The sequence below is a fragment of the Rissa tridactyla genome, chromosome 10, assembly GCF_028500815.1.
Source record: "Rissa tridactyla isolate bRisTri1 chromosome 10, bRisTri1.patW.cur.20221130, whole genome shotgun sequence".
Lineage (NCBI taxonomy): Eukaryota > Metazoa > Chordata > Aves > Charadriiformes > Laridae > Rissa > Rissa tridactyla.
In genome coordinates this window covers 15,072,479-15,649,194 of record NC_071475.1, presented here as the reverse complement: position 1 = coordinate 15,649,194, position 576,716 = coordinate 15,072,479, and the positions used below count along the sequence as shown (strand labels likewise).

Sequence of the window (576,716 nt, the reverse complement as noted above, 5' to 3'; positions counted from 1 at the left end):
GTGGATGGAGTACGTGGCCTGCTTGGTATGACCTAAAGGGTTTTTTTCTACTCAGTTCATCTTTGTTGCTTGCAAGATGAGAGCGCTCATCGTACTTCTAAAGCTCGAGGAAGTGTATGCTTCTGCTGTGGCAATTACTCTTAGAACAATTTAATAAGGACTGGTTTATTTTAGGCTGGATAGGCCTTGTGCTTTAAGATAACTCAATATAAAAAATAATTGGGTTTGTGTTTGAAAAACCCAGAGCAATTGTGTTAAAGCTAGTAGAGCATGCTTGGCCTTTTCGGGGTCACAGTGTGGGACCACAACTGGTGTAAACTGGGCAGCTGAAGCCAGTGAAACTCTGCAGCCGCATGCCACGGATTGCGTGTCTGTTGGTTTTGAGCAATTGTGCAGCACAGCTCTCATTTCCTCTGATTGCAGAACCTCTGAATGTCTGGAAGTGTTTATCTCATACATCTGTGCTTTAGCTTTTATCTTGCAAATTTTCTGCGTGCTTGTGGGTCCAGCTGCATTTTTCTCCAGCTGCCGGTTTTCAAGCAACGTAGTGGAGGTGTCGCCTGCCAGGTACCTGTAAGCCTTGCTGGAGCTGCTGCGCCGAGCAGCGTTAGCGACGCCTGAGCTCCTCCGCGCTGCTGTGGTTCCTTGCCCACGCCAGCCCTCCCTCCCCAGGCTGCGGTCCCTCGTGGGGCTGCTCCGTCCCGCTCTGCCCAGGCCACACGGGCTGCTGCACCGCACGGTGACAACACCTCATCACAGGGAGGGACAAGAGGTCATTGTCGTGGACACAGAAAAAATCATGGTTAATAAAAATGAATTTAGTCTGCTAACTACTGTTTAATGTCAAAAGGGGGGTCAGTCTCTGGAAAGCTGCAGCTTCCTTGGAAGTCTGGGTGGGCATAAAAGCAACCTGAAATAAAAAAGGGGAAACTATCCGTCTCTGGGTTCCATTGCAAAACTGGGAGAGGAGGGAAGCTGGTGATATTTTAGAGGTTTTTTTGCCCTTCAGTATTCATGCTTAATACAGTTGCTGACAAACTCTACTAATATAATGTAACTCACATGACTAAAACCAAAAAATGAAGTGGAGTCCAGGTAGCACCAGGGCGGGAGCATCCAGCCAGCGTGACTTGGTGCTGGGCCCTAGTTGTTGTTGGTGGGATCCCTGCAGCATCTTCATGTCATGTTCTGACCCTTCCAGGTCCTGTGTTTTGTCTCCCCCTGAGCATGAATCGTCGTGGGGGTGTTATAGCCAACTGCTGAATATGAGACATGTGAGGAATTCAGTACAAGCTCAGGAGCAGAAACAATGGAAAGATTTGGAATAATGCAGCTGTAAATCATTTAAGGGAAAAAAGAAAAGCAAATGATGCCTTGCTTTCCCTAATAGTCTGTGACAGGAGGTTCTTTTTACTGTTCTTGTATTATGAGGAGAATGTGGTTCAAGGTCTGCTAATGGAGTTTTGTTTGTGCTGTCTCTTCCACAGAGGTGCTTTTTGGAATAATTTGCTACATTCTGCTCCTGTTATTTGCAAATGGGGAAAAATGAGATTCCGAGGCTTACTTGGAGTCTCATGCTGCAGGGAAAAGGAACACTAATAGCATATGGATAATTAGCGTGTTGTTGTAAGTTCATATCCTAGGTTAATGCAGTCAGTGCGTGTCTGTGCTATCACAGAGATTACGTGGCAGCTCTGATAGCATTACCTCTTCCTGAGGGTGCCTGACACTGCTCATTATAAGAACACCTTTTCGGAAATAAACTTAGCGCTATGAGCTGCATGCCAAATGTAGGCATGTGTGATATTTTCGAAATGCCACAATCCTCCCAACAAAAATGCATTTCCTGTGTAGAGGCTTTTTCCCTGCAGCACATCTTTGGACTCGCGCTTCAGTTGTAAGCTGCTTTTGAAAAGTGGTTTGGTCAGATGTAGCAGGTTCATTTGCATAAGTGGATATCACAAATGCTCATGTCAGGTGACAACACCAAGGCAGACAGTATAAAAATGTGTTTTAACTGATTTTTCAACCCGTTATGGATTGCGTTAAGCTGCACTAGGACTGACAGCTTCTCTGGAGGAAAAATGTGAAGATCGGGTACACCTTCACCGAAATACAGCCCACTGCCCAGAAAGAATGCAGGGCCCTGTGGGGCCGAGGGGCTTTGCTGGTTAACGGGTGAGTGGAACCGAAGAGCTTCAGGAGAAAAGAGCAGAAAGTGAGAAAGGCTCCACAAATGGCCCTGGAGCCTGAGCCAGCGGCAGGAGCGTGGTTTTGACGGCAGCCTGCAGACCCGCGTCGTCAGAATGGCCAGGGATGTTCACGGGGAGAGGACTTTGTACGCGTCTTGTGTTCAGACGTCCCAGCTGCCTCACACAGGAGTGTCTGTGCTGAGCTTCCGCAGAGACAGCGTTTCTCTTCTTGGCCTAATAAACGAGTAGTTGAATTAGGCGCACAACTCAAAGTACAGTGAAGGTCCAAAAGGGAAGTCACAGAAGGTTACCTTGTTGTATTTGATTGTATTTCCTCAACAACCATGGCCCAGATTGTGTCCTGAGTCTGTGCTTCGGTGCATCTCTACTCGTTCCCTTTCCAGAGGCAGCTGCATCCCCTCTCCCTGCAGGCTCCTGCTGCTTTGGTCAGGCTGTTGTCCCCTTGTTCTGGTGCGGAGCGTGAATGGCCAGGCTGCTCCTGCTACCCTCCAGTCATCTTCGGGTACTGGTGTGAAGTTACTCCTTCACCTTTCTTAATTCATCCTCCCCGCCCGCTGTAATGAAGATCATCTCAAGGTCAGGCTGGTGCAGAAGACGGCTCCAGGCAGCGTTGCAGCACCTCCTCTGGAGCTGGGCAGTGTTTCTGGGCTTGAGCTGAAAGACCGGCTGATGCTGCTCCGTGCTTCTGCAATGAATGCAGGGTGACATATGGAAGCAACTGTAATGAAAGAAGCTTATGTGCTGGACCGTAACGGTCAAGCTGACTCTGCTGTTTGGATTCTGTAACCCTAGTGAAAATGAATAGTGCAGCAGGTATCATCTCTTAAAGGCAGAAGTTACTTGTCAGGGTCACCATCTCAGCGACACAGCTTGCCGGTTCTGGGTTCTGTCTGCAAAGCCCTCTGGGTCACGGGCAAATCATTATGTTTGTGACACTTTACAACACATGTGTTATGAAGAGTTAACGATCGCATCAGAGCAAATCAGTCCAATCTGTCTTAATTGTGCTTGATCAAGCAATTATGAATGCAGATGCCTGGCCCTCATGGTTACGAGACGCAGCTGTAAGCTCTGTACTGAACACAGCAGTCCAAGTTTGACAACGCAGATACCTTGGAAAAGCAGCAGCAGATACAGAAAAATAGCTGTACAAGGGACTTAAAGGCAACTTCATGGCTTTTCACTTTTTTTTTTTTTTAAATTCTGACATGAAATGCGATGTGTTGCTTAAAATTGGTTCTAGAATCACTGAATTTCAAGTTACACAGTGTAGGAAGAGCTAGGGGAAGTCCATATAATATAATCATTGCTTTGATTAGGCTGGTTCAGTGCTGCAGTCCATGGCGCTGTACGTGCTCAGTGGCTACAGGGCTGTGCAGGCCACGGTTATGTGAGTGCAACTGCACTCTCCAGTGCTGCGGGTTTCAGTAGAGGAACGAATAGTAATGGTTCTGCTCATGGGAAGAAACTTTACAGTGGGGAGAAGACATCAGATAGAAAGATCAGCCTGCCTTACAAATAACCAGCTATGGCTTTCATCACTTTGAGAAGAAAAACAGCAGCAGTGATTAAAGGTAATTGTAAAGTCAGAGAAGGTTATGTGTCTAGGTAAAAGACGCAGGGTGAGCCAGCCCTGTCAAAAGGGATCGAGACGAGGAGGTAACGCAACATGTAAAGGCTGATTTACATTATCTTGCTAGATAAAATACCAGATCATCTGCAATTTGTTATTTACAGTTCAGCACTGTGAAATCAATTACTGAGATGCAATTTAATTAAGACAGGTTAATGCTTAATCTAAGGCACTAAAGCCATAACACGTAATTTCAGTTTACTAATCATTGTAATGCTAATGGCTATTTGACATCTGTTCGGTTAAATTGGGCAATACGTTTTGGTGCCAATTTGCTCAATAGATTTTTTCCCCAGTTCAGGAAGAACAGGGCTCTTGATCGCAGGGAGGAATTGGGCACTAGGAATGGGGAATACGGTTCCTTGTTCAATTCTTGCTGCTGCTTGTGTTTTGGATAAATCTGGTCAGGGATACAGTTAACTTTTTTATACATTTATATTAAGTAATTTTTCTTACCAGAGAACTGAGTACTTCTCCCAGCTGTCATTGACCTGCTGGGTGACTTTTGAGAAGTTTTTGGCTTGTAAGTTATTCAGTAAAGACTTTCAGCCTTGAACCCAGTTGTGTCCTTGTTCTTTACATAATATTAACTGTGTGAAGGACCTCCTGGATCTAGCAGGATTCTGAGAAACTGTTTGCTCTCCACTTCATTGTCATTCTGCTTTTGTTTCTCATCATCCTGAGGTAGCTGTGCTTTAATAGAAAGGGGAGTGAGGAAGAAGGTGGGAAGTCTAAGTATAGCAGTGCTACGGTTGGGAGAGCTGAAGAGAGAACAAGCTGTCACCTAAAGGGCACCTTGGTGGAAAGACATTATGGTTGTCTCTGCGCTGTTGTGTTCAGTCCCAAGGGTCCACTCTGAGAACGTACGTCTGCAGGAAATACCCAAAAAGCTGCTTGAGGGAGGGCAGGGCTCAGCCCAGCTGCATGAAGCACCTGGGGCACAGCATCTGCTCACCAGCACCAGCTCCGCCAGTCCCACCGACACAGCGCCATCCGCCCCACAGCCCACCCCGAGCCCGCTCTCGCTGGTGTCTCACAGCAAAAAGGAGGGAGGTATGAACCTCTCGTGGGCGGAGGACTCCATATGTGTCAGAAACCTTCAGCAGCCACATCGAGCACTCTGAAGCAGATGTTTCCAGAGTCTCTGGACACTTAAAAAGATGTGGGCTTCTTAATGCTTAGCTAAGCTGTGACAATTCATGCTGGGGCCATTTCAGCTCTCAGCCATGTCTCTCTGTCAGCCCAGATATTGTTGTGCAAATAGCACAACTTCAATTGTGCCCACTTCTCTTATTTTGCCACTCCCTAGACAAATTTGAACAGGGACGGTCATCTGGGGACTGTGCCCTGGGGACCACCGCAGCGCGACTCGCTGGAGCTCACGAGTGGGAGCCTTGGGGCTGTGAGCGATCTTGCCAGCTCCAGTGCATGTTCGTATCCAAACCCTGGGTTATATCTCACTTGCAAAATGATCTGCAGGTTTTAGCCTTCCTGAGCACTTGGTTCTGTGGATTTTAAAGGCGCTTACTTGCTATTGAAATAGACTCCACAGTGTCTTGAGTTGTTCTTTTCTAAGGGCAAGGAACGTTTATTGAATTTCTTCCTAAGTCTTCTCAAATATTTTGCTGCAAAGAGCAAATTGAGCTTGAGCACTTCTCTAGACTTTCTCCTTTCTTCCCCTTGGGATGCTCCTGAAGAGAAGCTCAAACATGGTCCTCAAGAAAAGTATTTTTTGTGTGCACACGCCAGTTATTTCTGAATCAAGCAGTGTGTAAACCTTGTGTGTAAAGAAATCCATGAACTCAACTTTTGTCCATTTTTTTCAATATGAGAAGTAAAGTATTAAGAGAGATTTGAGTGTTGAGAGTTGAAGTTCAGGCGATGATTTAAGGAAACCGCAGAATGACTGGGTTTGTTTTCTAGCATATCAATTCCGAGGTGAAAATCCGAATGTGGCCAGTGGAGGCAGAGCCCTGATGTCCAATTCCCCAGTCCCCCCAGTGCCGGTCGGGGTGGCTGGAGCGTCAGCCCACTGCTCCCTGGGGAGGCGGAGGTCTGTGTATGCTCACACCCAGTGTCGTCACCTTTCACAGGCTGGATGGAGCCATGCGTGTTTTAACCTTATTCTTAGATTGTACCGGAGCTGTAGAGTTAATGAAGACTATACGTGACTTACAAATTTTTTACATCAAATGGCATTTCAATGAGAAGTTAAATGTTTAACACACAGAAGCAGAATGTTCACTAGAATATACTTGCCGATTTGTTGGTGCTAGCACTGATGTGGCACAGCTAGAAATACTCCTAAGCTATCAATGCACGAGTATCTATTCCAGATTCTTAGGGGAGGATCTTTCAACAGGGGCCGACTAACAAAATCTTACCTCTGTGAGAAAGTGGACAAAGATTGGCATCATCCGAAGATGGTTTTATTTTTGTCTTGCTTGTTCAGATAACTTCTTCAAAGCTAGGAAGATTGTGTTGTCTTTTCCCACCGCTAATAGGATTTAATACATGTAAGAGTGGCTATTCATTCAAATGTAAGAACAATTAAACGTCTTTAAGGTAGGAAGATAACAGAGCTTAGATTTGGGAAGCATTTGCCTGCTTCCGTGTGTAAGGCTTTTGTGTAATCCTAATAGCATTTCCTTTGTTGAGTGAAATCACGTTTCATTAGCAACGTAGTCTTCAAAAATGTTCTTGCAGGATTTTCTGCCGAGCTGCCTCCCTGGGTGAACCACAAAGAAAACCTGGTGTTAGCTACTTTTTGCTCCCATGGAAATCTGATGGGTGGTCAGTACTTTAAGTATCTGGTGCTGAACAAGGATCCAAATTATTGCTGTTACTGTAGGATCTCAGATTACAAAAATGAATTCTTCATTTATAAGCATAACAGTTATGTGTATGCTTGACTCTAAATGTGATTTTTTTACGGTTAGAGGTCTAGCTCTACCGCTCTGCGGAGCCACAGGAGCCAGGCTGACAAACCTTCCTGAGGGTAACCATACAAAGTCCTCCCTTTACTAATCTCAGCGTAACTTGTTCGTCTTCTCAGACCCAACGGAATTATCTTTTATTCATGTTAATGGAGCCGTCACTGTCGTCTGTGATGTTTGTGTGAGTGGGGGCTTAGAATTGGATCTCTTCCTAGCTTCAGAAAGTTTTTATACTGTAATTTCAGAACTGGCATTTGTAATTATGCCATAAAAGAAGGTAATATGTGAAAAGAGTTCAACTGCTCTTTCCAGCATAGAAAATATATATTGTAATGCATTCAGAAAACATTCCAAGGGTAGAGGATCAAGTTGTATTTGATTTTCTCATTCTCTATAATAATCATTTTTGTTGTCTTGCAAAGCTCCAGCTTTGAAGTGCAACGCATCAAAATTCTGCAATACCAGCAACTGTTTCCCTTTAGTTATTTTCCAAGTGATTTGATTTCCTCAATAGCATTAACTATATGGAGGTCTAACAAGTTGTAATTAATGTATTCAGATATTTTCTTTTGTGACAGGCTAGAATGTGAGTGACAGCATGAAGGGAAAAAGCAGAATAAAATTGGATGCTTGTGAAGATTATCATAACATAAAAACTGACAACTCTTTGGCTCTTGAATAGCATATTGTATTACATTCAAAAGGAAGGAAAAAGCTATTTCACAAAAAAACCCAACCATGGCTTAGAAATTTTCTGAGGAGGGGAAAGATTTTCAAAAGCCTTTTTAATATTAGACAGATCTGAATATTAAAGTTCACAAATAGTTTATCACATGCCCCGGTGTGTGCGAAGTGGAATACACGTGTACCTGATAGAATAAAATCTCCTGGGAGCAGCGGTGGCTTGGCAGCGTGCCCGTGGCGGAGCGCGGGAGCGTCTCCTGCGCAGCCCGCGATGGACGGTGGCCGCAGCGCCTGAGGAAAGGCGGGAGGCAGGAAAGCGAGTACCGAGCATCAGCTCCTCGGTGGAAAACAGAGTCCCCAGCTCACACGTTGCAGGGAGTTTTGACTATAACTCTGCACGCTTGACACTGGCTTTAGGGGAAGTGAGAGCAGGGAAGAGAGGAAAGGGGTTTATCTATAATTATGAATGCATATTTATGAGTGTTCAGACATATTCTGCTGGGGACACGAAAGCATCGTCATGAGGTGAAGTTTGTCTTTGTACAAGTCTGTTCGCAAAAGCACTCAGAGCCTTCTACCCTGGTGGAAGTGTTACAGCACTGGTTTCCCTTCTTCCCACCCTGTGGAGGGAGTGGGGAAAGCCGGGGAAGAAGCTGAGAGCCTGCCCGCCCGGAGTGTGCACAGCCTCCAGCCGGCCTTCGGAAGGGCGTCTCACGAAGCAGCCGAGAGAAAGGTGCTCGGGGTGTTGTGTGTTGATGGCAAATCTGCTCTCCACATTAGTTTGGGGACACTAGTCCTACTTCTGTTATATACTTGCATGGTGTTCTTCACAGCGGGATCTTTTGCTTGGTCATTCTTGTGTGAACATTTGCAGTGAGTTAATTGTATGCTGTGGGAAAGGTGCTCAGGGTGTGGAAAGTCCAAACGTTTCATTTGCGTGCCTTGTCACTTTGTCCTTCTCATGATAAAAAGACATGAGAATGCTTTGAGGAGACAGTCTGTTTTCTAAGAGACGCTTAGTTTTGCTTTATTTTCTGTTTTGAAAAACCAGTGTCAAGGAGTATGCACAGAGAGACGGCCCAATGTGCAGGTGACAAAGGCGGGAGCTCATCACAGTTTGTTGAAGGGCAGCAGTAACATCAGAACCACTCTGAATAAATACCGGGTATTCGGTTCCCTGTTCTGCACTTTGTTCAGGCCGCTTTTCACCAGGTCTGGTTTGACTGGGCACGGCTTTCGTATGCACGATGTTTTCTGAACTTTCTGAAAGTTCTCTGAAGCTTTTTGTGGAAGGTCAGATATTCTGGTGATGAACCTGGTTGAAAATGAGATTTCTCTCCAGGTCACTTGGATCTGAAGATAAAGTTGGAAAGCCAAGAGCAGAATTAGAGAAGCGACTTATTTCCTTTTCGTTGGAAGAACTATTTTTGCCTGTGTGAGCTGGGTCTGAACTCGGAATGGGAAATGTGTGGGCAGAGTCATGTACTTTTATGAAGAAAGGGTATGTTAGGAAGGAGGAAGGATTCAAGGATCTTTCCTCACAGCTATCCAGGAGGTACGTGCTCCACAGAGGAACGGAGGAGGACTCACATCCCTGGGGCTGTCAGCCAGGCTGGGGCCAACACCAAACTGAGAGAAATGGGCTTAAGTGTTGGGAATTTTTGAAGGGTTCTGCTTCCAAGTTTGGGACAAAAGAGTTTGGATTATTTTTACTTAGTTTGAAGTTGCTTGTTTGGCCCTAGAATAGTAAAACATAAATAAAAACAAAGCTTCTATAAGTTGTCTTTTACGTTTTAGGATTGTTGGTGGAAGAAGTCACCCTGTAGGTAGCTTCTAGGGGAGGAAGATGTGTTGAGCAGTGTGAATCCGAATCTGATCTGAGTGCTGTGACAGAGCGTTGTTCCCCTATCGGTTATGGGAGAACACAGTGTCATCGAGCCTTCCTCGGCGGGGGTAGAGTCCCTGCTCCACGCACCTCCCTGTCGGCCCTTCCCTGTGGGTCCCTAGGGCTCTGCCAGCAGTGGCCACCAGCCACCCTGTCCTGAGCAGCCTCAGCCCAGCCCCTTGGCTCCAGCCCCAGAGGTGCTGGTTGGCATTTCGGAAGGTGGGATTCCTCCTTGAGAAGATGCATTGGATAATTAAAGATCGGCACCAACTGCCTTTCCTCCCTCACTGCCATCCATCCCCCACAAGGTCATCTGTACGCTTGCCCGTTCATGTTTATTTCTGAGCCAATAAAATTCCCATTTGCTCTGGTACATTTTGTAATCCGCAGCTTTCAGGCCAGAGATTGATTATCTGTATTCCTAGATAAAATCAAAGCGCAGTTCTTAAAACAGATTTCCACTCAATTATTTCCCCCAGACAGCTTAAATGATGCTTTGAAACCCAAGATTAACTCAGTAGTGGCCAAGATACGTATCGGCATTTTCCTTCTGGCCTTGCTAAATTTCATTTTTAAAGCAGGTTTAATAAAGGTTCTTTAATGTCCATGAAACAGTGGGCTAATGTTTGAGACTCAGGCTGGAGTCTGTGCGTGATATCTGAACCAGGGGAACTTATGTCAATCAAAACTCTTGATTTCAGCACCTGGCCCTCTACTTGCAGAAGTCGATGCAGAGCTACCGGACCAGAGTCTTGCCTTGTATAAAGTAATAGCTTCATTTTCCAGAGAGGTCGTCCAGTTCCCAATGAATTTCATAAGCTGTTTAATAACGATTTGCATTTGCTGGAGCAATAAGGATGAATGTGTGTTTTCTGGCAGGCTAGAGCTGCCTTCTCTCTGCTTCACTTAAGCAAGAACTGAATCAAAAACATTTTATTTGAGCTTCTCTGAGGTTTGTATTTCCTGCAGTCGTTGGACGCATTTGAGTTTCCTTTTTTCCGAAGTAACAGCTTCACTTTGGTTTTGTAAACTGAGCCAATACTGATTCCTTTGGAAACAGGTCAGCAGGAACAAAAGAGGAGTGGACTCCGGCAAGCACAGTGCCCGTGCTCTTGGTCCCTGCTTCTGCAGTCTCTTGCCTTTCCTGGTGTTAAAGCAAACAAAGAGAAACACAATGAGTATTATTTTGTCGCAGCTTGTCTCTGTGGGATGTCGCCACACAGCCTGGCTAATAACTACGTTCTTGACTTATGTCTCATTTTCCAAAATTTCCTGTGCCCTTTCATAGGCTTTCATAGCTGCAGACCTAAAGCCCAACGCTCTCCTGGGTTACCTGGCCTTTGTCGTAGTAAGGTCCTACCAAGCCATTCAGCTCCCACAGGAGAGATGCCGCTGGCAAACCAAGTGCGTGATCAAAATTGCAATCCTAAAATACATTGGCTGAAAAGTAAAATATGGTTTTGAAACAAAAATACAGAGTTCCTGGTGGGACCTGTACCTCTTCTCCCAGTTTTCTTTGCGTGACTTTCAGTTTGGATCAAGACTGTATCCAAGGAGCCTCAGTTCACCCATTTCTATGTGTGGGAGTGAAATTCCTAGAGATATCAGGAAGGAAAAAATGAATTTAAAGGAGGATGTTGGAAACTAGGATCGGAGGAGAACTTCCTGTTAGTATTTGTTCTAATATTTCGAGTTGGGACTGGATAACATTTCTGCACAAAACTTTTTCAAGAGAAATATAAATTTAACCCAACACAATTTGAAAAATACATTCATTTTGAGTTAAACAGCAGATGGAGGCTTTAATAATGTATTATTTTCCTTAGACTTATCAATGTTTAGAATATTTTTTAAATTTTCTTCTGAAAACATTCAGTGTTTCATTGATAGGTGTAAGATTTACCATTGCCAAAAGAAAAAACAAATATATATTTAGCCCAACCCAGATATTTGAACTTTTTTGATTCATCAATGTGTTAACATTCATTTTAATAAGACTTTTTTTCTTTATCTTAACACTTCTGAGAATGATCAGTGATTCCAAAATATCTTTTTCATGCCCAGTTCTACTTGAAACCAGGGCGACATAAGTGAGGAGTTCAGTTCTATGGAGACAGCTTCGTAATGCAGGAAATGGAGATGCTGGGCAGGGAAGACGACGTCCTTGATCTCTTTCCTGCTGATCTTGAAGCATAAATTGAAACGGTGACAACAAAGTCCGGTATCACTTATACCAAACGGCAGTTGTCTGTGCTGTGGGATGGGTTTGTAGCTCACAAACAGATCGCAGGTAGTAGATGAGACAAATATTTGGAAAAGAAACCTGGAGCCGGATCCTCCAGCTGCACTCACTCACGTACATCTACACTGTAATTTCAGTGAAGTTATTCTGGCTATTCCCATTTACAAGCACAACTGAGATAAGGAGACTTTTAAAACAAATAGGATGGAATCAAAAGAGCTGCTAAAATGCGTGAGTCATCAAGGAGACCAGAACACCGTAGAAGGCGTTACAATACAGGACAGTGGCATGTCTCCTTTGGTGAGTTCTTCATCTTCAATTTTGGTCCGTTTTCCTTTTTCCTTGGAGTGCCATAGGACAGGTTAAAGTGCACTCTAAAAAGCAGCGTGTGGAATAACTGCATAATTTTGCAATCTCGTGTTAAAGCAGCTGCATCTGTAACTCACTTAATAGAAGTTTTACCACTTTTTTTCCTTTTACAATATCACATTCGAAACTCAATAAAGATAAACTTCAAATAATGTCTGTATATCATGGAAGATTCAAACCCTTGCAACTGAACCCGTATTCCCTGAAGTGCTGTTTATGAACAGTGTTATTTCAATCTAGTGGTAGGAGTAAAAACAAACATTTGGCAGTGTTTATATTTGCACCCTTGGGACAAATGATGAAGGAGTTATTTGCTCCAGTCTTTAATCAATTTTCAGTAAACAGCACTAGTATACCTTGAGCATCCATATTTTCTAATTGGCTCTTTTAAATGTGAAGTCTCCCATAGTTCACAGCCGAGATCTACGGCTGCGGGAGAGGGGAGCCACCAGCACCTCCCCGTCGTTGCTGCGGTGGATCTGGATCGGGAGCGGCAGAGCGGAGTCGTGAGCTACGGCTTGTTTGCCGATCAAAATGCAAACCGTGGGCGATTGCCCCGGCTTTGGTTGATTCACCGCTCTGCAAATCTGCATCTGCACTAGCAGCAGAGATGCCCAAGCAATGCTAATACTTGATTTAGCACTACCAAATCTGTTTATTTTACGCGTGGTAAATCCTTTGGACTGCGTCAGTTTGCGTTACTCATACCAGGACTTCTCCTAGGGTTCAGAGAGTTTGATGAATCTGTTTTTTGCACTTGGTGCAGGTGGTGAAGTGAGGAGTTTGTGCCAGCAGCTCCAGAGAGCACTTACGGTGAGTTATAAGATGAGTCAAAAGTGGAGATGAATCTCATTTAGGACTGCATCCAAAATTACACACGTCATGGCAGGCAGTACTGAGGAGAGGAAAAGCATGAGAAGAAAAGGGTGGTGGTAAAAAATGCCTCATGCTTTTTTTATGCATTTGATCCCACTCAGCTTCACCGGGAGTCTCCCACAAAACTCTGTGGACCTGAGGCTGAATCAGAGTCTTGTGTTGATGTGCGTAAGTAAATTTGAAGGAAGATGCAATGCCAGAGTATTCACAGCAAAGGGCAAGTAGCATGGGAGTTTGGAGAGTGATATGTAGGATTTGAGGTGGGGACGATGTATTAGGATTTGATTAGACCTTGCCTGTTGGCCAAAGGTTTGTCATGAGAGTTTGACCCATGTAAAACAGGTTCAGTCAAACCAAGAATTTTGAACTGTTGTCCCTTGAAAATATCCAGGTATTAATTCCAGAGCATAAGACCTGGGCAGATGTCTGGAGGGGAGTCTGGCAAGGATCCTGTGGCTCCACTACTGGGGTCATTCAGAAATAACTTAAACCCGAGCACACTGCAATTGCATTTTGCCTTTATTTTCAGTGAATCAGTGACTTGTACTGTGATATCGAATTAACCAGCTGGCTAACCATCAGGGGACACATAGCATCTTGCAAAAGACATTATAATATCAAAGAACACTCGAACACTACCTTTTTGTTTAGATGATGTCCTTATGTTGGATATTTCTGGGTAGTTTATTTTTAGTGTATTAAGCCATTTGATGATTTTTATTTTTTTTTAAGATCTTTCTCATTTTCTGATTTGTGACTAGACTACATTATTTTGCCCCCAGTAGGAAACTTTCCAGTGATTAATCAAAATAACGTATTTGTGGTTATCAGTATTGATTAAAGGCCTAGCATTGTCTTGTTTATTATCCAGTGAGGAGGGGGGCTGCCTTTGTCTTTTTTACTCACGGTTTACTCCAAATTAGTGTTCGGAAAGCTACATAAGGACTCCTTACCTACGTGCTCAAAATATGTAAATGCAACGTTCTGTTTATCAGTTGCACAGTTTAGTGATGTACTTTTTCATTTGGTCTCCGAATGTGCTCAAATTCATTTGCTAATAATAATGATACAATTCTGTAAAAACAAAGAATTATATGTTATGTTATTATTTCTTAAGATACAGTAAATCAATCGGTGTAAAGCCTGACACAAGTATGATTTTTGGTTGACTTTGATCTCTCGTGTGGTGGTGAAATGAGGAATAACTCTTAATAAAAGTGTCCTGAGGTCGTGGCTGAGTGTTGTGCTGGGGTCGCTGCGCGATCACTGTCCCTGGCAGGGAAGGAGTGAACGTGAGCTGCTGCGGGGGCATTTGCAGGTGTCTCTGATGGCAGGGCCGGTCTGTGTCTGTGCTCCGCTGTATGAGCCACTGGTTGGAAGGACATCTTTACGGGAGGGGGTAGTTGGAGAGGACAATGAGTCAACAAACAACCAACGAACGTGGGAATGTAAAACCTTCCTTAAAGACCCAGGAGTTTGGTAACAACAGTGTGTTAAACGGTGGGTGTGTTTGCTTGTCCTGGCGCTAAACCCGGGAGCTGTGGGATGGGCTGGTGGAGGTGGCAGCTCTGTCCCTGCCCAGCCCCTTTGAGACACTGGGCGAGGGGCTGGGCGTCGGGTGCCGGTGGGTGAAGAGCATCGTCTGCCGCTGCCGAGTGCAGGTTCTTTCCTCCTCAGGTGCTGAGGGGTTGTTCTGCTTCACACGCCGCCAGTTGCAGCATAGATTACAATGTGCAAAGCAGCACGTGTGATTCCAATGTTAAAGGCTCTGTTAGTACTGATTACAATTTTTTAAAGGTTTTTTGAGCGCAGTCCGAGCCCATGAGCAGTTTTCAGAGCCACGGACCTCAGCATCGGCTAAATTCAGCTCCCAGTGCAACGATTACCACAACCATCTGACAGTAATTCAGTATTCCTTTGCGGTCCCTTACCTGTGCCTGGTCTGTGTGTGTCACCTGTCACATCATGTTTCAGTTTTAAGGTTTTTGGGGGGTAGTTATTTCTTTGTGCCTATTCAGCCCTGGCCACAAGGTGCTACCATGCCGTGAATGTGTCTCAGCGTGGTAGAGGTGCGTGTTGGCCATCTCCGTTGCCTTGCAGCGGATTAGGTCACCTTCTCCATCCTCACCTGGGTGGAATAACACGTTCCCACAATGAGAACGTGTTAATTTGGGGTTATTCTCATCTGGGAGCAGCAGAACAAAATGATTTACTTTTCGTCTTTGCCTATGACATCTGAGCAGCAGGAACATGGTGGGGAGGAAGGTTCTTATTCTGTGAACAATTAAAAAATGATAACGATGATATGAAGAGTTAAACACTCGAGATACTGGTACTTCTCTGTATCTGAAGTGTAGAAAATAGCACAGTAAACACTGCAGTCTGACAAATGTTAAGTGTTTGAGGTGCATCCATGTAAATTGAGGTGCAGGATATGTGAAGTAGCTGTCAACTTAATAATGGCAATGAATGAAGCTTAATGGTGTTTGAGGCTAAAATAATTGCATTAAGGCAAGTAGTATGAAAGGTTTGTGAAGTCAAGTACAATACTTTTGCGTCGCTGGGGGATACAATATTTAAGTGTAGCCGGTGTAGTGCCTGGTATTTATTGGTTACTGTGACTACTGTCTTTATCTTCTCCACGCTGAAAAATACTTAAATAATCTGGGAGACAAAAAAGTAAAATTTTAATTCTGTTTCTTTTTTAATCTCCATATTACCTAAACACAGTAGGGCCTGGCATGGGCAACATCTGGAGCCGTAATTCCAGTTGTGATTCCATGTCTGCTCTCCCAGCCTTCACCCTCAGCTCTAGTCTTTCGCTGCCAAACAGTGACCACCAAGGTCATGGTTCCTGTCTGCACCAGCATCAGTTCTGATGCTTCAAAAACAAAGCTCTTCTGTTTTCCTAATTTTATACTTTCTGTATTCATATGAGTCCTGGGAGCCTGGCAAAAATTGATAACTTATAGATGAGTTTTTGTTAAGAGTCAGATTTCAGAAGTGCACGTAAGTAATTTCCAGCTCTTTCACCTGTGACAGCATACCTGGATAGCCCTGTTTGAGGGCTTTCTTCACAATATTCTGCATTTTCTGCAAGATAGGACACTTTCTTAAGATTCAGACTTTATGCGCTGATTACTTCTTCTCTGCTACGACTTAACTTCTCTGGCATGGCTTAACTTTGAAACCAAATGAAAGAAAATCCAATAAAGATAAATGAGGTGTCTTTAAAGGATCCAAAAGGAAATACAGTAGAGTCAGCAATGAATTTGCAAATACAGTGTGTTGAGGAACTTGAGGATAATGGTTTCTTTATGAGGTTAGATCTGTTCACAAAGGCTTGGAAACGTTTAAGATAATGAATTGCTTTAGGAGCAACACTCGTCCAAACTATCGTGGCTGTGATTCTGTACGTGTTCCTCTCTAGCCACAGAAGGATTCTGAACTGGATGCAAAAGATAGTCGTTTGAATATTTTGCCAAGCAGTGTGCAGTAAGCATCGACAAAGAACAGTTCAGCTTCCTGTGGAATTCTGTATGGAAAACGCGTTTAATATGCTTTCTCAACAACTTCCTCATGGAAAATGTGTTTAATATGCTTTCTCAACAACTGAATCTATTTACCTCTTTCAGGTCTCCTGCTGCCAGTGATGACCAGAAGGTTCTGCGGTTCCTGAGACAGGTAAGTCACTTGAACTATTTATTCAAAATAGGTCGCCGGTGGTTGAATCAGCAATTTACATTACCCAGGAAAGGCCATCTTCAGATGTATTCCCTGTATTTTAAAGGAATTCATTCCTTCCAGAATTTGGGTTGTCGGTGTTGGCCTCAGATTGACTGCTTAGGGTCTATTACAGGAAGGTTGAGGAACCAAAGAGCTGTTTCTTCTTCCTTAATGTATAATTGAAGCTCTGTAAACAAACGTCTAATGAATCATGAGGACAGAAACCAATACGGATGGACAGACATTTGAATGAATATTTGCAGCTGAGTGGCGGTATACCTATGAGTTAAAGCAAACAGGTTTTATACACTAAGATCATTCCGATTCCCATTTGTTGCATTTTTTTTCCGGGTAGAAACGCAGTAATGCTCCCGTCACCTGGCTGGGGGTGGCCTCAGCCCCAGCTGCCTCGAGGGAGCTGCTGCTGGAGCGGGACTGTGCTCGTGGGGCTGCGTGTTACGGCGGCCGGCCCCTGTGCTGGTTTACAATTATGGCAGGGCAGTGGGCACGCATAGGTTTGCGGAGAATATTCTGAACATCCACGTACAACATTGCAGATGCACAATCACTTCTTTTACGTTCAGTTCTGCTGAAGGGGTGTGAGTGCTGCAGTTCTCGGCGTGAAGGGTCAGGCTTCCAGCCTGAGACGGGTGAGACACTGAGAATCTGTTTCACCCCAGCTTCACTGAATATCCAGCTCTTCTAAGCTGCGTCTGCAAGGTTAGAATTTTTTGTTGGGTGTTTTGTGATTGTTTTAAGGAAAAGTAGTCTGTACTCGTCTAAGGCTTATTCAAAGAGGAGTATTTCAGATTTCAAGGTCAGCCGCGCTCGGTGCAGACGGTGTGTGACATTTCAGCAATGAGTCACAACACTTAGGGTTTTGCCGTGTGTACTCTCGTATGGCATGTGGCTTGAACAGCTTGCTCCCTGCATGCTATTTTATAATTCTCTGTCCAAACTTCATATAAATATCCCAAATGCTAGGACTTCTTCCTTTCTTTATAAGCCTGTTCTACAGTATCTGTTTAATAAGATTTGTGCTTGAACTGTCATTTCTGATTAGACGTTACCCTTAGTTTATATTGCTTCCTTCCCAGTGGTCAACAGTACAAACATCTGTGTGAATCTTAAAGCATTTCCTTTTTCTTCTAATGTATAAATGTCTGAAAACTGATCAAAACAACCATCCTACTTTGGTTGTATATTATATTTCTGCCAAAAATTTCAAATGTAATGAAAATAAAATGTTCAATGAGCATAACACAGATTTTCCGGAAGAAACAGGCATATTCAGCTTGTTTTGAAAGATGGATGAACGCTATTAATTTTGATATATATTCTATATCTATCTTCTCACTTGACAATTGTTATTTAAAGATTTTGTTCTGCGTTATTGCTGCATTTATGTTGTAGAGTCATTTTACACCAACGCACGGTCAGTAACTTAATTATAAATAAGTGGGTTTAAGCCAAATGTAATGGAAATAGTGTTTTCTTACCCAGCGTCTGCGTAGTCTCGGCTGCGGTGATGGTCCGGTGGGGTGGGATGTGCTCCGCTTCCATGTGCCGCGCTGATGCAGAACATCCCGAGCTGTTGAACTTGTGGGAGCTTTGCTCTGCGCCGTGTGGCAGAAGCCGGGCGGGTTGGTGTAACGCAGTTTGAGAGTCGCGGCTGGCAGTGCCCGTGCCGGCCGGGACGCTGTCAGAAACTACAGCTCTGCCACGGAAGTTATAATGAACGTCCGCCTAAATTTGAGCAAAAATATAGATCAAAATTAGAGGAAAATTATAAACAAGGCTGTATACTGAACTGTTCATTTATACTGATGATAACTTTATTATTCATGGCTCTAACCAATATCAGGAGTTTATACTACATTTAATACTCGTTTCTGATCAATTATGAGACTGTGTTTGTAACTTCTGCGCCACTTGTGCCCATTGAAATTCACCTCCGTGCGAAGGGCTGACTGTGTTTGTTGATATTGCAAAAAGGGGGCAAAACAGCAGAGAGTGAGGTGGTTGTGGCAACTCCATGTGCAGACCTCGGCTGATCCCAGCAGATCCGCACTCAGGAGAACGCTCCCTGCCTCACTGGGGCTGCTCCTGGAGCACCGCTCGAATCCGTGCCAGTACGGAGTCATAGCTTCAGGTTTACGGTCATAAAGCAGGGCCTTGGGCTCCTTGCTGAACGCTTCTCCATTGAAATCCAATGAAAATCAACAATATAAATCCAGACTTCCCCACAGTCACATGCCAGAGGCAGCACATAAGGTGCTGAGGATGATGTATGGTGCTAGGATTGCCTTCGATCCTTCTGCTCTACCTCCGTTTGTCTTTGGCTCCCTGTCTTAATTGCCAGCTCATTAAATCAAAAATGAGTAGGGAGTGCCATGCTGGGAGGAAGCAAAAGAACGATGTTTCTTCTTACTGGAAGGCGGGTGGTGCCGAGCTGGCGTCGGGCGCGTTCCCGGGGGATAACGGCCGGCAGATGCACAGCATCCGAGGTGTCACCAGGGCCATCATAAACTGGCTGCTTGGTACGAATACAGGGAGGAGGCTTTAATGCTGCTGCGCACAACTATTCAGAGATGTCTGCCTAGCCTGGAAGAGTAAAAAGGGATGCTGATATAAAATATTACAGGGTATTATTTTTACGCTTTATTCTTAAGCAGAAAAAGTGATAGGTATTGTTCAGGCTGAGCCCTTTGATGCACACTATTGTTAACATTAATTTTAAATCCTTTCAAAACCATCTTCAAAATGTCTATTAAAATATTTAATTGCAAGGTGCTTTTTCTTCTTGCTTCATCACTCCCAAGTATGTTGTTCTTTATCTCAGGAAATGAAGCACTGGTGACTTCGACAGCCCGTGCAGGGAAGGGAAGACCATCAAAGAGTGCAAGAGGGTAACAGCAGCAAATCATTCAGAGCCCCGAGTTTGGGAGGTTAACTTTTGTTTATTAGAGGATTTGTAGGACTTGGAAAAGAAACTGACTGCTTGTAATTCAGAATTAGTACCTGAAAGCTTCAAGTTATCTTTATTGATTGTAGTTGTGGTTCTCAACATACCAGCAGAGGGGGAAGAAGCAGAAGTATTTACCGGCATCTAACCTGAAGGAGATTCTCCAGGCTATGAAGGGCATTTAAGTACCTGCCTGTCATTGACTTTTAATGGGAAATAAACACCGTGCCACTCTTCGGGGCTTTCAGAACCTCCCCTCGTACATTTATCCTACTTTTCCCCTTTCCACACACGTTGGATTGATTCTAAAAGCTGCAGGATGCCCTTGGCTGGAGAGTTCAATCATAGGGCTTCATGAACCAAGGGGGCTGAGGTCGGTGGCAGAGGGGGACTAGAGCAGCTCTGGGCAGTCAGGGACAGCCGTGCCGTGGAGCTCATGCAGGCCATGCGTGCCACGGCCACGAAGCCACATCTGGTGCATCGCTTGTGGACAGTGCTGGGGCCAGCAGACCTGTGCAGAAACACCTCCTGCTTTCTGCTACAGAAAGAAGGTCCTAGGAGCAAAAAGACCCCCTGCCATCACTGATGGGCTATGAGTTACCTGTGAATCTGAATGCCACCTTCTGTCCCTGCTGCCAAAGGCTACTGAGGGCTTGCACGGCTGGGGGAGAACACCATAACTGGTCCTTCCCCGGGGCTGCCTGAGGGGTGTCTCGTGGGAGAGAGCAGGAAAGGGTCTGTCGGTGTAGTCCTCATTGCTAGGGAAGAACTGGTGGCGAATTGAAGGCAGATGGGAAGTTTGGGAGAGACTGAGTGCGGAACGAGAGAGGCCGTTCCTGTAGGAAAGGAAGCAGCATGGGCAGCAATTTTAGCGTGATGAACTCCGGAGAGGGCGACCTCAGCAGATGCAGGGAGTTGGGATCCCTTGGGGTGGTGGTCTAGGGCATGAGCAAGGGTTGGTTCTGAGAGAGGACCGATGAACACACCGCAGCCGAGCATCCTCCTGCACAGGGCGGGTAGGAATGTGGTGAAAACTGTTAGAGCAGAATCAGGAGCTCCTTTAGGACTCGAAAATCTGAAGAAGTGGTACAAAGGCAGAGGCACTTGACAAGAAGTGAAGGTGAAGGTATAGCACAGGCATATAATGGTAAAATGAAAAGCCTAAGGCAAAAAATGTGTTTCATTTAGCAAGTGAGATAAAAAGCAGGAGGAAGTAGTGCTATAAATACATTAGAAATAAGAAGATAGGAGAGGAAATACAGATCTAGCACTTGACAGAGAAGTGGCTGCTTACAGAAGTGTCTAAAATGCCCCGATAACCTGTTTAATTTTGACCAGAGTGTAGAATAAGGGGCCAGAACAGAGAACAAACAGGCAAGAGTTTATTTGGATCTGCTAGATAGGGTAGGACATGGGATCTGAGGAGGTTCTCCTTAGAATTAGAAAGAATTAATCAAAACTATTTTTGAACAAGGAGCAATTATTTTTAACAGCTTGTGGAGCTCAGAGGAGGTCTCAGAACTATCAAAATGCAAATACAGATCCTAAATATAAAATGAAAAAATACAGTCTAGTGTATTATTGACTAAAAAGCCTAATGAGTTCTTGGAAAGGCTCTGAAATTAATTAATGAAAAAAATCAATCCATAACACTTGGAAGAGGTGACTAAAATCGAAACAAAACAACCATCATGGATTTGTCAAAAGCACATCAGATGAGTCCAATTAACTGACCTGGCGGGTAACAGGGCAACAAATAGTGCTGATAAACTTGGATTGCCTGGTCTAGTGGGAGGTGTCCCTGCCCAGGGCAGGGGGGTTGGAGCTAGATGATCTTTAAGATGCCTTCCAACCCAAACTGTTCTGTGATTCTGTGATTTTTGTATTTCCGGGTAAGCCGGAGAGACGTGTCTAGGTGTGTAAGATGCACATACAGCTGTTTGAGAAATTTGTTTTAAGTAGCAGCTCTCATTATTTGCCGGCAAACGTGGGAGAGCGTTTCAAGTGAGAGTCCCAAAGGGACTCTACTTTGCTCTTGAGTCTGTTCTTTATTTTAATTAGTGATTTCTAAGATAGAGAACTTGTAAAATTTGCAGATGACATGGAGCAGGGAGGGATCACAGGGTCTCTGAGGGCAGAACTGAAATAAAGGGCAACTTGAAAAATGGAGGAGATGTTTCTGAAACCCCCCGGCTGCAATGTGAGGCACCAAAGGACGGAGCAGTGCCCGGGGTGGGAGGGTGGGCAAAGGCATCCCCAGGCAGAAAGTGACTCGGGGGTTTGGAGTGGCCGACAAATTAAGCATAAGTAAAAAGTGCAGAGCTCTTGTCAAGGAGGGGAACTCTGTCTGGAGTGTGGTAACAGAGGGTCGTGGACAAGGAGATGTGGGAAGTCGCCCTGCTCTGCCCGCGGGCAGCGCTCTGGGGAATAGGGCTGGAACAGGGAGGGGTCTTTGCTCTTTTCGTGTTTGATCGGTTTAACTTATTAGAAATCTGGAGAAGGAGAGATTTATTTACCCTCATTGGAAAGTTTGTGACAAAGATTCATTTTACAAAATGATGAGTAAATCAGCCGCAGGAAGATCTGCAGCACCAAAACAAGGGTAAATGCCCACAAACAAAACGAACAAACCGCAAGCAAAAACAAGGGTTCAAAATAAAGCTAGTTAGTAAAATCTCTTAATTAACTTTAACCTGCTATAACTAACAATTCATTAAAACTTTAACCTGTCTGTGGCTGCAGTTTTGCTCCATCTCGAGGCAAAGCCGGTCTTCATCACTGGTAACACAACACACAACGACTAGCAACAAAAATTAGCATCTTGGCAGGGTGATATGAATTCATCCAGAAAATAAAAGGGGTGTCATTTGCACCATCTGCTGCGCATGAATCAGGAGAGAGGAGAGCAGCTGAAACCTGGAGCCGTCAATATTGCAATGCCACTGGGAGGCGAAACGGTGGCCAAGTCAACAGAGGGGCTGCGGGGCCGGGGGACGTGAGCGGGCACGGCCACGAACGTTTGCCAAGCCTTTTCCTTCTCACTGGCCTTTCTTCCTTTCCCTGTTTTAGGGATATTAAATAATTAGCTTGCAGGCACGTTGCGGAAGGTGGAGGTGTCAGTGTGATGCTTCCTTCAGTGCGAACCCTTCAGGGCTCAAAGGCAGAGATGCTGCGGCTGGTTCGTGCCCTCCAGAGCACATAAAGTGGGTGTAAATCATTCCTGTCCTCTGGGGTGGGATGAAACTGTTGCAGAGGAAAAAGTACCAGACCAGTGCGGCTCTTTGGATTCAGTTTTCTGTATTGCATGTATGTGTATTTGCACCTAAAGAAGGTATAAAATGCAGGTCTGTGCGTGAGACGGGGCGGTGCGTGGGTACTTCGGGACAGCCCCACCGGTGTGTGCGAAACGAGAGTGTTTCTGTACCTTTGGCCAGGAGAGCCCGTGCTCGCTGTGCCAGGGCCTCCGCCGTCGGGCTGCTGAGCTGCATCTTCTTAACAAGGGTGAAAAGGCGGTGGGGGATGTAGGCTGAGAAGCGTTCCTGGGCTGGGGAGGAGGCAGGGTGGTGTGGCGTGGGGTGACGTGGGAGGACGTGGCGTGACATGATGTGGTGTGACATGGGGTGACGCGGTGTGACGTGGGGTGACATGACGTGACGTGCCACCCTGCCTGCAGCCAGGCTGCCCCATCACCTTAACAAACTCATCAAGCACACATTTCCATCTCAGCTCCCAGACGCTTTCCCTGGCCAAGTTGGTTAGAAATCTCTGTGCTTCCAGCCCAAACCTACCAAAGGCCAATTTATATTTACCCGTTCTTAGCCAATATTGTCACAGGATTCTTCTCCCGTCCCAGGGCTCAGCCCTGGCGTGTTTGCGAAGAACAAACACTTCCCCCCGCAGCCGTCTTTTCTCTGGCTGAACAAGCCACGTCGTGGAACGCTTCTGTGGTGTCTTCAAGGTACCAGGATAGATTCTCTCAATCTTATTTACATGAAATAAAACTTTACTGCACAGTTGGCTCTTTTAATGTCAACGGGCCATTCCCAGGGAGAAGTAACTAATCAATAGGCCTGCTCCAAAGCCCCCGAAGTCAATAGGAATGTTATTTTTACATCATTGCATTCTGGACTGAGCCCAGTGGTGATGGGAGGAGCTGGATGTGAGAGTTTATAAATGCTGTTCTCACAGACACTGAATTCATGTGGGTGAAATTGAGCTTGGAGGAAAACAGATGCAGCTCTGGCATTTTAAAATGTAATGCCGTTTTCTAATAGTAGCTGGCTAGCTGAGTTGTGGGCAGGATCCAGAAAAAGACAGGCCTTAATAATCATGCCAGAAGGGGTGAATAGCCAGCTACAGATCCCCGTGGCCCCAGGAGCAGCCCTTCTCACCAAAAAAGTAGTTTTTCGGTGTAGCTGACGCCCGGTTCTTGCTTGAACTGGCGGGGATGGGAGCTGTGGGGAGAGGCAGGGGCTGGCGACCTCTTCTCCTCTGCAGGCGTGAGGAACTGCAGAAAATGGGCTGGAAACCGGGGAGATGTTTCTCCAGCCCTGGGACAGAAACCCCGGCTGCAGGAGGGGGACTTTGAAAGGGAGAACCTCCCCCCTGCCGGCCCTGCGCACCTCAGGGCGGCCCTCGCCGCAGCACCACTGGCAGCCCAGCCCCATCCCGCTCCCCACCGCAGCCTGGCATCGGCATCGCCTGCCGTCGGAGGGAATTCTTCCTTCCCAGCCTGCCTGACCCTCTGAAGAGCCATCTTTCCTCTGGCCAACCAAGGGAGAAGGGGCATGTGAAACTTGGCACAGCATGAAATTTAGGAAAAATCGAATTTCAGTCCGAAAACTGATGGAAACAACTTCTAAAAAATGTGGAGCCCTTGGTGCTGACATTTGCAGCGGGGTAAGTTCTTGCCTTGATGCTTCCAAGTGGCGCTTTTCTTCCTAAATGCTGCCTTGTATTTGCGTAGTGAGAGCGTGGTGACAGTTAACTGACCCGAAAATGAAGGAGGAAAAAAGTGGTCTCACCTGGAAGTAAATGTTTTATTTGATTGAAACACCGAAGCCGCAAGATTTCCTTTTGCGTTTGGCACGAACCAAGTGCAGCTTCAGATGTGGCCCCCGGCAGGATGAGCCCCTTTCAGCCAGCGCTCGGCTGCGCCCGGCCAGATAACGACATCCAGCCCCACACGCACGCGGGGACCTCGCTTTCCCCCGCTCTTGTAGTGTTATTGCCACATCTTGGACTCTATCAGGATAAATTAATAGCAATATTTGGATTTACTGGAGGAAGGCACATCGTGGGTGCTCCCTGCCCTGAGAAGCTGCCCTTGCGCGGTGCCGGGTGCTGCGCTCCCAACCAAGCATCCCCGAGTCCCGCCAGCGTCCCGCGCCGCTCCCGGCTGGATGGGCGATGGCAGAGGGGGAGGAATGGGCCGACTTTGTACCTCTGGAATAAAATGCAATTTACATAAACACTCTTGTATTTCATTTTCGAATAATTACCACTTACACAGACAAAATCACCTCTGATTGAAAGCTAGCAAGACAAACGGTAACTGGAAGTTGGTATAATTTTTTTACCGGTTCACTGAACCATTTTAAACGAGTATTGACTTCTCCATTATCATAAATTTTTATATACAGTGAAGGAGCTGGGCTGTGGAGTTGGATGATTAATGGTGAAGGCTGGGACTGGTTTAGATTGAAACTTGATATCCAGTGGAATATTTATTTCTATTCAGTACCGTTCGTACTGATATTATTTTTCCTGTTCATAGCTTCTTCCTGAGGAAACCCATAGCCTGAGGAGGTGTGAGCCACGAGGGCTGGCGTTATTCAGTGCTGGAGTTGGGAATGGGGCAGGAGATGTGCTGGGAGGAGATGAGCTGCCTCCTTCCCATGCGAGTTTTCCTGAGGGCACTTTAGGACAGCATGCGGGATTGAAAACATTTGGGAGATTGGAAAACGGGGAGTCATCTCCCTCGGCTTTCGCATCCAGAAATCCAAAACGCATCCAAGCGTTTTGTCTTCGGTGGGGATGTTGCTCTCCCTGTAACGGTGGGAGGAGACGGGTGAGTCCCAGCCCTGCTCACCACGGTGTCTCCTCTTGGGCTCAGCTGGAGGGACATGAAGGGGTCCCTGGGCTCCCAGCCGAGGAGGTGTGTGTCCCTGTGCCCGAGCACCCGGGACTGTTTTCCGGGACAAGGGTGGCACGGGCAGAGCCGAGCCCCTGCTGTGGCAGGAGGCTCAGGGGGTCCCGGACCCCCGGTCCCTGGGGTCACTGTCACTGTACCAGGGGGTCTGTCCATGTTTTCGGTGTTTGCTGGTAGCTCCCACCCAGGAAAGCTCTGTCAGAAATACCGCCCCGCTGCCGGGACTTCAGCTATTCCTCCGGCACCACTGCCACTTCTGCAGGGGTCTGAGAAAAGTCAGAGCCATGGGCTATCCGCCTGTCGTTTTAAAATTACTCTTATTTTCATCGATAATTAAAACATTCATTTGCAAATACGTTTTTTACCTTTTCTTTTAAATCTTTGCTTAACCATACATTTTTTCCCCAATTCTAGACCTTGAGACTTACACTTAGTTGTAAAATTAAGCATGCATTTTGATAAATGCATAAAATACTGAAAAGGAAAAGAGAAGGGAAGACGCCAACATGACCTTTGTCTGTAACTGCCAGTAGGAACATCACTCATTTGCATCTTTTAAAGCATATTAGGTTAAACTAAGTGCTTAGATTTATTTTTATGGATTTCATTTTTAAATACTTTCACTTGTTACATTTAATATATGATTAAATGTTACATTTAATTTATGATTATTTTCTGTAAAATTCACTTCATATTTCTCATGTTCTAAAAGCTGACTGCTTACTCAAGAAAAAAACACTGTGATGTCATGGAAATAATGAGCACTATAAAACCCCTAAGTCAAGGGAATTTTTAAAACTTTAAATTTTATTCTTGAAATGTCTGATATTGTAATTTATTTTTCTTAACTCCTTTTTCACTGCTACTGGAAGTACAAAGAGGAATAAAGGGCAGGGCAAACAATACCCTGCAAATAAAAATGAAAATATTTTAATGGGAATTAATCTATCCCTTTTCTAAAAACAAGCAAGAAACCCAGAAATAATTCTGTGAAAGCAGGAGGAGAAACCCGTGGGCTCCAGGAAAAGGGGAATTGTGGCTGTGCCGGGGGGTCTGTGGAGCCGGGAAGGGTGGGAGAGCCCAGGTCTCCAAGGGGGAAGCGAAGTGCTGTGACGGCTCCAGTCCCAGCCACGGTGGCATCGGATGAAAATGGACAAATGTCATTAAAATAGGTAATGTCTTTGTTTTTCCTGTTGCAAGGAGAATTGAATTTCTCAGGCAGGTGCCAACACAATGTTGGCGAACTCTAACCAATGTGATAAAAGTGACCTGTTAAGAAAAGCTGCTTGAGAAGACGCGGGTGTGTTGTGACCCCCCCCGGGAGCCAGCCCCACTCCGCCAGCTCCGGCTGAGCCTGCGTCCCGTCCCGCTCCCCTTTCTGCGCATCACGGGGCCTTCCTTTGGGATTTTAGAACAGACTCACCAGTGAAATGTAAAATGCAGCAAAGGCTGTAAATGTCAGACTTGGAGCTGCAGCTGATAGAAGCGGTCGGTACGCTGACGTCAGTGACTGTTTATTCCAGAGGAGCAAACCTGGTAGTAGGCTTTAAATCGCTTTTTGTAAGTGAGAGGGCTTGGGGGGCGCGTGGAGGGAGGGATGGTTGTTTTCCAGGTGCCTCAGTGTGAGCATTTCATGTCACATGGAAATAGGTACTGACACCGGCTAACTGGAAATTATAGCTTGCGTTTTGCTGCTTTCTGTGTCTGTTTCCCTACTCATTCTCATGGCTTGTTTTGCATGTACCTCTGTCGTGTTCATCCTGCAAGTGTTCTGATGTAAATCTGGAATTTTACTTTATTAAGAAACGTCGCTTTTCATACACATCAGACGTTTCATGATGTACGCCCTTCGCAGTAATCAAGGCATGTAGTGTGGATTGCGAAGGTGCTGCTGCCGAGCGCGGTGAAAGCTGCGTGTGGTACCAGCGGGCAGTGGAAGAAGCAGGAGGGGTTCATGCTCATAACATAACACACGCCCGATGGCAGCTGATCTGGAGATCATAGAATCATAGAATGGTTTGGGTGGAAGGGACCTTATAGCCCACCCAGTGCCACCCCCTGCCCTGGGCAGGGACACCTCCCACCAGACCAGGCTGCTCCAAGCCCCGTCCAACCTGGCCTTGAACCCCTCCAGGGATGGGGCAGCCACAGCTTCTCTGGGCAGCCTCTGTCTTGCATCTGTCTGTTTGCTTTTAGTCCTCAATTACAAGAAAGTAATGAGTTCCTGTGGTTGCTAATAGGAGCACCGTAATATTTACCCTCTTTAGCAATAGATATATTGCCAAGTCCTCAACGGTGCTAATTTTTCCTGGGTAGAATATTACATTATGCAGGTCCTGGAATCTGCAGTGAATGCATTTAAATTCATTACTTATGTACAATACCCATCAGCCCACCGACTTGATTATCGCTATCATTGGGACACCAATGTTTCTGTCAAATTTCAGTTTACTTAGTTTCAAAATCCGATTCAGGGTTAGCATAGACGTTTCCTTGCCTTTGATTGAAAGTGACAACTCGGGTGCAAATTGCTTCCAAGTTCTGCTTTTGTGAATGTTATCTTGCAGCACTTTATCAAATATACCACTGTAGGCTTATTAAAATCTACACATATTAAAAGAAAGTCAATGGGTTGATTTTTTAAACAGAATCTTTTAAACAGAAAACAGCTAATCTGCAGTTTTACCCACCTGTCAGGTTAATGTGAGGACTTCACCCAGCTCCAAGGCCGTGGTAGTCTGCCACACTTCAATATTAATATTAATGTTATTACAGGAGATTTGGTTTTACGTTACTACAGAATATTTGTCTTTTTCTTTCATTATTCATTGTGTCCCCATGATTAGTAGTTTCTCCAGCGATCAGTTTGGAGACCACCCTAAAGGGGCTTCAGGAAAGCTGGGGAGGGACTCTGGATCAGGGAGGGGAGCCATAGGACGAGGGGGAACGGTTTTAAACTGGAAGAGGGGAGATTTAGATGAGATGGTAGGAAGAATTCTTGACTTGGTGGTGAGCCCCTGGCCCAGGTTGCCCAGAGGAGCTGTGGCTGCCCCATCCCTGGAGGGGTTCAAGGCCAGGTTGGACGGGGCTTGGAGCAACCTGGTCTGGTGGGAGGTGTCCCTGCCCAGGGCAGGGGGTGGCACTGGGTGGTCCCTTCCAACCCAAACCATTCTGTGATTCTATGATTCTGTGATTCTATAGTTACAGCTTTATGTGGCAGGTTTGATGTGACTGGCAAAGGCCAGCTTTGTTGGTCTGAGGTAAAGTGAAGAAGAACATGAAAGTTACTCGAAAGGGTGGGATTTCAAAGGCATCAGTACTGAAGAGCTGGGGACGGTGGGGTGCCCCCATGGCCATCTCTCCAGCTCCGTTTTCTACATCCTTCGCAGTTCGGATCGAGAAGGTCACAGCAGCCAAGGGCATGGGTCCTGCACCGCCGAGGGCTGCGCTTCTCCTCCCCGGGGTGCGCCCCGGCACTGTCCTCTGCAGCTGCAGGCTTCAGCAACGTGCTCCCTTCTTAGATCAAGTTGGCTGATGTAAATGTCAAGAAGAGGTTTCTGCTAAATTATTTTCATTATTATAATTCTGAATACATTAATCTCCACAAAACAATGTATCTGAGGTGATGAATTGGACATTGAGAAATTAAGTCCATGCAGAGTTTTCTCCAGCAAGAAATAATAACTGTCATAAGCACAGGCCCCAAATATTTTGTATCAGTTCATGTTGTAATTTATGGTGAAGACATTTAATGCTGATGAAAATGTCATTGTAATAGATTATATCGCTGCTTTTCATCCCAGGAAAGAACACATCCTATGATAATTTAGATGATGTGAACACTTGAGTGTGCACACAGAGCGTACACCCCTCGGAAGGCCCTGCCTCACCCCAAAGATGAGGTTTCTATGTGAAAATCCCATTAAAACTTGGCAACTGAAGATCCAGGTGAAGCAAGTCGTTATCCGTGCGGGGTTATACTCATTTGACAAGGCTTTGAAAGCCTGGCGGCTGCCAGAGGTGCGGGAGTTCTGGTGGTGGTGGGAGGCAGAGGACCCCCACCCTCCTCTGCGCGGGCTCCTCGCAGCACCCGGCTCCTGGCTACCTCCCTGACGGCAACTCTCACGATTCCACCCAGCTGGCGAGGCAGGCGGTGGGGACTTCAGCTCCCGCAGCACCCTGTCCTGTAGTTCCAGAGCTCAGTACGGCGGTGGTGAGGCTGGAGAGCTTTCTTACCAGCCTCGGATCTGATCTCTTGCAAATTGAGTTACAAAATTCTCCTGAATTTCCAAATCAAGACTATAATTCTCTTTGGCCAGAAATTTAAAGGGAATCGATAAAAAGATACAAAGCAATCCAAACCTGCAGTGTTCCTTTTAAGTGGTTCCCGTGGTACATATCCCTGCCTGGTAAAAGCGACCGCCTATTTCTAGTCTGGTTTTGTTTAGTTTCTGGTCCCGTGTGCCTTGTTATGCTTTTTACTTTGATTTTAAAAGCTACCAATCCTCAGAAATGCTTCTTCTGTGCAGATTTGGGACTCATTTTTGTAACTCATTTCCTAAGTCTTTTCCTGTGTTTTTCCTTCAGATTGCACAGGGGAATAGCCCCCTGCATCCCCCTCTCCCGCCCAGGTTGGTGTGCTGGGGAGATTCGGGGCGGGTTTGCCATGGGTGCAATGCAATACGATTGATGCGATGCGATGCAATGCGATATGAAGCGATGATGTGATGTGATGATGTGATGCAGTGCAATGTGATGGTGTGATGGGGTGCGGTGTGACGATGCGGTGCGGTGTGATGGTGTGATGCGGTGCGATGTGATGGTGCCATGTGATGCGGTGTGGTGTGATGGTGTGTTGCGGTGCGATGTGATGATGCGATGCGGTGTCATGTGATGATGTGATGCAGTGCGGTGTGATGATGTGATGCAGTGTGGTGTGGTGGTGTGATGTGATGCGATGCAAGGTGATGATGCGACGCGGTGCGGTGTGATGATGTGATGTGGTGCGGTGTGATGGTGTGATGCGGTGTGATGGTGTGATGCGGTGTGATGTGATGATGTGGAGCGGTGCGGTGTGATGTTGCGATGCAGTGCAACGTGATGTGATGATGTGATGCGGTGCAGCGTGATGGTGCGATGTGATGATGTGATGCGATGCGGTGTGATGTGATGGTGCGATGCGGTGCAGTGTGATGGTACAATGCAGTACAATGTGATGTGATGGTGCGATGCAGTGCGATGTGATGATGCGATGCGGTGCGGTGTGATGGTGCGATGCGCTGTGGTGTGATGGTGCAATGCAGTGCGATGTGATGTGATGATGCGGTGCGATGTGATGATGCGATGCGGTGCGGTGTGATGGTGCGATGCGATGTGTGATGGTGCGATGCGCTGTGGTGTGATGGTGCAATGCAGTGCAATGTGATGTGATGATGCGATGCGGTGCGATGTGATGCAATGCACCGCGATGCACCGACATGCTGCCCAGGGCTGCAGCGGGCTGTCCCGGCTACCCCCGGTTCCCAGCACGGGATGGCTGTGGGCACAAAGCATCGCCTCATGTCCCCACATGGTGCCACGCTCTGGGACGGGCCCTGCCATGTGCCAAGTACAAATGGCGAGCTGTAAAGGCGGCAGGAGTTGTTCTGAGCACATCTGTGCCTTTAGCTAATCAGGTAGCCAGAGAGGTTGTTCCAAGTGGAACAGATAATGTAGCATTGCAGATAAAAAAGAAGATATTTTTTTCTTTTCTAAAAAGAAAATCTTGGAAATGGCGGAAGTCCAACGAGATAAAGGATGGCCAGCATTAATTTTACATTTTACAGTTAGGGGAAAAAGGGGTAAGAATGCAGAGAGCAACTCGTGAGGCTGCGACAGCATTATTTTCTTCCTCCATCTGTTTTTTTTTTTTCAGGGAGAAATTCGCTGTCTCCTTGCACTTGTGCAGCTCTTCTGCCTATGTGCTGAGCCTTACAATGCCCTCAGAATGAACGCTGCTACTTTTGCAGCATGGACACAGGAGGGGGTGTGCTGCATCCCCCCCTCCCTGAGAGGGGCTCCAGTATATTCTTTATCCGAGCTGTGCCACTCGCTCAGCTCCGCACCAAACCTCTCCCAGACAGTCCCGCACCAAACCTCTCCGCAGACGGTCCCTGGACTGTCCCCCGTGTCCGGCAGCCGGCGGGACCCGCTGTGCACCCTCTGCCGGGGGGGGTTTCTCAGCACCCACCGTTCAATCCAGTGCTGGGAAACACTCGGCGAACAGAGCACCCCTCGCCTTTCTGCGTAGTTTAGTGCAGCGCCAGGAAAAAACTAATAATGATTATTAATTATAAACACACTTTTCTGTCATTTAAATAATTCATAAGCTTCTTTCTCATAATTAGCTCAAACCTGTCTGCCAGGCTCACAGCAGTAACGGGGCTTTGTACGTACATCAGTGTCCGGGGGCTCTGGGGTTCCACTTAAGCCCTGCGCATGTATTAACACATAGTGCCTAAATATCCACCTAGAAGTAGAGAAATGTGTTTGTAGCAACATCTTCTAGGGCAATAGCTCAGCAGCTTTACGGTTGGTCAAAATATTTTCAGTGCTTGTAATTAAAAATAAAAAAAACCAACATAATTTTTTCAGAAGACTTTCCCAGTTCCCAGCCAGCAGCGGTGAATACTCCGGGCAGGTTCAAAGGAACATGGCTGAGCGCTTGGCTGGGTGAAATCTTCGTCCAAAGTACGCAAGATGCCAAAGGAGAGGTCTGCAGAGATGTGAATAATTATGCTCACAATTAGTCCAAAGTGTTTCCACGTGCTTTCTGGCAAGGTCATTTCCAGTGTAATCTGTGCAGCTCTCAGCTCAGCTCGGACGCTCAAACACAAAACCTTGGGCTCCTCTTCTGTGAGCTGGTGGGGAGAAGGAACGATGCTTTGGGCTTTGCTCAGTGGTAGGTGTGGGTAGAGGAGTCCAGGGCTCAGGACAGTGTGTGTCTTTGCAACAGCAAGTTTTTTCCGTTCTCTGTTGTGTTCATACTGTTTGCCTGCTATTTTTTTCCCAGTGGTCCCTGGTTTCTTTGCTTCTTCCTTTCAGACTTGGTTTTATTTTCTTTTCGGTTGTAGATGGCTGAAACGTTCTCTGGCTGAATGTTAGCTGCCTTGAAATTTGGCTGAACCTTTGTTTTCCTTTGGCTTCTCATTCTGGATCCCGTTTGCAAGGTCAGTTCTTCCCAGCACAGCAAAAATTGCTTTCCTTAATAGATTTAATTGCCCGCGTTTATTTTTTGTTCCACTACATTTTACTCAAGCTGGAGTAATTTGAAGCGTTGTCACAGTGTCTCTGCACATATAGATTTGACGTACAGAATGAAAAGAAAAACATTAGGAAATTATATCCCCTCTGAAAGTGAAACATGTACGGTTGTACCAGTAATTCTGTTTCACGGAAGCGCGTGTTCGCTTACGGCAGACATATAGCAGATGGTGGAAGCTATAAAGCAGACAACGTCCAGCCAAGTCCAGATCCCAGATAACCTTGATGAATCGTCTCGTCCTTCTCCAGCTGAGCAGAGGTCAAAGGAATCCTTTCTCCGGGGCGAAGCGCTCCCTCCTCAGTCAGCCTGCGCCGCTGCCGCACAGCAGCGAACTCCGCAGAGGGGCCGGGGATGGGCGAGCAGAGCAAAGGATGACGGAGCTGGGGGAGGTGTGGAAGTTCTGGGGCAGGTACGGCTTGAAGGTTGCCTGAAAGACTCGAATTCCCAACCTGCTGCCCCCCAAAAATAGGAGATAATTTTGCACAGTGGAGCTTTTTATGAGACTTTTTAATTATTCTCCTGGGCCAGAAAACAATGCAAACCCAGCTTTATTGTGATAAATTGTCGGTGTGTCCCCAGTCACTAATCAAATGGGATTTATAGCTAGGGATTTCTTGAGTTAACTGTTAGGGGTGAAGCCGAGTCCTTTGAAGTGGCTGGCGGAGTTTGTCACTGGAGATCTTCCCCGCTGCGGAATGGCACGTGCGGGACGCACGCGTGGGAATGTTTGTTTCCAGAAGTGGGGCTGCCTGCGGCCATGGAGCGAGCGGTGTGCGAGGCTGGGCTTCTGGGCTGTTTCTCCTGTTCTCCATCACGAGTGCCCTGTGTTCTTACCGTCTTTAATGCGCCTCTAATGTGCTTTGATTTTATTGATACAAACCTAATGAATGGTGCATGATTTGTGTAGAGGAGAAGAATAATCTCCCTCGGTTTCTCTTTGATTCATCGCTGTGGTGCTTTAGTGACAGATCATTAACCCCCTTCTGCAGATGCTGCAGGAGCAGGGAACCAAAACCCATCGGCTGCCCCCACGGTCGCGGGGGGACAGTGACAGCAAAGGGGTGTCAGCGGGACGGGGGAGAAAGCCAGGGGCTGCCACAGGCCTGCGCCAGAAACCCTCGTGTCAGCAATAATCTCATCATTGAGGTGTTTTTATATGTACTTTACGAATGCAAATAGTTGATGTTGGCTTCTCTGCCTGTTTTTTGGTGGTTTGCATTCAGGAGGGGCTTTGCACTAAATGGTTGGGTTGTATTTGCCCGGTAGAAGCCACAGGGAGAGCGGTTTGATGGTCACAGGTGGAGAAAGGAAAAGCCACCAAGAGAGCTGAATTTAGAGGTGTAAAGCAGGGCATTAAACCAGAGGTTGCACCTGGTTCCAAAGGTCCGAGTTGACATTTCCAGCCATTCAGAGTCAGACAGCAAGCTCAGCCGGCCCCGCCACGGGCTGCGTGTGAGACATCGGTTATGTTTCGCAGGATGCCCAAGCCATATTCCTTCAGGCTTTGTGCTGGCCGGTCAATTTGGCTTGTCAGAAGTGTCCATAAAAAATTCGGGCTGGTGTGAGCAAGGTTAAAATGTTTGTGTTGTCTGAAGTGACAAACATCCCGTTCCTTTACCTGGCTGATGTTCAAAGAAGTAGCAGGTCTTTCAAATTTCTGGAAATGGGGATGCCAGAGGGGCCAGACTGTACAGATTGCTGATACTGATAAGTAATTTTTTTTTAAAAAAAGGGTAGAAACACATTTTTCATTAGGATGATCTACTAGCATTTGTACCGGTAGAGCTTTTTCCAAGCATTTTTCGAGAACCATATGTTCTCAGCATTTCTGCTCTCAACATCACCTGAGGCTGGTGCTTCATTTCCAGCTTCCCTGGCCGGCCGGGTGAAGTTACCGCATCAATAAATAGGCAGGGATGTGAAATGTTACTTTTCGAGCCATCCCTCAGAGCGCTCTATGATTATTACTAATAATCTTGTGTTATTTTGTGATGGAGTGTCACAGAGGACGCACCAGGAGTCCTGGACAGCGGAACCGCTAATTCGGCTACCACGCTTTTTAACGTCCAAGTAAGTCAAGCCAAGAGTCACAGGCTTGGCGCAGGGAGCAATGTAATTGCAATTAGCATGTTATCCGGCCTATTGATTCAACCAAAATTCTGGCGTCGTTGTTTGGGCGGTGTTTAATTCACAAGCAGATGCCCCCACCAGCTGCTTTCTCCGGGCAGGTGCCTCCACTGCGGAAGGGCGCCGGGAGCGTGGGGCTGCGCGGGGGACGCGGGGCCCTGCCCGGCGCTGGGCTGGGGGGACCTCACGGGGACAGGACTTCACCCATTCTCCTGGGGCAGGGCGGGCTCCCCCGGCACATCCCGGCACACCAGCATGCCCGGGGGACGTGGGGAGACACCGCGTGTTTCTGCCGCTCGCCAGAGGCTTGGTTTTAAGTGAGTTTAGGTGAAATGGAGATTTAAATTAGTTATTCCTTTCTGCCTTACTGATACGTTTCCTTTTTAAAATTTACTTGCACATAATAAGTCACTGTATTTGCATCTGATGAATTTTCTAATTGGTTATGTTTTCTCTTAAATCGTGTTTCTCTTAAACGCTTCAGTATTTCTCTTAAACACTTACATCTTCATGGTCCAAACACAGCCGTAAGTAGGTCTTCACAACCCCAAGTGTCACTAGTTAGTGACATTTCTATTTACAGATTAAAATCTCACTTCAGATATAAACTCATCTGCCTTGTAAAACCATCCCAATGATTTTTGCGAGGCACCATTTTCAACTTTTCTAACTACACACGTGTTGCATTTAATTCCTTCCAGATCTTTCCAAGCAGACAGCCGTACAGTAATAGCGGTGATGCAGCGTTGCATGCTGTGAAGTTATTACTATTTTTGCCCGTCTCTCTGCAAAGTTTTCTTTTGCAGTCACTGTGAATAATCTCTGAAGTCTGTACTTTTAATAAAAGAGGTCATTCTGCTTTCCTGCCAACATAAACAGGAGTATGATTTGCATGTCTAAATAAACAAATCTGTTACGCACAATAACTTCTGTCGAACGATGCATTGCCCGTTCAGATTTTCGGCTAGCAGTTTCAGGATAAATTTATTGATAAATTGAGAGCTCAGCCCTGAAAGGGTGTTGGGATTTGAAGTGTCCGCTGAGTTTTGCTGGAGATCTGAAGATCTGAAAGCTGACGAAGAAAAGCAAGTTTCTGTGTTCGGTCGAGCAGCCAATCTCTGGGAGTCCCGAATTGCACCCTCCTGCCCAAGAAGGCGTGTGAAGATGAGGATGCTGAGGGAGGACGGGCAGCCCTGGGAGCCCATGGCCAGCGTGGCCGTGTCCCCGGAGAGCCTGCGGCCAGTGTGGCCATGTCCCCGTGAGGGAGGAGCGAGCCGATGCTGGCAGTGCAGGTGATGGAGGGGGAGGAAGGATGCGCGGGCGCAGCAGGAGGGGACAGCAAGGTCGGGGGTGAGGGCTCAGCACGGAGGGGACGAGGGGTGCTGACGCTGCGGAGGTTTCCCCCACATGGAGCTGGCGAGGCCACCCGAGCTCCCGGTGCTGCGACAGCGGGGTGATGGCCCCATCAGAAGGGCTGGTGAAACCTGGAGCTCCCCGGGAGACGGGCAGAGGACAGGATGGAAGCGTCAGCACGCTTCAACGTGGCAGGAACTTCGTTTGACTGTAGGGTTGGTTTTTTCCATTGTAACATCTCTATTGAAAGGAATATAAATAAAAATAAAAATCCCTGCTGTGTCAAGGGCACATCCAGCCATCACTTTCACCAGCTGAACGTTACCTTAGGTAAGTCCGGCAAAGAGAGCTGTGCACCTTATCTAGAAATAACCCTGAGGTAGGAAGAAACTATTTTACATGCCTGTTTCCTTGTGCCTTTCCAGGTACTCAGGAATATTCACACCGTTTCGTTGTTTATCAGCCTAGAAACTGTGTATTCATTTAAAATAAACTAGGAAAGCTCTGCTGCAATGTTTTCGTGTCGAGGTGGGACTTCTGTAGGCTTCATTGTCATGCAGTGTATGGAACTGCAAAGGAAAAAAAGGAGTATGAAGAAATTACCCAGTGAAACAGAAGAAACTCTTATTCTCATCAGTTTTGATTGAAGGTGGGAGGTAGTGGAAGCAACACAGTAAAAGCTAATTCAAAATATTGCTGCAGATGATAACTCCCAGCTTCATTTTTCTGCAGAGGTAATATAGCCCCTTGAAATAAATAAATATTTCTAAAATCTTAGCCCTGTTTATAGGCAGACAGCAAACGCATCGGAGTGGAGCTGTGGCTGAGCTGAAGAGTCTGGAGAAATGAGAGCGGACGGGAGCCTCTGCAAGGGGGCTGCGGCCGGTTTAAATTTTCATGTTTGAAGAATATGGATCTGTTGGGCAAAAGTTTGTCGGAAGGCAAAAATTGCCACTTATTCTGCAAATGTTGACTTTGGAGAACGTTGCCCAAACAGCAGGCTCGGCAGAAAGGGCCATGCCTGGTCTGACCTCCTCGGGGCAGGGCTTCCGTTTCCAAGCAGGTAAAGACAGAAATCTGATATTCTTTCCTAAAGAGACTTTTGGTGGCCAGTGGAGATAGAACGCTTTTGCCATGTTTCCTCTGCTGACGTATGGAATTCTCTGAGCCCCTGTCTCAGAGAAAGAGCTGATTTCTAGACAATGGAGTAACAAATGGAGAAATAACATCCCTTTTCGTCTACTGCATCCTTCCTCCTCTTGAATGAATGGCAGTCTCGTCGTGTTGCCTAATCTAACACCTCGCTTGTGTACCTCACCATTTAATGCTGCAGAAGGGTGACTGACAATCCCTTTGACGTGCTCAGTTATTTGGAATTAAATGTAACCAGACTGCAGGCAGGTTTTGTACAGAAAAACAGCTTTGGAGAAGTTTCCCCAGATTTCAACGTAACAGGGGAAAGACAAAGGGGATGGTGAAGGGATCCAGGCGGGATGCTTGGTGGAGTCGTCCCGGGGAGAGCGGGACCCACTGTACTGCTTTGCTCCAGAGCCAGACGCTACGGAGAGGACGGGGACCTCCTGGTGTGCTCCGTGCTCCGCTGGCACCGGGATCGGCCAGCGACGAGGCAGAGGAAGGGTGGGAGACAGAGAACTATTACTGTTTTCATTTTGTCGATGGGATGCAGGAAATGGGGTACAGAGCTTCAAATCCAGTAGCGTAAAGCACGGCTCTGCTTAGTATTACTCAATATAGTGCTCCTGCGTTAAGCAGATAATTAAAACCATTGATTGCTTTGCTCCAGTCTTATGAATCTTTTACTGGAGGCGAGAAGAAGACCCAGCCCAACTGAATATCCCGCTGTACTCAGCCGCGAGGTTACGCATGGCCCCCGTCCTGCGGAAGTCCTTTACCTGCAAAAAGGGGTGAAAGCCTGAAAGCCTCCCGGGGTGGGGTGAAGGTGGGTGACGAGGTGGCTCGATGCCGGGTGTCTTCCTTTGGCAGCGCTGTGGCCAGCTCCTGTGAACAAGATTCGCGGGGTCTGTGCCCTGGAGCTTAAACTAATTAGCAGCCGAAAGGTACAGTTATGGGGACAATTCTGCAAGAAAGTGGAGGAGAGAGGGAAAAGTGGCTCTGGGAGAATATACAGACACAGACTGCCAAAATCCATCGCTGTGTGCATGACATCATTAATAAGGAATATAAACAACATGCTAGGCCATCATGATTGATAAGGCAATAAAAATCTTCCTAACAGCTTCTGAGGTCTTGCTGCTGTTGTTAATTATAGTCAAGCAATTCACTGTAAAGGGCTCTCGGGGGGTTGCAGAGCTTGCCCTCCACCGAAACACAAAATGAGCAGCCTCTGCTTATTTCTTTACATCCTTAGGAGGCAGCAAGCAAGGACCTGCTGAACGGCTTTAATTCAGGGAGGAGGAGAGTCCACAGAAAGTGTGTGGGTTTGGGATCCTTTTCCGTGCAGTTATCAACTGGAAGAGGCTTTGTTTTGAAAACATGCAAAACATGTCGTCCAGCCTTGAGATGGGCAAAGCTCTTGCTTGAGCTCAGTGTTGGTGTATTGGGAGAAGGTTGTGGCTGCAGCCCGAGGACTTGCCCTGCAGAAGCCACCGTGGCCTCGGGAGGAGCAGGACAGTGTCCCCAGCCCTGATGCGCAGTGGGGACTGCTCACGAGTACTCCTGCTGACAACTTTTGACACTTTTCTCAGTCATGGTCTGAAGAATTTAAGGGCTAGCAATAATAACAATAATTTAAAGTTCAGTAATAATGATACTCAATGTGTGCTGTTATTATTTCAATTGCATCTACTTAAACTTTTTTTTTTTATTTTTGTGACACCCACAAGCATTTGGTTTTGTTGTGTTGTTTTTTTAATAAAAGAGTATGTTAAATGCACACATTGTGAAACTCTTTTACGTAAAAAGGACTATACTTGCTCTGTAAGCTGTTCCTGGGAATGAATACATTTTTCTTAAAATTTATTTTTCTCTGAGTACTTTGAGACCTCCAGGAGCATTAAACCAAGAAGTGGTCATTAAGGATATCTGCTTGATTTTGCTGTTCCAACAGTAACCACATGGGAAGAAGTTAATATACATTGTGGACTTTAACCTCTAGCCCTCTATTCAAAGCTGGGCTAATGCAAAGGGACAGAATGGAGATGGTCCGTGCACTGGAGCTGCAGTGGCTGGGCTGGCTCTTGGAGAGCATCTCACCCCCCTCGCGCTTGGAGAGCATCTCACCCCCCTCGCGCTTGGAGACCATCTCACCCAACTCGCTCTTGGAGACCATCTCACCTCCCTCGCTCTTGGAGACCATCTCACCCAACTCGCTCTTAGAACCATCTCACCCCGCTCTCTCTTGGAGACCATCTCACCCAACTCACTCTTAGAGACCATCTCACCCTGCTCTCTCTTGGAGACCATCTCACCCTGCTCGCTCTTAGAACCATCTCGCCCCGCTTGCTTTTGGAGACCATCAAAGGCCAGAGCTGGGCATTGGTGGATGCTGCAGCAAAACTGGGACAATTTGCAGGTCCTTGGGTAAAGCTTTCTCTGAACATTTCAAAACCCACTCCAAGCACTGATCACTTGCTGCCACGTGAGCCCAAAGGCAGCAGCCCTTGTCTGTGACCTGGAAAAAAGCATTGCTTTATTGAAACAAAAAAAAACTAAACAAAGTGTGCTACTACAAAAAATTAGCACCACTCAGTATTATTTTAGTCAAGAGTCTGAAATAGCAAGAGATACATCTAGGAAATAAACCAAGCCAGATTCATTCTAAGGTACTAGTCACCGGGGTTGTTCACCCAGCTCTGTTCTTCTCTCAAATCTCCGCCACTCCTAGCAGAGAACGCAGAATGTGGTAAAAAGCGTTTGCTTTCTGTCACTAAAGATCTGAACTATTATTTTCCTAACAGCGTTTGAGCCTCCTGTGTCCCCAGGAATGTGTTATTCCAGCTAAGCATATGGTTGCTATAACTACCAGCCTACTTTGCCTCTCACACACTCTTCAATATGGTATATATGCCTGATCTAGCAAAGAGCTTTGCACATAAATTCATACCTCCTCCATTATATTTTATCTTTCTACTTGCTGTTCAAAATTATAGTGGCTTATTGGTTACTTGCTGCACAGAATATATATATTATTTTTTTTCTTTTTTTCATTTATTTCAGATTGTATGACGTAGGATTAAATCGGGGGATAAAGTTAGGGAATAAATCAGACATTATGACCTAGAAGTAAATGAATAATAAATTACAGAATAAATCAGACATTAAGACATCAGCACTGCTCTATCATCTTTGCATGAAAAAACGTGGAATGAATGTTGTTGGATTCTTTTGTTTGGGTAATAGTCCAAAGGAAAAAGGCACATTTGCAAATACCAAATCCTGTTGCGCTTTGCACATAATTTAAAGATCTGAAAAAGAAAGAATCCTTTGATTTTCAGGAAAGAGAGAGAAAGTTACTACCAATAGCAAGCCTAATTTGAGTTACTAACTGGGCTCCGGTGAAGCATTCCTTGGGTTTGCTGCTTTGTCAGATTCAGTTTTTACCCGCCAGTAAAAGCACTAGGAACATTTTCAAAAGAAAACCCCCAAAAACCAAATAGCAGTTACTCATCTGATTAGTCACCAAGGGCACCATGCTAGCAGTATTTACATGAATTCTCCACACATGAATAATTTTGAGGTTTTTCCAGACTGTCGTAGAGTTAATTCATCATCCTCTGCATTGTTTGTTCCAGAACTTTGTTTATCACTGGCTGAGGTTTCTCCGGATTGGATTTGCACCCATCACTAGGTATTTGTAAAAATATTGACAAATCACAGACATCTTTCAGATTTGAGTGATTGCACAGCCAAATGCTGATCATAGAATCACAGAATGGTTTGGGTGGGAAGGGACCTTAAAGCCCACCCAGTGCCACCCCCTGCCCTGGGCAGGGACACCTCCCACCAGACCAGGCTGCTCCAAGCCCCGTCCAACCTGGCCTTGAACCCCTCCAAGGATGGGGCAGCCACAGCTTCTCTGGGCAACCTGGGCCAGGGGCTCACCGCCCTCAGGGTAAAACATTTCTCCCTTTTATCTAGTCTAAATCTCCCCTCTTTTAATTTAAAGCCGTTGCACTGCCCCTTCTCCTCCTCTCACAGCAGGCCCTGCTAAAAAGTCCCCATCCTTCCTGATACTTTAGCATTCACTGTTTTACTATTTAAAAGTTTTTGTTGTCAATCTGTGCCGTCTGACTCACGCAGCCAGTAGCGCACGGTGAGCAGCGAGCAGAGACGGAGACGGGCTGATGGCCCTGCTGGGTGCTGCCCTGTGTGGGCATGGCTTGGATGTGGGATGGCCATGGACGTGGGCATCGCAATGTGGGCATGGATGTGAGCACGGACATGGGCATACACATGAATATTTCAGTGGACACTGGTGAGGAGTGAGGGCGTGAGTAGGATTCAGGAGACGTTTGTACCTGCGATGTGAACGGGGGCAGGCTCCATCAGTTGGTACCTCACCTGCTGTGTCTCTGTCCGTGCCGGGTGCTCCTGGCTGCCTGTGGGTTTGTGCGGAATTGTCTCATCTCCAGCTCCTTTCCAGTTGACTTGAAACACTGGCCACTGTTCCACCTGTAGCGGCTGGACCTTGCCCGGCCTCAGGGGTTTGAAGACCCAGCCAAGTCTTTAGCAGCATCTAGGAAAACGTATAGAAAAATATGCACTTTTCCCAGATGCCAGCAATCTTTCCCTGGGGACATGAGTTCCTTTGCCCGGTAAAATCGAATTGTTGTTGATGAAAAGCCGTGCTCTGATATGATGGTGATGATCATCTCAGCCTCTGCCCTAACACAGCTTTGACCTTTTGCGGAGTTAGTGGTTGTCAGTATTTCCTCAGTTAGTTGCACGTACATTGTGGCTCCATAATTTCCTGCCCATTTGTTGATACTGGCGGTATGTTTCTGCTCATCTCAAAATAGAAACACATGATACAACCTAACAATTTAACCTTAAAATTGTGGAAGAAAAAAATAGTTAAAAGCAAACCCTCTCTTTCACAGGTTTCAGCTATGTTAATATATTAACTTTAGAAATAGTAGCTGGATAAATAATGACATTAATGAGCTTAAGAAGGGATAACATTGGGCCAAAAATGTGGGTTGCTTTCCTCCTTTTTCTATTTTTCCCCTTAGTTAGACATGATTGAATACCGTGATTTTCTAAACAGATTCATTATTTCCTCCATCACTCTATATTGCTAATGGTCTTGTCCAGACGCTTTCTCAGAAGGACATGAAAATGCAGACCTTTTTCCTTGAAAAGACGGCGGGATCAGGTCAGCCGTGAGTACGGCATGGCTCCGGGTGTTCCTCTGGGAGGACACATCCCCAGGGTGCTCCATGGCCCCAGCTCTGACCCGGGTGCAGACTCCGGTTTCTCCAAGGTGCTGTAAAGCTGCTGTTGAAGTTGGGTCAGGCTGGTTTTGCGTTATTCTCCTCTGTGTGTTTAATGGTCAGCTTTGCTCCGTACCGGCCGGGGGACGAGGGGCAGGAGACCCGACCTGGGGGGGAAGAGGCTGATGGGGGGCCCTGCCCCACGTCTGAGCCCCTGGACGGAGCGAACAAACCCTGCCGTTACCCACCGGGTGTGCACAATCTCTGTGCTTCTACATGGATCACTCTTAAAAAAACCAAGCTCCAGGTGGTTTGGGAAAAGAACCCAATTTAAGCAGCAGTGTCACAGGCCATCTCGGGATGACACATCGAGAATCAGGAGTTTGTACCTGCAGATAGATGCAGTACAAATGAGCAGCTTGTTAATACGTGAAACTCTCAGAAATAAAGATGTCAATGTGGAATAACACCTACTAGAAGCGATTATTGTGACAGGAGAGTCGTTTGAAAGCATTCCGCGCACCTCGTGTCTCTGCGGTTTCACTTGTTTGCTGGCGCGCAGGTTGGGAGCGGAGCTGTCAGGGCTGTCAGAGCAGGGCAGCTGCGCCGCCGCCAACCTTCGTGATGCTCGGCGAAGCGTGCGATCGGAATTACACAACATGAATGCTGTCTTTCTTGGGATACGTAAATAAACACACGAAGACTGCCTTTATGTGTAATTCACTTGTTCCTAATAATGTTTTTTGTGTGGAGGATAATAAAGTGTAATCATTGTTAAATTCATAAATGAAGTTAATCCCTGGTATCTGTCATAAATATGGAAAGATTTTGAAAGCTGCCGAATCCAATGTTTGAAACTGGAAGGGAATCTTCTCTAAAGGCTTAGACCGACCCTGAGGACTCGGCCCCAAGTTGGGTGAAGTGGCAGGAGGCAGCGATGGGGTTCCTGCACGCTTTGCTAAACGGGGCCTGGGGACCCCATTGGAATCCGTTGGTCTTCCCACGACAGCAAGAATGCCTGGCCCTTCACAGCACTGTTTGATTTGCAGTGAAGATTTGTTATGTGCCTATTCCTAGCCATTAATAAAAAAAAAACCTGTAGTAAGCTGAACAGTAGTATTTTCAACTGTTTCGCTTACCGTTTTTAATTGCTAAGCCACAAATATCCAGATGGCCACAGATACAAACTGAACCAACTGGAGCAATTAGAAGCCCCTGATACCCTGTAGACTCCTGTTCAGAATAAATCCCAGCCCTCCGAGGCTGAAAGCAGGTGGCTCACTTTCTTCTCATAATTTTTCATTTTTGTTTACCTCTGTATTCTCAGAGTCAGGCCAGAAGTGAAATTGGGCAAGCCAGAAACATCATTGGGAAATATGGTCTAGGAAAAAGGGATTCATGAGACTTGTCCTCTCCTTGCGTCATTTGGGTGTACACATGCTAATGAACTCGGTAACATTTGAAAAGCTTCCTCTAGTGAGTAAGTTACCGATGGGAACACATGTGTAAATGCGAGCTGCTGCCTGCTCGGAGGCGATGTGGTCTTCGGGGTCTCCAAGGCGTCTTCACTTTGGTCTCCTCCGCGGGGGCTGGAGCCAGCCGGGGGGGTTGTTCAGCTGCCCACGCTAAACCCGTCTCTGCCCTTCTGGGCATCCTGTGTCCAGTCTTGGCCTTGGTGGTGTAACTCTGCTGCTTGTCGTAAAAGTCTGTGAGTGTCAACAAAACTTCATGCAGTTGTTAAATCTGAACACACAGCACTTTGAGGAATTGCTTAATGATTCAGTGAAGACCATAAAGGCAAAAATTTGCTAGTAGTTTACTGAAATCAATTACCTGTCAGTTGTTTTCTTTTCAATTTACATTTACAGATACTGTATTCTGAAACTGATTCAGATGCTGAAGGAATTAAATGAGCTGGGACTTTGTACACTAGCCAGAGGGGAAGTCTCATATTGTGCAAAATTAGCATTGCAACGGCAAAGGTTTTTTCAAGTTAATCAAGTTATCATCAGTTAAATGCAGATGACTGAATGTATACAGTAGTATTTGGCTTTCACTAAAAACTCTTCCTTTCTCTCCCAGATACCGAAGGAGATAATCTCCACATTGCTGTTACAACAGATCTTGCTGTAATGAGTATGTGTGTCGTTAAATCCCAGCATATACACGTATGTGTATGTATATTTATGTATGTACACACATATCCGTACCAAGGACCTACACTTCGATATTCTCTGTGTGAGTAGGTACCCACGTATTCATGTAGATTATCAGAGAAACATCAGGAATCTACAATTAAGTGAAAGTACAAGTCTTTCCCTGGCTGTTATTTATTGTTTATCATTTTGCAATACTAAAACAACAGACTGTTGCACGCAGGAGGAGCAGCAGAAATTGTTGCTGGACATGGAGCATTTTCCTGCCATAGATAGAATAGATTTCCTGCCAATAATAGAATCACGGAATGGTTTGGGTGGGAAGGGACCTTAAAGCCCACCCAGTGCCACCCCCTGCCCTGGGCAGGGACACCTCCCACCAGACCAGGCTGCTCCAAGCCCCGTCCAACCTGGCCTTGAAGCCCTCCAGGGATGGGGTGTCCCATGGGGACCCAGTGCCAGGAGCCGCGGCTGACACTGAGCAAAGGCCCAGCCGGGGTCTGCTCTGAAAGCCCCCGAAGCACTGGCCAGTGCTGGACCGTGGCAATGGAGCTGGGCGGCTGGCACTGTCCGTGGCGTAGGAAATTGATGTCCAGGAGCCTAAAACTCTGGCGCTTTACGTATATCTCACCATGGAGACCCAGGAACCCAAACGGACGGTGTTGATGGAACAGCTGGGTATTTGTATTTGCTGGAAATGTGGCCCTGGCTGTGGAAAGCCCTGGCCGTGGAAAGCCCTGGCCTTGGCCTTGCTCCGTCTGCAGAAGGTGGTGGTCACCCAGCAGGTCACCCAGCACGGCAGAAAAGCTCTGGTCGCCTGCCCGCTGCTCGGAGCGCTCACCTAAGCTGGGAGCAGACAGGGGTCCCATTCTTTTCTCCAAAGGTTGTTTAGTATTTCATCCGTGGCTCTTTAATATAAAATGCGGGAATGGCCAGAAAATCATATTAATTTTCACTCCTTTTTCTGGCCCAGTGACTATCTAATTAATCATGTCAGCAGTTCTCCATAGCAACAACTGGTACAAAATGCGATTGGCTTGTTTCGGTTTACTGTGTAGATGTTGGACCAGTTTTAGGATGAAAAAAGAAATCAGATTTTGCATGGCTTTGATGAAGAAGATGTATTTTTTCATCCCCCTCCTGAGTACATAAAAAGTGTCTTTTTTTTTCCTCACTATAGATTAGATTCCTAACCAGCTGATGGATGATTTCGTGGTTACGGTGATGAAGACTGAAAATTACATGATCAAAATAGTTTGGTTGAACTCTACCAAAAAAATATCTGAACCCAGATGTAGATATCATCTGATCTGATGATCTGATGAATATTATCTGAAAACCATAATATTAACTGTACTCTTTCCATACGACCACAAAAGATTAACAAAACCCAGGTCCGCTTGGGAACTCCTAGAGTAACCTCAAAAGACCTAGGAGAATACTCGAGGTTGGTATTTCAGCCCAGTTGAGTATCTACAACCTCTAAAAACATATATTGTAGCAATAAAAAGAGCTATAATAAAGCTATATACCTATTTACATGGGTTCATTGTAGAATCCCCATGAATTTTATACACATCAAAGAACATATTTGCTATTTGCCACTGGGACACCATTGTTGTTGTTGTTGTTATTATTATTATTTTTATTATCATCTTCAGTTCAGAACTCCCAGCCATCGCCTTGCTTTCATTGCTGTCCCTTCTTTTCTTCATGCCGCTTTATACCTGGCAGCAGATGAGCACTTGCTGCACAGCGTTATGGACATCACTTTTTTTTCCAAAGACCTTAGGATCTAACCCAGCACTTTAAATGCTTCTCACTGAAATTATAGGATCCGTTGAAGATTAAGTGAGATGCCTAAATACTGTTATAATGCTTTAGCAATTACTGTTCTCGCAAGACTGCACTGTGTAAGTCCAGAAGGCAACACGGAATTAGAGCCAGACAGTGAAGAGGAATGGATGCAACAGAAGTAGACAAGCTATTAATGTCCGTATTAATATTTATATTTCCACTTATTTCCATAAGTAATCTTACTCACTTGGTTATAGTTCTTAAGAAGTATATTAATAGTTACTGTAAAAAAGCAACTTCACCCTGAAATAGATAATTTAAAACTGATTTAGTTGGGATGCTGATATTAATGGCCTGGCTGTCGTGAAACAGTCTGAGGAGCGAAGAGCTTGAGGTACCAATACCCTTCCTTAATATTAACAAAGAAAACTTATAATATTACTATTTTCTGTGGGAAACTTTTCATGTGAATATGCCTATTGTGGGCCTTTGGAAGAGAAATGAAGTACAGTTGGCACAATTGCACATGTCAGGTACCGTTGACTCAAGATAATGTCGGTTTCTGGAGTCTGTCACCAAAAAACATTTGCAAGAAAAAGCAGTGGCCGGGTTTTGCTGCAGTGGGCAGGAGCCTGGTTGAACTGTGTCACAGGAGCAGGGGGATACTTAGGGATCCTTCGGTGTTTCTGGGCTCCCAGTGCGGCTTCTCTTCTCCAGGCTGAACCCCCCCAGCTCTCTCAGCCTGTCCTCCCAGCAGAGGGGCTCCAGCCCTCCCAGCATCTCCGTGGCCTCCTCTGGCCCCGCTCCAACAGCTCCGTGTCCTTCTGCTGTTGGTGCCCAGAGCTGGAGGCAGCCCTGCAGGGGGGTCTCCCCAGAGCAGAGCAGAGGGGCAGAATCCCCCCCTCGCCCTGCTGCCCACGCTGCTGGGGATGCAGCCCAGGCTGCGGGGGGTTTCTGGGCTGCCAGCGCACATTGCCAGCTCATGTTGAGCTTCTCATCCACCAGCACCCCCAGGTCCTTCTCCTCAGGGCTGCTCTCCCTGCACCCGCTGGTTCTGCAGGGACAAACACCCCCGCTTCGGTTGGCATGTCCAAACGGAACCGTCCCACACTGCTGTTGGTGTGGGCATCAGGGGCTTGTGGAACTGGAGTGTGTAACCATGCTCGGTGCTATTTGTTTCATCTCAGGTGATGAATAACATCTCAGGAAGGGAATTGGAAACTGAGGTCATTTTCTCAGCAGAAAAGGCAGGCGTACCTGGCTAAATAACACTCCTAGCTGCTGTATAACCTTTGGAAATACGTTTTACAAGTCACAGCTATGAAGAAGCACGAAGAGGTTTTCCCTTGTTTCTCTATCCCCTGTTGCATAGTGCTTCTGGCTGCAAAGGAATAATCCTCATCTACGCAAAACTAATATGAGCTTCTCAGAGACAGCACATTAATCTCCTGACATTTATACAGCCATCTCAAAGGCCTTGGAAAATTGAAGTCCACGTAGAAAAAAAAAAAAAAAGCTGTATTCAATTAGTCTGAATTTGAGCGTTAGTGCCAGCTGAACTGCGATGCCATTGTGGCTGCAGCTCTGTCCTCCCGGGACAGCCCCAGGGGGACAGCCCGCAGCCGGCATCCTCCCCATGCTCCTCACCCAGGGCACCCGCGTCTGGACCAGCCCCTGTAACCCCCCCATCCCACCCCGCCACTCGTTATGTGGACAGACGGTGTTCACTTCAGGTATATCTCGTAAGTAATCGAAAGGAAATTGCTGAGTTTGTGTTTCTGTCCCCCCACCACGCCCCTGGCATTTCAGTTTCTGGAAGCGTTTCCCTGTGAGCTTTGTGACCTTTGCTGCCGCCGGGGCAGTGTCCTTGTCAGGACGGCATCTCTGCCTCCGGCACACAGGCCAGCAGCCGCCACTGCTCTGGCCCTCGAGAAAGGCAGTGTTAAGTAGCTTTTTTTGTCACCAGCAACTGTTATATATTTATATACATGCATGCGTATGTACAGGCGTATCTATATTTTTATATATCATAGAATCACGGAATGGTTTGGGTTGGGAGGAACCTTAAAGCCCACCCAGTGCCACCCCCTGCCCTGGGCAGGGACACCTCCCACCAGACCAGGCTGCTCCAAGCCCCGTCCAACCTGGCCTTGAACCCCTCCAGGGATGGGGCAGCCACAGCTTCTCTGGGCAACCTGGGCCAGGGGCTCACCACCCTCACAGCAGAGAATTTCTTCCTCAGATCTCATCTAAATCTCCCCTCTTCCAGTGTAAAACCGTTCCCCCTCGTCCCATGGCTCCCCTCCCTGATCCCGAGTCCCTCCCCAGCTTTCCTGGAGCCCCTTTAGGGACTGGAAGGGGCTCCAAGGTCTCCCCGGAGCCTTCTCTTCTCCAGGCTGAACCCCCGCAACTCTCTCAGCCTGTCCTCCCAGCAGAGGTGGGAGGTGGGCCATCAAACCAGCCCCAGCCCTCTCACAGCTCCTTGCCGGGCCAGGCTCTCCTGGGCTGGTCCTGCGGGGTTGGCTGCTCCTGCCGGTGCTCCTCCCCAGGACAGAGCCCTCTCCTCGCCTCCGGGAACATTCCGGCTTGACTTCCAACAGCGTGAGGCAGAGAATCTATCACTCCCCTGTCAGGTTGTTCCCGTGGCTAATTACCTCCTTTGTTAATGATCTTTAACTAGGAGCTAAACTTGTCACCGCATAATTATATAACCAGATCCTTTTTCTTATACTGAATCTATATGTTACAACAAAAGCCCCTTTCTTCAAGGAGGCCTAGGAAAGAATTGGGGAGAGGCAGGTTATGCACAAGCATGTGATAATCTGGGTAGACATTAACAGGCAGCCGTCAGCCGAACAGAAACACCCCCTTTTACAGGTGGGCTAGGAGAGAGAAGAAAAGTCGCCTGAGCCAACCCAATGTACTTGGGTCTCCAGGGCACATCCTACCCCATCACGCTCCAATTTCTACAGCTACAGAGCTCGACTTTACTGCACCCACTGTAATGGCCCAGCACCCCTCTACTCACCGCAGTCACGGAATCGTAGAATCACAGAGTGGTTTCGGTGGGAATAGAATGGCCAGTCAGCGCTGGGTGTCGTGGTGCAGGAGGGTTCCGTGCTTTGGGCACACACCGGGATTTTTGCTCTCACTGCTTCACAGGTCAAAATGGCACTGCGTGCCAGCACCTTGCCACCGTGTCCCACAGCATCTCAGTGAGAGTAAGCCTCAGGGGAACAGCTTTGTTTAGGTTCCAATGTATATCCCAAAGGACATTATAGGACAATACAGAGCAATGCAGGACCAGATCTTCCACTGGTGCACATGTAATACACCCGTTGACTTCAATCAAAGCAATGGTTACTGGAGAAACCCCATAGAGAGACCTACCAGTAACTGATCATGCTCATCGTAGTCGAAAAGTAACTAAATCAAACTAGCATTCTCATTTTAGATTAGCTTAAACAGGAGACATGGAAACAGCCGAGTCTGTTATTTCAGGTAGTCTGTATCCCAAATAAAAGCCATTTGACGTATTTGCCACATACACATTTAGATTTAAAATAGTGTCTGCAGCTTGGAGGTACACCATAAGAAAATGGCCTTGCTGTTTTCCTTGGACGAAAACTTTCTTATTGAGTTCTTACTTTGCCTGAACCACCCTCAGAAGAATAAACGTCAGCCCTTATTCTCTAGTAGCTCTTCTGCTCTTCTCGCTGGGATGGGTCTGCAGAAAAGGTGTGTTACAGTGGGATAGCCACCATCGCGCCAGCCCGTGGAAAGAATCTATTTGGAAATAGGGTCGTGGAGATGAGCGAAGCCCAAAGAGGCAAGGGAAGCTCAGACTGAAGGCCGCGGCTTTGTTGTTTATCGCGACTCTTGTACCTGAACACCATGGGGAATCCCAGAGCAGTGGCTGGTCTGTGAGTGGTCTGATCTCTCTGTGATTTCAGGTAGCTGAGCCAAGTGGAAACGGCTCGTTGTGGATTGCCAGTTTATTAAATACCGAACTTCTCTGCCTTCTAAGGCCAGCTTAGCAAGAGCGTTTACATCCAAATGTCATTGGATCAGTTAAAACTGGATAGGATGTGACTAGACAGAGCCATTGCGATCCTTGAGTACACCTACCCACACAAAGTGGCATGAACTGATGCGATTTCGCGCTGTGCTCTGTCAGCTCAGCTCCCACGGGGGCAGGGGCAGGCAGGTCTCCGAGCCTGGTTTCCAGCCAGGATCTGTTCTTGGCAGCGTCATCTGATAATCTTAATTTATACAGCTAATTCTGGCTGGGAATCTAACTGTTTGTTGTACATCAGTTAGACTTAGTATCACAGTGCGAAGCAGGCAAAGGGCATCGTCCCCTCTGTTTTACATGGAAGTGCCTTGTTGCAGCTGTAGGTCTGCTCCCGCTCGCACTCAGCCTGGGGAAAAGCCACAGCATGGCCAAAATCTCTGACACAGATTTAATCCAGCATTGCCCTTCCTTCTCTGTCCTTCCGTTTTGCGCAATGGAGGGTTTGCCTGGGTAAGTCTTTTTCACATGGAAATCTGGAATGCTTTCTGTGTGTTGCTCTGTATTTCTGTATACCTTGCTGGTTTTGTCTGCGCAGCCCCGTAGCCAGGGTGGATGGGTCCATGTGGTCAGCGAGGGCTGGCGGGGAGCAGGTTCTGGGTGCACGGTCCTGCACTGTGCCCCGGCCGTCGCTCTGCCAATGTGTCGTGCACCACCAGCGTCCCTCTGCCACTCTTCCTCGCTCACCATCAGTTTCGGAAGACATGGGCATGTCTCTTTTCTCCAGCCGCAGAATAAATGCAGCCCTGTGCTTGCAGCTGCCAGCATGTCCCCGGGAGGGCCATCAGGGTGTCCCTCAGCCCCCGGTCAGGCCCCGTGGGTACCCGGGTCAGGCTCCATCTCCTCCTCAGGGCTCTTCCTCTCGATTCTCCCCATGGGCAGCGATTGTCCCTCAGCTCAGGTGGCACAAAGGCAGGCTCAGGGAGGCTGAACATCTCCTTTACATCCAGCCAGGACCAATATTTTTACTTTTGGAAAGGAAACGGTGGGGTTTGCCACTCCGTGGCATTCAGCACCTGCAGCCTGGGTGCTGCTGACGAAACCACCTGCTCCACCTTTCCAGAGGCCAGTACTGAAATAAACACCGGGACCGGAGCATCCCGGGCTGCCAGCGTGGGGCTGCCACGGCTGCCGGGAGCGGGGCCGTGCCATGGCTGAGCCCTGGGAACCTACCAGCCGCTCAGTGCGGCTCCGGCAAGAGAATTAGTGGGATTTGTAGCGGTGCCTTAATCTTATTTAGAAAGTAGATTACTCCCACTTCATTTTAAGGAAGGGGAGGAATAGAGCAATTTACATGTGTTTGTGTATTTAGTGTGAATTACGCGAGGAGGAGAACATCCCTCTTGGCCTTCTGCGCACACGACCTGCGTTTTGTGCCAGAATTCACTGCAGGGGGAGGCCCTCCCTAAAATACAGGATCATTCAAAATAGAGTCTCCTCCTTCTCTCAGGTATATCAGTTTACCTTTCCAAATACATTTTAGCTCATAATGGGACAAACCCATCCATTTGATTATTGTCAGGCTTCTGCTGGACTCTTTCATCCCTGAAATCTCTTTTTTAAGCCTGGAGCAGCCTGTGCACTAGCTGTAAATGCCAAGTTTTTCACACGACGTCTTGGCAGAATCGCTTTGCTTAAAAATATGTGTTTGCATTTATTAAAACAAGGAAGTGCTGTGAAATCTTTGTTTAGTTAGGTTATGAAGTATTTGCTTATTTTGTCCCGTATTTGTGCAGCTGCCGATATTACATATTCATAGTTGTGGCTCAGACCAGCTTGTGTCATTCGAATAAGTAATGCTGGTAAATTTAATTAAAGAAGTTAATATTGTTTTTGTCGTGATCGGACACGGTTGTTCCACCAACGCTGCAGGGAGGAAGCTGGTTCCAGGCTCACAGGGGAGCCGAGGGACCGTGAGGCCGACGGCAGCGGAAGAAGAGCACGGTGAGACCCCTGTCCCACGGCCGGTGGCCACTGCGTCCATCCAGAGGGAGACACGAGCGTGTGGAACACCCGGCGCTGACAAATGTCAGGATGCTTTTATTGCCTTGGCATACGAAAAGTGGGTAACTATTACCCCAGCATGCATTTCCATAATGATTTCTTCAAGCAGTTTGCTGACAAGGTGTAAGGAATTGGCTGTGGTCCTAAGACAAATGGCAAAGCCCTGTGATCTCTAATCCCAGTTTGTGAGTGGTTTATAAACTGCAGCCACCTTTAGTATATCAGATGTATTTCATTTCTGAGGGTTGTAATTGCGGTAAATAATTCGTTGGATTTATGCAGGTAAACCTGCGTTTGGAGTGTTCAGGGGGAAAGAAAAGGAGAAAGTAGGAAACCCAGCCTGTTCTCGCTGGCTTTGTTTGCGGTGCAGACTCACTGACTCAGGGATGGACTGTCTCTCGTTCGGCCTTTTAATGACACGTACCAGACTGGTGGTCGAACGAGGCTGAGAAATAGAGGCTAAAGCCTAGAAGCAAGGATTTGTATTGCCTTGGAAGAGTGTTGAATTGGTCCAGGGAGCAGAATCTGGAAATCTCTGTTCACAGAATAAAAATTCAGCACTTTTTATTCCTCCTGTATCTTCTTTGGGTAGAGAGCGTAGAGTTGCGTCTTGCCCGGTAAGACAGCTTGGGGAGTCAGATGCTTTCTTAGCAAGGTCACTTCTTTGGGCTAATAAAAATCATTACTCTCTAAATGAGTCTGGTTTGCTGGCTTTGATACGGGCTGAAGAACAGTGCACACATCTCCTCGCCTAGGGGGAGCCAAGGCAGGCTGGAGGCTGGAGTGAAGTATGTCTTTGCGTATGAAGAAATATCAAGGGTATCGATGCCACGATTAGGGACATTATATGCTTGATAAATAACCTCTGGGGGTGCATACAGGAAACTCTTCTCTGTAAAGTCAAATTCAGATTAGGGAAAAAAGGGGCACGGCTCTTGGTGAATTGTTTGTGTGGTTGTCTCCAACACTTCCCTTGGACACAGTTTCTTTTACAAAATTGGATAGAGTGGCTTAGCAGGCATAAAAGTAACTCAAAGCAAAGTCGAATCAAATTCACAAGCAGAAAACAACCACCTCAAAGGCTTAAAATATAACCACAAAAGGCCTTCTGGCTTTATAGCAGTATAATGGAGAGCATGTAATAATCCAGTGACAGCATGACCAAAATAATACACATTTAAAACAAAGGAGAGAGAATGAGCGAAAAGAAAGAAAAAATTTTGAGATAAGAGACTTTACAATCATTGCCTGTTGTTTTTGTTGCCGCGGTTGTTTTCCTCCTAGTACCATTAAATTATGTTTATACTGGATTATCATAAGGAAAAAGGTATCATAAAGTTTTATGATGAGAGTCTTTGAGGGGATAAGTATTTGCAGGAGGCTGCTGTTGACTGTCTGAGCAATTCATTTCCCGGCGGTTGTCTAAGGGGACCTGCTGATAGAATTGCTACTGTAGGAGGATGTCAGGGAAGTCATTTCGGGGAGGACAGGCAAGGTGATACCGCCAGGAGTGACAACCTCTCATTCTGGGTGAGAGCATAATTCATGTGCACCTTATGACCTGACCTCATCGAAGTGATGTAGCTATAAATTATTAGGAAGATTGATCTACCTGTGAGCTTTACTGATCGCTTGCCCAGGAGTTGTAGGCACTATCACAGTGAGGCCCCGAAACACTTTCTGCGAGCTGTTGTAAAAGCCGTTGTAAAAAATAACTGGCGGTTCTCCATCAGTCATCCATGGCCAATAACAAGTTTCTTATCGCAGGACTCTATTTACTGGTCAGCTCAGGCTCCCTTGTGAATGATCAAAGATCCCTGCAAGGTCACAGTGGGGTAATTGAGAATTACTGCTCAACAAAGACCTACCCTCTGCTGTGCCTCAAAGGTGGATATTGCTCTTTAAAGCATGCATCGTCATGATCAATCATATGATAAAATACACGACACTCAGCTTCCTAATACCCTTGAGATTATCAATAATTGAAGATTGATTTTGCTGTCCTTGTCCTAATGTCTCTTCTCCTTCCAGTCTTGCCGCAGAGGGAGATGCACCTTCAAGCAACTTCCAGTGGTGCAGCTTGGCGGGGATACAAAATGCTGATTTTAGGGGCCAGTTCTCTGCACCACTTGGAAGAGATGAAAATTAAAGACTAGAAGCCATAAGGGTTTTTGTCTTGAATCCAAATACATATGATTGTTCTGCCCGGGAGCAAATGGGACAGTAGTTCTGCATAGGGACAGCCTGGCAGAGAGCAGCCAGGCTCCAGCAGGGATGCTTCACGGGTGGACGAGCCCTTCCCGTGGGGAGCTGCGCGTTAACACCAGTGGCTGTTTTCCTCCCAGGACCCCACCACGATCCCAGCAGTTAGCACCTGAGATTGACATGAAATGGGCCGATCTACTATTTCTTTGAAGAGCGAACGTGCAGCACGAGACGTTGACTGAGAGGTGGATTAATTGTCCCAGGTTTTGTAGTCCAGATTTTGACCCAAAGGTAGATCCCCAAGGTAGGAACAGACTCCTTTGAGGAGAGAGGAAGGAGTGGCTTCTTCAATAATAAAAATACAATCTGAAGGCAATAGTGGGACCAAAAGGTTGAACAAATTTGGCAGTGTTTTTAAAGGCAGCACCTATCTTCCAAAGATGCAATCGGGCCCAGTTATGTAAATCAACATATTTAGTGATAGTTATCTGTGATGATTAAGAAAATAAATGCAAAGTCGAGTGAACTTTGAACAATACAACTGCCTGGCACATACTGGGATTCATACCTGTAACAAAGCATGTCTATAAGAAGAAAAAGTGATGACCTACCCTGGTCCTACCTTTGTGTTTCACAGGTAGCATGTATTTTCCTTTCCTTAGCTGGAGATCTTCTGCATTTCATAAGCGGTGGTTAAAAATCTCCTGTCATCAGTTATTCCCATTGCTCCCTGTGTTCTCCATTGGGCTGGGACAATCATACGACAAGTGTTAAGGTTAAAAAATTATTTCCATTTATAACACAGGGCCAGCAGCCAAAATCACGCGCCCGGCTCACAGTGATCGGGGCCCTGCGCACGCACCGAGCAAAGTGACAGCCCTCGAATCTCCGAATGTACGGTTAATCCTGACAAAAGATCATAGATAAAAAGAATTAAGGTTGATTGGCACTGTATGGACTGGGCTTATCCCACCCGAACAGCGATAAAATTCTGTAGCCTGAGCCTTGCGAGCGAGAGTTCCCCGCTCTGTTCATTAATTCAGCAGCATCCACTTGTTAACGCAGAAGGCATCTCCCAACAGTTCCCCAACTAACCACGAGGATGCTTTGACTTCCATGGAAGTAGGTCCTTGGGCCTGATCCTTCTCCCACAGGAGCTGCGCTGAAGTCGTTGCATCTTTACTGGTGTCCTTGGCAAAAAACCAGGGCCATCCACACTGGAGGGACATGAGAACAAACTGGGTCTGCTTAAATTTCAGATAAATCCCAGAGTTTAAAGGATCAGACATTAAAGAGAATCTTCTCATAACCTGGTTGTTAAATTTCACTTTGGGGGTAAGAGGGCAGGTTGAGAGCAGCATCACACGTCCCTCAAAAAAAGTCATCATCTAGAATGGTCCCATTATTTCCAGATATCACCCGTGAGAACCATTGCCACAGACACAAACCTTTTTCTGCAGAGTCCTTCACTGTGCTGAGCTCCTCCAGCTTTAAAGAATGATGACTGTAAAAAAAAAAAAAGCCTAAAAAATTAAAAATCCCCCTGCAACTGCAAAGACTGTGAACTTAATTTACCAATGCAAACAAGAGAAGCCTGCCAAGTTGCCAACATAGTTATCTAATTTGTTGACAAAGAGATCACAGGCAACATTTTATTTAGTTCTATACATCTGCCTTTGTTTGCCGTCCGATCAGGTCTATAATCCAGCCACTTCTGCATCAGGGAAGATTGCCCCGTGTCCTTCCCGGGTCTCTTACAGCAAAGTGCAGCTGGGATATTTTAAACTCTATTTCTGACTTTCCGATGCTCCAGTCTGGGGACCTTAGGGCACGTTGTGAGGGCTGTTTGTTGCCAGGATGGTCTGGGGCGGGAGAGAGATGTGGAGAGACGTGGACGTGCCTGTGCCGATAGTGTGAACAACGGGGAGCTCTGCGCTTTGCTCTGGGGGTGACTTTCTCTGTGATTCTTCCAAGGAAATGTGCGTGTCCGTGGAAGTTTAATGGGAGCCAAAGCAGCTGGGTCCAGGGATGGGGCTCCAGTGGTAGCCGGGGGACTGTCCCAGCCCCTCAGTATTTTCCCAGACACAGGCAGGGAGGCACGTTCCTGCCCAGGAGAACGTCCCTCAGTTAACAGACCTTTTCCTCCTGCTCTTCCCCTTCCATCCGCTCCTGCCTGTCCTTCTGTCGCCGCGGTCAATTCTTGCCATCTCCCTTATCTGAAAACCCCCCAAACTGTCCAGCCCAACCGCTGCGAGAACTCTGCGAGTATCTGTGCTTTTCTGGCAGGGAAACGGGAGACGGAGAAGAGCAGAGGGGTCACTCAGTCTCCTACCTATTGCCAAGGCAACTTGACCTTCAAAATTTATCATGCTCATTTCGTGTGTGCCCAGATGACATAAGGGACTGGACGTGGTCCTTCTGTTTCAGGAAGAATCTCATTTGTCAATAAAACATCATGGTCTTAAATTTTGTCTCCTGACCTCTGAATATTTCTTGTCTCACAGTGATATTTTATTCTTTTCCTGATTCTCTCTCGTACATATCCTTTTGGTGACCTCTTTAAAATCACCTGTGCCATCCCAAATGTACTCCTTTTAATCTCCCTTCACGAGACGGCGTCCCCGGTCACTTCATCATTTTGTCGCTTGTCTCTGAATTCTCCCCACTTTGTCACAATGAATGGCCCCCGGCAGTTGGTGGTGATGAGGGGATAGAGGGTGTATTTAACGTAACCGTTACTTATTCCGCTGAGAAAACATCTTTGTTTTCCTTTTCAGAGGAATAGGGCTTTACGTTTTCATGGCATTAGAGGGCCAGCTAGCTCATGTACTTATGAGACGTTACACACAAATGCTTTCTCTTGCAATAGTTTATTCTTTATTCTTCTGTTGTGCCCGCCCTGTGCCTGGTGGCAGGGGATGTATGACCTGTGGGTATAGATTTGAATGGTGTAGAAAGTTTGGTTTTCCACAGCTAAGATTTGGGATCGCTATTTACTCTTTTCCTAAAAATTATGAATGTGTCATCAACTTTCACTGCTAGATAAATAAACATTGAAAGCATTTGCCCAATTAAATCTCAAATTTAAAAAATGTCTCATTGACTGTCAAAGTCCAGTGGTACCATAGATGGGTGTCTGGAGAAGGACTCTCGCTGCGTACGCACTCAGTAACAGCAGAGAGGTAAAGGAAAATATTTTGGGTGAGAACCAGAAGTAGAAGGTCTCCCAGCGTAGGGCTGCTGGAGCCATGCGGAGCTGGGTGTCTGTGCGTGGGAACCGCTCCGGAGCTTTCTCACCCGGAGGGGTTGACTTCTGTGTGAACTCCACCAGGACACTGAAGCAGTGAATTCACTAAGGGCCAGGTTCGATTAAAGGAATGTACGCCTTTCCAAAAACTTCTGGGTTTTTTTTGATCTCTTCCTAAGGACATTCCACTTTTTTGACCTCAATTTATTATTTAATCTGTTGGGGCAGAATAAATAGTCTGACTGCCATAAAGAGCTTTCTCCCTTTATATTAATAAATCTGAATAACTCTAGCTTTTAAAAATGTAGGATGATATTATTTAGAACTCTCTAAAAATTTGTAAATAACACTTTCACCCAAATAACAGCTGGCAAAATAAATCCTTTCAAAAAGAACAATATTTTTTTAAAACTCCCAGCTCTAAAAATACAATTTGCAGGCCAGAAAATCCATGTGTTTCATTGATGCTTAGGTTGGATGTCGGTGATTTCCCAAATATCCATTAAAATACAACCAATGGCTTTCCTTTCCGGAAAACCTCCATTTTGCTCTATCTTCTCCCTTTTTGCGATTGGAACGATGATGACAGACCAGAGTATTTAGGATTTCCAAATTCCCTGCCACAGAGTGAGCTTGGGTGGCCGCATCCCACCCCCCCACCCCCACCCCGGCTTCTGCTCTGGATTAGCCCTTTCATGTACGTTGCTGAGCATCTCTGCGGGGGCCCGCGCACACATGCGGGGTGTCCCCAGGTCGCTGGGGGGCGGGAGGGCAATGCGGGGGTGCTCTGCAGTGCTGCCGCAGTCACGGCCATCAACAACTCTTCCCCTCGTGGCATCAACCCCGGCAGGGCACGGTGAGAACCGTAGGGCTTCTGGATGCTCCTTACTCATCAATGAGCTCATTGGTGACTTCTTCCCGATACCCGAGGAGTGTGGAGGAGTGACCTGTGCCGAGTCCACCTCTGCCCTGCTTGGCCTCACAGAAGCATCCCAGCACTGGGCAGCTGCGTGGTGTTAGTAGATACCAGTTGAGGTTGTGGAGTGATTGTTCACATGAAAAGCTGCGGTAATATCTTAGTTTTTTGTATAATTAAAGCAGACTTTAACTCTATTTTCTTGTTAAAGGTTTGATAAATGAATCTTATGTCTGCATGATATTTTGTGTTTGAAAGGCAACATTTGTTTGAACTTCCTAAGGCAGGGAACTTATTTTAACAGCTCATTTCACAGCACTGAAATATTACTACTGCTCCTCCTCGTCCTACTACTACTACTGACAATAATACTACCACTTAATGGTTAAAGTGCCTTTTATCTTGGGGAATATGAGACTGTTTTACAAACTCCTCGCCCCTGGAAAGCTTCCATCTGAGAAAGGAAGGAGCAGGCATCAGCGTCCCTCGCCGCGGCTACCTTCTGGGGCAGCAGACGAGAACTGGCCTTTCCAAAGGAAATTGCGTGAGAGTTTTACACAGGAAAAGTGAAAACAGACCTTTGCAGCGCCTTTAGCTAATGGTTAGGAGCCGCAGTTCAGAGTGGCGCTGAGGTGTGCCTTGTTCCCCTTTCAGTCGTTTATCTGGAGGCTGCCAGGTTTGGTGCCATCCACCCTCGTCCTGCCGTACGCCAGTGACACGTCTGGTGGCGTCACTCGCCACTTGCCGGTGACTCCTGTGATAACCCCCCTGTCTCCTGGTGCCTGCTAGAATGGGGGAAGACGTGGGGGCGGGTCCTCGGCACGAAATAATCACTGCTCTGTTGGTTATTTGGCTGAAGAATTTACCCTGGCTGGAGTCCTTCTTCTGGGCTTTCTTTTCAGGGCTCAGGGAAGAAGAATCCACGTGTTTCATTGATGCTTAGGTTGGACCTCGGTGATTTCCCAAATATCCATTAAAATACAACCAATGGCTTTCCTTTCCAGAAAACCTCCATTTTGCTCTGTCCTGCCACTTTCTGCGATTGGAACGATGATGACAGACCAGAGTATTTAGGATTTCCAAATTCCCTGCCACAGAGTGAGCTAATCAGAGGGACAGACAGGCTAATTATAGCAGAGCGAGCGCTTCTATTTATTCCCAAGTATCTTGTTAATCAGCAATAAAGGAAAAGGAAATAGCAAGAAATTACATGGCAGTTAAGTCAGTTTTTGGTAAAATATATATTCTTAAATTAACCTAAGTGTGTTTGAATCATGAGAATGTAATTTAATTTAATCCATTAACAATTTGAAACTTGAATCTTATTTCCCATCATATTTTCAAGAGCAGAAGTCAGGAAATGTTAGGTGAGGAGTAGGTAGTGTCACTATTAGACACTTGGTTGCTCAAAGGTGGAATAATATCCACCCAAATATTTCATTTTCAGGGCTATAGTCTTTTTTAATGTCACTGTTGGAAAAGGATGGGAGAGAAGCGCTGGGCAGTTTCTGGTGAGGTCTAATGAAACAAATCGCGGTCTGACACCTGAGCTGCAGTGAGGTTTATTGGGACAGGAATGGGAGCAGAGCCCATCCGGCAGAAATGAATGTATAGAGCTGCTTTTTCCTGGGCTGGGGGGTTGCGCCACAAGAACATCTGTACAGACATCAACATTTTAAAAAAGCAGTCACATTTTAGCCAACATCTGATCCTTTTACAGGAAGGGATCTAGAGCAGTAATTCTGTTAATCCCCAGGGTGGGTGTCGGGAATGAGCCGATGCCCCCTGACCGTTCTGTTCCCCTGCCCAGCTCCGTGCTCCGCCAGGGCCAGCAGTCGCACCATTGCTCTCGTTTCATGGGGCAGCAGATTCTGCAGCACCCCGTCCTGTTCCTCGGCGTCAGCCCCATCCCTTTGCCGTGCCCCGCGGCTCTCCGATGCCTGTCCTCGGCAGGGAACAGGAAGGAAAAAGCACGATTTATTAACGCTGCAAACAGCAACCACCTCCTTTTTTTTGGATGAATATTTTATCACCCAGTTCTGCAAGGATCTCCCTTTTGGGCAAACTCCCTTTCGGGTTCAGGACTACAGACGGCAGCACAGGGCAAAGTGAGGGGATTTGATCCATTTTGAGCCTGTTTAAGGAGGTTTATGTTTATGAGCACAAACAGTTTCCTGACTGGGGGGGAAGCAGCACTGTTAAAAATCAAACTTTGATCCCCTCGAGTGACATAGAGACAGGCACTAACAAGCATCTTATGAGATGAAAATTGAATCTTATAGCACTTCAGCCAAGCAGTCTTGGAAAACTAAGCTTAGGGCTGGAAATAGAAGAAATCAGCATTAAAGCTTACATAGCTGTGCCTTATGTATCAGCTGTGGTGACCAAAAAACCCCAACTTTTTTCACACTGCAGCTAAATAAACTTCGGTGGCATGTTAATCATCTGATTAATGGTTGTCTGGTACCCCTGTGAAGCTTCCCTCCAAGCTGGTACGTTGCTTTACAAGGAGAAGATCCTGTCGGTTTTCCCGCTGCAGCCAGAGCCGTGGGTGCCTTTGCTTTGGCTCAGGGATGTGATGGGAAAGCGTCCGAGTGGCTGCTGATGCCTTTTGCAGCCTCTTCTCCCCAACCACACCAACAGCTCCAGAAAACAGTCCTTCAAATATTCATGACTTCATCTTTTTCCTTTCATTTCTGACGGCGCGATGCTATTTGGAATAACATCTTTTATGAGGATAACCTTTAAAATTCAGTAGAGAAAGAAGAAGAATGATGCTTACAGACATCCTGAAAGAAAAACTAGCACAAGCTCTTGTTTGTTTGTATCAGGTTGGACTTTTAAGTAACCTACACGTGTTTTCTAAATGCACAGGCCTGAATGTCCCGGTGATGAAAAACCTGCTTGTTTATCCAGGAGGCGGACCAACGTGTAGCGCTGGCATTTCAGTGCTTGCGCATCTGTAGCCCTTTGGTTTGGAAAGGGCAGCGAATTAAACTCCCCCCCCGGAGACACCCAAAGCGGTCCCTCAGCGACGCGTGCCCAGAGCGACCCACCGAGCTGACGAGTTATTGATTATTAGTAGCACAAACGTTCCCATTTCAGTGGCTGGAATTGCTCATGGCCAGAGGGAGAAGGGGGGAATGGGCTGAGGAAGGCAGGCTGGGCTGGCGCGGGGGGAGCGGGGCCAGGGCTCAGCCTGCAGGAGGACAGGGCACGTCCTCTGCTGGTGGCTGGCCACTGTCCTGCCAGGGCTGGTGGCCAGGCTGCGGGCAGCAGATGCCCCTGAGCTGGTGGCTGGCACCAAAGCCTTGGGGGTAGCAGACAGGCCAGCCTGGCCCCACTCTGCCCAGTCCTCGGTACCCGGTGGACGCGTGGGGACAGCAGAGCGCTGGGGACAGGCGGAGGAGGGCGATGAAAGGGGTGTCTGCTGGAGGGGACGTGCCCCGGGGCAGCACCGCTCTCAGCTTCTCCCGGTTTATGGCACAAAGTCAGGCTTCAAGTTTTTGTTCTTTGAACCCTACAGTTAAGTTCAAGGAGCATAAAACTCCTGGAGTTTCAGTGGGCCTGGAGAGCTGGGTCTCATCCCCATTCCCTCCTCTCTTACCCATCATTTATTATTTGGGATATCAAACTTTGGTCGCTTTGGGGCTCTTCCACTCAATCTTTTCATTTTGGGTTGTGTTTTTTTTTTCCAGTTTCTGTTGTATTAAAGCAATCCAAACCATTCTCAGCTTGAAGATATGAAAACTGAACTGTGACACTAAAGCTGTTATTCTTTGCAAAGGCTGACAAGTTTTTAAGGGTTGTTGACATTTCCTGTATCAAGAATAACATAAAGCAACAACATTCAGAAATCCCGCAAAGGTGATTCCTCTTGTTTTCCTGACCGGCCCTGGGGTATTCGTACATATTTACAAGGACAAGCATATTCCTCTAGACTAGTCCCACCGGGGGACTGGGGGCCCAGTGATGGGTGCCGCAGGGACTGGGATGTCACCGGTGATGCTCTGCCGTGCTGGGACACGGGCAGCGCTGTGGTCTTAAAGCAATCAAACTTGCTTTGCAAGCAGTAACACATGGGTACTGTTCTTATTAAGATTAGATCCTCTAATCATGCTGGTAGATCTGGGCTGTAATGTTTTATTTCGGTCAGAAGTGTTTTCGCGTAAGACGGAATGAAACTTAGGAAGCTTAATGTCCATGTCAAATATAAAATTTTCCTTCTGACATATTTTATCTCAATGCCACCATGGAAAGTATTGGATGATCCACTTCTAGATGAATATTAATGAAGTAAATTATCTTAGAAAGTTTCCTACTGTGTTCAGACTACAGGAACTAGCATGCCTCATTAGATGCCTGTTGATTAGAAATGTTAAAGTGGCTTTTCTTTCTTTGAATTGTAATTAAAATTAATTTGATAGACGTAACCCCCACCCCCGTAACTGGTTATCCACGGGATCTTTTAAGTTGGAAGAAAAGCGTTAGCTTTGTGGTCTGTGGTTTGCCCGGGGCCGGGCTGTGGTCATGCTGGAGGCCGGTGCGTGCTGACGTGCCACGTCCCAGCATCGCGTCTGCGCGGGGGTGGCAACGCTGCTGGGATGGGGCTGGGACAGGAGTGGGGCAGTGGGATGGGTCCCCCAGCGCAGGCATTCCCACCGGGAATCCAGCCCTTGGGAATGCAGCCCAAGCACAGACAGAGAACTCTCAGAAACACGCTCATTTTGTTCATATCTCAATTACAGCAGTTTTCTCGCGCCAGAGCTGCATCTCGAATTGGTTGGTCTCCGTGTCCTCTCTCTGTTCTGCAATTCATATCCTTCTTTTGCCTTTGCAGTGTGTCTAGGATTGTGCTTTCCTTGTAACCCTTCCCCGCGTCATGAAATATTGTTTATATCGTTAATTCAGCGACAAGAAACGTGCTGAATGCAATCTTGCCTTTGCAGCCCAGTAAGCAGCAGCGAAAGCTGGTAGTAATAACAGAGCAGTGCCCGTTATCGTCACCAGCTGTACTACACAGAGTGATTATAACTCTGAATCACAGGCACTCCAGGGACTGGAGGGTCAGAAAAAGTATTTAATCACTGGTCCCTTTAGGATTAATAGACAAGGCGAGGGATAACATTTGTAATAGATTATATCTTTCCAAGAGCAGAATCTAGGCAGATTAAGTACTATATTCCTTACAGTTATTTTTGCTCTCAGGATGTATATTTGGGTCAGAAAGATCCCTAATGCTATAATGGCAATGCATCATATGGCAGAGAAAGCTCTGGTTGTTGCTGGTAACATAAGCAAGCGAGTCCCCTTGCTCTGCTGCTCCCTGCTAAGGGCACGAAGTTGGATTTCGTCACTGCTTGAAACAAGCCAAAGCAGGTGGGAAATTAAACCAGTGGAACACAGGTCGGGAGTGCAATGCTTTCTAGGTGTTCAGAGCTGTTTGGCTCTGTCTCCCCCCGGCACCCCTTCCCTGTCCCCAGCCCCGTGCCGGGCTGTCGCTGCGGGCTGGGCGCTGCCCGGGCACCTCGGCAGGGACACGGAGCTCCGTGCACTCCACTTGCACCGTGATAGGGACAGTTTGAAGCACTTCCTCTTTTGAGCCTGCTTAAAGTGTCTTGGGCTTTTTTTGTTTTAATAGAGGTCTACAGCTCTCCATGTTTCCTGGAAAATTCGCTGTGTCGGGGGGAGGGAGGGGAAGGGGCCCAAAACCAGAGGCGTCCAGCTGCAGTCTTGAAAATACTGTCTTTAAGTAAAGTCACAGAGAGGAGCTACTTTGTGGCTTGAGATGGTGTTTTAATTACTGGCCTCTAATTTCATTCCTACTACATGTATTTCATGTGCTGTGCAACACAGCACAACTCTTGTACTGAAAAGCTCCAAGAGAATCACTATAAATTCACCCAGAATGATTGCAGAGCTGGAGGAAGCTCTTTTCCAAGCAGAATTGTGGTGCTCAGCGTCAAGCCCAGCTGCCGGTGTCCGTGTTTCTCCTGCCTGCGCAGCCTGGCAGCGCTGCTCCGGGGGTCAGCTCCTCCGCAGGGATGTCACCCTGTGGGCACATAGGGGGGACACTGCAGTACAAAGCAGTTCTTGTAATCAGAAGGGCTCAACCGTGAAACTGCAGGTCATCTTAGCACTGATCATAACACACGCCCGATGGCAGCAGATCTGGAGATCAGAGAATCATAGAATCATAGAATCATGGCATGGTTTGGGTGGGAAGGGACCTTAAAGCCCACCCAGTGCCACCCCCTGCCCTGGGCAGGGACACCTCCCACCAGACCAGGCTGCTCCAAGCCCCGTCCAACCTGGCCTTGAACCCCTCCAGGGATGGGGCATCGACCAGTATCTCACCACTCAGCGTAAAAAATTTCTTCCCTATATCTAGTCTAAATCTCCCCTCTTTTATTTTAAATGCGCCCGCTTGTCCGTTTGCAGGTGCTGGCGAGAACCCCAGCAGGTTCTGCGCTCCAGAAACTTCCCCTTCCCGTGGGAGCAGTCGTTAGCACAGCCCCGATTCCATTCCCTCTGGGGATGGTGTCAAGCAGTTGTTTTTGCTCCAGGCTTTCTCTGGAATTAGGGACTCCGAAAGAGAAGCCTTGTGTTGGTGCATCCCCAGGCAGTTGCTCCCATTAAGGCAGGCTGTTCTTTTTCCCTGAGCCCCAGCTGCCCCGGCTGCGGGGGCCTTGGGAGGCAGGCAGGGACCGCAGGCAGATGGATCTTGAGGGGGTTTGAAGCAGCAAAACAAATTGATGCAGGTGTGAGCCTAAGGGGCAAATCCTGTTTTCCCTCCAGGGCCCCTGTGGGGACAAGCTTGCAGGGGCTGGAAACTTTGCAAATGGCTTGTGACAGCCCAAGGAGACATCCACTTCTGCCATCGCAACATGGTGTCGGTGTTTGCTCGCCGCCTTCTTTTCCTTGCCGTGTCTGCCGCTCCCGTCGCGTCAGTGCCGGGGGCTGCCAGGGGTTGGGAGGTCTCTCGGAGCCCGTTCCTGGAGCAGGAGTAGCCTTCAAGCCATCGGCTGGGCTCGCTTCACCAGCCTGGTTAAACAAAGCAGCATTTCTTACCCAGTAAGTAACTGTTCACATGCACCTGGCTGGGATTCAAACGCTTAACAGCGATAACGTAAAGGGATGCCATGTGGCATGCACTGAACGGGAATGCCAAACTTGCTATATTTGCAAGCCAAAATACTTATGCAATTAGTGCAGGCTTGGCCAGTGGCCACTGCCGGCAGATGTCTAGCCGAGTCCTGCGCACGCCTGGAGGAACAGTGCACGAAGGAAAAAGAATGGATTTTCTTTAAGTAAAACGAAACAGTAGGATTCGTAGCTCCTAAATGAGCTGTTTATAAAGGGCTTATATGGTTAACTCGCGCCTGGTGATTTATTCCTCTCTCCCCTCCCCTACACCTCTTCCCTGGACTTCCAGCATCTACTGAATGTCTAAATTAAATAATTGTCCTGGTTTAGACATAAAGAAGTTCTCAGCTGTCTGAGGCCCCAGTTAGGCATCAGGATTCCTGGGAAGGGATGAAAACTCCTGCAGCCACAGCATACAAAGCACTGATTTGGGAATAGGCTCTCCCCGGGAGTTTCAATACGCTGATTAACTTTGCACCAGCCAGCTCTGTGCCAGATCAAGCCTGTCTGCCCGCTCTCGTTTGCTGCTGTAATTCTGTGACCGAGTAATTTCCTGACTTGGCATTTAAATAAATCACTTGTGGCTCCACAAGCGACAGTGGCTCCAGGGCTCCGGCCCTTCCCTGCCACTGCGGTCCCTGGCAGGGACACAGAATCCCTTGTCTTGTCTTAAGATTTACTGGGACCCATCTTCCTGAGTCCCACCCATGACGTGCTGCTGGTGCTGGGTCAGGGTTAGTCCCTCAGGCATAAGATAACCACCAGGAGAAGGGACTGCGGTTCTTTGGGCTTCCGCCAGGCTTTCCCAAGGGAGGCAGGCGGGATGCAGCTGGGAGCGGTGTAGAGCGGGCGGGTGGGGGGATGAAGGATGATGAGAGCTGGGAGGTACGGACAAAGCAAAATGGAGTAATTAGCAGGAGAGCAGGGAGAGGTATCAGAGCTGAGCTCTACCTTACGGAGTGGAGAAGGAGTGCAGATGAGTGGCACGGAGGTGGCTGGAGGGCAGCGTGGACAGACGGCTGCTGTACGGGCTCTGCGGTGTGTCCAGAGAAACCAGTCTCCATCAGCAGCTGGAGGATTGACTATGGGATGATGCTGAAAAAACTGAGACGTTGGAAATTTCCAACTGATGCTTCAACTTTCTATTACTCATGGATGAGGACTGTGGCATAAAGTACTGCTTCAGTACAAAACCAGCTAGTTTCCATGACAGTCGATGTAGGATAGAGTATGTTCTTTCAGGTCCTCATGAACTATATATTAAGCAGCTTCTGGGTCCATCTAGCTGTTTACTGACATCTGCCAGTTGAGGATCTCCAACCTTCTGGGGAAATGGAGGGGTGCCTGGGGCAGGCAGGGGGTAATTCTGCAATGATGAGATTTGAAAGGGTTTTTTCCTCCGGGTGTGGCCTAGGTCTGACATTTCACCAAGCTGCCGAGTTGGATGTTGATTGCAGCACAGGAAAAAAGAGAGTGCCCTCTGCCCTGGTCCTTGATTTACAAGCTGTTGAGGAAAAGCAGAAAGATTAGTTATGCACCAAAAATCTCTTTGTGCGAGGGATCAGCTGGAGCTACAGCAGTGACAGGTGGATATTCACTGCAGCTTTCCTGAAAGCAGGGAAGGTAGAGCTCTTTGCACCCAGGGAACAGGTCCCTTCGTGGCCCTGGGCAGGACTTCCCGTGCGTAGTGCTTGAGATCTCCTACGAGATGGGCCACGGAGAGCGTTAGGTGGGACTGTCCTGTTGCTGGATACACACGTTTGCAGAATCTCACCAAGGACCTCACAGCAGGGTCCTGAATCTCGTGTGTTACCGTTGGTCAAGCTGCTCCCTGGGGGCAGGGGAGACCCCCCCAGACTCACACTGCTTCTTGCAGATGGAGGTTGGCTGCTGAGCTCCCCACCGGCCGCCCTCCCCGGCTGCAGCCGGTCGCGATGCTTGCATAAAGGCAATGGTCTCCACAAAACGGTGTTGGTTACTTTCAGAGCTAGAAACTTGCTTGGAAAAAAACACCAAACAAAAAACCAGGAGCATTTCTGAAGATATTGATGGCTTTGTGCTGGTTCTGCTTATCCAACAACACCGCAAGCGGAGTCTAGAGAGAGAGGGGCAATGTGTTTTTCAGACTAAGTAGTTGGCTCAGAAGAAGTGTGTTCAGGACCTGAAGCCATACCATGTGTCTGAACGCTTCTCCGCTTTTTCCAACTCTCTGATTTGGAAAAGCATCTCAGTCTCCAAACCTGGCCTCAGTGTTGTCGCTTTGCCTTCCCCATATTGGCTGAACACGGGGTGCTTTGGATGTTTGCAAATGCCTGCCTCGAGCATGGCACAAACCGATTGTAGAAGTGTTTAATTTAAAATACTTGCATCACTTATTTTGTGTATCCTTTTACCATTCTTCTTCTTCTTCTTCTTCTTCTTCTTCTTGTTATTGTTGTTGTTGTTTTTCTTCTTCTTCTCCTTCTTCATATTATTATTATTTATTATTATTATTTTCTCTTCTGTTCCTGTTCTATTAAACTGTCTTTATCTCAACACACGAGTTTTTTTCTTTTTTTCGCCTTCTCCCCCTGCCACCGTGGCAGGGGCCGTGAGTGATGGGCTGGGTGGTGCTCGTTGCCAGGGTTAAACCACAGCACTGCTACAACATTTATCGATTCTTCCGCAGTCGCAGCTGTCACCTTACCCACCTGCAGCATTTATTACTCTTCCATGGAAAGATTTTCTGCCAGTTTTTCCTCATTACCGACTTCACATCATTAACAGTAGGCCGTCCCTGAGTGTGGAGGGAGGGGGGGTCCTGCAGGCTCCCCGGGGAGCGTTGCCGGAGGTTGCTCTCGTGGGACGGATTCGAGGGGTGTGCTGGAGGGGTGGGGGAATGGTGGCTGCTGGGTGAATTCCAGGCTCCAGCCCCCCCGGCACCCGCGGCTTCCCGGCTTCCAGCTCTCCCAGCTGCCCCTATTAACTCTGTTTCTAACCCAGCCCACGCTGCAGAGGCTGTTGGTATGAAAAATAATTCCCAAAATAAACACAAAAAGGAAATTTCTGTCTCTCCAACGCTGTAATTTGCAGGCAAAAAAAAAATTAAAAATCCAGGAATTGTGGATGGATCTTATTTAGGCCAAATTGATTCGCCCAGCTTGTATACTCCTTTCCGCACCATCTTTGCAATCAAAAGTCCATACATAATTAATCAAGCGCACATTAAAATCCGCAGGACAATGAATTCTTCTGCCGAATGCCTCCCCGGGTGCTGGCAGAGCGTTTGCTCCACAGCCAGGCTCCCCACGGGCTCTAACCCGGCGTCGCCCAACGCCTGGGCTCATCTGGCCGGCGGGGGCCGTGCCGGCACTGCCGGGGCGGGAGACAGGGACCCCCTGCCCGCACACCCCACTCCCGGGGGTCACCCTCCCTCGGTAGTCTTCATGGGGCTGCTGAGAAACGGGAACGGAAAAGATGGGGGGAAACGTGTCCTTCCTGAAGTCATTCCAGGCGAGGCAACCCAAGCGGATTTTCAGAGCAACAAGTTGTCTGGGTTTAATGAGGTGCCGGGGCTGAACGTGGGGTCCCCTCGGGAGGAGGGAAAGCCCACACTCGCCTTTCAGCTGTATTCCTCTCCTGTCCCAGGAGCACAAGGATTTCTTACCAGGGGGGTTTCAGGCCACCACCCCCCCCCCCGGAGAGCACAAACAGTTAAGCGCCGCTGTGTAACGACAACATAAACTTGTTTCTGCAGCCCGTGTAGACGCAGTGACAACGGGTATTACTCACTGTCAGCCGGGTTCCTGAGAGCACTTTATTAAATTGCCTCTAAGACTCGGGAGTGGGGTTAATTATTTAGGTACCTTAATTTTCAATACATCTCTGTCTTTTGCCTGCAGTACCAGAAATCTAAAACTCTGGTTCCAGAGACAGAAACACAAGAAACCATGAGCAGTGTTTATTTAAGTGCAATCACTGCCATGCGAAGGAGAGGGGATTTACAACGATTTTTGATGCCTAGAATGCAAAAATGAATATTTAAACAACTCCGAGAAGTTCTCCTGGATGCACAAGACCCTGGATTCTCACCAGCTGCTTTTGTCTCCGTTAGTTAAGTGTTGATGCACATCCCAGTTGATGCAGTTCACCTCGTTCCGTGCTGCCGTCGCTGCACAGGAGCGGCACGGGGGGTGATGTCCCTGCTGCGGCTGGCTGGAGCCGGGGTGCTGGCAGGGGCTGGGGCGGGGGGCGGCGAGGCAATGGCTGATCGATGGGGACCATCATCAAGAGCGCAGGTCCTGAATGCCACCGTGGAAGGGGTGGTGGGGGTGTGCTGCTCGTTAATCCTGCAGTGACAGTGGTTATCGGGGAGCGATTGCATCGTTATTGAGCCCAGAGGCTGTGCTGAGCATCGGACGCCTTCCAGGGAGGCTGGGGGTGCCTGGAGCCTCCCTGGGGGAATGGCCAGTGGGTCACCGGTGGGTGCCAGCAGGAGGGATGTGCCGGCTGGCAGGAGCAGGACCCATGGCAGGAACAGCTGCTGTTGTCTGAAGGACTTTCAAGTACTTGGAAGGTTTCATAGTGTGTGTGGTAGGAGGTGGGTGCCCCCACTCAGCACCCAGCACCCGTCAGTGGGACAGGTTGGGGGCTGACCTGCTGGTGAGCAGCTCTGCAGAGGGGGACTGGGAATCCTGGTGGACAACAAGTTGCCCATGAGCCAGCAATGTGCCCTTGTGGCCAAGGAGGCCAGTGGTTCCCTGGGGTCCATTAACAAGAGCGTGGCCAGCAGGTGGAGGGAGGTCATCCTCCCGCTCTGCTCTGCCCTGGGGAGGCCACAGCCAGAACACTGGGTCCAGTGCTGGGCTCCCCAGCTCCAGAAGGACAGGGAACTGCTGGAGAGAGTCCAGCGGAGGGCTACAAAGGTGATCAGGGGAGCGGAGCATCCCTCTGATGGGGAAAGGCTGAGAGCCCTGGGGCTGTTCAGCCTGGAGAAGAGCAGACGGAGAGGGGATCTCATCAATGCTCAGCAACAGCTAAAGGCCGGGTGGCAAAAGGACGGAGCCAGGATCTTTATAGCGGTGCCCAGTGACAGGACAAGGGGCAACGGGCACAAACTGGAACACGTGAAATTCCATCTCAACATGAGGAGGAACTTCTTTACCCTGAGTGTGGCAGAGCCCTGGCACAGGCTGCCCAGAGAGGTGGTGGAGGCTCCTGCTCTGGAGACATTCCAAACCCGCCTGGACGCGTTCCTGTGCAGCCTGCTCTGGGTGACCCTGCTCTGGCAGGGGGCTGGAGGAGGTGATCTCCAGAGGTCCCTTCCAACCCCGGCCAGTCTGGGATTCTGGGATCCCTCCCGGCTGCCGCCCTGCACAGGGCTCTCCAAACGCGGCTGTGGCGCCTGGGCAGTCCTGGGCAGCACCTTCACTGCCCTGCTGTGGGGTGTCATCCAAGTATTTAGCTAAAACAAATATAAAATAGTCTACAGTCACCTGGTTCTTTGCTAAGAAGTTGTAATCAGGGGCTCATGAATGTATGGAGCAGCATTTTAGCATAAACATACACTCCGGCAAAGTGACAAGAATGATTTTCTGTTTTCATTTATTTAATAAATAATCGCAGCCATGGAAGAATTTGCTTGACTTAGTCTACCAGCATGAATTAAAACATTCAATTACACCAGTGGGGGAAGTTTAAATATTTACTTATTCTTTAGGGGATTATAAATTAACCCTAAGGACCTCCATAAACCTTGCTCAAGACATTGACAAAAAACTTGAATTCAGACCTTAATTAATCTGGGGAAAACAGAGCGGAAGCCCCATGAGGCGTTGCATAGGGGAGAGCCCCACGGGCCGTGCTTGCTTGTCAGCCCTGTAGAAATAGGCACACCCGGCTGTAAATAATTCAGATTTAGTGAAAGCGTGTTGTGGGGATAATTAAAACCCACTATACCTGACACGTTTCATGACGGTCCCTGAAGTGGGAGCCGAGGCTGTTGCCATATAAATCAGGCGCTTTGTGGGCTCGTTAACATTTCACAACTCGGAGATAAAGTCCTTCCCCGTGGTGGGGCGAGTGCTGTGAGGGTGCTCTCGCTGCTGCCGCGGGCTGGGGGATGCTCTAACGCCAACCCTTAATTCATCAGCTTCCAGCCGGGAAAGTGCTTACTTGTGAACAGGATCGTGATTTCCATGAACGTGCCTATTCTCTCCTCAAAGGAAAAATAGGAATTGAAACTTGCTTACCTGGTGTGTTCGCTGCCGTTCTCTAAGGAATTAAATTAGTGCTGTCAGAGTGCAATAAATTAACGAGAGAGAGTTTTCGTAGGAAAACAGCAGTACGGGGAGGTGGGGTTCCAGCGAGAAGAAGGTGGAAGGACAGTCTGCGTTTTGACCAGACCTCTGAAAGTGCTCGTTTTTTGTGGTCTGGAAGAGCGTTATTATCAAAATGATCTGCTTGCTATGATTTCCCTTCCCAGTAATTCCTTCCAAGCAGGCGTGTTTCTCCAAGGCAGAAAAAGAAGGGCCATTTGCGGAGGTCCCTCCAGAGCGCTTCAGGTGGGACTCGACCCCCTTCCACCCCGTGCCCGCTCTGCTTCGCAGGTGGCACCTGATGGCTTATTTCAGGAGAAAAGGGACATTCTGCATAAGAAAAGGTTGCCCCGCTTGGCCCTCGTTTTGCTGCGGACTGAGGCTGAAGTCCCTCTTTGATTTGGATTCATTTCCTTGAATTATATTAATATGAGGCAAGGCTGTTTTGAAAATCACCTACCCTGGAAAGATTGTCTTGTTCTCCAGACACCACTGAGCTCCTGAAACGAAGGCTCTGTGTCTCCACAGGGCAGGTGAACCTCTCGATAGAAAGGACTGTAAATTGTCCCGGTCCCAGAGGGAAAGCAATTCTCGGGATAAAAGCAGCTCCGGTAACTACACTGTAATGACCTGCTTTTACCCGGCCTGTATTCGCAATGCAACAACTGGCACGAGCAACAAAACCCATCCCTGTGCCACAGGGGCATGAAAGCGCTGTTTACCCTGAGCCAAAAGTGTAAAAGAAACGAAGTAAGTGGCAAATTTCGTGGGGTTGGGGATGAGAGGGAGGATATAGGACTTTCCGTGGGTTTCTGTAGCCTTTGTGGAGGACCTGCCCACGACGCCCGCCGAGCTGGAAGCCGGCACCTTCTCCTGCCACTGGCTCAACTGCAAAAGCAAGGGATACAATTTGAGGGGAAATCTACATTTTGCAAGCTGTTTCTGCCTTTTTTGTTTGTTTGGTCGGGTTTAGGCATCGGCAGGCAGAGCCCTTTCGCGTTCCCCGTGGGCCACCCCAACAAAAGCCCCCCACCTCTGCCAGATCCTCGGTGAAGCCAAAGTGAGAAGAGTTAATTTTATTTCAGATATGTCACTTCAGTGGTGATAAAACCTCTAATTAAAGTGAATTTTTGCCTGGCACAGGGAAAAGGCAGGCTTGGCAGGTAACCAGCAGCTTCTGTGGCCTGAGCTTTGGGAGGGCTTCTTGTCCCATACAGGCTGGGGAAAACTTTCAATAGGAGATGCAAGCTGCAGCTCCATCCAGGTTCCTGCCTTGCCTTCAGAGGCGCTGGGTGCTCACCTGGCACGGCATCGGGCTCAGCAGCATGTTTGCTTTGCTCCCAACTCACGTGGATCAAATATTTGCAGGATTTGCGCAGCTCTTCCCTGGTTTAAAGTCAAAGGAAATACATTTCCCTTTTCTATACCAACAGCCTCAGTAAATTGAGTTAAAACTGGGTAATTACATATGACTTTAGCAAGTGAAGTACGGTTATGGCTCTTCTAAACTCCGTTAATGACTTGGCTGATTGATTCACTCTTCTGCACAGCGTTGGTAGGAGACGGGAGAGATGGATGTCTCACCTCCTGGTACCGCTCCCCGTGTCTCCCACCCTCCTGCTTCACAGTAGCACTGGAGAATCGCCCAGTGAGAAACCCAACGCGACTGACCATTGGAAGGGGACAGAAAGCAACAGGTGGAGGCAAGTTAGAGACAAGAAAACAGAGCGCTTTCCCCTCCTCTTATAAAAGACGGAACAAATATTTATTTGTGCTGTGACTGCTCTCCTTTCCTCCAGAGGAGTTGCTCCAGGCCTTTGCTCTGCTTTCGGTTATCAACTGGGTGTCACTTCCTGACAATCCGCTTGTGCTGGATTGGTTTCACGCCTCATCCCTGCTGATGGCGTGGTGCCATGTGTCGGTGTCACCACTTCTCTCCTCCCCGCAAAGCTGGACCGGTGCCGGAGCCAGAGCCGTACAGGCTACGCGCTGCCGGAGCAGTGCCCGGGTGCTGTACCATCCATCCCAGGGATGCTGGGGAATGTCTGCTGCTCATCCCCACTCCCAGCACGGGTCTGTGCTGGTGGAGCTGGTGCCTGGGACGGTGACCAGAAGAAAAATGTCAGTGCAGAAAACCCTTTCCCCACGGACTCGCTTACTGTCTGGCAGTTGGTTCTGCAGGTGAAATCAAACAGTAATTGGTGGCAAAATTTCTGATGGAAGTGTTATTAGGGAAGGAAGCTGACAGCATTTCATTTAACTCCTGTCTGGTAACTATAACTTGTTACCCCCCAGGTGAGGCCAAATCCCCCAGCTTTGCTACGGGCAGCCCCAGCGGCAGCCAGGAATCGCGATGTCTTTGACACACTCTCCTTTCAAATGCTGCAGAAGCTCATCGAGGGGGAAAAGGTGGAGTTAAGAGACTGAGGCAAGAGGTGTCTGTGCCTGGGAGCAGGAGGAGGGAGGCAGCCGCGGGCGATGCTGCAGCGGTGCAGGAGCTGGGCTGCGCTCGCCTCTGGAGCAGACGGCAAATACAAGGCTATTCCGCACCCGCGGGCACCAGCCTCGGCTTAAAGCAGTGCCAGGGCCAGGTCACGAGCTATTCTGGCAGTCAGGGCAGCACCCAGGTAAAACCAAGGCTAAGGGCGCAGAGGAGACACATCCTTATGAAGACACGTCCTTATCTTCTCTGGTCATTTCTCCTTTTCAGGCGCTTTCATTCCTGTGCGCTGTACCACCTCATACCTGACGGGCCCTGGGCTGTTTTCTCAACAGGCTCATGAAATACCTGTTCTGTGCAAACAGGCGAGATGGTGAGAGAGAAAGAGCTAATAAAAATTACTGTGGGCTCCTCTTGCTGGTGGACCTATTGCCAGCAGGCGCCTGCAGGCTGCTCTGACAGCAGAAAGCACAAATTACTGAATCGGTCTAGACTAATATTTACCCCTCCATCTCTCCTGAATCCCCAGCCCTCGCAGCTCCCCCCTGCCGGAGCCGGGAGAGCAGGAAGAGGCCGGTGTTACCCCATGTCTCCACGGGGAGGAGGGTTTGGGTACCTGGCGCCAGGGTCCTCCTTTCCAAAAAGTGCTCTGCATCCACGGTCCACGAGCCCGGGCAGCTTTCAAACTTTGCGAAATCTGGCCCTGCAAGTAATGTGTTTATCGTTCAGTCTCATAAAAAAAAAAAACAAACCCACCCAGACCTCCCTCTCTGTGTCTGAGGTCACCAGCTTTCGTCTCGTTGCACTCCCCAGGGAGTTGTGGTGTTGTCAGGCGCAAGGAGACACTTATTAATTGAGCAATTTCTCCTGACCTTGATGGAAACCATCACTAACAGTCAAATAAACAGATTAGTATCATAATTTTTCAAGGCTAGGCTTAGAAATTAATTGCATTTATCTGATTTTGGCTGTTTTGCCATGGCAGTGCTTTACATTTTTTTCACGTTTCCTTTCCGATTTGCACAGATGCATATATCATACTGAGGACAATGCTACACCTAATTTACTTCAGCAAATGAGACCAATTAAAAATAACTCAGTAAAAATGATACTGAATCTCCAATTACTTGGGGAAGATGAGGAGCGGGGCATTCTGTAATTGACTTGTTCATCTTCTCGTCCTCTAAAACTCCGGCGTGAACGTTAGCCAGGGCAGCTCGCTAGCTGATGGCCATTAGCGCTGACTGCTGTTTCCACTCTATGACCGATATAAATCACATATTACTCCTTTATTTTTCTGGTTGGATGGAGGCTATTATCTGTACCTATGGGAGAGGTGGAAGGTGGGGCATTTTTTTTCATCAGAACTGCTGTTTTCTTCCAACTCTGCTGTATATGGTGTGTTCTGACACCTCCTGCTGACACCGGCATACATCGCTCCGGATGGGTTCTTATGGTAAAGAAAAAAATGCGTCGATATAAATGAAGCATTGCGCTTTCATGCAGGATTGGGAATTGCAGCTGCACTGTACGTTACACCTGTTTTGCATGATTTGTAGGTAATACCCTATTTCAATAAGTAGCAAAAATAAAACGCCGTGAAAATGATCAAAACTCCTGCCTTCGGCAGATACCTGCCTCTAAAATCAGATGCTACCGACCTTGCTGTGGTGAATTCATTTCTACCAGAGAAATTAGCAGCTCTCGTGTCACTAATTACGAGGATTTTACAGAGAATGCACATCTCTAATTAAGGCCGTATTACACATGCTACTCCTTCACAGCTAAACTCATTTTGATGAATAGTGAGCAGCTGTTGCTGATAATGCCAAGATATGGATCTTCTTCCTTTTAATTGTGAGAGGCAGCCTCTGGGGGGCTGTTGAAGGGTGTTGGTGTGAGGATGGAGAGTTCACCTTGGGGCTGTCGAAATTTCCAGAGCGATGAGGGATGCCTAGCCCCGGTGCGGCGACGGAGGGGAGAGCGGGGCTGCGGGGGCTCTCGGGCGATGGGTCTTGGCTCTGGCGTATTTGGTGTGTTGTATCGGTCAAAGCCTGCTGTTGGCCGAGCAGTAACCTGCGTTTTCCTGGGGATAGGGAAAGAGATGGCTCTTTTTGGGTACCTCTTACACAAGGGTGTCGCTGAATCTGTGCCTCAGTTAAGGGGGAAGATTTCTCTCTTGTTGAAAACTGTGTTTGGAAGGTGTTTCCCTGGAAAGCTGCTGGCCAGGCTGCGTGTTGAGAGCCGCCTTCCCTAGGATGGTCCGTGGCCAGCTGGTTGGCAGCTCTGCTTCTTTATTCCACCATTTTTCTTTTCTGCTTCACCTGCCCTGTGAGAGATGTAAATAAGTTTAATTGATGAGCAGGTCTAAAGTGCTTTGAAGTCCTTGGATGAAAGGTGTTATATGTGCGTGAAGTTCTACAGTTGCTTGTTTGGATGAGCATATTTACCTCCTCTTTTTCCATTACTAAATTCGTGGCCCTTTGTTCACTTCTAAGGCAATATTTCAAACTTTGCATAAAAATGAAAAAGATTTGCTTTCATATTTAATGCGTAATAAGATCGTGCAATTAGAAATGAGCCTCCATCATGATACGTGAACTTGTCAGTACAGTCTCCGAGGAGGACTCTTCTCTCGTAGCAGCCAATGTAATCTTAAGGCCACTGTATGCATTTCCTTCCTTTGATCAATAATTTAGGGTAATCATTTTGTTCTGTAAAATTTCCAAAGTCCATATATATTGCATAAAATGCAGAATAGCAAATCCTAGATTGGATTTTAAAAGGCTTTTCATGAAAGGTTTGGGTTTTTTCCAACTCAGAGGGTGGGAAAGAAGTGGCTCTACAGACATGAATAAATCTGTTTGTTTGGGGACTTTGATTCCTGAAGATTTATTTTCTTAATACTGTTGAATAGCATTTAGACTGTCTCCAGCTCCTGTGAGCTTATAGAAAAGCTATTTTTCTGTTTTATTTTAGCCTCTGGCCTTCCAGCCTCAGCCAGGAGAAGAGACGCGGGACTTGCACATCGTACTCTCTCGCAGGATGCCAGAGAGGGAATAGAATGCTGTGAGAAACTGCGGCGCGAGCTCCGCAGCGTGCGGTGACGGTACTGTGTACATACGCTGGAAGTTGCTGTGTTGTAAATAGCTGTCAGCACGCATTTCCCACCTCATGGGGTGTTTAGGGCAGGAGAATATTTAATTTCAATGATTGTTTGGTGGCCAAGGATACCTGTATCTGGAAGTAGCCGAGGTGGCTAGAACCAGAGTTTTCTTCTGTTTGGAGCGGGGAGATCTGCTAAAGGACAAAGCTGGGTGGAAGGAGTAAAAAAAAAAAAAAAAAAAAAAAATTATTAAAAGTGGGAATTTCTGTGGTAAACATCAGACAGAGATGAACAAAAGAAGAAAGAATTTTACGTTTGGTTCTTTTTTTTTTTTTTGGGGGGGGGCAGGCACTGATTTGTTTGCAGGTCAGAGAAAATAGATGGGGAGCTGTATTTGTGCTTTGAGCAGCCTCTGTGGCAGAGGCGGTCCTGGGATCCTGCTTTCTTTATATATTCATTTATTTTTAAAAAGGAAGGAAAAAAATGTCACCAAACGGCAGTGGGAGAAAAATCCACACGTTGTATCTATGACTCTGCAAATAATGAGGCGTAGGCTTATAATAGGTGGGGAGGGAAATCTTCCTTGAGTCTAATATTTGGGGACTTTCAGATTTTACTTCCAAGAACAAACATTTAAAAATGGCTCGGGCAGTGCGAGCCGATGTGTTGTTCCCTTGGGAAATGGAATGCAAAAATCATATCTATTGCTGCTGGTAGGAAAAGTGAGGCTTTTTCTCTGCACAAGCATTTCCATCCCCAGTGGTAAGGGGGTACCAGGACACATCCCATAGCCCACAACCGTTTGTCGTCCATGTGCCTGTCTGCCCACGAGACAGGAGACGGTGCCACAAAGCGCCTGGCCGTGGCTCGCTTTTGAGAAGCAGCACCGAGGGCATTAATTCAGCCACTTTGGACTCTCAAGCCGAAGTTAAGTTTTCATGGACGCTGTGGTCTCAGAGGCTGAGCAGCGTTGGGTGCTTGCTGGGTGATGTGTGGAGGACTCTTGTCCTTGGCTGCGTGATGGAGATCTTCAGCCTGCCTGATGCCCACGTGCCCACCCGTGGGTGAAGCAGAGCCGAAGGGGCACGTTAGGACTATGTGACACCAGGAATGATGCTTTATGGTCTACAGTACTCTGATCTCATAGAAAGTTTAAGAGTCAGTAGGGAAACCAAACCTACTCTGGTGCCAGCAAATATCTTTTGCCGAGTCTGAAAGGGTCCTCCTTGCGTGCCTACCCCTGCTGCTCCTTCGCATCCAGGTTGCCCTCTTAATTGTAAATGCCGGTGTAGTTGGTTCATCAGCGAAGGGCAGCAAAGAGCCGAAAGGGTTTTGCTGGCAGATGCCAAGCATCGCACGAGCCTTCTGCTGCATCGGGATTCTGCAACTGGTGTTTCTTGCTGGAAGTAACTCTTTTCGTGAGGAATTACTCATACCCAGGGCTTTCCCTTCTGCACTTCTCACTGCCAACCGGTTCCTGTAACTCATGGGTCTGTAAGTGACAGGAACACCCTCCAAGACTAATTTGTCACCTGGGTGTGAGTCAGTGTCTCGTTCCCAGGCTGGGTTTCTCCATGTAATTGATGGGTGAGTGCGTGTCAGCGTGGAGTTTGCCATCTGTATAACACTCTTACTGAAGTTGAGTGTCTCCAACAAGCTAAACAAAACAATGAAAAATTGTTTCCCGAGATAATTTAATGTTGGGAAATATTTATGAGGTGTTATAATTAAAAACAAAACATTTATATGACAAAAAAACTTTATATTGCTTTGCCGTTTTAATTAAATTATGTTCAGACAGCCACATGTCGTCTCTGGGATAAAACCGGCGCTAACAGAATTCTTTCAGCTCTCTGAGGAACAGAGGTATTTCACAACTGAAACATTAGGAAGCCTCTCTGCAAATTTATCAGATAATGAGTGCTTATTAGGCAGAAGTCAGGTCTGCTAAAGCTGCGTCTCTGATGCAATAGTTTGCATCCCGCTGTCGCGTTCCATTTAGTGGTATTTTATCCTGGATCTTCCATGCTCCTGAAATGAGACAAATCTCTAAAGCTCTGAAAGGAGATGATGAAAGGAGCCTTGAGAAAGTGGGACAAGGTGGTAAAGGACAGCAAAGACAGGGCAGGCGTTTTCTGTTGCTGACATGAGAGTTTAATATGCATTGGCCAAAATGAAGTAATTATAACTATGATTTTTTTCAATGTACTGTGCCACAGAAGGTCTTTAATCGTTAGGCATTCTGCAGCCTCCACGTGTTAAAATTCCTTCCGTGTTCAGCAGTAAAGAAAAAAATTAGATGTGGAGCTAAGATGGTCTATAAGGGCAGCTGAGCTTGCGCCTGGCAATAATCCATATTCAGTGTAATCCGTGTTCACTGGGGGCTGGCAAGTTTTGACACCACTTATGACACACACAAAAACCTCCACAATTTCTTGAACTTTAAGTAGGTGTTTTCCCTCGCCTGTATTTTTGATTCCAGAACCTAGGAGGAAAAATAATTGGATATATGGAGAAAATAAGAGTCTTTGAAGGTAATGTTACCATAATGTACTCTGGCAGTTCAGGCAATGTGTTCAGTTTTTTTGATCCTGAAGCGTATGAATAACACATAACAATACCCTGCACAATTCTCACGTACTGGCAATAGTCTCGGCGAAGAGCGAGTCAGAGGTGGGATCTGTAAAGGCTGTCCAAAGCATGACCTTCCACAGCGTTAGGCTATAACCTTCCATCGCCTCGAAAAACTTCTGGTGAATACAGTGTTGTCTTGCTGATGTTTATTCTTTTTAAAGATTTAGCTCCATGCTAGAGTTGATGAAGATACCTTATTTTATTGCCTGTCCGCAGGGACCTGAGCACAACGCAGCTTTGCAGTAGCGGAGAGGCTGGGGACGTTTCTGGGGAGGTGTTGGCACCTCTCCTGAGCCTGCCCTCCCGGTCAGACAGCTCACACCCAGCATCAAGCCTGGGCATTAGGACTTTCTGCTGCCGCAAAACTCTCTATATATGTATGTATGTGTGTTTGTGTATATATAGTGAGAGAGAGAGTACTGTTTGGTCTCTATTGCAGCGTGGACTTAAGGGATTTACATTAATTAAATTCAGATGGACATAATTCACTTTTGAGTCCTGTTTTTCTGCCACTTCTCTAGTTGCTACACAGACGTACCGAGATGACAAGAAATGACTTGGCTAATAAGCTGCAATAAGCAAACGATGTTGTATTGATCTGAGCGTTCGGAGCGGTCTAAGCAACCAATATGTTCATTACATTTCTTCCAGGCTGCTTCCAAACAACACTTACTATTAAACGTGAAATGTGCATCTCCAGTACGGGATCAGCTATTAAATTATGCTCACGGATATTAATATAAAAGGGCCTACGGCTTGTCTTTATGCAGACAGAAAAAGAACACCAGTTAGGTGGCAAATGGGATGAAGAATATGTTTTTATGGCACACTTAAAATTGATTGCATTTTAAGATATGTAGCTGTTTAAAAAGGGGGAATTTTTAAATTCTGACCTTCCCACACATAGGCAGGCATCTTTGGTTTTTCTTGTTATTTTTCCCTTAGAATTATGATTGCTGGCTCTTGTTTCCCCTCAAAGTGTCCAGCAGATTAATGTCTTGAACTCTTGAAACAGGTATGATGGGACTTCAGGGGGTTAAGGAACAACGCGGTGAGCTCATCTCTCTTAGGCCCAGCAGGCAGAGACGATGCTGCTGAGCTTGGGCTGTGCCGCTAGTCCTGCGGCGCTTCCCTCCATTTCCCCAGCAGGTTATGGATGGGGAAGAAGAGGCCTAAAGCTCTCGCGTTTCCACTGTAGATAGATAGCAGAACAAGGTATTCATAGCTTAAATTATTCAAAACAGAGCAAGAACATCAGCCCTTGCAGGCTCCATCTAAGTGTCCATGGCAACAAGAGAAGTGTTGTGCCAATGACAAGGAGGAGAGGTTCCTGCAGGTCCAGAGGAGCGTGTGAGATGTCACATGGGGTGGGCCAAGGATGCTGCTGCTTGTCCCGGCCTGTCCGGAAGGACAGGTGACACAGGCAAAAAGATTCATTTTTACTTGGCACACAATAAGAAGTTTCATTGCCTTGTCTGTCCAAGAAAGGTAGAATTTCACCTGAAGCTGTAAAAGAAACCTATTACAATATTTGGAAAGAGGTAACACTTGAGGAAATGCTGTGAAGTGTTCTGTCTTTAGGACAACATTCACATTTAGAACAACAATTTTGCTGTATTCGTGCCCATACCTGATGAGGCTCAGTTGTCTTTCCATCGGTTGTGGGGTGTCTGCGGTGGTGGCCAGTTCTTCTTTCCTGTTGCCGACGGCTACTTGAGCTACCGAGTGTGCTGAGGGGGGTCCCTGTTCCCCCTGCTCTCCTCTGCTAACACCCTTCAAAAAGTAGCTCGGTCCTTCTGCAGATTTAGCCCAGGACTGAGGGTTACGTAGGATAATTGCAGGGTGATGTATTTTAAACACTGTTTAAGTACTGAGCAGCATTTAGTAGTGACCAAAACAGATGAAATACAGCAGAAACCCAGTGGAAATGAAGGTCACCTTTAAAACGTTTTCCAGCCTTCAATTCCAGTGGGAAGGAAATAAGGATTTGACCCTCTTTTCTGGAGGCACATCTGAAAAGTTTTACTCAAAATGTGCTCAAGTTCAGATACGTTATTTTAGCAGCCAGTGGGATATAGCTGTGTATGTGAAAGTCAAGCTTAATTATAGCCAATTTTCACTGTTTTTAAAGTTCCTAGGAATCTTGTGATAGACTCTAATGCCATCTACAATCAAGAAAATCGTATTTACAGGTAGAAACAGAACTCCTGTTGTTTTTCAGTGTGCAGAAAAACTAATCTTACTTTCTCTCCTCAAGCAATTTCCCTGAAATTGCTGTAGAAACCCACCTGACATACAAATGAAGCTGTAATTGCAATAATGGGCTTTAGGATATAACTTACTGCGCAATAACTCATGCCCGGGTGTTTTGCAGCCCGTATTTCAGCTTTGTTTAGTACCTCAGCCATGGTCATTTCGCATGGTGACAGTTTGCTTGGGGCAGTGTCATGAGAGAGTGTCAAAAGGCTTCCTAAAGCCAGTGCTTTAGAATCATGGAATCATTTTTGGTTGGAAGGGACCTTTAAGATCATTGAGTCCGACCATCAACCTGACACTGACAAAAACCACCACCAAACTATGTCCCTCTCTACCAAAACCACCACCAAACCCTGTCCCTCAGCACTATATTGGCTGAGGTTTGCTTCAGGATGAAAGAGCAGGTGCGTGAAGCCATGGCTGACCTGACCCGGTGTTGGGGGTAGTTGTGAGAAATGAAGCTTTTGTACAAACAGTGTAGCAAAAAAACCCCAAACTGTATCTGTAATATTTCCCATACTTATTTCATACCCTTCGGTGTTTGTTAATGAGAGATCCGAGCACAGGGCAGTTCTGGCAGAAGGAAGCATCTCGTGCTGGTGCTGATCAGTTAATGGGAGCGTGTGCGGCACTCTGCCAGAGGAATCGCTGTCTGGCAGAGATACAGATCTACCTGGGAATAAGCAGAAAAATGGCTCTGAGAGAAGATCAATACTGAAGCAAGAAACTTTCAAAACTCTTCCCTAAGTATTAAGATTTGTGCAGAGACAGCAGAGAGAGGGTTAGGGCTGGAGCATGATTGCCCCCGATAGGGCTCTGGGAGGGACGAGAAAGCTTTCGCCCGATAACGGTGCGGCAGGAGGACGGAGGCGGATCTGGCGGGTGGGCGATGCGATGCCTGGAGGTCTCCGCAGGGGCTGGCTGGGCTCCCTTGTTGGACCACGTGGAGAGGCTGCGGCCAGCGCCGGCTGAGCATCCCTGCTCCGGCTGAGCATCCCTGCTCCGGCCACGGGCACAGCTGCTCTTCTCCACAAAATCAGAACACTGCACATGTTTCAACATCGCATTTTATTTGGGGCTCTGCATTAAGCAAAACTGAGCCAAGCCTGGGAATCCAGCTTGAAAGCTTTAACGTAGTGATGTGTGATCGTCCTCAATTTTGGTAAATCAGGAGTCGGGGAAGAATGAGGAGCGAATTCAAAGTGAGAAGAGAGTCAGAGCATCCTGACTTTCAAGTAGTGATAAGGATCAAGCATTCTCTGTTTCACTTAGCTTTCCACTTATGACTACATCTATGTTTCTTTTAATAGTGCATTAAAACATTGTGTTGAAAATGCGCTATTCAGAGTTACTGCCAGGTATTTTGGTATTTCTTATTTTGGATACAATAAATCCCAAATCAGATAAAAATAGAGAAAGAGTGAGCACCAGTATTTATAGCATTATATGATAGCTTCTGTCTGGTATGAAAAACACATTTCCATTTCCACTAATATTGAAGGAATATTCTGTTTTTTAGTTTAACCCCTTACTACCAAAGGCTTGAGCATCAAGCAGACTGAGCTACGCTGCCTTGAGCTCTAGCCCCAGTATTTTCTCCCCTGTGCAGTACTTGACCAATGCTGCTCCGTCACAGCCATGACTTACAGTTGCTGGGCTGCGGTTTTTTAGCACGTGAACAGTTTCACTGTCGTACCGTCTGTGCAGGGCACAGCGAAATCCAAATGTGCATGTAGAATCCATTGCTGGGCAGAGCTGCCGCATCAACTTCCGTGTTTCTGCGTAACCACTTAGCACCTCGGAAAATGCAGTAATTTTTTAGAACTTCTTGCCTCTTTAGTTTCTATTAAAGGAGTATGACTGGCAGCCGTGTTTCACCCAGCCCTTGTTTCGCTGGGCATGAACGTGGCAGGAACACGACAGAAAGACCCTCTTACCCCTCGACTTTACACCTGGGTGCGTTTGGGGGTGGCTCTGCCGAGGTTTCCGTGCTTTTCCAGACGCCTGGCAGGGCGCGTGCGCTTCGTTAACTTTCTGATCCAGCCTCTACGCCAGCCTGAAAAAGGAAAGCCCGAGCTGAAACATCGATACGATCCGAGGAATGTCGATACCTGTCGGGGAGGAGGCCTCCAAACGCTTGGGAGCTGTCTTTGGGCATTACGGTTAGCCATTGCCGGGGCTTTTGAGTGACCTTCAATGTTCCCAGCCTTCATTAAATATTAAAAGGTTAAAAGAAAGCAAGCAGCAGGTTTGAACTAGTTCCTGTTGAATCCCTGCTCCCACTGAAATAAATGGGAGTCTCCGCTGGTTTAGTGTGTGTTTCATGGTGCACAAAGGCAGACAAACGCTTGCCTTGGGCGCACGCAGCGCGGGCACCGTTACCGGTGTGATCACAGCTGCGTGCTGCCTGCCGTGGGGGTGCTTGTGCCCCCCTTTTCCATTCCCACGCCTCTGTCCCATTGAGCCACGGTGGATACATCTCCCCCGACGGGAAGAGGCTCTCCGGTCAGTGCTGCCGTCTCCCGCCCCGCTCCTGGCTGGCTGCCCTGCCTGGCACTGCTGGGGATGCAGAGATGCTGATGGGCCACGAGCGGTGGGGGCGGCAATCAGCGGCCCCACTCCCTGCGGAGCCTCTCTGAAGTGCAGTGCAGAAACGAGGCCTTTATTAAATAATGCTCTGTGGCTGATTATAATGACAGAAACTATCCTTGCAGTCTCTAGGTGGATCTGATCATCAGTCATCTCCAGTTATTAAGTTGCTAAGAGAGATGAGAGTAAGAGTGCATTTAGTTCTTTCCATTTATAAGCCCAATTACCAAACCCTTCCTGCCCAAGCACAATGCTTGTCAAGCTTAAGCGAGAATAAATATTGCAGGAAGAAACAGAAGATGGCCGGTGACAAACACGCCAGCCCGCTGGCGAGGCCGGGTTAGAGAGTGGTGGAAGGTCTGCAGGTGCCTTGCCAAAGGCGACGGCACCCCAGAGCATCCTCCTGCCCTACGGTCCATCGCCTTTTCTGAGCCGGGCTTGGGAAGAGGTGAGGCCGTTATAATTGCAGATGTTTATATCCACCCTTATTTATCTCTAGAGGCAAGACCACAACCAGATGGACTAGAAAATAATTCCCAATATTCTCCCTCCTTCTTCTTCCAAAAAAATTCCTGTGGAAAAACCTGAGTTTAAGGTAATTTGTACTTCTCAGCTGTACCCTTTAAAATCAGAATATTGACAGTGAAAATCCATTTAAATAGGTTTGATCTTTATGTATACCCTTCTCCTGGTGGTGGATCAGAATTTGTAAGAACTTTAAGTTGCAGAAGCCCGATGGATGAAAACCCTCACTGTTCCTTCCCCAGCCCCGGGGCAGCTGTGGTGACTGTCCCCGCACCCTGTCCATCCCGCGGGGACCCTCCCTGGCCTCTGTCCGTGTCAGTCATGTCTCAGGTCACCGGTGCAAGCCATCGTTCCGTTTGTCTGTTTGTTGTGTTCCTTCTCTCTGCTGGCTCTGTGTAGGCATTTAACAAATTTCCAGCTAAAGATTTTATATTTTTTTTCCTCTTGGACAAGGGGCTGGGATGATTTAAAACTTTAATTTAAAGTTTCCCAATTCCATATATAATTAATGACACCTTTGCCTTGCTCCTTACTCATGTCAAAGGCAACGAATGGGCTTACTTGCAGAAGTCTGTAACGGAGAGATTTCCACGGCACGCTTCCCACTGTGCGTGGGATATGGAGGATATGGGGGAAGATGCTGGATCTTCACTTTGGGGTCATCATTTGAACTTTTCCTGTGAGTCACAGCGCTTGCGTCGGCACCGCAGGACCGATGCCAGAACCAGGGCTCAGCGTCGCTTCACCGGCCACAAATGGCAGAGGGAGGGAGAACAGCGGCAGCCGAGAGTGAAGGTTTTGGCAAAAACTGCTGAAACCCGAGTCCCCTCTGCCAGCCCGCCCAGGGCAAAACCCGACTCCGGGCAGCCGCGGTCAGTGCTGTCCCTGCCCACGGTGTGAGCAGCGTTTGCTTCTGTCCTTCCTGCTTTAGCTGACAAATTCAGGCACTGTTAGACTAATTTACTGTGGTACTTTTAGTGGGTTAATTGTTTCTGCAGGGGGAAATGATGCCTTTATCATGGGAGGCAAATCTGAGTGCTGCATGTGCCCGTGTGGGACAGCGAGCTAGTGCTCAGGCACAAGACCTGAAACAGTTAATGTACCCAGTGTCTGGGTTTAAGCTCCTTACATTTCACTGTCTTACATAAATAAATAGGAATGCAACCATCATACCCCTGATTTACCCAGGGTATGTCGTGCCTAGAATTTGGATCTGCTCCTGATTGCGTAACGCCCCAATCAGTGTAATTACTCGGCAGAGCCAAGGTTCACGGGAATGGCAGCGGAGATTTACCAAGAAAGTAACGCTCATTCCTTTTCGGAGGGGTGCTGGGCTCACACTCTGATTGCCTTGGCCCTGTGATGTCGAAAGAACAAAGTTAAAAGTTTATCCAGAAGCTTCCTTTGGGACATCACAGAAGGTACCTCACCTTGAATAGGATGTGAAACCAAACACTCTGTCTTAGGCGTTCTTTTGCAGTTGCCGACTTAGACATAAGAGAGCAAAAAATATAACTTCTGGACCAAAGTCAAGCCAAGAGTGTATCCCAGACTAACCATGGGTAATTATAATGGTAAAATACACACCCCTGCATGTGAATCAGGTAACCTAAATGTTTTAAACATGAGCTCAGATGCATATGTATAGTTAGGAGAGGCCAGTGAATCATTATTAACCAATCAGCTGTATTTTATCATTATAAATATGGGGCAATTTGAAATGTGAAGTGTGCTGGCTGTTGTTAAATGCCCGGCACTTGGTTCTGCAGAACTGAAATAATAACAGATACGTCAACTCAGTGCATTGATGGGCTCTCGCACGGCAGGTGGAGAACCCTCATTTCGGGAGAACACCGAAGTGTGCTGCTTTGCAGGTGGAGGGCTGGTATCTGGGGGTTTTAAGGCTTTTTGTAATCTCTTAAAGTACAGTGAGGTTTCTGTAGGTGGGGCAGGGCTGTGGTGGGTTTGAGGGAAGAAGAAGGAGCCGCAGGGCTCAGTGGGGAGAGGGGAGGGGGCTGGCGGGGCGCAGGTGCTGGCGCAGCACCTTCCTCAGCCGGCTCCGGGAGCTGCCAGCGGTGCCGGTCCCAGCCCTGGGCTCTGCTGGGGGGTGGGCAAGGCGCAGCGGCTGTACAAGGACTGGAACCTCCGCCCTGAGGACGGGCTTCAGCCGTCAGGAACGTTCTCAGCAGCTGCAGTCCCACGCAGTGAAGCTGGGGAAGTTCTGCTTTGAGCTTCAAATTGTCAGGGTTTCGGTCGCATCCCCTCGCAGGGCCATGTCCCAAGATGTGCGTAGGAGAGGCCACTTCTTCATTTGTTCAGCATGGCTTGAAAGCCTCAAAAGTATTGTTAGCTTCATTTCTTTTAAAACGTGTTTAGTTTATCATTCAAACAGTGCTTTACCTTCAAATCAATGTATTTTTTAAGTGAGACTTCATCTCACTTTCAATGCACATTATAAATATTCATGCTCATATTAAATAGCAAAAACTGCTGTTTAAGTAATACTCTAAAATGGTTAAAAGAATTACCAGGGTAGATAAGGCCACTTCTTAATTTGCTGTCATGATATTAGATAATTGGATAAAATAACTGCCATTCTAAAATGTTATTTTATTATAAGTATTTGCTTAAGAGTATCAGACAAGATACAGATAAGAGTATCTGCAGGCAGTTGTATTGTTGTTATCTTGGATATAACACGAGCCGTCAGTGTGCACTAGCAGCCCAGAAAGCCAGTTGTATCCTGGGCTGCATCAGGAGAAGCGTGGCCAGCAGGTCAAGGGAGGTGATTCTCCCCCTCTACTCCACTCTCGTGAGACCCCACCTGGAGTACTGCATCCAGTTCTGGAGCCCCTACTACAAGAGAGATATGGACGGGCTGGAACGTGTCCAGAGAAGGGCCATGAGGATGATCAGAGGCCTGGAGCACCTCTCCTGTGAGGACAGACTGAGAGAGTTGGGGTTGTTCAGTCTGGAGAAAAGAAGGCTCTGAGGAGACCTTATAGTGGCCTACCAGTATCTTAGGGGGGCCTACAAGAAAGCTGGTGAGGGACTTTTTAGGATGTCGGGTAATGGTAGGACTAGAGGGAACGGATTAAAACTAGAGATGGATCGATTCAGATTGGACGTTATGAAGAAGTTCTTCACCATGAGGGTGGTGAGACACTGGAACAGGTTGCCCAGAGAGGTGGTGGAGGCCCCATCCCTGGAAGGTTTTAAGGCCAGGCTGGATAGGGCTCTGAGCAACCTGATCTAGTGGGAGATGTCCCTGCCCGTGGCACGGGGGTTGGAACTAGATGATCTTTAAGGTCCCTTCCAACCCTAACAACTCTATGATTCTATGATAAACCATGTTCTTTGCTGGCTGGGTTGTGGTTGGAAGGAAGGGCTTGTTGCCGGGACATTGGCCATGGTCTGCAGCGAGGGACGGCAGCGCCAGCCCAGCGCCGTGGGACTGCGGAGGTCTGGGCTTCTCGGGATGTGCAGGGTCGGGTGGAACTAATTATGCAGGTAAATACAAATGAGTGAGGACAAGTTTGTGGAAATGGCTCTCAATCAGAATTCACAGACGGAGAGAGAGATAATTACCTGCTTTCTGTGCAGCGCAGATTTCGTACTTCCCCTTCTTCTACAAAGTTGCTAGAAAATAAACGCTCTTGTTTTTTTTTTTCTCCTGCATGTATACAAGAAATACTTAGAGTAAAAATAGTAAATGGAGTAGAACAGAAAAATACGACAGGATTATTTGTATCCTCATAAGAAGCCTAGCAAAGCAAAGTAATAGCAGGAAAACATCAGGAGTGGGAGAGGGGAAGGCACAGTAAATATCCCAAACTTCTCCATGGTTGGGCAACTGTTTCTGTGTTATTAGTCCCAGCCCTTCTCCCCCTTCTCCCCCCGGTGCAGTATGAACAAAAGCAACTGTTATTGCCTTTTTATGAGGGAGTCGAACTCTGTAAAGAGTAAACAGTTTTTCCACAAGCAGCGGGGTTTGGGGTGTATGACGCACAATGCCAGTAAATGCTTGGTTTGGTAATCTGACGGGTTGTTTTGGTAATCTGATGGGTTGTTTTTGGTGATCGTTGGTTTTGGTAATCTGATGGGTTGTTTCCTGGCGTTGTGCTTTCCCATTCCGTCGCCCTGCTCGGGAGCGATGCCCTGTCCTCCTCCAGCGCTGCCCGCCGCAGTGGTGCTCCGCACAGCTTGAGCGCGTGCGATTCTTGGTCTGCTTGGAGGCGGTGGACGTTCTGATCACCCCGATACCCGCCTCCCATGGGGGTGTCAGACCCAGAGCAGATGCGATGGCGTGTCTGCTGGCATGGCTCGGTGGTGGGCTGGGCGCTCCGCAGCGAGTCGCTGATGGAGCCTGCAGGGTTGTAAGAGCTAGCGAGCAAAATCTAACACTGCTCTAGTGCTTCGTGACTCTGTAAATACCGACGATTATAAAAAATACATATGGGAAGGGAAGCAAGAGGGGAAGGCGCCTGTGTATCGCAGCAGTAATGTCGGAAAACACCAGCACCTTTGCCGTTTCGTTTCTCGAGGTGCTCGCCTTCCGCTCCCTCCCCGTAATCGGAAGAGGATGACCCCGGAGACCCAGGGCTGTGGACACGGATGTGGCACAGGGTGGGTCAAGATGAAAGTGCTTCCTTTGTACTATGAATTATAAAATGTCCTTCTCTGTTCATTTTAATTAGCATGCTTCAGACTGCCTGCTACATTGCTTGCTGTCAGAGAGCGAGCCCCATTTGGACTGCTAGAGGTAGCCTTGAGTAAGTCACGGGTAATACTGTAGTTCAATTAAGTTCACTGTGTTCCCCCTCCCCACCGCTGCTGGAGATGCCCTCCTCTGGGGGGACAGTGTGACACCTGCATCTCATAATTAAAAACCACACAGCACTTTTCACACCATGTTAAAGATGTTAATTGGGGTGTTCTGGCCAAAGCCCAGCTGGCTGCTGGAAGCCCTGGCGGCTTCAGCGTTCCCGGAGAGGGTTGCCCTGCCTCCTTTTTATTTTTTCCTAAAACGCTGTGGAGTTTTCAGAGCGGCTTTGTCCCATAAAGCACCTCTACAAGGTGGCGATTAACGAAAACAGCAGGTATGGCTGTGTTTGCCACCCGTCCGCTCCGCTTGCCGTGGCGAGTCCGGTGCGTGCAGCTCTTCCTTGGCGAGCAGCTTGCGTGGCCGCTCGCTCCCAGAGCAACCCGAAACACCTCCCGGAGGGGGGCTGCCTCCGCGGGACCCAGTGGGCAGATCTGCCCGCATTTAGCACAGCTACTCTTCACTGTGTTTTGCTTCATTAAGACAGTTGTAATTCATTTAGGACGCCATGAAATTAAATTGATGGACATAAACCAGCAGAAAATATAAGTAATGTAGCAATGGCTCAAATGCAATAGAAGTAAATATTTAGATAGGCTTCTTATGAGTTATAAACAGAACTGATGTGGTGCCCTCCACTGCAATCTATAATTGGCTTTGATAGCAATATTAATATTCAATATATTCAAGTCATAATTATTTTATCTTTCTTACCGATGTGTTTATCTTCCCACTGCTGCGTCTTTATCTAAATCTGTCCCTTTTCTGGGGCGTTTTCCTGGGCTCGCGCCGAAGCCCCCGCCTGGCGTCGCCGTTTCGGTTGCGTGTGCCCAGAGCTGGCTACGACTTCTCTAACACGCGTTTTCCTTCGCACGCCTTGCTCCCCAGTGGAGCCGCGCAGACGTGGCAGCAGCCCCGCTGTAGAGCCAGCAGGAGAGATGCTGCGTCCCCGGCGAGGGTGACCCCTGCCCCTCATGCGTCACCCGCCCGCGGGGACACCGGGGTCCCCCCAGGAACCTGCCCTTATTCCCGGGCAGCGAGGAACCCCTGGGGAAGAGCAAGAGCTGCGTCTCAGCGGGGGCCTGCTCCGTGCTCCGTCACTCCCCTGATGACAAACGCCCACAAATTACACAAACAGAAGAAATTATTTTCTGTTATGCTAATTTTGGCCTGGCCACCTGCACGTTAACCAGTGTCGCATTTAATTGCAGAGAGATGGATTGCAGCAGGTTACACAAAGTGGATTTGTTTTACTTTTGCACTCTTCTCCCGTTCTAACACCTTATGTCTGTTTTGCTGGTGTGTACGTCAAATGTTAATCAAGTATTTAAGGAAAGGCCTGAATGAAAGTTAAATTAGATTTCATTCACTTCCTGGCCTGATTCTAAGGAAACCCAAAAGCCGTGGGGTGGAAAGTGCAATGTAATGGCAAAGTCATCTTTTTTTTTTTTAAATATTATTTGCTATACATATCACTTCATGCTTACATTTGTTACATCCAGTTGAAGGTTAATTACCCCTGACTTCTAGATAACAAAAATCTCTGAAACCCTGTAGGACTTTGTTAGGGCTGATCATTTTTATTTTTAAATGCACTTTTTGGTATTGTAGTGTTTCCATCGGTGTGAATATCTCCTGCTTCTCCTCCCAGTGTTTGCACAGCTGTAAAACAACTCCTCTTATGCTTCACATGGGCAGATGTAGAAAAAAGTAATACTCGGTGCGCAGTCTATACTTTTATTTTTCATTTAGGTTTGTATTCCCAAAGCAATTCTATTCTTCTGCGATTTAATGTTATTGCGTTGCTTTGAAGATCTGTTAGCCGGTTTTGTTTTAATAAATTTTAATTAATTCTACCTCCTCTTTTAGGCCTGTCCTCAGGAGCTAATCTCTCTATGCTTAATGCATGCTAAAATGAGGTGTTTACACTAATATGCAGAGCGCGTAGTAACCACAGGTCACATCACGCTTACTAAAATACCTTGCTACGCTTAGAATGAAATGGCTCGTTTTTCCATGGGTTTATCCTGGTAATACTTCTGTATGGAAAAACAAACGTGCAAGCAAACTAAACCTTCTGGCACGCTTAGTTTTTTGGGATGCAGTGTCTAGCCGGTGGGGAAGGCTCCCAGGGGGACCTGGCGGGGCAGCGGTCCATGGCGGTGGTCCATGGCAGCGGTCCGTGGTGGTAGTCCATGGTGGTGGTCCATGGTGGTGGTCCACAGCACCATCACACCCGCCTCCCTCTGTTCCACAGCTTTCAGATGGAAAACAAGCGCACAGCAGCTGTCAGCCCCCCAGCGCCAGCTTGGCCTGCCCCAGTGGCTGCAGCTGGGCCGATGTCGCTGGGATTTGTCTGGTGAAACAACAGAAAACTGTCCCCTTTTGCAGGCTGGCTCTCTCTGCCCCATCCCCTGTGCAGCAGAACGGGGCAGTTGCTGCTGGGCTGGGTGCTGCTTTCGAATGGCAGCTTTTCTGCACTTCTCTTAGAGCATATTCCCCTCCCCAGGGGATAACGTACTTTTATCACCCTTGGTAAAAGTGTCAATATTTCCCTTGCCCCACAAAAAGTAAAACAACAGCAAAAGCCTTCCTAATTTTCCGTGCACATGTTTAAGGCACACGTGACACCGATGTGACAGGGCCCGGCACACGTGCATGCTTGCCTCCAAACCTGCGTAGCACTCCCCTCGGCTACCGCGCCTGCTAATCGGGGCCCTTCCACTTGGGTTGAAATCTCAACCAGTTGTAGAGTAACTGGGGTGGGGGGAGAATGGGCAAAGTGGTGAGGATGGAGATGTGATTTCTAAAAAAAAAAAAAGAAATTCGAACTTAAATCCCATGCCTCAAAGTATTGGCAATATCAAGGGGGGTGGCTGCAAAACAAGTTTCAAGTATTTCATTTGTACAGGAGATATACGGGTTCATAAAGACAGTCACAGTCTGATAAAATCTGATAGTTCATTTGCAGTTGGTATTGAACATTAACAACATCTAATATATCTAAGATTCATAGCGATATAAAGGGAGGAATATTAACAGAAAATGTGGTAATTCTACCATTTTACCTTAGCGTTTCATTTAACCTTTTGGATCAGTCCGTAAGTGGCGTAAGAGCCCGTGCCAGCGGTGCCCGTGCCTGGCAGGGTGGCTGGAGGGCTCCTATGCTGCCCGGGGAGGTGACCAACGGAGAAGCATCCCCAAGGCCCACAAGGGACCCGGTGTGCCAGGTGCCACCTCCCCTCTGCAGCCCGTTAATTAACTATCAGGGTGACGGTGTCCCACCCAATGGATGCGGGAGGGAGGAAAATTGAACAGCAATAAAGGCCGGCAGCGTCTGGCCCAGGTTGAGACACCAAATGATAGAACTGAAAAATCAGTCATCAGAGAGAATATTATTTTTTTAGTGGATTGAAGAGAAGTTTCAGCTATTTTAAAAAAATTTCAGGACTCTTGGAGAAAAAGGAGACTAATTTCCAGGGCACTGCTCAAAATGGAGCGTCTCTCTTCTTCTCAGCCTGCAAAGAGAAGGAAGCATTAAATGGATTACTTGTATAATTACTTATTTATTATTTATTTGTCCTACAGAATGAAAAATCTGCCAGTGGTTCTGTTCTTACTGGAGATTTCTCTCTTTGGCTAAGGCACAACTTGCAATCACCGAATTGAAACAGCCCTTGAGTAGGCAGGGGCTGCTCACTCCTTACCAAAATTTTTCCTGTGTGTTGATTTGTGTAGGGTGAGCCTGTACACGGAGCTGAGGATTTCGGTTGTGTGCTTCTGTCCTCCCCAGTGTGACCATCCAGTGCCACTTCTGAAACCGTGGGGGGATCCCGCGTGTGAGATCCCGGCTGGTTCTGAAGGTGCGGAGGCAGCAGGTGGATGGTCAGATTCCAGGCCGAAGAGGTGAACGCAGAACAGTCCTTTAGCTGTTGCTCGGGCATATTCAAGGAACTTTTCTTCCAATTTAAACCTGAAAAACCTAACTATCCTTTTAAATTTTATAGACCTGATTTCTCACCTTTACCATCTCACTGCGTTTAAGTGAGCTGCTGCTGCCAGTGGTGGTGCAGGGGCAGAAGACGATGGCCCTTCGCGCGGCCGCCCCAGCAGTGTCCCAGCACACGCCGTCGTTGCTGGAAGAAGGGGTGTAAAACAGCACACGCCTTGTGCCATGGGATAATTGATTATGGAGTCTAATGAACTTTCTCTGTGGAAAAATCATAAAAGCATGCTGCGTAGATGAGGAGCTATTTAGCCCTTTGCCTCCCTTTCCCTTGGAGGATGGTTCGCATCCTTCCCGGCACCCCAGGATCACATCTCTTTCCTCTCTCCATGGCCATCGCCCATCGCTGGTACCACCTTCGCTCCCGCTGTGGAGGTCCACAAACAAGAGAACCCCGAGCAGCTTCCCCGCTGTCCCAGAACGAACCTGTGGAGGGGTTCCCATCACAAACCAGCTCTGGATGTTTTGCAAGGGAAATAGTATTAAAACACCCGTTCTTTCATTTTAGGGAATGCACGCACCAGCGCTGCACCTCTGCGATACTTGGTCCCTTTGGCTTTCAGTCAAACTCTTAAGATCGAGGAGGTCTTCATTTTAAAGTGGGCCATTTGTCCAGGGTTGCGGTATTGATTGCTGCCCCGTAGATACGTGTGAGGAATTTCTTTGGGTTTGCGAATTGACTGTATGTAACTGGACTGCATTTAAGAATCCCCCTGCTGCCAGAGAATGCCTGCCTGAATTGCTTTTTTTCTTTGCCTTTTTTTTTTTCCTTCTACTTCTGTCAAATTGTAAGTAAAGGTCATCGTTATTTTGAGATCTGTTGGTGTTTCAGGCAAAAGACAAAGTATTGGGTCAGGCTTGACCTGTTGATTGGTGACCCGAATTTGGGCTGATTGTATCATGGCTGTTTGAGTCGTGGCATCTACTTTTCCCTTATTCCTAGAGATGCTTTAACTTCTAGAGATGAATTAGAGAATTCCTAGAGATGAATTAACTTCTAATAAAATCTTTCATCAGAATGCAGATGCGTGAACCCACAGAAAGGAGACAGTTTGCCCCCCAGGTTCCCCGTAGTGTTTGTACCTACCACAGGGTGCACTCTCCCTTATGTAATCTTAATGAGGAGCAAAAAGCCCCAAAGCAGAGGCCAATGTTTAGACCAGGTTAACTTGCTCTTTTCTTTCTATACTTGTTAATTATTGTGGATCCATACCTGTTGGCTTACCTGATAACTTCTGGTGGAATGAGCGTTGTTCTTTGGGTTTCCTCATTATTCAATTGAAAGTGAAAGGTGGGGACAATGTGAGAGTGTTCATTTGCACGTTTTTATTTACTTTTGAGGCCAGGCAATGATGGTACTCCCTGCCACAAGGCACATAACAGAGGATGCCTGTGTGGCTGAATGTGCTTCATCTAATAGATCTACTACATCGTGTAAGGGCGTCAATCAGTATGGCACCAAAATCCCAGTTACAAGTTAAGCCATAACCAGCCTCAAAAATAGGCCAAACATGGACAAGAAGATGGCATGGGACATGGGTAATGCTGTGCCTGGCTCACCCTGAACGCGCTTTCCTGTCATCTCCTCCCTTACCATAAACGCCTAACAGTAAGTAACTTCAATTTTTATGTCGTTTGCCAAAGTATGCTTTCCAGACTTTATTGGAAAGTAACAGCTTTCCCCTCTCATTACCATGTAAGCAGCCTGAGCAACTCAGCTGGGTCTCTTTGGCAGTGATGAAACCTCCCATTTTTCTTGGGAGACTTTTCTCTCTATTTCAATATTGTCAACTTTGTTTTTTCAGGCAATAACTTTTATGGGAAAACAAACAGAACCGCAGCCGCACACTAAAATGGGAGCAGGGGAACACTATTATCTGGGAAGCAGAAGTTGAAACAGTCTGTTTTTATCTTTTTAGCATGTAAACATATGTTTCAGCCAAGTGGTTGCCAGCCTAACTTATTTTAACCTTTGTGAGAAGATGTAGAACTCACTCAGCTAATCAAAATTATCATGGTTATCGGTATGATTTGTCCACTGTACGGTGGAGTTGGCTGGATTCAAATAGAACAGGGAGGGAATTTTGGCTGTGATGACATGTACATGGAGGTGAAATCTCAGTACTTCAAACAGGTAAATAATGGCGAAGAACTTCATGACAGCAGAAGAAACGACAAGTGTTGTCCATCTTTCATGAAGCCAAACACCAATTCTGTTCAGTTCTTAAATAAGCAATATCCCTTATATATCAGCATTCTTAAATAAGCAATATCCCTCTATAATCAGCGTTCCCATCTAATTTCATGCTACGACGGTCTTGTGAATGGCTTGTGATGGGGGCCCGTGAATGTCTCATGGTTTTCTTGCCTTCCCACGACATTTAGGTGCGAGACCCTCCCCTTGGGTAGTGCAGCCCCAGCCCCGGAGGATGCCGAGCCCCCCGGCCCCGCTCAGCCTGTGCCGGGGAAGGCGCAGGCACCTCCAAGGGTTTATAGATGGCACCGTCGGAGTTTGCCGGAGCGCAGCGTGCCGAGCCTGCACAGACAAGCCCAGCCAGCGAGGAAGCCTGAGCACGCAGCAGAGGTGTTAGATGGGTTTATCCAAAAGCGGTAAAGATCCTTCCTCTGTTTAATTACAGAGCCAATGTCCTGGTTTGAGCGACACGGGACTAATTTATCTTCCAATGCTTGGGAAAACTGCACTTTTAGAAGACTCTAGTGTCTGAATTTGTGACAATATTTACTTTATAGCCAGCTTTGGTGTGTGGGTTTCAAGAAGTCAGTGTTTTCAAGCTCACCAGGTGCAGGGACGAGGAGGAGCAATACCCAGGCACTTGACCAAGCTGCCAACAGGGTTATTTCATGCCATGAATGTCACATTCAATAGAAATTAGTCTTATTCTATTAAATGTGTTTATATTTCAGCCTTTGGGTTTCCTTGTTTTTTTCCCCAGTTCCCTTCCCGTGTGGGGAGAGGTCAATGGGCGATAGCACAGTTGCCTAAACGACAATAAATTGTTGTGGGTTTCTCCAACCATTAAGAGCCATCAAGGCAGGAGTGATGGAAACAGCTTCTGCCTTTGGGAGGTGTTTGATGGGAAGAAGAGATGCTGTGGTAGGAGCTATTTCATGTAACCTGTGCAGGGGCTGCAAGAACCGCTGGTGGGAGGCTGAACCAGAGGCGTGCGCAGGCTTAAGAGGGCAGGAGACTAATCATTGGGAAAAAAATATCAATCAAGAAGTGTGAATTTCTGTGTTCTCCAGTCAAGGTCATAAGCTCTTCTGCCACATCTTTTTTGCCCAGCTTCAAGTTAGTGAGTTAAACAGAGATAACAGGGTCAAATTTTGTATCTCGTTAAACAAATGGCCAGCAAGCAGATTAATTAGAAAATCAGATGATCTGTCCTTGAAAATTTTGCATGTATCAGTTTTTTTTTTTAGGATGAATAGATTGATCTGTCTCTGTGCTTTGGCTCCAGCCTGAATGGAAAGACTTGCTGGTTTAGAGTGATTTGTGTAATATAACCTTTGCTTTGAAATGTGGCAAATCGGTGTGAAGAAAACAGTCTCTTGGGTTGTCCCTGCCTTTAAGAAAAACTAGCCAGGCTACAGGTGCCACCTGGGGGGTAATGGCGAAGAGATGGCAAGAGTGGTGGGTTCCTTCTTCTTTTTATTTCGGCAACTTTTGTTCACACCTTGACATACTCATTCCTTGTGTTTCAGGAAACAGCAATTTTGCATAAACATTTCTCTCTTCTTACCAGGACTCAAAGCTGCTTTTTCTTCTTTGTCGGTGTTTTATATCACCTGAAAGTCCTGTCCTTTCGGTGACGGGGGGCACCAGCCTGAGGGCCGGGATGCGGGGCCAGCTGTGCCATAGGGATGGATGTGGTTGCCCGCAGGGGAGATGGAGAGCATCCTCCCGCCCTCCTCATCCTCATCACAGAGCACAAGCTCGTCTCCCACAGACGGAATGTCTGCTCACTCGCTGGGGGGAAAAAACCTAAAACCACTCTATCTGCTAAAAACTGCCATAACAATAGCGTTACAACTATTTTGACAGTGATTTGCAAGAGAGGATAGTATTTGAGAATATGAGTCAGATTTCCCAACACCCTGAATATATTTTTTCCACAAAATTCTATCTGGTTTGATAACAGGTGATTATTTTCTTAGCAGGTATCTTTGCTCCAGGAATAATTTTATTTTTTTTTTAAATGTATGTACTGAAAATATCTCTTTCCCACAGTACAGCAGTAAGAGTACTTTGAAGCAAGGGCAGAAAATAAATGCACGAGCAGATCTGGACGTACACTTAAGAGATGGATGAGGAAAAGAAGAGGCAGCCCAGATTTATTATTGGATGACTCCATTTTTATCTCATGTAATTCTCCTTAATAAAGTTCCACCAGAACAAAATGGGAGTCACACACTGCTGGCTCTGTACACAGCGGCCAGCACAAAGGGTGTCTACGCCAGTGCGTAACTCTGGGCTGGGGCGTGCAGAGGATCCTGACTAATTTGCTAAGGAGGGGAACAGTTCGGCTCCTGGTGAGATGCTGGTGCAGCCCTTGCTTCCTCTGCCCTCCCCAGCCTTTTCTATATTTTTTTTTTCCTCTTCTTTTTTTTCCCCAGTTAAGAATAAACCAAGCATCGTGCCAGCTTGTTGGTTTACCTTGGGTCTTCCCCGCCTCACTTCTGTTGTCACCTGTGCGTGTCACTGGACCACGGTGCTCTCTCTGGGATGGGGCAGGATGCGAAGGAGCAGCATCCCTAACCCCCTGGTGAGCGCTGGCGAGGCTGGGGGCTTTCGGTGCAGCAAGGTCGGTTCCGCAGATATTTGCACAGGTTACCGATGCTTTGCGTGCGACTTTTTCCTGGGCCCAGCCCCCGTAACAACACATGGGGTCCGTACAGGCACCCAGACCTACCGTGTCTGCTTCTTTTGTCACCAGCTCTAAGAAAAGCCTTTAGCATTTTAATATCGCGTTAAATTCTTAAACCCCAGCAAAAATGGTGCCAGCGAATGTTGGAAGTAATGAAACTGCCACAGAAATTGTGGAGTTATTAAAAAAAGCAGCAGTGGTGAATAAATTTAGCCGTCCTTCAATAAAATGCAAAGTGATGACTAATAAATACAGGGGCTGCGGAAGACGCTGGTGCGGGGTGCCTGGTCCTGCGCCTTCCTTCCCATGGCTGGTGGCACCGGTGGCTTGGATGTCTGTGCTGCCTTGTGCGGGCACAGCTGCCCCCATTCCTGCGTGGGGAGGGGGTCCCTGCGCCCCTGGGACCCCCCGGGGACCAGGCCAGGGTTGGCTAGTGCTGAGGGCCTCGGAGGGATGCCCAGCCCCTCTTAACAGGTTACTTTATCGGCACCTCAGCTCTCAATAGCTAAAAAAAAGAGAAATTATTAGCAGCATGGAAACCGTTTAAGTACTTCAGGTAATTAGAAAATATGTTAGCGCTTTCAAATAAGTTAAATTAAATGTGTATTAAATAAGTACCAAAAGAAAAGCAAGTGCCAGGCATTAAGCGAGTTATGAATAAAACATTTTTGCAACGTTACCCAGTAATTTAGAGAACTTTGCTCAGCGCATAGGTGGGAAGTGGTTTCAACTGAACAAGCCTTTAATTGTCTTCCCAAAGCAGGGGATGGGTGGCCCTGAGCGGGTTTGGGGGGGGGCAGTTACCTGTCCCCAGGGGAACCCAGCCATCGCTGATGGAGCGGGTGGGCTTCCCTGAGGAAAAATCTCGTGTTGGCCATGGCCACGATGCCCAAAGCTGGAGGGGACAGGCAGGGACAGGCAGGGCTGGGGCTGCCCATGCCCCCACCACAGGCTGCTGGTCCCTGAGAGCACCCGGGGGGCTGTGGCTGAACCAGGACGTCTGCCCAGCCCCCTGTGATGGGGCACCCCGGAGGTGGGTACCATCCCCGGGATGGCAACAGGGATGCAGGGCAAGACAAAACCTGGGGGTAATCGCAGCCGGAGCCCCTGGTTTTCAAACATACTCTTGCAAAACAGTTCAAGTATTTTAATGTTATTATAAATATTTAAATGTGTTAAATGAAAGCGTGTGTGGGTGTTGGTTCATTGAGCGTCTTTGAAATGAAAATAATGACCTCTGCTAAATAAAATAGCGGCCCCAAAAGCTTTGCAGTGCACAGTTCAGCTGTGGGCCCTTTTGATAGTTACCGCTAAACGAAGGAGCGAGCGCCGGGGTCAGGGCTAATCCTCGGGAACACAGAACCCTCCGAGTTTGAAAGTGCATTTGATTGCTTCAAAGGCAGCTCTTGAAATAAAAAAAAAATGAGCCCTCCTCCACCCCCTCCCCTGTCTTTAAATGTGTTTTTCAGACTCGCTGCCGGAGTTGCTGCCCCCAGCAGCTCTGCTCCAGCCTGGGGGAGACACGGGGGGTGCTCAGGCCTGGAGGGAGGGATGGAGGGAGAGATGCCCTGCTGTCCTGCAGCCCCTTCAAACCCAAAGTGGTGGGACAAATCCTGAGGTTTTCACCGTTTCTAGTAATTTCTTGGGCAAAATCACTAATACCACCTGCTCCTGTAATGCACACTGTGATCTGAATTTGTGCCACCGTAGCCTGAGGTGCGTCCCGGTGGCCCCAGGCCCTGGGGTCCCCTTTCCGCTGCACCGGGGCTGGCACCCCCTCACTGCCACCCCGACGGAGGGGGGTGTCAGGGGACACGAGGAGCTGTGTTAAGGGCCCTGGCTGTGCTGGCTCAGGTGGGTTTTCCCTCTGATTGTGGAGCCCGTGTCGGTTCATGCTTGCTTCATCTCAGCTGTCTGCCCCTAATGCAATTACATTCGATATGTAACTTGTACCATTTTAAAATTACCTCTATGTCCTCCCCAGACTTAACTAACCCGTAATGAATCATAATTTTATTGTACTTTGGGCCATAAAAGTGTATTGTATCTTGCCATGAAATATCTTTATAAGCCTCAGCAGCTGTTTCCTAGCCCCTTTTTGCTTTATTTTATTTCATTTCAGCAGCAATCCGTACAGAACGGGCACAGCGAGGAGGCAGCACAAAGCTGTATTATCTTTCACCGGTAAATATTTCTTAACTAATAATTTGATTCCTCCTAGAATTGTAAAGCAATAACAAAATTAAAACAACAGCCTGATTAATTAGAGGATAAATGGCAGCACGCCCCAGTGCCGAGCCGTGGGCAGAGGACAGGAGGCGAGGGCTGCTGGCAGCCTGCACCAAACAGGGCGGCTCGGTCAATACAGGTGCTGCAGCCCGTTCTTTTTTCTTTAAATGTACCTTAAAACTCTTCTTAAGACTTTCCCTTCTCCTAACTTGCTGCAGAGTGTATCTCCTCTGTCCCTCATTTAAAGCGATCTTCCCAAACTCAAATTTCTAGATTTATATGTAAATGCACTGTAGATCAATTAAAAGATTAACTCAACTTTTATGTGGGAATATAGAAGGAATCAGCTCAATAAAATGTAATTCTTGTATCACAATCTTTGTATACAGTGATCAGAAAGTAATTAATCAGATTATTTTTTTTATCCCCCCCAATAATAATTTTCCACTTTGTGGTCATTTGTTTCTCTATAATTTGTAGCTATAAAATATTTTTATATCAGAAAAGATAAGCTCTGTGTAGGGGATCTGTTTCGATCAAAGAGACTTGTGAATCCTGCTAGGAAATACAACCCAGGGTTACCCTTGTGTGAAAAATACTGTCGTCAACGCGATGATTTCTTCTGTGTTTCCCAGAAAAACCCTGCTTTGGGAAGGCAGCAGGTTTGTCGGGCCAAAGAGAGCGGCAGAGGCTGGCAGAGATGGGGAGGCGGTGGGATGCTGGGCAGCGGGGGAACGCGCCGTGGGTCTGGTGAGAGGGCAGGGGCTGCAAACACACGGGTAATAGCGATGAATAACGATGGTTGTTTGTCCAGGCAGCGTGGAGCCTGTCCTGCGGGGCTGGGACCCTCTGCCGATCCCCAAACCTGCCCCCCATGGCATCGGTGCCTGCGGAGGTCCTGGGAGCCCGTCCGCGGGACAGGTGGGACCCGAGGCTGAGCCGGCGTCCCCGCCATGGGATGGGTGCGATGGGTTTAAAACACACTGACCCGTCAGTGGGGGGAGGGTGCTTAGCAGAAGATAACGGTGGTCAACGTTGATACAGTAAGTAAACTGCAAACTGCGACCCACTGTGTATCTTACCATAAACCAACTTTTGATTCCGTATCTTATCATAATTCCCTTATATGATAGGCTCTGAACGGGGGGACAGGGGACTTCATTTACCGTTATTAGGATGCTTGGCCTGTAGCCAGTAAATTGCCTTTGCGTTTCCAGGGGTGTTGATGGTTTGTGCTGTACTGAAACAACATTGGAAATCATAATAAAAAGAAAAATCCATATCTCATCACAGCATAATCACACAAGGTACGTTTTCTTCTGATCAACAGTCCTACAGGCAAGATAAACTTTTCATTATCCTTGAACTTTACATGTGTTACACGTTTCAGCATTTAACCCGAGAGATGCATATGCAACCTAATCTTGGGTTTTTGGTGAGTGCCAGGGAGATTTAATAGCGTAGCACAAGGGGTCACCTAGTCCATACGTAGCAACAGCATTTGAATAAAGGTCTCCCAGGTTGACTCCCATCAGAGAAACAAACATATTTTGAAAATAATATAGGCGTAAGCATGTGCCATACTTGAAAATAAGGTGCTGGCTCACCAGGTAATTAGCAGACTTGAAAAAAAAGAGAGCCTACGTCTCATTCCAGGTGGCTGTATGCCCAGCTGCGGGGAAGGGGTAAGGAGGGTTGAGAGGTGTAGCTCCTACTTGCCTTGTCGTGTAGGAAATCAATGGAGAAGAGAAAGACACTGCGTATAAATTAAAAATAAGCAGGAGAAGCAGCGAAAAGGCTGGAAAGGCAGCATTTCCCGGGAGGACAGAGAAGAAAAGAGGAACTCATTTGGCCGCTACTTAATTTAGACATGCTTAGGGACTTCTCTCATATACGTTTAGATTTTTGTGACTGTTTGCTGGAGAATTTTTAAGAGGTTCTTGCCGAGTTGCCGTGGCAACCTCTGTATTGCAAATGCTGCATCCACTGCCCGGACAGTGCAGCCGCCTTCCCAGAGAAACACAAATACACTCGGGGTTTTTTTTCCTATTTCGTAGCTCTAAGGGTTGAAAAGATTTGATAGTTCTAACTCTCACCCTAGTGTGGTTTCCAGGTGGTTTATAGACTCCCCCGCAGCCATCCCCTTCTGTCCAGGGCCACAGGGCTGCCGCAGGGGGAGCAGGACTCACCCCAGACCCCCTGCACCTGACCTGTTAAAGGAAATTTTCAGTGTGAAAGCTGAAATAGCATTCATTTTATAAACCCTAATGACAGGCATTTGGGGGGAATCAAAGGATTATATAGACTTTTTCTCTCGCTTCTTTGAATTGGTGGGCACAGAGATGCTGTGTCGTTTTCCTGTGCTCCGCAGAGGAGCAGCAGCGGCGGCCACCCAGGTGCTGGTGCTCCGCATCCATTTCCCCGCTGCTTTTCTGTGCCAGGCAGGGTGTTCCTGGGCCTGAGCAGAAGGTGGTTTGGACAGAAAACATGACACTGAAAAATGTGACACCCTGGGAAACTGCATTAGCAGGGGTGTCCCCAAGAGCAGCAAGGGGCAGGATGCCAGCAGCCGGTCCCCGCCAGCGCAGAGCCTGAAGACAGGACACAAAGGCCTTTATCTTCGGCACAATCCGGCCATCAGGGCTGGAGCTCCCTTTTGCTGGTCGGGGTGCTGAGGAGGAACGTGGTGGCGTTGGTCTTGTCCCCCCAAACCCAGAGGGAAGAGGCAGGGAGCGCTGGTGACCAACGCATGGCCCCGGGGCAGCTCCAGCTCTTCCACACACCATTGATCCTTTGCAGAACCAGTGAGGCTGCTGGAAGGACCCTGACCGGTGCTGGTAGAGTTTGGGTAAGGCTCTGAACCACAACTTCCCTTCCATGCCTCCGTGAACCAGCCGAATACACCTGGAGGGGGATGGCCAGGGTGCCCGAATTCTCATTTAATAGCAGCTGCAGAAACAACCCACCAGTTCCCCAGACCCACTGTTGTTTAGATGGTGGACTACGAGGACTGCATCTGCTGCAGCCCACTGGCTTGACTGGAAATGTTCCTCTTGGCTTCAAATGAGCTTTTTGATCCCCACTCTTGATTTTTATTTCAATTTTACAAAATGTCCACTTCACCTATTTATTTTAATGCAGAGAAAAATTGATAAGTGTTCGTTTTTAATTTCTTTTTATCTACTTCAAAAGGAATTCTTTAGTACTTTATTTTTAAGATGTGCAGTTAGTGGAAGTTGTAAATAATTTTTCATGGTGGTCTTCAAAAATAGGTTTTTGCTTTATTTTTGCAAATCACCATATAAATATCTTGTATTGATGTGCAAAAAAAAACCCAACCCCAAACGCTATTTTTGAGGAGTTGTTTTAGGACTTAATAAAACCACATACATCAAACAACTACATACAGATGGTGGTTCATTTGCTTTACTTTTATTCCATATCAATCAAACCCACCAAAGTATCTTGGGTATTAGGAACACAGCATGTTCGACTGTAGAAACACATTTTCAATTATATTATGGCTATTGATCAAAACTCAGTAATCTCTATCTCAGAAGATATTAAGAGTTCAATCTGAAGAACAATCAATTTTCTTAATCTTAATTGCTCGCTGTAGCAAAGTGGTTCGCTTTGAGCAGGCCACGAACGCTGGACTAACGCTGGCAGAAGTGCTGCAGAGCGGGGTGGGGGGAGCAGAAAAGCGCAGAAGGGCACGGGCCAAAAAGGTGCTGTTTTGCCCAGGTGTGCGGGTTGGGCATCTTACAAAACGTACCCCTCCATGTGAGAGATTTGGGGGCAGGAGCTGCCTGAGGCTCGGTGCGGGCGGCCCATCCTTGTTGGGCTACTGATGGCGTCATTTCTGTTGTCAACTGCAGCCATGCATTTGTCACTGATATTTATGGCAAGGAGCGTATCTCTCGGAAGACGTTTACACAAGCAAGTGTAACTCCAGAGATGCTCTGGATCACTTAAGACTTTTGCTAATGCATATCAACATTTGTACCTTAACCTTTACGCATGCTCTAGGCAATAATTTACAAATGTGAGTCACAACTTGCGTTTTTCTTTTAGCCAATCTAGAAAGGCACTTGAATCATTGTTTCCTCTAGAATTGTCTTCAGAGGGTGCTGCATATTCAAAGCTCTGAAGGCATGAACGTGCGGTGGGATGGGGTTGTTGGCCCCATCCATCGCCTGTATTCGCAAGGCTCGCTTGGCACTGCTGCATGCAGGGCGGTGCATAGAGCCATTAAAATGGAATGTCAGAGATGTCTCTTTGTAGAAGTGAAATTTGCAGTGAAAAGTCGCAGAAAGCGTAGGTTGTTGGTCCGTTAGGATCAGAAGGGTTTCAGGAAGAGCCTTGCCCTGGGTTGGGGTGCAGCAGGGCCACGTTCTGCTCAGGGACGGGCCTGGGCCCACACTCGTTGCCGTGGCAACCAGGGCCAGCTGACCCGGGGGTTACCCCATGGAGGGGTCGCACCTGTGGGGAGGCGGGGACAGGTCAGGTGACCCACACTGACCAATGGGGTGCTCCGTCCCAGCTGCCATGCTTGGTATAAAAGCTGAGGGCGCAAAGAGGATGGGTTTGCTCCTCTCCAATGGCTTCTCTTTGATGGCTGCTTCATCAATGGCTCTCTTTCTTCAGTGGCTCGCATCTGAGGAGGACCCTGTCAGCTCATCTGCCTTTTGATCCCGGTCAGTGTATTCCAGTTCCCATTTGTCACTGAGTCCAGTCTGGAACTTCCCCAGTGCCTGCCAGTGACATCCCCCTGGGAGCTTGATAGTTTTGAATATATTTGTATATGTTGTATCTGTTTCATTATTTTCTTTTTATTTTATTGTTAATATTTCATTAAAGTAGTTTAGTTTTTTCCTAAACTCATAAACCTCTTTATAACTCTTCTCCCTCTCCTTGGAGCGAGAGGTGGGGGAGAGCATTTGTTGTCTTGTCATTGGCCAACCTGTCCCAAAACTGTGACGGGCCTCTTGATCACAGAATAGTTTTTTGGGCAGCCATAGCAGACAGATGTAAACTTCTCCACAATCCCGTTGGTTTTGCACTGCCTGTAAAACCATTCCAGTCCCACCCAGTAACTCCTGCTCTGAGTTCGTGTTTGGCAGTTTTCTCCATGCCCGTGCCTCTTGCTGCTGTGCTTGCAGCAGTGGAAGCTGCCAACCAGAGCAAGATCATAAAATAATAGTTTGGGTTGGAAGAGAGGTTTAAATGCCATCTAGTCTCAACCCCCTGCCCTGGGCAGGGACACCTCCCACCAGCCCAGGCTGCTCCAAGCCCCGTCCAACCTGGCCTTGAACCCCTCCAGGGATGGGACAGCCACAGCTTCTCTGGGCAACCTGGGCCAGGGGCTCACTGCCCTCACAGCAAAGAATTTCTTCCTAATATTGAATCTAAATCTCCCCTCTTCCAGTTTAAAACTGTTCCCCCTCATCCCATGGCTCCCCTCCCTGACCCAGAGTCCCTCCCCAGCTTTCCTGGAGCCCCTTTAGGGACTGGAAGGGGCTCCAAGGTCTCCCCGGAGCCTTCTCTTCTCCAGGCTGAACCCCCCCAGCTCTCTCAGCCTGTCCTCCCAGCAGAGGGGCTCCAGCCCTCCCAGCATCTCCGGGGCCTCCTCTGGCCCCGCTCCAACAGCTCCGTGTCCTTCTGCTGTTGGTGCCCAGAGCTGGAGGCAGCCCTGCAGGGGGGTCTCCCCAGAGCAGAGCAGAGGGGCAGAATCCTCCCCCTCGCCCTGCTGCCCATGCCTTTTGATGATAAAGTTGTGCTGCGGCAGCTTTTGAGCTCTGGCTTGTACGCGTGGTGAGCTGGAGGGCAGCTGTAGTCAGCCTGGCGGCCTCCATAAGGGAACACCTCTACATGTTCCATATACCAGAACTTTCTCCTTGCAGCCTCCAGCCTTTTCCACAGTGATGTTCCGCAGCGGTGCAGGGGCACGGCTCTGCTCCCCTTCCCAAGCAGTTTGATTTAGAGCTCATTGGTATTCCCAGTGACGGCAGGAGGAAAACTTTCATTTATCATGAGCTGTGCCTCTAATGAAATATCCATTTCCCAAATCAACTGCTCAAATTTCCTGTCACTTGAATGACTTGATATAGCATTGGAAGTACTGCTTTCGAGTGCTAACAGCCGCTGAGCACTAATGCACACAGGAGGGGCTCTGAGTGTCTAAAAGCTGAGTTTTCGTGCCAAAACAAGGTATATGACTGGCAGGAAGAGTTTTGCTAAGATCTATGCGCTCTTAGTGGTGTCTCATCTCTGAGTGTGCTTATAGGTTAGTACTGCAGCCATAATTTTTACTTAAAGGAGCTCAAAGTATGGAAACCAACTTCAGTTGGTGCTGTTGAGGCAAGGAGCCCTTTCTACCTTCTCTCCTGGCTTTTCCCTGGGCTGCCTGTCCCTGCCCTTTCCCCTGTGCTGACATTAATCTCTTACTCCACTTGTTTGTACTCTGGTTTCCCTCCGCCTGCTCTCTTCTGTGCTACCAAAGCCAGAGCCTTATAATGAGCCATAAGTAGCATTAACCGCTCTAATGGTCCCGGCCTGATTTCATTGACTTCACAGCACTGTTGTATTGGCAGTGTCCTCATAAAGCCCTCTGAAGTGATGTGTCATCCTTCTGACGTTATGCTAAAATGCGATATTGTCAGGATTTTGTTCAAAATGTGAGGTTTTAAGCCAACACTCGTTCTACTTGGCAGTTAGTTTAATTCCATCTGAGCTCACTTCAGATGGCGCGTGCAGTTCTGCCACGGTGGGCAGGGCTGGGCCAAGCTGGCAGCAGCGTCAGGGCACTGGCCCTGGGCCAGGGAAACCTCCAGCAGCAGATATTAAAGATGTTTTAGAAGAGGAATATCGGTTCCCAGTGAGGATGCAAAGCCTAACAAAGTGTGCTGAGCAAGCTACGGAAACCAAAAATTGTGTAAGATGCTTTGGAGGTGTTGGAGAAAATAGAATAAACACTTGTAAAGGTTGATTTTTAAATGATGAAGGAGAGGGAGAACAGAAAGCGCTACCTTTAAGAGATACATAAGAGAAACAGAGGAGGAACCACCATGCAACATGCTTCTTGTGGTTCCTCGCAGCAATGTTACTAAGAATATGAAAAAATAATTAATAATTATGGTTTGAAGAAGGGCAAAAATTAAAGACATTTTTTCTGTGAGGTTATATTCTGTATTCTATTTACTCTATAAATAAATAATTTACTATTTGTGATTGATGTTGTTAATTTAAATTACATTTTTCTTGAGTATGAGACTGCAGTAGATTATCATGTTTGCAGTGCCAAAGGCTGTGTTGTATCTTTTATAGAAGACAAAGTCCTGGCCTGTGTGTTTTGTGATTTGTGTTTCAAATTACATTATTCACCTCTGCCTCTGTGGTTTTATACCATATTCAAGATGCGTGCTAGCAGTGTGTTCTTGTATGCCAAGAAGATGTTTCTGTTTTTTATCTTTATGAATGGCCACATTGTTTATTTGGAATACACCAAAAGCCAACGAGTACTCATGCAAGCAGCAAGCAAAACCTCCCAGCAAACAATGTGACACTAATCTGTTGTTTGTGCTAAAACACAGAAAGGAAATTACTGCTTGGCTGTCATGAAGCTCATAAAGGAAAAAAGAAAAATGCCACCAAAAAAGAATAAGCTTCAAAAGAAAGTTCCATTATCAGTTTGTTTCATGCCTTGTAGCTCCAGCTGCAAACAATCCCTTTCTTAAATACACCCTCAAGATAAATGGCAGCACAATTCTGGTGGTATCAGTGAGATAAAAGCAGGAGTCTTCTCTGTTTTGGGGAGGGAAGATCTGCTGAGACTCCTGCTTTATTTTGTTACATCTCATCATCATCTTGGGGGAGAAAATGAATATGTGTCGTCTGTTATCTTGTCATTTTTGAGCCAAACATCTTAAAATACATTTTCTGTGAAATAACCCTAGGGATTTCAAGACCAAAATAAATTATTAGAGCAATTTTAGCTTGGAGCCCCTGTACTTGCTCTAAACATGGCAAAAGCTCTTCCTAGTGTATGAGACTTGCTTTTGCTTAGTGAAGAAAAGGAAAAAAAGAAAAAGAACCCAAACCACTAGCCGAGGTGCTTCTGCCAAACCAGGAAACTACTACAACTTAAACTGCATGAGCTGATGAGAGCATTTAATGAAGCTCTCCAAGGGCTTCAACTGCAGGTGGACAGATCAGGTGTTGAATGCCCTTTTAGATTGCAACACTAATCCTCTATTTAATAATTTGTGCTGGAATTTGTTAATGCCTGCTCTGGTTATGTTTTCCTTAGGCTCAGCAATAACTTCCCAAGAACGTGTCTCCCTGGGAGTGCCTAAGGGAGGGGCAGCAGATGCCCCTGCCTGGCCAAAGGATCCCCTGGCTGTATCCAGCAAGCAGGGATGGCTGCAGAGCCCTGGGAACACCACCCAGCTGAGCAGCATGAGTTGTGTGGCTCCACAGAGCAGAGCACCACGAGTTGTCCATTGCCAGGTGGTAGAGCATCCTGAGTTGTGTGGCCCCATGCAGCCAAGCATGACGAGTTGTGTGGTCGCCCATCCCCAGCCTGCCCTGGCCAGGTCCAGGCACTGCTTAATTTGGCTGCATGCTCTTCCCAGACTGGGGTTCCCAGCAGACAGCTAGGTCTCTTTTCTCATTGCTCATGTGAATATGTAATAGTTATCTGACTTCAACAAGATCAGCCCCTGGAGTCGGTTTACTATGAAATGGCTTTACGGTATTCAAAGTGATAGAAAACTGATAGCCTGTCCCCATGGAGATGCTGTTCTAAATTCCGTGTAGGGGTGTAAATCAGCCCCACGACAAGAGGGTCAGTAACCTCAGCAGCCTTCCCCCACTGACCTGCCTTCTTTACCCAGAGAATTTTGCTAGCCCACAGGCAGTGAGCCTGAGCCTGCCATCAGCAGTACCACGTGTCCTGGGAGCCCACCCCCGGATGGGACTGAAGTGCTTGGAGATCTTCTTAAATTCTACGCATGTCAGTCGTACAGGGGGTTACGCTGGAAATTGTGTTACCCTGATAATTATAAAACCCCATTTTGAAGAAATCCATTCTTCGCCACCATGCTGCATCTTGTTGCAGAGAGACGGCTTCCAATCTGAGAGCACTTAATGAGATAATTTGCAGTGATCTTTAACGAGTTTTAGGTGTTTGTTGGCTCACTCCCACCATCACAGTGCTGGTGTCCTGGAGCCGCTTTCACAGGTGGAATTTGGTCCTGAAAATTGTGTGGTTTTTTTAAAAGCACTGCAGTCTAAATCATGTCATATTCTCAGTGAAACATTCAGAGGGTAAATGTAGAGTCCTGGAGAGAAAAATGTTATTCCTGATTTTCACATAATGGAGCTGCAGCATAAAAATGCCCTGTGCTGAGTAATTCTGAAAGTAGAGCCAAAAATAAAAGCCCGGATTCTTTCCCAAAGTGGATTTCAGTCTCCCATATCCACAGCAAGAATGAAAGTTTAATTTCTGTCAATATAAAAGAATTACAGCTTAGATTTGCATAGACTGTCATATTGCTTGGTTACACCATCCGAAGGCTCTGGCTCCCGTCTCGGTGCAGGAGGTCGGTCTGTACAGTCAACTGGAACCGCATGAAAAGGTAAAATCTAAAAAAATCACTTTTTTTCATTTGCTTCATTCTCACTGATGTGCATGTTTACTATTATTTTAGGTAGAAATTACGGATTTATTAAAGGATATATTTATTCTTCTTCCAGTGGCAGTGAAAGAGCTAAATCCTAGACCTGAGCCAGGAATTCCCTGGCTGGAGCTGGGAAGTGCCTCCTCCCACCCCACTGCTCTGTAGATTCTTCGCTATGGATACATCGCTGGCCTTGGGTTTGGGGCAGCTCTATACATGCAGACTCCTTAAGACATATAAACTATATACGGTGAGAGATACTAATGCTACAAGGTCCTTTTTTAGACTCTATACATGGCATTTGAGCACAAACCAAGACTACTTTGGAGGCGCGTTGCCAAGACAAGTGATGCTCCGCATGCTTGGATAGACTTGAGGAAAGGCTGAATTTCAGACACAGGTCACTGTTGGTTTCCTGGTTGCAACGCAGGAAATTCCATTTAAATGTAAGAAAAAAGCCGCCTCCTGGGCTGGGATATGACCTAACGCCAGCCGAGACAGCTGTAATCCCAGTCCAAGAATTTTGAAATGTTTTTTAAATATACCTAAGTGTCTGATGTTTACATATCTCCCCAGTAGCAAATGAAATGTTCTCTTAACAGCTATTAAATGTTAGTCATAAAGCATCCCTAGCTGAGGTTTGCAGTTCAAAGGTCTTACAGTAATGGATGACATTGAGATTTAATTGGAAAACAGTTTCCTTGTCTCTAGGAATGTTCTGGAATTTGGAGGTGGCTGTGATTGCTAGGAAGTGAAGTAGCCTTTTTTTGTGTGTGTAGGTTACCATGCTTTAGGAACAGATAAAATCAGGTCTCAAGGCCAATGGTATTTATTATGGAAGGCATTTGGGAATGTTTGCTGTGAATCGCTGGGGCAGGGACATGATTGGGGCTGGAGAAGAACTTAAATTCATTTATTCTGAAATTTCCCAGTGCTGCCCAGTCCCTGGCTCTCCTCTCCCACCCTCCCCCTCCTCAGCATCCCTCTTTTCCCTCTGGTCAGCCAGCCCTGGGCACCACGGCCCCACTGCTCCCCGGAGACATTTCTCACCCCTCTATTCAGGAACGGCTGTTCTGAATAATTTAGTACATTGGAAATCTTTGTTCTGTACCTCCAGACTGATGTGGAAATTTGTCTCAAACTTGAAGGCTATCTGAAATCAATAATATCATCAACTTTACCCGCATTTACAAAGATAATATTTCCATAATATTGCCTGATTTCAAAGGGAAGAAGAAAGGCTGTGCAGTAGAAAAAGTCATAAAAAGTATTGCAGTGAAGCAGCATTAAATCTTAGAAAACTTTTCCAAGACCATTAATTGAACTTCGTTACAAGATTTAAATGAGATATTGAAAAATCAAACACTGTGGCCTAGTTTTAATTGCCTGTTCTCCAGTAGAGCATAATCTTAGAGATGTAGTTTCTATTTTGTATCTGTAAAGAAAGATTCAGCAACCCCCCGGAGAACCAGTGTCATCTGTTTACTGCTTCAGAGATCGACACAGCATTTAAAATTATTTATCTTGTATGTACGTTGGTTTCTCAGCCCAGCTCCTGTGTGCCAGCACACTTCGGGGAGTGTTTGTTGTCGGTAGTTAAACCCTGTTCCGTGGTGCTGCTAAAAGCAAGCCGTAATGTAAATATCCTTCAGAGTGCCTTAAAACTATTGCTTGGCACTGCTCTGGTTCAGCACTGCCATCGCCCTCCCAGCAGCTTCCAGTCTTCCGTGCGTGTGTCTGTGTACACACACATACACCCATCAAAAGGGCTGTATCTGTGTGACCAGAGCAAGGCTGGAGTTTGTGAAGCTTTAGAGTTTCTGGTATGTAAAAAGGAGCTTCACCTTCCAGGCTGGTCTCATCCTGGGCTGCTATTTCTTGTTATTAACTTGGTGTTTAACGTTGTTGGGTTTTTTTATTATTCTGGGCTGTGTGAAAGGCAGGTAGCAACAATATTCTGAAAATGCACGTATTTAACGGTGTTACTTCCCTGTACTCTTCCACAAGGCGTCTGCCAGCCCGGTCTGTGTGGGAGGGGTGGAGGGGGATAGCTGGGGGCCAGTGCAGCCCCACATCCTGCCTGGAAACCCAAACCCAGAACCTTGGGCTAAACCGGGCTGTGAGGATGTGTGGGCAGAAAGCCAGGTTTTACCCTCTGCCTCCATGAGAACAAACCATCTCTCAGAAAGGAGGTGGATCGTTTGCTGTTGCTCACTGTCTTTAAAGAAATTTCAAAGTGGGAGGACAGGAATATTCCAAATGCTTGGGCTGAGCTGGCAGCGACTGGCGTTGCAGTGATTTGTTGTGTATCTAGCCCAGTGAATACCCTGGAATATGCAGACAGGGCTTGTTGAAGATGAGCGGATGCTGGACCCAGTCAACACAAAATTGCAGTAGGGGAACATTTAACCTGGTAGGTTCTGTGTCCAGAAACTCCTTTTCCTTATACACGCTCTCTACTGCATTTCAGTGTCAGTCTGTTTATTCAGACAGTAGCTTTTTTATTATCAGAGTTCACAAAACCTGATTTTTCCCCACATCGCACATGCAGGGAGATAAAATGTGCAAGGAACGAAAAGCAGTTTTTCTGTTTGTGCAGACTGTGGCGTGCTGCTCTAACCCCCGGTACCACGAGTGTGCCCCTTGCCAAGTCCCCGGCGCTGTGGAGTATTGGCAAACCATTTCTCTGGTGTAGCTGGTGAATCCCCGTTCCTTGCAGTGGTGTGTTGTGCCAGCACAGAGTGGATTTACGTGTGAGGTTATTTAAAGGGGGACCAGGCAGAGTGGCATAGCAAGGGCAGGAGCACCTACTGCGACGCCTCCAAGTCCGGGCAGCCTCTCCAGCATCCTTGGATGTGGATGCAGTAGAATTTGCTGCTCAGTGGTGCTGAAGGAGCTGCTGCAGCCACCCTGCTGATGTGAGATCTGTCACCAAAGCCGCTGGTAAGGGGGTTCTGGGTGCTGCGTTTATTTGTAATGATGTGAAAAATGCCAAAGGATGCCCACGCCACGACCCTACGTACACCCTGAGCCCCGTGACGCACTGAGCCCAGTGGGACTTTACGCCAGTGTTTTTCAGCATGTGTCACACACCCAGGTGGGAACCGATTCCCAGCAGCTTCAAGTATCTGGTCCACCAGCAAATACAATGAGAAACATTAACATTAGCAATTTTTTCTTGGTTATTTTCATCGTTTAAACTGAGAGCTTGTAGCAAGGAGGGGAAACATGAATGTCAAAATATTCCTATTGCAAAAGTAAATAATGGCAGGAGCCATCCTGGCCTGATGCACGGTTGGTGCTCCACACCGCAGGCAGCAATCCCACCCCATGCAGCACTTGGGAATGCGGCAAGCTGGGAAGGGAACAGAGCATTTTGCTAAGTGTGACAGTTCTGTGCTCGGTGGCTGTACTGATATTTGTTCCCTGTTCTCACACAAATAGTTGTGGCCACATAGCCAGAATTTTTGAGACAAGGACGATCGAAGTGATAAAAATACACACTGTATTTTAAACTTCCACCATTTCTGCGCATATTCAGCAGTTAGTTTGTCAACTTGGTAGCTGACACTTAAGAGCAATTCTGTGATAAATGTTCAAAATTGTTTCACCAAAGCAAAAATCACTGCAATTTCCTGCCGTGTCTGCGGTGGCATCTGCTGGGAGGAGAGATGGCTACTCCCTGGTGAGAGCCCATGTCCTCCCCTTGGCTGCTGCTGGAGCCCCACCGGTACAGGCTGGGGCAGTGCAGGGACACACTGCCATGCTCTGGCCACCGACACGGGTGCTGGTAGCACGGGCCACGGGATTTGTTATAGCAGTGACCTGGCACTGTGTGGTTCACCCTAATTTCTGCGCTCGAAGGGGGTGAGTTGACTGATGGGTCAGTGCGGCGTAGGAAATACTGTGTCCCCAGAATGCTGGAATGAGAAATGACCAGGGACAAGAATTGAATGAGGCAGTGAGAGGGTTTCTGAGTTACCCTGACTTAACGCTCTCCAGGCTGTCCCCACTGAGAGCAGAGCCTTGCGGGGAGCTGGGCAGGACGCTGGCTGGTGATGCTCACGGGCTTTGGGGCAGGAGAGGCCAGAACGGGATACAAGAAGTAAAGCTGAATCTCGGTTGCATGCTAATTTTACATATCTCCAAGGTAAGAATAGCCAGGTTTTACTGTATAATCGACCTCTTATCAGTAGAACAATTTTCTTCTGCGTGTGTTGTCTCCCACTGGTAATAGAATCACAGAATGGTTTGGGTGGGAAGGGACCTTAAAAACCACCCAGTGCCACCCCCTGCCCTGGGCAGGGACACCTCCCACCAGACCAGGCTGCTCCAAGCCCCGTCCAACCTGGCCTTGAACCCCTCCAGGGATGGGGCAGCCACAGCTTCTCTGGGCAACCTGGGCCAGGGGCTCACCACCCTCACAGCAGAGAATTTCTTCCTCAGATCTCATCTAAATCTCCCCTCTTCCAGTGTAAAACCGTTCCCCCTCATCCCATGGCTCCCCTCCCTGATCCAGAGTCCCTCCCCAGCTTTCCTGGAGCCCCTTTAGGGACTGGAAGGGGCTCCAAGGTCTCCCCAGAGCCTTCTCTTCTCTAGGCTGAACCCCCCCAGCTCTCTCAGCCTGTCCTCCCAGCAGAGGGGCTCCAGCCCTCCCAGCATCTCCGTGGCCTCCTCTGGCCCCGCTCCAACAGCTCCGTGTCCTTCTGCTGTTGGTGCCCAGAGCTGGAGGCAGCCCTGCAGGGGGGTCTCCCCAGAGCAGAGGGGCAGAATCCCGCCCTCACCCTGCTGCCCACGCTGCTGGGGATGCAGCCCAGGCTGCGGGGGGTTTCTGGGCTGCCAGCGCACATTGCCAGCTCATGCTGAGCTTCTCATCCACCAGCACCCCCAGGTCCTTCTCCTCAGGGCTGCTCTCCAGCCATTCTCCTCCCAGCCTGGATTTGTGTCTTGGGATTGCCCCGACCCATGTGCGGGAAGATACATCTTTGTAGATACATTGCAGATAATATGTTTGAAGCAACTGAAACTATAATTTTCTCTTGTGAAATGGTAGGAGGAAAGTGATAAACACAGCTTTAACTTCTCTTTAATGAGAGTTTGTGGCTGGCAAGAGGTGGGGGGAAGCGCCCAGCCATGCCTGCACAGCTGACTCCACCGTGCTCTCCCGGGCTGCTGGTGGTCCAGGTCTGATGGCCAGGAGCTGCTTGTCCCAGCAGCCTGGGAAGGTCTGGGCACGGGTACCATGCGCCGTGCAGAGCTCAAGGCTTGCCTTTTAACACTGCGCTTAGGAAAAATACTCCCTCAGACATTTTCCTATTTTAAATTTTCATAAACTGCTGAATATTTTATGAAAACAAACCCAGTCCTTAGCTCACCTGTGCATGTCAGTGAATGGCTTGCTTTGGGGTCTTGGGACTGCCTTATAGGTCTGCATTTAGTGTTTATTTGAAAATAAATGCACCTGCAGGATGCACTTAATCCTATTTTCTAAAGTACTATAGAAGAAACTTGCAATATTGGGAACATGTGTTTCATGGCAGAGAAAGTTCAATGCAACTCAGTAGAAGTGAATTTTTGATGCAGCAACAATCCAGTAATAGCAACAATGTCTCACTTAGTGGACAAGTAAACAACTCCGGAGAAATTAAAATAAGTCACTGAATTAATACTGCAGCTTGAGCAGTAAACAGGAGAGATGAAAAAGAGGCCAATTTAAATCTGAAGGGTATTAACTCGGCCCTTTCAGGAAGGTGTGCAGCTACTTATCTTCTGCAGCTGGCAGCACCCGGCCGGTGGAAGGGACCCTCCGCGCCGGCACGGCAGAGCAGCCGCAATTTCCATCTGCTCTCTGGTCCCAGCAGGAGCTGCTCGTGCTTTTTCCCGGCGTGGGTTACATGCCATGGCAGTATTCATTGCCTTCACCGCAAATCGGCATTAACCGTCTCTGGAGAGAGGGCTGATGCACGTCCCGGTTACTACTGAGTAACTGAAAAGCACCCCGGGGAGACTTCGCTCTCAATTTATGGGGCATATGCACAGGGTTTCGTATTGACTTTTCTAAATCTGTTATCTCTGCGTGAATCACATCCCTGCAGAAATGGGAACTTCTGACCCAAACTTAAACACACACTTAAAAGCCCCAACCAGATGAGAACAATAAATTGGATAGCTAAATGCTGTGTACGTTGGAAATGGCAGATGCACAGATGGCAGGAGAGGCAAAATGTGTATAGATCTGACGATTTGGAGAACTATGATATTTACACCTGGTGAACGCGTAAAGAGGGTGGCTGTAATGATACATCTGTGTTTCTCACTGCTCATCCCTTTTCTTTTCTTTTTCTTTTTCTTTCTCAGTGGGAGAATGCGTTTACAGAAAACCGGAATTGCTTCCCATTGATGCTGGAGAGCCGCAGGCTCAGTTCCCAGGGGACTGCTCAGCCTTCCCCGCTAGTTTTAGTCTGTTTCCCAGCTATTCAGACTTGTAACCAGTTTTTAATCTGGACATCAAATACTCGGGTGTCTTCCATCTATTCCCTGACACACTGGCCAAGCTTTCCATGCAGCAGTGTTGTTTCGTCAAAAGTTTTGCTGTTATGTGGTATTAATTTTCTCCTTAACGAGCTGGCTGGGCTAATGACCAGCAGTGAGAGCTAAATGAGGGGAGAGCTGCAGGAAGAGGAAGGGGGGCTGGCTGCTCCCAGCAAGCCCTAAGCCACGTTTTCAAGGAGGTGCAGGCCAAATGATGGTGCTTTCTCTTTCTTTTTGAAAAGTGCGTGTGCCAAAGCTTTTAAATCTGAAATAATGGCAGTTAACTGCAGTCTCTGCGTGGCCAAGAGTACAGTTTTGGTTTTGGGATGTTTTGGGATTTTTTTGAGATGCCGAATTTTATTTTTACTGGCATTTTTTATGCCCAGTTCCGGCGGGTTTGAAATGGTTAATGCTGCTGGGATCAGGATGCTGATGGAGGGCTGAATGTTTCTTTTGCAAGGGCCAGGGCTTTGCAGCAGCGCTGGGCACGCACCGTCGGGGCGGTGGGGGGACGGCAGGGTGCTGCCCGGCTCGGCGCAGGGAATGCCGCTGGGCACGTCACCTCGGGGAGGGCTGTCGGAAGGAGAAGCACTCGTGTTCCTTTCTGATGCGTGTCCTCTGGCTCTTAAGTTATAGGTCAATAAAGAGGGAGTGTGCAACCAGCGTATCCAAAGTTTCAAAATGATAACAAAATAACGTTTAGCTTTTTCACAGTATATGTGGTATGAGCAGGGTGGGACGGAGGAGGCAAGGCATCGGAATGTTGTAGGAAATGCCGAGTCGCGGCATGGCCAGGCAGGGAGGGCAGAGGCTGCAGGCTCACCGGGAGGGTCTGAGGTTGCTCGTGGCAAACCTCAGCGATGGTGATTGCCATGACCGGTGTCACGTGAGCAGCAGGAATGAATACAGCAAAACGCCTCTAATAAAAATCTTCTTGTTTTACATGAGAGAGAGGAGAGTTGAGACTCCATAGTTAAAACTGAGTTGAATTTCACTTTTTAACACATTTGTTTTTCTTCTGAGTTTAACCTTGATGCAATATACCACATTCGGTTGGAGGGTGGATGAGTATTTCATGTCTCTGCATTGTATTTCACCCCAGAGTATTCTCTGTATCTTAACTTCATGGTACTGTAGTTCTTGTCTCCTTATACTCTATGCACGTATTTGTTGATGTGCCGGAACATGTGTACTTATGTTTGAAATTTCTTCACTTCGCAGAGGGTGGAAAATATACTGCATAGTCCTAAAGAGTGGTGAAAAATCAAACCAGGGTGGTTACGTGTGCCTGAAAGCATGAGGAGAGTCTTCTCTGCAGCAGTGCCAGGGCACGTGTGCCCAGGCGCTTTATCTGGCACACTTCGTTGGTGGCATGGTGGCAGAGGGGACGTCCCCGCCGTCACTCAAACCCTGCTGGCACCAGGTGAGCACCAGCTTCTTGAGATGGTTTGCTAACAGGGCAGGTGCTGGATCAGTCTCCCTGAATCCTGCAGATGGCAGTTCGGGGAATTATACAAAGTTAGAGCTAGCCAGGAAATGATTATATTGCTATCATGCGCTGTAGGTAACTCTATGAATAATTACAATTATCCAGCCCATTGCTGTACATCAAAGGCTGTCAGATAAGGGTCCGTTTCCAGTGTATGTTCTTTTAAAAGCTGCATATGATGTATCTTTCCCTACACAGAAAGCTGTAACTCGTGTGCAGGATGAGCTCCTTTGGCATAGCCACGAGCTCCTCATTCAGTCCATGTCTGGTGAAATTACCGCTTAATGTGAATCACCCTAAAACTTAGCTACCCCATTAGAAATCTAGGAGTGACCAAAATAATCTGGTCTCAGAGACTGATTTCACCAATGGCAAAATATTTGACTGTGAAATTGCATTAGATGCATGAAGGATCAGGGTCTTTATCAGTGGCTGCATGTTATCTCTTGCACCATACACCAAGACCCGAGAAGCTACAAACAGTTCTTTTACAGACTTCTAACGGCCTCTGGGCTTTTGCGACATTGAAAACATTGCAAAAAAACCCAACAGGAGTTTTGCTGTGTGCTCTCCGAATGGCGACCCCGAATTCATGGCCCGACAATTACACACATAAACACGAGGCCAGCACTGTGTGCAGAGCGGGAGCATCCCCAACAATTTTAATACTTAGTTAGCCTTTTCTTCTGATTAATTAAGTAGTTGTTTGAATACTAATCCCTATTCATTACTTACCAGTATTGCCATAATTTTGTCTCCTGGGTATAGAAGATTAAAATGCCCAGGAAGCAGCCTGAACCATTGAAGATACTAGTGGGAATGGTGTTAGTTTGTAGGCATAATATGATTGAAAACATTTATCTTCCCCCATGATTAATAATAAATCAGGCTTCTTATGATTTCTACTTTAGGTTTTAATTTTAAACAAGCAGTTGAAATACAGATTGTATGCAAGAAAGGGTTCGTAACCGGCTTTGTTTGGGTGGAAAACAGAAGTTTTGTACTGTCTTGGAAATTAAAAAAAATACAGCTATGTAAAAATTCAGCCTTATGTAATAACATATGGTCGCTTTCTAGATTTGTTGAACAGGGAATATTTATGTATGCAATCACATTATAAATCTTAACAACTGTACAGAGATTAAAAATGTACTGGATGTATATGAGAAATGACCCAGTCAACAGAGCTTGATAGTATCAGCTCTGGGTTTGCCAGCGGGAAAGTCTGGTCCCGTCAGCCTGGGGATGGGAAGAGTCTGTCCCGGTGTCTGCTGAGATGAGGGGTGTAGAGACCCAATGAACGTCTGTCTGCAAGGAAACGTTATTGCCACAAACCGAGGAACCCACGCAACGGTCTTATTTAAAGAGGCGAAGGAAGTATCTTGGTATAGTTTGACTTTCTCCAAAAATTCACGTCCCACTTTTCCCTTCCGTGGAGGTTTGTGCCACCCAGATCCCCAGGATGAACCCGGGGCTCAGCTGCTCCGTACCGCTGGCGCCCGGGGATTCATTTCCATGGGCTTCTGTGGAGATTGCAGCCTGAGAGAAATTTTTTAACTTCTACGCCCAGAATTAGTTTTCTTCTTATACGTGCTTTCTTCATTCAAAAATGTGAGTCGAATACCAGTATCAAACAATTTTTGAATAAAAATAGAGCGCCCTAGACAAATATATCAGCGTGTGGTTTCAACCAAGGGGCATTCATGACTTTTTCTCTGTGCAGCTCAGTGTTACTCAGCAGTTTATTCATAAGGGAAAAAAAAAAAAAGGTGCAATAGGAGAAATGACTGGTACCAACAGTGCACTAAAGGAAAATTGAAAATTTTGCCTTTTGCCAAGTGGGTAAGTGAGCAGAACATCAGCTTATCCAAAACAGCACTGATGGACTCGCAGATTTTTGCCTGAATGGAACAGTATTTTACTTTCTGTTAAAAACCCAATATTTTAAGGCTATCGGTCAAGATGTTTCTATGGTAACTGATATAATTTGATTTTAGTGATGGATTACAGAAGAAAACTCCAGGGAGGTTTGAGATGATGGAGTTTCATCTGGCAGAGCCTGGCAGTCTCCTCCTCTGGAGTTATTAGGCTGTTCTGGTTCAGCTTTTTATTCACTGGGCATTGCTTGGGACGGCTCTGCACAGCCTCTGGGAAAAAGTCCTGGTGGGGCCACTCTGCTCTGGCAGGAGAGAGAGCCACCGGAGCTTGTTCCCCACCAGCGAGATGGTGTAGTCCTAGTCAGCAACTGCATTCAGTTGATCTGGGCCAAAATGCCCATGTACTTTCCTTCCTCACGCCCCCCGAAGTTCCCAGAGCGGGTTTTGCTGCTTAATTATTCTTGTTGCTGTCTTAAACCAGCGTGGTGAGAGCCCTGGTGGAAAGGGATCCCATGCAGCCCGCGTGGTGCTGCCCTCAGGGAGGGATGGGCAGAGGGACCGGCCGTGGCATCGGGGGATGCTGGGGGACATCTGCGGCCACCCCACCACCCCACTGCTTGGGGTCCAGGCGGCAGTCACCTGCTTTGCTTTCTGATGGTCTGTGGCCCGGGCGTTGTGGAGTTCAAGGTAATTTTTATATATATTATAATAAAGTTTTTCTATATTATATTAATTTAGAGGGAGAGAGAGTGACAGGCAGACCGAGGGAGAGTTAAAAGTGTTCAAATAGTGGATATATACTCATCAGACATATCCTCTTTTTTTTTTTTCTCTTTCCTTCCTACTTCTAATTTGCAATGAGGGAACTAGGAACCATGAAACACTATTTTTTTTTCTGATCTGTCAGATCTTGTTTTTACTTAGTACTGGGGTCCATGGAGTTACTCCAGGCTCGTGCTGGTGTGCCTGGGAGCAGCATTTGCGCATAAAATGTGTATGAGGTCATTTCTGAGCCGTTTTACTGCAGCCGGGCAGCGCAGGGAGATGGCATCGGTTTTGTAAAGAATTTATAAAGCGACAAAATTTGAGATCTTTGTTTTTAGAAGTTAGCTATTTCTGCTGCAGTTATAAAATACAGGTACAGATATCACAAACAGAAGAAAACTAATTTTCTTTTTTTTGTGGGGATCAATATTCCACAGTAGGGAAAGATATCTATTCCCAGCTATAGTTTTACAAACAACATTTCATTATGCCTATTATCATAACAGCCCTTTTTATCTCCTCTGTCAATATTTGGCTCTATCAGGCAATGCCTTATCTTTAAAGTGAAAAATCCATCATCCTGGCAAAAGGGGAAAAATACATTAACGGCCCACCTGCCAATTTGTATTTGAGGCTTGAGGCCCAAGAGTGTTTTAAAGAACTCCTGCCTAAAACCAGCAAGTTTTGTATTAATTGCGTATTAGAACTGTCCCCGGGAATTCACCCGTGAATTCCCACACCTTTTCAGCGCGAGGCTGAGGAGACGTGCAGGCGAGAGAAGCACCGTTTGCCGCGTGTCAACCAGTAACTCCCCAGCTGAGTTAGCACTTAATCCCAAATTCCTCTGTCATTTTACCTGCTGACTTGCATGAAGATTACAAACGACCTCGCCTTCAGTCGCATTCGAGATCCCATTTGTTACTTTCTAGGCTAATTCCAGTTTGGACTACACTTGCCTTTACTCCGGAGATGATGCGCTGTAAATGGTGAGATGCCCGGCCCTGGTTTTGGAGGTCCCACTGCAGGGAAAAAATGAAACGTACGCTTGAGAGTCTCCTAATATATTAAGCTGGTGTTGAAATGATAATAAAATTGCCGATTGGAAAGATGCTTCTGAGGCCACCCTAGTGCCTGCTGGAGCAGGCTGCATGCGGGGCTGGGTCCCACCCAGAGTTACAATTTTGGGACCAATAAATTGGGGTTCCAGTTAATTCTTGGTGGTTTTGCACCAGGAGGTGATGTAGATGATGTATATGCATTGCTAAACCCCTCGTTCTTATGTTTTCTTAGCATTGTTAAGATAATCAGTACTTTATCTTAAGAGGTCACTGGTTTTAGCTTAGTGTCCTTATAAAAACATCATGTATCTACTTAGTGAGGGGAGAAAGCTTTATTGTTCATTTTAACCATTTCTGTTGAGAAAAACACTTGAGGTATTTCAGATACCTGTCATTTCCATGCTAATTCATCTTGAGCTCTATAGCAAAAAAAAAATATGTGGTGTATTTTTATTTTATTTTGACACTGCACACACACATACACTGCAGATTGCGGGGGTAGCCGGGCCTCCAAAATTGCATGTAATGTGTGTAACACCTGGTGTTAGAAGAGAAGTAATTATAGTGCTTAAACTCTACGGCAGGTGTCAGGAATAAAACTGTTGCTTTTTCCTCATTTAAATCGCGAGGGGGTGGTCTGCGCAGGAGAGAAGGCGGCCTGGCCTGGACTCTCCCCTGCCTTCCTCTGCGAAGGGCAGCTCTTCTTTATCCACGAGGTTTTCAGAAGGTGTAACGTAGTCTGCTGGGAAGGGAGAGGGAAAAAATAAACTGAAATCAAGAAAATGTGTTTAAAACGATTAATAGATGTCAGTACACAGCTCATCAAATGCAGTGCATAGGCAAATGGCATCATTTTAAAAAGGTTAACACCTTGGCAGAGTTACTTGCTGTTCTTCCTAGAAAATTCTAATGCAATTTCTGATTTCTTATGCTGTTGTTTATCTTTCAGTTAAGTAGATTTTAAATAAAACAAATATTTATGCCGGTAAAGGACTATAGCTTAAATATTTAGGGAAAGCTAAGAAAACAAAACATAATAGCATTAATATTTAGGGAAAGCTAAGCAAAAAAACCCCCAGAAACCCACACATGTGAAGGAAACTGCCTTAAAAATCTGAGAGAGAAAAAATCCTGACCAAAAAAATTTTAAGTTAATCGTTTAATCACCGACTTGAGTGATTTTGTGTGTTGAACTCTTTCCCTTCAGATGCGGGGGTTCTTTGTCCTCCCTTTCTGCTGTCGCCTCGGTCCGTATTCTCCCGCTTCGTCTGTAGAGTGGAGTCTGAAACTCGTGATGTTCCCGAGGGAGTGTAACGTGTTCGTACATCTTTGCAAAGTATTATGTATCTCTAATATTTATGATACCAGATCCATTCAATATGTGATCTATAAGCAGGTATGTGGTGTTTATTTTAGCAGCAGTGGTACTGTCCTCCTCCAGCCAGTGCAAAACTATGGCAAGATCCTCCAGGTCTGAAACGTCAGTTATAGACACGGTGTGGCCCGCAGAGGTTGAAGCAGCCCAGATGCCCTGTATTTACCAGTTGAAGTACAAAACAATTTAATGTAGTCGGTGGGACAGGATGTAATTGAGAGACCTTCGGTGATTTACAGGTTTCGGTGCTCTTTTCCTCCTGGTTGTGCAGAGGAGGCTGGAAATACGCAGGGCTCTGTTTCTTGGCCATGAATACACAAACCTTCCCAGAGCAATTCTTTGTTCTTGATCCATTTACATTTCCTTTTGCTGGGCAGAATCATGAAGGCAAGCTCAAACACTTTGAAGGAGCATACTTGGGGAAAAATGATCTGCCTTTTCATCTTGCCTCGTTTCTCCATGAGCCTTGACAGACTTTAAAGTCCGGGACTTCAGGCGGTTTCCTCGTGGCACATCTTCCTCCTGGCACATTTTCCCTGAGTGAACGAAACCCGAGGTTTTTCGTTGTAAATAAAAACAACCTCTGTAGAATTTGAAGTGCATTGGCTTTGAAGTGATAATTGTGTTAAGCAGGGTAACGCGGTGGAAGCACTCTGTCAAATTACCTTCCTGGTGGGGGGAACAAATGCCCGAGTCGCTGCTTCGGCAGCTGGAGTGATCCGTGAGGAAACGTGGGGATAATCGATTTGGGAGATGGAAAGGATTCTCTCTGCTTCCTCACGCTACTCCAGTCAGGGAAGAAAGTACTGGAGGGGACGGGTATCACCTGAAGTCCCATGACACCCATGTGCCGGGTGACGCTGCGTCCCTGCGGCTTCCCCGGTCGGTTGTCCCCAGTCCCAGTGCTCCCAGTTAACAAAAATGTGAACAAAACATTTTTTCAAAGTTTTTTGGGTTTTGGGGTTTTTTTTCCCCCAAAGATTATGATTTTAATATTTATAGTATTTATTTATAGTGCTTATAAGTGATAATTATAATTAGTCCTTTTCCACACTGGAAGCCTTTTTATGTATTGAACAAAGGTGATATTTACTTGCCCTAAGACTGATGGCCGATTTCTGCTGGTCAGAAAAGTTCCCCATTCCTCAGTTATGATCCTATATAACAAACGCAGCAGCGTTCACATTCTTATTATTCACTTTTTATTGTACTAGAAAATGAAGAGGGAGGTTTCTTATTTATTGGATTAATTAACTTCTTTTGCTCATGATTCGTGTCAGACAGCTTTTGGAAGGCAATGAAAACTCATTTAAAAAGCAGATCGGCAGCGTCTTAAAACTCCTTTACTACTTTAAGCAAAACTACTCCAAATACGCTGAATGCATCAGAAAAGTTCCTGACAAAATATGTTCTTAATTTTAAAATCTTTTCTGCACTAAATAATAGAAATACAAGCTAAAGTTCGTGAATAGAATTGCTGGCTATTGAATCATTTTAAGGCATTACAGCTAATTGCTGTCAGGCTCTTTTGCATAGTTTTATTCTGTTTGGAAGTGGGAAACCGGTTTTCCTGTTTTTTTCATCTCCCCCCTGGTTTCTGCACTCTGGAGGAAGGAGCTCTGGAGGAGAAGCCAACCGAACTAATGGAAATGAAGACAATATTGTCCCTGCACCTGCAGGAGAGACTAGAGCCGATTCTTAATGTCACAAGCTTCTTGTAGGTGTATAATGGGAATTTCTCCCAGTTCAGAGGTCTGACTACCTCTGAAACTCCCGGTGCAGTTACTGCTTGCTTATTTATTTGTTTAATTGAAATAACTTGAGAAAAATCTCTGTAAAGTTTGACTTGATGTGTTCTGTCACATTTAGGTTAAGTTTTTTAGAATGAGGACTTGGTTAGAACTAAGTACGAGGTCTTTTATGTTTTTGCTTTCTTAAATCACCTATTGGGCAGGCCTATATGTAGGCGTGGGTGGGAATCTGATAGAAAATAGGGTGTGCTCATACAGTTAAGAATTGCATCGTAAATCCAACATGAGAGGGGGTAACGTTTTTAGCATCCCTAATGCATCACAAAATACGAATGCGATGAAATAAGCGTTATGTGGCTACCATGTTGAATCTTACTTGGGCAAACAGGAATTCAGCCGCTTTTCCTCCTATCTCCCTTTCCACCTAGAAGCCCAGAATACATCTATACGCTGCCAGCAGTTTCTCCTGTCGGGGTGGAGCAAACTTCTATCTCTCACCTTAGATTCTGCATTTTAGTTCCAAGATGATTTTTTTTGAAATTCTCCTTTTTCTTTTTTTTTTCCTCATATATATGGTATTTTCTTTTTTTTTGGCCAGATAGAAGCAATTCATCAGCTTCAGTTACTTTATCTTTGTGAGAGGAAGCTTGTTTTTTTTTAATGGATTTACTTTATAGCTCACCTCTGGTCATCTTGTGGGTACTGCGGCTTCTTTCATCTCTCCCAATTCCTTCTCCTGGGCAGGTATGAAAAGGCACCAGCTGTGAAAATTGTTACCTTCAGCTTTGCAGACAACAGATTTCTGTGTGTTGTTGCTGTGTGTCAGGGGCACCGATGGCAGGGGTCTGCATCTCGGGCAGGGATGTTCCCAGGGACACCGATGGCAGGGGTCTGCATCTCGGGCAGGGATGTTCCCAGGGGGAGAGGAGACCCCCCCCAGCCCTCACCCACGCCAGCGGCTTGGTTCACATCTCTGAGATTCTTGTCAATCCCGACCAGGGCTCCCCAGGAGATGGGAGGGAAAAGAAAAGCAATGTTCATTATCAGGCTGCTGTGATACTCCCTGAGTAGTTATCGGAAGAGGCGTGAGATAAAGCTGTCACAGGATGAAAGAGCCCCCTGGGCAGGAGCTCCCTTGGGACTGGAGAAGTCTCTCCCGTGGAAGGAGCAATGTGGAGCACAGCACCGCTGTCTTCTCCTCCACCAGCTGTGACACGTGTGCACATGGAAAAAAAGAGTCTTAACCACCTACTCCTGTATTACAAGAGGGTTTTTTGTCCTGTCGGGGTGATGGGCAGCTTTTTACAGGCAAAGAAACCTGCCAGTTGTCCTGTGTGGCAACCAGGACCCAGCCCTTGCGGAACAGCCTCAGGACAGCAGTGTTCAAATGGATACAGACCACGCTTCTTCCCTCCTGACCCTCCTTTCCAGCTTTGGCTAGCTCCCAGACACCGATCCCTGGGCTCGTAGCTGTACATCAGCTTTTAGAAATATGAGCTCTTTAGTCGTCTTCCTCTCTTGACAATAACATGGGTGGGAAGTTGTCCCTCCTCCGGGTGTTCTTGCCGGTACCCCCAGAGCAAGTGGAAGCCCCTCCATGTGTCAGAGGACCCTAGCTGGGCTGGGGCCCTTGGACTGAGCTTGGGCTGGGCTCTTCGCAAGGATTCCCAAAACTCCTAAAATAAATCACGGTAATTTGGTCTTGGAAGAGTGATCTCTACTGAAAAGGCAAAGGGCTGTGGTGCAAATATGTTTGCTCTGGTCTGCTTTTCCTGAGTATTATGAGGAGCTCAGGACATTCAAGATATGAAGGGTCAGTAATACCACCTTGCACTAGAGGAAACCTCTGGAAAAACCCTACTACTGAAACACTCAAACTAGAATAATGAACATTGAAATGCTTGAAGAGGAAGTTAATAATTTTATACGAGTTATGTAGTAGTATTAGGTAGTATATTATATTATATGGATAGTTATATTCAGAGAAGGTTTTGTGTAGGTCACAGCAAATAAGGCCTGGGGCTCATGCTGAGTGATGTGACTAAAATGAAATGTGGGAAGGTTGCTAATTAAGTAATACTGCTCTGCTACAGACTCTTGAGGAAAAAAAGAGTATGCTAACATTTAAGTGAAATTAAAGGATATCTAATACTGTATTAAGGGGCCAAATTAAGGTTGTACAACCAACCTTTGGCCACATCCAAAGCTCAGAGTGATTCCTCCACAATATTAGCATCCTTCAGTGCAGCTTTCTGTGTGATCTGTGCTGTTCAGTGTGACAGTAAACACACAGCACCCCACGGGCCAGCGTCTGTACACACCGACAGACACGGATCTGGGTGCAGGTGCAGACTGGAGTTGAGGAAACTATCGGAGAGCGGAATATTGAACTGCCCTGGCAGTGGTGAGGTGGGACTGCAGTAGGTGACGGGCATCTTGGAGTGCGTGTGTGTCAGGGCTGATGGCTCAGTGTCAGGCCGGTGTTCCGCCTTCTCCCAGGTGCTGTGCCCAATGTCTTGTGCCCGCCTCAATAAATTTGTATACATCCTTGCCCTCTAGTGTCTGCGTTTTGTACGTCACCCTTGCTTAGACTAAGTAAACACTCTCGTCTTTGTGAGTATGTGTGTGTAAGGAAACAGCAGCTCTGGATTATTGCATTATTCGGGGTGCTTCTTATTTCCAGATAAGAAGATAAGGACCACACAAAGGTACAGTGATGAAAAATAATTGAGAAATTCCTGAAAAGTTCTCCTTTCTAAATTTATTCCTAAATTACACTTTATTTTGCTTTCTTAATTGTTATCGTCTGCCTTTTGGTTTCTGTGTGTCACTCCAGGCAGGTATCACTGGGTAGGTGCCTCCGTGCACAGCTTCTCCAAGAAAGTATCCTTGATGTGGTACGGATCCTTGTCCTGGGGATGGTGAACCATGCTCAGCACGTGTCACATTGACCCTGGCGTGTATTTGAGAAGAAGAAAGATACCTTTCCAGTTGTAATTAACCCCGTGAAACCTTCTACATCAGAACTTTGCTGCAGAGAAGGAAAGGAGGTCTTTCCAAACCCAGACCTCCATAGGAAAGGAGACGGACTGCTGTCACTGTTAGACTGAACACAAAATAAATGTGTAAGCACATGTACATGAAGGCAAATATACCGGTGAGGAAATGTATTTTGTGCTTTACGTGCTTCTGTATCTCAGAATCATTCATTGTCTACAATACAACATGCGAGACAAATCTCCATCATAAAAAGTGATGGATGAAAAGGACGTACCAGGAATACCAGTGGCTCAGGTTGTCCTCTGGTACCAAGATGAAGCTTTGGCCTCTATGAAAGCCAAATAGTTCACTGTATTGTTTACAGCCATTTTGGTTTCCTTTTTCTTATATGCATATCATTATGGTTTTCCCAGGTAAATAATGTCTTAAGCATATGCATGGCTTAGAAGAATTAGCCCGACTATGGGGAATTCTGGCCACTCGTCCTTGTGGTGATAGGAAGCCAAAAAAAAATAAAAGAGTATGGAAGCACCACCCAGAAGGCATGAAGAGGCCGGAAACACTTCCCCTGTTCCTCTGCAGCACTCTGCTGCCCGGCTTTTCATGTCCAGGAGTCTCTACCAGTTCACTAACCCTCCTCTAGCCACTGGGAAAGGCACGGGCAGTGTAATTTATCTGCTCCAAAGCCACGTGTGAAAGAGCAGATACAGGATTATACCAACTGAAAAGTTAGTGCGAGGGTCTCTTATCTTATGATTTAATATAGTATGAGACAGTCTTTTTTATAAGTTAAAAAGCAATAGATTAAGATACATTCATCACAGATTGACTGAATTTCTTCGTTGAAGGGGCTCATTGAAATGTATGTGATGTTCATTGTTGTGTGAGATGCTGTTTAAAACTTTTAACAACAAGATGAAAGCTTGTGACTAGGAGAAAGAACTGCTGTCATTGCTGGATTTAATAAATCTTCAGCTGGGACAATAAGCCTGCGATAAAACCAGACAAAGCCTATTGCTTAAAAGTTATTTTGGCAGGTGGAAAGGAAAGACATTCCGTCATTGTGGTTCGGGGACGTGTATATCCCTGAGCATGCTAAAACCTTCCTGGGATGCACAGGGAGGAGGCAGAAGCATTCTTTCCCTGACGATAATCATGGACTCGCAGAACGGCTGGGGCTGGAGAGGACCACTGGAGTCTGCCGAGTCCCACGCTCAAAGGCAGGCTGGGTGCCCAGGACCTTGTCCAGTTGGGTTTGAGTATCTCCAAGGATGGCGACTCCGGCCGGCACAGCCTGCTGATCCCCGTCCTCCCAGAGCTCCCTTGTGGGTTGGCAGAGGTCCCCAACAAGTGCGGATGTTCAGCAGTCTTGGAGCCCATCAAAAGCCAGAAGTATGGGCCAAAAAAAAGCTTGGAGTTGTGACCAAGGGAGTAGTTTCCTCTTCTTTTATTCTTCCCATGCCCAGCAAAATTGTTTATTCTTTGAAAGAGAAATTGTATAGACTGGGTTTCTTCAGACACCATCTTAACCAATTTATCCTCTAATGCTTACAATCTAGCCACAGACACCAAGAAATTGTAACGGTATTTATCCATCTAATAAACTAGAAGCTCATGGATGGTGTAATTTAAAGGTAAGAGAACCTAAAGTTTTTGGAACCTAAGCATTTAGAGCATATCATGATTAGGTAATAGTCACAAAAAAACTTTAAGTTTCATCAAAAATCTCCAGTTTGTGTGGAAACTGTTAGAACAAAGAATGATGAATTGAAAGCTGATGTTAAACTGAGATCATGAATTCTTCAGGAACATTTCAGATTTGTCTTCAGTCCCAGTGCAGCTCTCAGAGGGACCTGCGCAATTTGGACCTGGCTCAATTTGTATCGGTTACGTTGCTGCTTGTGTCGCGTCCACCAGAAATGAATTAGCCAGTGCTTGAGAGAGAGATGTGCAGTTGTCAATATAGAAAAATTATATACATATATATACACACACACACACTCTCTCTGTGTATAGCTATAAAGTTTATATATGTTTATGTTCGTCTTCATATCTATATGTTGAGACAGAATAAAATCAGGCAGGATAAAATAGCCCTGTGGCTTTGGGACACTGGGAAGCAGTTTCCTGTGGCTATGTGGCGGCATTCCCTGGTGCCTAAGGGGAAGTTTTTCCTGTAGTTGAGACATCTTTAGAGCAGATCTGTCCTCGCCCACTGCAAGCCTCATCCTTCCTCAGCAGGGGTGGTCACAGCTAGGAGTTTGGGACACATTGTTGGGGCCTGATTTTAAGACCTTCCCCATGCTGTTAATACTTACGATTAATAAAGTAAAACGATTAACAACAAATTATCTGAGTTTTGTAGGACTTCCTATCAGTCAGATAAGCTGTCAAGATTTACCACTTCCAGTAATAGTTGAGAATTAGGGAAGAAAATCAGTGTTTGGCAGCACGTGAGCTGTAAAGAGGCCAGCGAGGGACAGCCCTCATCACCGTCCGTGCATCAAGAGCGAAGGGAATTAAAAATGGTGTGAACTTTTCTTTAGGTGAGGGTTGGGAGTAAGAACTGTGAGCTGCTGAAGTCCACGGAACAGAGTAGGTGACACTTTATGATGGATGGAGTCATAAGATTAGGTTAACTAAAGATTTTCATAGCTGCTAATGGGTTCAGAAAAATAGCTAAAGCTACTCAAATACATTTTGCACAGACCATTAGGCTGCCAAGAAAAGCCATTTGCTTGCTGAATAGCATCAACAGTCCACGTGTTATTCGCATTGTATAAGTACTATGAGATGAATTACATATAAAATTAATTTCACTGCTGAAGAGGGAACTGGGACAAGAAGTCACATTTTGGTAAGTTATCTCACTAACTTCCTTCTTTTTCATATATTTGTAAATGAAAGACAACAGACAAATACATTTTCTACTGTAAATGGAATAGTCCTTAAAAGAAGCTCACCTCTTTAATAATAAAGGCAGATGAAAAGTTCTAGTGGATTGGAAAACAATTAGACAAGACACCAATAAAGTGCTATTTTGGAGGAGGTTTATATTTTACATCCAAGTTTTAGAGTGATGAGTTCCTGCTGAAGCTTAGGCAGGGTGCGCAGGGAAGATTATTTAATTTGCCTTCTGTACTTCCTACTGTTCTATTTTATTCTATTAATAGGAATTAGTTGGTAACCTTCCTCAAGATCCTCCCATCTTAAAATTTCATAAACAGAATAAAAGTTGACACTGAGTCACTTATCTATGAGCAAAATGAGTGTTTATGCTTTTCCGTGTGTTATTGCAGTGCATGAACTTGTACTTCACTAAGCGCTACCCACATGTACACCAAAGGGTTCATTTTTTCCTCTTTCACTGACACATGTTCAACAGCTTGAGTCAACACGTAAAAAATTTATAGAAGAAGCTGTGGTCTAAGAAAAACTCCATTTTTTAATGATAGACCTTTAAGTTATTGTTGATTTGCCTGGGGAGAATGTAACATAGCATCATAGAAGTTTGGGTGGGAAGGGACCTTTGGAGGCCATCCAGTCCAGCCTCCAGCCATGGGCAGGGACATCTTCAACTAGAGCAGGTTGTACAACTCAGAGTTGTATCTCTGCCTCCCGGAGGAGTGCCTCGGGGCAGGTCTGGGGCTCTGAGGTGTACCGCGGCCGCTCCTGGGGCTGCATCCAGAGGTCAAAGAGGGGGTTACATTCAATGAGTAGTTGATGGTTTTGATCTTGGTTCTTGCACTTCTGAGCACCTTAAGCAAAACACAGTCACAATCCCATTGTTTTAATGGCAAAACCCCCATATAAATATACCCTTCTTTTCCTGCTTTGTCCCTGAGATAAAGGAAGTTTTTTAGCCACTTTGGGGCCACCAGCAGCACCAGGAGAGATGAAAGAAAAGCAAACTCTTTGCTTAACAGCACCCTTGATGCATCTTTGTCAGCAGGAACTGAACCTGGCACTTCGGCACCGAAACTGTCAACACCCGCCTGAGTTAAAAGAATGGAACCTGACAGCGCGGTCACAGCAACGTCATCCATCTCTGCAGCCGGCGGTGGAGGGGGCAATGTCACCTGGTGGAGCGGGGCGTGTGCGGGCTCCGGACCATCCTGAAGACAGCCTCGCCGCTAAGCTGGGCTTTCCAAACAGGCAGCAAATGGTCTCCTCTTCCAGTTTTCTCTGGGTTACTTCAGCCTGGTGAAACTGGGACCTGGTGCAAGCACTGAGCTCCAGGCATTGCTGTAGCATCACGAGATCAGTGCACGGTGGAGCAGCTCCGTCCCCACGGCAGAGAGAAGCAAGGCTTTGGTGTGCAGGGAGGTGACACCATGCACCGCCCCGTTCCCTCACCCCAAATTCAGACGTGGCAGAGTCCCACAGTGGCCTGAAATGAACGATCTGTACTTAGAATTCCTGCTGGCTGTAAGTAAACATTTACCCTTTCAGCTTTAAATAACGCTGGAGTAAAATCACAATCATTAATACTCACCATATGATTTTGCTGTCTATAAAATGAATAAACCGAGTACAATAATCCAGGTAAAAAAGGGGTATGGATCATTTTTTATGAATTATATTGAAAAGGCAGCCTTTTATATCAGCCTTCTGTTGAACAAAGAGGGGGCTGTGTATGGGAGCATGTCATCCTTTATGTTACACGCTTAATGGTGACGGTATAGGAAAGAGGTTGGCAGAATGTAAGACGCAGCCTGGCACACAGAGGAGAACAGACCGAGCTGTTCAAGTCTTCAAGCTGAAGACCATGGCTCCGAAGATAGGAAAGTTACTCTCAGACTGATGTTGCACCCTTTTATAGGCCAAGTCTTCTGTGCCGTCCCACCTCCGCCGTGAAGAAGCCCGAGGGCTCCGCAGGCGCTGCCTGACATCGGCTGGTCGCACGGAACCTGTGGGTCCTGCTGTGGAGGCCCTGAGGAAGGCCGGTGTTAATATAGGAATTTTTCAGGTTTGCAGAGCAGATTTCTGGGAGCAGAACCTGCTGTCTTCCTTGGCCACAGGGTTTTGACGTTCTCCTGCAAGTACCAAGGTAGGATTCCTTCCAGAAGAGTGTTGTCTGCCCTGCAGTTGCCAAAGGGGACGAGATACTTTCCTTTCTCTTCTTTCTTTTGTGCTTGTAACACTTCTTAACTACATAACCAGGGCTCAGATGCACCTTGTAACTCACACACTTTTTTTTTCCCCCCCTATTTTTATGGAGCACGCCTGGGGCACTGCCCTTGGCTACCGTGCTGGGGAGCCCCGGGGTCAAACCCAGCGGTGTAAAGCTGCTCTTTGATGCTGTAGTGGCAACAGAGCAGCAGTAAGGCCCATGTCAAGCAAGGGACTGGGGACTCTGGGAGAGCTGGTACTACCGTGATTTCAGACGATGTGAGCAGAACAGTCCCGCCGTGCCCCGCCTGCACGCTCTCGGCAGGCTTCTGGAATCCAGCAAGATTTTACAGCGGCTTCATCTCGAGATGGCTTAAAGTGATTACCCTGTACCCATGCAATAAAGCTAAGATCCACTCAAAATTTGGTCCAAACCAAGAGAGAGAAAGTAAATGAATAAACATAAACAGACAACAGCCCACAGGAAACCCTGGGGTTTATGCCACAATGGTTTAACAGTTTTATGCCCCACCGTGTTGCAGAGCCAGTCCAGACGTGGGACTGATAGACCGGGAAAAGCTGCTGGGGAGGGAGGGTGGAAGCTGTTTTTTTCCCCGTGTCCAACTTATGCAGACGATTTACCCATCCAGTGCCCCCACAAAAGCCATTCTTTACCAGTGCCATTGGTACAAGCATCTTTTCTTCGTGTATGTGAGGGAATTCTTGGCGTTTCAGTCAGAAAAAGCATCCCCCCCCACCTTGCTGCCTGTATCCCGCTGTTCAGCAGCCCCGGCCGTGGGGCAGAGCCAGCCCAGGGGCAGCGTCCCCTTGCCAGGCAAAGGCTGCTCAGCCTCCTGCCATCAGAGTGGGGATTTCTGACTGACCACACAGCTGAACGCTTACTGCCTGAGGGATTCCAAGTGCTTTTTCTTGACTCCTTGCTGAAAATGGCTCATTTTTAATTTCATTATATTGTTTCATAATATTTAAAAGCTACCGAACATGCAATATGCAGGCAGGATCGTACGTAGATTATTGTCCTTCTCAGCCATCTGTCCACAGACGGCCAAAACTCTAGTCTTTTCTGCCACTTACCACACTGCATCACTTGTATATGTCCAGACTGAAAAATGATGTCTTTTTAATTACCTGCTGCCATTGGTCAGGTTCTTTTACACCCACAGTACACAGTTTGAAAATGACTGTGGGAACATGTACTTTCTCTCCTCATCCCAAGATGCAGAATTGGGCTGTTTGTTTGCTTCATGGATTGCAGGGACCGCGTGAGCGTGGGGCTAATAAAACGCCGGGGAGGGAGACAGAGGAGGCAGAGAGAGATGTGCACTAAGTATTCATCAACACCAAAGTATTAATAATTGGAAAAAAATTACCACAAGTCCTTCTGCTTTCAGGCATAACACCAGCGATGAGTCCCCTCCCTGCCCTGCCGCTCCCCACCAAGGGATGGTGGCATCCCATGCTCTGGCACCATCAGGATGCTGCTCCAGGTGCTGCCATGCTCTTACCACACCTGTGGCCACAGCAGTGGAGGGGATTCTGAAGCCTGTTCATGTAGATTACCTAAATTGGGACTTTTTTCCTTGGTCCTGATGACCAAGAGTGGATTAAAGGCATTGGGGTGTGCTGCTCGTCGGCTCTTCTGCTAAGCAGTGCAAAATGCAGCCTCGCTCATCTGTGAGTGCCAGCAGGAGTTGGAAGGGGAAGCTGATACTGGTCCCTGTAGGTCCATTTTCTGTGCAGGGTCTATTTTTGGTTTTGTACATTATACGCAGCCAAGTATACTACAGGCATCAAAAAAAAAAAAAAAAAAAAAAAACAAACAACCACAAAACTGGAGGAAGAAATAAAGTTGAGATCATTCTTATGGGAAAAAAAAGAAAGAGTACTTTTCTTAGGCAGTAAAATATAAAAGCAGTTACTGAAAATAAAACATTTACTGAAAATAAATGTGTGATACAAATACAAAGCTTGGTGGCTATAGCGAGAGCGCGAACAGCAAATAGACAGCCTGGAAAACAGCTGTACTCCTATGCACAAGTTGTTAACAGCTGCAGTTAAGGCAGTGCGACCCCTGCCCCAGCTGGAGCTCTCGGATTTACTGACCATGATATAGGGTAAAGTAACTCCTATAAGTATTATGATGTATTGCTACTGCAGACACCCTTACGGAGGCCGGGGGATGCCAGAGAACCAAGGTCTGTGCCCCCCCGGGCAGCTGAGCACACCGGCGGGCTCCACGACGTGCTCGCAAGACTCAAATAACAGCTTCAAATGCAGCAAATCTCTCGCCTGCCCCCACCCCCTCCCCCAACCCGTCTTTCTTCATTCCTCAGTAAATATTAAATAAAGCTGCGATGATTGGCAAGCTCTCAAGAAAATAGGGAATTGAAGTTGGCAGCCCCAGATGTGGGAGGTGCAAGTTCAAATCTGTTTCCTCCGAAGTGTGGGCTGAAGGTGAATAACTGATAGAAACAAGCCCACAGGGCACAGCCCAAACCTTATGGGTCTCCAGCTTTTGCAACTTTGTGCAATATCCCTCCATCCCCCTGAACATACTCAAAATTTGTCTTTTTGAAGTCATTTTGGGAAAGGCCAGGGACGCTGAGGGCTGGTGGTGTAATTCTGACTCCGTGGGAGTCAAAGGCAAAGCATCCGCCGAGCTGGATGGAAGCAGCGTCTCACCCCTCGGCTTTTATTAATTTGTTATAAATAATATTAATTATGCCTGTAGCACAAAAAGCAATTATCAAAATATTTTGCTAAACATCTTATCAAAAAGACTGTTTACCAAAAAACACTCAACTGTATCAAAGCCTTTACAAAAAGCTCTCTTAGAAATTAATAAATATGTTTGATTAGCACTTTCATGGATGCACAGATTCTGTATATGGAAGCATTATAGTGCACTTAATTATATATATAGGCAATTAATGTCACAAATGAAGACTAAGCTCTGATTCAGCCTAAATAATTGTCATTATCTATCATATAGCATGCCCAGAAAGCTTAACTCTGCAATGATATTTATGAACAATAAACTTGGCATTAACATACCAAAACAATTTGGGTATAATTCAGACTAAATAATAAATGGCAACACACATTAAAAAAAAAAATCACTCTCATTCTTCATGATTTTTTTTCCTAGCGTAATCACATCGGCATTTTTTCACAGTATGTTCATCACGATGAGAAGTGAAAAAAAATTATTCTCTTGAGCGCGTGCGATGGATTGCAGAGCGTGCGTGCGTAGGTGTGCGAGTAGCTTTGGGCCTCCCCATGTCGGCAGCACCTCGGGGACGTCGGGAGGTTACTCCCATGACTGGGGTGGCTGAATCTCTTCCAGCTGAAGGACAGGGTTCCACGGAGGTGCAGATTCCCAAACAGAGCCCGTGGTCACCTCTTACTCCACATAACCACCTCAAGTAATCCTGTCTCTGCTCTACGCAGCCCGAGGTCTCCGGGCTGGAGCCAGCTTTAGTTTTACATGGGTTTTCCAGGGCCTACGAACACACAAGCTCATTGGTTGTTTTGTTTTCTTTTGGGGGTGGGAGGAGGAATCCCACCAGCTTTCCTTGTCTGACCAAAGTCCTTCTTACTCATGAAATGACCCCATCATTGACAGCTACCATTTACATGACATAAAACTCGTCATCTTTAACTTAAAGGGCCAGCTACATTCCGTCCACGAGCGTAATAGCACAGCCACAGGCACCAAAACCAGTATCACGATGCCAGTGTGTAGTCAATGGGTAATAAAATGAAGATGTTATGAAAACACCGGTAGCACTGCACTGATGCTAAGTGCAGCCAATTGTAAGATAAAGGACTCTAAATGGAGCTAAGGGCTGTGCAGGTGTAATAGCGTGGTGTAGCTTGTGTAATATAAAAAAATGATCAACAGTCAACAATGCACCAACTTCACCCTGTCTAAGCTGTTGGAACAGTGCCATGCTCGTCTCCTTGGTGACTCCCTTCGGAGTTTTAATACATAGATATAGAGAGGTAGAGGCGATTCAAAAATTTACTATTGCATTTATATTATTAAATATCAAAATTAATCCATCAATACTTTACTACAAGCAGCACGATTGTATATTGATTATAAATTATGTTTATGTATGTAGCATACACAGTGGTTATCTATATGTGGAGCTAAATACAGCTATATACGAAGGCTATTAATGTACTTTATCATATAGTTAGGTATAATAGAGCCGTACGAGTACAGGCCCGACATCTTTACTTCTACACCGTGTGCATGGAGAAGCGGGTCATACGCTGGTTGAACTTTCAGTTGTTCAGGCGAACTATAGGCGAACTGTAACCATATCACCTTGTCTGCACCGGCCTCACCAGGGACCTGGCTGGGGAAGACACCAGTGAATGACACAAACAAAAGGGAGCGTATTCCATGTAGTACTTTGATATATGAAAATATTTCCAGGCTTTTCATGCCTCCTCGATTTACTTACTTTTTCAGGCAGTGATCAAACTAGAAAGCCATTCAGGATGGATAAATCATTTAAGACTGACTCCGTGTTAAGCTGAAGTAAACGAGTAGAGCACTTTGATGTTGAGACTGTATACGCTCAGAGGAAATTCGGCCCCGACTGCAGTCAGATGTATAAACCATCAGCCAGCTGACCTTTAACCAACAACGCAGCTCATGAACCAGGGGCTTGTGCCTGCTGTACGCACTGCGTGTGCACGTGTGAGTGCCCGCACGCCCCTATAAAAAGAAAACAAGCAGGAAAATGAAAGGCTCAAGGTTTGTTCTCTGCTGGATCTCCTGCAACATGAGCTGGGAGAAGCAATAAAAATAAAAGCAAACCCCACATCACTCCTCCCAGCAGCGCCATTTCCTCCTTCCACCTCATTTCCCCCTTCTCCAAAAAAAAGTGAAAAACAAACCAGCAAACCATTTCTTTTGCGAATTCAGGAAAAAAAATAGGGTCTTTGAGCAAGGCTCACTGTTTGATGGTAACACACTTATTTAGCACAATGCTGGCTCTGTCTCCTTTTGCTTACAGGCAGCGTAGAGAAAAAGGACAACGTTGCAGAGCCTCTGCCTTCATTATTTGTTGGGCTGATAATTCGTTTCTTGCTAACAAAGCCTTTACTTGGGTAGACTTTAATCTTTTATCCACCGTAATTCATTATTAGATCTATGAATATTAAAACAACAATGAGAAGGCCTTGCAAACATCTATCCAGCCCCCACGCTTGCAGGCATAAGGAGTCAATCAAGGTCTGACATGGAGGTCTTCATCGCTATGCGCCGTGGCCCATACCGCAGCTGTCAAATTTTCTTTTGATGCTGATTAACTTCATCAGTATAATTGATCAAGTTGTCTAGAGAAAATGGGAGGCTAAATACTTTCCAAAGTAATCGTCACATTGCACCCAAAATGCTGTTCCTATGCTGGAGGCAGCACGCAGGTGCTGTGCTGCAACCGCAATGAGTTTCCTCTCACCTCTTGCCTAAACTTTTCCGTTTTTGTCCCCCAGCTCACTGAGAAGTTGCCTGGCAGATTGACTTTGATTAGTTGTTCATTTAATTGCATTCTGGTGTGCTGTTGAACATAACATCCTTCAAAGTCACAAAGAAGACTCAACGGTTGAAGACAGCTTTGGAGACCATCAAGCCCAGACAGAAGGGCTTTCTCTGCGTGACTGTAACGTGATTTTGGGGGTTGTTGTAGATCCCAGTGCTTAAAAAGGCTCTTTTTTCCCCTGCAATTAGCTGCCAGCTCCCCCAGGATCCTTCCCAGACCCGTTCTTTGCGCACAAAGCCCGAAGTGCCTCTGCGCCGGGTTTTTGGATGTCCACGTCTGACAACGTCACGAAATAAACTTTAGTCACAAGGGGGGAGGGGGAGGGAACAACTGAAAAAATATATTTATTGGAGTAAATAAAAAAAAGTTAACCAAAATCCTTTATTGATACATTCTTGGATAATATCACAGGATCGAGAGAATGGAAAGGAAGGGAGGAGTCTGCGGCAAAGATTGGTCTCACTAAATTGGCACATAAGCAGCAAGATTAACGAAATTACTTATTACAAACAGTATAAAACATACATGCTTTTTTAAGTCCTTATCACACTGGTCAATCATGGTGGGGCATCAACAAAGAAAAAAAACCTCAAGACATGTAAAAGCCATATTCTTTCCTCCAAATATCATAAGAATTATTGAAATTATTGCAAAATAGTCATATACCTTAAATAAAATAACAAAATAGAACACAAATACAAATATCAAACATAAATTATTAACATGTACCATAAAATACATTACTGGCATGCATTCCAAATATCAAGACCTCTACTAAAACTCGGCAAAAATCCTTTCTGCTTCCTCTGCAGCCCATCGGAGTTGTGAAGGGGGGGGACTAACTTCGCCAGCACAGTTTTTGGTCTTTAAATTCTTTTTTTGTTTGTTTAGTTAAAAAAAAAAATAACGTATATGGATTGCGGTGATACAATAGTAATCATACAGGTCATGTACATAGGTCTTTTAAATCCTTAGTTGTCGGTGTGGGTTATTTTAATGTGAGAATAGGCCCTCAATGAAACTGTGCATTCAAAAAACAAACAGTGAACTCGAAACAACATGGATGGCAATATGCAAAAATCCTCACAAACTGTACAGAAAGTTCAAAAACTTGCAGTCTGGAAGTACATAGAAAGACAGAATTAGCCCCTTAGAGTCCTTGTAGCCGCGGGCAGCCCGCCGCGGGGAGCCCATCCTCCCGCGCCACAGCCGGGCGCGCGGGCATGGCGGCTCCGCCAGCCGGAGCAGGTCCAAGGCCACGGCCGACGGCAGTGCCAGCCACGCATTAAGCCGAGAGCGATGAAGGATATTCCATGGAGCCGCCGTCGGGAGCGCGGGGCTCCGCTGGCGCTTCCCCGCGGCGTGGCCGTGCCCTCGCCCCTGCCGAGGTGACACCCGGGGGCTCGGGAGGAGGGCTGCACCCGCCGGGGATGAAAATCCTCACCCGTCCTCCGCCCCACGCAGCAAAACGGACTAGATCACCAGGTTGTTATAGCTGACGTACTTCTTTTTTGCAGCAGGGCCTGAAAGAAAAGCGGAGAGTGGTGAGAAAGCCCCCCCAGCCCAGACCCCCCGGGAGCAGGCTGGCTGCTGGGCTGGAGGCTGCTGGCATGGCCAGGGATGCTCCAGCATCTCCTGCATCCCCGGGAGCACCTTTCCACCGGGCAGCACGCGAGTACGGACACGGCTCCGGGCAGACGGCGATTAGATCCGCCGAAGCGGTGTCTCCAGCTCTGGCTATTACTATAAACAAAATTACCGCTGGTTGATTTTGTTATAGTCTTGCAGTTGTATGACTTCACTGCTGAGGCACCATAACTAGATTCCATTAAGATTTCTGTTTTGTTTTTTTTTTTTTTAAATAGTGACATTGTCTCTCACTTCTTAAATCTCCTGGGCTAAACGTGGCTTTTCTCATGGATAGTCATTCTTATTCAAGTTTTATGACTTCTGAGAATTTTTCAATATGGGGGATGAAGGTACCAGCTCCCCTAATTATGACCTTCAAATTAAATCTGTTTGCAAAAAGAAATAAATAAAACCAGTCAGTAACTACTTTGTGAGCAATGCTACACACTTCTATCAGTAAAAATTGCAACTATTTGGAGCTGAATACAAAGCAAAACACCGTGCAATACTTTGGCACTGACAGATTAGGGACATAGCAACAGTTAACATGTTCTCTATCAGGCATGTTAACAAAAACATTGCTATTTAAATGCAAATTCTGTAACTAGGATGTAACTACGTGTACTGGGCTTATGAGATTTTATATTAAAGTGTGTTCAGTGAATACAGAAAAGGCCTTTCCCCACTTATTCATTTAAAAAAAAAAAGAAGTGCGTATGAAGTATGCATGCTCTTGCAGTAAAGATTAAAATCCAACGTTCTAACTAACTGAGTTATCACGAGACCAGTTGGAGCCGATGGGTATTCTCAAAGGGTTAAAATTGCCAGGCACTGCTGTTGTTACCAGCTATTCCTACTCAGCATCTGGGGGGGGTTTGAGTAACTTGGATTCAACAAAATACATTAACGTGAATCATAATCAACCATGCACAGAAAAACCGAACGTATAAACAAACCCGAGCCTCAGCGCCTCCCCCAATAAAACACGTATTTGCGAGATAAGTAAGAGAAAGGGATAAGGCTGATTTTCTGGGATTGCTGAGAACCTTCTGCTCTTTCTGCCTCCGCCACCGCCAGCCCCCCGGAGCATCCCCCTCTTTGGAGACCTAAGGCTACCCACCGCCAGTGCGGTGTTCTCCCTTGGCGCGGCCAACAGTCAGAAAGCATTATTAATCAGACACCACTATTAATTTTTCAGGCGGCCTGCTTTTCAGAAATACTTGCTTAAACAAGGACAGGCTCTCCACCAACAATTCAGAGTGTTTTGAGAGTGTAATGCATGAGAGTGCAGTCAAACGCAAACATTTATCATGGTGTTCACTCTCTTTTTTACTGACAAAGACAAAGAAAGATTTTTACTCCTAGGTATTTTCAAGACTGTCACTGAAGAACCTCCTGTGTCCCTCCAGCACTTTGCAGTATTATTCCGAAGCCCTATTCAGCTGTTTCACCGTGCTCCATACAAGCGTCAGAGCTGTCTGTTCAGTCAAGGACTGATCCTACGAAACGCTGATCATCTTCAGTTCCCATTAACTTCTGCTGGACACGGTGGTGTTCAACACATGGCAGGATAAAACTCATTATCCTTCAGGGCTAGGCTGCAAATATTCAATAAACTGTGCCATCCTATTGAATGCTGAAGAGAGGTAAAACGCAGCTGGAAAAAAAAATATCATCATGAAACAGGTTGCAAAGTAATTACATGTATTATTTTGTGATATACTTCAGCTTTATCCATTACATGCTCCAATTTCAAAGAGCAGCAGAGCTCCTATGACAGAGAAGGAGATTTAGATACTCTCCGCTGCTGGTTCACATCATGTCAACCCCTCTAATCCTTATGGGGGTTTTCCTCCAGCTTTCAGCAAACCTGGTAATTTTGCTTGATGAGTTTTCTCACAAATTTGACCACAGTAGATCATTTCTCATTTTCCATATGACAACGAACCACCGGTGCCAAATGAATCCAGCCAAGAAATATTGCTGACAGCGTGGACTCCTGTAACCTGTCTGTGCAAAGATGGGCTCCACACGTCCGAGCCCGAGACAGTAAAGTTATCTTTGGCAGCGCTCTGCTTCACAAGAATAATGTAGTTGACAAAAGCATCATCCATAATTTAGATAAAATGATCAATAAAGGCTTCACGGCCATTTTAGGAGAGGAAAGACAATCGTCCTTGGTTTTAAAGGCTGTTAGGCCGGAGGAGATCACATCTCGTGTTATGTAGCTGGAGCATTTCACAGCTCCGATCCTGCACTAACTCCAGGAACCTGGAGTTCTGCTCATGTATAACTTCCAGAAGCGCTCCAGTCTTGATCCGAAGACTTCAGGAGAGAGACAGTCTACCTCGACAATGAATCTCTACTGAGTCTCAGCTCATCATTATCATTGGCAATTAGCACTAGGTACAGATTCGATTTTCCTCAAAGAAATTAATTTACATGAAAATGGGGAATGCTAATGAAACATCAGCATTACCAGAATTCACCATGCTTTAATCCACGATACATGAGCTTCCCCTGTTCTTTAAACGGAAAACAGATACAGATCTCATACGCTCTGTTGCTGTTGGTGTTAATGGATGACGGCTTCCCAACAGTGAAAACAGATTGTCCTCTTGCAAAGAACATACACGTTAATTAATATACATATAATTATGTCAACCTCAGCTGGCCGTTGACTTAGACGTACTGGAGGCGAGCCAACAGCTGTGGTGCGCAGAACCTGCAATGCTGGGCTGAGACGCAGGGACCGACCGCATCCCCCTTCCCTGAGGTGGGGGCAGGGGAACGCGCAAACAAGCCGTGGGAGAAACGTGGGCTGCCAGCTATCTGTAAGCACAAAATGCCACGTAGAAAGGAAGCGCCCTGGTTATTGACTGCCTGCGTATTTGCAAATAAATGTGCTCGAGACCTTCGCATCGTATGACTTGTTTGGAAAAAAGGCGACCTTTCTATTTAAAAAGAGGCGACATATCACTACTAATGACAGGCGCCCTTTTCTGCTAATTAGTGGTGAAAAGCAGCAATGTTAATAGGAGAAGAAATTAGTACGAGGAATACCTGAAGAATGCAATGTCATATATACAGACAGAACCACTGCGCTGGACACGGTCTCCAGGCTCAGTCCAGCCATAGGTAACGGCATCACACGCATGCGGGATTCTTCAGCTCCCGTTACAGTTTTGCCTTAACTTCGCTTGAAAAGAAAATTGTTTTGTCCACGTGACGGTGGAATCCGGCCCAGGCTGTCACTCTTCAAAAAGGTTAAAACGATCTGCTGCGGGGATGCAGAGAGTGATGGAAGCGTCATCTCGCATTACTGCTAACACCCGGTACCGGAGAGAAGGAAGGCGCAACCATCACATCTCCCTCCTGCTGCTGACGTTGCTGTTAAGTCTTCTGGTTTTAGGAGCATTCCACTTACTCTCAATTCCAAAGTAATCAGGAACTTTGAAAAGACCAAGAAAGCAAGAGCAATGCCTTCCAAGAAGAGCTGAGAGAGGACGGGCGCTTGATTTCTGGCAGCTGGACTGATGGAAGCACAGAGAAGGCACCTCGGTCACCACCCCCCCCAGACACTCCACAGCACAGTGTCAACGTTAAGGACGTGACAGCGTACAACGTACTGACAACCAACAGTTCCACATGAGCTATGAGTTGTCCTCGTAGTTATGTACTGTGCTTTTCCCCGTTCTCCTACCCTCCTCCCTTGACACATCCATTTCAAGGGGCGGCACAGAGCCGAGGGCAGCAGAGCCCAGCAGGAAGGACGCCCTCGTGCTCATTGTAAGGTATGGAAAGGAAGACAACCTGTAGATCTGCATGTGGAAAATAAACATCTCTTTAAAGCACAACAATCCATTAAAACCCTTTCCTTTTCAGCTATTATCTGACCTGCCCAACAGGCTGGGGGGGGGGACAGTGATAGCCTACACCCATCCCCTGCCAGAAGCGAGTAACAGGATTTGAAATAACTGCATCTCTGTGCCAGCAACATATTAAAAACAAACACGCAGAAGCAAAAATCCTCTTTGGATATATAAGTTTCATCACTTGACTGGTTTTCATTATCTTGAGCACGGGCCACAAAGGAAGAAGCTCCCTCAGCATCCAAAAGCAAGGCAGATCTGTCAATACTTGCTCAGAGTGAGATTTAATCACTTTCACTTCAATTTTATGCACATTTGTAACCTCTTCCATGCTTAAAGAGAAAAGATTCATGGTGCAAAAGATGAATTTTATTACCAGCCCACAGGCACCCCAAGCTATCGAATGTATGAAACATGATCTTAGTGTTCCCAGCACTGAGCAAGAGCTGACACCGCGATGGCGACGAGCCTGGGACTTCTGCTCTCCTTTCCTTCGCAGTCACTGTGGCAGATTACGCTTACCTCCTCTTTTTCATTTTCTTAATTCTTGCTTAGAGACCTGTATCACCCATGACAGGCAAAGCCGAGGCTGATTATTAAATCCTGCTTCTGGTCCATCTGAAAGGGAAATGGATGCAGGTGACTCCTCCTCCGGCTCCGTGCCTGAGAGACAGAGCTATCCGCATGCTCTGATGCCTTTAAATTGGGGACTATATATGAGAGAGATGAAAGCAAGAGTCCTAAATGATTCTACATGCTTGCTCAAAAACCCGACAAATGGAATGAAGCTTGGAGAAAATAATATAATTTTAAATTCAGTATCTAAATGTAAATAGATGGTTATATCACATTTTCACATCTCTCCTGTTGTGCTCCCTACCGTAGTGTATTGGCAACTTATCTAGTATATAAATGCCTACGGTTGTATAAAAAATGCTTCACTTTATTGCATGTGTCGGTGGGCAGTTGCTCATCTCTGAGCTGCAGCCTGAACCGTGGGACTTGTATGCAGATGAGCACACAGAACCTCATGTTTTAATAATGGCATACGAAGATATTCAATTACAAATATAACACGAGTAAAAACTGTGTTGCTCCGTAATTGCTTTACAGGCTTCTCTTCTCATAAATTATATCATCTTTAGCTGTCATATTTTCTTGTCACTCTCAGTAAAGCAGCAACAATTAGCGCCCCGGCGCCGCGGCCGGCCATAAATAGCAGCGGTGCTCCAGCCGCCCCAGAGGTTTCTCAGCAGATCACAAACGACAACAGGGAGGGAGAAGTCGCTAAAGAGATTGTTTCTGTTTCCTGATTACTAATTTATCTGCTATGTAAGCGGCCTGATGGCAAGCTGGTGACGAGTTCGGAGGGGACAGCAGCCGGTCTGTCGCATCCTGCCGCGGCACCCGCTCCCTGGCAGGGGACACAGCCCGGTGCCGCGGGGCTCTGCACCCGCCACCGCCCGCCCACGCTCCGTCAGGTTGGACGCGCCAGCCAGAGGACACCCTCCTGCCCAGGTGAGACACGCCGTAGGAATGGTTTCTTTCTGTTTGCGTAGTCTTATCAAAACTGAGTCGACAAAAATACCGCAGTGAGAATAACGTAACCCCCAAGAGGAGCACTGCTCGTGGCGAAACACTGACTAAGGAACAAACAACCCAGATAAACTTCTCTGACCGTCCCGACACCACTTCCGATGGGCACGGCCCGCTCGGTTCTCCAGGTGGGATAACTGGAATGATTGTCCTTAGCAATTGCTGAAGAACCCAGCGGAGGAAGCGCCGGAAAGAGCAGATTATACAGAACGCCGCAACGAGAGGCAAGGGCTGCTTACGACGAGCAAACACACTTTGGAAATTAATAGAAAAAACATTATGTAATAGAATTGTATAGATGTGTACAGTCATCACTCTTGTGACACACTGTATTATGGCACGTATTACTAATATGCTGCTTGTAATCTCCATGAAGTGCTAGAAAATCAAAACCAGAATGAAAGTGGGTGGTGTCAGCTATATTTTAAGTTTATCTTTTCCTTACCTTTTTTTTCAGATATGTTTCAAATTGCTTAATAAGATTTCATCCCTCTTCTTTGCTCTTTTAAGTTGCTTTTCTTTCTTATTTTTGCCCAGTACTGAGAGTGATGCCACCATAGGATCCTGACAGGCATAAGGGCAATAACTGTATTTCCAGACGAACGCTAGCCTGTGGCAAGGATCTTCTCTGCTGAGGGGTCATCCAGGAGAAACCCGAGACACTTGGAAACCCCACCCTGTCACAAACTCTTTGTGAGAAATGCAATTGTTTGTCTTTATAAAAAATAACTTTTCTCTAGTCCGGTTGGGTGTCGTACATTGTTAAAGCTACTGATTTCATCTCCCCGCTTTTGCCTCACCCCTCCCACCCGCCCTGCCCCATCGTGAGTTTCACTTAACCAGCGCTTGGGAAATGTGGGCTCAGGTTTTGGAGAAGGACGTTCTGCATGTTACAAGAGCAGCGAAACCACGTGGAGGAAGAGAGAGAGGCCTGAGGCTGCTTAATTTGCTAGAAAAGCCAGAACCTGCGAACAGCGTAATTAATTCATTGAACACCATCAAAGAGCACTACGGGAGGCTGGAAGGGGTCGGGGGGGACACGGCGGTGTTGGGACGGTACAGCACGGGCTTGCAATGCTTCTCCGGCAGGAAACAAACCTCAGTTCCCATTTCAGCTTCACCAGCTCCAAAACCAAATGTGATTTTCAGTGTGACAATTGGTACATTTTGTGTGAATTGGTATCCAAGGCACAAGACCCTAAATTGTCACTGCAAATAGGATCAAATTAAGCAGCCCCAGACATGGAACATAAAGCTGAGAAGGAACTAAAACGGCATAAAAAGAGACCAGGGCCGCGTTGCTTAGCAACCACCACCTTTTCGGGTGGCTTGTGCGAGTCCAGACACATTTGCACCGTTGACAGTCGGTGCTTGTAATGTAAAGGAGCTTTTCCGTATCTACGCGTGAGAAGTTTAGGTAGGTGCTGTGGTGGTGAGGACCACGAGCACCAGCCCCAGCGTGACCAGCATCCCGGTTACAGTAGGGTTATGGCTCCAGCGCAGATCTGCCCCAGAGTTGGGTTTGCAGGAGGTCTGCGGCTGCTTCCTTCAGACTTCTGATTCATACTCCCACAACTAGTGCAGCTCACACGATTGGGTTATTCTCCTCTGGAGAAAAGTCACAAGAAAAGCCGAATGCTGTGGAAGGCTTAGTCATCCTCCTCATCCACCACTGGTTCTTTCTCCAACAGCTTTAGGTAGCACCAGACCAGAATCTCCACGCACATAGTATTGGTTGTACCAAAACCTCAGTCTCGGCTTGCAGGGTCATTCCTGAAGGAACCAAACAAGGCTTGCGTATCTCTGTTCTCATCTATGGGTGGAGGAGTTCAATTTAAAAGCTCCTCATTCACAGAGACGACATTTTCTTAATTTACTTTGCTAATGAACAGATGCTTTCCTGGATGGAAGGGCCACAGCTGTCTGCAGGGCTGCCAAAGCCATCTTCCAGCCTGTTCGAGTGCCACCAGTTCTCCAAGTTCCCCACTGCTACGCTGCGGCCGCTTCCCCATCACGGATACCTGTCAGAAGCCCTCTGCAAGTCTGAGATGCCACCACCGTGATCAGGGCCAGCTCCATCGGTTTTGCAGGGCACTAGCGCATAAGGGAAGTTACACAATCCACAACTGCACTGTGGCCTTCAGTTCAATTAAAGTAACCGCTGGAGTTTAATTATGGCCACGCTCCTCTAAATTCTAGCTTTGTTCCAATGGCCTTTGGTAGAGCAGTCCCATGTGTCTGTCCCACCCTTGCTCTGGCCCCGTGCACACGATGGCCCAGAGATGGCACATCCTACTCCGTACGCTGGAGCTCTTATAGCAAAACCCTCCTCCTGGGGAGGAGGGAAGCATTCGCCACTGTGTTGCTTTGCTATGGAAAATAAAAAAGATCTGTTGCACGAAGAAAAAATAACTTTAAAAGCTGCAGCTTGCCTGGAGTAGGACGAAGCCAGGCCTCCCTTCCAGCAGCTCTCCCCGCCACAGCCTCTCCTTCCCCCTGCTGATGGCCCGATTCCTTACAGCCAGCTGCCGCCCTTCTGGGGAGAGAACTTCAAAAGCTCCTGACACGCCGAACTGATGATGTCTGCCTTCGCCAGCAACGGACTCTGGCCCCGGGGAGAGAACGATGTCCTCTTCTCGCTCGGCTCTGACGGGCAGTCCCCGGAGGAGCCGCTCTGGTTCGGGCGTCTGCCTTTTTTGAGAATGTAGAGATTTTTTTAGTGCTGATCTCTTCTTGAGTTTTATTCATTTAAACTGAAGTGCTGCAGTTTGCCAGGCGATGACCACCGCAATAACGAAATGCACCGGGTATTAGGAATAGCTGTAAAATTCTTCCAAGGGTGGTTGGAATATTTCCTTCAGATGTTGCTTAAAGATGAGTTTGGTATCAAAGTATTCCTGCTGCCATTACGATATTTGTTTTGGCTTTGCTGAAGTTCATTAGATTGGCTGAAGCATTTGAAGGGTAGCACTGAAAGATGCTTGCAAACCGCAGCCTGAAAAATTGTGTTCCCCCCCCGAGCCGTGTCTGTGCCCCTCCACGGAGGAGTCAGGGCTCTCTGCAGCAGGCAATGGGTGCGGGTGAAGCGTTCCTGATATTTAATACTGAATGCCTGAGCCGGGAGATTCCTGCCAGTGGGGAGGCAGAAAAAAACATCTCTCTAGTCTGGAAGATTAAAGCCTTGCAAACATATATATATGTATATATATATATGTAAAGAAAAGAGCTCACAAAAAAGATTAATCATGGAGTAAGGTTTCTGAAGCCAAACTCTTCAAACTAATTAAGGACAGCTGGTAGGTGAATAGGAATAATAAAAAAGTCCTGCAGGTTTTAACTGGAAAAAACCCTGAACAACTAGGTTCATTGGATAAACGTAGAACAAATAATTTGCCTGGTTTCAAAAATTACAAATATATATTCAGGGCTTTAAAAATTACAAGTATATATTTAGATATTCATATATTCAGATATTTTGTTCAAAATTTTCACAATACAACTGTCTCATTTTCTGACTCTATGCATTTAGGAATTTTGCAACTGAACGGCATTAAATTTGCAGAGCCTGATTTGCTGCAGAGGCCGTGCTGACCTACGCGAGAAACAAGCAGCTCACAGTCCCCCTGCGACCTGTCGTCCCCGTGCAAACGGGCAGGAGCAGCATTGCCAGCGCTGGCCTTGGCTGAGCTGTCCCAGCCCAGCAGCCGCGGGGGTGACCCCTCAGCTGTCTCTCCTGGGCCCACCTTGGGTCAATACCGTGACATTCTGGTCAACACCTTAACCCAGAGAAACTACCGAACCCAAACCCATGCCAGCTATCTGCCAAAGATACCTTCCTGTACTGTGGTGTATGTCCTTCAAGAGGCTTATTTCTGTACAGCACCTCCAAACCACAGGCTGCCTGCCCTGGGAGATGCCCTGAGCCACAGGAACGCAGCAGAATCTGCTGGCAACTCCATGCCAGGCACCGCTCCCACTGCAAGCCCAGCAGAACTTCTCTGACTGCATCTGACTATACACTGAGATGGATGGAGAACGAGCAGAACGATCCCACCTTTACTTGGAAAGCAAAAGCAACTTGGTGGCAGTGGTTTTTTAAAGCATCCCCCAGTTATAATTCACCAGAGAGGTGGTGGAGTCTCCGTCTCTGGAGACATTCCAAACCCGCCTCGACGCGTTCCTGTGCAACCTGCTCTGGGTGACCCTGCTCTGGCAGGGGGTTTGGACTAGATTGGTAGGACTAGAGGGAATGGATTAAAACGAGAGATGGGTCGATTCAGACTGGACGTTCTTCATCATGAGGGTGGTGAGACACTGGAACAGGTTGCCCAGAGAGGTGGTGGAAGCCCCATCCCTGGAAGTTTTTAAGGCCAGGCTGGATGGGGCTCTGAGCAACCTGATCTAGTGGGAGATGTCCCTGCCCATGGCAAGGGGGTTGGAACTAGATGATCTTTAAGGTCCCTTCCAACCCTAACAATTCTATGATTCTATGATCTCCAGAGGTCCCTTCCAACCCCGACCATTCTGTGATTCTGTTGCTGCTAGGAAGACCCACATGCGTGGGATTTGACACTGCAGAGTCCAGCTGGTGGAATAGGAAGTGGTGAAGAAAACCCCAAAGCTGGCTGCAATCACCCCAAGGCACGTTGAGCCATACGGACATATTTTTTACCTAGCGTAGACACATAATACAGTGCGTAAGGTTAGAAGTCTAAAGAGCTGTGACAAAAATGTCAAATGCTGCAAAAGAAAAAACCAAAGCAGCCTCCCCGACGTGTGCACACACACTAATTTAGGAAGACAAGGCCAGATTCTCTACTGGCTCAACCCTACTAATGCAAACAAGGTGGCTGGAGGCCAGACGTCCAACCAATCTATGAGTTACATCTCCGAATGCCACTCAGATGTCTTCGCTTCCAATCTGCAAAACGCTGATAATGTTCCTAAGCTCCTACCTCAGAAGGAGATCACAGGGTGAACAGCAGCGCCTTGAAATCTTGAATAAGTGATTAATGCCAAGAGAGCACAACCAGAAAAATAGCCTACGCAATCTTGCACTTCAGTGCTGCTTTATATACACTTGATAACCTGGATTCACCCGATTCACCTCTGTTGCGTTCAGAATGCAATTAATAACGAAACGATTACTTCAAATTATTAGAATAATTATGTTTATGCATATGCATGCAAATGTATTGTTCAGCGCAGGGCTGGGCAAATGCTGCAGGTGTATTTCTATCTAAAGAGCATTCACACACCCGTCACTTTACACAGCTTCCACTTCTAAATTCCTCATATTCTGACCAGGGCTCCCTTTTACCTTTAGGGCTTTCTTATTATTATCCCTTTTAGAAACGGCTATTTACCCCGTCTATCATGCAGCCCCTAAGCAAACGCAGGCTGCAGAGCTCGTCAAGTGAATGATACAACTGCACTTGAAGCCAGCCTTGAACCCAGGGGACTGGCAAAATACCGTACAGAATAGCACCAGGGCCATGCGTAACAATTACAAATATCCAATATAATGGGTTCTTTTAACGAGGATTGCTTTGAAGTTCCTAGAAGGATTTAATAGCAAGCAAGAGTATGACCTTGCCAGTTCCCCAGGGCACACTGGGATTTGAAGTAGGTTTGTCTTTTAAACAAAAGTCTGTTTTAGCTTATAAGGCTTTCAAGTAGTAGCTGCTATCAGAGGCATATGTTTTTAATTCATTGGGTCTTTTTATAATGCACTTTTTGTGAGAGCAGAGAAGGTATCCCATAGGAAGAACAAGAAAAGCAGTTCTTGGGTGAGATAGTGGCATAATGATAGAAATCGGTTCAGGTCAAAGTGGCAACGACATGACATTCTTACAGCCTAAGATAGCTTGTTAGGGCTGGAGTACATAAAGTAGCTGTTTGCTTGGTAATTCTGCAAATGTATTAGATTGAGACCAATCTGGGGTTGAACTTTTATCTGGATAGGGATGAAGAAACTCTAAGCTCAGACAACATAGGGAAAGCGACTGTATTAGACAGATGCTTGCACTGCCGTACAAAGCTAGAAAATTCTGATTTCATTTTGAGTAATACCCATTAATTTCAGTGAAGCAGGCTTTCCCACAATGAATCCCAGAAAGGATGGGAAGCTTATCATACCCATCACCCTAAAACCCACAAAATGATGTAAAGATTATTCTGCAAAGTCAGTATGCACCATTGCACATGGCACTTAGCTCTTGAGAAAAAGAAAAGAAGAACAAGTTGCTTATTTGAAAGCTGGGCACATTTTCATATAGTGCACTAGATAAATAACGAACTCTAGCTCATGCACTGACTTCAAAGCCAGGTTTCTCTAGCACAAGAGGAAAGAAATACAGCTGCATGTGGTTGGAAGTTTTGCCTAACGGCATGGGGTAACCGTTATGCTTCCCTAACATTGCCCTGACAGCAAATTTAAGCGCTCTTTGTAAAGACAAATAAAGAAAAACCCTACAGAATGTAGCACAAAACATACATTTTCCATTTTTGAGACCATGCAATGGAGTTAAGTTAAGCTGCAGCTCTGCAGACAGGGGTGGTATCGCACTCTGCGCCTGGAGTCCCGCTCCCGCTGGAGCCGAGGGCAGAGCCAGTACTGCTCGCCGTAAAAATTTACAGTACAGTATAAAATAATGCGGAAAAGTTATTGGTTTCTTACAACGCTTCTATAGCACTTTCCCACTTGGACACAGGGAGCACTTTTGTGCCTCTTGTGGTTTTCAAGCACTCTGCTGCAAGCAACCAAAATAAAACCACCTCTGATGGGAGACACGCCTGTAGTAAGGGCAAAACTGAGTGGCAGAGGAAATCCACTCCTCTGAAGGGTATTATATTTACCTGCATTCATTCTTACAAGCTCTAAAGATGGGCCACAAATGGGACATGTGATACATGTCCCCCCTTTGCAACGGTGAGATATGGCATTCATCGTTTATGAATATTTCCCAACGAAAGTGATAGTTCTCTGTAAACAAACAAAAAGCATGTCATTTATTTCTCTGCCTCTGAACTGCTTGTGCTGATAACTCTGTCAGCATCAATAAACTCCTTTTGTTAAGCTGGAAAGATGATCTAAACTACCTGCGGTGACAGACACTGCTTTCAGCCTCCTCAGGACTGGGCTAAGAGATAATTTTTATCAGCCACACCTTTGACTACTTGGCAAGGTATTATTAAGGTAGGAGCCTTCAGAGACAAATCCAGAGGTTGTTGTCAATATTAATTTTCCCATCCAAGCAAGTGAAAGAAAACGTGACTTTGTGTCAAAGAACAGAGCCAGACACGTACTGTTTAGGCCCTGAAAAATCATCATAATTTTGCCTGAAAAATAAGAATGAGATTTTGAGTCGGATAATAAGATTGCAATAGCAAAGGATTAGTTTTACCTTCCCAAATAAAAGCTAAAATCAACGAAGCATTGCACTGCTGAAGAACATCAATCTTGAGCGTGTTTGTCCACCTCTCCCTCCTATCTCCTACTCGTCTGCTTTGCAGATAAAAACTTCTGGGTCAGGTGAAGTTTGAAAGTATCTGCAGCCTTGGGATCAAAGAATAAACAGCAGAAAGTCTTATCAATGCTTCCAGCAAATGAAAGATTGCAGAGAGGCTTAAAGAAGACGCGACACGAGGAAGCGCCATGTAGCTGGCTGGCACGCCATGCGCGTAGCGGGGGAAATGTGGTCTGGGGATCAGGCTGGGGGGCAGGAATCCCCGCTCGGAGCCGGGGGGAACGGGGAGCACACAGGCAGACACGATCCCCAGCGGGAAGCGGAGTCTCTGTACCAACCCTCCCATCAACTAAACGCACCGGCTTCACTGCGGGCAGCAGCGTGCCAGGAAAGTGCACAGGATCTTCGGAAATGTGTTTCCAAATCTCTAGGAGACTATGGCAGGGAAGAAACAAAAGCAATTCATATGACTCCTTAATTGGAGCCGACGGTACAGAAAACATACTCATTTAAACCACATTTAAAATGTTTCTGTTTGAATGCTGTGGACTGGAAAGATAACAAATAGTAGCAAATTATTTTCACCTGCTTAAAACAAAGCAATTAATAGTACTTTGGTTATCTTACCTGGAAAGCCAAGCTCTGTTGAGAGCTGTTAAAGCCAAGCGTGAAAACAGTTTGCATGAAACATAATTAAAATTATGACCTGAGTGATCTCCAAAAACATCCCAAAGGAGTCCTGAAGTCAGAGCTATAAGAAAATGATTCCTCTCTACCTCTCGACTTCGTTCCTGAACTGGCTCCTAAATGTCCTCCACCACCTCGTGCCGCTGCCCCTTCCACTTCTGGCAGCCCCAGCAAGTTTGCCGATGATGCCGAGCTGTGTGGAACGGTCGACACGGTGGAGGGAAGGGATGCCATCCAGAGGGACCTGGGCAGGCTGGAGAGGTGGGGCCGTGCCAAACTCACAAAGTTCAACAGGGCCAAGTGTGAGGTCCTGCACGTCGGTCGGGGCAATCCCAAACACAAATCCAGGCTGGGAGGAGAATGGCTGGAGAGCAGCCCTGAAGAGAAGGACCTGGGGGTCATGAGAAGCTCAGCATGAGCTGGCAATGTGCGCTGGCAGCCCAGAAACCCCCCGCAGCCTGGGCTGCATCCCCAGCAGCGTGGGCAGCAGGGCAAGGGGGGGATTCTGCCCCTCTGCTCTGCTCTGGGGAGACCCCCCTGCAGGGCTGCCTCCAGCTCTGGGGCACCAACAGCAGAAGGACACGGAGCTGTTGGAGCGGGGCCAGAGGAGGCCACGGAGATGCTGGGAGGGCTGGAGCCCCTCTGCTGGGAGGACAGGCTGAGAGAGCTGGGGGGGTTCAGCCTGGAGAAGAGAAGGCTCCAGGGAGACCTTGGAGCCCCTTCCAGTCCCTAAAGGGGCTCCAGGAAAGCTGGGGAGGGACTCTGGATCAGGGAGGGGAGCCGTGGGAGGGGGGGAATGGTTTTACACTGAAAGAGGGGAGATTTAGATGAGATCTGAGGAAGAAATTCTTTGCTGTGAGGGCGGTGAGCCCCTGGCCCAGGTTGCCCAGAGAAGCTGTGGCTGCCCCATCCCTGGAGGGGTTCAAGGCCAGGTTGGATGGGGCTTGGAGCAGCCTGGTCTGGTGGGAGGTGTCCCTGCCCAGGGCAGGGGGTGGCACTGGGTGGGCTTTAAGATCCCTTCCACCCAAACCACTCTGTGATTCTGTCACTGCCGCCTTCCCCGTCCCCTCCTCCGCCACTGCTGCCCCTCCCTGTCCCTCACGCAGCTGGGGGCTCTGCAGCTGCCCTCCCCTGCCCGGCACTGGAGTGATGCTTCCCAGCTGGCTGCACATCTCTCAATTTGTCCTGGGATCCCACAAGGTATCGTTCCCTTCTCTCCCGCTACTGAGGACCTGACCGAGAAAATCCCACCCAAACTCATTTCCGACACTCTGCCTGAACAGCACCCATCTTCAGTCAGTCCCTGTCCTAGCAATACCCCGGCACTTCTTCAAACAAATCCCTGCAGATATACAAGTAAATACATGGTTATAAAGTAGTCACGCAAGTAATCATTTTCTTACTTACACCTACATCCAGGAAATAGTGCTCTACGTGTCTACCTAGTTTATCCATTCAGTCACCAAAGAATTGAAAATGTTTTTCTAATTAATCATTGTACTTAATCAAAAAATCAAGAGAACTAAAATTCCGTGCAATTGCCAAACAACAGGAACATCAGACTGAACAACAATTTTTTTTTCTTTTTTTTTTCCCCCCAACTGTATTCAGTTATGGGTTTCATACTGAGTTAGATTACAAAGGTATTTTCTGTTTACTCATTTAATGAATTACAAGCAATTCCATTATTTACTCTATTTCCATTTTTTTTTTTTCCTACAAACTAGTGCATTACCCTCCAAACGGCCCCTGACTGCGTTGGCTGTATCTGTGCAGTGCCAAACCAAAAGCCTTGCTAGAACCTGGGCCAAGGCAAATCAGCCCATTTCAACTGAGCAATGCGGGCGCTCACAGAGTCAGAACCAGATCCCTATTTCTCACAGTTTGGAAACATGTACTATTTTTCAATAGAAAACTGAAACCAAGATGACACCTGGAGAGAAAACTTTTGCAGAATTCGGATTTTGTCTAAGTCAGTCTCCCAGTCAATAAACCGCCCATTCACGCCATCGGTCACGTTTCTGAGCAAACCACAGCCCCGCTTCTGACGTGCACGTCAAGGGAACCAGGCAACGGCGAGAAAAACAACATCTCGCCAAAGGACTGTTAATCTGAAGCCATCATTGGACATGGATGACAAAGTTACGCTGAATAAAGCTTCCCTGTGTTAGAGAAACAGGTCGTAGCTTTATTTTAAATAACAACAAGTGTCATATTTATTGCTCCATTTGTTCTTTCCAGGAAAACATAGTGACAGAAAAGACTGAACAAACACTTCAACATCCCATGGGTAACTGGTTCTTACCTGGTACATCCTCTCCTGTGAAGAGATGAATTTCCCTTCATAAGCACCAGATACAAAGCTGTATTTTGTACAGTTGTTCATGGAGACTTTTTCACATATCCTGATTGCTCGGGGCAGTGTCTATGTCCTCTGTGAAGCACGTTGTACACGGGGGCCCAACACAAGACAGGATTCCTTCGGTCTTGTACTCAACACTGCACCAAAACCTCCTTTCTGGGTTGTCTCCGTGTCTCTGCATCAGCACAACCCCAGAAGAAACTGGTGCCAAACCTTTCGTCAGGTCATTTCCTCAGGAAACCACGTTTCATTCTTTGCGACACACACAGAGCCCGGTGGGGACTTTGGTTGGCTCCTCTACTCTCCAGGTGCCTCGGTGCCCCGGCAGATGCCCCGCTGGCTGCATGGGACCTGGAGCCAGCGCTGGGTGGCTTTGCTTTGCCTCTGCCTCCAGAGAGGGGGTCTATAGAGCTCCAGCCCTGGTAAGACTAACACCATATAAACCAGCGTCTGTGCAGTACAGGGACATTTGGCTACGGGCCATGTCTGGCGAGATCCACCACTGGGAGGATGACACTGTCTTACTGCCCCTAAGGAGACGAACCTTGTACGAGAAAGTCCAAAAGGCAGGGGTGGCCACCAAGGGTCATCAGAGATCAGTAAATAACCCTCTCAACATTAGACTCCGCTGCACATGTAAGAAAACCATTTTAAACTGTATTCCTCTAACGCTTTATAATTTGGCACACCAGCTTAAGCCAGAAGAATAATACAACGTTAAACTGCAGGTCTCTTGGCATTACAATGATGTGCAGGCTCCCGATTCTTCCACAGAGAACACGTGCCTCTGTGTGTTCGTTAGTCTACGTGGATATTTGGGGGGTGTTTGCCCTGGAAAGCAAACGAGGACACATGCACGTGCCCAGCAATCATAACCTTCGTGCCTCTCAGGTGGGAAGTCTGGACGACTTCAGTAGGGAGCAAACGCATCGCTGTAGCACTGACGGGGTGCAGCTCCTCCCCTGACAGGAGGAACCTCCCCTCCTCTGCTCCAAGTTGGCCTGCTTGAACTCGCTGGCCCTCAGTTCCAAGTAACAAACATCTCAACAGCAAAATCAAGAATGTTCAGGAAGTGCAGAGAGGCTAAATTCACTGGAAAACTCATTCATGGTATCTAATTCTGTAATACAGCGTCTAACAAAATTACATTCTGAGCTGCATGGTTGAACAGTACAATTTTGCTGCAATCAACGTTTAATTTTTTTGCAGAAAGTCTTGATTTCAAATATCCTGGAAATGTTAAACAGCTGATATTAATAAGAGTACAGATTTAATATAAGGCTCTTTATTCCACAGACATGATAAGCATCATGACAAGTGGTGTAACTATGGCAACTACGTTTTTTTCTTTCTTTTTCCACCGAACAGGAAGAACAGACATCTCACTGGATGTAGTGCCAGACTCTTCTCCCCAGTAAGACTCAGCGCTCTAAGTTACAGAGGAGTAACTAAGCCAAACATCAGATCCCGGGACTGGAATGCCTTTCTCTCCTGTTATGTGCGTCTGTTGTGTTTCACAGGCATTTACATGTATTTAGCCATTAACCTAATTCCCTTCCTTTTTTTGCACTACAGCTAGAAAATAAAAACATGCCTTTGTTCCTTGGTATCAGACGGAGTTCAAAACCAACAAGCTCACCCCAAAGTCAAAATACCTATTTTCGTGAACAAAAAGGACACTCTCCTGTTTAACGTATCCCCATACGTCACTGAAAGAGATGCACACATTTCCTGTCCTGAACCCAATAAAGAGAAAAAACAACCCTGTGATGTTTTCCAGAAACGCTGGGTGTGAAAGTGGTGCCTATTTGCAACAAGAGAGAAACACTGAGAAAGACCAATTATTATGTGCCGTTTTTTTGATTTGCTGCTGCTTACTGGCCCCAAAAAACCAAACAAACCCAGGCCCCCGCTGCGCAAATATATTCTCTGTTTGCTATCTGTGTCAACATAAAATAATATCTATCTCATTTTACAGCATTATTTTCTGTCAGTGACAAATGAATGCCCAGCTGTGTCTCACGCTCGTTTTACTCACACGCTCCTCCAGTTCATCAGCACTGGCATTTCCGAGCGCCACACTGGAATTTTCTACGGGTTTGTTTGCCACAAGGTGACAAAATATATCAGGGCTTGGGTAAAATCACCGAAGACACACAACGGCACGCGGGAACAGGCTTGCATCCTGTTAGGACACCCGTGCCGGGGCGCCACAGCGCAGTCGCTGGGGTAGGTCTGGTTTTGTGACAGCCATCGTTGTCTCCTCGTTCTGTCGGCTGCAGTACACCCCAGCGCACCGCGATTGGGTACCAGCCAGGGGTTTTGTCTATTCTTGTCTATACAATCTTTGAACCGTTTTCTTCATGCTTGTAATCATGCACCCAGAATATGCACGCCTTTATTTTGAGAGCTTCATTTACCTGTAATATTGCTTCTTTTCATTTTTCCTGGCCTTTTTACTCCATTATTACTATGATTAGCTTTTTGAACTCGCTTACCAAATTTTCAATAAGTTTGTGAACAAACACTCTTCCCGCTAACCTGCTGCCCCTGGTTCTGCCCGCTGGTGGAAACCCTTGGTACCTGCTCACCTGTGAGCCGTTCGCCAAAGACTGGGCTCCAGTGACTGCAACCATCATTAATCTCAGAAAAATACACAACAGAAAAAAAGGAAAGACAAGACATTTCGTTCTGAGTAAAAAGGCAGCAGCGAAGCCCCCCAGGTCTAACCGAGAACTGCAATCCCAACAGACAAATCCAAGAGGAACGGGCTCCGCTCCTTCCCAGCGAGCCACGGTTCCCTTTTTCTGCTGGGAAAAGGAGAAAGGGAGCCTTCCCACACCAGATCTGCTGGTGGGGGTTTTTCTTGACAACTTCCCTGCCACGTATGTTCAATCCTGTTATGTCAGTGAGTATTCAGCTCTGAACAGAACTCCTCTGTACCTCAGGGGAAAAAAATGTAAGTCACTCATTTAATACAGGTTTTGCACCTAACCTTATCGTCTGTGTAGATTTCATCACAAATGTAAGCTACTCGCTTCTAGACCAGATGTTACACGTCCTTAAAATAATTCCTTTCACTGTCCTTTACTCCCTGCAGTACGCGACAGCTGCTCTGGTGCTGACGGCTGTAAAAGCCCTGCACGGGAACCAAAGCAGAGCTTCTTCATAGGTGGTTTAATTCAGCGCAGGATTTTTTAAAAAGTGGGGGTTTTTAAGTGGGGAAAAAAAGGAAAAATTATACCCTGCTTTGAGGAACAGGAAACTAAAATGTATATGTCAAGGCAAGTGCTACTGGCTGCTGCTGGAGAGAACTGAGCAGGGCGATGTGCGTAAGGGAAGAGATCCCTCACCACTGCCACCGAGCTGAAGGTAACTGGATTACACGAGGGAACGGCTACCCAGCAGCGAATTTAAGCACAACCATTGCACTTCACAGTCCGTTAGAAGTATTTTCTCTCCCAGAATATTGCGTCTCAAGCATGCACTGAAGGCCTTTCTCTTCTGTCCTGTCTGCAGAGCAAGGCTCAGCATTTAACTGCAGCGGGGCTTTTCTGCGGCGGCAGCCCGGAGACATGGGGCACACGCAGCCTTATACCATGGGCACTGCCTTGGAAATCCATCTGCAGCCTCGGCTGGTGATGGCTGCTTGTCTCACTGCTAATAATAATAATTTAATAATGCAGTTAACCAATCGTAATAACCACAGGCAAACTAAAATGGTGGCAGAACAATTTTCTAGCAGCCAAAAATCACCATCTGTGCACAAATTCAAGAAAATCTGCAAATCCCCTAAATTGTAAAACCTCAACTTCAGCTTCCTTACTACCTCAGAGGCCAAAACACAGTACAAAGTTTAGCACATGCTTCCTTCAGTCTTTGACTTCATGGGCACTAGCTGTTAGAATCATGGAACTATCGAATGGTTTGGGTTGGAAGGGACCTTGAAGACTATCCAGTGCCACCCCCTGCCCTGGGCAGGGACACCTCCCACCAGACCAGGCTGCTCCAAGCCCTGTCCAACCTGGCCTTGAACCCCTCCAGGGATGGGGCAGCCACAGCTTCTCTGGGCAACCTGGGCCAGGGGCTCACCACCCTCACAGCAGAGAATTTCTTCCCAATATCTAATCTCACGGACCAGTTTGAAGCCACCACCCCTCGTCCTATCACTATGTGCCCTTGTATATCGTTCCTCTCCAGCTTTCTTGTAGGCCCCCTTTAGGTACCCTCCTAAAATGTCTGTTCTACCTACTTCCAGTCAAACTATCTGCACTTTTATCCTTAGTGGCCAGACAACATTATGTGTCTGAGTTTGTAAACCTTTCTTGGGCGTGGAAGATTCATGATCATATTGAGTCAGGTTTTGCACCGGACGTTACGGATCATGGCTGCTCTTGGGGACACTTTTGTTATAATTGCAACAGCAATAACAATCAAAAGAGTAGACATCGCAAAAGCTGCAAAATGCAGTCGTAACGTTTCCTGTTGCTTGGGTAGAAATATGATTCCAAATATTGCAATGTCCTAGCCTGGGGAAATTCCAGTGATTTCAGTGAAATTGAGCTGAGAATGTCAAGTCTGATTTCATAATCCTACAACTCTGTGTCTGAGTCACCTCATTAACACAGATGAGGATGTGAGCGCATGTAAGAGACTACAGCAAGCTACCATGTGAGAACAGCATCAGGTGGGTCCTGTCAGGGTGACATTTCCCCTGCTCGGGAGAAAAGGGGAGTCGTCATAAATATATGGAAGACAAGAGAGCCAAAAGTCTTTGTCTTTTCCCTGATATTACAATTTATGAATCTGACAAATTCTCCCTGAGAGGATGTAAGGACTGATAAATTAGTCAAAGGGATAACTTGGCGCTACTAAGAGTTTATTAGGCAAAAAAGCGAGAGAGGGACTGGTCCACGAGGTATAACGATATATGCAAAATTTACAGCTCACTCTTCTTCCAAATTGCCTAGGAAAAAAGATCACATAAAATGACAATGCAAAACAATGGAACAAAAGAGGAATACTAATACTAATACATTAATTAATACTCATTTGTGTCTCAAAGATGTATATCTAGCTACCTAGCTTTTAATATCCAAAGCACTTATAGCCATGAATAAGCATTTTAACCAGCATTGTTCAAACCTCAAACTATAAGGTGATCGTTTAAATGCATAAAGAATTTCAGTTTTTTGAAAGCCTGACACTTTCCTGCATATTTACAACTCTTTTATCACGTAAGTCATAAAAGGTGTGCAAAATAATTAATACGGGAGCATGCAATTATGTGCATGTATTAAAGTGCATCATCACATCTGTTTATTTTGCGATGTGAAAAGAAAGTAACCGACCCCGAAGCGTTCGGACAGGAGGGGACCCGGCCCAGGCTGCCGGAGGAACTGCGCTGCCCTGGAGGCTGCAGACTCCCCAGGGTCTCACGGTACCCACTGCCTTTTCAGTAGCACACTTAAGAGTTTTTCCAGCAAAATTTCCTGGCCGTATAATAATATTAATTAAAGAAATAATCTCATAAGCAGCTGGAGTCCAGCTATGCTTAACAAAGTCAAAAGGACTTGGCTTCCCCTGACCTACCTCTAGGTCTCACTCAAGCAACAGATGCAAAATCTTATTTCCAAGAGGTTTTAAATGAAGCATTTAAAACAACGCATACTGCTCATGGTTTAAAAAATCTGTATCCATTGTGAGGGATACCCTTCACAGTCTGAAATGGCATGAGAAGAGTCTAACCTTGCATTGCCAAGAAGGATAATTGCAAACCCCACAAGATGGTTAGGGAGAGAATAATTTCTGGCACTAGTTTGGCTGCCGGGCAACAGGATGCTGTCATGGATATATAAAACCTGAAGGAAAACATTGATTCAAATGGATATTGAGACCTTGAGAAACTGGTAGAAATTAAAATGCAAATTGAATGTGCAAATGCAAATGGCGGGGGGAGGAGGAATTACGTTCTTGGAACAAAAGTCCTGCTTTTTCCTTTTTTTAAAGGAGAAACCTGGAGAGAGCAGCTGGTCGCTGCGGGGATGGGGTCCTGCTCCGCTGCCCCGTGGGGACTGGGAGGGCTCTGCTCTGCCCCGGAGCCCCCGGTCGTGCTGGTGAAGAAGGGTCTGGGGACAGCACGGGAAAGGGAAGTCATCCAAACCAATGAATGTGTCAAAAACATCCAACAGCACATTTCAGTTTCACTTAACACTCTTCAGAGCACACCAAACTGTATTTTCTTTCCTGCATATTGGTCTTGAGGTACTTTAGTCCTGCACATTTTCATCTCTTTCGAGGCTGTATCTGTATAGATCTTCTAGCTTAAAAAGTAAATAAGACAATATCAAACCTGCAAAATCGTACCCATGGAAAACAGGCTTCATTATGGATACTCCTCGGTGTGTACAAAATTAAAGGTTGTTCAACCTCATCAAATGTAGCTGGGCTGCAGCTTGGTAAATGTGTGCTAATGAATAAGTAATTTCTGGAATAAATACTTACGTGCCAGTTTCTGGCTTAAATTTGCAAAAGTACCAGAGTGCAAACAGCCTGACGGCGCGTAGAAGGGACCTGTGAGCATCTCCTGACCAGCCCTAGACATGTGTCCCCAGCTGGTCACGACCACTGGGAAAGCAGCTCAGGAGAAAAAGGATGTGGTGATTTCAACAAGAGGGAGGAAAAAAAAAATCACCTCTGAACTGTAGAAAAAGGAAAATAAAAAATGCAGCTACGGTTCATAGTGTGGCACAACAGCAAATTGTGTTTTATCTGCTTTATCAAACTATGCTATGCAAAGTTACATAAAAATAAGAGCTATTGCTCCTGAGGGGGAGCAATTACAATGCAGTCTGTTGCAAACACGTTTTTGCTAAAGCTTTAGTAAGTGCCGCCCGATCAGTGGTGAGCAGTGTTTCTGCAAGTCTCCCGACAGAAACAGAGCGAGTCCTGCCCTGGTCCTTCCCTTGGGACGAAAGGGTGAGGGACGTACAGGCTGCAGCAGCGGGACAAGACCCAGTGTACGGCACTGGGAAAGGCACCAGCCCCGGTGTGGCAGTGACCTTGCTGCAGTAAAATAGATACTCCTTTGATTCCCAATTTATTCCCCGGGCATAGAACGGTTTGGGTTGGAAGGGACCTTTAAAGGCCACCTAGTCCAACCCCCTGCCATGGGCAGGGCATGGTCCTTCGCACCACGTCCAAAACAACTCTAAAGAGCAGCTGAAGTATCAGTTGAGAACAAGAGGAAAAATAATCAGGTTCTGCAGTAAGTAGCTGGAAACAAAACGCGAAGCCGAACTCCTGCAGGGGAACGGGACCAGCCATCCCCTAACCCCATTTTGGGAGTTTGGAGCACCCACGTTCGCTAACCCAGAGGAACCTGGGAGGAGCCTGTGCTCCTGAAGAGCTGAGCCCTTCAGTAGGAGGGTGAGAGGAAACCGATTCCAACTGAAAAACTTGCTAAAAGGGAAGTGAATTTGCTCATCCATTTTATGCTTGAGTGCCTCCGCTATCACGTGTAATCTGCTCTGCAGATGAAGTTTTACAGACCATGGCACGGGGGGTGCCGCCGCGGCAGCCGCACTCGGTGGGCGGTGATGCCATCGCTCTTGCACCGCTTCTTGCACAGACCAAGGGTGAGATTTGGGGCTCCCCCAGCACGACTCATCCCACAATCAGCCAAATGAAGTGGAATCTATCCTGTCAATAAAACCATTTACAACTTGGGAAACAGGAAAATACGTATTAGGGACTAATTTGTGGTGTCGCATGGGCTTATTCAGACGTACCTCTGTGCAATGCTTTCAAAATAAGCATATCGTCGTTAGAAGAAACTTATGGTAAATGTTTAATTTTTCAGTAAGCCATTCTAGAATAAAAATAGATGCAGTGAATACCTGTCAAAGTCTTTTGCTTATGAATTTTGACTGCAAATTCCCATTTCTTAGCAGTCTCCACTGAACTGAAAATCCTTCAAGTGAGGTTAAACACAGAGCACTTTCTCAGGATGAAACCAGCCAGATTTAAAACAAAAATGATGCTTCAATCCAAAAAATAATTATTCTATACCACATACTCTAAGGCGTGACAAGCTACAGAACACCACACAATTCAGACCCAAAGCCTTCAGAGAGTTGCCCTGTCCCCAGAGATGCTGCTGCTGGAAGGTGTTGGTGGCCCCGGGGTCCCTGGGACTGCACGCAGGAGGAGGAGAGGCACGGAAAATCCTTGGCACTAGAGGGGAACAGGAACTATTTACGTCTTTCAACATAGGCCCAAGACCATTTTGAAACCATGTCATGACTCACATCACACCACCTTCATTATAGCATAATCTGAGTAATTGCATATACATTCTAGGAGAGATATGACCAAGAAACGTATTGACTTCACACAACGTGGTGCTGCACATACCTTCCAAATGATCTCAGCACTTTGCAATCACCATGGAAATTCCTCTGCATACAGATCAAGCCAAAAAATGACTTGTAAAGAAGCCGCAAACCTTTTGGAAGCAGCACACTGGGCCCAGGCCCTTGGAGGAGAGCCCTTGCCTCGGATGGTGGCTGAACTGCTCTCCCTCCTAATAGGGCCATAATTGTTTAACAGCCTCAGCGGTGTTGGTGGCCTGCTCTGTGTAAAAGCCAACCCTCCCAGCTCTGCCCTTGCAGAGAGGTACAATGATTGGCATTTTCAAATTAATTCAGTTACTACTGGAGAACTATTCATTGCCCAAAGCAGCGCGCAGGACCAGCCAAGGGGAACCCCAATGTGAATTCAACAGGAACGCAAAGTTCAAGGATCTGCCGGCTGCAGTCCAAAGTTAAGAAAACGTTTCTGCTGAGCAGGTTGCTGCTCCTCTTTGTGTCCTTAACCCCTCGCAGCCGAGCTCTGCGGCACATAGCTAAGGTGGAAAGGTTAGCTGCTGTTTGAAAATCTGAGGCCAGAGCCTCAGCTAATACCAATTGACTTTTCTTCTTCAAAGCAATGGGACCACTGTGGTTTAGACATGCTCAGCATCTGGCCCAGACTGAGTCAAAGTTCAGCAGAAAAGACAGACAAGCGATAAAAGGTTGCTGATGAGTTGCAGTGTTTCACCATCATCCCCGCTAAACCAACGCTGAGTGCTGAAGGACTACCAGTACTATCTCCTTGCAAAAAGCAACCAAAATAACAATGCCCAGTAATAATAATCAACCAAAAAAGCAGGGGGACACTCTCCATTCAGCCTCTCTTTGACGGCTTTTATGAATATTATGGCAGACTTCAGAGCACAGCAAGCTCATGAGCATCACTCAGGTCCTTCCCCCAGCAGCAAAGTAACCCATGCCATGGTTTTCTTTGTCCTTCTTACGTGGAAGCGAACCCCTGTTAAACAGTCTGTATTACATACATGGCAAAATGCCCAGTAACTCCAGTGTGCCAAAGCAACACGCCGAAGAAAGCCATGTAGTCTTTGCGCGACCTTAGAAGAAGTCACTGACCTTGGCATGAAGTGTCAGACTTCATGCTACCCTCAAAACATTACGGTCCTTGTTCCTCAGGTCCAGGAGGCAGCAGAAGACAGGAGCTGTCTTTCTGGGACTTACATGATCTCACCTGCAATGCAGGAGCATCTCAACGTCATCTTCCAGGGGACCACGGCAGCCTTGCACTGGGAGGCTCTGAAAGCCCAAGGGACCAATCCAGGTCGTTCAGGTATCACAAGCACTTTAGTCACTGGTCTTCTCCTCCTGACCTGTAAGCATATTGCTTGGCGATGGGTCAGGAGAAAAGTGCTGCAGGTATTTGTACAGTACCAAATGTGACTCTACAGAAGCATTTAGTGTTTCTTCGCCTTGTTCAGGTGATGGAAATTTTTTTTCCCCTGACCCAGATACCGTGTAGAGTTTTTCCAGCCTTGTATTTTCATCAGCCTCAACAGTAAAGAAATCCTATTTGTCACTCACAGGAAACAATTTAAAAGCATCATAAATGCGTCTCTCCGTGCATCACATAGCAGAAACCGATATAGTCAAGTAATGGCTTGAGCACTGTGTTCATACCTACATACAAATACGTTGCTAGCAAAACAAGTGTCAATTTACAACTACGTTGATGTTTTCCTGATATCATTGCTTTGCTTTTAATACAGTATATTGTCTCTTGCTGCTTTTTGTTTTGTATTCCTGAAAGAACAAATCAAAACATAGCAACCAGAGCTACAGCAACCAGCCCAGCTGAACAGAAACGCTCCCGGGTGAGAAATGCAGAACGGGACCTGATGCAGAAGAGCGCTGGTGTGGGCAAGACCTTCACAAGCCCAAACCATCCTCGACTAGCGTTTTCATAGCTTGGGGTGACCCAAATTTAAAAATCTGCTTAAAGGATCTGAATGGCCATTCGCTTTTTACAGGACTTGGATGACAAAATCGTGTGCCTTTGCGGAGAGCAATTCCTGACATTATACACTAACGTTACATGGAAAAAATAATTTTAATTTTTAGAAATCTGTGAGAGCTCCTAATTCTTTAAATTTTAAATGGTTTTTAGATTTTATATAAAAAAGTGATTTCTCCTTAGATTTAGGGTGTCTTCCATCTCTCCCCTATTCTTCTCATCCCCTTCCTTCAGCAATTTCATCTTCTCATAGTCGCCTTTACTCTTTCACATTTGATTTGCAATAATGCCTTGAGTGGCCCCTTCTCCTCTCCCACTACTTTGTTATATTTCCCCTGACACCAGCCACCATCAACGTTTCTGAGTCGGGCCCTCCGCCGAGGCGGGTCATTCCGATGTTCGTAGAGAGCTTCACACCTTAAATAAGGCTTTCTGCCCGAGCTGTGTAAGTTAGAATAATGGGCACGATTCAAATACAATAAAAAGCAATTTGAACACTTCGCAAGAACTCCGGTCAAATTGAAACTGGAGCTGTGGCAATTTACACCAGCTAATGATATTAGTATTTTTTTCCCTATGACTCACGAGACCCAATTCAAGCAGCATTCCCACCTTTGCTGATATAAGGTCTCACCTATTAGAGCTCAGCTAAACATTTTGAAGGCTCTATACGGCAATTTCTTCTGGCACCAACCGCACAGTACTGCAGAAACCAGGCCAGCACCTCTCATACCTGGGCAAAACCTCAAAGGAGTGGGCAAAGACATCTGAGCACGCACACGGAATTGAAGATACGGGAAATAATTATTAATGGTTGTTAGAGTCCCAAACCACGACAGTAGGTTAATTGTCTCCAATATCAAATGCTATCTCATTCCCCTAATTTCAGCAGAAAAGCCGATGAAGTGACAAATACAAAATTAGCTCACAAGATCACCACGTAGGCAGACACAACACTCAGAAAAAGCCAGCCCTCAAAAATTGTTCACTCGTGGTTATTCAGGAGTGCTCACTGAGATCACCCACAGTGGAATAAAAAAAAAATATATATTTTGCAACCTTTTTTTGAGCCATTTATAATTTTAGAGTAAAGGAGATTGCTCACACGTTAGCAAACTTTATTTTTATGCTGCCAAGCAACCCTGCTGGTAAAGCTGCTAGAAATGACTCAGAAAGTATTTTGTTAGTTGTTAGATCTGATTGCCATAATTAACTTTTGATGATTTGTTTGTTCCTTTTTAAAATTGTTACCAAATATCTACGTCTCCAAAACGTAGATACTTTACTGGGACCCACCTCCACCGGTGGGAAGGAGAAGACCACCAGGCCCTTGTTTCGCTGGGGCAAAGCACAAGGATTAAGACCACCCAGGTCCTGGGTCTGCCCTTTCCAAAGCAACCCCTTCACATGGGAGCTTTAGGTAATGGATATGTGAACAATTTTTAAGTTAGATACTTGTTTTAACACAGCTGCGCTAATGCACATTCCTCACTTAGTCATGTATATGATAACCATAATAATAATTTGAGAATAAAGTAATAAGAAGCTGGATTTTTCCTTACCTTTTTGGAAAGCAGGCAAAAGCTATACAGTAGGTGGAAGAGTGTACCAAGTAACAGATTTTTGAACACTCTTTCTTACTGGTGGTATGCAGTCTACAGGAAAAGTAAATACATTGGTATGTATAATACGTCTGTTCGCAAGAAACTCTTCAAATTTTGCCCTGTCATGGAGGCCGCGACATTAATCCAACTGAAGAGCTCAGATTAGAGCAGCGATAGTGGAAAGCCGAGAGGCGCCACTTCACGAAATTAACTCGGGGCTAGAAATAAATGAACCAGTTCGCAGAAGTTCAGGTACCTCTGAACATGGGAGCAGCTGCTCAGGAAAGAGCAGGTCTGGTTGATTTTTTATTTTTTTTTACTCTCCCCTGAACAAACTCTGGACCATTTGGCTTTAATTTAAGACTCCCCAGTCCTTCCTCACCCAAGTTAATTTAAGACTCCCCAGTCTTTCCTCACCCATTCATTCACTCTCAGGTCCCTTGGCATCTTCGACAACCATTCTAGGGTGTTGCTTCAGAACGATGGGATATGCAGCGTCACGGCAGCGATGCTAAGGATGAACATGAACAAACACACAAACGCACCAGAGCACAGCACGGAGCGTTTGCACAGCGGTGTCTGCACATCTGTTCGAGCCCGGAGACGCTTGCGCTCCACATGCACTATCCACAGTTTCCAGAGGGGAACCCACACAGTCACCGTCCGTTCTCAACACACGGAGAACAGCGAGGGTGGATCTACGCTGCTCTCGCTGCCCTTGCGATAGAGAAGGGCTCACAACACACAGGAACGCGCTGTTTTAAAATGGATGCAAACGAAGCCTGGTCTGTCTGGGGACAACTGGCAGCAATTGCACTTCACTGCTGAAAACTGAGTCAACTGCCAAGTCAATTCTACTTAATGCTAAATAAATATCGTCTTGAATATGTCTCCAGACATAGCTAACTTAGAAGCACCTGCTAACTTAGAAGTCCACAAACTTATAACCCTACTGAAAATTAGACTGAAAATTCTAAGTTTTTAGACCTTAAATTTTTCTGGCTAGCCCATGGTGACACCTTTCCTGTGCCACTTCTCAACAACTCTCAACTAACTCCTTGGGGAAAGCGGTCTCCCCCCAGGAGCTGCTCTGTCTTTCCAGCAGTTGCCACTTTGACGCACTGGGTCAGTGCCCCAGGGATGCTCCATGCCCCTGATCGGTACTGTCTACTACTGCGTACTCTGCAATACTCATCGTGATCTCAGAGCTGTATTGGTATAGCGGAGAAAAAAAAAGGGCGGGTTTGGAATGAGATTTTCCCCATGAGATTGGGAATGTGGCCACTGGAAGACCAACACTGCCGGTGCTGCCAAGTCCCGAAAGACCCTACCCCAGTTCCTGCAAGAAAGCATCTTCCCAGAAGAGCCGCTCCCAAGAGGCACACTGGGCAGCTCGCCTTCCTTCCCGTGGCTGCTTCAGGAGGGAAATGCAACACCCTTCCAAACCAGCAAACGCCCTTCCAGCGAGGTCTGCTCCTCCAGCCTGCCAGAAGCACAACCTCCTCATTACCAAACAACCGAGAGGCTGATTTCCCTGTCGCTCTCTTTGGTAAAGCCACGAATTAAAACAAGTTGCTAGGGAAAAGGAGTAATTATGTGTAAATCTCAATATAAGTTAAGTATGGGTTGGAGGTTCAAATGTTTCTCTCCTAGTCTGACACTCTGCTCTTGCAGCGGAAACACAAGCAGAAAACCAGGCAGAAACACTCACTATGTGTTCAGCCTCAGGCTTGATGAGAAGTGTCTTCTCAAGCAGCGTGAAATTCGACCAAAGACACAGGAGAGCAGAATGAACTCGTTACACAGATGGAAGCTGCTGTGCACCAAATTCTGCTCCTCTGAATCTGCTGCAAACACATGTATTAGCAGGAAAAAGCCGTTGGATGAGCAAAAGCATGTACATGCCAGATGGCGAACTGGAATGATTGAGAGAGTTTTCATAAGTAACGCAGTTTTAAACTGAAAAGCTTGGCCTCAATATATCCCATTCAGCACAAAAGCCCTCCCAGGACATGGGGAGCTCAACTGGTGAAATTTCTTGCTTCCCATATATCCTAAATAAAAAGCTGCAGCACAGTGAGCCCCTGTTCCTCCTGGTGGGTGGGATACATGGTCACTGCATTTCACGTGACTTTCCTCCCACGTTAGTGCAGTTTCTTCTTTTATACTCACACTTAAACCTCAGCACTGGAGCCCAGCCCTCCTGAGTGCTCTGCACATTTTTTCCGAGCTCGGATTCCTGCGGATCACCCGAGAGTCGTGTGCAGCGCTTCCACACGATGCTCAGCGCCGCTGCTGAGGACCACCTGCTCTAAGGAAGCCACTCAGGTATCTATAGGCCTTCCAGTTTTACATGCCCACCTCCAGTTCATTAGGCATTCTTTTAAAGTTTACTACATCACGGAGGTTTTTTTTCAAGGCTATTTTTCTCTAAAACGATCCACATTTTGCTTTAGGTTTTGGCTCTGGCATATACGCAGGACAGGCCATAAATTTGGGCATAGTCACCAAACTCCCCAATGTTTGGAGGTACCTGAATCCCACATGGCTGGCTCAGTGTTAATCGGTTCTTAAGAGATAGGAAATATTTGCGTATTTTCAATAGAAATGGCAACTCCGGTCTCCAGCACCTGAGCGAGCCGTGAACAGCAGCATACCCAGGAAATACAACAGCAAATCAAACTGGGAAACCCAACTGTACTTTTGCGCTTACAAGAAAACCCTTGGTAGCGAAGCCAGATGCGCATCTAAGCTAGCTTTGCACAGCTCAAAGACTGTCAAAGCACACAGTCTCAAAGGAGCCTGGAGCAGAACAAACAACCAGGACTTCCCACCCCTGTGCTCCTCACTTAAATTGCTATGAAAACATCAAACCCTTTCTTAGTTACAGAGACCATTTTCAAAATTTCGGTGAAAACGTGAAGAGTTTTGCTTGGATGACAACTGCTTTTTTTTGGAGCTCGTTACTATTTTCAATTTTTCCACCTAAAAGCGGAACTGCAAGCGTTTTATTAAACAAAATATTCACATCTTTTAAAAAGAGACTCAATTCAGGTATTCAGTGAATTACTTGTGTAGACATACATGTTGCCTTATTAGGGGGTGGACTGACAACCTACTGAGTACTACAGGAGAGCTCCCGTTAACTGCAGTAGTAGCCTACACTGGGACTAAATGTACCCAAACACTTTAAGTACAGCAGTAATTTATTTCATTTGACTTTCTAATAATTTTTATTCACACACATATCCAGGGAATGAAATAGTGCTAGTAGGTGCAGCTGATCATGTGAACAGATGGTACTATACATGAAAATAATTGAAAGATTTAAAAGAAAATTTATTTTCCAAACCATAAAAAATGTAAAAGCCCAGTACTTGGAGAAAGACATAAATTAATACTATCGCACATTTCCTGACTGGTTAGGTTGAACAAACAAATTTATATGCTTTAGAATCCTACGTGTAAGCAGATGAGTTCAGGGAAAGCAGTTTTCCTTCGCGCACACTAATTCCAAAGTTGTGCGGGTTTCGTTGCCAGGGGATGTTACCCCAGCTTTAAATCAGTGTTAACAAAACCGGGACTGACCACTGGGTGCTTAAGGCAGAAACTGGTAGATCTCGGCAAGCACAGGGATTCTGTCCCTTACTTTTCCTGCCTCTTAAAAACATATTCTAGTATATAGTCCTGGGTGAAAATAATGTATTTTACCAGGAATACGGTGGGTTAAGTGAGCAATATTTCTTTTTAATAAATGTATCTCCCTCCCAGGGAAAAATCTGACTGTTCTTTGGCAGGGGGGGAATATTCTCAGAAGTCAGAAAACAGCAATAAGATGCAGCACAGGAGAATGAGACCAGGAGGGGAAGCCCAGAGTCGGAAAGCCCCAAGCTGTAGTTCCCACGGGGGTCTACCTCTGCTTCTGCATTGAACGTGTCATCATCAGAACTTTTCTATTTTTCTTGTTGTTCAAGTGCTTTGACTAGAAATGTTTAGGTTTTGATTTTTCTGGAGAAGCTAACTCCATCCAACCCACTTGACCAGAACAGCAATTAGTGAAATGCAGTTCAGCAACACACACGTTCTAAATCCCCTTCCCTCCTCCCCTTCCATCCTCCTCCTCCTTTCTCTCCCTCCATCCTCAAAGCCTTGTTCCGAAGGGCTGCCTCTGGGGCGGTGCTGCCCGAGCACCTGGAGGAGCGGTCAGGGGAATGGACCTCAGCAGCAGCAGCCCCACAAAGAGGAGATGGGGGGACCAGGGCCAGTGGAAGGGGCTCCTTCACCGGGGCCAGAAATTTGACTTGGCAGAGTACTCTGCGGCTCTCACTCTTGCTGGGTAATACCCTAACGCGGGAAATATATTTATTTCCTCTTGCAATGAGGGCTCTATTCAGTATGATGGGAGGAGGCATAATACAGCCCTTAATTTATGAGACGCGTTTCCTTACTGCCTCATGTCGGAATCACAGTTCAGCTAGTTCAGCTAGTTCGTTTTCTAAAGACAAATTTTGTTTTTCCAGTTGGAATATATTTTGTATACCTGCATGATAAGACATCAGAGAAAAACACTCAAGAGGTGAATAAAGGGAGGAAAAGTGCTGTGTCAATAATTTGCTGGCTGTTTCCACTTTGCTTTGACAGCAGAGTTTCTGCTTTGAGGCAGATATTCAGGCAGCGGTTAATAGGCAAGAAGTGGCAGGGATTTCAGCAGCAAATGGATGAACAGATCATGGGCAAGGAAAGGGCATTTCTCCACATTCAGATCTGTTTTTCATAAAAACTGCAGACATGTCTAAACCTTTCCAATATGCTATAAAGTTGTGCAGCTGTCTCCTTCCTCAACTCCTTCCAGATTCAAATGCAAATCAAATTTGATGGCCTCAGTATGTAATTTTGTGCTACAATATACCATGCTATGCACATTAAGGAAACTGGAAGCATCTTTTCGATCTTTTTTCCTTTTAAATCAGTGGTGAGATTTGCATTCACTTTTATAGGACCGGATAAAATCCTTAAATGGGAATCTTCAAGGATTGTGAGATTTTTGTAAAGAAACTTTGCAAGAAACAAAACGGTAACTCAGGTTAACGGAGTTATCAATGAGTTTGGTCCTTGTCCCTCCTTTCGTCCTGGAAACTGTACCTGCCAGGGTTAGGGAGGCTGGAGTTGGACACAGGCAGAAGGATCTGGATGGACACAAGCTCAAGGATGCTGCTGATCTCTCACTCACAGAGGAGGGAAAGGAGGAGGAGTTACTCACAGCTACCAAACGTCTTGTGAGGAGTTGCTGCCAACCGGCACAAGGCAAAAAAGCGAGGAGGAAACAGAGAATTTAAAAAACAAGAGGGACCAAAAATCTTTAACTGAGAAGACCAAATAATACAAAGACCTTAAAATTCAAATATTGGTCAAAGCCTGCGAACCCCCCCAGCCAGCCATCCAACAGAAGGTGGGCAGTACTTACTGTTTGGGTCTACGTTCTCACACAGCTCCGTTTTGGCTTCGCCATTGGGCCGGTCGCTGGGTTTGTGCGAGAGCCGTGACGACATGGTCGCTGCTGTCACCACAGCCTTGAAGCTGCGTTTCCGTTTCTGGACGTTTAGCTCAGGGTGGAAGATGATGATGTACACCTTCGGCATGTAAAGCATCCCCAGGGCCACTGAAGCACTTAAGTTCATGGATATTGTAAGTGTGGTAGTTTGTATGTAGAGCTAGGAGACACAACACATGAGACACTATTACAAATAAGATGACTAGGAAGAAGGGTGTAGTATTTCAAACATTAAGTAACCATTTAAAAGCAATTTTTAATCAGTTTGCAACTGAAGATGTGTGAGCTGAGACCTTTGCGCACTGCAAACCACCGTGAGGTCCAAACCACATCAGCTACCTGATGTACCTACAGCCTCTTTGGAGGCTTTGAGTGTCCTTAATGATATAACTTCTACTATATCCTTATGGTATAGCTTCCATTTGTTTATTTAAAGAGTGAAGATCCGATTTGGACTGAAGCAACACTGGTATCAATTTAAATTGAGGCACTATAATAATACAGATTAGTAAAAAAAAAAAAAAATCTTACTTTTTAAAAAAATTTGAGGAAGGTGGGATTTTTTTGTTTTTACTATACCTTGTTTCTCTACAATTCATTGAAATGATTTGTGTGCTCATGACATTCAGCTATGTTTATTATCAAAAAATAGCATATATGCAATCAGAGACCGGGTGCTGCCACAAGATGAGTATTCAAAGAAACCACAAGGTTTCTTTGGTACTCTGCAAATACACAGGGGGAGAAAAGCCTTTTTTTTTTTTTTTTAAATTATCTTTTCAGAGGACACACTTAATAGATAAACTAGAACAATTCTTGCAACTTAAGAGGATTAGGCACAGTTAAAAGGCCCGGAGACGGCACAATACAGGTGTGAGGGAGCTGAAGAGGGAGCAAAGTCTCTGTGGATCCTCTTCAAAAATTAAATATACAGTAAATCCATATAGATGGGAAAATCATTACACATTGAGGGTGATTTCTTCAGAACACTATTTCCTCTTCTCTTCCTATTCAGTGCTAATCAGCCTGAACTTCTGATGGAAAAACTCCATGAATAAACACAATGGCAGAGTAAAATGCTGACTGCCCAGGTATTTCCAAATTCCCATATTTAGAAAAATATGAATGTCTCCAGCCTTGCTAGTTATAGCTACATAACAGCTGCTATTATAGTGATTAAGACCACCACTGGAAGCAATAAAATACCTTACAGAAAGCATAAAAAACGTGCTGTGCATGGATGAGTCTCCATACAGATGCACACAAGCAGAAACTAAAGTGCTTTCTCAGTTTCTGTTTACTCATTATCAGAAGGAAATGACACTGATGATGTCAGAAATGTTGCCAAATCAACAACAGTGGGACATAACCCACCTCGTCTGGTGAAGAGAGACGCTGGGCCAAGTTACACCATTCAAGGCTGGGAGGGAGCCCAAGGGGTCGCCTCACCTAAACCCTGCCTGAGAAGCCGCCATTCACACCAGAACTACTCCCGACAGATCACCCTGGCGACCCTCGTCCTAAACCCACCCTCAGCGGGAGGTTTCACAGCCTGCTCACCAAGCTCTGGCAGAGCGCTCAGGTCCCCAAAACGTTCGGTCTGCACCTGAGTGAAGCTGCTGATTGTCCTCTCCTGGTGGCACGGAGAGCAGGCGGCCACCACACCCTCTGCTATCTTCTTTTATGTATTTAAATAGTTATTGCCTTTTGAAGTTTCAGCTGCCCCTTGGTCTTTGCCAGATAATGGGGTAATTTCTCCCAACTTCAAGCACGGGGAAGACCTCAGGCCCTTCTGTCTCCCCCTAACCTGCACATTGCCATCGACCCGCTGCTTCACCGAGATGCCAGGCTCCAGCCCCAGTCTGCTGCTCTACTGAAGCCTCCTCGCTGGAGGATTATTTTCTGAATTTATCTTACAGCACCGCTGTGAAACACGACGTTTGTTTTTCGCACTCAGGTAGCGTTGTTGCCTCCTGCTCTTCGCTGCAGTTGCTACGTGGCTGGTTATTCCTCACCTTATACCTTGCAGTTAAATGTCGTTACACTACAGAGAAATAATCTATACCTTTATTTCTCTGTACATAAGCACTATGTCTATTTGTCTCATAAGAACATTTAAAAGAGAAGACAGTTCACAATGCATTTGCTTCCTTGGAGCTGATCCTCCTTTCAGTTATGTTCACATAAATCATCTGCAGCTCAATCGGGGTCAAGTACTTTGCATTGATATAAATAACACAGACTTAAATATTTATTAAACAAATTTAATAGCTAGAAGCAAATATATAAAATATAACGCTTAAGGGCTGAAGGATAAACAAGAAGATACCCTCCTTTTCTTCAATGTGTTTGTAACTTACTACCAGCTTTTATCCTTGCTAAGTTAGGTAATTATTACTTCTATTTTATAAAAAGCTGCTTCAATTGTTATAGGAGCTGCAGGCACCAACACCCCTGAAGGCCAGGAGGATGCTGTGGACTGCACACCTGACAAACGACACCACACCGAGGGACCGTCTGGTTGCCAGCTCTGTATTCAGACCACGCATCTCTCTGCTAATACTTGGGAAAAAGGCTTCCTTAAATAATGTCTGCAGTCGTCCTGGTTCGGTCTGAAAAGGATGCGGCTCTGTAAAACATGTTTAATAATTACCTCTGTTTCTATACAAAAGATATGCAACTAAACCTGACAGGCAGCGAACACCTACTCAGCAGTATTACTGAGTGAGATCTACGTTTCCTCAAGGTTAGAAAAGATCCACGTCAGAGAAGAGCTCTGTCACAAATGCAGAAGACGTATCATCGGTACTTCAAAGCCGTGCTTTGTTCAGCAGTTAGCTCAAACGACTTCGACTCACAGAAAGTCTGTTCAAGTAGCCATACGGTGAAAAATGCATGGTGATGTTTTGCAACTAACTCTTGATTCTCTTTCCTAGAGAACATAAAAACCTTCACACAGCAAGCAGCAATTTGGGCCACAGGGCAAAAAATTAATAAAAAAGAAAAAAAGGGAAAAAAAAAAAAAGCTAATGGCACAGCAGTGCCAGTATCACACACATAATTAGTTGTTTATGTTCCACGGACATAAATAGAATATTTATGTTTGAGTACAGATTTTCTCCACCCAATCCCACGTCTTCTTCAGCATGGAAAACAACAACCCCCCATAGGAATTTTGATGAACTTGTCAGTTAAGCAAAATAACTTTTCATCACCACACTCAGGCACATAGTCATAGACACGGTGTGTGTGACAGCAACAAAAAAAATCCTAGAAAAGCAGAAGGAAAGATGCATTTTGAGTTAAGAGCTACTTTTAAAAGCACGATGTAGCAAGAAGTTTTCAAAAGGAGCCTCAGTAGAAGTATTTGTTACCTACGCGTGGCATTCTCTGACTGCTGGAGCAGCTGATGAGTAGCGTATGCAATACTAACGCTTCTGTTCAGGAAGAGAAGGTAAGAACAAGTGCAGATCAGAGACATCAATCATGGAACCACGGAATTTTCAGAGTTGGAAGGGACCTCTAGAGATCGCCTAGTCCAACTCCCCTGCTGAAGCAGGATTGCCCAGAGCACATCACTCAGGGCTGCACCCAGACGGGTCTTGAAAGTCTCCGGAGAAGGGGACTCCACAACCTCCCTGGGCAGCCTGTTCCAGTGCTCTGTCACCCTCACCGTAAAGAAGTTTTTTCTCATATTTGATCGGAACTTCCTATGCTCCGGCTTGTCCCCATTGCCCCTCGTCCTGTCACTGGGAACCATTGAAAAGAGTCTGGCTCCATCCTCCTTAGACCCACCCTTTAGATACTTGTAAACATTAATAAGGTCTCCCCTCAGCCTTCTCTTCTCCAGGCTAAAGAGTCCCAGCTCTCTCAGCCTTTCCTCATAAGGGAGATGCTCCAATCCCTCCATCATCTTTCTTGCCCTACGCTGGACTCTCTCCAGTAGTTCCCTGTCTCTCTTGAACTGGGGAGCCCAGAACTGGATGCAGTATTCCAGTGCAGAGCAGAGGGGGAGAATGACCTCCCTTGACCTGCTGGCCACACTCTTCCCTATGCAGCCCAGAATTCTGTTGGCCTTCTTGGCAACAAGGGCACATTGCTTGCTCACGGATAGTTTACTGTCTACCAAGACCCCCAGATCCTTTTCTTCAGAGCTGCTTTCCAGCAGGTCCACCCCTATTAATTTCTATTTCCTTCTGCTATTAAGGGGTTGAAGGTTAAACGGTTCTTTCGTGAAGGGGGTCTTCTGCAGCACCACGCCAGCAAAGTTTCCTACCTTGCAAATGCCGATGGGAGATAAAAGGAAAGGGAAAAAAGAGCTTTTGTAGAACAAGGCAAGATGAGTGACACACAATGCTTCTCATGACAAATGGGAGCTTTATAAAGATAAGGAAAACTAATAGATATGCTTATTATGCAGAGCCTTAGTTTTATGTATTTTATCTCTGCTATGTGGTTTTACCAGTCAAACATAAAAATGCAGTTTACATGAAGCTATTTCATTTCTTATTTCACTTTTTCTGATAAACTCTTGGAAAGCATTTTAGATGAATGCAAATGGGTGACTTAAAATACAAAGGATAAGATTTAACCGACAATGGGAGTCTAATAATTCATGCATGCCTTTTACAGCTGGCTGGTGAAACCTGGTAGTTTCCAAACCTGAGATCAAATTAAGAAATTAAGATGCAGATTTAGTGACAGATGCTCTAACTCGACATGAATGAGAACTGGGATTGAGCTAAGTATTGCCAGTGGAAATCAAAGCTTCCTAAAATCAATGCCGCATTGGTGTCTGCAAGCCCAGTCCCATGGAGGGTTGGGAGCCACATTTGCTACGACGTAAGGACCAAGTCATTCTGGAGGGTCGTCCTCACTCACATCTCCCTCCTCTCTCTCTCAAGTAGACTCTGAATTTTGTCAAATTTTAACTTAATATTAAACTTAACACACTGCTGTTACAAATGCATCAGACTTTGAAGCAGTGCACTGGAGAAAACTCAACCCTAAGGATATCATTCACATGCAAAGGCACCTAGATTTTATCATTTATTTTACATAAAGGATTTCCATTTGAATTTTAGATTTCTATGTTTTCCAGATTCTTGCTTTATTCATGCAAATGATGAAAATTACCTTCAAAACCTTGAGAGAAAATTTCACTGGTCTTGAATACACACATCTAATAACCAGCAATTTTTATAGAACAAATGATATCGATGGACGATTTTGCATGAGCTAGGATTACTCTCAGAAGTAAAGCGCTGCAGGATCAAGACTTTTGGCCTTTGCTAACCCAGTGGATAGATTTCCAACTGCTGGGCCATAATAACAGAACTTATAGCTGCAGATCTTAGAAAAGTCTCTTTAGGAGTGAGAAATACTTTTTTGTAGGCTAATGCTTTGCATTCACAGTCTAATCAGGAGCAACTGCTCCTTTTATCTAATTCAGCTTTCTAATTATGCAGTGAATTGTGTTATTTTGTAATATGGAAATAAAGTGGTAACTTGAGATATTTTTGGACTCGTGTTATCACAAACCAATTTATCTCACTTTTATATGGGAATTAAAACAAATGTTCTTACATATGAAGTAGACAGTTTATAAATCTCCCAGAAGACTTCCAGGTCATCTGAAGATTTCATCTCATTCTCCACATTACGTTGTGCAAATATAAGAATGAGAAACATTTTTTTAATAAAAATTAAAATTAGCTCCTGCTGCATTATACGTTTGCAAAAATATGGGAAGTAAAAAGACGTGAATATAAATGTGTTCTCAGGCATTTTAGTGTCTAGTGTTCCCCCTCACTGAAGTTACCACATCATTTTAAAGGCGAATAAAAAAAGGAAAATATCTGTTTTCCAGTGAAACCTGTGCTTCTGGTACTTTGACTTCAAATCAGCTTCACTTAGGAAGAACCGTTGCCCTTCTCCCTCCAGCAAAGGCGTTGGCCATTCGTTACCCAAACCGCTGCAAGGGGCTACATCCCGTTTCTCATAGAGCAACACCAGCCGTTATTACGGTGACCTCCGGCCAGGACCCAGGGCAGATGCCGCTGTACAAAAATCTCCAGTCACAAAGCACCCCTAACTGAAAAAAAAAAAGCACCCAACTGGAAAAAAAAAAAAAAACCAGCCTCAACCCAGCTGTAAAAGCAAACGCCGTTCTCATTTCCTTAGACAGCTTGATTTATGGAAGTTTCAGGCAACGGCAACTTTACCCGGGCAACCATGTCTTTCCACAAGGATTGTACACTTCTGTTGTCTGAGAAATATAAAATATTATGTCTGAAGCAGTCCTGTCAGCTCTCTTTACCGCCCTGGCTCAGTAATCCTCTTTTCATGCCCCACTGAGGCTTTCCAGCAGCCCGTGCACATCCCGGGTTCCCGCCACCGGCTCCCGCGGATACAGACATACACTGGCTTTCCTCACTTGGTTGGGACCAGTTCAACTGCAGATAATACCACGCCGCCCTGAAGCTTATCTGCTGACGACTTCCAGGACCCCTGCCTCCATCCCCAACCTTTTAAGCATCATAATCTGCTCAAGCTGTCATTTAGCCGTGCCCTTTGGAGAATAGAGCAGTTTGGGGGAAAAAAAAAAAAAAAAAAACACAACAAAACTCTCTTCCTAGATCAGGTTTTAGCAGTGCTTAGGGAGAGCATTTTCCCTTTTCTTTTAAGCTAACGTTATTTTGGAAAACAAAACAAAACACAAAAAACCTCTGTGGACACCGGGCTCCAGCATTTTGGACAAAAGGAGCAAACATCTGGCAAACCATCCAGAAAATGGGGATTTCCAGTTGCAGGAGGTCACTTAATAGATGCGAGACAGTGACTACACCGCTTATCTGCTGCGCCAACCTACTGCTCCTAATGGTATTAATATAATCCACACTATATCACTAGTTCATCATACTTTTATAGCATTTGAATATTTTATAGGCAAAAGATACATGTTCATGCCAACACACACTCTACACTTGCGACAAACAAAACACTGAAGGTTGCAGCATCAAGCAGTCAAGTGCCGTAATGTCAACCCGGGCACGACGCCACAGCCATCAGCTACGCGATCACACGTGCTTTTCCCTCGGGACTCTCTTTATTCAAGGGTAGGAATGGATGACTATTTAATACGCTCTTTTCTCCTCACTTTTCAACCTGTTAATTCCCTTGCTCAATAAGTATACCCTTTGATCCCTCTTGTGAAGATATGATGCCTACTTTCTTTGAAAGATTTTTACCGAATTTTGCCTCTTTGTGAGGTTGTACCCTTGGGTGTGCACTTTTCACAGCATGCGGAAGACAACCGCATTCCTCCGCAGAGCGGAGCATCAACGGTGCTTCAGAAGCACAACTCAACAGCAAGGCGAGACAGGCAATGGTATGTAAATTGTGATGCTCACTAAGTTTTACAAATGACAACGGATGCTACCCAAGGGACGTTTGATAAACAAATCATAGTAGTTATGCTGATTGCAGTTATTACTGTACAAAATAGCAAGGCACGCAAATAGCCTTTGTGAAGTGTCTATGGGAATGTCACAGAATCAGTCATACCATTTAATTATAAATTCCGTGCTTAGTAATTATACGAAAGGTGACACTGAAGAAAATGATGGGATTTTAGTTTCAGAAAATTTCCTGTGGATGGTTGGATGTTTGGCAGCGCTCGGGGGGTGATCAAACACGCGTTGCTCATGGCACCACTGTCTGAGCGGCCAGGCTGCACATCCCCGGCACACGGGGGCACGCGTGGCATGTGGGACACGCAGGCTCTGGGGCACATGTGCAGCCCCATGATATTTCCTTTTCTTTTTTCTTTTCCCCAAGCTGATTTTCAAGCTAAAGCCCATGTTTGTTCTACAGCTCAACAAGGAGCTTTGTGTGCCTGACAGGAATCATTTCCCCGGCTGGTTGCAGCAGAGCTGAGGCTGGATGGCTTTCATCAGTGGAAAGAGCCGGTCTATTAAGTTAGCGTCCTTGGAAATTCTCACAATAGATCAGAAAAACCTGCAGGTTAACTTTGTGGATATATTTCAGTGTAATGGAAAAACAAAAATAATTCCACAGGAACAGCAAGTACCTGCAGAGTAACACCACAGTTCCATCAGAGATATGAAAGTAAAGATTAAAGTTTCTAAAGTGGCTCCCCAATTTACTTTTCCTTTACACCCAACTAATAACAATCACACCGCGCTCTTTCAAGAGGTCATCAGCCATCTGCTGGCCCTCACTAAGCAAGAGCTGATACCAGCACAGCACTGAAACCCAGCCACAGGAGCAATCAATATTTACCCTGCGGTGGCAGCTCGGCAGAGACGAGACCCCAGCCAGGCACCCTGCCAGCCCCCCTGCACCAGCAACGGGACAGCGGAGAAGTCGGTAAGCCCAGAAGAAAACCTTCTCACACAGGTGGGGAGAAACGTTTTGCCTTTAAATTCATTTTGTTCTCAGGGCAGCTGAAGACAGCCCTTTTTTCCAACAGGTTCATATCCCTTTGAAGGCTTTTTTTTTTTCTTTGCTAATAATAAAATGACTAAATATCATAGACTGCTCTGTGCTTTTTTTTAGATGTGATCTCTGTGTTTACCCTTACTAAACAGAAACTTAGAGTTCCAAATAAACCACCGAAGTAATAGCTAACAGATCATCACAAAAGCATTGTGTGCCTGGGTGAGTTTCTTTCATGCATTTAACCGGAGACAATCGTTATTCCTACCAAGAGAACAAGGCGGGAGCTGAGAAAAGATTCAGATTTGAAGAATCGCCACCACTGAAGCAGAACCCAAAATGTCATTAATCTCTACAGGAAAACTAGCCAAGCCTTGCATGTTATATACAATGCAACACTGACTCATCAGCTAAGCTTCCACAATGTCATCTCCAAAGGTGACCAAAAGCAAAGTGGCCATTAGCAGGAAGCATTACATTTAATGACAACATTCCGTTGTCCTGGACAAGCAAACACACAGGGGACTCCATCTAAGAATTACTTCTCTAAATGTTGACCTTGAGGACTATAGGTAACCCTTCACTGTTGCCCAGTTTTGCTCTAGTTCTGGAAGGGATCAAAATTCAGTGTTTGCCTGCTGCTGTGGGCGCAGCGAATGCCGCACACGGCGTGGTGCTTGGGCTGGGCAGGGGTAGCAGACCGAAGATGTCCCTGCCCCGCTCTCTGGGGGACACAACGGCTGGCAGGGATGGGAACGTGCCCATACCTCCCTGCTGTGTGCTCCGCCCAGCTCACAGCCGCAGATGCCCTTCCAACCCACGGCAAAACACGCACCCCCGTTAACCTCAACAACACAATGCAACCCACTCTACTGGTACGGTCTTCTCTCCGACATGCACCAGCTTCAAAAAACACCCACAGAAAGCCAAAGACCTTTCTACTTTACCTGGAGAACCCTTAGAAATGATCCCAATGGAGCAGGACCCCCCGAAAGGCGTCAGTCCTTGCATGGGACGTTGCTTCATCAGCTCACACAGAGATTTTGCCGGGTGCTTTCCTGAAGCACCCCCGTAGCCGTGACGCTCCGTGACAGCAACTGGCTGAAGCTGCATGGTCAGTTTTTATACCAACAATATGAGAATGCCTCAAATAGAAGCATCTAAAAGACTAACTTGCTGAGGGCAAAATCAAAGTCAAGTCAAGGAGCTGGATGCTCCTGGAGATGTCACCATCGTAGCTTTGAGCCCACCTCGCCTCGGGACCCATATCAAGCTGCTATGAACAGCATTTCTAAACAGAAGTGTAACCCACCCGCCCTGTTATCTTAATTATTCTGCTGGGGAAGGTCTGTGTTCATGGCCTGCACTCTGCATGCCTGTGCACCCACCGCCCCCGTCCTCCCCTCCGTCCCCTCTCCAGCACACGTTGTTGTGGAGGAGGGATGGCTCTCGCCCCATCTCATGGTGATGAGGATGGCCGCTCCTCGGGTGCCCGCAAGAAGCACCACCACGGCTCACAGGATGCCACAGGCTGCCAACAGCAGAGACGACCCACAGAGTAACCACAGCTGCTTTGGAAACAGGGGCTCTCCCCTGCCCAAGGGAACCGCAGACGGTTAGCAAATGCTAAAGCAAGCTTTGACGTCGGATCTGGTATTTCTGGCCGCCAGACAACAGCCTCTGATGTTCTGAAAAGTTGCTCTAAGTCACGTCACGAAGTACAGAGGTTTGGGAGAAGAACGTGCCCAGAGCCGTGAAATCCCTCTTGTCACAAACATGCCAGATGGGATCTCGTTCCCTCCTGACGATACGGCAAAACATGACAGCCACCATTGCACAGGTATCACGCTGCGGGAGAGAGTGGGACTGTGATAATGCTGATAAACCCCCGGACGTGCTTACAAATGCCGTCACGTCCGCTGCTCCTGATGGTTACTAGCTTGGCGACGACAACATTATACACCAGAGTTATGCAGGTAATGGGTGTGATGAATTATGTTCCAATATGTTTCTAGCAGCAGGAGGCTTAGCATACCAAAGGGAAAATTGGGGTCGTATTCTGAAAGATTACCACCTGCAGAGGCCAAACGCAAAGGCAGACAGTACAGCAGTAAACAGGTCTAAAAGGACTAATTTCCAATTCCCTCTGCCTGCACTGTAAAACTGTTCCTTCTAATGTCACGCTGCCAAAGCCAACTTAAATTTTCATGTCTTAAGAGCCCCCGACACATCCAGCTTTTCAGCTTGCATTTCACAGGCAAACGTGCAGAGTGAAGATGAAGTAAATATATGTATTTTGAATATATTTTAGTTATTTGAGCTAAGTATTTTATACAGCTTGTTCCCTTATAATAGGAACTTCCTTATGCAAGAAATTTGCATACATCATAAAAAAATAAATATTTATGAATTATATCCATAACTTGTATGATAATTCAAACTACCAAATGTTAAAGCACTTGCTCTAAGGGTTGATGCAGGAGGAGGAGGAATTTTGTCTCTCCAGCCTTTGAGAGAAACTCTAGCAGCTTATCTAGAAGGAAATTAAATTATTCAGATAATTGGACAGAGCAGTGATGGAAAAGCATGTTGCTGCTTTCAAAGGGCATCAAATGGCTAAAGGAGAAATTGAAGCACTATCAAAGACAATCCCACAAGTCAGATGGTTTATACAGACTATATTCAGCAGAGATTCCACATCCGCTGGAGAAAAGAGCCGTCTCTGCTTTCTGCATCGGTTACAGAGACAATAAAGATGCCCATGAACTACTTCCAATCATTTGGGAGTTGTTCAGCCAAGAAATGAACAGTGATGGCCCTGGCTTAAGTCAACAAAAGATTAAAGTTATTTCGAATTTGTGACTGCATCCCCTGACTTTCTGAGGATTTCTCTTCCAAGTAGAAATTTGGCACAGAAGGATGTGCCAGCAAAACACGCTTCTTGCAAGGACAGCAGCATTTGAAGCGAGGTCCATGCGTCTCCACCTCTCAAGTAAGATGTTCTGTCTCCTTTTGGATTCATCTTCTCCTGGTTTTTGCTGTCCCCGGGGTGGTGATGAGGGTGGTGGGTGGGCATCCAAAGACGTGGGCAAGGCTGTGACCCACCTCCAGGTGACAGCAAGGACGAACCCTCCCAGTCCTGTACCCGTTAACACAGGAACCAGCGATGGAGAGCCGGGAAACAGCTGCACATACCCCTCCTTGTATTTTTCTTCTATATTAATTACATGTCCATAATCAACGGATTCATCCAAGAATCGATGAAATGGATGAAGTCCTCCCATGGGGACCTCAGCTGATGTGCAGTTATCCAGTGTGGACGCCTGTCCACAGGAAGAGTGTCCTGAGACCCACCAAATCATTTCACGTGGGTCACTAAAGGGCCTCCAGGTGATAAGAAGTTGCAGTGACGGCTGAGTTTGGCTGTATTTCAAGCACAGACAGAGGCGAACAGCTCAAGAAATCCCATTATCCATCCTCAGAACTGTCTAATATCTCTTGCTTGACATTGGTGTTTGTTATAATAGCTATAAAATAAGTTACACATCACTAAAAGAGACAAACACAAAGTGCAACAGAAGTAATGTACATCCCCAACTTCTATTATTAAAATAATGGCTTTTCCCTCTCTCACTGGCTAAGCACTTAGCTATTTTGAGCTAGAAATAATTCTTCTTCTGTCATTTTTTCCAAAGATTACATCATCGAAGAAAGCCTTCATTTCATTCTTCACCTTCGCCGCTGCACTGCTAAATTGACTGACACACAATCTTGGCATTTTAGGGTATTCAGTGCTAGACTTCAGCTGCTGTTATAAATCATATTTCTCCACACTTATTGCATTTTATTCATTTTATACATGACCAGAGATTAGAGTTCAAACGAAATAGATTTTGCTATCCTTCTTATATTCCAAACGTCACTAGTCTAGAAATCTTTAATTTTACTCGCTTCAACTACTGAATAATTCAATGTAAAAGGAGAAAAAAAAAACCAAAACCCACCAACCCTGCAATACTCGGTTTGAGATTTTGAGCAAAATAAAGTGAGGATCCGCCGACTGCCACGGCTGTATCTCTGGCGTCCACCCAGCGCTGGGGACCATCCCAGCAGCAGGCATGGCTCCCGGCGGGTATGGCTCCGGAGCTGCGGGAGGAGTGGCCACCTCGGGAGGGCTCCCGGCAAGAGGACACACGGGCTGATGCCAAGAGCCAGGCATGCTCAAACCCTCACCCTGAATTTTGGGATTTGGGAAGGTGTGCTCATGAACTGACTCTTTTCAGGCAATACAATACCTGCCATTACTAAAATCCCTATCTTCTACCCTCAGTTTTCAAAAGAAAATTTGTGTAAGTGTTCAAAAGCGTGCCGTTGGAGAACCGTTGGAAATCCGGAGGGAAGCCAGCGCTGCAGGATCACAGAATCACAGAAATGGCCATGGCGAGCCCGGAACTTCCCAGAAATCTCTTGGGGATCAAATATTGCTTGTAAGGACAGAGACCAGACAGCCTTACCACACTTAACAATTTTTCCTCACCAAATAGTTGCTGAGTGAACATGAGGTAAAGCTATCACACAAACTTTCTTAAATTATTAATGTGTTCTAGAATAGAAAATAAGCTTAGGTCAAACGAAGACAATTCCTTTTATGTTGGACGGAGAAATAAGCAAGAGTGAATATCCAATGAAAGGTATTGATTATAAAAAGACAAACAAACTGCAACCTAAGGTGTGTATAAGTAAACACAGACGGGCAAGTAGATGGGGAACTAAAAATATTACAGCCCTCATATATTGTCATGCACAATAAAACTGTATTAAAGAAACTTTCACTCGGAGAAGCCGCCTAGCTTTCTAGAATTTTACTTTGCAGCATTCAAGATAAATGGTGCTAATGACTAGTTCAAGAAAAAGAAAAAAAGGTGTTTGTTTTTAAAAAAACAACTTTAGATGCTTAATCTCATGCTGATAGCATTAAGGTAAACCTCTCTGATCACCAGCCTAAGAAATTAAATGTTCTTAGAAGAGGTCTCTGTCAGACCAAAAGAGGTGCTGGCATTTATTCCTCATGACAGGAAAACCTGAAGTAATGTTTAGGTTTATCTGTCTTCCCACACTGGAGATGCCTTTCCCTGGAGTAAAAACCCCCCAAATCTGGAGAAAATTAAGAGAAAAGATCTAAGCGTGGCCACGGTGGAGACGGTCCTACACAGTCAGCGTTCACCACTGCAGCTCGAACACTCACGCATGCAGAAAAAACCTCTGAAGAAAACTGTACCACAAATTGGCGCTTGTGTACCACGTTGTGCTAAGTGCAAAGACTTCAAACAAACAGAAATACAGATGTGCAAAGCACCCGTTGCCTGAGGCTACGCGAAGTCCTCTGAAGGAGAGCATCACGCTGAGAGCATCGTTTTGTAAGGACTGCACGGCCCACCAGCTGCAGCTCTCCTGTCGGGCTGGATTCACAGGGGAGCACAAAATGGCTGAAACGAGAAACCACCTGAAATAACCACTGAAGCACACTAATAACACGTGCCAATTTCTCAAATTCTAAAAAATGAAGTTGCAGAATAATAATTAGTAAGTAACCCTCATTTTCATGTCTTCTTAAATGTTACTTTTCTTGGGTGAAGCAAAAATGTTTACGTCCATGCGACACTGGCCGGGGTTAAGGTTACATAGATGCCGTATCAGCAGAGCAACACCTGTATATAAATAAAATATGCCTATTTTAGCATTGCTAAAGGGCGGTAATAGTACAGCCCTTAGGAACAACACACAAACTGTTGGTTACGTGTGATGGCAACAGAGATGCGGGTGCCGCAGGTCTCTCCTACAAAGAGAGCAATCAGAGCATCAACATGCCCAATTCCCCCCCCAGCAGGGGAGCTACCTGACTTGGCTGGCCTCCTTAGAACATCTTCCTGCACCGCCTCTATCTCTATGCGGAAAGCACAAATAAATGTGTAAGAGTAACTGAACAACCTTTCTGTTTACCTAGAAGCAGATCTTCCCGGTTGGGAGCAAACTTTATCAGCACTGAAGTACGCATTTCTTCAGCAAAACTTCTACTGACCTTCTCTTCAGTCAACTTAAATACACAACAAACAGCATCAAAAAAGTGATTAGCGATCTTGTATTTTTGGGTGTACAGCTTACCCTCCCCTCCCCACAGGCCATCTGCCTTCCAGAAACGGCCTTCGGGCTTTGGGAAAGTCACGGCCCTTCAGCAGTGCTGCACGTCCGGCACTCAGCAGCACAGAAGGACTAGAAAGCTCCAGAGATCACCCAGATCCCCTGGATCTTGTGTACTTAGGATGAAACCAGACCTGCCAAGGTACACATATTCCAGCCTCACTGCAACAGCTTGTTGGGATACGCATGCCAGAAGGATCAAACCTTTCTCTTGCATCCTTTGCATGGAGCTACATGGAGCCTTTTGGAAGCTGCATGAGAAAGTCAAAGTATGAAGCATCTCAAAACATGAAGAATCATCCTCTAAGGAAAAGCAGGATGGAAATCCAGAGACAGCAGGAGCTTCTGAAACTCCCTTTAGTTCACAGGTTGGCTCTTTACACTTAGTATACTTTTATCTGTGTGGGCAAATGAGATAACATGGTATGTATTATGCAGGTAGGGTCCTTTGTCAAGCCGCAGGTCACAACTGACGACGGGCTTGACAATCGACAGCAGCTCATGTATCTGCACGAGGTTGTCATGGCAATGAAACGTCTGTGAATGCAGCTGATACAAACTGCTGCTTTGCCTTGACAGCACTGAAAAATATTGCCAAAATTATTCATAGCCTGGAAATAAGAGAGGCGCAAATGCCCTAATGGTTTTCTCCCCACTATATGCTGTTAACCATTTTGGGTTTTGCAATTTTCTTTATTTTTATTGCACAGTAAATCAGTCAGCCTTACATTACGATGGCAAGCAGCGCTTTCATTTAATGTATTCAGGTCTTGCAAAATTAAATTTATAATTCAAAATAAATATAAGCATTTTTATCGATTTATAATAACACGCAGTAGCCTAGAAAGCTAATACTGCAAAAGGAAAAAGTCAAGCCCCAACCCACCCTTACAAGAGGGGCCAATCCCTGCCCGCACCGCGAAGCAGCTCTCCATGAGGGTGTTTCTCCAGGTTTGACGGGGGGTTCGGATGGAGCAGAAGGGACGACGCGCGCACACGGTGCCTGTGCCGACCCTGCTCTGAGGAGGCTAGGTTTTCCTGAGCTGTCAATTCAGAGTCTTAACAAGGAACAAAAAAGAAGATATTCCAGCCCATGCTCTGCTCCTAATGAAAAGCAGGGCTCCATGCAGAAGATTCATTTTGCAGAGCAAGCTTCAACATTTCTTTCTGTCCTTTCACCTTCAATTTTGTCTCCCCCAATCCAACCATATGAATGTTTTATTTATATCCAGTCACTTTCACCCAGTTGGAAGGCATTCTCTGAAATAAAATTCCTCTTTTTCTGAAACAGTACAGTTAATAGATTCCCTTTGCAGCACTCTCTTCAGCAACTGAACCTCCTCAATCTACCAACACACCAGACTTACAAAAAAACCCACTCCAAGCCACCCCCCCCGCTCCAAACAAACATCCTCTGACCCTCCCAGAAGAGCAAGACTTACTCTCCCCCGCAGCTGGACGCCGTATCTTTAATAACAACATAATTCTGAACATACACGTTGGTGATACTCTTTTGATTTCTCAAAGAGGTTTCTATAAGGTTGCACCCAAATAAGACTGAAGTAACACGGTGCCATGCTACACAACCCCAGCACAGTTATTTCACCTGCATCACCAGGTCTGCTAACATTTTCTGGAGAATTTACCTGATTTCTTCATAATTCTACAGGCCTCTTGATTGTTAACTCCTCTGCCAAGGCATTCATCTCTAGGAGCATCTATTTAATGCACACCTTGTTCTGTCCCTACTGTAACTTTTACCTGGCTGACAGGGAAGGAGGTCTCCACCCAAGGCTTTCACAAGGGTTGTTGAAGCAACCAAGTATTCTTCTACACGAGCACAACCACCATGCAAAACCTCAAACCAATCCCCCCCAAAAAACAGCCTCGCCCATCTAACACACCAGAGAACTGAACTATGCCAACAGCCCTGCCCGCTCGCGTGCTAATTACGGTCATCTCGTTTCCTTCATCACTGTGGCCCTGCTATAAACCCCAGAAAAGCCAATGTGAATCTTTCAATGTTGGCGAAGTTTGACCTAGGCCAATATTGAGAATATATTCCATACATTTGCATACCAAGTAAGATCTAATTCTGCTTGGAGACCTTCAGGGGAATCCAAAATGCAAGCTGGAGCCAGCAGAGGAGCAGGGAATAAAAAGGCTAATCCTACACGTATTACTTCTCTTTAAAGCCCTTTAGAGTAGAACACTAATTATTAAAAAGCCCTGACAAATATATATATAAAGCAAGCCAGCTTTTCACAGACTTTTAAAATGATAATGTAATTATTATTTAAAACAGAGCATTTACATATTGCTTTTGCTACTTGGAAACAAACTTGTTATGGCTGGAAGTGTCCTTTCTATTTAACAACACTATCGCAGTGCTGCATAGAGGGTGTGTGTGACCACGTGGTCTGAATGTGATTTGGGATCCAAAGGCTGCATTCAAGTATAAAGATCAGTCCACAATTGCAGCCAATCACTTACTTTAACTGGGTTCTGATCTATTTATTAGCATGAAAATTATTTTATGCTCTAAAGTGTAAAAGCGAGCAGAGAGCGAGTCAGAGCAAAGAGTGGTTGGATTCACGCGAGGATAAGCCACGGCAGCAAAACCTTCATTCCTGACCAGCCATCATTAGGAATATAAACCCTGGTAAAATAAAGAAAAATAATTCCTAATATTAAAGAAAAAAAGTAAAAAAAAAAAATCCAATTTCCGTGAGTTACCTGAGGATACTTGACTAATTTGATGGAGCCTAATTTCTCAAAAGCATCTACAGGCAGAGAAAAGCACGGCAGGAGGAGCCTGCTCCAGACAGCGCCCCGAGAAGCCGATCCCGGGCTGTCGCCTTTGCCAGGCTCCTAACAGGCTTCTTCACATCATCTCCATTTCCACAGTCCACCAGGAGAAATGTTTCTGCTGTTCCCGAGGACGCAAGCCCCCGTCCTGCCGTGTAACCCCCCCCAGGGGCAGAAAATTGCCCAGGGAGACCAAAATATTTTTGCCTTCATTGTGTTTTGATATATTGGTTCTCAAAGCACTACATTCCTCCACAACTGCAGAACGGTTCAAGTGAATTGTTTTAAAAATGGCAGCCATGTACCGAAACCTTCTCGTCCTCAAAAAAAAAAAACCCAAACCTTCTTCCCCCCCTCAAAAAAACCCAACCTGTAACCAAGAAAAAAAAGGGTTTGAGCCACGGGCAGTGGGCAGGAGGCAAGGCCCCGCGCAGGTTTCCTCCAGGCCTGGTTGCTGACAACAGCTCAAGCCGATGGTGCCTGCAGGAAGGATGAACCCAGAGAGCTCACCCCCAGGTGCAACCTGAAATCCTGCCAGCAAACCCCGGCATCTTCCTTTCTGAAAGCAAGACTGGGCTTTCTCTCGTGCTCGAACATACTCCTGTGAACACGGAAAGGTCCATGCCAGCCCTTCCCACCGGCGCTGTCGCTCCCCAGCCAACGTCGAGCGCTGCCCTGATCCCAACAGGCTTCCCGGACCCCTCCTCACACCCCGCCTCGGCAGGCACTTCGGAATAAATCATACCGCGTTCCACAGGAAAACATGCCAGGAAAAGGCCAGGAAAGACATGACAAGAATACGGAAACGCTTTGTGATTATTTTTTTTATCAAACAAATTGTTCACGTTTTACAGGTGTGCACTAGTAGGTGTTAATTTTCCCTATTATTCCTTCAGAGCTGTCCAAGTTTGCATTTAATTAACTAAACGACTCGAGCCATCCAATTCTTGTTGCTACTAATGTATCACAATTAGAACAAACTGTTGCCAAGGCAACTGCTCCATCTATCATAATTCATAAACTGGAGCCAGCCTGCCTTGTGCCTTACGCAATCCCGTGACGCGCACATGGGCGTTTATTGTTATGCTAAATTGGGAATGGGTAATCCCAGAATACAAGATGATTTAGGATGAATTACAAAAAAAAGTCTATCACTTTAGGATGTGCCAAATTCCGGTCGTTCCACGATCCCCCTTTACCTTCAGGAGGTATCGATGCATACCAATGCTAATCCAGAGCACCAGGAAAGAACTTCCTCTCTTAATTATCAAACATTGCATTTATTTTATCGTAAGAATAAACCGAATCTCTGTCTCAAGTTTGATGCTACGATTACAATCTACAGCAATATCCAAACCATTTTCCAATACGGTCTAACGGGGTGATACCACGTCCTGTACCACGGTACGACAGCTCACAATTCCTCCTTACCAGCTCCAAGTTAACTCTTGTGAGTCATAGCTCAGAGGTAATGTTACAAGCCGCTATGAATTATTTAGAGTTCCTTATCAGCAGTTTCATTTGGGGTACTTATACAGAAAGCAATCCGGAACATTGCAGGATGAGGAAAATGGGAGTTTTAAGCCAAATCAGCTCACGTTTAACTAATCCATGACCTGGCAAACGTTAATGGCCCACAGACCCTATTCTGCATCTATAGCTTATTAAATATATTTTTGACAGGACAAAAAAACCCAGTTTTTATTGCTGTCTTCATAGTTGCACAGCATACATGCTTTTATACTTAACTGAGATTTATTTACTTTCTTCTATCCCTTATTATGCATCAAGAAATAAATGCTGAGTACCTAGCAGTTCCCTTGCCTCTGCACGAGGAAGCCACAAGGAAGCTTGTAAATACAAGGCTGAATTTGTGAAAAGCTATACCTTCTGTCAGCGAACGCGAGCCCTAGGCCTCGGGGGAGAAAAAAAGCATCCAAAGGAGGAATTTTTTCTGTGTATGATTGCAATCAAATCAAGCCAGCCCCGCTCCCACAGGGAAGCTTACTTTAATAAAGCTTGTCTCACGCATCACCGTCCCCAGCGCGATGACGGTTGGGCACCCAGCAGGCCCCCGTGCCCCGCAGGCGCTGCCTGGGCACGCAGCCCCAAAATGTGGTGATTTTTCCCCAAGCAAGTCCTTGCTCGGGCCCCGGTTTGGGCCGAAGCTGGGGCTGGAGCGCAGGGCTCTGCCCGAGGCGGCCGCAGCGCTCAGCACGCCCAGCAATTAGCAACAGGGGTATCTAGAGGCCCTGACCTTCCTTTCTTATCTTCAGTCATTAACAGATTTCATCTTCCAGTCAATAAAATACGCTAAAACTGCATTGATTTTGAAGTTCTGGAGAATCAAATCACTTGATCTTTCTGCTTAAACTCCCCTGCTCCTCCAATTAAGGTACCAGAACAAATCTTAACTACTACCTAATATCAGTTTTCGCAAGACTTTCTCTCCAGCAGTAATCATGTTTTAAGCACCTTGGCTAAACTAATTGATTTTCATTCCTTTCTGCTAGCATCACCTAACACAAGCTGGTGCTAAGCTTTTACACGCATTTTAGTCTTCGACTTACTGGTGAATTATTGTTGCTAGTTAAGTTTGTTAGCAGGATCTGTTCCACTACTAAAAAGAGCTATCTTGTCTTCAAATTATATTTAATTATCTCCATTAAACATTACAGGTTGCTCTGATGTTGAAAATGCAAATCGCCGGGAACAAGAGGAAGATGATAGCGTATTGTTCATCACATATTTTGTCCTCCTACTCCCTCTGCATTCTTTTAAATAAATGTCTCTTCTCTAACCGTGAGTCCAATGAAGATCTTGCGTACGCTCCACATACCCAATTTACCATACACACGTTATTTTTCAGTTGTTATAAACACAACACGAACATTACTTAATCGGCGAAACCGCATGACCCAGGGGCATGAGCAAGGTTAAACCTCAGGTTTCCCTACTCTGGCAGAGGCAGTTAATGGCTGAATGGATGGCGCTTAATGGGCAATTAGCAGTGCAAGAAAAGCAGTTATTGCTGAGCGAGTAACGCGTTCTCTGTAAATAGGAGTTTCACCTCATTCCCCCCACTCTGGGTTTTGTCACCACAGATACTTCAGCCATTTAAAGGCCAAATGCCAACACAGACTGACTAATCTCTGGGTGAAGCGCCTGACATCGTTAGCTGAAAAGTGCTAAACCTGAAAAACCCTTCATAAAGCCTTGACAATTACAGAGGTCAACACGGCTCTCCTGCCCGCTGCAGCTGACCCCATCAACACAGACCTGACTGGGAAATGCCTGCCAGATAAGGGAGTCTGTCTTGTGAAACAGTCTTTTGCACCACTACAGCTCCTTGGGTACATTCCCAGTTGCTGCCTACCCCTTTCCCACCCCCGCTACTCAGCTTGGAAAAGAAAACATGGATCTTCAGTCTCTGCTGCTGAGAGAATACAGAGTCGGGCACGTTAGCAATAGCAAAGACAGAGTTTAAGATGGAAATGATGTCAAACCACCCATCGTGGTTTAACCCCAGTCAGCGGATAGGGCCATGCAGCCGCTCGCTTGCTCCCCCCGTTTGGGATGGGGGAGAGCATCCGAAGAGCAAAAGTGAGAAACCTTGTGGGTTGAGATAAAGACAGTTTAATAGGTAGAGCAAAAGTCATGAAAAAGCAAAGAAAGGAACTAATTCTCTGCTGCCCATTGCAGGCAGGAGTTCAGCCATCCCCAGGAAAGCAGGGCTCCATCACATGGAACGGTTACTTGGGAAGACAAACGTCATCACTCCGAATGTCCCCCCCTTCCTCCTTCTTCCCCCATATACTGAGCATGATGTCATATGGTACGGAATATCCCTTTGGTCAGTTGGGGTCAGCTCTCCCGGCTGTGTCCCCTCCCAACTCCTTGTGCCCCCCAGCCTGCTTGCTGGCGGGGGGTGGGGTGGGGGTGGTGAGGAACAGAAAAGGCCTCGAGAGCTTGTCAACAACCAAACCCATTAGCGCACTATTGGCACTATTCCCATCCAAAACACAGCACAGCACCAGCTGCTAAGCAAGTCAACTCCATCCCAGCTGAAACCACACCACCACCAAACTGCAGAAGGAAAAAGTCTTCTATGTTTTTCATGTCCCCTGTCCGGACAGGGCATCACACTCACCTGGCGTCACTCCCGACCGCGGGGGTGGCTATGCCACAGCTACGGGCAAAGGCAAGACCTGGCTCCTGCACCCACAAGCCCTCCGGGGTGGTGCTAGGGGTGGAGGCTTCAGGGCAGCTCCAGCTTTGTGACTGCGCCTCCCACCTCCTGAAGCTTCGCTCAGGCATGTTGGGCAGAGCACTTCCCCAGCGAGACCCCTTCCTTAACAGGAGGGAAAAACAGTAAAAAAATAATCTCTCTCTGATCTCTTCCCCTAGGTTCCCTTTTCTCTTCCAATTTGTCTCCTCGCTCATGCATCAGAGCAGCTCCTCTTGTATATGCTTGTAGGCATCTTTGTTTTGGCAGTCGCAGACTAACCTTTTTCTCTTTGAGAGGCTTTTCATTTGTCATAAGGTATCGATCCTCTGACAGTAGTTCTCAGCTTCCTTCTGCCATATAAACAACATCACAGATTTCTAAAGCTGCCTGGGAAGTAAGGGCAGAGCAGGAACCAGTGACGTCTCTGTACTGGGCACCACAGAGGGCTCTGTTTGTGCTCGCTGTCGAAAAGGGACTCCTCCGTCCCTCCACAACCAGGTTAAACGGTGTTGGGGCAGCTCAGCCACTGTGGGGTGAGGTGACGGGGGACCACAGGACATGTCCTGCTGGTTGGTGGCTGTGGTCCTTCCCCAGCGCTGGACACTCCCGCACCCCACAGAGCGACAGACGCGTTCTGCACGGGCACAACACGACCGGCTCTGCAGGAGCCCCCCAGCTCGGTGGCGTGGCGAGGAAGGACCCTTGCCAGCTTTTTTTGCTGAATTGTTTTAGACTTTAAAAAAAGTGCCATTATTCAAAATGCAGAAGTATAAACATGCCCCAAATCACTTCTGACGGGGTACACTTGAGACACAACATTTTTGCTTCAGTCTACGAGAATTCACTGTTGTTTTCTTTAACCTTCTGCTAAGCTTATGCCTCAAAGACAAAACACAAGGCAATTTCTTTGACTGAGTATGATGGTTTCTACTTTTATTATTATTACATGCCTGCTTAAACCATTTAAAACAACAAATAAATCCTTCAGGTCAATATTTTTGCGTTCATCACTTAGGTATAGTGAAACCTATTTTTTGCTTTGCATTAAATTGGCCTTGCTAGACTGAAAATGCACTTTCAAGAATAGCCGTTTTCTTCCTCTGCAAATCCAGCTATATTTGGCTCACTGGTATGCACAGAGGACCTGACATTTTTGTGTTACAGGATCTTATTCAGAGCAAACTGCAACCATCTCCATGCTCAGCACGGGTTTTGGTTTGCGATGGGGGAGATCTCCTTACCAGTCCCTGCAACTTTGGATTTTTTACTGATTTTTCAGCCTTAGTCTCTTGGGGAAAACAGCAGCTGAACTGCCAGCTCCAAACTTGCATGTTCTCTCTTCTTTCCTCATTGGTTTGGTGCAGGGGAAGACCATTGTGCTGCACGTGGAAGTCACCGCTCTGCGACGCCCGTCCCACAAGCTCACTCAACTGACTGACTCTCTCCTAGCAGGGCTGTTTTCTGCTTCTATTTTGTTTGTTTATTCTAAAATGAACAGAAGAACAAATTAGCTCTGAAGGTGTCACCCAAGTAGGGGCAATAAAGGATGCTCCTTCCGTGGGCGCCTGACAAGGGTACTTGATTCCCTGCCCTTCTGCAGGCTGCTCTCATCAGCCATTCCCGCGTGATGACAGAAGTGCTTAAGGACCCATTCTTTCTGCTGAAATGAGTTGATCAAACGAAACCCTGACACCAGCATAGAAGTTCAGCAAGAAAATTGAGAAACATCTGCATAACTTACATTGTATTGAATAAGCTCTTCATGGTTTTCTTTTTGTTCCTGGATGAGCTTAGAATCAGCAGCCATTATTTCTTACTCAAAATAACATTATTATGTTTCTACAATACCCATGGGGTTCAGAAACTGGTTATGATCTGCTCTCACAAAATGCTACTTCAGTTCCTAGTGTTTGGCTTACAGTGTCAGCCATGAGCTACAGGATTTTTCTGAAAAGATGATTAACTCTTGTTCAAACAAAGGAGCATTAATGGAAACTGAGGTTTTCTGCAGCAAAAATCAAACTGCACTACACATGGCACAGACCTAGCAGAGCACACCATCCTCTGGCCACCCGTTGTGGAAAAATCCTCTAGAGTTTAGCACAGGGAACGGCCTTTCCATACAGCCCCAAGCCATCCCCCCTGAACCAGGACTCTCCCAAAAAAGGCATGCTAGAAGAGCATCAGGCTGCAGGAATATATCAATACCTCTGGGAAGCCACATCATCTTTGTAATGTACTTATCTCAAGCCTCACATACACAGGAAATTCAAAATAACCACTAAAATACATTATCACAAATTGAAACTCTATGTTTCTAATAAACTTACCCTTCCTTGTTCTGAGCAAATGAGATAATGTAATGATTACTTCCTTGTAAACTACCTTTGAAGAGCTATTTTACAATTATCCAGTTATCCCTTATTCATATATGTAGCTACCTTGAGGCGTGTGTGACTGCTCGCGCTATTCAGAAGCGCTATTCACGAAACAGGGTTTTGCAAGACTGAATTTTTACTGTTGCTAGCGCTGAAATACAGCAAGCTTGAAAAAAATCCCCCAGTAACACCCAACAGCAGTTGCATGGTCGATGCAACAGCTCTGCTGGAGAAATGATGTTGTCAGCTCCAGTGGGTTTGACATTGCAGAGATATCAAAACGCAAGCAAAGAGAAAAGTTTCATCAACAATGTAATTACTCTTCTGGACTCAATGGAACCACAATTATTTCACGTTGAGGTGTTGTCAGTTTATGCTGCAGATAAAAACTGTTAGGTAACACTGACAGGGGCCTATGCAGAGATTGCTTTTCATATGTAAAACTCTCCCAGCAGTTCGACATTTTCCTAAAAAAAAAAAAAGGAACCAAAAAAGTACATGTCAACACTATGCATTAAACACCCACACATTTTTCCCTTTAAAAATTACGTTGCTTTTTAGCCGGAGGCAGTAAAGTAAGCACTAGAAATCACAGAGCAAAGAGACGGCCTTCTTCCCGATTTTCCCTTGGCATCTGTTTGAAGTAAGCGGAGTGCTGGTGCGTACCCGCGGGACAGCGGCAGTTGTGTGCCACACAAGTGCCCGGAGAGCGAGGGACAAACGCCTCCGCCGCTTCTGGGGCTCAGAACAGGCAATGTGAAACAGCACGGAAAATATTCCCGGAGTCTGCTGTCCCAGGCAACTGGAGATTGTTCATACCTTGTGGGTTAACTGGGCAAAGTCCAAATGCAGCACGCTGCGGAGGAGGAGCTGCTTTGGCCTCCCCGCTGCGATGACCGGCTGCACCGGTGGCATGGAAGAACGGTTCTCTTCAAATACCAATGGAAAATTATGAATTTATGGGTTTGCCCCAGAACACCCCCTTCCTCCCCGCAAGATAGTACCTGCAGCAGCACTCCCTGCCGTGACATGTTCTCGGAGACCTGCAGCTTCTGTCCAAGGGGAGGGTATTTTTGGTTGCGTGGTTTTGGTCTGCTTAAGTGATCCAGAGCGGAGACCACAGGACGCAGCAGGGAATTTGGCAGCTCTGTCACATCGTGCCCCTGACCACAGAACTGGTGACTCTGCCCAGATCTGGGCGGGGGTATTTTCCCCTCTATACTGCATGCTCCTTTTCTGGGTTCCATTTGTTTTTCCATCTTCCGAATCAGATCTTTTCTCTCTCCTCAACACAGAAGGGAATGGAAAAGGCTAGAATTATCACAGCGAAGAGATCCCTCACTTTCTACATCAGACATCAAAGCAGCACGCTCGCAGGCTTCAAAGAGTCCCTCGGAGACTGCAGAACTACCGCGGGGTTGCTAACTTAAAGTAATTTCTGCTGAAGTGAATACATCTCTGTTATGAGACAGCCACACACAAATTTAAATGCAGGATTATTACTCCATTATGAAGCTACCTGCTTCAATAATTGAAAATTTCACAAAATGAATTGATTGTTAATTATCTTTTAGCTTTCACCTATATATTCCGGTAAGGCTATTACCATATAAGCATGAACACAATGACTGCACGGCTGATACCTGGCTAACGGTTGGTGGCATCCCTTCATTGGAAATGTACACCCTCCTCCTTAGGTAATTATGTGGAACATGATTGTGGCCTTGGGCTCTGCCTGCTCAGTGTTTTCAATTAGATTTTACTACAAAAGTACATATTAACATTAAAGGAGCATTACAATGCAGCAAATGTGATAAAACAGATCAATGTTAGATGTACCTTATGCTTCTGTTGTTTCAAGAATCATAATCACCATTAATTTATGGTCTTCTGAGGAGGATCTAATTACTCTAATCATCTCTTATTTCACCCTGAGCATGCACTTTTTCCTGTTACCTAGCTTTAAATACCTGCCTTGACAATAGAGACAACGTAGACCTGCAATTTTAGTGGTCCTGCAGCCTTTTACTGGCTTGGCTCAACTAGAAGGTGCTGAACAGAGTCAGACGCTTGGATGGGAGATCTCCCAGGCAGCACCAAGCACAGGGAGAAATCCCTCTTCCAGAAGAGTCCTGACTTGGGAATACGATGCAGCTCTGTGGAATGTGTATATCACCAAACTTTCTTCATTCCTCCCGTCATTAAAGATGCCTCTTTGAAGAGCACAGGTGTCAGTGCCCGCAGCCTGGCCAGATCCTGGCTATTTTCTGCCCAGTTTGAATTGCCCAATCTTCCCCACTTGCTGACGCCGTTATTAGTGTGGTTAATGCGATCCCGGAGGGCGCTCACAGCACACCCCAGTGACGGACGCAGCCTGAGAACATACATAGAATTACACACACCTGCCTGCCTTAAACTGCATTTCTGAGCGCTGCTAGAATTGCTCCACACCAGCTGATACAATGCTCCTAACTTGTTTTTAAATCCATCTGTAAAACGCTTCAGGTTTCGCCTGCATGCAAGGAACTGTTACGACTGTTATTATTGTATTCATTTCTGAAACACTCCAATCTTTGCCTGGCTGAACGTTATACAAATTAGTGGTGGGTAAAAGTCCAGAATCATTATATAGTTCCAGAAATAAGTGAAAATTAAAGCTTTTAAAACACATTTAAATATACAGAGATATTTTCCCACCGCTCATTGTTTTCTACGCAGCGTAGAAATGCAATTACAAGAAATTTCATGGCAACACGTATTAATATACCATTTTAGTCTCACTTCAGAGAGTAGCAAAACTTCAGGAAATATTTAATCCTTTACAAAAGTGACTCAAAGTGCTTTTGAAATACCCAGTGTCAAATCCGGCGTACGGAAACGCAGCTCCATCGGTATAAATGAGATTGTGTTTGGATGTCCCAGAGCCAGGTTCCATTTCTTCCAGAATTGCTCCTTTTTTTTGTGTGCGTGCTGCTTTCTGCAGACTCGGGTACCACCTTGCCGGAGCGATGCCTTGCTGCCGAGGGGAGAGCTTGCCGTGCTCTCCGCTCTGGAAGCTCCCACCCTACATTTAAAGCTTGAGACAAGGCAATGAAATTATAAACTAGCTCATCCCTTCTACAGATGTTGCCTCAGGCGCATGCTGCAAAGCCGCAAAGTAAAATAGCTCCAAGTTTTCTTAAAAATACAGCCACCGCCCAGAGGTACATCCACCATCCCTCGCGCATCTCCTCATGAATCTCAGTGCCGAACAGCCTTCACCTGATCCATCTCCTGCTAACGAGAGCCACACTCGTCCCCCACGGGAGCAGGCACAACCTGGTGCCACAGCAGCCTCCGAATCACCAAACCCCAGCAGGGGGCACTCAGCCATCCCCCCCTGCCAGCGCAGAGGGGAGCGGGGCACCTGCAGTATCAACCTCCCATCCTTTTTTGGCACCAACCGAGTCTAACAACTTGTTCTATCTAAGCCTTAATTTGGCTCTCCGCGAGCCCTAAGCCATTTCCCATCATGTCAAAGGGAAGTGACAAATAACCACGCTTCTCTCTGCTACACCGAAGTGTTAGGGTATGGTATATCCAGAAATCCCAGGTGCCTGAGTTTAGGCCACTATAATTTTGCTCAACTTTTTATAATATTGCTTCACTTCTCTTTTTTCTTTTTCCTTTTTTCTTCTTTTTTCCTTTTTTCATTTTTTCTTTTCCTTTTTTTCATTTCCTTTTTTTCCCCCTTTTTCCCTTTTCTTTCTTTTTTTCTTTTCCTTTTTTTTCCCCTTTTTCCCTTTTCTTTCTTTTTTTCCTTTCCTTTTTTCTTGCAGCAAGCTACTAAGCAGAGGGAGATGGAGCAGGTATTCCTGACCAGGCCATCTAATTCCCGAAGCGATTCGTAAACACTGGGAAGCAATCCAGTCAGCACTACTATATTTTCCCCGAGCTGTACTCTCCCGGGGGAGTTCTCAAAAGCAGCTGCTGGAGGCCATAAGCCAGCAATGTTCAGAAAGCGCTGGGTCTACCAAAACACCGGGGACAGAGAAACAAGTGAGTGGCAAAAGATCAGTGACTCCGGAACTCAAAATTCCTGTAGCCCTCACTGCTCCCATGATGTGTATGTAAATACTGATGTTAATTTTTTTTTTTAGGGTGAAACCATTAGTAGCAGCGACACCTTATAAGCCTTTCATGCTATTTTTTGACTAGTCACAGCATCCCATTCCCCTTGGAAGACAAAGTGAATGCAGAAGGTAATAAAATAAATGATATTGAGAAGTTATATGTTTAAGACTTGTGATTAGTTCTACAGAAATTAACTTTGAAACTCTATAGACACTTAAAGGTATTCACAAGGTCTTTTACATACTTTTACAGTAGCGCTCTTACATACCCTGATAAAAATGCAGGCCACCAGGATCGTTTTTGTAATAAAGGTTATCACTAAAAAAAAAAATAAAAATCCCCTGATTATTTAATTTCTAGATTTCAAAGAACATTTGATTTTTCTCTCAATTAAAATGAAGTACTATGTACTCACTGTCAATAGCCCCATACTCCACAGAAGTGGACTTTATTATATACTCTTTTTCTTGGAGGATCTCCAGATCTTACAGCTCCAGCCTGGAGGCCCTTAACTGAAATTAAGTGAAGCTGCTTTTCAGTTCAGGCTCGTCTCAGGACAACTCTAACGTCAAATCATTATATTCCACAGTTTTCTCAGAGATACAGTCTTGAGGCTGGATAAAATTAAGAACTTCAGCATCTGAAGACGCAGATCCCTAATATAACGAAGCGACGGGCGAACTGAAAGCATATGAATGAGAGAATTAATATTTGTGGTTAATGAGTTTTACACCAGTACTATTACTAGAACGCTTCTTTAAACAAAAGCTACAATTCACAACTGTCCTCGTATGAGCCCCAGATTCTGGTAGATTCAAAGTCACATTCCCCGTGAGCCTCAAAGCCTGATTTTCTCCACCAGCCAACAGTATAAAACTCCGACAAATGTTGCATTAAAATCCTCATAACTCCAAAATCCACCTCTATAGAGTTGCTATAGCAACTGTCATCTCAAGCCTTCCCAGGGGAGAAAATAAACGTGTGTCCTACCTGGCTAATCGGTATTTGTGTTGCAGAGAATTGAAGGGTAACTTAGTTTCACCAAAAAATAGAACATATACTGAAGTGCTACCATGTTAATGTGACATTATTTAATCTGAATAAGAATCCACTTTGCATGCGCCTTCAAATTATAGTATTTATGTAACATTCAACACAGTAAGTAAAAATGTTGCTGCCAAATATACCTGCCTTGCCCTGCTTATTCATTTGAACAGAATGGGCGTTATATAAATAGAGAATCAAGGAGGAAAGGGGAAGAGTAGAAGGGATTAAGGACTTCACATTTCACAGCGGTTGTATTGCAATTAAAAAGCCACCTCTACAGCCCAGGGTTCCCGCAATCTGGACGCAAAAATAAGCTGATGGGAAATGATGACTGCAAGGTCAACTTTTCCCCACCTCTCCTCCTTCCAGGATGAATAAAGCTCCCAGGCGGGAGGACCACACTGGCTGAGAAACCATCATCGCTCACTCAGGGTCAGGATTATAACTTTTTTAACTTGAAAAAAGTCCTGAAAATACTTCAAGAAAAAATCCTATTTGGAGAATATAATCAGGAGCATGTTGACAGTTACTACTAGCTCGTAGATACATCCAGAAATGTATTATTTTAATCTTAGCAATTACTAAATAAAAGTAATCACAGCTACGAGGCAATAAAATCTCTGCGAAACATAGAAATATAATGATGACATATCCCTCTATATTAGTTCAATGACATAATTTGAGAAAATAAGATCTTAGGGGAATATTCAACACACAACTACATCTGTACATAGTTATAGAGTACAGATACGGACTTCAAACCTGCGGAGACAATGATTTCTTTTAATCTAACGGTTACAGCTCTGGCAAATTTCCAAATTGCGTTCCTGCTTCCCAATCTGAGGAGCAGGCTCACAGGAAGCTGTACATCTCTACGCACTAATGAGGGATGCCGTCAGCCTGAAGAAGTGCCAAATGCGCTCGTAGAGTAACGCCGAGCAGCGCTGGGGTTCGGGCACGCGAAGTACCCCAGTGGGTTCTGGCATGTCTGCTACATAAAGCAGACTGATGCTCAGGTTTGCCATTAAAGGGGTCGAATTTTTCAGTATTACATTCTAGGGACTCAGGAAATGTAATTTAAACAACAGGAAAAAAAATAAATATATATGGTAATACTAAAGAACCGTAGGAGAAGAAAATAGCTTGTAACCTCACAGTCCTTCATTATTAGAGCTGAACTTTGTTAGAAGAGTACAACACAGTGGCAAGAAAAAACCCCACTCTAAATACAAACCACAGGCAATTCCTCCTGCGCTACTCATCCCCGTACACCACCACCACACCCAAACTCAACATCTCCATAGTCTCCTATCCCACCCTTCCCGTGCAAGTTTTGCCTAAACAAAGAGATTCTTTGCAAAAACTTACTTTAAATTTGGGATGTGCATTTTATCTCAGCTGCTTTCTTGGGAGATTCTCCTGCACCGAGGAGGAGGAGAGGGATGCAGCCCCCTGGGAAGGCTGCTGCCGCTGCCCGTATTGCTGCCAAAGGCACCGGCTGAGGATGCCCTGCACGGGGCTGGGAGGTTTGCTTCCACCCGCCTGCCTCAGCCGCCTTTTAGTACTCACTTAATCATAAACACAACTGTCGTTACACAACAAAGGTTAAAAAAATGGTAATAAGAAGTGTTGTAAAGTATTATTTTTCCTAACAATAAATTGACTTTTATATACAGAAAAAGCAAACCAGTATTTTAAAAACCCTGCATATCAGATTGATTTAACTACAGGTGCTTTTCCCTCTTCACTTTGCTCTTACCATGAAAGTATTGCCTGTGGAAATCCGCAATAGCGTAAGTTTTAAAAATATTTACATTACGAGAGAGACTAATAATAAAAAAGCAAACTATAAGTGCCACCTATGAAGCGATGTTTCCAAGATGTGTTAGAGCAGATCACACACTCTGCCATGCTTTTGCTTGTTACAGTATCTGTAAAGGGAAAACAATAAAAACAAAAAAAAAAACCCCAAGATGTGAAAACATGTGACTTTGTGAAAGCAGGTCAATCTCAAACGCATCTCCCGAAGCAGCGCTCGCGCCGGAGGACGCTGCCAGGGCCCGGCAGACGCGAGTCCCTGCTGCAGCGTCCCCAGGCACTGCCCCGGGCACGGCGGGACAGGGACAGGGCAGGGGCACCAGGCCCCCATCGGCCCCCGCAATCCCCGGCTGCAGTTCCTGCCTCGGGAAGGAACAGATCATCAAAGGAAAGAAAAGTGGATGAACAACCAACCGAGAGGCTGCAGGGACTAATTAATCTCTGCGCAGGGTGCGAGGCGCAGCTTCCCGCAGGATGCATTCCCACACCACCTGCATCCCCGTCCTTTTGCTTTCGTACTCTCAAATTTTGACTCAATTTGGCTTATTGATTTCGCTGTGCTTCGCCTGACCTTACAGAGCAATCTCTGCTCTTTTCAAGTGCCACTTTGTATTGACTCTGCCGCGGAGCTATGACTCCTGTAATTGGTTTAACAGCTCTTTGAGGCCACTTTGTTTCTGATAAGATACCCACAGATCCGCGGAGAATTTAAAATAGTTTTGTTGTCAAAAACAATTACACCAGGAGTGTAAAAGCAGTGTTTCATCCCTACAGTCCCTCTCCAAATGTTCGGGTTAACAAACTGAGCAACACCAAGGCAGGAGCCGGGCAGCAGGCGGGGATGGACTCGTCCCCCATCCTCGACCCCAAAACCCACTGACCCTTCAGCTAATGATGGTTTTGATCGTTAGGAGCTGCTCAGGGCTGAACGGTAAGTGACTCTCTTCTCTGGAGGGACTCTTCTCTGTGTTTAGTGGCTTTCCACCAAATACATACTAAAGGAAGGATCTTTCTGAGCAAAGACAGGGCACGATTCCAGTCCCCAGTACTGTGTCCTGGTCCTGAAGGGTTACATCAGCATTTTAGAATATATACTAACAGTTATAGGAAAATGCAAAAAACCCCACCCTGAAACACAACCCCCAAAACCTGGCCAACAGCAGCGACTCACAGGTGTGGAGCAGCAGTTATGTGACCACTGCATCGCAGCCGAAGAAACTCAAAGAATGGTGAAACTCGGTAAGGACGACCATATTCCACGCCCATTAGGAAACAGCATTACCAGCCTAAGCCTACAAATGCTAACTGACCATGTGTTTTCTGAATTTTTAGAGAGCAAACGAAGAAACTGGCTGAGTAAATACAAGCTGTAAAAAGGTCAAGAATTCGCTTGTTCCATGTGCCGCCTCCCATACACTGAATGTTTTATCTCCATCCTGTGGTGCAGACTCTGATATCTGGCCTTCCTCAAACCACACTGCCTCCCCCCAGTCTGCTGGAAACGCTACTGCTCGAGTTATTTGCCTTTTATGAAGTATTGCAGCATACTTCTGCTTCTTTTGGTTGTTGTTGTGGTTGTTATTTTCTGTACTGAACAAGGTAGGTATTTTCAATATGCTTTCTAGCAAACAACATTATGCTTGTATTTATTGATAAAATAAAATAAATCCATACAATGAAAATCACAACATTATATATAACCCCATTTCCCAGTTTAAAAGATTGCGTTGCATGAGATTTTCAGCAGGTGCAATTTCCATTTCAGCAAAGACCTGCGTGGCTAAGCTTAAACACAATATTTTCCAGAGAAAATATCTGACAGGAAATCACTAGCAAGCCCAAAAAAGTACAACCCCCTCATCCCCACTCAAAACAAGAGAGACGGAGCGGAAAGCAAAGCAGCAAAGCTGCTGCAGCTCGATCTCTGTGCAGAGCAGAAGGGGGAAAAAGCCCCAGCAGCAGAGCTGTAGGTGCAGCACTTGGGCTTGGCACAGCACGATGGCCCAGTGCGCCACAGCCAAGGTCTGCCAGTGCCTACAGGCTGGGGAAGCCTTGGACCATCTATAGGGACTATACGTCAGTGCATCCATGCGTGTTGCATGCATGCCCGCTGCCTAGGTGTGATGGAGTGAGAATGGCTGGAGAGCAGCCCTGAGGAGAAGGACCTGGGGGTGCTGGTGGATGAGAAGCTCAGCATGAGCTGGCAATGTGCGCTGGCAGCCCAGAAACCCCCTGCAAACCCTGGGCTGCATCCCCAGCAGTGTGGGCAGCAGGGTGAGGGGGGGATTCTGCCCCTCTGCTCCGCTCTGGGGAGACCCCCCTGCAGGGCTGCCTCCAGCTCTGGGCACCAACAGCAGAAGGACACGGAGCTGTTGGAGCGGGGCCAGAGGAGGCCACGGAGATGCTGGGAGGGCTGGAGCCCCTCTGCTGGGAGGACAGGCTGAGAGAGCTGGGGGGGTTCAGCCTGGAGAAGAGAAGGCTCCGGGGAGACCTTGGAGCCCCTTCCAGTCCCTAAAGGGGCTCCAGGAAAGCTGGGGAGGGACTCTGGATCAGGGAGGGGAGCCATGGGACGAGGGGGAACGGTTTTACACTGGAAGAGGGGAGATTTAGATGAGATCTGAGGAAGAAATTCTCTGCTGTGAGGGTGGTGAGCCCCTGGCCCAGGTTGCCCAGAGAAGCTGTGGCTGCCCCATCCCTGGAGGGGTTCAAGGCCAGGTTGGACGGGGCTTGGAGCAGCCTGGTCTGGTGGGATGTGTCCCTGCCCAGGGCAGGGGGTGGCACTGGGTGGTTTTTAAGGTCCCTTCCCACCCAAACCATTCTGTGATCACACTGGACTGTTTGTTGGACAAAACACACCAGGTTCCAGCCCAAGGAATGGTGATAAGCCCCAGCAGCACGTGATGAGTTTGTGCTGTGACCGCCAGCAGACACTGAAGTCCCCTGCCCCCAGTGCCCCGCACCGCGGGCTGCAGCAAGGAGAGGCAGTGGGTGCCGCGGGCTCTGTGGGGCAGCGTGGGATGTTCCCCTGGGCTGGAGCTCAGCACAGCGAAGGGCTGTTTGCTTTGCCCGGTACCTTCTTCTGTGCTCTGTGTGAAATCCAGTTAATCATCATCACTTTTGCTGTCCTACACAAACGTGTACAAGAATCTTATTCTTTCAAAGAAGCACAGGGTAATTTTCAGCTCTGTGACTGTACAGAAACCGAAAGCTTTTGCTACCAGACGATTTTCAGTGCTGGCAGCAGCCTTTGAAATTCTTTGGGTCTTGCTATCGCCTGGTTAAATCTCTGCAAACAACAATTTAAAGCACTTCATCTTGGTCACCTGCAGGCCTAAAGCGTTGCCAGGCAGGGAGCACAAAAGCTGCACTGTACCCCCTGCATCAGACCAAAGTTACAAACGGGCCCAACTGCGTTTAAAGCCGCTTACGCTGTTTCTTATCTCTCCCTTGACAGGGAGAGCGGGGGTGTTTGAAGCATTTGTAAGACTTGGCAGACCTCCTTTCCAGTTGAAATTAATTCCCTTTTGGGATGCAATGGCTGCCTGTAAAACCCATTGCAGAGGTGAGATGATACATGGAAATCTCCATGACCTCTGCCTCCTCCCAGGCGATCCCCTCTTCCACCGGCAAACTGAGGCCAGAACAATTGCAAATCTCTGTACAACCAGCCTGCCGAATTGCAAAGGAGAAAGCGCTGGTGGAGGCACCTTCCTATGGAAGCGACCTGTAGCCAAAGCGTGGACCTGCCTGAACGACACTGCAATTTTACTCCAATAATCCATAAGTTTAACAACTGCAAACTTGGAAATTATACCCCTGGCACAAAATGAGATGTGTTAGCTGGGATATGAAATTTGCTCACTCGTTTAAAAGGTGCAATAATTTTATCCACAGCGGTGAGCTTGCCCAAGTCTTGTGTTAAAGAACAAACATTAAATGAAGATAGAGGGGGGAAAAAACAGAGCAAGAAGCCAAAGCTCTTTCCTGCATAGGGAAGCCTGGGTTCAGTAAGTGGGGATAACTGACAGTATGCTACCAGATCCATGCAAGATCTGTGGGAGAAGCATTTGCGGTGAGGTCAATGATGCCTGGATTTAGGCGGAGAACACCGGGGAAGTAGATGGGTTCAGGGATGGGGAGGGTAAAACAGTCTGACAGCAGCTCAGGACGGCCTAATATTTTCATTTCTCCCCAAAGACTAGAGTCACAGGTATTTGCCAAATCACTCCGAAATTACAGCTACCTCCAAACAAGATTCAGAGAGAAGTAAAACCAGATCTCTATCACCAAACATTAGCTGGAACCGCTTGGGCACCAGCAGGGACGTAACAGAAGGGGCCCAAGACCCTCACAGTTTGCTTTAGCCCTGCACGTTGTAGTAGCAGATCAGTTTGAACACTGTTTACTCAAAATGCACAGAGCAACTAAGGTTTTCCCTTCCTAACTACTTTAAATGCAAATCTGAAAAGTTTTTTTTCCTGCCAATAGACCTTCAGGCAATGTTTTGGAAAATGAATTATACTGTCCTCTGGCTGTTTATTATTGCCCTCTTTCTCCAAGGCCACCATCCTCACCAATAAATATAACGGGAAGATGAGAGTGACTTTCTCCTTGTTCCTTTGTGTGAGATAAAAGAGAAGCTGTTAATGTTTGTACCTAAACCATCTCAGCAGCAGCTGCAACACGCTGGGCTGGTCCCAGCAGAGCTGATTCGATATATTTACAAAGAGCACTTTAAACCCAATTCCTGTGGGCAGCAAAGCCCAAAGTTGACCAAGTTTTGCATCTCTTCGTGTGCACGTCTACTCTGATTGCCGGGGTGTGTTTCCCTAAGCTGAGCAGCTGAGAGCAGGGATGGAGGCGATGTGCCTGTGAGCCCTCGGACAGACACACTGCAGGGCCCTCTGCACCATCTGAAGCCTCTCGTAGCCAATGGGAGTCTTTTAATCAAGTCTGACGGCGCTTTGCAGTAATTGATTTTTGTAACAACCCAACTAATGGATTAGATCCTAACGTTTGGATGCTTTTTCTTAAATCGCATAAGTGTAACATTTTGGTCTGGCAACTCCATGGGCTTAAGTGGATCTCACTTACGAAGAGAAGCAACCTGGCTTTCACTCCAGGACTCTGGCTATACCCTTGCCATTAGCTCCAGGGTAAGCCTGCCTGGGCTAGTTTAAAAATAACCAATACAGAGAGAGTGTCAGTCTAGTCTCAGCGGCTGGAGCTCAAACTATTTACCTGCGGTGTAAATGTGCCCTGAGGCTGCCATTCCTGAAGCACAGCACTCATCAGATGGAGCACCACCCTCAGTGCCGAACACCAGAAGCACAGGAGTCTACTTCGCTACTTTTTGACAGGTTTTTTTGCTTACATCTTGTATTCAAAATGATTTAGTTAAGAGATGCCTCTCTCTGGACATGACAGCTAATTCCCACTTATCCAACTGAAAAGATACAATTGAAATGGATGCAACAATAAAACTAATGGCTAATATGATTGCTATTGATCGTTTGCCAGTTTATCAAATGAATAACCCACCAGCTAAATGGAGAAGGAAAATAGTGCTATATATTGCACATGTCTCGGTAATGAGCCAACTGGATAGCTCATTTTAAAATCTATGTAAAGCTGAACATCGGTACGTAATTTATAATTGCAATGAATCCTGATATATCAGGTGCACGTTCGTTCATTTTTCACCTACCTTTTCGGCTGACTGGGCAGTGCCAAAAAATATTGGAATGAAGGCAAGCCATACTATACAGGTAGTGTACATAGTGAATCCAATGGGTTTAGCTTCATTAAAATTCTCTGGGACACCCCGAGTCTTGATGGCATACACAGTACACGTAACCATTAGAAGAATGCTATAACCCAAGGAACAAATGATTTGTAGATCCGTAATGTCACATTTGAGAACTCCTCTGGCTTGGTCAGGGTTCATAGTTTTCTGCTCATCATAATCTATGATGATGTTGGGTGGGTCAACGGCAAACCAAATAAAGACACCTAGAAGCTGAACAGATATCAAACTCGAGGTGATCGCCAGCTGTGACGTGGGGCTTATAAGCCTAGGTGCTGTCACTGACTTTTTGCCCTGTTCAAATATGCGGTAGATGCGGTTTGTTTTAGTTAAGAGGGCTGCATAGCTGATGCACATCCCCAAGCCCAAGAAGATACGCCGGAAGGAGCACACGGCAACGTTTGGTTTGGCGATCATCAGAAATGTGATGATGTAGCACAGAAATATCCCTGTTAATAGGACGTAGCTGAGTTCCCTCCCCGAAGCCCGGACAATGGGAGTATCGTTATATCTGATGAACGTTGCCATGACAAAAATGGTGGCAATAATTCCCAGCATAGCCAAGAAGACGGGTATCACAGCCCAGGGCGAGTGCCACTCCAGCTTGACAATGGGTATGGAACGGCATCCTGTTCGGTTCTCGTTGGGCCGCTCGTTGTATGAGCAGAGCAGACAGGTCACCTCGTCGGCCTGGTACTGATAGCCGTCGCAGAGCTCGCAGTGCCAGCAGCACGGCATCCCCTTCACCATCTTCTTCCTCTCTCCCGGCTTGCAAGGCAGGCTGCAGACCGAGGATGGGACTTCACGCACTCCTTTGCCCCACTGCATTTCGTCGATCTACAAGACAGGTGAAATAGAAAGAGGCTGGTTATTTAGACGTCACTGTCAGACATCCAGGGCGGGAATGGAAGAGGGGAGGACCAAAGGGGAACCTACAACAGAGAAAAACCAAATGGATAAACTTTATATGTGGTAGACTCCTGGAAAAGCACCAGGAACTACACATGCCAGTGTCTTCACACGGGACTTTGATGCGTGACTGTATTTACTGCCTTCATTTTTATTAGTAGTTAATTCTGGTGGAATGACACACAACATCAGACAGAGCAGTAGGGAGTAACCCTCTTCCTTCTTCCATGAAAATTAGTAAGAAAGCTGCAGTGGCTTGAGGGAAGGCAGCAGCTACATTCACAAACTGCTTTTCATACATCTAGAGCTTGGGGCTTCTTACCGAGACAGAACAAGAGACCTCCCTTCTTGGAACCGCTACTGACCAGGTTAATATTTTAAATGAGGTGAAAATGTGTCTTATATAGGGCATGGAATCAGTGAGAAGGTGGCAAGATCTGCAATATGAGCCAAGTGAGAAATATGAAGGACAAAGAAAATAGTCATCAATGAAAAATACAATAATTAGATAATATTTCATCTCAAAGTCACATTCTGCTTTTGAAATACCATACATGCTTCTGGGCATGCAAATTATTAATGATTATATTAAATAACTGGAAAGTCTCACTTGTCCTGCAGCCTTAAGAAACCTAAACTCCAAAGTATGTGCACAAAGACTTCCAAGTACTGCAGATAATTAGACTCACAAATCATTTCAAAAATATTCCTGACTAAAGCCACTAACCAGTTTCCCAGAACAAGGGAGGTTTAGCTCTGGAGCCCCCCTGAAATAGTCCCCACTGGAATAACTGGGAAGCTCCTGACATTACCAGCGCCAATTCATTGCACCAATTACCAACTCGGCTGCCCAGCAAAATTTCAGTGGCTTCAATGGCTTCTGTGTGTGGGAATGTATGGCTTTTCCAAATATAAAACCTGATCTCCTGAGATAGAAGTTAGTAAGTGTCATTAAAAACAAAGTTTCTTTTTTAGGTTACTTAAATGCTTACAAGCTCCAGGATTTTCCCTACAAGTAAAAAATTCTACAATGAGTTTCTTGAATCAGCTGCATTATTATTAATATATACAGAAGACTGGGGTTTGCAAGTCTTAAATTGAAGGGTTAAGTCGCACTTTTCTGATTTAACTCAAAATAGATCCTGTATCATCTTCATTTCATATATTTGAAAAAAAACCTGAAATCATACACTGCTCAAATACTATACTACCAAGAGCCTCTACTGTGAATGTTATAAGAATAATCCCTCAATAAGAGATATTCTAGAGGTCTGCCACTGCTTGAGAAACTTCATTAACCTTCAATATTCACAACTTACTCCAAAAAAAAAAAATATAAAATCCATGAACTCTTCTTTCATTCTGTGCTGAGCTGAAGGTGTGTTAGCTTACAGAAGCTGAAGGAATACTGATGATAAAGGAGAATGCAAAGGCTCATTGAATTGCACCAGTAAATGGTAGTTTGGTCTTACTGGAAGAGCGTGCATAAGGAGCCAGGAAATGCATTTCTGCGCCCAACTCCGCCACTGCTCCAACTAGCAAAGCCTGGCAAGGCCTTTACAAACCTGGAGTTGCCCTCCCAGCTCGTGCGTTTGCCTCGCAAGAGAGCTGGGGTAAGCTGGCATGTCTCGTGTAACCTGCTCGCTTCAGAGGCACCAAGATGACATTAGTGGGAAAGAGAACCAAAGAGATGGTGAGCAAAGAGAACCAGGGCCAAGAGCTCTGACCCATACAGCAAGTGTCAAATTTCATGACAATTCCTTGAGAAATCAACTGACCGACAGTTTACGTCTTCCTTTACTCTTCTTAATCGCTGATTTGTATCTTGCCGTTTTAGAAAGCGGCCTGAGACAGGGCAGCTATAACTTACCTGGGTTTGTACAGCTAGAAAGTGAGACACATGGATCCAGTCTGGAGCCTCCATTTTCCATCGTAACTGTTAAACACAGAAGTTACTTGACACCCTTTTTACGGCATGCACTGATGTGAAATGAGAAAGGCATCCTGACTGCATGGGGCTTGACCCAGTGATGAAAGGATTGTCACCAATTTTCTGCATGCCAACAGCTCATAGAACCACAGAATTACTAATGTGTTATCATACCCCCCCACCCCTGTTATGACTATAAAAGGGTGAATTTCCATATTCTCAATCACATCCCATGGCATTGCTGGGTAGTCAGGACAGCCTAAAGGTACTTCATTCTGCGCAGATACTGTGTGTAGAGATAAATAGAAGATCAGGCAAAACTAGGGAAAGTCCTTTTTCTGGTCTTCTGGGCCGACACCATGACAACTCTGTATCACCGGCCTCAGAAGGATTTGCAGTGTTGTGCTGCTTCTGGCGAGAAAATTATTGATGAAAACCTCCTGTCAGATAAAGCACCTGGCACCAGAGCCTGGCGCTGGGAGAGGAGACTCGGGGTCAAGCTAGAGACACTTCCCCCCCTCAGAAAAGAATATTTGTGAAAAATTTTTGTCTTTGAAATAAATTATTGTTCATAACTCCTTTCAGAAATGCAAACAAAAGCAATAAAACATTCATTTGTGTATTTGGCTGCTTTAGGATCAAATGACTGTGCCTGATGTACTTTTTTTCTGTGCCCCTTTCCCCCTCCCTCCTTATTCCATCTTTTACTGCAGTTTCCTTGAAATAATTTAGCTTTTGAAAACCTGGATCTAAAAAAGACTTCTGTTGTGGCAAGTCATTGTTATATTCAGCCATTTCTTGCATTTATTTAAATCTAAACCTGCGTATATTCAGTGAATTTTTCCCAATGCTTTGAGTCACTATGAACTGGAAACTGCTTCCTTAAAGATTCTGAGTTCAGAGTTTCAGGATCAGGATCATAAAATACTGATAAAACAGCAAGGATAACTTTTACCCATGATTACTGTAGGAGGACTTTCAACAAAAACTAAACAACAGAGCATTTCATTCAGCGACAGGAACCGCAGCGCTGGTTTGGTCCCTTCTTTCGTCACACGTCCATGGGACACAGCCACGGTGCAGCCCGCTGCCGCGTCCTGCCCAAGCTCTCGCTGACAGCAAACCAGCCGCGGGAGCATCCGAGCAGTGTTCAGAGACACAAACCACAGAAAGCAGAGCTGCAGACTGCCACGACAAGTCTAAACTTTTCTTGCACATTACCTCCTCTATTTAACAGAGAGATGCGACAGAAGTAAAAACAGTTTTGAGGATGATGGTGATTTCCAAGACAGTTGTTTCAATGTGCAACCAACCTTGCCCACCAAGAGTCATAACCAAACCACACCTACTGAACCCAGAGGTGACGAGATTAACTAGAGAAACGTCAGATCCAGGACTCAGGAGGTTCGTGCTCTTTTGCTGACCCTGCCCCCAGGCCAGTTTGATCACCTTGGGCAAGGCACTTCATGTATTTTTTTCCTCCATTTCCCCATGTATAAGCTGGAGTTGGCTTTCAATTATATTTATAATAAAGACCTACAGAAATCTTTGAGATCCATGGAGGAAGAGTGCTATATAATCAACAAATACTACGCGTGCTATATAGTTACAAATACTACATTTCTGTAAGCAAATATAATAAAATCTTACCCCATAATCAAAAAGTGATTATCTGAAAATGCTAATCATAATCTAGAAAGCAGTAAGTAAACAATTTCATAAATCAGAAGAAAGTACTCTTCCAGTTAACACAAATGTTGCTTTTTTATGTAGAACGTTCCATTTCAGCCATATATAGGAATAGCATACGGAATATCAGGGAATTTATTCTTCCCAAACCAACACCATTCACGGATGCAGCCGGTCCCGCCCTACTCACAGCTATCCAACAGCTTTGCATCCTGAACTTAGCACTTGACCAAGTCAGCACCGAGAGACACAAGGTACTCCTCCACTAAAATTTGGCCAGATTTGGGAAAGATGCAAAACCTAGGCCGCACTAGGTGCTGTAGACAGATGTGTCTAATGTCCTGAAAAATCACATATCTATCCATCATCCTCTTATCCTCAAGGTAAGTGGCGCAGCTTCAACAGCATCGTGTGCAGACTGATGCTATTATAGTTCATCCACTGATGAACTGATCTGATAAACGGGAAAAAAAAACCAAAACAACCCTCAAACCCACAACTCGTTCCTTGTAGGACATTCAAAAGACCTGAGAACTTCAAAGTTGGCCCCGCTCTGTGGTACATGGACCCAGTAGAGCTGCTGTGTCACAGTGGGACACTATGTTTTGCCCTACCGCCACAGCACAGAGGAAAAAAAAAACCCAAACCAAAAAACCCAGAAAAGAACAAGGTCTCTTCCAGATTCAGTGCTTTCCCCACAGCCACGGAGCAGTGCACCATCCATCTTGGTTAGAGGTTAACTCTATCTCTTTTTTTCCCCAAGCTCTCCCAACTCCTGCACATCATCCAGTTCATAAGTGCCTTGAGCTAGAGGGATGGGATCCATTTCCAATATAAATTCTCATTATGTTCACTCCAGAACAAACATTAACAAGAAACGCTTAGTCTGTCTCATAAGGCCTAGCATAATTGTTCATTTTAATGAATAAAGTAACTCAATATATGTGTATAATTTAAACATCGCTGCTTTTTTTCTCACCACCACAAACATTTCTGTAATAAGCTATTTGTTCTGAACTAAATTGTTTCATGCAATGTTTGATTAAAATAAAAATCAGTACAAAAATAATTACATTAGTGATAATTAACCTACTCGGGGAAAAAAAAATAGCCGTGTTCCCTGATACGACTTTCATAACTGTGCCATTAATTTCACGGACACATTAGAAAACAATTGCGGAGGATTGCGCTCAGATTTATTGCCACCTTACAGATAGCTTTTGGACTCCAGTTACTAAGTCAGCAGTTCAAACAGTTTTTGTATATTCAACTTTACAGATAGCAATATTTGCATGACTTAGCTCTTCGGGCTTAGCTATTAATGTCTTGTAATTAGTTTCTAAATCCAGGGCTTTAACATGATAATGGTTTTAAGCTAAGAATCTGTCAATAACACATAGTCAACAGAGCCTTCTGCAAAATATCAACTAAAATCCTTTCAAGAGATCACAGCAATGATAAGCCAAACTACCAGAGAAGGATGCGACGCTACTCCAATGACTTACCCAGACACTGCAAATAAGGTACATCACCTCATACTGTAACTTATTTTAATTTCACTGCCTGCAGGGGATTGACAGAAAAGCCGTAAGCCGAGCACAGAGCCTGCAAGGTGATGGAGGCAAAAAACCCCGATGTTTTTGCTTGTGAGGAGCAAATCACTTCATTCTGAGCAATGCAGGCTTAATGCATTTTCAGGGTAGCGCAAAAGATCGCCACAAACTAAACCCCCCTCTATTTAAACAGAATGACTGTTTTCCGCAGCAGCAGCAGACCAGCTCTGGGAAGCCACCCGTCCTGTCCCGTCCCGTCCCCTCCCCATGGGGACCGAAGCCATGGTCCCGCCCCAGCCCCTTCGCAGGACCCGGCTCCAGTGGCCCTCGCCCCCAGCTCGGGAGCCATCCTCGTCTCCTGGGTGCCCTCAGCACAGCTGTGAGCCCCGTTACACCCTGGCATGAGGTAAAGACTGAGCTCACTCCTCCCTCTTCAGTTTCTTTCTGTTTTCTTGCTTTAAATCAAAGCCAAAATCCAGCTAACTTCAAAGCAGCTTTAAAAACCTGTGCAGGGCAGAAGTAGGTGGCGATAACCAGCAGCCCCAACACCCAGAGAGAGCGGTGCCTGAACCTGATCCCCAGCTGCGTAGGAGCATCCCTGCTGGGACGGGGGTGCCGAACGTCCCAGATCCGGTCCTGAGCTCTGCAGCTCGCCCCTGCCTCCCAACAGCTGTTTTTCCTCCTCCTTTCAGTGCGGCTCCACAGAACGCTTCGTCAGCGAGACGGAGCATCCGGCGGCGCTGCCGCCCTCCCCACACCAGAGACCACGCAGTTTGTGCTAGCGAGTGTTTTTAGCTATCTTGGGACAGCTCAAAAGAAAGTGACTTTCGAGGAAGCGCAAAATCTCCTAAGTATTCCTGCTCTGCTGTATTAATTATCCTAAATCTCTCCTATCTATCTTCTTTATAAACAGAAGTTAAACATCCTTATGTATTTTTTGTTCTGGTTTCTCCCACTGCTGCCCTTTTAGTTTAGCCCTAATGTAGCAGCGACTGCTGCGGGAACGGGCAGCGTCCTGTCCATAAACACACACAGGACAAGCAAATCACAACTTTCTAATTGAAGGTGACGGAAACTCATCGCTTCTCAAAGCCTTCCAGCCAAAAAACCTGCAGTTTTTCATTCTCGGCACAAATCAGAGATGTTGTCAACAAATCACGACAACATTCCAACAATCCCAGACCCTCCATCTTCACCCCTGGTGATGCAGATACCCATTAATGAGCAAACTGCCCCCAGGATCAGCCTCACCCAGGATGCGCACAGCTCCCATTTCCTCCTCTCATTAATGTTGCGACAGCTCCTGGGAAGCCCCGGCGTGGGCAGGGATCCCACAGTGCAGAAAATAACTTTCCTTCAAGCTTTGGGAAGAGGCGGGACGAGGGGCTGTCTCAGCTCCCCCGGAGAGGGGATGGGGATGCTGGGCGGGCGAAGAGATGGGGAAGTATCCAGTGTTTCACTGGGTCACTGACCTCCTGAAATACTGGAGGTCAGTCATCTACCTGAATTCTCCTCTAGTGAGAAAACTCTAACTGCATTTCAACACCTTTAATACCTGCGGGCGCACTGGGGAGAGGCTCCCTCCCGCTCCACTCTTCTCGCACCGAATGCTCAGCTCTGTTACCTATCACGGGTAAAAAACCCCCCGGCACTGGTTCTTCCACCTAGACTAAAGGACAAGTTGGCATTTGGGTACAGGTATAACAATCTGCATAGCGTTTGCATCACATTTTATTTAATACATTAAATTAATTACGATTTAAACTTCAACTAAAAACATCACTTTTGTTTCTACACTGCAACTCCTTTTTGGTGATCTCTTAATAAGCAGTTCTTAACCTACATATAAACCTGATTTATTTTTCTTTTTCCTTTTCAGATCTTACTTTTTCTTTCATGTAATATTTGTCATAATTTTCTACCAATCTTACCTGCTTTGAGGACACCAGAAGCAAGTTGCACCGAGCACTTTTAATAACATCTTTAATGAGATCCAAAGGCTATTTGTTCTACATTAAACCAAGGACATTTTCAGCACAACACCGAAGTAGAGAAAAATGATTAATCTACAATTTTTGCAAAAAAGCTTATTATCATATATTTCTGTTGACACACAATAAAACTGAAAATTAATTATTTTAATGCTTCTATATCTGACTACAGCTTTATGTTGTCTTCTCATTAATGGAAGGGGATGGCCCATGCGTCTTCAGCATTCACCCCGCCTTCCCTGCATAATTTCTTTTAATTAAAAAAAGAGCACGTACTTCCAAATGCGCATTTATAATACACCGTCTTTATCTATTTAAGTTGATAGGTCAGAGGAAATCTATCTTCTGAAAGCAGAGGCAATCTCAGACCATTTTTCATCCTTCAGTAGGTGGCCCAGAGTCGGAGTTCCTGTAACCGGCCCCACGCCAAGCACTGACTGACGGGGGGGTTTGGGGGGGGGGGTCCATGCTGCTGCCCTCTGCGTTGTGCCCAGCGCTTCATTCCCAGCACCTCTCCCTGTCAAACCGGTCAGAAGGGAGTCCAGTCTGAGAGTCGTCCTCCCTGTGTCACCAAACAGGCCGAGCTCGCCGTGCCCTTGGTATCCTACATGCGGAAAATAACATCTCCCACCCGGGGAGCAACCCGTGCCATTCTTACACACCGGGCTTCATTTCAGAATATCACGTATTCATTTGAAAATTAATAAAACCAGCCCTCATTGTCTCTCGCTGTTCATTCTGCTGCAGTCATTTTTTTCCCTCTCAACCAACAAAAGAAATTTTTAGGGGAAAGTTCAGTCTCCAAGCGCTTCCCTTCAATTCCCACTACAACCTAGCACACAGCAAACCTGCGCAGCGTAAATTATCCGGTTTTGTGCTTTTTTTTGAAGGGTGCTCTAAAGGCATCTGGGGGGGGGCGGGGTGAGAGGGGAGGATGAAAACCTATTGCACAGCATTAAGAGGATATTTACACATCAGATTTCAGCTTCATACAGGGAAAATGACAGCTCACTGTGGGACCAGCCCAGAATGCCTTCATTGAGTGACACTCCAACTGATTTCAATTGGAGCTTTCCTTCAGTGTTTAATTATACTATAGATCACCTTGAAATCACCAGCAGGTTACTCAAGAGACACAGCTATGAGGGAGAATTTACCCGAAAAAGTGCTAGCGCTCTTAAAACTTTCATTTGGGGGGGGAAGATCTAGCTAGTGTGGTGCAGGGATTATGAAAAACAATAACCTCTTTTAGTTCAGCTACTGGTTCATACTGTGCGGACCACAGTAATCTGCCAGTGCTCGTTTCCCAGTGTCAGGAGTCCCGCCAGTCCTATTTATCAGGACGTTTATCATTTCTTCCTGGCTAATGACTGCACGATCTTTGAGTAGGAATTAGGATTTCGACTCAGAGGTATGTAGAGCAGACGTGCCTACATACAGCCATAGGAATTTATGTAAAGCACTCCTCTAAACAATACCAAGGCCCTTTAAAAAGCTGCATGTTTTCAGCAGACGGGAGGGGGGGCAGGACGGTGGTGCCACTTGGCAAAGCTCGGACGAGGTGACACTGGCGGAACTCACAAGCCACAATTTCAGCCTGAAACCCCCTCCGGTCATGTCACTGCTCATAACCTTTTACCAGCTCCTGATGTTTCTCTTGTTGTATACACGGAGATAAAGTTCTGCTTAATTAAAGGAGCAATTTACAGCTTGTCTGGCTACTAACTGAGACAATGAAAGCAGACCTATGGAAATCGTAGCCTGGACACCCCTCTCTCAAGCATTTATTATATTTTGGCATAAGCTGGCTTGTCCTTTAGTGTCACAATCTTCAGTCAAACACAGCGGAAAATGAAGCCTGGCACCTCTGACGAATGAGAACAATCTGCAGTGAGGAACATGCCCCTTCACACCAACAACGGGTCACTGTGCCCAAATGACCAAGGCACTGCCATTTCATAGAATGGTTTGGGTTGGAAGGGACATTAAAGCCCATCCAGTGCCACCCCCTGCCCTGGGCAGGGACACCTCCCACCAGACCAGGCTGCTCCAAGCCCCGTCCAACCTGGCCTTGAACCCCTCCAGGGATGGGGCAGCCACAGCTTCTCTGGGCAACCTGGGCCAGGGGCTCACCACCCCCACGGCAGAGAATGTCTTCCTAATGTCTAATCTAAATCTACCCTTTTCCAGTTTGAAGCCACTACCCCTCGTCCTATAACCACATGCCCTTGTAAAAAGTCTCTCTCCAGCTTTCTTGTAGGCCCCCGTCAGATACTGGAAGGCTGCTATAAGGTTTCCCCAGAGTCTTCTCTTCTCCAGGCTGAACCCACCTCGGGGCCTGCCCAGCACTCAGCATCTATTATTAGAGATGAAGCACCAGACTGCATTGTGTCCCCAACCATCAAACACCAGGATCTCAACAGGAGTGGTCTGATCGCAACAGGGTTCACATACACTGCGATGCAAAACAAAAAGGGAAAAGATGAAAGATTTCATTTCAAAGTGAGGTGGCCCAGTTACATACTTATGTAAGAAAAAAACTGTTCAATATTTTACTATTCTGGTGGAAGGAGCCTTAACAAAGTTCCCGTCAACCAAAGGTGTTTCAGATCTTTAGTTTCTTCCACTTTTTAGGATGGTTTGACATGTTTGCACGTATCTTATTTCAAATATACCCATGTTGCAGCTGGAACTTAAATGAAGAACTTAAATGTCATGAGGTATAAAGTAAATAATTAGATATGGTTACCTTTTGTATGACTCCTAACAGAGAAAGCTCAAATGGTCTAGCTGACTCCCACGCTGTTCTCCATCCCCAGATCCGAGTGCTACGAATGCAGCAGTAGAGGATAAATAGCACGAAGCAAGATGAGAGGCCAAAGCCACCAGCACGCAGTGTTTGCTCTGTGCCCACTGACTCCACCAGAACGTTCCACGTACCCGTGGTTCTGCCCTCGCCCAGTGCCCGTCCCACAGCAGCACCACTGAAGGCCTTCGTTGTGCGGGGTGACAAGAAACCCGCAATCCAAAGCGCCAAAGCACATACAACATAGCTCAACATTAGGACAGAGCAATTGCTTACCACTTAAGCAGTCCAAATCAAATGTTCAAATGCCTGTTTCTAACATGTTCATAATGCTCAGCAACTAGCAAGTTGGAGTCCTAAATAACAAGCCTGGATGACAACGGCACCTCTACAAGCAAATCTGGGCATTCAGATTTTTCTCTTGAAAACTCCTTTTCTGCGTTGTTTTTCATGGTATAGCTGTGAGTTGACCTTATCCAAGTTTTGAGAAAAGGATTAGCCCTTTCTGTTTGTTTATCTCTGCTTATGAGCTAATAACTTATTTTTTTCTGTTATTTACGATGGTGAAAAAGGAATGCATCTGCCAAATCCGATATACTACTGTCAAAACGGAAAGGGTAATAACTAGAGATGTACCAAATGGCATGTGTGTAATTTGGATAGCATTTATCCTGAAGTGCCTGCCAACTCAAAATGCTTTAGTTTATTTATCCTACTAATTCCCAAGCTGATTCAAAGACCAGTATTTGCTAGTCAAATTATTTGGTCCCGTTTTTCCCTTTTTAAAGAATCAGCATCAATGGTACAGTAATTTTCTCATCATGTCTAGCGTGCACGGCATAATGACACACAGGCCGGGGAAGCAAGATGAAAGAAATACAAAATTCTGAGTGAAACTCAGTACCTAACTCATTTAGGCCCTAATTGGATTGCTGCAGCGTTATTAATGCTATTAAATTATCTTGCTCAGGTTATACTCAGTCCATCAGTCCCTAAAAGGACTGTAGATGGTACACAGAAAATTAGGGTTGGCTGATGGGACTTTAATTATACTGCACTCGGGGCCACTCTTCCATCAAGGCCGCAGTCGCGTCTCGCTGAAGGCAAACCGGGCGAGGAAGAGGAGGGTGATATGGTTGTGACGGGGGTCACTGCAAGGGAAGGCGGCCGAGGGCTGGTGCTGGCGGCTGCTTCTGCTCCCAAAGCCGTGCAGGACGCTGGTGTGGTCTGCAGCAGGTAGACCGAGATGGCATACAAAAACCCAGCAACGCCGCTTGAAAATGAAGATCATTCCATGGATTTAACATCTAAATTAATAAGAACAAAAATACTGGCAATGCCTTTAATGATAATGGTATTGGTCTAGTTGAAATTCTACTAAAATTCTGGAAAAAAAAATATAAAAAAAACCCAGAGGCTTTTCAGGGTTTTGTTTGTTTGGTTTTGGGTGGTTGGGGTTTTTTTTTTCTTGTTTTAAATTAACCTTGCAAAGCTAAGAAATGTTGTGCCTCATCACATTTTTGAATACTGAAACAATAATAACACAATACTTTGCCTTTCTCCCCCCTTCCCCTTCCACCTCTTTGAAAAGTAAAAGAAGGACTGGCACCGGTAACTTCCTCTTTCCAGTCAGGCGCCCTAAATATTCAGCCATAAGACATGCTCCCAGTTGTGTACCTCCCTGCCAGTGCAGTCAATTTTTCTCCTCACTCCTTCCCACAAACAGGGTAATTAATGTTTTCATTAAAGTCGTGGCGAGCATCCTGGCGCACTGCTCTCTCCCAGCGCCCGGCCGGCAGCGGGAGATTCGCCCCCCGGTGAGGGGGGACCATGTGTAGAGCTCCCATGTCCTGAATGAACTCCAACCTTGGGTTGAGTTTCTCCCCAACCAGGGAGAAAATCCTGTCCCACCTTTTCCAGCTGTATTTTTGAGAGGAAAAGGGACCCAAGATCTACTTTTGCAAAGGGAGTTTAACGTCTGTGCTACCCTGCACCAGCCAGTCGAAAGGCATTGCAAGAACGGAAAAAAATATCTAATTATACTTACCATTGGGAGCCAGATGCTCGGATGCTACTTTTAACGGTCAAATACACACCCTCCGCACCATTAAGAGGTGCGATTAACAAGTAAACAAGGTTGTTTCACGGGAATCATTTAACACAGCGTTTTCATATAAAATGTACATTTTCAGATTAGTGGAAGAAGAAACAAATAAAAAAAGGAAAATAAAGCAAATAAAGGCTTCCCCTAAAGTTTTAAGAGCAGGCTAAAGACCCTGTGCAGCTGTTTATTTGGGGCTATTATTGCCTATCATGTGAACGATTAGCCGGAGACACATTAAAATGCACGCTATATATCCAATATTATAGACTTGCCGCAAACCACGTCAATTTTCTCCAGAAATCAGTACTCAGGGACATTTAAAAAGTGATTATTTTTGACCCACTCAATACACGTTCTCTGTCAGGAACCTTTATGCTTTGCTTAAGTGTTGGAAACTAAAGACTGGTCACACGGGCCTGATGTGTGCGGAGCTTTTAAAAATACCCTGTGTGGGATTTCTTTCTCCCCTCTGAAGCAAACGGGCACAGTGTTATGCCATCACCACCATTCCCGCTCTGCCATCCTTGGCACTTGCATCTCTACGGTAGCAAAACTTCATTTTGCAAAACACAGCTGGATTATGTTTCGGACCTACATAAAATAGCTTTAAGCCAATAGTTGCCATGTCTGTTAATACCATACATTAAAAAAAAAATTTACATGCAAATTCGATAAATAAAAATGGGAGACAAACGAGCGAGCCTTTGGCTGCTGTTAATAGCCATCGGACTGCCGGGCGTGCCTGGAGGATGCCAGCCCAAACCCGCAGACAAGCATAATAATAAAACTTTCTTTGCCCTTGGTCTCGGGCTGCATCCTTGGTTTGTGCCTCCCCAGCGGGTTTTGCTGAGAGACGCAGAGCCCCCCCGCTGCCCCCCGGCTCTGCCCCGCTCTGTCCCCACCACTCCCCACCCCCGGGAGGGCAGCGCCGGGCTCTCCCCACTCACAGACACAGCGATATTAAACAAAAACCTTCTGCCACAACCAAAAACTGCAAGAGGAAACATAAAGAAAGGAGATGTCAAAGGACGAAGCGTGACCCGCGTGTCGGCGGCTGCCCTGCTGAGCTCACTAGACATCAACCACCATACTGCTGGCCACTGCCTCCGGGACAAAAGGTCACACTTATTTTGCAATGGAAAAGACAAACCCTAAATGAATTCGATCCAGAAGCAGAAACTCAATCACTATTTTGCCGACACTTCTCCCTCTTTTCCAGGCACAGCCTTGGCTTGCCAGCGCCTACGGTGCTAATCGCACGCCTCTGCGCACCCCCAGCCTGCAGCTCAAAGACTTCAGCAGAGAGAATATTTTCTGTCAACCTCCCTTTGCCAGGGCAAGGATGAGATGCAAACACAGAAGCTGCTGCAGCATCCCTATGCCACCGGAGCTCACCCACCGCAGAGAGCAGCCCGCCTTCCCCCGCGCCTCCGGGGCACCGGCAGAGCCAGGGGATGCTCCAGCTTTACTGCGGGAGCCATGGGCGTCCTGCCGGGCTGAAACGCGGGGAGAAGAATGGAAAAGTGTGGCAAAGCCACAGCTGTGTTCTAACAGCAGGTCTAACTAGATCCACAGCAGATCTAACTAGAAACCTGAGTTTTCTACCGGATCCCCTGACAGGTATTTGCAAAGTGCCGAGTGTTCACGCACTCTTGGACCAGTTGCTGCTGGTTCCTGCTCCCAGAGCGGTGGAAGAGAAGCTGGCTGGTGAGCAGGAGAACAGCTTTGTTGCACACACGTGGTGTTTTCCCCTACATAGCTGGGTGAACTTCTCCAAACACAACAAAACGCATCTGTCATTGGAAAGCATCTTTCTGTTTTCAGGTGTGAAAAAAAGAATATTGCACCCTCAATATCACACCAACTGACATTACTACTCCTGCCAAAAGCACCCAAACCTGTTAATTACCCATAAAATATCCCAGCGAAGTATTTGCTCTTGAATATATTTGCTGGTAAAAACACATTAGACTTGCAAAGAAGGATTTAAGGAGCGATGCGCAGGAACAAAATCACCACCTATTTTAAAAACACAGTGATTTATTTTTTGACCATCTATTTCTTATGCATACATTCTCAGAGCATAACTCTGCCTGGTGGGTATTAAAGAGAGCAACACAAGATGACGCAAATTCTGAAGTCACGAAGTCTTCTGCTACGTAATTTTTTCCCTTTAGAGTTTTTATGAGCTCCTTACCTTTCTGTTTTTTTCCTATCTTTGAAAAGATATGTAATACATCTTAGACATTCTCTCAGCCTGCTTTCTCTTAGCATTTATATCCCTACAAGCATTTTACCGTGTGACATTCTCAGACCTGGAGGAAAATTATAGCGATGCTCAGAGTTGCCAAAAGCTGATATAGCTTAATTCACTTTGCTTTGCCTAAGGTAGCACAGCTCACGCGGTATACATTACCGCCTGGGCAAAATGGGTCAATAACAAAGAGGAAATGACATTTCACGTCTCTAATTCCAAGTCTGAGCTAGTTTGCAGAGTGAGGTGTAAGATTTAACTATTGCCTTCCTCTTTTTATATAGCAAACATCTATACAGAAAGTTCAACTCACTGAATAACCTTTCTTTTTTAAAAAAAATACAGTTTTCATGATTTTTCAAGTGAGGCAAGTAACAGACAGGCAAGGGGTCCGCACTGCTCTGGATCTTCTCTTGGTGGGTTATTTTCTAATTCTGCAGACGGTGGTGACTGAGGGCTGCAGGTACTCCTTCTCCTGGCTGGTTCTGTTTTGCTATTCACACCCAACCTTACCAAAGCCTCCTAACGTTCGAATCCTCTAAGTTACTTTTCCCCATGCCAAAAAATGCCACCCTGGCAGGATTTCTGGTTCACTTCACACAAGACCTCGCTGCGGGACGATTGCACAGGGTTACCACCTGGGTACCAGCTGCTGCAGCAGCACACAGGCAAACTATTTGCCACTGTTACAAACCCCTCAGCTTTCTATTGCATATGTTCAAAAGTTCGTGCAGTCAACATCATGCTGCTCTCAAGATTTTCTGGTTTAATTTGGTATTACATGCTAAATATTTGGCCCAAGTGTATTGAAGGTCACTTTGAGACAGACTCTGAGACTCTCTGGACTACAACATGCACTACTTTTTTCAAAGAAAGCACAGGTGAAAATAGGATTATCTGCACTGATTGATGATTTTTAATGACTTGTTTAGCCCTCTTCTGCAGTACAGAAGAAGCGCTGCTTGATTCACATGGTTACTATCATGTATTTTGAGGTTGTGCCCTTATCAGAACAAAAATTATTTACAGCAGCCATTTCTAAAGCTAACGTGTCAAAACCATCTGCGGTACTACAACTGCATCGGTTTTATTCCAAGAGCACTTACCAAGTCTGGCCGTAGTCACAGCTTGTGAGCAGGACCGACATGATTTCAGTCCCGTTGCCTGTTAACCTGCATTTTGGGGACCCGCTGGAGGACTAAGGAATTAGCATCTGGCCATTCAGCGGGCCAGTGGTTTGAAAAATTCCCTTCCAGTCGGCTGGAAGTTAATTCTGCAAGTTAAGATAATTAAAGGTGTTCATGCTGGTCACGGTTGACATGAGCAATGAAGAAACACGGAATCTAATGACGGAACAAAACAAACAACATCTATTATTATAGTATACATTATTGCTATCGACACATTGGGCATGGTTCCTCACTAGCCAAAACATGCAGTTGGGATGCACTTTAGTAACACGCTGGTGTAATTATTCACCTTTAAATTTCTAAATGGACTGCATGCAATTTGGCTGACGGTGTGATGGGGGCTGAGCTCAGAAACCCCAGCTACGGCCACGAGCTTTGCAAACGGGCTGTACAGACCTTTCTGGAAGGACTTTGCACTTAGCGGTGTTTGCGCTGTGAGATAACTCCCAGAGAGCCAGGCCCCCACGAGTGAGACTGTCACCATGGGTCATCTGGTGACTGTTTGATGCGACACTGAGAAGTGGACGGAGGGACAGGAGCAGGGTCGGGGGAGCAGAAGACACGGAGTCAGTAACAGTGCCTTGGGGGAGAGTGGCTTCAGGCAGGTTTAATTCATCTCAGAGGGCACAAATGCCTGAAGAAGCAGCCCATAACTTTTTTATGTACCATAAAACTAGTTATTTTGGGGCAGACTAACACTTCCAAAGAGTGCCTGGAGAAGACAAGGAATGCTGTTGCCCTCGGACCCAGCCCCAGCTGAGCACCAGCGGCAGCAGCCGTTGCAGCTCGCCAGGAGCAGCACAGGCCGAGCACTAGTTCCACGGGAAAGAAACAGCCTGGACTCAGTCGCTTTCCGAAAAAGTCAATGAGGCAACAGTGGCTAAAATAATGCATAATTTTTCAGCTATCAGAAGCCCAGTTACTCCTGGATAGAGCTACATCTCCACGTATGCCAATATGCTGTAATGTATAGCTAATTAAATCTAAGGGTTTAGCCAACTTCATTAAAAATGTAAGCGGTGATAATTTTCAACAAGTGGCTCTATCAGCTGAAAGCTCAAGGTTCTGCACTGACACACGAAAACAAAACATACTAATCATGCTTAATACTTAAAATCTTAATTTTAAATAACACCCTGACCTGATTTGCTGAATTTGTTTAATGAGACTGTCTAACACCTGAATAATGCATACCTCCTGTCAAGCCATCGGCTCACAAGATTTCAGGCTCCAGGTTGTAATATAGATGTATTATCTTTGTACCAGCTACTCATTACAGTCTGTAACAGGAATAGGAAATGACACTACAAGGGCCAATTTGTGTCACAATAACTGAAATGAGAAAGGAAATTGATACCAATTTTTATCTATCTTGACGTAATCTTTGAACCATGATTTTAAGCTTACTCAGATGTTGCAAACCAACTGAAACTTAAGGATTATATATTGCAAAGGTCTGTGCATGAATATATGCCCATCCACCCATATATACACACATAGAGGCATGTAAACACACGCATTTTCTTCATATGTATTTGCAAATAGGGCTTTTGCAATTATACGTTATGCGCATATAGGAGCTGGAACTGATAATGCTATCAATAATTGTGCTTTCAGTTCCACACAAAAGGTGAAATTGCTTAAGCTGAAATTTTCTAGGTTGGGAGATGCCAAATTTCTGTTTTTCAATTTCCGATAAATTCTGCAAAATACATTCTTTTAAAAGCATCTAAAAACCCTCCAACCAACCCTATGGTCATTGTGGTGAACTTCTCTCATCTCTTGCTATTTGAAGCAAAAACTTCTAACTGGCCAGACAGGTGCCCTTTTGCTCGCCTTCCGCCAGAGACTGGGGAAACCCCAGGCTTGCAATAAAGTGAAATTTGCCTGTGCTCCAGAAAGATTTATCTTTTGCTGAGAAATATTCTGAAAAAAAGCCATCTGCTCCAAACATGGTCTACTCCCAAGAAAAAAACCAAAACAAAACCCAACAACAAAACCAAGAAACAATGAACAGCAAGAAATTTGAACACATTATTTTAGAAAAATACCATCTGTTGGCAGAATATTCCTGAGCATCAGACTTCACTGAACAGTTGCTTGGATCTAATTGCCATTCTGAATATTTTACCAAAAAAAGTCAGGTACATATAGGTCTCTTGCCAGAAGGTAAGACATTTAATCACTGTTTTCATTAGCTTGCTATTCATAACATTTATTTCCAAATTCTATAACAGAGACGTTTATGGCATTTAAATAGATTAGTCTGAGCCCAGAGAGATTCAATAGGTGTCGAAGTGTGCAGGATCTGTATAAATTGCACAGATGATTGCGAAGGTACTTAATATATTTCTATTTGTGGGGAAAAAAGGAGCTGCAGCATGGAAGTTGCATCATTCTCTGTCAAAGCCTTGCTTTGAAACTGTCCCCACCTGCCATCAGGGTCCGCGATGGGTCCCCATCCTCCGGGGGCCAGAGCTCACCAAGAGCCATTCGTGCTCTGTTTGCTCCGAGACCAGAGACTCGGAGCTACAGGAACGTTACTTTCTTTAAAGCGAGACTTTTATTCCATTTTTCATGCTCCTCTAAAACACTGGCCCGAACATACAGTGAAGAAAACAACATAATATAGCTATTTCCCTGAGGAGGAGGGAGTTATTAATAAGTACACAGCAATCTCCTTCGCGCCGTATAACATGAGGCAGGATTTATAAGGGGAGTTAGATCTATGTAACGTACGTGTTTATGGAACCTTATTGATAATTATCAATACTATTAATCTTCTAAGCACTTGTTTAGAAAGATTGCAGCAATATATCACTTACGGCTGGAGGAAATTAATAAAAGCGTAAGGGACCGCTAAGCAGCCAGCCTTCCCGGCGCTGCATGCAAAAGACTCCATTTAACCGGCAGTCATGTTTCAAGCTGTACCCTGCTTCATGCCACTAGACCATTTACAATTCAAGGGCACATCTATAAAACAATACGGATTTTTTTTGTTTATCTCTCCACACAGTACGCTTAGGCATCTTTAATATGTATTTGTTTCTGTTTGTAAACAAATTACTTAGAGGAATGTTTTAATTTTATCCGGAGCTCACAGTTAACCCTGCCTGATGCTTTGGAAGTGGAACGTGTTTCGAGTGAGAGCTCCTTGAAATCTCTACAGTGTAACAGTGGACAGGACATCGTGTTTTCCACCATTGCTCTTTATCAGCCGAGGACACACCTTCTTCAGCCATCCTGAAAATGTGCTGCAGCGTCGGATCAGCACCGAGTGCCCAGTGGCACCTTTACGAGCCATAACACTGAGCTGGAAGAGTGCACTTGACAAGCCAGAGATGCCGATGCAATTAACACAACATGATGCACCCTATGCGGACACTAATAGGCTGGAAGTACAGCATTAATTAGACAATCAAGCTGAAAAAAAACCCAGCCCAAAACAGGAGCTTGCTCTAGGAAGTTAACCCTCTCTATTGGCAAATAAACAGGTCTCCTGTAACCATTTCACTACTCACCAAGGTGAAGGTGAAACAGGGCGTTCATGTCCACCATCACATTGTGAGTTGCAGAGGGATGGTACAAGACGAACACCAAACCTCATCTGGGTGCTCCACCACACAATGGAGGCGGGAGGACTTCCCCCATGGAGAGCTTCCTTCTCGGAATTCAGTCACGACCTCCAGTCCCTCATGTGGGATCTCGATACCCCAAACAACTCATTTGTTGCTAGATGAGAGAGAGCAGCCCGTGTCCCCGAGCAAGAGCCCGGACACATCTCTCCAACCCGCTCACACCTCACCTCACCAGCACCGACACTGCCAAACCAGGGCTCAGCCACTCAAACGGAAAACTTTAAACGAGTTCAGCCTTTTAACGACCCCCAAAAGCTTGTCTGCATGAAATAAGAAAACAGTGTTGAGATGGAAGAAAAGGCCAAAACTCTGGCTTTTTGGTCAAATGCAAGCCTGCTGCTCACTTCAGCAATACGAGAGATTGAACTGGTATGCCCACTTGGCCAAATCCAATAGCAGTCTACTTACCGGGCAACACTTTTGCATAAATTCCATTTTTAACAAAAAATATTAACAGCAAGTCTAGCTTTACGTTACTTTTAATTCTGCACAACTGTTAGAAATTTCTAAATTTTGCTATCATTTTAGAAGAAAAATTGAAGGAAGTGGAACATATGCCCGTTCTGTCTGCTCACCCATCTGTCGGTGCCAGCTTCCTTCCTAGTAACTTTTGAACTCGCTGCCTGATTTGAAGCACAGTTGCAACAAGCAGAGATTTCTGAGGGATGTGTCTGCAGGATTGGTAAAACGCAGTGGACAGTTAGAAGAAAGACCCACCAACAGCAGGCGTCTCTCTCACCCTTTTGGTTCGGCCAGCCAACCAGTGGGCTTACGTGTAATTCAAAGACAACCATGCTACAGGCTGATGCTTGCAAAGCAAATGCTATAGGGGTTTGGGAGGGAGTTCAGGCACTGCAGGGAAATTGTGGAGATAACTATAGGAAGGAGTCACAGGGAACATGATGGAGAATGCTGCTGTGACAGGGTATGCAGAAGACAAATCCCTGAAAAAAATAAGATCCAACAATTTCACAGGGATTGTTTTCTTTATTTTTGGGTTTTGACAGTTCAGGGACGCTTGCAGAGGTTGGGATGTGAACACATAATAAACCTAGGAGCTGCTGAGTTAACTCTATATAGCGAAAGAGAAGCAATATCACCAAATTTCCCATGAGAACCTACAGTTCCTCTAGGAGTGATCCATTTCTTTCTCCTTCAGGCACATCAGTTCCCCCAGGAAAGATGCAGAGAGATTTCTGTTTTTCAGGCACTTCAAAGCATTGGAAGTTGCTCTCATAGAAGGCAGCCAGGTATCAGAGCTGGCGGCCCAGTTCCTTGCGTTCCTACAGTGCCTCCTGTTGAGCGACCTCAGGGTGCTTTACGGAGACTAACAAAGGCACACTTGTCAGGAAGACGTCTATTGTTATTGGATTCAGGGTATGCATGGGGTAACACAGAGCACAGAGAGTATCTTTCTAAAATGCAAAGTGAAACATAAGACATGAAAGCAGAACCTGTGTCTCCTGGCCACTCTGCCTTCATGCTTCACCCACACTCATCCTCACTATGAACAGCACAAGCATGAGAGATCTAGATATTGCTAAAGTTAAAAAAGAGTTACCCATTTGAAAAGCAAAACAACCAAAAACCATTTGGTACTTCACACACCTCCTTTTCCCCATGGTAGTTTTCCTCCTTTCCACCACCAGCCCTTTTTGCTTTTGAAACACATCATTAAAGCTAAATACAGTCAAAATAGTCCTCCTCATAATGATGCAACTGCCGTGTAATACATGAGTGTACCCTCAACACCAGCACAGTAAAACACAATCCTGGTTTCAGATGCTAATATTTCTGTGGTCCACAGACTTATTGTCTAATTGCATTAGCTGTACCTTTGCTATTCCACAGGCTGTGGGGGTCGCGATACTGGACTGCAATGGGGATGCAGCTGGCCAAATTTCTGATCCTAAAATTCAGGGCAAAGCATTTCAAACTGCAGGAGGACGCAAACTATAAATATTGTCTGCTAAATCTGCATGCAGGGGGCCGACAAGGGGCTGACAGAGCTTGACATGATCTTCATGAAAGAGCGAGAGGCAGGAGGTGCTCTTCCATGACCTCGCATGGGAGGTGGGTGGGCGTCTTGTAATCACAACTTCACTGCGGGGAGAACAAAGGACTGCAACAGTTTTTCATGGAACACTGGCCAAGCCATTTAAAATTAGACATCTGCTCATTTTATCCTTGCGTAGATATCTGTGAAATACAGCCAAAATTGTTACTAAAGCATGCATTGAGTACTAGGGGAAGCTGCGCTAGGGTGCCTGACACCAAGCAAGCAAAAGAAAATTTAGTGATTGCACTGTCCTTACGTAAAAACTACATTACATCCCAAGTTTGCTGCAGTGAAGAGTCATAAAATATTTTCTTGGTTACCAACCAAATTCTGACCTCAGATACCAAAATGTAAATCCAGGGTGAGTCAACCGCACTCAGAGGAGACACTTCACGTACCAACTTGCGGAAGGGAGAGCAGAGCCTGGCTCCGGCGCGTGTCGGGAGCAGGCATCTGCCTTTACTGAGCGTTCCTGCCAGACGTAAGAAAGCAAAAAGGTGACACAAAGATGTGGAGAAGCTCTCAGCACTGAAAGAAATACACAGATGGTTGCAGACATTTTGTAAAACCAGGTTTATAAACTCCTGACAACAAAAAGAAAACAAACTGATACAGCATATTTTCAGACTTGCAAATACGTTGTTAAAGACGTCGTTAGTGTACCTACTGTCTTATGCAATAGAAAGAGAAATGTAAAAAGTAGTTCTTCAGTAATTTTACATGAAAAAATATGGTACAGCTATCAAGATTAATCAGCCCTGTGCCACTTCTGCCTCTCACTGAAAATACTGTGAGAATGGGGAGGTGACAGATACCATTGTAGATGGGAGTGACGACGGACTGAACAGCAGCCCTTCTTCCGGGGAAATAACATGGCAAAGTGTTCTTGCTGCTGCTTTGAATGAGGACAATGATAAAGAAGAAAACTTTTACTCACCTATGATGGTCTTCATCGCTTATTTACCTACCGCCTTTGAGATCTGGAGTGTCCTTACCATCAAGGCCTGCATAATAAGGCAAAACCACTTTTCTCTTTTGTAGCTGAGGAAATTCAGACACATGGAACTAAACCAGGCTGCCCAAGATGACAAGTCTCTTGGAACACAAAGCATCGCTTCAGCCCTTTCTAAACGCAAAGTAGCACTCTCACCAAACATCCTTTCTTTTGTTTCCCCTCTCGTGTTGGTATTAAAGAAATAAGAATTTGGGAAATATACACTGAAGTGTTATCTCCACAATAATTACTGAAGAAAAATTGTAGCCTTTGGCAGTTTTTCCTGGGATGTTTTTAATAGTAGCTATTATTTCGGTTGGTTATTTTAGAGTATCCTTGACTTCTCTAAACTCCACAAATTTCTTTATTACTGTAAGGAAATACAGTACCATCTACTATAAGGAACTATCACAGCAATGCTAATCCTGTGTGAGAAACCAGGACCTGTAAGTGAGTAGAAGGGAAGTTATGAGCGACTCTCAACTACTGACATAACCCTGTAGCTGGGAGGATACGAGGGTGAGGAACGTGTGCTTTTTATGGAAACATTTAACACAACAACAGGAATAGAAATCAAGCTCCATTAATTTAGCTTTAAATTTTAATGAATCAGGATGTGTAGTTTATATAAAGAAGGATTTACTTAATAAAATATTAATATTTTTGCTAAAAGAACTGTAAATTGCAAGTTAATATAGTTTTCCTTAAATAGAACATCAAAAGTTGAAAACCACTGAAGGAGCATAGAGCAAATCAAAACAAGCCCCAAAGTTCAAGAAGAGCAAAATATTGTGGTCAGTCCCAGAGACTGGACCGTTGGTAATCCACATTAATTACTCATTTAACAAAAGACATGAAAACATTATAAATAGAAAGAGAAAAGGTCCTGCATTTGGTTACGCTCCAAATGATGGTGCTTTGATCTACCTCAGTAGCCCATGGCTTGCCGCCCGGCTGCAGAGGTGGAACGGCAGTTGGGATCTCCCTGCAGTTACCCAAGTGCAGCAGTCATCATGCCGGGTCCACACGCAGAGACCCGAGGCACGAGCCACAGCTGCTGTGACCACACGTCGAGTGCCAGGTATGTCCTGGCCTCCTCTGGAGTGTGTGTCAGGACTGGACCATGCTCACACGGCCATCCCTTTCACCCTGCATACTATTTTCAAAGGAAATGCAGCAGCAGAGGCAGGGAAGGAGCCGTACCACACCAAGGAGGGACAACATGAGGACAGGGAGCTGGTATAACCTCCGGCGGGAACCTTGACCAAGAGAAGAAAACCCTTTTGTAGCAACTGGCATTTCACTTCAGGAATACCTTGATTTTATTCAGGCTCTGTGGCTGAAGAGCAGTCATACTGAACTGAAAACATGAAAACACTGTCTTTGTGCTTTAATAACGATTTGACAAGGAGTCAAATAACTATAAGGTTACAGCAGCCCTATTTCTCCATGTATTTGAGGCTCAAGCAGCTTGCATAAAGTCAAGCAGGAAGCCAGAGACCTGTCACAGACCATCCTCGTACAGACAAAGCTGACACAAGAGTCTCCAGCTTTCTCAGCCACCAGTCATGTTTTTTTTTAATCTGGGAAACATCAAAGTATCTTGGGGGTCTTTGATCACCTGCTCTTACATGCTTGTTTTTCTTTAGGCGTCACTGCAAAAAGGCCATCTCATTCATATGGATATCTTTGCTACGTGCTTAAAAGTAACAACGGAAAAGTGAGTCACTCAAAAAACATTTAGTTTCAGCTTTCCTAAACCCAGAAAAACTGAAGAATATAACCAGAAAAACTGAAGAGCATCTGCAAATGAAAGCCCATTGGTTTCAAACCACAACACATTACTGCTTCGTTTTCCAAGTTGGCAACTAGGGACTTCAGACACACAAAAGTAATAAAACTTGCATGATCACGTAATGCCTCTATTAGTCTGAGGAGCTCTGGTACTCAGGGTACAGAGAAAAGGTTGCAGGACAGAGCAGAAGATGATAACGTGCAAAAAAAAAAAAATGCGTTATGTAGCTGCAAGAAATAATAAAGATCCCTATTAATTTTTGCAGGATGAAAAAGAAAAATATTAGTAACCATACCTGGCAGAAAAGTGCAAGCAAAGAATAAAGTAGACTCACGTTGAGCTGGAGGTCATCTGTCCACTGGCCGATGAGGCGGTAGCCCGGCGTGCTGGTGTTGGTGGTGTGGTACTGGAAGATGTCGTAGCGCCCTGGTGCATCACCGTTTTTGTTGAACATCACTGGAGTGCCAGCACTGCCTGGGGGAAGAAAACAAGACAAAATCCAAGCAAACAACCAACAAAAGCCAAATCACTGTAAAAATATCTATTTTATTTAGTCACGGTTGAGAGCTTTTGGACTGGCAATGCACTTCAGGCAAAGGTCATCTGTCACCCCAGCCATATAAAACAGATACTTCAGGACACAGTGGTATAATTCCAGGCCTCTTCCAGTGATTAATTATCACTGCCCAAACCCACTTACTAAAAATAAAACAAAGCAAAACTAGATCAACCTTACTTCATTCTAGCTTTGCACAAAGCAAGGAATATCAGAAGGCTTTTCTTCTGCCCTCCAGCCTCCCTCCCATCTCTCTTTCCTCGGGGAGTTCTTTAGTGAATATCACTCCTGTGAATGGAGCCTCTAAATGATTTTTTTTTCCCCCAGAAAGTGTTCCATCTGCTTCTGAGAGATACTGCTGTCAGAAGTCAGCCCAGGTCTAGTGAATCTTGACTAGCATCCAGAAATAGCTTCCTCCTCCACAATATGTTCTTATTCCCGTAATCAGCATGCAGTTGGGATGGAAAAGAACAGACTAAGCTATAGGAAGACTGTTCCTTGTCTACTCCCTTATTTAGATTCTATGACACAGGCTGAAAAGTATCTCAGTCAGGAACGGATCAGGATCCTGAATGGACTTTATTTGCCATATGCTAAGGTGACTAACAGGGGTAAAGAAGTGAGGGCAGGCAACAAGGCAAGGGTACCCCCACAACCCCCCCTCTGTGCCTGGTGCTGGGCAAAGCCAACCTGCACCCTGGAGGTGCGCCCACAGCTGAGCCATGGGACAGACCATTCCTCATCCTCAGGCAAGTTCTCACCAGAACATCTGCATTTTAATTACCACGGCATTAGATGCGAACCCTTTCTTAGATGAGAATTCAAAGCAGCGTTGCATTTCCTCAGATCTCTAGGCAAAAAATTCAAGGGTGACATTTATTTCAAGACATATTAAAATAGGTTTCAGTGGGGTAGAGTAATATTGTGTCAAGATTGAAGATTATGACAATACTCCAGCATATCTATATTCAAAGCTTCCTCCTGCATAACTTTTTTTTCCCTAAAGCAATGAAAAATCTCTCCTGTTGTAGCATTGAACTTTAAGATTATGGTTTTCTTCATGATTCCCATTCTTCATTGAATTCCAGTGAGTGAAAAAAAGATCTGAAGGAGTGAATTAGCATAGTTTCCATTCGAGCCCTGGTAAATTGTTTCCTGTCTATCCTACAATCCTCAGAGATCAGATACAGATTCAGTTCAAAGTCTGGTACAGAAAATCTTCCACTGAAATCTCCCCTTGCTGGTTTCTTATGAGCACTAGGCAGATACTTAATTGTTGTTACAGATTAATGTAGCCAGAATACATTTACAGTGAAAACACTTTAAGTGAATAAGAAGAAATGGCTGTAATTCCTAGGCTCCTTTGGAAAGTCAGCACAACTGGTAAATGGGATTTAGCTAATCACGACTCTTAAAAGGCTGTATCTTATTAGTTAAACTTGGTTTTGTCAGAGCTGACAAAAAAGTACAATTCAAAGGGCTCAAGTGAGGCCCCCAAAATGCAACACAGATATTTATGGATTCCCTGTATCCTGACAAAACCCCAGCATGGACACGAAGAAGTGTCCACGTCTTCAGGTCAGGAGGCAGACCGGGAGCAGAGGCCATCATCATGGCCATGCCAATGTCAACAGTGCCAAGACAAACTCTGCTGCAGGCTGAGGGGAAGCAGACGAGAGCCACTCTACAGTCACCTCCATGGGCCAACGGGAACGTTGCCCAGAGCCATCCTGGCTAAGACACAGCCACCCCACCACAGTGCACGGAGTAAAGCCACATCTCTCCATCCCTGGCTGGGCACCCAGAGCAGGTTGCCCACCTGCCTGCAGACAGCGCTGGCAGGACCCCATGCACTGGGGCAGCTGTGGGAAACAGGGTCAATAAGCGGAAGGCCAACAAGAAGGATACATGCTGTTATGGATCTAAGAGGTCCTAAATTGAGAATGTATCAGGAAGTGTCCCTCCAAAATGCGCCATTTCTGTGTTTGCTGGAGCAAGAAAACTTTTTGTAGGTTAATGCTAATTATTGCTTTCCGTAGCTGCACGCAGACAGTTTTAAACAAAGACATTTAAAATAATCCTTAAGTGCAGTGGATGCACTTGGATGCTACGGGGCTGCAGACTCCACGGCACGATACAGCATTGTCTGCTGGGTCACCTCCAGAGACCTGTAAAGGTACAGTCCCTTGGGACACCGACCTCACGCGTGGATATGGATACTTGATAGTCAGGAGTAAACTCGCCTGTTGCTATTTTCAGGTACATCACCATTTGTGAGTTAAAATAATACAGAAAAAAAGCTGGGAAAAGTCAGGGATTTGTAGGGAAGGCGAATGTCTATAGAAATGCAAAGAACTGATAATCTTGGGTCCTAAGTCAAGCAGAAGCATCGCATTTCCCGACTTTGAAGTTGGAGTAATTGGACTCCCGGCCAAGGATCTGCTTAGTAAGTCCAAGACCTCTCTAACCTTTGCGAGGGCTCTGGCGCATGCTTTGGTGCTCTTTTCGTACCATCGGTCTGTGGGGACCTGGCAGCCCTGTTTCAAATTGCTACAGCATTTCAGTCTCCACTTGCAATTCAAATTCCTTTGTACACTTATGAAAATAATAAAAAATAATGTATGAAAGTGCCATTACAGAGAAGAAATGGTATTTGCAAAACCAATCATATTTCTTACTTGACTTCTTGATCTTCTAATTATTAAAACATATGGTTGTTTAGTTGTTTTTTGATAATTTCGGATTTATTTTCCTTCTGTTAAGATTTACAAGAATTTTGCTCAGCCCCAGCAAGCACTTCAGAAACTGAGCATTAGCCTCCAGACTGCAGCTTCTTGCTCATTCAGAGGCTATGACAATTTAATTCACCTTCAGTTCCCAACAAATAAGCTGCCTTCTCACCACACAGACACAGAGAGTACATGACACCCTTTCACCTGCAGGATACATTCAAAAAAAGACACAATCCAACTGAATTTGTAGGATTTCGATCTCCTAATCGCCACAAGATGGGAATAAATTAATAGGAGAAGGACAGGGTGCCAGCTAAGGTGTTTCTTTACTATTCAGTTCATACTTACTGCAGTTTGAGTACCTGGAGGGCTCGTACAAACAGAATCTTTAGCTTTTTCACTGGCAAAAATACAATCTCTGCACTTGGAGATTTTCAGCATCTCACTGCATGAGCACTTGATGTTTTAAGTTTTCCAAGGTTTGGGCCTTTTTGTTCTCAAGGTAGTGTGACTATATCAAAATTCATACTGAGCTTCTAGTACAAATCCAGTCTCTCTTCATTAAAGCGTTGCTTGAGCTCTTCCTGCATGACTGTCATTACCTCTGCGAGGAAGAAAAGGCTCCAAAAGCAGGGACAGACAGGACGATTGCAGCTGCACGGTGACAAGGGGATTTATTACATGCAAAGAGGATCTCAAGCTCATGGGCTCAGGATGCTTGAAAAGGGGCAGCATTTTTCCCCTCTGTCACACAGTTTGGACAAAGCACTCCCACTGCTCTGCTTTTACTACAAATTTAGGTAGAAGACTGGGACAACAGGATTTTAAGCATAGACTGAATATTGCTTTCCAAGTCCTAATCTTCATGAGAGGGAGCCGCATGGCTGCACCGGTGACTCAGGGAAGGGCAGGTTAAGATCAAGGCTAAAACCGAGACAGCTGACACAAGCCCAGCAGCGCATTCCTCTGTCCCTGCCTTCTACGACATGATGGGTGAAGACCACGTAGGCACCAGCACCGGTGTCCCGGGAGCTCCCAGGCTTTATCAACAGGAACACACCACCCAGAGCAGCCAAAGCCTCTCTCGTTGCTTCTTCCATTCCTCCATCCCTCTGCATTTTTCAGGCTATCCCCGTCTGTTTGGTGAGTTATATGAAGGTTGTTTATCCTCCACCCCTGGGAAGACTCAAGCAATCCACAGCAATTCTGGGAATTCACTTTTATAGAATACAAGAAGAAACTGGTTTCAGAGCATCTTTCCATAGCCTGAGGAACGAACCCCAGGAGGGGCACAGCTGAACATGGAGCCTGGGCACACAAACACACGTGCAGTTATGCACAACGAATACGACAAGAAAAAACTAAACTCTGCCCCTGGATAATGAACCTTAAAAGGAATTGGTTCTTCTCCCAAGGAAAATGCCTACACCCAGGTAGCCAAGAGAAATTAAAAATGTTCAAAGCTATCTCAGTTTTACCACCATTCTCCTTCCCATGCTAAAAAGCAAAGCAGTACTTCAGTCCCTGTGCTGGACACGAGTTTCACGTATACAAGCAAAGAAAAACACCATAAGGCCTTGTAAATCAATCACTAATGGAGGAAAAAAAGTCATCTTTTAAAAGCCTGACCAAGGAAACACAACTATGGAAACCCAAGTTGGTCCAAGCCAATTCTTGGAGCTGGACAGTAGTCAACATTATCTGGACTCCCAGTTTCTCATAAATTATTTCTCAGCTCTTAAAATGATAGATGACCATTCAGCATCTTTATATGCAACAACTGTCTAGAGACGCCCATGTATGAGCTGCTTCTCAGTACCAAAATGGCCCAAGTGCAATACACTATATGAATGCTGGACTACTTCTACAGGAGCTTTGTCCTTTATAATTAACCTTCCAAAACGAGGAAAGCAGAACTCTCCAGTCCTCCTGATCACTCATCTCAAAATTAGCTCCTGGATGTAGTTAACACCACTTACTTCAAGGAAAGAAATTAAAATCTCCTCATATTCACCTTGCTGTTTATAAGATGATTTATACAGGAAAGAAAAACATCCTTGGCACAAGTGACCAAGCTCGACAATGAAATACCATCTGTGTTCCTACCTTTAAATCTCTTGGGTCCTATTGGCTATGCGTGGGTTTTGTTAAGTTTATCAATAAAAATGTTTATTGGTAGATCTCAGCAGGGAACGCCTCCCCGTGCTGCCCAGCGAGGACGTGAAGCTTGTGCAAACCCCTCTTCCCAGGCGGTGACAGCCCTGGCTGTAGTTTTTCAGTACTTCCCTAAATTTGTTCTAAATATGGATTTGGAGGTCTAACTTTCGGCTCCTGGCTAAATCTCAGATCTCTACCTTCTACAGAGCTAGGGCAGAGCAGTAAGACCTCCCGGTAAGTACATTAGCAAGGTTTATGAAGGGGAAATAACATTAGGTTGCTGTAATGTTAGCTGCTGTAAGTGATCTGCTCTGGTGCCTCTGGGCTGGTTGCAGGTGAATGTTTGTTAATGAAACTAATAAAATTACAGTAAAACATATGAGGCAAGGAAATTTTGCTGATATTCATACACTGCAATGAAGAGAAAAATACACGAAAGCCCATTGTACTGTATGAAAGGGAGCGTTGGTATTGCAACCATCACCGCCACACCTGGGAAGCAGAGCTGGGTAAATGGTAAGCGGACAGACATTAAATTCTCGTGTCCACATTTTTAGGATGTTTCATCTCCTCTGAAGTCTTACTAGGGGAATGAAGGTTGGAGTAACTACTCTGTCTAAATCACGTAGTTCTGGCTCTGCAAGCGGACCTGGCCCTTTAGCTGTCCTCTCCCTCCTCATCATGCAGCTAAACTGGGTTCTGGGTACCAGAATTTCTGCCAAGTACAGGAAACAATATAACTAAATAGGAAATATGATGTGTTATGCTAGCAAATTTCTGGGGTTTCAACAGGCTTGTTTAGTCAGAGACAAGCTTAGGCTTTCGCCCAGCTATTTCTCCCATAAGAAATCAGTCTTCTGGAAGGTATCCTAAACCAGCAGCAGTGATTTCTGTCTCTGGACAGTAGCGGCCTATTTACCTTGGTTAAAACGCGATGTTTTCAAATAGATACTAAATAAACATTGGCTTCTGCCACAAACTCTAGCGAAACAATAAAAAGAGTCTTGATCTGCATTGGATGAAAAAGATATATGAAGTGGAATTAAATGGAAGAGCCCCATGGGTGAATACGGCCAGCTCACCATTGAAGTTAACGCTGCGGATGTACTTGAGCAGCTTTTTGCCTCCCGCGTGCTCCATCTCGGGGCAGACCCCGGGGTAGTCGGCACAGAGGTCCTTGTTCATGTGGTGGAGCGCGTGGGCCATGGCGTACACGGCATCGATCACGAACTGGACCTTCCCCTCCTGCTCGTAGTGGGAGTCTTTGCCAATTCGCTCCTGTCCTGCACGTTAAAAACAAACACACACATATACACACACACACAGAAGGACAGTAAGGAACAGTATTTTCCTGATATCAAGCACAAATTAATCCTCCTGGAGCACATTTAAAGAACTGCATGTTTTAGTCAATACCATAAAACATTTTGAGTTATGGTTTTACTAATTAAAACAAAACCAAACCTTCTTTCTTGATAGCAGAATGATCAACAGTTCTTGCAAGTTATTCTACCGTAATGCAGAGAAACAAATCCTGCCACAACCACAAACTTGAAACTCTAACCTACAGGGACTGTCTTAGAGGGAGAAGACGCCAGACTCCGTATGCTCCCAAAGTATGTCTTTGAAAGAAGAAAGCATTTAAAATAAAGCACAGTTGGTATTTTAAAGTCTGATGGTTTGTTCTGTTGCAAATCCCAGTCTCTAATTGAAAGACAGAGCCAGACTCAGGGAAGAAAGAATCCCGTCAGCTGCAAGCGAAGGGGTGCTCCAGAGAACCGAGTGAACGTGCCTGCTATCAACGCCAGCTCGGGAAGCTCGGTATGGCTGCATTAACAACGCACCCCCCCTCTCCCTGGCCTGCAGAGACCAAAATGTCCTTCGGAATCCACTGACTGCCTTTAAAATATTTCCACAGGCGAGAACTTAAGGAATCCAAAGGCTTAATGTCATCCCAACGGCAACGGGGGGAAAGCAGTGCTTTGAGAGCCACCCCTTGATGGCGGCAGCGCCCGGCGTGTGAGGAACGACAAACCCTCTGCCTCAGGGACCCTGCCATCCCGTGGGCCAAGGCTTAGAACGTCTGAGAGAAGGGAGGCATTTTGCAAATGGAAAACTGGAACACAGAAATTGAATCACAAAGAGACAAAAGAACTCAATAGCAGCAACAAAGAAGGTGAACCTAAATATTTTGTGTGGTAGGCTTGTGCCTTAACCATTCTCTCCCTCTCAGACTTGAGAATATGTAACCTGGTAACGTGACTGTAAAACCAGGCAAAAAGGTGGCCTTCTTGCTTTTATGGTCACGTGAACTGATAAATAAGCGCCTCCGCAATTAGGCGGCAAACCAAACAGTATTTTCAGAGCTTAAAGCAAGGCACAACAGGTTAAGAATCAGGAAACTTTGATTTTTTTTTTTTATTTCTTTTTTTTCTGAAATCATCCACTAACTTCTTGCTTTACCTTGACCAAGTAACACCTGCATGATTCAATCTGTCCAGCCGCAAAATGTGTGATTATACTTACCTATCTCACCAGGGTTTCATGAAACGTAATTACTGCTTGTGAAGTGTTCCGAGCTGCATTGATGAAAGCACCAGAAGTGCCATCTATTATTTTCCAAGGGTGGCAACACTACATCCCACTTGTTCCACCTGCAGTATCACACTCCTTTCTAACCTCACATCAGTCTTGATCACCTTCCTGCAGCACCTGTAGGTCTGGGCACTGCCAGGAGCTCCAAGAAACCAGCCATCGGAGGCATCTCTCACAAATATTTTAGAGACCTTCAATCAAAGTAAATGCTCGGTTGGAGGACACAAGTGGGGAAAATTCCTTTGTTAATGTCCTTAATTAGAAATAGGGATGAATGAATTTAAATTAGCTGGTTGATACCAATAAGGAAAGGAAATCGAGTTGTTAATGACTACGAGAACTAATGATTTTTAACAGAGGCCAGAAGCCCATTTTCCTGCTGCTGCCCAGTTAAGACGGCTGTATCTCCCTCCCGCGCTAACGAACAGCAGCTTTACCCGCACCAGCCCCTGTTGTGCAGGGCCAGCCCGAGCCTCCTCCCTCCAGGGCAGCACTGGGCTTGCAGAAACCCATCGCCAGGGAGCAGGCAAGGTCTTCTCCATCCTGACTTCCCTCGGGGCACTGTTTATCCGGCTGAATCATCTGATAGCCAGCTTATGAGCAAAGTATTTCAGGATTTTTTTTTTGGCTCGTAAAAGAAGGGCACGGTGGAGCTGCAGTCCCCTCCCGCAAGTCACACTCGGCAAAGAGATCCAGACAGTTTGCTATAAATTCTGCTCATATGTCTCACCCCTTCTCCTACCCTCAAGGTGGCTTCATCTACAAAATTTACATAGTTCTGGTGCTGGCAGCTCTTTCTATAAATACATATACGTCATGCTCTCTCTCAATATTACATACAAATATTTAAATATTAAATGTATATTTAAAGTATAATTATTATATATATTATAAGTAATATATTTATATAAATATGATTTGTTTATATATAAAATATATACACACTTTTGTGTATGTAAACAGTGTGTATATACACACACACACTGTATACAGTCCAACGACACGACCCCCAGTCCAACAGTGAGCCTGTAGATAACACCCAATGACTTCAACTCACTTGCTACAAGTCAGCAAGGTCCAGGAAAAAATCCCACGTTCTATGATTTCTGCACTATAGCAGCGTATTTGCTATATTTGATTCACTGCAAGATTAGACACTCAAAAGAGGGACTGACCTACATCACCAAATACCCGTTAGTCCCAAACAATCCTTTTTCTTCTTTGAGGGGAGAGGTGGCGGACCAGCATGACGAATAAGCACAGAGAGATCGCCACTTTCTTACAGAAATCCCACAAGCACAAAGACTGCCTAAATATGTCCACAAGTGATTTGCTTGAAGATAAGCAAAGATATAATCCCTGTATATGAGCACATTTAATTGTCTACACTTTTCCCCCTTTTTTGTTTTTCTCCTTAATTACCAAACTGCACCATTGACGTCTGATCCACTCAACCTATGCATTAGATTTGACATACCTTCTACAAAAGCCTCTCTGTTTTAAATCTCAACTACCCTGGAAACATTGAAATCCTGCAAATACTTCAGCGGGGTAAGAGAGCTTCCACCCTGAGAAGATCCACGTACTGTCCTTTTCATTATTTCACTCCCTCTCATTGATTACAGACCTTATTACATTTCCAGGCCCTGACAAGGAAAATGCTTTTAAGTGGTTTCAGCTCAGCTACCTAACCAAATTAGCAATGCAACAGAACGCGTGCCAAGGGAAGTGAGTCTGGGATTGAAATGCTGCACACAAACAATACTGATTAGGCATATTAAGTTCCAGCAGCACGGTCGGCCGAATGCACAGCAGAAAGAAAACCTTTAGCGGTGAAGAGATCTGTGAAAGGAACCTGAGCAAAATCCACTTAAAAAAACCAAGACCAATGTCAACGGTGTCCAACTATGAAAATAATAAAGATTTGAAAAACTGAATAGAATTTGCAGTGGCAAGACTGCTTTCCTCTACTGAAAACGGCCATTTAGTTGAGCACACCCACCCAGAAAACATGCATGAATTCATGCAACTAGACAAGTGTGCTATCCTTCATATAAACATAGCTTGAGGTACCTTTTAAAACGACTGTTGCAATTAGAAGTTTAGCCCAAATTTTAACTAGCAAAGAACCTGCAAAGCAATGGCCATACTTTACATATATCAAGTAGTCTTCAGACTTGGACAATAAAAATAAAATAAAAAATACCCAAATTAATGACCCTGACTGAACAGAGTGTTCCCTCTAGTTTACATCAAACTACCATCGTAGTAACCCAGTGAGAAGCAAATCAGGCCCCAAATCCATTTTCAGACAGGGGTAAACCTAAGTGATGGGCACAATTTTAATTCCAACTTCAGCATTAGTGTGGCAAATATCTCCCCCTCTTAAATTTAGCTGAAGAAGCCAAGCAGGAAGTTTTACCCCATGCCTCAGGACTAGCTCCTGTGTATTCAGGGGTACAGAAGTTCAATTATTAATTATTCCTGGAAGAGAAGGAAACCCCCAGCAGTCATTAGCTCCCTACAGCCAAAAGCAGCGATGTGGGTGCTGCGGGTGCCTCCTGGCAAAGGGGCAGCCCTGGACCCCATCCCAGTCACACCAGGGCATCGCGGGGGTCTCAGTGTGGCGCAAGAGAAAGAACCAACGTATGAACTCAGGTGTTGGGTGCAGCAAGAAACCATGCAACCCTCCGTGCTGCCAGAAGACACCAAAAAGGCCAGAAGGTAAACATAAAGCCCATTTGCGCTGTGATGTGCGCATCATCTGTTCTTCTCAACACACCCCTGCTCTTTAAAGGCTGCCTCTTCTTTTTTTTCTTTTTAACTTGGTGATCTTCAGGAGCCATGCAATAATGTTATTTTCTTCAGCAATGAAGTAGCTGACACCCGAGACACATGCACACAAAGTGATTTCAAGAGAATGCGCTTTTGTACCAGGGATTTGAAATGGAGTACCTTGGGATGTCAGGAGAAGGATGAAACACAAAAGCAATTTATTGACATGAGCATTTTTTGCTTCCAAAAGATCCTTTCGAAGGTGATGACAAATAATTTAACCTCACTTCCTACTAGAGTCTCAAGTGCTCATCATCATGATTCCTAAGAGACTGAGCAGCTAGGTCTCTTGCTTCAGGCAAATCTTCACAAGAGAAAAATACTGCAACAAGGAGAGGAAAAAATGGCCCAAACCCAGAGTACTGAAAATACAGAGGGAAAGAAGTCCTCTTGTACAGCCTCCTTCAGATGACATAGAAATGAAATGCAAGATTAAGAACTCCTGCTTAACACCTCCTCGTATGGAAAAGGAGCCTGACAACACCATTTTTCACATTACATTTTCTCAGCCTCTCTCCTTCAGTTGATTTTTCTGGGCTCGTCGCTGATCATCACATAATGGAGGAGATATGTTATGATGTATAAATAGTGTTGCAAGGACCATTTTTATGGCATATAATTCAGACAGACATCAAAATCCCACTTCATTGGTGCTTACATTAGATGAATTCAGACATCGGTTCAGTTTCTGAAGGATTAAACACATTTTCAAAGGAACTTACATAATAGTACTGCTGAGAACCCGGTGATAGTCATCATTAACAAGAGATTTAATTTAAAGATTGCAGAATGCTCACAGTATCAAACAAGGAGCTATTATTTCTACAAGTTAGAATTCAGCAGCTGGTTAAGTGCTGACGGAAAAATACATACTCTTCATCCATCTCCAGCGTATTTAGCATCCTTAGAAACCTGATGCCTGTGAGCAAAGAGACATCCATGATGCAACAGCTACAATTATTAGTCTATAACCGTGTAAGTGCCCATAGACGCTATTTCATTGCGACGCTGAAGCTTCCTCCAGCCACAGGTGGTGCGGAGAGCTCAGCCCGTGCAGCTGCAACTGCTGTCCTCGTGGCACTCCAGAAACACGCCCGGTAGCGCAAAACAAATGGATCCATCTTTAATAGACAAGTCTGTACGTCCAGGGCACTCCAAAATACAATATTATAAATCTTATGAGGAGCGACTGAAGGAGCTGGGACTGTTTAGTTTGAGAAAGAGGAGGCTGAGAGGAGACCTCATCACTCTCTACAACTACTTGAAAGGACATTGTAGAGAGCTTGGTGCTGGTCTCTCCTCACAGGTAATTCGCAATAGAACAAGAGGGAATGGCTTCAAGCTGTGACAGTGTAGGTTTAGGCTGGACATTAGGAAAAAATTCTTCACAGAAAGAGTGGTCAGACACTGGAATAGGCTGCCCAGGGAGGTGGTGGAGTCACCATCCCTGAATGTGTTTAAGACTCGTTCAGATGTGGTGTTAAGGGATATGGTGTAAGGGAGAACTTCGTAGAGTGGAGATGATGGTTGGACTCGATGATCCCAAGGGTCTTTTCCAACCTAAATGATTCTATGATTCTAATATTCACCCATAGTATAGACACTACTGCACACACAGAAGGTGTAAAGTCTGAAAGCTTCTCCAACTAAGCTCTTTATTTGAAAGTAGCTGAGTACTAGAGACTGAGAAAAACTAACAATATGCTAGAGTAAATATTGTAATTTAAACAAGCAGAGTATGACAATCAGGCCTCTTTGCAATATAATCCATGTATTGTCATTTTACAAAGAAATACAAGATCCAATAATACAGCTATGTAGTTACAGTCATGTATCCAGCCCATCCTAATTCAGAAGATCTCATTATAGACAAAAGCCTTTATCTCAAGACCATCAATCCAATCCCCATGGATTTTCTTGGGGAAAGCAGATGAACTTCCAAGTTTCTACTGTGAACCACACAAGATCATCTGTGCAAGGATAAGATTACAGCCTAAGCGCAGAACTCAGGGAGCCGGCAGCGTGAGGGCAGCAGCTCAGCCCAGGCGGGGCACAGCACCCACCTCCCTAATGCAGGGAGGTGCCAGTCCTGCCTTCTTGTTAACGACTCAAGAAACCTCTCCCGGATCTCCTCTGCACCCCCAGTGCCAGCACAGCTCTACAGCCTCCCACCACTCTGATGGAAAGAGGTAACTTCATATTGCACAGGAAATTTGGAAGTCAGACCAATCGTTCTATGCCAATAACAAGCAGGGAGGCCTTTTTTAACTCAAAATGCCTTTTTTTTTTTTTTTTTCTTAATTTGGTGTGCACTTGACCCACAGTCAGACATCTACAGCAGTAGATATACAAACGGAGAGACTCTAGTAACTCCACCAAAACCAACAGAAAGCAGATGTAGTCAACTTTAGCTATGCCTAATCAGGTAACACTGCCTAAGCAAACTTTGGAAACCAGACTCTCACAATGCCTTACAACGTACTCCTCATCTAGGACAGAAAAAAAACCTCCTGTACTGTAACTGGTCTTCACTCATAAATATTAAAGTAAAAACCAAAGAGAACATAGCGCAGCAGAAAGTCCTACTGAAAATTTGTTATTCCAATACCAGAAATAAAAATATTACATCATAAGGATAATAATAATTTCAGCAGTTTACAGAAAGCCTTGATGCAATGAGTTTTATGAAGCTCCATCCACTTCCACCTGTCAGAAAATGAATTTTTTTTCTCAATTACACTGATTCAGCCCACCATACCGTTTCTGTTCTCAGGTGTGTATGTGTATCTAAGAGAACATATTTTTAGATTAGAAAACTGACCTAGTTTTCTTACCTGAGAGGTTTTCTGTGCATTCAACGTTCCTATTAAAACATAAGCAATAGGTCTCATTTCTATTCCAATGCAGAAGTACTACAGTCATAAAATCCCAGCACCAGGTTGGCCGACGCTGCTGTAAATCACAGACACTTTACAGCTTTCTACTGCGAGCGTGCAAGTGAAGAAAGCTTCCTGTAGCCATAATTGCCAGGGAAGCCAGTGCTCACACAAATGTATAGAAGCAGCACTTTTTAAAGATTAGAAGGCCTAAACTGGAGCTATCTTCATATTTGAGCACTTGGGTAAAAACGCAATTCGCAAATAGAGGAACATGTATGTAAATAGCAAGCTGGGAGTGATTTGAATCACGGGGCTCTGTTGGCAAATCACCTTGGCAATCTAGAAATATAAGTGATTCTAAGAAACGTATTTGTGGAAGGTAACAGAGTTTAGAAATCCATAAAACAGGTTTACCTTAAGAATAAACTCTTTAAGATACATTTAATGTTGGCTGAACCAACCATTGCGGGGTTCTTTTAGGAATTTCAGGTATATGTATTTTGAAGTACTACCACGCTGAATTAGATGAACTTTTTGAAATGAAAGCATAGAGGTCATTAAGCTATAATGCATACTTGAACAATTTAATATTATATGGAAAATATTTTGTTTAGAAAGAGGTGCACATAGCCAGTCAACTTGCAAGCCAGTGCGTAACATGCTTCGTTTGCTCCTAAACTTGTGCACATCACATTTTTTCAGAAAAAAAAGTCAACTTTTCCTTCTCATGGGTGTTAGCATTGATGTGCTTAGGCAGTCTGAAGATCGCTGAAGTATCTACAAAAAATAAGATGCAATGCAATCTAGTAAAAGAACAGAGGACTGAAATCTCGGGTTTCAAAATTAAATCAGATGTTGGCTAACCACACATCCTCACCTATGTCCCAGTGTCTCTGAGCTATGGCTATAGCTCTGTTGGCCCACAGGATTCACCCAAAGATGAGCTGGGCTTGGTGGGAAGCTGTTTATTGGAGAACATACTGAGATATGTCTTGGATTTATTTTTTGTTCCCCGCCTTGAGAGGGAGCCTATAACCAGGGTCACGGACAACTTGAAAGACAATCACCATCAGAAGGAAAAGAAAAAGCAGAAGCTGTCAACGGAAACGTGTTACAAAGATATGGATCAGCCACTCACTAGCAAGGAAACATTCTGTATGTGTCCTGAGAAAGAAGGGAGGAAGAGGCAGGCCATGCCAACAAAGCAGGAAAACAACTACCTAGACCACTTATATACCTGCATCAGAGCATGGGATGTAATTGAGAAGATAAATTTCCCATCCCAGTCTGCCCTTTAACCTTACCCGTAGCTTGCAGGGCAAGCAAGAGAAGATAAATTTTAGTCTTTATCCTTTCTGCACTGAAATATTATATACCTTCAAACACATGCATTAACACACATCTCGTACCTCAGAGCCCGGAGGAGAAAATGCACAGAGCAATCTCTGTAACAAGAGCTAACCAAAAGCTTTTTTGCTCGCACCCATGTCATCAATCACGCACCACAAAATCCTGGGCAAAAATCCACGCCGAGTCACAGGCACGTAAATCCTGCTGTGGCCACGGGCAGCTGGGAAAGGGCATCCGAGCAGCTGGGAAAGGGCATCCGAGCCAAGTATTTGCCCTAAAGCAAATTATTTTACAATTTGTATACAGGATTCATGACAACTAGCCTTACTTTAAGTATTCCTGTATTTCAGCACCTTGACTAACCACTGCTTAGGACCAGACTACAGTTAAGGACTACTGCCTAGGCAGGACGTCTTACAGATGACAGCAGTGGGCATTAACAAAAGGACTTGGTTGGGTAGAAAGATATAATACCATTGGCCAAGATTTGGGGGAAATAAAAGAAAAAAAAAACAAACAGAAAAAACTACCTTTTTTTTTTTAACTTGCTCTGTTTAAAAAAAAAATAATAGTAAGAGCGATAGCAACAAAGCCTGGACCTCCACAGTCTGAGCTGCTCAAGCACAGAGCTTACAAGGCACTCAACCTGTCTTTGCGTTAGGCACAGAGGTAATACGGCTCCCCCCGCCTTCCAAAGCGCAGATGCAGAAAAAAAAAAAAAATCATCTTGATGCAGAGAAAACTGGCTGATAACTCAAGGGAGGTGAGAGAACTGCTCAGCCCCTGTGGAGCGTTTCAAGGCACGCTCACGTTGAGCACACCTGCAGCAAGAGACAGGAGGGTTTTCAAGCTGCAGATTCTTGAACAAAAGGAAAAATGTACTGCGTATGGTTTGGATCCTCCTAAACCTGATTTTTCTGAAATTCTGAGGAATTATTGATATTTGTAGGACCCAGATGAAGTGACCTCCACAAGCCTTACTGAGAATAGGAGGAGGGTGCTGAGAAGAGCCGGGAGCCGGAGGCAGTACAGCCCTGAGCCGATGCCTGCGAACACCGGGCAGCTTCCGACCGAGCTTCTGACGGATTCACCCGTGCATCGTTTGTACAAACCTGCCATCCCGAACCTTGAGCAGTGCTGGAGATGGAGCACCTTCTGCACTCACAGCCCTCAACACTGTCCGTGGGAATCCGTCTAAATTTAGCCCCTCTTCCTGACATGATTTATATGGCCCCGTGGACAGTTAAGGTCTTCTGCCACCCTCAAGTCCAACAGATATTCATCCTAATGAATACCATAAAGCCGTTTTCATAAAAAGTAAATCACACACACCACAGCTCCTGGCATTTGTTTAAAAAAAAAAATGCTTTAGATACTGGCCATCTGCCATTAAGTTGTTTGAAACATCTCAGACAATTTATTGTTTCCTGAGATGAGGAATTTTGATAGCATTTGGAAAACTATTTTTCTTTCCATAGTAAATTGAACTTTGTTAATCTATGAATGCACTAGATCACTTTTTGTCGTCAAATTATAAATAATATTCTGATATCCTCGGGCTCTGCTATTTGTACATCTTTTGTTTCTCATTAGTTTTCTTTCCCTAACATATGGCTTCATAGAACAAGCCATCTTGACTGCTGGTGAAAAAAAGACAGAATATTGCTATTGGCGTCCTTGTAAGTGAGAGGATTCAGAGTCCCGAGACCGCTCCTGCCCACACACTGCCCGGGAAGGTGAATCTGGGTCCCTTTGAGGCACTTTCTCTTGTCCCAATTTAAATTCTAAACACAACCGTCCCTCTTTTACAAATCCTTTTGCTTAATTTGTGTCACTTCATCTTGCAGGGAGCTTTCTCCCAGCATCTTCTCCACAGCAAGTCATTGTCTGAGCCATCATCTGGGCTGTACCTTCAGACTGATTACACTTGCAGATAATTAGAAAAGCTCTCCGAGTAATCTACATTCTGATAAATGACATCCAAGGTGACATCACCCTTATATCACTTCATTAAGTCTCCTTGAGTGTAAAGCTATCTGAATTAAAAGCTATGGTTAATAAGTGAACAGAGTCAAGCGTTGCCGTTTCCCTCCAGGCGGCGTTCCCCGTGCGGGGGCAGCTGGGGCACTGCAGGCACAGCGGGTGCCTCCGAGGACCCCCAGTTCTCGCCTCCCTGCACCCAACGCCGCTCCTGCCGCAGGCGAGCATGGGCAGGGATGCTACTGCTGGACTGGGGAGAGACCCCGGGCGACCATGCCGGTGCTTGCCTTCAGACGGGCAACTGGCGGGCACGGAGGTGCTACAGTGCAATATGATTAAATATTCAGATTTGTATATTGATTTCAACACACACTGTATATTTTATTTCAATAATCACTATGAAACTTATAAGCAGCCTGCTTCGTGACAATATATACACAAAACCCCCTTGTTTTATCATCTGTTAATTCTAACTCCCTAAATCTCGTAGCACTGGCAATACTGGCACAATGGGGGTTTGTATAGGAAAATATCTTCAGTTGAGCTCTCAATCGAAGCCCCGACCCCATCTCTGCACGGAACGCGGTGTGTGCAGAGCCTTCAGCACGGCTCCCTTTGCAGAATCACAGCTATGAACTACAGCACTGTTCTCTTCTGCAAAGACAGTTGTTTTCTTCTGTTAATCCTTTCCTATAAAAGCACGTTTTTACCATAACGCGTGGTACTACAAACTGTTTTTTCCCAAATTATTCCTTCATGAACCTGACACAGCCTGTTATGACTGAAGTGAATCTCTCTAATGTTCTTAAATGCGAGCAGCCAGAAGTAAAGCAATGAACTGTCCAAACCCAATGCTTGTTACTGTTACGCTGTTTCGGTGATGTAGTTTGATGAAGTCTCCCCATGTAGTTTGATGAAGTCTCCTCAGAAGCCACCCACAGCATCCCCCAAGGGCAGAGGCGGCCACTCCAGCGCCTGGGCAAGCCCAGAAGACAGCACCTGCCTGAAATTTCACCACTTTTGCATAAGGAACCGATCCTTCTCATCCCTGTGGAAGAGCAAGGGCCTCGGCTGCTTCTGCTGTATGCGTACATACCGCTTTGCGATGGACTGCGTCCCAGCAGAAGTCACCTGCACAACAGTAGAGGTGTCCTTGGTGGCAGTACAACTTAGCAGCACCGGATCGCTCCCTGAACCATGCCAAAAATAAGTCAAATCACTAGAAACAGCGTTATTAATTACAGTGATGTGTTGCATTTAATCTTATCTAGAAATAAAGTGGTGTGGGCTAAATGTATTTTCATTCTCTCATTCTACATCCTATCCACCCTGATCAGGCAAACTTTTTTCATGCTCAAATAAATATAAACGACATTCACACACAAGTTCTGCGTATAAAAATATCTCGGAGCGTTGTGATAGGAGAAGGTAAGCTGCCCGCAGGGTGCCTTCTTGGAGAAGGTTTTCTCCCTGACGGCAGGCTGTGGCAGCGAGCAGAGCTCCCCCCCGCGAGCTGCATCTCGACTGGGACACGCGCATCCCACGCCCCACGCCGGGGCTCAGCGGCGCCGCCACCCCCCCTCACTGCATCACAAATCACCAACCGGATTTTAAAATAATGATGATGATCATTCATAATATTATTACATCAGCGGGACATTAAGGCTCTCGTGCTGGCAATATAAACTCAAAGCTAATGCTTTTTCTGATGCACAATTTGCTTCAGTTTGCAGAAGAGGGAAGGAAGATGCCAGGGCATGTCATTTGGTACAATATCAAGCTGTAACGGGGTACTTCAGTTCCATAGGGTAAGTTAGCCACCAAAACCAAATGTTTCTGCTGAATCTATGCCAAGGGAAGACACGACACCATTTTTATGTTCACATCAGAAAGCACAGGCTGGGAGCGACTGTAATAAAATAATGGCATAAACAATAAGAGTGAGAAGGCACTTTTAGAAATTATCCTAAAGATCTTTTAGCAGTTCTCAGTCAAAACCCAGCCTTTGGGGGAGATTCCGAATGCCAATTTTAAGAGCCGTGTATTCCCAGCGGTAACTGCACTGTTTCTACGCACAACACTCCTACTCCCATCCACGAACTGAAACCAAAAGCAGATGATATGAAATATGGAAAGTTTTCATCAATTTTCAAACGAAGTAAAACATATCCTCCTATGAACTAATTTCCTTTGATCAAAATTCAAGGCAATTACTCAACATAACACATTTAAACTGCTGCTGTGAAAAATTAAAAGGAGCAGGAAGGAAAGGCGAAGGGAGGCAAGGGCGACGCGGACATCAGACGGCATTATTGGCTTTGCCACCTGTAGCCCAGGAGATATGTTCCGGATGAAGCCTGTCCACCGTATTTTAAGCCCTGAGCAAATGCCCCAACCCCACAGTACAGACGTTCCCACCACAAACAGCCTCACCAAGGGCCTGGCAGTTTGAGGGCAGATTCCCTACCTTTTTTTGAGTTTTAGAAATACTTTTTTCTAGACAGGTAACCTCAATCTAATGCCTTCATTCAGCAGAAGATCATTAAACTGGCAATGCTGCTCTTGTCCCTGTGCATCATCTGGTAGCACTTGGTCAGGCCCATGTCTGAATGACTCCAAGAACACGCGTCTCACCCATAATTGCCTTTCAAAATAAACTCATCAAGTTTAATGAACTGTATCACCCCGCATCATGGCGGTGGTTGTGCTGAGAAGTGCGTAACTCAGTTAAAAACAAAATCACCCCCATCATTACCTGGGCACCTCTGTAACTAAAAATAACTCCTTGAACCTCCACGAGATCAGAAACAGGAATTCCTGAAAAAACAGGGTATTTAAAATAGTGGGCAGTACCTCCAAGGAAGGGAGGAGTGGGTTTGTCAGGCACCAGAAAACAACAGGTCGGTCAGAAATGCAATGTGTTTTCTGTCTTCCTGAGTTGAGGCTGCAAAATTTTTTTTAACCCCAATTTCTTAAATAACATTAGTGAAAACGAAAATCTGATCAACAACTTTGTGCTTCCTAAAGTGAAAACATTTCACTCTGCGCTAACACTTTCCTACAGGTGCGTTTCCCTCAAAAGTTCAATTCAAACGCAGACGTTGGTGTACGACCGTGAGCAGATGGTGCTTTGACAGAGTAGGTGGCCAATTTGTGATGTGCAGATGGGTGACAAGGCACACGTTGTACAAATATTCTCCCTCTAAAACAAACCACCAAAAGACCCCCAAGGCACCCTGCACTCAAACAAAAGCGTTTCTGGGTCTTATGGAAAATATTGATTTTCCTGCTGGATGGACAGCCAGAAAAGGGAAGAAATAGAATGTATTTTTTTACTCTTTCCATCTATTTCTCTTGTCCTGCAAGGCTGATGCTGCCGTTCCATTTTCGGTACAACCTACGAAAATTCAATTTATTTTTTTAATCTGTCCCCAGCCAAGCTTCCTTACATCAGCCGCGCAGTCGTTCCCCTGCAGCCCCGCACGGCAGCGCGAGGAGGGCGAAGTGAATGAAGTTACCTGTGCATTTACGGTCTGTGTCTTCCTTCTTTGACCCGCTGATGGTTAACTTGCAGTTGAAGTTCTCCTCCCAGTACTCTGCAAACCACACGTTCCTTCTGTTGTTCTCCAGGGTGCGGGAGGTAAAATAGGCATCGAACCCTGGGGAAAGAGACAGGCAGAAAGCTGAAGTCTACTTCATGCTGCACGGGAAGTAACGCAGCCTGAAAAACAAATACTCTATTTATATCTTCTTCAACATCCCGCACACGTTCGCATCTCCATCCACAGGAGATGACCCTGGGAAGAAAGGAAATCCATTGCACGTTTTATCTCATCAGCTGCATCTTGCAAGTAAATTACTCTGCTGCTAACTGCGAGGTATAAAGCTCGGTAAGATATATGTAAAAGGGAGATTAATGTAATAAAAAGAGTTATAAGCAAAAAGCACGGATTAGATATACACCTATAAGGAATGAAAATAAATGGTATGGTGCAGCTGATATTAGGCTGAGCTCAATAATAATTTTGTAATTAACCTCTCCAGACCTCCAGAGAAGGCAGCTTCAGCTGACTTAACCGGCCACTATCAGTACGCCTTATTGTTTTCACAGCATATATTTTTCCCTTAATTTCCTTTCACAAAGGTACCGATAAACTCAGAGAGCAAAACTTCCAAGAGGTGACTGTGAATCGCCGCTATTTACCAGAGGCTTGGATTAGCCACGCTGAAGCGGAGGGAAAAGAAAAATTCCCTTCCTCAGACCTGTGGGACTCGGTTTGTCTCTGAAGCCACGGCATCACCAACAGCCTGCAGCGCTGCAAGAGCAAAAATGACACACAACTCCAGTATTAAAATAATGGGGGGAAAAAAAATTATGATTCTTCACAGCTGAGCTGAAGGGGAGTAAATATATCTGAAGCCCTTCAGTCTTCTTTTTTTTTTTTTTTTTTTAAAAATACGCAGTCCTCTGTGTTCACTGAAAGAAACCACATTACAACAACTGAATAGCTGTGTAGCACTGACTAGTTCATAGCTTTCACATGGCTCCTAACCATATTCCATCTTTCTTTAGCACCTCACCAACTTGCCAGAAGAGAAACATATTCTGCTTTGGCTTTATTTGCCTTTTTTTTTTTTTTTTTTTTTTTGCAGAAATGTATATCACTGTATATACACACACATATATATACAAACACACACATGAAAGAAAAGGTATATCCTAGAGGCTTACAAACCAAGAGGGCAAATAAAAAGAATTAAAACTCTACTACAAAATTATGCAGTTTGTAAAATTCTAATAACAAATTAGTCCTGCCGTAGTATGGGGATAGTTTGCTCTATCAAGTTCTCAAATTCTGACATTTAAAACTGAGCCAAATATCCTTCAACAGCTCAGGCAATCCCCCTTCAAAGATCATGAGATCTTGAGAGAAAAACCACTTCTCTTCTGCTAATGGATTTTTCTCACAATACAATACAGAACTCTGAAACAAATACTTATTTTCCCAATAAGCAGTGGTAGCTTCAGACCAAAACATCGCACCACTAACTACCCCGGGCACTACTGCTTCACTCGGCACTTCCCTCCTTTATTCTCTACTCAAGTTGAGATAACTCCTTAGAGCCTACAGAAACCTTCGTGCATACAAATAATTACAAATCGATGGATCACCCAAGTACTTGCACAATGGCAGAAATCTGGCCGTTGTTCCTGCGATGACCAAAGCCCAGATCACTGCCCCCTCCCACAACACCACTCTCATTTTATTCCTATCCCAGTATACTTTTGGTTCTGCTTGGTGAACAGAAGATTTGCACAAGGACAAATATACTAGCGCACATCTACGAGCTCACACGCTAAGTCTTTTGCCTTTTTTTCTGTTTTGTAGTCAACAGAAGTGATATTCTCTCATCTGTTCAGAAGGAAGAGCACACGGAGTGGCACAGCCAAGTATTCTGGGCATGCAGCATGGAAAAGGTTTATCACCTCCGCATGAGGTGTTCTTCTACCCCTTTAGCCAGGGACAGGCTCCTGGCAGCAAAATCCCTGCTTAGTTTTATGGGTGTTCCCAAACCTGACGGCCCCTGTGCAGTAAGGGGCTGTGCCCGTTCTCGTCAGAGAGTTCTATCAGTCTTACAACAAGCGTGTTTGACTAGCAGGACGTTCACCACCATTACCACTGCCCAGTAGTTTTCCCAAGTCTTTCTAGTTGTCTGTCTTTAGCCTGCAATGAGCGACATCAGAGCTTTTGCTTACAGAGACAGTTCAGATTCAGCATTTTTCATGTAACCTTCCAGAGCTGCAATCCCAGTCCTAAATCAAGTAGCAAAAGAGTTTTTCCTTTTACTGAGAAGGTTGTTGAGGTATTCAAATGATGCAAATATGAAACCCGCACAAAGCAGATCCATCATAAAGAGGACTTGAAAAAATCGTGGCTGCACACTGAGAGACTCAGAGGTAAATTATCTGGCATCCAAAAAGTGCAAATCCATTGAAGATGCAAATCTCAGAATATCTATTTTGTCCCTTTACTCAGCTTTACAGCTTGTACCAGCGTTGCAGAAGAGGGTTGGAGGCACAGAGGCAGATACTTACAGATACTAAATCATCTCTCTGTATCGCATGATCACATGGTTCCTTTTGACTTTGCAGTTCGAAATGACAGTAAATACATATTCCATTGAAGGAGAGAAAAAAGTTCCTTGCACCATAGCCAACAATTTCTCTCACTGAAATAGGTGGGTAAATTGACTCAATCTGGCACTCCACACAATGAAATTGAGTCAGAGGAAAAACATATGGCCTCGTTAAATTAGCATAGCAATCCATCCACTATGGGATAAAAATAGACAGCATGTAAACAGATGTTTTCAAATAAGAAAGAAGATTAGGAGTGGGGTCAATCTGCCTCCTTGTATTAGCTTTGTGTGCTACTGACCTAACCATACGTATTTTCCTAATTCTGAGTCTACTGTTCATGGCTCATATCCAAAGCCCACTGCTCGTAAGACACGATGCACATCATCTCCAAAAATCAACCTAGAAAAATAAGTATTGGGGTCTTCCAGAAACAGTCTGAAAGCAAATTAAAGTTTTACCTGCAGCCTCACTAGAAAATATATGTAGGTCTCTCCTCCAACAAATACATCGGGATGCTTCAGAAGGATGACAAACCCTAAGCAACACGTCACACCAACTCAACGCCGTGCCGGCTGGTTGGAAGCGGGCACCTGAAGGGCTGCCATCAAACCACGGAAACCTGTGAGCAAACCACCAAGATGGGCCAGGAGAAAACCTCCGCGCTGTATTTAAGTATTACTGAATATTTGAGTCAACTCCATGTACTCAGTATGGCCCTTACCATTGTTTTTGCAGTTTGAAATAAAAACTTTCCAGAATAAAACCGCATGAAGCTGAAGGAAATGAGCCAACCTGTGATGGCACAGACCCCCTACCCCCGCTGCTGGAGTTATGCTGAGGCAGGGACTTAACCTGGGTTTCCCAAATTTAGGGAAATCACTTAGTAAAACCCTCCTCCCACAGCTGTTCTACTTAATTAATGACAAATTAGTGACTTAAGAATGTTTCTGTGCACGGTCTCTAGAAAAGGACAGCACAATTTCTGCAGTGCTGAGCTGAAATTTCCTAAGAAAAATATTCATGTAGATGGGTCAGAAGAAAATTTATAAAATACTCTTAGATTTTAGGTACATACAAGCTAAATCTGTTTTCCTGTAAACCTATGCGTATTAGTTTTACTCGTAATTAAAAGAGCATGTCAACGAGGATATTCAGTCATAAGACCTGCAATATATACACGGCTCAGAAAGAGAAACTATACCTTTCCAATGTGCCAAACTAACTGACCTCTGGGAAAAAGTGCTCTATAACTTAATAAAATAAAATCAATAAGTCTTGATAAAACTGTAATAGAATTCCATACGAATTACTCTAAACCTTTACAGATTTAATAACAAATAATAACATTCTCATTGACTTTTTTAATGATCCCTCTGCATTCTCAAGAAGGAGTATAGATCCCTATTAAAGAGTGTACATTTTTTATCATTATTTTTTATTGATCAAGACAAGCAGGCAAGTGACTGACTGACAGAGGGATGGAGTGAAGTAGCAGGCCATATTTCTATTAATTCCTTACAGGGTGGAAGTACTGTGCACCCACTGGCTGCATCGCTGCACCACTGCTCCCACACAGCCAGAAGACCTCCAGAAGACCTCCAGAAGACCTCCAGAAGACCTCCAGAAGACCTCCAGAAGACCTCCCTTTGTGAACTCCCCTCCTTCCCTGCATTTTTCGGTCCAAGAATAGTCTCCCACGGCCAGGACCGAGTAAGCACAAAGAATCCCACATTGCTCCACAGGAGCAAGGCCAGAAGCGTGCTCACATGCACCATTTTTTAATTTGATAAATATTTACAACTTTTACACGAAGCGCTGGCACATGTGCCCAGCCGGGTACGATACACCAGAGGAGAAAGCCCAGAGCGTTTCACATTATCTGGTGTGACCCTGCGCCCCTCCACTGAATGAATGGAACTGTGCCAGTTCACAGCAGATGAGATTTTTCATCCAAGTTAAAGGTTAGTGAAGAATGCTCCATGGAATCTCACAGCTCCTAGAACGGGGGTTTTCTGTTTGGGTTTCCCCCCCACCCCACCCCTATATCATTCCCGAGAACACTGTCAGAGAAGTTATTGTGATTGTCTGAAACACCCCGGCTGAACCAAACACACACCACACTCGTTGCTCTGTGATTTGAGCCAACAAATCACCACCATCACATTTTTTCCCCCACCATCGCTTTCAGAAGGGTAATTGTGCTAGATGTACTTTAAAGCAACTTAAATAAAAAGAAACCTAGACGAAAAAAATGTATTTTTCAATTAAGGAAAAACAGGATCAATTTAAAGATCTTACTATTCTTAAACTTCACATGAGACACACAGCTAGTAAATAAAGCACAACCCAAATATTCAGTTCTGTGCTGATCATTTGCCAGTGTGGTGATACAACTACCATGAAACCAACCCTCTCAGCGGAGTTAAGAAATCCCATGATGAATTTCACGATTTAAATAGCTATTAAAGAACAGTTTGCACAGTAAAGTAAGTTACATATCTATATTGTGTATTTTAAACACTAATCATACGGCTCTGATGGATCTATGCAAAGATTAGTACTGTGTTCATACTGTGAGATAACGCGTAAGGATTTCTGTCACCTGAGTTTATCTGCTAGCGATGCCTACAGCAGTTCTTCCTCTCTCCCGAGCCACAGGCACAGCAGAGACGAGCACAAAGAGCTCCGTAGGACGACGGTGGTACAAAACGCCACAAAGCACCGGGTGGGGAAAAGGTTTAGGAACCCGCGGGCAGCGGTGGGTGGTGACGGGCACCTCCTCTTCTGAAGGGGCAAAGGGAAACGGTCCGTGAATTCCTGCACCACCTCTCCCACTGTTGATCACGTGTGACAAAAACCGCGTGGTTCTACACTGCAAAACACAGCGTCTCTCCTTTGCAGGTTGGTGTAGAGCGATGGAACTCCTGAAATCCCGGGAGGACTGACATTAGCAACATTAGGCGACTTTTCACCAGATTCAGACTGACCTGTGATTTTTTAACTCTTAGAAAAAACTAATGCTTTCAATTGCCTCAAAAATATACAAAATATACATTCTGTCTTCAATCTGGTATCGGTCAGGACTATTTCCACGCTTCCCAGCTACCATGAAGCCGTCTCGCAAACACGAGCAGTCCTGTCTAGGCCAGTGGCTTTGAGTCAGAGGGACATCTTAAACACGTATCTAATTTTAGATACTTTGTTTGAATTATATGATTCAAAAACATCGAAGTTGAAACACAGGCAAACGTGTTCTCTATAATAAGGACAGACTTAAGCCTGTGCTTGAGCTTAATCTTTTCGAACTGAAGACATTAAGACAACTTACATGCGTAGTGCTAAACGGAAGAGTTTTGGGCTCAGGGAATTAGATGACCCAACTGAAAAAGCTGGACACTTAAATGTAAGAGTGGGAATAATCACTTCTTACTCTTGTACACGGCCAAGTACTTCACTTGTGCGACAAGATTTAGTGATCTCCCACTGTTCCCCATATATCATACTTAAGAAAATTACTTTTTTCAGCAAATACCTCTAAGAGATATAGATAGTTATTTGATGAGATTTGACCAATTAAAATAAATCTCATATTACTTTAAATCACTGTGATTTGATTAAATCATTATTCTTACACATAGAGAGATGATACTACCTAATAGGTTCATTTCTTTTCCACCCCAGGATTAATATATAAATTAACTACACAGCAATAAAAAAAAAAAGAGGTGGGGGGGGAGAAGGGACCCAATCCTGAGCGCTGCAGAGGGCTGGTGAAGTCCAGGCGAGGGGAGGGATGAGTGTCACTTGGCTGCGATGCCACCAAGACCTGAGCACTTGCGGGTCGTTTCCCTGCGTGGCTCAGAGGGACGCTGACAGCGCCAGCCCGAGCACCCCTTTGGTCAGGATGGGGGTGATGAGCTGCACTGAAGTGACGGAAATGAGAAATCCCTGGGGGAGGGTGGGAGCGTCTCATCCCCAGCTGGCTGGAGTCAGGCTCCGCATACCAAATTTTATCTGGGCATTTTATTCTGCACTGCTCAGGGTCAGCCCTCTGGAGGAGAGCGCCAGCACAGCACCCAGCCCCTGCGCCCTCAGGATCCCCCCGCTGCTGCCCCTGAACCCGGGCACCACTAGGGAAGAGGGATGCCACAGCACCGCGCAGCATCCTTCCCTAACCGGGAACGCTTAGAAAAGTGGCTCAATTCTCATCCAGAAAATGAGGCTTGCCGACTTGCGGCTGCTTTTTACACCCAAAAAAAACCCCCAAATGATTTATTTCTAACATTAATCTCGCATCTCTCCTTCCATTTGATGTTGCACGTTGCCCATTTTCTGCCTGAGAGCATAATGCTCAGCTTCCCTGGCAGAGACGGCCGGGGGAATTCTACGTGCTTTGGAGGAGAAACCAGGCTCCAAGACTAACGATGCGGTTCGCCATGGTCAGCCGCATTACGGAGGGGAAAAAAGGCAGGCTTGCAGAGGAGCATTTATCACGGGGAAGGCGTCAGGCACACATCGACGGAGAAAGGACGGGCTGCAGGCGAGAAAGACAGCTGTGTGGGAGCCGGGGGAGGTACCCAAAAAAGAGCAATCCCCCAGGAAAAGAAAGAGATTAAAATAGGGGATCCAACCCTGAACTGGTGCCAGTGAAACCAGCAGCAGCCAGCTGACATTCCCAGTATCTCAGGAGGGGAACCGCGGGCGGGTGGATCAGGAAGATCCACAATCCACAACGTGCTGTTGGTGTGAATGAACCAGGTGTTTGGTTTTTTTGTTGTTGTTGTTTTTTTTAAAGAGAGACCTCTGTCACTTCTGGTTTACCAAACCCCTCGCACACGCTGTGAAGCATCTATTTCATGTGTCAGCAGTGACTTCGAGGGCTCTGGGGTTATTTAATAAGGAAAATAATTAAGCCTAATTAAAACACAAAGTTGTTGACCTACTGCATTTCTCATGCACCTAAAGTGTTTTCATTCTCAGCCCACGCGGCTTGTGAGCAAATACAACATATTGACCCGATTTCATACAAGTAGTGATTTTATCAGTTTATGATATCTTTATTCTTCTCTGTGTTGTCCAAAGTATGTCCACACTAATGATTGCTAGTTATATAAATTTTATTTACCCAGCTAGTAAATCACCACGTACTGTGATTACTGATGCCAAGCGAGCAGAAAGCAGCTATTCAAATAATTTTCTGATTTTCCTAGCGCTCACGCAAAACTAGTTCAATTTACTGACATTATATCTGGGATAAAAGCATTAGATGTGGAATGATAAGATCAATTTTAAGACAGCTAAGTCTTTTTTCAGATTTTATTATGTTGCCCAAGCCACACACTACGTGGTATTACGGAGCCATTAAAATAGGCTACAGATATTTTCTTGACCTTCTTACTCAATAAAAAGGCCATAATACTAAGTGATTTTATGAATTCCCTTCATGCCATAAAAACGCTTTGCATTTGTTTTCTTTTTTGCCAGTTACCGATTATAACAGTGAAAATGGGTATTTTAGTTGATGTCACATTTGACTTTTTATATACATGACATAAAGCACAGACAAAGGAAAGGCAGCTTGCCGTACTTAGGGCAAATCTGGGATTTTAACCTTTAAAGCTTCTATTATGGAAATAGATATACATTGGCTGAGTATCATCGTTATCACTTTTATAAAATTATACAGCTGCCACAGCAATGAGATCATGACCTAGGTGGTGTCTAGCCAGCGCTGTAATAGAAAGGTTAATATAGAAGTATATTATTATTCATTATGCTACATTTTATTGCCCTCAGGCACTTCTTACTTTCACAGAGCTCCCATTTATATCAATATAAACAGTAGAAAAGCCTAAATTTACTTCTCCTATTTGTTATGTTTATTGCCGTAGCAGCTCGAGGCCTCAGCTGAGGATGCGATTGTCCTGGAGCTGGAAGCACTCACACGCACAAGGACGCCACCCCCCATGCCCAGTTCCTCTTGCTGCCACGGTCTTCTAGGTGGCCCCAGGATCACCCTCCCACCCGAGCAGGGGGCTGATGCTCCAACCCAGAAAGACCGTTTTTGTTTACGAACAACAAAACGACCAAATCCATGCCTCAAGCACCGAGAGCTTTGTTATGGGGCAGAAGATGATGAAGGCTTACACTCCTCTTTCCCCAGACATCTACAGGCTTCATAATACATAAGATTTTTGCATTTTCAGCCGCAGAGGGACTTTGTAGGTTGACACCCATATAAGTCACCCGGGCTGCTTAATGCAGACAGGGCTCTCCTTTCAGCTGAATACTCCACTTCTTATTCAGACCACTCCTGCTGCGGGAATGAATACTTTTTCATGAATTGCAATATGCAGAGTCCCAGCCAAGGGAGAGATGTGGCTCAGATAAGCCTACTCTTGCGAGTGAGAATCTGTATCTGCTGTAAAGATTATCACCAGAATCAGGCCAAACAGAACAGATTTAAAAATACATCCAGAAGCAGAATGTCTCTCAGTAGTTCATCCTTTCCTGCTGCCCAGTTAATGAAAATGGGATATTTGTCTTGCCAGGACCTTACCCATAAAGGTTTTCCTTCTTTTCCCCCCACTCTTTTCCCCCCTCATACCTGAAGATGAGCAAAAAGCTTTTTTTTTTTTTAAGTACATATCACAAGGCAACTTAGTTAACAGCTTGCTTTCCCCTCTCACTTGCATACTCAGTCTTCTTGAAATTATCTGTTGGTTTCTGCTTTACTGAAAAATAGATCAGCTTCTGCGTTAATCTCATCTGGCAGCAGCGGAACTCCAGGGGAGTTAAACCGTGTCACCCAGGGACAGGGAGCACGGCAGCGGCAAGTCAGCCCCGTGGGTCAGGGTGAAGATCATTCTTTCTTATTAATAATTCTTACCCCCAAATGCTGAGGTGTTATTTCAGTTTTTTTCCTTTGCAATTAACCGTTTAACTAAACCCCTTTGTCTGAATTGGTGTCTTCCCACCGGCCTTCCAAGTTCTTCCCACCCTTTTTGACTAAGCAGGAGAAGCTGCTCCACAGATGGCCTGTTTCATTTTAATAATGCAGAGCAGTAAAACCAGAGAGATACAGAAGGTCTAAACGCAGAACATGAGAGTGCTTTCCTTCCCTTTGATAGCAGCAGCAGACAAAATGCACATTGCGTACCCTTAAAAGCATTTAAAACTCAAGTCATCAGCTTGCATAATTTAAAATGAGGATAAAAATACAGAAATCCCTCTATGTTGTAATGCAGCACCCGGAGTAACCTTTCAATATGTTCAACAGGTTATAATTCGCAATAATAAAACATAAAAATCAAGCAGCACGCATAATAAACACGCGAAAATGAACCGGATGGCAGGTCAGCGCTGCCCACGGAGGAATACACTGCTGCAGAGGACGGCCGCAGTTCGGCCCCGCATCCCCTGGAGCATCTCCAACGCTGGGACCATCACAGCCCCCCCCGACCTACACATGCTCCAAATCAGCAGCCATGCCAAGGACGGGACCCACAGCGATGCTACACGAGAGGTAGTTTTCCATCATCCTGTGATACGTGACCAGCAGTGGCCAACGCACCCCCCCGGCCGTGCCGTTCTGGCACACGCACTGAAAAATCAACTTGGACAAACCACATCAATGCTCGGCGGCATCGTTATACCATCCCAAGCAAACAAAACACGAAAGGAAATCAAAGCCTGTCCTCCTGCCTGTGGTGGCAGTGGGAGAAGGCGGTGAGAGACGCACCGGCGGAGGCAGAGACGTACCTGGCTCCTGCCGCACGGGGAGCGCGGGGGGGGCTCCTTCCCCGCCACGCACAGGGCGGCCCCAGCCTGCAGAATTCACAAGTTTCAAATATTATTTCCTTACACTGCGCTTGATTCCTTCAATACACAGAGTTAATTTTCTTTCTTTCTTTCTCTGTGTATATTTGCCTGTGCCTTGCCGAAGTGTTACCATGTCAACGGGAATAATTACAGCATGCGTAATTATATTTGCGCATCCTAAAATTTATATGCACGCTCCCAGACCCATACTTATACCCACACAGCCCCCCCCCCCCAAACCAGACATGGGGAGTTGCCACATTTTTTTTACTGTTGACACGGTACCGCTGGCTAGAGGAAAGTAATGACGCTCTTCCCAAATGCTGTTGAAGATGCTGCCTCCCTTCTGCGCTGCCGTTGTCGTTTAACCAGCACACACGGCCGGCACCCGCGGTCCCACACCTGTGACGAGGTGCAGCCGACACAAAACCCGGCACACGAGAGGCCAGCGGTGCCGGGGAGCGGACATAATTGTGCACAGCAGAGTCATGTCTCAGTTCTAACTACTAGGTATGCCACCGATCTTATTTTCAAATTCCCCTGGAGATAACAACCCTAGGAAAATACTACCTGAAAACTCCAAACTTCTTCCCTTCCTCCTCCCGCCACCATAAAGTCTTTAAAAAGATAAAAAAAATTCCTTCCTTGATTTTTGACAACCGACTTCCTGCTTGTAAGGCGGCTTTAATAATGCCATCCAGCCGGAGCGTGCCAGGATGTGAGACAGAGCGATATCATTACTGTTTTCTCCCTCCCTCCAGTCTCCTCCGCTGAGGCTGCCACACAAAGCTCCAGCTTCCACTCGAACCGTGTGCATTAATCCCATCAAACCACGAGGTGCTGCCCAGACCAAGTGCTCAGACCGGTATGTGAAAAGACAGAGGTGACGGGGATGGTGTCTGAGGCTGGGGGACGTGGAGCAAACATTCGGGCTGGCCTCGGGGCCACGTGGCCCCAGGCACTTGTCATGGGAATGCCCTACAGCTTTAGGGAAAGCAAGAAGCTTTCCAGTTTGATTTAAAATATTTCAGGAGCAGAATACCCTCTAGGCACCCATTCCTCATCCTCTCATCACCTCTCTTTCCCCCCACCTCCATTTCCCAGGCTACCCTACCCCCGGTTCAGCATTCCTTGGTGCCCCTGGCCAGCCCTAAGGGCCAGCAGGCAGGTGCCCTCTGCCAGGTCCTGGTTCCCATCCTCTCCCCATCTTCCTGTGCTCCGGACATGCACCCAAGAAGCCTGCAGGCTGCAATCACAGCACTCCACAGAGACACTCAAGCCTCGTCCCCCAGGAGCGGCACAGACAGATCTGAGAAGACAGAAATCCAGCAGATTCTGCCCTGGCTGCTGCCTGAGACCCAGCGCGGGAACGGGGCAGCGGGGCCTCAGCCAGCGGCACTTCCAAACCCGGCACGGTCAGGGGACCTCTCTCTTGTCAGGGATGCCTTAGTAGAGATGAACAACAGTCTAAACATAAGGAAACTTTTAAATGGGCTCTCAAGTTGCAAGATAATTTGTATTCCCCTCTCTTCACACCAACACATTAACCAAATGCATTATTTCCATAATGAGGAGATGAACATCTGTGTGGCTTCCCAAAATTTCAAGTGGCAATACTCGAGACAAGTATTCTCTCTTTGGGGATTGACACATCAGCATTTTAAATAATTGCCAAAGCTAAAAACATAATTTAAATTCTAGGGAGCCATTAAAGAAAGAGTTCAGGTGTGATTTAGATTTTTTTTTCCCCCCCAATAAAGCACACCAATTTAATTCCACAGATTAGAGTTGCTGCAGTATTGTATTAAACTTTCTGTTGGCCCCCTGTAAGTGAAGTGCTTAATGCAAACTTTAACAGAGTATGAGAATAAATATCTGAAGTACTATTACGTTACTGAAAGCGACTGCAGGACAGAGCTGGATCTCTGAAGTGCTCTGGGTGACACACTCTGGGTGACGCGCTCTGGTCCCCAGCCCCCGCCAGCCGGATGCCACCTCGCCAGGCAGGACACCCACCCCACCAGCCAGCGCAGAGACGTGCTCCCAGCTAACCTGCCTTCAGCTCTTCCTAGCTTTTGGCCAATACATCCACTATATCTCCGGGGGCGGGGGGGTGGGGATAAAAGAAAAAAAGAAAGGAAAGCCCACACCACTTTGCAAAGAGGCTGTTTCACTGCTTAGTTTCTGACTTAAGTAAATGCTTACGGCAGCTGGAGAGTCTCAGAAGGCCACAAACACCACAAACAGCCACAAACAACATACGTTCACGTGTGCCCATCACCAAACCGGGTGGGAAGGGGCCAGCAGTCCCTCAAACCCCACAGATCCCAGCCCCCTTTACCCAATGCTGTGGCTGCCCATTACTACTGATACAAACACACAAAAATATCTTCAACATCTTTCATTCTGCGCTACCCCAATCATTTCCCTGCTGTCCGTGACTGCTTTACACAGCAGCAGGCTGTAACCGGCACAGACCCATAAACGTCACAAACCAGGGGATGAAGCCAGAGAACAAACAGGCTCTTTCCAGGCAAATATCTTTAGCGACAAAGCCTGCGCAGCAGCCTCAGCGCACTGACACTGAGGAACAGAAGGGACGTCAAAAACTTCCAGATGTCATTAGCATCTCCTTCCATTAGATCCTAAGATATTTTTCTTTGGAAATTTATGCTATGTGAAGTGGTAATTAAACTGAGAAACACAGACTAAACTTGAAAAGAAAGATTAAAAGTATTTCCTCAGTACAAGGGTAACGGAAGGCTACTTTGAACAGGTCAAACACTACAAGTACTCCAGGAAAGAAATTAGAGGGAGAGAAATAAAATTTTAATTTCACTTCAGAAATGTCCGTGGGAGCTCACTGCACCGCAGGTGCTCATGTACATACCATGCTGGAGGAAAGCCAAGACCCTCGTCCCCTCTGCTCGGTGTAGAGAAGCAAAGGTGCTGGTACCACCCCTATGCACAGAGAATATATTGAAGCCCAGGCCCTACAGGTGGCTATCACCAGTGTAACAGCAAAACACTGACTCTAATTAGGCTTAATCATTAATCACAAGCAATTACACCATTCTCTTTTCAGTAGTAATAATCAATTTGAGGCCACTCACTTGCTTCATACTTCGTTCTTACAAATTCTAACACAATTACTTTTTGGAAGGTGAGACAGATTGTCGCCACGCACAATGAGCTATTGCTGAACCACCAGCAGAGCTGAGAGCAGTGCGAGAGGGGGAAGTTGGGGTTTTTCCTCCTTTTTTTTCCCCTGCATTTTTATATATTGGATTAGTAGAAAACTTTAGTTTCCCTGGCCCTTCTTTATTAAATAGCTTGTGTGATTAATCAATCACATTATTAATTGTGTCTTAACTTAGTTAAGAGGGAGGAAAGACTCCAGGTGTAAAAAGCTTCGGTTGACTGCATCTTGATGCTGGTGTATGTGGAGCTCTTGGCCCACCTCTCTGTGCATATGCACGAATTGTAAATAGAGAATAATGGCTTCTGACTCTTCCAGAAGCAGCACAGGGGTGGCTCGGCCAGCAGCGGGAGCGGACACACAGCACCTGGGCTTGGGCTCCCCCATCACCCAATGGGAAATGGAAGTTTTCTAGCAGAGACAATGTCATTAATTCGTCCCATCTCGCAGCACCGGCAGCGCTCAGCGTCCCTGGCAAGCCTTCCTCCCCGAGAGCAGCAGCGCAGCCCTCTGCCGTCGGGGAGAGATGCTCCAAAATGCACCGTCCACCTTCCAGCCGCAGCAGACGCGTGCGACAACTCAACCAGCACGTCTCCATCTTGGACCATCCCATAGTGAGCAGGTGTTTCCCGCAACCGCGTCCTTCACCACCGGAGCAGCTCACAGCCAAACTGGGTGTGTTGGTTGCGTTATGGCTGTGTTAACTTGAATAAGTGACTTAATTTCCAGATGGACCACGTCATGTAATTGAAACAAAAACTGAACGATACTCTCAAGATATTATTACCTTAAACTGCACAGAGGGATATTTTGACTTGCAAACACATAGTTCTTCACCATCCGACAATTGTATTTTAACTATGAGACAAAAGGTTTGTGTTTATCTACCCTGACCAGATCAAGATCATCAATTTATTGACTCCTGCTTCACTTTACTAACGAGCTAGCATATGTGATTACATCGAGGATTTTTTTTCTGAATTATTTTCCATTTCCTTTGGTCATTAGAGTGCTGTCACGCAGTCAGTCAAGAAAATGAAAACACATTCCCAAAGGAGATCCGCAAACCCAGCGTGAGTGAAGAGAGCACTTTAGCATTCATTGTATCATCCTTAAGGAAATTATGTGTATTATTTCCTAAACTATTACTTTCAAAAGCCTATAATCATTCAAGCATTAACAACACAAACTAAAAGGAAAAAAAAACAACCAACCAAACAAAAAACCCCTTTCAAATCGCTGCTCGCTTCCTAAAATTAGCACATTTATTTTTGTGCCCAAACCTGTCTCACCCAGCGGAGCTCAGCCTGTTTCAGGAACACACAGTTCACGGGCGCTGGAGTGCAGGGAGCCCAGCGGCGGAGAAGCCGGAGCCCACAGAGATCTTTCCCGGGATGCTCCAGATCCCCACGGCAAGAACTAGGACGGTAATCAATACCTACTCATGCAGGAAACCCCAGACACTAATGAACACATAGCACTTACAGTGAATACATTTTTATTGTCTACTGTAGGCATATTAACTTGCTACTTGCAAACAGGGATGACACACTCGCATTTTACTCTAATAAAAGCCTCAAACTTTTTTATTTTTGCTTGCTTGAGAGATTGTGAAGTAGTATCTCTTTTCTGGCTGGCTAATAAAGAGAAAGAATAAGTAAGCCATAGAGGATTTCAGAGACTAATTTTAAGTGGCCTAGAGAGAGAATCTGTTTAGGTTGCAGTGACAGAGTCAGAAATACCATAGAAGAAGAAAGAAATAAGAAAAAAAAATTTGTGAGAATTTAGTAACTTTTGCTTTCAATTCCTTTCAAAGACCACCAAAAAATGACCACAGAGAGGAAGAAAAATATTAAACAAGTTAATACTTGTTAGCATTTGTAAAGAGCAATGGAAAAGATGATAAGATAAAGAACGTTGAGATGTCTGAGTTTAAACAAAGCAGAGTGGAAATAATGTGTTACTGTAAATACATTAGACTCAAAGTTATCTTGGTAGAGGATTTAATATACATGAATGAACGACACGTGGGATTTGATAGTCATTTGGGATAAAACACGTGCAGTTTCTCAGAGGCGCAGCAGTGATGGGTACTGGACACGGGCACCTGCCCTGCATCCGCCGGCTGGGGAAGGGCAGGAACAGCGCAGACCGATCACCCGAGTGAGACCCAACGAATTCCAAAGGAAGCTGCTGGGCGCCGTGGGCTCAGCCGCAGTAGGGTTCAGTGCAGCCCAGCTCCTCGCTGGTACCGCAGAGGAACCTGCCGGGCCTCGGGAGCGACAGGAGCCCCTCGGGAGGCTGCCGAGGGCGCGATGCTCCGGGGGGAGCTGGAGGTGCTTCCCACCCTGGCTGCCGCCTCCCCCTGCACAGACCCTCCTCCAGTGGGCTACGCTGGTACTGACTTAGCAGATGGCAGGGGGATCTCGTTTCTTTCTTTTTACTTTCTAATACATTAATGTTATTTTAATTTCTTGTTGCAAAAAATAACCCTTGTATAAAAGACTGATGACTGAACCTTTTATTTCTTCCACCACCTTATGGCACAAGCAGATTGTATTTGTATTCTGCGTTTCACTGCCCCCAATTTCAGTGTCTGAAGCTTCCCATATTAACACACTGTAATAATTGTCAAGGAAAATAAATGGTCACCTAGTGTCCACAGACCTAATCCCAAAGTCCTTATTCGGAGCTCTTTCTTGAGCCCAAATTTGTCACAAACATGAACAAACATTAAGAGATACCATTGGTCCTTCTGTTCAAATAACTGTCATTCTTGATTGCTTATTTTGCAACATCTATGGGCAGCCCACCAGGCACTGGACTGGAAATGCTACATACTATATTAAACTCCTTCGGCTTTGCCAAAGCAGTATATCAGAGATGAAAAATTATCTGTTCCATCAGGAACAATCTGTGGTTCTCAGCCCTCCTGCAGAATGGCATTTGTAAACTAGGTATTTGGGACCATTCATGGCTATTTTTACCTAAAGCAGGAACAGTTTATTTCAGAAGGCTCTTGCAATTTCTTTTTTACATGAAAAATACATGACATATAAATGGCAAAACAAATACTCTGCCAATACACTTCCTGCGAAGCAGAAAAGTGTGTTAACCTCTTAAATTATAGTGTAACAAACATCAGGAGAGATGTAACTCTCATGCAAAGAGGAGAGGGGAGCTCTTCCCTCTCCCTCCCCACCCTCATGGACCCTGCCCATGCTGGCAGACGTCGGGTACGATGCTTCAGATGGCCTGTGGGAACACCTCACCACCCACCCTCCCTCATTCCCTTCTCCCGCTCCTTCCTTTCAGCAATGAAACCACTCGAGCTCCCCGCTCAGTGCTGTAACATCCCCTTCAGCTCCCTGCATCGCCCGGCTCGAGGCAAACACAGCGCCAGTGCTGCTCCGAGGGAGTGGGAGAAGGTGGTAAAATCTTTTCTTGACTTCTGTTTCTATGCCTAAACATAATGAGAAACTAAAACAGTATTTTTTTTATAATTCTCCAGCTCTGCTTCAGCTGCCCAGAAGAGGCTCACTCATGAGGGGTCTGGTGAGGTCCCCTGAGCTTCCTCACTCCCCAGATCCTGGAAATCCTGCCAATGTTACTAACAAAGAGAAAATAAATTCCTATCGAAAAATGAGGCTCGAAACTCTGCACAGAAGCAAGGACTAACAGCGCTAGAAAACACTGGGATTTCCTAATTTGGGGGGGTTGGATAGGAAACCACCCTCTGCCTTCTTCACGCGCCTGCTGCGTGCTCTGCACGGGCTGCCCCTGGCCAGGATGGGGAGTTTGGTGGCCAGCCCACGCTGCCCTTGCGAAAACGCTGGGGAGCAGCACGTGGCCATCTGCTGCCAGGAGGAACCGCTGCCCCGCGGAGCCTCCCCACTCCTGGACAGCCATGGACGCCTCAGGTGCAGGGAGACCTGCGGGGGGAAGGCTTGGAGGTTCCCACCAGGTCCCATGCGGATCCCGAGCTGGCACACAAAGATAGCAGGCTCCCTATAAATAAAATTCTTCCTTTCTGGATGGAAATACTCCACCCAAACGTGCCCAACAGATAGCTCAGCCAACTTCAGTGTTAGATCATTGAGGCGAAAATTGTCCTTCAGGCGATGCAATTCCAGTAAATTCCAAAACAAAGACCACTGATGATATATATCTGAACAGTGATCAATAGCTAAATATTATTCTGTGAATTATCTCTTCTTACAGCATCAGCCGTTCTAGTTTGGGTGTGTTTGTGTGTGTACACATCTCTCTCTCTCTCAAAACAGCCACCCACACAATCTCCAGTGTCCTGAAATAACAGTTAAATATGAACATCAAAGAGAAAATGCCAACATAAGCCCTGGGAGCAATACACAAAAGACAGAAATATAGAGACATATACCCACGGAATAAATAACAGCTGGCTCGGGTCAGAGAAGTACCTTGGTTTTGAGAAGCCAGGTCTGCTGTAGGGTGGGCGAGCGTGGAATTTCATTTCAAGGGGCCAAAGAGAAAGCTCCCTAAATCTTTATTTTACAACGTTCTTTATGGTCCAATTAGAGCTTTCTACCTAATTTCTTTGCTATGAAGCAGGAAGGCCATTTGAAAAGGTACTGCTTCAAACCCCATTTCAGACAACATTTCTTGCTAATGCTGTTGTGGTTATGAGCTGTGTCTCGCACTGAGCAGTGGCAGATAACTCTCTTTAATACTCTAACAAGATCATACTTTCAAACCATCTAAGCAACCCCAGAAGAACTCCGAGAACTGAACGAGACAACTGGCAAGACAGCCAGATGGGTAACTTTAGCCAAATACTACACTGAAATGATGCAGACATTTACATTTTTGAGTTGCAACAGTACGTGGTGTTTTTGAACGCACCCCCTGACGGGAGCTCGGGTCTGGAGCCCTGTGGGGCATTCCCTTTGAGTCTGCGGCAGCAGCGGTTACAGCTCAGACTGTTTCTCAGTCACTAACACTTACGGGGAATCTTAAACAAAAGAAAAAAAAAAAACAACCTGAAAGCGTCAATGCCCTCATTTAAAAGAAAATGACAAAATAACTCTAATTTGAAACTTCATAAAAATTGTGTTTCTTAACGTCTCTATATCTGCATATTAAAAAATAACGCTACCCTTAAGCTACTGTCTCTTTGAACTTACTAAACCTCTCCCCAAAGCCTTTGCTTCAGCCCTTTAAAGCCAATACTGCATCGCTACTGCAGCACCGAGCGAGTGGACAATTTCTGCCTCCATCAGGGAATAGAGGCGGAAATTTGCCGGAATCGCCAGCATTACCATATCCATCGACCCCAGGAGACCGGGCAGCCCCCAGCAGCCGTATTTAAGCCAACATTTGACTGCACCACACTTTCCACCATGAAGCTTCCTGCTGGCAGGGCAGGGAAGAACGTGTAAGACGAGGGAGACGTGATGCCTGGCCCACCAAGCGCCCTGGATAAAGCCCGTCCCCTTTGGCAGCGCCCAGCCCTGGCACCACGCGCCTCTGTCTGTCCGTCTGTCCTTGCAGCCACGCGGGCCACTCTCCTCTCGCAGGAGTCCGCACCTACGCAGGCAAGAGGCAACGAGACTCAGCACTGAGCCAGGAGAAATCACCGCGAATCCGAACTCCCAGAGCTACTTTTCAACAGGCTGGAATCGATATGCAATAAACTTTTCACGGCTGCGAGCGCGTCTTGGATTCCCAGTAACCGCGGTATTAGTTTAAATTCAATTAATGGCTTTATCAGCACTGGGAAAGACACATTCCCAACAAGTTTGTGGGTAGAATGACTTTAAACACTGCGTGATTGATACATAAGAACAAAAAGGTAAATTCTTCCTTCACCCGTGCTTGGCCAGCTAACAGGCTTTCTCTGAGGAATATGAAGAGCCATTTGAAAGCATCTTTTTGCTAAAACGTACTGCATGAAATAACAAACCTATCTTAACAGATGACGCATCTCTGCATTTACTTACTTAATAATATGAGTACCCTTATCATATTATAAGGGTACTCCTTAGCATTTTGATTCCAAAGCTGGTAAAGACAATTTACTCATGGGGGAAAAAAATACAAATAAACCTTTATATATATTGTCCTTCGTGCAAACTTTACTTGTAAGAGACAGTGTCCAAGCCAGAGTCTCTCTGTTAAACTACTGACACAAACCAGACTTGAAGTGCGTTTCCTGATTGTTGTTGCTTGTAATTACAGTATTTAAAGCCCCAGAAAGCAGGGTTGTGCCCCCCCAAGGCTCAGGAGCCCGCTGCTGGCAGTGCAAGGAAGGAAGGGGAGATGGCAGCGCTGGTCCCACTGCTCTGGAACAGCCAACATCTCCCTTGGAGGTGCCAAGGGGGAACAAACCCACCGGCACCGGAGCCTTTCCAGCAGCGCAGAAAGCGAAACGCGCCAGATGGGTGGGAGCAAGGAGATGAGAGGAAAAGTGAGGGGAGGTGTCATGGTTTGAGGAACCCACAACAATTTATTGCCATTTAGACAATTATTCTCTCACCTGATGACCCCTCCCCACCTGGGAAGGGGAATCGGGAAAAACAAGGAAACCCGAGGGCTGGAATATAAACAGATGCAATAGAATAAGACTAAATAATTAACATTAACAATACTAAAGAACCAGTATTAATCCCGGACTACACCCAGCCCATTCTCTCATCAGGGAGCCGTGCGCTCCCAGCAGGGACAGACAATGTGGGACCCCACGAGTGCTGTGGCTTCGGGAGGAAGGGAAGGGCTCAGGGCTCCAGCACCAGGGCAAGGACTGCTCAGGATGGCAGCCAGCAAGGGAAAGAGAGAGAGAGAGAACTCCTCAGCAAGCTTTCTAATTTCTATTGAACGTGCTGTTCATGGTATGAAATAACCCTGTTGGCAGCTTGGGTCAAGTGCCCGGGTCTTGCTCCTCCTCATCCCTGCACCTGGTGAGCTCGAAAACACTGACATCTTGAAATCCATACACATATAGCTGGCTATAAAGTAAATATTGTCACAAATTCAGACACTAGAGTCTTCTAAAGCTGCAGTTTTCCCAAGCATTAGAAGACAAATGAGTCCTGTGTTGCCCAAACCAGGACAGGTTTTGGAAGAGTAAATTCTGGGAGTGTTGGTCCACGCTACTTCTCTTAGGGCTTTTCCCCTGCGATGGGTGTCCCCTCCGGCTCTCGGTGCCCCGGGGGCTCTGCTATAGCGGGGCGGCAGTGACCCCAGTGCTGGCAGTGGGACCAGAACGGCAGCGCCGCAGCCCGGGGTAATCCAAACCCCCCGAGCCGGATCTTTCCATCTCACTCACGCTCTTAAAAGCGCAGGCTCGTGCCCCAGGGACACAGAGAAAAGGCTTGAGAACAACAGAGCCCTGTAAAAGACTCTGAACCAGGCTGTGAACAAACAAAAAAAAAGTCTGAACCAGACTATTTTACAAATATTATTGTGAGATATACAACAGGCTTCTGTTCTGTTCAAGGTAAGCGCTGCACAAAGCACGTCTTTCCCAGAGAAACATCCTGGGCTAAAGGCAGCTATAGCCGGATGCAGGACAGCATACCCATATTTATTAATGTTGGATAAAATTCAATACTTTCTCTAACAAAGAGGAAAATGAACCCTGAGCTCCTTTGTTTTGCTAGACTGGGGATGAGAAGGTAAAATATTTGAGAGACACTAAATAGTGAGATATAATTTCATTCTATTTTTTTCTTAAATCATTATTCCATTTTGTGGGTTTAATACCGCCCAAAGAAAAGAAGAAGCAAATCAGCTCTTGTTGGAAATAAATACAAAACATTAAAGACATGATTCACCATCTCTTTGGAAGAGAAGCAACTCAAAAATTCGAGGACAGTTATGTTGGGTTTAAGCACTTGCAACGCCTGTATTTTTTTTAAGCAGCCGTGCACTTCCTTGTGCTGACCTGGAGCCAGCCTTTAACCTCACGGCTGAGAGTTGCACGAAATTGCAAACCTCGGCCACATCAATTCCTTGCTGGAATTGAATCATTAATCTGGAATCTAGCCGAATCCCATTGCTCAGCTGCATCAAATCCTGAACTCAGAACATAACGAGTATTCTTTTCATCGTTGGCAAAGCACTTCACCAGACTTTCAAAATAATTAACAACATATATACGTATATACTAGAGACGTATATATTAGCCTCTGTATTTCTCTTACAGCTGTTCTTCTCCTTGGCTTCATTTCACTGAGCTGGTGTCCATGAAAACAGATCACGTGTAAGTAAGAAAGATGAGGAAGATTATTTTAAAAGAAAAAACTTAGAAGAAGCAGCAGATATCTGAAAGTGCTAAGTCAGTAGCGTGGATGCTAACGACATGAACCACAGTTTAACAGCCCAATTCGAAAATTTTCGCACGGAAAAGAGGCATAAGAACAACAGAAAGCAAAAGGTAAGTAGACAGTTGTTCATCTTCTTCACAGTTGAGATTATAAGGGAAACAATTTCTGAGATATCTCTGAATAGAGAACCATTTTCCATTCACAGAAATGATACATATGTATTTTTGAAACTTTGTAAGAGCTACTGGAGGCATTTGGACTCCTTAAAATATGGCTGTGATTTTCAGAAATTACTTCTCTCTGTTCTAGTTCTAGCTCTAGGACTTTATGATCCATATTTCCTAAAAAGAAGGTGTTCAATATTTTCTATAGATCCTGCGAACCTCAGTGTATCAGAGTGGCTAGATTACAAAAGGGCATCCAAAATTACTACTGTCTCTTGAAAATGCTAGTTTTCCCTACTTCACATGCATTAACAAGGAGCTCAGCAAGACACTAACAGGTATTACGAAGGCCTTACCCGGTGTTCTTCCCATGCCAAGCCTTCAGCGAGAGGTTGGAGGGGAAGCTCAGGGACGCCACCTCAACGGCAACAGCTGGACAAGCTCTGAGCACCTCACCCAGGGTCTGCACAGGACCGATGGCGAAAGGATAGATCTTGGAGTTGCACGATAGGAATATTTTTGCAGGAATAAAGCCGCTTATTTCCTCATTTCCTCTGTAACACTGCATTTGACAGAAATTGATCGCTGGCCTGCCATGCAGGGAGGTGTAGCCATCGGACCTTTTGAAGGTCCAGCCAACATCCTGAATGTCATTGTTCCACCCATCACGCATGCTCTCTACTGCCACACTCTTGAAGGAGTCTAAGGAGATATTTTTAATCTGAATAGATACTGCAGACTGATATAATCACATTTAAAATCTGAAGTGTAGACACTGCTCAGACTAGAAGAAAAAATGGGAAAGAAAAAAACCAAAAAGGGGAAAGACACTTACTCTTATACCCAAGACCGTCTGCCTGACTCCATTCCTCGGACTTGAGTATCTTCTGGACATGGACTGTCTAACAGCTTTCCATGATGAATTCAGCAAGTACTGCACTAACCTGCTCCAAAAAGACGAGGCTTTTCCATCTCTCGTGCCACAGGTACCTTCTTATCACTGGCAGAATCTTATCACTGGCTCTTTCTCCAGGGAAAGAATTTAGGAACTCCTGACTTTGAATCTGCCTGCTAGGGAGAACTTTATTTGATGTCTGGAGCAGTAGTATTATCATCTTTAATCAGAGGGTCATCCAGGTAACTCGTATATACATCTATATGGTGTAATAAAGAGAGCTCCCCCAGGCAGTTAAAACGTGTAATTAGATTTGGTTACAGTAGTGATAACAAGAGGAAGAAATGCTCTGAAGTTTATTAAATCTACTGAAACATGAAGAGGTAAAGTGGCAGTGGAATACTTAAAGGTCAGTTTGCGATTAAAAAGATTAGTGCGGAGGAAGTTCATTTCCATCTGCAAAGAAATGGGGCTGCAGTTCATCCCAGCCATCACCTGGAGAAGTCCACAGCTGGAATGATGGTCCAAGCCACGAGAATCCAGGGAGCGCTTCCACATTTTGTTTCTTGGTGGTTTGGATGGTCTACAAAGCTTCTGGGACTTCAAATCAAAAATATGGCAAATGAACAACTTTCCCTTAGACTGTCACTGCCTAAGGAGAACACAACCACGTAAGTAAATTGCTAGGTCTGAAGGCAAGTAGCTCAGCTGAACTGCAAGAACAAAACACTTGGTTTTCAAAGTCTCAACCTTGTCATTTTCCACCATGCTTCCATTTCCCTCTGGCACTTGAAATTTGGGGAACTTTTTATACTTGCCTCAACATCTCCCATTTTTACCACAATCCTGATCGCATCATTACTCCATAATAGCCTGCTTTCCTTGCCCCAAATCCTCCTGTAGCTCACACGCTTGCTGCTCTTTACGGCATTTCACCCTTCCCGTGACCAGCAGGGCACTCTCCCTGTTCCTCAACACCAAACTGATACAGGAATGTCCCCCATGGGCAGCATTTATCTTTCTACTCAGGTAAGTGAAGAAGAAGGAGGGTTTCTGGGCAACAAAGCAGCAGTAGGTAAAATCCCACTTGAATGCATTTTGGAGAAGAAAGAGGACACACCTTCACAACCTTGTTTCGGAAGAGTTCAAAGTAACGATGACCAGAAGACAATATTCCGCTGCCACGGTTGCTCTAAAAATAAATACATCCTGCTTTTTCTCCCTGAAAACCTCGCAAAGCCTTTCAACTTAGTTGACACTTGGTTAAGTTGGCTACAGAGCTTGTTCCAAACACAACTTTTCATGAAGTGATTACTATTTAAGTGCACACTTCCTCTGGCTCACTGTCTACTGCAATTATGCAAATAAGATGCAACTTTATCCTTTCAGCATAATTACATCAAACACAATCGGGCTATATTAAGACTGACTTAAGATGAATGAATTCAGTTCATGTAATGATTTCCTAAATCACCCCATGGGACTACGGCAAAGAAAATTTTGTCCCAAGAGTGACACCAAGTATCAAGACAAATAACTGCGTATCTGGGGCCTGATTCTACAAGAAACCGAGTGCTTTAGACTCCCTCTGGAGTCAGAGGCTGCTGGGATTTTCCCACTGTTACCAAAACCAGGAACCTCAGATGGTAAATATGTAGATAGGTGTAACCACACCAACACACCTGCCATTCACATCTGGATTTTGAAGGGAAGGCTCACGTCTGGGGGAGAAGAGTTCTTTGAAAAATGTCTTTTTCTACATAATGACTGTTTCAGTATATGACTTATATGACCAATAGCTCTACAGACATACTAAAATCTGATAATCCAAAATGTACCGTATACACTTGAACACGCAGGCACGTTAATTTTCAATGCAATTTAACGTCTCCTGGCTTAACATTTTTCCCTGAAGCGTGAGAAGAGGCTAGCAGCATCGCCTATTTCAGGTTAAGGCGTAGGTCAAGGCTGCAGTGCTCCCTGTTTCCAGTGAATTTTGTTAGGAATCTTTTTCTAACGTATTACAAATACTATTTAACACAGAGGTAAAAGAAAAGACAGAAAACAAAGATGATGCTCTTGAGGAGGAAAATAAAGGGTTTACTTTTACATTGTATGTCTACATTCATGACTAATAAAGACATTCTCACCAAATCCAGTGGGAATGAAGCTGTTGCCTTGCCCCGGAGCCCGTGAGCCGCAGGCGGCAGCACTGCTGCTCGCTGCCGCACAAAAAGGAGACTGCTAGGCTGGGACACTGCTCAAGATCCGGTCCTTCGGGGAAAACTGAGTTCCATTCTGCTAATTTAGTTGGTTTCCATCAATTTATAGGGAAAACCAAGGCTTCTTATTTCATTTATTTTATGTCTTCATCAAAAGAAAGGCATTACTAAATTTTAGGAAGCAGATGTCCGTTGCTGGATGATAAGAGAATAACATTAAAATGTCTGTTTGCAGTTCTCTTGGATTCATAGCCAAATGAAATTACTACGACAACAGAAAGAAAAACAAAACAACATGCAGCAGTCCAAATGCAAGAAAGGCAGACCATCCATATAGATAACTGCCTCACTGGGCAGGGAAATGCTAATACCTAAGGATTACTTACTTCTGTGAGAAACAGATTTCACTGGATGTTTCTCTCAGTGGATGACAGTGAAATGGCATCAGTCTGAAAGAGGAAATGTTGAGTTCTGGAAAACTGCTCCAGGAGAGTGGGAATTTGCTCTGCGCTCTTAACCATCCCTTTGCACTCCCGCCCAAGAGGACTCAGCAGATGGCAGATACAGATGGCAATTAGGGATGGATGAACGGGGCTGAAAAAGGTAAGAACCAGCCTGAACCTTTCCGAGCGGTCACGGAGCAGCCAGGAGACATTCGCAGCTGCTGTTCTGGGCGCTGTGCTCAGCCTCTCCTTCCAAACCAAGCGCAGTACCTACTCCTGGCTGGGGGGGTTTGCCCTTTCCCCAAAGCAACACGCAACTCACGGGCCTCAAAATATGTATCTGCTGCGTGGCACCCGCGCCTGAAGAATGCACATAATTATATAGATAGGCAAAATGTAATTTAAGCATCACAAACACGTAATCATGCAATCTTCATGACTACAAGTGCAAAATGCCACTAGCCGACTTGTAGGCAATAGTCTGATATATTCACTGAATAAGAAGATATTTGCAGGCTCAATGCACACACTTTTTTTGCAGATACACTAAATACGCTGATATGTGCAACCTTCTGTACCTGAACCCTTCCACTCTGTTACCATCACTTACTCTGTCCAAAAGCAAACCACGTTTCCCGTTACGTCCAACGTGTTTAATGTGTAATATAGAAGGAAAATATTTTAAAACAAACAAACTTGGGAAGTTTTTATTTCTCTGTACTCTTGGCAGACTTTTTGTTTCTGTGTCAGAAACCCTCAGGGATGAAAACAGACGGTATGAAAAGATTATTAAAATATCCTGGTTTTCAGAAACAAAACAATTCATTGTATATCAACTTTACGTATTTATGGAGAAATAACATGTGAAAATGCCTCCAGGGTTTAAAAAATGTAAAATGATGCAGCATATTATATAGCTGAGAAGAATAACTAATGAGGTGGTAGTGTAGACACAGTAACAAAAAATGCAAGTACTTGGTTTTCCAGTGAATGAAGACACCAGAACTTATTTTAACGTGGGCAAGACGTTCAAGAGCTCTTTGGAGACCCTGCCCAACACAAAGCCATGTGCCAGCCAAGGAATTTGTTTCCTTTATGCAGTGTCTCCCTTGTAAAGAACTTTTCATATTCTAGAGAACATGGACTCTAAAGAGCGAGTTTGGTTTGCCCAGAGGAAGCCATGTGGATAGTTTAGCATCTATATGGAAAAAAGGGATAACAAATTGAGGAAAGATCAGACAACAAACACTTCAGAACAAAACAAAATGTTGAGAAACAAAGGGATTTTGTAAAAAAAGTTTCCCATAATTTTTATACACATGTGCATATGTACAAGTACACATACTTGTGAAGCACACAAGCAGTGTGCTTGTGTGCGTACAAATAAATAAATAAATAATAAAAAATAAATAATAAATAATAAAATTAAAAAATTATAAAAAACTATAAAATGAAATAAGAAATAAATAAAAATAAATAATAAATAAATACAGTGCTTGATCTGAATGAAATAAAAGTTAAGTTTAAATGGAAACTGCTGATTTTAAAATGAATTTTGACTTCTTCAGTAGAAAACTTATCCACTGCTTCAGAGACAAAAGATTTTCTCTTCCTATGTATATACGTGATATGTTAAGATCATTTCGGTTTACTTTCTTTTAAGTAATAAAGGCCCTGTCATATCATGACAGCTTAATATAAGCTCTGAAATAGCGCCGTTAATAAATAACGGCGTCTAGCTTCTCAACTGTGGAAATAACGTGTGGTTTTCAGATGAGGAACACAGACATTTAGGAAAATTTCAAGAGATGAAGACTTACTCAATGCACTTTGTACTCTTTGCATCATATACCACATCTGTACGCGTTAATTCAAAAACACGTGTCAGAAAAAATGATGGACGATCGCTTTTGTGCCAGCAGCATTCCAGGAAGCGGGAGAGAAAGCCAAGCAGGAGAGAGCTCTTACCCTCGATGGTCGCTCGCTTGGGCAGGATGGTGATGGCTCCCTCGGCGACATCCTCCTGCTGAAGTAAGGGGCTCACCTTGGAGCCCCACGTGTCTGAGCCCACCCATAGGAAATGACCCACTTGATCTGCCCTCTTGGCGGCTGCAAGGATTTGCCTGCGGAAAAGAATGTTTTGTTCACAGATTAATTTCATTTAAAGATATAATTGCTTGGAAAAAATGTTGTGTTGCAACTACAGAATGAACAGAAACAGCATATTCCTGTAATCAACAGGGCTCAGGAATTTCACAACACACCATATCACAATTCAAGCACCACAGATTGAACCTTTCTTTTAATTCATCCTGTATCTTAAGACTGAAATACAGACTATACTAAAACCTAAAGTTTTGCCATTGACTTTACTGAAGCTTTATACTAACTTCTTTGTGTCTCATTTTGTAGAATTGAGCCTCTCAGCAATTGACAATGCCATCAAAATTTTAAGTAAATTTAAAATTCTGGAGACAGAAGATGTAGCATGGGGAAATGAGAAATATTTAAAATATTCTTTATATTATTTTATGTACAAGGGGTATGTGGTTAAACCTTCAGCAGCTTATGTGGTTCAACCTTAAGCATCTAAGACATTTTATCACTACTAACCGTCACTTGCCATAAAATAGACTCTGAATTAATGAATAATACAGAGTAGTATGAGCTTGGAGAGTGGGGCATCTTCTTAATGCCTCTTCGAGAGGTAAGGTCAGGTCTGCCATCCAATGCATGAGTAACCCTATGCCAGGAAAAGCTTCCAGACCTCGATCAGCATTCCCTCCTCCCCAGTCCAGCGATGCACGGTCTGGGGCAGCAACAGCAGCACCTCCATGCCTGGTGCTGCCCTCCACAACATGAACTCCACATCCCCACACCGCTCTTGCAAACAGACACTTCCCCTTCGTTATTCGTATTCTTATTTGCTTTCTCTTTTCCGCATAGCTGTCATGCACAAAGGAATTCATTCCCTCACTCATCCTTACTTTATGTCCTCATCATTGGCAAAGATAACGATGGCCCTGGCGTTGGGAGTTTCTAGGAGCTGCTTGATAATTTTATCGAAGTCGATGGTCTTGTCCTTGCGATCCTGGGGGATTTTCAGGGACTGAGCAATGCAGAGCCCACCTGCAGAAGAAAGAAGAAAGAAGAAAAGGACTCTGTTGGCGGAGAGCACAGGAAAGGCAGCAGGAAATACACATGGCTGGAAGGGGAGCCTGGGAGGAAGAGAAACTCTCCGATCGGATCACTGCCCTTATAGAGCACTTAATCTTCATTTCAAGCTTCCTGAGGGATTCATACCATTATTTTTTTGCACAGAGCACTCCTTGGGATACACACAGTGTACAGCATGGCTGGGCAGGGTCACGGATTAAACAGATGGGCAAGAACAATACCATAGAAAAGCAAAACAAACCAGTCAGTCGAGGGATTTAAAAAAACATCCACAAACAAACAACAACAAGAACATGCTTAAATTGATTTAAAAAAAAACAACAAACCAACATCAGGCTGAAAGGCAAGTGATGTTGACAATGCGTTAGACAAACTTTCTCTCAGTGAAGAGCTGACATTCTTTTTAATTTTGCAAGTTGAAGGATATTGAGGGAAAATGCTTCTACTGAAACAACTTCTCTGGAATAAGAACAGCAAAGGAGCTGAGATACTGGGAATGATTGTTCACGAAAATCCTTACTCATTCACCTGTCCATCACCTAACGGACGGAGCGGCTCAAGCAATTGAGGCCTCAAGATAAAGTACGTGTCTGTGAACGGGACTTCTCAGAAATACACAGGTAACATTGCAAAAATGTCATCAACACAGTAATAGTGATAAATCCATCCATCCATACCAAAGAAATACTCATTTTTAGCACAGTTCACATATTAAAAGTTATATAGCTTGTTTTAGGGTGAAAAAAACCTAAAAGCAAAAAAACCCCCAAGTCTCCAGTGACAATCTGCTTGTCACTGTTGGCAGATGAAAACAGAGTTTTGCCTTCATTATTTTGTTTGTCGGTGATAAACACTTTCATCTTTTTATGGCATCTTAGATACCAACTTCCTCAGTACACTGCAAAGTGTGTTAATTAAATATCAGAGATGCATAATAAGAAACAGCAGCGGGGATGAGTTAATTAAAAGACAGCAGGACAAAGGAGATATTCACAGATATGCTTTAAAATACAGATTTAAAAGTAGCGTTAAATAAAGGAATAGAGAAGGTGTTCTCAGGGAAAGAGCTCTTTCCCCCTCAGGGAAGCGGCTCATCCCCCATCGACACACGAGAAGGGAATCATCCCAAACCAGGGCAAAGCAGACACACAAACACCTGGAGAAAAACACTGAACATTCATAAAGAGCAAACGCATGGGCTTAAAATTGCAAAATGGAGCTCTTCTGCAGATCTCTGAGCACTTTACAAAGTAGGTCAGGATCATTTTTCCTTATTTTAGCCGTAGAGAAGCCGAGACGCAGAGGTTGCCTGAAGTCAGGCCAGGTCTGCTGGTACTCGCTGATCCAAAAACTCTGGGGGAAAAAAAGATTGGTTTTGGTGGGAAGAAATAAAATGGTTATAAGGAAAGGCTGAAAAAGAATAAAACAGAGTAATAACCCCTAAGTTTTTCTCTGACTCATGCAGAACCTTTCATTTTGTTTTACAATGATTACAACCTGAAATTATTGCAACTTGATTTTTTTTTTTTGTTTAAAAGAAAACAATGCCGATTTTTAAAAGTAAACTTCAGTTTGAAATGAGGAAGGAAAGTCACATTGCTAGTAAGTCCAGAAAGTTTAAACATTTTTTTAAACACTGGTTTTATTTGCCCCAGTCAAAATTAGACAGAAACAACTCAAATTCGGGAGCAAAGCTATTCAGTTTTCCTGAAACGCCCCACTTGGCAGGGACCATGTGCTGGTTAAAAGCATCCCCGTCCACAGGCGGAGCACAAGACAGCTGGGACCCGAGGAGAAGCCATCCTTGTGTCTCTGCTGGGGGAAAATCTCTCCCTTCTGGCATTGCGCCTGAGGAGAATTTAAAGTTATGAGCTGCTCTTGGAAAGCACCCGCACCCTCCCTGGCGCTCCATCACGCCAAGCCAAGCCACTTCGAACCTCCAACAAGAGACTCTGATTTCTCTTGTTGAATAAGGATGTGGGAACTTTGGAGAATTCATTGAGAGAGAAGAAAAAAAAAAAACAACACACCAAACCAACCCACAGGCTTTATAAAGCTCCAAGATTTGTCACTTGAAAATGTATGCATTCCTTCCACAGTGCCCTTTCGAGAGGCTCCCACTTGGACACAGCAGAACAGGAGTGGATATATTTTATAGCGTCGAGACCAAAGGGCTTCCGCATGCTGGAGGGAGCCATTATTTAGACGCATCTGAAGCTGCCACGAAGATCCTTTGCAATCCCTCACAGCTCGCCATTGCCTTCACTCGGGAAAAGCGGGCCCTCTCACCAGAGGATCGGAAACGCAGCCCCAAGGAACGCAGCCCAGCGGACAGGCACACAGAGCAATGATCCCCGGCACCTTTTGATTTCTAATCCCTGCACCAATAAGTAACTTTAAGAGCCTTTTAAACCAGGACAGAAGACGACTTACAGGTGCTCTGTGGCTCCATCCATCCAATGAAACGACCACCTCACCACGTGTGCAGAGAAACAGAAACAAAGAGGTCTCGGACCTGGCACCCACAACAGCAATACTTCTGTAATTGAGTCTATCTACATTAAAGAATCCCTGTATCCAAGGGAAAAAAGAAAAAAAAATACCCTAGATCAGCTGACACATTGTTGTTGTAAAACTATAATTAAAAAAATCAGTAATTAATATTAAGTAATTGCGACCTACGTGATTTAAGGGCTCGGAAAAAAGGCCGAAGCTGTTGGGAAGGCTACCAGCTCAGCAACCCATCCTGAGGATAATTACACCTATTGTGTGGGTCACGCAATCTCTATCGCCTGGATGGAGAAGCCAAAAATCTTATTATAGCCGATAATGATTCCAGCTGAACCGAGCATCTTTGGACAGAGAGACAGCTGTGGCCAGGCTCTCAATAGCGAGGAAAAAAGCCTCTAATGCAACGTACAGCTTCAAAGTATGTAATTTCCCTGGGTTTTTCAAAGAAAAGAGGAGCCAGGGTGGAGAATGGAAACAGTATGGAACTTGGGAGGGCAGATTTCAGGTCTTTTTTTGTGATCCAGAGTTTTTTACTGCCTTTGGGAGCTCAGCTCCCTGTTTCTCTGCTGTCCACTGGTGGAGGGGGGGATAAGAGAGCTGCTTTTTTACCACACCAGTTACGGTAGGGGTGCCGTGGTTGGACTCGATGCGTTTAGCCCCAGCTAGATGGAGAGCTGCTCTTACAGCCGGGATGGTGGAAGAGCTTTCCCAAACGGAGTGGCTGGCGCCATACCCTGTTAACCTCTGTGCCATCTCTGTCACAAAGGAATTACAGATAAACCGTAAACAGGAATTATGGCTAAATGACAAACACCAATGATTAAACCCAAAATATTTTATTGGCCAGTATGGCAGCTACAATACTTTCAATATAACAGCAGGAGGAGAGACCAGCATGAGAAAGCACTCTCTGAGGCAACATCAGGAACAGAACGGGCCGAGCCGTACACGGCACATCAAGGGCAAACAAGAGAGGCAGAGAATGAGATGCAAGAGGACCGAGACCCAGATAATACAATTCAGACACGTTGATGGATATTCGGGTTTTGAACTGCTGGTGTCTCTTCCAGGAAAGTGACAGTGTTACAAATTGACTAATGGGCGCTCCCAGCCACCGAAACGGGTCGGCGTGTATTAGTTTCTTATTTGCTTTGTTTTGCTCAAGTCCACACCGGGCAGCATCTGCCACCGGAGTACAAGCTCTGGCTGTAGCAGCAGGGTGATCCATCCCAGCCACCCGACGGCACCCGTCACATTGGCTTCTGCTTACATCCAAGCTCAGGAGCTCGAATAAAAGTGTTTCGATCTCTGCGGAGGACCTCATGGCAGGCAGAGGCACATGCCGTTTTTCATTCCTTAGCGATAATAGACGCCCAAGGAATTGGGTACGTATTGTCCAAATGACACATATAAAATAAGTTAAACTTCCATATTCTCATCCTGCATTCTTATTACAATAGGAAACGCACGTGCACAGTTATTTAAACTGTCAAGCTAATTCACAGTGCTCCTGAGGTAAAAACCTCCGAGGGAATTAAGCGGTAAAAATGTGAAAGTTGCAAATTAAGGATTTTGTCATAGGATTTCTGCAGGAATATATTACCCTTGAAGGCCTGGAGAAGCAGCAAATAGTCTAGCTAGCTAGAGACTGCTATGGCAATTCATGCAGTCTGGGACTGAACCCCTGCTGCAGCCAGCGACCGCGCCGGAGCCTCCCTGTCCCCCCGGGACTGGTCCCAGTAGCAGCACCACGCGTTAAACCAGCTGGGTACGGAGGGTTCCTGCCCTTCGCCACGGTCATTTCTGTCTAGTGAGGGAAGACAGCAGGTAACCGGGATCCTGCAACCAAATGCAAAGACCGTTATGAAGATAATGGATATTGGAGATGCGTGAGAGATGCGAACTGTAATATATGTAAGATAGAGCATTCAAGCAATTCCACCAGCAAATGTTTAACTCCTTCAACGATGGAGGTTTAGAGATTCACAGGAATCAGTATATGAAAGACAGTCATGACGACGACGATGAGGTGGTCAGCTCTACACCACTCTTCTCTTGAAACAATACCCCTTCTCCTCCGGGCTATGTATAGAAGTCCAACACTGGCATCTTTTTCATCCTTCCCTGCTGCCAGCAAATGGTTTTTGTAATAACATCGGATCTGGGATGGGAACACCGGGAGCAGACCTGGTAGGTTCAGCCTTTCCAGATGCGCCTTTATCCAACAAGTAAGCCACGAAAACGCACAATAATCTATGAAAAGGATAAGACAACAAGGCAAACCATTTCCTCAAACAATAACCTGAAAATTATTTGGTTTTACAGCTTCTATTTTTCCCCGTGGTTTGTGCCACTTTGGCAAACTGACCCGGCTGTTTGGTATTGTTCCCGGCATTAAAATTCCCCACACTGCAACCACTGGCAGCACTCTGAGAGAAGACGGAAACGCTAACATTTCAACCGAAATTAACAGCTCTTCCAGATTTTTTCTTGCACAAATAAACAAAATGCAAAGTGAAGTTGGGTCCTTTCTCCCTGGCTGGTAAAAAACAATTTTGCCCCCAAATTGTATTTCTAATAGAAGAGTCCTCTGAATTTCGTTAAGTCACTGACGAGACTCATTGTAGCAGAGTTGCTGTCTCAAGAAACGCCATTTCTAGTTAATCTTTCCACAAAGGGAACCTGCTCTGCTTTCACTTTGATCCTTATAATGGCCCCTGCTTTCTCACACACTTCTGCAGAAGTTTTAATTAAGTGATGCTGGAGACAGAGGAAATTTATCTTGAGGTACTGCTCAGGACGCTGGCAATTAAGGATGTACAAATACCTGATGTTTTGGTTTGGCTGCCAGACTGAAAAAGTAAATGTAGAGATCAAACTTTTTTTTTGTGTGTGTTGCTAGATCTTCAGTTTTTCTCATTAAAATAAGAAGTCATACAATTAATTTTACCTAAAACAACAATCTCCATTTAATCTGAATTGGAAACAAGTCGTTATTAGGGACCTGTAGGGGGAAGCAAATGAGGAGCTACGCATGAGATTCTGGTTTCTTCCTCTCACTCAATGATTACAACAGTCATTGGGTAAAACGTGAGTTTCCTCCTTTCCCAGAGTGGTGTTGAACTTCTACCACAGATGTCCTGGTGTCCTGACCCCTCCATCGCCTACCAGCACCCGGGGCAGAGTCCCTGCGCCTGTCTGCAGAGCTGCACCGTCCCCAGCTGAAGCAGAAGGGGATGCTGATTTTCAGCCAAAGGGCAGCATCAAAACTGGGACTGAAGCCACCGCGTGCAGACGGCAAATCGCTCTCCGGGACTGGGGGGACCCCAGCTCCCCCATGGGAACATGGCTGTCCCCCCGCTGCTGAGGGCAGTGGGATGCGACGGCAACGTGCAGCCCTTCTCATCCTCCTCCCCAGCTCTCTCCAGTTCCAGTCCATTTCCAGGAATTCCAATTCCATTCTCCAATTCTCCAGTTCTGCAGACTGAATTTAGTCTCAGTTTACAAATAAATTTAGGAAGCATGAAATCACATATCCCCCCCAAATTACCGTTCAACAGAACTTTTTTGTCCTTTTTTGCAGAAAATTACTATTCAGTTAGGAACAGAAAAAAACAGTACTGACGCTCGCTGAAGGGAAGAGCAGTAAGGGTGATCCAAAACACCCAAGATGAGTGGGTTAGCAAAGGCAGACTAAAAAGGACAAGTTGTGCAACAAGTGGGATGATACGACATCTGTTTCTTGGTTTCCTGCTTTTACTTTTAGCAAAATGGCTTATAGGAAGGATTTAGTTTGTTCAATTACTGTCAGGAACAATGGACTAAACCCACACATTCTCTGCCTACACAGGGTGCCGGCTTTCTTCTATTTCCCCTTTCCAACAAAATACTTATGTAAGATTCTGCCTCACAACTCTCCTCAAAAAAATGTTTTGCTATGAAAACCTGTATTGAGACATTCAAGGAAGTTGGTTTGGAACTCTCATAATATAAAAGACATTTTGTGAGTACAAAAAAAGCAGAAAAAAAAAGAAGAAAATAAAATAACAAACCCCACAATCTTTGCAAAAGATGAAAAAATGAAAAGTTTCTGCTCACACTTTTCCTATTGTTGACCTCCTGAACCGTATGGCATTTTCACAATGCAGAAGGAGCCGGCGTTGCAGGGATGGTCACGCAGGCACCAAGCGCGGCCCCTGCCATGCTCCAGGAGCAGGAGCAGATGCCGGATCCCCACATTGTGCCGCCAGCTCAGGTACCTGCCCCAAGACGGTGCTGGAGCCACCGCTACAAAGTCCGGGTTAAATAATCACACTCCCAACGGTCACTTTCAAAGTGCTTTTTAAATACCCGTTTTACTTCTCTCCTTTGGTATTTTATTTTCTCACTATCAACCCTAGGAAAGAGGACCGGATCCTTTCATGCAATGGAAAGGAAAAAGCCAAGCTGGTGGCGGGACCACACGAGTAAGAGCCCCACGTGCCCCTCTCCTGGGCTGCCCTCAGGACCCACAGCAGCTTCTGTGCAGAGGAGGCTTTTTTTCTAGGGTTCCCACTCCTGCCCTGCACAACAAACGAAGAAGTCAAAACTCCGGTGGAGAAACTGTGGCTTCAAACTCCTGGTCTGGTGGGAGGTGTCCCTGCCCAGGGCAGGGGAGCTGGAACAAGATGATCTTTAAGGTCCCTTCCTTCCAAACCATTCTGCGATTCTATGATCCTACACCACGAAACAACCAACATGCTCATCTTGCCGTGATGAAACTTCTGGTGCTGCAGAGACACAACATCGAGCTCATCCATTCGGTGCGGAGCGAGTCCCAACAGCGCAAGCGCTGTGAAAGATTATCATAGGAGCTTTTTCACGGGAATCCCACTCATATGTCACAGGCGTGGGACGGAGATTGGGCCACATCGCATCATGCCCCAGTTCACAGGCAGCTCGAGGACAGGCGGGCGAGTCGAGCCATCTGGGCGGCAGCAGTTGCAAAACACACAGGAACTTGGAAGAAGACAGAGAGTCTTAAAAATATCATAGCTGCCTTCCTTGTGCCCGTTGACAGATTCTGTGCTGTGCCTCCGAAAGGCAAAACCCCAGGAGAATTCTCTGTGCAAGTTCAGGCAGTCAGGCAGTAAATTGTTCGGGGCATTAAACACCTAACTCCGGTATTTAAGGGTAATGGATGTATCTAGTAATCAAAGTGTTGCTTCAGTATCCATGGATACCCATGATTATGTGGTATTTTGATTCTGGTACAACACTAAGCACATTATTCTGCTTCCCTGAAATTCTCCAAGAGCTATTTTTCTTATCACCACTTAATTGGATTATCAGGTAGCAGAAGAGACAATTTAACACTTTTTCAGATGATTTATCTACAGAGATACTCTTTTTGGGGGAATCACTTTTAGCAATACTGAAAACATCGCTTCAGAAAGTTAGGTTTGCTCTTGCTAATTATTAAAAGGAACTCTTAATTGATTTCATTAATATGTTACTTTAAAATTAGCAGCTGCCGAAAGCTGCCTCCTGGATGTTTATTGTGCCTTACATATTTATATTTTACTTCTAAACCTCATATATTCTGTAGAAGAAAAAGAAACCAGTGGCAGTAACACTGAAGACTGAGTTTAAAGAAGTGAGTATTCTCTCCATGTGAAAACTTGGATACGACAGTTGAGGACATTTCCCTGATAAAGCAGCATTACAGCCTAAAGGAACGGGAATGATAAAGATTATTTCATATTCTTGAAATACAGCCAGGCCTGCCAGCTTGCTTGCCGTCAAACTTCTCACCAGTAGAACAGTTATTCAAACAACTGACACAAAAGCCACAAAATCTTCAAAGAGCAATCACTGGGAAGTCAATACATGACTCACAGGTTTGCTTTAGAGAAGAGCGAACGTTACGCAGCAGGAGCCGTGTGTCAGGTAGGGGGTTTAAGGCGATTCTTTGTTATATGTGGGAATTCACATTTATTGTCTTAAATAAAAACCAGAATAATCTCCCCAATGTCCACTTTACAGGACTTGTCATCAGCCTCATGCAAGAAATAGTAAGAATTTCAGTAAGTTACTCTACTGTAGGAAAATTTCCAGTCCTGTTCCCAGAGCTGTAAATTCACAGTAAACGAAGCTAGCAAAATAAGTCCTGCCCACGTTACTGACCACCTAATATCCCCCTGGCCCATCAAGGCGAGAAAGTTCGCCAGGAACTGGTCTGAGACCTTCAGTCCACCTCACACACAAGCTCTCAAGCACTCATGCAGCAGCAAGGCTTGGACCTTAGACTGACCCATCTCCTCTTCAAAGCAGTGACGCAGAGCCCACAGGCGATGCCCCGTGGCAGTCCGCCCCAGCCCCAGCTCTGGCAGATGCGGTACAAAGAAACTTTAATCTATTGAAATGAGCTCACTGTTAAAAAAGTTCCCGCCAGCCAGAAATGGAAAGAAATTAATTTATTCTGACCCCACAATTTAAAACAGGCATATTCAGAGAGGATTGTCTGGACTTCATTCTGACTGCCTTTGCTGGGCCGGCGTAGCCACAGCTCCACCCAGAACAAATACAGATCTATAGAATGGAAAAGTCAGGAGCACAAAGTTATCACATTTCAAGGAAAAAAAATAAATGAGGAGGCTAGATCAGCACAGAGTATGCAGAATCCTCACGAAAAATGAACTTTAAGTCAAAAAAGCTGAGTTATAGAGAGATCCAGAAATGACAGTTGGATCCTTATGTCCAAAATCAAAGTTCTAATGGGGCTCTGGATCAGGCTTTCATTTCTTTACTAGAAATAGTTAACATCCTACTGACCAAGAGTTATGAAGTTCTTGCATATGCCAGTAAAGAAGTTTACAACTGCAGTGGTGTGCAGACAGGCTAGAATGTAAATTACGTCTCCATAGTATCGTAATTCAATTGTAAAAATAAAATGTGAACCAATAATAAAATTACATTAAAACATGAAACTGCAACAATTTATCCAAGGGCAAGCATCCTTGTGGATATGCAATGCCTTTAACTTGGAAACTTTCTATATATTAGGATTCTACTGAATCATTTTAAAATTTGATTTTTGCTAAGCTTGTTTATTGTCTCATTTTTTCACATTAGACCTCATCATAACCAAAGAACAGAAGACCTCAACTGATACAGAAGACTAATATTCCTAGTATGTTATTCATTAATGCTTAATTCCACTGTGTCGTAGCTTTGCTGCATATTTAGTGACATTCCTAGTGCATTTTATCACCTCAAAAATTGTCCTTCATTATGGCAGTTAAACTCCAGCAATATATAAAAAATTACGACTCTCTCCGGAACACCAAATTACATTATAAGAATGGTATAAGATCATCATTTTCAAAGATTTAGAAAAGCCGTGTTTGCTAGAGAGAAAATAAAGAGCAGGAGGATATCAGGTTAGATCAACAGCCGCGGTGCTGGCGAGCTCCCGCCTGCTCCCATCGCGATGCTCCCAAGCGCCGGAGAACAGACTCAGCCTCGGTGTTTGCAGTAGAAGGGGCTTGAGATTTATTGGCTTCCTAAAAGCTGTGCTACAAAAAGTACATTTGAGCCATACAGTGTAACCATGTAGGAAAAAAAAAAAAAAAAAAAGGCAATATAAAATAAAAGTTCCGCTTCTGCTTCAAACACTTTTGTTGTTACAACTTTATGGCAGCAGTGCTTAAACGGCCCAGTTCGGAGGGGGCTGCGCAGTAAAACCTCTAAAAGGCGATAACCGCTGCTCTGAGGAACGAGGCGAAGACCCGGGGCTGGAGTCTGAACAAGCAAATTCCAGGCTAAATAACATTATTTGTGTTCTGAATTTTGGCGTATTCTCATTGCCTGCTATCAAACAGAAAAGAGAGACTGCAAAGTCAGACACCGGAATTAAGTTGAGAGGAACAGAATTAAAGGTCTGTAAGGGCGCATCTGCCGATCTGCGGGATGAACAACTACGGGGGTGCAAAACACTTTGCATGGTCTCGTATGGCGCAAATCCAAAAATAATGCAATCCTCTCTCTGTCTTTAAGGAGTCTGATTGAGTCAGACTGAGACCGGCTCTACTGCATTGTGCATAAAAATAGCAAAGGCAAAGTTCTCAAAAATAATGTCAGAACACTTTATAAAACACTGTTTCTTTAGGAACAACTGTAGGCGGTAAAATCTCTGGCTGCGGGCAGAGACAGAAACAAAGCCCCAAAAATACCATGTTTAAAAGCATAATGTACAGCCAAGCAATGATACAAATTAGAACTATGCTCAACACAAAACACCCGCTAAGTATCTCAGTCTTGCAGCTGGTTCATAAATCCTCAAAACTGGCAAATTCCAAGTCCTAAACTGAAATTTACAGGGAGAAGCAAAGGAGGCCACCCCTGATGATGGCCCTTCCAAGGCTGCAGAGGAAGCCCCGGTCCCACCACAATGCTACAAAGGTTTTCTTGAGTGTGGCCAGTGGCCATGAACCCAAGGAGAGGGTAACCCAGCAGGGCTACCTCCCGAGAACGAAAAGCAATCCATTCGAAAGGAGACTGGATTCCAGGGAAACAGAACATTCCCCGTTTTCCTGTAAATAAGTGCTACGATTAAGATACACGCAGCCAAAGCCACATCTCTCCAGCTGAGGCTCTGAGCCATTAAAGCCATTGAAAACCAGCCCATTACCTGCCAGGGGAGTTCCCCGCTGGCTGCCCTGCCCTCCCACGCGCCCAACGGTGGGCACTGGGCAGCCAGGCTTGGCCCCTTCTCACCTCCAGTTACTTGTTTCCTTCCCAAAACGCCCGAATGCCAGACTGCTCACAAACAAAACCTTCCCAGGCTGGTTTGGCTCCCCGGCAAAAAGCAATTTCCTGCAACCTTCACACACACTAAAGAATCCTGGGCTCTATGACATGGTTTTATTTGTCTGAACTGCCTCTTGGAGCTCCACACTGTAATTTAGGAGGCTGCTTAGTGCTGTGCTGTTCTTGCAGGGATATTTCCCCCCCTAGTAATAACGATGCCACCTCTGGATAGTGAATCATTATGAACTGCAAGCACAAAATGATCTCTAATGATGAAGCTTTTCTAACTACAATTTGGAGTGTTCCCATGTTCCTAATTCATTTTTTCTTGGAGAGGTAACATAGTATTTTAGCCTTCTCTCAGTTAATGGTCTTTTCTTGGTTGTTATATATCTGTTAGGGCAAGTAAAGACTTGTCAGTTCTTCAAAGACTGAGAAATCCAGAGAACAGCAATGACACAATGACAAATCTCGGTGGGAAAGGAGGGAGGATTAGAAATCTTTCAAGTATACTTTTGGAAGGAAACCTGTTTTCTAATTTTTCCACCCAAAAAAGACCAGCATTTACAACATGAAAAAAATCCGTCATGAACTCGGCGTCGGGCTTGCAAAGGCTCCGCGATAGGTGAGGTACACAAGGAGACTGATAGGAACTCCTGGGCTTTGAGCTACTGGGGACAAAAAGCGAGACGCGGGGCCAGAGCACAGAACTAGTAAGGTAAGCACCCAAAAGCAAACAGGATTTGGCATTCACTTGTCTTAGCTAGAAAGATCAACTAACATTTTGGGAGGAATACAAAAGAAAACAGGACATCAGTCTGGGGGGTGTGGAGGGTTAGAGGAAAAGAAGGTGGCTTCCATAACGTTTTGTTTCACCTCCAGTTCCTTGCGCCTCATCCAAAGGAAGACAGAGAGATCTGCTTATTACTCCTGTATACTTCTAGCAGGATGAAGTTCTCTTCTCTGTATGCTTCAGTAACCATCCCCAAGCCTCTTCTGGGGAACTGCTCTCTCATTAGCACACACTATTCTGCTTGCTGCTTCCCAAGTTTAATTGAAGCTCGAAGTGATGCTTCTCAGACGGTACTAATCCTCAGCTCTGCAGAATCATAGGTCCCTGTCGTGTGGAGATCATAACAGAAGCAAACTACACATGGTCTAATTTTACCAAGAGAAAATTTCATCAAATATCATTAGCAAACTGCCGTTATATTATGTACATTCATATTTCATAGCGTTTTGGTGATAGCTGAATAAAGCTCTGATTCACGTACACATCTGATAAAAGCATATATAAGCACAGCGTTCTGCAGAGTCTTGAAAGCAAATCATCTCTAGATCGGATTTGCAGGTGCCGCTTGGGATGACTGAGATACCAAAAGACAGTTTTACTGTTAGATCCTACCTGGGTTTCCAATTAGTCCTCAGTCCCGCTGCAGCATATTTTCTCTCGAAAGATTCACACGCAAGGTCATCACTGCAAGCTTCTACACTGACCACTGCCTTCTGGGACTCAAAACGTGTAAAATCAGCAAAGCTAAGAATTATTTAAATAGGTTATGTTTCTAGTCCTTGGATGGGGGAAATGAAAAATAGAAACAAAACTCTTTAAATTCCTTGGTCTTTTCTTGTCTTTCTCATAACCCTCATCTCCTTCACATTGGAGTAATGTTCTTAATGTACAATACTGTGCTTTAATAACCCTCTCTCAAATGAGTACTAAAAATGCAATATAGTTCAATAAAATCACTATCGCAGCATTGCAAAAACCACCTCTCCCCCCCACCCCCCAACCCCATCCACTGCCTGTGGATAATCAGTTCAATTTAATGGAGTTCTGCAAGAAAATGTCGTAAAAGGCACAAAAGTTAGGAGCAAGCTCTTGGAAGGCAGTCCAGGTTTCATCCTTATCCCATGTCAAACCACCACAGTTCTACCATAGCTACCGACCAGAGCTCGGCCAGCTGCGCTGGGGACTCCGCCTGGGAGAGGGACCCAACACAAGGTACATGGGAAAGGCAAGTCCTCCATACGGTTGGGAATACTCTGGGGCCACATACGCCGCCTGCAGCTTGGACTATGTACCCGGCACTGAAACATCAAGGGCTGGAGGTGCCTACAGAAGGGTGGTCCCGGACCCACCTGGAAATGAGCTGGCTGAAGAGATGTGGAGGTGACAGCTGGCTGTTAAGTCTTGGTTGGCATCCAGAGGTGAATGGGGAGTGCTTGCCCACTTTCTTTCTAAAACACAAAACTGAGTAACTTAGACGCCCAAAGCGGTCACACCAAGTAATGTGGGGCAGGGGCCGGGATGCTGCACAAGCACATCCTTGTACCCTTCCACTCTGGCTGGGCTTTCTTTACTGGCCCTGACTGGTGGGACGTAGGGTGCCGAGCCACACCCGCGGCTCTGACCTGCTGCAGCGGGGACACGGTGAGCTGAAGAGATGCGAGTGCTGCCGTGAAGTGAACATATAGGACGTGGAGCAAAGATCACCCCCCGTCTTGGAAAGCAGAGCTTTGCTCCACAGGCTTTGAACCGCAGTCACGGTCTTGTTCCTGAAATGTCTGAATACATTCCCCCTTAGACGCAGGTTTGCCACATCTCAAGTAGCGACCTTAATACAGTTTGCAGCAGACCCGAGACCTGGCCTCTGCCCAGTGAGTGCGTTTCATCTCTGCAATTCACCTGTAATCCCATCTAGGCAAGCCACAAATATGGGCGGGCAGGTTTAGGAGCATGAAAAACTTAATAAGCAACAAATGTGCTTGGCCCTGCAACTGGGAACCACCATTTGCATTCACTTCACATGGGAACCTCGGAAGATGGATTAAGTATGGTTATATCCGAGTTATTCAAGCACAAAGCTCTTCATTGACTGTTTTCCAAAGAGGCTTTTCGATGAACAGCCCATTAAAGACAATGCGATTCTCTTAATTTGATGCTGAATTCAAGAGGTGTATGAAATATTTGTCAATATTTGGACTACCTAATGTGTTTAACTGAAAGAAAAGTGATTGCTGCAGAAATTATTCCTCCAGTAAAGCCCATTCTGCCCTCCAGAGCATCCAAAAACATTATGAATCTTTAAAGTCTTCATTTTCCTTTCAACAAATGGAGTTATGGCAATAGTATGCCTCTATCTTTGGCAAGACTATTTTTAAGAAAACATCCTTTTCCTTCACAGAAGGAAGAACAAAGAAAAAACAGACTTTTGTTTTCCCTTTCGCTGCATACAATAAGAAGCCTAAACCCAAGCGTTAGGGGAATCAAACACATAAATCAAAATCTTTCAGGCTGCGGTGGAGGGATTCTGAGAGTTGCTGAAACCCCCAAGCCCAAGGGGTCACGGGGGAGAAGGGCAGGGAGGACTTCACAGTGCGTGTTCTTATAACTTTACTTTTTACTTGCCAATTCAAAAATGTAACTTATTAAAATGAGTGAAACCAAGTGAAAATGTACACATAAATAACAGAAAACACATAAGCCAAATTTTTCAGGGTTTTGGGGTAACAATTTCCAGAGAACATTTCTGAAGCACCAGTAGCAAGCGATGGAAAAAAAGCTCGTGTTTTCCTAAACTGAACACGTAGGGCAGGATATCCACCACCACCAGTTTGTAAAGATTCCCTCCTCATCCTATAAGTTTCAAAGACCCCAAAAAGCTTGCACTAATACGGTGAATATCCCACAGGAGGAGGGCAGGAGCAGCGGAATGGGCACTTAAGGGTATTAACGTTAAGAACTCGTATGCACTTACAGAGATTGTCCTTGCACTAATGCAAACCTACAGACTCCAACAGGTATTTTCTCCCTGTGCGAGGAGGAGAAGTATTGTCAAGTTTGCTTCAGGTCTGTCTCCAGCAGTCCCAACTCAATGAACTGTTGAGTCCAGACCTGTCACAGTGTGGGACATGCTGTACCCGCCTACCGTGCCACCCTAAGAAAGAATAACAACAAGGAAATTTACTTTACAGCGAGAACTTTGGAGAGCCAAAATACGTTTTATCTTCTGATCTTTGGTACTTAAGGTAGCAAGAAATGAGGTCACACCCTCAAATCAACCAATCAATAAATATTTAAACAATCTTTGTGGCGCAAAAATGTTTTCTCACTAGATCTTTTGTGGAAACTTGATATGGCAAGGAAACACTAGCAAATCTGGAATTCAGAAGACCAGAGACACACAAAAAAAAGGATAAGAAAAAATTAATATGCTGAATATGCCCCTTTGCCTTACTGTTGGGGCATTCGTCGTATTAGTCTAAGTTTAATTAAATTTTCTTATATTATTTGCAGATCAGATTTCACACTCTTCCCTCTATACCTCCTGACATGCACCTACAGCTACACTGCTGAGCAGCCCGTTATTTCAATTGTCATTTATTATATCTCATGGGAATTTGAGAGATAAAAAGCTCAACTTAGTAGCTGAAAACGTACATGGGTAACTAATTAGTACGAAGAGGAATTTTTGCTTTTATTATAAATCCCTGTACTTTAGGATGTGACTACACCCGTGAGCTCTCCCGTGCAAAACCATCCCAACTGGACCCCTCTGTGCTGTCTCATCCAGCTGAGGACTAGCTGGCACCGGCTAAAAGTCTCAACACTTTCAATCTGGAATGACCAATAAGGGACAATATATTTTCTCTTGAAATTGTTAGGCCTACTACTTGTAAGAAGGAATTTAAAGGTGTTCTGAGTACTACATAAATTAAAAATCAGTAAATCAATGTAGTTTCTAAGAAAAGAGATGTTAACTTTTACTTCACATATAACATTCACTCTCTTTATTTTTGATTCATTTTGTGACCAGAAAGATGACCAAAGTAATCTTTATATGACATAAACTACTACCACATGTGTAGGAGAAATTAACACTGCAAATTAATTTAAAATATTCCTCTCAGTTTCAAAGGTTTTAAATTAATCATTCTTCCCAATATTTTGGCATATTGGAAGAACTTGATTAGATTGATTCCAAAACAATGACTGAAAAGACAGCTCACCAGTTTTATTAAATTTCTCTCTGGCATTTCATGCCTACCTACTCAACGAATGCTTGCGCTAACACCACGGAAAAGCTGCTTTACTATCAAATCTATTTGAATAGAGCACACTGAATTTTCTATTTAAAATTCTATTTCTCAAAGCTGACACACACATCGGTTCATTTCATGGCTCATATCTCTGCGTTATAATATTTACAGATACTTTTTCAAACTTTGCACATCCAAATCAAGGTAAGCCATCAGAGCCATTTGCTACCCACGTCAAATCTCCCGTCACTCAGGCGGGAACGCCTCACCCTCTGCAGACCGGGAGAAAGGCTCTTATTTTAACGGCAGCTCCTCAGCACGACCAGTCTTTGAAGGCCATGGCTGCATGGTTGGCCGGTTGGAGGAGCAGCCAGAAGCAGAAGCCAGAAGCTGCTGTGGCCAGCCCGGCAGGAGCGTGGCCAGCCCGGCAGAGTGCGGCTGATACACCCTGGCATGCCACTGTTGCAGGGCTGGGGTCTGCCAGGGCAAGCCTGGGACTACTGAGAGGTGTAAACTCAAGATCACAGGTGCAGCTCAGCGAAGCACAGGTCACTGCTGAATAAATTCCATCAGATCGCATTACAGATAATATTATCCATTTCTTGGATAAAACGTAAAAGTAAGGCACTTGCAATTATTAGAGACACTGTGGCCTCAATGGCCTCCAGGCTGGGAACTCACTCCACTGTTCATCAGCAGCGCTCCGCTGTCCTTCATTCACATTTATTTTCTGTTTCTTTAAAAAACTTCCAGAAACAGTTCATTTAGATACTCTGACCACAATGCGTGTACCAGCAACGGGGTCGTAGCAGCTTCTCTGTCTGCAGGACTGTTCACAGACGGGCACAGGCGTCCCATCCTGCCAGAATATGCTGCTTTTTGCATGTCTCTGAGCAACGTTCGACCACTGATGGGGTTTAAACACAGCGTCAGGTTTTGGTGTATGTAGCCCTGCAGTGCAAGGCACTGTCCTTGAGTCGCAGGATGGTTTGGGTGGGAAGGGACCTTGAAGCCCATCCAGTGCCACCCCCTGCCCTGCGCAGGGACACCTCCCACCAGACCAGGTCACTCAAAGTGAAGTCTCCTGTGCAAAACCACACCGACTGCACCACTGCTCGCTCGTCCAGCTGGACGACAATGGGATGAAGCAACTTGGCTACCTGCCTGTGACCAACGCAGAGGATCGGGAACAGTCTGAATCTTAATTTTGCTCTTACTGCCACTCAGACGCTGCTCCAGGCCAGGAACGGACCCTGCGTCCAGAGGAGGAGTTTCCTGAAAAAGTAGCTCCTTTTAAAAGTCACTAAGCTTACTTTTGTATGCCTTTCTCAGAACACAGCAATGTTCTCTGCATAAAAAAAGGGATAAAAGAAGAATATATACACAATTTCAGCAAGTCTTGTTTAATCTGCTTGCTTTCATTTGTTCTACAGACTTCTTCTTTTGGGGAAATAAATGTTTTTAATTAAGTTGACTGCGCAGTTACTTAGGTAATATCTGACTGTCAAATATTTTGCACAGTTCCACTTTACTTAGGCTGCATATCCGCACCAATAGCTTTAGTTTATTATGATCAAGCAGTTTGTTGAGTCATGCTCTTTTTCTCCCTACCTCCAATCTTGATTCCCCAGACAGTGTCAGTTCTCCATTTGTTAATCCATATTTAATTTTTAAATCACAAAACACCATTGGTTTTAAAGATAAGCTTTTAAAATGCCCTCCTACACAGTCTTTCTTGCTGTCTCCCGGGATATTGCTGATAACAAGCAAAAATCACATGCTTCAAATATTAATGAAGAAGCTGCTACTGAAAACGGGGAACTCGGAGGCCAGGTGATTATCGTGTGGAGATGTGATGTAAAATCAAACCTGGAGACAAACAAGGCAAAAGCAAAAAGGCAAAAAGAGTACGAAAGGCAAGACGGCAGCGTGCAAGTGTCAGATACGGATCTATAAAATTATCACTTCTCTTCAGCCCCAGGGAGCAGGAGAAGGAGCTCGCATGGGGGGGGACGGGAGGTCCCCAAACTCCTCCTTTTTGAGAGCACGGAAAATGCAAAAATATCCACCAAGCTGTTGGTTTCTCTTGCTTAGAGAGACCATGGGACACACACGCAATTTACAGCACGAGACAAAACCTTTCATCAGAAGCTGCCTCACCGAAATCCAGGCACTTATTAAAAACCCTTGAAAAATATTTACCAGAGAGCTATTTGTCTGCTTTTGTTTTCAGCGAACTGAACTATCATTTTTACGGTAATTTCCTGACCACCTCAAATCAAACCTGGAAGCTGCTGTCACCTGGAATGGGAGATGCTCCCGGTCTGTGCCTCCTGCTCCCAACTTCTGGCCGGGGGATGCTGGTGTAGGCGATGTCCGGGGATGGCCACCCCCGGGCAACAGCATTCAGCCACCAGCACCCGGCCACCATTTGCAACACCACTTAAAGTCACACAGAATAATACAGTCCTTCATGAATGGAAGATGACTCTTTATACCTTTTCAAAGAGGGCGGAGGTGAGATGGGCAGAGATACTCCACCCACCGAAGGTCTCATCTCTGCATAACATGATGGGAGGCGATTGCTGGGGCGCTGCTGGAAATCATCCCCTTTTGCTTGTGTGACCAGCGTAACCCTCTCTTCCTGCAGGCTGTCGGAAAGGAACCCTCCGAGAGCTCTGAATTCACTTGAGAACGCCGGGCTGAGAGGCAGGAAGATGCTGCACTCCGGCATTTCTCAGGAGCCCGTGGGCTGCAGGAATGAGGGGTCTCTTTGGGCTTGCTCACGGACATGAGGGCATAGAGGAGCAACGTCCTCACCGAGTATCTCAGCAAAACTTTTACATGCAAACTTGATTTCTGTTACACCTGAAAAAGATTTCTGTTAAAACTAAAACGACCTTAATGATAAATTTGAATTAGCAGTACTGTTCACAAAATACTAAAATAATCTGATGGATAAAGAGAATTCCAGATGAAACAGCAGCACATGTAAATCCTGTCCCTGATTTACAGATCTGGGAAGCAAATCTGGACGAGTTCCTTCAGCCTTTCATACAAGATTTTTTATTTTTCTTCGAAAAGTTACACTGCTTAGGAGACCTTTTTTGTAGCTCCTTTTTAATTACTAGTGCTGGCTGATTTGCATATGCCTTTTATTAGAGTTAAGGTCGCTGTCACTAGACACTTTCGTCTTTCAAATATCAAAACAGTAATATCTAATTCTGAGTTCCTTTATTAAAAATTCTATATTCACTTTCTACAAGAAAAAAAAAAAAAAGTAGTCCATTTTGACCTGGTTATTTCTGTATCTGCTAGCACATTTCTATTTGCCTACGTCGCGTACTCATCCTTGAGCCATCTCTGCAAAATCAGGATGCATTTACACCCCTCTACTTAAAATACTAAGGCAACGACCTGCAGAAGATCCGTAAGGCAGCTTAGCACTGGTATATGTTGCAGCCGGAGAGCTGGAACCACCATCACACAATTGTTTTCATCCCGAGTAAGTCTCCTGTCCATTAAGATGTTCCCCACAAGGACGGCAGGGCAGCGGGTAAGACAATGGCCAAATGAAAGGCGGATCGTCCTGCCCCATCCTGCTGTAGACCCCGGTGGCGCTGTCAGATGATGGTCCCCACCCACGCCCAACGCAAGACCATCTCCTTGACAAAGTCAAGGCAATAATTCCCAAATACACAATTTGTAAAAAGCGCCTTATGATCTCTCAAGATCATTGACATTTCTAGCCTTTCCCTCCCCACAGACTCTTAGAAAAAAGGCTGTTTCATTCTATTACCATTATTTTAACTTTATTCAGTAGTTTAGAAACACGATGTACTGTTTGCTTCACCCAGCAAATGCAGAGTTCAAAGACTCTCGTGTTCCCTGCCTGGGTTTAGAGAATATTAATGCAACCTCTACTTCAAGACACTGAGTTGTAGCAGAGGATGGTGTAGAAAAATAAAATAAAAAAAAAATTGCCACATTTCAACTATACAATGAATGTTCCCACAGATTTTTAAATAAGTATAAGGGCTTTCTTTTAAGACAACTCTTGTGAGCTGGGGGCACAGTATGAAAGACTTTTAAAATATGCTTTCATCCCTAAAAAACCACATGGATGCTGCTGAAAACAGGAGAAGAAAACATTCAGAATCCCATTTCTGAACCCGCACATCATTATCTCCCCATCACACTGTAAAGAAGAAGACACTCTCATGAATTTGATATAGTCGTGTGTCAGGACAAGCAAAGGATGTGAGAGTTTTAATCCTCAACACTGGTTTACATCCCATTCCGCTTTGTCATCAGGGAGATAACTTCAGAGAGATAACTTTGCTACTAAAGTATGAGTTCCCATCCACCCTGCAGTAGGAATGTGCCTCAAATGTTTACTTCTTTTTAAACAAATAAATGGAATTCTTAACATGATGGTTCAAATGACTCCCTTTAAGTTAGTAAAATGGAGCACCAGGAAAAGGATATTATGTTGTAACACTCAGTCTCACATTTCTTAATATCCCCTGATAAAAATGTTTTAAAGCTTCATCAAATCTCACTTATCAGATGTCCTCCATAATTTCATTCAAGTTCATTAAAAAAATATTGCCGTTCACGATAGTATTTGAATTCAAAACACAAGCTACTTAAGCCCTCTTACATGTGTGCTGACAGAATTGGAAATGCACTTTGAGAAGATAAACAAGGGTATATTCATACACTATTTATAACGCTATTGCTATTGGTACCACTATAGCTATGGCGTGTCAGCATTTAAAACATAAAAACCTTTAAATCTCAGCTACTAACATTCTGCTTCAGATAAAACGTTTCAGATGGCAGGAGGCTTCTTGGTTTTTCTCGTAATTGAAGGAGAAAAAAGCAGAGCAGTGGGAGGACTTGCTGGATTTAATAGAAGGCATGTTGGTGTGTGAACGCGCAGCCTGAATGGAAGGGATTCAGACTGACTCCTCTGGATCTGCATGCCTTTTAGACCAAGAAATAAAGTCATTTTGCACAAAAGTAGTGAGCATGTGTGTCTAGTAATGTATCAGACGAGGATATTGAATTTAGAGAGGTCATGTATAGTAAGACTTTTTTAAAAAAAATTCAGATGAAAATAAAGGTTGGATTCTCTGTATTGTTACAAACTGCTCAAAACTGGCCATAAAATTCTGTGAGAACGACAAGAGAGACATGCAAAACGTGGCGTGGTGCAGAGCTTCATGACAAAGGGCCTACACAGAATTCCAGAAGAATGGACAGGATTTAACGTCAGAAATTGAGAGCCCGGCCGAGAACACCTTGCTCTGGTACTTTCCTTCTGTCCCTCTCCAGAAGCAGAACGGCGGAGAACAGGAACCGGGCAGGGAAAGGCAGAACCGCGCCAGCAGCCCAGTATATCTCACATTTCCCAGCACAACCTCATTGCTCAACATTTCACATGAGCCGCGACTCCCTTTTCTATCTGATAGACTACAAATGATATACGCAGCCGGGTAAGTGTGATATACCATCTGATCTCGCCTCAAAATCTCTACTCCGAGTTTTACTTAGCACGTGGTTTCATCAGGGTGAAAAGATGATTTTTAAAAATTAATTTTCCTAAGAAACCTTTTCAAATGTAAGCCATTTAAAGGGATAATTTCGTCTTCGTCCTCCAGGAATATTATTTACTAGGATTATCAGGGAAATTATCACCAGCAGTTGAACATCTTTATCTCGCCCTCCTCATCAGGGAGCTGCTCCCACCGGGCCTCCCACCTTCTCCCTTGAAGTGCCCCACCATCGCCACCTGCTATTAGCTTGGCATCTTTAACCTAGTATCCTCAAGCCTGCTTTCCCTTAAAAAATATCTACTGGAATAAAACATCAGGATAACGTGAGGCTAAAACCACTAGGCAACGCTTTTCTCCAGAAGATACGCTAAAAGGCGAACACAAAAGTGAGGGAGGGCTGAATTCAAGGAAGAGTTGCAGGAAAATATTTTCAATTATGGAGCAAAACTGAACATATTTTTCCTTCCTTGCATACCTGTTTTTTTTGTGCATTTTTTCCCTCCTCTGCTTGTTTACTAGGAGAGGAGCTCAAATGGCTTGAAAAGGGATAAATTAAAAAGAATAATTGGAAACTGAAAGGGAGGGTGAGATGGTTACGGGAATGTAACCATGACAGGCAGATGCAATTAAAAACCCCACACCACTTCGGCGCCATGGCAAGGCACAATCCCGTCACCCTGGCTCAGCCCCAGCTGAGGGACCCGCAGCTCGGCGGCACAGAGGGGCTGGGGTGATCCCCTGGCTTTGGGAATTACAGCTTTTTCTGAGACAAGGCATCGGGAACAGGGTCCTTCCCCCGAGCATTGCTTCGAGTCAGCACAGTCACTGTTTTGTTGTTGGGTTGGTTTTCTGTTTTGTTTTGGGTTGTTTTTTTTTTTTTTTTTTCTCCTGAAGAAGCCATAATGCCTTCTGCACACTCTTTAAAAAATAATGATTTTAAATATGGAGTAATAACTTCCTGGTAATAGAGTTACTCTCTGTGAATAAAACCAGCCCTCTTTCACAGGAAACCTTCACATAAAACAGAATGGGAGAGCCAATAAAACTCCTTCATCAAGACCTCGGTGAGAGAACGAGACGACAGTTTTTGGAGTAATGTTGTGTTTTCCTTTTCTGTTATCTTTATTAACACCCCACTTTACCTCTGCTGTGTGACAGCTCTTCTCCTTCAGGAGAATTACATTTTTATGCAAACTAGGCTCAAATGTGTAAGGACTGTGAATCTTTCTGCTTCACGGTGTAGGAGGAGCCTTGGCTCGGGGCAAACATCTCACCATGGGGCACATCTGCATGGCCAAGATGCTGCTCTGGGATAAGAGCTATTTCTCCATCCCTTGAGACACTCGGCACCCAGCGCAATTGTGTTCCCAGTTACCCTAGAATAAGTCAACACATTTCATTCCAATCTCCAGCTGTGTAATTTAGAATTTATAACTGTCCATTGCATTAAGAGAGTAGAATTAGACTGTGCAATTAGACCTCGTGTGGGATGTTTTCCTCTGCCCATGCAGCAAAAGCACAGGCTGCACTTCAGCAGCTTTGAGAGCGCCTCTGGGACCCAGCGGGCACCCCGACCCGCAGGATGTGGCCGGGCTCTCCTGCTCCATCCCTGCTTCTCTTTCCACAGCTAGAGAGGTGAAGTACCCCTTTACGTCACAGCCTGGATTGCCCCATCAGTCTTTCTCTAACCCAGCACACCCCATTACCCTTCATGCAACACTCCTGATCTATTTTGATTGCTGAAAGCCCTGGTGAGGTACCTGCACCCCTGGTGCCAAGGCATCCACCGCAGGCATCTCCACCATCCCTGCCAGGAGAGCTCCTCCCCTGCAGACGAGCTGCCCGCGCCGCTGACAGGAGATAAAACCCAGCACTAGCAAACAACAAGGTGAGCATCTCCCTAAGAGCGCACGTCAGACAGACTGGCACTGCAGACATTAGCAAGTCCAGAGACCTCGGGGTGAGTTCATCAAGTAGGCAATTCATCCACCCCAAAATAGAAGGTTTTGTTTTAAAAAAAAATAGTCATAGTTTCTAATTGAGAGGGAAGGGAAATGTTATTTTACCTATCAGAATCTTTTTTTTTCCCCGTTCTTTTTTTCTTTCAGTTCACAACGGCCACACAGACCTGATCTACACCCTATACATAGATAAACAACGCTTATATGACTTCAGCATCTCTTATCCAGAATACAAGTAGCTTTAGGGTAAAAAGCAAATCCTCCCCCCAGTCCACAGCCCAGTTCAAGACGTCTGTGCAAACTGGCACCATTTGCTGCCGGTGTCCTGCCCGGTTGTGGTAACCCTGTTAAACCCCACTAAACCCATCAACATACTAACTGACAGACAGCAATCCACAGTACGCTGCAATCTTATTTGAGGTACATCACATGAATATTCATCGTATGAATATGATGGGAATTTTTTTTTTTTTTTATAATCTTAATAATAGCATTTCACCAGGGGTTAAAAGAGAAATGGAAACACTTTTTACCTACCAAAACACGGAGTTCACTGTTCTGTGTTTCCCCTGCCACAGCTGAAGACATCACTAACACCTAAAACAGAGCAAAGAGCTGCACTTGCATATTAAATGTCTAATGACAAGATGCAGAAATAAGTGCTGTTTATCTCGTCTCTCTCTCATGGTACATATTCTAAAGCCAAGTATAAAACTTAAACCCAAGGAAAATAGCTCTTTTCCATACCCGCTAAATAACTGTGGGGCAAAGACTGCTTTCTAATATGCCTTTATTTGGGAGAAGTGAAACAAAGCCCTCCCGGGCAGCGGGTGCTGGGGGCACACAGCCGGGCTCAGCACCAGCAGATCAGAGCTCTGGGCTGAGCTGGCACCTCCCAGCACTTCAACGGGCACTTCAATGGGCAGGCGGCGAGCCATCGAAACCCCTTGGTGACCATGCCACAGAAGACGTTGAGATCCTGCAGGCACTCTCTTCTGTGCCAGATGCATTTCCCCAGCACTTTTACCCAAAGACCAGACAAAACTAAAGGTGTTCCACCATAGCTGAAATATGACTCTGCATAAAACCACAGAGCAAGCCTGCGATCTCAGAGGGTAACTCCTCTCCAGACCCAGGTGGGCTACATCCCCACCTCACCTGCTCCCTCCCCAGCTCCCGGGTGATGCTCAGTGAAACAGGGCAGGTGCCTGTTTTGGAAGAAGCCGTCAGCCCACAGAAACTGCAGCCACTCTCCTCCGTGCCCCAGAGGGGCTGCAGGAGCCCAGAGGGCTCCAGCGGGACAAGGAACCCAGAGCCCAAGTCATGCACGGCGCACAGACAAATCTGCAGGAGATTCTTCATGTATTTCAGTGAAGAAGTTGGCACAAGCCAAAAGAAAAAAGACACAGGAACAAAAACAAACAAGGAGAAATGCAGAAGTGGAAGGAACAAAACAACAAAACATTTCTGTTAGTGCAGATTAGCTGCAAATACTGGCGGCTGATGGTAACCAGTAAACAACAGTCATCGCTGTTGAAATGTACGCTGCTTGCAACTCCGCTCAGCTAATGGATCACAGCTTTTATGCATGCTAAATAATTTTTCTTTATCAGTTCTACCTTCTGAGTGGGTTTGGTATTTGCTCATATAATCAGATTTCAAAAGCAGATGACACAATATCTGCTTTAAAACAACAGATTGTTTGATGCATTTTTTTTTCAACCAGACACTCAGAATAGCTTAAAATTTCTATCAAAACTAGACAGGAAAACAAATTAATAGAGCTATCAACATTCAGGTGAAAAAAAATGTACAAACAAGACTTGTCTGAGGTCATAGCTTTGCCTTGACGTTGGCCAGGCAAAAAAAAATAAACGTATAAATCGGTATTTTTTGAGACAGATTATATCTCATTACTATCTCCTGGTTCATTTGCTGCCTTTTATCCCGTTCCTCCCAACAGCTCGTAATCCTTTGCAAATGAAAGCTACCTTTGGTAAGAATAATGCCCAGAGAATTTTCCTAGAACTGTGGTAGGAGCCAGATGCAACGAAGTGCTGCTGCAGAACCGCAGCAAACCGCTGTTTTCTCCATCGCCTTCACGGTTTAAGGAGCCCTGAGGCGGCCCCCGGGGATTGCTGACTTCTGCCCATTGCTCTAATGCTGCCACGCGTCGGGCTGGGAAGCAGCGATGCATGAAACGCAATGCTAAAGGAATCCGAAAATAATAATAAACAGAGCCATTCCCCTTTGTGGTTGATTTTCATTTAGCTGTACCTGCACATAAAAGAGCTATCAAAGAAAGCTATCTGTTACTTGCCAATTCAAAACGACTTCAGAAAGCAGTCCCCAAGCTTCCAGTGATAGATGTCCAACAAAACAACCTCCTAATCTCTGCAAATTGTTGGTAAGAGCTACATTAAACCACCCTGCCATCAATCTTTGTTCTCTTTGCTGTAACTCAACTGGATGTACGACCTTTAAGTACTTAGAAGAAACAACTGCAGTAAGCTGCTATGGTAAAAGGAAAGCTAGCAACACAAATGGGAGCTTTACTCCCAGAAACTCAGCACCTGCATTCTACTGCTGCTATACCAAGGGGAAACGTTAAGGAAGGAAAGACAATTAATCCTGACAGTGGTTTCTTGTCATCATTTCAAAATTCACAGCTACACAATGTTTTCCCCATTCTTGCATCCAGCAAAAAGATTTTCCTTGGATAAAACTGTAAAAGCTGTTTTTTAAAATGATAAAATAATTAAAATCAATAAAAAGCAAAGCCCCACCTACTGCAGCTCTCTGGCTCCAGGCTAGCTCCGTGCCCGAATGATTAGTGTTGAATCACATTCAACGTATCATGAATTCTTCAAAGGTGAAAAGGTTAAAGAAGTCAGTGGCACTGACCATAACTTCCAAATTCTAGTGAATGTATTTGGATTTTTGCCTGCCAGCTGGAATATGAGCTAAAGTGAAATTATAGCCCTCCTGCTAACAGCTAGAAACGACTCCCAGGAGTCAGTCCAGAGCTATCGGAACGGTCTGATGGGTTAACTTCTCTTAGTTTTCACTGTGGATGGTCACTTACAACTATTTTTTTCATGGGAGGATTTCGTCTCTCCTGCACTATATTTTCTACAGAGAAATTTTCTCTCTGGCCTTTTCTTCCTTTATGTGGCAGAAATAGAATTCAAAATTAAACAGCAAAATACCCATGATTTTGAACCAAGTTTCTCCAGGCATCTTAAAAGTGGTGACTGGTACAGCCAGTTCAAACTCTGTCAGCCAGTTTGGTCCGAAGATGTACTGGAGATACAATTCAGGGACATCCTGTTTCCACGGCAAATCAGGATGAACAACACTGAAGTCAAGAGAGTTAAATCTATGGGAAAAAAACGTTGTGGAGAAAGGAACAGGAACTGCACAGAATTAGGCTCATTAAGCTACGAATGTGTATAAAAATAATCAAATCTACCTAGCTGCGACTGAATGCCCAGTGGGGCACTGGGAAGGCTGGGCTGGCTGCCCTCATCCCTCCGGTGTTACCTGGACGAGATGCTGACTCCGAGCAGACGCATGGGCTCCCCGGGGAGCGCTGCCAGCAGGTATGTGCCTATCAACAGTGCTCCTCATTATCTTCTCATAAATCGCTGAACTGTTGCAACTCCAAACTTCCGGAGCCCTCAAACTTATCCTCAAAACCAGCGTTCTGGCAAGAAGACTCACCTAGGGACTGAAATTAACTGAGACCACGGGGAACTGAGGCACAGTATGTAACAGTCTGGCTGATCATACAGGTCCAAGCTCAATTTTGAAGTAGAAGACACCTCCTTCATCTCAGACATCTCATGGAGAAGTCTGTCAGCCATGCAGAGCAAGAGAAGAAAACTTCCATAATCGAGGCCACAATTAATTCCTTCACACAAGTTCATCCTACTTTTTTAGACAGTTATTCAGCTGCCTTGACAGAAACTGCCTTTGCTTAGAGATAATTTTGTGAAGATTTAGGAGATTACAGCAATTTGTCTCTGGTCAGTACATCTGTTCCACAATTAAGTATTCAGAGATGTGGTCAGTGGCGCCAAACCAGTCTGCACCCGGGTGAAGGTTATTGGCTCTTCATTGAGGGAACGATTCCGAGACCATCTTTCAGACAATGAACCGTAGAATGGTTTGGGTTGGAAGGGACCTTAAAGCCCATCCAGTGCCAACCCCTGCCCTGGGTAGGGACACCTCCCACCAGACCAGGTTGCTCCAAGCCCCGTCCAACCCGGCCTTTATTTAACGAAGGCTCCAAAACACCTTATCCTGTTAAAACTCAAGAGGGGACATTTTAAGTAGGATACTGCAAATGTTTAGGCTGTCATTACATTTGTTATAAATTTTATAATTACTAGTCATCTTAAAAAGTTAGTTAGCTGGGCTTTCCAGCCAGGCGAGTGCGGCTTCATGAGTCACCCTCCACCGGAGCTAACAGCACCGGGAGGACGGCGTGCCGCCGCAGCGCTGGGCCAGCTGCAGCCAATATACGAGCGCTGTAATCACTTCGCCTTTACAACACTGGCACCAGCAGACCCCACAAAAGACAAATAAAAGGTTTACACCACTCCACAGGAACCTGGTGCTCATTAGAAACCTCTCCCTCAAGCCTTACCGCATAACGATGACGCATAGTAAAACTTTTTAAAGTTAACAATTAGGAGCCTTTAAAGGAATGTTCTAGTCCTTGCAGGAGAGTTTAAAAGTTCTTCAGATGGGACTGGCTGTGTCATGCACAAACTTACATTTACAAGGAGCAGAATGGATTGTACTACATAAACTGGCATTTGATGGAAGTTTTCATCTACTCTGGGAACTGATTTTTTCCAAATCTGAAGAGAACATAAGAAATAATATTCAGGACAAAGAACTACGAGGCCACAGTCAGCTTTCAAATTTGGTTAAATCCAAATGCAAGCAAGTCTGTTCATTAACACAAGAGACAGAATTTACTGTAGTTGTCCCAACAGCATTTTCCTCAAAAGGAAACAAAGAATAGGATCACGCACAACAGAAACATGAAATCAAACATTTCTGTTTCTTCATTAAAGATCTATATGCCTGCCTTCTTGAAATGGTGGCTGATTGCACCTGGAGCATCTGGCCTGTTGGGAAAAAAAAACCTAGAAAACTATTCAAAAATCATTTGAAAAGACAAATACCAAGGAGGCTCTACCTGTGTCCTTGAAGAAGCCAAGACCTGGCGTTAGTGAGGAGTGAGGACCAACAAAACCAGTTTGTTTTCCAGTAAGGTTAAAATACTGTTGGTATTTGCATCTGAAATCCAATTCTAGAAACATGTTATCCCTGTCTCTAAATCTATGGGAAGCCTGAGGCACCACCTGCTGAGCAACTCCCCAGATGCCCAAATTCCAGCTACAAAGGAGAGGACAAGATAGACCATTTTTTCCTGTCTCAGAAACAGGTTGTTCAGGCAAAGCCCCAGTGGCAGGAAAGCATGCCGGCACTCACTAGATTCAATACATGATATGCTGAAAGATCTAAGAATTTTTGACAATTCGTTTAATGTTTCAGTCATTTTCTCAGTTACTTTTTCTTCAAATAACTCGTTTTATCAGATGTTAGCATATCTTATATGGCAAAGCAGCTGCTCCATCTTTTCCAGGTGACAGCCTATGAACCCTCCTATTGTCCTCCCAGCATCTCCGAAGATTGCGTATCATCTGTCAGCTTTGTCCCCTGACCCAAAGGGGAGCAGGTCCCACATCCTTTCAGAGCTCAATCATGTCTCCAATTTCTTCATTGGTTTCAGAAAAGGCAGATGGTTTTCCAAAGGCTTCAAAGGACTCCCAAGCCCAGCCGCTCCAGCAAAATGAGAGATAATTTAAAAAAAAATCACACTGAATTTCCTGTAAATTATCAGCATTATAGCAGTTACCTATTTTTATACTACTGTAACACAACTATTTGTTTCAGGTGAGCGACAATTGGTATTTTTACCACCATTATTTGGTAGAGAGTCTGGAGGTGAGGTGAGGAAAATACAGTGCTGAACAGTGCCTAAAGAATCGTTTCTGGATTAAACACCGAGTTGGTACCTATGATATTCTTATTAAAAACTTTTTGTATTTTCCGTTGATTTTTCTTTGGCAATGTCACTTGCGATAACAGATCTAGATCCTAGTTGACCTACATAATAATACTTCTAGTACAGAAAGCACACGCTGCCTTCCACATTTGTGTAGAACACAAACATAAGTGTATACAGTTTTCTTGGTTATCGTGCCACTTTTGAGCTACAAAAAGTCAAATTTGAACAAACGTTCCAGACTTGTCCAGTTTGTAAGCCAAATTCACAGATCTATTCTTTTTTCAATAGAAGGACATAACAATGAAAAATAGTCTTATTATTTCATATCGAGGCGTAAATCTTACTGCTCTTACACTCATATGACATTGAAGAACTTCACTCCACAGGCCCAGCCACCACTGACCTATGGGAAGAAGGAGACGGAACTTCTCCTTCAGTCCCTGTCAATGTTTATCAATTTAGCAGAAGCAGCAAACATGGTAAGATAGGAAGACAGATGCATCAAAATAATTTCAAGCCTTTTTTCCAGTATTCCTAGTATTGCAGTTACTATTCTAGTAGTCATAAATTAATCCTGAAAAACAACAGACCTCTTGTTTTACTTTCTGACTGTCTCACTGCCTCTTTCCATAAAATTCAATAGCAGCATCACCTGCCTGCCATTTCCCAAACAGCTTTCGGGTCCATGCTTTAAATCGGTGTAATAAGTAGAATAACTGTGGTCATTTGGTTGAATCATATCTGATTTAAGAAAAGGTACATATAACTCAGCTGGCAATCCTAGAACACGCTATTTGCAAACCAGTCATTTTCACAGCTTTCTTTTGCAACGTCCTTCCCACAGCCCGCCATTTCCACAGCGATACACAGCGTGGGCTGCGGCCCGTTGAGAGGGACACGGACGAGGCAAAGGCTTCTCCTGGGCCGGAGAGGGACAGATGAAGGGTTCACATCCCCGACCTGGAGGATGCACACACAGAGGCGCCGGCTGAGCAAAGTCAGGGCCAATGGGATTCTGCAGCCCTGGTAGGAGAGCAATGTCCTACCGAGAAATTATTCCAAATCGCAGGCATAAGACTAGCGAGAGCCTGGCAGTGGAGCCTGTCCTGTGCTGCTCGCTACCCACGCTCATTATTTGTACCCATTTTAAGCCTTGCAACTGTGACCCCAGCTGTATTATTTCTCAAGCACCAGGCACCATCTCCTGACGTTAGCTCAGCGCGGCTTTGGCTGAACAGGCCATCCCCTCACGGCCTGCAGAGCTGAAGGGGAGCCGTGCTCATGAGCAGCCTCAGAATGGTCTCTCTCTTAATTTAAAAGTGGAAAAAAGCGGAGGGCTGCAGCAGAACCATGGCAGAGGGGCAGTTCAGTGCTACAAGGCTCTCCTGGGAGAGCAGGAGCTGTCTGAAAGAACAAGACGACACATCATAAAGAAGGTCATCTCCCCACGGATGAGCCATGGGGTGTCCCCCAAAGCCTGCTCCAGTCGTCCGTATCCCTTTCACTTGCCACGCTCCAAGAGCAGAAAAGAGATTAAAATGTCGCAGGAGATAAAGCTCCAGACTTACAAACACGAGATCTGAAATGACGAGCCCGGAGCTCATTCCTGGCTCCCAGCACTCCATCGCTATCCAAGTTATTGATATTCAGCTCACAAGTCAATGGACATTTCGTAAGTTCAGAAGCTTACGTGTTTATAGGCATTAAGGAAAAGGCTTTTCCCAAGCAAACCAAAACCTAAAAACTGGGCATGCAACTAACTACCGGAGAGGTAAGACAACAACTGCAAAACAAATTTTGAAAAAGAAATTACTGAAGAGCTTAAAAGCTGGTATTCTGCATATATTCTGATCTGTTACAAACTTGAGGCTGTAGCCAATAAATGTATTTCAGCAGAGTCAAAGAATTAAGAAAACAGGAGAAAACTATTAGCTGCCATCACCCAGTCGCTCTGCTGTTTGGGAAGAGGAAAGCCAAAGGGGATAAAACAATTTAGAAACAAACATCACAAAAGGATACGCTTGCCAAAATAACATGTACACCTATTACAGTGCAGTAACTTTAATCCATCTCTGTTCATCTCCGTTTCCTTACCTTGGCATTTCCCATCCTTCCTTCTAATACTTATAGAGAAAACATTCCTCCCTGTCAGTAATCTTGTTTATTTTAATAAAGTCGTCACTAACTAAAACAAAATCCTGTGAAACGACTGTTGACTCAAAACTGAAGAGAAATTCCCACAGGCAAATCTTTTTAGCATTCTGTAAGCATGACTAATTCAATTAACACCAGCCAGAAGAGGATTATGTAAAGCTACGAAGTTATACACATATATATGTATACAATAACTAAAAACTACACATTAAGGAACACTCTTTGTTCCAGATAAGAGTTGCATGTTTTGTATTTTGTATTTCAATTACTAGTATAAAAATCTGACTGTGCCCAGAAATCTTTTCCAAACACATCAGCTTCATGAACCCCAAGACATGCACACTCCTCAGGTACAGCTTTACCTAAAAAAAAGTTAATGTTTTTACCCGAGTTTGAGTTGGCAAGTGAAATGCAGCCCTTTTCCATCAGCGGCATGACCCACCGCAGCTGCACCAGCTAACAGCAGCTTTGGGGGGAGGAACGTGCAGCAGGGAAGAAAAAACTTTTACTCCAACTTCGGAAGAAAATAAGCACATGTGATGTGAAACATTATGAGAGCTGAAGATAATGATGAAGGTAATTACGTCTTATTTTTTGCATTTTATCTGCAGCTCTGATTGGGTCAAAAATTTCATAGCCAGTAAGTCTATAGCATACACTGCACGGAGCATGGCTTGGGAAAACAAGGTACGTGAGAGTGGCACACTCTGATTGATTTCTCCCAGGGGTATAAGCAGTACTTTAAAGAGAAAAGTGTCAATAATAAGGCCCAAGAGGGCAAAACCCCAAGCCTGCACATTACACTAAATAGGCTAGCGGGCTCACCAAAGTTAATAGCACTATTTGGTGCTTAAATGCTTTATGACTTTGGGTTAATGAGTTCAGTGTCTCACAGGACCACTCCTTAGATTTCCCTGCACTGTCGTTTTTATTGCCAGTTTGACTCCAGAACACGTTTACTAACTTTCAGACATATGTGACAACAAAATTTCAGAATCATGTGCTATAAGAAAACTTTTTCTTTATTTAAATCATTATCAGCTATGTTATGGCAGAGGTATCGTTGTCAATTAGTAACCATACACACGCAAAAACACCCTTTACCCTTCTTTTTCCTCTGTGCTAATTCAAAGTCTTCATAAAGCTCATGAAAAGAAAAACACTAGAAAATCAAGGAAGTGGAAAGAAGCTTGTCTTGTGGATCACCCATGCAAGGAGACAATTCAGAATTGCCCTTGAAAGACTTTTCCGAAGACTTCACAAACCCAGAGCACAATTTAGCCAACTACAGAGTCTGAAAGTTCTACTGCCAGAAAACACCTTCTTGTATTTTTCTTTGGCTCAAAAAAAGGAGGTTAAAAAAACCCAACCAATCAACCAAAGAAGACGCTTGGCCATTTGGATAGGAATTAAAAGTTGAAAATGTGAATTGAAATGAATGTGAATTCTTGGGTTGGCCAGTCCAGATAATCTGGCTGGTTTTGTTTCAGAACCCGAATGCATCGTGACAATCTGGTCACCAGAGGAGAGGCAGCATGATTTTACCTAACTGGATAGGTCTAAGGATATGGAGAGTTTTCAGGAGAAACCTCATCTTTTCCTTCCTGTAAAAAGCATAAAAAATTTCTGCTTTGAGTTTTCCTTCAAGCTAATTTAAAATTCAAGATCAGCAAAGCTAAAGTTTTTCATCAACATGCATTGAGATAAGCTGAAGTCCACATTCACGTCATTTTTGCCTGAAAAATGAACTTACAGTAAAAACTTTTTATAAATGTGTGAATTAGGGCTAACTAAAACTTAAAACTCAAAATAAAATGCTAGTTAAACAGCCATATGGACAGATCCTGAAATATAAGGCAAGGCGAGGACCAGCACATTTTACAGCGCAGTGTTTTTTCACAGACCTGCTATATTTGACCATGTCTTGTGTCTAACAGTCCCACAGTCCCATCCAACAAGACCTTTACTGCTCTGTAGCCTCTTCCAGCAGGATCTCCAGGCCATTAACTGAAAACATTTGGAAGCCTAAACATGAAGTAAACTTACATCACTCCGATATTTCCCTCAGGAAAACTGAAACAGGGCGGTGAAAAATTTCATTGACTCTTTTTGACCTCAACCAGCCTTGGAACCTTCCATAAAATCCTCGTCCTAAGGCCTGAGCCTAACCCCCTGCAGAGCTGCAGGTTCAGCCTCCAGCTCTCCCCAGCGCTGGGTGTTTGACCTCACGCTGTCGCTGGTGGACTGGGGCAATCCTAGGGATGTTCTGACCAACATGCAGCACGTCATTGTAAAAAGAATGAAGTGGAGGTTGGGGGAGTTGCCTTTTTTTTTTTTTAAAATGTTTTTAATTATTATCTTAACCATAAGGGTAACATCTGTTCCAGGCAGCCTGCCAGGCAGCAGACTGAACCAAGGGGGTGGTCTGCACACCAGCCAGGCCAGTGGGTATATAATTGTGATGGAGTAATGGCTTATTCTTACTGCTCACGTACATCCTTACTCAGCAGCTCGTTTTTAAAGATTTCATATACCAAACAAATTGGTTACGGCAGCATAGTGACAAGCATCTACTCAACTTGCTCCCTTTCATGTCCACAGGCACTTGGCTGCTCAGTGTCCCTCATCCTGTCTCCTAGGGTTGGTTTCAAAGCCCTCACCTCCGCCACGCCGACCTGCGCCCAGGGAGGGGATGAACTGCCTGAGCTCAGCAAAAGGCACCACTTTTGCTTCCTGCATTATTCACACGGGAAAACACTGGCTTTGGGGCGTTTGCACGTCCAACTGCAGGAACACAACAGTGGCCACTGCTCCTGCCAAAAGAGAAATGTCACAAGGGCCAGGCAGTGGCACTGGGTTTCACAGCACAGTGCAGTCAGCTGGCTCCCCTCAGCCCCCATGGCGTTCCTGGCTGGCCCTCCCACCCTGCCACCCCACGTGTGGGAATAACCACCCTCATCCTTGCACTCCCTTCTGCGGCCAGGCAGAAGTCTGATGCAATAACACCATTAATCTAGAAGAGGTTTAAGAAACATGAAAGACCAGTGAAGATGCCGCTCTTCAAGATACATCATATAACTATAAATGTACCTGTTGGAGCAGGGCTAGAGGAGGCCACGGAGATGCTGCGAGGGCTGGAGCCCCTCTGCTGTGAGACAGGCTGAGAGAGCTGGGGGGGTTCAGCCTGGAGAAGAGAAGGCTCCGGGGAGTTGCCCAGAGAAGCTGTGGCTGCCCCATCCCTGGAGGGGTTCAAGGCCAGGTTGGACGGGGCTTGGAGCAACCTGGGCTGGTGGGAGGTGCCCCTGCCCCGAGCAGGGGGTGGCACTAGGTGATCTTTAAGGTCTCTTCCAACCATTCTATGATATATGTATAAAAAAATAGAGAGCGAGAGATACACTCCTATGTATACACACACACACTTTGAGGCAAAGCAGAGGACGGGGAAGTCACCGTGCATCACTGCACAGACTGTTTCTGCGGCGGTTTTACCGCAGCCCATTGAGGAACACCTCCGCCCCAACGATGATGTTTGCGTCTGGGATCAGCTAAAGCAAAGGTGAATTTCTAGAGGTTTTTTCATTTGCATCCTTGAAGGAATAATGAATACATAAATCTGCAGAGGGGAACAGCAATCTGTACAGCCTAACATAAGTGTTAGTGTCTTATGCAACAGTCACTAATGAAAGAGTTTACAGAAAAATAGTATCTTCAGTTCCTTGAGATAAACATTGCGTTCTTTGCTACTGTGCGACTTACTTGCACAATATTCAAGGCAAACCGGAGGATGCACAGACTCACTGTGCAAAACTGCAGGCTGGTGGAGAGAAAGCTGGAGACCTTACGGCAGGTCTGGGGTTTATCTGGTTCTTTTTCAATCACTGCTTCCTTCCACCAGGATGCAATCTGTATGGCCACTCTGCCCTTTGTCTTTCCAATGCCTATTTGATTTGTTTTAGAGTACATCATTTATGGTAGATTTAATTTCTTGGAATTGATAATGAGTGTAGCTAGATATGGGTCCTTTCGTTTAAAAGTCTGCCTTGCAATTTAATCAGCCTTCTCAGCCTCACCACCAGCATGAAAGTAATGTGGGATGGTTGTAACAGCAAATAAAGAATAAAAAAAAATAGACAAAAATTAGATTAATGATTTTATCAGAAATACTGAGCTGCTCTCTATAATCAAGTTTAACCGTAATGCTCACTCTCAACACACTCGTACTTCTCCGGGGAGGATTACGTCTCCGTGAGCAACCTTGGGGTTTGTCCGGTGCTGAATAATTACATCCCTTCCCTCCCCTCACCAGGCTTGTTTCCATCCCCCAGGAAATCAGGAGAGAAACACCACTATTTGCATTGATTTTCCCATTCCTAAGCTTCTTGAGAAACATTTTTATGAATGATGTGACCTGACATTCACAGCTGCTCTGAGGAGCACCAGGCAGCCCGGCAGGATTCCCCCTCCCTCCCCTCTTGCCTCCGCCAGGGCTGGGACCCACGGCCGGGCTGCGCTGCCCATCCACGGGGCCCGTCTCCTCGCCCCAGCCCAAACCATCACACAAACAGCCTCTTTAGGCACTCTAGGTTTATACAATGGTTCCTTGCGATAGCAAAACACTAAAACATTCACATATAGAACAACTAAAAAACCATTATATATCAAGAGCAACCACACAACCGTATTTCATCATGTTATTCCCAGTGTTGGAATCCTCCTCCCAGTGACTGGGGCTTTTTGATGGACACAGAAGACTGGAATCAATAGAGATGGAAGACTGAGGTATAAGAAAAGAGAGACTACCAACAGGAACTTTGGAGAAACACCTAAGGGGACATGCAAAACCCAGGCACCATATTTTACTCTTGTCCTTTTTCCTGTTAATGTATTTCCACATTTGACTAAGTTTCATTTTGCTGCCAATGTATTTCCTTGTGTTATCTTCGTAGAAAACATGACTCCTCAAATGTTTACATCAAAATTATTGAAAAGAATGCATCAATACAAAGGAGAATGGGATAATATTTTATTTAAATGATATGGAAATGAATAATGTACAGTATCTTAACTGATGGCTGAACATCTTCCCCTTAAACATATTTGATTTGGGGCTGAAAGCTCAGAAAATGAACTGACAGAATCGAATGGCTTCTCTCATGGAAAGTATGTCATTTTTATAGAAGAGTTAATTTTTCAAGAAAAACATCAGCTGCCAAAGCAATGAGACATTTACACTTGATAAGGATGTTTAAAGACTCGCAAAGAAAACTTCCACCATTCCACTCTAATAGGATTAGAAATCTCTCAAACAGCTCCAAGAGCTGGAATTTTGCCCTGAACAAAAAAAAGATATGCCCCTGGACCAAGTGGAAGAGAAACTGGGTGGAATTTCCACAGCTAAGTTACTTAGGTGTGTTAAGAGCCACTTAAAAAATACCTTACTGTAAGTCACCAGGAGCGGGCAGCCCCGCGGGATCGTGCGGCTCCCTGTGCTCTCGCTTCTCCGGGGTGCGGGGCATCCTCTGCCCCAGGACCGCACATGTGCTGGTGCCCGGGTACCGCACACCCAACAGCAGCTGCTCTCCTGGCCCCATCTGAGCCTAGGGATTGCCGCGCAAACAGTCGGGGTTGGTCGGTGCCATGTGGTGCTATGCAGGAACACCCAAACATCAACCCGAGCATCTTTAGGAACCACCAGCAGCAAGGCAGCTGCTGCCACTGGCTCAGCCCAGGCTGTACCAAGCACTTTCCCATTGCCCCTGCTCCAAAACTGCACAACACCGACTCCTGCCACTGCAACAAACCCAGCTTGCTCTGCTGTTTAACCTGCCATAAGATTTTGCATTTTTTTCCACAATAAATTTCATCCGTAAGAGATTTCTTGTAAGCTTTTCCAGCTCATGCCACTGCAGTTTAGAAAAAACTCAGGGATAGCTATATTCAAATTCTTTATCAGCCAAATGCGCTAAGAGACATCCTGAGAAAATAATTTAGCTCCTCTATCTCTTATTTCTCCATCTTTACTACAGGTATACTAGCACCCTTACACATCACAGAGGAAGTGATGCATTAAGCCTAAAATGAGGTCATGTATTTGTGTTATATATATATATATATCATAGAATCACAGAATGGTTTGGGTTGGAAGGGATCTTAAAGATCATCTGGTTCCACCCCCTGCTCCGGGCAGGGACACCTCCCACCAGACCAGGCTGCTCCAAGCCCCGTCCAACCTGGCCTTGAACCCCTCCAGGGATGGGGCAGCCACAGCTTCTCTGGGCAACCTGGGCCAGGGGCTCACCACCCTCACAGCAAAGAATTTCTTCCTCAGATCTCATCTAAATCTCCCCTCTTTCAGTTTAAAACCATTCCCCCGCATCCTATGGCCCTGATCAAGAGGTACATACGCATGGACACAGACACACAGTTTTAGGCTGTGTGATGCTGGAGCCTGAGAAGCAAGACGAGAAACCCCAAGTCTGACACTGCAAATAGTACACTGATGACTTAAACAGTGGGGGAAGAAGAATCACTTTGACTTAAATGGTATCAATTCTTTCCTCCTTACACTTAAAAGGATATTTAAAAAAGACACATTTGGCTGGAAGGGAAGAAATTGCTCTTTCATATGTTTATATCGAAAACAGTAAGAGCTTTCTAAAATAGAGATCCAAGTTCAGGTGTTCATCTTTATCTGCCATAATTCCTCGCAAATGTGCAAATAAAATTACTATTCCTGAATGTCACTAATGAGGCCTTAAGAATTTTTATCTAAAATCTCAGTGGAATTCCTTATTTTAATCAATTCTGAGAAGCATTTGGTCTTCCTTGAGGGTAGTCAGCATATAAGAATGTATGTTTCTGTTGACTGAAGAAGAGCTAATGCTACAATGGAATGAATTATATTCACAGCAAACAATCCAAATTAAAATGATCATCAGATCAATGACTGTGCTGCAGGTTGTAGTTCAAGCAGGAATAAGAAGAGAAAGAAAACCACAGAGTGGCAAACACCTGTTAACGATGATCTGGAAATGATGCAGAAGAGGGGCCATTACCACTGGCCTCAGCATTACTCCTCGCTCAGCCCCCTCCGGTTAAATTGAAAGGCCGTCATTAAATAACCTGCCTCACTGACTAAATCAATCTGTTCAGTTCCTTCATTTTCAATTTGCTTTAGCTTCAAGCTCCCTTCCTCTATTAAGGATCTGGGCCATCACTTCCCTGACGAAGGGAACCCCCCAAATCACACCCACCTTTCTTCCTCAAGTGTCTCTGTATTATCCCTGGTTTTGGCAAGAAGGATCCTTTCTGATGACGCTTTCTCTCTTCCTAAAACTCTCTTTAAACTATTTTAAGAAACTGTGTCTGGCAGAGCGATGGGAGGTAATACCATGCACTGCTCTGTGTAAAATCCAATCAGACTCAGAGCTTTGTACATCGCCGTCTATCATCTCCTCCTTCATCCCCTTGACTAACATATCTCCTTTTTGTCTAGTTTGCCACAATCAATTGATGTTCTGGGGTGCTGACGGTATGCCAAATTACATGCCCACAGGACACAGACTTATTAAGAAGGCAGGACGGATTTATTACTGCTGATCTGCAGAGCAGACGCTGGCCTTGCTTTGCTGCATCCCTCCTGCAGACAGGCAGGAAGATGGTCCCAGGAATAGGCAACGTGGAGCATGAACAGCTACAAGATTGCCTGGAACACCACCAGTCTCCCTTTTTGCTCCTACCCCCCCAAAATACCCTTAACCCCAACAAATAGGGTAAAAAAATGTTTGGCTCTTTCTTCCCTTCAACTGCAGATAGAAAGGAGGGGCTGCAGCTCAGTCTGACCACGTCTGCATTCCTGCTGGGAAGACCGCCGGCAGCGTATGCAGGCGTAGCGTGAGCACACCTCTAACCGCAGCACAGAACATCCGCAGAGTTCTCTCCCGTCTACACTTTGTATGCTTCTGGGTGAAGCGCTGGGGCTGCAGGTGTAGCTGGGCAGCGTCACACCCACCCTCTTTCCGTAGAAGATGCTAAAATTTACAGTCTAATTAATTTGCCTTTTAAAGGAACAGACAGACTACAAATGTGCACATTTGTAAGAGATGGGCAAGCTACTTTTCTGCTTTCTGTTAATCTTTGAGACACCGTAATATATTATCTTTATTGACTTGGTGTCAGCTGCTGCAATTTGCAAATGGAAATACATTATTTCAAAGACCTACAGTATCCTTTATTTGTAAAGCTATCTTTAATGAAGTTCAAAGGTTATCCACGGAACTGAAAGATGTTTTTCCCAAGTATGATATATGCTTTGACAATCGCAGACTTCCTTATGTGCTAGAATGCCAGCAACCACATCTACGAGCACTTATTGCCAATTACTCTTCATGCTTTTCCTCTAATTAATTTAGCCTGGCAACCTTTCCGTCTCCAGCCGCAGTGCCCAACGCTTTACAGTAAGTCATATTGATGTAATGACAGTGCTGATCTTTATTCTAAAACCATTTCCCCAAGTCCATACATTGGATCACGAAAAGCAGTTGAGAGAGTAATTCATTTTTCGCACTTAGGCCGACTTAGCTACCCAGAAAATGTTCTCCCAGGCTGTTCTAATCTTAGTTAAAATAATGTGACTCTTTGTCTGATCATGTCATTGTCATATACTTTGCCTTTGAATATTTAAGGTTTTGCACTTTTCTGATCCTGTCTCCAAATCTTTGGTTTCCTTCATACGACTTTATTTGCATATTTGGAGCTGTCAACCAGACTTTTGCTAGATTAATTCCCTAGTAATGCTCTTCCCTGTAATTCACCACACAATGAAATTCTGTATCACAGTGAACAAACCCAGAGACGAAGCATACCTGCTAACCTTGACGAAGAAATGAGTAACCATCTGTGCTTCAGTAATGAACACAGCTAGGCAAACGTGTGTATTTTTTCCCTTGTCCATCTATTCCATGCCACTCGTTTTACAGACAAGGCCGAGATAATGCATCGCTTGTGAATCACAGCTGTCCTCTGTCCCACACCACAAGCACATTTAGGGGTCTCCTGCAGTAACACCAAGCCATATCTAATACATATTACCCTGCAGAGATGCTCCTGAACTACAGGATAACTTAATTCATTTCAGAAGACGTCTTTCCTTCGGGAGCAGAGAGGAAGAGAAGCTTTAAATCTACATAATTGTATGCTTTCTACTTAAAATTGAAAACTAAATTGGAGGAAAATCCCTTAAAGAGGCTCTGAAGACCATGGCCAATATTCACTAAGCCAGCCCCTGACCTACCGGAGCAGCAGAAGTGGAGACCAGTGACTTATACCGTCCGGTGTGGGAGCAGTCCCGACTCCACGGCGGGGGTCCCAGGCAGCCCCCAGCAGCTGACAGCCCGTCATCCAGCCCTGTCTGTGCGCTGTCGATGGTGGGATCGAGACCTTAGCTAGGAAAAGGATTTTCTTCTATGGATTTGCCATCGCAAGCAACATTATAGATATAGATTGGCTGATTAAAAAAGAGAGAAAGAGAGCGCTCCTCTTGGATGGAGATCAATTCATGACACAACTGCTTAGATGAGCAAAGGACATACTTGCAAATAAGCTTTCAATACCAGACATTTTCAACCAGACATTTTTGATCTAGGATGGGGCAGGAAAAATCCTATATTCAAACCCAGCTGCTAATACACCTGTGCACATTCATGTACTAACAAGAAAAGCAGCTTAAGTACTAATGACATCCAAATTACGTCTTTCCTATCTTTCATGTTTATGGTTCTTGGCTCCTTTTTAAGAAAAAGATGTCGTTAGAGCTTAATCAATAGCATTCTGCTTTAAGAAAGGCTTTCTGAGGCTGACAAAACTACATATGTTTTGCTTTGAAACCTGCTTGAATTTGAAGAATGATAAAAAGAACGTGTTTTATTTTTCATGCTAGGGAGGTTGTTGAATTTTCTTAGGAAAATCAAACAGCGCCTACAAAACACGACGTTATCCTGCTTGGTTTATGTGCGACGCAGGGCTGAAACCAGGGAGAAGAGGTCCATGTGCCGACCACGGATGCAGCTCTTCACTGTGCTGCTGGGCAGGAGCACTCACCCAGCTCGGGAATGCTCAGAACCCAGAGATGAACATGTCCCTAAGTGATAATAAAATATATTCTGCCAAAAATTGGGCAGACAATTACCTTTGGATTGAGTCAGCGCCACACTCTGCTCCCTTTCACACGGCACAGACATCCTTTTGCATCAAACACCACCTTCCTCAGCAGTAATAAAGTGGCCAAACGCAGGTCAGAAGCTCTGGTGGGACATGTCGCGGCTGCCTGGGGCTGCCAAGGCCACCTCAGCTGCTGCCTCCGCGGCCAACAGGTTACTGGTGCAAACCATAAATATTAATAAAGCGATTCCTAACCCGACTGCACTCCAAAGCATTCGTTTTGCTCCTGGTCAGCTTGTGTGACCCTCGGCTCTGGGTGTTTCAGCTCAACATCACCAAGGGCCTTGCACAAATAATAAGGCCCTTTGATGGATAATTAGCCCTTGGGGTTAAAAATAAATAAATAATAAAAAATTGCACTTCTCCAAAGCAGAATTTCTCCAAAAGAGGGTTTTGGCAGAGTCCCAAGCTACAGCAATCGCACAGCCTCTCCCACTGCAAGCAACTGGCTTGACTTGTTTTTAAAATCCCACAGTGCCAATGATTTTTTCCCCTGTTTCCCAGTGAAATCAGAGGAAATGGCTATGATGGCCTACAAGACGTATCTGTTCCCAAGTTAAATGAATGACTTTCTTGGACATCAAAATTCCTGCTGCCCCTAATCCAAAATCTCAGAGGCAGTAACCCAAATGGAAGGAAAGAAGCAGAGCGAAGCAGGGAAAGAACATGGCGTGGCTTTAAAAAGAGGCGCTGCTTTTAATGAGTTTTGAAGTTCTCAAGAAGTAGGACTGTAAATTGCTGGACTGATTGAACTGTAACTCCAGCTCTTGTATTTGTTCTTGGAAAAGACCGGGGGAAAAAACTGCATCAAAGAAACCCCGAGTGAAACAGCATTATTTGCCAGAGCCTCGAGAGGCAGAAGACTAATAAAATTTTGCAAAGCACTCAAAAGTGCTAATTGCTTTTTTAGTGCATCTTACAGAGTGGTGGCATTGTAGGGCATCTAAGTGTGAGGAACCTGGAGAGGGGCTATACTTTCGGAGAGCTTCTGTCGAGATTTTTCAAAAGATGTTTATTTCAAGGAACAGCTTGTGTACTCTAGACCTTGGCTGCAATTTTGGGATCCTGCTTCTCTGTCCTCCCTCCTGACGTTAATAAATAAAAGTTATTTGGTTACAGCAATTGGAGGTTTGAGATGAATTCGGGCTGTAATGAATATGCTGTGCTTTCCTAAGAACAAAGAACACAAGAAATGAACTGGTTCAGGGAATTATTAAGAGGTGAAAAACTCAAACCTGGGAATATCCAAGTTCAAAATTCTTACTACTCAGTTTGAGTTGGCAAAATAAGACCAATTTTGACACGCAAGTGTCCAAAGAAAACATGCCTCACCCCAGCCTCCAAATAAATTCCTCTTCTTTGATAAACCGGCCGGCCCAGACCAGAGATGAGTTTATCAAAGCCAACGGTATTACTCTGGGAGCACAACTCCTTCAGGGATTTTCTCTCTGATAAGACACAGCACCAGCTACTGCCCAACGGCACCAGAGCTGCGTTTTCCAGCGTTACCAGTCTCCCACCCGACACGAACGCTGGGGCCACAGCATTGAGACACAACTATTTACAGCTGGATTGATTTCTGTACATACGGAGCAACTGCATCTCCAGTCAATTTGAATGGAAACCACAAATGCTCAGCACCCTGGAAGAAAAACATCAAGGCACTCAGGTTTCTTTATATAGATTGAGAGGTCCAAACGTAAGACTTCAAGTGGCATTCGGCTTTGACATTGAAATAAGTATTAAAAAAGCCCTGCCGAGGAATAATAAAAGAAAGCTTGGCAAAAGGCACATGCTGCAAAAAATGAAGGCCATTTCTTAACGAGAATCCACATGTTATCCAGCAGTGATGTACCAACAGTATAATCTTAATTAGCCAATAAAAGTTTTTAGACAATCTGTCTAGACTTTCTTTTGCTTGAATATAAAACTGGCTTTAAAAGAAATATATAAACAGCAATGAAAAGTCACTGAAAAGCTGGGAAAAAAAGCTTCCTGCTGTTTCACATCTGCACCCTCCACTCTTCTTAAAACATGATCATTTAAGTGAAATCCTTCATCTTTTTAAGCAGAAAAGCAGCTATATTTGGGATTACCGCATTGCAAGCTCTCAGTCAGCTTCCCGACTTGCCGATGGAGAACTGAACCGGAGGACATCTCCCCTAGAAAGCTCTATCAACACAGCTCAACATGGGCCTTCCTCTTGAGGAAGAGTTGTCAATAGAAATAATCATACCTGAGCATAGGCACATCCTGAGAGCACCAGGCTTGATCCCGCGCGCTTTGAAACGGTTTTTGCACTGACGCGGTAATACCGCCAATGCCACGATGTGGGGGTTTAGGTAGGGAAGACCCCATTTTACAGCAGAACCAGCATTTCACCAGCTGAAGAAAACTCCTTTTGGCTCACCAGCGCTGCTTCTCCCACTCTGCTCAGCCCCAACCTCAGCCCCGTCCCAGGGGAACCCTGAGCAGGCTGGGGACCAAAGGACAGCGCTGGGGACACTTGGGAAGACAGAGAACAAAGTGATTTGAGGAAAAAAAAAATTAGGCTGGAAAAGGAACAGAATATAGATATAAGATAAACTGAGACTTAATTGAAGGGTTGATTAGACGTGGATTAGTGAAATTAAGGGGAGAAACAAAATACATTCAGGGAATTAGATTATAATTTATCTTTAACCAACGTTTAGAGAGTATTTCCTTAATGGTAGCCTAAGATAGCCACTTCCAGACTTTTTGCATCTGGATAAAGTCTTCCATTGCAAAACAGCTGCCTGAAACGCTTCTAATTTTTATTTTTCATAGGAAGCCACTTCCCCTCATCCCAGAGCTGGGCCACTGGCAGGAGCGTGACGGTCCCCAGAGAAGTGGCCGACCTGGCACCATCACCGTGAGAAGGTGGCACTCGCTCTCTCAAAGCCGCCCTGGGACATATGGACACACTGGAGCCTGAGCACCCAGTGGGGGGACCAGGCAATGGGAAGGGCTCCCAGCCTCGGGCGGGTGAGCACAGCTGCACAATGAGCTCGGAGCCGCTCCACGTCGGCTCTATGGAATCCTCCCACTGCCTTTGCCTAAAGGCAGGAGCTGGAGCCCCCGAGGGCCCCCCCTGCGACCGGCTCCTTGCGGCCAGACGCGTTCCACAGATGGCAAAGACCATGTAGTGTCTAACCTCAAGCAGAACATCTTATTTTAAAAACAAATCCAGACTATGGATGCCTGCTCTCTTTGTCATACTTGGGCCCTCCCAAACAAACAGCAAGGTGGCGAAGCGTTGCTGTCTACCAGGAGGAAGCGTCAGTGCGGATCGCAGCATCCCGCGTCACAAAACCCGATTCAAATTTCAAACGAACATCTGCATGTTTTGAGTTGCCTTTCCATTACCCAAAGATTCATCTGTTTCATCACCACGTTTAACACAATGAAATACATGTTACATCTTCTTTTGGTAATCAAATAACTGAATAATTTGCTTTTTTACCAACTTTTTGTTACTAACAGGCCAAAGCGGATGTGAAGGGGGAATACTGAGAGCACTGTGAGCTGCACAGGGCCGTGTGCTGCTCTCGGGCTACGTGTGCCGATGTAAACACCTGCAGCACCGCACGACACAGGCCCAGCCCAGCCACCTGCCTGGGAAGAGGGAGCGGAATTGTCAGCATCAGGTTGGTATTTAAATAACGAACATTGGTGAAGTGTTAAAATAATACCAATGGTCTCCACTATGAGAGCAAGCTAGATGGCCTCCTCATTCCTTATAGATTGAAAACATATGAATCCTGAAACACCAAAGGGAAAGGAAGCAGAAGAACCTGCAATATAAACTCTATACGTATATCTTCCCAACGTCCTGGCTGTATGTGTATACCACTTAAAATGCCGTATTGCAGTTCATATTTTCAGCTCAGATATCTTGTTGAATATACTAGAGCAAATAGTCTGGGTATTTCAAACACGGCCTCCATAAATAACTTTCCTAGGAACGTGTAAGAAAAGAGTAGGAACTCCATTGATCATAATTTACTACCTGCTATGATTTTGCAAAGCGGGGTACAAATACCCGGTTAGAGTGACTTTTTCCTCTCATTGATCTTTTTTCTTCTGCACCAGGAGCCTGGGCTGGGGAAGGCTTAGCTCTGGAGACGGACCAGGGAATATTTTTGGCATGCCCCGAAGATGACTAGCAACGCATGAAAGCCCTCTTCCACGAGTGTGAAGGGTTCAGGACGTTTGTCATCCTCCGTTGTCTGAGGAAGGGTAAGGAACGAAGAAGGCAGGGGAGGGCGCGTGATGGAAGAGGCATCTTAGAATTATTTATGTGCTGCTACTCCCCCACGGCTATGAAAGCTGTTCTTTGCATTAGCACAAAGTGAAAAGGGACTGTGAAGTATGGAAGGTACGAGATGAGGCAATATTTTGTGTTTCCTCCTGGGATGCAGGATTTCAGTGACAGAAACTGGAATAACTTACTGCATTCGATTATATATTACCCTTCAGATGCACACAAATGTATTTAGAGCTGCTCCCAAATGAAGTTCCTACAAATTCATCCTACTTTGCAAAACACACATATCCCATGGGAAAATCTCAGTGTAATCACAATATTTCTATTTTCCATGGGGAAAGTCAAAATGACAGCAGGGGCTTCCTCTGCAGAAGGTTTTTATGAAATTCATTTTATTCCTTCAGGAAAACTGACAAGACGCTTTGCACCACACACTGGAATAGGCACTGTAGGCGGAGGCGAAATGGGAGCCAGGATTCACAGGCACCTCTTCCCCCTCCCCGCCGGGTAGGGTGGGAGGCAAGAAAACAGCCTAGTGAGGAGCAAAGGCACTTGGATGCAATTGTCTAGGAAGTCTGGTTTCACCAGCCCCTCGGCAGAAAAAACAGACTTGGGAAAGAATTTCTATCTTATCTCCCACAAGTTTTAAGTTTTCACAATCAAAGTCAAGTCTGTTTCTGAAATCATCAATTTTTTTGGTGAAACAAATGTGATTTTTTCTTTATGGCAAGCCTTTCTTACCCATAGATTTTTTTTTTCCTGCTGGGGCTCAAATTTTTCCGGCCCCAGCCACTCCTATCAACCTTCATTTTGTGGCTTTTCATCTCTCCTTCTGATCCTCATACCTGTCTTGCTGCTTCCACAGACTTGTTCCTTCCTTTTATTCTTCAGTAAATCTGAACTCCCTCCTTTCCTCCTGCTCACTCCTCCCCAAAACAACACTTCAATAGGACCTTCTCCTCAAGCTTCCTAATGCACATTAACATACTTTTGGTCCCTTTCCTCAATATTTCCACCGCCACTTTTTATCAAACGCCTATTCTTCCCAGCAGAAGATGGACGCAGAACAAACACGAATGTTCTTGCTTCTATTCTGCTCCATACTCCTGTCTTCACCAAGAGGAACGTATTACCTGTGAGATGCAGAAAATCTTCCAAAGAACAGATTAAAAAAACTGGATTGGGATGACGAAATTCCTGAACCTGCATCAAACCAACTTCTTCGCTTCTGCGCCATGGAACAGGCACACTGCAAAATGCAGGCGCGTTCCCTGGGGGTGTCCAACTGTGCTGGTAAAAATAAAGGCTCAACAATACGTGTCTCCTCCATTTTGAAATAACGAGGACTTAACCGATCACTTGGTTTCAGCTGATCCACATGATACTTTTCAAATAACCACAAAAGCAATGTTTTATTAAACTTGGGGTAACATTTTTAAAGGATGATGGCAGTTATTTGTTTAGTAACAAGAATTGCCTGTTTCAATTTTATTCCGTCCTTGAAATGCAATCTCCAAATGTTCAATAAATGCCACAAAAAGGCAGATATTTATCACTAAAGTGACTTACGCCATAACTGTGACAACAGCCTGCTACAGCTATCCAGTAATACTTTGCCAAGAAACCAGCTGTGTGAGATCATTCAGGAGGACAGAGTGCAAGTTTCTGCACGTATCAGCACAGAACTGCGCTCAGATTTCACATAAGCAGACGCGAAGGTAATCATAATGTCATATCTTTACCTCTTTCCTTCTCCCCAAACTCTGTTTTATTGATTTTTCATGAGTCTGTCTGAGCAGGAGGAATTACTCAGACCCCTGCTAGTTCCATCACAGAATTGTAACGCTGTTTGGGCAGACAGGCTTCTGATGGGGCCGTGCCATCAGGTAGGTGCCCAAACCACGTGCTCCTAATGCCCATCAGCTTCACTGAATAAGATCATCAGAACCCTATAAATCTACACCAGGCATTTATCTTCAAATGATGACAAAAGATAGGAAAATACGTATAATCCCATACATACCAATGACTGGATTTTATATTTTTTTTTTAAATTCCAGTTCTTTAATGACAGGTTTCTATTTGGTGCCTACACTCCCGGTGTAGTCAAGAGAGAGAAATAGCTGTTTCAAAAGGGCAACTCAGATCTCATCACTCTTCCTTACTGCCCAGGGAACAGCGCCAACTAACTTTGGACATCTGTTCTGTCGTAGGTAGGAAGACGCCTCGCTAAAGAGATGAAGACTGCATTCACAATGTTTTGATAATCTAAAAATACAGGCAGGTGCCTAGAGGGTTTCTCAACACCTATGCCAGGCACCTAGTGAGTTGTACCCAATATCCCAGGGAAGTCAGAAGTCCAGTCATCACCTCAGGGACATCACCCGTTCACTCCTCTAAACGACATCACTTCTCGCAAATAATAAAAAAAAGCCACAGCAGCACAGACCAGGCACAGAGTAACAGATCTACTCTGCAGAGATGCACTTTGCTTTTTCTTTTCCACTATCAGAAAGCGTACTATTAAACTCTAAATGCAATCCAAAACACCCTTGAGGATCAAGTCCAGTGCATCTTCTACTAGATCAGTAAGAATTAAATGAAAATCCTATTAAACCTATTAAACCCGACAGACTGCAGCACAAAACACAAGTTGGTGCAACTTCAGAAAGCAATAACAATTTTTCTGAAATGACAAAACATTTCTTATTTGACAAAACACAAGAAAGAAAATAATAGATTTAACAACATTGTTATTTAACTAACATCACTGAATACCAGAAGGGACAGATGCATGAATATTTGAAGGAAAAAAAGAAAGAAAAATGGAAACCGCTTGAAGTACTTGGATATAAATGACTTGATTTCATTAGTGGTTTATGTATTTATTTTTACTATATTTGACCCAGACAACAGGCGCTCAAGTAAACAAATAAAGGCCATTCCCATTGGAAAGTACAATCATTTAACACAACCAAAGACACAGGAACAGCCCCACGCTGCTGCCTCTCCATCCCCCCAAGACCTCCATCCCACCCTGCGGACACTGAGCCACGAGGCAGAAAAGCTCCAAAGGGAGTAGTTGCAGGACCAGTAATTCACTGGGAAAACTCCATAAACCTCGACCCATGCTCTATACCCTCAAACTCCATAAAAGCCCCGGGGTCTGTGACCCTCCCAAGAGCTGCCGTTCCCTGAAGTGACAGCACCTGAGATCCATGCTAAACACCACTACGACAACGGCTGGTTTTCTGAGGCTGCCTTTTGGACTGCACTTCAAAAACATATTGACAGACCAATTCATTGACACGTAAGCTCAGCTGTTTGCTCTAACTGAAACGCTATAGAGGGTTTCTGCCCCTTGGGTTATGGCAGAGGGACATCCAAGGAACACAGTTTGCAAAACGCTATTCCTTCAGCTAAATAAATAAATAGGCATCACGGTGGACAGTACAACACCTTACCCAAATCCTTCCAAACAATGACTCACTCAAATGAATATTTGAACAGTGACTCTGTTAAAAGTTGGGTTCTGTTAGCTGTCAAAAAGAACAGAAATCATAGATCATAAATTTGGGGCATTACTAGATGATGTGTGGTATCACCCATTGCCAGTATGTTGTGCAAAGCTTCACCAATAAATCGTAAGTGTTTGTTATTTCCTAACATAGCCAATGCAATCTTTGCCCACCACGGTGCATCCCAGTTCCGACTGTCTCACTGGCATTAGCAGGACCGAGATTTCAGTCCCAGGATTTTGACAGAACAGCTGGGTGACATCAGTAAATTTTTTCACCTTCCTTTCTCATTTTTGGGCTTTTTTTTAACCTTGGGTTATGTTGGAAAGTAACTGCTCCTCGTAATGAGTATTCTAAAACCATTCAGTAGGGCTTTAATGGATCAAGAATAAAAAAGAGAGCTTTCATTAACATCAGAATGTAAGACAAAAAAAAATAAATCAGGACTTTCTACTTGGCAATAGGAGTCAGTACTCTATTTGAGATACAGACAGAACAGTCTCCTCTCCCTTCTTAAAATACAGACATTTGTACAACTCCCTCGTAGCAATGATTGAACTCTCTCATGTTATCCAGCACTAATTTGTGCTAATGGAATTCCCAACAGACAGCATAAAAATTAAGTTCTATTACAAAAATGCAGATTCAGGATCCTAGCAGGCAGTGGAACAGACCTACAGGAGCCGACAAAGATGCTGTGTGAATCACCCCCGGATGATACAGCAGCTCTTGGCTTTTAACGGTGTCGGCTTCCATAGAAGAGAAGTACTGAATCAGAGCACCATATTATGATATACCACGTGGAGGATTTCACTGAAAGTGTCATGAGATGATGCAGATCACCAAAAACCGGAACCAAAAGATTCAGATCTTTTTAGAAACACAAGTCAGGGTAGAAAACAACTATCAAGGCTTTAGGAAAAGCTGCCATATTTGCACATTTAGGTGGCTAAAGAAGTTTAAAACAGTCTTTGCTACCAATAGCAAACCCATAGAAAATATTTTCTGTAGGAGGTATTTAATTGTATGTAGCTAATTTGTAAAGAAACCAATGCATTAGGAGATTATACGAGTCAATGCACAGATTATTGCAGCATGCAAAAAAAAAAAGTGGTTCACCTGAGTGAGGTGGAGTGACATTTGCTAGGCATAAGGGCTATGTGTCTCATATAGGTACGTACGTGTGTGTATACATATGGTCTTTACTAGAAAAAAACAAAGCTGGGAAAACCAAGAAAAAAAGGAAATTCAAGTTTAAATGGGAGAATAGAAAAGAAATACTATTCAACATCACTGCTGGAAAAAAATTTCTACTTATGAGGGTAAAGAGAAGGATTCATAATTTCACAGGTCTCCTCTTTGCCCAAAAAATGAATGTTTTTGATGTTGCCTCTGTTTCTGAGGAAATTCAGCTCCTGCAGCTTGTGCACCCAGGCCATCCCTGCCGCATGCAGATGTTCTCAACCTTGCGTAACACATGTCTGTGCCGCGCTCGAGGATCACGGAGACAGAAGAATTAAAGAAATGAATAGTTCAAAAAAAGTCTTCAGCAAAAAAAGGAGAAAAGAAGATAAAGAGACTGTTGCAAGTGTTGTGCTTCCCATGTTAAAGTGGATTAAAGTTTAGTCTGCTTTTTTGTTCTGTCAAGGTGATGATAGCCTTTTAACAAATATGACACTGCAACTAAAAGTCTTCAGAAGAAACTTCAGTATATATAATCATACCAGCTCACTGCTACAAGAACTCTAATCCTTTTTTTTTATGCCTTTAGTACACAAAGAAAGATGACATGCTTTTCCAGAATTTTTCTTCTCCAGTCCTTCCAAATGGATGAGAACATCATCACCTAAACTACTTAATTCTTGGTTTGTAGATTAAGGTTCTTCTATTACGGGCACGTTGCTCTGTGCAATACAACGGGGTCTAGTTTGTGCAAACAAGCAGAACCGTGCTCAAAACCAGCCTTGCTGAGCAGAAATACTTATTTCTGAGATGGCGTTGGCCAAGGGAGGCATGGAAAGGCAGCAGAAAGAGGGAAAGGCAGCAGACGTAGGGGTTTGCGGAGCCCAGCATTCCCAGCCTTACACCCAGCTCCAGCCTGGGGAGTGAACACCAAAGAATCCTCAGGCAGAGCAGACAGTGTACTCGTCTGTGCAAATGGGTGAGTTTTTGAGAGAAAAAGATGAATAAATGCATACTAGGTCTTCCATTTATCTGTTAGGTGGTATTCAAGTGGTCTTTTGCTAACAACTTCAATATATATATTTCTTACAGATAGCAATTAACCTTCTGGTACAGATTAATCTTTTAAAAAAATCAAAGATGAATTAATCTTTGAAATTCAAGTATTCAGTAGTTTCATTAATAATCTGAAATGGTCCTTTAGATTTTCCATAATTAGACCATTCCCCTAATTTATTAATCCCACAGACTGCAGAGCATGTTTCAAATCCTCATCTCCTGCCACAATGACATATTCAAACTCGCTTGAAGTACTCATAATAGAAGTCACTTTGTGAAAAATTATTAACTCAAAGGATCAAGCAAAGTCTTTATATACTAAAGCATATTTGAAAACTAAGCAAGGGTAGCACTTTCTACTCATCCTCACACTTCCTAAGATCTTGACCGAATCAGAAACAAGTTTGGATAAAACACTGAATTTAGGATAATTAGCTGCTACAGATTTGAGGCCAAAGATAATAAACACGCTGGTACCTATGGACTAGATTTTCGTTTCTGCCAAAATGCACTGATTATGAGATACAAGGCAATTGTCTGCGAGCTAATAATGACTGCTTATCGTCGGTGTGTCTCAAACTTTGACTGCTGACCTCCACTCCGGGGTTGTTCCTGCTGCTGGCAGATGCACCTGGTCCTAAAGGGCCACGCAGGGGAGAAGTGACACCAGGACCCTGCTCCGACACCTCTCCCAACTCTGTTCTGCTCATTAAAAGGGGTCATGGGGGCAGGATTCAACCAGCTCTGAAATCCTTGCAGCCTGGAGCTATATATGCAGTGACTGCATCCCCCACTTTGGACTGGGCTACAGAGCTCGTTGTGCCACTGCAATTAAGTGTTCACATCCCTGCTGGGCTCCGGGGTTTGAGCGGGGAGCAGCAGGTCCGCCCGCACACGACGTGGTGGTTCTCCAAGTCTCACTGCAGCCTTGCTGGGTTCTGAGCCGGCAGCTCAACCCCACAGCATCCAACCCCTGAACAGGATCAAAACCTCAACACAGAAATTAAACGGACACTGCTTTAAGCATAGCGCAACTCCTCCCGATCAACATCACATGATTTAGCTAGCTGGAAAATGAGGCAAACTGGGCCTTACCACTCAAACCCCTCTCCTGTCCTCCCCACGGCCCTCAGGGTGTGCTGAGTCTGCCCTCCAAGCTGGGAATCACAGAATGGTTTGGGTTGGAAGGGACATTAAAGATCACCCAGTGCCACCCCCTGCCCTGGGCAGGGACACCTCCCACCAGACCAGGTTGCTCCAAGCCCCGTCCAACCTGGCCTTGAACCCCTCCAGGGATGGGGCAGCCACAGCTTCTCTGGGCAACCTGGGCCAGGGGCTCACCACCCTCACAGCAAAGAATTTCTGCCTCAGATCTCATCTAAATCTCCCCTCTTCCAGTTTAAACCCATTTCCCCTCATCTTATCACTACATGCCCTTGTAAAAAGTCCTTCTCCAGCTTTCTTGTAGGCCCCCTTCAGATACTGGAAGGCCGCAGGAGAAGAGAAGAGGAAGTAATCCACAGCCTCACTGATTTCTAGAAGAACTGGATCTTTTAACTAAGGCAAAAACTTCCTCCCACTGCCGTTGCATTTCTGTTGCTTCTAGCATGAGTTTTCTAATTAGCGTGGAGTTTTGATTGGCACCCCAAGCACCAGGTTAATCTACCTGCACAGCAGCAGCAGGAACATCACGAGTGTGGTCCCCATCCCTTCCTCCCCATCCCTGCTTGACGGCTTTTACGAAGCTACTGCCTAATTACACACCTCAGTCGGGCCACAGATATTTGGACCCATTTAAATAGATTTAATACATGAAGCATGCAGATCTTAGTAATACTTCACCATCTTGTGAAACCTCCTGTCCCTTCTGTTCCTCATTAGAGAGGGCTGTTCACTTCATGCACTCAGACACATGGCTCTTGACCACTGAAATGTTTTTAGATAGATAGATCAAGGAGCTACTGACAAGACCGCAGCCATGAGTCAGTAAAATTATTGCTGCTTATTGCTTCTTCAGGAGGCTCTTTCCAACCCTGCTATTACAGCAATCACCTGACAGCCTGGTTAATCATTTCTTCTGCATAAAACGTCCCCAAGGAGGCATAGACGCATCAGGCACCAGGAAAGCAACCCCCCACGGCATGTCCCCACAGCACAGGAACATCCCGTTGCACTGTGAGCCCCCAAAACAGCACCTGGTCATGACCAAACCCCAAAGTCGGAGAGACAAGGTGCCATTTCCCCGTAGGGATCAAGGTCAGGACCCATCTCCAGGGCCGCACCGCCCGAGAGCACGGCAGCTGCTCCATTAAATGCCTAGACAACAGGACTGTCATAGCTTCCAGGGTTTTAAAAAGCTGGGGAACTTGTTGACAGGTATTAAATCCCCTCAGAACTTCACCTAAGCTTTATCTGTGTAACATAAAAAAATTCAGCGCAGCCCTGAGAAGAAAAAGCAGCTGAACTGAGTCGGAGGCAGCTCTGGGGATTGGATTATTCCAGTTTCCAGACAAGACAGGCTGTGGATATGAAAGAAAGTTTATGCACTATCCCTGTTAGTGTCTTAATCTCATAGCTGTGACCTGTATCACCCTGCATGCAAAGCTGTTTTAAGAAGGGTATTCTTTCGGTCTTATGCTTTATTTTTTATGAAGGACATTGAATTACATGTTGACTACATGAACCGCTCTTATTAGTTTAGTTCTACTGAAGGTCTATAAAATGATATAGTATAATTCAGCTAGAGTTTGTCCTTGGCATAGAGAACACATTTCTGGTATGATTTTGCAACAGTGGATATTTGCAAATAAAGTCAATTTTAAATTATAATGAACACTGGCATTTGTCACTTCCTGCGGTATTAAATCCAAACCCATTTTCTTTAATACCACATAAATATGCATTTGAACGAACGACAAATTCATGCAAATATAGGTTCCTTCTGTGATACCAACATAATGGAACAATTCTGGATTCCCCTCTCTAAGGCCCCTTTCTCCGCTCACGCCATGGTGACGCTGCCCAGTGTGATCCATCAGCTACGCAGTGGCAGTTGGGGACCGAGCCGAGGTGCCACCTCCCAGAGGACACAGGCAACTTGCAAAAGCAGAGCGTCTGCTGCGGAACCAGCTTTGCAACGCCCGAGGAGATGAAAACTCCGATGGCTGCTCCAGAGCAGCACCCATCCCATCCTGGTCCTTCCCTTTCGTCACTCACTAATCCGGCTGGTGATTTATGTAATTAGGTGAACTGTGGATTGCGTTTTGCTGGTTTAACACAATGCCAGGGCAGTCACAGGGCGGGAGATAATGCGAGTTCGTTTGGGGAGTACAGTAGAGCTTACTCTTGTGCAATGATGTTGGGTTCCTGATCAGGATATATCATTGAAGGCTTCTAGAGATGGGCTTTGCACGTACCGCCAATAATGAATCACATCTTCTGCTTATTTTTCCTTACCAGCACAAGAATCAACTCAAATATTTCAATTTCCAAACCTTCATGATTCTGGATTGCAAACCAGCTTGTCACAGATTTATACCTCTATTCCCTGAAGTGCCATCTAAAGTCCTCCTACGTTCTGGCATCTCTGGGGAAATTTAGAACTATTTACCCTGACAAGTAAGTCACCAGGATAAGGGTATGAGCACACTGACACAGCAGTCACACTTTCAAGACAGGTCTGCTCTATGTTCTGTACCAGAGCAGGAAAACAAGCTGTAAAATCAGAGATTTCTGCCAACAAAATTAAGATGATTCAACTCGATACCATAAGCCTGACCCAGCGCAAGACACAGCATCTCCCTGTCCTCTTGGAACATCTCTCACTGACAGTGGCATTGTCCAACACGGTTCGGCCTTCTTCGGACACCACTAAATGAAACCAGGAACAAGAAAAACGTGATGCATCGCACCAAAGGTCTGATGTGCCTCGCACCATTCCGCTGAGTGGTTTGTCTCCATATCCCAGGCCAGTAATCTTTGAGCCTTCAAGTAAAAGATTATGAATTTTCTCAACTGAATTGGTCAAGAGACATGGTAAAGAAAAACAATACAAATCAGGCAGTGATCTGAAAGGTGAACAGCAACAGCATGACACAAGTCAATGTCTGGTAACAAACGGTCTTCACAGAATTTCTAGCTGCAGAGAGATAAAAGCTCAGCATTTTAAAATCTGTTGTCTACCCATGTCAACCCAATATAATGCCATCCAGTGGAATAGTAGGAGCTTGATAAGACTCCGGGTTTTCCATTTTCTCCAGAAATGACTGAAAACCACTAAAGTTTCAAACTCTCTGAAACTCCATAAGCAATTTAGGAATGAGAGTATCTAGGAGCCATTACAGAGGCATCGCAGAGACCAGGAGCACCTTTAGAATAAAATATATGTTCTAGAAAAATAATGTAACATTTGGTACAAAATAACATTCATTACTTCTATAGCGTTTTCTGGAGGGAGGATGGGCGTTGCCTACCTGCCTCTCTGGAAATTTGCATGAAGGACTCGACTCCTTTTTCTCCATAATTCCCTTCAGATGCCAAAGTGGACACATAATTCCATCCCAAAGCTTTCACAATGTCCACCATTGCTTGTGCTTGGAAGGAATCTGGAGGAACCACACGTGAGAAGAAATCATAGCGCCTGTCATCACTCAACTCTGGTGCAGTTGAGGCATAACTGATTTGTGGGATCTGTAGAAAAAAATAATTTCTGATAAATATACATATTCATATACTCATTGCACTTCTTGCAGCAGTTAGCTAAAGCAGTTAGCTTCAGCCGAGCTTCGGTTCATCTTCGTTGTATCCACCTATATTTCTCCATCATGTTCCTTTACAATGCACAAGTCAAAGAAACAATCTTTTCATTGACTTCAAGTTACACAAAAAAATCATTAATCAATAGAAAACAACTGTATATGTGCACATTCATAATTTTTTTCCTTTCAGGCAATCTTAATCAAATACAGCACACACAAACCATTTTTCTCACTCTGTCCTTTTTATTGGTGTTCTGGTTTTACTGGCATCAGGTTATTTGGGATTCTGAATGCAACCCAGTTTACGTCTATACCTGTCATCACTGGCTGAAGGCCAGAGGGGGCCTTCATCCGTTTTTGGAGGATGAAGAAGCTCTTAAACATTAAACTGCGACTTCAGGTTTAAACAAAAGGGTGTTTATTTTTGATCCTTTCTGATGAAGCACAGTTGTGAAGATTGCTGAGCGTGGACATCTCTGTCCCACAGAGACAACCTGGTCACGGTTCAGCCCTATCCTAATGCCCTGCCTGCCCGTGACTAACCAGCTCTTGCTGTTCCTTCTCACAGCAGAGCACGAAGGGGGATGACAGTTACTTGCTATAACAGGAGACCAGAATATTGTTCAGGGCTATTTTCTCCTTGATAACAAAGGTCCCTAAACAGTTATCAAGCTGACAGTATGTTAATCCCCAAACACATTATGCAATTGTTTGAGTAACAGTCTGGGACTGTTCCTTAAATTAAGGAACCTGCCATAATTCCCACTTGAGATGCCAAGGAGGGAAAAAAAAGATTTGCAATATACACAAACATGATCATATATAATGATTTGGGACTTCTAGACTGCAGAAAGGTCAGTATTTCATGCCTCAGTACAAGCATCTTCTGCATTCTCATATTCTGTCTCTGCAGAGCATTCCTACAAGTATTTATTAGCTCTTCTGCCTTCTCAGAAGAATAAGCATTATCTTTCCCTGAGCTCAATACTGCAAAGGGCTCAGCGCCTACGGTTCCCACAGAGGTCAGTAGCAGATGAGAGCAAACTCGGCATTTCCATAGAATACGCACTACATCTGTACGTCTGTATGTACATTAACAACTTCTACAGCAGAGTAAAAGCAGACTGAAGACCCAAAAGATAAGTGAACTTATCCAAACCATCCATAATTATTAAATACCCCGACATTTGTTGAAGCATGTTCCTCTTCTTAAAGGTAATATCTCCTGTTATTTTATAAACCGTAGCCCATGACTTATATAAGATCTGATTAGCTTCACTCAGCATCAGCCTAGAGCGAAACGCGGCTCATGGCCCCTGCTCCAAGCCCTGCCCCGGCGGGAACCCTGCCCCAGCAGCATGCTGAACCAAGGCCCAGGCGCAGTACCACTCTTACTATTATGAATTATTAAACCTGAACACTTTAACTTTCAGCAGGTGCTGGAGCTGTCACTGTGGATGCCGGAGAACTGAATCCCCCGTCACTTGGCACAGTCTTTTCTTTGGATGCGTTGTGTCACCCCTCTGCACATCCGCTGGTTTTAGAGCCAGTGAGGTGGCTAATCAAGCTGAAAGCTGGGATGCTTTAGCTTTTTAATGCAAGACAGCAAGTCCTCTACAAAGCCTTACCAGATTTATTTTAGATCTGTGGCATGCGGACAGCACGTCACCAGCAAGACCTTCCAGTGCTCCAGTCACAGAAAATTAAAAAAGTTAAAATTGAGGCTGCCGGGCAGACACAGCGTGGTGTTCACCACTGGTACATGATTTACTTGCTCAGTATTTCGCCCAGGGGCCAGCAAAGCTTGGGGACCACTCTCAAAGACAAATAGATCGATTATACCAATTTATCAGGGTTCTTTATTTTTAATCTACCTTAGGGATGACTTTCAGCTAACACCAACTACAGCGGTTGCACAGAGAATGCCGGGCACCCTGGCCATCAAAAATAATTGAAATACCTAATTTGTCTGTGCCTGCAATTGCTGTTGTAATAAATGACTGGTGACATTTTAGGATCGCTCTCTTCTCATTTGTACAAAGCAGTTAGCGGAGCTTGCTCAGCTGCTTATCAGCTTAATTCATCTATTCATTGGATGGTATCATATTAAGCGGAACAGTTAACCAGGCTGACTTTATGGGTGCTGTTTACCAGTTATTAATTAGACAAGCACCAGGTAGACAACATACAGTCCCACACACAGAGCCGTACTGATAGCCGAGTGATGGTTTTTTAATTATAAATAAAAGAAAGGGTGAAACATGAATTTTTACCTGTGGCGAGTGTTTGTATTTCAACATGCCAACAACTGCTTTTTCAACTAAAAAAAAATCAAAAGGAGCATGTTCTGCACATTTACAAAAAGCAAAGCTTCTACAGAATTTGCTCCATTGCTTATATTACTTCGGAGACTTTTTGGGTTTCTAGTCTTTTTCCTCTGTCCATAAAATATTAACCACTTCTGGCTGTTCCAATCATTTGCAGTATACAAAGCATATATTGGTTTTTTTTTTACCAACATTTCTTACAGGATATCTAAAAGCAACATGAAGTTATATGTACGAGGAGTAGAATTTTCATAAGATTTTGTCCAAATATGGGGAGAAAAGTACTTCAATGAATACAATATAGACTGCAGAGTTCAACTTTGTCCTGTATGCCAGACACCTACAAAAGATGTTTTCCCTTCCCACACGTCTTCCCGTGCATGCAGGCGGCATCCCAGATGTCCAAACTGAATGTTTGCATCAGCTAAAATTTAACAATTCAGCATTTCTTCTTCTCTTTGTTTTTTAACGTTCACATCCAATTGGATGTGGACAAATCTCCCACGGACTCAGCCAGAAACCTTTCTCCCGTACTTCACACCATATGTTCCTCTGTGTTACTGGTTTGTTTTTACCAAGAGTGACTTTAGTTTGAGAAACACAATGGCATGTTAACACCAGCCAAATCTCAATGGCCAGGCTCCCTCTCCTCTCCAAGAGCACGGAGCTTACGCTCATCACACCAACATCCAAAGGACAACATACACTGCTACTGCACGTTGATGGCTGCTCACCAGGTAAGCCCACAGACACACACCTTCACCTCCTGCGAACACTGAAGTACACTTGAAAATACAAATGGATTGACCCAATTCATCAAGACCCAACCCCAAGCTGGCCAAACGTCAGAGTTCTCTGTTCCCAAAGACGATGAAGATGGTCTCACCATGCAAGGGGGTGAAGGGAGGCCAAGGGAGAACAAGAAGGAGGGCTAGAATTTGATTCCTCTCTCTGGTCATGAAAATTCAACCTTTCTTGAGCACTTGCTGGCGCTTCTCAAGCCTGGACCAGACCTCTCACTCAGGGCAGGAGGCTGGAGCCTCCCCGCTCACACCACCAGCAAAGCTGCTGCCCCAGGGGCCAGGAGGGCAGTGGCTGGATGCACTCAGGCTGGACTTCAGCCTTGAGGGTGCAGAAAAAACCCTTAGTGAAGCTACCCACGTAAAACTGCAGCTAAATGGCTGGACGTTTCATAAACAACTCTTCTCCACCCTGATCAGTGTGTAAAACCATCGTTTAGCACTGCTGAAAGCTGCTGAACCATCAACCCACTAACGAGAAGTTCACGCACAGACATGAGATGAATGAGCGAAAGGCAGGACAAGCTGCAGTACGATGCCAGGGATGACTGAACAGTAAAGATGACCGTAAATGCAGTCCTACTACTACCTAGTATGTCCCCTAACGTCCTCTCAGATGTACCGATCACTGCTAGCCTTCTTTCTGTTTTGGTTTTAGAAAGCTGCTGATGTGGTTCAGGCTGGCAAACAAAAGCCATCTGACAGTACTGGCTGCCCTGCGCCGTGCTCTAACCACATGAAAAATTGGAAGTTTATCCACACACTAAGTAGATAGCACCAAAATAAAAAGGTTTGTACTCCCCCTTTCTTATAGGTTTCCCCATTTTTACAAGTCTTTCAACACATCGCTCCTCTTAAGCCATACTCATTCTCCTTTTGGTCCTGCAAGGGTTCAGTTTGAGACATCGTGTCCTGCTGCCACAGGAAGAACTGGGATGTCAACAAACGCAGCAAGCACTACAATGACCTCATGTCAGGATCACAGAACAGAGTATTTTAAATGAGGCTGTTTGGGTTTTTGTTGGTTCTTTTAATTAATCAGATAAATATTTTCTGTCTCTTAACTGATTTCCTTTCATTTTGGTAAAATCTGCTACTTGCCATTGATATCTCAACATTGAAAACTTCAGTTTAAAGAAACAAGCTTTCTCTTCCATCACATTTTCCTGCTTTCTGTTCAGAAACATGTTTGAAACATCAAAAAGCTCCAGGGAATTACAGTCTGCTTTCCAAATGGCTCTAACATCTTGGCAGAAGAGTTGTGATCCGTACAGCACAGGGGATAAAAATCCCCCCAGCCCTTACACAGGAAGGCTGGGAGGGGGAACAGCCTGCGCTCCTCCTTCCTGTGCTGCACAGCAGCCAGCGTCTGCAGAAGAGGCATCAGCCTTCACCACCATAACCGAGCACGGCTGGAGCTGGAGCTTTCTGAAGGACGCTCGAGTACCAGCAGATGAGTGAGCAGATCACCCACGTGGGCGGCAGATTTTCCTGAAGGCAGTTTTTGTGTTTACAGGACAAGGGCAAGCATCTCACCCCAGAGTTTTACATGTCGTTTGCCCGGCTGATGTTCTGGTTACAGTAAGAGTGAATGATTAATGCTGGGAACATTGCATTAGTCAGTGATTAATTAATGTTAATTCATTTTTAACATTGTACATTATTCTTCATTTATTTCATTTTCTTCTGTAAATGAAAAGCTCTCACTGGATGACACTTGGTTGTCTTCCTGAAACGCTGGGCCTGTCTGTGAGCAGCTGCACCAAAAACCACAGCAGAGAACATACCGAGGACCAACACATCCCTCTGATGGTCTCCTAAGTCACTCTCTGCAACATCAAACATCTGCCAACATCCGGTCTGGAACTGCGTACTTCAGAGTAAAAAGCAACTGAAATACAAACTTGCTCCAATTCTTCATTTCAAACTTATTTTGTCTGATCGCCTCATCCCATGTCCTCCTCCTCTCCCTGTTCTACAGACCCTTCTTTTCAAGCAGAACAAGAGAAAGTGGCAAACTCCTTGCTAACACCCAACTCTCTCAACTGGAAACACGCACGAGACCCAGTGCCAGGAGCCAAACCAGCCCTCTCTGGAGCTGCAGGAACTGCCAGAAGCACTGGGCTTTGTGCCCACCCCAGCCTCACCTCTGCCTGCAAATCCACCCGCACGGCCAGAACCTCGCAAATCAGTGCAACCATAAAACTAATTATTGTTACTATGCTACTTCAAACGTGATTGAATCAGGCTACCTTCTCCTCGGTAACTTATTAAAAAATTAATAAAATGGTGCATCTGAACCCGACTCATCAAATGACAGTAGTCAGAAAACTTCAGAAAAGGCAATTTCCCTAAGGCCCATGTGCAATTAAGATAATGCATGAGTATACCTGTTGAGATATTAATGAGCTCCCACCAGGGTAATATTAAGTTCACAGTTTGCTGCATTTTTACTTTCAACTTCCTATTAAGTTTTATTGATACGATTTCCTGAAAATAGAAAAAAAAAAAATACCCTACTTTGATAAAGCCTCTTGAACTCATCTCATGTGGCAGCGCAGTGTCAGTCTACACAAATTGCAAAATCCTGCCAATAACTTAACTTTACAAAAATAAGATGCCTGAAGCCTTTTCACTTGGCTGCAAAACTCTTTGGTGTGAACTGATGGATGACTAACAATCTTGAATCTGTTTAGGTCTCAGATTTTATTCATGTAGAAATTTATCATGTCAGGATTTAATCATCAGTTAGTACAACTACTCTTTGTTCACCATTTACATCTCAAATTACATAACAAACAGCTTCAGCATCCTGTGAGCTGCATATAATTGTTTTCATTGCCTTGAGTTAAGATTATTTGAAGTTTCTAACTAGCTGTTTTCTCTGGGCAAAATTCCTCTACACTTTCTTCATTTTCACATTGTTCCGAACAGGAAGAAAATGTTACCGGAGATACAAAATAAGATCAGATAATGACTCAAAGCTTGCAAAGATAATAGGAATGAATCTTCCTGCTGATTCCCACTGGGCTGGAGGGGGAATTCGAGCTCCCTCCATTTCTCGGGAGCTGATGTCCATGGGGTGGTGCAAGGGCCTCGGCTCTCGCTGGCCCTGCAGCAGTGGGTGGCCTCGTGGCACGCCGGGCAGCCCATCGACGGCGGGGTACGGATAACAAAGAACATCTCTGCTTTCGCTCTCCTCCTCGCCAGCCCTTCCGAAAACTAAACACTCCTAAATCGGTAGCTTTGGGTAGATTTTCTGGAGGTGTCAATCTAGCAGCATGTGCCCTATTTCTGTCCTGGAAGGTGCATATGAAAACAAATATTACTGCCATTCTCGCTCTAGGGCTTTTAAGAGCCTAGGGAATAATATTCCCAACAGTTTTAGGTAATGACAAGAACAAAACCTTCTGAAGTGCTTTGATAATCCCTCCTTATTATGTTTTGTGATGAAATTTAAAAGTAGTGCACTTCAAGCTGGTTTTTATACTCAAGAATCAAGAGTTGACAATTAGAAAATGAGGCAAAACAATTAACAAAAAAGTTTTAAGAGCAATAGGGAGTATTTCTGCACAGCTCTGCCATAGTCTATAAGGTGTTTACATATGGCAAACCTGTTGCTGCGTGCAAAAGTCACACCACAAGCGCAAATTCTTCTGAGCAGTGAACAGAAGCAGCACATCTAAAGAAGGGCATTTGTATAATGGAAAATTTTCAAAACCATTAATCTATTTACAGTTCACCTCAGTTTCTCTCTCTCTGTTTACAAATTACTAAAGCTACCCATGTTCAAACAAGGTCCTGTTTGCTCACATCACCACCTCTCTTATTTTATCCCACAGTGAATTCCTAATGATGTATTAGAGATCAACACAATCACCTACAAGGGAATTGGATAGATATTTCATAAGGTACAGAAATACAAATATAAACAACATCAAATACAAATGAGAAGCTGAGCCTCGAGGAGGAGAAGTGCATTTAATAAAACAGAAATATCTTCAAGAGCAACAAAAGAAACACTAAGAAAATAAACCCAATACATGATTCATGTACACGAATTTTGCCTCTATCCAAGTTGGCCCATTCCTCCAAGCCTCACCACACTGTGTGAGCTCTATCTCCCTCTACTTGTCCAGAATTAGGACTTCAGCTAATAGATGCATGGGTTTGCTCTCACCTTGACCTTACAGACCACAAGGCCTACAAACACGTCAATCAGAGTAAATCCCACTTTCCAAAGCATTTTAAAGGAGAGATTTTGAAAAGCGCTCAGCATCTGCACTTGAGGACCCATGTCGGAGCTCCCAGACCTCATGCAATTTCTGTTTTGTAAGAGTTTCCAAGTGGGATGGCAAAATTCCATATATATGGAGAACTAAAGGTGTTCTTGACAAATCGTCAATGAAAAGCTGGACGAGGTCACTGCTGTGTGGACCTCTCAGTATCAGATAATTCAAGAGTGGCAGCAATAGGAGAATAAAGTAGTGTCGGGAAGGGCAATGGACTGACAGAACACGGGGAACTACAAGAAGAAGTTATCTGTAATTTCATCTCACTGAATTGCCTTGCCGTGCAGCACAGACTTCAGTTTCAATACATAATGAATAAACATGAGAAGCTCCATGCAGATTGTTGGGTGGAAATTACGAGGGAAGGCCAGTCCTATTAAAGGACTTACTGTAATTGAACAGAGCAGTAACAGACCTTAACCGAGCTGTTAGGAGAGCGATGCACCGCTGGTCTGACGCCCTGACAATATGGAGCAACGTGCTGTACCGTCGTGCTTCCAGAGCGATGGCTCTGGTTAATAGGACCCTTTAAAATTCACAGCTCCTTGATTACCAATATTATAATGGATGCAATCCATTACCGAAACAAACACCTCCAGTGCTACTTTGGCTTTCTCAAATACAAAATATAACTGCCACTGGCTTTCTAATTGAATGTGTTTATTATTTTTTAATTCATTTCAAACCTGAAAAGAGCATATGAAGGAGCCCCGTTCCAGGCACATAAATCAACCTTCATCCCTAGCATAACTATCATAGCACTAAAGTGGAAAGACATCCTGAATAATATTGGCAAGCTGGGAGTATTTTCCATGTCTACAAGGTCTCTCCTGCTTCCTTTTCTAGAATCAGAAGTACTTGTACGAATCACTCCAGAAAAAATAATCGTAGCAATTAAGGGAACAATAATTACAGCAATTAGTACTGTCCACATGGCTCATGGGAGCACTTTATCAACTCAGACAGAAAGCAGGACGAAAAAAAAAAAATTATGAACACATAGTAAAATGAGAGGTATCCGTAAATATGAAATGTCCCTATATTTCATCCTGATGACCTGTGCCTAGAACTAGGTCTACTTGTGACAACGATGAGCTTCTGGCATCGCTTGGGCTTTTATAGCTGCAAAATAGGAGGTGATCTCTTAGCTTTTAAATGGTAAGAGGCCCCTGGATCTTGAAACCTGGATCCACAATTTTAATGAAAATTAGTCTTAGCACTAAAATAAGCATTTTATCTGCTTATAAGGCTGGAAATAATACTGTCCTTCTAACAAATAAGGACATAACATTGTCTCAACAAATTTACATATTGTGGATTAAGAATTGTCCATTTATACTTTCATCATTGATACTTTCATTTGTCCAATCTCTGCACTGGGGTGCTCAGGCAGGGGAAGACAGACACCTGTGTCTCGCTAAATGCATTCCAAGTGGCCGCAATATACAAATTATTGTACTGAGTCAATTTATAATGAACCTACAGCCTCACTTCTCTTCTTACAAAGGCGTAACTGAATTTAAAAAAAAAAATAAAATTCTCTTCCATGACACTGCTTTCCCCTCAGAGCAAGGCTCTCACATTCCCTGTGCCTGCGGGTGCTTTGACGTGCTTCCACCCCACCAGCGAGCTCGTCCTGGCTCTTCCACACTGCCACAAGGCAGGAAAAACATTTCAATCAATAAACTAGAGAAAGAAAAAGTCGTATCAGTCACACTGACCTATTATCCAGTAGGAGGAGGTACAGGAGTGAAGTGGGCAGAGTAAAGCGTTTTTGTCCCTAAGGCAAGGCCACCCACGTTACCTTCATATGAAACACACAGTCACCCAAGACCTGCCCGAAGACCTACTGCAAACGGAGAAGCAAACAAAGGCATGAAGAGGCAATATGGATATAACCTACTTTGCTGAACGTTTTGAGAGTTACAGCTCCAGTAAGTGCCGTTTTTACAGTTAACAGTCTAATAACCTTTTCCATGGGCAAAGAGTATTCTTTATAATCAAGCTCCTCTGAGCAGGGTCTATGAACCAATTCAAAAAGTTTCTGATTCTTAAAAATAATTCATTCAAACCTTTGGACCAAGCTGTGCCAAAAAGCACAGCTCCCACTGTACTGCTGCTACAAAAATAGCACAGCTTTGAGGAAGGCAGAACAGGATTTCAACACCACTGTCAATGTTGCACATTGTTTTAGAAATAGGTGAGGCCCAAGTGGAATTCAGCTGCTCTTTCACTTTGTGCCCTTTAGAGAATTACTTAAATAAAAATCTCGGTCTATGCTGTAGCTTGGACACAAAAGCTTCATGCATATTGAAGACTGCTCCTTTAGAGACAAAAATATGTTCCTCTGCGTATCAAAAGACGTCACGTTCCTTAACATTTCTTGGCTGTTGTGTTACAGCACACCTGCAACAATATAAAAAAATTGGTTCTTTTTGTTTGTAGGTCTGTTTGCAAAAACAACCAGTATCATCTGAATTGTTAGTTTTTCCAGTAAATTGTCACACCTTGGGACTTCTATTTGTTTCAAAACTTTCCTTGAAAAAAATTGCAAAAAAATGACCAAGAATCAGTATTTGAATTTACACTGAAATGGAAAAAGTTTTTTAGATGCGTGCTTGCCTGATTTGTGTGTACAGTTCCTCGTTGGGCGTAAAGTTACATTTATGTGATCATGAAGAAGGTCACTTCTAAGTGATCGCTTCTCAGAAGTAAAATTAGTTTTAATGTATATTATATACATTTTAATTTCTCTTGGTTTAGCTATATTTTGATATGATAATATTAAATTCAAAGTTCAAATTATACTTTTAATTATTATTATTTCTAGCCTTAGATATCTAAAGATCCTTCTTTATTTTGAGGGAGGGCTGCCTTGAAGCCAACTCTGCCTCCAGCAGCGGAGGAGCCGTGCAGCCGGTCCCTGCCAGCGATGGTGCCTGCGATGGCGATGCGCGTGGGCGAGGGCCGGCAGACTCCGAACGCCCCCATCCCTCCGCACGTCGCTGAGATGCATTCGCACCTCCCCTGATGCGGGCAGGAGGCGGCACAGGCTCCTTCCCCCATGCAGGCTGGGTCTGTCCTGACATACAGACAGAAGCCAGAATTCCCCCCAGCTGACACGACAAACACATCCAGGGACAGGGAACCTCCTACAGCTCCCGCCCGCAAACAGAAATATTTATCTGCTGCACCAGAAAGATTATTGATAATAAAGACAAAGGAACGTGTACCATTATGTAACTTCAGCACCTAATATTTTTCAGTGAAATATTTAACTTGTTAAGAATTTTAGCTGGCTTGCTTATAAGCTAGCACGGCGATAAAGCTGTACTGGTTTGCAGATCCTGTGGATGAGCTATGACCAGCACAGCACATTTATATATACTAGTGCATATTCATTGATTTTACAATATTAACTAGAATATTCCTCCTAGGATACATCAGTTAAAATATCAGCGGTGACTGCCCATCCATTGCAATGCAAGAATGCACAGCTCTTCATATTTTAACTCCAGCCCTGGTAGAATGAAAGCTTGAGAGCAACATTAAAATAATAGATGGCACTCTGCTAGAGGTAATTTGAAATCTTAACAAAGCATCAAAGGATCTTGTCTGTTATGAGCTAATACTTCAAGGCAATTTTTAGCTGAACTCACATAAGGTGATGGGAGTACAGGGACCCTATAACCTTTCTAATGGCCACATTTTTGTAATCATATGGTACAACAAAGCTGCTTATGCAGCAATAGTCTTTTCAACGTCACGCTGTGATTTAAATTCAGCCTACAAATAGCACGTGTGGATATTCTGCCACACTTTTGTCCCATGACACACCACAATGTCTAAAACATAATTACAACGTTATTGTATGAAAGAGGGAGCATGAACAAGTTTAGAAGAGGCATATTCTGTATTCTTTGAGTTTGTGCTAAGACTGAATCTACGTTTGGGGTTGTTTATTTCTATCACAGCCTAAGAAAGCATAAGCGATATCTCCAGTGGATAAAACAGCGAATGGTATTTCAAAGGGAAGAAACTAAGGTCTGTCCATTAAATACTACCGATAACAAAATAACTTGTGTCAAAAATGCAAAAATGTACCACATTGCTAAGAGTAAGTCTATTTTGTTTTCTTCTTCTTTTATGTCTACCATTTCCATACACTGTCTGCATTTCCAAAAACTGAGAAGTCAGCCCCTGTAACAGACAAAGTGATGTATGTATGCCAAGTATATATGTAAGCATAAATACGCTTGCAGTGACTGGAGCTCACACATCCCAATACGGACTCACAAATTCCAATTGTTTTGAAAATAAATCAGAACCAGAAGATAAACACAGCAAAGCAGCTTTTATGTTTTATTTATGTGCACACATTCCTCCATTCATCGCAAACATATAATTGAACCTTATATTGTCTATGCATATTTTAAAAGGTTTTTAATCTGCAAGTATAAATCTCATTGATTTTAGAAGTAGCCCGATCAAGACAACAGTAAAGACTTATTCAGCAGAGAGGCTGAAATACAGAAAAGCTCAATAGCATAACATAGTTTTCTGAAAGTAATACACGCAAACACACACAAACCCACTACAGCGGAAACAAATTGCGATGCGGTACAACATGAAACAATCATCTTTCAAAGCTTAGTTATTAGACTAAATGAAAGCCGTCGAGTTAGTATTTGAGCATATCTCATAATTGCATTTCTCGACGAGCATCCGTGTTTATGTTGTGGAAAATAAGGCTGTGATTTGAATATTTATTCCTAAATTTTCAATATAGTAAAGCGTCTTTATAGTCAAGGAGAATAAAGCCTATGGCCCTCTTGTATTTACAGAATAACGCATCTAAAATCTGTCAATATGAACTTATCTGTTACAATTTCATTAGTTAAACTTTCAGCAAGCAGCTAAGTATCATGAGAAAAACTAAGTTCCTGTGAATGACTTTCACTAAACAGATATTGCAAAATTAAGAATCTATATTCATAACAATGTCTCCAAGTGGTCTTCATTTGAACAGAGAGTCTTCAGGGCAAGACTTCCTCCAGCTCCGCTCCCCTACCTCCTCTACCAAAACCCCGCAAGGGTAACAGCTGCATTTCAAGCAGTAAAATGGTGCTTTAAACGGGGTTTCTGGAGCTCACTTCTTTCCTTATTTCCTTCCACATAATATTGGAACTATTTTTGCATTTGAAAATGTGTCACGTAATACGAAAACCTACTTTTTTGAGGTGCTCACATACTGGGGTTGCCTGAATGGTTTTGTTTACGCTGGAACTATTCCATTTTGGATTGACATATTATTAAAAGGTTGAGGCAAGAGGGAACCTGTGGGTTAAAAAGAGTATGTATAAGCTCCTGTTTGAATCTCTCGCTTCAGTTCTGGTCATTCATCCCTACACGCTTCAGGAAGTTTCTTCACTTTTTCCCTCTGTCCGGGAAATGGCTCTGTCTGCACTGACTGCGGATGATGCCCGGGGCGAAACCATGGCTAAGTAACTCCAAACTGGAAACGATGAATCCAGAGTGGCAAAACTAATCCTCACTTCTGAACAAAGCGATGTACCTCCCCATCTCACCACATCAGCCCGTATTTACAGGAACGGCATCGCTGCCGCAAGCGTCTCTGGTGGCGTCACGGAGCACAAACTTCCCGTAAGCCCCAGGGTCTCCTCGGGAGCCCACCACGCTCCGACATGCTGCCAGGAGCACTAGTATCCACGCACGGCACTGCGCGTGGGGATTACAGGAATACGGAAACATGTCACGGCTACCGATTAACATCCTGAATATTATTCACATGTCTAATACTCAGTGGCAGCAATCAGGAGGGGATTGAATACACACAGCAGATTATCCCGGGACTGCATGCACAGTGTTAGTTTTCCTTCCTGTCGTAAATTGATTCCTACAATTGCTAGAGACAAGTTATGGCCTAAATGAACTCAAGGATAAAATCTAACTTGTCCATTCTTTTATTTTCTCTTTTTCTTACTGACATAAATTGCTGTCTTTTACATTATGAAATACAGAGGAGCATTTCGGAGCATCTCAGATGCACTGAGCTTCAGTGGCAGCCAGTACCTACAGCAGAAAACTGTTCCCTATAGTAAGGGAAAAACACTGTGTGTGGGGAAGAACACAACTATGTATTTTTATCTCATATCCCCTACAAATAACGTGGTGAACACGAAATTCCTATATACAACTTCAGTAAAGATGTGATACAAACGTGTTCTCAATCTCAGCTATCTGGAGCAGTCTCCATTTAAGAACGGCACTTACAAGCCTTTTGTTCAGATGTGTTCATTAGTGCTAAAAAGCAGTGGTCTGGGATATTAAAGTTTGCCTCTGTAACAAAATCCTTGATCAATTATTTGTATCTATTAGAAGTTATCACCTGCTGCAGCAATGACAATTCTACTGGAGGAAAAATCTTGCTGTTAACCTGTGGCAAGAGAAATTTAATGCAAAAAGGTTTGCTGTAAACAGATGAGCTCCATAAACCACCGCCAGGACTAACCTTGAACTACAAATTGCATGAGAAGGATACAGGTATGGTGCCAGTCCCCCGACCTCTCACTGAAACGCGACATTTATTTCAGAGCTCTGAAATGTAATCAGGGGAAAGATGCTGGTTTCAAGCAAGCTTGCACTTGTTTTCAGTTTTCAGCTTTGACAGTTTTAGGGGTTTTCAACCAAACCAGCTGGGTGGGAAGAGGCAGGCGGCCGGGGAGCAGCTCCTGGTCCCCGCAGGCCCAGGAAGCCCAGTGGCCGTAGGCTCTGCGATGCCCGGCCCCAACCCACCTCCTGCAGCTCGCAATGCAGCTGCATCCCCGCTGCTCCCTCACCCGACAAGTGAAGACAGGAAAACCCCAGGCACTGAAAAACTCCAGACTTTGACAATAAGCTTCCTGTCACCTGAAATCACTGCAGCTAGGCTGGGTGTCTCCCTAAAGGATATTGTCCTGGTGAACTACAGCTTTCCAGCACCAGCTGACATGGGCTGCATCAGGTAGGAACTCATATCTGATTATGAGGACCGCAATCCTTTCCTTGGGAGTCCGTCATCTCAGCATCTGTGATCATATCCCCACCTGGTTTTCCTCCTCCCTCACCCCGAGAGCTTTACCCCTCCTTGGAAATGCTCACAGGGCTGCCCTCTGGATTCTTTCTCCATAAACTCGTCATCTTCAAACTCATCCCCAAACACTTCAGGTCCATCCCCCGGCAGAGCTGTGTGCCCTGTGGTCCCCGCACACCCCAGCTGCTTGTCCCACGGCATCGTCCTCAGCATGGGGCAACCGACACATGGACCTCTGCAGTCACAACCTTCTCCTGAGAGCTCTTCCTGGCTGCCAGACCCTCGTGTCCCAGCACTGCCCATCATGCCTGACTCCACCACCTGTTGTCCCTTGGCTTTCCAGCGGAGGCATCGCCTGTTCATCCCCCAGGGACCACCACCGCGTGGGAGGCGGAGGCAGGGACCGCTGAGATGAGCGCTCAGACAGTCTGAAATGCTCTGCTTCCCCTTCGGCACCCACAAGGGCGAAACTTCACTCCTTGGAAATAAGACAGTCATGGGCAGCATTTAATATTCCTTTGGAAAGTTGAAGAGGCACTTCTGTAGGGAGACTGTGCTGACCTCGGCTGCGGGGATGAGTTCCACCAGTGAGACTGGCTGATTATATTTAGACTGCCTTTGATTTCCTGTTTTTTCTTTAATCCAAAATAAACATTATCACAAGTAAAAAGGCCTGTTGTGTCCTCTGAGCATAAGAAACAGAACAAGGTCCTTCAGGACACAGACTTTGGGCATAAAGGAGAGCGAGGAAATGCGGCAAGAAGAGATGTAAGTGAGAATGGATTATAATTATGGGAGAAGTCTGCATTTGACATTTCTTCGACTACATATACAAGAATTATAGGACATACTGAAGTTTCAATGAATATCTATACCTTTTATTTCCTTATATTTCATCCCTAGCCTTTTACAAAGTGCATCATCACCATGTAATTCTACATGTATATAAATATTTATGTATTATTACAGGAAAAACACAAGGCAATCACACTTTTACCTTCACTGGTTTTCTTCACCTCAACATTAAGCTCGCCAGCTAAATAATTACATTTCTTCTTATCTAACTTGTGGGAAAACAAATTTAATAACAGAAATACAGCTAGAAAGACAAATACTTCGGGGAGAATAATTTTCAGACTTAAACTTCACAAGCTCGATAGATTATTCTGGACACTGGATAATTACTCGGCATGTCTTTATCGCAAAAGTGCTCGGACATTCTAATTAATCCAAATTGCTTTCTAAGGGCCATGTTATTAGACACATGCAGTAGCAACCAGATATAGAAATATATATTTTTTTTTTTAAAGGTCTCTAAGAGCTTTTGGCTCCCTGATGAAAACTACACCAGAGGGGCAACCAACTCCTTCCCTCGCGCCGCAGCAAGCCCAGAGCAAAGGGGAGGGAAGGGGCCCACAGTGAGCTCTCTGCAAGAAGAAACAGCCAGAAGCAGCTGCAGGGCTGGGATCATAGAGCCTTTTTTTAAAAAAAAAAAAAAAAAAAGACAAACAATATTGCCAAAACAAAGAGGGGAGGATCAGTTTTATCCCACTCCCTGACGCGGCAAAGCTGCTGGCGGCAGAGCCAGTCCCGGAGCCTGGGTACCAGGTGCCCAATGCCCCAAAGCTGTGGCCCCCCGTCCAGAGAGACACCAAACTCCCCCCGGACACTGGGACCAGCAGGAAAAGCCTCTGGCCATTAGGGCAACTCTTTGCAGCAGCCACGCCGCGATTTCATTGTCATAACCCAACAGAATTCTATTCTTCTTCAATGACCTCTTATTTATTTCTCTTTTTATCTATCTATTTAGCACTCCTGCCCATGGGAAATTATGAATTTCTAGCTCTTTTTTTTCACTTCCAGATGAAAATAATTTTGAAATATTCCCACATGCAATGGAACACAGGGCTCCTTTCTGGACTTCTGCTGGTCCTCCAGCCCGTATCTCAGCAGGATGCCCTACTGCCTGACGGCCGTCAACCAGACCCGCTGTGGCTGGAGGGGCGCTGGGTGATGGAACAGATGTAATTCTCTGCCTCATCTCTCACACAGCAATACATCACAGATCTGAAATAATCCCTCGAGCTAAAGGAGTGATGGTAAACTGAGTCGCTTAAAGGATTACAGAAAACTGCAGAAATCTCCTATGTTCTTCATGCAATTATTTTTATCATCATTCGTCCTCTTTAACAGCCTTGTTATGTATGATTTTCCCTGAACCAAATACAAACTTTCAATTACTTAAAGCTTCGGTTTGAAAGAAGGCAATACATACAATTTGGGGCAGCAATCTGCCCAAACAGAAACATTCCCCTCCCAAGCAATTTTAGGCATTGCTATAAAATCACATAGGTGACAAACATTTATAGGTGCAGAGACCAACACTATGGTACAGAAAATTTCTCATCCCTCAAGAAAATTCTTATCCACATCTGTGATGAAACTAGTCCTGACTAAAACGTACCAATAGCCATTTTCAATTAATAAAACAACCTTTCCTAGTCCTCATCTGCCTTTCTCTTACCTTTGCTGGACTGGCCAATGGTAGTCCATCACCAACATAATTTTCAGTCATTAAAAAAGGATCACAATTCTCCACCAAGTGTCCTTTTGAAGTTTCACGTGCGCAAGTTTGGTGTAAATTGCTGCGAGTATTCAATATACGGGATATTACATGCAATTGTTAATCAAAGAAAACGTCTATGCAGAGTGCACACCTAAAGTACATTAGGTCTGGTTTGTTTTCTCCCCTGATAGCAGGATTGTTACAATAGACGTGACCTGCTATGCGCTGTCATAGCTGCATACAGCTGGGCTTGTTTATACTTGGAAATGAAAGGAGAAGAAAAACAAGTGCAAGTAAAGGCAACTTTTACCCAGATGCTAAAATAGTTTCAAAACAAACTTGATACTTTTCTTCCTGCAATTCTTTTAGCAGGGAAGATACAGGCAGTCTGGAAATTTGAATGGCAGCCGGAGGAGCCACGTGTCGTAATTTGGAACACCTTTTTCGTCAGCCCAACAACTTGGGCTCTCTCTGGCACTGGATGGGCTTCCTGGCTGGTTCATCTCTGTGTCTATGAGTTGGCTTTAAACTCTCAGAGATAAAACTAATAGGCTGCCTGGGCAGTCTTGTATTTTTGTAACATTTCTTTCCATGTTTGACTCTCTCTCAGTTGCAGGGATTTTGCTGGCAGTTATGTCTTGAAGTTTTGCATACGATTTTTTAGCTGATCCATGCGCAGGGCAAGCGAGCTTCGTCAAGATGAGAGAGATCGCTCTGACCCTGAAAAGCTCCGAAGATAAAAGGTGCAGAACCCATTTCTGGAAAGCACTAAATATTTCAAGATCCCTGGCTCTATGTAAGAGGCTGCTAATGCTGGAAGTCCTTGTGCTCATCGCTATTTAGGGTTTGATCCTGCAAGGTGCTAATGCACCAAGCCAGCAGAACAGAGAAACCTGTTTACTTTCAGGAGCCACAAGAAGTAAGTGAACTATTGAGGCAGAGCAGAGGAAAAGCTGCAGGCAAGAAGGAATGATACGATATCACATTTTTTTTCCCCTTTTATGAGATAAAAATTGCATGTAGAGCATCACATCCTCAGCTGGTGAAAATTGCCATTGGCCTCAATGGAGCTCTACCACGTTACACAGCTTGAAGATCTGATGCACAAAATTAACACTGCGATGAACGGCGCTCTGCAAATAATCATGCATCTGTATTTATCAAATTAAAATGAGCATCATGACTTTGGAGATCACCTCATGTTTATGCATGTGCAGTTTGTACCCTAAATCACTGTATTTATTTTTTTTTTACTTCTCATTGAATAGATCTTTTAGAAAATAAAGTTTATGCAAAACATCGGGTGTCAGATAATTTTGAACAACTGAATATAACAGGTTTTCATCAGCTATCACCAGAACAAATTAAGCAATGCTGGAAGGTCTGTAGGAAGAAGAGCTCGTTTTGATGGTGGTGATTTTCCCCATTAGTCCCTGACCAGCAGGGCAATGCTCAGCACATCATCCTCGCTGACAGAAATTAGACAAGCTCCATGACCCATGTTTACAGAAGCCTTAAAGCCATTGTGGTTGTTGAGCTGCTGCAAGAAGGGACTGGCCCTTCCAGCCCCAAGTCCACCAAATGAGGAGAGGGGAGAGAAGAAGAGGCAGGACAAGGAAGGGAAAAGGAGAGAGGATGGGGAAGGGAAGGGGGAAGGGGTCTTTACTATCCACTTGAAAATATTTTGAGTGAAAAAGTATCTACGTGAACGCCAAATGTCAGTGTTCACGTGCGCTTTCCCAGACAAGACGCAAACTGGGACTGTCTGATTTCTGTGCGATAAACCGTAATAAAACATGAGTGATAAATAAAAATCCAGATTTTTTTTTTTTTTTTTCAAACACTCAGCATATGACTCCTGTTCCTTTGTGTCACCTCCTGCTCCGACGCCGTGGCACAACAGCATTTTTATCAGGATGCTGGCAGCTTTTTAAATGCCGCCTCTTTACACTGAGATCTTGCAAGTGTCTATCAGATTCCTAGGTGTCAGCTTTTGAAATAAGCATAGGGGGTTTTATTTCCTCCTTCTGCATTACTTTTTTATTATTATTTCTTTTCAATTCCCTTCCCTCCAGTTATTTATTCCTCTGGAGGGTAAAAGAACAGCGCAAAGGAACAAGCCCCTTGTGCATACTTCAGCGAGATCTGTAGACTTGCTACTAATTACTGCAGTCACAGTTATCAACCTTACAAGCAGTTCAAAAGGATCAAGGCAGCGTTTCGGCGCCGGAGCTCAGCAGGTTACGCCAACCCTGCAGTTCCTGAGCCACTGCATCACGCCACATTTTCGGAGCCGGGAAGCACGGGAATTTTTTTGAAACGCTGCGTTCTGGTATCACAAGCAACCAACAGGAAAATTAGCATTGTAAAATGGCAACCTAATTTAGATAAGCACTATGTGAATCCATCTAATTTGTATACAGAGTCATTATACGGTCACAACTGAGTGACTCAAGACTCTTTCTTTTCTTCCCCCCCACCCCAAATAACAGTGCTCTGGGAGTATCCTTCGTTAGTTATGCATTGCTGCTAGCAGACAGTTCACTGGCAGGCATTAAATGGCAGGAACATTATTGTTAATGGCTGGGAATGACAGCCGTCAGTCAGTCGGGGAGGGAGGGGGGACCCCCAGCATTCTCCCGCTGCCTTGCCGAGGACGCTCGCCACCTCCCTGCGCTTGGAAACTTCAGTGGTCCCCCCAAACTCCCCTCTGCATCGCTTACCAAGCTGCTCACTGGGTTTTTATGGGCTTTTCTGGAGCTGCTGAGGAGCTACTCAAAATGGTTCGCAGCCACGGTCCACCGATACAGTGCCTACAACTTAGATGCTGTTGCTGTCACACATGTGGGCACGGGGCAGGACCTCACCGGAGCTAGCGCAAGGGCCACGCAGGACCCTGGGCTGGGCGGTTTGCAGCCGGGGAGTTCCCCCTGGTCGCTCCCTGGTGTGCCCCGCTCACTGGGGCTGCTGGGCGAGCGCTCGGAAACCCCACGCAGTGCTGCTTCATTCGCCGGCTTTGTTTTCCTGTGGACTTTTTCATCACCAGAAATGCCAGAAGATTTTAACATCCGTTCTGACAGCTTGGAAATCACCATGTTTAATAACAGAAAGCTGAAGATAAACAGAAACACTTTCTCCAAGCATGCTGTCCTGGGCCACTTCCATTATTCCAGACATGCAGGAGGTTTGTATCTATCTAGGTGCTGACACCGATTCCATCACCATGGTATCCCAGCAGTTCTCAAATCTTTAAAAATAGAACTAATAGCATTTTCTCCTTATTTCTTCCTTTCAAGCTTTCGACAGAAAGGCTCGCATCACTTATAACTTTATTTTATTTATTCATTTGTTTGTGAAAGCGGTTGAGTGAAAGCACGTAGTTTCCCCTTTGTGTCAAGAAAAAAAAAGGAAAAAAAAAAGGGGGGGAAAAAAAGGAAAAAAAAAAAAAAGAAAGACTTTAAAAGAATTGTCCATGTAGTTGTACGAGTCCCAGTACCTGCGGGTGCTCATACACCCTTGGGGATGCTGTTTCCCCAGCCTGATCCCGGCTCCAGTGGAAGCCCCGACTGCCACACCTTGCCCCAGGTGGGAAAGTGGGGAGAGAGAGGAAGCAGCACTGCATAATTGAGAGCAATCCTATAGAGTGCTTAGATTAATTAGTGCAGAGATCCAGGCTCAAGGAAACAGCCACTCCAACCGCAGTACTGCATTTTTTTAATCACCCGCAAGCTCAGGGCACCACGTCTGACTCCCTGCGCACAGGTACGGATGAGAGAGCTTTCTGCTACTCCAGGCATCCAAACTACAGGGAAATGGCAAATCAATGTCACACTCTAAAGAAAGGTGCCTGGCACAGCACGACGTGTCACAGAAGAGACAAATGGTCTCCAGCTCACTTCCTTCCCTCACTCCACTGCTACTTGCTATTTTTTCCCAGGCTGGAGAAACAGATTGGGCTATTATCTATATTTGCTCTTTTACCATCCCTCTCAACGATTTTGCTTTTTTTTCCCTAATAAGGTGGCAAAAGCCTTGCAGATCTCTTGCCGAGTTTCTCTTCACCCCTGCATCCTCCTGCAGGTACCCCATGCACGTCCTCAGCCATCGGGGCTCCCACCCGCAGGGAGAACATGGCACGGGTGCTCCGGGGCTCAGCATTAAGTCAGACGCTATTGCCATGGGTTCCTCAAGAGGGGGGACCATTTGAACCTCCCCTGGGGACCTATAGGTTTTGAGTACAACGTGCCACTCTTCCCCAGCCATGTGTTCCCAAACCCCCTGCTTCGGAGCTCCTCACCTACGGAGACATTACGAAACATACTGAAACAAAGCAACAAACTACTAAGTGACGCAGGAAGGGATGACTCTGTCCCCTTTCTGTCATCCCCTGAGTAGCAACTTCTCCATGTTCATTTTATAGATCTCAATGAGAAGAAAAAAAAAATATAGCAAAACTCATCAAACCAGGCAGGAAAATTTCAGTTCTTTCATTGGTATCTTCTAGGACTATGGAAATTAGAGATGGAAAAAAAAAATAAAAAATCTTTCAGACCACCTATTCCATATCTAGGCCAATGCGGAGGAGTATTCCCCGCAGATTCCCAGCCGCTCTCTTCTGCTTACTGCGGAATAATTACAGCCAACAACGTGACTTCATGTTTCCCCAGAAGCAAAATTCCACATCCTTCTCACAGCCACGAGCTCTTGGGCTCCCACGGACACCCTGCCTTGGCCTGGGATGCATCCGCAATTCTCATTCCCGGTGATGCCATGGCTTCCACACGCGGAAACCTTGTGCATCTCAGACTCGTGACCACGTTCAGCACAGAAGTTAACCTCCGAGATTTATTCTGTCCCGTTTTGCCACCATAATAGAGAAGGAAGAGATAGTAATTAGCTCAGTGCTGTGGCAGGAATGCATGAATATTAATGCAACCATCCAAACTAATTTCACCAATTACTACTGTTACAGCAGCTCTATTACAATTCATAAACTGAGGATTGATATGAAGATCACCCTTATTAAGAGAGCAAGAACAACTGTTAGTAGAGCTCTATCATGCTGCAGATGACACTAACAAGGTTAGAAACTTTTTTTTTCCCCCTGTATAAAATAATAATAAAAGTCTGTAAATGTTTTAAGAATAAAAAGAGTCTTCATCATTCACTAGGAAGAAATATCCCATCTGGTTTTCAGAGATTAATCAGAATGGTACGATCTATTGACCTGATATTTTATTCCAGCTTCAACAGCAAGGGTCATTGCCTTCCTGCGTGTGTCCATCAGTTACGCCGGGTCTTTACCTGCAACTTTAATATTGGTCGACTGCCTTTCGGTTATAAAATACACACAGAGCTTCCTTCACCACAGACTGATGGCAGGGAAGTTTGTCATCTCCTGTTCCTAAATTCTCAAGCATGGAGCATTTAACACAGAGAGAGACAGAAAGACCCATTAAACCAATGAACTGCTTCCTGATTTGGGATCTTTATTCTCTTTCTAGATTTCACATTGATACTCCCCTTTAAAGTGCTTGAGCTCAGAAAGACATCAGTATATGAAATGGCTGATTGATTATATGACATGTTAAAGCTTAAATGCACTTTTATTATGCATGTAGCATTACATTTCTGTATTTATTTCCTTTCATAATGTTTTTCCCCCCCCTCTCTGCAAACACTGCCAATATTTGGAAATTATAAAGCCAAAATCTATTGAAGTTACAAAGGAATTAAACCATGGAGAAAAGAATCACGATGTGCATTTAGATTGCATTACCAACGTATACTGGCTTAGAACAACGGTAAATAGTAACTTGTATTTCTGAACTGGCCACCAGTTGCTTTGCAACTGCCCACCATCATTTAAATAACTAGTACCTACCCATATGCATAATTTATGAGATTCACAGCACTATGAGACATCACCAAGTATCTGCCACACAAATCAAAGTGTCAAAAATGCAACTCTCAACAAAGAAAACAAGCTTATGTGAGGGCAACATGGCCTATAGAGGGGAATTTCCAGTCCTGATTGACCACGTACCACAACTCAAAGCCCACCTCAGCCCTTCCTAGTAGACAAGCATCCATTCATTAAAAAAAAATAAAATAAAATAGCTTTAAGAGAGATATCACAGGGTCCTAAACAACTAAATCTGATCTTGATATTCCCACCTTTTTTAGCACAGCAGACTTGACTAAATACGGAACCTGTGTATCTAAGGTTGTGCCCGATGCTTAACAAAGATCTTTTATGCTTCAGGGAAACGGCAACTCAATTTAATAAACAGCAATGCAAAACATAGGGTCTAAGCACAAATTCGCTTTCCTGTTGCTTATGATGCATAAAAGTAGGGGAAAAGGAAACAAAGAAAAAAACCCCACTGGTAACGATCAACGACAGAGGAAGCTGTTTTAAAAATCGCACCGATCAGGTTGTTATGGACCAGATGCAAGACTCACCGAAATTATACAGTATTTTATATCCCCTAATGGTTTGCAATTTTAGAAGAAAACAGCGTCTCTGTGAACAGCATGGAAACATGCAAGAGTCTTTGAGAGGTTTTTTTTCTCTGCTTCCACCTGCTGGTCAGACCATAATAATTTTCAATGGAGACAAGCACTGCAGACAGAGTTGAAAGGACTCGTGAACTGATGCCAGATGGGTCGTGCCTGTGGCCAAAGCCCAGTGGTTGCACCAAAGACATTCCCGGAGCAGCACGACAGGGCATCGAGTCGCTCTTTACTCTCTGTAAATGCAGCCACAATATCAAGTTTTACAATCATTGTCTGAATCACAATACATTTATTCCCTTGGCGGTATCGACAAATTCACGTGCAAGTACTGGAGACAGTATTACATGCAATATAAAAAGAAAGTCAACATGAAAATCTAGTCTCTGTGGCAGCGCCATGATTTCTGTGGTAATACCAACAAAGAGGAATTTAGCAAATAATAATTATTTGGGTGAAAAAAGGTCTCAACATACTTCAGGAGTTTTTTTTCCAGAAGGGACACTCACTGAAAATTGGAATAGCCTCATGAAAATTGTTCCTAGAGATAATTACTGTTAATGACTTTCATCCAGGATGAATATTGAATTAAAGCCAAATTCTGTTGTGATGTGTGCTCAAGTACATAATTTGGGATTTTAATGTAAACCTACTGCAGTTGCTAAAAATCAGATTTATCTATTACCATAGCCACCATCGTAAACATTTCTATGCAGTACTCTTCTACTCTTGGATAACCCCTGTGGATGCTGCCCAAAAGGTAGGTATGGAAGCCATGCTGATAAGATGAGACCGTCTTCTTCGTCTCAAATAAATGCAAACCATATTTTCAGATTATACAGTACTATTTCAAGTGGCATTTGCTTGATCACATTGAACTTGGAAAAACATAAAGTATATCCTAAAATACATCTCAAGTTCGGTATTTGAAAAGGACAAGGAAACTTCTATAACATTGGAAACCCAAGAAACCAGGACCCATGCACACAGCAGCCCTCTGCCTGGTGCCCACATGGTCACTTTTTGACCCCCCTCTGCCCAGCAGACAAAAGAACAAGTTGAAAATTGCTGAAATTCTGAACATCCTTTCACTTTCTGAAATACATGCCATAGGTGGTCACCAACCCATGCTAGGGTCCACTGTGAGACTGAACACCTAACACTTCCGCGTAGACCTCAGCCCTTCCCGCTCCATCGGTGGCTCCGAGGGCAGATCCCTCCCCTCCAGCTTGTGTCCCCCGCACACACTCAGACCCAACGAGGTTCAGCACCATCAACTGAACGTCCCACCCCGAGAGAGCTGCTCATGGCCAGGTGACGCCCAGGTCAGAACCCCCTCTCCTGCACACAGAGGAAGGAGACCTGTCCCAGCCGGACCCGTTAAGGCTCCCTCCAGCACCGCCGGCATTCAGCTTGAGACAGCCGTCGGGGAAAAGCACTCCCAATGCCTTGACACCAAGTGACTGACTTCACTCAGAGTTATGAACTATTAATACAGGTCCTTTGCCAAATGTGTTTCTGTGCAAGATTGGAAAGCATCAAAAACAACTAAGTGATGTACTCCAGCTATTCACACGGGCCTTTCTCATCCTCTGCATTAATAATTTAATGAAATTTTGGCATGCCCCATACATATACAGTCAAAAAGGAGCAGAAAAATACTGCAAAGGGTTATTTCAAAACAAAATGAGTGTGGTAATGTGAAAAGAACACTTCAGAATGAGCCTTGGTGTACCCTTCAAGCAGCAGCTTTTATTTGCTTTCTGCTTTTTATTATTTTTTTTTTTTAAATGAAGTGCCTCTCACGAATGTTGTTTATGCCACCCCAAATACAACAGACATCAGTTCCAGCAGAAATGGCATTATGCAGAAGATGGTGTTAGTGGTAGCCAAGGATAAGGATGAGATGGAGCTTGAGTTTTTCTCATTTTCATGAGCCCGACCAAACAAGCAGATCTCCAAGAAGCTGCTAGTTATAAATACAATATTATCAGTTGTGCTCACCTCAGTGTGGCAATGCAAAGACCCCCAGCTATGCCGTGCATTCGCGGGTCCAATTCACAATAGCTAACAAAGAACAATGATGGTCCTTCACAGAAATTGCAATTTTCGTGTCATCCAGCTAGACAAAAATCATTTGCGTTTTCTTACAAGGAATTACACCCAAATACCAGTTTCCAAATGCAAACTGGCAGCCCAGGGGTGGGAGCAGTAGGTGAAATACCGGCGTGATGCTCCAGTGCCTAAGCTGTCTGATTTGGAAGGGGCCGGGGGCGGAGCTCATGGGGCACAAAGGGGACTGAACGAGGAGCAGAACTGCCCCAGCTAGGGACGGGGCTGAGGCAGAGGAATGGATTTGTTTCCCCACTCTTCTTATTCACCAAAGCTACAGCAGTACTAATAGGATAAAATAGAAGTGTTCAACAACAGTAAACCAGCCATATTTAGACCAAAAAACAGTACTGAAAATGTTCCGACCTGCTCCATAGCTAACCGTAGCCTTTGTCACAGCTCTTTTTATGTCCCCCTCTCCCACCAAGGACCAGGTCTTTGGCTTCTTCCCCTCAAGGCCTGTTAAGCTTTTCTTTTTCTGGGTTTATCTTTAAGGATGTTGCCTATATTTTCAAGCCTTTCATATTTCTGTGCTACATATCCCTGCTCCATCTGGCACTCGCAACACCTTCCAATTTAGATTCATCTGGAACGAATCCAGCAACAGCTTCAGAAATACTGAAACAGATGCTTTAAACAATGTCTCTTCCACCTTTTGCACTGATGGAGGAGGAGGGAGCTGTCAGAGCCTCCTGCCCTCTCCTCCGCAAAGGAGCGCTTGGGATCCCCAGCCTGCCGTGTTCCCCACCACTGATGGAGGAAAGACTTTCAGGCTGTGGTGGCTCTTTGGGTGGCTCTGGGCATGGGCACCATGCGAGCCCCACAGCTCCTGGGCAGGTCCTGCTTTCCTCCACACATGCTCCCTCCCCTGCCAACAGAATCCCACCTGCTCTCCAATTCATAGAATCACAGAATGGTTTGGGTTAGAAGGGACCTTAAAGACCATCTTGTTCCAATTATCTGCTGCCACCATCTCTGCCAGCTGCCTGTACCTACCTTCTCCTTCGACACATCCACTGCCAAATGGCTCAAGTGCCACCAGGCAGGTGGGTCCACCATCCCTGAGCAACCTCCCAGTGCTGCAGCCAGGGCCTGGGGAAAACAGCGAGGTGTCACAGGGACCCTTCTTGATTTTTAATGATCCCTGAAGTGCAGGGGTGAGGCAGCAGCTCCCCTCCAGGGTCCCTCATGGACATGGGCAAGAGGAGCAGCTCCCTGGTGCCACCTCAGCAGATGTTCAACCCAAACCTGGCGCCAGCCCCAGCAGCCTGCTGGGACTTTGGTACTTACTGGTTCATTTCTAGACCCTCATCAGCACCCGTCTGCCTCCAGTCCTGTCCTGACTCTTCCCCATGAGGCTGATTTACTCCTGAGGAGCTCTTGGATTTAACCACCTCCGAAGCTGCTGGCACGATGTGTATATACATGCCCCCATGAATATTTAATTATCAGAGGCATCAGTCACACAAACTTCCAGCTCCCCATTCACAACTACCCACTCAGTATATGCACCACATATTTATTTCACCGACTCCATTTTCTTATTTGTTTTCTTTTCATCTTCATGATTATTGCCTATCCTTCCGGAGGAAGTTACATCCATAATTCAAAACAGAGCTTCAAAACTGGTTCCTGTTTATAATGAGGGTGTCGTGTAGCATTGATCTAGCTTCTCGTACACTGTAATAAATATATATCAAACCCATAATCCTTCCCATTTTTAAATGCAAACCTATCATCAAATGGCCAACCTTATTTTAAGATTTTTCAAGCATTGCTAATTTTTCAAGTACATACATTAACTAATTCTTTATCCCCCCTACAGCTTAAACACAAGCTGAACTTCATCTGTAACTGGTTTCAGACTGTACCTGGGATGCTGAAGAGGGTGGAATTATCCACCTTCACACAGAGCATCTTCAGGCGCGGGACTGCTTCCAGTTGGAGTGGTTTGGTGCAAATTAGGACACAGAGGCTGTGCAACGGCCCAGCCAGGCGAGATTTCACACACAATTAAGAACCCCTGCAAGTTTCTCCATAAATATACTGCTCTGCGAGAACTTCTATAGCAACCAGCCCTTGCAGGGAGCTCTTCCAGCAGACACGCCACCTGAGAATATCAAATGTCTAGGACCGCTTTCTCTTCAGGTAATAGCGATTTTAATTGCTGAAGCTATTAAAAAGCATTTTCTCTTTTTTAAAAAGATTGCAAAGAAAGTGAAAGCATAAAATAAGCAGGAAAAGGAGTCGGAAAACACAGGAAGATTCCATTCCTCGGCAGGCTCTGTGTCCCTGTGCTGCTGTGCCCGGTGGCCTTGCCTGCCCGAGGGATACAGGTGCTGGGGCTCCCCACAGGGATGCTTTGGAGCACCAGGAGATCAAACCCTTATTCCTTCGGCATCCCTCCAGACTTAAAAATCCACCCTCACGCCTGACTGCAAGCCCACTGCAGACACTGGAGTAATTCTCATTAAGTAAATGATTATTTATCATGGGTTTTCCATGGCCACAGAACCTCAGAGACCTCATAAGCTGCGTGAGCTGTGCCGCCCCGGCCCCAGCCAGCCTGGGGGGCTGCCGCTGGCACCAACCCCCCATCCTCCAAAGAGCTTGGTGGCAACTGTCAAGTCACAGCAGGCAGATGCCAGCCCCGCTCCCGACCCCGTGCCGGCACACTGGGCGGGGAGGTCGGGCGCTGACCCCCCCTTGCCAGGCAGAGCCAAACCTCCCATCCCAGAACGCCTGGGAAACGTACTCCATCTCTCGCATGGTCTTACTGAACACATCAATGTGCCACCTCTCCAAACTAACAGGAGTTTGTTCAGCGCACAGAGTGAACTGTGGCACCTGTAACAACCCCCCGCCAGTCCAGGGTGTGAAGGGGGAGGCACGGCTGCTCCGTCTCAGGGCTCCCGTCCTCCCAGCGAGGAGCATCCAGGAATGGAAAACCACGTCCCTTATCCCCCCGGCATCAACATGCCCTAAGCTATACAGATGCCTCTCTCATAAAATCTGAGGCTGCATGCAGCAGCTAATTGTGCAAGATGTGTGAATGGGGCGTTGTGCATTTAAATGCTGAATTAAGCTTCGACAACAGAAAAATCATATTTTGTTTCCAGTACAAGACAAAGTGGCTGTAAAAACCCTCCTTCACAAAAGTTCTGTCAGAAAATGCCTTACACATAATTAAGTGATACAGTTAATAAAAACCAAGTATCAAAGGGAAGGGAAAATAAAGGTCTGAAGGCAAGGAAAAAGATGTTTTCAGATCTGATTTCAAAATGACGTTGCATAAATGAGAAAGCAAATTTAACAATATTATTGTACCCTATCATTAGGAGAAAATGAGAACAATCTACTTATCACTAAACTGCATTTTTTAAACAAAAAAAAAAAAAACACTTAAAAAGAAATACATGGTTGATATAAAGACCATAAAAGCTGGGTTAATTACAGCAAAACAGAGCGAAAGAGGGTTTTAGCCAAGATGTCTTGGTTTACAAGACAAACCCGCGGGTGCCCCAAGAGAGGGCAGGTGCCGGGGCTGGCGGGGGGAGCACGGGGGGGGTCCCACCACAGGAAGGGGAAAGGCAGGGTCTGCGTTTCAGAACCCAGAAAACAGCACCCACAGGGGCCACCTCAGGCTGGGATTTTATTCACAGCAAATCCCTTGGTCGAAGCTCCCAGCAGGAGCTCACGGAGCAGCAGCATCACTGCTGGGCTGGTACAGCTCCAGGGAAACCGAGTCCCAGGTTCTGGGACGTCCCGGAGTGGGCTCAGGTCACACCCGGTGTCTCACCTGGTTCAGGACAGAGCAATGGAAGCAAGCTAGTGCTCATCATAACATTTTATGGTTTCAATATAAAGAATGTGCAAGTCAGCTTTTGCTGCCCACAAACTTGCATCCTGGCTGAGATTTGCACCGTGTTCTACCTTACTATAATAGCTTAATATAACCTACCGTCTCATGGGAAACAAGCAAATTGTGTAAGTTAAACACCATTTTTCTCTTCAGGCCCTGCATGCAGGGCTCCCTCATCAGACCTGTGGACTGAGGACACTCTGCGCCCTAAATTCTCGCTGCAAGATAAGAAACTAGATGCATTTGCAAACACATAAATTGCTCTTGTACAAACAAAGGAATTAAAAAGAAGTTAGCAAGGTGAGTTGCCAAAAACTTCCATTTGGTACCAACTCTCTCTGCTCAATAAATTTAATAAGCCAGTAAACCTCTTTTATTACAATCTCACACTACAATCTCCCTCAAAACTCAGCAAGGTGCGAGGTTCCCTTGCCCCCATGAGCACCACTAGAAGCCAGCTGCAGACTCAGTCCTTTATGGCCCAGATTTAAATTAAGTAGAAATTTAAAAATAATTCCAATATATAAAAATTATGAAGTTATCAAAATGATTCCATTCATATGGCGGCTGAGTTCTTCTTTCAAAATTTACCGTTCCCACTGAAGTACCAGAAACACAAGTAATACCCGAAGTACTTAGACACGCTTGAAGCACCTTGAGAAATCGGGGTTTAAACACACCAGAATCACACTGAAGTTCACTGCAAGGAATCATGCAAAATCAAACATGTGCTCAGCTACTTGACTGAACCAAACCCGTAGCGACGATTATATCAAGTGTTTGGTTACTCTGTCCTGTGTGATTTAAAGAAAACCAGCGGCTGCCCCTGACTGAGATTCTGTTGTAGGTAGTGGAAAGCCAAGTAAAAACAGAAAAAAATGAAAAAATTAACAGTACACATAACCCATGACACTACTGAATCTGCTTAATTTGACTTTAAGTCTTCAGCAACTGCTTGGGTTAGGGACACCTTAAAGGAAAAAAACATTGTATTTAATTATTTCTCCTCTAAGAGCCATCCTTTCCTCACTGTCTACGTCAACAGTTATAGGAATGGACAGGACAGAAATACCAGCAATACCAGAAATACCTGCGAAAAAGGAGTAATCTCTTTTCTGTATTCTTGTGAAGACATTGGGATATTGAACCACCCTGAGACAGCTGCATTCTGGAAGACTCTTTTCCTGCCTGAGCTATCCTGTCATTCCTGGGGGAAAATGGGGGGATGTTGCTGGTGGGAAATGGGAGACGGAAGAGCTGTCAGCGGGTGGGAGGGAGCTCTGGGAACCTGGGAGCAGCCGCGGAGCTCCCTGTGCTGGCAGCAGCCAGGACCAGCAGCCGGTCCCCCCAGGACGGCACCGCTCCGTCGATCCATCGGCCCCCGCATCCTTGCGGGGACAGAGCCAGATGCCACAGGAGCGGGGCTGCCATGCTTAAGTCCCTCCCCATCCCTTTCGCTTGTGTGCGGAGCTGGGTGCTGATGCTGAAAACCGCAGAAGGTGCTCTCCCTGCTGCAGAACGTTTCTCATGTAACACGTGCAAAGCCAAAAACTGATCGGTTTACAAAACCAGTGGCTTAACTCCGCCAGCTACGCCAGGGAACGCAGGAATGCTTCAGCACACACGCTTTAACGTACGTCAGAATAAGAAGAGGCTTTTGATATATATTTAATTGCAAAACTCAAAGAAAATACGAAAGCAACCTGAGGTGAATAACCGAGATGAGAGATTCAGCCAGGGGAGCTCAGAGAAATGTAAAGAACTGCACGTTTTCCCCCAGCTGAATCTTTTAGACAACACTTCAAACAAGGAACGGAAATCTGGAAGTGGAAGTGGCTGCTCAGCACTCTGACAGTCCCAGGCAAGGTGTGCAACCTGAAAAATTCAGTGCCTCAACAACTGGGAGAAGGGTATTATGTATTATCGTATTATTGTGTATGTTTTCAAGGCGGACCAAAATGGAGAAGAAAAAAAAAAAAAGAGAGAGAGATGCACAGCAAAGCCTTAAGAAGGTAATGCTTTTCCCAGGGCTAATTGTGGGAATGCTGAAAATTTATGCTCCCTCACTTTTAGCATCCACCAGACAGGTAAGTCTCTAGTAGCCACAGCCAGCACTAGATTAAGCCATAAAACTGATAAAAAAAGAATATGTGCTACAGATTTCTGGCAGTGGTGAACGGACTGGATGGATTCACAAATCGGGGAGGCCTTTCTCATTGACTTTTCCCTAAAAATTGTGGCAACGTTATTTTTTTTCTCCTTCTGAGCAGGATTTTTTTTTTTTTATTTTATTTTTTGTAATTTATAATTCAGTTTTCCGCACTCAGGAAAGACGAAGTAATGTTTTTTTTTTTTTGTTTTTTTTTCCCTTCAGCAGGCAAACTTGATACAGGACATCTTGAGCTGCATTAAACCTACTAGAGCAACGCCATCCTGGGTGAGCCACCCTGCAACGGCCAGCAGAAAGCAGGAACGGCACCTCGGCGGTGCGTGGCATCGCTGCAGAGCTGTAAAACACACAGTAATTATTTTTCTCCCTTGAAGCAGCAACCCCATCCTGACCTCTAGTTTAGCCACAAGGACGCTGTGCAATGGAGAAAGGCAGGCACAAGTTACACAAGCCTTTCTGCGATTTCTCCCTAGTGTGGTGTGTTTCCCCTGACGCCCATGGGGACAGGCACTGCTGTACTCATTCCTGCTCAAGAGGTGACCCCACAGAGCCACTCGCTCCAGCCCTGCTGTGGTTCTCAATAAATAATGCCTCGTTCCTCTGTTGCGTACAGGAGGAAACGGGAAAGATGCTGTAGTTGAAGACAGACACTGTAGATACGGCATCTCCCACAGTATTTCATACTCCCTCCTTTAATTTAGCTAGCGGCTGTGAGGATGAGCTGGTCGGCTGCCGTTCTCCGAGAGCTCTCAGGCCTCGGGAAGGAGGGACCAAGCAACTCAATGCTCTGTCAGAGAGGAAAACCCACAGCTCTTCCCAGAAAGACCTGACCTGCTGGTGCTTTCCACCACTTCCCCTGGTGGCTTTCCTTGTGTCCCTGCTCCACCGCTCCTGAGGACAAACCGGAGCGCTGCCTGGTGACCCGCACACATCCTCACACCGCGCTCCCATCCTCACCGATCTACAGTGTGTACGCCCAAAAGAAAAAGCTCGAACACTGGGATCTTTGCTTGACAAACCCTAGATTTTACAATAAAATTTAACTACATCGATTCATGTAGACTTTTTTTTTTTTTTGGACTAACGAAGCTTTTCCTCTAAAACTTAGACAGTAAAGTAATTGTGTAGTTGAGCAATATTTCTCATTTACAGATCTCGAGACACTGAAGGAATTCATTAGAGTATTTTTCCAACAACAAAAAAGCATTTTGAATAAACCCCCACAAACCCAAAACAAGCAGAGTCAAACAAGAACAGGAATTCACGCATGAGAGCGAGCAGCAAAGGAGGAAAAATGAGGGGATTTGTGGGGATCACGGTCTCCCTCCCATCTCGCCCCAGGCCGCCGAGCACCTGAAATGCTGGTGTGTGCCAAGCTCCGCAGTGGGAGAACGGAGATTTGGGCAACAGGTCCCTGAGAGATATATAAGGAAATACTTTAAAAATCTGCCTTTTGGTGCTTCAGGTCCCCATCTGCAAACCCAGGCGCAGCAGCAGACCCTGCGCCGTGCCGCCGGAGGCGGGAGCTCACCGGAGGAGAAGGAGATGCTCTGGTACTACAGAGATGGGCAAAACTGGGAGGCGGTGGCTAGAGGTGCCCGCAAGAGAGAAGATGCATACATCAAAATACATTTTCCTGAAAGATCGGGTTCTCTTGTTTAGAATATAAATAGCGTAAACCATCCTCCTGAGAACTACATAATGCTAAGGTGGAGTAAAGAGCTGGAATCAGAGAAAGCTGCCTCCGCTCTGTTGTTCCTTCCCCCTGAAAAATTATTTTTGGCTTGGAAGGGGGGGAAAAAAAAGGGGAGATGCAATCTTTGTTTAAGAGAGAGGCAACGTTATATCTTGCCTTCAGGGAATACATATTAAAATTTAATTCTCATAAATATCTTTTACAGCTTACAGAGTTAATTAGATTGAATCCATTTTGTTTTCAAACCATTAAATAAAGTTTTTCATTGATTTACAGATTATAGGTTGATATATCACAGCAAAGCTCCTTCCTGTTTTATTATCCCCTGTGAATCCTTTTTAAAAATATTATTCACTCTCAAATCAATAGCTACCCTTGCAAAGGCGAAAAAAAAAAGATATGAAAAGGTTTCCAAATGCAAGTTTTAAATCTGTGGGTGCCTCGTACCCAAAGTGCTAAGAAAACATGTTGACACCCTGCAGGTGGGAGGAGGCGCTGTGCTCGTGGGTCCCGAGCCCCCGGGCTGTCCCCACGGGGGGACCCTGGCGGGGGACGTGGGGCAGTGGAGGAGCAGAGGGCAGGGACACGCCAGCAGCGGCTCCGCAGGATGAATGCCCACAGCCATGGTGAGGAAAAGGGGACATTTCCATTCCAAAAACGTTTGCCCAAAACATCTCTTGAAGTTGCGCTCTCTCTTAATTTCATTTCCCACAATAACTTTTTTTTCAGTATTAAAAAAAAAAAACCAAAAAGATAATAGCTACAAGCCTTTTTCATTTACAAAACGGAACACACCTAAGATTTTTGGTCACTGGTTTTTGTATCCATTTTGATGATGTTTTTATATGGCTTTCAAACAAGATTGGATTAGTGTAGAAAGGCATGACATTTCCCACAGAAAGTGGAAAATATATCAAACATGGTAATTATGTTGTAAAGAATGCATTTTAAAAGTCATTCCTCAACAAGTACATTTTTTTTCCCCTAAAAGCTTTAACCAGTTCAACAGCTGATGAGTCATCGCTCTACTTGAAGATGTTCAAGAATGACTAATTTAAATTTTAAAAGTAAAAATATGAGGGTTACATACGGCGACATGCAGGCCACATTCATCTCTAACGAGATCTCTTAGATGAGAACGAAGCAAGAAAACAATTTCTACTACAGATTAGATGGGAGGTATTTTTCCTGGCGGCAGGGCCGGTCCCTGGGCTGAGCATCCCTGTCCCTCCCGTGCTCAGCCCCCTCTTCCATCCTCACCCCTGCGCGCTTTAATCTTGTTGCAACACGCAGCGATCGATAAGCAGATTGCTGAGAAAATGACAGCATTTTGCATCGGTGCTTTTCTGGATTAATCCGTGAAGACGGGAGGTGCTGCCAGCGTTGGCGGAGGAGCAGCATCTCAAGAGCGGCTCGGCAGAGGAGGAGCCCCCCGCAACAAGTGGTAAGTGCATCCCACCCTCTGGCTATGATGCTGGAAGCGCAGGGGCACAAGGAGCAGGTGAAGACATAATCATGGGGTTAAGCACACAAAACCTCCGGCAGTTAAGAATCCCACATTTCTCCCCATCACCAAGGAAAAAGTTAGTTAATAAAATCAGCAGATCCGTTATTAGAGTCAGTTCCAGTCACTCTGTGTTCAGGCAGCGATACTCCTACTGGGAGTACGCAGGGTGGAGGAAATAAATAAATAGCTAATTTTTTACCCACTTAGCTCCCATACCTGGCAACGTCTGCCCAGACAGTCAGAGAAGATTGAAATACATGAACCTGTGGCAGAGTTTTTTGGGTTTTTGTTGTTGTTGTTGTTTTGGTTGTCATTTTTTTGTTTGTTTGGGTTTTTTGTTGTTGTTGTGGTTTTTTGGGGTTTTTTTGGTTTGGTTTTTTTTTTTTTTTTTTTAATATTCCCAGGGTGAGCTCAGGATCTGCTCCTCCTGGGAGGACAGATTCATCATCGGCAACAAAACGCAATTTAAATACTTTCACGGCAGAAAAGTTATACAGTATGAAACTTCAGTATTTCTGAACTACCCTTTCTTAATCACATTTTTATGTAAGAAAGAACACTTGTGTTGTTATTTTAAATCTGAAAGACTGAGACAAGCCATTGGCACAACTGAAGATGCACGCTAGAGCGGGACAGCTTTGCTGGAGCCTCGAAGGCACCTCCCTCCCTCCCTCCCAGCAGGGTCCTGTGCCCTTGCCCGTCCCCTAATAGATCACTGGTTTATGCTATTTTTAATAAAAACTACCTCCAACCTCTGTTATAGTAATGTAAGACTGGCTGGAATTGCCTAACACCATAGGAAGACATCAGTAATGAGGGACCTGATTCATGAAAAAAACCTACGTATAAATATACATTTTAAGTTTAAATTGAAAAAAATCTCCCCCCCGCCCGAGTGAGCTAGCTGTGCACTGCCAGTTACCAGAAGTATTTATTTATGGTGTCAGCACGCTGTTCCTTGTAACTTGCCACAATATGGCATTTCATCACCTTATGCAACAGTACCAGGATTAAGATCATCATTTTACACCTCTTGCTCATGTGTAAAGCTGTGATTTCGCTTTCCTTCGCCAGACTGGGTGCTTGCTGCACCTGCATAAATGGGTTACTATAGTGAAGAATAGGCTGCATTGACGGATATTCTCCTAAACCAGAGCAACTCCACTGGTTTCAGAGCTGTCCCTCACTGGCCTGGAAGGTCCCGTTTAATCAGATTCTCATCCCTTAGGGGATGAGCTCATCTCTGTGGGTTTTGTCTGTCTCCTCCATGTATTGCGCTTGTCTGTTGATGCCAACACTCGGCGCCTCAGCTGCACCTACCATGTCATGATCTTGCTCATCTACTGTTTGCAGTTAATCATTATTTTTTTCCTATATTCTCCATGAATTTTGGCAGGTTTTACATACTACTTTTATGCGCCTGCTTTTATTAAGCAAGTCTAAAATTGTCTGTCCTGCTTTTCCCCAAAACATTCACCAGTGAGCCCTTTTTATTCCCCCCGGTAGCTGCCTGTTTCATCTTTTTATTTACCTTAGTGCCTTTTGCTTTGCTGGTTTCATCCAACTTCAGAGCCCTTCATCGCTCCTTTTCACACAGTGCCTAGTACATTTAATCTCCCATTTTACTTTCATTGTCTTCTCACACACATACTTTGATCACAAGTTTCTTCTGGCTAATTCTGTTTTGGCAAATGGATGCACTTCAGAGAAAGCATCTCCAAAAGACCTTCCCCCGCGCCCCCCCCCCCATTTATCTTCCAGGATGGTTTTCTGTCCTGCTTTGCCACATCAGTGTCAGCACTTAAAACGCTGCCTCCCAAGCAGCCACCGTTGCCTCCAGTCAACAAATCACTTGTGCATCACATCTGGATTTCTGATCATGAGCGTAAAAGTCCCATCATAACAATTAAAGGGAAAGACAATTCTCCAGGACAAAAAAACAACTCTAATTTGTCCAGCTGTGTGTTCAGCAACACTGTGGCCAGGACGGGAAACACACCACCGGTGAGAAACTCCGAGAAAAGGTGCGCTATGGGGTGAAGGATCGAGGGAAGGTGGTGGTTCCTGCCTCTCTAGCACATTATTATTACTACTACTACTATTATTTTAACTAGCAGCTAGAGATAAAGCCAAGACTTCAGTCCTTCCCTTTCACCCACCCAGAAGTGCCCCCAGGTAGCGCTGGTGGGAAGCAGCCGTGATTCAATGGTGTTTCCTACCCATTTCCAGCATAAAGCAGCCCTGTGCAGGGCAGGTGGTGGTCATCCTTCCCAACCACTTGCACCAGTGCATAAAACAGGTCAGAGTATTCTCAGTAATGAGCTCATTTCCAGTTACTGACTCCTTAATTGCACATAACAAAATGATATTATAAATAGGGAAATACCTTGTTTTCCCTACCTATGGAAAATAGCTTATTATTCCATAGGTAGGGAAGATATCCCATTTTCCCTACCTAGGGAAAATCATTCCCATGTAGCAGTATTATTATGCACTTCAGCTCAGCCCAATGTAAAGAGGGAAAACTATTACTAACTCACATGATAATGAAGGTTTTTCTTTACCTGAATCCACTTCAGAAAGAATAGAATCAGAAATGGCACTTTTCATCTAAACAATGTTTTGCCACAAAGCATATATCTAAAATCCCTATAAAAACCAGTTCACTTGAAATTAAATCAATTGCCTTTCTACTGCACTCCTTGCCCGAGGCATTAATTTGTTTAGAAAAATGACAGAGAACATGATATCCTTGCCATGGGTACCTCGGGACACGCGGCTCACAGGTCTGTGTTCTCATGACACTCCGAGTTGGTTCCTTTTAAAATTTCTATTGCAGAGACCCCCATCGGCCCCCCTGTAACGGCGGTTTTCAGATACGCAACGCCTACATCTAAATAACAGGTACAATCTTGCAAAGGCCCTCGAAACGTAAAGCTTTTAAGCTCTAAACCGTGCCCCAAGCTCTCCTCGAGGGAAGATGAAGCACCGAGGGCTCCTCTCCTCCCGTTGGGATGAACAGGGCAGAGGCTGCAGCTGAAATACAGACTGAGAACCAGCAGCTTCTCTGTGGTCACCATGGGGCTCACGTTCAGCCTCCCGAGACACAGCTTCCCAGGGGAAGAGCCATCTTCTGCACTAGGGACCATTAATGCTTTGCACGGCCACTATAGGGACGCATCAGCTGGTACTTGCAAAGCTCTAAGAAGAACAGCATTTGAGTTATTTCCATTTCCTTCTGCAGAGTGTTTAATTCTACCAAAAGAAGCAGTTACATGGTGGGGGTGGGGGGAAGAAGAGGAGCTGACTCCATTTCATTGAGTGGGTTGGATCCTGTCTCTGGTTATTCTTTCTACCCCTGAGAAACATGTTTTAAGAGACTAAGAACTCCTGGTGCCTGTACGCGCGGCCGCTGGAAAAGACGACCCACAACGAACGGCCGTGCAGGCATGTGTGGGTATAGAAATCACCTTCAACATTCGTAAGTATGTAATACACAAAGATTAGGAGATACATCTAAAGTAAGTTGCATTGCTCGCACTCCCTACAGAAAATACTCGTGTGGGTGCAAAGCCTTGCATGCAGCTATCTACAGTTAGAGCGCGCAACAGAGAAATCATAAGGGAAGGTATAACACACAGCTACCTCAACAGCATCCTCGAGGGAAAAAAGTTTATAACTTTCCCATCTAATAGAGTCTTTGAAACTTGCTACTGAATCATTTCCCTCTGAAGTTTCTACAGCTACTCTTCCTTTTTCTGTGGTGAATATTTCAAAGCAGACATTACGCTTTTCTTTCAATTATTCTCTTTTCCCCCCCCCTGTTTTTCAGGCAATGTCAGTTTTCTACCCAGAAGAGTTTATTTTATATTTTCAGATAAGCATTTACAGAGATATTATACAGATGCTAGTCGGTGCGAGCTCGTCACACTGTCTCCAGTGTTTGATGCTGCCCTACTTTAAGGATCCTCTGCATGATGCTGTGCTACGCAGAGACTATATTAAGCACACACATGCATAAATGCTCTCTAATGTCTGGGCGCCTTTGAATTAAACAAGTGGTAAAACAATGCAAAACAGGGCACACATTTCAGACTGACAAAATAATCCACCTCAGCTGGGGCAAGAAACCTCAAATTATTTCATTGATTAAAATCACATCGTTCTTCATGCTGATCGAACAGCTAATGCACCTTATTTATTTAAAAACAACTAACTCTGCTAAGTAGTACCTGCTGAAATTGAAGTTTCATGATTAAATTAATGCCGTTTGCTATTTGAAACAGGAAGAAGGTGCGTGTGAAGTATCTGTCTGACGATACAGAAGAAATATTTAACTTGGAATTCATAAATAATTCCCTGATACCAGTAAGCTCAATAGCAAGCTCCTGTTAAAATCCAGGCTAAGTCCTTAAAAAAAACCCAAAACAAAACAGCACAACACAACAAAAGTTCAGTGGTATTTAGGTACCAACATCTAAGACTGCAGGCCTGAAAATCCACTTTGAGCTGCGCCACGTTTGTGGCTTTCCGTTGTGAAGTTCGCCAAGCTGCTGGAGCCAGAGCCCTCCCTGCGATGGAGCACTGCCTAGAGCACCTGGTTTGGGGGCAGGAGCCCTGCACCCGTCCCAGGCTGGGGGGGCTCCAGCACCTCCCATGCCTGCATCGAACTTCTGCCACTCACACAATAACTGAGGATGCGCTGATAACAGAATGCAAAAGGACCCAAGACATTAAAACCAGAAAACGCTCACCTCGCTGGAGAAACGTGAGCTCCTGTTCTCTGCCCACAAGCCACTGTTGCATTTAGCAGCCACTGGATACAGGGAGCAGCCCTGGGAGACCGCTGCTTAGATGCCCCGTCCTGCCCCATGGTCTGAACTCCCCACAGGAGCACCACGGGCCCCCAGTCCCCCAAGGGTTTCACCCCTGAGGCTGAGAAGTGGTGGTGTGACACTGAGCTCTTTAACGCTGCAGTCCTTTCCCAGCTCCGGTACCCCGAGCAAAGCAGCTCTCGCAAGTGACCTCATGGATGCAGCCAAAGCCACCTCCCGCTGAGCCACAGCCCACCAGGAAGAGCGATGATAGTTCTATACGCTCCAGTCAGTTGGGAACCAGATTATTTTGTTTCCTCATCAAGAAGTCAGAATTCACTAAGTAAAGCTATAACCATCATTAGCTTTTCCCCCCTCATTTATAAACTTTAATCCCTGCTACCACCATGGCTAAACATGGCAATCCAGAACAGATCTCTGTCTCCTGATGGCCCAATATCACGATTTCTTCCCTTGAGTCGAGCAGCTGAAATGACGTCAACCAACTTCATCTTTAGAAGAATAATGAGTTATCTAGACTTGGCTGCTAAAGGAGACCTACACACAATGTTTAAGTCTCCCTCTCAAGCTCAAGTGTAAAAGCAGAAAGATTTCATGCTGCAGCCCTTCTAAAAGTCGAGAACACAAAGTTTCTAAGAGAGAAGCAATTCAGTATATCAGTTTAATGGAGGAAGCAGAGGAAAAAAGAAAAAACAATGACTGGTACCCATAAAATTCTGTAGATCAAATGTCAAAGAGTAATTAAAAAGAAAGGAGGATTTCTATGGACCTGAATATATAATTAGGAAGGGAGCTACTGTTGAAGTGACACTGCTTAATAATCTCATTGTAAAAACTGACAAAAGTTGCATTCAAGGCAATTATTTTTGAATTATTTAGAATTGGTAGTTTGAAAATGAAATGGAAAATGGGTGCTTGTACTGTTAAATGCTGCTAATGTACAAGTCTCCTGAAAGAAAAAGCTTCTCAATTAAAATACTTGCAATATAGTGCCATTACTTATCAGCTGAAATGCATTTTGTACTGCCATTCTCTTCGGGAATGCAATTGTTTACTGAATTGGGAAATTAACAGCCAAATCCCATGAAGTGCTGTGCTCTCTCCTCCTACAAAGCAAACTCCTGGGGCTTCACTGGGCTTCGCGTGACACTCCACGCAGAGCTGTGTTTTTAATCCAGACCATGATATACATTCCTCTGCCCCACCCGTATTATCTGAAAAGAATGGAACAGCTGGTGGGAAATTGAAGGATTTTGTTATTTTTATAATATACAATTTTCAGAAGAGGAATCAAGTGCAACGGTGGACCTCAGCACGCGGCCAGAAAGGCGTTTTCTGCCAGCAAATTTATAAGGCAACCACATTGCAAGTAAAAGTCGCCCTTCTAAGAAATTCCCCCGGGCTGCAGAGGTGGCGGAGGCTGCATCGCTGGCTTCTCTATTTACAGGCAGAGAAGGCGGCTTGCGGCGCGTGTTGCCACTTCCACGTCTCTAGAGGAAACAAATTGCTTTAAACACTTAAAACAGCTGTGAGGAGATGCAGAAGCACAGACAGGGGATGGGCTTTATCTTGACTAGTGTTAGATATGTCTAGTGTAGACACCCGTGGGTGAGCAAGGTTTCCTCAACAGTCAAATAAACGAGGCCGGTCAGGAGCACATCTCTTTCAGACACCGAGTTGAGGATGAAATGCCTGTGCCCTACCAGGGCCTGGAGAAATCCACCCACTATAAATGATGAACCTTGCCCCGTTAAACTCAGATAAACGAAACAATGGGAAGAGTAAGTCCTCGTTCTTTCCTGATCCTCGGTGCTAGAGCATTGGGAAGGTGGTGGACTATGACCTTGTCTCACCCCACCACCCTCAGCGGGAGCCTGGGTCCTTGATTCACCTGAGAAAAATCAAATGGAGAAGAATAGAGCTGGACACAAGATGTAGCAAGAGTCTGCCTGACGGTAGTGCTGGGATTTTTGCAGAGTAAGACAGGGCAAGAGGTACCTTAACCTACACTTCATTTTAAATCTACATTTAATTCAGTTCACGCAACCCGTGCTCAAATTCTGCTGGCGTTAAGCACTGAGGTCGAGCAGCTCTGACTGGGTTTTTCCTGATCTGGCACCCAAAAGCACATTGCATGCAAGCGTGCTCTATTTTACTTAACATTGTGGGGCAAAAGGTCAGATGCGACTCCATGAGCAACCGGGAAAACCTCTCAAAGCGTCGGCGACTACAGCACAGAGCCCAGTCACTCCAGTTCACATCCAGGGAAGTTCTTGCCCCCAGCCCAGGGAAGATCAGCTCAGCTCTGTATTTTCTCATCAGACTGCACACCTGAAAGCCAGCACCGAGCCTCACCTCACTGTCAGATGAACTTCTTCCCCTTGCACTAAATTATAGATGTTAGACGATTCCGAGATAGGAGTGTTAATTATTAATAGGAATTATCTGAATTGATTTTCAATTACAGAATGTTATTTTCTATTACATTGCAATAAGACTGCAGGAATTCCATTAAATTCAAAATGAGGATCATCAATTTCCATTAAGACCCATGTAAACTAAATACATTATATCTCTGTTGAAGCCAATGATTTCCATTATCCCTTTCCATTAATTTCCATTCATTTGAAGTGACTCCATTTGAAATGGGCTTTAATGGCTTGATGGCTTATCAGTATTCCGGGCTCTCTAATTTGACAGGGACATAACCTAGCTGCCATCACCTACTCCCGCACATTCACGAGTTGAAAACCTCTATTGAACGTGATGATTGACTACAGCAGGCAGCCAACTCCTTCCGACAGTTGTCCAAAGACAACCGCCACTTCTGCCCCTGCAGCAAATCTGTCTTCTGAAGCCTGACACTTGAAAATTGACAAGTTGGGTTTCTTTCTCCTGATTAAAAAAGGAGGGTGGGGGGAAATGCCCTTTTTTCCCCCGAAGCTGATTTGTCTTTGGACCATTTCTGGGTTTGAGCTAAACCCACTGATACCAGCACTATTCCACTGCTTGAGAAAATTCAAGCAGGGAGGGGGTTTTCCCTCAAATTTGCATAAAATAATATATGTTTGTAATACTGGCAAAAGAGAGGTACAACACTGGGGCCAAATGCCAGGCAAATAATTCTTTACTTTCTAGATAATATGATGTGGAAAGTTCAAAACGGAGTCTGCCTTTAAAGAGGAGGAAATATCTTCTATGCATATAATTTTGTAAATGCAGTTATTTCTCTGCAAACCTGACCTCACTTGCATCCTCAGAAGAGCATGGGTACAAACGTAACGCTGTTCTAAATTAAGCATCATTTTAATTTCCAAGTATTTCTCATAAGTACCCACCAGTAAACACCTAAGACATCTCCCTTGTGAGGGATTCCTGCAATGACAAGTTTTCTGGTAAATCTTCATCATGCTTCATTAATATGAGAGAAAAAAAATCACTGGGCTCCTTATTGGTGCCAAGTCCCATCATGGTGGATATACAGTCTTGCCGGTTTAAACAAAAATACTTTTGGAATAGGTCAGATAGGGAAGGATATCAAACTCTGAGAACACGAAAATGCAGGGGGGTTTTTGTTTGGTTTTTTTTTTTGTTTGTTTTGGTTTTTTGTGGGTTTTTTGTTTGGTTTTTTTTTTTTTTTTGAAACATCACTTCAATTATATGTTTTTAAACGTAGGGTGTATGGCCTGACTCCTGGCCTGTCCCCAGATTAGGGTATAAATACACTGAAACCAGACATGGGATGCTTTAAATCTCAGCTTCCCCTTTCCTTCCTAGTTCATAAAGAAAAGCGTGACTTTTAGTTTTATTTTTACATTATTTTTATTCTATACCTTGATCACCCTCAAACTGCAAGAGTAAGGACAAGTCATTCGGCATCGGGGACTCCTCGTGCACTGCCACTCGTGTGCCCAAACGCACGCAGGTATGGCAGCTTGCATCAAATAGCGGACCATGCCATGGTGACCCATTTACTCCTTTCTATCCAGGGGTGAGATGAGTTATGAAATGAGGAAAGCTGGGAGCGCAACACAGAGATTTGGAGATGCCGATTGCTCTCGGGAGCCCTGAGACACCGACTGACAGCTGGAGAGACCAACAAGAAGAGCACGACAATGGAGGAACAGGTAAGTTATGTATCACTGCCAGGCAGCAAACAGGTGACCTGCTCGAGGTGACCCTGCTTTGGCAGGGGTTGGACTAGACGAGCTCCAAAGTTCCCTTCCAACCCCGCCCATTCTGGGATTCTCCTTGGGGCTGCATACTTTGGGATGTGTTTTCATATACACTCCAGAGAAGGAAGAAATACTTTCTGAAGACCTAAAGCTGCTAGTTACTATGTAACAGGTCAAAAACACTAGAAGTCACCTTCAGAGTACAAAACCACAGCAAGAAGAGGAGGAAGAAAAACCCCACAGCCAATCCCCTGGACGGGGTGACATTGCTCCTGAGCCCGCAGCATCCCTCCCTGCCTCCCTTCATCCCCCCGGCTCTGTTGCTCCTCTGAAACAGCTCCAGACACAGCACTGCTCTGCCCTCAGCTCTCCTCACCCCAGTCCGCTGGGCTCACCTCCTCTTGCCCAGCTGGACACTTCGCTTTTCCATACTTTCCCCTTTCTGCTGCTCCAATATTCCTCCTTCACTACCCCAAACCCAGCCTACCGTTGCCTTTTCAGCCCTTCTCCCATATTGCTTTCTCTTGCTCTTCATGCAATCAGAGAAGAAAAATAACGCACTGAGAATCTTCTTTTTAAATGGAAACCGTGCCCTACCCAGTGCATTTCCATATGCTTTTCTCATCAGAGATGCTCTAACAGATGCTCAATACAACTCAGTCATTCCCCTACATGGCTATGTCCTTCTTTGAGATTATAAAATATGTAGCGTTTCACCCATGAGCACTAAAATAGTAATTTATTACTAAGCTTTGTGCAGTAAAATAAGCATTGGATTTAAACAGTTCTTTACCATCATCTTGAAGTGGGGAAAGACAGAAGCAGGGTCTTTCTCTAATGAATAGGCCATATAAACCGTACACAGGTGGTAGAGTAGAAACATCCAGATGGCTATTGTTTTTTGGTAACATTCGTTCTCTTTTCTACTGCTTCTGATACCCATTTTTTAAACATTATTTCATTTTTAAAGGGGTCTTTCAACATAAAATGAATAGAATATACAGGCCAGTCTAAAGACAAAGTCAACAGATTAAAGCCCAAATAAAGTAAAAATTCTCCCCCCAAAACCGTAGTGGAAGTCATTTCTAGCTTGGCTACAGAAGGCAGCTTTTCAATAAACAAACAACGTTATTATTGATGATAAAAATATGATGTTTTCTACAACTCAGTCAGTCCCCATCATATTAGATAGATACTCTGAAAACATCAATAAAGTCACAATCCATACATCAGTGGATTTACTAGCTGAAAAGATATTCCCAAACTGATGAGGTAGAAAGATCACTAGTATTAATTATGTTTGCATCAGAAAAAAAAACTCCAAGAGACATTAGCTTACACGCGCTGTTCGGTACGGTGTTTGCAAGATGGGGATGGATATCAGTACGCAAAGCACAAAGGCCGCTAAGTGGCCAGCCTTGGCCATCATTAAACCACTGGCCCACGTAGCAGTCCCAGAGCAGTGGTCTCTGAGCATCCTTCCGACAGCAACCGGGACCCCCCCGCGTGCTGACAGAGTGCGACAAGTGCCCCACAGCAGTGCTGCGCCCCCGAGCTGTCACACCGTTTGTGTCCCTGCTGTCACCTGCTGCAGGGCAGCGACAGAGGCGTCCCCTTGCCTCACCGCAAGCTGTGGGGGGAACTACTTCATAATACTGCTGCCGGTTTCTGAGGTGCTCCATTAGTCTTTCTCTTTGTAGACGCTCAACACACAACCAATGTGAGAACTTCTCCTCTTCTCCTGGTGCCGTGTCCCTAGGGGAGATGAGCACCAACCACCACCCTGCAGAGCCCCACAGAGCGCTCATGCTCAGCGATTTTTTTTTTCTTTTTTTTTTTTTTTCCCCTCCCTGTGTAGGAGGAAGCGTTTTATAATGACTCGGAGCAGATGGATAGGATCTGCGTGTCCTATTCCAAGCTCCACTCCCTGGTATTTGTCTGTGCAGACGAGTAGAAAGCAGACAGATATTATAAGAAACAGAAAGGTTTATGCTGACCCGAATGTTCTTCCCATGCTCTCATTGCTGCCTCGCTTTCCTCTTTTGTCATCCCATGTCTCAGAGGACAGAGCAATTCCTTGTAAATGCATGTAAATCTGCGACTTAAATACTTTTTGTGACTTTTAATAATTACTAATCATTTTGAATTGCGATTTGCTGCACTTGAAGATGTTGACTTGCATTATCCTTCCATTTGACATGGCTCAGCACGATCACAGCGAGGGTGGGAGGAGGAGAAAACCGGAGGGAACAGACAGACACTCTCATGGGGCAGTGGAGGGAAGAGAGGGAAATGAAAAAACTAAAAGACGACACGAATAGGCCGCAGTTAAATTGATAAGTACCTTGAAGGCAAAAAACCATGTAAAGATAATTTAGGAAATAAGGAAAGGCCATTGAATGGCTTTGAGCAGGGGACAGACGGTCGGATTTGTTGGAGCAACTGGTTTTGGATGTTTACTTCTTGTTCTGTTAAATCTGGCAGATTGTCCATGAACAAAAGCTGACAGGGCAGAGGAAAATGGAAGATTGAATACGCACAGAGAGGTCAGGGCTGCACACACGGCTTCAAGACTCGTCCTCCAGGAGAAGTTACTAACACTTAATTAAATTGCCCTATGATATCAAGAAGTAATAAACCAGGAGTGGCCCAAGGAGAAAGCTTTAGTGACAGATACAGACACTGGAAGAGAAGGGGGAGGACACCAGCAGAGGCCCCAAGAGGAGGATCATCAGTATTAAGTGCAAAACCTGAAAAATTTAAAGGGATGTAGTTGATTAAAAGAAATACTATTCTTTGTATTGTTCTAAATCTTACAGATTTAGAATTCTTTAGAGAGAGCAGGTACTAGGCACAAGCGAGAAGATTCACTTACAGATATAAGATCTCTATTCATCTTTACAGAAATTCATCATATTTCCCTACAAAGCATTAAATACAGTAAGTTTTAAAATCCCTTAGAAAAAGATCATTTTTCTGCTATAAAAAGTTTCAGTCAAGTCAGGCCTTAATGGTTGCCTAACCTTGAGAAATTGCATCTTTTTTTTGGATGCACTGTAATAACTTCTGAATGACATATCTGATCCACTCAGAAACACCCGGGAATTATGCAGGCATCAGTAGCCAGAGTCCAATTGATTTTGGAGAAAGCCAGGAAAAGAGAAGAGTAAATGAGCCACATACTACTCCCTTTATCTGGTTAGCAGATTAATTTCCTCCAGCATCTATATAATCATTTATAAATAGTTGATGGCAGCTTTACAAAAAAAAAAAAAAAAAAAAAGAAAAGAAAAAAAAAATTCAGTTCAAATTGACATCTCGAATGCCTTACTTCCCTTGCAGAAGAAGATGATAATGGGATCAGAACAAGGGTTGAGAGGATGAGGGGAGGCCAGCTGGGGGTGCAGGGCCAGGGGACAAGGGGGACCTGGGGGGACACGATGGCGGCACACAGGCTGTTTGGGAGGAACTGGGCTCACTGGGGCACACAGGGGCACCCTCCTGGGAAACCCACAAGCTATTGCACCAGTGTTGCAACACAGAGACCCCGAGTCAACCACATTATTTTTAAATTACTATTTGGAAGAACTGCAAGTACACTCTTAAAGGAATTTATAGTGCCCACTATCTCTATTTTACTCATAAAATCAGCATTGCCCAGTGTATTTTTACAGTTTGCCTTTCTTTGCTTTGGCATATTCGGTTTGGAGGGATTGTTATTCCTTGCCAAACAGAAACAGTTATGAAATCATCATCTTCAGTTGTCTGATGTGAATTAACCCTTGAGATAAGGCATTTGTTTATGTAAAACTGAAGTTATGTTGAACATAAAATGCTTCCTTCCTTTGAGCAAGTAAGTATAAGGAGCCTTCCCACTCTGCACTGTTGAAAAACATTAAGTGTGCAGTGCTTGTATCATTGATGTTGACTCAAAGATGTTCTGCCACCTAAAGAACATGTTCTTTTGAAGGGGCACCAACTTGCAAGAAAATTTACTGAATTACAGCAATATCGTAATGGATGCCACAGCATCACCTAAGTACACTGTATTTCACTTTTTGAGATTTCTGGCCATGACTACACCTCTCAATGATCAGCATTAGGTAGGAACACACTAATTATTAATGCATTATTTACTTTGTTATTTACTGTTTACCCATATGAAGCCACCATTTTTGAGCAACCTGAAGCTAATCTTCCTGGCTTCTATTGGCAAAAGTATCTCTCCCAGAACCCAGATGTCTCTTAAATACCAAGAATGATCTACTAATGGTTTTATGGGGTTAATTAACTGTTTCTTTTTAGAGACAATAGAATTTGCAATGAGGAACATCAGCATTATCTTTAGTGCTACCTCTGCAAATGGAGAATACAGGATAATTGGTACTGCCATGTATTGCCCATTATGCACAAAATTAAAGCAGGGAATTTACACATGGTGATTACCATTGGTATTTTATTACCTTAAATTCTTATAATAGATTGCAATTCACACACTAGATGTGCAAAAAACCTTGTTTCTGTCTTTTACTAAAACCTATATATTCTGCTAGAATACCCCTTCTTTATTCCTCTAGGGGTTTCTTCTTCCCCCCATAAAGAGCCCACATCTCTCCCAAACCCCGCGAAAGCATTTAAATGCATTCTGCATCACATTCGAAATACTAAGGGGACATTCGCTAGGGTACAAAGTGATGCTCTATCAATTTAGGAGATTAAAAAAAGTTTTTAAATTTCTTACAGTTAAGATTAAACCCTTGTAAGGGACTAATAACAGTCCACTCCTAAAATGTTCGCATGAAAGTCAGATCACAACAAAGAAAACACATCTGTCAAGAAACTAGGAATAAAGCAGTTTTCTTGCTTCATGTAGGTAATAAGCGCATGAGCCTCTGTATTTTACTGGAGACAACTTGGTGCTGGGAGTGCAGTTTCTGGCATCCCTCTGAAGCCCTGTGCTTCTGCACAAATCTGAGCTTCCTTACAAAAAACATCAGCTTAGCTTTTGCTCAGCAAATCCTGCAAATTGAAACCTTCACTAAAAAGTAATAAAAAAAAATAAAAAAAATCATGGCACTACTCTAACAAAAGAAAGACAATCTCCGATTTTCATATGGGCAGAACAGGTTTGTGAAAGAATGAGTCACGCTGGCAGAAAAGAAAGTGCTTTCCAGGAAAGGAACCTCAGCGACAAGCATGGGCTGCTGTGAAATGTCCCTGTGCAAAACCAGCTTTCCAATGGGTGGTCCCCAGCACGGGGGAAGATGCAGGGCTGGTTGCGATGTCCCCGGGGCTGTGTTCCCTCACCGGGGGCTCTGCCAGTGCTGCCTTTGCCCGTGGCTCCCGTGGGAGCTGAGCCCTAGCCAGCGACCGTGGGAAAGCAGCTTCGTTCCACAGGGCTCGACTCTTCTCCTGCCAAAGAGCATCACTTTGCATCAAACCAAATAAAAAGTAGCCTAGAGATGCTGCTTGCTCCAGGAATACATCTAGGTTTATGGACTTCTTTTTCTGTAAAAAGCAATAACATGAAACTTGAATGCAATCTTTTTCCTCCAGAAAGCTAGTTTTTCACACTTGGTCTAATACAACAGAGTTTTACATCAATATCCATTATTGCAGCGGAAACCTTGCCATGGGTATGGCAACCTGCTGCCGTAATTCAGGGAGTAACGACAGACACTGCACAGTTAATGCTACCTCTGAGTTTACATTGCCAGCCTGATTGCAACACTGGACCGTCTTAAATTCAAATATTGTCTTGGCCCAAGAATTTGTCTTTGTACCTGGGACTTAGAAAGGCTATTTGGATAACAAGTGAAATAAACTCCATTGGGACAGTCCAGAAGAGCAGATGAACGCAGCCCAGGCCCCCGGAGCCAGCAGCTGTCCTGACGTGAGCACAGGGAGGCAGCGATGCCCCACGGTCCCTGCTGGTCTCCCTGCTCTGCGATAGCTGGATGCGTTTCTTTCACCTATCTAGAAAGCATTTTATTCTGTGGGTGCAAGGCCGTTATCCTTCCAGTGTTGTCAAACTCAGCTGGAGTTTGGAAAAAGTCTTCATTTTAACCAAAGTGGCTGCAGCTTTTCAAACTACACAGACAATGCAGGTATCACCTCTCCTTGTCCCTGCTCTCAATTAAACGTGAATACACTTAAGAGATGGTGTCAGCAAACATAAGATTCAGCAGAGAAATCTCTGAAAGATGTCCTCCTCCTGTTTTCAGTGTTATCCGGAATTTGAGGAACAAACATTTCCAGTGTGGTGGCGCAAACCAGTCCAAAATGCCACTGCCCAATTCCAGCAGGTCTCACCGACCCTGCAGAAGGAGCTGCACCTCCCAGGTGACTTCTGGGCCTCAGCTCTCCCCCCTCTTCATCAACAGGAGGGTTCCTGGTCATTTCAGAGCCATGGCTCATGTAGGCTCTAAGACTCTTCAGCTCGTGGTTCTCACCATCCACGTGTGGTGTCAGAGAGCCAGGGCTCGCAGCGCTGTCTGTCATTGCCTCGTAAAACACCTAACGCAATAAAACACTCGACATCTGCTTTACCTCACACCAGCCTCTCCCCTGCAACACAACGAGGGTCTTTATGGCACAAAAATCCTTATTTTTGTCAGGATTTTAAAAACACCCTGGAAGTCTTCAACTTCTGAACACTCACACCAGGACCAGATACTCGCTCCTCATGGAACCAGGCGTTCACAAGGGCATTAATAAAACAGAGCAGATAAATGCCTTCCTCTGGATCTAAAACCCCTGAGCAGATGCCACCACCTCCTCCCACTATCCGCACAACAAAAGCGAATGAGAGAAAGCGAGTGTGTGTGTGAGACAGACACAACCTTTCTTTGGACTAAATTCTGTTCATAACTGCAACATTCTGGAAAATTATTATAAGCAGTTTCTAAGTCAAAACTGAGAAATATGCATGCAATTTATAGTACTCCTCCCTTCATTTAAAGCTGTATAAATTCTTCTTATCTTCATCCCCCAATGACAAAGATGGCAATGAAGCTACAAAATAACATTGAGCGCATTGTAACTAAAACTAACGGGTCCCAAATTAAATATTAGTGGTGTACAATTTAATCTGGATTTTTTTCCTAAGACTCGTAAAAACTCTTAAATCATGCTTCTGCAGCTTAGGACATCCGCAAATTCTCTAATTGCTTTACAGCACCACTGTTATTTTACGAAGAGGCTCACCATCCTGTATGTTCCACAGCTGGCTAGTTAAATTACTCCTTCACACAAGAGAGGTACACGGGACCCACAGCCACATTTCAGAGCAACCAGACACGACTGCTAAAGCAGGGACGGAGAGTCTGAAGAAATCTGGAGGTGCAGGGATCCACCTCCAGCCACATCAAATCCCCTCGGGCCCATTGCACCAGAACAACGGGATCTCCCAGGGTGTGCGGATGGAGAGATCCCACCTTCGCAGGGGTCTCTGCGGCTGCCGCAGAGCTGGTCCAGGGGACTGCATCGCCCCTGATCCCAGCTCACGGCTGTGTCTGTTAGGGCAGGGACCAAGAAAGCGCTGTTGGGAGCAGGTATGGGGCTGTCCCATCCTCAGGGCTCAGCTTTGGACCATCCCAAAACCCAAAATGCAGGTCTCAAGACGTGAGCAGATGCCTCATTTCTGACCACAGCGCAGGATGAGGCCAATTCGACAGTGTTTCAGGGAAGTTTAAGCTTCTAGAAAACTACGAAGTAAACTCATCAAACTATACTTTATGCTTATCTCCAGATAGTGGCAGGTGTCCATGGACACTTTCACCAATCCGATTCTGGCAGCAGATCACTTTGAGACTCCATTTCAACCCATTTTAAAGGTTTTCAGTTCACCCGCTTTTGCCTTGCTGCAAACAAATCAAATTAACAATATTGCTGGGGAATTGTTGGGACTCTTAGGAGTGTATTTCCTTACTGGCACATACAGGCCATTTGCATGGAGATATATTCATTCATCTTTTTGCTTTTTCAGAGTAATAATTTATCACTATTTTCCCTGCTCTCTCTCTAGAAACTGATAATTTTTAGACGACTACTCCATGCTTTTTACTCTACCCTTCTTGTTTGCCCTGGTGAGGCTGTTACTGCACGGTCTCCATCCAGCCTTCATTTGGTTCTCTCAAGAACTTTTTTCTGCCTCTTGGGGTTCCTTTTTTGCCTATTTTGGGGACAGGCAATAGTCTGTGGACTTTCCTAGAGCTATCTGGTTTTGCCAGCCTCTACTTTTTGATCATTGTTTATTTCCCTTCTTAGGCATCTGCTAATTTTCTCAAACTCTTTCATGTTTTTAATCATATCTCAAAGTCTCCCTTGATGATCTGTTATTCTTGAAAGATGTGCTCCTTTTGCCACTATGCATAATTAACTCGCTGGTGACAACTGCCTATTGGACAAATTTCTGTACTCTCCTTTGAGTTTACCTAACAAATAACTACAGTTGCAGTTGGCCTAAATTAATACAGTTGGCTTTATTAATTGACTAAAAGGTGCTGCACCGTTCTTAGGTTTGAATTCCATGATATTAGCATTACTACATCCTTCACATGATTATGGTGCAATAACTGTCAATTAATTTATATAATCTTTATTTTTAAACAGAAGCTTAGGGAAGTATGCACAAATTTAAGTGTGTCATTACAAATCTTTCCAGAAAATTCCTTGATCAGATCCTTATAAATCCTCATCTATGCTGTCACTTGCAGTAGATTCATTTGGGGTTTGTGCTAATTCACTGGAGAGTCCTGTAATCCCTTGTCATAAATATGAAGGATTTCACCCAGCCTATTAACAAGTAGAATTATAGATTGTCAGGGAGTAAATCATCCACCCTTTTCTAGTCATATCAACAATGGATTGAGAAATATTACTCATTCATTTTTATAATCCTTTAATTCTTGCAGACATTCCTTTGAAAATTGATTTAAATCAATGAATCATAGGGCAAGATTGCTGTAAATTTTTCAAGCTAAAGACATTGCCTTCGACAGAGCAATCACAGTATACACCCCTCTACCTACCATAACTCATGGCTTCCGGATGGTTAACACACTCAAAGCTCTGGAGTCAGCTCCTGAGGCTGTAAGAGCAAATGGGGTTTAATTAGATGAAGCCCAGACTCAGACTGCTATGGTACTTTTTTTTCCGGTTTCTCAGATGGAAGAGAAAGGCAAAATTGAGTCAAAAATTCTCCTTCTTCAGACATTAGTGACCAACTCATTTAGTGATTTGCTCTCAGATGACACAAATGAGACCGGAGACCTCGTCTCCTGCCCTGTGCTCCCAGTAATGCCTCATTTATGGATACGGGTAAGATGTGACCCACAGCCACATCTTGGAGCTCAGCAGATGCCGTTTGCCTCCGACCCGGCCTCAGCAAACACTCTGCGCCTGTTCAACATCTCGGGGACAACACGCAGCCACCAGCACCCGCAACAACATTCCCCCACCGGGGAAGCGGCGGGACACAGGTATCAGACTTGATCATAATTGCTTTTTTCCTTGTTTTGTGACTACAGAGGAGCTGAATTTCAGAAAAGATGATGCAAAGCTACCAGCTAAGCCTGGAAAATCTTCTCTTATGGAACTAGAAGAATGTTAAAAATAATTTCATGGTCAGTACAACATGAAGTTACTACCCTCTACTGATGAGAATGGACTTACAGTCCATGCAATAATGAAAGCCAACAGGAGAAACAGAAACGTTTACATTTATCTGTAAAAATATTTTAAAAGTGCCTCAAATCTCATTTGGCCAAGTTTTAAAATTTAGCTTGGTTATATACATGTAGCATCACTAGAGCACACAACGTCCATGTGGTGGCAAGGACACACTTTGTGTCCCCAAGGAGAGACTGACCGGTAGCAAAAGAAGATAATACAACTCCTTACGAGCATCTAAGCCAAATAAAGTGTGGGGTTAGATGCCATTGGATATAGGACACTTATCTCCTGCAACTTTTACTGTTCCTTTTGACCACTGCACATGAAGGATTTGGAATGAAACTTGTGCCTCTGAGGACACCTGACACTGTAACCCTACACTGTGAAGTGCCCGACTGGCCCTGGGCCTGCATTCAAGGTGATTAAACAAAATCAGCAGAAATCCTGCCCTCTCCTGAGCTGACCAGAGGACGCCGTTGCTCTTGGTGTGCGTGGCACCTGCGAGGGAGACAGTTCCTTCCATTACTGGCAACAGCGTGATACCAAGTAATTATTTTGCAATGCAATATGAGCAGAGAAAATAGGAGCTGGTATCTGCGTAAACAGCAGCCACTGGTCGTAAACAATTATTTAGAAATGGAATTTGAGGATCCTTTCAGAGTAACAATTTAAATTGGTCGGAACAGCGCGGGAGAGATTGTGTTGCCCCGCTGGAAGCGCTGTGCTCATATTCGGAAAACTTTTTACTGCGTAATCCTTTAAGTGCATTAGCTTTCCACCAGCGCGCTACAGCTGAGAAACGATATCAGGAGGAAGCGATTGGTGCTTTGCCTGTATGATATAATTACCACTGAATTATATTCCAAAATAAGGAAGCTTTCATACATTTAATTTAATTCAGAGCTGGAAATCATTCCTATTATTGTTTCAAATATATTTTCACCTTGCATTCATTAATAATATACAGAAAATTTATTGGGGAAAAAAAGAGAGAGAGTTTTTAAACTTAATTATAGAGGAAGAATGCAGGTGTTACCATCTCCACCTTCCCACATGCTTTAGTCGTCTTCAGGTCCTGAGACCTTGACAAAAAAACCTCACAGAAACATCTTCCAATATGAGAAGGAAAAACCCCATACTTGTCCATATTTATATTTTTTTTTAAGTAATCTCTGTGAACACAAATTGGTGCTAAAACCCAAGGCAACAGATTGGGAGGAGGGAAGTTGACTTTTCTGATGGTCAGCTGCCCGCACAGTAACAGCAATTTGTTGCTCCCTCAGCCCTAAGTCACTTCTGGATAAGGACTAAGGCCACATCAAAGCTTTTCATTCTTGAAGGAGCAGTTGAGGCTGCGAGTGCAGCCGCAGAGGTCTTTGGCAGCGATGCACATTCAGCCCGTGCCTGCCCTGCGCCGCCCTCTCAATCTGCCTGATTTAAGGAATAATCTGTGAATCTCATCACCAGGCTGACCCAGCTGGGAAAACAAGCCCCAGCTCCTTGAAATTGAAGGGAAAAAATAGAGGTTGGAGAAGATTTTAAGCCCAGAGAGCAAGACAGACACAGGCGGCACCGGTTTTGGGGCATCCCCATCTACCTCATCCCCACAGATCCCCTCCGCCTATGGACATAAATAAACATCCCCCCATCCCACAGCATGGCTCGTCCCTGCCCTGGAGGCTGCTGCCAGGGGAAGGCATCTAAATTCCTGCTTCTATAGAAACAACATTACTGCTCAATTGTAGTTGTGCTTGTTTTGCCAAGGAAGGCCTTCTGGGCTGCTTAAGTGTGCGTATAATATCTATTCTGCAGTAATTGTTTCTTTTCTGGGGGTTAGAAAAACTACATTATTCTTGCAGATGACAATGCCTTTAGTGTAAAGATGTACTGCAGCTCCCAGACAAGGGGAGCTCTGTCAAAGCAATGAATGATTACTGTTTGCAGTGGTTCTCTATCCCTGCAATTGTTTTTTTAATGAGTAAAAAGTTCCTAGGGGACTATTTTTTTCTTCTCCCTGCCGAGCACAGGCTATTGTTTTGGAGTATCAGTATCAGAAAAGCTTCTCATCCATCTGAGAAGGACAACATGACATGAAGGGCTCATTCAACAATAAGATTTTAACAAACAGATACAGGAAATCTGGACCAACATCAAGCTCAAGTGAGAGATGGTCATTGCTGAGGGAGAAGAGAGGACAGGGATTTGAACCGACAGAAGCAGCACCAAAATCCAGTTGCTTTCCTTGGGGTACCCTCTTTTCCCTTCCCCATTTGTGCACAGGAGAGCAAGAACAAGCTGCATCTTATCTTCCCAAAGAACAGATTAATTACATGACTTATTAGATCCCAGGCAGTCCCTATAGTTTCACCTTTCTATATCTTTTTTGTCAACAACACGCCCACTGCTGAGATGGGAAAAAAAACCCAGGGTATCATCCAGACACCGCTGGGAAAATCTGTTCTCTCAAACACACCAGGTTAAATTTTTGTATGTATGAAAAGGAAGAAAGAGGCTTTCTGGAAAAGTCAGGTCATTTCAAACAAAAAAGACAACAACTTGAAAGTGGCATACAAGGGGATTTATAATTCACATTAATATTACCAAACTTTTTATTCTGGGTATTGCTTGAATATTCAAACCACTGGCATTAAGATTTTTGTAAGCACCAGCTGACCGTGCTTCAGGTTCGTGTTATGCCAGTTGTCTTCACCACAGATTCCTGTGGCCGTCTCTGATACAAAACCTGCAGGACCAAGGCCCAAGCAAAGACCTTCACCACCCACCATCTGCGAATGGGGCAGCCCTTCCTTCCAGACCCCACAATGTCCCCCCACGGTGTCCGTGAGGGACAGAGACATGCTCCCAACACCTCCAGGAACTGGACCATGATGACTTTCTAGTCAAAACCCTGCAAAACCCTGGGAGCCCTTGAGGTACAGAAATTAACTCAGGGCTCTTTCCTTGAGTATACAAAACGCTTTTATCAAGCCATGCACTTGGAAACACAGTTCAAACTCCTATTAGCTGAATATACAGCCTATAATTACCATCAGCAATAGTTGGGTTCTGCAAGAGAATCTTTTCTTTTTTTTTTTTTTCCTTGTGCTGAAGACCAATTCATTATCAGATGGACAAGGGCAGTGAAATTCCAATTAAATATGCAATAAATTTCGTTTTATTCTTTCAGTGTAATTTTAGTAAAGGGAGCTGCCACAAGTCTTGACAGCCAGAGCAAGCTGTGTTTCAAGGTGGAAGGTCTCTACCAGTCTTAAGCAATGACATTACTAACTCAAATACATGTGAAAGCTTGGTCTATTCTCACTGAAGCCAATAAACAAGTAAAAATCCCACAGTCTTCAAGGGTGCGCGTTAAAGTCCTGAAGGCTACAAACGAGCCAGGCAAGTCCTCCTCCATCCCTGTCTGTTCCTGTTTCTCTGCTCGCACAGCAAGCCCTGCAGTAAGATTTTTTTTTTTTTTTTTTTTTTTTTTTTTTTTTTACACCACAGCCTGAGAAGCATCAAAGGACAAACTTGCTAAAGAAGGTTTGCATAAGCCACATCTTCTGATACGCACTCACTCAGCCTTGCCCAGCCTTCTTTCTGGTTTTGGGCTTCTGAACCCAAGGTTGAGTGCAAAGACTGGGAAATGGAGGAATGACGAGGAAAAAAAAAATTAAGTAGCCCATGAATAGCGTACGAAACAAAGTATGCACCTGAACAAACATGGAACACACTGTTTTACAGTCATTCATACAGCCTGGCACTCGGGGTACGCAGCCCAGGCTCCCTGATAGTCTGCAATAGCCGATTTTGGACACCTTGAGCAGTAAACTCATTATAGTCTGGAAGACTACATAGTTCATGGTGACCATGAGTTTATTGTGAGACAAAGCACTGTTGTGAGACTAAGCATATATATGAAAAATATAGGACAGCAACCCAACTGGAGCATTAGAGTACCTGATGTGAAAGCCACTGACAGCTTTAGCAGAAGCAGGTTTTAATGCACATCCCAGAATATATTCTTCCCTCCTCCTCCTCCCTTGAACAATGTGGTCTGGAGAGCAATTCTTCCAGTTTCACATTATGTTTTCTAACACAGCAGGTCCGCGGGGGCTCCAACCTCCCTGCTGCTTACCAGCGCATGGTCATCACGCCGTGATGGCCTCCATCACCTCTCCTCGCCTGTGCATGGGCTGCCGAGAGCCAGGTTGGCCTCTGAATCAAACTGCAGCAGCCTCGCCCGCTGAAGCTGTTTGGTGAAAGACACCGGGAAGCTCTCGGAGGAGGAAGCACTAGCTGCACATGGGCAAGAGAGCAGCAGGCCTGTCTCCAGCAGAACCCTGCGGCCCGGGCAGGAGCTCTGCAGCCCCTTCACACAGGTAAAAGCTGCCGAGAATGCATCCATTTGTCAGTACAAAACACAAACATCCTGTACAAAACACAGCCACTGATCCAGATTATCTTTCTTCCCCCAAACGCCTTGCTCACAAGCCCTCACGTACTGCAAAGCGAGCTCTGACATTTTGAAAGAAGCAAACGAGAGATTTCAAAGCTCAAGTACAAAATATAGCTGACTTAGCAAACACCGCCATTAAAGAGTTCAAGGGAGTGGGGAGAAACATTTCATGAAACCTGAAGCACTCTGCATATTAATTCACTGTGTGGAAACCACAAGCACTGAAAATAAATGGAAGTGACACACGGACTTGTGACATGCGTGAGATCAGGACATCTTACACAACAGCTACTGTCAGCTCTCCTGGAGAATCAGTGTCCTGCAGTCTTCATTCTCCCACACAACCTCTGCCTGCAGAGGACACATAATTGCCTGACAGCAAGGGGAAGAATCAACCCAAGCATTAGACCTTTCTGTTACTTAGGAAATCAGCCAGCCCTCATAAATTTTCTAAGAATTGACAATAACTAAATTAGTAATGTGCCCTAATATTTTACTAGCTCCTAGCCAACTTCTAGGGGAAAATGCCAGCCAACACTCTCCACCACTCTTTATTTTCTAGTCTTTGATTCCACAGAGAAATAAGAGATATTCCAGAGTATACAATGTTGGAGTCGATTAGAGTATAGTGTAAATAAGTCACTCTGGAAAGCAAGAAGAGACTTTTCCATAACATTACTCTAAATCAATAAAGCTCTTTTCAAAAATTATCTTTCAAAACAGGATGGTCTAAGTTACATCTAATCTGAAATCCTATGAACGCAATATAGAAGAAGTATTTTGTTTGTCTGATATCATGACTCTTGGATGTAACCCCACCAAGCTATGGAAATAATTATAAAGTTCCTAACTAAACTTAAAATTAATTGCTTGCCTAAAATCCTTCTCACAAAGACTACCTGACAGCGTGACAGCTGAAAGACAATTTTGAAACTGCTCCATGTGGCAAAAAACATTCCCAGGATCCGAAACCAGCTGACAAGACCCAACCACTAGTCAATGGCTGCCCACTATGAACAGAGACAACAATTCTCCTTTTGAAGAATAAGATTTATTTAACGAGGCTGATTTGAGACAAAGTAGGCAAAAGACAGAAAGAGGGGGCAGAACAAAAAGAGAGACTGAGTCCCTCTTGCTGGAGCATTGCTCCTCAAGCGACACTGTCCTGTCCTGCAGCAGCTCCATCAACCCGTTAAACTCCCGATCGTTTGGGAAGTGAGCAGAGCTTTCCAAGAGCAGGCGGACGCATTATGAATGCCCATGTTTGGATCAATTTGATTCGTATCTTCAACAACAACAAAACTTTTCTTGACGTAAGAGAGCTGCTCGCAACCCTAGGTGGCAGAGGACCTCCAGTTCATCTCAGCCACCAGGAGACTGCTTTTACAGGCAATGCAGATCTATTTAGCACTCAGCCTGAAGGAATAATAACGCAAACAGATATTTTGCCTACTGACTTCATTGCTAGAATTGACTTACTAGTAGCACACACAACAATTTTCAATAAATCCAATATTTCAAAATGCTCTTTCTGCCAAAGTAGCACTTTATATTTCTCTCATTTACAAAAGTGAGCAATAATGCAATTTAGGTCTAATAGTCTCTTCAGCAGAGGGATCTCAAAGTGCTTTGCCAACACTAAGTAACTGCAATGCAAGATGTAAGGAAATTCACATGTAAAGATCACTTCCCCTTCCAATTAAAAAAAAAAAATGTAGCTACCTCCATATTGAAGTCCAAGAGAGAACAACTTACAAAACCCACCTTACACACACACACATAGAAAAATATATGATTCAGAGGGAAAGTTCTGCAGAAGATAACTTGAACTCCTTTGAGCTGAGATTTAGCAGAAGACACTCCAGTAAATACATCTGTTCTTCAAAGTGCAGCCAAGGAGCCTTGAATGATTACTGTGATCATATGAAAGATAACAGCAAAAACTTGGGAGTCTAAAACACTTTCTTGCTATATTGGTTTGCTATTGATTGAAATGTGAAGTCACTAAAACTACAACTGCTAGCATTTAAATACTCCATCCAAAGCCGGAGCAGCTTGGCTTAACAAAGATGACAAAAATAACAAAAGCTGCATCACTTCAGAGCAGCCCTCTTCTTCCACAGGGTATGTAAATGTTATGCATTTGACCTATCTGGAACATACATCATTAGCTGTTAACAGAGACAGGCATAGTATATTAAAATACATAATTATTTGGTTTGTACTTTCATAATTTCAAGTACACAGAATGACTTTTCTTAAATCCAGGCGTTTTAGAGCGGCGCATCCAGCCAGCTGCTTGGGCTGCCAGCTAGGCTTGCAAAACACAGGAGCCCTACATGCGGGTGGAGGGCATTTGACACTTGATGGAATGAAAATCTGATCCACAAAATGCGAGTGGGAAGTGACCATTCAACACCTTACGTGCTGGCTATCTGTTTGTGCAACTTTCTGGGCTTCCAGATTACAAAGAATGATGTACTGGATGAATCTACAACTGTTGCCTTAAGCGCTTGACAACTGGGAAAAAATTATGTGGCAGTTTATCATCAGTATGGATGTCTACAGTGCAAGAACTTCTGCATGGCCCAAAAATAATCTCCAATTCATCAGTGAGCATTTCAATAACCAGAGCAGACAGGAAGAATACAATGATTTTTGATGTTCATTGACTCTCATGCAGCTTTTCAGTTAGAAGGAAGAATGGATTCTTATTCTTTTTTATTTCTGGATCAGAAACATCCTTACTTATGAACTTTTCCTTTAAAAGCTGCATCTTTTGCTTTGTCTTCTGCTTCACCTGACTCTTCCCTGATTTTAAAGTATTAAAGATTTTTTTTTCTCCATCTGTAAAAAAAAAAATTATTGGCAAAAATATTTGGCCGGCGTGTCTGCTTTTCCTCACAGAAGTTGCTGTGAACATCTCCCTGGCTGAAGGGACTTGTGCTGAACTGGCTCCTGCTACTGACGTCTCTTGCCAAAGGAGGGTCCCACCAGCAATTTGGCTGCAGGATGGACACTGCAAACACCAACGTGAAAGACTGGCACAACTTTATTTTTGGCACATTAGAGACCATATTTTCTATCGCTGCCTGCAAAATTTTGAGGGGGTATGTACCCAAATGATAACCTAAATGAATGATGTGATCCCTAACAATAACCCTCTTACAATGTTAGCTAATGGCTCCTCTCTGGTACAGAACACAAACCAAACCAATCAAGCAAAATGCCAAAGTAAATGAGTCACTACGTTAGTAATGACTTGGCTGATCGACAGTCACACCTAACTGAAACCCCGCTGATAAGGACCAGTAACAAGGGATGAACTGATGACACATGCATACCCTACGCTCCGAACGGGCTGCTGAAGTCCTTACGTGCAATGTACTGAGATCTGAACAAACAAGATACTGTAGATGTAAAAAAAAGAAGTGAGTCACAACCTTGGAGCCCGACAACTCAAAGACCAATGGTGACAGAACATCCACAAGACAGCCGTATTTACTTGCCTGTGGAGGTGGCACTTCTTGCTTAACGGTCATGGCTTAAGACAGGGAAAAGGATTTACCTTTGTTCATTTGCAGCTCTTGACCTAAAATGTGTCTTAGTCCAGAACTTCAATGTCCTTGAACTTGGTCAATAGGCTCTAATGCCTACATTAAATAAATTCTGAAAATTCTAAATTGTGCGTTCCTACTTTTATTTCATGCTTTACTTCATCCAAGTTCTCTTAAAAAAAAAAAAAAAAGACTGAAAGTTCAGAATTAGCACAAGCTTAGAAGTGAGTCCAAAGAGAAGGGCATGGAATCCAAATTCTCTATGAACTGTACCTAAAATAAGGTGAGTGTCTTACACAGGAAAGACACCTGCACTGTGACTTGATGTCCTGTGCACTGGCCCAAGGGCTACATGGAAAGCCTCAGTCCTTATGTTTTCCCCATGCTCTTTAAAGTGCTCCTATAAGTTTCTTGCTTTCTATTGCCTGCAGACATAAGAAGAATCTGAGGTTTTCCTACAACACTGAAAACATGGGATGGAAATTATCTTGGCTAGGAAAGGAAATCTTCAAAGAGAGAAGCCCAATAAAATGGGCTTTGATGAATTTCTGTCAAAAAAAGATAATTTAACTACCCCTTTTTTCCCCGCTGATCTCACATAGATAATTTACATTAGACTTCACAGTTTTCTTGATACAACAGTAAAACATTTTTTTCCACAGTGTGTCTTTTTTGCTAATCAACAAAGAATAATGATATCTTTTGCAAGAAGTTAGGATATACACCATTACACGATGCATGACAGACCGTTTTGGCACTAGCGTTTGGGTTTGAAGTCTCAGGCTAGCAGGTTACAGACCTGCAACATATGCGGTTGTGCGAAGTTTTACAATACTGGGACTGACAAATGTCAGCAGCCAGATAACTCATCTTTCACGTCTCTCACAGGCTCACCTGCCCCCACACCACTAAAAGAGCTCAATATAAATACCGAGGCAGTGGAAAGCCTCCTGCCTAACCTGTAGTATACACAAACGTTTGGTCACACGGATGTCAAGTTGGAATTCAGCAAGAAGAGAATCAGGCCACTGATGGACCTTGTTGCCCAGAAACAGTCAAACTGGACTAAACTTGAAATATTTTAACTACAACTCAATGATCTAAATACATCAGTGAAGTTTTCTTAATGAAAGATATCACAGTCTTTGTAGATAAAAGATGCGAAAATAAACAAGTTTGCTCATACCGCAAGAGTATCAATAATAATTACATTTATTTCTTTTCCACTACAGTTAACCTTGGAAATGTACTACTCCAACTGGGTGAGAACTGCAAAAGAGAAGGAAACAATTTAAATATGAATGATTATGCTTGAAATTAATTATTTTCTTGCACTACTAAGCAATTTGGAATCTTGACACCTTAAAGGGAAGGATAAGTGACAATTTTCATTAGCATTCCAACACAGAAAGGTCGCAGTTACTGGAGAGGGCCTTGATGACTGGAAAAAGACAGATGTCAAGCTCACCTTCAAAAAAGGGCAGTGAGGAAGATCTAGGGATCTACAGGCTGGCTGGTCTCTCCTAAGTCCTGTTAATATTATAGAGCAAACCCTCTTGAAGAACATCTCCTGAAGCCTGAAGGACACAAAGCACAGCGGGAACACCTAGCATGGATTTACCAAAGGGAAACTGGGCTCTCTCCATATCCTCTTCTCATTAACAGAATGGGCTTCTGAAGGACTGCTGTCAACTATGGAGCTCTGCCACGCAAGTTTAAAGAAACACCCCTAGAAATGAAAAATAAAGGATAGATCTTCATGTCAAGCACAAGAGACGTTATCTGGGCTGGGTGCGCACTTTCAGCCCCTCAGAACATTTCTGGTTCCTACCATTTGGGGAAATCAGGTCAATTAAACTTTCCCATATTTCCTCAAGAAATGGATTTCAGAAGTTTACAGTAATTGCTCAATTGTTTGCATTGGCTACAAGTCAGCTGAGTGTTGGAAGCTTTCCTTTTCATTCCTTGGTATTGTACGTTATGGTCACCACCGTATGCTCTTGTAACAGCATTCAATGCCAGGAAAAAACTCTTCTGCTTGGAGCATTCGCTTTTCAGGACAAGAAAAAAAGAAATATCTGTACAAAACTTCAAGTTCACTTGATGGGTGTAGGGGCATTAATTAAAACCTGACATTTGAAATGCGTATCCCGCTTTTTGTAATTCCACAGAAACGTGACATAACATAAATGGGAAACTCTTTGACTGGTGTGAGGGGAGATTGGTAAATACAGCCCTGAAAGGCTGGTAGCAGCTTTGATCGCTGGTTACTGTTAACATCTTTCCATCTAGTATTAAAGGCTAAGCTACTTACGGGGAGCTTTTTCACTGCCCTGCATTCTGGAAGAGCTGCCTCGGGTCTTAAAGAAAGGTTTAATCTTTAGGCTCATGAGAAAGGCAACACCACTTTCCCTCTTCCTTGCTTCAGAAGGCGGAATCCGAGAGAATAAAATGACTGCACTTTTCTGAGCTGCACAGTCATTATCCTGGCCTTGTCGGGAAAAGCATTCTCCTTTGGAAGCCCTGCAAGTCATTTATTTCCACTGCTACTGTCATAACGGCAGATCTTCCTGTTATTAATTTAAACCAACTAGAGTAATTAGTTGCCAAAATCTGCATACTCTTTCCCCTCAAAAATTAAGTACTTGCATAAAGGCCTTTTCCAATCTTCAAATCCGATAGCGTGGCTGACAAAGCACACTTAAAACTAAGAAATGCAGAGACTTATGCTCCATATCCCAAATAGATGGGTGAGTCACACACGCAGACTTCAACAGAGTCCCTGGTATATTTATATTAAATAAGTTTACTGTTGAGATAAGCACCAATTTGGGGCTCGTTTGAGAGCAGTGCATTTTAAGTTTGCAGCAAGTTACACTAATTAGATAATACATTACAATGGGGTTAATATTTCACTCCTGACGTTTTATTTTCAGCTATCAACAGCCACATTTCCCTCACTACCGAACATCATTCACCATTTTGAAGGGCAATTTGATGCCAAGGAAATCAGCAATGTGAGAGGGGCACATAAAGCATGAAGAGATGCATTAGGAGAAGAGAGAGACTACTTCTTGAAATTCCCTCCCTCCCTATCTTGCTAATGACGTTAGATTGGACAGACAGAGGGGTCCATAAAATATTTAATGAACAATTCAGAGCACCAAAGACACTCTTAGCCATATGTCCAGAGCTTTGTCTTAGAGTCTTAGATGGCTACAGCAATGTATATCGAGAAATGTCGATGGCTCTTTTAAGTTACAGCCAAGCAAACATGTAATTGAGTGTTTGCCCATTTTCCCAAGCACCCCAAATTCATCATCCTCTTCCCATCCACCCCAAATAACATCATCCTGTTAGCTGAAAATGATGTGTCCTTCCACAGCACTGTTGAGTGTCCAGCTGGTGCCCGTCCGTGCAAATGGAATGGGATACACCTAAACGTCCTACAAATACAGGTGCCATAGTCATTTTGGAGAGCTTCTGATGACTTACAACTCCTACATTAGAAGCTAAACAGTGATCTCCGTTTTTTCTAAATTTTTTATTTTTAAAATGGAGTCTTCAGGGTCCATGCATACAGGAGTCATTAGAATGAACAATTATATAATGAAAATAAATCCAGCTGTAAACTGCCCACATATGGTAAAGAAACTCTTGAAATTTCACGGGAAGAGCCTCAACTGCATTAGCACTTGAAAACTACTTTTAAAGGCACAATTTATATAAAATAATGGTATTTTTCTTCACTGCCAGTGTCCCACTCTGGTGTTTCTGAACAAGTAAGAATAACACCTCAACACGCACAACAGATGAACAACACAGCGAGGTTCAGATGAGCAGCCGGGTGATATGCACATCCTCAGCACCTGGAGGCAGAACACCCTGGATCAGGCAACTCCATAACTAGGAAAACATTTAAAGGTATCACGATAGCAAAGCCATGTGAAAAAGCAACAAGCTTTTGAACAAGGATGCTGACGAGAACTTGAAGAAAAGGGCAAAACAATTGCACCCTAGCAATTTAATTACACTGCGAGAGAACTTCGCATATTCCGAAGGCACAGAAATAGCTGGTAGTTTCATTAAGTTTGTGTTATGTGTAGAAATGTTGAGTGCTAGGTCAGAATTTTCTCATTATCTTAATGGGGATACCACTCACACAGAGAGATATGATGCCTGTCTAACTGTCACAGTGGCTCTAACGAATTGTGCTAGAAATCCAGAGATGAGGGGGAGGAGATACATACTTAGACTGCCTAAGCTGAAAGTTGTTACAACAAGATGATGATAGGAAAATCAAACGTCCCTGCAAAGCAAGATTTTCTATCAATACATCAGTGCAAATTCCATCAAACCTTAGTCCAGCCCCCTGATGAACTGCTTGAAGCAGTGGCCCTTTACACACCCCGGACTGACCAGCTTGAGACAGGAGCTGCTGGCTTTATCTTAAGCCAGCTGAGCTCGGTGTGACTTTCTGCAGGGTATCTGAATGACTGAGTACACAAAAGCAGCTGAAATCAAATTATTATCCACTTGGATTCCTGCCAACCTCCAGATTAAGTTGCCAAATTACTTTCCATTAACTTTTATTTTTCCCACAGCCATTCAGTTTTCCTCTATACTTTAGCCCTTTGCCAGTAAGTGCTTTAATTGCCAACTCTTTTTCTTCCAGCTATCTCGGGGTGGTCCTGCAACCCTGTTTGTCCTCTGCATGTTGGCATACAGTCGTGCCTGCTCAAGAAACTGCCTGATGCCTATAGGCTTGATGCAAGAGCCACCTAAGTCTAAAAATAACTCTTCCATCAGTTCTCACAGTCTTGAAGGGAAAAGCTATATATCAGACTATGCCATAGAAACGCTGTATGTATGTATATACGTGTATAAAGTTATATAGAGATGATATATAGCCATTAAGGAAAACCACAGCCAAGCCGTGGAACAGGCTGCTCAGATCCCCTGTGCAGGCTCCATCCTTGGAGGCTTCCAGTACCGGGATGGATAAATCCCTGAGCAATCTGGCCTGGGCCAGAGCTCCAGTGGGAGCAGGGGCTGGACCAGAGACCTCCTGACCTTCCCACCCCAGTTACCCTGGGATTACAGCTACTCCTATGCGCAGCTCCACTCTCTTTTCTTGCTTCCCCAAACACACATCATATTTACCAAGCATTAGTTCATATTCCATCTCATGTGATGTCCAGTTTGGTATACTTTTATACACTACAGTGAGATTCAATATCAGTCTAATCTGAGAAAAAGAGTGAGGAAGACGAAGGGAGAGGGATGAAAAATGCCAGAGGTTTCCAACCCAGCCATTAAGGACATTTTAGTGGTCTGATGTCAAACCGTCACCATTCCCATAAGCAAGCAGCTGTCAGCTGATGGATGAGGACATACAAGCATCTATATTTTGCAGGCAGAAATGGGACTAAGGGTAGAAATACTACTGCATTTGGTGTGACATTCTCACTTAAAGTCGCTGGGTTTTTAAATATTTTACTTTAGGAGGCACAGCTCACAGAAACCAGTTATTCAGCCTGGAAAACTGCCTTTCAGTCATTCTGCTGGGACTGATTAATTATGCTGCTTCTGGTGAAAACATCTCAGAAACAAAGATCTAGCATCTGATTTACTTGCTCTGGGTAGAGTGACCTACCCCCTTGTTGGCACTTTGCTTCGGTTAAGAGCTCTCCACAAGAGCAAGAGGAAGGCAGTGCAGGCGACACCAAAATAAGTGAAATCCTGCTGCTGGGCACTGCCAAAACGTGGCAAGAAACAAAGGTTTCACCATGTAATTTTGGTCCCATTAAAGTCAGCTTTTTTTTCCCCCAGGGGACATTTCAATCACAGCATTAGTAGCACATTTCCAACACACAAAAAGACCTATTGAAAAATCACGCTTCTATTAATGAATCTTCATTTACCTGCAAATTTTCTGCTAGGTACTTTCTCTGCCTTGTGTTTATCGCTGTGGTGGTAAAGGCTTGTGGTGCGAGTGGGATGCAGACCGCCACGTTTATTCAAATAATACTTCTGAATCTATAAATACGACTTTGAAATATCCTCTTTGATAACATCAGGCCAGATTTCATAACTTATTTATTCTGAACAGCAGCTAACTCCACAAATAATCCTGCCGACTGCAGAAGGATTACTTCCACAATAAAGCCAGGCGTATGACGGGTGGCAGAATCAGGCCCAGGAGGTGTTTTAACTTCAGTTCCACTGTACAATTTATTCAGTTCACTGGAGATTTTTCACAGCATCTTGGGTGAATTTTGCACCTGTAGTGAGGGCACCTGGGGATGAACCGACCTGCCAAATGCTTTCGGGACCAAGCAGAGGAGCCTGCCTGCATCCCCCTCTGCCCCCTTTCATAGAACCACAGGATGGTTTGGGTTGGAAGGGACCTTTAAAGACCATCTAGTCTAATCCCTTGCCATAAGCAGGGACATCTCCAACTACATCAGGTTGCTCAAAGCCTTGTCCAACCTGACCTTGAATGTTTCCAGGGATGGGGCATTGACTATCTCTCTGGGCAATCTGGGCCAGTGTCTCACCACCCTCAGACTAAAGAGGGTCCCCTCTCAGCCTTCTCTTCTCCAGGCTGAACGGCCCGAGGGCTCTCAGCATTTCCTCAGCAGAGAGATGCTCCAGTCCCCTCATCATCTCCATAGCCTCCACTGGACTCTCTCCAGCAGTTCCCTGTCTCTCTTGAACTGGGGAGCCCAGAAATGGACACAGTAATCCAATACCTCAGGCTCCATCCTACAAACAGCGTGCCTAATAACCCAGGAGAGGTCCCCTGATGTAGCACCATTACTATAAAAAAATTTCCAATCCAGTAAAAAAAACAAATTAACATTGAAACATACAGTAACCCAGATTCCGATACTCAGGAGCTCCGCAATTTGCAACGTTCACTTTGATTGCATTGACAGCGCGCTCCGCTCCTGCCCAGAATAACAGCTCCTCTCCGTTTCTTGGTCATGGAGGACTCTGGCCTGGCAGGAGTTCCAGGTCAGGTACAGCGGGGCCCTTCAAGTAAGGAAAGGACTAATCCGTGCTGCGAAAACCACCACTTCTCCTCCTAAACTCATCTCACGGATTCGCTGCAGGGAGCGGCTGGTACACGCACAGACACACGCACACACAAGCCTCAACGGGGACTGCGCTCTAAAATGCAAAATTCATAAAACTCCTCTAGGAGAAGAATGTCACTGCTTTCTGTAATTACATTGACAATTTCTCCTCTTCTTTGATGTTGCTTTTCTTGTAAAAAGAGGAGAGGGTGGAGTTTTATTTCTGTTGTTTGTGCTCGAGAAAGACTCATTAAAATGTGCTTTGGGATGTAGATGTTTTGGGTTGGCTTTTTTTTTTTCAAGTATTTTTCATTATTTTTCAGATTAATTTACTTGAAGGATTATCAGGGGACCAACCCACATGTACATTTTATGCTATACCATTTGTTTTTCAACCATAAGCAAGATTTTAAACAAAACAGAGTGATTTATACTATGCTGAGACATATTAATAGATACAGCAGGCGAGGGCTGGATCCCAAGTCAACTACAGATCTTCTTCAAGCCAAAGCCGGCACCAATTACTCTTGCAGACACAGAGGCATGATTAAATTCTTTTATCTGAAAAACATCCTGGGACTCGGGTCTCCTCTTGAAACACCAAGTCATGGGGAAGATCAGCGTTAAATCGCAAAGCCCGATGCGCTTCCCCAAGCACAGATGCAGCGGGGTACGACTGGTGCCTGCCATCTGCGTGTGCAGGAGATAACAGAAAACCACCCGTATTTGCAAGCGTGAAGGTGGCAGGAAGAGGGGCTGTTTAGCAACTGATATACTGGAGCTGCAGCTGCACAAAGAAATGGCTTCCTTTAGTCTGAGTTTGTTTCTACCAGCTGAGAAGGCCTTTCAGGACATTTTGTATAAATAAGCATTACAATAAAGACAGAACCAACCTATACACCATCTTAATGGGGCTGTCTCCGGAACCTCCCAAGTTTTTGCCAACTGCCCAAGCAAAGGGAAATCCACAGCGCGATGCTCGGCCCTCCGTAAGTCACAAGCGTCCCTGGGAGCAGGCAGGCTGGGAAGCGGGAGGAGGCCGCTTGCGGGCTGGGGGAGCTGATTTGCAAGTATTCACATGTAGGTTTAGCGGTTTCTTTATCTTTTGCTCCCTTCTGGTGTTATTTCAATGTCGATTTGCATAGTCAATATAAAACTCTTTACATATAAACTGCCTGCAAGGATGACACCATCAATCCTCAGCTCTATTCACAAAATTTATTATTGTTTCAATTTAAGAGAGATCATTGCCAGATTACACAGTTGCTGATGAGGATTTATATTTACATTTACAGCAAGCAAAATACATGTCCTATTTTTTTTTTAAGTCATCTACACAAACGTGAAAGAGGGAACAAAAAATAAAATCAGTGCGTATACACTCATGAATGCTTGCAGATCATGTTCTGCGACTTATCTTTCCTTCAGACAATATTGCAAATTAGGCAGCATCTGTGTAGCATCAGTAGCGTGAGCCTGATCATAAGAAAGAATTAAAGGATATTATCGAGACAGTTCTTAATCTAATGTGATGGTGAAACCAAGCACTCATATATGTTAGTTTAAATGAGATGCAAAAGGCATCCAGTTGTGTTTCCGTGACGTCCTATCAGACATCAGAAATCCGCACCCCTACGTATTAAACAAGAGTATTAACGTCCAGAAAGGGATTCACCCCCACAGAAATGTCAGGTTTTATGAAATACAGGACTGCAAAGATTAAGGGAAGAAGAAACAGAGTTTCAGGAGATATTGCATTTATCTGGTCTGACCTGTTGAGCAGCATAAAGCTTGTAATGCAGCAGATTTCACCAAATAAGTCCTTTGACATAAATCTCATGGGATATGGAAAAAAAACAGGGACGCATCACAAAACCGGCTGAACTCTGGTTTCCCATGCAATTGGGGAAAGAAGATAACTTAGCTGTGATGCTCTGCATCACCCAGAGAAGTAGTTCATAAAAGTTATAGCTTCTCTGAAAGGAAAGGATGCTTGAGTGTGAAATGATCCAAACAGAAGCTGAGCGGTAAGTCCTGCCTTGGAAAAACTAAAGCAAAATTGTTTCTGAGGACCATGGCAGGAGAAATGCTATGTCGTTAATGCCCCCCGTGAGCAGACGGTTGTTCTTCAGAGGGTTGGTGTGATGGCACCAGGAGTCTTCTGCCTGCCTGGACCTGCCAACACCCTCCACAGGAAGAACAGGCAATTTCCATCCATCTCCAAAAGCCCCAAAGCGAGAGCTGAGAAGGTTATTTAAATTCATGCGCAAAGCAGAAGAAATGCTAACACACATCAAAGATCATTAAAGCAGAAGAGTGACCTGTTCACAAACCTCCCAGCTCTAGTTTGGATCTACCTGAGTCTGAAACGGTGCCGTCTTGGGATCAAGGATTCTGAATTATCGCCTCCAGAAGATAACAGATACTGGAATGACTGATCAATGAATTAAACAATCACTACATGATTGGTAGAGATGAAAGAAGCTTTCTCACTTCAAACTTGCTCAAGCCATTATGAACAGCGGCCTCTCATTAAAGATCTTAGATAAGTGAAACACATGCAAATGTGTCCTCCTTTCACTCAGCTGTGTTGCCTGTAAAATTTTCCACTGTGTTTTCTTTCCAGTTACCTGTAGTTATTAAGAAGGTGTTATAATTTGCACACAGCACACACCAGAGAGATGAATGGTCACCCAAGAGAATGGGTGTTTATCACAAAAAGTGCAACTCTGCGATTCAAACAGTGTCGGCTCCTGCTGTCCGTGTTTTGTGACTGGAACAGAGGAGCAGAGCGTGAATCAAAGCCCAGCGGAGGAGACTGACATTTACTGGTTTCAGTAGCATCTGCATCAAACGCTTCAGCCTGATACAGACACACTGGCTTCACTCAAGTATAAATACAACCCTAGATTTAATTCATCAACTATTTACCCTTTCCTACATGTTTTAAAGACTCCTTGAATTGGAGGCGGTGGTCTGGATCCAAAGTGAGGAACATCTGACCTCTTACTCCGTGAGACAGATTTGCCGTGGCAGCTGGGGGGGTTGACCCTGGCTGGACCCCAGGTGCCCACCAAGCTGTTCTATCACTGCCCTCCTCAACAAGTGGGGGGCGGGGGGGCAGGAAATAGATGGAAAAAAAAACCCAAACAAACTCGTGGGTCAAGATGAAGGCAGTTTAATAAAGCAAAAGCTGTGCATGGGAGCAAAGGAAAACAAAAGATTTATTCTCTACTTCCCACCAGCAGGTGATGTCCAGCCGCTTCCTGGGAAGCGGGACTTCAGTACACAGAAGACAAACATTGTAATAACAAATCGCCCCCCCCTCCTCTTCTCTCTCGGCTTTTATTGCTGAGCAGGCACCATCTGGTACGGAACAGCCTGTTGGTCCGGTTGGGTCAGCTGTCCTGGCTGTGTCCCCTCCCAAGATCTCGCCCACCCCAGCGCACAGGTGAGGGGGGACGACGGAGAGCCAGCCCCGATGCTGTGGAGCAACCGCTCAGCAGGAGCCAAAGCGCTGAGGTGTTACCAACACCCAGTACAAAACCAGTACAAGTACAAAACACCGCCCCAGGGGGGAAATCACCCCCACCTCAGCCAGACCCAACACAGCAGCTTTGCCGCAGAATAACAGCAAGCTACTAATGCAAAACAAAGACCATCATACTCAGTCAGGCAGAGTAAAACTCAAGCCAAGGAGGTCCAAACCCCAAACCCCTTCTTTTCATAGCTTGGTTTGAAGTCTGAATCCGCATCCCAGTCACTGCCAAGACACTGCTACTGCTCGTCACTGAAGTCTGTTGAACATTACAGTCACATCTTCCAAATGACATGTGGTACTGCATTATTAATGCATTAATAATAAAAAAAGACTCCGTGGGTTTCTTTTATATATATATTTGTTGGGTTTTTTTTAATCACTGAGTAACATTTGTCTTAGAAATTACTTTTAATTGGATGTACATCTGTAACCAAGGAATGGCAAAAATCTCTGTTGCAGGGCGTGAAGAGCACACATATTTCTTAGGTGGATGCCCTGTTTCCCTACAAGCAGAGATTTGTTTATATGGACCGTACAAAGGTTTACAATCAATTCAGACTGGCACAAAGTTATTTAAAGATGAGTCAGAAAGAAAAATAGTGCCCAACAGATTAAATCAGCCATTGTGAGACCCAGCCTGCTCAGAAAACATTGACACCACTGCCTGAGAAGGCTGCCAAAGCGGCAGATGTTGCAAACGCTTCCACAACATAGCATCTGGATGGGGCGCTTGTTACTTAAACAAAAAGCAAAGCAAGAAAGCGGAGTGCTTGAAGCGACCAGGGAAGCCACCGCTCACGGCAGGGCTCGCTGCTGGTCCAGCGCCATGCCAGGAGCCTGCTGGCCCCGTGGCTCAGCCATTTGGTAGCACATAGGCAGGGGAACAAGAGACCAGAATCCAAGATACAACTTGGGTGCAAACTCTGTAGTTTGCCACTGAGTGCCAACATCATCTTAGTTACTAAAATGCATTACATCTTACACCACTTCCTATTGAAAAATAGCTGTGCTTGAACTGAATTGCTGACTTCGAACTTGCTCTACAAGCATCATCTTCTACACTACAGGTGTATGCAAATAATAGTTAAAAAAAAAAATAATTTCCCTGATTGAAAGTACATATGTTCATCTAGATTTCCAAGCACCTGGAACGGGGTGGGAAAGCTAGTCACCATTTTTCCAATTTCAGAGTAAAAGCCTAAAGAATAAATAAAGGAGGAATTGTCTGATGTATCTCACTTCCCTAGTGGCAACGTTTGATGGGAAAAGAATGGACCGTGGCAATAAGTTTTTCAAGGTTATGAACAAGACCTCCAGCAGTAGATAACAGTTGTGTAAAGGGCTCTCATAGCTGACAGTACAGCTGCCGAGCATCCCAGTGGTCCCCAGCCCCTGCATCCCAGCAGCACGTTTCCGCTGCCAGCATGGGGGCTTCAGCCGTTAGCACAAGTTGAAAAGTCCAGCAAGCCGGGATCTGTGCCCAGCCTTGCTTCAGGGAGAGCATAATTCCTGATTTGTGTATCTAAAAACAGATTAAATACTGCTTAGTCATTTTCAAAAGCAATTGGAGAAGTGACCCAGAAATTAGTTGGAAAACGTTACATGTATTCATCATTGTTTCTACTAGTAGACATCGGTGAAACAGTCACCAGTAAAGAAAAAAAAAAAAGATTAATGTCTCCCTGCTTTCTTCTCCATCACCTCTTAATGTGAATTTCTTTCACATTTTAAGACATTAGCACTGTTTTGCAAAGCTTAAAAACACACACACATCAGCAATTCTGCTGTGATCTGGAAGTCAGTAAAACCATCTAGGACTCGCTCACACGGCAACAATTCAAACACTAATTCTGTCGATTCAGAAATGAAATCGCCTCAATTCAGCCTTTCATCGAAGCACTTACTCAGAATAAGGCTGAAGGAGGCTCAATCCACTTCCAGTGTGAATTAAACGACAGCAAACCACAGTCAGTTCTGCAGGAGACTTCCACACAAAGAGCTAACGCAGCTTTAATAATCTGCGCCAGAATTAATTGATTCCCTTTAGCCTGCGTGTGCCCTTAGTCTGAGCCCAGCCCTGCTGGAACGGGCCACACGGGGAGATGTGCCCGAGAACGTGCAGCCGTCTAAGTTTAGGTAAGAACATTTCATCCAATAAAGTTTACATTAAAAAAAATAATCTTGTAAACAGTCACAAGAAAATCAGCCAAGACACCAAGTTAACACTAAAAAAACCCCATGGAATATCCACTCATTTCATTTTAACAGTTCTTCACTTGGTTATATTTCCAGACAGAAAGACCCAGTAGGAGCATATTTAATCTGAACAGCATCTTGTGATGATTTATGATAATTGATATTTAATGGGGTAATTTTAGACTGGTGGAGTTAGCTTTGAAACCTGAGAGATTTGCAAAATCTTGCAGTGGAGGTTCTCTGTATACGAAGAAAACTGCCTTCTTGTGAAGCCCGGAAAGCCTGAAGTATCTAAAAAACATTTAGCCACAGTCTTCTTCAAAGTGGATAAACAGATATCCTTAAGAGACAGCATTTTGGTAATCTTTCCTTATTGCAATGGACTGATGGGGAGAAAGGGTGGGGGGGGAAAAAAGGGGGAAAAAAACAGAAGTAGCAGAAGTATGGCTGTGGGATGTGGAAAGCAAGTGTGGGCACCAGGGCTGGAGGGGACACCGGGGAGGGGAGTGAGCATATCTGAGCATAGAAATGGGGAGGGGATAAGAAATCGAAGCTGTATAAGAGGGTGAGGATTAGGGGTGAGCTCATACACACATCCCACCGTGGGAACCATAATGTTAAGTAAGTCGCATCATCACAGAAACCTGAGAGATAAATGAAGCTGGAAAGACTGAAATTAGATTTTTTAACTTTTCTCTCCCTGGGAACAAGAGAAATCAGTGACTCAGGGGCTAGAGGCTCTACAAGCCTGGGAGGCCATTCCACTTCGCAGACTAACAGCTCCTGAGCAGCAGCTCCTGTGCTCCACCGCACCACGAGATGCTCTCACCACTGCCTTTCTTGTTAGAGGTCCACCCCGGCCTCATTAGCTTAATTGTGTGTAAGATTTTGTCCTACCATTATCTGTAGGTCATGACATTGCCGATCTATTACTTAATATAAGCCTTTCATTAGAATTCTTTATTCCTGTATTCAGCTCCTAGTTTCTCAAACCCCAGCATCCCAGGCAGATCACACCATTCAAAAAGCATCATTAACCCCTCCGAAACTCGGTTACACAGCAATATCCTCAGACTCATTGTGACTGGGCCTTTTCAGTAATCGTTTCCCTGCTTTCTTCAAGATTACAGTTTCAACTTGACCAAAAAACCCCCAACCACACCAGCTTAGCGACTGAGTCGCCATGGCTTTTGTTGTTTCGGTGGGGACAGCTGAATCTGAGTCCTTTGGGTCGTTCTCCCCCTCTTCACTCCCATCTAGAGCAGGGAAACCGAGCATTCCTCCTCCTCATCTCTCACGTGTCTGCACACAAGCAGAGCCTGGTTCACACGCCGGCACACGGCTGGGGACATCCCAGATGCCCACGCAACATCCAGGCTGGCTCTGCCCCCGAACACATTCCTTCTGTCCCACCTGGACCGGTGAGCATGCATTCCGCCCTAAGCAGGCGTGTGTGCAGGCACGGTGTATGCAAGATGGCACACAGCTGGTTCAATTTGCCTTCGTTTCCCTGAATTTTCCAAATTCATCTCTAAACCCAGCAAAGCAATGCCAAGTATTAAGCCAGCATCCGTCTCCTGCCGCAGCACCTCCCCTGGGGCCACCCCGCCAGCCCCCCCCCGGCAGGAGGGGACCTTCCCAGCCCCCTGCCTTCCCCTCGGGGAGCACCAACTCCCCACGGCACATGGAAAGAAATAACAAACACTATGGTTACAAACACACACCCAACCGCCCTGCAAATTATCTTGGGTTTTTAAGCATTCCCCCCCCCCCCCACCCCGTTACCTTGATAATTATTTCCCTTTCACACTGTTTTAAAATATAGCTTAGAGTTTGGTAACCACATCTTTCAGTGCCAACTAAAAGCCAGCTTGAGGCATATTTTTCTGCTGTGCAGGTCTGTAACTGCTCCGGGTCTGGAAGAGCCGCCAGAAGGGTTGGCTCCTTCCTTCAGGAAAGAGGCGTTCACTGTAGTCTTTTGCTCCTTATTTTCCCCTACTGCCTGTAAAGATCACCTCCATCTTTTCTATTGCATAATGACAAGCCTTTCCCTTCTCACCAGCCTCTGACAAGGATGGTTATTTAAAACACTTTTAAGTATATTCCTTTGATTTGTACATTAGTATTCACTAGGCAGGAAAAAAAAATAGGACAAAAATAGGATTTGCTCTAATGCGGTCTCATCTTCTTGTTTATTTCTTATTATTTCCACCCTGTGTAACTATGTAGGTCAAACAGATCAAATTAATTTCAGTGCATCTGTCCTAACACCAGTTACATGTAGGTTAAATGGCATCAATGCAGCCGTGTTCCTGTTCAGAGAGCCCAGCATTAGCTCCCTGAACTGGAATAAGTTCGACCCATTTATTAAACTTCAGTTTTACAGCCAACATTTCATAATCTACTTATAACTGCATACCTGATCTTGTGAAAATTCTCTTGATGCTCCTAATTCCCGGCCTCCGGCACCCTCAGACAATGCAGAAGACAGGCTACAACAGCAGGGAGCGAAAACCAGTCAACGCAGACAAGGAGACGGCAACGCACACTGGTTTGGCAGCCCTGTGGCTGCAGCTATTACCATCCACTCTGGAAATCTGTCCTTTCTGGGTGAAACCGATTCGCAACCATATGTAGCTAATTCACTGCTAAAAGCAATATACCTATAAGAGCTTTCTTAGGGCTGTCTAGCCCAAAGTTTGTCTGGCAGAAATGCACAGAAGCCAGGGCACTCCACGGTCACCCACCGTCTTCGAAAGCTGCCAATTCAACACGAACCCAACTCATGTTGGCTGGCACAGGCAATGCCAAGCCCATTCCCTACATTACTTAGAAAAACAAAACACAACCAAACAAGCACCACCAACCAAGAATATTCTGGGAAACAATAACCTGACACCATTTCTTAAGCAAACATAATGTGCTTTTCAACAAAATTTCAATCAAACTCACTTTGAAGACAGAAATCCCCCCAAACTGTAAGGACGCAAGTCCCCTCCTTCCCTTGCTGCTGCCTGGATGTGCTTGTGCAAGAAACCATCTGCCTTATTTCCAGCCTGCACGAGCACCCCAGAAGCTCGGGAAGGAGAGCAAGCCGTCACCCCTGTCCTCACCCAGCAGAGCTGCTGCAGCCCAGCACCATCTCCACGGGGAGCAGCTCAGCCTCAGCACCACCTCCCGAGAGGTCCCACCACCAGCCCAGCCATGGCCAAAGGACAAGGACATCCCAGATGTTCCTCTCCAGGATCAACTCCCTTCAGTTTTTGAATTTTTTTTGTTTCTCATCTGCCGGACACAGCATCCACCGGCCAGGCCCTTATTCATCAGGGAGAAGCAGGAGCCGGCTGTCAGACCTGTTTACCTCCTCCCTCCGAACAGGCTGGAAATTCATTAGATGTCACAAACAATTCATTTCTATTTTTCCTCAATGAGTGCAGATTTATCTGAATTATTGCATCATTTGCAGAAAACAAAGATATTATTATGAAATGCAGTTTTGAAGGAGAAAGGCTTTCTGTGGATGAGTGAGAAATTCATGACCTGAGAGAACTCCCAATTCAATGGCCCCCTTGTAGGGAAAAACTCAATGCATCATTTTTGATCAATTGTACTTTCCAGTCATTTTCTTATTTATGGGTGACTGAGAAGACACTTGAGCTAGCAAAATAATTCATGTTTGTTTGCACAGACAAAGCCAAATTTAATAACGCCGCCTTTTTTAAAATAAATAAAGTCATGCATTACAAAAAGTGCATTTAAAGTCATTCTTTGTAGAAAATTCACAGCATGAACTCCAAAGTGCTCCTTTTCTTCCTCTCCTCCTCTTCCCTAAGGTGCATATGATATACTTGCTACTACATTAAAAAAAGAACCAGTACCCAAATTTCTGTTGCAAACCAGGAGATTTCTCCTACTAAGTCAGATTCATCAATGCCAAAACTCCCATCCAGCCCCTGAGGCCCAGACCAAGGCCCTGGTGAAGGCGCGCATCAGTACGTGAGATAAAAGTTTCTTCTGCCCATCCAAGGGGCTGTTTAATATACGGATTTGCAGGGTCTTAAGAGAAAAAAAGATGACAGATGGGAATTAATGGGGAGAAATTCGGGTCTCAGATACTTCACGGCAAGAGAGTTATTTTCTTTGGGAAGTTTCAACCTTTTATTTTTAAGAGCACTGGAAGGATCTCTGGATAGGAAAGCTAAAGGGCCTTTTACACTGAGATTATCTTCTGATACTTCTTTCAAAGACATATCCTATAAATGCAGCACATTACAGTACCCGAACATTCATCTTGCAACAACAGCAATTACCCCAAGTCAGTCTGGATTATTGCTCACCTGATGAAAACACGCTCTTTTCCCCACGCTGCTCCTCAAGTCCCTTCTGCTGATCTTCTCCTGCCAGCTCCTCTCTCATTTATCATCTTCCTCGTTTGCCTCCTGATTGATCCCATCTGTGTCACAGTCTCCTTAATCCATCTCCATTTCCCACCTGCTTTAGCCTGGCTCCCTCCTTGGACACACTGTATTGCTACTCTGCATTACTTGTTTTCCTTCCCTTTTTTCTTGTCTAAAGGGAACGATGTTAACTTTCTCCTGTATTGATATTTTGATCCTTTCAGTTTTATACCCAATTTTGTCAGTAAACAGCAACAGGTGCTTAAGAGCTATCCTTTTCACCCGCTGTTAATCTTTATTACCTGGCTTACTGTCAACACATTCACACCTGACAGCAAGAAATCTCAAGGCGCCAGGAAAGCAAACCAGTTGTCATAACCCACTCTTCCTGCAAAGGGAAGACTTTGGCCTTAGAGATGCTACAAGCAGCGCAGAGGATGCCAAGGAAAACAGGGCATGAATCTCGAGCCCTAGAAGCAAGGCAGACGGAAAAGAATCATAGACTCATAGAATGTGTTGGGTTGGCAGGGACCTTTAAAGGCCATCTAGTCCAACCCCCCTGCAGGAAGAAGGAACATCTTCAACTAGATCCGGTTGCTCAGAGCCTCATCAAGCCTGGCCTTCAATGTCTCCAGGGATGGGGCACCTCCTCTCCACCACCTCTGGGCAACCTGTGTCAGTGTCTCACCGCCACCCTCCTTGTAAAGAGCTTCTTCCTAATGTCTAATCTAAATCTGCCCTGCTCTAGTTTAAAACCATTGTCCCTCGTCCTGTCGCTGCATGCCTTTGCAAACAGTTCCTCCCCAGCTTTCCTGTAGGCCCCCTTCAGGTACTGGAAGGCCACTATAAGGTCTTCCCGGAGCCTTCTCTTCTCCAGGCCAAACAACCCCAATTGTGTCTCATCACAGATCGTTCCCTTCTTTCCCCCGTGGGCCGGGTGGGGAGGGATGATTTAGCGGCCGTGTCTCTCACGGGGACTTACATTATCCAAGTTCACTGCACAGCTCTCACAGATTGTCTTAAACGATCAGAGGCAATTCACTTAATCTGTTATGCCTCTCAGTTTTCCATCTGCAAGAGGGAGATAATACATCTTTCCTCCAATCCCTTTGTTTTTTTTCTGCTTAGATGGTAAATTCTTTAGAGCAGGGACTGTCTCATTGTGTCTTCAAACAAAGCCTTGAAGAATGGGTTTGGTCGGGGTCTTTCAAGCCCATTTGAAACCTCCCCAAACAACCCCTCCCACAGAAAAATAAACAAACTGGCACCCAACCAGGATTCTGCCTGTTCTTCTCAAGAGTAAACAGCATTCAGATGCTTTTGTTTACCTTCCCTACCCTCTTAGAAATTCCTTTGAGAATTATTTTTGCGCTTTCTTATGACTTTAAATAAAAACCAAATAATAATGTTGAAGTCATATATAATCTCATACGTGTAGGTTTTTTTATATTTTCTGTGTGTCCTGAATTTAATTTTACCCCAAAACGCTCTTAGGGGATTTGTGTAGTTATTTTAATGGTCCTAATTTTATATCCATTTAAATGTATTTATGCACCTTTAGACCAAACCCATTCAGGCATTTATACCACAGTAATGAATCGTACGACAGCAATGTATACACAGAAAGAAATCCGTTCCTTTCGTAGAGCATATATTAGCAGCGATTTATAAATTCAATAGTTAAGTTCATTGGCATGCATAGAGTCAAGGGACCTTTGTTAAACTAGGACAGTTGACGATAACTATTTGAGAAGATGCACATTGAGAAAGCCTTTCCTATCTTAATGTCAGGAAATTAGAAATATTATAATGAATTCCAATTTTTCACATCTTTCATGAAAGCCTTTTAAAAAGGTCAGTCTCTAAACTTGTTATTTTAAAACGCCTACTGCAATTTGCCTTAGTGGGGTAATTACAAGGAAAGTTCCCACAGCGTAACACCAAAACAATCCTGGGGGACTCTTCTTATTCCTGATTGTCAACAAATTTCAGCATCCGAAGGAAAAAATGATGCATTTCATAGGCATAATAAGTATGATGGTCACAGTAAGCATTATATAAAGTATTTACATTTCATGCTTTCTCTGAACTGGGAGGTCCCTGAAGTCTGGGGTAGCCTGAATATGCTGAAATGGATATTTTTTTTTTACATTTTCAAACTACTCCTCTACTTTTTTTTTTTTTTTTTGGACAAAACTATTTCAAAACTATTTGCTGAATTTGACCCACATTTCGCAAAGGTTGCTCTCCGCTGCCTCTGCTTTTCTTGCTGCGGTGACTCCCAGCAGCAAGAGCTCACTCAGATCCAAGCTTTTAATCTCTTTATTGCTTATTCAGATTCCGTCCCAGCACCAAGAAATTGGGAGCTGTTGCTGTCCCAGGGATGTTTGATGGCTGTGAATAATACTGAGCTCATGCAGAATAATAATTAGCATCCCATCTCCAGCAGCGTGATTTTGTTTCCAGCTTCATGGTACTCCAGCCGAGCCTCTGGTGCAGAGCACGCCTCCGTAGAGGTGACGCTGGAGCCACCAGCAGTGAGCTGCAGTTGAGGATGCTCCGGCACCGGCCGCGCTGACTGTATTAACCAGGTAAAGCCAGAGGAAGGCGGTCCACAGTTAGTTGGCTCAAATCACCGAGCTCCTGCATTTTTGGAGAAGGAGCAGTGCCAGTAACATCTGCTCAGCCTGTCCCTGCTAAGGGCCATGAACAGGGTGATGGGTCCCACCTGCTTTGCCTGCAGAGCATCTCAGTCCCCACCCAAAGGCACGTGTTTTCTACTAACTACAAAGACAACCCACCTCCAGGTCTTTTTGAAGCATCTCTTTCCATGCCACTACCAAAAGATTTCATCCCTGATAGGTCTCTGTACCAGCCCCTGGGAGGTCAAGGGAGGGTTTCTTCTGATTACCAAGAAATAACAGGCCCTGAAAAATAACTACCAGATACTCAATCTCCATTTGAAAGTTGGATTCAATCCTCCCTTATTACAGTTGCAAAAGCCCTTACTATCTAATTCAGATAAAGTAACAAAGCTGCACTTCCAATGATTGTAACTAAATGCATTTAACCTTAAAAAGTCACTTTTACAAACAGAGCAGATTTCTCTGGATTTAAATTTTAGTTCTTGTACAAAGACTTAAGAACAGGTTCCTCCCCATTATTCAATTTAACAATAATAATAAAAACCTCCATGACAACTATAACAAAAAGGCTCTGATAAAGCCTGAAACCTTTTTGATAATGAAACATACAATTTCCCTGTTTGAAGCATAATTCCCCAGAGAACATTTTAAAAAAGATATAGAAGAACTGTCGTTTTAAAACCGTTAATGTAAAGAACTGCGTACGAGAACAGCCCATGTTAAAAAAAAAAGGCGATCAGAAAAGCTCGAGAAAAAATAGTGGGTGGGAGAGGCTAGACAACTTAAATGCGGTGTCTCATTAGGACAATTACAGGAGTCAATAAAAACTGGCAAAATTGAAAAAGATTCACTAGGCTGCTCAGTTCAATTTCCATTTACTGCAGAGGCAGAGAGGTCAACTCCAGCCAGTCGTCACCTCGTGGAGTTCCCGCAGTGCAGAGGACTTAGCCACATTGGTAACTACCTTTTGTCCTTGCCATCTGAATATACCTCTTGTGGGATCATGACAGCTACTCACCATTGCTTTTTTAAATAAGTCTGTAATCACGTATCTATAATGTACTTTGAACAACATTAATTAAGAGCAAATAAACTCTCATAGAAGAAACAGTAACGTGCATTAATTAAGGTTAGTCCCACTCTTACTCAGTTCAAGTCTTAATCTTCCAGGTTTTCTCATCAATACCTTATCATCATAATGCCAGAGAGGAATTAATGCACTGAGAGGATGTCAACTATTTGAAGAGGATCAAGCACTTGGGGTGCCAAAATAACCAGCTGAAGCGCTGGATTAGTGAACTAAATGCGAGACAGAGTCGAAAAGTGCAAAACCACCAAGGCGGTAGGTCCACAAGGCTCCACAGCTGAGGTCGCTGATGGAACTCCAGCGCACGTGAATTATCTTTACATCCTCTATTTCATACACCACATGAGTACAATTTTTTACCAGGTAAGATTTTAATCAGATTTCAACAGCTTTTTGAACTAGTGAGGACTGTTAAATCGGAGACCATGAGACCTCTTTATTTTTAACATGCCTACCTTCACTTGTCAAAGCACCAAAATCTATTGATTGAAAATTTAAAAATTGCCTATAAACATACATTTTTTTCAAGTTTAGGTTCTTTCCTGTACTGGAGAAAGTCTTGAGAAATGTCTAGAGCATCTTACAGCATAGTTAGAGCTTTGTAATTTTGCTGTATTTGCATAATAATCCTAGTTCCCATAGCCATGAGCTACTGTAAGAATCTACACTTCCATTAAAATAATTGTCTTAAAACTTCACAATATTTTTGAGTTTTGAGCCTTTTGGGCAGGCTTTTGTCTGCAAGTTTTTGAAAAAATACGGAATTTTAAGTGTTTTTTTCTGACTGGGTAGGGGCTTTTTTACAAAAAAATGCCAGTCCCCAAAATCTGAAGAGTGTGATCACATCTTAAATAAAGCATATGATCACATTTCTGCTTCTATCTAGGCAGCTCTATTTGTTGCTTTTTCCGGTGCAGTGCTCCTGTCTCACCAGGACCTCCTAGATGCTCTTGGTTCGACACATTACCAGCCAAGCTGTGATCGCTGCTCCCCAGAATAATGTTCCTGTCAACAAGGTGTGAATTTACAAACTCCTTTGGAGATACATAATGATAAAGTGCAAAGTGGGTGGGGGGGGAATCAACTAATTAACCTGAGAAGTTAATTTTAACACAAAGAAAAGAACACATTTGCCTCCTGTTAGGCTCCATCCCAGCAATCCCCACAATCTCAGTGGGCTGGATTTTCACAGTGCTCAAACCGACGTCAGTGAGCTGGTCCTAATAGAGCTCCAGCAACAACCACCTGCATTTCTGAAGCTCCAAAGCCAGGTTTTACTTCTGATGCTTCAGGGATAAGGTTTCTTACACCGAAGTTAAAGATATCATTGATTCCCTTTGTACTGCCAAGAAAAAGGCACTAATCCTCCTGCAGGCTGGGGTTAAGACTCACCACTCCGTGTCCACCCATACCGCCTTTGGCTCATGCCCAAAGCTGCTTCAGGCACAAGTATTAGCCAATGGAGAAACCAGATTTCACCACAACTCTTTCCATCTACCATTACATCGAAGCTGTTGACAATACCAGCACATCCATCCGACCAAAACCAATAAAGGTAATAATAAATTGCCAAAATAATGTGCATCGTTCTCCTGATCAACTGGGATTCTCAAGCCAAGAAATGGTATGTTGAAAAGTCATCAATCCTGGCAGTCAGAGATTAATCTGTGTTAAAAGTGGACAGGATTTTCTTTTGCATGAGAAGACACTTCACTTCATTGGTCTGTTAGACTATTGGCAGTGTTTCTCTCTTTTGAAAACTGTGGAAGAAAATGTTGAGTTGGTTATTTATGGGTAGATGTTGCGTTCATCTCTGAAAGACAATGAGCAAAATCCTAAAGTAAGGGTAACCTCTGCAATTCTGCTGACAAATTCACTCCAGCCAAAAAAAACAGCTCTTCATGCACTGTCATTACAATAATTGTATATTTTTAGTATTATACTAGCAGTTAGAAGCCCCAGTTGAGGTCAAAACCTTGCTGGACGGCCTTCCAGACGCATGTACTTAGGATAGTCCTTGTGGTGAAGGATTTATACACTACACACAAATTCTGCTGAGTTACACCCTGATTTCTATGACAGGGTTTATTTTATAGGTCAAAAAACCCCAAGCCATTTCTTCTGAATATTTTTCTTACATCTGTGATGCCTGATATTACGAATGAGCAGTATGCCTTTAAAAGAAAAAAGTGAAGTGCTTGGTGGGTCTTGCATCTGCTGATGGATTCATCTTTTAATAGTACGTACTACGTACTGCACTTTGCCAATTGGTTAGCAAAACAGATTCCAATTGTACCACATTTCGCTTAATTTATGTGAGCACTGGGAGAGAGGCGAGGGGGGAAAAAATGACCTGGAGAGAAAACATGTATTTTTTTTCTTCCTTTTTTTTGCTGTTTTGACAATAGACTTGCCAAAAAGTCTGAGAGGCTCCAGAGAGCTCCTCCCCACCCGAGCACAAGGAACAGCCAGACCCTGCTCAACCCAGCCGTCAGCGCTGGGGATCTGCCGCGCATCCCCAGGCTGCAGGGAGACCGATCTGAGCACCCACGGGGGGTCCCGGGTGATGGGGGAGTTATTTGGCCGGTCCCTGGGTACGAGCAGGGGCTTCTGGGGGGCTCACTGGGAAAGCTCGCGGGACTGAGAGCAAGGAGAGGGCAGGAGTAGATAAAAACCACATCTCCGTCTTTTCTAGGCTTACAGCAAGTGCTCATCTGCTAGACTCAGGAGCCAGGCCACGTATTACTTTTTGAAATCAGATATTACCTAATCTAGGGCCAACAGATTTCATATGGTGCAAGTTTTTTGCAAAATAAAGCAAGTTCTACAGAGCAGCCGTGTTTTTCTGGTTGATTCCCCCATCACACCCAGCCTGGCCACCAGCAACCCCCCACAGCAGCCAAACGAGGAAAAGTCCAAGTCTGAGGGAGTTCTTTGGCCAAATTAGGAATTAAAATAAATTTGATAAAGGGAGACAAATGAGAGCAGTAACTTTGCTCCCACCTGCAGCTTGCTGCACTCGCAGCCCTCCATCCCCAGCACAGCTCAAGGCCCATTAGGGCCAATTCCCATCTGTCTGAGCGCGATGTACCTTCAAGTCCATTTTCTCCCTGGTTTCTATTTTTAAAATTGCTGTAGCTTATAAGAGTGTTTTGTTCTGTGCAGTGACAGGCTGTCATTTAGCCTGAATATGCCCTTTTCCTGCGATAAGTATCCCAGGTAATTCACTAAGCAGACAGAGACTTTCCTTACAGGCTCGCTATGAGGCATGATGTAGGTTTTAATGGAGTCACTGGGTCCCATACCATCGACTGTCCCAGTGCCACCAAGGGACCGTGAGAAAACGCTCCCAATACAGGATGGCCAAAGCATCCCTACATTGCCCACTGGTCAACCAAAGTCAACATGGATTCAGCCACCCCAGAGCAAACTAAGGAATTGACCCTGCAAACGTAGACCACAGGAGAAGTACCACGCAAAGAGCATGGGTGCGGGAAGAAGGATGACCGCAAACAAAGGGTCTGAATAATTCATTGTAACTTTAATTTTCCCCATTGAAATACTCTCCAAAAGACTGCCACCAGTTAAAAACAAAACGTCTTGTTAAGTTTTATAGTAACAATCAATATAATGATTTGGTTTTCAGACATAGGCTGGGATAAAATGAAAACGGGAGGAACTGGAAATGTACTTTATTTCCACTTACTGGCTTTGACAGTCCCCAAACTCTCCAAAGCCCTGGGTGCATTTCCAGGCTTCCCCAGGTAATTCTGCAGCCTAATGAGTACGACAGCCCGGGCTCCATCTCGCCTCTCGGCAAACCTCAGCCCCACTGAAAAACTTCCAGGATACCAGGTAAAACGCAAAGCACAAAACCGAGAGAAGCACAAACCTCAGTGCAATTTCATTTCATTAAATAACTGGCATTCTTAATTTGTCTTCATGGAGCACATTAAATAAAAAAAAAAATCTCAGTCAACAAATATGACAAAAAGATTCATGAACAGAATGAACACAGTTCAATTGAGAAAGATCGTGTTTTCTCCTCGCTGTGTGTTTAAGCTATTCCTCATTATTTTTGTTATTTTTTAATGTGGGCCACATTTATTATAATTTAAGTGATAAGATTTAACATACTCTACAAAAACAGTAGGAAAGACAAAAAGAACAGTTTGCTACTTTAGCTAGCTCAACGATACCTTACAATGGCACAAGAAAAAAACAACTTTATTTCATGAACCCAATAGCATCTTATCTAAAATTCACCCTGGAGATTAGGATCAACTGTCAGACCAATTTTCCAGACTGCTTAGGAGCTGAGTGAGGAACAGCGGAGGGAGGGAAGAGGGAGACGCACACACGTTTATTGCTAAAAAATTCAATTCGAAAGAGTAGCGAAACAAAAAACAAAGCCATATGTATAAATAAAGCATTGCATAGAAATACATATAGTAATTTGCCACATAGAGGTACCACAAATCAGCTAGTTCGCCCCGTGGAACAGTTCATATTTTTGATAAACTGTTAACAACTTTATTCATCGTTGAAAGCCTGAATGCTAAACCTCAGCTACCTGCCTGTTGCAGCATTTATTTGCTGGCTACCGTGCCAAGGTGCCCCATTGCCCGTAAGAGGAGCCCCTGACCTGCGGTGCGATGGCTGACGGCCCTGCTCGGATTCTGCATCGGGCATCGGCACCGGGGCTGGGAAGAGTTTCCAGCCGGCATCAACCCCTGTGTTACGATAATGAGGAAAAGAGTCATTACGTATTTAAACACTAAGTGCAGGGTTACAGCACAGCACAGCACAGATCCCTGCTCAGAAACAAATACGGGCTTTATTTCACATACGTGCATTTATCATAAACGCAGCCATATAATGCACATTTGAATACGCAATTATAACTTCACTAACAGATGGATTTCTTAGAGAGAGCAGCAAAAGCTTGGCTTGTCTCAAGCAGGATATTTTATAGAAGAGTGATCAGCCTCATTCCTCAGAGCTTTTGTGCTTAGAGGTCTTTATTTTCTTCTGAAATATAAGAAGATTCTTCCTGAGAAAATAAGCACAGGGTTTAAGGCTTTTTTAATAACAATTTGATTCTCTAGCAAAACACATTTATCACAGGTGGGAAAAACTATATTTGTCATTTCTTTCATTTCTTCATGGATTTAATGCCCTTCACAGTTTATCATATCACCAAAAAAAAAATAACATTCCTAACACTGGAAAGCTGCCTTTCAACGGACGCGAGCACCTCTGCTCTGCAGCCCCACACACCATCCACCCGCTCGCACACTGGGATGCGTTTCAGGTCTCAGCGTGTTATAGACTGACTTCTGCGGCAGCCCCGGACATCCTCCGTAAGGCTTGAAGAAGTCATTTCTCCATTTCCGCATATCCAATTTAGCTAATAAAGCAAAAACAAGCTGTAACTCCCTAAGGGCTGATGCCATCACAGTTGCTGCAGGCAGATGGAAAACTAATTTTTTTCTGTGTCGACTTCCAGAATCCCGTACAGCGCAGAAATCGCTTTACCTAGGACACTAACACTCTACTACGGGAAGTGTTTTCAAGCACTGGGACGGGCATGGAGCTCCCAGTTGCCACAGACTTGCTGGGGAATCAAGACATCAAAATAGCCTTTCCCAATTTTGAGAATCCTTCACTGTAGTAATGGTATACGCACCTTAAAGAGATAATTTCCTTTCCCTCACTAATACTCTGAGATTTTTCTGTACTGCTGTCAGATAGAAAAACTACAAAACCACAAAAAGTCACTTAATTAAAGTTTATTGTCAATATCGTGTCTGTGCATTGAAGTACTACCACAAAATTATCTTCTTTAAAAAAAAATATCACTACAACATCTCTATTAGTGCTGGATTTTATTTCTAAAAAAATAACAACTTCCAGCCAAATTTGAGATGACAGTTTCCCTGTAACTTTTGATTACTCCTGCCATTTTTTTATTAAATGGGATTTGGCCTTGATCCTACCTATTAGGACTCCATCTTGATGGGATCGGCATGGGAAACAACTCTGGGCATTTAGTCTTGTCTCTCTAGTGGCAAGGCACTAGCAGAACTAAAACTGGTGGTGATGCTGTCTAGGCTCTTATGAGCTGTCATTAAATTCAAGACAACAGGAGAATTTATTAGCTTTCAGCCATACATTATGTTAAGCTGGATCTTGTTCTTTCATATTCATCTCTTCATTGCGAGACGAATATGAGAAACGACCACGTGCTGGGGGCATCTCAGCATACCTGATGCCCCAAAGATCACAGAACTGGGGAATGTACCCTTTCCAAAGGGAATACATAGAAAAGAAAGCCACAGCCTCAGCTGGTGTAAGCTGTCAGAGATCCCCTTGCATCCATCAGGAGGGAACTTGGCCCCAACCATACAGAATCACTTTGTGAAATTGAGTAAACCCAGCTGCGCCCTCAGCCCGTGTTAACCAGGAATAGGGGGGTGGTCCCCTGGGAAGCCATGGTCCCAACGTGTCCTCATGCGAGGGCAGGCAGGGTGGGAAAGGTTATCCCCGTGGGTAGGGGCGCAAAATGCAAGAGAAACAGCAAGGGGAAAGGACACGGTAAGGAAAGTTACATTAATAATACACCCCAGGGACTCTACCAACTCCATTTTATAGGCAATAGCAAGGGCAGGATGGCGAGGAGGTGACACAGGTTGTCCTGGCTGCATCAGCAGAGATGCAAGGTCTGAACTTTGAAGTTTTTCAGGAAGAGCAGCAGCAAGTGTTGGACATTGCCAGAATACGCGTTACAGCACAAGAGAGGTGGTTATGGACACGAGTGTCAAAGAAAATTTAAATGCTGAAGGCTGTGGACTAGGGAATCAATAGAGAATGTAACACAGTGAATACTAAACTCTGCATTGTCCTTGAGATACACAAGATACAGGCTGATATGCAGGATTTGATCAAGTTGCTTTTGATTTATTTAATTTTTTAACATGGAAATCAAGTACTGAGATACACGGGACACACTGTCACAACTCAAGATGAGCATTAGAGATCTGTCTACGGCCAGTTAAGCTCATCCTGGAAAAAAAAAGATGATCTTTGTTTCACTTTTAAATTAGAGAGTATACACTTATGCCCATCCTCAGTGTTTAAATTAAGTGTTACATGGAGTCTTGTATTACTGGGATTAAATATTAGTGGTCTCTGCCATCCTGACTGAAAACAAAAATTTTGATTAAGCTTCCCAAGCTGTGCTTATCAAGCAGGGGTAACCAGAAAGCAGCAAATGCGTGGCTCTCCCAGGGCCATATTCACAGTGAAAAGGGAATTTCCTATCAGAGTCGCAGTCTCTCTAGTCTAGCTTCCTTTGCCGACAGCAGAACTTTAAAAACTAACTTGCCTGTGTTTACCTCAGGATGCCGAAAAATAAATTTGTGTCCGAAAAAAAGCAGTATAGATTTATCACAAAAATAATTTATAAATTTATTTCAAAAGCGAACTTACGTCAGGCTTAGCAGCCCTTCCAGAGCAGGGCGGCTGCCACAGGGTGCGCACACAGGGCTCCCGGAGGGACCCCCACAGTCCGTCTGTGCGGTTCCGCACAATCCCATCAGCTGTAGCACAACTGCCACCTCCGCACCCCACAATTTGTATCTTATCTGTGAGCTTGTTTTAAGGACATCATTTGCTGTCGCTGGAAACAGAAACCTACTGCAATTCTTAAGGCCCAAATCCTCCATTCTCACAGAAGAAAATTTCCTGCTGTCCCATTTTTTTCTTGGTACATGGAAGATGCCAATAGCTGGAGACGACAATCCTGCAAAGATGTAAATTCCTCCTGTGTCGCCAAGCGCTGCAATACATTTACAAAGCAATTGCACTCAGTTTGTACTCTGTGCAAAAATACCATGCATATAATTATGAGGCTGAATTTAATGACATTGAAACAAATCTCCATTCTGATGAATGCATAATTACTGTTATTAAAATCTTTATGAAATAATAAATTTATTAGAAAATCTTCTGCATATGAGCTTGCAGAATGTTACTCTACACAAATTCTAAAATGGCAGCAGAGAAAACAAACTTGTGAGGCACCGAACCTGCGCGTTTCCATCTGAGATGATGTAGGCACATCTCTCCTGAGATCCTGAACCCTGTCATCTCCGTCAAAGATACCGAACAGAGAGAACGGGGATTTTCTTATTTTCATGTGGAAAATTTCCAGTTCTTAAAACAAAGGCTGTTGTGGAAGTCAACTTCTTGTGGGGGTTTTTGGGGTTGGTTCTTTTTTATGTTTGTTTTGGTTTTTTTTAACATGGGTAGTCTGGACTGGAAATGCATCACTGGGACAAGAGAGAGAATTGAGTACCCACTAGTACCCATCCAGACCATTGGAAATTTAGGCTGACATCTCCAGCCTGAATCAGAGAGGTGGAGTTTCACAAGTCCCAGCCGCGTGAATGTTAATTTGTGGATAAATCTCTCTCACTAAAGCATTCAAAACCTCTAATTTTTCATACCCAACTTCCAGCATAGAGGGGAGAGCAAAAGTCTTGCTTCAGGAAGATATACCCATTGCATCTTGTGTTGCACTTAAGCCTCAGAGCATGCTGTCAAAGTACAGTCAAAACACCACCAGGAAAATTTCCAGCAAAGAGGATAAAAGCTGACTACTAAGTTGGGGGGGGGGGGGGGGGGGGGGTAAGTATTTTGTGGAGCTTGCAGAATATTCTTCAGAAAAGTTTATAAAAGAAGATAGCCAAGCATCTGCCAGGACCAGCCCATCTCCCACCAGTGACACACCAGGAGGATGGAGAACCACCACGGAAGGAGCCACACTGATAACACCCACCCCCAGAACACAGGAGGGAAGCACCCGAGGGGATCAGAGCAGGAGGTCGAGGGGATGGTACCAGGACAAAGGGACAAGGGACTGCTTGAATCAGTCCAAATCAGGCAGGTCTCCATCCAGCTTGCTGCCTTCCCACCCACATCAGCCAGAGCTGGAGCATCCAAAAAAAAGACTGGAAAATTGTGCTAAGATAAGTGTCTGTTTCCATCCTCTACAATCTTTGGATTTATAGTCCTATTTATGTATGGGCACTCTTCTAAGAAAAGTTAGGATTCAGGCCTTTCTGTAGGATAGTAATAAATGGCTGCTACAAAAATCACATGCAGGGATATGTATTCACTTTTACACTGTCATTTCTATAACTGAATCTTGGTTTATGAACAAAAAGGGTGGCATTTCCAGCTAACCCTGGAAAGCACACTACAATCAACTTTTTTTAACGTTTCCAGTGAGAAGGGGTGTTTTAAGGCAGCGCAGAGCTCGCCCTTCAGCTCCCGTGAAGGCTGCAGCACCGGCCGTGGCAATGCTCACGCGTCCCATGGGGCTGGTCTCGCTGGACCCCAGGGGCTGCGGGCACCCCCAGCAGCGCTGGGCTGGCTGCCACGTCCTGCTGTCAGCCACTGAAAGGTCAAATCTCTAACCAAGGATGCAGAGATATGGGTTTGTATCAACCCACCTGAGGAGAACCTGGATCAGAGTCATTTTTCAGGACAGCTTAAGGTTTTGGCTTTGTCAGCAGTTGTTATACCCGCAAGTGAAAAGCCAAAAACAGTTGTAAATCTGTAAGAGCAAGATCTAAGGGCACATATACAGCATGTGGTGGAGCACAGGGACCACACTGAAGCCAAGTCCAGATTATCTGGCTTTTGAACTGGAAGGAGTAAAGCAGCTCCAGCAAGGCATCGCCCTTGGGCTAAGGCAAGCAGCCCGTGCCAGTTACCCACCGTGTGACACACTGACGGGCTGTGTCCTCCCTGCGACTCCTGTGTCACCGATCTGAGCTGTGCTGATACCAGAATCAACCTCAGATGCTTCCAGCCGCCCTGACCAGGGCAATGCACAGTGACCACTCTCAGCTCCTCCACCCCTTGACTCTCCCCGCTTTGATGCCTCAGAGCAGCCTCTAGGCAGAAATCAAGGTGGCAATCACATGGCCAGTAGCCTGCCACAAAGGGAAGAACCACCACTGCCCCATTGTCCATCCCCTCTGCCTGTGCCAGGGGCCAGAAAGCCACCCCAGCTTCTGCTGGGGGAAGAGCTGAGGCTCCTGATGGTGGAGGAGAGGGAGAGCCAGTCCTGCAGAGCATCCTTGTTCCAGCACCCTCTCACCCTGCACCAGCCGCACACCCACCTCTCTGGGCTCTTCCCCCTGTTTTCCATCACGGTTTCTGCCCGTCCTCCCTTCAGTCACTTCCCAGGCAGTAAGAGCCAAACCTGGACACAACCCGTTGACTGTACTGCTGAACACCTTTGAGGGGGCTCTGTATTACTAAAACACATCTTTTCTCTATTAATCACATGTCACTGATTCTTCCGAGTCCTAACATCATAATAATGTGAGACAGACAGAACAGAAAAGCGAAACAAGCAGGTGACAGGACTGTGGGCACACTGACAGCAGTGGCAGTCAATGGAAGCGTAGGCGTGCTCCATCCCATCCTCACCCGCCATGGCCCGGTGCTCCTGCCTGCTCTCCCCTTCCCAGCCTTAGCCCTGAGCCAGCTGTTAAAAGACACATCAGTTATGTTTACAGTATAAAAATATGTTTTTCTAAATATATGCAGGTATATATTTATATAAAACACCTACACACACAAACATGTTCATAGACACTAAGCAGAACCATCATCAAAATGAAAACTTGCAACCCAAGACTGCTCCTTTCTGTCCCCTCCACCCCCACAGGTCAGACTAGCCTTTTAACAAAAATAGAGATATTTGATGTGCCCTACATGGGAAAAGATTTTATCTATGCCACAGCAGGCAGCGCATGGCATCGCGAGCGAAGGTCTCGCTCACAAGTCCGCCTTCTCTTCCCATTTAAATCAGAGGCCAGGTAGTCCAAGCGCTTCACATGATCTCAACGCGAGGAGAAAGGCGATCTCTAATTAGGAGCACTTCATGGGGGTTCTGGCACACTTGCCAAGTTCATTTAAAAGTACTTGGAAGTGAGGCGTTGGCTGCATTACCTCGTCAGCAAGGAATAAGAGGATACATACTCAGCAACACGCTTGTGTTCATACGGCATGCCAATGCCTCTCCCCAGCAACCCAACTGACACAGCAGAAGCATCACTTACCACCATATGGACTAAATTAGACGGATGTTGGGCAATACTGCTGAAGTGGGGTGGCATGGTGGCCCTGTGACACGGGAACACAGAAATTAAAGAGCTTTTAGACCATGCCTACATATTAATTGCTGTCATTTGAAGTCTCTCTTCCCGATGTAGTATCATCGCATGAAGAGCTATGCTAGCCCTGCAGGTGCGAGAGTTACTCCAGCAAGGTAAAAGGGCTGTGCAGAAGTGACCGGTGCCTGGGGCAGGGCAGGGCCACCACATTTTAGTGGTCCATAAGAGGACGATGCTTTACTCCCAGCTAAATTGGCGATGATTAAGGATGCCTCTGCTGCCTTCAGCTTTACAGGACCTTGTGAATCATCAGTAATGAGGAAGGCTTTCGAAATACTTGTTTTTCTTCAGATTCCTCTCTGCCTGGATACCCACTCCACCACACTAATGACCGGACTATATTGGATTCCATGCTCGCCAAACAGCCTTAATTACATGCTTCGTATCTTCCAATATTATGATAAAATTCATCATAGTCCTATGTCTGGGACAGTCAGCATTGTCGCTCATTGAGATTAATTTGAGTATCACTATAAATAGAAATAACAACATCTGATATTACGATGCAGAGTATTGTGTTGGACGGTTTTAATGCCTCCAAGCAAAACTAATTTAATAGCATAAAAATACAGAATATAGTCCATGTAGTTTTACAGTATTAGTGTTATGAGATTTAAAACCAGATCAATATTTCTTTCATAAAAATTAATGCCTTGAAACGATCCATCCATTTGTCATTACAAAGAGGTCACCTTATTTCATTTCAAAGAGTAAATTGGGAATTGCACAAATGTACTTGGTGAATACACGCTTTCACCATCCAAGATGGCACGTTGCAGCCTCCCCCTGTGCTGCCCCCAGCCCAGCCCCAGGTATCTGCAAACCCTTCGCTCACAGAAGCGCCATCATCCCTCCCCTGGCAGGGCCAGTCATCTTCCACCTGACTCTTCGCAGTCCCTTCTATGTAACATCTACAGAGAGACACTTGAAAATAGATTAAGAGCCAAGATTATTGCTAGTATTGAATTTTGCCATGTCAAGAAAATAAATTTTGTCTCCAAAACCGTGTGTTCCAGAAAAATATATACATAGGACCTACGACCAACCATTAGTAACTCCACATGGAAACATGTGCATCGTTGAAGGAAGGATTTTCCTTTACTTTTGATTTATACGAGAAAATAAGATTTCACATCTATTCAATGTAGCCCAGTATTTCAACAACATTACAGTAGAACTGCGTGGCTCGCCTTCTTGACATGTATTAAGTGCATCAGTAACGAGAACAAATATTTAGAGGCTGATGAAAATGAAAGCTTGCTGAGAAACACAAAAGTTGTTTTTGTTTTTGTTTTTTTTTTAAGAGACAAATAATTAATGTTTATGTTTATCATTTCCTATTTTAGCTTTTTGTTAAAGTCTTTATGTGAGTCTAACTGAAAAATGCATAGTTTTCCTGAAATATCTTTTAAAAAATGAATCATTACTCTGTTTACTAACACCAGCATTGTCTTATTAACAGTTAGAAGAGGAAAATGCAATAAACAGGTAATGAGTTTAAAATATATTAGCATCTAGAGAAAAATATTGCTAAAGTGTGTTAGGTTTCTTCCCAAATACGGGCAATAACCCATAGTCCCCCCATGGCAGGTACATTGCAGTCAGGTAAATTGGCCATTTACTGCCATCTCGTTAAATCAAGTTCATCAGGAGGGGGCTCAACGTGGGTCTCTGACTTTGCACCGAGAACCCAGACAAGTGGAAACCTTGGGGCATATATCCCATATTCCTGGGGAAAACTTAAACAAACAGGAGGGAGAGAGGAAGGAACAATCAGTTTGCAAACGTGTGAGGAAGGAGTCTGTAGAAACTGATCAGATGCGCAGCATAAAATGAATTAAAAACCAAACACTTGAGAAGGATCTCTTGAAATCATGGGATCACACATTCTGTAAAGCGATTCTCATCCCGCCCTCATCCTTCTTCCCCGTGCCCGAGCCGCAAACCCAGCAGGAACGGGCACCCATGGCTACCCAGAGCCAAGTTTGATTCCCTCCCGGCAGAAGCTGAGACAGAACCACAATCTCCATCGACGCCAGTCACGGCACCTCAAATGTTGGGGCTCAGGCAGCGACAGCCTGTTGACACCAGCCTGAGGATGGGCATCCTCACCCAGCCCTGGGAAACGCACGCCCTTTTCTAAGGAAAAACCAGCATCCAGCTCAGAGCTGCACTTTCCAGCTGTAATCCTTTCCAAATAATCACATTTCTACTGGCTTCATTGTGTGTAGAGCAGAAGGCAAGATTGCCACTTTCATCCTCCTTAGTACGAAGGTGCCCGCAGATGGAAATACAGCCAAAAGCCCCCAAGGGATATACGGGAAGTTTCAATGCAGACTCCCAATCTCGTCATGCTCCTCTGTCCTGTGCTGGTTTCTAAGAAGTTCCCTGAAGGGTCTTGGTAACGCACCCCCACAGGCTGCGAGAACCATCACTGATAAAAGCAAAAAGGTATTCGGACAAGAAAGAACGATTGTTGATTGACTATTTAAAGTTACATCCACGGAGGACAGAAACCTGAAGCAGTAATTAGTTCATTATTAAAGCTTGTAATGAGAAGTCTGTAGTTCTAAGGGAGTCCAAAAATTAGTTTTCCAGTATAAAAAAAGAAATCAGTGTGCCGATATTCCCCATATTGCATGGATCTACTCCCAGAAAATATGAAGCAGATGAAACATTTGGCAATTTTTTTCAGTATAGTTATTGAATTTCATGAAGTTAAATTTGTAAGGAAAACTATGACACTGTGAAGTAACAGTATTTTTTTTTTCCAATGCAAAACTAGCAGCCTAAAAACATATTGCCTTGAACTCCCTGATGCATTTGGAAGCAGCTTTCCAAATTGTTTCTGTTTTATTTTTAGAGCAGATATTTAATTTACAATCGGCTTGCTATTTATTGGCACGCTCTAATAGAATTGTATTTTGAAAAAGTCACTGTATTTTACATACTTGAATATTCACACGTTCCTATCTCCACGGTCCACCACACACGGTATTATCCCTCCCGTTGCATTAATCCCAGGCCCTGCAGCCAAGAGGGGCCCTGGGCAGGATCCCTGCACTGCACAGCCCCGCTCCCAGTGCTTCCCAGTCCGCCCCGGCTGGGCCCGGGACGGGGACAGCCCCTGGAGAGCAGCAGCTCTGGTCTACAGAGGGACGTGCTCAGAAGGGGCTGCGTTAGTCTCACGCTAACTCCTGCCAGGGCGCTCGCGTCCCCGCTTCTGAAGAGGATGAAGGTAAATAAGAGATGCGAAAATAATACATTCAGCCAGAGGCCCCCCCCAGCTCGACCCCTTCCGAAGTAAGCCATTGCCAAACTGGAGAGAGCTCGTCTTGCGATGGCTTCAGAAGAGAATCAAACACCCAACGGTGCCAACGGGGGTCTAACTCGCTGCTGAGGAAAGACTTGGTGCGCAGCCAGGATGCTCTTAACACTTTAACTGAAGTGACTGAGGGAAGGTCCCACACGCCATTCACGGCCATGACCGACATGAACTCGGGTGTAAAGCCTCCCTCTTCCTCTAAACCCTGTGCTTGTGCTGGCAGTCACGTCTCTCAGTAGTTGTAATTTTGGAAGAGGAATCCTCATGTACGTGGCCTGAGGAGACACACTGCCCTCGTTGGCAGTGCCTGTGCCCATCTGCAATGCATCCTGGGTGACTCAGAGAGCAATGACCCACTCTGCCTGCGCCTGAGTCCCAGCAGCTTGGTTCCATCAGCATGAGCGCATCACCCAACGGCAGGCAGAGTTGGGGTTACGGCTTCCCTTCGCTCCAGCAGCAGCTCTTCGCAGCTGGGATTCAGTGCCATGCCCAGCTCCGGGGAAACCCCCGCCCCGACTGCTCCCATCATCTTTTATCAAAGGTGCAATGCAGGGGATAAGTGGGGAGAGAGAGATGGAGGTGGGACACACACACACGCTTCTGCTTTCATCACACAGGAAAAAGCCCAAGTCTAATGCAGATCCTTCCCATCATTTTTTTACCAAAGGAAACCTACAAAACTTCAAACGGTAATGAATTCAAACACGGATGAATTCAAAACAGAGGACCTCGGTGCTCTTTCTCCCTGCTGATCCACCTGTTGGCATTAGCTGAAGATGCTCCCAAACCCCTGCGTTGTGCTGGGGACACAGAGGCGAGCTGCATGCAGAGATATCATAACTTCACATGCAGAGAGGAAGATGAAGAGCCTCAATCTTACCCACCCTGGAGAGAAAGCCCCTTAAGCGTCAACAGCTGGCTGAGGAAACCCCGCTGTGCTCTGCACGGGTTATATATATAACTTTTCTCCATACATTAAGGTGGAGTACAAATACTTCTCTTCCAAGATACTGTCAGAGAAATGTAAACACTAGTAAGACTTCTTTGCAGAGGCCTCCACAGATGGAAAGAGTTCTCATCTACAAGATGTCGGGGAAAATGCAGTTTGGGCACGAAAATAAGTGCTCAAGAGCCATTCAGCCACCCCTCACCACACTGCCACGCTCACTAAGAACTATGGTGACCCATGAGAAAAGCTGCCTGCAACGGCTCATGCATCTCAAAGTATTTAGGTTACCAAGTTTTTTTGTGGTCAGGTAGTTGCTTGGGGTTTCCCCCCTCCCCCCAATAGCTTCCAGCTTCTCACCCGCCCCCATGCAACAGGACTTAGTTGCTGCTTAATAGGTGCAGTTCTCCTTCAAAATAGTTCATTCCTTCTTATTTCTCTCTGGCTGGGACATGTTCTCAACTGTGTGTTGAAGGAGGAGAGGACAACAGGGAACAGTTTTGTTGCATGAAAAATCTGCTTAAAGAAGGCAGAACTGAGCTGCAGAATACATATTCAGTAAAACCTCTCCCAGTATATCCCCATTCCTGCTTTCTGGATGATTTGGTTAAAAAGCAATTTTGAGCAGATGCTTAGTCACAATACATTAAAATGTTTAGTTTTACATAAATGAAATGCAGAAATTGCCAAAATGTCTTATTTTCTGCAAACTCCATTATGTAACCTACCCCCAAAGATTTTTCAGGTCTTGTTGCATTACACGAACGGCTCCCAGCGTCCAGGATTTCCTCCTGAGTGAGAGCTCAGCACAGAGTGCCCAGGATTTGCTCTTGAATGAGATTCAGTATAAACCAGCTGCCTGATTTCCGTCTACTGCCTGGTGGAAGCCTACAGCAGATCAGCGTCTGCTGAACCAGTACTTCAGCAGAACTTCAGCTCTGCTCGCTTCCCTCCAAGCTTCTCGGCTCCAGCTCAAGCAGAACATGAAATCATCTGTTTTGCAGCCCAGGAAAGGGTGTTTGCAATGCAAGAAGTCTCGAACAGAAATAAGTACAGTGTACCTAGCGATGCCAAGCTGGCTCGCACAAGCAAGCGGGGCTGCTTTCTCAGAGGTAGCATTTCAAATACGAAGAGCCGCTCATTAAAGCCGCACAAATTGTTAAAGATTCAGTACACCACCGAATCCAGAGGCAATACAAGCCGCATTTTAATTTGCCAAGAGAGCGAGGCGAGCAAGGAAAACAAAACCAGATCCTTGGTGTTCTTTCATGAAAACGGACCGGACTGAGCCCGGCTGGGCAGTGCAAAGGGCAGTGATGGGAGAAGGCGCATAGCTCCGTTTGTCCTGCATGTGACGGCCGTACCTGGCACCAAGAGCCCGATGGGAATAAGGAGGAAAGGCGGCTGCTGACAGCAGAGAGTGGATTTGCCGTGAAAACCTCACAAGTTTCCAGCTGGGAAAAGCGGGGGATCTCTCCGCCCGCTGCACAAAAATAAACCCCACCACCACCTTCCGCATGCGAAGGCGTAGGATAGGAAGCGAGAAACTCCGCTGCTCACGATGCATCTGGTGGCGGTTCCGTCACTGTCGCTGCACCCGCGATCGCTGCCGAGGAGCACCCGGTGCTCGCTGCCGGGCCCCGGGGCGGGGACACCCCCACCCCCGGGGATGCAAACCCCGGCTCAGCCCCGCACGGATGCCCTCTCCCGGGCTTAGGGCGCCAGGGATGGGCAGGAGGATGCAGCCGGGACACACGCACACAGAGGTCTCCGCGCCCCGCCGAGCCCCGGCGCCGAGCGGGGCACGATGGCAGCGGCAGGGGCGGGCGCTGCAGCGCATCCCCCCCGCACACACACACGCTTCGTTCCCCCGCCGGCTCCGCTCATGCCCGGGCGCTTGCGGAGCCGCGGAGCGGAGCCGCGCTCCCGGGCTGCAGCCGGACCCGGCCCGCCGCCCCCCGGACGGCCGCGCTCCCCCCGCCCGCCGGCCAGCTGCGGGTCCGGGCTGGCTCCGGACATCCCCCCCGGAGGGCAGAGGGAGCCCGGCCCCAGCCGTGGGTGCCTGGAGTTGCCCAGCGCAGCCCCGTCTCCCCCAAGCGCCGCCGGGGAAAGCCCCCTCGGTCTCCCCCCCGACCCTGGGGGGTGCTGCCAGCCCCCTGCCCCCGCACAGCGCGGACATTTCATGCGCGAAGCCCATCCCGGCCGTGCCCCCGCATCTCGGCCGAGACATATTTCTCTCTAACGCAAACCCATCTCAATCATCGCCTTTTTTTTTTTTCTCCCCCTCCTTTCCCTTCATGGATTGCTTCTTGCAAATGGGGCGATAAATCCAGAAAGTGCCATGTACCGTGGAGAAGGGAGACGGGGGAGGATGCTGAAAAAGAGAGGGTGGCTGGGAGGGAGACCAAATGCTCCGGCGGGGAGGCAAACGAAGCACCTGAAGGGGCACGCAGGGAGTTGAGAGCGGCGGGCAGAGCCCCGCGGCACGGCCGGGAAGGAGCTCCGCCACCCGCCCGGCCCGGCGCCGCGCAGCCCTACCTGGAAGAGCCGGAGGATGTTGGCCACCATAATGGACACGGAACTTCCCGACGCCCCGATCACTCCAACTACTTTCTCCGGCTTGACGAAGACGGGGGGCTCCCCGTTGGTGCACCTCACGTCGGAGGTGTCCTTCTGGATGAGAGCCTGGACGAAGGTGAGGGACTGCTCCAGCGCGTAGGTGTCTCGGGAGCAGGTGTCCAGGATGCGTGCGCCCAGCGTGACATTGGGCAGCAGGTCCGGGTCGCTGTTGATCTGGTCCAGAGCGTAGAGCATCGCCTCCAGCCTGTGGATGCCGTTCTCCTTCTTGATGTCCCCGCAGGGCACGCCCGGGGGGCCCTTGGCGTGGACGGGGAAGAGGCCGCCCAGGGTGATGTCCCCCTCCAGCCGGATGGAGTGGGGCGCGTACATCTCCTGCCCCCGGGCCGCCTCCCAGAGCAGCAACTCCAGCAGGCAGCAGGGCAACTTCAGCAGAGTCAGGAGCCGCAGCAGCCTGCCCGGCCGGACCATGGTGCTGCCGCCGCCCGGGCGATGCCCGGCTCTCCCGCCCGCCTTCATGCAGCCCGGAGGAGCCGGGGCGGCGGGGCGGGATGGGCCGGGGAAGGCACCGGGGGGGGGGGGGGGGAGTCCGGCCGCTCCCGCCCGCCCTGGCCGGCGCTGCCTCCGCCGCGCTCCGCGGCAGCACGGCACTGGAGAGCCGCGCCGCGCCGCTACCGCTTTAAATGGTGGCCGGTCCTCTCCGCCTCCCGCCCCCTCCGCCGCCCCGCCCGCCGCCGATGCGCAGGATGCGCCCGCACCGCCCGAGCCCGGGCCGGGGATGGGGATGGAGCCCAGCTCCGACCCCTCCACCGGCCCAGCTTCGGGATGGAAAAGGGGGACTACAGGTGGTGCGGGGTCGGCCCGACCCCTCCAGAGCCGGGGAAGGGGAAAACCGGGGCAGCCCCGCTCCACGGGGCCCGATCCGGAGCGCAGCCGGGAGCAGGGGGCGGGCGCGGGGGTGCGCGGATTCCCGCGGCTCGCAGGCACCCGGGAAAGGCGGCTCCGCGGGGGGACGCTCGCTCAGCCCCACTGGAGCATCCTCATCATCCTCTTCCTCCTCCTCCCCCTCCTCCTCCTCCTCCTCCTCCCGGCGGCTCGGGCAGCGGGCGCCCCCAGCTAGCAGGGAGCGGCGGTGCCAGCGCGGGCAGCGGGGCAGCTGGGGACCACCCCCGGGCCCGGCGGGCGAGCACAGCCCCAAAGCCTGCCGCCGACGTGCAGGAGCATTCTATTCTATCGCATCAAACCCAGAAATCCGGATTTTGATGTAGAAAAGAGAGCCTCCTCCCCACTAAGGTGGGTACCAATGGAGCCAGTGAGGAGGAGGAGGAGTTTGGATGTAACCCCATACTCCCAAAACCGAAGTAATGCAGCTGATCTTGTTCTATTTTAAGACCTCCATCCCCGTTTTTGTTCGGCACACTGAAATCTCGAGGATGCTGGAACGTCCTGGTTTTGTTCCCTTCATCCCAAAACTGTAATATCCGAAGAGACAACACCTGTTGCCATTCCCTGCTGACCAGCAAATCCCTGCCCTGTCACATTCCCAATTCAAAAGTAATGCAAAATACATCTCTGGTGCCTGGTTCCTACCAGACTGAGCACATTTATTTGGAGACAACCTTTAATTCCTCCTTCATAAATACCAGATCAAGTGTAGCTGCTCTTCAGCATCACTGGACCAGCATCACTGGGTGCGTAGTAGTTCAGGCTGCCTAGTCCAGCTACACCTTTGTAGTGTTACTTTCTAATAGCTACAGTGATCGCTTAATTTCCAACACATTGTATTTCAGTGAAGTCAGCCATAGAGAACTGTTACTGTTGTAACAGAAAAGCCATCAGTAAAATATTATGTTTTTCATCTGTTTCAACCTAGCAAAATTTTATGTCACAACACGGAAACGCCGCAGCGCGGCCAGTCTGGCAGACACGAGTGAGTGGCTTCGCTGGTCAGGTCTTGACTGAGATGGAGCTGGCTAGGGGTCAGTGACACATCTTCCAATAATTATTTAGTCATTTTAACACCTTAAAATCTCTGTATTTTTTAAATTGTGTCCTTACCATGTTTTTAAGCTTTTTTTTTTTTTCTTTCCCTTGAATGGTGGTTCTCTCTGTGCGCTTGTATTTGGCAGAAGTTACTACAACCAAGGTTTCCAAACCGATGCTGTTCAAATACCACCAGGACCAGAGATGGCATATTCATGTTCCCTGGTGAAAGGGGATGTTTGGAGCGTGGCAGCAGAACTGGACAGATGTAGCAGGTCAGAGGATTTTGCAGCAAGGCCAGGACATAACAAGCATAAACAACAATAAAAGCAGCTGGAGTTCTCCACTAGAAATTATAATTTTGGGGCTTGGAACCAAAATTTAGTTTTTCCATGGGCTGAAATCATCATAAGAGATTATTTCATTGTACTTTGGGTATCACGATCCAGCTTGTACCATCACCCAGACCTTGTTGTTTGTCGTTTTCGTTCATCACTGGATGAAAGCACAGCCATAGTTCCCCAACAAACCCGCGCAGGACGTGGCACACACATGCTGGGGAGGTTCACAGATGCTGGTGATTTGGCTGCTGCCACCCCGACTCTTCTTCCAGCCTCCGCCAGTCATGCTGCAGCCAAACCAGTGCCCATTTAGCACCCCTTGATGCCCACACACCTCTTAACCCTTTACATCAGTTCATCTGCCGCACCGTGTAAGTGATTTCCTTCTCAGCTGTTCCTTGGTTACATCGGCTCCATCCCCCTTTTATATCTGAACACACACACAATTCTAGTGTAAGCTCTTCAGCCTTTATTTACCTCTTGCCCACTTCAAGCTCCTCTTTGAGTATCTTAGCAGTATTTATTATTATTAAAAAAATCCGACTCTAGTGGTCGTAGAGAAGAGTTCGCAAGCATGACTCAAGTTTGCCTTAAGTGCTCAAGATTCAGCAAGGATGCAAATATAAGTAATCTTTTCTAATAAGTCCCGTTGTTTTGCAGGAAGCTACCTCATGATTTTGAAAGCTTCCTCTCTTTTTTATTTTTTCCTCTGGGCAAATCTGAGGTTACATTCAGCATGTTTAGCCTCTCAAAAGTAAAGAAAACCCATCTGCTGTCTACTTCACCCTCCTTTTCCTCACACCCTCCTTTATCTAAAAAATTAGTCTACATATTCCATACCAGATTCCCTAAGGGAACGTAGAAAATGACACAGCTGATCAAGGCAGACCCGGGGTCCATCCTAGTCCAATATCTTGTCTTGGAATAGCAGCAGATGTGTCAGAAGAAAAGGCAGGAGCTCTGCAGTATGCAGATGCCTTTAATCTGTTCTTGCCATAAGTCTCATCCTGGTCTCTCATATATAGAAATTGGTTTAAGCCCTGAAGCATGAAAAATTATTCTAATTACATTACAAAAATTGATACAGTTAATCATTACTCTGGATATTCTTGATATCCATAAAAGTGCCCAGTCCCTCTTCCACTCTCGCTAAGTACTTGGCCTCAGTGGCCTCCCGTGGTAACGAGTACCACCATTTAATTGGACACTGCCTGAAAAAAAACCTGTTTATCGGTTTTCAGTTTCCTGCTTTTTAAGCTTAACTCTTAAAATAGCCAGTAATCTCCCTTTCATCGTACCTATCTCCACATCCACTATGTGCAGTCAGCTACCTACATTCAATCTGGCCCTCTCAGACAAGAAACTAAATATAATAGCCTGTGCATCTGTCACTGCCGTATTTGACTTTGAAGAAGCATTTCATTTTGGTTTGGGTTGCTGAATACCTGGAGGTGAGACAACGCTGACTAAATACCACCATGAGCGTACCCCACCTGCGCTGCGTAACAGCTCGTATCCCACTGAATCTAAAAAAAATCCTCTTCTCCCTTACGGCCCGGCAGAGCAGCTACTCTAAGAGGACTCAACAGGCAGTTCCTAAGCAAAAATTCGATTACGTCCACTCAAAACCGACTCACCCACTCTTAAAGCCATCAGTGAGAATTTGGAGTTACGACATACTAAACCAAGTTGAAGTTGTAGCCCTAATCCGAAATGACCCTCAGAAAGCAATGTTATCACAGTAAAACTGCATTGTGTGTGTTTAATGGGAATATTGACAGAAGCATATGGGAATGGCGTGCACGTCATTTCAATGTGACGTTTTGTATCTCACTTCACAATCAGTTGTTCTTGTATCAAATTCCCAGCACAAGTCACTTGCTGAGGTCCCAGAGTCAAGCCAATGCTTTCTTTAGACGTCCTGGTTCAGCGGTGGGAGCACTGTGTCACACCAGTGCAAGGCTGTAGACCTCCTGAGACAAGAATGAAGCTATTCTCTTTTTCTAACCCAAAGAACGATGCGCGGGGGAGGTCGGCGCGTTGGGTTTTGACGCACGTGAGCGCTATTGCCACTCCAGGTAGGACCAGGCACCAAGAAGCCCACCCCAGTGAAGGGTTGCTTCACAAAAAAAAAAACCCGCAAAACAAAACAAATTGAAACTTAACCAAAAAAAACCCCAAACCCAAATCAAACCCAAGCCTGGTCTTTTTAGCAAGAGAATTTGTTTAGAAGTAAACAGTAGTTAAACACATCCCAAAGAATGTTCAGAAACATTTCTTAACTTGTCTGTCAAGTAAGACCATGGATTCAGCCAAATTGCTACTGGAAAAGCAAGGACTTTGCCAGAAAGACATCAGCGTCATCGCTGGCATCCTTCAGGGGAGCTATGCAATTGCCATCACAGGAGGATCCTACCCGCATCCACTTTCAAAGATGCTGTATAATTAAACATTGCTTTTATGTGGGCAACTGGCAGGGTGAACACAAAATCGCGTTACAACAGGCCAGTGGAAGCAAAACAAAGAGAAACGGACTAGCAGAAAGGAGAAATAAAACAATATTTCAAATTTTGGTAATGTAGCATGACGCTGCCGTGCACAGTTGGAGGTCATTTTGAACAACTGTAATGGACATGGTACAAGCAATTAATTTGTTGGGTGAAGACAGTGTTGGGATAGCAGCCAGAGCTCCTGCTTATCTGGTGTTCAGAAAATAATGAATTTTTGGAGCAGAGGCCGGTGAAAAACTCTGATCCTTAGCTCGGCGCTTTGCTGTCGCTGTTTACAAAGAGAAGGTGTCAGCGTGGCTCTGGCTTCCAGGGAGGACAGGGGACAGCAAATTCTCTTCAAGGGTATAGTAGCTTGGAAATTTAGCTAGATCTTACTTTGTATAAGATAGAAATTATTTTTATATTTATATTTTATTATGAATTATTAAATTATGCCTTATTAAAAGATATTCTATATGTTAAGTAAATTAGTCTATAATTTAGCATGTATTCTGTATGCTAAATAAATTCTAATTTAGAATATATATTAGTTTAGCTATCCAGTATTATCTAGTAAATAGAAATTAAGTGTTATGGATTGTTCCCAAGTCTATGAAAAAGAAAAATGCAATGAATACTTTGTGCTAAAACACAAAGAATCTGGGCCTAATTCTCCTAATTCTCTCTTGCAACGAGCTAGTGTGATCCCGTATAAAACCAAAGCTGCGCAGCTCGGGGGAGAAACATTTACCTTTTTTTGATGCTGGAAAAGGTCCACAGATCTACACACACGCAGTTATTTTCCATTTTCAGTCACCTCCTGGGTCCTGCCTCCTGGTGCACAGACGGCGACTGCTTAAAAAAGGCTCTGGGAGGACGCACAAACCCTTGGCCACGGGTTGAGGCCAAGCTGTTGGATGCGGGGACTGGTCCAAGTCCTTGCCCGAGAGTTCTGCATCCTCACCGCCCGGCCGCCGCCGGGGCAGGTCACCGCCGTGCCGGCAGATGCCACCAGCGGGAGGGACCCCGTGGCTGACGTGGTGCAAGGGTCCCCACGGCGCAGTGTCACCGGCACCCGGCGGGCGATGGCAGATGCTCCATGACCCAGAAGCACAGGTGGAACGCAGGGCTGGAGCCGTCTCCTGCAGCGCTGGGCATGGCATGGGACAGTGTCGCGTCCCTGGGGCACTTCCCAGCCACTAAATTCCCCCGTGGGGAGGGACGTGCCTTGGTGCGGGGACGGAGGAGCGCTCCCCAAGCTCACGAGAGAGCTCCAAGCACTTATTGCCAAGGTATAAACCTTTCAGAAGTTATCTGCGTTATGAAAGCAGGCTTGTGGCTAAAAGAGCAGCTATAACAGAAGGTGCCAGTGTGCAGTAACAGCGACTGCTCTTATTTTTATCGTAGCTTACACTATGATATATCATATCCTGCATATTAGGAGCTCAACCTACTTGGAGAGATAATTTTTGATAACACTACTTAAAAAAAAAAATAATCACATTGTAAGGTTTTACAAGTGCAGAGATGATGAATTTTGTAATTTTCATCAATATAGGTTATTTAGATAAAATACCACCAGACTAATATGTAGAACCTGCAGGATAACAAGGGGAAAATATTTTCAACAAGTCTTGGGATCTTTATTGGAATTTGTTTGGTTTATCTGACTGTAATTGTCTCCATCAGGAGGACAGTTTCAGAAAGAACCAAAACTGAAATATTTTTTTTTTCTAAGTACCAGAAGACACTCCGTTTTAAAGCCAAACTTGCTCTATTTTGGAAAACAAAATGTTATGAAATGATCCCATCTATTTAGCGCATGTTCAGACAAAGGAGTCCCAGTGCAGGGGACGGGGACCACCAGTCCCACTGCCGGGAAAGACAGAGATGGGAAGAAACCCCTCGCTCCTCCTGAAAACGAGTTTTGGGTCAGTTCTGAGCAATTCCCGCTTTCTAACCTGGAGCTCCAGTTAGGTTAGTCCCCTCTGCCTTTGGTACAGGAGGAGACTCGTGGCATTTTTTCCCCCAGACCATCTAAAACACACATCCCCCTGGAAGCCCCACCAGTGCCTGTCCCCTGGCTTTGAAACCTGTCCAAGCATTTGAGAGGCATCGATCAATCAATTACGCGGGAGACACTTGGAAACTGTTCCTTTGAGATCACAAGTATTTCAAATAGGTAGCTCTATTAGATGGGCACTCCAGCCAAATCATTAAAATCACTGCAATCCACAGAGAACAATAACTTTTTCTTTTTGAAACACTTATCATTCCCTTGGTTTCTGATTTACTAAGAATATTTTGATTCACTTAATGCTTGGAACATTCCTAATGCTGAATTAAAAAAAGAAGGAATTGCACAATCACGGTAATTAAAGAAGACGGCTTTCTCAAAATAATAACAGTTTTGTAATGTCAGACAATAACCAGGCCCAGCCAGCGCAGACAGGTCCCCTCCTCCCCACCGTCTGCAGCGCCTGGAGTTTTCTGAAGGGATAAAGTAGCATTAAAGCTATGGGCTGGGCCGATGGAATCGCTCGGGAAGCTCTTGGGAGGCTTTTCCCTTCCAGTCATGAGTGCCCCTTTTGTGTTCCTTACAGCTTTGCCAAATTTTAAGCAAAAATATTTTTTAAATATTTGACTGAGGTTTTGTTGTTGTTGTTTTCTCTTTTCTTTTCTCTTTTCTTTTCTTTTCTTTTCTTTTCTTTTCTTTTCTTTTCTTTTCTTTTCTTTTCTTTTCTTTTCTTTTCTTTTCTTTTCTTTTCTTTTCTTTTCTTTTCTTTTCTTTTCTTTTCTTTTCAAAAGAATTCAGAGAGGAAACAGTTCGTCTATTTCTGAAAGATACCTTTAACTGGTAACAGCCCCCTGATTAGGGCATGGCATTCGGTCTGCTTCAGAGAGGACCTCGCGTCCCCAGACATCCCACCAGGGCCGGGAAAGCCATTGTGACCAGGCGGGATCGTGCCCTCACACCCCTGGTAGCCCAAGAACAGGCTGTTGAGATGCTCCAGGGTGGCCGAGATGTGAGGAGAGGAGAGTGGAGGGAATTCTTCTTGCCGTGTAGGCATCCTCCTCCTCCCAGCCTTCTGCCTGAGTGTCTCCCTGCGAAAGCCACAACGCCCACTTAAAAAGCACCATTAAGTATGCAGAATCCAGCACTGACAATGCCAGACCCGGGATTGCTTCCTCAGCCCGTTCCGCACGTGTTATGACGCAGCCTTTAATTAACCGATCAAACATCGCTCTATTTTCTGCCGAGCCCCTACCTCATTCAGCTCACAGAATAGGCAGCGCTCCCTTCATCAACAGTTATTCAATACATCACTTTATCCTCAGCCTTCAGCGTGTGTCCCCAAGCCTCCCACCACAGAGCACTCGCCGCGTACTGACTCAGAATTAATAACTTTTTTCCTGGGTTTTTCTATCTTGATCATCCCTATAGTGTCTGAGTGCTTTAAAAACAGTAATTTATTTTCACGAGATAAGTGGCATTATTATCCCTGTTTACAGAAGGGCTACTGGTCAACAGGCTCAGAGCGATTAAGACAAAAATACCATTGATTTTAGGTGCTGAGTTGGAGTTTTGTTTGGTTTGGCTTTTTTTTAAGACTTGCTTTCTGTAATCTTATTTTTAAGAGCTGAGGCTCTCTGTTTGTGCCGCGCGGTGCTCCCACGCCGCAGCCCGCTCGTATCCTTGTCAATGAGTCTTCCAGAGTTTTGCCTTTGCTGCCCAGAAATTAATTACTTTTTTTTTTTTTTTTGGTAGTAGGGTGCAGAGAACTGTGCAGAGATTATATGATGGATGACTTTGCCGGTATAAAATATCTGTCAGAAATATTTTGTTTGTAAACTGCTTCCAGAGGTGTAAGCCCCCTGGACGGTTCACATCAGAATGAAAAACTCAGGCACAAAGTCAGAATCCCGTGCAGCGTTTTCACACTCATCCCTTCCTCAATTTAAAACTGTCTCCTTTTTTAGAATGTAATTATTTTTACTGAAACACAGAGAGGTGGCTTACCACAGGAAAGAAACTCATACATGCAATTTAATCAAGTTTGTGGTTTGTTTTTTTTTTGTTTGCTTTAATAGAGAGTTGCAGAAATCTCAGTTTCATGTAAAGAAGCATCATATCCACAGGGGCTGCTAAATACCTCCACCTGTCTCACAGCTCGGACCACAGGTAGCAGCAAGCCACTAAATCACTGGTTGCTATTAGCTAATTCTACCAAACGAGCTATCTCGGTTGAGTCCCCACTGAGCAAGGTGCCGTGATATCAAACGCTATCACAGCTGGCACTCTTCTTAATTAGTCCTGACAAATCTTGATAATGAATCAGTGAGAATATGAGTTAAGCATAAAATAAAGCAATCAGCAAGAGCCTTATGTAATTCTTCCTACTTCGATGGCTGCAGAAATTGAGTCATGGGATTGTTTTGGAACATTTTATGGCAGAAATCAGGAGTGCTCTTTGTAAATTAAGTTTTAATTTTTTTTTCAGGTCTCTTCATGGCTGTGCACTTTTTATGGGAGTTACGATCTTTTCCTCGTCTGTTTTATTTATTCCCTTAATGTATCTCCCCATTCATTTTGTAGAAAGCCTGGTCTATGCAAGATTTTATCCCTGTGTACAACAGCAAGCGAACTCCGGCAAAATACATTGACAATCTGGTCTGCCCAGCTAATGATATCAGATTCTTCTCTGTTGATGGGGTTTTATGTCATAGATTCTTTTACCTTTATTCGTTTGCTTTGATAGACTGAATATTAGACAACCATGACTTTCCCTCCTTTTTTGGTACTTAATCATGACTTTCTCTTATACCCTATTATACTCCCTTTTAAAGTTAATCTTTTCCTTACCTTCACCTCTCTCAACATTCCAGGCTGCATCCCCAGCAGCGTGGGCAGAAGCGTGAGGCAGGGATTCTGACCCTCTGCCCGGCTCTGGGGAGACCCCCCTGCAGGGCTGCCTCCAGCTCTGGGGCACCAACAGCAGAAGGACACGGAGCTGTTGGAGCAGGGCCAGAGGAGGCCACGGAGATGCTGGGAGGGCTGGAGCCCCTCTGCTGGGAGGACAGGCTGAGAGAGCTGGGGGGGTTCAGCCTGGAGAAGAGAAGGCTCCAGGGAGACCTTGGAGCCCCTTCCAGTCCCTAAAGGGGCTCCAGGAAAGCTGGGGAGGGACTCTGGATCAGGGAGGGGAGCCATGGGATGAGGGGGAACGGTTTTACACTGGAAGAGGGGAGATTTAGATGAGATCTGAGGAAGAAATCCTTTGCTGTGAGGGTGGTGAGCCCCTGGCCCAGGTTGCCCAGAGAAGCTGTGGCTGCCCCATCCCTGGAGGGGTTCAAGGCCAGGTTGGACGGGGCTTGGAGCAGCCTGGTCTGGTGGGAGGTGTCCCTGCCCAGGGCAGGGGGTGGAACCAGATTATCTTTAAGGTCCCTTCCAACCCAAACCATTCTGTGATTCCATGTCTGACATTCACTCTGTGAGTCACTAGATCCTGGTGTTAATCTCCAGAGAAGTCAGCAGCTGGGTCGTGCTTTGCTGTGCTGCACCACCGCCTGGCCCCAGCCCCTCAGCTGAAGTTTGCTGGGGCACAGAGGGAGCCGGGTCCTTGACATGGGTCAGGCTCAATGCCATGTCACCATATGTGGCTGGAGAAGCCCTGAGGCTGCTGGGGTGGTTGCTCTGCCCCTGGGAAACCAGTGCAGGGTGAAGCATCTTCAAAGTACTTCCATGGGTCGGAGCATTGCTTGGGGCCATAGGGTTTAGATCAGGGTCTACTTGCTGTGAAGCAGCCTTCTTCCCATTCCTTTCCCCTCTTCCTCTTATCAGTCCCCCTGTGTCTTATCAATTGTCTGCGACAGCCATTTGAAAGCACTTTTAGACAAAATCAAGACATACTCCAGGCTGTGCTCATAACAGGTCCTCAAATACTGAGATTTCTGCATGCCGGGTGACAGCCTAGCAGTTTCAGAGGGCTTCCTCAGCAACACTTGCTGCATTTTCCACAGGAAAAAGAAATAAATTATAGCGACTGGAAAGGCTCCGATAATATATTTTTGTTTGGGATGCTTTGTTATTATAATTGCTGAAATAAGATTTTTCAAACCTCATTTAGGGATTTGGAAAATGCAGGTGCTAAATTTCCTCTCAGGAAATTCTGGGCTAATAGGACTGGTTGCTTGAGCTAAATGAGTATAGAAAGGAACCCAAAATAACTTGGAGTTACTAAAGAACAAAACCAAAAATTTCTTTATTAAGTGGCTCTCCGTCTGGAGCAGCAGGACACGTAGGGCTGCTTTAATGAGATCCAAATGACATGGCTTCAGATGATATGCTCAAAGGTGCCGGGCTGGTGTGGGAAAGTAGGTGAACTACTTTCTGATGAAGTACTGATGAGGAGAGCAGGGTGGGCTGACGGTCGCGAAGCTGATCCACTTCCACTCAGGTTGATGAAAACTCATTAATTTAAAAGATTGGGCCATTAATTTGAAAGCTATTGACAGAGCAGAGGGAGCAGGCCTGAGGAATTAAAGAATGCAAGGACAGAGGACATCCTTGCAGCTTCATAACATGAATCCTATGGATGGAAACAAGCAGAACCAGGTTAAATCCTTTAAACAGGAGATTAACTGGGCCACAAGTGATACGGAAAGACAGTGTGTGCGTACCAATATTTTTACACCTAAGAGAAAAATGGATTTTATCCTCAATTAGTTCAAATCGATGACTTTGCCGTTATGGGTGGAGCTGAACGGCATTACGATGGCTGAAGATTTGACTCGGTACAAATCGCAATGCCCCAGGGCCAAATACGGGCGCTGGCTCAATACTCTCGCAGAAGTCCAGCCAAACTTTGAGTTACCTGATAACACACTTTGAGAGACAGTTAGTGGTAACCAGAAACTTGGTGGAAGACGTACAAACAGTCAGAAAAAGGCTTTTGTTTGATACAGCATGAACAGAGAGAGTTGTGTCTGCAAGTAGCTGTCATCTTCCAACTTGCTGGCAACTCACTTTTGTTAGGTGCTTCAAGTTAACCAAAACACTGTGTTTGAGTCAAACCAACCATTTTTTAATTAATATTTTTAATATTTTCACTATTTTTTTAATAATTAAATGGAAGGAAGTAGTATTATTTCTTGTAATTAGGGCATTTTGTTGAAAAAATGATGTCACAACACAGATGTTTTATGTTCAAGCTGTAACCCAGATGCTCGGCAGCCCCTGGCGCTACCGGAGCTGGCTGTAAGGACTATGGCCACGTTACCGAGCAGGTCCAGGTCTGCAGAGTGAAGGCCCTGGCTGGGGACCCAGCCTCCAGCCGTACCTGGCTCAGGGGGTTGGCTCCGGGGTGGATGCCAGCGGAGCATGTTAGGGATGCTGCTGAGCCCATCTCCCACATCATCTAATCCAAACAAGTCCATTTTCCTCATTCCAAACCATGCCCCAGTGAAAAGCAGAGCATGGCAAGCAGAGGCAGTTGGGAGATTTGTGAAGAAAATCCAGACCCTGCTTGAGAAGACCAATTCTGCGGATACCTCCATCACTCTCCACCGCTAAATACGCACACCATCTCCCTCTGGGACACGGGAACACAGCCAGAGTGCCAACTCTTCCATCAATTTCTTATTTGTAATTAAATATTGAGGTAATAGTGAAAAATACCTAATATCATACCCCCCTTTTCCCAACACGTACACAGATGAAAAGCATTGCGTGCTTTTGGAACTGCTTCGTGCCAAGCAACTCCAGCAAGTATTATTTTATTGTGATGCGCGCAGCTGAAAACCAAATCTGATACAGATATTGGATCAAACCTTCTTCTCTGTGGCAACCTAATTTTATCCTGACATGTTGATTGCTTGCTCTTCATCTGCAGTTGCTGTCCCAAAGGGTGCTAAGTGAGAGAAGCTGTATTTTTATTTTTTTTCCTGTAAGAAGAAGACACGAAATACATTCAGAAGAACACACAGGAACAATGTGGGTTTTGTTATTCACAAGACAGCTTTGAGAAGGGAAAAAAATTGGAGCTGAGATTTTTGAGGGCTTCCGCGCAAACATGGATGGTACAAAACCTGATGGAATTTCTAACTAATAAAGCATATAGAGCTGTTCCGAAACAAGGAAATTGTGGCAAGTAGGGGCTTTTGAAAATCCCTCTACATTGCCCTCACTGCTTACCCTCAGGAGGGAAACACTGAATTTCTTTGAAAAGCTGGACCTTTGACACGTGCCATCCATGGGCGACCGACACGTAGGAATCTACAGCTCATAGACCAACCAAATTCAAACCCAAAATGTAGGTGCAGTTTTTACTGAGGGATTTTGAATTCTTTAAGTAAGGAATTTTTATCAGATGCGTATGCAACGCATTTAGGAAGGGATGCTGAGCTTTGCTGCAGTGTATAATTAATTACCTGTTATTTAAATAAGGGCTTGCAAAAATTAAGAGATTTTTCACAAAATTCCATGGATATACAATTGCAAATACAAAGCGAAGCTATCCCAGCAAGGGACACAGCTTCAGGCTTGAATAACAAAACATGATCAGGAGATGCTTTGGGACACATCACCCGAGTGGAAGAAAGCGTCTCTTGCTCAGACATTTGGGGTGTTTCAATAGAAAAGATCCATAACAAAACTATTTTCCCCCTGTTTAGTTGTGTTAGAAACACTCAGTGTAGAGCTGCTGCTCTCTGCAGCTGGAATCTGAGCACTCCTCTTGGGCACCAAGATCCCGGTCCAGCCTCTCTGTGTCTCTCACCTGGGGGCCATGGGTTCAGTTGATGCTATTTATGTGCATTAATCCTTCTAATGAAAGATGAAAAACTGTTCTGGATATTTATGGGACTAGAACACAGGGGTTAATTTTCTTGTAAATAATTAAGAAAAAAGAAATCAAACACAAACTCACCACCCCATTCAGAAAACATCATTTGCGCCATACAACAATTCAGTATTTCTTACTGAACCTCTCTCATGTAATAAATCCAAACTTTGAAGTGTTGCTTAATTTTAGTAACTTTTTTTTTCTCTTGACCCAGATATAAACAAGCTTTTACTATTGGGAAATGAAGTGTTCATGCAGCAGTACTAGTTTCCCCATCATTTACTTTTGTATTAAAATAGGAGAGTTTTCCTTCTTTCTCTTTAATTACCTACCTTGGTAGCACTCTGCAGTATCTATAAGGTCAGAAGTTTTCTTACATTCCTACTCTGCTTTCTCCATTAACTTAGGGTATAATGCCAGTTAAATCAAACTGAAAATTTTAAAACATATAAATGGTGGCTCAGGATTGGCATTAGGAGACAAGAATAAACGCTCTTTTTATAAGGTTTTGATTAAAGGCAATTCAGTTTGGAGAAACAGAAAATGAAATTAAAAGAGCGATGCTGGAACGTATGTTAATTTTGGATGGTTAATCTAATTGGAGGGACAGCTGATGAGTGCGAAGCAGCGCTGGCTGGAGACTCAGTCTGGACTCCAGTTCTAGCTCTGCCACAAGCATGAAGGAAAATCAGCATCCTGGACAAAACCCATTATCTTTTCTGGTTGTTTAATTCATTAGCAACTCTCCTTTTCATGCTTTTTAAAGAACAAAAAGAAAAAAATGGGATTTTTGGAGAAAAGGGGAACAAGTTAAAGACAGGCAAAACCATGAAAGCACTTAAGGAGGAAAAAACCCTCTTGTGTTTCTTCTTGAATTTTCTTCTTAACTTCTACATTTACACTTTGGTATTTCAAAAGTAAGTCTAGCACATGAGTCAGTCCCGCATCAACAGAGGTAGGTCCCAGCTCCCTGGATTTCCAGCGGGCAGAGCTTTCACCGTGGCTAGGACAGGGAAGGCCAGGTTGCCAACCGGCCTCTGGCCTGTAGGAAACCACCTGAGTTTGCATGTTTTTTTTTTTTCTTTTTAACCAAGACATTAATTCCAAACGTAAATTCTGATTCAAACCCATAGATCATCAACTTACCATCAAAGGAATGTTTTATAGTTGGCAAGATTAAGATGTGTTGAGCACTAAAGCTACATCATTTGAAATCACAGTAACTACTAACAATCTTTTTGAAATAGAGCAAATTACCTTGGCTTTTTATTTCCAGAAAGGAGAATGTCCATTTCCAAAATATGAATTTTTACTATCATTTTATATCACTCTGTTTTTATGAAGCGAAAGTTATGAAGGCATTTCAGACATAAATTACTTGAAAATTCTGCTTAATTCCCAGTAGAACTAATCTCGATTCCTCTAGATCAAAGTATTTTGGAGTTCATTTTCCATTTCCATACTAATACAGTTATAGTATTTTTCACAACTAAGGAACACAGCCTAAAAATCAGGAGAAGAAAAAAATGGCCATTACAGCAACTCTTGTGGGGAGCAGACCTGTTCCACCTCACCTTTGCCTTTGATGTCCAGGTCTTCCACATTGGGTTTATCGGCAGGATCTCAAGTCTTTAGTCAATGCTGTTACTTGTAATTTTGTTGTGTGCAGCTGACCTTGCGGTGCGTTGGGAGCGCTCCAGCCTTCCAACGCACATGGGGGTGAGGAGCTGGAGTCTGGAGAAGATTAAACTCCCCCATGGGCCAGATTCTGTGTATTTACAATCAGAGGAAGGAATTGCACCCTCTCACTCTTGTAGATGGGAGGCCTCCAGACAGCATGACTGTGGTGGAGGCACAAGACTGTGAAGAAGCAGATATTGTCCAGCAAAAGGCCACATGCTGGAAAGCCAATAGCCAAACCCGGCGAGTTTAGCAGCTACATTATTTAAAATTATTTAACCGACACTGAGTGGCTATATAATTTAAGTCTTCAATATAAGGACAAAAATACTTGAATCAAATTGCTATGACAAAATCATTTGATGATTAATCCCCAAAGTATACATTTAATGCCAGATCTAAAGACTTGAGTACAACTGTCCTGTTTTTACTGTGTATTTTTCATTTTATGGATGCAGTTCTCATTCAAGAACCACAATTTCTTATTTGGTTCACCCTGCAAGAAGTCTTTGCCTTCTCCTGAAATACCTACTTAGAAAAGCATTCACAGAAAGGTAACAACCAACAAGGAAAACAACCACCCTAAAACCACCATCAGTTTTGGGCATTTCCATCAATCCAGCTCCTGCTGATGCTCCCATTGGAGCTCTGGGTGTTAAATGATTTCTCACTTTCATTCTCAATCTGAAACTGCACAAAATTCTCTCATTTAGCCACCGCTGTAAGCAATGGAGAGAAAGCTGCAAAGCTCCTGGGTCTCCACGAGAGGCAGGGAGCATTTTGCCTAAAATGTACCTACTTCAGTCAGTATACTTCATGCTAATTGAGTTTGAAAACTTGAGTTGAACTTCCTGTTGGCGGCTCCTGGCCCACAGTGCCATTCATTTCGGGGCCATTCTGTGTCTCCTGGGACCTGGGTTCAGTTCCAGGTTTTCCACAGCTTTCCTGTGTAGGGCTCTGGGGAGCGATCTCATTTCTTCCTAACGCAGTTCGTCTTCTGCTCAGTAATAACACATCCACTAATTCACATAGCTCCAAGACACTTAGAACTATAGTAATAAAACTTGCAAACATATGAGAAATAGAAAAGCATGTAAATATGATTCAAAACCAATCTGAAGTTACTAAAATCCAATTGAATTCAAATTTCTCTTCTTTCTCTTCCCCTAGCTGATGTTTCCCCAAAGCTACTCTCTTGAATTACATGTGCGCAGTCACCCTTCATCTAGACGGCTTGCATTTCCATGTCAAAAACCCCCACTGTCTTGTATTGCTTATGGAGAAAATAGATTAAACTATGAAAATGCAGTCCACGTGTGTTTTGTATTCATGAAATCACTGAACGACTAGGAACACGTCTCTGGTACTGGAAATGGTTTGCGGGAATGAAACAAAGTAAATGTCTTACCACTATTTTTGAGGACTAAGAGAGTGTTTACAGAAGCAGACCAAAACGTTTGAAGAGCTTAGCAAAAGCCACCACTGTTACCCACCACTGTTACCACTGCACAAACAAGTATAAATTTGGTTTGAACGAGTGTAAGTTTGGTTTGAATGATTGTAGGGGAGAGCGTGGGAAGTTTCTTGCCATCAGAAGACCAAGCCTTTTGGCTGAAGCAACGAGGCAGAGGCAGCCAGTCAAAAGGATGGCATCTGGTAAACTGGCCATGCTGTGATGGCATCCATGGGAATGGATTTGGTGAAAAACTGGTCGTTTCCAGTTTTTCAGCCCCAGGGAACAACAAGGCTGTTGATTAGACTTGGTTGGCATCACAATTGTCTGCTGCTTAATACCAGGGCAACATGGATTTATGGAAAACATAGCTGCTCAAAGTAATGAGCTCCCTTTCCTGAGATGAGAAAATTGGCTGATAACGGTGGAGGTGTTGAGCACAGACCTTCCAGTAACCAACTGTAAAATAGTTGCATATAACAACGACTAAGAAGCTGCTATGATACATGAAGATACCTTCTACAGGGCACACACTACAGAAACTAATCTTTTTAAAACCACCTACACCTTCCAGATGCCATTAATAGATGCCCCGTACACAGAGGCAGTAGTTTTGGTGGCAGTGGCTGCAGACACGAGAAGTGTCACCGTGCAGCCACCTGCCTTCTGGCTTCAACGCTGGGAGCTGGTGCCTCAGTGCAATCAGGAGTGGCAGCACAATTAACTCTTAGCTACAGCCGAAATGCAAAATCTCATCTGCAACACATCAGACTGTGTGGAGGCCTCTTTCAAAAACAGCCCTAATATTCAAAATTTAGAAACACCATCTGTTAGGGACTTTGTTAAATAAAAATATCTCATTACCGAACGTAGATCTTGGAGAGGGATCGCTTTCTTTCATACACATCTGAGTCTCTTTAGCTGGACAACCACAAATAGTTGTTGTCCAGAATTTCCAGAGGTTTCTGACGGGAGACACGTTCCTAACCTGTAGCAAAAGAAATAACTGTATTATTAATCTGGAACTGGTAATAACTCATGACATTTGAATTATGTTGCTGAAAGGTGTCTTTTTACCAGCTTTATATCTGCTGGTAAATAACAATTCCCCTAATTACAGATATAAATCTGTTGAGGTATGAATGCACGGTTGAAAGTGATGAAAATGTTTAATAAAGAACGTCCCAGCGATGGAGAACGTGATTAGATTCAACATGTTGACCACGGGTTTTTGTGGATCTGCTGATAGAACCACAGACCCTCAGGATGGCAACAATCTCTTCATTCGAATGATAAATGTAAAGGGGGGAAAAACACTTAGTCTGGTGATTATAATTGTTCCAAGAGATCTGAGCAACCAATGAGGCATAAAAAACCTTTTTAGCTATACAAGTTCTTATGGCTTATTGCAACAGGGAAGAGCATATATTATATGCTCTGCTTATAAACAGCAGACCTTTAATTATTTTGGTTTTCAAGTGAAGTTTTATGAAGCCATGGTTATCCTTTGTGATTTGAATTTGTCGCCTCTATGATTCAGACTCATATCACGGATCTCTAAAAAACAGAAACTGGAAACAGCTCAAAACTGTACTTTATTTTTGAAATAAATAATTTTTTTAAAAAAATCACTGTTCTTAAAATTCTGTCCTAAGTCAACTATTTTACAAAAGCCATAGTGTCTTTATCTGAAATGGCCTTTGTCTTGGTGCTTTGTTTTCAGTCTTATATAGTGTTATATTTATTTATTATAATTTTTTTTTTGTTATTTTTGGCAGCGGATAAAGACAAATTCTTTTAATTAAGATCAATTATTCTAATTGTAGCCTCACCAAAACTCACCAGCACAACTCCTCAGGTGTCCCGGATCTCCACAACTCACTGACACCAACACACAGATGAAGACAAAGACAAAGACAGTACAAGTACCTGGTGGCAGAAGTCCCTGAGTGTGGTCTTAGTGAATATAGGGTGTGGAATGCATAATGACCTTTCTGACCTTTTAGATAAAATATATGGCAGATCAATACAGCATACAGGTTGGGTTTCATAACTCATAAATCATAATTGTTAGACACAACTGCAGTTTCGTCCCAAAATTTCTACCCCACTTCTAGATACCTCCTTTCAGCCGAGGCTGGGAGGAAAAACAACAAGCTCATCCTCTCTGCCCCTCTTCAGGGAATAAGCAGAGCTCATTATCGAGCTGCCAGTCTAGATCCCTTCACTGCCGCTACATTCATTTAACAATGCAGCGTAACACCAAAATTACTTCTTTTAATATCTGCAAAGAATTTCATGTTACGCTAGGGGTGGTTATGTCTCATTACTGCTTCTTTATTTTCACATTATTGATGGACATGCACTTTCCATACAAGTATTAATTAATAAACTGTGTTCTTAATTCTTGTGTTCCCTTGGAAGGAAGGAATCTTTGACATAATATCTGCCTATTTGTGTTCAAATTACAAAAATGATACTCTGATTCCGACATCAAGCTTTCTGTTATTGAAAGGATTTCCCACATTTTATTTTTCCAGACTACATATACATACAACACTCTATATTTTCAAGTTTTCTGCAACAAAAAGCTAGAGGAGAATTTGCAGTTAATGGCCAGAGCAAGTGCTCAGAGTTGCAAGATCAGAAGTGGAGCAGTGCTCTTCATGTCATGCTGCCCGGTGGGCCATCGCATCCTACATCCTGCATCCCCTGCATCCCACGTCTCAGGACTGCACATGGGATTTCTAAATTTTTGGGGGGTTGTAATTGCAGCTGAGGAAGGACAGCACATTTCTGCACTGGATAAAGAGAGGACCTACAAGTTAAATTTTCTTAAGAACCAATCTTCCAATTTGCACCCTGTGAGGAAATCCATCACAAGAATCGTCTTAATTCAGATCTTAATATGAACCAATATATTACGCAATATGTTGAAGAGCACACTGGTAGATAGCAGTATATATAGTTATGGAGGCTCACACCAAACCTTCCTCACAGACCTCTGCTTCATCATGCATCAAAAATAAACCCCACCAGCAAGCATTAAAAAAACCAAACAAGAACCAAAAATCAAGTACAGGCTCTGCCATTTCAAAATCAATTCCCTGGGATGGGTACCACCAAAGATTAAACCAATAAAATGGTTTTTATGAGGAAACTTGTATGCGAGAGGAACAAATCGCTGCAGAACCCGGAGCTGGCGTGCAGTCCTGAATTAATAGCTTAATGTAATTCAGTTCTTACTGGTTGCCTGGAAACTAACTTAGAAAAAAAAAGTAAAAGCAAAAACCATAATGGGAGTAGAGGGCTTAATAGGGAATTATTGATGCCACCAGACTGTTAGGCAGTCTGATGTATTTCTAACAAAATCACTCAAAATGCTCCTTTATTATTATATGTTATTCTGAATAACAACGTCCAAGGCCAAAGACGATAAAATATTACATAATGCTGGTGGTTAATGCAGACAGAGGAGCCTGGCACGCTGGTATTTGCCATCATACCGACGATAGACCGTCCATTATCCTCACCGCTGTTGATTTTCTCTCTCTCTCTTTTTTTTTGTGTTTTTTTTTTTTTTTTTTTACATAATGTAACTAACCTTCTCAAACAGTAAAAGCAACGAAGCTCTTGTGTGTTCCTCGCGAAGTCAGCTGGCTCGAATTAGCCCTGTAGGTCTGCTCAAAGAAGGAGATGAGTTTATTAATTTCAGCTGAAAACAAAACTGTTTTCTGAAGCAAAGACACAGCTGTTTGCCAAACGCTGCTTTGGGGAAAGCTTTAGTGAATGCTCATAGTTATGTTTCTTGGGGGATGGGAATCAACACCACACCTGATCAGTTGGCTGCCATTCCAAAGGCTGGAGAGTCCTTCCCATGGGTAGGAGAATCCCACCAGAGGTTCCAGGAGGTGCGTGAGCGATGGCAGCCAACACCACCAGGAGCAGGGGGACGGGCGGCAGCGTAGGCTTCCAGCGATGCATTAAAGCAAAGGCTTGTTGCAATGGAAAGGTTCCCATTGCTTTCAGTAAGGATCTGGTTAATTTGGGAATCACAGAATGGTTTTGGTTGGAAGGGAGCTTTAAGATCATTAAGTCCAACCATCAACCCAACACTGCCAAAACCACCACTAACCCATGTCCCTCAGCACCATATCTACATATCTTTTAAATCCCTCCAGGGATGGTGATTCCACCACTGCCCTGGGCAGCCTGTTCCAATGCTTGACAACTCTTACGGTGAAACGTGGTAAGTTAACTGACTGGACTAAAAAAGCACCTTTTCATTAACAAAAAAGCAATTGAATGATTCTGGCATCACAGAAATACCGTTTCAACACCAGCCGCTGGCGCGGGCTGCAGCTCCCCATGTGGCTGTTCACCCGGAGCAGCCCCAGCCCCTGCACTCTGGTGCCCAGTTTTCCTTCTTGAAAGAGTTTCTTAGGTAGTGCAGGTTTTATCCTAATTATTTTTGTCAGGAATTTGGTCAGTTTAATGAATTTAAAATTCAGTTGAACAACCCCCTCTCTCCTAATTACTTTTGGATATATAAATAATGCATTTACAACACCAAAAGAGAAAAATGCCATAAAAACTATCAACTTCAGCCTATTGGAGACCATCCACAAACACACAAATAAACCAACTTTGTATTTCAAAGACAAATCCTGGCAGGTTTTCAGGGGCTAAGAATGATCATATGTTAGAAACAGCTTTGAAAACAGACTCTATCTCTTCCTCCATAGCTAACGAGCAAGTGTACAAGGGATATATAACATGCACCATAATATAGAACATATTGTAATATATAACAGCACAGAACTAATTTTGAGTCTGCTACTGATTTATCTGTTATGTCAAGATATTCAATAGATACCTCAAAAGGTTTTTAAATAGTCTCTAAATAAAGCAAGTCATTATTTCTTACTAAAAATGGGGCTTTCAAATGATCCAGTTACTGAAAAACCAACAAACTGTAATTTGTTTTTAAATTTCACAGTTGCCTTTCCCATTTCTAAGTGATCTACAGTGATAAAGTATCCACATAGAGATCAAATGTCACAACAAAAATGTTTAACAACTTGCAGACGGTACGTTAAATCCCTACAACCTAAGATAAGACACACATAATCACAAACCCTTTTTATTGCAATCCCTTAGAAACTGTGGGTATAAATAGAATTTAGTGCACTGGTTAATTTATTTTTCACTATTATCCCATTACCCACAATTTATATTTTCCATGCCTTTCTTTTTATGGGTCCTTGAGCCAGCAAACCAAAAGGTGAAGCCACTTCAGAGTCTTCAGTCATTAGAGGTATTTACGTATTTGCCCGAAGGAATGGGGGCGAGGACACAGTTTGCAGGCTAAGGGAACAGACTGCACTCTAAACTAGTGTAGATGTCTAGCAGTGTTACCTTCCTATGATGCCCACTCCGTACACGTCTGCTCTTTTCAACTTGGACACCAAGCACCCAGAGTGCGATGAGCCAATTAGCCAGCACACATTTGGCACTGCCAGGGAGCTTAGTTGCACCTTGTTAATGACGATGCTGTAAGCTTTCTGTGGAAACAAGGAGTGTATTTTCTCCCATAGGTATTTCTATCAAAACAAACTCTGTAGACTAAGCCTACTGTGAAAGCGTTGGGCGAGAACATCCCCCCAACCTCCTCGCGCCTCCCCCAAGCCATTAAACACAGTGACAGGGATGTCCCCAACTGCTAAAGGAGCTTGGTACCTAACACTGAGCACCGAACTCACAGGACTATGTCTCAGTGATATTTTGCAAAAGTTAAAGCATTCAAAACCTTGGTACCTAAACCAGCTGTATGTTTGAAATTACTAATATGCACCTTATTTGAAGTGGATTTCACTAGAAAAAGCAAGTCTGGAGAACCTGGACATCAACCATAACTACTTGAAACATGTTTGTGTATTATTCCACTGACAAGCTAGTCTTCTTATGGACAGCACGGTGAAGTCAGACAGCTAGGGAATGTCAGGGGTTTTATTCTGCTTCATGGCGTTTTTTAAATCAGAAGAAGGTGATGTGAGACGCAGAAATAATTTGACTTGACATTATTATCTGCAGCCCCATTTAAAGACTTGCAGTCATCAGACTCCTATGTGACCTCTATGCTGACCATAATGGGCTGGGAAGTCCTTGAGATGGGACTGTTGAGAGCAAACATGGAAGCTCGAATGCTATTTTTGTACATTCATTTCCCTGGCTATAACCACACTATAGCTACTGGAAGTGTATCTGATTAGCCTGAAGCTATTATGCCAGCAAACTATACCTCAAGACAACTCTCATCAGAACCTTTTAATGTAAATTGCTGTCTCCTTGCCATCTGTGGAATTAAAGTGATTTATTTTAGTTCAGGAACTGTCGCTGAGTTTGTAAACTTTTTATGGTGGACCTAATTAAAAGTATTCACAGGCCTTTTCTTCTGGAAGGAGGAAGATGTCCTCCTGAAGTTCAAAAATGTCAAAGTCTTATTTTTTTATAGTTGCCGGAATAAGTAATTCATAGATTGCTATTCTGCATAATAATTCATAGATTACAAATACCGGTATTTATAGCCAAAGTAGAAACTCCAAAAATCTCATGGTTTTAATGGGAATGTTGGCAGGTCCTTTATTATGTCAAAGTGAGCAGTGATGTTAAAAATTCAGGTATCAAACTATCAACGCATGATAAATGGACGCTGAACTGCTCATGTCACACCACTTACTAAGTTGGTACCATAAATTATTACACTGTAAAGATCAATGTTTACTCCAGTCTTTCTCTCTTTCCATATTGTTACAGCTATTTTCTAGAACTCATTAAAAAACTACAAGGAGAAACAAAAAAGCAAAACTGAAAACATGTGAAACAGGAAAATTAATTTTCTTCATGCTGAATTGTCCTCTATTATCTAAACAAAACAACGACTGAATGTGTTGCAATTAATAAAACCCACTAGACAAGAAAGTATGAATTGGAGACGGATCACTCCATGGAGTTTATACATTAAATGAAAATTCCCAAAGTTGAATTAAGAAAGATAAAAGGGCGTATGAATTTTTTTTGAGAATGAGTGTCTATCACCCAATTCATACTTTCTATTATCAAATGGGAATTCAAGGAATACAGTTAGTGCAGACTAAGGGTTCCTTTAATGTCAGATACAGTGCTCTAAAGCCAATTCTCTTCAATTTTCACAAGACGGGAATATCACGTATTTTAAAATGACAAAGTCCGACAGCACAGACTTGCTCCGTGTCTGCTGACCACCCCCTCGGCTTTTCCCTGCGCTGAGAGATGAATAGGGCTGTCAAAAACCGGCTGTTGAGCCACAAGCGAAGAAAATACCTTTCCGCCTTGTTCCGAGCAGTCTCAGACCGTGGGGCTGCTTGGCCCTTCTGTCCCCCCAAAAAGACTTCACCCATCCCTAGTTCCTCAACCCACTCCCTATAGTTTCAGACATGTCATCTGGTTGTAAACTCCTGCTGGAGCAAAGAGGAGCAGCAAAGGCAAAATCCCATTTCTGCAGGAAAACAGCGCTGCTCCCTCCTTGCATCCCACAATTAAGCGTGTGATCAGGATTCGTACTGCACCCATCGCGTGGAAATGACATTGCGTGCACACTTAGGAGCAGCATGACAGTCCATTAACAGCTAAACACAAGAAGAAAAATAGGTTTTCTATGTTTTTTCCACACTTTCCACATGATGTTTCTGCCAGTTTGATTTCAGCTTATGCTTGGCAGGAGATGCATGCCAGCAGTGATTTCCCTGCTGCGCTTTGGGTAGGCTCTGTCTCCTAAAACACGAGGTATTTTGGATATTCATCTCCTCGAGCGCAGCACCTGACCACTTGTGCTGCTTTTCTGCATTTCCCGAACCCGCAGGTAGCATTTATCAAATGCCACGTACAATATACGGGCTGGTAAAAAAACTCACTTCTTCCAGGATGACCACACCACCCAGATTTATTGCTACTGTGTCCGAGATTTCACAAACAGCAGCATCAAAGAGCACATTAGCTTTACCTCTGAGTTTGCAGTACGTCCTATCTCCTATGAGATTTTATGACAGATGGATTCAAAGCGGAAAAAAATCAAGAGGCCTCAAAAGCTTTTACAGCTTTTCTTACCTCACCTGTATTTGCAAAACATCTTAAGCCAGGCCACGTACTGCCTTTGTTTTTATGTTTGGTTTTACAGCAGAGTACACCGTTTCGCCACAAATAACAGAACTGAAGAAGGGAAAGTTATCAATAAGCCCTAAAAGTGCTAAGATGGATTTCCAGTGCTCGCACGGCCCAAGGGATGTTCTGACTGGGACAGGGCAGGCGGCAGAGCCTGATGATTGGGCAGGAGGCGGCGATGGCTTTGGGTTTTAATCATGCTACTGCCATGGATTTTCTTGATGGCAAACTGCAAAACCCTCTCCTGCTCTTTGTCATTTTACTTGTGTGTAAAACACACCTAAAATCCACGTTTGCCCGAGAAGGGTGCTGAACCGATGGAACATCCAGAGCTTTACAGAAATACTGTGGTTTATGGTGATAATGTGATGTTACCTTTCGGTTGGACAATTTCTTCATGAAATAAATCTTTGCAATGTGAAATTCCTTCACCCCCTGACAAACATAGGAAAATATATTTTAACCTCAAAGCAATACATTAAATAACCAACCCCCCCAAAGGAGAGCAGCAGAATTCCTCGCAGAGAGCGTGCCCAGGGTACCCGCCACCTCCCAAAGACAGCTTTGGAGGTGATTCCGAAGGATTTTCCCAAAACCTCCCGCAAATCAGCAGCATTATGAAACGCCCCGTATCTTTGAAACCACCTCGGATCATTTGCTCACCGGTAACCGCTGGCACTGGATAAGCAAGTGCCGTGTGCTCTGGTGAGGCTGAAGGACGGGGCACGGCACCGACCAGCTGCAGCCCTGCCTGCGCCCCCGCGCTGCCCGCAGCCGCTTCTGTGTATCCCCGCCGCCCTGACTCCCTGCATGACCCCCCATCTCCCTGCGTGTCCCCTCCATCTCCCCTTATGTCCGTCCCCCCCCAGCTCCCAGCCTGAGACTAACAAGAAAGACATTTCGAACCAGTACCTCCATTTCAGCTAGCCTTTTTTATCATTTTGGGTAGAATTGCCGTTATCACACACACATTTCTATTTCACTGCAAGAATCCCATGAAATGACACTGAAAGAACATTTTTTTTTTCCCTTCCCTCTGACAACCCTTGATGAACAACTTACCTTCCCAGAAATTACCTTTATGAGGCTCATGTGGGGAACACTCCACACTCTTTGACATCATATAAATTAGGAGAGCTTTACCAGCTTATTGCTGGTTAAGCTTAACGGAGAGGCAACGTCTCTTGCTTTCTTGCCAGTTATCAAGGATTTTGTTTAAATTATCCCTATGTCGCAATCCCAAATGACTAGTCTGGGTCCATGTTCTGTAAGAAAATCTGTGATCGATCGCTGCTGGAGGAACTTCAGGGGATGAGCACAGGAATAGGAAACCAGGCAACCAAAACCACACCAAAAACCACACTGCGTTGTGCTGTATGACAGTGGTTGGTGTCACAGGCTTCAGCGGGGGCTGTACAAACGTGTCAGGATCTGAGACTAAATGCTGAGGTATTGGCTCGTAGGAACTCTTATGCTGCTGTAGATTGACTGCTATTATCACCTTAAAGGAACGTGCAAAGCAGTAAGAAGCGTGAGCATAGCAGTAACCGTCAGGTACACCCAGAAAAAGCGTTGGGGTGAAGGGAAGAGAAAGAAGAAGGGAGAACTTTTCTTGTTTTGTGGGCATGAGGTGGCTATACCAAGCAAGATGCCAACCCCCCCCTTTTCCAAGCACTATTGCTGGAGCCAACGTGTTTAATTCACCTCATTATGCTCATCGCCAGGCAGGGATGCCAGCTCTTGTTGGGCAAACGTGTGCCCAGAGGAGGGCTGCTGGTGGAGACCTGCACCAGGGCTGGGACGGGAACACGGCGTGGGAGAAAAGAGGGGGTTCTGTCTTCTGAGTGAGCGTTCAGAGCATTGGCAGTGCTTAACTAACACAAGGACGGGGCTTTGAGCAACCTGGCCTGGTAGGAGGTGTCCCAGCCCAGGGCAGGGGGTTGGAACTAGAAGATCTTTAAGGTCCCTTCCAACCCAAACCATTCTGTGATTCTATGATATGTTTTTCCAGAGATGCTATCACATTTTCACTTAAAAGTTAAAGTCCAAAGTTTGTAAGATACCTAAAAGTTCAAGCATTAAACTTCACCTACCTTTAAAAAAAAAAAAAAAAAAAAAAAGAAAAAGATTGAAGAAGAATGTACGTCTGCCTATAATTTTAACAACCATCTTGGATTCTATTTATACAGTGAAAAAAGAAAAAGGCTATTGTAGGCCTCCCATGCAAACCTCTCAGATCTCAGGACAAATTCTCCCAGCCTACAAAGGAACATTTTTTTAGCCCTCTTGTTAGCCATGCCACAACGTATTTGGGGTCCCTAAAGGTCAAATACCTCTGCGCTTTTTCTGTGCATGATCGTTGGAACAGCTCTCCCAGTCAAAAGTCTTGCAGAAGGTGCATGAACAGAAACAAACTCATTATTCTTGCAGGTTCAAGGTGCTAAATACCCTCTGAGTACCTTCTTTCAGTCCACACTTTATCCTCTTTCCTCCAATTTATATCATCTTCCTTGTTTTACATAAGAAGCAGTCTGCAGCGTAAATCAGATCAGCACAACTACTTGCTATGGAGACTCGCTCTTCAGTGCAGAGTTTGTGACATGAAAAAAATATTTTGCATTAAAATCAAAAGAACAATCTCGGAGGAGTATCTTCTCAGCACTCAGACTACCAAAACAACATGACATGGCATGAAATGAAAAATCATGCAATTTCCTTCTCTATACAGTTGGAAAGGTTTAACTAATTAAACCAATTATTTTGCTATAATAATATGAAATTAAGCTTTCTTTGCTTAAAAAAACTGCAATCTAATCTAATCTTGTGTTGAAGTCTATATGAAGGATACATAGCAGTGCTGCTCTAGGGCAGATATTTAATGAATTACTGAATAAGATATCGAGTGCATCGGCTGTGTCTTTACTGCATATGCTATCTATTCTTTTCATATTTCATTGTGAATTATTGCCCATCCCTTGATGTTTATGTACGCGAGATAGTCAAATACTTCACCTACATGAGTGTATTTCCTAACAGTGCTGGAGGCAGCACAGACCCTACAGTCAGAGGAGGACACCTTCCCTCCCCACCTGGAGGGAAAGGGCTGGTCCTCACCAGCGCCTCAGGACTTTTGCCCTTGCCACGGAAAAATGAATCAAGTTTTGCCTTGTCTTTTGGGAAAAGATGGATGAACTAAAGCGAAAAGAGGGTCAGGGTCCAGGCTTTTTCCATCCAATTTTGGTTCAGTGAGGTGTGGAAGTCTAAAGGGACATGCTCACCTCGCCTGGATAAGGCATCTTGCACCACAATGCAAACATGTTAAACACTGGAGAGTTCATCAGCATCTTAGATGAGCTCGGCTTGTGTTCATTTATTCTGCCTTCTACCAGTCTTCATCACAGTTTTTACGGGTCTGCACAAATAATGTCTACAAGACCGTATCTATATACCTGCCCCCTTTGCTTAGACAAATGCTGGAGTTTGTACTCTTCAGCAGTTGTTGATGCCTGTACTGCAATTAAAGTTAGAAGAAAGTTGAAAATTTACAGATTTCTTAATGATTGTAGCGGACAGGACAACAGCAGCGTTATTGCTTTTGCTGTCACAGGACGGCCCAGAGCAACACACTTTAACTATGGAAAAGTTCTCCGTGGGATCAAGGCTCAGTCTCAAATTGCTCTGTGTGTGTATATATGTGTATACACACATACATATACACATACATACACACACACAGAGAAACACACATCTAAATGAGCTTCTCTGTCTGCACATTCTTCCTAGACAATCATTATTGCAAACTTTTCTCTTCAAAGCATGCTTGCTAAAAATCAGAGCTTACACACAGGAAGGCAGCTAACGTGTCCCAGGAACGCTGAAAAAGGGACAGCATTTGCAGGAGATTTACCGTTTAAATTAGATTTTCAGATTTCCTTGGCGATTTGAATTCTACTTCCCTCTTCCTCTGTAGTTTGCTCTTCAGTTTCCTGAGATACCCCATGGCAGGGAAATAACTTCAGCCACAGCTGCAACGAGGTGACACGGCCTTGCTGGAGGGCCACCACGTTGCATCTCCCCGGACCCTCACCCATCACCAGCTGGTGGCTGTGAAGATGCAGCTTCAGGTCTGAAGGATCAGGAAACCACTCCCGGACAGGCTGTACCTGCTTCTCAAACTTATGTGCACAAGTGCCCTCTTCCTCGGCTGTAATTTTACATTTTAACCTTCGCTGAGGTCCTCTCCAGCTTGCCAGTTGAGCCAGATTAACACAGCAGCGCGTTTATGTGATTACCTGCTCCCCCAGCTCCCAGTTTTTATGTCCTCCAAATAATAACTCTCTTACAAAATATACTTATGATGATGTTCTCCTGTGTCCCCGATCGTCTTCAGTCACAGCCATGCACGTGCTGAGCGCACTGAGAGGATAAATACACCAGCATTCTTATAGGCTTATTATCACTGCCTTTATGTTGGAAATTACATTTTGTTTCCACGGGCATCTCATTAAAATATTGTTTAATGGGTGTTTATATTGTATCCCGTTCTCGTTGCGTTCTTACAGAGGACATTCTGCCTTCTCTGAGCTCCTTTGGTCAGGGAAATCTTCTCTTGGCTGGTTGGCATCGCTTCCGTTGGCAACCCTTTCCATGCTGCAGAGTCCGGGAAAGAGTCTGCTTCTACCTCACGATTGGCGAGTCCAGGTACTAATTCAAGATCACCAGTTTCCTCTCCAAAATTTCAAGAATCTCCTCTCCAAATCTGCCACGGCAGGCAGACAAGCCAGGGCAGGGTCCCGTGGGAGCACCAGGGAAGGGGATGAGCTCGGGCTGCGGCATCTCAGGAGCAGCACTGTGCATCCGGGACAAAAGGCGTCAGGACAAACAGCGTGGGCGTCTCAGAAAACAGAGAGCAATTTCACCTACAAAGTCTTTTCCATGGACCTGGAGCACATTTTTATGTCCTCCAAATAATAACTTTATTACAAAACATACTTAACTTTTTCAATGCAGCTGTATGAATTTATATGTCTCGGAGTTACTGATTTACTTGTTGCATATTCCACATATTACGTTACATTTATAAAATATTGTTTATATTCATATTATTTTAAATTAAGTGCAAAATTTCTGATTTTTTTTGTTGTTCTGACCTTTACAGAACAGTGAGCTTTGCTAGGAAAGCAAATAATTTGCCCATGCTGCACAATGTCAAATCTAACCGCAAAATAATATTTGTGACATCTATTTATAGCAGATGTAAAATCCCCACAGGAAGCTGGTAAATCCCCGTCTCTGTGTTCAAATATTAGGGGCCAGAAGATCGCTTTTCCTAGGCGGGAATAGGGCTTCATTATCTGATGCTGGTGATTGATGCTATTCCCAAGTAATCTTTCAGATAAATGATCCCCCCCATCTCATTTACATAACTATTTTATCAGAGTGCGAATTAGTTCTTCACACTTCTGCATAGTTATGTCTCAAAGATGAAATTTTTTTACTGAGTAATGGAAACATCTATCAAATAAAAAAGATCTCTGAACCTCGTAGGAGACAACTAGCGCTAAATATCTCCTCATAAGCCTCATATTGATTCTCTTTAAGCAATTAAGATATCCAGGTTTTTCCATCAATTTTTTCCTTCACAATGTGAATACAGACATGAAAATTCAAACCATGAAACAAGGACCAAGCAGAAGGCAGTGCACCTTTTCTAGGGCACTGCAGAGAACAGCAGTGAGTGGTTAGCCAAATGAAATACAATATAGATGTAAAATCTGAATACGTGAAAATCTTCCTTCTTCAGTGTCTGCAGTAAAAGCATCTCTTCTTTCTAGCAAATAGCTACAAACTAAATTTAAAAAAAAAAAACGAAAACCTTTTCTAATAGGTTTTGGAGAATTTGGAGACAAGAAAAGCCATTCCTCTCAAGGCAATCTGGTCCTGCTCAGATTGCTTCCTTTGACTCTAATCCGAAGAAGGTGTGAAAATAGGCTAAAAGGAGGCCAAGATTTCCCTGGCCTTGATGGTGTGCCAGGGCGGAGGATTAAACCCCTGGAGGATCAATTCCAAATGACTTGCTGTATGTGCTGAGACTCGCTACAAAACAAATTTTGCCAGGGTCTAACACAAAATCTAAACATACTCTCACACGGAATGAAGAGTATAGCTAAAACCATGGCAGGGTTTTTGTTGATGTGACTGGTTACATTTAGCCACAAAGCTCTCACAATTCACCAGTGGTACGTGTTTAAGGTTCTTTCTTCAGCAAAATACTTACATTTCATCAAAAAAGTAAAAAAATGAATATATGCAAAACCTTCTCTTGAAGAAGGACAAAATATGGGATCAGGGGAAAAACAAGGTATACAAAATAATGACCACTATTCAACTATTCAATTATTTCAATATTATTTTCATTTTAAAAGTCATTGCTACTAAAAATGTTTTCATGTCCACAAATTGTCCAAACACGTGCCGTATATAAAGAATTTTAATTCAGAATTGTTTTCATCACAAAAAAAGTCCATAAGTAAGTTTTTAAATGAGTACCTAATATTTAGTTAGCAGCTGGCAGCAGCAAAGTATGGAGAAGAGAGCAGTAAATTCAAAACCCAACACTTGAAGGAATTTCATTTTCATTTAATTTTTCATTGTCTGAGATCCCCCCAGCCCCACACCGGTGAGATCAGAGGGACACCGGCCACCAGCACGGCGTTGGGGCTGCGATGACGCAGGTTTTCCTCTGCTGCTGCCAGGATTTGTCCCCGGGAGAAGCGCCAGCGACCCCCTCCTCAGCACCTCACCCCAGCCCGCGCTCTGCCTCCGCTCACCCGCTCTCTGCATCCCCATTTCCAAAGATGACGCCGAGGGAGGGCGAGGGGCCGTGGGGGGCACAGCTGGGCACGGCTGCGGAACAACCCCGGGCAGGGATCCCGTGATATAATTACCCGCCATTAACAATATCTGATTTAAGGGTTTTTTTAAATATTTGATGGTGGCGATGAAAGGTAATAGAAGATTGTGGCTGATCATAAATTAGAGGCAATCCTCTACGTGCATTTTTTACCTCTCCTCTTTAACGAACAAACCTCTACCATTAACTCGCTTTACAAATCTTAGCTGCCAGAGGAATGTCCTTTTTGTGATGAGAAACGCTGGCATCCAGCCTAGTTTTCGACTGAGGTCATTACAAAGTTGTAAGCAGCACAGCCCAGAAGAAAGTGAGGACGGGGATGTTCAGATATTTACACACCCCATACTTTGCCCTGTTACCATGGCAGCGAGGCACCCGGTCCCACCTCCTCTGTCCAGGTACAAGCAAGCTGGAATTCCATCTTTTCTGCACAAGCACAGGCAGTGACTTCATTATCCGATGGAGAATATTGGCGTCGCTTCGTGCTAGCTCTGCATTGGCTTATTTCAAAGTGCTTACGCTCTTAACATGGATGCTGACACCTCTGGGGTCGTTTTGCATAATTTGTTTTTCTCCTGTACATTTTATGTAGTGTTACATAAAGGCACGGCATTCGCTGGGATGTAAAAAAATAGAAAATGTAGCCACAGAACCATTAGATCCCCAACTAGACCACTTTGTTCCCTGCAATAGCATAAAATTACAAGACTTTGTGTCAGCGCTGCCATCACGCTAGGAGTTCAGTGGGAAGTACAGCTCCTTCAGACTTGTCTTTGCTGGCAAGCAAGGCTGCGCATTAAGGATATATTCATTTACATTCCTTTCAAGCTGGTGCCAAAGTGTCCTTTGTGTAACTTTTTTTTCTATTTTTTTTGAAAAACTTGGTGAAATTTGCATAAACTATATGAAATTGCCACCTCTTATAAATCAACGTTTATAAATCAAATGTGTTTCTCTCCATCTCCTGGAGCCTCGCTCCTCGTGTCCTGCATTTGTTCCTCACCCTCGGGACAGCGGTTCAGAGCCGAGTTTCTACTGAGATGTCTTTCAAGCCTTACTGCCCCCACATAATCTTTGATTTCTCTTTAAATATAGAAAATGTTTATGTTTAAATCAAAGCGTGGCAGTTACCTGTAGCTCGGCTGGAGGGCAGGAGGAGCTCAGCCTTTCCGACTCTTCTGGGGTTTGTCTTCTGCAGACCTCTGAGCAAGGACACCGCTGCCCGTGCCCCGTGGGAAGAAGGACCTGGAGGTTTTCATCACCTTCCTCTTCACCTTGAAGGATTTTCTTTCCTTTGGAATGGCCTATGTGAGGCTGTGCCAAAAGAAACAGCATTCCTTAACTTCAATTTGTATTTTTTGCACAACAGAAGAAAACAGATGCAAAATATTCTTAGGTTTATTACTCGAAAAACTCACACTAGACAGCTTCGCCTTTGGAGATTAGGAAGAGAACAAGAACAATCTCTCTCCAGAAATAAAGCTATTTTTCTGAGCAATATCCACAAATGCTGCTGAAGGTGTTTCACTGCTTCTGTCTGTGGCCGGAGACCTCACGTCCCCCCATCAGTGTTGAGTGTCAGATATTGAAAAGCAGATCAGAGCCCAAATTGCGCCTGGCTTCCGGGGGCTCGTGTCCCTGTTCACCATCCCGAGGCCTGTGCCCACGTGGCTGGGTAACTGAGTCTCACACCACCCTCCACCCTCCATGGTCACACCTATGAGCTCTTTCCTCAGGTCTGGATGACCTAATTTACCTATTTAAAAAAAAAATAAAATCATATTTTGGAGTTGAGGGCTGCATGGAGATGGGAGAGTCTTGGATTCATGGGATTTCTCCTCCTCTGACTGTTTTGCTGCAGCATTTTGCACCCAGATCTCCCACTTCCACAGCTGCAAAGTGCCCAGGGGACAATTGTGAAGTGCCCAGGGGACAAGCGTCTCCACTTCTCCCCCGAGGTCATTGCACTGCGCATTAGTTAGATAGATTAGTCAGACAGCCATACGTGCACAGGCTCAGACAGAGGTCTTCAAGCCAGAAACCTTTACATGCCAGGCCCTACAGAAACTCTCCTTCTCACTCTTTGACCCAAAACCTACTTAATACCTTCTAAAAAATAAAACCTTTTCAGTAAAGAGCGATGGATGCCCAGCAGCAGTCCAAAGAACAAGACCTCTGAGCAGAAGTAGATTCAGCAGCCAGGTTGAAGCTGTTTGAACCTCTGGAGTGTGTCCTGGGCAGGGACCGCGGGTGCCTGGCCAGGAGGAGAGCATTGTGCCAGGGGACACGGTGCTTGGGAAAGTCCCTGCCCCATCAGTCCCGGCTGTCAGGACAGGAGGGGAAATGCTCCGTCCTGGAGGTGTGGGGCTGACTGGGGCTTGTGGCTGCTCGGGGTCTCTGGAGGAACGCAGAAATATCAACAGAAGTTGTGCTTGTTTTGTTCTCAGTGCACCCGGTTTCCCCAGTTTCGCTTTGCGTTTACAACTCTGTTCCCACCCCATATGCGGGAATGGCAGGAGCTCCCGGGCTGCCTTACCAGCTCAAAATGGACCAGTACCAGAGGAAAACCTGCCTCTGCTCCTTGCAGGAAAGCACAATAAATGCTTAGACATAACCCTTCCTCTTAAAAACATCAACACAACCACGAAACAAATAAAGAGGCACCACTCCACGCTGCAAGCTGCTGGACTCATCGCTCAGCCTTTACATTCAGCCAAGAACTCCCACAGAAACGTTTTTATATCTCAAGACTACTTGAGACTAACCTAAGTACTGCACTTTCACTGCCAAATTTAATTTCTTCGTGGAGCCTGTCAGCTCAGTTAAAAGCTTGCCAGCCTTTCTGAGGACCCAGTGCTCTCCAGCCCGCTCCTGGCCTCTCCCGGAGAGGCACAATTAGCCATGGAAAGGCTGCGCCGATGTGTCGGTAATGAGCCCCGCACTCGATGCCCTGTTGGGTTTTTCCATTCTTCTTCTGCATCCACAGAGAGCCACTCAATCTCTGAAGTATGCCTTTTACAGAGGCTGCAGAATAGCACCCTCTGCAAGAAGAGCACCCTGGGGTCCTCTGCGATGCCACGGTCTGGGAGCGGAGGGAGAGATACCCTTTGGGTGCCGGCACTGGGAGAGGGCAGCACTGGCGCTACCCAACTGGTGATGCCAAGAACGGCGTGATTCAGGGGCTGCAGCCACAGCACAAACCTATGCAGGGACAAGCCATCAAGAAAACACCAGCCAGCACGTTTTGCATATGGGCAGGGGAGAGGGCAGATCCTTATATATAGAGATATGTGTATATATATATATAGTTTTTCAGGATAAAAATCTCAAAAAAAAAAATGGAGAGCGAGCGAAAGAAACCGAGATATTACAGTACCCAGAGTGAATTAAGGAAACCAAATTAGAAACAATCTGTGTTTCAAAACGTGGTCAACAGAATGCATCACCATGACAATCCTTGCTAGAAGCAACAAGGGAGGCTTCCTGGCATTGCTGAAGGAGCGCTCTTTCCGTAGTGGAGAATCATCAAAATGCAATTTACAGCACCAAAAAAAAAAAAAAATCTGTACTGGCATTTTGTTGACTTCTATTCTTAAAATGTGAGAACTGGAGGAGCATTACCTCACGCTGAATTCTATGAAAATCCTGATCCTAGTTTTAACGACAGAAAATCAGAGACATCTTTAGCATCTGTAGCATTTTCCTAAGTGGTTACATTACAGACAAAGCTAAAATAAAGATCAAAGATTTATATCGCAGATAGAAAATGAAATCAAATGAGAGTTTCATATCAAGGCACATGGAGGTGGGCTTTAAATAATAAAAATGGTCCTAAAAGGGAAAGTGAAAAAAGGATTGAAATACTTAAGCACTGAAAAATAGGAATATTAATTCCTTTTAAAGGTCATCATCTAGTCTAAAATATGTAGCAACAAATTGCAGCATAACAATGCTTATATAGGAGCTAATTATCTCATTGAACTAACCAGATAAGCAGTGTATTCTCTGTTTTGTTTGTCATCAGGTGTGCTCCTGGGCGGCAGGACAGGGGTAACAGGGCTGCGCGGGGGCACATTGTCCCTGGAGGATACTTGCCCATGGGGGAGTGAAGAACTCGTCTTCCAGCCTGAAGATCCCAGGGCAAAACATGAGTGTAGGCTGGCACAGCTTGGCATGGACGAAGTCTCCATGCTTCGTCTTCTCTCCTTCCAGCTCCCACCACGTCCCAGCTCCCAACTACTAGAGAAGAGCAAAGGTTGATCCAATTTCACTGGATGGCTCTTTTGAAACATCACGTTGACAAGGCTGGACATCCCGTCCCCACAGCAGTTCTTGCTAGCATGTTGTATGAAGATCCAAAGCCAACAAAAAATGGATTATTTTCATTTTGGGCAGCTGAGAGACAACAACAGAGCTCTTGTGACAGGTGAAGTCACACAAAGGCATTCATTTGCACCATAATGGGGAGAAGGCTCAGGTGAAAAGTGAGAAAATAAGGTTCTCTACCTGGAGAGAAAGCCAGGCAGCCTATCATAAAATAAAAAAAATAAAATTAAAAATACAAAAAAAAAAAGGAAAAACAAGAATGTTTTGATGACAAATGAAAAAACTGTGGCTTTGGGGGGAAAAAATAGAGATAATATATAGTTTGTTCTCACCACATGCAAACACAATATGTGTACTTCTGGTGGTTATCATCGCAGTTACCGTACAGACAGCACAGATAATACAGCTGATTCTTAATTATCTCCGGATAACACTGGTAATATAGCTGATGGTTAATTATCTCCAAGCCCTCCTTGGATACAGCAGTAGCAGGTTGTATCTACTGCGCTGCCGTCGGTGGAAATCACGTCTGGCACCTCCGGGGGCTGCACCCAGCAGCTCTGCTCCGAGGGGTTACTATTTACTACATTTTAGGGAGTTCAGGCAACGAGGATAAATTTTTTCTCTTGAGAACATAAATCTGTACAAGCCTGACTGAATGTAAAACATGGTATACACATGTGGCAGGGGACGACCTTGAGCTGGAGAAAAGTTTGTTAACAAAACTTTTCCCTTTGAAAAAACACAAATTCAGGCTGATATAAATGCTTCACAACTATCCATCAATTTCAGCGAGTTGTCGTAATTTTTTAGTGCTTAAGTGACGTTTCTTTCTCATCAAAATACTTTGTGTCAAATATTTCATTTTGAATGTTATTCTATGTTAAAAAATAGTAAATTACTTAGCAACTAAAATGAAATATCTGATGTGGGGTCAAATTGAATACTTTGTTGATTCTGGGATGAAGTGAATTTTTTTTTTTTTTATCATTTTTGTTTCAAAGAAAGTTTGTTTTTTTTCCCCCAGGCAATTCAGAATTGCCAGGGAATAAAAGAAATATATTACCCACAGCTAGGTACCATATAAGTAATATATAATAGAGTTATAATAGAGAACACTGAAAAACTCCACTGCGTTCCCATTCTTTTATCAGAGGCAGAACTGCCTGGTTAGAGTAGAGCTTGTATATCTGAGTAATATCTAATTCTCAGGGAAACCTTACCAGCAGTGAAATCAAAGCTAGCTGTAGACAAATAAGATAATCAAATACTGTCAGAAAATAGACTATTCGCATAACTGGGGGGAAAAAAAAAAAAATGGGAAAAGCAACAATGCGTATAATATAAGAAAATGATTTTTACTTTAACAAGAGAGTGTTCCTCTGCACAACTTGAAGCGTGGCATGGAAATGGGGGGGTCAGCCCTCCCTTGCACAGCACTTCTGATGATTTCAGTCGGACCAAGAAATCTCACCTCCTCGTTGGGATTTTTAAGGGAAATATGCCCATGACATCGTCCTTGCTAAGGATCCCTGCAAGAGCATCCTTGCTAAGGATCCAGCATTCCAAGCTCCTTCCCACACAGTGGCTTGATATTGCACCCTTTAATTGAATGGCAAACTACTGCCTTGTGAGCGGAAGCCCATACATTGCTGTGTAAAAGCAAGACTGTTTGAACTAACGTATTGAACCCTGTGAAAAGTTATTTTCCCATAGTATTGCCTCCTGAAATCATAAAACCTTTAAGTAGATCTATGGCACAATATGTACACGTACGTAATTAAAACAACCCATCTTGGTCAGATATGGATTATCTGATGCGTGCTCGTTGCCTTTGTCACTCCCCATTGTTTTGAACGATGTTATTAAAAGAAAATCAGATTAAGGATGAAAAATAATTGCAAAATGTATCAAAGCATAAAACAGACGTTAAGTGCATGGAATAAATAGCTATGGGGAAAAGCTTTAAAATATTGTAAGAGCTTCAAAAATAGCCTGTATTTCAAACACTTTTTTATCTCTTATTCTTCTCCCACACTTTCTTGGTGTGGAAACAGGCTTAAAACTCAAAGATAAAGAATAAATAAATATTGTCTTTCATTTCCAAATATGAAATGGGGACCTCGGCCTCTTTTAGCTGTAAATACTAGATCTGCTTCCTTCAGAGTTTGTCTTACCAGAAGTCTGGTTTATGGATATAAAAGAAATAAATACTGTCAATGCCTAAGCAGTTGGGCATTGCCTTTTATTTCCCCTGGAGATATTTCATATGGTTTGCTCCTCCTTTATGTTAGGTGGCTCATCAGGTACAAACCGACTGTCAGCGTGGCTGGATCTGGCTTCAGAAATTATGCCCAAGCCTCAGGACCAGCCGTGTGTAACTGCACATCACCAGAAATTAAATCCCCTTCATCCCGGTGCGGCTTCCAACTTGCCCTGGTGCCAGCAAGGGAAGAGCCGGGCTGTGACCCAACTGCTGCCCAACTCATCCGAAGAATCGGTGCTTTGGCACTAACTGCCCAATAATGAGATACCGTACACTTCTACAACATCTTTCCTACCAAATTACCCCAAACTGCTTTGTGTACCTGGATCCACCGTGTCCTCAGTTCATGACGACGGTGAAGGAAACCTGAAGCGTTCAGAGCCATGCAAGGTGCAAATTTGCTGCTCGTGTCATAAAGCGCTTCTCTAGAGCTCAAAAATAAAAAAGAAGTAGTTCCCAGGAGTACCACAAAGACAATAACAGTGTGAGGCTCTGCGAGGAAGGGAAAACGAGCCAGGGTTGGGCACTCACCTCCGCGGCTGAGCTCCTCTGCACCCCCCAAGGCTGGTGGCCCGTTCGGCCCAGGCCGAGACCCAGCGCAGCTCTGCTGAGCCTTAATGAAAATGTACAGCTCGGGCGACCATTCATAACCACAGCTTTATTCTGTGTGAGTCATTGCATCCAACCACCTCGCACAGACATTCAGAAAATAAAGATGATGTTTACTGATACAGAGCATCCTGCTAAATTCTGCCAGCTATTCCCCCAGCCAGTACCCCTGGTTGCCGCCGTAGGTTGGGATGCCTGACTAACACCCTGCGCCGGTGGAGAGGAGCTGGGATCCGTGTCGACGCCAGCAGTTGGGACCTCTGCGTGGTGACTCACGTTGTCAACTGCTGAAGTGACAAAGTGTTGAACTTCCTCCACACCCCGTGTCACGGTGCATCAGTCAACGAGGGGGCACAACTCTCCTCTGTGCATCCTTCCAGCTATATTTATTGGTGAAAAGACAGAAAAACATGCTCCTGCCACATTTTAAAATAAAATACATGTGAATTTTATGAAAAGCACCAGATGACTGCACGCAAGGATGAAGAGATATTAATGCAGACAGTGACACCTCCAGTTTCTCTGTGCTGCCTGGAGGACGCACCGGCAGAGCTGGTGGGCTCATCTTTGGGTACCCGGTTTCCTTCGTGCTCAGACCTGGCTGGTTTAAGCACAGGGAGAAAAGGGCAGGTGACACGTTGGAAACATGATGAGCACCAAAAAAATCACAAACAGGGAAAATTCTGGTCTAACTTTTAAGACACGCTAGCAAATGGTACTGAGAGAAAACAGAAACACCGGGATATTTTGAAACATTTTAATTTTACGGAAATTTATATTCTATGAAAGCCACATTGATGCATTTGTAAAAAATTTTACTTTCTAAAATTTATTTAAAATGGTAATTCTTCAAAGTATTTTACAGGGATGTACGGTCTTCTGACTATAACCATACATCAGCAATTATAAAATGCAAAGGGCAACACTACCCAAATAAAGGAGACCTTAGATGCAGAAAGGTTTTAGGCTTCTCTAAACCTCATTTGTAAGCAGGGGTAAAATAGAAGAGTAAATGGAAGAACTTGATAGCTTCATGTCAGAAAGGACGTGAACCGTGACACAGCAATGTCAGCAAGGCTAAAATGAGCTGTTAAAACACCTGCAGTGAAACAGCACACGGTTTCTAAAGTGGCAGATTAAAAAAAACCCAACCACCTGATAACGGGTCAAGAACAATGAAATCTATGCCTTGTTTCTGCTGTGCACTGGGACTTCCACTGTAAGATTTTCAGTCAGAACACATTAGATTGCCTTCAAATTAAAGTGTCAAGGTAAAACTCGGCAAGTGTAGTTCAACAGCTCCGTAAAAACACTGGCAGTAAAGGAAACAAGAAAACAAACCTCATTCTCATTTTACTCATAGCTCTGAACCTGAAGAACACGCCTTTAAACAGAAGCGCTCCACCAGCATAAATATGATAAAAACCAGGCCCTGGAGAAACGGTGTATAAGGAAGCTTTAAGTACCTGTCAAGAGATTTTAAATAAGATTTTTGCAGCTAAAACATGATTTAGCTTTTTCCAGCATCATATAAAACTAAAATTCCAAAAAAGGTGAAGTTTTTTTATTGACCTTCAGGAGAAAAAAAAAAATTCTTGCTAGCTGATGGCCGTTGAGGGTGGCAGAGAACAAGCGGTTCCAGCTGCCGTGATTGCTGGGCAAACTACTTTTTCGACCATTTTTTCCACTACTTCAAGCAACGGCTCAGCACAACTTAACACAGTTTCCAATTCAGTAACTAAAAAAGCTCAAGGGTCTTTTTTTTTCCAGGGCGAGAAGGGCAAATGACAAAATCGAAGCATTCCTGCTGTCAGGGTAGCATAACATTTGTCTGGCACAAGACGTGTCTCCTCACAGACTGCGCGACTGGGCGCCCACCTCTGCATTTTCAAGGGTTTCTGGGATGGAGACGGAAAGCTCTGGATCGCATTTAAACACCTCCGGTGAAAGACTATAGGGAGGAGGAAAACTAATTTTTCCTCCTGACCCCAAAACGAGTTCTTTCAAAAACCAATACAGTCATGGGTTAATTATTTCTATGGAGATTCAAGAAAGCAGTGAATCAATCACACCAGCCGTACCCCCTGGAATGGCTTCCTCTTCCCTAAAACTTTAATACAGCTCTTTGGAAATCTTATCAATTGAAACAAGAGATCTTCCTCGGATCATAAACTCCGAGGGGAACCAGTAGATTCTGCTATTTTATTATACTGACCTTTAGACCGTCCTCTGTCTTTTTACTCTTCAGTTTATATATCAGGAAATACCACGACGTATTGAAGCATGCATGTGTGCATCGCAGAGCCGGTCCTTCCCATCACCACAGACAGACATTAAACTCTTTACTCACTGAACTGGAAGCTAAATTTTTTTGAGTGACTGCTTGAAGCAATGGGTAAGAAGGAAAAAAACCCTTATTTGTAAAACACTTTTAGCTGGAGTCAGCTATCAAGATTTTGTTATTTGCTTACATCGTTTACTTTTAAAGGCATATTTTCTCTGTTAAGACTATGTTTTGAAAATTCCTTGGCATTTTAATTGGCTTGATGTTTCAATTCTTTTGTCAAAAAATAGACCAGCTCAAAAAAGCACGACCCAATTTCTCTGCGGATCCCTCCTCCTTACAGCCTCCTAAAGGCTGCTCACTTTCTGCAGAAGTTTGCAGTCCACTGGCTGCAGTTATTACAAAAACTTCTAAGTTTGAAACAAGTAAGTCTGGAAAACCCAGCCATCTCAAACAGTGATCGGCCAGTAACAATCTGCCTGTGGGTGACTGTCTCAGAATTAGAGATTTCAGACCAAACTTTTCATTTCTTCTTTTCAACCAAAGAGCTACAAAGAAAGAGCCAGAAAAAAAAGTACAACTGGCTGGAGATCTGCATAGCTGTAAGTAAAGACTTGTGAAAGCCGTAGTTTAAAATTGTACCTTTAGTCTCCAATTCCTCCTATTTTGGCCATCCTTCTTTGCACAGTTGGGGATGGAAGATGGGACTGTTCTCCCTTGAAACTGGGCTACCTGGAGAGCAACGAGGAGGCATAACGTGATGGTGCTGCTGCGAGGACCGCCAGCCAGGAGCATCCAGGTGAGCGCTGGTCATCCTGGACTTGGCCTTCCAGCAGCCTGGCACATGCATTCACCAACATGCAACGTATGTAACAGTAGAAACTGCCTAGTGCAGGGGAAATGCTAGCAAGCAGCGGTTATTTCCATTTAATTTAGTAGAAGTACTAACAATGTTATTATCTTTCTGTTCTCCTCACCGGTGCAGACTGTGGGAAAACTGAGGCGGGGGGGGGGGCAGGGGGATATTTGCCTGGTAGATCACCCTGTTAAATGTTCTCCAGCTTGCCTTTCTGCAAGAAATCGGTTTCTCCAGTCTGACACGGAAAGCAAACGATGGTGTTTCCTGCAGCACTGCGCTTGCTCAGTGCCACCCAGAGCTGCTTCCAGGCAGCCGGTACCCGAGGGTCAGGCTTAGGGTATCCCCCCAAAAGGGCAGTATCCTGCAGCAAGGGCACGTGCTCTTCAGTTTCCAAGAGTTTAGACAGATTCAAAATTTGTGCTGAATTTCAGTCCTTTTGCGTTATATAACCAAGAGTGTGCATTTTTATGTTCATCCAGTATCTTATGCAGGTTAGAAATACCAGGAGCTGATGAAGCTCATCCAATTTCAGATTCTTCAGGAGAAAATGAGGAAGGCTGGGATTTTTTTTATACTAGCAAAGAACAGTTTGCTTTCTTCAATAAGTTATAGGTTAACGGCTCTGCATGAGAAAACAATGATAATGGCCCGTTTTAAGTAAGATTCAGTTTCAAGTTGCTTGAAAACTGACAAGAAGGTCAGCATGCACAGCCAGGTTCCTCTGCGCTTTTGTTTTATTTAGCTTTGCAGATTGTGGTTCTCTCTATCTCCCGAGCCACAAGTGTGAGAGTAAAAAATAAAGTTGCAACAGTGAAATTTTACATTATTATATTCCCCATCTTATTATCTAAATTGCTATACCATGAGTGAATTCAAAGCAGAAGTCTCTATTAATCTACATCTCTGTAACTAAAGTACTTTTTTTTTTTTTTCCAAACCCTAGTGTGTTTACATACAGCTGGAATGATTTGGAAATCTGTTTACAAGTGGTCCAATGTAATTGAGAAGGATTTTTCTTCTGCCTTCGAGGTCACATACTTACAAAGGTGAAACTTGCTGCAGTAGCTATTTTAAAAGGATCAAGGACGAAGAACTATTACTTGTAGACTGGGGACCAATAAAGGGAAATCCACAGAGAACTCTAAAGACCCGAGAAATAATCTAGGCGATGCACTAAGAATAGAGCAAGTCAGGAGAGGAGAACTTGGGAAAAGAAGTTAATGCAATTTGAACAAATGGCTTATTATTAGATTGAAAAAAAGTTTTGTAATCTCAAGAATTTCCCTTATGGCTTTTTCCTTCTCCTGCCTATGGGTTCTGCCTGGCCGCGGGCTCGGGCTGGTGTTAGTCAAGGGGCTACCACTGCCTCGCCTTTCATACGAGAGGCCTGACCCACAAATACCACTGGGAGGTGAAAACTGCTTATATGTTCTCCCTGGATTTAATGTGCAGGAATGTCATTGCACAGCCTGAGCTCTAGCATTTAAGAAAATTCAGCAAGCGTTTCATCAGGCAGAGAAGTACGGTGACGAAGTCGGAGAGGTCAGGGTACAAAGCGTGGGGCAATTAACAAGATATCAGTCTGTAAGTACATTAGTAATAAAGGAAGACCAAAAAAGGAGTGGGAAAGCCATTAACCAAGTAAGCTGAGTGTTTAATGAGCTTTCTTTGCTTCAATCTTCATGAAAAAGGCCAACTGAGAGCAGATGGTCGGCACAATAATACTGTAACAAAGACGGAAGATTGTAATCTCATAAAAAGGGAATGGTGAGAGTGCCGAGCTAATTTAGATGTTTTCAAATTGGTTATGCTGATGAGCTTTATCTTCGCATACTTAAGGAACTGTCTGAAGCAATATCAGAATCTCAACTATTATTGTGGAAGACCGAAGAAGGAAAGATGGGGAAAAGAAACCATGTCTTTAAGACAGAGGAGAAGATATTGCTCTACATACCAGCTCACAAACTGTCCATTCACAAAAAAATACTCAATCTTTCTGTAAAAGCAGCAAGATACCGAAGGCAGGAGCAGCAGCACACAGCGTTGGTTGAATTGCACCATGCCAATTGCATTTCCTTCTACGAGACGTTAAAGAGGCACAGCCTGACTTTAGCCTCAGCTATTAACATGGCACATGGAGATATGTACACAGGCTACAAAGCCTGCTAGAAGAGCATTCATCTCCAGAAAACACTTCTATTCAAAATGAAAGGATGAATGAAGCACAGAGACCTGCCTTGAACTCAGCATTATTAATTTTTTCATTAATGACTTGGAGGACGGAAGAAGGAATAGGCTGGTTCCATTTGCTGATAACACCGCACAGGGAAGGACTGCAAGCACCCGAGAGGACAGCATTAAGATTCAAAAAGGTCTTGACAAATTGCTAAAATAATCTTTAGAAAAAGCATGTCATTCAGGAGAGAAAATATAAGATACTATACTTGGGCAGAAACAATCAATTGCATAATTACAGGCTGGGGAACAACCGCGCGGGTTGGGGAAAGGTGCTGCCGCTCTGTGATCCGACACCAAACATGCAACGGCCCCGCAAACCATTTACCAAAACCTCTTCGAATATTAAATGAAAAATTCAAGAAGGTCAATTGAAAAGTGTTCATGGATATTTAATAAAAGGGAAGATGAGAAAAATAATCAAACAAATTGCTTGCTCCAAATTATCACTCAATTTTACCTGTAGTTCATTACTGACTCAGATTAATGCATGCTGAAAAGATATTACTCCCGTATGAATATTCAGACTTTGCTACCCGATGGCAGAGTTTCCAATGAAAAATGCGGTATATCAATTCTTGATGAATTTTTTAAGAGAGTCAAATGCAAAACGCCCTCAGTAGGAGACCTATCATTTAAAGGGATCACATTGGTGTATCAGGCTATGGAGAAGTTCCCTGCTGAAAATACAGGACGCCAAACAACTGTTAACATGGGGAAATTAACTCCGGAGCACCGAGCTCAGGCTGGTGTGGGGAAGCGCATGCGTTTCTCCATAGAGCTCACCACACTTTGGCTGCTTCATGTTATAAATAGTGATAACTGTGAAAAGCCCTAACCCTCGTCTCAGTGTTTTGTGGGCTTATTTTATTCATTTTCACCTTCAGTAAAGGAGCGTTTGCCAGGGAAAATGCTTTTGTACTTAGCAAAAAATAAAACCTGTGAATCACCAGGGAAGCTGGGTGGGAAAGGTCACCAACTGGCTTCTCTTATAAACAGCAGACATTTATTTTATCATTGTAGGACCTGAACTCGTTCATGTGATCATCCAGCTTTAGATTTTAATCGTGAAGGTGAGAATCTTTCTTCAGGGAGAAGTAGAAAGGAGGTGACAAACCGCACGCTGTTCAGAGCCAGCGCTGATTTACTTACCCAGATATTGCTAAATGAGTTTATTCCATTGGCTCAGCTCGGGGAGCGGGACAAAAGCAGGATGTCTCAAGCAGAGCACGAGGAGCCCTCAGAAGGTCCGGGGAGATTCACAGTTCAAAGCAGACGGGGAACACAGGACACGTCGCTCCTCCAGAGCAAAAGCGTAGTAAACCTTGTGCAGAACGTTCACCCTTCCGTGCAGGGTCGGAGCACGCGATGGCGATACCTCCCCCTCGCCCAAGATTTATTTAGCTATAGGAAAGAAAATTATCTTTGCAAGGCATGCTGTTCATTTATTTATGTGGAAAGGCGGGTGACTAATTTCCTCGGTTCCTTTGGAAACCCCAGTCTGCTCAATAAAGACAGCCGGCGTGTTTATGGCTCTGCACCAACTACACCTTGTAAACCGTGTCCTTCATCGTGCGCTTGCAGGTTGGGCTGCTGGAAATAACAGCTCTCAAGAGTTACATAAGAAGCAAAATTTCCTCCTTCAAAGCATTGTAAAAGGAAAGATAAAACGACTTACTTAAAGCCAACCTTGTCTTCACGATGATTTAAACTAACGCACTTCCCAGCTGGAAACTGGCTGCGAATAGGACACAACCACGTTCTGCAGCATCAGGGATGCAAACGTGTTCATGAAGCCTCAGTAACTCCATGGCCTTGGGCCACACGGCCACAGCTTTCTTGGATGGACTGGCCTTAGGAAGAAAAAGATTTAAAGGAAAAAAGAAAATAAAATGTATTTACCATTCCTGTTTTGCACTCCAACACCTGAATTGTCTTCAGATTCTTCAAAACCAGTTTGTTCTGCCCTCTAAGGTTTTTAATAACTTCTATTTGTTAGTGAAATGCTGAGTTAAATGGCAAAGCTATTTAGTTCAAAGGCATTTTAAACTCATGACAGTCATCTTAAACCCTTACCAGCCGTTTTAGAGATATACAGCATCTTCGTGCAGAAACAGCCATAACGTGCATGTGCGTATGGAAATACACACACATTATCTGCTGAGCAATTAAGTAACTAAATCTCTGCAATAAATATACTGTGAATGTCTTATCTAATTACTCTGCCACGTAAGTCATTTCTTCACACATGACTTTTTCTTTCTTTTCTGCCTTTTATATTCATCCTTCTCCTTAATGAAGAGGAGCTCCCTAGAGCTCATCTCATAGAAGTTCAGCATCAGGAGCAAATCCACAAACCCACCTTCATGCGCTACATTATATTCTCCAACTTGTAGATTAATAACAAGGAGCCAGGCTCCTTTCCCTTGATATTCTTTGTTCTTATTTTATTCCTCTTTATTCTTATTTTCTTCTTTATCTACTAATATTTCTACCACAAAAGGTCCCTCCTTTTCTCATACCATTCCAGATGCTCAGAAGATCCTGTCAGGTAGCGCGACACATCCGAGTTTTCCCATTTTCTGTGCAGAAGGGGATGTGTGCAGGCACGGGGCAGAACGGGGGGACCACCCACACCGCCAGCAGCTGGCAAAGGGCTCCTGGGAAAGGGGGTTTGGAAATGAAGTGGGGCCTTGAATCAAAATCCCAGCTGGCGGGAGCAGGGCAGGAGCAGGAGCACAGCTCTGGTGCCAAGCTCCGCCGCGCTCAGCCCAGGAGGAATCGGCTGAAATCGCTTGAGTGGTTTTAATCACAGATTTATATTTTTTTTTATGGCTCAGTGCAGACTGTTCTTTCCTCAATCAAAACTTCTTGCCCCCAGACCTGGCTTTTCCAATTACTGGTTTAGTACCCACAGGTGAAGGGGTGGGCTTCCTGATCTGCAGCTTTCTGAATCACTCAAACCCTTTCTTTACTATACATGTTTCACAGCACCTTCTTGTTCTGCTGCTTAAGATTTTTTTGCGTATAACTGCTCAAGGTTACCCATCTCTCCCTCTCCCAGGCCATGCCGTGGTGTCACATGCCGGACATCGCTGGGCCCACATCCCCTCCCCTGAGCCATCTCGCTTTGGCCAGTAATTCGTTGCTTTCCTCCCCAGAGAAACCAGTATTACCTTCTGCCATGTGGCTCTTATTCCCCTTTTTCAGACAGAGACACACCAAGTTCACTTCATTTTTGGGCAGAATTACTTCTTTTAGCAAGAAATGAACTTCTACCAGGCAGTACCTCTCACTCACTCGCTGCTTGGTTGTCTGCTGAGATGTTTCTACCCAACTCTTTCGTCCTTTCTCCTTCCTCCATCACTTGTGCTTTCTACAGAATTGAGTCTATAACAAGCTTTTCCGCAAGCCCCACCATTAACAAATCCCACTGCACATGAACAATGTTCTATGATGCTGCCTGATGCCCAGATTTCTCCAGCTGCTGCTTTCCTGGCCAGATGCTGCTGCCAACCAGGTTTTGATGCCCAAGTTCTGCTTGCTTTGCTTTGGGACAGCCCTTTCCTTTAACCAACTTCTTTTTAGTAAGTGTTTTAGTAGTTAATTATCTCTGAGGTTTCTCTTCTGCTGTAAAACCTGATATTACAGAGACCAAAATAGATGCAAAAGGCTCAGCATTTCTGTGGGTATCACACGAAGCTCACTTTCTTTAAAAAAACCCCAACAAACTAGGTCAAAATGAGAGCCAGGGTGGGTGATTTGTGGTTGCATGGGAACCTCGGGGACATGGAGAGCGGCGGGGTCGGACCCCTCATTAGGAACCGGGGGTGGGTGCCGCAAAGCTCCCGCCTCAAAAAGGAAACGGGGACACGCAGCAAGTCACATTAGTCCACATCCAGATTTGGCCTAAGCAAGCACAAATTGCCAAAATGGGAAAATTAGATGCTAGTTCTTTAGTGGTTGGGATGAGGTAGAAATCGGTCAGCCCATTTCTTCCCAATTCTGCTCCACACACCCAGCGATTCCAAGAAATTATACTTGATAAATGACTTGTTTTCTTCATGCTGGTGTTCAGGTGTTGCTGAAGTAGGAGAGCGGGGAATTACAGCCCGCGCTGCTGCTGTTATTATTATTATTTGGCAGTAATTCCTCTAACTTTCTTCCCTGGAGGAAGACACAACGAGCTGGGCTCCTGCTCCCAAGGTCATCCCACCAGAAAATATTAGCTATTTGCTTCTATTAGCTTCAATTATCAAGGTACAGAAAACCAAATAACAGTCAATTTACAGTATTTCATGGCTTGCCTTAAGTGCAGGGCTGGAATATTTGCCCCAAAGCACCAGTAACTACAAGAAAAAGGCTTCAGGAAACCAGCCGGCACCAGGAGGAGGACGGGGGTCCTCCCCTCGCACCCTCTCCCCAGGCAAGCTTGGGGGAGGCTCCATCCCTTCCGTTTTTCTGTCCTTTCTGTAAAAAGGGGCAGCTCAACATATTGAGGGGCGAACGGATTAATTGCTAATACAATTACCCCTCTTTTGGCCTCCTTTATAGTCCTCAGAAGTATGAAATAAGTAATTTTCCACAGTTTTACAGGTAGAATATACACGTTCCCCATAGCTGCTGCTGCTGCATTCCCATGCTACGGCTTCCCTCTCAACTGCATTATTTAAATCCTTTCTGACTCGTGTTGTAATGCAACATCTGTCCCCTCTGCCTCACCACGCAGTTAGCGGTAGGCAGTGTGTTGTTGGTTTAAAAGACGAGGGATATTTCATTTCAAAGTGCAAGCAGCAGTGATTAGATACGCTCAGATAAATTACCCCACAATCTCCTCCACTTCCCAGCCCAAACAGACAGCTCCGTGCCACAGCCCCATCCAAGGCAGGGTTGGAGTGAAGGACCCGTCCCTTGGAGAGCAGACACCGTCTCCAGCTGGGAGCTCCTCGGTGGGAACCCTGAGAGACCGGGAATGAGCATCACTGACAGCCAAGCTGTGAAAGATGGAGAGAGGGTATCGACGAGGGACACTGAGTCCTCCAGGTCTCTCGTGGTTTGAGGCTGCTGCCTGTTCAGTCAGTGCCTTACAGCCAACACAGAGTATTCGCTCTCAGTCCAGCACTCAGAAAACACAAGAAACACTTGAACATCTCAAGATTTTAACATTAAATTGTTTTGAAGTTCATTTTCCTTTTGGCTTTATCTTTCACAAAGTTTAACCTTGCTTTTCATAGAATCTTCATGGTTAGAAAGGACCCTTAAGATCATCGAGTCCAACCAAACAACCTACAATCTCTGCCACCAGAGCATGCCCTGAAGTGCCAAATCTAGACGTTTCTTAAACACCTCTAGGGATGGTGACCCAACCACCTCCCTGGGCAGGCTGTTCCAGTGCCTGACCACTCTTTCAGTAAAGTAATTCTTCCTAATATCTAATCTAAACCTCCCCTGCCGCAACTTCAGATCATTTCCTCTGGTCCTGTCATTTGCCCGGGAGAAGAGGCCAACACCCACCTCTCTACAACCTCCTTTCAGGTAGTTGTAGAGGGCAATGAGGTCTCCCCTCAGTCTCCTCCAAGATAAACACGCCCAGCTCCCTCAGCCTCTCCTCATATGACTTGGTCTCCAGACCCCTCACCAGCCTGGTAGCTCTCCTCTGGACACGGTCCAGCACCTCAATGTCCCTCTTGTACAGAGGGGCCCAGAACTGAACACGGCACTCGAGGGGAGGCCTCACCACTGCCGAGTACAGAGGCACGATCACTTCCCTGCTCCTGCTGGCCACACTATTCCTGATACAAGCCAGAATGCTGTTGGCCCTCTTGGCAACATTTCCCATCTCCCATTGCTTGCCTGCGATCCCAAAGGCTAGAAAAGATCCTGAAAAGAAAGGCTGAGGGAGGGGAGAAGCCCCCTTTGCACCTCCTTCCCCCGGGAGCCAGAACTTAGTGAAGAAAAGAGCACATTAACCATCTCAATATTTGCAATAAAATGGTGCGAACCAGCAGCGTCATCAAGTGAGACTCCCTCTACATTTCACACGGTAAGGAAGCATATGCCAGCCATTTGATGACATTGTTTCTCTGCAAGAAAGACTATATTCACTGCAAATTATCTCCTGAAAAGAGCTATGTAAATACAGTAATTCAAAAAGAAACATGATTTTCTTTAGGAGGAATTGTTTCATTTTACACACGGTTTCTATGAGCACGCAATTGTGGGAAAAATAAGGTTTCTGGATACATCCCTGAATATACATTAATACAAGTACTAAATCAACTGCAAACTTATCTAGGAAAGGCTGCTGCCCTGCCCCACTCCTCCAAGTGATGATATCCTCACATAAGCAAAAATGAAAAGTAGTTTTTCCTGAAAACCCTCAAATCCAAAAGTTTCACCCTTTTCCTTCCTTTCAAAACATTTTTCCTCTGTTTTCTTGCAATGCTATGAAGGGTGCCTCTAGAGCAGCCAGCGGACTCTATAACACAGACAGCTAGAACAAAGACTTTTTCAATGTAGTTCAGGGATATCAGACAAGAGCCTAAACATGAGCTGGACACCATCCCCTGCACCTCTCTCCCTTTCCCCAGCCCTGCACATACGCACCCTCTTCTGCTGCTGCCTCACCCTTCAGCTGCGTCCCTGCAATACGGCCCTGCTTCCCTTCAGCATCCTCTTTTTTAGCTCCTTTTGAGACGACGTATTTATTTCCAAGGAAAAAGGGCATTGGTAATAAACTCTCTACCTCCCTCCCTCTCAGTTTCCCTTTTGGCCTTTTAGTTGAGGCCATTTTGCTTTTAACTAATATTAAAAAAAACCAAAAAAAACCCAAAACAAACAAAAAACAAAAACAAACAAAAACCCCCCAAAACCCACAAAAACCCAACAAACCAAAAAAACCCCCACCAAACAAAAAACAACAACAAAAAAAATCCCAGAAAAATCCCAGCCAGAGAGAAAGCATCACCTCATCTCCAACAAGTCGCCCATGTGAAAGATGGGTTCATGAGCAGACTGTGGGGAGCACTACAAAAGTCATGCATGCCTCTTCACTTTGATGGGTTTTTTTTGTTTGGTTGGTTTTTTTCGTTTGGTTTTTTTTTTTTTTGTTTTTGTTTTGTTTTTGTTTTTTTTAAAGGATTCAAAAATCAATCCTTTTGAATGGATTAAATCATATGAAAAGCTCACAATAGGAAACATCTGTTTGGTCTTCATGACACAAAGTCGAACAAGAAGCCATGGGATACCAGGGGATGGTCCACTTCTAGATGAAGCTCAGCACCAAACCAGTTCCTCCATGGTTTGGAAGGTCGTGGTTCTCCACGGAAGAAGGGTTGGGTTTTGTTTGTTTCTCTTTTTTTCAGAAAAGCCGTCATCTTGCCACGACTGAGCTCTGCTCTCAGCTCCCTGGCAAGAGCCCGGCATGGGAAAAGCCTGGCAACCTGCTCCCTCCATGGGAGGGATCAGAGCAAGGTATGGCAGAAACCTTGGAAGGAAAAAGAGGGGGGAAGAAAAAAAAAAAAAAAAGAAAAAGAAATCGAGTCAACAGAGACAGCAGAAGATGCGAGATGCTGATGCTTGTTACAGCCACGGTTAGTGCCACCAAGGCATGGTGCTTATGATAAGCTGGCAAAGCTCTGAAATCCCCCAAGAGCAGGGATGTGCTGCCAGTATTTACATGGGCTCTTCTGAGCATTTTCCCTGTTGATGGCTGGCATGCTCATGGGCTGCGTTCCTGGCAGGAATGAAGAAACCTGTGAAATCTCACCATCACCTGAACAGCCCTCTGAGCCGCAACTCAGGAGAAAAAGGGGGGGGTGGGGAAGAAAGAAAGAAAATTCATTTAAAGTGCGGATTCCACAGAAAACACCAAGATAGTACAGGTGGAAGTTGGGCAATGGGGAAGTGCTCCCTGTGCTTTGTGGGGTTTTTAAAGTTGGACTCCTGAAAAATTAACCAGGATGTTAACACTCACCAGCGTGCTTTGCTTCTGCGAGGCCAGGAGGAGTAGGGAAAGTCTCACGGATAAATCTGAAGATTTCATATCTTGAACACTTTGGCGATCATTTCTTCCAGACGTAATCTGGAGCATTCTGTCAAAACAGCTTTGAAACTCAGAAATAATTATATTAAACACAGGGACAAATAACCATGAATAAAGATAGGTTTGTGCATGTAGGGAGAGGGCAGCGGGAAAATATTCTCAGCTTGTCTGGCTGAACATAAATATCAGGATGGGGTCTCAAAGGTACTAAAGACCAGGGAGTTGATAAACTGTTTACTATACAATGAGATTTTCCATTTTAGCACTGAAAGTATTTTTACCAGAGAAACAATAAAAATAGGCTTTTAGCCTCATTTTTCTTCTCTGTGTTTAGGCATTTTCAAATTTTTTTTTCCAAGTTTTTTTTTTTTTTCATTTTATTGTAGCTTTATTTTCTTTTATACAAAACACTTAGAAATCCCTGCAGGTTCTGGTGAGCTTTCATGGCCATTTGCCTATCTTATGTTTAGAAAGAGGAATTTTGAGTTGCTACAAAACTGCAGAGATTATACTGGTCTTCAGTAATGCCTGCCCTCAAAATAGTTTTCTATTGGCTTTATAACGATCTGATATTGCCATAGCACTCTCACCGTTGCCACGCTGCTCCTGCTGCTAATATTGTGGCCATCATTATCCAGTTTGCAACAACAAAATTGAGTTTCAACTGCTCCCACAACATGTAATGTATTAGAACAGGTAAAACTTTGCAATACACCATGAATATCAGTGGGAGTTCAAGGTAAATTTAAGAAAGGAAACATTTAGGCTATACTTCTAGGCAAAAAGAGTGTGCAAATAGCAAAACTGGTTTGCCTACCCAAGAATTTCCCACAGGAAATGGAAAAGATCCCGAACACTCAGCAAACTGAAAATTTACTGTGGCTAAGGGAAAGGAGAACATCAGAGGGAATGATCCCGAGCTGAAGCTGATGAGCTTCGATTCAATTTTTGTTTGGTTGGGGTTTTGTTTGTTTGTTTGTTTGGTTTTAATTTCTAGACTTGTTTATTCTTGCCTTATTTGGGCAATGGAAAAGTGCAATACCAGAGCTATTCCTAAAGTGATTTTTCTCTAAATGTTATTCAAATTATCTGTAGTCTAAGGATCGTGATAGATATGAATTATAGCTCCTAGTATTAAAATACCAAAACAAATTATTAGCATATAAAAATTGATATGATCTATTCAGATGCGTTACTTTGAAATATGGTACATAGCACAGTGCACCTATCTTGAATCATAAAACTTGTCAAAGGTACCAAAAGTTTATTGCCTTGGAAGATTCATGCAGCAACACTGGAACACTTGATTTAGGCCTGAACAGCCCTTTATAATTCTTGTAGGCATGCAAGCATTTCAGAAGATTTATTTAAATACAGAAAAAATAATTTAAGAAGACAAAGCAGCCTTTTCTCCTAATCAGATGAGATAGAAATTCTTTCAAGCCACTCTAAGGGCCAAATTTTTCATTTTTCTTCCCATAATTGTATACTACAATAAATCTTTCCCCGTGAATTAATTTCTTAAGCGTAAGAGTTATTTATAAGCACAACAAAGCAAGCGTGTTTTCACGATGGTAATGTACCAGCAACAAGTGTATTATACCCAAACGATGTAACGACATGTATTTGTTCAACTGCCTGCACAATATGAAGTTGTCAAAACGGGCAATGCCTCCCGTGGCCACATGCACTTCGCTGGCTGCTGCTGCCCCCATGCTCCCCTCGGAGCATCTCGCTGTCACAAGTGGCATCGGTTCCCCCAGACCTGCCACCGCCTGCCCTCCTACAGCAGGGACTGCCTGCCCTACTTTGGAAAAAAAAGCCCAATTTCTTTCACTAATGTAGCTCTGATGAGTTTTTGTTGCGTGAACGAGGAAAAGAAAAACTATAATAGGAAAATTTCTTAAAACGTGAAATGGAGAGAAACAGTGGCAAACAGAATGGGCCTAGTAACAAAGTCTCCGGCAATGCAATTTCAACGCAGGTTGCAGCGTAGTCACCGCTTCCCCTGTAACAGCCTCAGCCTGGGCATTACCTCCCGTTCACGCTCAATCAAGTCTCAGATTCAAAATTCAAACTGCTATCCTTAAAATGTGTATTCTCCAAATACATCATTCCAGCTTTTCCTAGACATGGACATGCTTCCAACTACAGAAAGCCAGTGCATTTTGAGTGGGATCTGCTCCAGTGTCCGTGCCTTTTTCTGCAATGATTAAAAAGATTAACTTCAGTTTACAGTAACTGCAGTAAAAAGCACTGAAGGCTCATCTCTCAATTACAAAGGGAAATACAAAAACGTGGCAATTAACCTTTATTCATGCTAACCGCAAAAAGGCATGGCCGGAGGCTTTTGCGTTTACTACTGAGAAAGAAAATCTTTGGTGCCTGCAGTGAACTTTTCCCTTGCTGCTGACTATGCCTAAAAAAGGGATTGGCACGGTCTTGATTTTACTGCTGGATAAAATGCCCTTCATGAAATCAGCAAGTTAGAGACTACAGAGAAATTCCAGTCTTAGACATATTAATAATACCATAATTTTATGGGTTTGAAGTAGATAGACACAGAACGCAGAAGGACAAGGCGTGAGTACCGCTCTCAGCTGCAGCCATGAGCCCCTGAACGCCACGGCTGCAGGTCAGTGGAGCCCCAGGGACACCCATGGAAGCCAAGTACAAGCCAAACACCTATTCTGAAAGTTCAAATGTCTCATGTGAACCAGTGTTTGAGACGCATAAATTTATTTAGGTGCCCAATAGAGGAAAGTGTCTTATTCCCCGTTTTGGTAGGGGGAGAATCCAGGCAGGAAAACTTCAAATGACCAGTTGAAGCTCATTTGACAGGTGCTGGATTCGCTGCACTCAGGGTTATCTGTCGGCATGGAGCGTGCAGGACGGTGCCTCTGGCAATGCACCCACGGCTCCGGAACATCCCCCAGTGCCGGTAACGCCAGCAGCCATGAAGGATTTATTTTACTAGGACCTGAGCTGTAAATAAAAATGTGAGGGACCTCCAACGTATCCAAGTATTGCTTGTGAGAACGTTAGAAGCCAGCTTGCAGGAAGAAATTAAAACTGTCGATATTTATTTCACATTATTGAAGGCTACTGGCTGGAGGGAGGCTCGCAGGGGACAGAAACAGCCATCAAAAGGCACTGAATCCAGTGGAGAAGCACTAAACAATGATCTGAAACTAAGTCAAAGGCTTTCACCTATGTAAGGTCGCAAAAATCCCTTTGTTCTATAAACTGCTTAGCTGCCAAGGTCTTTAAAATTACTAGAATTCCATATTACAGCGCATAATGTTGTCTTTGCGTTAGACCTGTAAAATGGGGTACACCATCACAAAAGATATACATGCCGATACTATAAGAACTAAGAGAATCTCTCAACAGTTCTTGTTTTGACTTTCTCCTATAATTAGGGTATTACAAAACCCCAGATTATACCTGCACCAGAAGACACTCACCAAAAGTACTTCCGCGGGATCCCAGGTTTTATTTCAGACGGTTTGGTCCTCAGCGTTTATCGCAGGCCACAGAGGCACTGGGGTTGCTGGAGACAGTGGCAAGCAATGCCCAGCGCTGCGTCTGTCCTTCTGGTTTAACCCGAGAGGAGCTGCCAAAGGAAGCTGGGAATTTCCTCCAAGATCAAGGCAAGCTTAACCACAGAGCTTTGGTCCGGGGCCAACTCTTATTCTTTCAGGCAAAAAACTTTAGCACCAGGCATATGGCAAATGCCGTCTCCCTCCAGATCAATATGTTGATCCTGTCGTTTACGGGAGTGAAACGTGTCCAACCTGTCTTCTCAGTTGGTCACAGAACTTCTCTTCTCTCGGTTGCAGCACGCTGCCAGACACCCGTGTCTCCACACTAAAACAAACGCTACAGCAATGCAGTAAAGGTGCAGAAGCACAGTTCTTGACAGATTTCAAAGGCTAGTGTAAATTCTTGAATATATGATTGTTTCAAAAGCCATGAGAAAACTGCTAAATATTTGGCTGAGAAGTACTTTTCTTTGGTCAGTCTACTCTACCAAAAAAACCCCATGTTTTAGAAATGTTTTCATGCCAGTTGATGTTTCTGGGAATTGCGCTGGGAGGAAATATCTCACTGTGTCCCACCCTCCCTTGGGGCTGAGTCCGTGAAGGTACCACACCTTGCAGCAATGGCCATGGAGCACGTTCACAGCACAGCGGTCGTTCCACCAAGTCTTGTACAAGACACGGAAACCGTTCCAACAAGCTGGCAAATATTGAATCTTGAGAGAAACAACAGCACCCGTGAGTCTATACAAACTTCCCGTGGTCTTTTGGGAATTCCCATAGAGCTCAAAGTTTAAAATAGGAAAAAATAAGTGGGCACTTCTCTAAAATACGTTTAATTTCAATGGTACTGTTACCCTTGTTATCTGATCAGAAGATTACAGCGATGTTCTGATCCTACAGTACCTTGACATGAAACTATTGCTGACGTCAGGGGCAATACCCGCACACCGAAGCCAAGGTGTGGTGCTTTGGGGGCATATTTTGTACATGAGTCACACCCGTCCTCCTTAATATCTTGGTGCTTATGTTCATCTAAAGACATAAGCGTTTATCACAAAGAGATAACTTATTTATGTGGTAGATCTTTAAGTTCTTTGAGGTTATGGAGGGTGCTATATACAGTAAAAGCACAGTATTGCAGTTAACAACAATAAGTAGGTTTGTCATCATTTTGTCTGCTCTTTCCCCCTCTACATTTTTCTATTCATTTTTGTGGCAATTTCTTAAGAAAATGTAAACATTCCTCTCTTTTTGCAGCTTAATCTCCATATGTTTATCAGCTATAATTGCAGCTTGGTCACAGTAATTAAAATACACGACACCTACTTGTTAATATAGGCAAGAAAAGTCATTTGCTCTGTCATAATTTCAAAACATTTGTTCAAATTGTAGCCACAAAGAATGCACACATGTTAACGTATTAGGTGCCAAAAAACCCCCCTCTGTATGACTCAAGAGAAGCAAGCGCCAGCTTCATCCAGCAATGAATTTGGTGGTTAAAACGAAAATCTGCCACAGTAAAACCAACATTTATTCTTTCCTAATGTATAATAAATTGTAGTATGGTAAATATTATATTTTCCTTGATAGTAAGTAAGCACCCTTTCTGTCCTTTGGGGACACCAAGAGCAGGGCTCCCCAGAGTGCTGGCTGCAGGTCGGGTCGCAGCGTGTTTAAGGAATGCCAGGGCTGTGTAAGACACTCCACCAATGAACGCCCTCCAAAAAACCACGAAGTTACCCAATCAACCGATATTTCATGGAATGCAAGTCAAGATGAAGATGATAGATGCTTCAGAGTAAATTAATGAACCAATTAATATAAACTCGTGTCTAAAGCAGGCAATAAGACCTAAATAAATCATAGCTTCCACATACTCCCCAATTTGTTCGTGTAGCGCCAGACCATATTTACCACCGAGAATAAGGTCAACTTTAAAGCAAAGATTTAAGAAAGGCAAAATGAAAGGTCTTTATCATTCGGTTGCACTCGCGAGGCTTTATTTGTTGACACAAGCCATAGCTCAGTCATTTTGCCACACAGAAAGGTCATTACTCATCTCCTGGGTCACACCGCATTTTCCATCCTTTTAGGTAGAGCTTTGGCATTATTGATGGCACAAATCAAAGCGCCGGGGCATCGCCGGCGACGTGCATCGGGCCGGGACGGAGACGGATGGAGCTGATCTCGGTCCACTCCTGAGGGACAGGAGGAACCAGGGAAATTGGTGAATGTTAAGTATTTTTCTAAACGGCTGTCAAATTGCTTCCAGAGCACAAGCAATAAAGTCAGCTTTCTCTGTTTTTCTTTCTGCATTCAACCTGAATGGTGGTGAACTCGAGCCTGAAAATATGTAAAAGCCCCGCAAACTTTGTGTGTGGAGAGGCGAGTCATTGTTTAAAGTCCCATCAGAATAGAACAAAAGCTTAAGAATTATCCTATAGCCCGTCTTGTCCTCCATTACCCTCTGAGCTTGACCTGTTCTTATTTCCAACCAAAAAAGCCATAATATGAGGCTTAGAAATTAAACTTATTTGAAATCATGTATTTTGTGTCATCCATTAATTTGGGTCTTACAAATATGGAGTATTTAATCTTATGTAAAAGACTAAATTTTTTTAAATTCCCAAGGAAATTTAAGGAGCGGGAACATAAAAGAAAAAACCCCAAACGAGACACATGCATCTTCTCTTTGGACGAGAACAGCATATACAGCGGAGAAATAACATGGTCTACAAACTAATGACCCAAGATGTGTGCAGCCCCACAGATTTATCTAACAGGCCTAATTAGATAATGTCAGCTAGCACTCCCAGACGTGGTACGGCAGCTCTATACATCCTGCTGAGGCACCGCATGGCCCGGAGAGTGGAGAAGTCCAAATCCCAGGTGTGTTTGAGACTCTCCATACCACAATGCAATAATGGATGCTTTCTTCTCCTGTACATTTATAACACTAATGCCAGTTATGAAATGTTTACAGGGAAGGGTGAAAGCCCACCGATTTACTGAGAAAAGCAGAGGTTATCGAATGCCATCTCTCTGACAAAAAAAGACTAATCCTTAACAAGAGAGAGGAGCTGCCTTTTGCCGCGGCTTTGATCCGTGAGGAGTCATGTATAATGTAACAGTGCTGTGGCTAATAGCAACAAGAAATAATTTGCTCCTCTTTTAATGGATACACACTCCTCTCTCTTTTCTCAGCATATCAGAAGAAGCTCCTGGCAAGCGATTGCTCCCGCTCGGAGCACGCGTGACCCATAGCACTGCTCCGGGGCCGTTTGCTGGAGGGACTGGACAGACTGGCTGGGAGCAGTGGGAATGACACGTGGCACGGGAATACCGAGAGCTGCTGGCAAACCCCTGCATCCCTCCCCCTGTACACCTTCCCTAGGGTTTCTGGAAGCATTGCAACTCTACTAAAATGGTCTAAATAAAATAACAACGTGAGCTGCCTCCCACCACATGCTCGTGATGCACCTTCTTTCTCCTCCCTGAACTGCCATAAGCAGTGCGACTCTTGGGAAGATTTTCTTGCATTATTGTTGTTAACATGTGGATACCTTGCCAACTTTGAGTTAGGAACAACTACTGGAATCACAGATGATGGGGACGTACCTGGCTGCAGGATGCCGGTGGCTCTCCATGGGATGCGTGCTGGCAGGGAGCTCCAGCAACATAATGTATTCTGGCAGCTCTCACAAACTTGTACCTCGGGCAGCTTACGAGAAAACGGCTGGCTGCTTCTTTACAGCACGAAACATGTTACCTGAGAAGATGAATTCCACCAGGCAATGAAATGTGCTTCATTTCAGTAGTATAAACAGATTTCAACTTTTTTTTCTCCCCCACTCTTTTCTTTTTATAGCATCTCTTTTTGGTGGTGAGGTGGCCTTCCTTCCTTCTTTGAATATTCCCAAGGAGGAAATAAAGTCCGCAGTTCCCCAAATATTCAAGTTAAGCAGGTGAAGACACAGACCTAAGTAGGGGGATTGTGCAGTCTTGTGGCGATGATCATATTATCTGATGCATAAACGCACAGCAACTAGAGCCAACGGTGGTAACAGAGGCAAGAGTAAAGCTCTGAGTGCTCCCACTCTCCATGGCTGAGGTTAAGATCAAATCTAAATAATCTTTATAATAATCCAAATAATATTTATAATCTAAATCTAATAATAATCTTTATAATCTAAACCCGGGAAGGTACTACCGCCTACAAAATTGATGGAAATAATATGGGTAAGCACCTGCTGCTTGTGAAATATCTGCATGGAACTTGACCAAAAGCAGTTTCAATTAAAAAAAGAAAAGAAAAACCCAACAAAACCAAAAAAACCCAAAACAAAGCATGAAAAACAAACAAACAACCCCTCTTGTACATCAGCGTTACTGGGATGTTGCCTCTGTGCAGCATCAGGGAGGCAGCGCACAGAGGGAGGAGAAAAACCTGAAGGATTTAAATGCAAGGAGGCGAGTTTCTTCACAAGATCCCCCCAGAATAATGTTTCATGCACTTTCCCTCTGGGCAGGAGCTGCACAGCGAGCCTCCGTGGGGAGATTCAACTCCGCCACAGCCCGGTCCCGGTCCCGGTCGCTGCCGCCAGGTGGTGCCCTTGAGCGGAGCACGGCGGGAGGTGGAGGATGCGAACGAAAACCCATCCTTTTCAAAGGAAGTAGCCATGGTTAGTACACAAAAACGCCATTCCTTCTTCCCAGACACGGGGTTGTCATGCGCGAGCCCCTGGAAGAGCATCTCGGGGTGGCCGTGGGCTCCGCAGCGCTGGCAGCAGGGCCCCCCCGCGCAGGGGCCAGGCGGTGCGTTGCTGGCGGTGCCCGGCCAAGGTCAAGGTCTCTTCTGCCTCCCAAACGGTCGGTCTGCAGGCAGCAAATCCCTGCATAAACAGCAATATTATTACGCCACGCTACAGTGGGTATTTCCACTGGGGATGTAAGAGTTTTGTTTTCAATCCACTTGTAATGAGACAGAGTCGAGACTGCTACCAAGTACAACATCTATTTGAAGTATATTCCAAAGCTTAACGATGAAGTTTCATCATCTCAAGTTAACATCCCATTAAAAGCACACAATTCATTCTTAACCCTTACCGTCTTAAATGCTATAAGGAAAGCCACAGTCTGTTTCTTGCTATTTGAGAGTAAATTCAGGCCCTGGAACTCACTATGCAACCTATTTTTCAATAAATAGGGTTTTCATGCTACACTAACACACAGCAGGGTCAGAAAAAATAACCCTCATTTATTTTACCAGGGGGAAAAAGCCACAGACTGAAATTCACCCTAGCTCTATCATCATTATATGCATTTTAGCAAATGTATTTGAAATGCTATGCAAGTTCTTTACTCAGGGAACAGCATGATAGTCTCTCTTACCGATGGCAATGCGGCATCTCACTGCAGGCGCCAAGCTCCCAACATGAGTTCTCCGACTCCATGAGACTGTCTCCTTAATTACTTCACTAATATCTCAATTCAGATTGAAACTCTTGTACAACATTTATTGCTCTAAAAGGAAAAGGGTTATACACTTCTGTTTACATCTTAGACATAAAATGTAGGTGCACATGCGCAAAGAAAAGCAAGACCCACATCACGTGGATCATCATGATCATGTGGATCATCAAAACTAACTCAGAGGGTCTGATGCTGTCAATCTTATGGACTTAATCAGTATAATCACCACAAATGGCCACAAAAACATTGTACGTATGGACATTTCAATTTCCTGGTTGATAAGAAAGGATGTATAAGTGCTGCTATAGTTTGTCCTTTTAGTGAAACGTGTGAAATTTCTCAAATGCAGAAAGTAAACCCTGTGTTGACTCTTGGCGTGCTTAACCAGCTGTAGTGGTCGGGAGGGCACCTGTTCGTGCACCAGCGGAATGCAGCCGTGAAAGGAGGATGGGTATCACCAGGAGAGACCCCAGCCAGGCCTCAGCAGGATAACCAACAGCTTCAGACACAATCCTGGCTGGTGAAATAGAAACATTCCGTTTCCTTTTTAAAGGAAATGAACACAACTTGGCTCTCCACATTGCACAATACACATATATATACACACACACGTGCACAAAACAAACAGTTTTGTGGGATCTTTCCCTGGATTTTTTCCTCTCTTATTTAGAGTATTCAAAAAGTATTAATTGGCCCAAAAATCTGAAAATAATGTCAGAATGACTGGCAAAGTATTTACTATTCACCAGCAATAATGCACTTGGTTGGAGCTATTCCACGGGTCCCACAGTTATTTGCCTCACCCGCAGTAGATGCGATCGCAAGCGATGCCTGATCATGTGGACAAGCAGCACATAATTTTCTTCTCATCTGATCCTCAAGTTTAGTAATTTTCTCTTTTATAAAATTTAATGAAGAGGAAGGAAGATGATGAGCAGGGGAAAGAAGAATAAGTCACAGAGAAGAAAATAGTAAAAAGAGTGGGAAAAGAGGTGATGTATAATTTACTACAAACAGCAGCAGCACAAGGACTTCAGGTATTATACAGACAAAGCATGAACAAAATTCTACGTTCTCAATATGGATGTTTTCTTGCATTTTGTGTCCTTTCTTTTCACTTATTTCAGAATATGTTTTTTAAAGATTCATTTCAGTAATAGAAAAATATCTTCCTCTATATGAAGTGCAGCATGTTCCTCTGGGTAAAGTGATATTCTCTGGCCATTTGATGCAACAGTTCAATGGTTTTTAGCAATGCAGAAAGGCATAAGATGGTAGAGAAATGAGACAGACAGAAATCAGAAATGCTTAACAAAAGTTAGTTGGTCTTAATTAAAAGTTCCATACAGCGTGCTATTCCTGACATGCATGTAAAGTCGTAGCAACAAGACTAATTACGGTTGGTTCCTCTGGCATCACCTACAAAGTGTGACCTACAATTATGCAAATTTACTTGGAATTGATATAGCATTATTTCATAGCTGTAGTGTATCAGGAACAGGACTGTTTGTTGGTCTGTTCTTCTTAGAGGAAATTTTTACTCAGTGCTATAATTTTCAACAACTTCAGCCAGTTCTGATCCTCCACATGTCTTGGGGTGAGCCACGGATTTATCCAGAGCCACTTTCCGTGACCAGGTTATTCACAGCCATGTGCAGATTTGGGAGAGTTTGTATATATTTTTTTTTTTTGGTAAAATAATAAAAATATTATTTTGGTAGGAAAATAAATACAGTGAAAGATATTTCATTTTCCTGAACAAAATATGGAACCTAAATACAACTAAAGAAACACGAACTTTGCCTTGTTCCCAAAACACTTTTTCCTTACTTTTGTTATGAACATATAGGTGAAACTAATTTCTCTTACCTAATATAACTCCATGTTTTTTTACAGCTGAAGACTGCCACAAAACTGATCACACTCATCAACCACATCAACTTCTTATCTTCCTCCTCCTTGTGGTTACTGCAACCAAGAGCCACATTATTTGCAACGTTGACAAGAATATACCTTCAAAAATAACTTCACCACATATTTGTCATGTGAAAATCCCACCCAAACAGCCTGTGTGGCACAACCACAAACCGTTCAGCGAGCAGGGCCAGAGCCCTTCTGCTCACCTCTGCCCTTCCTTTGGTGCTCGGGTGGGTTTGGCTGAGCAGAAGACACATCTCCCCTCTCCAGCTGACTCCAAGCAAGAGTCCTGCAGTGCCTTCAGGCAGCAGCCAGGACTAGGAGGGTGGTAGGCCCTGATGTAAAAGGATTTTAGTGAAATGATGAAAGACAGAGCATGATGGGATGTCAGTAAGATCTCATTATCTGTGAGACCTGAGACAAGTCTCCTTCAACCTGTCAGGCTCTAATAAAATGTTTATTGTTGACAGTCTTCTACTGTCGCTCCCGTGGCACCAAGATATTGTTGTCTGATCACAATATTCACAGCGTGAAGGAGAAGGAGAGGACTTCTCATCAACGTCACGGCTCCTAAAGCAGGTTTTAGTCCTCCTTGATGTCTGCCCCGGCAGAAAACCACTTGGGGTTGTGAAGTTAGGGATCTTACCAAAAAACATCTCCCACAGTCTGAAAGCTCTAAGAGCTGGATTCCCATCAGAAACCCGTGTCTTTGAATCACAAAAAAACAAAAGATTACAGTATCAGAAAGGTTTTCAGAATAGCAGAAATTAGCTTCTTTGAATGACTTTCCAGTAGATCTTTCCACTACAAACTCCACAGGGAGCTTGCAGACCTGAGCCTCCTGGTTTTGATGCAGCAGCGTAACTAGACCCGGAGCTCTTTAAACGGCCCGAGGTGCAGGGAATGAAATCTGAAGCTAAAGCAATCTCCAACAACATTATGCGCACAATAGCCTGCTAGAAGTGTGTATAAATACGACTATTCTGATTACCATTGCGGCACTCATTTCCAGTCTCCAAGACACCTAGCACGGCCATCCCCTTCTCTCTGAATAGCTGATCAGCAGATTAAAGTACTTTCATTAGACTCCTTTTGTTTGAATGGGAACGATTGCGGTGATCTCCCAAAGACTGCAGCTGAGGAACAATATCACAGAATCACCACATAGATAATTCTTTATTCTTGTGCAGTAGGACCATTTCCAACTTATCTGAATATTTCTTCAATTTTCCTGTAAATAATACAAAATAAATAAAATTAAGAATATTTGGTTGGTAAATTCACGTATACTGACTGGGAAAGGAGAGGGAAAAGGAGATGGGGAGTATCTGTGTTGCCTGGAGCAACAGGATATTCTTCAGGGATTCCCAAGAGGATCACTTTGCTGACCCACCCCCCCCTCCAATTTCCCAAAGGGACAAGGGAATTTCTGCAACAAGATAACCATTGAGAGCCCAGGTATCTATCTGTAGTTTTTGTAATTGAAACAACACAGCAAAATACATCATTTCACTAGACCGTCAAGAGAGTGAGTCTTCCTTTGAGAAGAGAGGTGGAGCCGATCCAGGACATGCTTTGGCAAACCATGAACATAAACCTTAACGAACCACTGAAGAAACCGCTCGCAGAGCCTGGTGAGAGCATGTATGCAGCTCTGATCTCCCCAGCACAAGCCCATGCAGATGGGTGTGAGAGCGTGCTGGGCTTGCTTCAAAAAACTGAAAGCTACTTGCCCCCTTTTCCACCCAGGGACTCGGCGCCCTGCAGGCTGGAGATGGTCCACAAGGGACGGAGAGGAATGTGCCACGGGGTGAGTGCAAGTGTCAGGAGCCCATGGCAGTCGTGCTGCCTGAGATCCTGATGGCCTCAGGGGAACCGTGCCCCAAAGGCAAACCTGCTGGCCGGCTTTCAGACCCCAGTGAAACCAAGGCCAAGTTTTGCTACACAGAACCGCACATACAAGCTGCCAACGTGGCAGGAACAGCCCTCACAGCCTGAAAGAGACGCCATCTGTGGTGGCTGGACACTTGACCTCTGGATGCAAAGGTCTTCTTGATTCAAGCTTTCCAGAAGAGAAGCCAGACCCATTGCAGGAACTGATCCCATTCACTTTGTTTGAAATATATCTGGTATTTCTTTTTTTTTTCCGCCCCCCCCCAGGTATTCACACCAGACTTGCAGGGAGGTGTACTTTCAAAATTCAGATTCACTCAGCTTAAAGGTTTTGTTTCAAGTGCTACCTGTACAACTTCAAGCCTCATTAAATTATAATATATAGTTTTTCAGTGAACTCGGCTGGTAAATGCTGGGTTGTTCTTGTGTTCTCCTGAAAAAAGATTTTCCAACATGACTACAAGTTGTAGATGTAAAAAAAAAATCCCAACAAAGCATAAACCCAAACATTTCCCAGAGAAAGCCAGCATGCTCTTTTTTTAACACATGAAAAATTATCACAATCAAATTCCATTGTAAAATGCACTTCAGAATTTGTTTCACCATCTTTATTACCTAGACAACTGGGATATTTTTATTTTTCCCCGAAGTAGAAGCAAGTATCTAAATGAGAGGAAAATTGATGATATACAGCCAGCAAGTGGTTATGAAAAATAAGGGGCCAAAATTTATCTCTATCGTTACTATACAACGAAGCTCATGTGCTATAAACAGCTACTCTAATGGCATAAATCAGAATGGCACGAATGATCATAATCCTTATTCTTTATGGTACAGCCTAGAAATCAAGATTTGGGATCCCATTTTTCTTGGCATCGTGAGGAGTAGAGCGGAGGAGACAGCTGGCGAGCTAATAACCTGTGTGACGGACAGGATGCTACAGGAGGGAAAAGAAGAGAGTGGCAAAGGTTGGGAGACGGGGACGGCGAAATAACAGGGAGCAGAAGTTACAGCTTGTCATTTACCTAAGAGGTGCCAGCGGGGCGAGCTGCAGCCATCAGAGCACGGCGAGATTTCAAAAGGGATTTAAAGGTTAATATAACAGCTTACAGAAATGATTGGGGCTTCCTCCCCCCCCGGCACGAGGGTGGTGCAGCAGATGAAGGGAGCGGAGGGAGGCAGGCGGAGAGGGGACGGACGCGGGACAGAGAGAACATTTCTCAAGCGCTGCTGGGGAAGAAGGGGCAGGATGCCATCGGTGGGGCCGTCCGCTTCCAGACCATACATATGGTCTGGATAAGGATCAAAATAGCCTGGAAAAATTCCTCTTGGGTAGAGCTGAGGGACAGCTAAAGCGTGCAGGCGAGGTGAGGAGCAAGGTGAAACGCCAGAAAGAGCATCTGGCGCGTCGTTGTAGGGAGTTACCTGGGGCAGCGCAGCTGGATGGGAGTCAGAGAACAGCCTAGGGCTCCTGAGGAGGGAACAGGCTGGAGCGAGGCAGACCCTGGACTGACATGCAAAGGAGCAAGATTTATATTGGCATTTCTAGGAAGAAAAAGGCTACAAAATAGATCTAGACCTGCTAGAAAATTCACACAGGAAAAAATGCTTCTCATTGCTGCCCTATTAATGGAACTACTTTAATCAACAATCGTTAAAAGGCGAGGACATTCAAACGTTATTCACACATCATTATTTATTCATGTACTCAAATCAAGGTAGAAAATAATAATTTCGGGATAAGCATTCTCACTGAAAGGCAGCATACAATAATTCTTAACATCTTTAAATGAATTACAGGGTGGTTTTGTTAATCTGGATGTTCCTCTCGGAAGGGATTTAGTGAATAAGGAAGAATAAGTGAATGAAGAAGGACGGTGGTGAATAAGTAGTAAAAACTGTATTATCTGTAAAACACCCAGGGCCAGCCCTCCCCTCTCACATCAGTACCCACCAGCTTCATATCTCCCTTCTGCCCTTGGCGGTCCTCACTCCTTCTGCCTTATGAAGACATTTGCTGGAGGTACACCTTATGACCAGAGAACGTAGAAATGGGTCACTCACCCAGATGCCTACGGTTACAATTATGCTTGACCTCAGAAACGGAGACACTATGGAAAATAGACCTAAAGAGACCTTTTCTTTAATTGCATAGATAAAATAATGATAATAATAATACAGTAGAAGCTGGCCCATGCACCAATGGCTGGGTGTGCCTTGGCTACAGCATCCATCTCTCTGTCCTGACAAGGTCAAGGCTGCAGGGAGCATCCTGGGCTGGCAGTGCCGGGCAGGTGGGACCACCAACCCATCCCGGGCTGGCAGCCCCCCACGCCGGAGCGGGGAAACCGAGCTGTGCATCGAGCCAAGGTTGAGGCCCCGGTTGTATCAACAGGATTATTTTGGGTGGGGAAGCTGCCAGCAGCTTCAGTGCAGGCAGGCTGTGCTGCGGTACCGAACACCACAGGCTTCAACCCTGCTTATAATGTAGCTTGGCTCAGTCTCAGCTAAAGAACTATTTAATTTTTAACGATTTCACATTATGTATTTTATACATTTAAATTCATGGAAATGTTTACTTATATACTTATATTTCATGGACTATAAAACAATAATAACAAACTCCAAATTAGTCATTTCCTTTCAGATAATAAAGTCACAATGAGAAGAATTTGTAGCTTCCAATTGTTCCAACCAGTGTTTGAAACAACATGAAAATCTCTTCAGCAGTCATTACCGCCTAATTGTTTTGGAAAGCTGCAAGAGAATTACCACAGCTTTTTTTGTTGTTGTTGTTTGCTTTGCTAAAGAAAAGTTCATTCCATTCAAAATTATTAACTATTTCCATCTCTTTATTCTTCAAAACAAAACAGTTAAGTGAACTGGGAAATTCTGTTGTATATTCTATCAAAACGTTTCTCCACAAAATAAATCCTACAGTTTGTTTCTCTTGAACCTGACACAGAGCAACTCAGATCTGCCAAAATATGTTGTCTTAAGTTCATTGCCAACGTATATTTTGTGGTAAACTGGATATCCATATGCAGTTTTGTAATTCCAGTTTAGTGCTGGGAGTTGTCAAGCTCTTGAATTATGCATTTCATTCTGTAAACACGAAAGAGTGTTCACAATATAATTAGCTTATTTGGTATTTTTAAAGATCATTATGATTTATCTAATAATTAATAAAGAGAATGTATCTCATGTGTATTATCTGGGGGATGCTCCTGTATTCCTGCCTAGGGGAGGCCAGGGGAAGGTGCAGGATTTCTCTGGCAGCTTTAAGAAGCGCAGGTACAACAGAAAACCAAATGTGAAGTACTCGAGACAGAAGACAAAGAAACCTGATGTTCAAGTACTAGTCTGAGACTCAGAACATCTTGTTCCTAACTCTCTTACAAATTCCCTGTAGCAACTTGAAACATGAGCAAGGCAGGTAGCATCTGCGCAGTCCTTGCCGTGTCCGGGCTTCGGGCTCTTCCAAGCAGGAGATGGTTGTTCCTGTCCTACTGCTGGTACTGAAGCAACGAAAATAAAAATAATACTTTGCTCTACAGACATGATCCTTCAAGCCTTCTCTTTACACTCTGTTTATTAAACAGAGTCTATTTTCAGGCCTGCCCCCGGACAAATTCCTATGCATCGAGTCCTGCATTTTTTCCCTAAATACACCTGGGTCCAATCCGAGATGAGTGCACCAGAGCTAAGTTTTTGAGTTATTAATTCTTATGTCTAATCTCAGACTGAGGAGATGCTTGGGAACCTTTAATATCTTAGCTTTAATTCATTTATCATTGTCGTCCTGTCAAGTCTCTTACAGAAGCTGATGAAAGTTTATGAACAGATCTGGAATTAGGGTACATATACGGGGAACAGGATAACTTTTCACACCTCAACTGTTGTTGATTTCATCAGTGATTTCACTGCATCTCTTCTGAAAGACCTTATTTCAGTTTTTTATGTCCAGGTTTAATAACCACCAACACAGTCCGAGAGAGTATCACATCTGGCTGCATGTTTATCCTAGATTTCAAATTCTACTAATCATTTGTGTAGTGGATAAACTCTAGGCCCATTCTTTAAGTACCGTAATCCTGATTACAAGACAAAAATCCGAAGCTCCTAAAGCAATGCACACATGTGCCCTCTGGCAGCTAAGGCAGGATTTTTCTGTAGCTCAGTCAAAATCAGTTGTTCACACAAATGCTTAGTCTTTGGCATTCCCAAAACATATGAAAAAAAGAGATGACCAATTCCTGTGTCCATCACATCTATGGTAGCACAGTAGATACTACAGATATATAATCAACAGTCATTGTGTCGGTGCAAATGGGTGATTTTTATAAACCCTATTTTTGCTGGAGGTTACCACCCCAAGAGGTCAGTCAAACCTGTTCATACTCCTCCCCTTGCATGCCAAATGAACCCAGTTAGCAAATAAAATGCCAAAATAATATCACTAGCCTCAGATATTGAGTAGAGAATGCCTCAATGTTATACAGATCTCATTATTTTCAGTAATGAAAAAAAATATATCTGTTTGGCTTTTTTTGGTGTTTGTGCATCACTGCCATTAGATGCCTTAAACATCACGCAGTGCCATAGAAACTGCAAAGAGGTGATGCCCCCGTGCTGCTGCTTCTTCCATGTGGAAAAATACTCCCTTACATAAAGAATATTCAGAGAAAAAAATTTAAAAAAAGAATGTTTGATATTTAGCCAACACCTTGGTTTCTACAGAAGTGTTTCAGCAGCAGCCAGCACCTAAGTCAGCGTGATTCATTGGATCAATAATTCTAAGGTCTGTACCTAAAAGGTTGAAAAATGTGATATAACCTGGCAGAAGAGTAATGATTGTAATGTTCAGCAAAATGGTTAATGAGGCTTGGAAAAAGCAGACTTTGCGGGGAGAGAAATATGTACAGGTTTAACCTTGCACAGTAGCTTCAGCAGAACCTTCTGTCTTTCAGGTTAACTCTAAAGTCCCCATACTTTAAAAGACATCTTTATTTTCCTGGCATTTTCACTCTTTCACTGATTGGCCTTTTCCTTTCCCCATGTTCACACACTGGTTATGGGAGGAGGACATGGCCTCTCTTCCAGCTCACAATATCCCTAATCATTGCATGTTGAACGGTTGATTTTGCTAGCACAGTTACATAAAGACACTGAAATTAATTTTACTTACTTTCTCCCCTAACTGAATGTTTTAATTCCTTATATTTTCCCTCCATCATTTACCATCTTACTTCAAATAATATCCTATATCCTATACACAAGTATTTGGGCTCAAAGCAAGACCAATAATCACGGAATCACGGAATCTTCAGAGTTGGAAGGGACCTCTAGAGATCATCTAGTCCAACTCCCCTGCTAGAGCAGGGCTGCCTAAACCACATCCCTCAGGGCTGCATCCAGGCGGGTCTTGAAAATCTCCAGAGAAGGGGACTCCACACCCTCCCTGGGCAGCCTGTTCCAGTGCTCTGTCACCCTCACTGTAAAGAAGTTTTTCCGTGTATTTGAACGGAACTTCCTATGTTCTAGCTTGTGCCCATTGCCCCTTGTCCTGTCGCTGGGAACCATTGAAAAGTAATAGTAATATTACTAAAAATAGTAATATTACTAAAAATAGTAAAGTATAGTAATACTGAGGCAGCTGAGGCTGTTGATATTATTTTAGCATTTCATTATTCTAAGAAAAAGACACTGGCAATTACTACAATTTCCTATCGCTGTCTCTCAATCCTTGGGCAGGACCACCTGGTCCATAAAAGCATTTCACCCCGAGCTGGCCCCATTTTGGGACGTATGCAATGGCATCTGCCCTTCTGCTTTACCTGGGGTAGGCATAAGATGCCCCTCATTAGACCAACAGTATCAGGAGATCATCCTGAAGAGAGAAATATTAGATAAGTGATCTAGAACTGTTTATCCAGATAGTCAAAACCCCACCTTCCTCCTCAGCAAAGCACCCACCCTGTATTATCACCTATATTGGTGACAGTTTTCTGATCGGTGATTTTTTCCTTAAAAATACAATTTACCATTAATTCATTCATCTTTCAGAAGCTGAACAAAGGAAATGCGCTTGGTAACAGCAGTGAAATATTCTACAATAGTCTACAGTCCCGAATTTGTCAGTCTGCATTAGCAAGAGATCTATTAGCAATCTCAGTGCCACCAATGGCGCTGCAAGCTGCATGCTCCCTCCCCATCTGTAAAGCATCATGTCCATGGTGAAGACAATTAGATGTTTCTGATCTCTTTGCTATAATTCACTTTCCTATCTAATCAACAATTATCCATAATGAACTTTCCATTGCTGGTTCGAACTCAGCAGTTTCTTTTGCCTAGTGCGAGACATAAAGGAAAAACTGGTGGCAAATGGCATATAATGTTTTATGAAGTGATTTCTGAATAATCACACTTTAATTTTAAAGCTGTTCAACAGCCATAGCAAACGGCAGACAAAAGAACTGAAGTGAGAAGTGTGACCTATGAAACCGATGCAAATTCATTTGGAAAAACCCTTTATTAGAGAAGGGTCTCTTTGTCACAGGTCTATAAATCATGCAGTAAAAATGCAGCTTAATTGTAGAAGCAAGTGGTTTTATCATTCTGTATCTTTGTAGCCGTCCGGGTGGTAATAACGGTGTAAGTAAAAAGAAATATTTTTGCCCTGGCTGAAGTTGTATGGAAAGTTGGAAGAGGTTATGAGTTGACCCTGTTACTCATAATGTCTCAGACAGAGAAATAACTCGGAGACTGGTTTGCATGGACACATGAATTAATCAGTAGTCCAAACTCTAAGGTCAAGCTAATCCGCCTGCTCCCTTTTAGTAGAACTCCCACTGCTTTCGGATGCTTCGAAAGTCTTTGGAGAAGCTCCTGGGGGAGTCTCTGCTGAGCAGGGCAGGTGGCCAGCTGGGCAGGGCAAACACTTCCAAGCTTTGTTGAATTTTCATGCAAATGCACCCAATCTCACCTCCAAAAAATTCATGGACTTCAGTTCTGATGGAAGCCTGGAACAGCTGCTGTGTTGGCCCTTTCTTTCCTCTTGCCTTGCGGGCGGGCTGGAGGCTGCACACCAGCTCTCAGGGCTCACAGAGGAGGCGGCACAGCTGAAGCTCACCAAACCACCAGGACAATCTCTGCTCTGGCGCTTGGACCACCTCCTCCTTCACCGACCTTGGTACCTGCAGAGTTGTTGCTCTCACATATTCTCACTCCTCTCTCCTTGCCGCCGTTGCACAGCAGTTTCTCCCCTTCTTAACTGTGTTCCCCAGAGGTGCTACCACCATCACTGACAGGCTCACCCTTGACCAGTGGCAGGTCCCTCTTGGAGCCGGTTGGCATTGGCTCCATCAGACTTCTACCAATTTCTCACAGAAGCCACCCCTGCAGCCCCCCTGCTACCAAAACCTTGCCACGCAAGCCCAATACAACCATTTAGCTATTGCGGACTGACACTTCCAGGTTGGTTTTCCCCCAGAATACCCAGATGTAAAAGAGAAGAGCGTGTGGTTCCTTGCATGGGGCTGCAGTTTCCTGGCTGTCACATACCCAACGTTTCACCCCTATCGCCAGTTAACAGCTGCAGCACTCAGTGAGGAAAATGTTTGACTGGGGAAAATCAGAATGGCACTAAATTAGTCAGCGTCACGTTTTCCTCTCATGCTGGAGAAAAAAGCCCGTGAGATGTAACCACCCCAAGGGGAGAACCGCACCTGGAGCCGGGGAAGGGCTTCTGGAGCCACAGCATCCCTTCACCTGCTGTTCTCCAAAGTTACTGTACCAAACCTGTCAAGGAAGGCAAGAGCTAAAGGAAATCCTTCCCGGAAAAGCATGCATTTATCTTCACTAAAACTGAGAAATGACTGCTTCCCCTCTTGAGAAGAATTTAAATAGTGAAGATGTTTTAAACGTGTTGAAAGTGTTCAGGCACGAGTTGCAAACCAATTATTTGATCTACAGCAGAGGGTTTTTCGAAGGGGAAGAGAGCAGAACTGAGCATTTTCAAAAGAATTACTAGTTGTTTTGCTTTCTCATATACCCCTCCTGGAAACACACTGTCATTTGCAATGCATCAAAAGTGTATTGCAAATATTAAAATATTGTGTATGTGCAGGGGAAAAAAAAGCATAAACTACCCCTTATATATGTTTGTTTTTCAACGCACCAACCTGCAGTCCCAGGTACGTCAGAGCAGCTCAGACCTGTGGATTATCTGATCAATAGCAAACAGAAATGAAAGTATTTTCAGTTCACTGGAAAAAGTCAAGGAACAGAGAAATAATAACGGAAGCAGTGATTCGATCAGAGGGAGCTGTAGTAGGTGGCACAAAACTGTAAGACAAATGTCAAGCACACAAACAAATAGCCCTGCTGAAGTGAAAAAACATGAGTTATCAGAGTGTCTTTTAGAAGGGCTCCATGGGTCAAGTCTCTTCCTCCTCAAGCAGTAGTCTTGTTGAAAACAAAAAATTATTCATGGAGGTAAAAATCATGTGAGGCTGCAGCATTTGTCAAATTCATGGTCCCGATTTTTAAGCCGTGGTCACGTCGACCTTCCTGTTGTTTTTAGACTTGAAAACAGAGAGAGGAAAAAGCACAGGGTTTAGGGGCATGCAAGAATAACTGTTTTCTAAGTCCTGATGTTTGCAAATGCCTCTTTGCTTAACAAAAAGATTTTTCTTCCTGTAAGTTTAAACTAATGAAAAGACAAATGGGTTTTAACTGGTAGGAGTGAGCTGACGGTCTTTGTAGGGCTGTCAAACATTACGGGAATAATTCAGTCTTTCTATTGTTGGGCAAAAGACAAGTCAGAAGCAGGAACAGACTTTTTATGTTAGTCTCAGATTTACTCAAAAATATTCATTTTAGCATTCCTAACTGAAGATTAAATTTAGACTAGACCTGGACCGACATCTACCGCAGTCAGCATTGCTGCCCCTCTGGCAGCGAAGCTGAACCCGAGCACAGTGGTACCCAACCTGGTAAGGGCTGACCCTCCTTGCTGTAGAAGAAAAGCAGTTTTAAGGATGCGCTTGTTCCCCAAGACCTCATCCCAGCCGAGCTTGCCCTTAAATCAGGGGGAAAAGCCCAGCTCACCCTGCCCACCCCAGGAGCGGGCAGCTCAGCGCACCCCCCGGCCAGGGCAAAGCCCCCGTCAAGCAGAGGAGATGGAGGTGGAAGAGACGAATATCATTCGGCTGCAGGAGTCATGAAAAATGTATTGTGGAGAAATGCCTGGAGGGGTGAGGGATGGTGATAAAGCGCAGTAACAAAGAAAAGTGCTACAGTCCAAGAGCAGAAAGTATCAGAATTAATCAGGCAACAGGAGCTGCAGAGACCTACCCACAGACGGCACCGGCTGACGTGGGGGCACAGTCCCAGCGATGTCACAACTGTCAGAGACTGCCGGGTGTTGTTCCAAAAAACCCAAACACCTGTCTCAGCCAGTGGCGTCAGCTTTGCAAACACAGATGTTTCCATCTCCGGCTTTCACGGCAGCCGACAGGTTATCAAAGCATCAGGAATGAATCAATGTGTGACTTACCTCCCCAAAACTTCCCTCCAGCTCTGTACCACCAATGCTGACAGCTCGCAGAGATGGTCACAGCCGTCTAAATTACGCCCCCCCTGCTGATTTTAAAAGATGCTCTGTTAGATAACGATTGGGATGAGTTACGCGTCTCGGGAGCTCATCTAGGACCTCGTTCAACACGATTGCTCTGAGCAGTAGGGTAGGAACAGACCTGAAGATCCTCACCACCTCCTTGTGCCTCTGCCAGGGCCCCTGGCATAGCAGAATAAGTGTCTGCCAAAGACACATATCGCTGGGGGCAGCAGAAAAGGCACGTCAACTCCCGCCTGCTTCACCAGCAGTGGAATGGGCTGTGGGAGCTGCCCCCCGTCCCTGGTGGTGCTCCCACGGCAGGAGCTGCCTCGGCTGGTCCCCAGCCCCTTGGCATGGGGACAGCAAAATCCACACGTGCCCCCCGCCCTCCTTGGCGGCTCTGCAGCAGACAGGCAGCTTGTGGCTTCCCAAGGGTAAGGGTAAAATGGGGGTCGACGCTTAAAAATTGAGTTTGCTTCAATTCCCTGGGTAGGGTACAGCCTTACAGACAGGTCAGAGATTGAATGAACCCTACTCTAGACATGTAGGAACCCTCTCCAAGCCCTCCCAGCCACCCACAAGATATAGGACTCTAGATCTTTGTTAAAAATTATTATTGTTATTAGATACCTGCACAGGATCACCTGTTTGTTTCTTGTGGAGTTCAGGTATTTCCCCACTCCACAGGTTATCAGCAAAAGGGTTTCTCTAACCTACAGAAATCCCCTGCAGGCCAGAAATCCCAAATGCATCAGACATCGGGATCTGGAAAACTGTCACTCAAAGAGTTACTGGATGAACATTTCCTAAGTGCTTTATGACCAGGGTTTCTTAGAGTATTTGGGTCTTATTATATAGTAACAGACATAAGGCCCATCATTTTATCTGGCTGTATTTTTTTACTCCTTCACTTTATACTTAGTTGGATTAAGTAGTGCTGGTTGATTATGTGCTTTCTTTGCATCAGACATGGAAATGTACTCCACAAAAAAAAAAAAAAAAGACAAACCACTAGCAAAAAAAACCCCAACCCCAACAAACCACAGTACTATTAAAAGTTAAAATCTTCGATAAAATGATCTTCCCGATCGTTTATAGGGTGTTGTTCTTATATCTCCTTCTCCAGATCATTGCTGATGGCAAGTCTTGCTTTAATCAAATGTATTCACAGGTGTGATACGTACTCTTATCAAAATACCATATTTTCTAGAACTGTTTCCGTGTGCATCCAATAACAAGAATGAAAAAGATCTTTTCTTCCAGCACCGTGCTGGGGTCCCACAGGGGTTCTGTTCAGCCCTTTCCCAAATGATAAGCGGGGGAAAAGTTTGAATCTAATCCTGGGAAGTGCTCCCAGTGAAGGCAATGGGGTTCTGCTTGAGTGAAGACGGGAGAGTTCATCTAATTGTTCGTAATTTTCCCCTTTCTTGTACAGCATGATGAAAACGCTGTGGAAGAGCAATCAGACTGCTGTGAAATTACACGCTGAAGAGAAAATGGAAGATTTAGTTGTCGGTATGGGCCACTTGGAAGGGTAGCTCTAGTTTTGCATAGATTTAAAAGGGAAATTTTTAAAATTTCTGCTCGCTTGCCAAGCTATTATCAGTCAGCACCTTCTTGATTTCTCCCCAGAGCCCTGGTAATGTGATGGCTCTCACCATAACCCCAAAATACACTCACCTACCTTGGGGACTTGGCCACACTGGTAACGTAAATGCATCACACACACACACACACAAATAATAAAAAATAAATAAATTACCAATGCTTTGCCCTCTCCTTCCAGTGCTGCAGTCCCTGAAGACACTTTAAGATTTTCTATTAAATACTGTCCTATCTGCTTTTTATTCCATGTGGAGAGAACAAATCGCACCTCTCCTAATTAGCAAGCATCTACGCTCCTAACAAAGGGAATAGACAGCCGGGTGGACTGTCTGCAGTAAATTGCCTGCAGACCAAAATTGCACGGCAGGCCTTTCAGAAGCACAGCCTGGCACAGAAATCAGCATAGAGCCTGGTTCTCCAGGCTGCTTCATGGGGTCCCTTGCTGACACAGGTGACCACAACTCACCATTTCATTTGTCAGCTGATGTCTCCGTGCTGCAGCCGGTGAGGTTTATTGCATGGTCTGTTCCCACAGAATGGAGGTTCCAGGTCCTCATCCTTTAGTGAATTTTAGTCTTCATTCACTCAGGAGAAATTTATCCTCATCTGACTGCATGATATCCAGTCCCTAAAGGGGCTCCAGGAAAGCTGGGGAGGGACTCTGGATCAGGGAGGGGAGCCATGGGACGAGGGGGAACGGTTTTACACTGAAAGAGGGGAGATTTAGATGAGATCTGAGGAAGAAATTCTCTGCTGTGAGGGTGGTGAGCCCCTGGCCCATGTTGCCCAGAGAAGCTGTGGCTGCCCCATCCCTGGAGGGGTTCAAGGCCAGGTTGGACGGGGCTTGGAGCAGCCTGGTCTGGTGGGAGGTGTCCCTGCCCAGGGCAGGGGGTGGCACGGGGTGGGCTTTAAGGTCCCTTCTAACACAAACACTTCTAGGATTCTATGATTGTTTCCCTTTGGTTTTGTAGTCACCTTCTAGTATTCCATCCTGAGGCATCTGCAGAAAACAAGTTGACCTCTTCGGCTCTTCTGGGCTGTTTTAACCAAGTCCTTTTGGGATCCTGTTGAAAGACAGGCTGTGATGCTGATGGGGGAGATGGAAAGTCCTTCCCCACACCTGTTCCCATTCACGTTCATTTTGACCAGTTATGACCAGAATTTTAAACAGCTTCCTACATGCAACAGTTTGCATACCTGCACCAAGTTCTGCTTTATGAGAAAAGATCTACTTGAATATTAAAGTCATTCTCTGCCTCCATCATCTACAACTGTAATTTTCCAGTTATGGCAGAAATTTATCATTTCTAAGTCCCAAAGCACATAATCTTGTACTTTTTATTATTATTCATATTATTTTCATTACCGCAGCCCTCCCAGTCATCTATTTCTTCCTATATACCAAACCTCCTCTGCACTGGCAATACCTCGCTACGTTCTGCGTTGCTGGCAAATTCCATTAGCACATCGCCAAGTTAAGCGCCAGTCTCAAAACTCCTTGTCATGATCTCTAATAACTCCAGTCCTACAGAGTGGTTTTCCTTTTAGCATAAACCATACCTAATTATCTTGTGCCAGTTTCCCACCCGTCCTACAAGGAGGTGCTAAATATAAATGACTGAGTATAACAATTTATATGTTCTTCCTGTTTTGACGCTGTTTGCGTTTTGCAGCTCTTGCCGTAACTGGAAGAGGGAGCGAGCCCGGCGTCACACAGGCTGTAGGTGCTAAAACACCGCAGAGGTGGCCCCGGCAGCATTCACTGTCCCGTCACAGGACGGTTTGGGCACGAGGCGTAGCTTGGTTGATTAGTTTTGTTGCAAACCAGGACATATGAACCGTTAGGGACTGATTCATTAACGTTGCTACGATGCTCCTCCTTTGTAAGCAAGCACATTCAGAATTAATTTGGGTGCCTTGTTATGTGGATATACTCCTAAAAAGCATTCAGGGGTGACCCGGCACATTAATGGCACTGTAAAATACTAGTTACAGTTTAAAAAAAAAAAAACAACATTCAGAGAGGATCAGTCAAAGATCTGGATGATCCTTTGGTGGCACATTCTGAAGCGACTTCAATTAGCTCATACTCCTGGGAAGCAAGAGGCTGAACCAAACTGTAATTACATGGAATTAGGTGTGGTCAGGTTCCCTCCTTCTGTGTCAGACACTAAATGCAAGTTCAGGACTTTGTGTCTACTGATACTTGCCATGAAGGAGAACATCCTTCTGGCCGTGCACCACAACACTGGAGTAACAGGCTGCAGAGACAACCATCAAATCAAATAAACTTAAATACAACTTTCATTGTGCTTTCCCCATAACCTGCACTTGCTCTTTTTACTGATATCTGTGCCATAAAGTATTTCTTAATTATTAAACTGCACAGCGTTAGGCCAGAATGTGATTATTTTTGCTGTGGAGCAGAATACGGAACCTAGAGTTATTCGCAGCTTCTCTGCATCCTGGGAGCGAAGGCAGCGAGGAGGAATTCAATTGCTTGGCTTTGCAGAGCAATTCAAGAAGTGCAGATTTGCCCTGCCCCCAGTACGAACCATCGCACCCGGCCCTGCTTTATTTTGGACACTGCGTAGCTGTGTTAATGCACACACACTGCTATACTTAAGTTTTTAAAGTGCATATATATATATATATATAAAAGCACTACTCAATATCGCTTCCTTGCCACATCAGTGAGGTTCCTGCAGTGCTCCCTGCGAGGGCTCTGCTTAACCTACCCCAAACCCAAAGTTAGCAAAACATAAAATCTCATCCCAAAACTTCTCCATGCAGAGCCCAATCCGCCGCTTTCACTGCGGCTCAGTGCTGGGTTTCCCGCAGGGACGCTGGTTTATGCAGGACCGCTGTTGTCTCTGGGCATTCTTTGCAATACAATAAGGCCCATCAAACGTGCACCCCTGCACACAAGAGACAGCAGCCTGTGTCTGCAGTTCACAGTATTAAAAAAAAAAAAAAATGCCAGAAAGCCATAACTGCCAGCTCTGATGCATTATGTTTTCCTACAATAGCCTTCAGCAAATTCTAAGCTTAATATTAAATCAACTGTTAGTTATAATTCAATATATAGGACTTAGTAATTCACTAAGTAAATTTCAGTATTACCCTTTGGAAAAAGAATTACTCTACAGCAACACCCCCAGCCTCAAAACCCCTTGCCCATCCCCCCAGCAGGAATACAGCTACCCAGATCCCATACTGGTGGGCAGGCTGGAAACCCAATGCATTTCCTTTCACGTCCTGAAATGGTTTAGGTAGCACACAATTTTTCTTTTTGAAGCATTTCCTCCCTTTTGACAAGTAAATAAATGCCTAACTTTCTGCTCCTTTTAGTGCCAGAAAGAAAAAGAAGAAAGAAGAGGGAAAAGAATCTGCAACAGGTTGGCTGAATATTAGTTATTCATTTTGTGAAACACAACAAGGATAGTTTATAAACTAATCCAGCTTTCCAATGACTGCAATGCTGCCTTCAGTTTTGTGTTATTGGATAATTTGTCAGTTCTGGCACTTTGGCAAGTAATAAAGTAAGAACAACTACTAGAAGGATAAGAAAATTATTGAATCTGGTTCTTCTTCCTCCTCCTTGTTGTATTCTAAACATAAGCTGATTTTAAACAAAATAGTGTTGGCAGAAACCAAATAACTTTTAGTATTTATGAAAGACACAGCACTAAAATAAGATGCTTCTGTTTAAGGGTTTTTTTTGATTTTGCTATTTTCCCCTCCCTCCCTCCCCAAATAGATCACTTTCCATTAAATGGTTTGAGCTAAACATGAAAAATCCTAATCCCTGCCCAGGTAAAGCTTCAGTTTGCATAACTGGTAGCTCTGAAGAAAAAGAACATTGCAATGACTTCAGTTCAGATGGGGACCGCGGAGCACAGCCACGTAGGTACAGCTGCAGCTAGTTACAGTGAATTTTCTGGAATCTAAAATTAAAACCATACTTAAAAACCCGTGTACCTGCCTCGTCTTACTCCATTTCAATCTGCTGATGGGAAGCGGGCAGACATTTCCAGTGCAGAGTGCACAGCAGAAAACCGATGCTCTTGCTCCTGCCTGCTCCAGAGAACCCTGTCCTCCATAAGAGCCGGAGCCTGGGACACTTCCAGAGCATCCCTGGCGACGCAGAAAGCTTCTGCTGCCCCTAGGAGTTATGGGAATTCAGAAACAAATCAGTATTTCCACACACACAACTCGTACAATGCACCAGAGAGAAAGAAAAAAAAAAATAATTATATGTAGCACTAGTGCCGTAATTAGATACAAATTCATTGACGGCTCACATGAATAGTGGTTGGAGCCAGAGTTTATTTTCTCTTACAGATTGCCCTGGAAATGAAGGGCACTCTTGAGGTTTTAACCTATTCAATGGTCATGAAAGGTTAGGAACTAATTCCACAAAAACAGGAAAACCATCAAACAATAAAAGCTTCCGCGTTCGGTACTAATTTCAATCCTCGCGGTTGGTCTGCATCTCCCTGTGCTGCTACTGACAAAAAAGAAAGCCAGAAAACTTAGAACGCATATTTTGAACATATAATTACATTACCGCAGGTCCTTGATGAAGGAAACAAATCACTAACTGTCCGAAGTGTATGGAATTGGTGAAGAAACAGATGTTTAAGTATTCCAGGTTTAATTTGCTGCTGAATTATTGTATACATTCACTAGTCCTCATCAATATTTCACTCTTTAAGACTGTCATTGGCAATGAGAAGCAGATAAGAATGTTTTTCAGTAATGTCTTTGAAATGATAACTTTTTTTAAAAAAGAAACGCAACTCCGTCTGTTATTTGGATAAAGCAGCTCATATTTAGGAAAAGAACATGAGAAAATACCATCCAAAACCGAACAGAAGAGGCTCCAGCTCTGATCAATAAACTGACTGGATTTGCTTCAGTTGGTGGTTTCATAGATTCCCATGAAAACGATACCGAGCCTGGATTTACCATCAAAAACCCACGGCAGTAGGTGGAAATGCCACTTTAACGTAGAAAAGATCTTTGAGGATATTAAGCCTCTCTCATTACCTAGAGACCAAAACTGCCCTTACGATCAGCACGTTGCTGACTCGCGGGAGATGAACTCCTCACACCGCGAAGTAAAAAACCCTGAGGAGTTATACACTGCTTGAACAGGAAAGAAAGCAAATCTTGGCACATTTGTTATTATCTTATTACTAACTATCTCTGCGAAAAGACAACGTCAATATGTCATTACCTTTTCTCAGCTTGTCCCGCATACAAATTACATGAGTTTAAGGTGACTTTTGAATGCCCTGCATAATTAATACGACATTAAGCAAAGGAGATGTTCATGCGTTGACAGACATATATTTCATTTAGCGTTAAGTATCATCCATTTCTCTAGCTTGTGTATTTCTGGTATCGCTAAATTGGAAGAGTGAAAAATGAACGTGACTGACAGACACCCCAAATTTCCCTCCGTGACCAAGAGGCACGCTGGGGATGTGGGGAGTGACGGGTTTATGCACAAGCAGTCAAACAGACAAAACCAACTTTAAAAGCCTGACTCTGCAGACTGTGTTGCCCTAAACCTTTTCCAGTTACATTAAAATTTTTTTTGGCAGGTACATCCTGAATTATCCTTTAATCATGAGGGTTTTTTTTTTCCCCCCTCTCTGGAGAGCTGCTTTGCTCCAGAAAAAGCTGTGCTTTGAGTGGAAATAGGCTTTAGACAAATAGCCCCCGTGTCCCTGCAGCCATGCTGAGGAGCAGCGCCTACAGCAGCAGCCGGGGTGGTGGAAGGCTGATCCTTATCTCTTACTCCTTTCCTCCTTGGAAACAACAGCCACTTCGCATGGAGGCACAGTCTGCGATGACAAAATTGTGGGTTTTAGTGTGCTCCGAGACAGACGCAGGTAGCTGTGCTGCACACCGGGGAGCCTCCCCACATGCTGCGGGACATTTTCTGGTCCATCCCATTCCCCCCCATGCTGGGTAACATACGTGGAAACGGAGCCCGAGCTCTACCTGCGCCTCCCGCCACGGGAAAGGCATTAATGGCCAAACGGGCAGCTGCCCAGGCACTAATGGACGAAGAAGCAAGTGGAAAGGAGAGGGGAGGAGATCTGTAGCATCCATTGCTTTACTGCATTTCACGCCCAGGGACAAGATTTAGCTTGAAGCGCTCGCTGTGGCTAGAGATTTTTACTTTTGGACTCTGCTTATGCAATTTTGCCTTTTAGTGTTCTCCTGCATGATAATGATTCCACCTTTGCCACTAATTAAAAAAAAAAAAAAAACAACAAAAAAAACCCCAACCCTACTCTTTGTCTGACAGTCCATTTTAAAAATTAGATAATGGATCTCACTTAAAATATTTTTGAGAGGGGCATACAAAAATGTATAAAACCAGCAACAGTTGTGTGGTTCCAGTGTTCTGTACAAACAGATGGTTCGTGGTTTCCTGGTCACTAAAAACTACTAGCCGAGGGGCTCAGAAAAGGACCCTATAGCTGTGCAGGGAGAGCCCAGAAGCCAATTACACACCCAGATACCATACATTGTCAGGAAATTATATTCCACAGCTTGGCACCTGCGCCTGCCAAGCAATCTCCCCATGAGCGTTGCCCCAGAATGTCAAGGTCACTGCTGATCCATGTGGAGGTGGAAATGGAGTTGAATCATTGCTGCCAGAAATATGACTATGTTCTGACAATTTAGTAATAGAATTGCGTGGAGATGATGACACTATTTCTTGTTTTCCATTCAAACCCAGTGCAGGAAGGAAAGTATAGTCTAGAAAGTGTAGCTAGTGCAGCAAGGCAAAAATTATCACCTTATCTAAAACTTCAGAAGATCCCATATTATAATCCCCTATTTTGTTATTTCTATTTTACTATTTCTTATTCTACTTTAGTTTGACAATAACAATAACAAAACCCCAGACATCCTATCCAAATCATTTTCCTAGCCAGACAAGAGAGAAAAAGGAACATTAACTGAATTTTCCTGACCAGCCTGAAGATCCACAATCAACAAATTGTCAAAATACAAGCAAGCACGACAATTTGGAGGGGATTAGGTTCTTTGCAATCCCACACACTAAGATTTCTCACAGAAAATATGCAGAACAAGTCCCACATCCTCTCTATCCCCACCAGCTCTCCATCAGGTGGGTGGTCATCTCCAGACCCTCCTGGTGGCAGCTGAGAACAAGCCAAATGGCTTTGTCTTCAGCTTCCATTAGCCACAAGGGTCCTCAATGCCCTTGAGGCAGTGGCCACCGTCCCCACCCCACCACTGCCTAACCCTTCAGCCGTTCCCCGTCCCTGCACTGGGTGCAGCCAGGCACGCTGCATCCAGCTCCACCTTCAGCTCCCTCTTTCCCCTCCAGAAGTTGGTGGCTGCCCACGGCTCATGTTTTACTAAACATGAAATTAGTATGAAGTTCTAACAGAGCACAATCTACTCCTAGAGCGAGGGTATCTCGGTACGCCTCTCGAAGCAGCTGGCCAGACTGTGGTAATCTAAAGGCGCCTGCTGCAATTAAGCTACAAATCAGTCACGATAATTACAAGAAAACATTTTCAATTTTTAATTGGGGGGAAGAGAGGGAAAGGACAATCTCCAACACCTCTGGAAAAACAAACCCGTATTCTAATTAAATGAATCTGAACATGAAATGTCATAATGACAAAACCAATTTGTGGCTGTTTCCTACCAAGGCTGGCTGGGGCGCTGCTGTAGGTGAAGAGCAATGGGATCCTGCGGGTTTGAGATGACAGAAAAACTCAGCAAAGTTACCTGAACACAAGCAGAGTCTTCGAAATCTTGATGCGATGCCTGTGCAATCAACATCAGGTTTCACCACCTGTCCCAGCAAAGAAATGAAAACAAATATCATCCCTCATAAACTTTTAATATGGCGCAATAAAAAAGTGGACTTCATTGTCCTTGTGTCATCCCCTTTACTAAGTACTGACAAGGGCCTGAAGGTTTGATATGGGTTCCTTTGTTCTTCCTTCATCTTTTATCTTTTCTTTTTCATTTATTTTTTTTTATTTTTCTACTGTACATTTTCTGCCTTTGTGCCAGGCAAAAGCTACTTCTGCTGATTGAGGCAAAACCTTCAAGCAGTGCCCTGGCCACCCAAAAAGGGACACAGCTCCTTCCTCCGGGAGATGGGCACCCCCAGAGCCCTGACACCGCGAGTGCCACAGAGAAACCTTCCCTGCTTGCGCTCTTTGGCATCTTTAGTTTAGCAACAAGAGCAACGACCCCAATTCAGGTAATTTCCTTTCTTCACAAAGAAAATGGGAGCTTTGATTGTTTTTAACAGAGATGCAGCTCTTAAGTTCTACAAACAGAAATGAGGACTAGGAATGTTGTTAAAATGAAATCCTTTCTTAATAGCCTACAAATATTTTATCTGCTTTCTATTCTTTTTTAGTATCTTTATATGACTTTTAAAAATACTTTCAAGCACAGCTGTTGCAACCACTTCCATCCCCAAGCCCTGAAACCAAGTACAACCATTTACTGTTCAACAGCTATTCCAGTGCCCCTTTATTAATCACAGTCGGTAGAGTGCCGCTGTGGGAGAACGCACAAAAAGAAGAGACCGTAGGCCGTGAAAAGACATTTTCCAGCAGACTGGTGGTCTGGGAGACTGGAAGAACCCACAAGTATTTTATATTCACCCCATTTTGCTTCACTTTCTTTTATTACAACAGAGAAATCTGCTTTTAGGGGAGGCGCTGACAGACAGTGGCTTCCTCAAGGTCTTGCAAGACCCGTTTACCCGGTAATTATTACGCCGCTGATCAGATAAGCCCAAAGCAGGGTATTTGGCTTACCTGGGTACAGTTTCTAGCTGTGCTGCCTGGCTGCTGGATAACATAAAGCAAACCACATTGTTCCCGAACCGCCTGCAAAACAGGGATAGTGACACCATGATGCTCTCTGAAAGCTGTTGATTTAAAAGGAAGCACACATCACCCCCCAAACACATAAAAAAAACCCTCAAACCCCTAATGTAAAAGTTCGTCAGGATGATAAATTAATATACTACTTTCATCCTTGTTTATTGTATGGAGCTTACCTTCAATGAAAAAAATGAAAGACCACCGTATTATCACAGCTTGCAGGGCCCCCTGTGATTTGAATTTAAATGTGTTAAGATCTAAACTTGGAATAGACAAAACCTTCAGCACGTTCGGTGCCAAGGCAATGAAACATGTAAATAACTTTAAATCGATAAGGCTATGTCATAGCTTAAGCTCTCCTCTATATCACGGGAAAGAAAAAAAAAGTTTTTTGGTGTATGAAAAATTGTCCATTGGCATCAACTTTTTAATAAACATAAATATAACCTGGATTTTAAAACTTTAATTCTAGTTGCAGCCCCAGCACAGTAACCATAGAAATAGTCTAATCCCTTCCTACTGAAATGCTGTTTGTTCTTGATCATTATTTTTCTTAATTGAAATACTTTAGATACTTGGAACAAAATTGCTTTGCAGCATGATATATTGCATAAAAGTTGTTTCATTTTGTAACCTGCTGGTACACTATGTCCTACATTTTAACAGTTTTCTGGGAAGCTCCTTGAAGGCATCTTTAATTTTTAATAACTCCCTGGAAATCTGAAACGGAAGGAAAGGTAGGTCATATTTCTGGGCATCCCATTTTTGACAGAGCTCTTTGAACTGTGTAGTTGTGATTGCGTATCTATATTCTCTGTGACTTAGATTCTTATCTAATGAAATTTTAAAGGCAGCAAGTCTAATTCCAGGAGGAGTAAGTGGTTACTTTAACATCTTCTTAATTGTAGTAATCTGTATCTTCCTTTCCTAGGAGGGTGATGGGAACAGCTTATTCCTACACCAGCACCACCCTTCCCGCAGCCTGGGAGTTGGATGCACCCCATCCCAGATGGGTGGATTTACCCTTGAACCCACATTAGAGAAACCCCTGCGAATACTTTCACTTGAATCTTGGGTGCAAGGCTTCCGCGCAAGACTGCGGCTGCAGAACAACCACGAAGCCCTCAAAGCCATGACTAATCCCCTTTTTCATCTCGGGCGGGTAGTGGGAATGCTCACAAAGGAAATGCGGCTTCATTTGGAAATTAAACTGGCACAGCAGCCCTGCAGTTGATGGCTGAAGTTCATTTCTGGCCCGAGACCCGATTAATGCTGATGGGATGTGTGACAACTGAATTGAATCTATGGCAGCTCGAGAAGGGATGATTAAGAGAAGAAACCACTGAAGAAGAACGGACAATATGAAAGCTAGGGCTATGGAAGGGCTGTGTGGGATCCTCAGATGTATGTTGTATTAACAGACTTATAGCCCATTTATTTTAATAAGTTCAAGTTTACTTATAGATGGCATTCGGAGGTGGCACATTTACTGTCAAATTTCTAGCCCAAAGTCTTACTAATTTGCTAGCACTGATCAAGCCTTTCTCTGAGATTATCCTCTCATCCTTCCCCTGCATGGGATGAATTCCCTCCAAACCAGCGAGGGTGCATTATCGACAGACACAGATAAGCTCAGCAGACAATAGGGTGTAAAGTGCTAATTTAACCCCTTCTGCTATGGGCAGCCAGGTCCAGCATTCCTGCGGCAGCTCAAGATCACAGAATCACAGAATCTTCAGAGTTGGAAGGGACCTCTAGAGATCGCCTAGTCCAACTCACCTGCTGAAGTAGGATTCCCCAGAGCACATCACTCAGGACTGCATCCAGGCGGGTCTTGAAAATCTCCAGAGAAGGGGACTCCACACCCTCCCTGGGCAGCCTGTTCCAGTGCTCTGTCACCCTCACTGTAAAGAAGTTTTTCCGTGTATTTGAACGGAACTTCCTATGCTCCATATTGTGCCCATTGCCCCTCGTCCTGTCACTGGGAACCACTGAAAAGAGTCTGGCACCATCCTCCTTAAACCCACCCTTCCATCCCTTCCTCTGCAAAATGGCAGGGAGCGAAAGGAGCTGCCGCTGCCTTCCCAGCACTCCTGGTATGGCAAGTTTTCTCTACCTGTTTGATGCCACCACACAGGAAAGGCATTTGCCAGTCAGCAGGTGTTTTCCCCAGCCCTGTTAGCGCGGAGCAGGGGATGTCTGAGTCCCAGTCCATCACTCACTCTAATTGCTGCCGTCTCCCAAGTAGACTTTCCGTCCATTGTGAGGAGATCATTGTGCTGTGGTATCTCCCTTCAAGCAGTGACACACAATATATCAGTTTCTTGATACCGCCCTGAAAACCTGCCTTCCTAAACGGCCATCACAGTCTTTTTTGACAACTTCCCAGCTCATTTATTTGGCATTTGATCACAGGTTTTGAGAAATTATAGGAGTCCTCTGAAAGCTGTGATCCCCAGAGCAGCTAAAGAGGATTCACAGACTTTAATCCCCTACCATGTCCTGTAAAAAACACCACTACTTGAAAAATAATCCGACATGCTATGTGTGCTGATGCTATGCGTACATCTTCCTCGATACAACTAGATAAAATGCTGGGACTTGGGACAAGGCCACCCCACGCCGCTTTCCACGTCTCCAGCTTCCAAATTCTTTCTTGCCTGCATCGCTCTGCACCACTCATCGCTCACACAATTTTCCCAATTCTTGGTACCATTCAATTCTGCCACTAGTGAGATTTGTTTTTCATACGTATACTGGATACATCACAAGTGAAATCCAATTTCACAGAGCAAAACCATTTCTAAGGAATAAATTTCCTGTCAGAAGGTGCTTTTCATGGATTGCCATCACGCCGTACAGAAGTGCGACTTTTCTCCCTGAATTTAGAAGATACATACTGATGTGGTGGAAAGGAGGGACTTTACAGCGCAAAGAAAAAGTGAGTGCTAACACCCTTCAGTGATGGGTGCACAGGATAACCCGGGCTGACAAACAGTTGAGAAGTGTTATCTGGTTACTAACGTACATACAAACCGAGTGCCTGATGAACGATGGGCCTGAGGAAACCTGTGACCTGGCAGATCGGAAATGCAACTTGGAGGAAAAAAATTAGAGCTCTTCCCTTTTCTGTCACTTTCAACACAAAATGCACCTTCAAACCTGTTGAAAGCCATTCAACTTCTTTATCTGCCATGGTTTTCATATTTGAAATGGAGATATTTGATTTTTTTTTTTTTTTAAACAAGCTGACACTTTACCAGCATAGGATGGGCTTAATACTTTCAGTCAATCACGAGGAATTCACACATGACACCATTTGTGAAAAGAACACACTGGTTTCAGTAGGGATTATGACGTAGAAATTCATACCATAAATGACATTTTCCATTTTCTCTCTGTGCGACATGTGGAACTCTACCACCCATACGTGAAACAGAACTTGAAATCCTGTTTGTGCCAGCCTCTCCCTGGTCTTCCTGAAATAGTTAAAATCCATTCATTTTCTTCTCTTCTTCCTCTGGTATGTGCAGAAAAACAACATTTACTGCTTAATCTGCCAGCAAAATGCAAACACTTGATGAATTACAAACTTTTGAGTCATGTGTTTCACCATCATCTCTGAGATGAAGGGAAGAGGGGCCAAGAACTGCAGCCGTGGGTGTGTACTGATCACCTACAGATTTAATAAAATGGAGATAAATCAATTTGCGTTTTATCCCAAGTTATACAGAACTCAAGACTACAGCATGACAAAGAAGCTATTGCACAACTTTAATGTATTTTAATCGCTTTTAAGGGCCGTGCTTGTTAGCATCACTCCTCAAGAGCCTTGCTTTCTCTGACAAAACTTTTCTCTCAATCACTCAAGAGTTTTCAATCACAATCTGTCGCACAAAACACAACCAGCTTGGCGCAAGCCTCCTGTTAACGGCCTGAGCTGCCAGCTTGGTCCCTCCTGTCTGACCAAGCCCATGCTGAAATACTGGGGTGTGGGTAAACCAGACCTGGAATGAATACATAGAAATCATTGCTTCTATGATTAAGTCCTTCTATCCAATTCTTTCTTTCAATAACAGTGTACTAGTACCACAATGCCAGGAAAAAGAACAGATAGCCAGATGCAAGTGAAACTTTCAGGTTTAAATTAAAGCATACCGTGAAAAGGCAAAGCTAGAAACACACATTTTCACCTAGAAAGACACCTGCAAAAAATAAAGGCTGCAGTGACCTTAAAGCAAACTCAAAGCAGTAGGGGTCTGACCCCAAAAGAACAGTTACTCACCAGCCAGTGTGTCTATGTCCAATAGGGAGAAAAAATCTGGGTTTAGACACATCACATCTGGAAGGACCAGTGGAGAACTTGCAGTCCTCATGGACAGCCAAGGCAGGCTCTGAAATAGTGTCTGACCTGGCCAAAGAAAAGCTTTTTGGGGTCGATCACTGCCAGAAGAACCCAGACATCAACTCATTTTGACCAAAATCAGTGGGATCACCTGTTGATTTTGACAGAGAACAGTGCATATTTGCTGAGGAATGGAAGTCACTCTCGCATCTGCAGTCGAGGACAAAATCCTTGTGTGACCTGGGTAACGGGGTAAACTAGGCAGATAGCTGAAAAACTGACCTTGCTGCCTACCTATGTGTCCAGAATTGTGCCACCTGCCAGCTGAGCAGAGGAGAACGCCCTCCTACTCTTTGGCTCATCTGTCATCTCATTAGGGATCCCAAATGTGAGTTAGGAATGGAAGCTTTGGAAGCAACCATAAAAGGAACAAAGTAGAGATACTGAATGTGTAAGAAATTGCCACTAAAAAATGAACATGCCAGGGACAAGACAGGTATGGTCATTGCTTGAAAGATTTAAACATGCTGCAAGTCAGTTAAAGGCAGAGAGGTGGGTTTCTCTCGCAGTATATCGCACAGCGACCCACCCAGCCCTCACCGTGTGCTGTACCCAGTATAACTATGGCTCAACTGAAGACTTCTACATGCTGTACTTCCACCATGTGACTTCTTAACAGACGCCACTAAATTCATGAACGGGAGTAACAAACAGCTACAATTTTTTTTTATACACACTGAAATCACAGTATTTACAATATTTTGAATTCAGTGGGTATAAAACACATTTAACAGAATTTTCATGTATTTAACATATATATTTAAGCAAGGAAGGAAGTTTTAGATCAAAGTAGCAACTTCCACTAGAGCAATCTTCAGCTGTTGAATGAGAAGTGTATTGGCAAGGCTTGTTTAAATATTCAAAGTGATCTGCTGAAGATCCCAGTATCACTAGAGATGATACAGGAATAACAGTGGATAATATGATGTAATTACAGGGATTATCCCACCCCTGGGACAAAAAAAAAAAGTTAAATTCAAGCACTCTTTAATCTCACTGGGACAGAATGAACTCGATGATAACCAAATTTTGTTCAAAAGAATTACTTGTACTAATTAAGAGATGAAGTTGGCAGTTCAGAATCTATTCCTGACTGTCATTTCAGATGTCACATCAATCTATTCCACTGAGAAAATAACAATCAAAACGCTCTCACAGTCCCAGCAAGCCAATTTGTACTATAAAATCACTTTTACACAGCTGATTATTATGGTTTTCTTTTAGGCACTCTAGTGAACCAAGATTGCCAACTATATTGAACAAAGGCAAACGTATTTATAAGATAAAATATATCTTTACATGGACTGTGTACACCTATTAAAGTCAGACCATGTTTTAAATTGCAATACAATGTTCAAGAGCCAGATAGTGAAACAGTAGCATGCATTTCAAAACACTTAAAATATGCAAAGGTACAAATGCAGGGCCACATACCGAGGTCCCAATGCGCTTAAATATTTTTGTGTATCCCTGAGATATTCAAAGCAACACATACAACTTCATGAAAGGATCATACTTCTTCCACTGACCTTCAGCTGCACTGTTTGCCATAGTGAAAAATAAAGACGTACTCTAAAAACGGTTTGTGGAAACAGCCTGATACTTAATTGTGGCTTTACCCCCATAATTCGCAAGGCAGAGCTGCATCCTGTACGCTCACCCTTAACTGGGAACGTGCTGCAAGAGCACAACGCTGAGGCGGTTAGACTGAATGTAATTCAACATTTGGCAGCTGTTTTAGTCTTGAGTCATGCATGCGATGCCCATTAACAATAATGGTATTGATCCTTCAAGTGCTACGAGCAGGGAATTACAATAAGTTCCAGGACGAGCTCAGAGATCTGCTGCAGTCTTCTCCTATTTGCAGCCCTTCTGAAGACGACATATGAAAAGGTGTTTACCCAGTCATAACAATTCCTAAATAAAACTAACAATGAAAACTACTGACAAATATTTGTCTACATGTCTAAAGTACAAAAATAATTTAGCAGTAACAATATATTGATATAAGTGCACTGCAAGCCAGTGAGAGTACTCAGCAATGTTTACTTTACTTCTCCAGTTCCTCCACTACCTTTCTTTACCTCCTTTCATATTCTCACGCAAGTCAGTTCGAAGTGTATGTGCATGGTCCTTACTGCAAGAGAAATTACATGTAATTTCTTGGCCTTTTGTCATCTCAGTAGAATAAAGAAATTAGAAATTATACCAGTTTAGGGAGCTATGACACGTATTACTCATGGCTGAAGTCCCTATGTACTTTAACTAGGGGATGGCATGAGAGAAATAGAATAAAACCCCATTGCCAGGTAAAGAACCCTGGGGAAGGCAGTGGGATCATGCCTAAGAAGCAGATGTCCTTAAGCTCCTGGAAACTCCTACAAAGCCAGGCACATATAATTGAATTAATAATTCTGAATTGCAGAGTTCATAAGTTCTGCAGAAGGTTGTCTTTCACACTCATAACACCTGGAATAAACAGAAAGACTAAAGACATGTGCTTTTTAATTGTGTTTGTGGGGTTCAAAGACTGGACTTCAGGAGTTGCCATCCCTCCATAACGTTTATCAGAGAGCCAAGTGAGAGGGGGAGGAGTGCGAGCTGGTACGTCTTTACAGTGAAGGTAATCAGGCACGAGCAGGCGGCCCACAGAGGTTGTGGAGTCTTGGAGATATTCAACACCTGAATGGACAAGGCCCTAAGAAACCATGATTCTAAATAAAAGCCATCCTGATGGACTAGATGAAATGATAAGGTCTGAATAACACAGCAGAGGAACAAAAAAAACCCAACCAACCCAACAAAAAAGGAGGAACTATAATAAAGGTCACAGTACTAATAATCAAGACTCAATGCCTTACAGTAGACAACAGAAAGGAAAAACTAAATTAAAAGGATGTTCTCCTTACTTCTGCAGGGGTCAAAAAAATTACGAGGGCCTCTCTATGCACCAAGAGCTAATAAAAATGTTGGATAATCTATGACAAGCTTTTGAATTCTAGTCATCCCTGGTGGAGTGGAAGATGGATGCAGTTATTTTTTGCTAAGGGAAAAACGTTGCCTGAAGTTTTGGTTGCTTATCTATAAAAAGAATTCATCCACCTTGATAGATGTGATAGAAGTCCCATGAGAAGGCTATAAGACATAAGCAAGTCTGGTGGAACATTGATCCTGACTTTGTCAAAAATCAGACAGACAAAATCCTCAAAGCTGTCAAGAAAAAAAAAATAAATCTCTTCCTGTGAGCTAAATTGTTTGTCAGTGGCAGGGGGCCAGGCTGGACGGAGAAAGGCATTAGAATTTTTCTGACCAAGTGCATCCATTTTATCACCCCTGAAATGTCAAACAATCCGATTCCCAAAGGCATCTTTCCTGGCAGCTGTTAAAACAAAACAAACAAACCAAAAAAAAAGTAGCAGCTGCTTGAGTTGTTACCAATCCATTTTCCCTTTCTTTACTCAAATCTAAAACATTGTCATTTTTCCACACATCAGCTTTCCTCTCCTAAGCCACCATTTGAAGGGCCAACAAGAGATTTTGCTCCTTTTTTGGTCTTATCACATCTATCCCATTTCAACAGCTCGTTTCTATGTACCGTTGAAAGGAAGGTATCATGAGCAGGAAATCTATTCGCACTGGGTCAAAAATAATTATTTCCATTAACACCAACGGTTGGGGTAAATATGGACAGCCACGGATGCTGTGAGTGAAATAATAACAAACAAGTTATTATTTGAGTGAAATAATAACAAATAATGAATTTTATTACCATCAGTAGCATACGAGCAATCCTTTCCCTCCTCAAGTTCCCTGGGTCACGTAAAAATTATTAAATATATGATTTACCAGACAGTATCTGTATATCATTACTTATCTACATAAAATGGCATCCATGGCTTATGAGCAGTTAAAATGCTAATATTCGTTATCCCATTTCGCAGTGGGGTTCAGTCTTGCTGCACGTACAGCTGTTTAAGTTGCAGTGCCATGTTCATGATATCTTCATTGGTTAAAAAGAAAAGCCAACCCATGCTCATATGTTCAGCTTTCCAGCGTTAATGTTCATGCTTGAGTTTAAAAGTCACTTTCCATAAATATTCTCCATTGCCTGATATGTCTACAAATATTCTCCCTGATAAATTTGTTGGCTTCGAAGAAGACAAATTCAAAGAAAGTGATAAAGCAAATTTTACTTTGTCTTTTCCTTCCCCCCCCCCCACCACTCAAAATGCTCACCTCCACTCGAGGATACTCACCTCTGACAGTGCTATTTTATAAGTTATAGTCTGCCTGGGGATGTGCCGATTTCATGATGTGCATAGGGAAAATATCCTGAGGTGCTGAACATACAGAATAGGGTAATTAAAAGATTTTATGTTCTAATTCTGAGACAATAACACAATAGTTATCAGATAACACGATCTTTAAAGCTACTTGTAAAGCTTTTATTGAGTAGAATAAATCACCCCAAATTAAACTACCTTCTTACACAGGCTTTGGTTTGGAATATCTCTATATGATATATATCTCCATATGATACATATCTCTATATGATATATATCTCAAGACCAGGTTGGACGGGGCTTTGAGCAACCTGGGCTGGCGGCAGGTGTCCCTGCCCAGGGCAGGGGGTGGGACTGGATGGTCTTTAAAGGTCCCTTCGAACCCAAACCATTCTGTGATCCTATGGTTGGTTAGAAAGAAACCATCTTATTGATAACTGTGGGTAAATTTCCCTGATTTTTGGCATAAAAATTTAACTTGTGGAAGAGAGTTAACCATTTCCTGTGAATTAGTGTGAACTACACTGCCAAAAGTACTGGTCAAAGAAAGGAAGACAGAGGATACCACAGGAGCCATGGGACTTTGGGGTGGGTTCATGCAGAATCATCTGATTCAGGAAAAAAATCCAAAGAGAAAGTGTGCCCCGCGCGCCCCACCGCCTGCTCCTGCCGAGCTGGAGGCTGCACATGTAGAGTGTTTCCTCTCCACTAAAGGCAGGCAGGAAGCCAAATTTGTATTTATTTCTTCCCTTTTTGCACTGTTATTCTGTGTTATATTTTCGGTCTGCTATTTCGCTGCTTCACCCTCTGTTAACATTACATTGTCCTCATTAGTGCTTTCATAGACTGTACAGCAAAACCGATCAATTTCAATTAGCATTTTTGTAGATTATCATGATTTTTCTTCTCCAACAGAAAGTCACGACTGAGTTTCTAAGTTCAAACAAGCGCGTCTGTCCATCTAAAGTCCGAGCGAGTTACCTTTTCTGACAACCTCTGGTGAACACGAGGACCTTAGGTGAGTAGACAGATGTGCCTGTGCACGCTAGTGGCACTCTGGAAAGGTCTCCAGCGAGCGCATGATGTTAGACATACAGCCCTTCCAGTAAGCTGTGTCTTGACCTAAACTACTAGTTTGGAAGAACGAAAAGCCCTTCGTGTACTGGCCAGGCAATGGGATTTAAAAAAGGGAGAAGAAAGCATACATCCTCGCTCTAGGATGAGGGGTTTGGTCTGTAGGGCAGGTAAAGCTCAAAAAACCTCAGAGAGATTGCGGGAAGCAAAAGAGTGAAGAAGAGGAGCACTTGCTGCCTTCCCGTCAGCTCGAGGATCCCGCCAGGATGCAGATCCACATCAGGCAGAGTCTCGCTGTAATTACAGATGGAGGGATTTCAGCAACAAACTCCCGTCTGGTTCAGAGTTCTCGCTGGACGGGGTAGTTGAGATGCATTAGATTCCTGCAGAGCCTTTGAACTAGAAAATTCTCTTTAAGAGGGGCCCACGGGGAAGAGTTACCTGGCAGAGGAGCTTGATTAATGGCAGTGCAGAAGCATACGGATGGCAACGATCCCACAAATCTCACCCCTCCCCCAAAAAATAAAGGATTTGAAGGGAAATTGCTTGTGATGGGCAGGGGTCCTTGCAGAGCTACCTACCCTGAAATCCTCTCCCGAGTCTACCTCCACGGCAGGGAATATTCTCTTCTGCTGCTGCTCAATGCAATAAACTAAATATGTGTCTACGTGGATCCCAAGTAAGATTAAAACTTAAAGGAAAATGCCAGGCAGGTGAATGGGGCACAGATGTTCAAAACTATTGCCGAAGGACTGCGGGAAGAACACATGCCAGTGTCTGACAGAAACAAAAACCCTCAGGTCTAAGAGCGATAGAAAACCAAAAAGATAAGACTTACCCTCTTCTCTTACTTTTGAGACCTGCCCGACACCGGCACAGGACAGAGACGAAACAGTAAAGCATTTTAAAGACTGCAGCTGGCAGCAAGTTTGTAGCCTATTTAATTGTCTGAACTAAACATTAGCTCTGTCTCCACGTTGTTAAATACGAGTAATACCTTCCAGTACTTGTGAAGGATCTTTTGGGACCAGATTTCATAAACAACTCATCTCAAAACCTCTGGGTGACGCTCAGAGGACTGACGCAACCTAGAGTGACAAACGGAAAGAGAAGATTAAGAGTACTTAAAAGCGAGCGATAATACTCTGCTGTGTACACTGTATTAGCAAGATTATCTCCGGTATCCCCGTCAAAAGAGTAAGGATGACTTAGAAAACAGCCGTTGGAACAACCAGAATTTTAACCTGATATAACCTGACCCTGAGCACGCACCGAGGCGGGTGTTAACAAACAAAGCTCCGGCAGCGCGCGGGTGGTGGGTTAACATCACCTCCGTTGCCTTAGGCTTGAAGTTTATCTACAGAAAAATTCTATACTAATAATAAGTCTCTCTGTCTTATTATTTGATTCAGCAGATGCTATTTTAAGGTGAAAATATTTGTTTGCGCAAAACTGTCACAGCTTTAAGACTATTTTCCCTTGGTGAGTTAAGGTAAACACCAAATTCTAAAAGGAAGTAAGGTAATTACAATACTGAAAGCAAGCATAATTATTTACTGTTTTATCGTTGCCTGTGACCAAACCTCTTTCAGATTTTAATTAATTCCACTTAACATTTAAGCATCCTATATAACTGCAAACATGAGTTTAATTCAAAGTTGGTGTTTATTAGCAAGATAATTGTGCTTATTACTTAAGCGTAGTGCCTAGCTGCCATTCAGCCCAGATCGGACTTTTCTCTCTATTGTATCTGCAGAAAGATTTGGACCGATTTCTGCAAAAAGAGATATTTTACCAATTAAGAAGAACCGCACCCAAACCCCAAACCTACCCTCCAGCCTCCTGCAAGTGTTTTGGGATGAAATGACCCTGCACGGAAACTCAGCGCCTGGATGTGGAAGAGGCGGGCGCGGGTCCGAGCCGGGGCCCGCAGGGAGGCAGAGATTCAGTTCCCACAGCAAAAGGGCACCGCAGGTATGGCAGATGTACAGAAATGATTTTGAGGTGATTAATACCAATTGTGGCTTTTTGTTTTCACAGGTAGAGACACAAATAGATTTCAAAAATTTCACCATAAACTGAAGGCCAAAGAAACCCCACAGACAACTTTGTCTATAAACACATTTGAGCAGATGAAAATCAAAACAAAGTTAAACCAAACCCTTTATATTATTGAAGTGGTAATACAGAATTTCAGATAAGCCACTGCATGGGGATTTTGATGAAATTCTTTCATTTGGAACTTGTTTTAACATGGTTAAGAGCAAATTTCAGAGGAAATCCAGTTTAACATGCCAGATGACATCATCCCACTTTCTATCTTGTATATACTGTGGTTCATGATAAATCATACAATAATACCAGGACCATACTGTTATGGTTCAAAATTTAAATAGCCTCTTAAGCACAATAATGCCCTAGAGAAGAAATCAAGCTTTCAAAGGGTATTTGACAGATTATTTTATTCTGAAATGAATTTATTAGTACTCTAACATCTTTATGTTATTGAGATGTTTTCAAAAGAATGGCCCATCATCCTACACAGCTATAACAAACCCCTAAGTTTAATTTTCTACTTCCTAGGCTCTTCCAAGCAGCTTTCTGTAGATGCTTTCTATGTATTGCATTAGAAACTGGATGCGTTCATTCCTTCGTCTGTTTTCACAGTAAAAGTGGTTTTGAAGCAACTGTTCAAAATGCATCAGTATTTTTTAGAATTAACAGCCTGGTATTTTTATGCGTAAGGTGGGACGGGAGGACGAGGGAAGGAGAGTTCACACATACCAAGAGGGGTTGGTTTGCAAACACGTAAAAGCCCTTCAATCCTCTTTCTGAAAGGGTTGGTAGCCAACATGCCAGCTGGTTGGAGGTCTGCCTAGAATAGTTATTTCTTAATGAATTTTTAAGTGAAAGCCCTGAAAGACTCAAAACTCATATGGAGTGCAGCGAATTTGGGGTTTTATCCAATGCCTATCAAAGTGTATCAGCACAAGCCCTTACAACAGACAAAGGGTAACGTACTTATTCATTGCCTGGCTGTTTTCCCCACACACACTGAATATGGTTTCCATAACTAAAGAAACATTAAGTCACTATATTTTTAAAGGCATATTTCATATATATTTTGTTAACCTAAATATGTTGTTGCCTTGCAAAAAAAACAATTTTGCTCTTTAGTATACTAGCGTGCATTATCCCCTATAGAAATGGCTTTAATTTGATGAACAGACATAAATCAGTGAACCATGCAGACCCAGAAACGAATCTCAAAACTTCACCCTCTTTGTCTTCTTTCCTTTGCTGACAAAAAAAGGCCATATTATTTCCCTACAAAAAAAAAGAAAAAAAAAAAGAAAAAACCAAACCCCAGTTAATGTAGTTTTCTTTCCATTATTTATTTTCATTTGTTACTCAGCTGCATATTGATAAAGGTCCACAGAGTTTGAGGAAAACTGACTTGCTGCCAGTTTGCCATGAATGTTAAGAACCATCTGCTTTTGAAACGAATCTTCCTTTCCCTCTTTAATAATTAACTTCTAGTGATCAAATACATCCTCCAGTCTGGTCTATAAAGGGGGGAAAAAAAGAGAAAAAGAGAAAAAGGAAAAAAAAGAGAAGAGTGCACTCATCCATAAAAGAAGAACTAACACTGAAAATTTTTCTTTGCCATTCAGCGCTGTGATCAGACTAACGCAGAGCTGGGCCATCAGACAAGGGAAAAACCTCCTTGTACAAGCAATGTTTTGTGACGAGGATTAACATGAATTCCAGATGTAAAATCACTTTCACCCATGAGGCTGGCTTGAATTTATATCTAAGACAGTCTGTGATCAAGACCAGGATGAAAACCGCAACCCAGATGAAACCTCTGGATGTGCTTCACGAGGGATCGGTCCCTGCTGAAGGGAGGTCTCAGCTGCAGAAATAGCCCCGTAAATCTCCGTTGGCTCCTCGCTCACCTGTACCCTCCCGCTCTCACGACATCGCCGACCAGGCAGATGGCTGCCTTACACAGGCACCTGATTTGCCCTGTCTGCCCTGAGCATGTCAAAGATTAACCGGTCCCTGGAATTTTAAATAATTGTCTTTCTGGGTCAAGATGAAGGTGCACGCGCAGGGGAAATAAAACCTGCTTGCTGTGTGGCTAAGTGGAGCATTAAAAGGAAGGCTGAAGGACTGGGGAATCCCAGAGCTGCAACCTGCTGGAGGCTGGGGAAGCCCGTGACTCTGCGGTGAGAGGCTGTTTTTTTTATAAATGCCCCGAAACCCTCATCCGCATCTTCTGGCAAATAGACGTATCCCCTTTTGCCTGCTCAGACAGGCAGGTGCTAAGGCTTTCCCTAAGAGCCAAGAAAAATTATAAAAAATTGTAGTTGAAGAGCCAACATACGTTGCATATGTTGTTGGTAAGGAATTGAGCCGAGTGAACAGACACAAGCCCTGAATGCATGAAATGGTCCCTGTGTAAAGCACTCGCCAGGGCCAGCAGTAGGTTCTCTACCCTCGCCCTTCATTATTAGAGGGCGGTAAGAGCACCATATAAAATACTCAAAGATGCTGTATCTTTTTCAAAGAGACAACCTAACTAAATATACACATGCACGTACCAATACACACAGGGTGTATGAACTGGACATACAAAAGTCCAGTGTTTGCAATGGAAAGCTTAAATCTCTGATCAAAACCAAACAAAATGAGAATTGAAATCACAATGTCTCAGAACCAACCACAAGAATAAGCTTTTGCTGGGTGAAACACTCGCATTCCAATTCCCAATGAACACCACGGAAGTCATCACTTGGATTCATCTGTCCATGAAAACCAGTTTTCCTTGCAGAACTGTGGCTTTCTCTGCCAGGCGGCAGCACAGGGCACACACGGGTCCCTGTTTGGTTGAGCATCTCTGTGTCCCCTGAGGTGAACCAGGGGGTCACAGCAGGAGCATCTTCCCCCCACCCCAGACAGAGCAGCTCACAGCTAAAGTGCCTGGCTAAGAACGGCACCTGAGAAAAGGAAATGCAGAAATTACTGAGGTAGGGAACAGCGTGAAGCCCCTCAATCCTTTATCTAATGTCACGTTTAGAACATATTACTCAGAAATGCAAACTAATTATACAACAAGCAATAGACTCATATAAAGTATTTCAATGCCAATATGTATTTTTGAAGAATAGACGAATTATGAGGGGAAAAATATACCAGAGATCGCATTTACATATTTTATGGTACAAGTGAAGCGTGAAGATGTTAATATATCTCAGTGTTTAAGCAATTCATAATCGGTAAGCTTAATAGTAATGCCAAGCAAAAAAAGTTGTAGTAAAGACAGAAAGGAACCATAGTGTTTTGATAAAGCCAAGGCTCACGTTGAGGGTTCGTGTTTGAAGTCAATCCTCTGTTACAGGACCCCAGGATCAGGCCTTAACCAGCATTTTCCACCCTCCGGTGTTAGAAACAGACCGAATACCAGAGACTAAAGAGTATTTGGTCACACTAAGATGAAGATAGGCCATTTCTAAAATACATATCCCTACCTTCATTGAAATTAACATTACTTTGTTGAGTGATTAGGAATGATACTAATGATTAATTTCAGAAAGTAGCATAACGACTAGAATTATGGATAAACTCCCCCAAATACCCATGGAAAGACTAGAAAAGTGTTACTATGAATGTTTTCAGTACATAACCTTTTCCTTACTGTAATCAAAGACATCAGCAATCAGATTGAACGTATAATTGACTTATTTAGTTAAACAGATGAATGTCAACTTTAACTTACTAAATTAGTTAGTTTACACCACTTTCCCCTCCCCCTGCAAAAGAACGATATTTGCATACTAATCTGCAGTATTTGCAGGTATGTACGTATGATTGATCAATAAATCATTTAATGGGAACCAACTTAAACACCACATGACTTGGAGTTAACTGCAGCCCGTTGTGACGTGCAGGCTCCTGTGAGCGCTGCATTCCAGCGCAGCCTGATTTCTGAAATATTTACAGATCACGCACTGGAAGAGACCTACAAACAAGCTCAAATAAGGATTCATTTACAACTGGCAGTACGTAATATCTGAAATCTACCTCTATGACATACTGTAGCCACTACGTGCTGTTGAAGAGATGCTTCACCCTTGTTTATCACTTTTATTTAACACTGTCAGTCCTCAAAGACCTGGTACCAACGTACATTTGTTTATCATTCTGAGAGTAAAACCTTTACTCGCATTAGCGAGACGGGCAGAATAATCCATCAAGCATTAGGTACACCAAACGGCAACTCATTTTGAGACAGTTTTCCACTGATGAACGCCTTTATACAACATTTTCTCTTGCCCAGTATCTGCCCCACTTAAAGAATGTTGTGCCAAGAATTTACAGATAAATTACTTGTGCAGTTGAGTACAATATACCTTTGTTCCACATAATATAATTCACAGAAATTATTTCCCACTATGATTTACAGAGTTATGTAATGCAGTTATAGGGTTAAAATAACGGCAGAGTAAAAAAAGAAATTAGAACCTATAAATACGTTTTCGAATGTGATTTGCAAATAGACAGTGAATCAACGAGGCAGAGAGACTAGAGGATGCTTCTGTGGGAAAAACAGGCAGGGAATGAGAAGTGGGGCATTTGACAAGGCACCGTGCTCTTTTACTGCCACTTGCACGGACGGGCTTCACCCATTCATCTCCAAATTATTCACTGTTGGATCCTCGGTGAAGTTATTAGTGCTAAACTTTATTTCTGGGTGGGTTTTTTCTGTTTGTTTGGTTTGGGGTTTTTTTTTTTTCTCTCTACTGACCATAGACCTCCAGCCTGGTTTACTTGTGGTAGTCAACAGAATTTCTTGCCTGGGTACGGCAGTGATGTGGCACAATACGAGCGTCTCCTGCCACCAGCAGCACAAGGGTTACAGCTGGCAACCTGGGCTCCAAACACACCTCCCCTGCTCGCCCCTCCTCTCTGGCCTCTGCCCCTTGGCTTCCCAAGGTGGATTTTCACTTGGGTAATTCCTAGATGTCTTCTTCCTGCACAGGAACGCACTTCGAATTACGCTTAGACTTTACCTCTACTTCCAAGTTCACGCTGAGAAATTTGAAATAGCGTATGGTAATTGCACATTAAAGAGAGGAAGACAGGCAATGACAAACTCAAATGTTATAGGTACTGGAGCCTTAATAAGGGCAATAAAAGGAGTAATACAGACAGTAAAATTAATTTCAGTAAGTCACATGTGCTTTACAGAATCACTTCACTGCATGGATGCAGCAGAGGCCAGTCTGACAGAACATATTTAAGTTTCAGTGGAAGCGTACTGAATGTTATTGGACAATAACAGACTAAGTGTACATCTTTATATTGTTAGCTACATTTAACAATAAATATTCGTTCATTCACAGGGAGTAGAAAGTGCTGGGAATAATCATACCATTTTCAGACTGCAAAATACCTCCTAGTCGCATTCTTAGAAGTCGCTTTTATAAGCAATGGAAAAATTTGCTCCCACACCATTGCTCTATGCACCCGAAATCTGTGGGGCCACACTGCTTTCCAGCCCCGTGTGAGAGCGCTGAAATCCCAACCCTACAAAGCCAATGGCAAAACTATCAGTGTTTCAACCTCTGCTGCATTACAGAACATAGGTATAACTGCATAGCAGAGACCGGTCTGAGTCAAATCTGATGGACTGGAAAAAATTAATCCCAATAATCCTACTACAGAATAAAAAAAATAAAAAAAAAAATTAAAAAACAATCTGTGTAGCTTCAGGCCACTACAGTCCTTCAGGGTTTTTTTCAGCCAGAGCGGTAGTCTGACAAAGAGAGCTTATGCAGAAACATTTTCTTTTGGTTTTCAGTCCAAAACAGAAATGGCTTTTACCTAGAGAGAAAAATTTGGAGTTATTGCAAACTTTAACAGTGAGCCCCCCACCTGATTTGGGAGACATTATCTGGGACTATGAAAGATGCATCTATATTGAGGGATCTTGAATCTTTTTCTGCATTTTTTGATATAAAGAGAAGACACAGCTCCAGGGCAGTAGCAGTCAGCAGCATTCGGTGCTGTTCCTCCAACGGTCCCGAGGGCTCTCAGGAGCAGTACCCTCAGCAGAGATGTTCAGAACGGCATTTAACAGTAATGTGACCTCTTGTGGGAAAGCTATGAGCTGGTGGAAAGTCAGGGATATGGCGCCTGAACTCCACAAATCACAGATGGATAATTTAGTTAATGTATGTATTAAAGCTCTCGACGTCTCAAAGCTCTTTACGTCTTAACCAGGATCCATTCACTTTGGAGTCAACTTTGTATTGCATTCAAGAGAAATGCAGGGAAAAGAATGTTAGACACGGTAATCCCTATCAGAAGTGCGTAAAACTTTCCCCTATCTGTCAAAGACACTGAGCTGTCAGCAGACACACGCACAAAAAAAAGGGACAGATCTCAGTTTCTGTCAAATCAGACTGACACAAAAAACTTGGATATCCGTGTAAAGGAAAAAAAATAAGAATCAATTTCAATCCGTTTCTTCACTCAAAAGTGACAATCTAACAAGACAATTTGAGCTTTAGCACTGGAACCGATTTCTATGCATACTTTTAAGCGTGCTCTGGAAGAAACAGAACCAAAGACATTGTGTTCGAAACTACCATTTTCCTAACTGAAATTTCCATAATTCCTCTATTATTTCCAAAGACAGCAGGCATAAAACAGCAATGGATCCCCCAGCTGAAGCTGCTTTTTTTTTGACAAAGAAGAAAGCCAGAATGACAGCAATAGATGCAAGTTAGAAAGATTTCTTCAGAGGGCAGAATAACTTGTAGGGCCACCTACAGACTCCACCATTATTTTTTTACAGCTATGTCCTTTCAGACAAGGAGGGTATTTTTCACCTCAATGATAGCTGCTGAAGCATTGTCTGGCTGCTATTCCATAACTGATGAAGAAAGACAGGCATCACTAGAGGACTTTTACTTCATTTATCAGCCAAGAAAGCCAAGGCAAAGTTAGGCTCAGAAGGATGAAAGCCATCTTTAAACACTCGGTAAAGATCTCAATGATAGCCAAGTAAGACATGACTCTGCAGCTGCATCAATCTTAAAAATAACAAATGTAGTAAGAAAAACAGCAAGAGAAGACGAGCAATTTAGTAACATAGTGAGAGTTAAGGATGCCAGGAAAAGCCTATTGATTTCCTGAGTTTTAGAGCAGGTCTCGCTTCAGCATAATGCAGGAGGCATTCAGTGGCTACAGCTCCTGATGGGTGTCCCAGTGCTTGCAGAGGGACTCCGAGGGCTCTTATGCTTTACACTGAGGAGCCATGGAGCACACGAGCTTCCCATTCCGACAAGGAGCCTCAGCTTCTCCCAAACAACGGCAGTCTCAGCTGCTTCTTTCCCCTGAGCTCGAGCTCTGGACCATCTGATCTCTGCACCACCCACCACTTCAAACAATCACCTGCAAATGGGGCTTGTCAGCTCTTTCTCTAAATACCCCCTGGCTCCTTTCCCAGAGGTTTCAATGGAGCATGAGGTACCCATTATAACCTTTTTACTTACTACTGTAGAGGGAAAACCTTAGGTTTCACTAACTGGCTTTGAGTGGTGAAGCATAGCAAAGTTCTGCCATGGATAACTGGAGCAGAAGATCACAGCTTCAGTGATTCCCATGGTTTTAAAAACAAATTCAGGCTCAATAAAACTTAAGAATAAAAAAAAAAATAAAAATAAGGGGACAGGGTGCTATTAATTGGGCAAGCCAAGACCTTTAAAACACTTTTGCACTTATTATTTAAAGTTAGTATTAGATGCTCATTCTCCAGCCCTCCTCTCCCACCGACCCGTGGTGGTTCAGCATGAATCACACAACGGCTCACAGGCTGAGGTGTCCAATAATTCAGTTAGCCTGACTGAACTAAAAGTTGTATTTTAATCTCAATAATGCAGTATTTTGGACTATAATCATCTCCTTTGGCCGTTAAAAAGGAACTTGTACATAATAACACGATGAGTGGTCAAAATAGAAAAGTGATTTAACTGGATTGTGAAGAAAGCTGTAAAAATATTATAGATATATATATAAAAAAAGAGAACAGTGAACTGCATAACTTTGAAAACCTTGCTCAGCCAGGATTGTGGTTTTAGATTTAGCCTTGTAAAAGATATAATTCAATTTAGCTTAGTCCCCTCAAAGGGGCCACAGCATTAAGTGACGACACAGAACCTGGTCTTGAGTCTGAGCCTTTGATGTTGAACAGAAAAGCTATTCTATTGCTTGATTCACAGCCAACAAAACAGCAAACAAGTTAAAAACACATAGTATCATTTGTGTGGCTACACGCCAGTGGAAGAAATGGAAAATTCTGAGTAAACTGTTCAGAGCCACACGCAGTATTGCTCCAGACATTATAAATCATTTTTTATTCTGGCAACAGGCAAGAAGTAAAATGAAAATTACACCAATGGTGCTCTCCAGTTGATCAAATAAAGGATATCTTTAATTGCTTTATCACTAAAAGCAGAGATTGGTCCAGGAGAGCAGAAAGCTTCAGTGTGCTTCAGGTTGAAAACCCAACTCCCTTTAAAGGTCAGCTCCTCCACACACGTCATGTCAGCTCAAATACAGTTCAAGAAAAAAAGCAATGAAAAAACATCCTGTCGCTGTCTGCCTCTGTCAGAGGTTTTCTTTTAAGGAACAGTAATTTGAACGCAACATATATATATCGTCACTCATTTGATTATTTAATTTTCAAATCTAAAGTTTTTCACCCTGTAGTATTTTGAGATCTAAAACATTTTGCATTGTCAAGCTAAACAGAAATAGTTTTAATGGTGTATTTTTGACCGTGAAAGGAATAGATTGCTCGTTTCCAGATCCCTTATCCAAAACATTAGGGAGGTGTATCCATGAAGCTTGAACCATTAAATTCAAAGTCCATTGAAAAACGGGTCCAAACATTTGTTTTCATCCAAGATAAAAACACTATATTACCTTAAGAAAGTGCTTTAAACACCTGTGTGTATATATATACATACATGTATATAAAATTAAAAAAAAATTAATTGCTTTAATTTCATCTTTAGAACCCAATGCGAATCAAACCTGATTCAGAAATGCAAAACCACTTTTTACATTCAGACCCAGATTCGACGAGGTATATAAGCCCATGTTATAATAGTGATTAGTCCAATGGTGATTGGACTTCACTTCTTCAGGCACGTTGGACATCACTACTTCAGGTAAAATATATTTCAAGCTTTCCAGCTACATATAACTTTAATGTTAAGAATATGTGTAAACATCTTGCTGAACTAAGACCTAGCTTACAGTTCATATTCAAAACATGGGGAGGTTTAAACAGAAATTAAACCATTATTGAATTGTTATCCCCAGCTAAACTCAGTCACATTTTTTAAGCCACCAGAATGGACGATGAGCTGCTTGGAGAGCTTTTCACGCAGCTTTGCTAGAAAACAGTGGTGGAATCATGAATAATCAAAACCTGTGGTACTGTGGTGAGCAAACAGCAAACGTAGGATATTGCAGACATATCACTCTTGACAGGGCTAAGCAATAGGTGATACAGATAAGTGGGGTTGGAATAAAATATGATTAAACCAGTCTTTTCCATTCCGTTTTGATTTAAGAATACAAAGTGCAAACTATTCATCTTCTGTCTAGAGGCAGTAAATCAACTGATAAAGAAAAGTGAAAAGCAAGTGGGGCTCCAGGAAAAATCCAATCATCACGTGCTGGTAAATTGCTTATGGAAAGGAGGAAAATAGGATCAAATGACAATACAGAAGTATTGACCGTAGGCAGCGCCAGAATTTATGCAAGGTTAGTATGGGCACAAAAATTAATGTCAATATCTAAGCACAAAAGGAGGGAAGAAAAGAGTAAATACCAGTAGAGTCAAGGTATTAAGGTGCAGAAGAGTTCATGTCAGGTCTGGGTCTAAGCCAGGTTCCCTGTTTATTTTTCTTTTGACTCTGCCAGCACATGATAGCAGTGATGAATTTTAAGGAACAGCAGGAACAGAGCTGCGGTGCTACTGAAGTACCACCACTACAAGAGATGGTCATGGTTCTTCTGGGGTTATCGAGAAGAAAATGCACCAGCGGCTTCTCTTTCTAGTTCTGTGACGATGGTTAGAACTGATGCTTATTTCCATTTGCTACTAGTTTGAAGGTCAGTAATTGTCACTCTCAAAAGTGGAAGCCCCCACTCTAAGGAGGGTAAGCCCAGGTAGGTGTCACCCAGCAAGAGCAGTCAACCTGCGTAAATCCAGCACGCTTTTTTGTTCAGTTGCAATTCCAAAATAAATGCATAAGTAAAACAACTTAATTTGGGACTGAAAATATTTTATAAATCAAATTCTAAAGCACATTTTCTTTCAAAGATTCCACTTTTCCATGTTCAGTCAAACACGATTTTGTTTTTATTTGTTGTATGGTAGACGATCTACTCACAAAGTGTTTGCCCAATCTGCAGACAGGTAGATCTTTACCAAAAACAAATGGCAACTAAAAGTGTCCCCATATTTGTCAGAAGATGTGGCGGAGGAGCCTTATGGGTAAAGTTTTCACATCGCCTGAACAACTGTAGAAAGATCAAACCCTGGTGCAGAAACCACACCGGCCGAGCTGCCTCGGTGCCTGTGCTCCAGCCACGAGTTGACTTGTGGAAAAGCCCAACCCTCAGAGCATAGTAGAGTTTCTTCTAACTTACTAGTGGACCCCCAAGCAAAAAAATGCCAATGCTTTTTTTTTAATTGCTTTTTCTCTTCCCAAGCTTATGGGGGTTGTACTTTGAACCCTGGCTACGTGCCCATGTCCTAACTTCCTTTACTTCGCCTAAGCACCCACACACCCACGCGTGGCTCAGGAGCTGTACGTTATCATCTTTAGCCATATCACGGTACAGACAGCTGGTCCTAGGCCAAGGATTACCAAGTGTTTCTATCACAATTGTTACAGCACAATTCACAGCGTCATGTACCTCTCAAATTTGACAAACGCCAGCACAACTTCCGTTTCTGCACTCGCAGAAGCCTTCCCTCCTCTTACTTTGAGAGTATGTAAGAGAGAGAATTCAATTGAGAAGTCCAGATGCTGCGAGATACGCCACTATCATGTTCCCCCCTAAAAAAAATGATCCCATTAAAACATGCCGCTTCATACTGCAAACGTGCCCGATTCACTTCTGGTTGCGTTGGGCAGCTGAGTGCAGGCAGCACCACAGCAAAACGTAACGTATTTTAACCCAGTAGAATGAGGAAGTCTTAGTGTTTTAAATGAAATCATTATACTGAGGTTAGAATATAACGCTGAACTACCAAGGAAAAGGGCGCGGAGCCTCCTGAGGAAGGATCAATGTGTCAGCCAGGAAGAGATGGAGTCATGAAGGAGAATTGGCATTCTTTAGAGAAACAGCAAAGCAAAATGAGCTAGAAACAAGCTGAATGGGTGAAATGAAGGGGATAATCCTGCATTTTTCACAAAAGCCTACAAGGAGATTAGTTGCCAGCACTAGCTGTATTCTTGCAGCATGATGGTTAAAAGGAACGCTTGATGAATAGTTGGTAATTATTTTTCCTTCACCAATATTGTAAATCAGTAATAATAATAAAAATCTCTGTACTGCCATCTCCACCACTGCATGATTAACAATACTTTTTGCCCTTAGATTTTAACCACCTTACAAAAGAATTATTTGAGACATGGGCTGATGAAGCAAGGGGGACATGCAGGCAGGGGGGCACATCGGAACTGGCAGATGACACCCTCCCTTCTCGCGGCACACTGCTGACCGGGACACGTCGTGTCCCCAGCATCAAAGGCGCAGTCAGAAGAGGTTCATTACTGGACAGTTATGGTTCATTACCCCGCATGGGAGCAGCGGTCCGTGGCCACCGAGGAAGCAGAGACTAGTCCACAGCTGCTTCCCCGACTCGCCAGGGAAGGGGCTGTTGTGATGGCGAGGGCAAGTGATGTTCTTTGGATAATCCCTCAAGGCTGGAATCTCTCAACCTGCAAGGCCACCTTATCACTGGGAATAAATGGGGCATAAAGTGATTCCCAGTCCAGGATTCTTTCCTAAGACAAGATACAAAAGGATCCTTAATTGACTGAATTGGACCATAAACCATCGAGCTGGAGAGACGCTGCCTCGGGCTCTGCTGCTGCCCGACATAAGATCTAATCTGTTCCTAATGCCAAACAGAGGACTCAGACACCACCGAGAGCCGTCTGATCGCTTCGCTGTCCTCTGCGCTCGCTGGAGAATATAACACATTTCTCTTACAGTTGCATTTTGCAGCCGAGGTGAAATTTTTCTGAGATTGCAAGTCTGGGAAGGCAAGCAAGCCCCCTTCACGTATATAAATCCAATGTCATTTGCACACTAGGTCTGTGAAAGAAGTATTGCTTCTTGCTGTTTCAACTGATGTCAGCAGTTACAGTGGGTGGGAAGAGAGAGGAGAGGGAAGAAATGGCAAGTATAGGCATATCTGAGCCTTTCTCATTTCACTTAAATCTCTGCTTCTACTGGAGGACACCATCTTAGGGTTGATATGAAGTGGCTGCACTGGATCTCAGTTGGGAGGGGTTCTCTACTCCTCGCAAAGCCAGTTACAGAGAGCAAATTAATCGGTTCCAAACTGCTATCTATGTGAAGAGGTGGGTCCTGGTTCATGGCTGGAGCATTTAACAAGGACTGGGCAGGTGTGGACTTTCATGCACAGGGCTGGGGTGGTGATTTAAGAGTATTAACAACACCTTTAAGAACCCAACTCACACTCTATGCGTTTATACAGAAGAGCTTCTATGTATTACTTTACTTTCCAGTGGTACTTAGACTGTAATCTGTGTCATTTCCAGATTCATTATGTTACCATATGGTTTCCTTGCACAAGTGGCCCAAACCCAAGCTCTGCATTACAGAGGAGCTGTAGAGCTCCTCTTCCTCAGAGCATCTTTCCTGAAAACGAGTAGGCAGCGGTAAGGAGAGCAATAGTCCTACCATTCCGCTTTCCCAGCTAATGTCTGCTCAGAAACGCCTCCAAAAACCTTTCTAGAAGTATCCTCATTGCTCTAATAGGATTGCAGCATCCCCAGGCAAGCTAGCCCTTATGGCGTACATCGCAGTTAATCCTAAACCATCAGCCAAACGCTAAACTAGATTTACAAGCCTGGAGAGCAAACTGAGGTTGTACCATGGTGCAACCACGGGCGCTTTGGAGCTGTCGGCAAAGGTTTATCGCAGAAGCTCAACTGAGAGTTAAGTCAGCTTTTCAAGGGAAAGGAGCAATCACCCCGCCAACGGGAGCCCCACGCACCGTACCCAGCACAGCAGAGGCAGCACCCGTACCGATGCACGCCCAAGTCCAAACACCAGTGAGACTGCACAGTTAGGTGCTTACATTTGCACCGTGTGTTATCAAACAACCATGAAGTAGCAGAGCATTATTTTCAGTGATGAAATTGGGTTTTTGGACAGTGAACAGAGCTTTAAGCATTTTTTTTTCCCCTTTGTGTATCGAGAAATTTCTGGCTGAATAATCCTATCCTAAAGCACAGTTTGTGGAGTACTTGGCATTAATTCTGCAGGCGTGTTGCCATGAGTATTCAATCAGGCTGCTCAATTACACAGTAACTGAATGCTGACACCTACTGACACACAAAACCCTCAGACTATAACACTGCAGAAGCCCGACTGATGCTCATCACGCACATGATTCAGCTTTTCCCTCAGCAGCTTCAGTGGTAAGGATGGGACCGTGCATCTTTCCAAAGGGATTAAAACAGCTGCAGTGTTCTACTAACTTAAACATCAGAGTTTGTACTAAGTTTGTAATGAAAATACACGTATATGCATTGAAGTCACACGCAAAATTACTCACATCAATAAACATTTGCGAGTCAGTACCACATCAGGCTAGGACACCTGAGGAAACATGGTGATTCAGCTGCTGCAGTCACTCAAAGGTGCAGAAGCTTGAAATAATGATGCTGTTTAGGCCACTCATATTGTGTCGCACTGCTGCTTCCAAGCGCGCTGGTCCCCAGCCTCCAGGCTGCGTTTCAAACAGGAGCCCATTGCAGGCAGAATTGAGCCTGGGGAGATTAGCATCATAAAGTGATGCATTTCAGTGAAATATTTACCTTGAAATGAGAACATAGTAACGTAGTATTTTATATGTTCTTTCAGGGAAAGCATATTCTTCCATTATGTATGTACTCAAATAAAAGTGAAATACATTGACCTTATCATCATCAGTCTATACTTGACAGAACGTCTGTTCATCTCAGTCCACACTCCAGCAACTACAGAAAGGTTTTGATGAATCAAGTCTTAGTAAAAACACAACAATTAATTTCAAATATTACTGAATTACTGAGCTGGAACTAATTTTCGCCATATTGCATTATCTAAAGAAATGCAGATCTACACAAAAGCATAAATAAAGACAAAGCGAAAATGGTTTCAGGTGAAGTTTTGACTAGACTCAATGACCCAATTTTCAGCGATCAGTTAGGCACAAATAAACACAGAGTATATTATTTATTTGCTCATAGAATATACTCTTAGCATTTGGTGTGCTAACAGGCTCCATTGGCCATGGAAGGAAACACCAGTCCTCTGTAAGTATATTCAGAAATATAGGTATAACTTTATCATGTTCATGCTTTAAGAGAGGAATTGCTCCTCAGCCCACCATCCCCTTTCTGTTGAGATTTGTGCACGGGCCCCCACTGGTTTCAGCAGAGGAGAGTGACTAGAGGCACAAGGGGATTGGTGTGCGTGGCCATGGGTGCCAGAAGAAATGATGAACCACTTCATCATAATACTTTGCTACATTTGTGAAAGTGCTTCCACAATTAAAGATGTTTGACGTTCCTTTATTTCAACCATCAGCAGCAGCAGAGCAATACAAATAAGCTGAAGTGTATTCACAGGGCTGCCCTGACCTAGATTATCGTCAATAGGGTGCTGGAGCCTTTATCTCAGTTGTGTGTGAAAAGTAACTACACTAGAGTCACTGACTCATTGCTTCCAATTTCCTTTATGTAGTGGCCCAACAATGCCAATTCAAAGTAATAACAATAATAAATTATTAGTATAGGAGCACAGAATTGACTGTTAACTCTTTATCCATTTTGGCTGTAATAGAGTATTGCTCTGGGAGAAAAAAATGCTATTACAGTAACATTGAAAAGAATCAACTATAATAATTATTTCACATTTCTGTACAAGTGTACATGAAAACTTCTTCAGTTGTTATGTGGGGTTTTGCTATTATTACTGTAAGCTGCAAGCTCTGATACAGAAACACACACAAATTCCTTTTTTTCCCCTTTCTTGAAATAGAACAGGGAAAAAGCCCTCTCTGTTCTCTAACACCTCCTTAGCAGATGGCGATGAAGCTAAACACCTCCCACACCCAGATGGAAGGTATGTTACAGGAAAATTCCTCCCCCATGTCCAGTTTAAAAAGAAACCCACAGAGAAAGCGGGGAGGTGGCAAGAGCCCCCGCGGGGATGTCCCCGGCACCACCACCACCACTCCATTTCCGTATGAGCCTCCTTTGACTTTAACGGCTCTGGACCAACCCTCTTCTTTCTTAGCTCACTTCTAAATTCAAAGCAGATTCTAAGATCCGCTCTATTTTCCCTTCTCTCCCTGCCTTGATCAGCCCATTTCAGTTCCTGCTCTGCCCCCAGCATAGAGAGTGGGCATTGCCCCTTTCCCTCTTCCCCTTCCATCCAGCTTTGTCCTTCACGGAAAGGATTAAACATTTCTGCAACTTCTCAGAATCACAAGCTTTTCTACAGCGAGACAAAAGGGTTTTTTCCATGTAGTGAGCAGAAAATTGGGAAAAAACCTCAAGTTCAGCACTTTGCTCTATCAACTCCCACTTAACAATGGAAGTGAAGAGAAAGAGAAGATGGAACTGGCTTCTGCCCACACTGCTGGTTGTCATAGAATGGAATCATAAAATCGTTATGGTTGGAAGAGACCTTTTAATATCAAGTCCAACCGTTAACCTAGCACTGCCAAGTTACTACTAAATCATGTCCCTCAGCACCACATCTACATATCTTTTAAATACCTCCAGGGACGGTGACTCCACCACTTCCCTGGGCAGCCTGTTCCAATGGTTAGTGACCCTTTCAGTGAAGAAATTTTTCCTAATACCCACCCCTAAACCTCCCCTGGCACAACTTGAGGCTGTTTCCTCTTGTCCTATCGCTTGTTCCTTGGGAGAAGAGACCAACCCCCCCCCCCAGCTACACCCTCCTTTCAGGGGGTTGTAGAGAGCGAGAAGGTCTCCCCTCAGCCTCCTCTTCTCCAGGCTGAACACCCCCAGCTCCCTCAGCCGCTCCTCACAAGACTTGTGCTCCAGACCCCTCACCAGCTCCATTGCCCTTCTCTGGACAAGCTCCAGCACCTCAGTGTCTTTTTTTGTGGTGAGGGGCCCAAAACTGGACACAGCACTCGAGGTGGTGCCTCACCAGTGCCCAGTACAGGGGGACAGTCACTGCCCCAGTCCTGCTGGCCACACTATTTCTAATACAGGCCAGGATGCTGTTGGCCTTCTCGGCCACCTGGGCACACCGCTGGCTCATATTCAGCCAGCTGTTGACGAGCACCCCCAGGCCCTTTTCCACCGGGCAGCTCTCCAGCCACTCTGCCCCAGGCCTGTAGTGTTCATGGGGTTGTTGTGACCCAAGTGCAGGACCCAGCACTTGGCCTTGTTGAACCTCACACCATTGGCCTCAGCCCATTGACCCAGCCTGTCCAGGTCCCTCTGTAGAGCCTTCCTACTCTCAAGCATATCAACAAACCCTCCCAGCTTTGTGTTATCTGCGAACTGACCAAGGTTGCACTCAATTCCCTCATCCAGGTCATCGATAAAGATATTAACTGGAACTGGCCACAATACTGAGCCCTGAGGAACACCACTTGCGACTGGGTTGTCCTAAGGTTGCTGCCCAGAAAGAGAACACAACCTAGGGTACAGCCTGATGAGAAATCCTGTACTACTGTGGCTGCAATTCCTGTACTAAATGCACTTAAAACCCCAAAAAACAAAACTAAGATACACTTATCAGCAATTAAATTTTCAGCCATCAGATCAGGTGAATACACAACACCTACCCCTAAAAATTAATCAAATATGCAAAGCAGTATCATTTGAGAATTATGGTTCAACCATACTAAACCATCAGGAGTAAAGCAAATGCAAAGAATGAATGACTGGTCTAGACCGTTGGCCAAAGACCTGTCAAAGTCCTGGTAAAGCTCAGTTTTCTTTGGCTGTGAGTTTTCCCACATCATCCTGAAATGATGTTAAAGCAATAGCTGTTGGCTCTGACCTCCGTATCATCAAGAGAAGACCACATTCAAGCACTTTGAAGATATTCTACATTCTGTGAAGCGCAAAGGTTTTTAAACAGATTATAGCACCTGCTTTTAGTAATAATTATCCATGAATATAAGTTATCCCCTAATATTTGTCACGACTGTATAAAAGGAATTCTGCTGTGATCAATAATTAGAAACCAATTACAGAGCTTTGCGTGCAACAGAAGATTACTTTTGTAACTTGGGTGACTTTATGCCTCTATTACCAGCATCTGTAAGGGTGGTAATGTATCTTAATAATTCTTAAACCATATATGAATACAAAAGTGCCTATGGCATCATTCAATTCCTATTTAAGTCCAAGGAAAACTGCCTGTTTAAATTATACAGAAGTCCTGTTTCTCCTGAAATGCACTTTGATGTGATTCTGTGCAAATACACATTACCCATAAAACAATCTCTTTTTTGAAACAGGTAACCTAGTAATGCTGCTCATTGATTCAGGCTGTGAAACCAATTCTGCTTTTATTTTTCCCAAGATGTGATTTATAATTTTTCCTTCTCTTATTAATAAATTCCAAGGAACAGGGAATGTATTGGCAAGTCCCTTTCTCAAGAACGACCACAGGTCTGCAGTGATGGACGCTAATGTGATGGTTTCATATTTCAACCTTGCGTTCAGCCTGGGACTATTGACCCACTCCTCCCGAGGCATAAATCAAATTTTTTCTCACTTCCATGGTCTGCTTCATTCTTAATTTCTCATTAGAGAAGTTTTAGTGGACCAGGAATACTGGAGTATTGAGCAATGTGCATTCGATTGTAGAGATTTTTTTGCACCCCCCGCCCTTTTTAGTTGAAACCCAGGTCTGAATACAGATTCCTGGTGAAGCCTGTGGCTCGAGTCACGACAGCTATCACCATTAACCCCTGGATGGCAAAGTCCTTTTGCCTTACTTTCTGCCATGTATATGGGAATTTCCATGATGTATTACAAAAATTTCAGGGCTTCTTTTCCCAATGAATTAATAAATTTCTAAAAGTTATATTTTTTCCTACATCCATAAGACAACAACCTTACCACATTGTAGTTCTAAGATATTGGAGTTAGAGCTAACTAGTCCTCAGACTCCAATAGAAAAACAATCAATCAAACTAAAAATAGTGCTTGGGTTCACTTTTCAGTAATATAGACTATTTTCTGGGTGATTGTTTTTAATCCAAGTACAACACCGTTTCTGGAGAAGTGTGTCACAAGACCAAATTCAAATATAGCATGAACTGGTACAAGCCAAATAATGTTTCTTCTTCCTGCAAAGTGATCAATCACATGATAAAAGCCGAAGGATGTAAGTAACACTGCCTACCATTAAGAAACACAGACAGCATCACTGAATAACCACTCCTGGAAGGCACAGATGTGTTCCATTAAGAAAGCAGATAATGGGCTGACGGAAGACTTCAAAATGCGGCATATTGTTTAAGTAAACTCACTGACATTTGTGGAGGCCCCATTTTTTTCCCCAGAGAAGAGGGGAAACAACGTTGGCAGTTCCTGCTGCATCCCAGGTGAGGCAGCAGCCTGCCAGCAAGTGCCCAAGAAGTGTCCCCTCCCAAACTATTTAACAGAAAGAAAACATAATCAGCTATCTCTCCCTGTGCTCCGCAAAATACAGAAAACACGCTGAACTCATTGAGACATTTTACATTCTTTACAAAAAGCATCATCTTAGAAACATGGATCTTGAAAACATTACTAGTTCCTAGTCAGACAAAATTGAAAATGTCCAAAGAATTAAAAAATTAAAAAAAAAAAAAAAAAAAAAAAAAAAAAAACCAAAACAACAAGACCATCCACAAAATGGAGGAGGGCCAGAGGTCACAAGCAGAACCACAGGACACAGCTTCAGCTTATCTGAAATGTGCATGTCCTAAGAAATTAAGTTTATGGAGAAAACACAGCGTTCAATTCACCAACAGAATTCATGCATCAACAACCCCAAATGACATGACCCCATCATCAACAGCACAAGGCTGAGTGCAAGGCAAGCGAAGGCTCCTGAGGCCAGAGATGAAGGGCAGGTAAGAAGGACCAGCTCTAGCTCTAGCACATCCTCAGATGCTCACAAAGGTGACACAAGAGAAAGTACCAGGAGATGAGGAGATGCAGCCACCAGAGGCCTTGTCTGGCCAAGGAGAGGAGAGGCTGCGAGGAGAAGGTCCTGTGGTGCACGGGACCGGGGTTCCACCTCTACCTGCAGCATCTCAGGAATTCTTTTTTACTGTTGAGGGATGCTCTCATGTTCTTAGTCGTGTACAATTAATGAAATACAAGGCAAGCGCAATGAGGGGAGGAGGATCATAGAATAGTCAAGAAAAAAAGTGAGAGGACCAAAGACACTAGTTGTGAGCACCTTTGCGTGTCATGCATGCCATGTGACAGACGAATGTCACAGCTTGAATACAGTACTCTGGTGAGCAAATGAGCTGGACGCATGCTTTAGCTACTGCCACAAATTATTTAATATCCTCATTGCAAGCAGAGAGGTTTTAAGCAAACATTTGTGGTTTAGCTTGATATTCTCAATCTCTTTTTAAACTGGGTTTTATGTGCATTCCTAATTTAAATGGAATGAAAATACAGATGTAAGGTCTACGCATCCTTTCTGAGTCAGTTTATGTACAATCTTGTTGGAAACTGGATTTAAGGATTTGAAATAGGCATTTTTTTGCCTGAACCATTTTCCCAGGGCTTCATCCCCACCATTTTCCCAGAAGCACCCAATTCATATTGTCTTTTAGAAGTGTCGCATTTTTCAAAACAGGCAGGGAGGGAATCTGGACAGTTTTGGAGAAGTCAAATCATAGTTTGAGTGGTTTTGCACTAAAACTTTTTTTGTTGTTCTAAATTATTTCAAGCTCTAATTCATTATTAAAAAAAAAAAAAAGCCAAAGAAACTGTTCCACATCTATCTAAATAAAAGATTTCATTTGGTTCAAAGTTGCTTTTCTAACAAAACAAAAATAGTGGAGAATGTATTTCCATGTCCCATTTGCAAACTTCAGCACCCACCAACCACTTCTGTAGATGCAGAGAAAAATGGAAAACCAAAAAATCGTAACTTCCCCAATTCGGCAGCTGGGACTCGGAGGGTCAGCCGAGGTTAGTGCTCGGCGAGTGCAGCCCATGTGATTACAAGGGGCAGTCCAGCTTCATGAAACCCTTCTTTGCTCGTCCTTTGAGACCCACATTTCAGTGCAGATGAGCGGGCATCCCCTGCTCCTTAATGGAAAGCGAAGGCAGCTTTCGCTTTCCCCATAGCAGCTTCCCTCAGCCGCTCTTTGATACCAGGTCCTATGTGACTGACTGTCAAAGCATTAATTCCTTTATTTCTACTTTGGAACCGGCAAATAAAGGCTAGAGAATCACCTTATTGAATTATTCAAAGTAATTTTTAAATATAAGGGGGTTTTACATGCTTTTTCTTACAAAGGATACTGAAAATGAAAACGTCTACCAGGCTGCTTACCTCTCTAAATTAATCTTTGCACCTTCTCAGCCACCTTTGCTTATCTATATTGTTTCCAAGAAAAACCTGTCTGTTTACCGACATCTGTAACTGTGATAAAGCGTGATTGAAGGCTTGGTATGTCAGATAGAGAGCTGTTATCACAGCTTGATTTTGAGCTTGGAATTATACTATATAATATCCCCTCCAAACAACATACCTTTAAAATGAGTTTATGAATGGCCTCCACTAGATCTGAGGATAAACTTCTGGTAATAGAAAAGAATATATGAGCTGATGGATGGCCTTATCATTGATGAGGGTTAGATACATTTATGCTGCACTGGGAATTTCATGGATCAGGAGAAGTCCCTTTACACTAATTAAATGTCATAGATAAATGCCTTCAATTTTCAAATAATTTATCCTTCTTCCCATTCACTTTCAAACCAGGGGAAAAGAACCGATCGAGGCTAGAAGTACATTAATATTTAGTATATAATTGCCTATGGGAGTGGGAGAGACCACTAGACATCCCTTCTGAGCAGCAACGTCCTCTTCCCCCTCACCTCTGAACCCATGCCCATGCTCCTACGCAAAGACAACCGGGGGCCACGCACTGGAAAGAGCCATGAGGCAACTGTATACTGTGATAATAATTTTGCATTACACTAGTTGTCAATTCACAGCCCGTCGTTACTTACCTCAGATAATTACTGAAAATGGAATGAATTTGAGATTTGTTCAGTAAGATAACCAACTGCAGGGCAGGCTCAAAACCCGCATGGTATTTAAGCTAATCCTTCTGGTCATGCCAGGGGGGTGCATGTGTGTGTGTGTTGTGGTTTGGTTTTTGCTGCCCAGTCAATGTACTTTATCATAATTTTACAAGCAAATTGGGTTTGGTTTTTTTTTTTTTTTTTTTATCACTTTCAATTACACCCAATTGACGCATTATGATATTATACAGAAGCAGGTAGGGAATAAATCTGAACAACCAAACAATTGTAAGCCACTAAGGCATTTTGCTCCATTTAATTTCAAATCTTTGTTTTCCTTAAATGCAGGGACTAATTTTGCAATATCTCTCCAAACCAGCAAAGATTTTGTATATCAGTACTGGTCAGCTTTTCAATGAATCCGTACAAAATTGTTTGACACTCAATCTTCACCAACTTCTTCACAATTTTTCCACTACGCTTTACTGATTCCAACTCTTGTGTACTATAATAAAGACTGCCTCTAGGTGCTTTTCAAAGTAAATTAACTTATAACCAAATATAATGCTTTTAAACTTCAGAATGAAGTCTACGCTAAACACGAACTGATCAGGAAACCAATTGGAAAGAGCTGTGTTCCCGTCTAGCTTTTCAAAAACGCAGTACACGAGCAAGCCCATCAGGGCCAGGCGCTGATGCTGGATCAGCCATGGGTGAGCCTGCACCTACGCTGCTGGAACAGGCTGCTGTCACCTAAAATTAGGATGCTCTACAGGAACTGAAAACACAGGTAGGAAAGGAGTTTAAACATTCGTCACTATCATCATCTAAAAATCAAACCAGCAGCTTGGTGGCCCACCTTGCCTCAGAAGACTCAGGAGAGAACAGTCACTAAAGCTGCTAATTCAAAATGCCAAGTACAAGAGGAATTGAGCAATTACGCCTATGTAGCATGAAGGAAAAACAAACATATTTTATCTGCTGCAAGTAATGGAAAACTACAATTCTTTCCTCTGTGCTCTTTCCACCGATGACTCAGCCATCGGATTGCGTATGCTGATCCCATAATTTGATACAACATCTCCTTTGGAAGTAAAGAGAAAGCAGGAGTACATTTTTTAAGGGGAAAAATATGATTTTGTAACAACATTAGCTTCTTTATGACCTTATTAGTAACTTAATGCTGTACAAGAACACAAAAAAGTATGGAGTATTCGCACATTTTTTAGCTGCAAGAGTCAATGATACAGAGAGGGGAAGCTTGCAGGGAGAGGCAATATGTTTTGTTGGACCAGTCGATGCAGCTGGATAAAGAGGTAAGTTTTCAAGCACCCAAACCTTCTGTGGCTTTGTTGTTTTTCTTCCTGATCTACCAAAATGCACTACCCCTCGCTCTGCTGTGCTTAAGAATATATATGTGGAGAAGCGAAATCCAAGCCTTTGGTAGGTCACTTGTCCATGACATACAAAAGCTCTCACAAAATTCTGGAGTGATGGAAGTAACAGTCTTATTTTAAATGGGTACATTCCTCTCTACACTGAATAATAAACCAGACGTTTAGATTGGAAAACAAAGAGTTAATTTGACTAAGGAACGTCTTAATATAATACAGCACAGCAAATGCATTAAAGTCATCAAAGTATGGAAAAAGTCTCAGAACTAAGCTATTGAGGAATCATCAAGCTGGTATCCAAAAGCTGTACAAATGGATATAAATAGTAGAGGTAACAGTCTAAGAATTTATTATTTTTTTTTCCATTTTCAAATTATCTGTGTGCTTCCTATAATAATTTAAATTCAGGAGATCTCCAAATGCCATGTTTATCTGTCATGTGGTTAAAATAGTATAAAAGTTGTCTGACTACAAGAACAAAGGTATACAAAAGAACTGAGACACCTATTTCAAAGGCTTAGGCCTTCCTTTTTAATTGATAGAGAAAAAAAGATTAACTATATAAATCATTCTTATATATTTTGGTCAATTTCACCAAGTTTTCATTCTCTGATTAAAAAAAAAAAAGAAAAAAAAAAGGATGCAGAGTTCTCAGCTGCTCCATCAGAGGCGATACTAAGCCTACCATTTATTCCTTTTCAGTATTTTGAAACTTGTGTGCAATCATCTAGCTTGCAGGTGGCTCTGGTAGCTGAAGTTTGATGTACCATCACAAAAAAGTCCGTGATACCAGTAGAAGTTCAAACTCTGAAATTCTCATCCAAAGGCCAAATCTACCACTTCATACCCATTAGAAGTGCAAACTCCTAATTTAAAACTCTGGGACCATCACTGACAACATGGTCAGAACATGCCTGAACACCCCCCATTGTGGTTTTTATCCTCCCTGGTGGGCAGCCTCTCTGCAAGGAAGGAAAAGTTCCTTCTCCACCCTCCCCTGGTTCTCCACCCAGGCATCTCTTTTTGTAGTTGATGGAAGAGGATCACAGATAGCGTGTAGTAAAGGGCTGCCAAAAAAAAAAAAAAAAAAAAAACAACAAACCCAAAACAAACGACAAAGGGAGTAAACAGCTCTCCACATCCACAGAGGAACAAACAAAAAACAGACCATGCACTGTGCCGAGTTCTCCAACTGTAAGGACAGTCAGGCTGTGGAGCAGCGAGGGTTGCAACCCATCGCTGGAGGGTTTTCTTGATTGGTTGGTTGAAGAAGCAGCTACACCATTATCAGTTGCAAGCAGTTTTAGTGTAATTGGAACAAGTTTCTAACAAAGTGACAAGCCAAATTTTTTGTTTGAAGAAGAAAAAGAAAATCCACAAATCATAATGATCGAGTGGGCATAAGTACATCTGTGAAATAAGATACTACCTACCTAACTGTGCTTTTGCTGCTACAGCTAAACATTTTAATTAGGCTGCAGTAACAGCCTAGTGCTGTCTTCTACTTGCAGCTCCCACCAAAGCTGACATACAGAATTACTAAATCCACACACAGGTTTTTTCCTCATCTTTTTCAAGACTTTGATGTCTGGGAACTACCAGAAGTCCATAAAATACAACGTTAAATAAAACTAGGTAATTTTTAAGGGACCCTGACAGTCCTATTTTCTTTGATGCTGTGATTATGATATAATTTAATACATTCATTGATATCTTTACTGGTTTTCCACACTGTAATGCTATGCCATGTGAATGCAATATCATTCCTCTCTATGGAAACTTTTCTTGAAACAAGGAGGGAACAAAAATCACCCAGACACAAGCAGGGACAACAGACTTCTTGCATGGGTTTAATCTTTAGATACCCAAAACAGACTTGCACTGGACAGGAAGACACTCATGTAAGGAACAGAAACTGTCCTATGCTTCCAAATGGCACCAGAGACCCTGCAAGCTTTCAAGGCTGGTCCTCTCCAGGGAGGTGGGCAATGCAGGCAAGAGGAAGGACTCGTCTCAGCAGCATCACCAAGAGCACACTCGGACCTGTGTGAGACCTGGCTGTGCTGGCTTGGGAAAAGGGGAAGCCCCCACTGCTTTGTGCCTAAAGCCCAGCCTTCACCAAGCCCTAGAATATCTCTGCCCCCCTGCCCAAGTCCTAGTGTCTAGATCAGACTGACCAACACCTTCCTGAGGGCATGGAGAGACAGAGCTTGAGACAGACAAGGACCTCTCAGGTTGAAAGAGAAGCTACTTCAGGAATTCAGGCAGCAGCTGAGTGGGATTTTCATAATCACAACTTCAGGCACACATGTATAAATGCTGCCAAAAATCCTTTTCTTGTCTTCCCTTTATGTTCCATCCCTCACTTTTCCCAGCTGTAAAATGAGGTTAACTTTTCGAGTGCCTTGCAAGGGTGCTGTGAGGATAGCTATGATACCACAGATATATTAGTGAATTACTTTCTTAATAAGATGCTCAGATATGACATTAATAAGATCTAACATCCCATGGAGAAAAACAGCGATGCTCCAGAATTTTAAACAGGAAGCCATGAAGCCTTGAGCAAACTCAGGACTCCTCTGAAAGCTCGACTACCCCACTCTTTAAGACTCTGAGAGTTGTGATCTCCTGGGACAAATTTGCATACTGCTCCCACAGGGGAACTGAAAGGTCTACCACAAGGTCATCCAGACCATCTCCTCTGTACTCCAACAAGAAACAAACCATCTTGAAATTCAACAACGAAAGATATTTCACAGCTTCTCTACTCCACTACAAATATGCTCACTTTGAAAGCCATGAACACAAAACTTCTGTGAACTTTTCCTTGGGCCCTAAATAAAATTTATCATCACAAATAGTATTTTGATATTATTGGACAACAGGAAAGTATTTGTATTTATACACGAGGGAATGAGTTCATGCAAGTGGTGATAGTTGACTGAACAAAATAAAATCCAGTTAGGTATGTAATTAATACTCATATTACTCTGATGAATCAGATTCTCTTATCCGAAGCACAAACACCCTTCACCATCATTTTATTCCACAGAGCAGGCCATACTGTTTGGATGGCACATTCAAATGGACATCAAGTTTGAGTACACTGTACCTACAATTTTGAAATTACATCCAAATAATTCAAATACTTTTTCCCCCCCTCCTAGAGTAGAGTTTCATAAATAACTGTGAAACACGAATGTTGAGTTTTTCACATTTGCTTGCAGAGGCCAGGCTGTCATTTAATGTGGGCATTTCCAATATACGAGCCATTCTTCAACCTTTTCATTGCCAAGGACAAGTCAAGATGCTTGTAGGCACAGCTGGAAAAGCAGAGGAGCCTGCACAGACACTTCTAGGGATGGCTAAAGTTACTCAGCAGAACAGAAGTAAAAGCTTTTCTCAAACTAGATGTGAGACTAAGAAAATATTCTAGTCCATGTCTTGGGAGGAAGGAAAGAGTGTACTGGAGACAAGGGGTAGGAGGAACCCCTGCAGCAGAAGCTCATGAATCAGGAGTCGGAAGCCACAGCACAACGAAGAACACGCAGAACAAGCGAAGGCAGGAGAGCAAAGGAGGAAAAGGAGACGGATGATTGCAGGTAGTAGAAGAGTAAGAGAAAAATATAGCATCCCTTCTCCTATTGTCCCACTAAAAGTAGCTTAAAAATACTGTGAAAACAGCTGCATAAATTTTGCAATAAAATGTTTGCTGCGGTTACTACAGCCATCAAACATTACTAGGTCAGGGAGGAGAGAGAAAGAGCTGTCAGTTTGCTATGACATCCAAATTCCAAAAATATTTTAGAAAAACTACACTGCAGTGAAAGTTTCCAAACAACTTAAAGAGTTGTCTTAGAAGTAGCCATAGTAAACATCACTTTGCTGTCTAACAACCTCCTGATCTCAAAAGGAAAATCCCAACTGGACACTAGCAACCCAGTGGTTTCCTGCTCTTTCCTTCTTCCAATCCTGATTTTAGAGCCTTTTTCATGGAGGACGGACACTTGCATTTATAGAGAGGTCATAAAAAAAAATGAAATACATGCTTTAAAGTTAGTCCATCTCTGTCTTAGTTAAATCTCTTCACAAATTCATTGCACCACTGAGCATTTTCTCCGAAGGTGGCTGCAAAGCCCCATCCCCAGCGCAGTAGGCAGCCTGGTTACAGGGGCAGCTGTACACAGATGGAGTGGCTGAAGTACCAAGTCTTGACATGTTTTATGAGTTAATTTGGTGTTATTTAGTGCACTGCACAGCAGCACTAAATCTTCACATCCTTTTTACTGCTTTAAGTAATGCTTTAACTTCTTGGTAACCACACAAGCTGGTGTTAAACCTCTTATATTTATTTGTTTAATACACAGGGGAGCTGCAGAGTACATTCTTTGCTAGAGGACGAGCGATCCAATCTAAGTTATGAAGCTCTATTTTTTCAAGGCACTTTTCCCAATCAAGTATAGATAAGACAACAGGAAATAAGGGAAAAATAAAGATCAAACCCCCCAAATCCATTAAGCGTTCTCTCTTTAGAGATGGCTGTTTTATTTGACAACCAGATTAATAGCTTTTCCACAGAGCATACAGCATCCCTAGTCACCCAAAGCCAAAATGGGGGAGAGACAAGGTGACTCCTGGAGTTTCCCCTACCCTTTCCCTTTTCTGAAAGTACCAAGATTATTTCGTCCTAAAATGCTGTAGTCTGCTGAAGCAAAATCTATACTTTAAGAGGTACATGAATTAGTATATGATAATCAGTCAGTAAGGAAATAAGTGGCAGTAGGTGTCATTTCAGGTTTTCTTACCAGAACACTGAGTAACAAATGGTACAGCTACAAAACATACCTTAAGTCAGTCATTAGATATACTTCTATTAAATGATACAAATCGAGATAACACTTGATGAATCATAGAAAAACGTTGTCAAGTGTGAACTAGCAAAATCTATAAATACTGCAAAACATCTCTGGCATTTAACTATGCTGTTTGAAGTGTTTCCTTAGCCAGGGAATATTCGATAGATCGACTAACAGATGGACACAAAAGTCCATCAAGTACATTATCGGCTGCCATCCCATGAATGGCAGGCAGCTAATATAGCGCTCAAGGGAGTTTTCCACCCATCTGTTCTTAATAAAATTACACAATAATGTTCTGAATCTAGTCTTTTTAACTTTTCATTCTGCTGTTCAACAATATAACTAAAAAGTTTATCCTGGAAAAACCCAGAGTTTACAGGCTGCAAGAAACTCATGATATCACTGGCATTTGTTCCATTAGACATGCTATATGAGAGTCTTTTATTTTTCCTTTTCTAATTTGTTAGCAGGAGTTATTACGCTTGAATAATCTTAATAGAACAATCTGATTGTTCTATTGCTAGCGATGAAACTGGATTATTGTTGTTCGGTGGCATCAGTCTTAAGTTGGGGAAAATGCATGTTGATGAAATTCTACTTTTGTCCAAAGAACCATAGCCTCCTGCATCACATACAGCACATCCCAAATTTAACATAAGTGGATTTTATACTCTACAGAGGTTATTGTTAAATAGAAGAAAAGTGGGTATCTCCTACCATACAGGGACAGCAATGAAAAAAGGGTAATATGGCTACGTTTTGCTCCTGTAGGACTGCGCAGGTAGCATTCCTATACGCCAATCCCCTGGGAGAGATGAGGTGTTTTTCATTCAACGTTAGCTCGATATTTCATTCAATTCTGCCTCAGATCCCCGTTCCCTGAAGCAGTACAATCAACACAAACAAAGGGTCCAAAAAACTCAAGCAGTAACTTCAACTCATCTTTCAAAAGCTTTTGAAAACACCATGGTCTCTAAAAATTAACTGAAAGCACCAGTTCGGGACAAGAGGAAAGTTCAGCCTCAACCTGTACAATAACAGCGATTTCCCAGGAACTTCCTCTCCAGTCAGTTTTACAATTGTTCGAAATAAACTCATAAAAATCCAAACCAAGAACAACAGAACAATAATTTTTTTGATGACATGAATTTAAAAATTAGTTTCTAAACGCAAGTCTTTCTTTTTGCACTACTGACTGCTTGTTGAAATGAAAGAAAATGCTCATATCTAAATAATTGATTAAGATAATAAAAAAAAATAATGGAAATCACCCCTTAGAATTACAGTAAGGTGGTAGAACCCTGCAAAATTCAGTCCTATTATCCAAAGCTATACATTTGGAGCTTCTATTTCAAAGATCTTCTATGTTTGCTTTCCTTAATCTTTGGGAATTAAAAAATAAATAAAGAAACAAGCAAATGAATGAAAGCAAGATTTGCCAGTAGGGAGATTTATCTGTCACATCAGGTATTAATAGTGTGTTTTAACAGTTAAAATATGCAAAATCAGAAAAAAATTTGGCAAGTATGAAGTGTGTCCGTGTACGTAAAACATCCTAGAAAAGTCTTCCAAGCAGCTTCATTTGCAATTATTAGGCTCACGCAGATAAAATATTCTCCAATTAAAGTAACAAGAAGCAGCACTGTTATATTTTATGTTTTCTCTCCAAGACCATCCTACAGTCAGCTGGAGCCTCTGACTGCGGAGGTTTGCCTGCAGAAGCTGGAGGCCATGGGAACACCTCTCCCTGCTCGGCCAGCTTCAGGAAGAGTATTTATCACTTACTTTTTGATGCGAGATGCAAATTGCATCCACCATGATTCTCCCTTTTTGACTGAATAAGCATTATTTTTATAAGCATAAAAAAAAAAAAAAAGACCTAACTAATTTACTGGAGCTCATCTTACACTACCAAGAGGACTAAGCTATAAATACATGCATTAAATGGGTTTATCAGAGCTTAGCAGAAGTTAAGCAAACTTAAGAATTTAAGCTACTATTAGACTCCTAGAGAGTATCTAGCAACGAGAACAGCAATGCCAAACCCAAGACAGTCTTCTCCGAAAGCTTAGGCACTGACTGGTGCCTCGGAGCGGTTCAGCTGCAGGCATTAGTGTCCTGGGTGTTAATTACCCGCTTCTTGCTCCAGCGGCTTGGCTGTCCTCATCCATGCCTGATCTCAGCCCCTGCTCCGAGGAGCCGCTGCCACTCCAGGGTCACCCCTCGGCAGGGGACATCCCACCTGCAGGGACATCACTGCACACTGGATGTCTTTCTTTGAACCCAATGTTGTCTTAATCAGGCAACTGCCCTCCTGATGGGCCAAAGCACATGGTCAAAAGACGACTTCTGTAATATCTCAATGTGCCACTAAGATTGTTTACTAACTTAAATGTGTTTAAATACTTATACAAATCAGGGCTGTGCACACTATGAAGAAATACACATTTACTGAGAGCAATTTAAGGGATGGAATAGCTGCTTACCTTCATTAAAGAAAAAAAAAAGCGATTAAACCATGTTTTAACTGAACAGCTATGTGATTATTTTTGCTTAATAGAAAGTGCGAGACTTAGATTTCCTAGCCAAAGTGCTGTATATATAGAATAAACTTTTACTCTTCTTTTTGTCGTCTTTCATGATTATTTTTCCAGTACTTTTAGAAGACTGGATGGAAGAACACTATGTTGATACCAAACTTATAAATAGTTACTGAAAATACGTACAACTCTGAAAAAATTACTTGGGGAGATTCACAGTGCTTATGAAATGTTTACAAAGAAAATATCAACTAATATTAAGTTCCAGGAATAGAGACAACAAGCTGTATCTTTAAAAAAAAGAAATCTAATCTCTGCTAACACTGCAGTTCTGTTAGAGAAGAAAAGCAGCATACTCACACATGTGCTTTGTGCTAAGAATTAAGGTCTGTTTTGCAAACTTTCAGATGCAGAGAGCGGTTCCCATCTCCCACCACCCCTGAAACGCCATTAAGTTCCAACTGAGCCACCACCACAGCAGTGTGAGGGGCCACACTGCACCCTAAAGCGGGGAGAAAAGGATCAATACAGTTTCCCCTGGTAACCACAGGGAAAAGTTTGGGAAAGCAGGATCTAAGTGGGTCAGAACAGGAGTTAAACTCTGTGGGGAGTGTAGTTTCACCTAGCTGCATTCTACTGTTCTTTCAATTTTCGTCTTGCTTCTCCATTGTTCTCCTGATTCTCGTTTCGTTTACAAGCATTTCCCAGGCTGGCAGCTGGGCTGGGGAAGGCTGCAGCAGAAGGGAGCACCCGTGCCTTGGTGAGACTTTCTATGGGTGGACGTTCTCCCTGCAGCCCATGGCTGTGCCGGACCGAGCAGTAACACCTTGAGGACACAGAGCATGTGCCGGCAGTGCCAGCCCAAGGCCAGTGCTCCTGGGGGCTGTGTATGACCGTCGCCAGCAGCACCCATCTGGGGAGGGACCAATTCATGGTGGCAACCACTGCCCCTGGAGAGCCAACACCACCCTGACATGGTCTTCTGTCATGGCTTAGTCCCAGCCAGCAGATAGGACCATGCAGCTGCTCTCTCAATTCTCCCCCCAGTGGGATGGGGGAGAGAATCGCAAGTGTAAAAGTGAGAAGACTCTTGCGTTGAGATAAAGGCAGTTTAATAAGTAAAGCAAAAGCCGTTCACACAAGCAAAGCAAAACAAGGAATTCATTCCCTGCTTCCCATTGGCAGGCAGGTGTTCAGCCACCCCCAGGAAAGCAGGGCTCCATCACGCATAACGGTGACTTGGGAAGACAAACACCATCACTCCAAACATCTCCCCCTTCCTTCATTTCCCCCCAACTTTATATACTGAGCATGATGTCATATAGCATGGAATATCCCTTTGGTCAGTTGGGGTCAGCTGTCCTGGCTGTGTCCCCTCTCAACTTCTTATACCCCAAGTCTACTCGCTGGTGGGGAGGTATGAGGAGCAGAAAATGCCTTGAGTGCTCAGCAACAACCAAAAACATTAGCGTGCTATCAACAGTATTTCTCATCTCAAACCCAAAACCTTTCCCTACACCAGCTGCTAGTCAAGAAAGTCAGCTCCATCCCAGCTGAAACCATGACATCTTCCCATTGTCCTCTCTCTGCAGAGCTTTGAGCAAGGAGGGTAAGACACAAGGCAGTGGCAGCGCTGCCTGTCACACAACCATGCGGCCACCTGTGCATCTTCATCTGCTCCAAGAACAGCCGCAACGCTGGAATTACACACTCAAAGGGATGCAGAAAATAACTTAGTCGCTGGAGTGACAACCGAGCATGCAAAATGGTATTTTAAATAAGACTAAAATACATAAACAAACAAACCTGAAGTGTTGCTTTTACTATTAAAAACATGTCAAGAGGTACTGCTCAGCAAATTAGCTTGCTTTAAGAAGGTTATTAGCCTAACCTAGTTGTAACAAAATAATGTCACAAGAGGTGAATATAAAAATAGATACTCTGAGGACTGCAGAGGTATCCCAGCGATTCATGTGAACACCTTTGAAGACACTAGTCTTTAACCAAGTTGAATGCTTTATTTTTTAATTAGAGCCCTAAATCAGTGTGGAGAAAAGAGACTACCAATTTTATCTTTTAACCTTTACCCAGAGAAAGCTAAAGTTAATATTTTTAAAATCTACACTAATTACAGACCAAAAATATGCACATAAAAGTGTCTTATAAAGAATCTGAAATTGTTCAGAGGTAAATCACATGTGATAAACCAGAGTGCTTCTAATTAGTTTTAATTAGAAATCCGCAGTAAATTTCCATGAATTATTTAAATTTATCTTGAAAGATACCCAATTCTTAGGGAAAAAAAAAAGTATTGTACTCTGCATTTACTCTGCTCTCTCTTCTCAGCAGCAAAGATATCCGATCAAAGGATATTATCCCTAAATTGCCTGTTACATAATGCTAAGACATCTCTCAGATGAGAGCATAGAGCACGCACAACAGCACGCACACTGCTGAGACTCATGAGATGCAACGCTGAATAATTTAGTTTAGGAAGATATGTATCTAATTCCAGACTAAAATTAAAAGAGAATTATGAAGCGATGCTACGTGGGCTAACTTAATCCTACAACGGTATTTAATTCTGGCAATTAGCAAAGCCCAGCGTGGACAGGCTCAAGTCAGTCCTAGGGTTCAAAGCACCAGCTGTTACATTAGCAGACCCTGAGAGAGAAGAGGTGCTAAGTTGAGTGGTCGTTCTCATCAAGATTTGCAAATATGAAGACTTAAAAAGAGCATGGGGTTGGGTGTTGCATGCAATAACCACGCTAGGGACGATCACCGTGAGAATCACAGTGCCTGTGTCCTCACAGCCATCATGCCACCACACCTCACCTTGCCCATGAAGGGCGGCAGAGCCCATACGTCTCCAGGAGACAGACACTCGCAGCTCACAAGGTAAAAGAATGATGAGAAAAGCCCCTCCACATGGGATAGCAACGCACACACCTTGGCAGAGCACTAGCTGATGATTAGGTTCCCTCATATGATCTTGTTTCTGAGCCTATATTTACACGTGCCTGGAAATCCCGCTTGAGAAGAGACAGCAAGAATTCTTCACATCCTCGTTGAGGGGCAGGTTCACAAAAGCCAATGCGGTGTGTAAATTGGCATCATTGCATCAGCCATGTGTGGAAAAATGTCTTTTAATAACACTATTAATATAACTGCATTCCTGCAATTCCGCTGTTAAATCATTTTAATATTGTGAGACGTCATATCAGAAAATCGTAGTTTAATTTGTCCACAGGAATCCCAACCTATTACTAAGAACCATTACAGTATTTTGCCTTGTCTTTCAACAGTAACATCTCAATGTCAGCTCTAGAGGCTGAATATACATCAGTGTTTTGATTAGGGAGACTGCGTGGATTAGAAACAAATCCTCTAATCAATCCCAATTAGCAGGCATTAATGCAATTCACAGAGCAGTTTTGGTGAACGCCAACTAGACTTCTTTAAGAGGAAATTAAATTAATAGCTTCATTCCAGAAGTGGGAAAAAAATAGATTAGTTTGGACCATATTAAAGCATACAGATAATCTCCAAGTGCGCATGATCCCAACAAATTCTTGGCCCTTCGGACAGGTGTGAACTGTGTGTGTAGCTTGGTCCTGGGGCCAAACTGTGTGTAGCCTGCAGGAAAGCCCTATTCTGCACACAGTGTACATACACGCTCCTGAATTTAACCTACTAGTCCTCTCCCGTGTGCTGAGTGACCCACTCATGGAGATGTAGCCAAAGTTTGCCAAACAAACAAACAAACAAAAAAAAAATCAATATTCAAAGCTTCCAAGGGCCAAAGGCATCCCCTGGCCCCCTTTACATGAGGGTACACAAACACTGGAGGGGTTATTGCGTTCCTAACCTGGAGACTCAGCCCGGCAGAACACGATACCTGTTACAGACAGGCTTTTACAGCTGGAAGATGCACATTCATCCTTAGGATGGATGCATCCTTCTGAGGATCCTTTGCTGGATCCATCCCCGACACAGCCAGAGCAGGGACACCCCCACGGGCTTACACTCAAGCGTCCTTCCAAAACAGCAGCTGACACAAAACACACCTCTGGGTTTGTAAAGAGGGTGATATTGACGCAAACATCCATGTTTTGCAGGTTTGTGATGAATGCCTGTGCAGCCCTGACTTCAAAGAGTTTCATTCCCTCCTTGTGCAGCGCGGGTACGAGAGCCGTTCGCCGCGTCCCTCCCTCCCCTGGGACCTGCACAGGCACCAAGGGGCATCTGCTCCCAATTGCCCTGTACCTTTCAAAAGCATCTTTTATTTTTTTTAGCTTTTCTTTCAAATGGTCCGAATCCCAATGAGTAAAACACCTCATTTCCACTCCCACATACCGGGGGGTGAGGGGGGAACAGCGTTACAGTGCCTTGGTTACATTTCAGAGCTCTTGCTGGTTTTGCTTTTTCTTTTAACTGTCCAAAGGTGCCATCCAC

The 576,716-nt window shown here is 44.6% G+C and overlaps 1 protein-coding gene across 1 annotated transcript; it reads right to left on the bottom strand.

Annotated features, from left to right (window-relative positions):
* Positions 1–170,004: 170,004 nt before the first annotated feature.
* On the bottom strand, positions 170,005–445,102 carry GRM7 (glutamate metabotropic receptor 7). Its single transcript, XM_054216198.1, has 10 exons — positions 444,578–445,102; positions 343,639–343,855; positions 286,604–286,745; positions 285,585–285,739; positions 257,946–258,086; positions 243,871–244,071; positions 237,678–237,817; positions 212,333–213,268; positions 175,489–175,735; positions 170,005–170,075 (listed from the first exon to the last, which is right to left on the bottom strand). Exons 1-10 carry the CDS (start codon positions 445,085–445,087, stop codon positions 170,005–170,007), a joined length of 2,760 nt encoding a protein of 919 aa, XP_054072173.1. The 5' UTR covers positions 445,088–445,102.
* Between the last annotated feature and the right edge of the window lie 131,614 nt (positions 445,103–576,716).

Excerpts from the sequence above, each read along its gene's own strand:
- GRM7 (XM_054216198.1), bottom strand. The coding sequence starts at position 445,087 with ATGGTCCGGCCGGGCAGGCTGCTGCGGCTCCTGACTCTGCTGAAGTTG. Across the intron at positions 258,087-285,584 it reads CAAGCGAGCGACCATCGAGG|GGTTCGATGCCTATTTTACC; the intron begins GTAAGAGCTCTC and ends CTCTTTCCCCAG. Across the intron at positions 237,818-243,870 it reads CCGCAGCGTTAACTTCAATG|GCAGTGCTGGCACTCCAGTG; the intron begins GTGAGCTGGCCG and ends TTCTTCCCCCAG.